This window comes from Lithobates pipiens, unplaced genomic scaffold (genome assembly GCF_037356315.1).
Source record: "Lithobates pipiens isolate NorthernLeopardFrog02 unplaced genomic scaffold, aLitPip1_a1.2 Scaffold_27, whole genome shotgun sequence".
NCBI lineage: Eukaryota > Metazoa > Chordata > Amphibia > Anura > Ranidae > Lithobates > Lithobates pipiens.
The window spans coordinates 132872639-133449354 of NW_027507788.1; the positions used below are offsets into that span (position 1 = coordinate 132872639).

The following is a 576716-nucleotide window of genomic DNA, read 5'->3' on the forward strand; positions in this document are numbered from 1 at the left end:
ATGAGACCAATCAGCAAAACACTGCAACTTAGGGTTAGTTCACCTGTACAGAAAGTAAATGAAGGTGGACTAACACCGGATCCCTTTTGGCAGACAGAAATGTATTGCAATGTGCCCTTTGTATGGCTATATTGTTTCCTCCTGTGCTCATTATTTTTTTCTGAAAATTTATGCTATACCTTCTGTCTTTCACTGATTAAGTAATGCCCATATATCTAGTAATCAAGTGCAGAGCAGAGAGCTTTGTAAGCTAGATCTCAGCCAGTCCCAAGTGTATTTGCATTGGGTTAATAATATCTGCTAGGCGTGCCAACCACACCCTTCTCCATCTGTTCATACTGGCTGCTGGACAGTCCTTCAGCATTTCATATACATGCTGTGTGTCTTCATAAACATACTCAGTATATCATTCCAAATGACTGCATGTCAAGTGTTATTAAAATGCTGTAATGATTTAACCATTTCCTGCAGTGCAAAATGGACCTCTGCAAAACATCAATAAGGAGTTCTAAGTATACAATATGTGCCTGTATTTGAGTGAAGTCTAAATATGTAAGAGAACTTCAGACCGAAAAAAAGTAGAGGTACTGAAAGCACTAAAAGCTGAATTCTAGTTGGTTACCGAAAACACAATTTAATTGCAGCTGTGGGCAGCCTCTCGTCATGCCTTGCACAGCAGCAGCACTGTTAGGCACATGTGCTCACAGGAGGAGAGAACAGAGTGAGCAGAGTTAATGGCTTATCAATGGTTTGCTGATCCTTCATTGGCCAGTCTGCAGGAGAAGTATGAACTCTAACAAAGAACATGGTAGAACTGCCCTAGAATTGCTGCCTGCCAGAGGTGTATGTATCATAAAAGTGGCTCGACAGAATTATAAAGCCTCTAGCAGTCAAGACAGTTCATATATATTTATATGTGTATTAATCTCTTTTTCTTAAAACTGGCTTTATTAGAACCATTTAACACTTTTGCTTCTTGCAAGGGGAGTACAGCACCGGCCCTAACACCTATGCCAGCCCCCTATTTAGCCCAAAACACGGAACACTCCTACTGTATCATGGAAGCGGGGCTTTTTGTTCGTCTTTCCCACTTCTGCTCAGCTATGACATAAAACAAATCATACAGAATAAGTCCCATTTTCAAAAACAGTGTGAGAAACAAAGAGCAGTATTCTACTGCAACCAATCAGAATTATTTGATGAAAGTCATGGCAGAGGAGATCTAATTGGTTGCAATGGGCACTGCGTTTGCATTTCATTCTTGCTTCCTGCACTGTTTCACAAACATGTTTATTATCATTTTACAGTATATGGCCATTTTAAATGTGAACATGGCTTAGCAGAGTTTTTCTTTCAATGCTGAATATAATAAAATTGTGTCCAAACAAGGCTCGATCATGTTTGAGTATTTGTCATATTGTCATGAAATGAGATGGTATTTACCTCCTTGGAAGCAAAATAATGACAATCGACCATTAACTACCTCTTCATCAATTCTACTGGATATAATAGAAATATACATAAATATTTTATAAATATATATATATTTATCAATGGTGCAAAATGAATGACGTTTACACGAAACAAATGTCACATACTGAATAATTGAGATGGCATTACAGCAGACTTGTTGCAGTGACACTGTAAAGTTATGGCACAATAGGATTTTTAGAATTCCTATGTTGGAGGTGCCTTATTGCCATAATAATAATGTTGTAGCAGCTGATTGGAGAAATAGCCAACAAGAGGGCTCAGTAACAGAGGCCTGGCATTTCTGACATTGTTGTTACAACTGAAGCTTTAAGAGGGTTGTTAATAGTTTTGTTGAGTTTGGGGAATTGTTTGTACTCCAAAATGTACTGTACTACAAGCTATGCAAATATAATAGATGGAAAGGGATGGTGTTTACCAAATTAAATTGGATCTGCACTTAACTTAAAGCTAACCATCTTGCTGGGATGGATAAACTATAGAAGGGCTGAAATAATTATCTTCCCTTAGGAAAATGCTGTTCTAGGCTTCCTTCAGTACTGGACACATCAAAAGCGTAGATCTACGCTAAAGGAGTGGATCAGATAATCTTAACTCTGATCCTTACCTTTAACAGAAATCACATGACCAATAGTTCAGGCTTTGGTAAACTGACTAGCACTGCAAGGAGCATGCGTCAGCATTTTCACCATAAAATGTATTCATGTCCGCCTTTCTATTTATTCTTATCCACAAAACTGCTAATAACTAAATAAAATATAAGTAAAGGTCCTCTTTAGAATAAAATGTTGGAGGGGGGGGGGGTTATTTTGTTAATACAAAGCCAGAGTTTTCATAATTACAGATAGCTACAGACCAACGAAGATGTTTGGATGTGTAGGGACAATCCAATGAGATCTTTCCCTAACCTTGGCAATAAACATGTATGTTTCAAGATGCCTGAACATTTGTGTTTATATATATGGAACAGGGAGAAGGGAGAGCAGCCAGACACCTCTGAGTCTGATTGTTGCTGTAAGAAAGATCAGAAGACGTTGTGTATTGGCCCTACAGCTTGTCTGTTAAGACCGTTAAGCACCAGCAATGAATTCCCTTTAACTTTTATTATTTCAGCCACATGTCATCTACAAAAACAATATCTGTCAAACCATTTTTTGATTTATGCAACAGGCTTCAAAAGGTGTTATAGATTTGCGCTTGTTATTTCATGGTGCGCAAATTAACAAGGTTTCAATGTCTTACCTGTGATATGAGTGTAAGAATACCTCACTGCCACTAAAGCTGGGTACACACTGGTCGAAAATTGTCCAGTACAGCAGAAACTGGCCGACTTCCAGTCAGTGTGTACAGCAGTGTACAGCAGTCTGTCCAACAGAAGGTGGTCTAATGACCCACCTTCGCCGAAGGGGCATGCTGGAAAACCATAACGCCAATGGTTACAAGTGCTGATCAGTGTATCTTGTTGTTGTTGTTGGGGGTGATGGTGGTGGTGGGGGGGATGGGTTGTAATTTACCCTGTCAGCATTAGGGTTGCCACCTCATCCCTTTAAAACACATATTAATTACGGATTAGGGTGGTAATTAAACTTACTTAGTGCCTTAACTGCATTAAAGTAGCCCCAGAACCTGTGTAATTAATATGTGTTCGGTTTTAAAAGGGATGAGGTGGCAACCCTAATCAGAATACAGTAGCACAGCAGGGGAGATTGGCACACCAACATTGCTTATGCTGGTACAGCGATCTCTCAGCTTTTTCTTGCTCAGCTCATTGGGTTCAACGAAAAACACTTGCAGTGTGTACCGGGCTTAATACAGCTTGCTTCCCACCATTAGCAGCATAGGATTGCTCTCCATGGGAGCAGCATCAGCAGGAATCCATCACACTCTTTGCTGAAACAAGCTAATCGATCTGCATGTTAACCTCTGCAGCAATATTGCTTCTCTACCAGAGAGAGCTGTAGCTCTTAGCTGGTGATGTGGCACAGGCTGTATTAGTTGAACAATGAGTGACGCTTTGTAAAAGACCTTAATTGGGCTTCAAGTGCTTTCTGCCTCTACACAGTGGTGCTGCATATTGGACTGCCAACAATATTATTGGATTTGACAAAAATTGACCCATCAATGGACAATGCTAGAAGATAACCAGAAGCCAGTTCTGTATTGCAATATATCTTTAAGCTTCTTTTCATTGTCCTAAATAAGTACTATGTTGCCCAATATAGCAACAAATATGATTTTTTTAAATTCATTTGTCTCTTCTTTTACAGGGCAGAATATCCCTACTTCAGAAAAATTAGGCCCTTTTGTGTTTACCATGGACTGCTGGTGTGAAATTGGAGTCAAACTCATGGACTGCTTTCTACTGTTACACATGCAGCTTGCACATATAGTGTGATTTACACTAGGAGCCCTTTGATATGAATATTCAAGGAGCTTGAATGTGATAGAAAAAGACTCTCCTAACACACATTTCATATATATATATATATATATATATATATATATATATATATATATATATATATATATATATATATATATATGTATATGCGCATTAGCTACAAATCACTTTGTTGTCGACTTGATCTAAAAACCTGAATGTGAAATATTGCCATTGCATACATGTTGCAAGTCTATGTTGCAGCCTCACAAAAGGATAGAACTATCTGAGCCAAGAGATGTGAGCACACTATGCTCAAACATATGCAGTGTGAGCATGTTCAAATCAGTCAGATCTTTCGTCTTCAGCTGCCCAAGAAAAAAAGAAAAAATAAAAACATGAAAAAAAAGACTAATTGTGAAATTAAATAGCCCCACTCCCAAATGGTTTCCAAATAAATAAATAAATATATTTAAAAAAAAAATAAACATATTAATGAAGAATTTCAGTTTCTTCATAGATTTTGTATCCTTCTGTTTTATTTTCTTGATTTCCATTTGCTGTTTCCCGATTTTTTTTTTCTTATTTTCGATTTTTTGGAAATATTTACATCTTCACAGTAATGCCAACAAGTAGCTCCTGTGTCTTGCTCTCTTGCTCTTTTGCGGTGTATGTGCTCATTGCTCTGTATGTTCGTGCAATTGTACATGTTTGTGTATCAATGACCAATTTGTCGAAACTTGGGTATGCGTAACAGTCTATATTCTGGCACACGTGAAAGTGTGTGTGTATGTGTGTACACCTGGGATAAGATATATGTCTGTGTACCTATATGTAAGCATATCCATAGAAGTTTTCTCTCAGACATCAGGGCGCTGCCTTCTCTTGCATCATTTTGTTCATATTTGTAGTGTTTGATCAAATCTGTGCCAGTATGTCCTGACACCAAGTGTTCCCCAAAGGTCATGGCTGTGTTTGCGTTCCGTTGGAAGCCAAAAGTTTCTTGTCTTTGGAGGATCCCCGCCGATGGTGCTCTGCCATGTCAGGCTCAGAGCGCCGTGAGTTCTGGCAGCTTCTGGTTGGAGTGCCTGGCGGTCGGCTTTGATGTCCATTCTTCTCATCTGGTGGCGAGAAGAGAAGGTGATCCAGGGAACACTCCATCTGGGTTCTTGCTGTTATATTTGCTCCTAAATGAAATCATTAGTTGCACTTATCGCTTGTAGAAGGAACTTACAGCCTAACAGTCATACAGAGAGCCGAATGCAGGTTAACAACAAAAATAATGGCAAATGATTAGTATAGTCTAAACTCATGTCTAACTTACTGTGCCCTCAACAGATAGTAACTGAAGTTATGAAATACAGTTTGTGAAGGACACTATGCTTCAGCATTGGCAAGTTGGCCTCCGCTAAAAGGGCATTGTGGATGGATGTACAGAACTAACCATTTAACAACTAGCATTGGCCTCCCTTTCGCAAGATCATGTGACTAATGCTGCTGCACTGGTCAAGCAACTCTTATTGAAGAAAGCCTATAAAATAATTTCCTTCAGTAATATTAAGTAGTTCCAAATTGAGTTTACTGTTTTGTTATAATACTGCAAGAGTACAGTAGTACCATTGGCCAGCATTATGAGTCTGTCCACAAAAATTAGTATTTCAGATTTGGTCGGATGTCAGAAAGCTGAACTGTCCTGATCAGCTTCTCCTGACTTTGGGGAGATTTCAGCAACTGTATTTTCAGATCCTCCCACCTACAGTGGACATGAGAGGGTCTCACTATTTTGCATATTTATTTATTTATTTTGCACAGAAAAAAAAAGTCCCTATAGCAACCCAAATGAGTTCTTCTGAAATAGATGTAAGCACCAACTACAGAAGAATATTTTTTGCTATGAAAAGGATTCAGTCATTTACTGCTATCACAACCTTTACTGTGTTCAGATATCTTCTGTATTGTTAAATATTACAGATCACCAATGCTGCAACAATGCAGCCTTATCTGTGATGGAAGTCACTGCACAGTCTTGAACAGGAACTTACCATCAAGCTCATACTCATTCCCGAAGATCCTACATGTCTATCCTTTTTATCACCTGTACAGAACTCTGCTCTTGGAGAATCTGTCCAATAAGTATTAAAAGGAAAGGTATAGCCAAAGCTATTTTGACTATATTTCCCTTATGCATCACAGAAATGCAGTTCTTTCTGCACTTCTGTGACCCGTTTTCTGAAGACAGCAGGCTAAAGCCAGCTGTCAGCTGACATCACTCAGCCGGTTGAGGCTCAGGAAAGAGCTCAGAATCCACCCAGATGCCTGGATAAGCAGCTAGCTCAGCCTCTCTCCGAGCAGCTGGGAGGCGGAGCCAGCGCTCCCATCCCCTGCACAGCCCAGCGAAGCACTCCAGTGAGCACTGGAGGGGCAGAGCAGAGAGCTGGCAACTGACAGTCATCACTCTCTGCTTATAGCGGAGGGGAGAACTGAGAGATCATAAGTAGAGTCAGTAGGGGACAGATGCAGCTGGGATAGGCGCTGCAGCCATCCAGATGAGTATGACTTTTTTGTTTTGCTCTTCCTGAACTTCTCTTTTAACCCACCTTAAAGAGATGCTTAATGTGGTATTAAACCCCAAACCAAAAATGAAATATTTCACAGCTTACCAATCCTTAAGTATGGTAGCTGCATTTGTTTTCTTTTTTGTAGGCTTTTTACCTTTATTTTTACCAGGTGATCTGGCCAGTAACACACTTCCTGTCTTGAGATGTCTGCACTCCACTGGAGGAGCAACAGATCAACAGGTGATAATAAAGGTGAAAAAAGTCTAAAAAAGGCAACTAATGCACTCACCACAACTAAGAATTTGTAAACTGCAATATATAAAATTTTATTTTTTTCGGTTTATTACTGCTTTAAAGCAGAATTCAACTCGCTTAATCAACATTAATTATTTTTAATCCTTATGCTGCTAGCATTAGTAAATAAATATGCAGACCAAAATGATGTCATACATCTCAGGAGTCTTCTTGGGCATTTTTTTTCCTTTCATCTGGAGGAGGGAAGGAGGGGTTTTCTCAGCTAAGCACACCCCCCTGTCGGCATGCCTGAGCTAAGGGCAGATGGTGTTTTTCAAAATGATTTCCTAACAAAATAAAGCATGGATACATGGATGGGCAAGTTTGCTTTTAGTTTTGAAAATTAATTAAATAGTGCTTTCATTTTGTGGTGCGCAGATACAGTTAAAGTGTAAGTAAACCCCCCTATCATTTTCAGCTAAGGGAGCTGCCATCTTTGCCTCTGTTTAATCTACAACTGCCATGATGCTGCACATGAGATCAGTTATGACACCAGCCATCGGATGGTTTGACAGTTTGATTGAGAGCACAACCAATAGGAGTGTTACATTTCCGACACGTGCTGGAAATGAAACTGTTTTAAGGATGGGTTTACTTTCGCTTTAAGTTCAGCTTTAAGTCAAAGCAGGCACGTGTAGACTGCTGAAGAAATCACCCTGCTCCCTCTAGTGTCTGCTATTGGTAACTAATTCTGGGATAAACTTATTTTCCCAAAAGGCTGTCCTGAACATAAATCTTGAGCTGTATACTACCTGCATTGAGGATGTGTCATAGTGGTACTTTAATGAAACATTGTAATACATGGAAGTCATTAAAGGACATTGTTTCCTTGCTTTCTTGGTTTAGAATATAATGATAATCATGTACACACCTGCTAGGGCCTGAACTGAAGGCTGGTCATGTGTGCTCAGCAGCTGTGCCTGAATAGTTTCTACAACTCTCTTAAATCTGCGACTGGGACCTGGAGAGACATGAAAAGAACAGATAAACAGGCAGTGAAAGCACATAGATGTAGGTACAATAATATACAAATACTCTAAATGCATTGTTATAAAAGAAGTTACATTGCCATGCCTTTTATTTCATGATTCTAGATATTCGGAGGCATACAAATGCCTAAAACTGAAGGCAGCAATAAAGAGAACATTTAAACATGAAGGTGTCCTTCATAATTTAAATCCAGTCATCTGACCATTACATTTGGCAATAACTTTCAATATTTCCATGAAACTTAAGAAAAATTGCAATATCTGATACAAATCGAAAATGTGACCTGGTCGTTTGGAATATCTCCAATAATTTTTTAGGTGTGGAACATTTAAAAAAATTATATTTTTCTATCACTCCCCTTTCACTCCAGTGTGAAAGCCGGAGGGCTTGCACACTGGAGCGGTGCGCTAGCAGGACGGTGAAAAAAGTCCTGCTAGCCGCATCTTTGGAGTGGTGAAGGAGTGGTGTATTCACTGCTCCTAAACCGCTCCTACCCATTGAAATCAATGGGGCAGCGCGGCTATACCGCTGGCAAAGCTTTCGGGTGGTTTTAACCCCTTTTCGGCTACTAGCGGGGATTAAAACTGCCCCGCTAGCAGCTGCATACCACCGCTAAAACGACAGTAAAGTGGCGCTAAAAATATTGCCGCTTTACCGCCGGCACCGCTCTCGCCCCAGTGTGAAAGGGGCCTAACTGTAACTGAGCTCAAGAAATAGCTTATTACATGCATTGCTTAACAACAGTTATTTCAAATTCCAAGTTTCCTCATATGTTCTACAAACATAAGAATAAACTAACATAATTTCCATATCCATCTTTGCTGCAAGGTAAGAACTGGCCATACCCCAAAGTTAAACATAACAGCCTGTCAATTAATGAATTGCCGGTTGAGATTAATTTTTGCGATCAGGGCAGATTGTCCTTGGTGGGAACAAAGCAACTCAGCCCTAGGCTTGTGACAGTCTAATGAATTGTGCCTTAATGGGAGGATGTTTGTCCATCACAGGAGATGCTGTCAAGCTCAGCTGTCAATCACAGTTTTGCTTTTTGTAACTGTGTAACAGAGTGCTTGACAAATTTACAGAATAAAAGAATGATTGACAATTTGGCCTCTTAGAATCCTCTGCAGCAGCTGAGGCATGTCATCCCCACAGAGGAATCTTACACTTGCTCCCAGTTTTTCTGAATACTGTGTATGTGTTAAACTGTCTAACAGCCTGTTATCCATTCGATTAATTCATCCTAACATAAAAAAAATACTGTCCTACCTATTTGTTCTTGCCATTAGCATGCACGGTAAGTTTACCTGATATTAGAGTGAAGGTCACAGAATAGATGCCATTCTCTTTTTGTGCTTCAGCTCCCTCGGAGTAACTGATGTCCACCTGAAATTTGACAGGTTTTTGGAACACAGATGGACCCCCTGATGACTTGTACTCCGCTCTGAAGCTGGTCTGAGAGATCACGCTGTGACTTAAGCTTGGGATCTAAAGTAAGATAAAAAGAAGGAATTAAGCAAAACGTTTAACAAGTTATGTTGTGTTTAACAGTGAATTTGTGCTGTACAGTATACTCTGCTTTAAAGGGACTATGTGAAATGTTTGCAGTATATAAAAGATAATAAACAGCAAAAACATTCAACGTGTTGCTGCACTAAATCTCCCAGGGTGCTCAACTAGCAAGAAACAAGTGGTCACATAAGGGTATCATTCATTTTCACATTATAATAGAAGTACAAGTTGTCTTTCCAATTGTAGGCATATTAGTCCTAGGACTGGGCAATATAAAAACAACAATTCAATGTAGGGAAGTGCAAAAAAAAGCATCTTTCTTTATTGTATATCACAGGACATAGAGGAGTTCATAATCATTACTACATTGGTTATACTATCACCTTCAGGTGAATGGACACTGACCAACAAAAAAGGCAAGATTTCCCACCCCCTCCCAGCTCAGCTAAGCCTCGGTTTTGTGCTAATGTCTGACGGTGATGGATGCTTTCCTGAGTCTCTCTGAAGATCACTTTTTCAGGGATAGAAAATTAACCAATAGGAAGTAATATCATACTTGGACACCTTTTTTTACTTTTTCTGAAATTCATAAGTTCTATTGTACACTGTATGGCATGGGGAAGATTCTAGCTTTTTTCCAATCTGGTCTTGGGATGTCCTTGGCTTTGAGTATCATCAAGAACAAATCCTGGCCTTGGCTGTGCTTTTTACAAGACCTGTTGTGTCTCATTCTTTGGTCAAAAGCTTTTGTTTAGGTAGTCACTCAAATTGTTCCTCCTGTGTCCCCCTCTATCTCCATGGAATCTTAACTTGTTGGCTTTGCCCTCTTCCATCCTTGAACCTCACTAAGAGAGATTCCCTTGCCGATTTTTATGCACAAGGTTGTCTTTTTGGTGTCCATTATCTTGGCTCACAGGGTCTTGGATTTAGCCACACTTTCCTGCAAGTAACCTTTCCTGTTTTTTCACCAGGATACAGTGGTGTTGAGGTCTCAGTCCTCTTTCTTGCCTAAGGTGGTTTCTTCATTTTACTTGAATCAGGACAATGCGTTGCCATTCTTTTGTCCTACTCCTAAAGAGAAGGTGCTTCACACTTTGGTTGTTGTTTGGACTGTTTGCATTTTCTCTCATGTCTACAGATTTTTTTTTTACAGTCTGATTCCATTTGTTCTACCTAAAGGACTTTGTAAGGGTCAGACAGCTTCTAAATCCATTATTTCCAGGTGGATTTGTCAGCTCATTTCTCGAGCCTATGAGATCAAGGGAGAGGATAGTACTTTCCTGGTAAAGACCCATTTCTCTAGAAATGTTTTAGAAATTGGACAGACTGAGCAGCCTTTACCGATACCAGTGAAGGATGATCAAGACATAATAATATTAAATATCTCTTTACTTCATCAGTAAACAAAGTACGCTCCCACCACCCCAGGTACAGGTTGGTATACGATGGGGTACAACATGTCCCCATCGCAACCCCCTGCAGCTGGAGGTAATGAAAAAAATGTAATATGTTCTTAGTCAAAATGTGGTGCAGCAACTGCGCCACAAAGGCATTATATGGTTTTGTCGCCACATCCATCTCATTTAGGAACATTTCCACCACTGAAATCCCACATTGATGAGGGATACTGTATAGCACCTCCACATCAATAGAGACTAGTATACTGTCTGGTGGTATATTGATATTACATAGTGTCCTGAATATATGATGAACGTTCTAAGGCATCCACCAATCGACTTCCCTTCTCCGTTTTAGCCCCAATTCCTGGAATAATTGGGCATCCAGGAGGTTTAATTATGTTCTTATGGGTTTATGGCAGGGAGTAGAAAGATGGAACTCTTGGATAGGGTACCTTCAAAGCCTCAAAGATTTCCTTATCGATAATTCTATTTGTATAGGCATTATTTACAATCCTATCATATTCATTGTAAAATTCATGGATGCTCTCTTCTGTAATGTGGGCATACCACTCTCCATTAGAAAGTATATCAAGACACATTTGCTGATAGCCGTTCGTATCCATCACCTCTACATTCCCACCTTTGTCAACCATTTTTATGGTTAAGTCTCTGTTTTTTTGTAATTGGTTAGTTACCTGCTTTTGCTCAAAAGTTATGTTATTTGTATCATGAAGAGCTCTAAAGTTAAATTTTTTAATGTCAGATGTAACCTGAGACAGAAACGTCCAAATATTGAGATTAGTCTTCAAAGGGGAAAATTGCATGGATTCTATGGATTTCTATAGGGGACTGTGCCTGAGGGGAGACATCCGGTTTGATCCTGAGATTGAGGCCTAGGCCCAGGACTTTGATTTCAGACTGGATGAGTACTCTAGAGGATAGATTTATGACCTATAACTGATGTTTATCTATTTGCTCTTGTATGCATATCGATCTAGGTTGTGAAGAGCAGTCTGCTTGTTGGGCTGATCCTGGACCAGAGGAAATAATTGAAAATCCTTTTCTTTTATGCTTTTTGGAATAGTTCCCACATTTCAGGGGGTATTCATATGTGTCTGTATAGATATTTGGGGGGACATGGGTATCCGATTAGAACCCACCAGTACATCGGACCATGTAGCACCCCTCGCTTTAGTCTTTCTCTAGAAATGTCAGTACCTCCTGGGTCATTCAGAATCAGACTTCTGTTATATAAGTTTGTAAGGCTGCTTCCTGGTCTTCTCTTAACATGTTTATGAAGTTCAACCAGGTTGATGGTTTTGCCTCTGTGGACATCAATTTCAGGTCTTGCAGCCAGCTTTGTTCCCCTTTGCTGTTTGGGGATTTGGGCTTGTTAGCCTTGTTGCTGTGTTACCCACCCCTCATATTCATTGCTTTGATACATCTCATGTAGTAATGACTATTAACAACTCTGTGTCCTGTGATATACAATAAATAAATTAGGACTATTTTTATACATTATGCCTCACCACATATATCTTCCGTAAATACTAATTTGCAACAGTCGGCATTTATTTTGTCAAAAATCATGGCCTGCATTTGTTTTATTATTACACAAATAAATACAGACACAGTAAATTAAGATCATACTCACTGAGAGGAAAGCATGGACGATATCAGCCTTTATAGAGCTGAGAGGTTTGTCTTTGATTACTACAAATATCTGTTCTTCTTTATCTAAATTAATGAAATTACCAAACCAGGACTTCTTTGCAAGCCTAAAATGAGACAAAGTAAATGGTTAGATGGAATTCTAAATGTTATGGTTACAAAGATAGTTTAAATTAATTTATTTAACATGAAGATCTAAGTGAGCTTACAAAGAGAAAAGCCTGTGCCAGTGGCAAGTGCATTTGCTGTCACAGCCCTGATCAAAATAGCTTAGAAGAGGAGAAAAAGATATAATATATATATATATATATATATATATATATATATATATATTTATTTATTTATAAATATATATATATATATAACATTTTGTGGAGTCGCTTGATGTGTAATGCTTTAAAAAACCTGTTTCCATGTATAGGTTTCTCTTATGTACGATCATGAGGGTAGCCATAGTTTATCATTACAATTACAAGCCCTTTTTCCTGTTTGTAGTGCTGGTTAATAACACAATAGTTATTCTTTACTGCCCCTTCAATGAACATCAGTCAGCTCATTAAAATCAATGCAATCCTTGTGTGGCTTTATGTCAGTATGGATGAGTTTAAAGTTTGGTCTGAACACAAGTTATGGGAGGTCAACGTCATGTCTAATAGATTACTACAGCTATTATACATGACAGCTTCCTGCTGCCAATGATTTTTAAGGATGCCAGTGGGTATAGGCACCACCGAGTCCTTAGGCTACTCTCACTGAGTCATTTTTCAGGTGTTTTAGCACTAAAAATACAGCCTGTAAAGCGCCTGAAAAGCACCTCTCAAGCCTCCACAGTGCAAAAGCCTGAGTGCTTTCACACTGGGGCAGTGCGCTTACGGGACGTGAAAAAAGTCCTGCAAAGTCCTGCAAGCAGCATCTTTGGGGCGGTGCAAGAGCATTCCTAAACGGCCCCTGCCATTGAAATCAATGGGCAGTGCTCCCAAAGCGCCTGCAAAGGGCTTCGGCAGCTGCACTTTTGGGGTGTTTCTAACCCCTTGTTAATCCCTTCTTTGGGGTTAAAAGTGCCCCGCTCCCACCAGCACAGCACCACTAAAACGAGCGGTGCTTTACCACTACCACGGGGTGAGTTTCAATGTGAAAGGGGTCTTAACAACTAGAGATGTAACCAGCCCCATTCACTTACATGACCGGGAATCCCTAGCCATGTAAGTAATTAGTGGGGGTAGTTTGGAAAAGACAGCGTGTGTTCCACTCTTGAGGTCTAGTGTGAATTTTAAGAAGGACCCAGCACAAGACAAAAAAAAAGTGTAAGCCCTCCTTTCTTTTTTACCAGCCTTTTTTTTTATTAAGAAAAAATGTCAAAAACCATGTCTGTCTTTTTTTACAGTTTACTTTTTTTTGTGAATAGAAATACTATGCCCCCTAATTGTTAAAGTGGGTTTGTAGAGTTTAATAAGCTCCAACACCCGCAAGCTCCCACACCCAACGGGTCAGGGTTATGGGGAAGAGGCGCTTGTCCTCATCAACACGGGGACAAAAGTGCCAAGGGGTTCTGCCTTCCCCATGTTAAGGGCTTGTGGCCTGGTATGGTTCAGGCGTGTAGAGGGTATACTCACCCCCACCCTTTCCTGACCTACCAGGCTGCATGCTCAAATAAGGGTCTGGTATGGATTTTTTGGGGGGACCTTTTGCTTTTTTTTTTAATTTTTGGTTGTGATTTTTCCTTAAAATGCATATCAGACCAGATGAGCCTGCTATAAATTATTGGAGGGAACTCCATGCCCTTTTTTTTCCTATCATGATCTCTTTTTAACTTCTATATCACATCCTTATCTAGGCTAAGGGTCTGGTACAGTATAGATAAATGGAATCTCTGGCTGCTTTGTTTACAAACAGAATGAAGAGGCCATGAGCTCTCATTTTGCTGTCAATTTAAGCATGCTTTTTTTGTTAGTGCCAGTTTTGCTGTAGTAGGTTGTATACATATTATACAGGGATGTCACAGGCAGGTTCAAGGAATCCCTCAGGCTTTTTTTTTTAATGAATTTCACTTTTTTAATGTTTCACATTAAGCATTGCAAAAATCACTGCTCTTCGCCTTAATTTTAGGTGTATAAAGGTGGCCATACACTATACAATCTGATTGTACAATCTCCTTTAGATCTGCCATCAATTGTGTAGTGCAAGGGCCTGCCTGATTGGATATAGAGTGATTGGCTAGATAGGTGTTTCCTCCTATTATATCAATTTGGTAAATCTAAAGGAGATTGTACAATCAGATTGTAAAGTGTATGGCCATCTTTATACACCTAAAATTACTAGTTGCCCTTTAAGTTCCATTATTTGTTAACGGCGCACCAAATACAGAAACAAATACACATTTTGCCATGTGAAAAAACAAGTGGCAAATGCTGCAAAACGCACAGTAAAAAACACGCTACCCACAAAACGCCCCATAAGCCACATATAACACAGGCCATTTAAATCAACGGGCTGCCCTATGTGTGTCACAGAAAAAATGAGCCACAAAATGTTCGCTCCCACTATGCTAGATGTGAATGGGGCCTGAAAGTGAAATTGGTGCGGTAACACAAGAACAATGAGGCTCCATTCACATCTGTGGGTTTCCTTGCATTTCAGAAATGCACCAAAAATCACAGTAAAAAACGCACCAAGCTCCACTCGGAAAAAAGTTCTGAAGCTTCTTTGGGGTGATTGCTGTGTGTAGGGTGAATGTGTGATGAGTGAAAATGCTCCAAAACGACTCCTCCCTGCTAAAAAAAAAAAAAAAAAGATGCATGTGGGAATGCGAGTTCCCACTATGCAGAGATGTGAATGGGGCTTGACAGCTGAGTGTTTCTCAAAAGAATGTGTGCTCTGACCTTACAGATCCCAGGCCGCGCTACGGAGGCTCAAATGAGATGTAGGCGTAAATAGAAGGACTCACAACCAATGTCACCAACCCTAAAAGTTACTACCCCCTAAAGGGATGCAACCAGAATCAGAGGAAGTTATTTATAAAAGGGGTTCGGCGCCACTGTAAATTTGCTCAAATGGGGTGTGTACATAAAATAGAGGTACGCCTCCACCATTAGCCTATCACAGAGCCACAAGAGGTGTCATATAGATATCAGATCCTATCCAGAGGAGTGTATATATGAATTACACAGGAGGAGAGAGGGAAGGGAAGTACATATATAACCCCCCTAAAGCTAACTACTACTAATATACAGAATATAGAAAATAGAGACACACTGCCAACAATATTATACAACAATTATATATAATCTCTCATCAGCGCATCTACGTCAGCAGTGTGATATCTACGGGCCTGACTGCCCTGTGTGGGCTCATAGTTTCGGTGAGTGGGGAGCTAAAGGGGGCGAGCACGAAAGTCACCTGAAAATCTGTTCCTGGGCACCAGTCACTTTTCCACCTACTGCACTCTTTTTGCTGTGAAGATTTTGTGGACTTATTAATTACTAATTTTTTAATTTTTTCTAGTAATATATTTGTTCACTTTTTGGACTGCATTTATAGCTCTTAATAGATTATCTGGGGCTAACTTTGAGATTTATATGCATTTTCTTGGGTAATAATTATCACATTGATTTATTTAATATTTATTTATGTAATATCTCCTATTTTATGGATTTACATTCCTGGTATTATCACATATTTATTTGAGGGTATATTACACTGTATGGTCACCATATTTTCACTTTATTTATTTTTATTCATGCAATTAACTTCACTGTGTTAATTTTTCAACACACTTATCAATTTAGTGGCATATTAATATCTTATTATTTACCACGTATTTATCACTGCTGCACGCTATGCATATGTTATTTACCATATTACTAATTCCCGCTGCTTACGTAGTTGTCTAGTTTTGTGTCTACGTAGTCAAGCTTGGTCTAATTTATAGCCATCTTTTGTGGTACCTGATTGGCTGTGTTCAGGAATTGTTGTATAATATTGTTGGCAGTGTGTCTCTATTTTCTATATTCTGCATATTAGTAGTAGTTAGCTTTAGGGGGGTTATATATGTACTTCCCTTCCCTCTCTCCTCCTGTGTAATTCATATATACACTCCTCTGGATAGGATCTGATATCTATATGACACCTCTTGTGGCTCTGTGATAGGCTAATGGTGGAGGCGTACCTCTATTTTATGTACACACCCCATTTGAGAAAATTTACAGTGGCGCCGAACCCCTTTTATAAATAACTTCAGCTGAGTGTTTCTTTCCACTCCCTCCTATGTACTTGTATAAAGATGGCCATACACTATGCAATCTGATATGTGTCAGATGTGTATTTAGTGAGAAGGATGCTCACTGATTGATTGCATTTCATTTAAAAAACATGCAGCTGTGAGTGGGAGGGTGGATGATGCAGGGTGTGTGCTAATGAGGTCAGCTGGTCAACTCCTTCCTGTGTCATGACCTAAAGTCTGTAAGGAAAACAGACAGAAGCAATAGATACATCTGGAAACATGGATTAAGGACAGTAAGGTACATGTCTGTAGGTTTTATGGAAAGCTTTGATATTTTTGCAAAAAAAAGTACAAAATGCTATATTGGTTAGGGATGAGCTTCGTGTTCGAGTCGAACATACGTTCGGCTCGAACATCGGCTGTTCACCCGTTCGGCGAATTCCGAACGTTATGGGCCGTTCGCACCAAATTCGTGTGGCGCTCACGGCCCACAATGCACTGCGATGGCGCAGTGCATTGCTGGCTCATGATCGGCCAAGCATGCACTGTGACCCCACATGCTTGGCCAATCACAGCGCCGGCAGCGAGGAGAGCCATGATTGGCCACAGGCAGGATGCCTGTGGCCAATCATAGCTCAGGCTGTGTAGTACATGCCCCACACTATATAAGGCCGCCAGTGCGGCGGCCTTGTGTAGTGTGTTGGCATCTGTAGCAGTTAGTGGGTGTTCTGTGTACCTTCAACACAGTATACACCGATCGTTATCGGACGATTTTTCGTTCTTGCTCTTCTGTAGTGGTTGTTGTCTGCGTGCCCTGACCGCAGTATACACCGCTATATTCACCTATATATCTAGCGATATATCTATCTTTTATAATAGAGCTGTGAGTCAGTGTTAGGAGATTGTGCGTGCTATCTGCGTGCTCTGAACGCAGTATACACCGCTATATCCACCTATATAGCTAAATATCTTGCTCGTTTTAAATAGAGCTTTCATTCAGTGTTAGGAGATTGTGCGTGCTGTCTGCGTGCTCTGAACGCAGTATACACCGCTATATCCACCTATATAGCTAAATATCTTGCTCGTTTTAAATAAAGCTTTCAGTCAGTGTTAGGAGATTGTGCATGCTGTCTGCGTGCTCTGAACGCAGTATACACCGCTATATCCACCTATATAGCTAAATATCTTGCTCGTTTTAAATAGAGCTTTCATTCAGTGTTAGGAGATTGTGCGTGCTGCCTGCGTGCTCTGAACGCAGTATACACCGCTATATCCACCTATATAGCTAACTATCTTGCTCGTTTTAAATAGAGCTTTCAGTCAGTGTTAGGAGATTGTGCGTGCTGCACTGTACAGGACGCCGTGGCTGGGTCCTGGAAGGACGCTATATTTCCCCTCTGTTTGGGTTGTGGTCTCTTTAAGGGAATAAAACATAAAAAATAAAACAGGTGGGTTAAAGGAAGTGTCTTTAAAAAACAAGACAGGAAGTGGTAGATGGGTGTGGAGGAGTGGAGAAGACATGGTGGATGGTGGATGGTGGATGGTGGATGGTGTTTATTTTGGGCTGCAGCAACTGAAGTGGACAGCAGTGTCCTGTTTGGAAGGCTCCTGGCAGGGGAAGCTACCTGCCATCAAGATCAAGCTCTGTTTTGATAAAGACAGCTATTCTGGACTTTGCAAGTCGTGAGACTACAAACCTTTTTCCTTTTGTTTTTGGCTGCTGTAAAGCTATTTAAGTTTAATAAACCCTTTGTTGTGTGAAAAGCCTGTGTCCTGCGATCTACCTGGTCCCCCGAACATTATACCACCTATATAGCTAAATATCTTGCTCGTTTTAAATAGAGCTTTCATTCAGTGTTAGGAGATTGTGCGTGCTCTGAACGCAGTATACACCGCTATATCCACCTATATAGCTAACTATCTTGCTCGTTTTAAATAGAGCTTTCAGTCAGTGTTAGGAGATTGTGCGTGCTGTCTGCGTGCTCTGAACGCAGTACACACCGCTATATCCACCTATATAGCTAACTATCTTGCTCGTTTTAAATAGAGCTTTCAGTCAGTGTTAGGAGATTGTGCGTGCTGTCTGCGTGCTCTGAACGCAGTATAAACCGCTATATCCACCTATATAGCTAACTATCTTGCTCGTTTTAAATAGAGCTTTCAGTCAGTGTTAGGAGATTGTGCGTGCTGTCTGCGTGCTCTGAACGCAGTATACACCGCTATATCCACCTATATAGCTAACTATCTTGCTCGTTTTAAATAGAGCTTTCAGTCAGTGTTAGGAGATTGTGCGTGCTGTCTGCGTGCTCTGAACGCAGTATACACCGCTATATCCACCTATATAGCTAACTATCTTGCTCGTTTTAAATAGAGCTTTCAGTCAGTGTTAGGAGATTGTGCGTGCTGTCTGCGTGCTCTGAACGCAGTATACACCGCTATATCCACCTATATAGCTAAATATCTTGCTCGTTTTAAATAGAGCTTTCAGTCAGTGTTAGGAGATTGTGCGTGCTGTCTGCGTGCTCTGAACGTAGTATACACCGCTATATCCACCTATATAGCTAACTATCTTGCTCGTTTTAAATAGAGCTTGCAGTCAGCGGTAGGAGATTGTGCGTGCTGTCTGCATGCTCTGAAAAAGACGGACGGCAAAACAAATTATACAGGGGTAATAACCCTTCCCTATGTTTTCCAAAAAGCTTAAAAATAGTTTTTTTGACTGGAGCTACACTTTAAAAATGTACCAGTTGAAAATTACAAACAGATTCAACTTAACACAACAAACCTACACAGTCCCTGTCTTGTTTGCACCGCCTGTATACTGCTGTTCTGAGTATATAGGGCCTGGGGGCCACACGTATTTCCTTTTTTTAATATGGTACGGGGTTCCCCTTAATATGCGTACAAGACCCAAAGGGGCTGGTAATGGGCAGGGAGGGCTACCCATGCCATTTTTCTCAATGATTTTCAACCATATTGCAGGAACCAGATATAACATTAAAACCGCAAGCAGCTTTAAATGACGTTATTTCTGTTAAATGTCATTTTATGCAGGGACTGTTCTAAACACGGGAAACACGTGGCACTTCACAGGCATACTATAGACACCCCCCAGGCACGATATTTAAAGGAATATTTCACTTTTTTTTTCACTTTAATCGTCAATAAAATCAGTGCTCCTGCCAAAACGGCCGTTTTTAAAAGTTTTTTTTGCATTGACCCATGTCCCCTGGGGCAGGAGCCAAGTCCCCAAACCCTTTTTAGGACAGTATCTTGCATATTAGCCGTTAAAATTAACACTTTTGATTTAGAACGTTCGAGTCCCATAGACTTCAATGGGGTTCTAACGTTCGTACGAATTTGGGGTCCGTTCGAAAGTTCTGGTGCGAACCGAACCGGGGGGGTGTTCGGCTCATCCCTAATATTGGTACATAGTGGAGCTGGAATTTAGAAAAAAAAGGTGAACAAAGGTGAACTTAGACTTTAACCACTTGCCGACCGCCTCACGCCGATATACGTCGGCAGAAGGGCTCGTACAGGCAGAATCACGTATCTGTATGTTGCCCTTTGAGAGGCGGCCAGCGGGTGCGTGCCTGTGGCAAGCTCTGTGAGTCGGGTCGCGGGTGCCGTGGATCGCCCGCTATCACCTCACGGGGAGGAAGAATGGGGAGATGCTAATGTAAACAATCATCTCCCCGTTCTGCCTAGTGACACTGATCTCTGCTCCCTGTGATCGGAGCAGAGATCAGTGAGGTGTCAAACACAGCCATGCCCCCCCCCCACAGTTAGAAGCATGCCCCTTGGACACACTTAACCCCCACACTGCCACCTAGTGGTTAACCCCTTCACTGCCAGTGTCATTTACACAGGAATCAGTGCATTTGTATATATATTGATTGCTGTATAAATGACAGTGGTCCCAAAAATGTGTCAAAAATGTCCGATGTGTCCGCCATAATGTCGCAGTCGCGATAAAAATCGCTGATCGCTGCTATTTAAAAAAAATATATATATAAAAATGCCATAAAACTATCCCCTATTTTGTAAACGCTATAACTTTTGCACAAACCAAACAATACTCGCTTATTGTGTTTTTTTTACCAAAAATATGTAGAAGAATAGCCTCACCCTAAACTGAGGAAAACATTTTTTTAAATATATTTTTGGGGGATATTTATTATAACAAAAAGTAAAAATGAATGTGTTTTTTTCAAAATTGTCACTCTTTTTTTGTTTATAGCGCAAAAAATAAAAAACGCAGGGGTGATCAAATACCACTAAAAGAAAGCTCTATTTGTGGGAAAAAAAGGATGTCAATTTTGTTTGGGAGCCACGTCGTACAACCGCGCAATTGTCAGTTGAAGCGACGCAGTGCCGAATCGCAAAAAGTGCTCTGGTCAGGAAGGGGATAAATCTTTCTGGGGCTGAAGTGGTTAAGCTGAACTCTGTTCACTACAGATGGAAAATAAGTCAGCTGGCAAAGGGTGAGGACCTTATATTGAGTGCTAGAGTTCTAAGAACTCGTGTATTCAGGGATAATTGTAGACAAAGTGAAAAACAGAGCCACCCTCCAATTTCCTTATTTATTAATTTAAAAGGTCTAGGACAGTGATGGCGAACCTTGGCACCCCAGATGTTTTGGAACTACATTTCCAATGATTATCTACTACACTGCAGAGTGCCAGAGCATCATGGGAAATGTAGTTCCAAAACATCTGGGGTGCCAAGGTTCGCCATCACTGGTCTAGGAAATACTTTCTTACAGAAGGAAGAGCATTTGGGGTGAGCAAATCTATCATGGTGATGTTCTCTAGTAGTCCACCAATATGCAGGTTGAATGGAACTGATGTGGAGTTTTTAAAGTTACAGCTTAACCTCAGAATAGTGTGGTAACCCTTCTTTTATAATACAAAACAGCAAAGATATGTGGTTCATTAGGGTATATATACAACTTTACAAATATTTGCAATGTAAAATTGTTGAGCTAGAGATCCACTTTAATATCTCTCTGATGTGATAATTGTTCATCTGTATCCAAATTTTTGAAAACCCAACAGGCCTCTGGAAGATCAAAATTGAACACAACATGAAATGGTCTTTGGGGGAAAAATCTCTAGTGGAACACTCACAGCTTCTACCTTTTTTCAGAGTGAAAGAAAACTTTTATTAGCTGCTGTGACTATATAAACCATCCTTCAGACACTCTGATATATGAGGTTCATTATGTTCTGTCCTCATCTATTACAGTTAATGAAGTGTACTCACTCTGGTGAGGATTCTGGAGTAAGACTTGACATTTCTTCGGGAGTCGGCACTATGTAAAATACAAGCATAATTAAAAAGAGCAGATAAAACACATTACCAATAAAACTGCATAGAAATATACTGTAATGGAAATCAGGGTATTGTTTTAAAATGAGCTGCCCAATGCTTATACATCATAAGTATCATTTGCATCTACTTTCCTTCTTATATTTATCACAGTAATAAATTATGGCATGCGTAAGGAACGTAAGAAACAAGATGTAAAAATCAGATGTAAAAATGATTTAAGGTAAACTATGCAGATAACTTAATGCTTGCTTTTTTGCTTTGTCAGATGCGGTAATATGCAGTATTGGACCCAATAACCTAACATACAAAGGGGCGGTAGGTATAAATGTTTTCAAACAAGATTCACACAACTCTCATTTAGGAATCAATCACATTTCCAGTAGGATTTGGTTGGAAAAATTTGTGAAACCTGGGTGAAAGTTTTACAAACCTTGCATGAAAACATACGTGGACCTTTTAGTGTTTATGCTTACTCTCTCCATCTTATTATATTAACTGATTGTAAAGATTAGAATAACCCTGTCAGGGGTTAACAAAATAAAAATTGCAACACTTACATTTGGTGGTATATTCACAGGAACTTTGCTTTGTAGCAGAGCTACTAGTGGCAATCCTATTCTACATTTCCAGGTATGTGGAATAGTGTGTCTCCTGCTGGTAGCTGTATTTCCTCCCATCAGACCCCTCCATCGCTACTGTGTTCTGCAGTGACTAAGTGTCTAAAAGAGGAAACAACAGTAGCCGGCAGGGAAGACACTCTTCTACCAGCCCAGGGGAGTGGAATATAATCAGTGGTAGCTGCTCTCTCCTATAGAGCAAGGGTTTCGTCAAATGGGCAGGTACTGTAAGTAAAATGCTGCTTTCTTCACAGGGTACTGTTATTTTAATTTTGGTAACCCCTGGACAGGGTCATTTTAAAGAACATAGTATAGCAGGCAAAGAACTTCTTGTCCTGGTTTAGAGCTGCTCTGTTATCACATCTGGCCACACGCCAGCCATACTTTAGTTTTCAATCCTTATTGTATGTTCCCGATTATTAAGGTGTATGTCTAGCTAAAATGTGGCTGTAAGACCACTCACAATCACACCTACTGGAACTAATCAGTTGGAAAGATCAGAATTCCTTCCCTGATTGACATTGTCCTGTCCTGTGATGAGCAGCATCTGCCAGTGCTGTTCTCCCATTCTACCTACCCTCTTCATTGACATAAACATGAACATGAAAGTTGCACCAAAGTAACACAATTGTGCCTGCACTACCATGTCTGGGGGTAACTTCACAGTCAGGGTGACACTAACTTGCTGATTCCCTTCTAAAATCAATAGGCAAAAAGAAATGACCAAGGAGGTATATGATCTTTAAAGTGTGCCAGTCAGTCATTTGTAATAGTCCTCCCTATTAGCAGACGCTACACAAAGCCTTCTACAACTTTTGCCTGCCTGAAAAACCTACTCTGTGTAACTCTACTCAATTAGTATTACTGTGTTATTACAGACCTGACTTCAAGGCTATTTACCATCAACTGCCTTCCCTTTGGCCAGTGAGTGCCACTTAGTGCCCAGTAAGGGAACTCTCCCAAGAAATTGAAGGGCTATTGGCAGTGTGCTAACACAACAGCCTGTTTATAATTGTGTCCTTGGTATGTTTCTCTGCTTCTCCCTCCTGCTTTGTCTCCAATTAGTGCAGTCCCTAGCTTAGGGGTGCTCAAACTGTGGCCCTGCAGGTGTTGCAGAACTACAAGTCCCATGAGGCATTGAAAGGCTGATAATTACAAGCATGACTTCCAAAGGCAGAGGCATAAATAGCTGGACACTCCCTGGCCCACCCTACTGTGCAATTCAATATTGCTTTCCACCACAAAGGCTTAGGGAAGTTATTATGTTCTTATCCTTCAACGAACACTACGTTAGATTCAACCTTTGTGTCTTATTGAAGAGTATGTCACCTGCGGATTTTTCAAGTCAGCAAGTGGTCATACTGTCTCTACAGATTGGGTCTCTACAGATTGGGTCTTTACATACTGTTCCTAGGGAAGTATGTCATTAGCTATATCTTCATTTGAAACAAAACAAGCAAAGCTTAGTCCTGAAGACATTCCCCCAATAAAAAATGAAACGTGTATAAGAGAGGCACCCAGGGAAAGTTTCACAAGCAATAAAGGTAATAGGAGCATCCAGCTTTGCATACTGTGTTCATCGGCATTACCTTTCCATGGTTAAACACCTGTTTGTAGAACAGAAGGTTCAAAACAACATGAAGCTGTACAAAGGAACATGTTAAAGTCTAACTAAAGGCAAAAACTTTTTTTTTCGTTTTAGATGGAGTGAGAGGGATTAGAACATATGTCAGTTTTTATTGCTGTCTGTGCCCCCTCTCTATTTCTCCTGTTTACCATTATCATTACAAATGAAAGTAAAAGAAAATCTAAAAATACAACAGGGGTTATAACCCTTCCTTACTTTATCCAAAATGAAAAAAAAAAATTTTAGCCTATATTACTTCTTTAAATCTAATTTACAAGCTAATATACAGCTTACTATTAGCTATACCCTGACTGGTAGCACTCCTACTTACCTAACTATTACTAACTATTAATTATGTATTTAACCTAGTTTACAGTTTACAAAAAAGGACTAATGCTGAAGGGACTGACCACATTACAAAATGCACAATTCCACAGTAAATTAACGCTTCAAAATATTTAATGAATTTTGAATCTGAAACTCTTACTTGAGGGTCTTCTACTGTATTAATCATGTATCTGCTCTTAGAACATTTACTTTTCAACTTTTACCTTTCAACATATAGAAAGGCTGATGGGTTTGCTTTAAAATACAGAGAAACTATTTGGTTTTAAAACTGATTAACTCCAGAGGTGTTGTAGAATATGGTAAAATCATTTAAATGTTATCTTTAAATTTTAACATCTCAATTTCAGTTACTAATATTCTTTTTTTATTTTTTATTTTTTTTCAATCCTGATCTGTTTGAACCTTTTTGTTAGTTGGCATAAGGCAACAACCATTTTATTTAATCAGTAATACTACAGCTCATTCAACAATGCGCCACTAGATGGCAAGCTGATGCAGAACAATTTAACCTACCTTGCAATTTCCGACGATGGAAGCGTGGGGATCCCAGAAAACTATTCTTGATAGAGTTGAGCCGTGTCTTCCAAGCCACTCCACCAACACCAGGACTGGAGGGAGGGGTGCCACTAGGTGTCCCAGTCGGACTGTCCTTGGGCGTATGTACTGGGGTGCCCAGCGGGGTAGGGAGGGGGCTACCTCGGGGAGAAGGGTGAGGGGTCACCTGCGGCAAAGGGATAGATTTGGTGGTGGATTTAGTACCAGGGAAAAAACGAGCAGGCAATGAGGAAGGAAAGAAAGGTGGGGATAAAGGGGAGCGATGAGGTGAAGTTGAGGAGTCATGCGGTGGGGAGGAGGCAGTCATGGTAATAGGTAAGGGATTGGATTTAATGGTGTGGAGGGGCTTCTCTCCCAGGCTGGTCTTAGCAGGCAGTGTCTGGGTCTTCGGGTCAGGCTGACGGTGAGCAGCTTTGGATTGCCAGATGGCACGGGGATCCTCCCCATCAACGGCTTCCAGCGGTGTGGGGGAGAAAGTGAAAACGGGACTCTGGCAAGGGGGGACAGAAAAGTGCCCAATGGGCATTGATGTTTGACAATGAGATGGAGCAATGTGGTAGGACATGGTGTTCTATTGCTGTGTGCTCAAAATATATAACAGATATGAACCTTTGTCAATGCCATGATTAAAAAGGGCCAGTAAACAGCAAAGAATTCAAGGTTATGTTTCCATTTTGTACATTATTACACAGGTGGAATGGCTAGCACAGTAAATGTAGTCTTGCATTGAACACATGCTATAGTATGTGCCCATTGTATGCCACATATGTGTGTGTGTGTGTATATATGTATATATATATATATATATATTTATATTTACATATATACACACATTTTTTTTCAGGGTTACTGAATCCGGGAAGGTATGAAGATCTGTGCCAGCTTCCCAATAATATTTGACCTAAGACCAATTATATGCTACACTGAATGATATAAAAAGTGGATAATTAAGTCTTTTCAATTATATAGAGTAAGTCCCTAAGAATTAGGTACAACAACTGTTAACTGTAGTGTAGTGTATGACAGTGGTAACTATGGTAAGTCATAGACATCAGGTTGTAAGCTTTAATTTCCAGCTAGGTAAGACTCTACCAAATATTATATGCTCAGTGTTACTAACTGGGTTACACAGAAGAGTTCTGTTGCTGAATGATGACTTATGGGTAGTGTGTGTACACAAGTGCTGTGATCACTAATCTTGCTTAATTAATAATGTTGGTTTAGGGTTCTGAGGATGCAGGATTTGAATTTATTTATTTTTGTCTTTTGGTTGAATTCAGAGATTGCAGAATTTAATGTATTTAGTTTTGTCTTTTGGTCGGATTCAATGGACATAGACATATGTCTTTTTTTTCAGATTAACTTCTAACTATAGTAATAAAGGGTTTGGAACTCATTATGATACATCATCGATATAATGGTTGCTATTTATAGTAATGTGATATATTAATGTATAATTTGTACATCTTGTTGCCACATGATGTGACCTAAGAGCCGGTTCACACTGGGACGACTTTTCAGGCGACTTAGCCGCCTGACAAGTCGCATCCAGTTCTGTACTATGGAACCATTTTAATAGGGGCAACTCAAGTCGCTCTGACCTAGAAAAAGGTTCCTGTACTACTTTTGGGACGACTTGAAGTGACTTGTATTGACTTCTATATAGAAGTCGTTTTGCAAGTCGCCGCTGCTGTCGTGTGCAGGTCGCCTTAGGCAGTCGCACTGCAAGTCGTGCTGCTTCAGTGTGAACCGCCACTTAAAAGTTGGTTTATAAAGTATCAAAAGATAGATTAACCCAAGTTTCAAAATACATCCCCACATTAATATTTGGATGCCAAATAGATTCTTCCTATTATTTATTACATATTTTCATAGTTGGTAAGGTTGAATAAAGACAATAGTCCATCCAGTTCAACCTGTGAAATTATTTATTGTGTTCAACCTGTGAATTTAATTATGCATCCAATGTGGCCATCAAAAAAGATGTGTCAGCATCCTGGGTGTTTTCATGTTTTCGGGTAAATGCTGGTTCTTAGATGTGACTAATATGTGATCCATTTTAATTTTTGTATGGGGAGCAGATTAGTGCCCAGACCAGGTTTGTAGCTCTCTTTCTATTATAAATGTTGTCCCCTGCCATAGTCCATTAAAAATTTGATATTCTGTGTGTATTTAAAAGTAAGATTTTGTAGCTACTATAGGTCAGAGAGAGAAAATTATTTTGATGCATTTGGTTAGCTGAAACATACTGCAATAGATTCACCTCTATATCCCTATCCTCCTATTGATATCACTCACATTGCGAAAACGGTGGCCTGCTGCACATTTCCCTTCTACAATGACTTTGCTGGGAAAACCCCAACACCCAGGATTGTGTGTGTGAGATGGGCAGAGGTGCAAGTCACAAATTGCATGAGGTTCATAGACCCCAGACTCACCACCCCCCCAGGACAGTCAATTACTACAGATCAGTTTGGCAGAGTTGCCATTTCAAAAGTAAATTGATCAAAGTTTTTGAAGGAAGCCTGCAGGTAAATTTCTATATTATGATATTCATGTATTGTGATACATGCTCTTATAATTTTCTTTATACTTCATGAGTCTCTGGCCTGGCACATATCAGTTGTCCGGTCAGTGACTAATCAATGGTGAAGCAAGGATAGCAATAACTGCCCTGAAACATAACAACTCCCATCTGGTTGCTTCTAGCTTAAAAGTCTTGCCTTCTTGCTGAAAAGTATGTTATATGTGCTTAGCGAGGGGCTATGAGGGCACCTGATGTAAACAAATTTACATAAAAACTTCATGATATATTTCTTTTTATATCAAACGTGCAAATAAAGGTTTCTTTTAACATACCAGTACTCCACATCCACAAAATTTGAAGGGTGTCTATGTCAATAGCCTAGAGTTTTGTTTCTTTGGTATCTTTATTCGCTTAAAACTTAAATTCAAGAATCTTATAAATGTATTTTAAACTGTTTGCTGTAGACACTTGGAACCATATCTACAGTAACAATGATAAGCCATGCAAAATTTGTATTACAACATAAAGGCAAAAAAAGAGAGAACCTATCTGTTAAAATTGTAAGAGAACTGCTGATGATGTTTGCAATGTAGGGTGTCATGGTGTGATAATGCGGGTTGTTGTAGTGATGGCATGATATGCCACAAACAGGATGTGATAAAGTGCAGTCTGGACACTGTTGCTGTCATATTATCTGTAATATTAAGAATTTCCTTTATAATACTTACCCTTGGACTGCTGAGAGGGCTAGATGACAGGCCAGTTGATGCACCACTGACAGACCTGGACCTGCAAAAGAAAGATCTATCACTCATTACTCATAGAACAAAGAAACAGACACCTTGCTGCCATATTTTATACTGTGTGCTTTAAAGGATTAGATTTGAGAGGGATAGATATATAGGTCAAGTATTGTGATTTGGAGCAGCTCATTCCTGCTCCATCCAGCTGTTTCAAGTGATTTCTCTTCTTATAAAACAATACACTGTCTTTATCTATATATTGTCTTTTACTTATGCGGTAATAATACAAGAACATACTTTTTCATCATATTACAGTAGTTGACATTGGGGTCACTCATTTGTCATTGGTATTGGTAAATTTCAAATCAAATAACAATTTTTCTATTACTCTGTGAACCAGCCTCTGTACTAAAAATAACATCTTTTGAACAGTTATAGAAACACATTGCATAAATCAATATATTTTTCCTTTCATTCTTTGTAATGTTTCTTTTTTTGAAAAACAATATTTACTTGATAACTGTTGTCTTTGCAAACTTATTGGTCTAAATGCAATATGCCAATACCCTATGAGTCAGGGGCTATCACATTAAGCCCCCGATTCACACATATGGGGTGAGGGAAGTGCAGGGAATTCTGAGTGTTTTCTGCACCGCATTGAAATCATACTCTATCATGAGATCTGCCAGCAGTGTCAATGTTAAATTCATTACACCCCAAAGCAAGTTGAAAAAACGTAGTGCAAATGCAAAAATCATATCACATGGGTGTGAACACCTATACAATCTGTGGTGCGGCAAAAAAAAAGACGCCTGCACCTTTTTCATGCAGTGTAGTGTGAATTGAGTCCATATAAAATGAAGCATAGTCTAATCCAAAAGTTGTACAAGCTAGGACTTAACCCTTGGGGGGTTTAGTGGATAAGAAGTTGGCTAAAGGATAGATACCAGAGTGTGGTTGTAAATGGGGTTCACTCAGAATAGAGACCAGTCACAAGGCTCTTTACTGGGTCTTGTTCTATTTAACCTATATGTAAGTGATATAACTAAAGTTTTGTTGGGCAAGGTATGTCTTTTTGCTGATGACACAAATGTGTGTAATAGGGTTGATATCCTTGGAGGTGTTTGTAACATGGAACGTGATTTGGCATTGCTTGAAGATTGGTCAAAGCAGTGGAGACTGCAGTTCAATATTCCTAAATGAAAAATAATGCACCTAGGCAAAAAGAATCCCCTCAGAGAGTATAAAATTGGGGGTACAGTGTTAGCCAGTCTGGAGGAAAGAAGGGAAAGGGGAGACATGATTGGAATCATGTATTTAAATACATTGAAGGGGTAAATAAGGTTCAGGAAGGCAGTCTTTTCAATGAAACCAAAATCAAGAACAAGGGGACATGACCTCAAACTAATTGGAAGAAAGTTTAAAAACGAATCTTAGAAAGTATTATTTTACTGAAAGGGTATTTGATGCTTGTAATATACAACCAACAGAGGTAGTGAGACAGTCAACAGTAAATGGCTTCAAACATGCTTGGGATAAACATATATCTATAGTCAGACAACAAGGTTATTGGAAATAAATAAATAAATACATAAAATGGGCAGACTCGATGGACTTCAGTCTTTTTCTGCCATCACTTTTCTATGTTTTTTTGAATTTGGATTCCTATCTGAATCACATGCAGTGACCCACACCGCACACGTGTGAACCCAGTCTAAAAGATTTCCTCCTGTTGGTGGTCAGAAGACCACACTGCATATCCTATGTGTCAAGTAAGGAAATAACCGGTGGGCACCACTGGTGTCTGCTTTGTCAACAAACTTGAAAAGCCCCTTTAAACCATATATTTACTTCCAATTATTCTTTACATGTGCATCACTTCTCCCGATCAGTCAAACTTAAAGTGAATGTAAAGGTAAAGAAATATTACTGCCAGCCCCTCTGTTCTATCAATCTATCCTACACTGTGTAAATGATAATTATAAAATGATGCCTGTAAATACCTTATCTCATATCTTTTATGGCCGGTCAATGACCTCCGGCCACTCTCCTCCGATCTAAGGGCTACAGCATGAGGGGCATAGACCCCCCTCTGATGCCACTCAACCCTTCCCGCCAGAGCCCTTAGATAGAGGAGGAGAGTGGCTGGAGTTCATGTGACCGGCCATAAAAGATATGAGATAAGGTATTAACAGGCATTATTTTATAATAACATTTACATAGTGTAGGATAGATTGATAGAACAGAGGGGTTGGCAATAATATTTCTTTACCCTTAGACCCCTTTCCCACGAGGTGTTTTTCAGGTGCTAAAATGCTAAAAATAGCGCCTGTAAAGTGCCTGAAAAATGCCTCTCCTGCCACCCCAATGTGAGCGGGAGTGTTCTTTTACACTGACGCACTGTGCTGGCAGGACGTTAAAAAAATCCTGCAAGCAGCATCTTTGGGTCGGTGAAGGAGTGGTGTATACACTGCTCCTCCACCACCCCTGCCTATTGAAATGAATGGGCACTCCTGCCGAAGCACCTGAAAAAATACCTGCGGCCATACACGGGCACATTTAAGCCTTTCTTCGGCCATTAGCAGGGGTTAGAATTGCCCCGCTAGCGGGTAAATAGCGCCGCCAGTTTTAGCTCTAATGCTGTTCGCGGCTCAGTGTGAAAGGGGTCTTATTTCCCGCTACTAATAGCAGCAGGGGAGGGGCAGAGACGGCTCAAACACACTGGAGCTGACAGGGAGGGGGAGAGAGGAGAGCAGCAGGATGATGGAGTCATGTAACCTGACCAAAGTAATCATAGATCAGCAGCCATGATTACCGTGGTCAGCACACCGGAAGGATCAACCAGTTTTTTTTACAGCTTAGAGACAAACAGATTGGACAGCACAAGCACTGTGCTGTTTAATCTGCTATAAGGGAACAGGAGCTGCCTTTTTTTTTTTTTTTTTTTTAGGGTTACAACTACTTTAAGGACAACTAGTCAGAAATAGTAATTTTAACCATATGTACTGTATATTCACTCTTTTTAACATCGGAGCATTACTGGTCAGGGTCTGCTTAATTGCTACATCAGTTATCTGTACTCTCTCCACTTGAGGGGGACACTTTTGTTCACAGAAAACCTCTGAGCCCCCACTATCTTACCTCCTGCCACAGCTTAGTGCAGATACCAGAGGGATTTCTCATACACCTGTCAGATTACAAAGCCTTTCATTTTCAGGAATGATCCATCTGCTTCAACATCAGTCATCAGCAGTTAACTGCTGTAGCAGGAGATATTCTAAGTTGAAAATTCTGTGTGTGCGGAACATATACTTCCAACTCATATGCCGCGTACACACGATCGGAAATTCGGCCAGAAAAAGACCGATGAGAGCTTTTTGTCGGAAAATGCGACTGTGTGTATGCTCCATCGGAATTTTGCTGGCCGAATTTCCACCAGCAAAAGATTGAGAGCATGTTCTCAATTTTTCCGACGGAAAAAGTTTCGATCGCAAATCCCAATCGTCTGTAGCAATTTCGACACGCAAAATTCCTATGCATGCTCGGAAACAATTCGACGCATGCTTGGAAGCATTGAACTTCATTTTCTTGGCTCGTTGTATTGTTGTGCATCACCACGTTCTTGACAGTCGAAAGTTCAGTGAACATTTGTGTGACCGTGTGTATGCAAGTCAAGTTTGAGCGGAATTCCGTCGGAAAAACCATCATAGCTTTTTCCGACGAGAATTCCGATCGCGTGTACGTGATTAGAAGTGCTGGCTGTCCTCCAGGGCTTCCCCGAATGGCACAGTCCTCTAAGGCTGTGTTCACACTTTTTAGATGCAATTAGATGCAGCTTACACCACATCCAAGTCTCAGAACATTTGCAAACATATAATTTTAAATGGTTCTGGTTCACATATGTGGGTTGCAGCCGCACTCCGCATTGCACAAAGATCGTGCGTGTTTTCTAGGCAGTGCAGTGTGAATTGCAGGCACATAATCTTCAGTGGGAACGCATCTGATTCGCAGATGTGTTACCACTTCACCTCTCCCCTCTCCCAGATCAGCTGATCCACAGCTACAATGGAGAGGAACCGCTGAATGAATAATTTTTTTCTTTGCATACAAAACAAAGCTATAATTCGCAACCAGACTAGTGTGAACCCAGCTTTAATGTTGCATCAGGGGCAGAGAGTGATTATGGCCACATTACTGCTGAGTTACTATAGCAAATTAAAGCAAAACCTCATTCTATCAACCAACATTGACTATTTATAATCCTTATCCTATGAGCATTAGTAACTAGATAAGAATCTATATCATATTCACTTATTTAAAACTTTTTTTTTACATTTCTTTAGTTGCTTCCTGGTTACCAGGCCTAGGCAAATGATGTTATAAACCACAGGAGTCTTCAGGAGTGGGGTAAGAAGGGCTTTCTCAGCCAAATACACGCTCCTGTCGGCATACCTGAGCCAAGTGCAGATGGATTTCAGGAAGTGAATGCTACATGAATAATTTGCCCTTACTCAAGATGGCCATGGGCAGAAAGTTTTTTTTTTCTCCATAATAAAACATGTAGACATGCATTGATGGAGGAGTTTGCTCTGAATGTTAAAAATAAATTAAATAGTGTTTTTTTGTTTGGGATGCTCAGATGCAGTGTAGTTCCCCTTTAACCACTAAAGGACAGGACGATTTGACCCCTAATGACCAGGCCATTTTTTTGGTAATATGGCACTGTGTTGCTTTAACTGACAATTGCGCGGTCATGCGACACTGCACCCAGACAAAATTGATATCCTTTTTTTCCCCACAAATAGAGCTTTGTTTTGGTGGTAACTGTATACCTCTGCGGTTTTTATCTTTTGCGCTATAAAAAAAAAGTTTGACAATTAAAAAAAAAACTATCTTTTTTTCTTTTTGCTATAATATGTTTGTTTACATTGACAGATGCCCATTCTGACTCTCTGTCAGCCGGCGGCCGGACATCGCGGCCGTCGGCCACGCACATTGACTCCCCCGCCGCGCGTGCCCACTGTAGCTATTAAAGGGACCACCGTACAGCTGCGGCAATTTGCAGAAATGAGCAGCTGGTCGGTAAGTGGTTAAAGTGGTATTAAAGGTTTGGCATAAAAATAAAAAAATAATAATAACATAACAAGCGTGTTATACTAACCTGCTCTGTGCAGTGGTTTTGGACAGAGCAGCCCCCTGATCCTCCACTTCTCAGGTCCCTCGCCGTCACTCCTGGCTCCTCCCCCTTGACCAGTGCCCTCAATAGCAAGCCACTGGCTATGGGGGCACTGGTGTGTGCTCGTTCTCGAACACTTCTGCCTTTACAACTACTTTTAAGGCTTGCAATAACAGGTACATGCAACAAGCATTTATCCTCCATTTGAGATAAGGTTAAGAAACTTTTGAGATCATTGTATGTTCTTTCACAGCTGCTTATGGCCTGCTTCTGAGCTGTTTTTCCATTCTCATTGACTTGTATCCAGAGAAACCTAGTTCTGATGTGAGCGAGTGCCCATGTTAACAGGCATCAAGAGCGAAGATTCAGATTATTACAAATGACCATTCCTAAATAATTTGCTATGAGCTCTGGACTCTTCCACCCACTCAATCTGTTGTGTCCCCCCATATCTCACTGTGTAGGTTATAGCTCTCTGAAAACTGCCTGAATACTCACTGGCAACCTAATCCAGGGCTCTGTCTATAAAGACCAATGCAAACCTGTGCACGTGGTGAAGGCTGTTCAGCTATAACTGGTATCCTTAAGTTCAGAGTCTGCGCAGCATTCATTTCATTAGATATCTCAAAAAATAACCTTTAGGACAAACCACCCAAGTTCAGTTCAGCAGAGTCCTACCTTTGACTGTGCTGTGCCATCTCAATAGCTCGCCGTGCAGGAACAGGAGAACCCCCATCTGTCACACTTAAAACTTCCATTGACTTTCTTTCTGGACGACGCTTTCCATGGCGATTTAGCATTGGAGAATCAACTCTTTTACGTGGAGGGTCTGTTGTAAGCCAGAAAAATAGCTGTGTTATAGATTGTAATGATAATAGGACATGCAGGGCACAAACTGACATCAAATCCGCTCTCTTTTTTAAATGATATAACCATAAAACATTGGAAAGCTAAATAAAATGTATCTAAACACCAGAAGAAACATTTCAACATTGTAGCATACCAATCCATAGATATGGTGTCCGCAATATGAAAAGCATTAAACAAGAGACCACACATGCATAATCAATTTAAAACAAACAAAAACTACCAACACAGTGCAATTGAAGGATGTGCCCACTAAGTCTTCATATTTTTTCACTGTTCTCATGCATTCTTGCTGCCTTAACCTGAAGATGAGACCACATCTCCCTATATCATCACTGTGCTGAAGAATGAGATCAAAATTCCAAGCATTCCCAACTGCCTAAAACATGAGACTTTTGTGGCTTTGTTTTGAGAACTTTTATCAACCAAAGTAGAAGATATGCAAATCTAAAGAAAGCAGGCACTCAGCACCTTCTCTAATTTTAGCATCCAGTGTGGGCACTCAAACTTCAGCCCTGCCCGGACATTTTAGTTGTTATGCAGAAGATGCAGTGAATTGACAGTTTCAGGCCCTTGTGCCCAACCTGTGGCACTTTGGCACTTTTTATGTGGCTCTTGGGGACCCTGTATACACTCATATATATCCCTGTTAACCTGTTGTTATTGTAATGATTTGTAGCAGTCTTGTGTAATATGTCTCCCGTCTATAACTGTTCCCTGAAGTCTCCTGCAATATGTTTGCAGCCTCTGACCATCTCCTGTACCATGTCTGCAGTCATACACCATCTCCTGTACCAAGTCCGCAGTCTCTTACCATCTCCTGTACCATGTCCACAGTCTCTGACCCTCTCCTCTACCCTGTCCACAGTCTCTGACCATCTCCTCTATTATGTCCCCAGTCTCTGACCATTTCTTTTATAATGCCCACAGTCTCCGACAATATTTTGTATTATGCCCATAGCCTTTGACTATATCCTGTTGTGTCTCTGCTGTATCCAACATTGAATATTCACTGAATTTTTTTGTGCAGCCCTTTGGTTATGTTGGGGGCCATGCTTGAGGCCCCCGTATCAAGAATGTTGACCACTGTTGGTTTGGGGGGTGATTGTACTACAGACAGGGGAGTTTAAACAATACACACTCCTGGGCCAGTGATGCCAACTGTCAGAGCATGGAGTAAGATGATAATTTCAAAGCTTATTGGTGTCTTCAGATACAGTATATTAAAGCAGCTAATGCTTCAACAAAGTTTATGAGAAAAGGGAGAAGCATCCCTTTAAAAATTGTGTACTTTAGTTGAAAGCCTAAGATATAGAGAAAATAACAATCTGTGTCTATAAATGTTTTGAGGCTGATCATCAGCAGATGAAAAACCTTGATAGAATAGAAATAACCTTAATCATTTGCAATCTCTTCAGGGTCTGGGTGCCGTCTGTTGGCAGGTTTTGTATTGCATACTTTAGGTGAATATTATCTGACAAAATGACTCATTGTACTGCAATGTGATAGCTCAATCTTACAGGCAATAAATGAAGCATCACCCTTGGTTGGCCCTGGAGCAAAGTAGTTGGCCCTGTATCACCGATAAGGAAAAATGGCATTGATAGAATTGATTTAGTTCACTATTACTTTATATTAACTTAACCACTTCAGGATCATGCTCAGTGTGACAAATGCAGATAAGTGGTCTTTCAGCCTGAAATCATATCTTGAAATTCACTGACTGTCTGTTAATGCTGGCAGGCAAATTCACTTATAGCCTGCAATCTCCTGTAGTGGGCTGGTCTGTATATATACGTAGATTACACAGTCTGACAATGCACTAGGAATTGGCGCATATCTCTAAAACTTTCTCCATTATAAAAAGACCAACTAAAACCACTTTAAAACAGCCACACACCTTTTCAATTCATCTTTGTTATTTAACTTACATTACCTTCTGCTGCTTAGAGACCATTTCTTAAATCTGTATTCAAATGTAAGGTAAACATTACAATAATAATAGAATATGTATACCCATTGAAAATATGGTATACTAAATTAAAGACAATTACTGGTGGATTTTTTATAGGCCTCTATAATATATCATCTATTTTTTAAATTTTGTATATTTACAATGACAAAAGTAATTCCCCAGTAGTTAGGTAATTTGCAGCTACAACATACAGCAAATATAAAGCAGCACCCTTTTTTGATAGCAACCTTCTTCCAGCTGCATCACTAATGTAGCACTGATGCAGTATTTGCATCCTACTGCTACAGTGACTTGGGCTGGGCATCATACTTTTGGTAGGATGGTGTTGGGGGGGGGGGGGGGGGGCAGGGGCAGGGCCTGTGGAAGACTATCTTGTAGGGAATAATGGCCAGCCTGAGCCAGACCCAATATCCTGCTTTCAGAGTACATGCCTATCCCTTGTGAGTGTAACTGGGGGGTGGGTTGCGCTATGGATCCTTAAAGGTAAATGTAGAAAAGAAAAATTAAAAGGTAAGAGCAGCCTCTATTAATTTCCACCCGCGGGTGGAACGATGTAAAGACAAAGGGGGGGTAATAGATATGGCGCTTATACCTATATGTGGGGACTAGTAGTGTGTTGGTGTATAAAAAAGAGTTGTATTGTATAGGTCAATATTTACATGTGTAGAAGTATATAATTCTTGAAGTGCTATCTGATTTTGGGCCTGAGTGTGTGTAGTATATATTTTCCAGCGTGCTGGTTCAAAACCCAAAATTTTAAAAAATTACACGAAAATTAAATAAAAGTACAATAAACTCAAAGTGCACGCCAATAGCAACAGATTGCAATATAGCAAAACATATAACTTAAAAAAGCAATATGCAGTTATTAAAATATTAATCTAAATGGCAATATGCAATTATTAAAGTGCGCGTGCAAAATAAATTCCTACTGGCCTATAGGTGAAGACTAATTGTGATGGTTGGTGGATTAGCCGTGGGAATATTAAAGTATAATACATATACTGTGGTGTCAGACTATAATCAATAAACATATATAAAATAACACGGTGATAGCATAAACTGGTCTGATAGTGTTGCTTTACATAAATTAGTATAAAATTAATATAGAAATTATAAAAATAAAAATAAAAATGCCATCTACATGAAGCAAAAATGTGCTAAAATGATAAAACACAGGGCAAATTAAATAAAAGATAAAATATAAAAATATATCCAAACAGCGTGCAAAATTAGTGCAAGAGAATGTGCAAGCAATGCAAGCAAATTATAAACATTGGACGTGATGGAGCAAGTCTCTATTAGGTGGCGGAAAAAACCGCAGGTGCAGAAAAGGAGGGGGGTGATGTTTTCAACTGTGTTCTTCACATTCGGTGGCTTAAAAGGGTATTAAAATTATTATGCTCTCACCAGAAGGGGGACCCCATCCGGGGTGGATCAACATTCACAATATTAGCTATTGTGCGGCTCTCTGGCTTCCTTCCACTTTAAAGATTAGGGATCCCTCGTTCCTCCGTGAGTAGCAATAAGCCCCGTTTATATGAAGTAGAGAAGAGGCACAACCATAGTGTGATACCGTTTATAAACAATTTTATTGCAGAAAATAGTTAAAAAGTTACTCACAAACGAATGTTTTAAAAGTGCGGTGTGTACAGCTTTTAAAATTCCCGCTATTGTAATCTCCATCAGAGCTCGAGGTGTACGCTGCCTGGCCACGCCCTACGCGTTTCGTCACACGGACGTCATCTACGCGTTTCGTCACACGGATGACGTCCGTGTGACGAAACGCGTAGGGCGTGGCCAGGCAGCGTACACCTCGAGCTCTGACGGAGATTACAATAGCGGGAATTTTAAAAGCTGTACACACCGCACTTTTAAAACATTCGTTTGTGAGTAACTTTTTAACTATTTTCTGCAATAAAATTGTTTATAAACGGTATCACACTATGGTTGTGCCTCTTCTCTACTTCATATAAACGGGGCTTATTGCTACTCACGGAGGAACGAGGGATCCCTAATCTTTAAAGTGGAAGGAAGCCAGAGAGCCGCACAATAGCTAATATTGTGAATGTTGATCCACCCCGGATGGGGTCCCCCTTCTGGTGAGAGCATAATAATTTTAATACCCTTTTAAGCCACCGAATGTGAAGAACACAGTTGAAAACATCACCCCCCTCCTTTTCTGCACCTGCGGTTTTTTCCGCCACCTAATAGAGACTTGCTCCATCACGTCCAATGTTTATAATTTGCCTGCATTGCTTGCACATTCTCTTGCACTAATTTTGCACGCTGTTTGGATATATTTTTATATTTTATCTTTTATTTAATTTGCCCTGTGTTTTATCATTTTAGCACATTTTTGCTTCATGTAGATGGCATTTTTATTTTTATTTTTATAATTTCTATATAAATTTTATACTAATTTATGTAAAGCAACACTATCAGACCAGTTTATGCTATCACCGTGTTATTTTATATATGTTTATTGATTATAGTCTGACACCACAGTATATGTATTATACTTTAATATTCCCACGGCTAATCCACCAACCATCACAATTAGTCTTCACCTATAGGCCAGTAGGAATTTATTTTGCACGCGCACTTTAATAATTGCATATTGCCATTTAGATTAATATTTTAATAACTGCATATTGCTTTTTTAAGTTATATGTTTTGCTATATTGCAATCTGTTGCTATTGGCGTGCACTTTGAGTTTATTGTACTTTTATTTAATTTTCGTGTAATTTTTTAAAATTTTGGGTTTTGAACCAGCACGCTGGAAAATATATACTACACACACTCAGGCCCAAAATCAGATAGCACTTCAAGAATTATATACTTCTACACATGTAAATATTGACCTATACAATACAACTCTTTTTTATACACCAACACACTACTAGTCCCCACATATAGGTATAAGCGCCATATCTATTACCCCCCCTTTGTCTATCCCTTGTGAGTATGAAGTGAGCACTGGAGGGTGTGTCTTGCTTGGTTTCATAGAGCCTCGGCAGTTTGAAAAACGGACACAGCTTCTAAAAAGGCGCTCGGTTATGTTTGCAATTTGGCGGCATGCTGTCTGTCTGTTGGGAAGGTGCTTTTTTCATTGTAAGTACAGCTATTGTTTGTAAAAAAAACTATAATGATGTTGGGTCAGTTTTCTTTTACATTTTTAAGATTATAAATTTCTAAATGGATGTTTTACTTTATATATTTTATATTCTTACTAATAAATCTTTATTACATGGTGCACCCATGACACTATGAGATGTCATGGTTTCTTAAAGTGTATGGAGCATCTGTCAAATATTTTTTAGTTTTACAGGGTTAAACCCCTATCAGGTTATTTGTTGCCTGTGTCCCATTGGAAAGATTTCTTTTTTTTTCCTTTTCTGGATACACAACAGGAAGTAAGAGGAAATCAATCCAAAGTGAAAGGAATTCCCGTCTTAGCTGTCGGCCAAGAAGGTATCCCTATTGGAGAATTCCCCCTCACGTTTTGATCCCCCTTAAAATCTTTGGATTTGCCCTGACATTCTTCCTTAGTGACCACGGTTACCAGGACAAGTAAAAGGGTGAATCTCCCAAGTTGGGACACAGACAGCAATAAAAAACTTCACATATATTCTAACCTCTTGCGTATACTTTAAAAGCTTTCTAAAGAGAGAACATAGCAGAAGCTGTTTGCTTTCCGACTCCCACTCTTTAACAAAAATTTATAAACCCCATATGAGCAGACTCATATGATTCTTAGTTTTTCAGCTGTATGTGTTAATTTGAACTTCAATTACTGAACTCTATAAACAACAAGCAGCTATGTAAAGTCAAGTAGACATGTATGAAGGACCTAGAAATTTACCTGCTGCCTGCAAATAGGTAAACATAAAACAATTGTATACAAAATGGCATATATATCTGTAAAAAGGGAAATTATTTTTTAAACATGTAGTTTTTAATCCTAAACATAATAAACAAAGAAAAAAAAATACAAAAACACTATACTGTCCCTTTAAAGAAAATATACTTGGTATTTTTCCAAAAAATGCAAAAAAATAATTTTCAAACACTTTTTCTAGTGTGTCAAAACAACTATCAGGAAGATTGTGGTAAATTGCCTTTTTATATACAGTATCTCTGCTACATTTCTGCTAGCATAATACATACATTATATGCATATATTAAGCATCTAAAGTAGTTTCTATATATCCAGAAAAGAAAACATCAAATTCAGTTATAATTATATCACATTCGGTAAGTATTAAATGTACATGCAGCAGATATGTAAAATATTCAATGGCCTTATAGTGGAACTTGACTCAAAAGGAACATCTATACCGTAAGTATTATTTTCACCTAAAACAGTATCCTAAAAAAAATTACATTTTGTCTATAATTCCTCCAGAAAAATAGCAGTGCACTTTCTGATATGTGAGGGTACCTAGACACTCCTGTATCTACAACCACATAACTGTATATATGCAGTGTAAAATCTAAGACACTCTTAACTTGCAGTTTTAGCAGATTTAAAATGGGAATTGGTGATGTCACTACCATGCTGCGCACTGTTCTCCGTGCTAGTGTCACAATGAAGCAAAATGTTTATTTTTGCAAGAAGGCCACCTTTGCACAGAGACACAGTCCACAGGCAATATTGGTGACTAAATAGAAAAAAATGCAGCGCTTAAATATAGTAGGTAGGAAAATGTGATATTGTATATCAACAATACTGAAAAATAAATTAATAATTTAAAATGAAAAAAAAAAATGAAAATCACCCTATAAAAATGAACAACAAATCTCAATAAAGTAACAAAATAAAGTCCACCGCGTGAATAATTGATTGGCATCCATTAACGATGAAGCAGCAATTGAAAATTCCTCAAATATGTATTTTCTGAAGACACTCTAGAAATGCTGTTTCATCGTTAATTAATGGCAATCAATTATTCATGTGGTGGACTTTATTTGGTCACTTTATTGACATTTGTTTTCCACTTTTTATATGGTGATTACATTTTTTTTTTCATTTTAAATCATTAATTTTTTTTTCAGTATTGTTGATATACAATATCACATTTTTCTACCTACTATATTTAAGCACTGCATTTTTTTTCTATTTCGTTACTTGTGCTGTTTGTCTTCGGCTGTGCTGGCTGCTTTTATTATATAACACAGAGCGGTATATGATCTGATTAATATTGGTGACCAATCCTTTGCTTTCTGCCTGCTATTTTTAGCACAGTTTCCAGAATCCAGTTTCTCTTAAAGTGGTTGAAAACCCTTAAAAAAAAAAAAATCTGCAAAACAAATGCATAATGAGCTAGTATGCATAGCTAAATTTGATTAAAAAGTGGGCAGTGTATGATCTGCATTTATTATACAAGGTTCACTCTTGTAAGTCCATACCTATGTCATTTCGAGGAGGGAGGTCTTCATCCTCACAGCTTGGATATCTTTCTTTGCGGTCAAGTAGAAGATAATAAATCATCTTCTCCTGGTTTTCCCTGCAAAAATATGTTTCAAATAAGTAAAAAGAAAAAAAAAAAACATTTTAATGTACAAATCACAACATGGCTTGAATTGATGTGGAAAGCATACAGAACGAACACTAATGGATATTTTCTTGTCTTTCTTTTAATGCAATGTTAGGCTCACCCTTTTCATGGGCATTAGCCATAGTCCATGAGTTTCTTGTACAGCTCCCCACCTATGTCATTATAGAGTATGCATTCCTCTCTATATGGATACGAGGGGCCTTCAAAAAGTTTCAGACTTTTATATTTTCGCTTGAAAGGGTGAGGGCGGGAGGAATAGTAATTGGTCATATCTGAGAGTGCCATGTGACTAGTCTGTCTGGCAAGCTGGTTGACCTTGCAGCTTAGTATAAGAGTTGTCACTCTGTTGTGAAGATGCCTGCAAAATCTGTGCTCATCCAAAAACATTTTTTGCTGATGGCATTAAAAAGTTGGTACAACACCTAGAAAAATACATCGCAAAGGAAGGTGACTATGTAGGAAAGTGATGTAATTTGTTTTTGAAATTCTTAATAAATAGAGCTAACAAAAAGCGAGAAAACATTTGAAGAACTTTTTGAAGACCCCTCGTATTATTTTAGACTGTTATAATGGCAGGTAAGACAAGGACCTGGTCAGTATCCTTGGGCCAAAGCAGATACATTTGAATATATGCAAGCTTTGGAGTTTTGTTCATCAAATAGAACCAACAAGAACTGGATATTTTTTTTTAACCCAGTGGGAAAATATCAAAATATATCAAGTATAGTATCAAAGTATAAGTAATTGCTGCAAATGCTAAGTGGACTATTGATGTAAGGCAGTAAGATGTGTCTTACTGTCCTACAATCGATATAGTGTTTATGTAGACTGCAAGATTTTCTTTCAAGATCCATTAAGATACAGCTAAACTATGTTCTACAAGAAGTGAACCGCCAATTAAACACAGGTACAGACAGTACAAACATTTATAAAAATTTTAGCCATGGGGCATTATATTGAGACTCTTCAGTTACAGAAACATGTTCAGTGAGGCAGTACAAAGAACCTGTAGAATCTATTCATTTTATTGTTCAAGTCCATGTCCTATTGGGCAGATACACTTTATGATCTTTTAGAGACAACAAGGAATGAGAGCAAATCTCTCCAAAGTTGGGGAAATACCCCCTTACACAGCTGTCACTACATCATGTATCCTTGTTTGAAGATTACCTCTTTATTCCTCTTTTAGTGAAAGTGTTTTTCCTTACTTTCATTAATAATGACAACTGTCAATGGCATACAAAGAGAGGAAGAATCTCCCTAGTGGGAATGTAGACTACAATAAAAACCTGACAGGCATAAAAACCCTTCCCTACTCTATCCAAAGCTAAAAAGAATGTTTTGTCTTTAAATACACTTTAACTGTTTGATAGTTCAACCTAAAGCCAGACAAGTCCTTATCCACCCAGTTATTAAAAAAGAAGTGTAGAAGAGCAATCAATTTAGTTCTAATTGGCTCTTAAATCTATTACAGCCTGTAAGATTAATTGGCGTAAAATGCAATCATATCTCAGAAATCACCAGGTTTGCTATTCTATTGTATGAAATAATTGAACTGCTTCGTCCTTGCCCAGTAAACATTAACTTCATTGACATTGTCTACTCTGCTAGCAGCAAACTGAAGCTGCTGTCCCAATACAATCACCTCTACTTAGAGTTCTGCATATTTAAATTTAATGGGCCTTGTGTTTAATGTACTTTTCAAGGAGAACTACACTCAGATGAATAAAGGGGGCAAGATGAGGCTGGTATGTTATTATCAACTAGCTCTATACCTCTTCTTCTGCGATTTGAAGTCTAAGTATCATACTGTGGTCCTTTAGTTCTGGTCCTTGGATATACCTAGGAGAGATTTAGATATTCTTGTGCTGATAAAAGTCATCAGACTTGGTATGTCTGTTTCTTTGTTTTGTTTAGCAGCTGTGGGCTTCCATTCCATACTGTATAAAATCAAACAGTTCTGACCTTGCATTCATATCCATTATCCTCCTTTATGTGCTGTATGAGTCTCCATGGGGTTTATTTTAGATTACATAAAGGTATTAATATCTTCCGTCATTCCTGATTTTTTAAAATGGTATGAATATACATTTATATTATCTTTTGACTTTTTATTCTTTAAGGCAAACTAGTGATAGCATCAATAATGCTAAACGATTAACTCTAAAAAATGATTAACTCTTAAAAAAGATTAGCTACAGAGAGATAAGACCCAATATAAAGGGACTCTGAGAACATACTTGTATTTTTCTTTGCATATACCAATTAGGTGATAATTCATTTTTTGCTATGCAACTTTTCATGGTTCAAATATAAGTCATACACATATTCCTCCTATTGCTTATAATAAATAAAACTTTTATAGTTTAAACTGTACTTCTCATATTCCATCTACTCCAACATAGAACACCACTAATAAGCCTTAGTTGTGCAATTCATTGGTTAATGTATTTTTTGGTTATTCAGAGATGAGGATGTATCCAAATCTCCAAATGAAATAGTAACGAATTTTGTTTAAAATCATTAAGTTTCGTTTTGTATTTTCCTTTTCTAAGAAATCCCAAATTTTTGGAAAGATTTGAATTTGGTTCGAATGAAAATGATCAATTCAAATTCTGTGTGAAGAATACCTGGTTGTTAATGAGAAGCACTACATCCTTAACAACCAATCACTCATCAGCTCAGCTGTCAGCAGGTTTTCCCACTGACAGATAAATGTAAACAAAAGAATGCCAGCAATAAAAAATACAGAAAGAAAAACAAATCCATATCAGGCCCTTCAGCACCTTTTTACCTATGAAAATGCAGCCTATCATTTTTAATGGTATGGTAATGGTTTAATAATCGATACATATAGGCCCATAAACTTGTGCTATGTATTGATCAATAAAAAACACAAAAATCTGTATTGCTGGCAGTATTTTTACATATGTACATCACGCTAGCTTGATTAAAAAAAGCTAGAATAATTTTTATACATGTGTACGTACGCAAATACGTGCATATGCTATACAGCCACCATGTGCAAGTGTCATTCTTTCAGAGGTGACTACCATAATCCAGTAAAATAGGTGCATGTGTTTAACATAAGGGATGTTGTTTATTTATTTATTTGTTCAGTATTTTAGTTTTTTCTATTCTATAGATAATATTCCTTAAAACATGTAGGTGTTTTCTTTTTTTTTTTGTGCCTGTGGTGGTTTCTTTGGCTATAACTGTATATGTACAGTATCTCACAGAAATGATTACACCCCTCACTGTTAGTCACTAGCTCTCTGCTCTGTCCCTCCAGCACTCACTGGAGTGCCGGGCTGTGGAGGGGACAGGAGCAGCTGGGTCAGGTTCTCAGCGGTTGCCTGAGAGGCTGAGTCAGCTGCCGGTCAGGCACTTGTGTGAATGCTGCCACTATTGTCAGGATACCTTCAGAGAATGGACAGCGTGTGTGATATCAGCCAGCAGCAGACTTTAGCCCGCTGTTGGCTGCATCTGGGTCACAGAAGTACAGAAATAAATGCACTCCTGTGACCCAGAAGAAATGTATGGACAAAAAAATGTGGCCATACTTCTCTTTTAAATGCACAGTTACAGCTTTCACTTATTCAGTAAGGCACTGATTTGTAACAGCAGTTTATACAGCAATGGCACAGAAATACAGCAACTTCTCACACAATATCAGAAACAATGCACTTTTCCCTGGCAAGGCCCATTTTTTTCAAGGTTGGACTACAGTTAATAACTGAATGTATGTGGTGTAACATGTTGCAAATGCACTGGCCCCCGCCTTCCCGCAAGGCCCTTCTTCCCCTGTTAGCTGTCATAAACAAAAAAAAAAAAATGTATTCTGTGAATAGAAAAAATACAAGTCCAGACAGCCTTTGTGGCTGTTGGCTTGTAGTTCTCAATGAACTACCAGAGCGCTGTTGTTCACTCTTGGTAGTTCACCGGGATTCCTGTCAGAGTGTAACTGCCTATTGGAGGTATGGGCAGACATATACACAGACAGTCTGCAGGACCGTGCCATTACACCCTTGATCTGCTGATCGTGGGTGCAATGCTTTACAGGTCCCCAACAAAAAAAATAATAAATGCATATTTTTTTACCTGCAAAAACTTTGCATTTATTATTTTTTTCTAAATGTGAATTTAACATTAAGTCCCCATTATTAGAACCTAAATATCAGTTTAACTCATGTCTCGTTTCTTTTATACTGCATAACAAAAACTTTTAAAATAAATTATTTGCGTCTTTACAACTTGACTGTAAGGCATTCTGTTTTTTACTAAGCCCTTCCCACTGGCACAAAGCTCTGCCCAAATATGATGACAAATGCTTTTAACAACAGTGTCTGTAGTAGGAGGGAGCTAGTAGACCATAAAGCAAGATGCATATGCCTGGTCACCATGACTGCCTGGGACAAGATACAAATACTGGCTCATGTCAAGAATGCCATACACAATGCATAGTTTGTCCAAATTAAACTGACTACTTACAGTAGATGTGGATACATTCTAGAAGATTCAATGCTAGTTAAAAGTAATGAGAATTCCTGAGGAGTGATTCCCCATACCCCTGAGATCCTTGTCTGTCCCCTATACATGATATTCCTTCCTGGAGCTAAGTAGTTTTTGGTGGAATATAAATTATGGACATAAATATCTGCTATTTTCACACTTGGTAATTTACTTTCAAGATTTAGCTCATCATTCCTGTCTATAACATTATGCTCTCCCCCAGGAATACTTACTCTTCATTCTGTAGTTCCTGTTTGAGTTTGGTTTTATCTCTGAAGCAGCCCAGGGAATGCATGCTGTCTAGGACGTCTGGGTCAAACTCACTTACTGAGTGAATCCTTCTGATGGACACTTTTCGGGGAGTGGGTTGTTCAGGCTCGGGTTCATTTTTGCCCCCTCTGTGAACAAAATAATAGTTAGTCATAAGGTTCACGGCAAGTGACAACCAATTTAAGGTGCATTACACAAAATGTCTGCCCAATAAGATTTTAAATATATTAACAATGAAAAACTTTAAAGAAAACCTGTACTAAAATAAATATGAAAGCTGTCGTTGCTAAAAATGCTAATTTTTGGTCGTACTTTGGTTTTAGTACTTTTCAGTCCTGATCTGGAACAAGCAAGTAGCTAGTAAAGTAAAAAAATAATTCCAAAAAACTGATGTGTATACTAGTTCTGAGATAGGAAAGTATGAAGGCTATTAGATTAACAGACAGAGCAGGCAATCAGCATTTCCAGCAGGTACAATCAGCAATGGTATCCTACGTAATTTCCAAAGTATAGATTTCTTTCAATGAGTAGGCTGCCATTGATGACCTTTCCTTCTAGTTGATTGACTACCTCTAGTTTTTATACTTTCAGTCACTGTTTTGACTTTACTTTGCCTTCAGTGACCATGCATGTTGTGGCTCAGTGACTCAAGAGTATTGAGACCACACACGATTAGGCAACCATAACTTTTTTGAAGGAGGTCAGCAATGGTAGCCCCTCTATGTCTTACTGTATGTAATGGGCTTTCGTGATGGCTTACACAATCTCATACATATGTAACAGACTAAAAATTAAACAAATTTAGAAATCAAAGAGGACATATTATTAATGCAGATATTTTGGCTGAAGTCCCAGTCTATCAACCATCCCAATGTCTAAGAAAATATGTGACAAACTCAAAAATGGGCAGGTTCACCAAACACTTTTGGGTTTGTATGGGCATGTGGAAAGCTCCATTATAGCGAAAACTTAAAAAAAGTAAAATAGATCTTGTTATCCCTGTCAATGACTCTGTTGGCCTAAAATGTACCTATCTCCCTTTCTCTTTGACAGTAAGTCCAGAAATGAGACAAGTATATGCCACTAGAACAGAAAGACACACTACAGTAATAATAATCTTACAGATGTTTCTTTTCACCTGGCCACAGACCACAGTAAGCCCTTGTACACACGATCAGAGATTCCGACGGAATGTGTCCGATCGGAGCATTGTGTGTGGTCTGCATCGGACTGTTTCCATCGGAATATCCGTCAGACCAAATTTTCCAACTTGCCGGAAATATTTTCTGACAAAATGCTCCGATCGGACATACTCCGATCATGTGTAGAGAATTCCGATCGGACAAAGTGCCACGCATGCTCAGATCAAATTCCTACATCAAAGCTATTGGCTACTAGCCTGAACGTAGTCCCATCGTAACGAAATTACGTTATTGCGTTCCGACAACCGTGTGTATGCAACAGTTTCGGACAAGATCTGTCGGACAAAATCCGACAGATTTGGTTGTCGGAATCTCTGACCGTGTGTACAAGGGCTAAGAGTCTCATATGGGTTTTATAAGATCTATGAGATCCGTGACCTTGATTTAGGCAGATTTCATTGCATCTACACACTGTTCATCATAAATTACTTTGAGCCTTGCACATACAGGTGTCAAAAAAGAGCCTTTGACATGTTTCTGATTACTGCCCAGTGCTCATCAACACTTCTTTATATTGCTCATATGGATGCCTTTGAGTTATTTCTGACCTTATCTGGACCTTTGATCTGCATTGACTTGTGTAAGGAGAAAAGCAGGTCTGACACAAATAAATGTCTGTATACAGTAAGTCCTCAGTATGACCTTAATGCTCAATCAACTAATGAAGAGCAGATCAAAACATATATAAAACTAAGACCGTACACCAAAGCAGAAAGTCACATGTTATGTGAACTGCATCATGATAGACACAGGAAATTTGAATTTGTGCATGAAATCAGGAACACAGCAATATGTCACACAGGGATATGGTAAAAACTCCTGCCTTATAGATTGTATATTTGAATTTTTTTCTGCCAAAAGCAAAGCAAAAAAAGCTAACTTCCCCAATGGCATACAGTGCTGATGCAGGAATCTAACAACACATTGCAGCCTCAGACTCAAGAGTGTAATAATAATCAGACCCAACTCTGATGGATATGTAAATTCTCATTTGCATTCTGCATGCAAATTTTGTTCTTTCATCAAGTCCATATGTACAGTACTTGATTATTACTGTGTGCAGTTATTAAATCAGTTCTCTAATAGCTCCACAAACCTAAAAAAGCAACATAAAATAACGAAACCTTTTTCTACGCAATTATTTGAGATTTACTTAACAATCTGAATAGAGCAGGGATACGTCTTGCAGGACTGCGTACCTGACTTTTCTCTACAGATGGAGGCTCTAAAAAAATAGAGAAAGAAAGGGCAGCCCTAAATGTTGGGGCGAGGTGATATTTTTCTGAATTATTTGTGACATTTTTGCAGACTGTTCATTTGTTTTTCCTCCCACACCCATCAAACTACCTTTTCTTTATGATGTGCATGGATATCCATGACATGAAATGTCTTGAAGCTGAGGAAGTCCACAGTGCAAAGTAACAACGTGTGCTGTAATGCTTTATTCACAGTGCACTGGATGCAGAAATGCATCCAATAGTGGGATTGATTTACTAAAACTGGAGAGTGCAAAATTTGGCGTGGCTCTGCACAGAAACCAATCAGCTTCCAGGTTTTTTTGTCAAAACCTAATTGGACAAGCTGAAGTCAGAAGATTATTGGCTAGAATGTACAGATGCACCAATTTTGCACTGTACAGTTTTAGTAAATCAACCCCATTGTTTTTTGTGTTCATTGTTCTACCCTTGGCTGAAATGCCCCTCTGCCAATAACAATAACAATAGGTAACAACAGTCCTTTCCATGTGGTAGTGTGCGAGTCACTGCACCTTAAAATGTTACTAAACCCAGGACCCTGCATTCAGTATATCTGGTCCCCCACAGTACACAGAACATGGAAATGCAATTATTTTAGCAAATATAAACTGCTAAATACCTTTCCTTATCAGCACTATATGGCAGTCTTATGACTTCTATCAGTGTCTGGTTAAAGCTTTTAGGAGGAGTTTTCATTCTATGCTGACTGTCCTATGAGGCTGCATTACCTTTTACCCTGTCTGGATGGTGCTGATTGGCCTTGTGCCAATCTCCCGTACCCTTCTAAAGTAAAAAAAAAAAAAAAACTCTTAAGCAATACAAACCAAACTGAGCATGTGCAGAGAGTCACCAAGACTCTGCACATGGTATCAGCAAATGGATTGGGCACAGTGGAAGAGATCAGTGGAAGGATCAGAGAAGACAGGATCAAACAACCTTTTTACACAATGCGAAGCATTAACACACAGTGAGTATAACAAGCATGCTTTACTGCATATACAGACTGATTTTACTGTTGTGGGATTAGTGACACTTTAATATCCTCTCTTAAGAACCACTTGTACAGTATGTTTACTGAGTCATTTGGCTTGGTGCACCTATTTAAACTTATTGCTGCAGGGTAAGTGAGCCTTAAAGGCCCAACATTGGAAAGACAGCATATTTTCACCTGCCAGTGTCTCCTGTCCTTGCACGGACTACAGAGTGATTTTGAGAGTGACAGCATAGAATGCCATTTCTCCCCACCATAACTCTTTACTGTCTTCAGACCATGGGCTAGGAAGGATTTTACTGTAAACATCAAGAGGCCTTGCATACCATAGTTGCAGGCCGGGTCCTTAAGACTGGTTCTGTCTACAGTAGGGCCCAACCGCTTGGAAGGGCAAATCATACCTAGCAGTCCATCCCTCCTATGGAGCTCCGTCTCCTGGCCACCACCGCTTCCACTTCCAAGCTGGCTGCTTTTCTTTTCCACAATTCCACTCCTTTGTTACCCAAAAGGTTAACCCAAGTACACACTCTTTATTACCTGAAGAGTTAACTTGTAGAACTCACACTGTTCCCTGAAACATGTTCACAATAACCTCACTCTCCTGTTCACAATGTCTAAGCTAGTTTAATCATTAAATACTTTACTAAAGGTGATAACCCCTGATCCGGCACAATATCTAAAATTGAATCTGGCCCCTCTGCTTGATAAGCAATGTGTGAATTGTTGCAGTTGGTATAAACTGCCTTTGTCTGTAGTTGGCAGAATCAATTTCATTAAAATGATTTAGGCACCCCAGCTCCTCTATATTTTTCATAATTCCCTCATCTGGATCCCCCAAAAGTGGTTCTCATGTATTGATTCTCAGTTAAGAGACCTCATCTGGAAAAAGCAACAGCCCAGAATTAAACTTATCACACTGCAGTATGCTAAAGATAAAGTGGGCTTGGCTTTAAAATGTATTTCCTGGCCACTCAGTTTCAGCAGCTGGCTGGTTGGGGATACGTGGACTATGGGGATCCCATAGCTTGTCTAATTGCTTGCCCTGACCCCACTCTGCCTGCACCTGCAATCTCTCACTTCACACTAAGAAATGGTCTTACCTGCTCTCCCACTCTCAGCCCTTACCTCGGTTCTCCTGCATAGGGTCTGGAGTGCCCTAAAAATTTCACAAAAAATTATTGGCTTTCTCTTGACCCCTGGGATGCATAACCGTAATTTTGGATACCCAGAAGTAGCTAAGCCACAGGGATTTTTTTTACTGGAACAGCAAAGGCATATTTTATGTAGATTGGGTATTCTTGGATAACGTACTTAAGTCCTACGATCAGCTGCGATCTGAGTTTGCCAATATCTACAGTTACACCACGCAATTCAGACAGCACAGCTGAGAAATGCTTAAATCAGACTCAACCCTAGTTACAGAAGTGGTGTCTGAAGTGGAGAAAAGAGGATTGATTTCCCATATAAATCAGTGGCTGCTTTCCTCTATACAGGACTCTGCTACACTTAGATGCAGGGCTGCGTGGTCAGAAGACATTGGAGAAATAACACTGTCGAACAGTGGGATATGGCCCTGGAACCAATCCCCTCTCTATCCATATCTGCTTCCCACAAACTTTCACAATTGTTTATTTTATTTCTTAGGGTCCATAGATTGCCAGCCAAGCTTCATGCCTGGGGTATGAGGGACATATCTCTATGTCCTAAATGTCACCCTTATAGGTGTGATTTTATGCATCTGCTCTGGAGATGTCTGAAACTCAAGCGTTACTGAACCCAGGTGATAAACACTATTTCATTAGTCGTCCAAGTTACTATACTTACTAATCCCCTAGTATGCCTACTGGGCGCTAGACCCTGAATTGTTTCAACCAGGTACAGTATCTCACAAAAGTGCATACACCGCTCACATTTGTTTAAATATCGTATTATATCTTTTCATGAGACAACACTGAAGAAGTGACACTTTGTTACAATGTAAAGTAGTGAGTGTACAGCATATATATATGACGGTGTAAATTAGCTGTACACCCCTAAGTGAAAGTCCAAATTAGGCCCAATTAGCCATTTTCCCTCTTCAGTGTCATGTGACTCGTTAGTGTTACAAGGTCTCAGGTGTGAATGGGGAGCAGGTTTGTTAAATTTGGTGTTATCGCTCTCACTCTCTCATACTGGTCACTGGAAGTTCAACATGGCATCTCATGGCAAAGAACTCTCTGAGGATCTGAAAAAAAGAATGGTTGCTCTACATAAAGATGGCCTAGGCTATAAGAAGATTTCTAAAACTCTGAAACTGAGCTGCAGCACAGTGGCTAAAACCATACAGTGGTTTAACAGGAAGGGTTCCACTTAGAATAGGCCTCGCCACGGTCCACCAAAGAAGTTGAGTGCACATGCTCAGCATCATATCCAGGGGGTGTCTTTGGGAAATAGACGTATGAGTGTTGCCAGCATTGCTGCAGAGGTTGAAGGGGTGGGGAGTCAGCCTGTCAGTGCTCAGACCATACGCTGCACACTGCATCAAATTGGTCTGCATGGCTGTTGTTCCAGAAGGAAACCTCTTCTAAAAATGATGCACAAGAAAGCCTGTGAACAGTTTGTTGAAAACAAGCAGACTAAGGACATGGATTACTGGAACCATGTCCTGTGGTCTGATGAGACCAAGATAAACGTATTCAGTTCAGATGGTGTCAACCGTGTGTGGCGGCAACCAGGTGAGGAGTACAAAGACAAGTGTGTCTTTCCTACAGTCAAGCATAGTGGTGGGAATGTCATGGTCTGGGTCTGCATGAGTGCTGATGGCACTGGGAAGCTACAGTTCATTGAGGGAATCATGAATGCCAACATGTAATGTGACATACTGAAGCAGAGCATGATCACCCCCTTTAAGAGACTGGGCTGCAGGGCAGTATTCCAGCATGATAACGACCCCAAACACACCTCTAAAGTGACCACTGCCTTGCTAAAGAAGCTGAGGGTAAAGGTGGTGGACTGGCCAAACATGTCTCCAGACCTAAACCCTATTGAGCATCTGTGGGGTATCCTCAAATGGAAGGTGGAGGAGCGCAAGGTATCTAACATTTGTTAGTGTAAGTTCTTCAGTGTTGTCACATGAAAAGAATAAAATATTTACAAAAATGTGAAGGGTGTACTCACTTTTATGAGATACTGTACATATATCATGGCATCTCGTCTTTTGTATCTTGCTTGTAAACTGATTGCTAGATTCTGCATGGCTCCCAATATATATTATCAATAAAAGAGTTTGGATTAAAAAAAAAATACTTTACTAATAATTCCGACATCATTACAAGCAGTTCTCAATATCTTCCGACAAAGTCGTTTCCAGAGTGGTATAAACAGTTCCAAATCCAGGCACATATAACAGTTCAACAGAACATAGTTTACTCCCAGGCTGTTATAGTTTGCTTTCCAGATTAAAAAAGAGGAGGTGCTGTGGTGCTCACATGTGCAGTAGTTAATGGTGCTACACTAGTTCTTCCATGCTGTATAAGCCTGTGGCCGAACAGTGGCTTCATAAGGGGCCCATACTCCAGAGAATTCTCCTTTCATATGCTTGCTTTGATAGGGAACCTCAACCTCAGTTCTTTCCACTAAAAGTCCTCAGCATGCCTACTAATGGTATACCGCAGCCACCCAGGGCCTACCTACAACTGCTGGCTGAACATGATGTTGCCCCTTCTCTCTCCCATACAGGACTCTGTACTCTTTACAAGGCATGGCACATGATATACATGTATATCATGGCTATGTCAAAATGGCTGCCCAAATCTGTTGGCATTTCAATGTCAATAGCAGGCACTATTCCCCAAGATGGCCACTGGAGCTCAGAACAAAGGACAAATCAGTGCTCTGCTGTGCTTCCCTAATGCACAGAGTACAGCAGGAATAATGTGACTGCTCTGTGCTCCATACAATACACCCTGTTCTAAATGGGAAAGCAAGACCCCCAGTGACCAAATGCTGAACTGCATCTCACCCATGATAATGAAGAGAAATAATAAAAGAAAACCCTTGTATTCTACCTAACACGTCCTTAAACATTGATTCCTTTATGGATGCAATGTCTGCGTGCCTTGCTATCCTCCCAGACACAGCAATAAACACCATCATTATCAACATAATTTTTATCCACTTTTAGGCGATCCCTGAAAACTTTCCTCTTCATAAAAGCCTATCCTGCCTCCATCTAACAACTGTACTATTTTCTCCATGAGCTCATCCCCTATAGCTATTACCCGTTTGTATAACTTGACCCTCCCTCCTAGATTGTAAGCTCTAATGAGCAGGGCTCTCTGATTCCCCGTCTTGAATTGAATTGTATTGTAATGTCTGTCCTAATGTTGTAAAGCGCAGCGTAAACTGTCGGCGCTATATAAATCCTGTATAATAATAATAATAACATCTAAACATTTGCCTGTTATTCAGGAGAAACGCAAGGTGCTTGAAGCATTACAGGCTTAAGGTGTCCAGAACTCTGAAGCTTGAGCCACATGTTAGCATTTAAAGGTATGTCAAAATAAGTTGCAGTGTGTAAAAATTAAAGCACATTAAAATGATACTAAAATGCAGCAAAATACATTCATACAGTATAATGCACCAGTGCGTAACATGTATTTATGTACAGTATGTCACATACTGTATAAGAGTCTGTGCAGCCTACAACAACAAAATTGTGTAAAAAGATGGTAGTTGGTTGTAAGAGTCTCCTGACATTTCGAGGAAACCTGTTGGTTAGCTTTATGGAAATTGCCATTACTGCTGCATTTGTAAAAGTTGCAGGCTACATGGCTATTCTGCTCCTATGTTCCATATCTGGTGATTTCCTAACCTAGAGCAAGCACACAGCGTTTTACTTTGTACATTTTAGGCTTCATGGATTGCATGGATCCTTTATCACAATTCACCACTGACAGCTCTCTTATCTCTACTCCTACAGGTTCTCTTTTATTTGTGCTGGTTTGTATAACATCTTTCTCAATGGCCAAAGGTGTTTATTAATAAGACTGTACCAGGTTTGTGTCCTAATTAAATTATCTAGTGTTTGCAGCCACAAGGTCATCAGTTCAAATCCCAACCTTGACATGCATGATGTTTGCATGTTCTCCCAGTGCTTGCGTGGGCTTCTGCCAGATACACCAGTTTCCTCCCACATGCTGGTAGGTTAATTGTTTCCTCTTCAAGTTGGCTCTAGTATGTGTATGTAGGAATGTGCAGTAGGGACCTTAGATTGTAAGTCCCTTGAAGGCAGGGACTGATGAGAAAGTACAATAAATGTAAAGCGCTGCGTAAATTGTCGTAATAACTGGAATAAAAAAAATAAAAATAAATTGACACTCTGATGGGTGGAAACAGGGATGCTTGGTCTGAAGAATCATAGGCTCAGGATTAGGTGTTCTCAGAATACCGTGGTGGAGGAAACCAGAGGGATCTACAAAACAGCAGAGCCTTGGTGATGTCAAACACTGTCAAGGTGAAAACCAATCCCCAAGCATAGGTAGCATATGTCCCCTTTATGTACTTTCATGCTAAATTTAGCTTGATTGAACTATACAGAGTTTAACAGTAGAATGCAAAATATAGAATATTGTACAATTTTTGCTCAGCATCAATGAATTTGCTTCTTTGTTTAGTGAAAGGTTTGCACACATAAAGGACGGTTATATGTGACTCACGGCAATGCTCTCCGGCCTTTCCGCATCACAAAATAGAACATTATTAACATCTACCGACAACAGAAACATTGTGACTAATCTTTAGTAACTCTTTCATAGACAATATTTGCCTGGGAAAGCTGACCAATAAGAACAGCATATCAGCCTTAACCTCTAAGGTCAGTGATTATTGACCAATAATCACACAGCTTGATTGCACTGCAAGTCATAACACTCAGTGCTGCAAAGTGCTCTAGTCCTTAATAATTACTCACCTCAACTTGTGTTATTGTAGCAATAACTTGCTGAGAAACAAATGAGATGGTTATTGGAAAATGATAAAACAAGGTGGCACGAACGAGCCATTTATTCCAGCTGTATGAGTCAGTCCTTAAATCAGAAGGCAAACCCAGAGCTCAATATGGTCACTTAATGTTCTCAGACTGGGAAAGCGCCCGAGCCGATTTCACACAGAGCTCTATTGTTCCTATAAATATTCTTGTGCTGTTATACATACATAAATTAGGTCAGCATTATTTGTTTGTTTTTTTCAACCTAAAAGGTATTTTGAAGTATTCCAGACGCAGCACAAATCTAATTATACCCCAAATATTCACCTATGCGTACAAGCATCAAAGAAACATTAAAATCAAAGATCTGATAAAAAAAAAAAAATCAAAGATCTGATTTTTTTATTTAAAAAAGGGGTTTCCAACCATGAACTTAAAAGAAACCTATGCTAAAAAGAATATGGAGACTACTATTGATGACCTCATTATAAAAATAGTCTCCAGATTCATTCCCTTGAGCCACTGACCTGGAACAAGCATTCAATACAAGGAAGTCAGAGTGAATCTGCACACTTGTTCCAGGTTGGTGAGCTAAAAAAATTATTTATGCCAATCGATTATTATTTCTCACACTAGGAGGTCAGCAATAGGTGCTTTTCATACTTCCTCAGTACAAGTTTCCTTTAAACTCAACTAGAAAGTCTACCTACAGGCTGTATTGTCAAATCATTTGTATGAGAATTATGTGACAAATGTTTAAATTAAATACAGACATTTGCAGATTAGTTGCCAGAAAGTGATCTCTATGGCTCATCTCTGCTTCTGCTTAATACATCTGATAATTAAACAGTCAAATACATTGCTAAAATACATATTTGGGTCATTTTTTGCCTGCCATAGGACCATATTTGCATTCTTTCAGTCCTGAAAAGATTTACATATAACCTCCATACTTTACAGAAAGGTAGATGACCTGACTTTTCTCTGCTGCAGTTAAGCAACACAGCTTGGTCAACTCTCGGCCCCCAGCCTGTGATTGGACAGCGAGGGAGCAACAGTAGACAGCTGAGCTTAGCCCTTTGCTCTTTCCTCCTCCCAGTAGGTTTCTTATCAGCACATGTGAATACAGGACATCTGATTGGCCTTTAGTGTTCGCCCTTTAATGAACACTTTGAGCTCTATGGTTATAGCTGAGCATTGCATTTTTGAGCATTTTTTGGGCATTTGTATGGGTGATTTTGAGTGTTTTTGTACAGCGTTTTTAAAGCATTTTTGAGCTTTGGCGTTTTTTTTTTAATTAGCCAATAGAGACAAATAGCATCTGTTTCATCATTTGTTGCTATGTTTTTCAGCTTTTTCATCCACTTTTATTTATTTATTTATTTTACTTTCTTTTTTTAAGGGTTAGGGTTGGCATTCATGCTTTATTTTATTTATTGTTTATTTATTTACCTAATATTATGTATTTATTTTGATAGGTTAGGTTTAGGGTTAGGAGTCAATATTAGGGTTAGGAGCTAGGTTTATGGGTTAACCACTTGCCGACCAGCTCACGTACATATACTGCGGCAGGTCGACAGTGCTCCGCGAATCACCATACCTGTACGGAGGCTCACGCAGGCACAGTTGCCGTGGGCGAGAGCGCAGCCAACGGCGCACTCACGTTCCCGCTGCACGCTGCGGGATTGTGACCGGGGGTCAAGCGGACTCAATGTACAGAGGCTTAGTACAGAGGCAGAACGGGGATCTGCCAGTGTAAACAAGTGGATCCCTGTCCTGACAGGGGACATGTTAGAGATCGACTGTTCCCAGTGATCAGGAACAGTGATCTCTGTCATGTCCCAGTGAGTCCATTCCCCCTACAGTTAGAACACACCTAGGGAACACACTTAACCCCTAGATTTCCCCCTGCTAGTGTAATTTTTGTTACATTGATCAATGCATTTTTATAGCACCGATCAATGTAATAATGTCACTGGTCCCCAAAAAGTGTAATTTGGGATCATATTTGTCCGCTGCAATGTCACAAAAAAATCACAGATCGCCACCATTAAAACAATAACAATAAATAAAAGTCCCTAAATTTATCCCATAGTTTGTAGATGTAATAACTTTTGTGCAAACCAATCAATATACTGTCTACTGTGATTTTTGTTTTACCAAAAATATGTAGAAGAATATATATCAGTCTAAACTGATAAATACATGTGTTTTTATGTTTTTTTTTAATATGTATTATAGCAAAAAGTAAACATTTTTTTTTCCTAAATTGTCGTTCTTTGTTTATAGCACAAAAAATAAAAACCACAGCTGTGATAAAATACCCCCAAAAGAAATCTCTATTTCTGGGGAAAAAAAGGATGTCAATTTTGTTTGGGTACAGCGTTGCTCGACCGCGCAATTGTCAGGTAAAACAATGCAGTGCCGTATCGCCAAAAAATGGCCTGGTCATTAAGGGGGGCAAATCCTTGTGGGGCTGAAGTGGTTAATAGCATGGTTAGGGGTTAGGATTAGGGATCAATTTAGGGGTTAGTGGTTAGGATTAGGGTTTTGGTTTTATATTTAGGGTTATCGGTTAATATTTGGGTTATCTGTTGAGGTTCATTTTTTATTTTATTTATTTATTATTCATTTATTTTTTTACTTAATATTATGTATTTATTGTTGACAGGTTGGGTTTAGGGTTAGGATTCAATATTATGGTTAGGAGTTACGTTTAGGGGCTAATGTTATGATTAGGGGTTAGGATTAGGGATCAGTATTGGGGTTAGTGGTTAAGATTAGGCTTAGGGGTTAATATTAGGGTTAAGGGTTAATATTTGGATTATCTGATAAGGGTGTGAAGTTGGTATTAGGTTGAGATTATTTATTTATTTGTTTATTTTGTATTTATTTCATTTATTATTGATGTATGTAATTTTTTTTATTATTTATTTATTTTTAATAATTATTTATTGTTATTGAATTATTGTGTTTAAGCAGCAAAAAGCTCAAAATTTTCAACAAAACTTGCTAAAACACGCAAAAACTTCCAAATCATTTCATGCATTTCTATGGAACAAAAAAACACTTCAAAAATACACCAATCTGCCCAATTCAAGCTACAAAAAAAATGTGAACCATCTCCATGAAGAATAATTGATTTTTTTCTCCTGCAGAGTTTTGGAGCTTTGAGCTTCAAGCTACAAAATGCTGAAGTGTGAATCGTGTCTACAAGTTAAATTATAGTACTTACACTAGCTGTATTTAAAATACATTTTAATGTCTTCTAATAAATACGCTACTGCATTAATTGATGCATTCTTAATATCTGCTGGAAATTCAGCTTTAACAAATGCCACACAGGGAGTACGTTGTTTTCATTCTGGTTGTTTTGCTTGAAGTTGAACAGCTCATAGACTTGCATTGTTAGCATAGTTATAAAGCAAAATCATTGGGTAGCAAATACAAAGTCTGAAGCAGAACATTTGTATAGAAAGTCTACTACACATGGATGCCACATGGAAATACAGGATTACAAACTGTATATAGAAGCTAGATTTTTAAAACATTAACATACACTGATTTACATCAAGACATATATGCATATCTATACATTGGAAAGACTATACATTCCTTTTAAAGGGTGCCTATGCAGATAAGGAGCGTCTGTAGAAAAAAACACGCTGTGCAGCTTTGACCAAGGTTGAATAATGCCTTGGCTATAGGTGTAGTACATTTACATACACAATGAAGCCAAACTGAAAAACTCCTAGGATGTTGCTATGAGATGCCTAGCTGTTATCATTCACCAACAGGAGTGAGCTCTGAAAGGCTGAGCTTTAGAACTACTGCACCAGGGAAGAGAAAGCTCGTGTGGGGGGTATGAATCAGAAAAAGAGCTCACTCCTGTGATGGTGAAGGTGAACCGTAACAGCTAGGCGTCCCTTAACAATGTCCATGGCAACATCCTAGTAGTTTTCCAGTCAGGCTTCATAAGGTACATAAATGGCCTACACCTATAGCAAGAGCATTATTCAGCTTTGTTCAAAGCTGCACAGCTTGTTTATATCTACAGACATCCCTTATCTGTATAGGTAGTTTTTTGGTAAAGCTGAACTATGCCTTTAACCACCTGCCAACCGTACTATAGCCAAATGATGGCTACATCGCGGCCGGTTAGTCCCTAGAGGCCATCATATGATGGCCTTCCGTGATCGTGCCTGCCGTGTGCCTGCTGCGGGATGTGGACGGCACACTCTGGACACTGTGATCACAGACTGAGGCAAAGAGCCAATCAGCGGCTCTTTACCACATGATCAGTTGTGTCCAATCACAGCTGATCACGGATGTAAACAGAAGCCGGTTATGGGCATTCCTTTCCTTATGCTAACGGCATGAGGAGAGAAGAAGAGAGCCGATAACCCTAACTCTTCTTTAAAAGGGATATGTCCACTGATAATCAGGGCACTGATTATCAGTGTCCTGATTATCAGGGCAGTCCCAACAGCACCCACAAGTGCAGCCAATTTGTGCCCATCAGTGCTGCCAATCAGTGTCCAACAGTGCGGCTAATAAGTGCCCCCCAGTGCTGCCAATAAGTGGCCATCAGTTCTGACAATCTGTGCCCACCAGTGCTGCCAATAAGTGCCCACCAGTGCTGCCAATAAGTGCCCATCAGTGCTGCCAATCAGTGCCCATCAGTGCCTCCTCATCAGTGTCACCTATCAGTGCCACCTATTGGTGCCCATCAGTACCACCTATCAGTGCAGCCTCATCAGTGGCTCCTTATCAGTGTCCACCAGTTGTCCCTCATCAGTACCGCCTATCAGTGCAGCCTCATCAGTGGCTCCTTATCAGTGCCCACCAGTTGCGCCTCATCAGTGCAGTCTATCAGTGCCACCCCATCAGTGCTCATTAATGCAGCCTCATCAGTGCATATCAGTGAAGGAGAAAAATTACCTGTTTGCAAAGTTTTATAACAAACTATGAAAAAGTTGGTTTTTTTTTTCAAAAATTTCAATCTTTATTTGTATATTTAGCAAACAATAAAAAAAGATTGATGATTAAATACCACCAAAAGAAAGTTTTATTTGTGTAAAAAATTTTTGTTTGGGTATAGTGCTACGTGAGCTGAAGCTGAAAATTGGTGGTAGGGGGTAAAAGTGCCCTGTAGGCAGGTGGTTAAAGTCATGACAGAGTTTATGGAGCAATTTTAGCATTCACTGGCAGACCCTAAGTGCCCGTTCACACAGGGGCGACACGACTTGCAGCGCGACTCACAGACGCGACCTGCACACGACTTCAGCAGCAGACTACTGTATAGAAGTCAATGCAAGTCGCCTGAAGTCGCTCCAAAATTGGTACAGGAACCTTTTTCTAAGTCGGAGCAACTTGAGTTGCTCCTATTAGAACAGTTCCATAGTACAGAACGGAGCACGACTTGTCAGGCGGCTAAGTCGTCTGACAAGTCGCGGTAGTGTGAACGGGCACTAAAAACACCAATGTTATTTATTTACTAAAGAAAACATAAAATAACTGTAAAAAATGTGTTATTTCCGGAGTAGACTGTGACCTTTGTGGTGCTGAAAGAGGTTTACTTTATTCCCTGCTCTGGAATAATGCATTCTGAGGTTTATGGAAATGCTTTGATTATAATTACTTCTAAAATCTTAAACACTGCATGTAATACAAAGTAAAAAGTAATATGGACATAAGATAATGATTATAGAAAACATAAAGAAGATGGAAATCCTCTTACTGGCTTTCTCCGGGGATGCTGCATTAATTAAATTAAAACATATTTACACATTCTGTGTTAAATCCCATTTCATTAACTTGGTTAATGATCTATTATATTCCAAAACATGTTTTAACAATAAAAGATAACATTTAAATTACATTATATATGTGCACAGTCAAAATGGATATTATTGAAGTATAACTTTTTGCTGAACTGTGTATGACCTCAGGATCTTTCATATAACACTTTAGCAATGGCTCTAAATATTAAGACCCCTTTCACACTGGGGCATTTTTCAGGCGTTTTTCAAGCGCTTTAGCGTAAAAAAAGCGCCTGTAAAGCGCTTGAAAGAAGCCTCATCTGCAGTCCCAATGTGAAATGTCAGCGCCCAAAAAACGCTCGTAAAGCGCCGCCTAAACTAGCAGCGCTTTACCAGCATTTTTCCAGCATTAATGGGGCGCTTTTAACCCCTGCTAGTGGCCAAATAAAGGGTTAAAAGCGCCGACAAAACGCTGCTGCCAATAGCGTTTTTCAGGCGTTTTTCGGGCGTTTTACAAGTGCTTCCCATTGATTTCAATGGGAAGGGGTGTTTTAGGAGCGTTGTATTCACCGCTCCAAAAGCGCTGCAAATAAGCTGCTTGCGGGACTTTTTTTGACGCTCTTCCAGCGCAGCGCCTCAGTGTGAAAGCACTCGGGCTTTTACATTGGGATTGCAGTTGCAGCTTCTTTCAGGCGCTTTTTTTAACGCTAAAACACCTGAAAAACGCCCCAGTGTGAAAGGGATCTTGGTGTGAAAGCACTCAGGCTTTTACATTGGGATTGCAGTTGCAGCTTCTTTCAGGCGCTTTTTTTAACGCTAAAGCGCATGAAAAACGCCTGAAAAACGCCCCAGTGTGAAAGGGGTCTAATAGGTGACTTTGTGTGACAGGTCAATATCACACTGCAGGGAGGCATCACACCATGACATCAAGAGAGCACCAACTGTTTGGTAAGCTTCCACCAAATATATTTTTCATTTTTTCATTATTTTTAAGCATATGACTGATACACAAATATCGTGAATGGGTGGTTGGCAGCCCTGGTTTCTTCATTTTTATGTCACAAGCCATGTTATGTCACGGTTTTATGTCACAAACCATGTTAAGCATTTATTTGTGCAAATATATAAAATCAGAATGTATTACTGGCTTAATGTTCAGGTCTGCATCTAAACACCACACATTTAGCCTGTGTGAAGGGAGTCGAACTTCATATATAGTAACATTATTTCTATTTATTTCTATTGCTACTATGCTGTATATGACAGCTTCCTATCTGTCAACGGTTGGTAAGGAAGCAGCAGGTGTTGACTCCTGCCATGTCCTGTAGCAACCAGTGACCTCACCCAGCTCTATTTATTTACTGACCGGGAATATCCATCCACTATAAAAAGGACAGGATTGTATGACATCATTGACCAAATATGGACACATGGGCATATCCATTCAATGACATCACCAGGGAGCCCCCGATGCTTTGTTAACTTTTTGCTGCAGGGCCTTGGGAGAGGTCATGAGTCAGCAGCGAGATTGGACATGACCGTCAGTCTGTACGTTTTTTTCAGCGGTTGTCGCGCAAGTGTATTTGTTTACTGTTTACTTATATTTTGTATGAACAAGTAGAGGACTAGGGTTGTGGAATAAGGCCCTTGCCCTCATCAACATGAGGGCAAGATGCTTTGCCATGGGGCTTTCCCTGGCGAGTACACCTCCCATGTTGAGGGCATGTGGCCAGGTACAGTTCAGAAGGAGGATGCACGCTGCCCCCCCCTCCCTTTTCTGGTCTGCCAGGCTGCATGCTTGAGTAAGGATGTGGTATACATTTTTGGGGACCTGGGCCCCACTCTGTTTTTTTTTTAGCATGGGGTCCCCCTTGCCATCCATACCAGGCTTTAACAAGGATCAAGGTCTGTTACACATTTTTTTTCTAATTTTGACAACAGTGGGCCATACCTAAGTAATGTGTTTTGAAAACAGCTGCAATGTAAAACTACTATTTTCACGTACAGCACTGAAAAGGTTAACATGACTGAAGTTAGGCAGCTGTGTGCTTGGCCACAATTTATCATGGTCTCCTGAGAATCCATAGTGCCAAACCCCTAAAATTGCCAGTGTCAGGGTGCCAAGGGGAAGTATGGACCTAATTAAGCATTTACTTTCTAAATGACTATTATCTAATGCATTTTGTAATTAGTTTAATACTGTTTAACCACCATGTCAATACTGTAATGAAAGGCTGCTTTAGGAAACAGCTTTTAATATTTTTTAGTATTTGCATTTTTGATTAGATGTAACCATGTTAATGATAAGACCCATTCATGGCACTCAGTGGTCCCTATATTCCTCCATATAAGCTCCAAGATGGAATTGGGGAAATTATTTAATCTATGAAAATGACTTCATTTATAACAAATGATGTTCCCTCCCATAGTCTTTGTAGGATTTAGTGGATGATTGACAGCAATAATGTTTTTGGCAAAACAAAATTAGCCTTAACCACACCATACATATTGTAATCACTTTTGAATTTACAAAAACTATGTTATATGATGATCTATCTAATACCTTCATTTGCACCCAGTCAGGCAAACCCTTGTGCTATATACTTGTTGGTGGATCTAAAGGAAATAGTTCAGTCAAACTGTAACATGTGGTAAACTGGTGAATTGGGTGGATTCTGAGGAAAGATGGTTTGACAAAGGGCCTTCTTTAAGGCAGGGCAAAAGGGTCAGCTGCCCTGGGCCCTGTCATTATTGAGGGGCCCAAAGCAGCTGCCTCATACTTGCCAACTATCCCAGTTTAAATTCCCTCGTTCCTTGAGGTTTTAGTCCCATGCTGTGTCCTGATATCTCAGTGTGAAGTTCTGTAACTAACGCTGCTCAGCTTTGCCCTATTGTGTACAGATGACTCACCTGCAGACCCTGTGTTTACCTATAAATAACCTGCATTGATATGTAAATAGCAGTGACATTCATATGTAAATAGCGGCGGGCCATCAGCATTCATATGTAAATATAGTCGGTATTCATAAGTATATCATGCCCCCCTGAGGTCATACCCACCATGACCTATACTGAATGCTGCCCACTGGGGAAATAAAGGGGCATGCTTGAAAGTCCTGCCTGAAACTGTGGTTATTAAGCCTAACATCAGCCAGTAAGCAAATTAGTGGGGGGGGGGGGGGGGGGGGGTTAGTGTGGGGTGTGCAGAGGTAGGCTGAGAAGGAATTACAGTTTGTGTTGCATAGGTGAGCAAGGAGGGATGTATGGAGGTAAGGAATGTGGGTGCAAAGATGAGCAGAGGAGGCAGGCAGAGTTAAAATGGAGGGGTATTGGAGTGGAGAGGGTGGGGAGATTTTGGGTGCAGAGGTTAGCATGGGTTTAGGATGCACAGGTGTACTGACGGGGTTGATAAAGATGTAGGTCATGTGAAGGGCAGCCCATTTATTTAAATGGGCTGCTCTATGCGCTACAAATACGGAAGAAAGTCCCAAACCCTTTCTCAAAATCACACGGTGCCAAGACACATATCTGCTAAAGGGCAGCACGTTTCTGTGGTGTCAGGAAAGTGATATTGCATGCGTTCCAGACACACTCAAATGTGAACTCAGACTAAATGTCTCAGTTACATTGGTGGTCAGTGTAAATCTTCTCATTACATTGGTTCTTGGTGTAGAATCCTTTCATTCACACTAGTGGCCACTGGCCAGTGTGAATGTCCCCCTTACCTTGGTGGTCAGTATAAATCCCTATTGCATTAGTGGTCAGTGTAAACCCCTATTACACTGGTGGCCAGTGTTGAAACTCCTCTTTATATTGGTAGTTGGTAAAAAAAAATCAGCATTGCCATTGATTACACCCTCCCCTCCCTCCAGCACTGCCACTGATCCCAAGAGTCCTAGGATCTCTAAGCCCTTGTACACATGGTCGGAGATTCCGACAACCAAATCCGTCTGATTTTGTCCGAAACTGTTGTATACACACGGTCGGACAAAGTTGTCAGAAAATCCGTCGTGATGACGTTATTTCGTTACAACAGGACTATGTTCACGCTAGTAGCCAATAGCTTTGGTGTAGGAATTTGATCTGAGCATGCGTGGCACTTTGTCCGATCGGAATTCTCTACACATGATCAGAGTATGTCCGATCGGAGCATTTTGTCGGAAAATATTTCCGGCAAGTTGGAAAAGTTGGTCCGACGGATATTCTGACGGAAACAGTCCGATGCAGACCACACACAGTCGGAATATCCGACAAAACTCTCCGAACGGACACATTCCGATGGAATCTCCGACCGTGTGTACAAGGGCTAACAGTTTTCTATCTATTAATGGGTCCCCTCACCTTCCCAGTCCATGGTGTGCAGGCAGTGAGGAGATGATGTGCTTTAATCTCTAGCAACCAATCAGTAAGCAGTAATGATGTGCAGTAACCTCTAGCAAGCAATCAATGAGCAGTATTGATGTACAATAATCTCTAGCAATCAATTAACAAGCAGAAATCATGTGTTGTATCCTCGAGCAACTAATCAGTGAGCCTTAATGTGTGCTATAATCTCTAGCAACCAGTCAGTGAGCAGTAATGATGCACTGTAACCTCTGGCAACCAATCAAAATTGCTGCCTGATCTGATTCAGTAAACTGATTTTGAGTCTAGCTGCTATTTATTGTATCTCTCAGAGCAGGTGGAGAGCTAAACCGCATGGAGGAGGGGGGGCGGGGCCCAAGAATTTTTTTGCTCAGTGTCCAATCAATCTTAAAGATGGCCCTGACCAGGATACATGTTTTTACAATTTCGCCAAATGTGAGCACCACCTTTTATTTATCTCTGGCTTCAATTGTTTTTAGACTAATTGCACTTAGAGGTTGGCGCTTCCCACTCCTCCTTATATACACAGTGTCTGAGGAAAGGCCTGTCTCTGCAAGTCTCCATAATTTCACAAGACCCAAAAAGATTTAAACTTTAACAGTTATTTTTCCACTGCAGGGTTAAATATGATTGGTTGTTACAAGAATCCAAACATTTTAAACATTATGCACTCACAGCTGCCCAGCCTGTGCAAGGCAATGACTGACATTGGCTGCGCTGTCCACGGGTGTTCGCATGTAATTGCACATGGTGCAATCACCTGTTAGAGATGGACCCCGGTTCTGCACAGATGTCATCTTGCTACCCCAGCTTAGCATCCTCCCTTACTCGTGCCTATGGATGGATCAATTTTTTGGGGAAAGTATCATTTAATTTCAAGCCTTTCCTCCGTATATATTTGACTATTTACAGTAAATGAATACACCTGCAAATGAAGTTTGTGAACGTGTAAAATGAAGACCAAATTAAACATAACAGTTCTTCCAGCACAATGGCCAATTTTCTAATACTTTACATGAATATTAGAGGCCAGTGAAAGCAATGACTCTCAATAAGATGCTCTGTGCTCATGTGCAGACTACTGAATATCAGGACTGTTGGTCATACTATAGATCTGTCTATAGAAAGTATATAACACAATTGGCTTTAAAAATGATATTTTTGCTACTTACAAATACCACGAATGCTTCTGGATCTGATCTAGCTGCAAGACAAAAAGTGTAGCTTGTTAGGATTTTATTGTTATAATACAAGGGAAAAGAACAAGATTTAAAGGATATTTTTGGATATATTTTGTCTGACAACTCATCCCATCCTGATCTTACCACGTTGGTATACATGTGATTGGCAATAGGCCAGGTTGAACGATCCTCCTGTTCTGAAGATGCTGCTACTCTGGAGTCCCTCTGTCACAGAGCTTGTGATCCCAGCTGCACAGTGTTGTAGGACTGAATCTGCTGCCACTGCTCTTGGAGGGAATAACTACTCAATAGCAATGCTGGGACATTATTTTGCCACCAAAACCAAAGGCATAATATTCCCACAGACTGCCCACCCCCAACTGTCCGCATTAAGCTAACATGGCAGCTAGAGGGGGTGGTACACATGCTGCATCCATGATGCTTTGTTTCACAGCTCTTGCAAAAATTATACCACATATTGCATTTGAAGGCCAGTACTGCCCCCGAACGAAGTGAATAAAGTGTAATGCACACATTATCCCTTTGACCTTCTGCTCCACCCTTTGGTAGAGCACATTTTGAGTCACGCTAACTCATTGAAAAATGTGGACTTTAAAGGGTTAAGGCATAATGCTGCAGGCTTTCAAGAGACACATATCACCTCCCAGCCCAGTCCTTTGCTCCCTGAAAAAGCAAACCACCATGGAATGCTTTTAAGAGGGCAATGCGAATGTAAGCAGGCCCTAGTAACATGCCCCTTAATTTGGTGTCAGTGGGAGCAATTTATGTTGGAATTAGTAGGAATAGTGTACGCTACATTTACATTGTTTTCAGTGGCACTCACCAACACCAGGTACATGTCACTGTAAGGGGCATTATATTCTCATTGACACCAATATGAGGGGCATTATTTTCCTCCTGAAGCCAATGTGAGTCCCATATTCTATATGTTCTGCAGCACTCACTACATTGTAGTATTTTTATCCCTTGAATGTAGAGGCAAAAGTATTTTTTGGCGCTGAATACGCGTTCAATATTGTACAGCAAAAATGAAGCACTGGTTTCAAATTAGAAAGTTAATGTTTAATATTTATTCCCTTAAAACTCTATGATCACATTAATATACCGAGAGCTGTAGAACTGAAAACTATTATAGGGGTTCCCTGAGACCTGAAATATTAGGTTTCTTCCAGAGTAAAAAAGTTGAGAAACGCTAGTCTAAACATATCTAAATCGGACCCTAAACATTTGAGGTTGGGGATGAAATGCACCGAACACTAGATTATAGAGCAATATCTCTGAAAATAGCATTTTTGTCAAATGAAGTTAAAACATCTTATAAACTACCAACAAAAGTTGGAATTTTAAGGAATGTCAGGTCTTCTTTAAAAGACCATGCCTCCAGCTCCTACAGTGGTGTCACCTGTATCAACCCTACCATTTAAATTTTCTTGTAAATGGAAAAAATATATATCGCAAAAATGTTGTTGCATTTATTTTAGGAATGTTGCTTTTATCATACTCACGCATGTAGCAACAATGGCACTAGTAGCATTCTGCATCACTGAGGTAAGTCTGAGATTTTAGAGATTAGGGTTAGTGCATATGTTAGGATCAATGGTTAAAGTTAGGATAACAAGTTGTAAGGGTTAAGCATTTGGTTAAGTGTTAGATTTTTTTTTGTGATAGATTAATAATAAGGCGAGGATAAGGATCAAGTCAGTAATAGGGTTAAGTGATAAGGCTAAATTTCAGGGTTTGGGTAAGGAGTATTATAGAGTTATAGGTAAACTATGTTGATTAGGGGTCAATTTCACGTTAAATTTAGACATTTAGGTTTTTAAACTCATACTTTATATATGGCAGTACAATTTCTGTTTTTCCAAAAAAACATTTAATACAGAGAGATAGCAGAAGTGGTCTGCTTTAGTCAAGCTAGGTAGGGGGACAAGTCACTGCTTTGTGTGCAATTTTCAGCTTGAGCTACTACATCCATAATTGACAATTTTTTTTAGACGGTAGGGGGGAACTTAAAATCATGTCAAAATAAGGTACAATTTACATGTGTTGGCTGGATTTGAAAATATATAATTTTGCATATAATTTTCAAATTTACCTGACTAAAATAAAACAAGTGCTACTTTTTTGGAACTGAAAACTCTACAATACCAGTTCTGGGTTGTCAGCTTTGAATCTCATTGCATTATATATATTTATATTACTGCTGCTTTAGATCCTGGCACCCTGTGGCAGGAATTTGCGTAATCTTAGACACCCAAAATGGGCAACGTATACAGAAGGAAGAAAAATGAACATGGAGGAGCATTAATTTATCAGCTTGTACAGTGCTGTTCAAAAGTAGAACTGCTTTTAAAATAATTGGATGGTTGGAAATAATAAGTTACTAACACTAAGCCTTTTCTCTGGTTCCACTTCGATCATGCCTCGCAGCAGGTTCTGACAGTCCGGTGGGATAAAATGCGGCATGTGAAATACACCTCGCTTCACTTTTTCTAAAAGCTGGCGTAAGTTATCATCGTCAAATGGCAACGCTCCCTGTAAGACAAGAAATGTTATAAACATGCAAAAAAAAAAAGAACAAATTATTTATAAATATAAATCATGATTTCAAGTTTCACACTGTACATATAAGTTTAGATAGACTGGACCCTTTTTTAATATAAACAGACATTTTGTAAAGTCGTTCATTCTGGGGCTTGTAATTAAAGTTTCACAAATATATGTGAATGTTAGCTTAGTGATGCTCAATATAACTTTGCAGCACCATAGCCCTTCATGGTTCACCTTCTAGCAGGGTTCTTTTGCAAGGGGTACATATGTTAGTAAGGCTTTCCTTCAACATTCCAATGAATGAATGAATATTATGCCATAGTTCAATATTTTTATGCCATGATTCAGACACTGAAGGTTTGTTTAACATACTATGGGGTCAGGGGTGAACCTGGGTGCAAGGGACTCACTGCCTGTGTATTGCTGGGTGAAAGCGCATTAACAGTGATGACAGGCTGAATTTGTGCTCTACAGGCCGCTAAACAGTATTGCATCTCAGACTGACCTTTGATTTTGTCACACTCATGGGACTGTAGACCGCAAATCCCCCCCCCACATACAACACCAACCTTACTAATAATAAAGGAAAAGACTTCACACAGGAAATTGGCATGAAAAGGCTGTGGTATATTTATTGGTTTACCAAAATAACACAAATTTATTTCAAGCAGATTTAAATTTAAATCAAATAATACAATACAGATTCGACTTCATTGCCCAGTTATCAGAACTCGAGCATGAATATATATAGATATATATAGATATATCTATATATAGCGATATCTATATATATAGCGATATCTATATCTATCTATCTATATATATATATCTATCTATATATAAACAAGCCCCCCCCCTGGATCCGTGGTGGCAGAAACCGCATAAAGTACTGTGATGGGTTGGCGGGAGGGACCTCCTTTTGCTTGAAGGTCCAAAGAGGACCAGAACCGGATCCAGCTGCCTTAAATACCTTTGGCCAGTATCCCATAATAATCATAGGTGTTCCCCTTGGCTTTTATAGTCCACCTGGGATACCACTGAAATTCTTAAAGGACCATGCACTGCAAATTAATCGAGGGAGATAGCAGCTACATTCCCATGGAAGTGTGTTCAAAGATTTGTGCCTCCTCAACATTCACATTAACAGTAGCATGATTATTATATTGTTCTATGTTTAAAATTATATTACTATTGTAGCTTCCCAGGAATATGTATTAATATATGAATGCATGAATACAAAATTAAATTTATTCCTGCAACTAATTTCTCATAAAGCTATTGAGGAGGTATTGAGGATGTATGATATCTCAACTGAGCAGCTGAATGGGAGTCTAACACCAATAATGAATGAACTGCCGGTAAAAACACTTAAATTTTACAGTCCATTTTTATTTCCAACATCAGCCCCGTTGCAATAGTTTAGAGCCAAATGTGAACTGATAAGGCCACAGTGAATGACAAATTTTTTTTTTTTTCAATTTTATATGAAAATAAGATTATTTCTTTTTTTAGTCATCATTTTATATCATCTCAAATGCATCAAGAAATGTCTAATGTTCAACAAGCTATACCTTAAAGTGACACTAAACTCACATTTAATATAAAATAACATAAAATAAAAGCAATATGTTTAATTTTAAGTAGAATGAACATTCTATCTCTCTCTGTCTTTGTCTTATCTATCAAATACAAGTATTTTTCTGGTATTCTCAGGCATCCTGTTCAAGGGTGGCTATGTTCATTCTTTATGTACTTGAATGTAGCCACCTTATCCTGTTTGCCCAAGAGACTGACCACACATCCACCTGAAGATGCATTCAGAACTATGGAAATTGTAGTACAGAGTGGAGCATGTGACCAGAAATAATGGTGCTGCTCGCTCTACTCATGTGTGCATCAGTAGAGGATTGGAAGAGTGCAAAGGAAAATACAGAGGCCTGAATACAAAGGTAAGAGTCTCTAAAAAAACGGAGTCCTGGTATACTTGATATTTTGTAATGTAAAAAAAAAACAGACATTATTGTGGGAAAGAGACTGATTGTATTTCTGTACTCTATAAACTGTTACATAATATGTCAGCTCTATGTAAATCAGTAAGAGCCAGTTAACACTCAAAACGTGTGTGTTCGAAAATGCACATTTAATGTGGTCCCTCAATTTGCCAGCCCATCTGCAAAATGTACAGGAATGTGCAAAAAGTAGTGCAAGCACTACTTTTGCAAATCGCATTGCAACAAACTGCATGGTTCTGCAGTACTATGCGGTTTGGTGGCACCATTAACAATCAGTTGGCATCTGCAGATGTCTTGCAAGATCAGCAGTGCGCAAGCCCTAAGATTGATCAGTGTGATGTACAGTAACCCTTACTAACCAATTAGATTTCACCTTATTAGTTCAAAGCATTTGGAAATTTAAATTAGAATAGGCTTGCTAGTATTACCGTATATACTTGAGTATAGGCTGACACAAATTTTTACCATAAAAAACTGGGAAAACGTATTGACTTGAGTATAAGCCTAGGGTGGCTCATAATATAGATTCTACCAGTGCCCATGACATGCAGCCTGACAGTGCCCATCATGTACAGCCTACCAGTGCCCATTATATACAGCCTACCAGTGCCCATTATATACAGCCTACCAGTGCCCAGCAGGTACACTGTACAAGTTCCCATCATGTACAGCCTTCCAGTGCCCATCTGGTACAGCCTACCAGGTCCCATGAGGTACAGCCTGTCAGTGCCTGGTAATGCGCTGGCACGCTGTGTGTCAGAGCTGGATGTGAATTGCTGTGCAGCCGCTGTAACGATGTCCTGCCTCCTATGACACACGGCACAGTGATTAGCATTGGATCAATGTGCCGTCTATTACAAGAGGTGGTCTAGGAGGCAGGGACGATGTCCTGCCTCCTATGACACACGGCACAGTGATTAGCATTGGATCAATGTGCCGTCTATTACAAGAGGTGGTACATCGTTACAGTGGCTGCATGGCGATTCAGATCTCTGACACACAGCATGAGATCACGCTACCAGGCACTAGGGAGGCTGCACATGACACTTGTGAGAAGAGCAGGAGGGAAGGGAAACTGACAGGGGCGGTCCGGGACGATACATGTACGACACCCAGCGGAATGGCCCCGCCCTTTTTCAGCTCCATTTACGGGACTTTTTTCCTTAAGTGGGAACCTCACTCAAGTATAAGCCGAGGGGGGGGGGGGTTCAGCATAAAAAAATGTGCTGAAAAACTTGGCTTATACTCAAGTATATACAGTACTTCTTGCTATAGATTACTGCCGTGCACACCTTTTGTTTGCCTTATTGCACAAAGCAAGAAAATACATTCTCTGCATGCGTTTAACACAGTTTGGTACAGTATATGTTTTCTGTTTTTTATATATTTATTGAAAAATTTTCAAGAATAGGGTCCACACCGCAGGTGGAGCATATCAAAACATTAGGAATAGGTATAAAAGAGGAATCAAATATTATACCACCAGTTATTTCCGACACAAAGGGATGCCATATAAATTAGAGATTAAAAATAACGAATAAAGGTTCTCATAGAGCAAACAGCAATCCCACTCAGAAAACACCCCCCATTTAGGGGGAGCATTAGAACCCATACTTCTCCACCACCCACAGGCTCGCTGGCATGGGCCGTGCGTATATATAATGTACAACCAAAAGTGGAAGCAACACAACTAAATGAAAAGGGAAGTGCGAATCCAAGAAGGAAAGGGGGAGGGGGAATTAGAAGGAATAAAAGACAAAGAAATAAAATGAACAAATGAAGGGAAGAAGAAAGAGAACAGTATATGTCTTCTAAAGACTTACCACAAGGAGAGCAAATAGGATAACTCCACAGCTCCACACATCAGCCCTACGCCCATCATACTTTTCACCCTGCAAAAATAAAAATAAAAATTTATTTTTTTATACAGTATGTTCCAACTATGATTTGTGACTCTCTCAGAACAGTAAATGCTATCTTGATTAGTGATAAGCTGATAAGCCAAAATATCATTTGATTCTACTTCTTCAAATTTAAATGACAAATCCCATTCAGGTAAATTTTTGATTTTGATTCTTTGGGGGGTTGCTAGACAAGCTATAGTGATGTGTATGGAATGGGAAACCCCCACTCAGCAGAAATCTTTCTGGATAGCGGACAGTTAAATACAAGACTGGCAAGAAGCTGGAACAGGGACAGGGACACTTATGCCATGTACACACGACTGGACTTTCCGGCAGACTAGGTCCGACGCTCTTCCCGACTGACTTTTGGCGGAGTTCCGACGGACTTTCCGAACGAACGGACTTGGCCACACACGAACGGACTAAGTCCATTCACAAATCCGTTCATTTTGAACGTGATGATGTAAGATTGGACTAAAAAAGGAAGTTCAATAGCCTGTAGCCAATAGCTTCCCTTGCGTCTTATTTGGTCCATCAGACCAGCATACAGACAAACGGTTTTCCCTATAGGAATTGTGTCCATCGGATAGATTTGAAACATGTTCTGTTTCTAGGCTTGTCTGATTTTTTTTACCGAAAAAAGATTGGATTAGCCCACACTCGATCGGATTGTCCGACGGACTGATTCTAGTCACAGAAATCACATAGGAACGTGTACCATTTTTCTGTGTGATTCCGATGTGAACCAGCATTTAGGGCAGCAAAGATACATAACAGCCCAGTGCCTGAAGGGGATCCCACTACTAGTTATTAATTGCTTATTTAGCTATATATACATTAGATGGCGGTAAGAAGATCCAACAACCGATGTTAACAAGAACAATAGCAGTTAGTAAGGAGAAGCCATACCTTACAAGAGATATCTGGCAGGATCGGCCGGTTTAATAGAAACCGCCCAATATTCAGCCCATGTATGTGCCATCAGGTCCAACAGAAGAGGCATGACTGAAAATGGTCTGCCGATTGGCCCCCGATCAGCGCTCTCAGTCAATGATCAGTGAATATGTGGTATCTATAAACTAGATAGAAGTTGGCTAGGGCACTGTAGAACAAGTTTTCCATAGAAAGCCTATTTTCTAATAGCCTTGTAAAAAATACAACTAGATTTCCAAAGCTAATGCTAATAGTAATAGGTAATTTGGATGGAAAAAAATACTCCAACAACAACATTATTTTCAAATGCCCAATTTCACATTACTCAATTGCCCAAATATTTTAAGGATATTCACATACTCAAAGTATATGCTGCCTACCTTGATCTTGTATGCATATACAGTGCCTTTAAAAAAGTATTCACACCCCTTGAAATGTTCCAAATTTTTTCATGTTACAACCAAAAATTATGAACCATCAACTGCTCAACATGGGGGGGACAGTTTTTGACAATTAATTTATAAAAAAAAAAAAATGTACACCAATGTGCCGATCCAAAAAAACGAAAAACAGGTGCACACCCATTGCTGGCTCCTACCGTCTGACAGCTCCACTGTCTGACAATAGCCCAATAGCCACAGTAAGCTATTTATTTATTTTTTAACGACTGCTCTTTACTGATCTGCAGCTAATGTTGTTTTCTAAAACTGACAAAAAGGGGCGTTATATTTAATCTAAAAGCAATTCTTTACTTAAAGTGTCATTGTTCTGAAAAAGCATTGGGGTCGTACTACATAAGCCAATTCGGGTGCTGAAGGTTCTTAGCAGGTTTCTACATGAATGATGACATGTAAATCCACTATGTAAAGTCTTTGCCTAGGTTGGCATTAGTGCAAAAGTAGAGGGTCTATAATGCTAAAGGTCTGTAATGCTGAATGAATTCGTAATTACAATGTTTTGGTGCATTCAGGTCAGCATTGCAGACACAGTGCCTTCAGAAGGACTAGTGCTGTATACATGTTGATTACCTGCACAGCTACACCACATGCCTTCAGCAGTTTGCTATCCCAGTATGCCACCACATGTCATATCAGTGTTACTCTACTACCATATGGTGTCTCATTGCATGACACATAAAATACACAGTGCCTCCTATTCCTGATCCTTGCTGGAAACTGAACTAATTATAGGCAAGATGGGAAAATCATTCATCCTTACAAATAACATATTGGTCAGTTAAATAAACACCTTTATGTAATGCTTACATTTTAAAAATATAGAACTCCAAAGCTATTGTTGAGTGTACCAAATTATAGGTTTTCTGTATGGAATTCTGATCTAATTAAGCCAGCTATAAAAAAACGAGGAGCTGCTGAAATATGGACAAAATACAGCATAGTAACAGGTTTTTAATTTAGCTTTTCATTGCAAGAGCAGACGATGCACAATGCAGCATCTGACACCCTTACATGCTTTCTGTCTGTGTCAGTCCAGTCCATAACGTGCTAATTGATAGCATGGCGTAAATATAGCAGCGGTTCTGATTGTAGATAAACTTTTTTCCTGATTCTAAGGCCCCTTTCACACTGCTTTGTAGCAAAATCCTAGTAAAAACCCATATGCATTTTTACTGTGAATTTGCTGCGTTTCAGATGTGTTCCCACTGCGTTTCTGGTGCATTTTTAGGCTACCTGCACCTGTGAAAAATGGACATGTGACGCAAAAACCTGCCAAATATTGCGGATTCTTTTTTTACGAATATCCATTCATTTCAATAGGAAGCTGCATTTTTGGTATGGTTTTTAAAACCTCACCAAAGCTGCAGCATGCAGGGCTTTTGTAAAACGCAATGCACCCACAACGCAGTGGTGTGAAAAGTCTCATAGGATTTAAAGGGAAACATTTTTCCTGCATTTTCCTTGCAAGATAAAAATGCAGGAAAAACTTATCAGTGTGAAAGAGCCCTTATGCAACCAACTCCTTATGAAAGGAAGAGGGGCCACATACAGGCTAAACTTTAAAGGAGAGCTCCAAGTAGAGTGCCTGGATCAGATATATTTTTTACTATTATATTTAGAGTACATTATTCTATTAATTAATTAAAACAATCAGTTAAACATAGCAGGTAAATAGGAAAACAATTTAAAAAAATTGAGTTTTTGTCCCAGGAAGGGTGGAGTTTTGTTTTCTAATGGTAGGAGGGTCTTGATCATTTAGTAAAATACTCAGAACCAAAAGAAAAATGTAATCTTTCAGACCTCAATCAGCTAAAAACAAAATGCTATGTGTAGCCAGATGCTGGGATACAGCAAAATGGAGAAGGAGACATTGCTTCTTTTTATTTTTCTCTCCCTCTACTGATACACTGGAGTTATGCTCCATCATTCTCCTCTCCTGCCAGCTTAGGGAGAGCTAAAGCCAAGCAAGCCTATAGACTTCTATGCAGAGTGCTGAGACTTCTGAGAGTTATAGATTGAGATGGCAGCCATATAAAAGGATGAATAGACTCTCTTACACTATACAGTAGATCTCAATAGACACTGTACAGTAAGGAGTGGAAAGATGATTTTTATTAAACTGCCCAGGAAAGTTCTTCCTCTTGGCACCGAGGGAGTTAGAGAGAGAGCACCACTGTCTGGATATTCGCCTGCCAGTGGGAGAACATAGCAGTGGAGATCTGAGCCTGAGACTGGGAGTGAGGACACCCGGGGGCAGCATAGCATTGCAGCACCTGCACTGCTGACACAGGGAGACTGGAGCATCCATTCACCTTCTGTTGCCCATCACTGATAACTTGGGGCTTCTAGGGAGAGACCGAGGGTGGCCCCCCTTCTACAGCAGGAGGTCACCACATCATCCCAGGGACTGGTGAGAGGGCTATTCACCCGTTTCTGATACTGCTACCTCAGACTGATCCACTGAGAGCAGTACCAAGTGTACCCAATCCATGCCACACCAATACTACACTCCAAATCTAGACTGCACCCCTATACCAAACCTATACAACATTATAGCAAAACTTTACCACATCTGAACCACATCTACCTTGCACCAGTAGACGGATGGACACTGCTCCAGGTTGGTCTGATGTATAATCCCCTGCTATCTTCAGTCAATCAAGTGCAGTGCCCAGAAGAAACATTGGACGGCTGCACTCCGTAAGACTACTACTTTAATAATATCTGTATAAAAACTCATATACAGGCATAGAAGAGCACAGGGGCTGCATATAAAAGTCTACATGTTTTGTGCTAGTTTAGCGCTTACTCGTGACATTTCACAAGTAAGCCCTAAACTAGTGTGAAATGCTTTGAGTTTTCAATTTACCCACTGTGCTCTTCTTTGCGTGTATAAGTATTTTAATATGGCTATTAATAAAGTAGTACTCCTGAAGTTTCTTCATGTATCCTACATTGAACTAGTGCTGAGACTATGCCATACCTAAACTGTACTTCTACTGCATGCAGGTTAACTAGGACTGTCAATGCTCTTAAAGGACTACAACAATAGCCAGCAGAAGAACATCTCAAAGGACTGCCCTCCATTAATATTCTGCAAGCCCCCTCCCCCCGCCTCCTCTGCTACCATCTTCCTTTTCTTTTGAACAGTGCATACCCAATAGGTCTAGGACTAGTATCACCCCCATAAATGCGGTAGTATAGTTCCAACACAGTAGATTAAACTTTACGACTGCTCACTGCTGCACTTGAGGCAGCCTTGCTACTGTTTATGCTGATCAGGACTCCAACTGCCATCTTTAGCCTCGTCCTGTTAATCACTTTGTATGGTATATTGTGTTATTACCATTGTTAATCCATTTTATGCTTGCCTAGTTACCAACCATATCGGGTGACAATATATTAAGTTTCCCTTTACTACCTGGTCTGGTGCCTCTTTTCTTTGATACAGCACAACTATTGGGTACCGGGTATTACTTTCAGTGATTTCCTGTGATATTGTATGTATGTACAGTCAACACAATGTGTCTGGAGAGGTTTGAGGCAAAGAACAGAAGACCCATCCTATCCCCCATTGGGGTAGGGCTACATATGCATTACTCTTTCTTTCCTTTTTCTCTGCTTTATTGAATAAGTCTGATAGTGTTTCTTGTTATAGTTGGCTATTCATGGCAAAAGGTAATCATGCAGTCAAACCCTCTAATTTAGGTGCTGGACTGAATGACTGAATTACATTGTTAGCTTGGCTGGCCAACTTTGTTACACATATGTTGACTGAGTTTACTGGCTGACCCAATTTATAATGGCCCAGTTTCAATGTGACTTAATCATGTCTGCCAAAATGGGCACATGTGTAATTCAATGTTCAGCTATATTTGGTCAACTACACTGTGAAAATAATGAAGTAAACACCAAATGTTTTTGGCCATCTGTTTATCTTTTGTGGCCCACTGACTAGTGATGACCTATAACTGTAACTGAAAAAAAAAATCTTGTTACTTGTTCCAGAAATATTTAAAATTGAATTCTACTTTGTACAATGAAGGTTAAATTACCAACTGCAGATTCAGCTGCTACCTGTGATGATGTCATCAAACAGCATATAGTGATGTCATTAGACTTATGGGGAGTAATTTTAGAGGGCAACTATCATCTTTTTCTTTTTTGTTTAAATATATAATAAATGGTAGAAGGAATTGGCCTAAAGTGTATTTCTGGGCAAAATAATAATAATAATAAAAAAAAGTGAGCAGTACATCTCTGCTATACATGTATAGCAGATGTATAGCAGAAAAATACTTGTTGATCTGGACCAAAATCCAGTAAGCTCATAAAGGAAAAGCTCATAAACTGGGGACCTGATAATTGCCTAAGCATGAGGGCACCTCCATGTATAATGGTAGGGTGTGTTCTCAAGCAGCAAAGTAACACAAAAATAAAAATAAAGAAATGTGCACATCCAGGGGTTATCTCCTCAATCCAATTTATTATAGAAAAGGTAAAAAAGCATCACAGAATTCTCCATGTGGTATCTGCCCCCCCCCCATGGGACCCCACCACCCCCCAACATATGATAAACCACACCCCTCCCTCTCAAGCAACGGGGACCTGCTGCCTCTCACCCAACCTCCACCTCCCCCCCAAAATTAAATAAGTGAGACCACTGAACGTCCCCCAAGCAAAGCTGGAACCAAAAACCCTATATACCTCCCCTGAAACAAGATGTTACCCTGAGACACCAATATACAATACCCATCAAACGTATCCACTGTGCCCATCAAACGCAGCCAATGTGCCATCAAACAAAGCCACTGTGCCATCAAACAAAGCCACTGTGCCATCAAACACAGCTACTGTACCCATAAATTGCCACCACTGTGCCCATTAAAGGCTGCCACTGTGCCATCAAGCGTAGCCACTGTGCCCATCAAACACAGCCACTGTGCCCATCAAACGCAGCAACTGTGCCCATCAAACGCAGCCACTCTGCCATCAAACAAAGCCACTGTGCCATCAAACGAAGCCACTGTACCCATAAATTGCCACCACTGTGCCCATTAAACGTTTCCACTGTGCCATCAAGCATAGCCACTGTGTCCATCAAACGCAGCCACTGTAACCCTAAATTGCCGCCACTGTGCCATCAAACACAGCTACTGTAACCATCAATTGCTGCCAGTGTGCCCCATCAATTGCTGCCAGTTTGCCCTATCAATTACCACCAGTGTGCCCCATCAATTGCCGCCAGTTTGCCCCATCAATTGTCACCAGTTTGCCCCATCAATTGTCACCAGTTTGCCCCATCAATTGTCACCAGTTTGCTCCATCAATTGCCGCCAGTTTGCCCCATAAATTGCCACCAGTTTGCCCCATAAATTGCCACCAGTTTGCCTCATAATAGCTGCCAATGTGCCCCCGCCGCCCACCCAGCAATTACCTGTCTCGGGTCAGCGCTGTCCTCCATGCTCCCTCCAAGTCCCTGATGTCTTCTCCCGTTCTCTTCTGCAATGATTGGATGCCTAATAGCTTCAGCCAATCAGGTGACAGGTAACCAGACCCAGTGCACCTGAGTGTCTGAGAGGCAGGTCAGGGTTAGGGGAGCGATTTATTTGATTCCCTAACACAATACTGTGTAAACATCGAACGCACAGCAGTGCACCTGCTGTTTAACAATTTGGAAGCCTATTAGAGCCCATGGCTCTAATCAGGACACCTATTATAGACGACGGCTCTAATCAGGCACTTCCAAAAACACCCTCACCACTGTAATTCAGATGCCCAGCACCCGACAAGGGGCCAGACAACTGAATAGGGGACAGTAACGGCGACAATAGATAGATTCATGCAATGCATGAATCTATCTATTGGAGATTGACGGGTGCAGGAGAGAGGGGCGGTGCTCCTGCGCCCTCTATGGACACACGGTCACTGCATCCTGGTCATCCAATCTAGAAAAAATATTACCAACAAGTGGACTGACTCCATCTCCTAAATTCATGGCCTTCGCCTACTGACAGAAACCATGAATCAGACCAAGACAGAAGTACAGTTAAATCACACTTATTTAATAATAAAAGTAAATAGAACAAACATAGTTAAAACATAGCCAGCGTTCGGTAACCGAAATGGATAGTCAGACAAGCCATAAAGTCAGGATATCATGAACAGGTGAGTCACTGTGGAGAGATAGGGCCTGGCAATTAGCCGACAGCTGAGCACCCAGTTCAGAGAAGGAAGGGCTGAGCCTGGCCCTGAAATAGGATTTCCCTCAGATGTGGTAATTACTAAAACAGTGAACCTGATCAACTCTGTGCAAAATAATGGATAGCCTGAAAACACGATCTGTTGGGGCACCTTGAGGACTGGAGTTGAGAAACACTGGTTTACAACCTACCGCTGCATTGTTTAAAAAAAAAAAAACAACTAAACTATATACAAGAATATTTACAAAACTATCTGAATTGAAAAATATCACAATTAAAGGTTAAGCACTAAAGACTGGCGAGGCCTATTCTCTGTGATTAAAACTCACCCAGTTGCTGGCCAATTTTACTCACAAATGTGGCATCCTAATTATTGTGCTAAAACACCTGCTTGTGCCATGTGTCACTAATACATAATAACCTAACCTTGTGGTTGGCAAATTTTACACTGCTTTATCATCTGTGGTCTCTTCAATCTGGAATGCAAAAGAAAGCCTTCCTGTGCACTGTGTCTATGTATAATTTTGGCCCCGTTTTTTTTTTTAAAAGGACTGTCCTGTCACTGCCAATTTTAAAATGCTGTATTAACTGCAGTCTCTTATTTCTTCATGAGAGTTTCATCGGCAAAAAGCATGACAGTTTTGCATCAGCAAAGAGGAACAGTCAGCAAACCACTGGCCACTTCCTTTCTCAAAGTCCCTTGAGACCGTCTTAAAATTACCCTTTTTTAACCAAAATGAACTAGATTGGAGTGCTGCTGTTGCATGTAAGCCAAACTAATTGTAAAAGAAAACAATAACTCCACAGTCAAATATGAACAACCAGAGAACAGTCTGTGTCCACTTCCAGCTATAAAGCATCTCCAAATCTTTAAAAGAGAAGTAAGGTTCCGATGCTGCATCTGTCTCCTGGTGCCTCTACACTGAAAACCAATAGATCGAATATCGCAGATCGCTCAGTTCTGACTGTTCTCAGAGAGCTGCAGACTGTCAATCAGCAGCTCTCCGCTCTGCTTCATCCTCGCTCATTGGAGTGCGGAGCTGTGGAGGGGGCAGGGAGCGGCCGGCTCAGACTCTCAGCGGCCTGCGGAGAGGCTGAGCGGGGTATCAGTCCAGGCACCTGGCGGATCCCGACTTCCATTGTCACGATGCGTGGACTGACTTCTGTGACATCTGCAGAGAGGGGAAATCAGCCTGCTCTCTGCTGAAAATGGGAGAAGACCAGCCAAATGAGCTCTGCCCATACTTCTCCTTTAGGCTGGGTTCACACTGTTGCGAATTGGATACGGGTTTCCCCGCAGCCAATTCGCATAGCAGAAGATTGCAGATTGTGTACTATGGAGCCGATTCACACATTTCCACAGCTGCTCTGGTACAAATTGCACAGGAGTCCTGTGCGTCTTTTGGTCCATCTCAGGTCCGAATTCAGCCAAAAATTCGGGCTGAAATCGGACCTGAAACGGTGAATGGGGACGCACTGGACTCCTGCTGTGAGCCACAGTGTGCTGCAGTGTGAACCCAGCCTCAAAGAGTTTTTTTTTTTCCATGCCACCTTCGACGTCATGTGAAAAGAAGTCTCTCCCAGCTGTAAGATTTTAGGATTTACCCCTATAGACTTCAGTGGAATTTATCGCTAAGTTTGGGTCCAGCAAATTATAAACAGGATTCAGCAAAAGGAATGGAGCTCATCTCTAACATGATGCTGGCATGCTGCTTAACTGTCCTCATTCTTACTGATTATGTTTACCATAAGCCTTGTATGCAAGGAACCTCTACTAGCAGTAGGATGTAGCCTGCCATTGCTGACCTTTCCTTCTAAAAATGAACATTTTTGCAATGTAGTAGCTTTAGGAGTTTTTAAGTTACTGACCTGGAAATAATATGCAGGTCAGGTGTTTTCACTTCACTTGCTGCATGTTCTGAAAAAGGTTACCATTGGTAGCCCCATATTACACTCAGTTTCCTTTTAGGTATAATGATTTGAACTAGAAAGCATAACTCTACTTGTTTGCAAATTTATTTGATGCTTATTTTGTTCCCTTAGCGCCATAAAGGTTTTTTAATGTATGTTTATTCTGTTCTGGGAAGTGGTAGCCACCATCTCTATTTCTGTACTTGAAATGGGAAAAAGACCTTCTTATGGGATTTTGAAGGCAGTCAAAAAGAAAAATCCATAACCATTTATATATAAAACCACATTTTATTAGAAAACTCTAAAAAGCCTTGTTAAAAACACATGTGCACCATATTTAGGCCAAGATCCATTGTGCACATCAATATGCAGTTGATACATGGCTGTATGATGCCCAAGCAAACTATCTGCTGAACATCAAATCCTCCAAATAGATATGTAACATTGCCAAAGTATCAACTGCATATTTATGTGTACAATGGATCTTGGCCTAAATATGGCCACGTGTGTTTTTAACAAGGCTATGTCTTTTTAGAGTTTTGTAATAAAAATTGTGTTTATATATAAATGGTTATGCATTTTTCTTTTTTGGTCGCCTTCAAAATCCCATAAGAGGGTATTTTTCCTATTTCAAGGAAAGGACACTGCAAAATCAAGTCCAGCTAACTGTGCACATACACACATTACAACAAATATGTCAACTTTTCTCTGTTCTGGATGCAATTGTGTAGGACTGTATAGGCAGGAGGAAGCAAAATGGGTAATAGAAATTATTTAGAAAATTGATTTTTTACCTTTTAACAGGGTTGTAGCTTTACTGTTTTGGATCCCCAAAACAAGCTCAATTCAATTAGCTGTAATGGTTTCTATTTGCCTTAATGACAGTTACAGTATGTCCAGTAGTGACAGCTAATGAGAGCTACAGATAACACCCCACGTCACGTGGCTAAAAATAAGGATCACTACAGTGAAAACTGTGTTATAGCTTTGTAAATTGAGCATCATCTGACTTGGGACCCCCTGAGAACTTTTTATTGTGAACAACACTCATTTAGAGCTGTATGTATTGTAAGGTAAGGTGATACTTTTTTTCAGGTGGCATGGAGTGGTAGCAGGTCAGGTTCAGGAAATTAATAAGCAAATACAGAACCTACTTTCTCCAATATGCATAATATGAAAAAAAGTAATGGCTGATATAGGGTAGGTGTATTGGGGAACAAGCAGTACTCATCATAAAAATGTCTAATTTAAAGTGGTTGTAAACCTCCATATACCCAGTGAAGTGAACAGCCTCAGATGATACACAGAGATTAAACAAATCATCCTACATAAGTTTTCCATGTATATCTGCTGTCTTCCCCTCTCTACACCCTTTGAAAAGTGCAGATCATGTTAAAACTCTTTCTTCATCTGTCTTAGCACAGTGAGGAGGGCGGGGAGACTGCACTTACACTGTGTGAGAGCTGATTGGAGGAAAGGGACACACTCCCCTCTACATAGGCAGAGGAACAAAGGAACATGCAGAGCTTTATTATGAATAGCCAAGCTCAGTGCTAATCTCCCTCTAAGTTCCTTCCCCAACACTCATTTTAAGCTCATGTTATCTCATTTGTAAGAGAGCTTGTCAAAAATCACTCATGCTGATAACAGAGGGAGGAAGCACCAGGGAGAAACGACACTTAGAGCTTTGGCGAGAGATACGTAAACACTACAGATATATGTGCTTAGTTAAAATTTAATGAATTGGGTTTACAACCACTTTAACCTACACATAAATGCCTAATGCTATATAACTAATTTGTGAACACTAAACCTTCTTCTAGCCGGTAAGTACACCATGGAAATGCTTCCAGTGGGGCGACAAGTGAGACAATTATTCTTGGATCAGCATCAGAGCTGGTCATCTCAGGGACATGGGCCCAGCAGTGGTGCTTCCTGGGCCATTGCTACCTTTACTCCACTGCCTTTAACAAAGAAATGAGAGGAAATTGGAATATTGCAGGATAGCCAGAAGTCAGTTACACTTACCTTGATCACCTCAGGGCATGCATAGTGAGGAGACCTGGTCACAGGGGAGTAAGGCATGAAAAAAACAACAGGAAAGGGAAAGACAGAGAAAGAAGAGGGGTGTTAACAGCAGGATAAAGTGAAGAACTTGTTTAGTAACTCTGTTATCCCCAATGTATGTTAGGATATTCCAATCATGTAGACATGCATGGCTTGTAACATCAGTGAGCATGTAAGTTCTGATGCAACAAATTCATGGCGGTGACATGTATGACATTTGCCTCTGACAATTTTGAAGCATATACAGTATTGGAAGTCTGAGGTAAATGGCATGAAGACATAAAACAAAACACAGGGTACTCACACATTACACTGCATGCTTAAATTCAGGGTGAGGTGTTGCCTCTAGCAACCAATCAGAATTTTCTGTGATTTTTTTTTTGTGTTGCTAAAGCCAACACCATTCTTTATACCTCATATTGAGTAGTTAAGCTGTGGAAATGGTATACCACCCAAGACACTAATTGAAAAATCAATAATCATGTTTGAAAAATAGACTGGAATATACAAATACTGGTTTTCACAGCTTGAATTTTGAAAGATGACACGGTAGTGTTTTGACCCAGTAAATTAAAGTGGAAATCCGGCACAGATTTTGGGGAGGGGGGGGGGGGGTTGAGTAAACTGGGAAGGGGTTTAGAACCAATGAAAGGTTTTCATTGTTGCCTGCTTCTCCAGTGTTGAGTTTTGCTCAATGACTACTGATACTGGCACAGGGAATCTATGGAATTTTTCTAGTGGAGACCCAGACAGCAATAAAACCCAACTAATCCTTCCCTGCTGTACCCAAAACACCCTTAATTTCAGTTCAATTATCCTGTTATACTATTCGCTATAAATAACATATAAGTACATAAAGTAATCTTTCATGTGCATGTATAGTCAAAATCCTTTTTCATTCGTTTTGGCTATAGAGAATGGTTAGAACCCCTGTTAATTTGTTTTTTGCTGTATGTGGTGTACCTTTGGGGAAATTCCCCTTCAATTCCTGGCCTAGGGATATAACTAGAAGGAAATCTCTACATTCACCAACCACTTCATTATGTACACTCATTCAATTGCTTGGTAAAACAAATTGCTAATCAGCCGATCACATGGCAATGCAATGCATTTAGGCATCTAGACATGGTAAAGACGACTTGTTGAAATTCAAACCAAGCATCAGAATGGGGAAGAAAGGGCATTTAAGTTATTTTGAACGTGGCATGGTTGTCTGCGCCAGGGGGACTGGTCTGAATATTTCAAAAACTTCTGACCTACTGAGATTTTCACGCAGAACCATCTCTAGGGTTCACAGATAATGGTCAGAAAAAGACAGAATATCCAGTGAGTGACAGTTGTGTGGACAAAAATACCTTGTTGATGTCAGAGGAGAATGGGCAGACTGGTCTGAGAAGGTATGCAGAATACCATCTCTGAATGTCCATCCCTTTATGACTACAGTGTACCCATCTTCTGATGGCTACTTCCAGCAGGATAATGCACCGTGTCACAAAGCTTAAATCATCTCACCATTGGTTTCCTGAACATGACAATGAGTTTACCGTACTCCAATGGCCTCCACAGTCACCAGATCTCAATCCAATTGAGCACCTTTGAGATGTGGTGGAACAAGAGATTTGCATCATGGATAAATCTGCAGCAACTGCATGATGCTATCATGTCAATATGGACCAAAGTCTCTAAGGAATGTTTCCAACACCTTTTTGAATCTATGCCATGAAGAATTAAGGCAGTTCTAAAAGCAAAAGTACTATCAAGGAGTACCTAATAAAGTGGCCGGTGAGTGTACAAAATAAGGGGGTTCTCCAATTTGACTGGTATCCTAGAGCAGGTGTCTCTGTAGCTTGAAGCATTGAAAATGCACAGTTACTGCACAATGTATGCACACTCCTTCTCCCAATCCACATTGTTCAGTACATTGCAGTGTCTTATTTTGCTCATTAATCAGACCATACATTTTAAATAGGCAGCCAATGCACAAATAAACTTAAAGTAAACAAACCACAATGCACAGATAGTTCCCATCTTTACATTTTGGTATGCTGGCAAGGTTTTTTTGGGGCGTCATTTAAAATAGAAAGCGCCTTGATGCAAATGTGTATTGCAGTATCGCATTTTATTGGATTTTTCCAGCCTAAAATAACATCTTGCAGAGTTTATTGACTGAGCTAGAAAAGAAAAAGCATAATTTGTTCAGGGGTACCCCAACTTTGACTACAGTAGGACATATTTAGGAACTAACAGACCTACTGGTATAAGTTAGGGGCATATTTCACGTATATGTGCCCCTTTGTACTTGTAATAACTATGTTCTTTGTTATATTACTGGAAAATAAACTTTTTGCCATAAAACTATCATATAATAGAAAATGCTATTTTTTCTTGTTAACCTGCTTCCTCGCCTAATGCCTTCCTACAGCCTTCCAAAAGATTAGTCCTGGATTCACCTCTTATCTCCCTGCAGTATATATCCTACACGTTGTCCTTTCCATGGAGGGCTCTCTTCCAACATTTTAGACCTTTCCTGTGTTAGGTCATTAAATTATAACTCTTAGGAATCAAAGAGATTTTCTTGAAGATATAACAGGCTAAAGGCTCAAGTAAAGCACCTGTGTATTCTGTATACCCGTTTATATAGAGTTTAAGAGGCTTTTTCAGTCAAAATAAAACAAAAACCTTTATTTTTAAGTAAAGCCTCGTACATACGGTACGATTGTTGGCAGGGGATTGTCTGTTGACAGACTGTTGTCCTAAAATCTTACTGTTACAATGCTCATTTTGACTATTCTTGTTTAACTTTCGTCCAACAAATGTTGGATGGCAGGCTAGTAAATTTTCGACGGACAACGGTTTGTTTTTCGTATGGTCAGTACGCAAATTTGTCAGACAAAAGTCGAGAGTACCAACACACATGCTCGGAATCAATGCTCACCAAACACGAAATTAGCAGAAGGGGCCCAAAGGGTGGAGCTCAAGAGCTGAAATTCTTCGTAGTACGTCACTACGTGCGTGTTTGTTGCGTGTTTGTTGCACAACAATTGTGCAACATTTAGTATGCAAGACAAGATCCCAGCACACACCCTTAAGACAAAAATCAGATGCTCGGTTGACCAACAATCGTACCGTGTGTATGAGGCTTTACTGTTATTTGCCATCTGCAGAATTACTGCATATTTATCTGCTTACTGCCCTGACTGTTGTGAGACAGATAGCAATGGGAAATCTAACATTTTACAGTTATTACTGGAAAAATTATTATTGATAAGGCTACATTCACAAGAGCACATGGGTGCAGCTACTGGTGGCCACTGGTGAGACTCAGAATCTTACCAGTGGTACTATATGCTGCCTGCCTAGGCTGTGTGAGACCAGCAGCAGCTGTCAGATTGTTACTCAATGAAAATCAATGGCCAGTGCCACTGCTGTTTGAATGTAACCACTCATCTTAAAGGTTACATGCGAATAGAGCCTCCGACCAACCGTGGACCCTGATATTTCTGAAGAGTTGTGGCCATACACAAATTGGCTGCAGTTTAGAGTTCTGGCTTGCAAAGTATACTTGTCATAGCTTAGAGTGTTGCTGAATCCAGAGGTGGCGTTTAGCACCTTCTGAACGCATCAAACTATCTTCACCCATGCTTCTGTGTAGCCTAAGAGTCCTTTACCATGGGCTGTCTGATTAGGGTCACCTGTCAGTTTTTCAGTGCATTGTCCTCTATGGAGCAACGGATGTCAGCGGACACATGTCTGCTGACACCTGGTGCCATCCGATCCAATCCTGTCCGCCAAAAACAGATGGATGGTGGTCCTATTTTATTTCTAGCGGATCAGATTGGATGGAAACAGACAGTCGGTCCATTTCCATCCAATTTCCCCACAGAGGAGAGCAGGACTGTGTCTGCTCTGCACAGTGGAGCAGACACGGACCTGTCATCCGCCTGCTCAGCTGGGATCAGCGGAACGATGCCCTGCTCAGCAAGCAGATTCTGTTAAGTGGAGGTGCCAAGGTTAAAGGGGCCTTAATCTTTGAGTGGAGACTTCTGTTTTAGTAACAAACCTTGCACACGCAAAGTTTTTAAGTAAAGCCTCGTACATACGGTACGATTGTTGGCAGGGGATTGTCTGTTGACAGACTGTTGTCCTAAAATCTTACTGTTACAATGCTCATTTTGACTATTCTTGTTTAACTTTCGTCCAACAAATGTTGGATGGCAGGCTAGTAAATTTTCGACGGACAACGGTTTGTTTTTCGTATGGTCAGTACGCAAATTTGTCAGACAAAAGTCGAGAGTACCAACACACATGCTCGGAATCAATGCTCACCAAACACGAAATTAGCAGAAGGGGCCCAAAGGGTGGAGCTCAAGAGCTGAAATTCTTCGTAGTACGTCACTACGTGCGTGTTTGTTGCGTGTTTGTTGCACAACAATTGTGCAACATTTAGTATGCAAGACAAGATCCCAGCACACACCCTTAAGACAAAAATCAGACGCTCGGTTGACCAACAATCGTACCGTGTGTATGAGGCTTTACTGTTATTTGCCATCTGCAGAATTACTGCATATTTATCTGCTTACTGCCCTGACTGTTGTGAGACAGATAGCAATGGAAAATCTAACATTTTACAGTTATTACTGGAAAAATTATTATTGATAAGGCTACATTCACAAGAGCACATGGGTGCAGCTACTGGTGGCCACTGGTGAGACTCAGAATCTTACCAGTGGTACTATATGCTGCCTGCCTAGGCTGTGTGAGACCAGCAGCAGCTGTCAGATTTTTACTCAATGAAAATCAATGGCCAGTGCCACTGCTGTTTGAATGTAACCACTCATCTTAAAGGTTACATGCGAATAGAGCCTCCGACCAACCGTGGACCCTGATATTTCTGAAGAGTTGTGGCCATACACAAATTGGCTGCAGTTTAGAGTTCTGGCTTGCAAAGTATACTTGTCATAGCTTAGAGTGTCGCTGAATCCAGAGGTGGCGTTTAGCACCTTCTGAACGCATCAAACTATCTTCACCCATGCTTCTGTGTAGCCTAAGAGTCCTTTACCATGGGCTGTCTGATTAGGGTCACCTGTCAGTTTTTCAGTGCATTGTCCTCTATGGAGCAACGGATGTCAGCGGACACATGTCTGCTGACACCTGGTGCCATCCGATCCAATCCTGTCCGCCAAAAACAGATGGATGGTGGTCCTATTTTATTTCTAGCGGATCAGATTGGATGGAAACAGACAGTCGGTCCATTTCCATCCAATTTCCCCACAGAGGAGAGCAGGACTGTGTCTGCTCTGCACAGTGGAGCAGACACGGACCTGTCATCCGCCTGCTCAGCTGGGATCAGCGGAACGATGCCCTGCTCAGCAAGCAGATTCTGTTAAGTGGAGGTGCCAAGGTTAAAGGGGCCTTAATCTTTGAGTGGAGACTTCTGTTTTAGTAACAAACCTTGCACACGCAAAGTTTTGTTCTTTCGTTCAACCCAGCGGGCTGAACGGAAAAAAATGGACAGATTCCCATACTAACACACGTTATGTTAGTGAGGTGATCCCCCTGCTGTGCCTTTGTGTTCTGGGAGGGAGACTGCCCCCCCCCCCCAGGACAAAAATAGAAAAAAATAAACTGACAGAAGTTTTAATTTATAACCGAAATCTATAAAAAAAAGTTTTGCCGACAATGCACATTAATAAATAAACAATATCTGTACATTAAAAACACAATTACTACATTATGTAAAATGTGTACTCACCCACAGCTGGTCTCTAGTAAACTGTCGCCGACCTGCAGTGACGCCATTCCAAAATCTGCTATTCTTATGTTGTTTTTCTCATCTAACAATAAGTTTTCAGGCTTCAAGTCTCTGTGGCTGATCAGGTACACAACAATGAAAAAGTATTAAACAATGACATTTCCGACAAGTGGTGTTTCAGCTACATTTGTAACAGTGGTACAACCAATAGCAGCCCTGGTAGCCGCTGTGGCAGCCAGTGCCATGTCTCTTCCCCAATACAATATCTACCACAAACCTACAATTATTATACATGAATGTGGCTGACAGATTGGAATAGGCAACATAGGACGGTAACGCATGGTATTTAAAAATTAGTAGGACAATACATCTTTTTTCAGGGAAGGACCAACCTGTGAGCTTTCACAAATTACCTTTCGTAATCAAAATGGAACAAGATTCCTTTTCACTCTGTTGACATCTAGATGGCGATAGTGTTATGAAACCCAATCCTAGGACATCTCCTAATTACCCTGATAGAGACTTGAACTAGTAGCCAGACTATATTCACATTTTGCATATTGTTAGCACATAGTAACTAAACTTAATGTTAAAGTGTTACTAAACCCAGCCAGGACCCTGAATTCACGATATCTGGTCTCCCACAGTACACAGAACATGAAAATGCAATAATTTTAGTAAATATAAATTTCTAAATACCTTCTCATCAGCAGTATATAGCAGTCTTGTGTCTGGTTAAATGCTTCCAAACCTCCTCACTTACATTTACTGCAGAAGGGCGGGCCTTCAGTGCGAAATCACATACCTGTACCTGATTTCCATTTCCGGTTCTGGGGCTGCCAGTGACCCGTTTCCACTGTGATTGGGCACAGCAGGAGCCAATCAGCAGGTCTGATGGACCCGATGTTCACCGGCACCCGGCGATTGTTACCAAGAGAGGCAGAACGGCGATCTGCCTATGTAAACAGGACAGATCTCCATCTTCCCCTCTGACAAAATGGCGATCTTCTTCTTCTGCTAAGCAGGAACACTGATCTCTGTCTTCCCCCAGTCAAAGCACCTACCCCGCAGTGAGCAAGTACTCCCAGGGAACGCATTTAACCCCTTTGATTGTCCCTAATGTTAACCCCTTCCCTGCCAGTGTCATTAGTACAGTAGTAGTGCATACTTTTTAGCACTGATTACTGTATTGGTGTCACTGGTCCCCAGAAAGTGTCAAAAGTGGCAGTTAGGTGTCCGATTTGTCCGCTGAAGTGTCGTAGTCGAGCTAAAAATTGCTGATCGCCTGCATTACTAATAAAAAAAAGAAAAAGTCCATAAATCTATGCCAAATTTGTAGACGCTATAAATTTTGCGCAAACCCATCAATATACGCTTATTGGGATTTTTTACCAAAAATATGTAGCAGAATACATATTGACCTAAATTGATGAAGAAATTAGATTTCACAAAGGCTGCTATGTGATCGCTCAGCACCTGCACACAATGCCAAATGAACAGTCTATGCAAGAAGAAAAGGCACAAAATGATCAATCAGCAGAGAAAGACACTGGCTATGTATTCAGTGAGAATGGTTCTCACTGACAATAAGTGCAACATGTAACTAGACAGGAGGTTGAGAGCTATCTCCTGGAAGGGGGCGGCAGGAGCAGGGTTAACGAGGTCAGCTGCTGAATGAAGTAATTTCTTAGTACACCAACAATTTTCCCATCCCAAACAATGTATACCAGGAAGTCATGGAGGAGTTTTCTATAGGAGAAACTAAAGGCTACAACAATACCTGCCCTATAATATAGGGACAGCTTTTTTCTGTTCATCAGAAGAGGTATGTTAATCGTATATTGGTACATAGGGAAGCCGCAATTCATAAAATAATTGGATTCTAGCTTCTGGCTTTAGGGGAGAGGAGGGACAGCCGACAACAATGTCCTATAGTAAGCCTATGGGTGACGTCACCACTCAAGCATTCCAGCTGTTGTCGGTGCTCTCTCCCCTCCCCTGAAGCTGGCCGCTGGGGGGATCAGGTGCCCCAAGAATAGCATCTTCCTTCTGCAGGGTAGTTAGAATAGAAGTTAGAAGGTAATGGTGGCAGTTTTAAGATAACTTTAATGCCTCTTATCTTTGTAGATAAATTGCCACATGCTCACTATACACTTATTTTGTAGTCCTCCACCCTACCCTCATCCTGCTTACAGTCATATATTCATCTGTTGCTGATTCAGTGAGATATGGGCTTTGAGCCTCTTCAGTGCTGCAATGTTGTTTGATAAAATAAGATAACACAGCTGCTTGTCAAAATCTTAGAAAAGTATGAAGTATGGCCTTGTACCTTGAATTAACTCTCCAAAGAATTGAGCACACCAGTGCTGCACAGCCAAGATCTTGCAGGATCAGCGACAGGGGAGTATAAAACCGGCCATACATGGATCAAAATTGGGCTGGTTCTACAGATTGACCTCTGTACAACCACCCTGTCTAACTTTCCCCGTTTGATCATTTCTGCAGGCTATATCCTGAAATGCTGATCATTGTATTCTAATAGCAAGTAAGTCTCCCTGCTGTCAGAATACAATAGTTTAGCGGGGTGGATGCTCCCATCAACCTTGAATGGGGGACTGTAGACAGTTTTTCTGTTCAACTCGCTGGTTGAACAAAAGAAAAATGGGCATATCTATGGGCTGCCCAAGCCTTGGGGGACCACACATTAAGTTTAACTGCATTTAGTACAGGTAAACTGTAATATCCTACACAGAATTTATATCAGTCCATCCTAATAGTGTAGGCGGCCATTGAGATCCTTCCAGAAAATAGTTGGCTCTCATGCTGGTTCATTAACTTTAATGCTGGAATCCATATATAGATTATCAATGAATTATTTAGGATGTACTAGTATATTTATTCTGGGTATTTTTCTATATAGATGTATTTTACCTATTTATCATGTTCATTTCCTATGCCACATAAGACTTTCAATTGGCATTCACGAGGACATTTAATTTAAAATATTTGGAAGGTACATATAGGGAATGTAAACAGAACAGTCTTTACAGGATACTGTATATAGCCATCAAGATGGTGATAATACTTCATTGGTAGGTTTGAAAAATTTCAGAAACTGGCCCATTTGGCTTAAAGACAGGAAAGAACTAGAATTGTTTCTGCGATAGAAATGATTTATTAACTATGTGGATTTATCAATTTGGGCTATGCCATACATTTGATATGAATTGAGTCCAAGACCATTTTTAAATATAAATTCTTAATAAAATTTGTATGCATTTAATTTTCTATAATTCAAAATGTAATTTAAAAAATGTCATTTAAATTTGAGAACATACCTATAAGACAAATGTATATTGCAAATTCTAAGTGGTACTAGGCTGTTCAGTATCTATAAGTAAGTGGTTCAAGCAAATAAAATGTAAATAAGCATCTGCTGGATTTATTGGGCTCCGAATGCCCTAAGAAAACATGCGTGTTATGGGTGAAACAGCACTTGGCAGGATGTTTTGAGTCTTGAATTTGTATCTGCAAAATAGATGTGTCTTTTTCAATCTCAGTGGGCAACTAATATCATTAGAAGTCCGTGGTGGCAGACTCTATGTTTTTCTCTTGACAAAATATGGGCCTTTGGTCAGCTTGTGATTGTATTTTAAAGATGGCAATGGCATCACTAAAACCCCGTCTGAGCCTTTTATGGTGGTAATAATAAGGGTTCAAACACAGGTCATTGTACGGGCATATGTGCCTTGTTCACACCAAAGCACACATTAACACATAGAAATGTAAGGCAATGCACATGAAAATACATGGAAATTCACAGTACTGCACATGCATTTTAGTGCATTTTTATGTCCATTATGTGGTTAAGGGACCCTTAGGCCCTATCTCTGTACCTAACACATTTACCTTCCCCTAGGAGATGTAATCCCAGAATTCATCTGCACTATCAAATGCTGTATAAGTGTAACATTAGTTGTTGCTCCTACTCTTTAAAATCATGGCATTATAAAACGGTTATTTTCAATTAAATAGGCATTCAATCAGGTAAAGATATATGGAAAGCACACACAGGCCCAGGTACAAATTGATAGGTGGTGTCATCCTTTGTTCAATGTAAAAAAAAAAATTTAGTATGCTTGAACTTTAGCCGAGGAGGCCAGATGTCTGAAAATGAGTCATGCCTTCAAACTGAAAATTAATGTTCCCTAATGAAAAAAAAATAGCACTCTGTCATATAGGGTTTGCTACATTAAAGCTGAAGTTTAAGTATGGCAACCGTTACATAGTTACATTGGTGCAGCTTGCACCATTGTAAGCATGTACAGTATTTCACAAAAAATGAGTACACCCCTCACATTTTTGTAAATATTTTATTATATCTTTTTATGTGACAACACTGAAGAAATTACACTTTGCTACAATGTAAAGTAGTGAGTGTACAGCTTGTATAACAGTGTACATTTGCTGTCCTCTCAAAATAACTCAACACACAGCCATTAATGTCTAAACCGATGGTGAGTACACCCCTAAGTGAAAATGTCCAAATTGGGCCCAATTAGCCATTTTCCCTCCCCTGTGTCATGTGACATATTAGTGTTACAAGGTCTCAGGTGTGAATGGGGAGCAGATGTGTTAACGGGTTCCCGACCGGCGCACACCGATGTACGTCGGAAGAATGTCACGGACAGGCAAATGCGCATACAGGTACGTCCCTTTAAATTTGCCGATGTGCCGCCACGTGCACCGCCAGTGGTGCACGCTCATGCCGGCCGGAAGCTCTGTGATTTGGGTCGCGGGTCCCGTAGACTCGATCACAGCGGGGATACCCGCGATTGTCTCAAGGGGAGGAAGAATGGGGAGATGCTAATGCAAACAAGCATCTCCCCATTCTACCTAGTGACAGTGTTACTGATCTCTGCTCCCTGTGATCAGGAGCAGAGATCAGTGATGTGTCACATGTAGCCACGCCCTCCACAGTTAGAAACGTGCCCCAGGACACACTTAACCCCTACACAGCCCCCTAGTGGTTAACCCCATTCACTGCCAGTGTCATTTACACAGGAACCAGTGCATTTGTATAGCACTGATTATTGTATAAATGACAATGGTCCAAAAATGTGTCAAAAATGTCTGACATGTATGCCATAATGTCGCAGTCATGATAAAAATCGCCGCCATTACTAGTAAAAAAAAAATTATTAATAAAAATCCCATTAAACTATCCCCTATTTTGTAAACGCTATAACTTTTGCGCAAACCAATCAAACGCTTATTGCTATTTTTTTTAACAAAAATATGTAGAAGAATACGCATCGGCCTACACTGAGGAAAAAAAGGTTTTTTTTATATATATTTTTGGGGGATATTTATTATAGCAAAATGTAAAAGATAATGCATTTTTTTTTTCAAAATTATCGCTCTTTTTTTTTGTTTATAGCGCAAAAAATAAAAAACACAGGGGTAAATAAATACCTCCAATAGAAAGCTCTATTTGTGGGGAAAAAAAAGGACGTCAATTTTTTTGGGGAGCCATGTAGAAAGACTGCGCAGTGCCAGATCGCAAAAAGTGCTCTGGTCAGGAAGAGGGTAAAATCTGAAGCGGTTAAAATTGGTGTTATCACTCTCATTCTCTCATACTGGTCACGGAAAGCCCAACATAGCAATGAACTCTCTGAGGATCTGAAAAAAGATTTTTTTTCTTTAGATAAAGATGGTCTAGGCTATAAGAAGATTTCCAAGATCCTGTAGCTGAGCTGCAGCACGGTGGCCAAGACCATACAGCAGTTTAACAGGACAGGTTCCACTCAGAACAGGCCTTGCCATGGTCGACCAAAGATGTTGAGTGCACGTGCTCAGCGTCATATCCATAGGTTGTCTTTGGGAAATAGACGTATGAGGCCGCGTACACACGCGGGGACTGTTCGCCCAACTTTGTCCGTCAAACAGTTTCGGCAAACAGTCCGCTCAAAATTAGCATGGACGGACATGCCCACACACGACGAACGAACAGTTTGCTGAAACCGTGCGCGATGACGTGAACGGCACGTACGACGGGACGAAAAATACGACGTCCTATACACTGCATTATAACTTTCGGCGTGTAAATCCTTTCTGAGCATGCGCGGAACTTAGTTTGACGAACAAGCCTACACACGGGCGGACTGTTCGCTCAAACAAGGTTTCAGCGGACAGTTTTACGGAATTTCCGAAAAACCTTGTTCGTCAAACTGTCCGCTGAAACTGTCCGCTGAAAGCCCACACACGAGCGGACTGTCCGCCCAAACACTGTTCAGCGGACAAAGTTGGGCGAACAGTCCGCGCGTGTGTACGCGGCCTGAGTGCTGCCAGCATTGCTGCAGAGGTTGAAGGGGTGGGGGGTCAGCCTGTCAGTGCTCAGACCATACGCTGCACACTGCATCAAATTAGTGTGCATGGCTGTCATCCCAGAAGGAAGCCTCTTCTAAAGATGATGCACAAGGAAGCCAGCAAATAGTTTGCTGAAGACAAGCAGACTAAGGACATGGATTACTGGAACCATGTCCTGTGGTCTGGTGAGACCAAGATAAACCTATTTGGTTCAGATGGTGTCAAGCGTGTGTGGTGGCAACCAGGTGAAGAGTACAAAGACAAGTGTGTCTTGCCTACAGTTAAGCATGGTGGTGGGAGTGTCATGGTCTGGGGCTGCATGAGTGCTGCCAGCACTGGGGAGCTACAGTTCATTGAGGGAACCATGAATTTCAACATGTACTGTGACAATCTGAAGCAGAGCATGATCCCCTCCCCTCAGAGACTGAACTTCAGGGCAGTATTCCAACATGATAATGACCCCAAACACACCTCTAAGACGACCGCTGCCTTGCTAAAGAAGCTGAGAGTAAAGGTGATGGACTAGCCAAGCATATCTCCAGACCAGGGCCAGATTAAGAACATCATGGGCCTGGTGCTGAGGATTTTGGTGGGGCCTTTTATAAACAATAAATAAATCAAAATGCTAACTATTTTTTGTTATAACAAATTAAATTAAAGAGAGAGAGGGAAGATGAGAGAGAGAGCGAAAGAGAGAGAGAGAGAGAGAAAGGGGATGAAGGAGGTGTGAGGGGTAAGGGAGGGAGGATGAGAGAGAAAGGAGGGATGAGAGAAAGAGGATGCACATGAGCATGTATGGGAATGACATCAACGCAGCCTGGCAAAGGCAAGTGACCGAAGGCACAGAACCCAGAAGGAAGACCGGGTGAAGATGGAAGTGCCCGGGCCCCGCCGGATTGATCACAGCACAGCACTGGAGGGCTCAGTCTGACAATTTAAGTGTACCCTAATGTGCTAATATGCTGGGCATACTTGTACATTATGGCATAACCTACCTCAGGGCCTCTAAAAAGTAGTAATGTTAGAAAAGTTTACTACCGCTTTAATATCACAGGAGCCTCTCATGGGGCCCCCTACTGACCCTGTGGCCCTTGGGCAGGGCCTAGGTGCATAGGTGTTAACATTTCAAAAATATTTTCAGGGACGCTTTTTTTACAAGTGCTATATTTAGAGTAGCTGACATCCCCTATGTTCCTCTATACATCACAATAGTAATTACAAAATTAAATAAGTACTAATAATGGGGCAGAACAAATATGAGGACTGTGAGATTTCCTTTAGTTTAACTGACAAAAGTGTGCCCATTCTAGAGCTGGTAACATTGAGGATATTCAGTATAATTTTAAAGAACAGTTTTTTGTGGGTAAGAGGCATAGGGGAGGAGTATGGATGGTATAAAAGTGGGAAGTATGTGCAGGTGAGGGAGAGGAATGTGGAGGGTCTAACAGTGGGCATTATGTACATGAGATGAGTGCAGAGGGTATGGCAGAAGGCACTATGTACAGGAGAGGAGTGTGAAGGGTATGACAGTGGGCAGTATGCACAGCAGAGGAGTGTAGAGGGTATGATATTGGGCACTATGTATGAGAGAAGAGTGTGGAGGGTATGACAGTGAGCAATATGTACAAGAGTGTGAAGGGTATGACAGTGAGCACTATGTACAGGAGAGAAGTGTGGAGAGTAGGACAGTAAGCAGTAATTACAGGAGAGGAGTGTGGAGGGAGGGTATGACTGTGGGCACTATGTATAGGAGAAGAGTATGGAGGTTATCACAGTGGGCACTATGTATAGGAGAAGAGTATGGAGGGTATGACAGTGAGTAGTATGTATAGGAGAGGAGTGTGGAGGGTGTGACAGTGGGCACTATGTATAGGAGAGAAGTGTTGGAGGTATGACAGTGGGCACTATGTATAGGAGAGGAGTATGGAGGGTATGACAGTGTGTAGTATGTACAGGAGAGGAATGTGGAGGGTATGATGGTGGGCACTATGTATAGGAGAGGAGTGTGGAGAGTACAACAGTGGGCACTATGTACAGGAGAGAAGTGTATGACAGCGGGCACTATGTACAGGAGAGGAGTGTGTAGGATATGACAGCGGGCGTTATGTATAGGAGAGAAGTGTGGAGGGAATGACAGTGAGCAGTATGTACTGGAGAGAAGTGTGGAGAGTATGACAGTGGACACTATGTATAGGAGAGGAGTGTGGAGGGTATGACAGTGGGCACTATATATAGGAGAGGAGTGTGGAGGTTATGACAGTGAGTAGTATGTACAGGAGAGGAGTATGGAGGGTATGACGGTGGGCACTATGTATAGGAGAGGAGTGTGGAGGGTACGACAGTGGGCACTATGTACAGAGAGAAGTGTATGGCAGAGGGCACTATGTACAGGAGAGGAGTGTGTAGGATATGACAGCAGGCATTATGTACAGGAGAGAAGTGTGGAGAGTATGACAGTGGGCACTATGTTTAGGAGAGGATGATGAAGTAATCTGGGAAGGAAAAATGTAAAGGTTTGTGGAAGGATGTTTAGGGACTGTATAGTGGTTAAGTGGGCCATACATGGGTTGAAATTACACCAATTATTCAGAGACCAGCCATAGTCGATCTATGTATGGGCTAGCTGGTTTTACACAAGTCAACCTATTAACTGACTTGAGTACAACTAGCCTGTCAGGTTTTCCCCAAAACAATCAGTGCTGCCAGCTATAGATAGCAACACTAATCATTGTATTCACTGGCAAAACATCATAACACTGCGGGAGTGATTGCCCCATTCACATGTCAGCAGGTGAGAGGGTGTGTGGGGACAGGCTGGGGAGAGATACTAGTCAGTCCCTTGGTAGGCACTGGTTATTATCAGAGCCAGATACACACAGGTTACATACGCCACGATCATTAGAGCGAGAGCAATAATTCTAGCACTAGACCTCCTCTGTAACTCTAAACATGTAATCTGTAAAAAAAAATGTTAAGCATCATTTAGTACACAACAAGAAATTGTGCTAACTTTAGTGTTTTTTTCCAAAAAAAAGTTTGAAAAATTGCTGTGCAAATATCGTGTAACATAAAAAATTGCAAAGACCACCATTTTATTCCATAGGGTGTCTGCTAAAACAATATATAATGCTTGGGGGTTCTGAGTAATTTTCTAGCATAAAAAAATTATGATTTTTACATGTAGGAGAGAAGTCTCAGAATGGGCCTGGGTGGCAAGGGGTTAATTATCATAAGTAATATACAAATTATTATTATAAGCCCTGTGAGTTCATCCTCTCAGTCTGCTGTAGAGTGTTCCAGCTTGTATTTAAACTGGCCGCTCTGTATGTAGCTTCTGACAGGCTGCACAAGCAGCCCTGTATCTCCGGAACCATAGATAAGAGCAGCCCCATATTTTAACCAGTGCTGGAGTGGGTCTTTAGCTACCTAGCCCCCCCCCCCCCCAAATGTGGGGTCTCTGTGACTCCTGATCGCCGAGCTACAATCCTCAAAGTCAATCTTTTTTTTTTTATATATATATATATTTTTTTTTTTGGGCAAACTGGCCTATCTTGAGAAAGGGGCCTGGAGCTGCAGCTCCAATAGCCCCTATGTTAATCCGGCCCTGCTCCAGACCTAAACCCAATTGAGCATCTTTGGGACATCCTCAAATGGAAGATAGAGGAGCACAAGATCTCTAACATCCACCAGCTCTGTGATGTTGTCATGGAGGAGTGGAAGAGGACTCCAGTGGCAACCTGTGAAGCTCTGGTAATCTCTATGCCCCAGAGGCTTGAGGCAGTGCTGGAAAATAAATGGTGGCCACACAAAATATTGACACTTTGGGCCCAATTTGGATATTTTCACCTAGGGGTGTACTCACTTTTGTTGCCGGCGGTTTAAACATTAATTGCTGTGTGTTGAGTTATTTTGCATTAGAAAAGTGTAATTTCTTCAGTGTTGGCACATGAAAAGATATAATAAAATATTTACAAAAATGTGAGGAGTGTACTCACGTTTGTGAGATACTGTATGGCCAGTAGGTGTGTTACTGGTCTGATCACCAGGTGGCAACAGAGGCAAAATGACTAAGAAAATAAATGGATTGGTGATCTGTAATATATTACATTTCTGGTTTTGAGTTTAAAGCGGTTGTATACTCGTAAAAAAAAACAAAAAACAGTTCTTTATGAAATACCTTAGAACAGAGTGTCAGCATCACATCCCAGTCACCAACGAGGGAGCTGACGTCACTCACATGCATGTGCATGGGAGTCCACCTTTCCGGCAAGGTCCGGCAGTATCTACCAGACCTTCAGAATGCATGTGCCGCTGACGTCCGCGGCTGCATGCAAGGTAAATATCTCCTAAACCATACAGGCTTAGGAGATATTAATTTTATCTTCAGGTAAGCCTTATTATATGCTTATCCGTAGGTAAAGATGTGCTAAAGGGGTATACTACCACCCTATACTAAATAAAAGTACTTTAAGTGGAACTCCGCTCGTATTTGCACATCAAACATACTATAAGGCAGAGGTCTACCCAGACACTGGAAGCACTGTGATCATATGGGTGCTCATAGCCATGTATATTGTTCCTGTCTGCTGTCTTAGAACATTTGTGAAAAGATTCTGCAACTGGCTATTGAACTTAAAGGTCCTGCAATCAGGTTGGATCCCTTAACGGTTTAACCCATGTACTTTTTAAACTAATTTATAAAAAGCTCAGATTTTCTGTACATTTGATAAATCACTTCCTGACAGAAGCAAGATGTGTAATTTCGAGGAATGGGGAAAAATCTGATTCTTACAGATGAAGCAATAGTCAAGCAGAACAAACAATATGTTTTCATCAGGCAGGGGTCAACCAGTCTACTAAAAACCTTATCCCTACTTACTCTTTCAAAAAACCTTGATATCAGAATCTGTTCTGGAACTAGATGTAGATGCAGAGTGCAATACTTTGTACACCACTGTAGTATTGTGAATTTTGCCTAGTCCTTAAGCTGGCCATACACTGATGGAAACTCTGCCGGTTCAGCAGAAACGCTGTCCCTGATTAATTGAAGTTGATCGATTGATCACCTTCAGTCAAAGGGACGTGCTGGTAAACTTTTCTCAATCCATGGCTACAGCTGCTGATCAGTGTATTCTGATAGTGGAGGGTCCCGCTTACAGAATACATTTGCACTAAGGGGCATATTTACAAAGCATTGAACTTGAATTTGACTAAACATTCGCTGGTGGTGAATAAATCATTATCATTTAAAACACATGGATCAAAATAATCATCTGTATTGAAAGTATGGTGAATGTCTGATTGACTGATTTATAGAGCATATATGCCCCTAAGCCAGTGCTTCTCAAATAGTGGGGTGCGCCCCCCAGGGGGGGCGCAAGGCTCCGTAAAAGGGGGCTCGTTTGACCTCGGCAAATACTGTCATATTGGATGTCTAGATCGGATCATCCGACTCACTCACAAGTGGCGTCACACACGGCGTTGGTTGCCTAGCAACTCTACGGCTGGAGAGAGGGGCCAGCGTGGCGCGGACACTGGAGATTGTCCCAGCGCAGCCCCAGTAGCAGCCCGACGCGGAGGACCACGTGACCGTCAATGCACGTGACACATGCAGAGGACCCGATTGGATAGACATGATGCTCTATCCTGATTGGCCAAACCCGCCCGTGTGACTTTTAGACCCGGAAATCGGTCCTCTGTACAGAAAAACGCCTAAAAGAAAGGAGTTGAAGACACATAAAAGCGGACACCGCCGATTCAGCCAAAAAAGGTCAGTGTTCTGATGAAAAGGCTTTTATTATGCTTTGAAACACGTCAACACGACCTGTAGGTCAGCTCAAATTATTTTATATATTTTTGTTTTGCAGGTTTAAGTTTTTTTTTATATTGTGCTCCGGTAAATCCTGTGCTCCTTTAAATCTTTTCTGCTACAGTTAATAAAGCAATTTTTTCTTGTAAATTGATCCACATTTCTTTCTTTTTTTATTCTCATATACGTTAATAATAAGAATACAGTGTTATGTAGAGGTGTACTTATAACAATTTTATAGACAAATTATATTTACAGTCGCGCGGGGGGCGCAAAATGTTTTCTTCTTCCTAGGGGGTGGGCATGACAGAAAATAATTGAGAAACACTGCCCTAAGCATAGAGCAATAGCACTAAAAAAGCAATGGCTACCAAAATTACTAATATTAAAATGTTTAAACTATGTAAACCCTGACAATAAACTTCTGTTATTAGCTCCCTTATGGTCTCTTAAATATACCATCGGAAGCATTCTGTTATATCTGTTTGACACAAATAAGTGTGCCAAAAATGTGTTGATCTGGTCAGAAATTCAGAGCCCTTCTGTGTCCTCTGCACACTGCCTGTGTTATCTCATGGGCTAGCCCTCCTAGTTCTTATCATGGACTGCATAATGATTAGCCTCTATATTGTAGAGATCTGTAAGTGGGAGTGGTGGGAGTAGCACTGTGCTGTTTCTTCGGGCTGGCAGGAGCCTATTGAGGACTGATTGACTCCTGCTATGGGCTCAGGCAGCTGTCTTTGGGAGGACGGCATATCTTTATTGATACTGAAATCCCACAAGGCTTGAGCCCCCATCTTGACATAGAATTATAAAAATAATGTGTGTGCCTGCAGGGTGGGAGTAAGATAGGGACAGAGTCCCCACTGGTTAGGAAGAAAGTAGTAGTAGCATTAGCGAGAGGTACCTGTTGAGAAGGGGAAAGAGTAGGTTTCCCCTTACAGAGTGTCTACTCTATCAGCTGCCTGAAACTGTTTCCCACTGGCAGCCAGATATCTACAACGTACAGCAGCAATTCTCAACTAGGGTTCCTTCAAAGGTTGCTAAGGGTTCCTTCAGCATTGGACAATTATGACAATTTATGCCTCTCAGATCCCACTGACACCATTGATCTTTTTAACTATCTGTAAAGGGGTAATTCTTCCCAATGACAACAAGTGTAAGGACCATTCTTCCCACTGACCATCACACTGATGTATCATGAGATGTAGATTTATAATTTTTAGCAGGGGTTCCCCGAGACCGGAGAACTATTTCAAGGGTTCCTCTGTGTTGAAAAGGTTGAGAAAGGCTGACATACAAGGACATCTGGGGAAGTCCTCTGGCATTAAGTGGAATTTAGCTGTATAATATATTACTATTGAAAAGGACCTTGTGAATAAAATGTGGCCTCTTCTGCCTGAAGTACATGACCTGCAACATATGTGGTGCCTTTAATGCAAATTGTCTTCATTCTGTAAGCAGTCAATTTCCACAATATAAAAATAAATTAAATATCCATGTGTGTTTGCTCTATTTTCTGGTACACTGGTTAGGCCCCGTCTACATATGTATTGCAGCCATATCTTGCATTTTTTCCCCCCTGAGAAATATATTAAATAGAAACTCTTCTTACTACCTATTTCCTTATTTTTAATGAAGCGGAGAAGAGTTCAATATCCCTTTGAATGTTCTCTGGTGTCTGAACCAAAGCAAGATTTTTCTGTGCCTTGACATCTTAAATGTGGATTTTCATCCAAGCTACTAGTGGCACCAGCATCTGAGCCTTCATTTATTCTAAGTATTCACCTAGAGAATGTATGATGCAGTATCTGATTAACTTTGCACACTAGTGGATTCTCCTGAAGACTTTTTAAATAGGGCCGGTAATAGATAACAGTAGCCAGACTTAAAATCCACGCTTGAGCCATCACATTTATTAAAGGAGTGGGAGAAGATCTTTACACTAGGGTGAATGCCCAATAGGGGACTGATCCCAGTCCCGCTTTATAGAATGCAGAGAGCAAATGTTTAGATTTTGCTGATAAATCATCTATACCATGATAACTATAGTGGTAGCTGACCTCATTCACTCACGCAAAACAGCCACTTATGCAGAACAAGTATGCGCTAAAGTGTACGCATGGCCTAATTTTTTTTTACATTTTGGATAGAGTGTGAAATGGTTAGGATCTGGTTTTATTGTGGTCTCTGTCCCTGATGGTAAGATTCAGGCTCACAATATGTCCCAGTAGCATACAATATAGGTATACAGGCATACCCCACTTTTAAGTACATGTAAGCCGTCTCCTGAAGAGCACGTGCTATATGTTTTGAAATGTAAGTTGCAGCTAAACTGCAGTTTGGTTTTGGTATAATTATTCAAAATTTTGACCTAAGCATCAGTCTGACTGGACTATAGGGTGTTCATCCTGGCCACCGGGGGCACTGTCTCTTCTGGCAGGCATGGAGTCTGGTTGGGTGCTTTAAGGTTACTTTCTCTCAGAGCCCACCTAGTGGGATTGTCACTCTTGCTGTGCTTTCTGGGAGAGGGTACTTAAGATGCGGATGTCATGTGGTTCGGGGTTCCGGTCCAGAAGTATGTTCTGACTCAATGGTCCTGGTCCCCCTGACCAGCCACCAGGAAGGCTATGGCCTGGGGTGCGGATCCACCTGACTTTATGTCTCGGGGCTGGCTATCCCGAGGCAAGGAAACTAAAGAAAGGATTCCGAGGTGGTCCGGTGCCGTCTCCGGTCGTGGAGAGGCCCAGCAACTTCATAGCTATCCAGGGGAGGACTCTTCAGAAGAAGGCCACGTACGTGTTGGCTTCTTAGCAAGAGCCTGGTGAGGCTGAGGGACCTAAGTGAATCCAATCTTGTGGGTATCGCCAAACCATCTGAAAGATCCAGGTATTACACAAGTGTTCTACAAGTTCTAGTTTCCTACATGTTCTACATGTTCTACAACAACGTCTGTGGCAGAGATTTATTTCTACATGTTCTACAACAACATCCGTGGCAGAGACTTGTTCCTGATTTAAGCACCTTGTTGGTTGCTAGGCCTTGTGAGAGAGGGACTATCCAACTTGAGTGAGCATCCAGTTGTGAATGGCTAGTCTCTGGATTTAGTCAAAGTAAGCAAGTCCTTTATTATTGACTTTGACACTAAGAGTACCTGAACTTTTCCTCCTAACCCTCTGATCCTATTTTAAGAGACTGCTCGTTAACTACGTTTTTGCAAACAAAAATCCCTTTATGCGGATCTGTCGTCAGTCTCTAAAGTTTCTGGGCCATCTACCACAGGAAACCCCTAGATGCAAATCAAGGTGAAGAAGGTAACGGTAAGCCCAATCAAACCAGCAGCTCCTTCGGGAATTAGTGCTACACACACAATGGGGTTTATTTACTAAAGCTGGAAAGTGCAAAATCAGGCTCACTTCTCCATATAAATCAGCTTCCATGTTTTATTACCAAAGCTTAATTGAACAAGCTGGGGTTAGAAGTTGATTGGTTTCTATGTAGATGTGAGCATTATTTTTAACTTTCCAGCTTTAGTAAATAAACCCTATTGTGTACTTAAATTGAAGTACAGGCATACCCCACTTTTAAGTGAAGTCTGAGCAAAATTTGAATTCCTGATTCCAGGTCAGTAACTCAGGAAATATTGAAACAATTAGATGAAAGCCAGGCAACTAGCATTTTTGAAGGCGAAATAAGCAATGGCAACCTCCTTCTTTTGCTCGACACAGGTTTTCTTTAAGAGCCTGTTAACACCACTGTTCTGCGGTAACTGCAGTGCCATTCATTTGTATTACCAACCCAAAGCACCTTCACAGTGCATCTGAATTGCAGAAAACTATGACACTGTAACACACTACTGTGCATTCCAGTGTGGTGCTATACAAAGAAATGCAGCGAGTGCCATTTTAGGTCTATTGTCGTACACTACATTAGGCTGCTGATTTAAATTAATGGGCTGCCTTAACGTAGTGCAGATTAATGCATGTTAACATGTATGCCTTAAATGAACCCCCAAAAGACTTTTTCCCTTGTGTGCATTGACTCTATAATAATATAATTAGAATAATTAATCATAATTCAAAAAACAAGACCAGTTCCTATATCCTCTGGCCCATTTTTTGCAATATATTGTTCATACAGCATCACAAGTCTACTTTCATTCTGTCATTGTCTTTTTTACGCCTCAGCTTGACTTGATGTTGACTATTTGTTTCAGATGCTTGTTTCCTTATAACTCTGACAAAACTCTTTTCCTTCCTCCTTTTATCCCTCAGCTTATATTCCTGGGCTATGAAAGTGAATGCCAGTAACCTTTGGCAAGCGTTGTGCACGTCAATTCGCATAGTAAAGCAAAAATTCTGACTTACCATATGGAGTAGCTGTGACAGAAATCTAAAGCAGATATGATTTGTCTAAAGAATTTTCGAGCCTCCTTTGGAGTTAGTCGCCCCTTTTTAACCAGGTAGTCAAAAAGCTCTCCACCGGATACATGTTCAAGCACCAAGTATCTGAAAGAACAATGGGGGGAAAAAAATTGAATTTATAGGGCTGAAATGAGAACTCTTTATTTTGTATTTTTCATTCATAAACTTCATTTTTTCAAACAAATTCGAAAATGTACAGTACATTATTTAATTCATGAAAGGCCCCTAAAATGATTTAACTGCTTAAGGCAAAGGGCCCATTGAATACAAGATGGAAGTATCAGGATTGCCGGATATATGATGAACTCTAAAATTTCAGTGAAAATAAATTACTTTTTAGTGGATACAAATACAATATAGCCTTCAAATTTTCCAGGAAATAGAAAAGATTAAAAAGATACCAAATAGATTTAGCAAAATATTGTGGGCTTGTGAAACAGTAAAAAAAAAAGTTATGATACCCGAAACTGTAAATAGGGAACACATTGAAAACCTATATAGCTCATCATTTTAAAGTTAAACCTAATATTATCATTATATCTCTGGTATGCATGGGGATGCCTAATATGTATCACACAATATGAATTTAAATATATAAGCATATGCAAGCATGTGCTTGTATGTACACTGGGAATAGGAGGTTTCATTTTTTAATATTTAAAAAAAATCATAATATATTCTAAATTAAATGTATATTTTTTTGCCCAAATGTATTGCTGAGGGATGTGCAATTCTGCCTGGGTTCAGTTTGCAAACAGTTTTACCCAGCTTGCTCAAAGTTTGAGGTGTACAAACTTTGCGGTGAACTCAGTTGAAGTCTATGGGAGCTGAATTTTGTTATTCAGCTCTGAGCATTTGTAGAACTAGCTATTGTCAAACCAAAAGCTATGTGAAGACAGACGCTGCCATGGGGGACATGTACCAATAGTATAAAATATTGAAAACAGAATAAACAGTATCTCTACCTATACAGAATTTTCAGCCCTCCCCTGAGAGTTCCAACACTGACAATATGACTGCTGTGAACCCATCCTTTTATACAAAGGGACTGGGTTATCTATCCCTTTAAATTATTGGCTCTTCTAACTCAGCTAACTGGAAGCAAAGGCTATACACTGCATTATGGATTGTTCATTATTTCTGGTGCCAAACCTGCAAACTTTACAAATCCAGGGTAGCAGGTAACCCAAACTCAAAATCCTCCCCTGCTTCCAGGAAATGCTGATCAGGGAGACAATGAACACTATGCTGGACCTACCTAGAACAGTCTGGGCCTATGCAGGAGTCCTGGAACAATTGGGATGGAAGGTTGGGAAAGATCACACTACATGTCAACATGTACAAGTTTCCAGCCTTTTACTGCTGCACAATAGTTAGTAATGGCAGTATAAGAGTTAAAGTTTAACGCTAGTCAAACAGCTGAGATATAGGTTTTGCAATTCACACCACTACACATTGAATAGCCAGGAGAGCACCATCAATTTGTCAATTAATGTTAAAGACCAACTCTAACCAACTCGAAACAAAAGCGTCATCACTCCTCCTGTAAGCAATGTTGGACTATGCGGAGGAATGCAACCTTAATGGTTCACACAGTGTGCTGCTATGCAGAGGTTTACAAGAGGCAGATATCAAGTGTAGCTGGTATTTGGCAGGAAAAGGAGAAACATGTGACTTTTGTGTGTTTCCTTGCCAGCTCTTTTTTCTCCCCGTGGCTGGCTGTGCAGGGTGGCTGCATGTGCACTCCTGTGCCCATTCTTCCCTTTCCTTCTGGTTCTGCAGATCGAGAGCCTGTGAGGGTTAAGGAGGCTTGCTAATGCAGTTGCTCCTCCTCTCCTTCCTGGAAGTTGCAACTGCAAAGGACACTGGGAAATTTAGTCCAGAAGGAGAGCTGCACTGTGAATGGGAATAGGGCAGTGAATTACAACAGTCAAGGACACTTTGTAATAGGAGGCGAGTTGAGCAAGTTTTTTCCTGGGCTTTTGAGAACTTCCTCTTGCTGCTGGGGACTGGAGCTGCACACATCAGGGTGCTGCATGACTCTAAAACAGACGGTAATAAGTGCACCACCACACAGTTTGGACCCCACCGTTAACCGGCCTAAGTAGCAAGTCAGGTGCCATATACAGAAGTTACCTAACAGGGGTACCCCTTTTCAGAAAAACATACATATATATCCCTACGTACTCTTAAGGGGATATAATAAAACTGTTAGTGATTTATTTCAGAGGAGATACTGTGAGACTGCTCCTTGCTGTTTATGCTGTTCATTCATTTATACAGTTCAATGTTTACACTGCCCTTTACTAGTGCTGCTGATAATAGATTGTGCTAAGTACCACTGTGCTCTGGATTAACTGCGCTATTATAGCCTGCTGTTCATGTCAGTTAGTTCATTGCATTCAAGAGAATTTATTTGCTTGTTTATCACTTTTAACATTCCATTTATTTTGCCTTGCAGTAGTATACGTACTTTACTCACAATAAGGTAGTCTGGTGTCTATTTGCATATGCTAATACATTGGTGATAGTATACTAAGTCTGGTCATAAATTATACAATTTTTTTTTAGATTTACCAAAACCATATAATATTAGGTCAAACCTAAACACTTTCAATTTGTATGCAATCAGGCAAGCATTTGCACTACATGGTTGAAGGTAAATCTAAGTGAAATTGAATAAGAAAATTGTATAATGTATGGCCAGCTTAAACACATAAACTCATACAGGTGTCTTGCCCAGGGTCAAGGAAGATTTCCATATGACATCCGCAGTGGCCCACCAGTAGTTACAGATTAGGCCTTGGGTTCATGGTGTGAGCAGAATTCCATACAGTTGTGTATCGCCTGTTACAGGCAGACATCATTGTGATTCCCCGCCTATATCTCTTTACCTGACCTCTTGATATCCAACCATTGTGAGTGGAGCCCAAGAGGAACAGATTCTTTCCCATTATCTTTTTAAAAGGAACTGTGAGCCAACACTGCATTGTGACTTGGTTTATAGGGGTTCCATACCTTCTTCCCCCCTGCCATCCCCACCTTGAGGGGATCTTGTGACATTCAGTGCCCATCCTGATATTTGGCAAACTTTCTGTACCCTTTCCCCTTGGCTGCAAGCTTGACCAGGGGTAGGGAAGACTGTCACATCGTAAAGCTTCAGTAACAGTTACAGACTAGGTCCAAGGCCCATGGTGTGAGCAGAAGTCCACACTGTTTGTGTACAGCCTGGTCCAGGCTGACACCATCGTGGTTCCCTGCAACTCCACCTAGTCTGGCCTCTTACTGTATAACTGCATGTCTACTTGCCTTATGATATATCTACAGACCATGTGAGTGTATCTGAGGAATGTGTGCTTTTAAGTGACAACGTTGTCTCTTTTATTTCCGTGTAGTCTGTGTTTTTGATATAATTTATGTTACTATTTCATACATTAAAGTTATTTACAGAGGGTGAGGCTGCGGCTGATTTATTCCCTTCCTCCCAATAGAACTCCTTTGGGGTCCTCCCCAACCTTTTGTGCCTACCAGTATCGTCAGTGTTTTAGGAGTTGAATGGAATAGCACCACTAATCATATCGGTGGGACAGAACCCCCGATTTGTGGATTCAGTATTGTATCACATCTCAGGATTTTTTCATGTGCTTTTTATGACTGTTTTACGTCTCACTATCTAACCGGGTGTGTTAGAGAGGACAGAGCAGATCATAGATTTGTGGTAGAACAGGAAGCCCATCACAGCAAACAGCTCCTCTGAGGGTAAATGCGAAACAAGTCAACAATTAAGTACTTATACTAGCTATGTTTTAAAAAAAATATCCTGAATGGCAATTGCACACTACCCTAGCCTGGAAATGTCTCTGCAAGCAGTGTATGGTTCACAATATAAGAGAAGGTTATCGCTGCATACGAATTACCTTTATTAAAGTGATTTGGTTAATGAGTGGGGTAGCTTTAAGATCAGGTGTTAAAGGAAACCTGTGCAGAGAAATATAGACACTACCACCATGCACCTATCCTGCTGAAAAATCATATTATTTGTCTGTTTTGCCAATCTAAAGCAATTCAGTCTCTCTCTTAAAGAAGTTGTAAACTCTCACAGTTTTTTTTACCTTAATGCATTCTATGCATTATGGTGAAAAGCCTTTTGTGCTGCAGCAGCCCCCCAGAGCCCCCGTTTTACTTTCCTGATACCGATCGATCCAGCGACGGGGACAAGCACTTCAGCTCCAGCCCCTGTCTCAGGTCCTTATTGGTTAAATTGATAGCAGCAGGAGCAGGTGGGTTCCACTGCTGTTAATCAAATCCAGTGACACAAGACCCAAGGGTGTGGGCCGAGTCCTGCTGTCTGTGTCAATGTACGCAGCAGCAGGACACTGAGCACACCGGCACGAGTGCCCCCATGGAAAACATCTCTCCTTTGGAACACTTGAGAAGAGGAGGAGCCAGGAGCACCATCAGGGGACCCCAGAAAAGGAGAATTGGGGACACTCGGTGCAAAAACCTTGCATAGAGCAGGTAAGTATAACATGTTTGTTATTTAAAAAAACAAAGCTTTACAATCACTTTAAGTCAGTGCTCCTGCTATCAGTGTGGAAATAGATAATTTTCTCTGACTCCACAGGCTTCATACATGTTCTAGGTTATTGGCTTAAAAAGTACTGTCAGTACTATGTGCTAAGTCGGAATGATCAAGTCAGTAAGTGGTAACCTCAATACTTCTCTTGGTACAGGTTCCCTTTACGTGAATCAATGCTTTGCTCAGGGCTGGTAGTGATCTGTCATCGCCTGTGTCCGGTGGACACAGCGGGTGACAGATCGCGCCAGACTGCCACCCGGGAGGTGCATGTGAGGAACATTCTAGGAAGGAAGTCCTGTGATGTCCTCCCAGAACAATAGGGCTTAAATATGGTTAAATTACAGTATTTGGTGTTATTGAACAGTATGATTTTCACAGGCAGCATTAGCAACACCATATTTTGTAATTGATTTTTTTACTTTCAATTGTCTTAAACACAACAGCAGCACCCTAATCTGATCGTTTCTCAACTTGAAAAGAAAACAAACTTTTTAATGTGTTTTGGCTGCAATCATTTTGTATCCAAGTTGAACAGTAGACGTGGCAGCCTCAACCAGTCTAAAAGCTAAGGAAAAGTTTAGACAGAGTGCACAAAAACACCTCAATACCACAACCCAACCTTCCCCAAACCTCCATATTCCCAATTAATCCCAAGACATAGACTGTGTTTGGTAGAAATTGGCTAGCATCAGGACAGTACATGAACGGTTGAATAGGCAGCAAATGGAAAGGATAGCCCTTTTTAATCGCCTTTTTACATTTGTTGCCAATAGCACTGTTGTGCTCTGCAGCTTCTGCTTGCAGCATATAAGTCACGGTAAAAGTATTATTTGGTACCAAATGCACGAGGAAACACATGATTCTGTACCACAGAGCAGCACCTCCATAAGACAAGTTGGCAGTAAAAGGTCCGCATTCCTCCTCCTCATTCCCCTTTTCCCCATACCCACTCCCCTCCACAAAATTCTCCTGATGCATCTGCCAGAACATCCAATGCAAGAAGGGAAGTCTCACAAGGCGTTTCAAAAATATAGAATATGCCATGTCAAGCAGGAAAGAGGGTCATGAGGGCCACACTGAGACGGGCCAAACTAAATCTTGAATCTCTGCAGAATTACCTGACGCTGACAACAAAGTCACCCTATATCCCCTCCTCCTCACTGTCATCATCCTTTGACACTTCTGAATCAGAAGACCCCCCTCTTGCACCCCAGAACATAAACAATATCCCAGGTTGCCATGCTGCTACTATTACTAGCATGTGCAACCTCTCCTGACCTATTCGGGATCTCCAGCACTGTAAAGGTACCACACAATATTGCAGGGGGAAAAGCTTTGCCCATAGACTGCACAATGCATACGGTAGTAGCAAACAGAGGGCACACATCAATAGTCGCCTATTAAGAGATTGCAGCAGTGAAAAACTTTAGGTACCAAGGTTTGGCGCAATTTATTAGTGACCAAGAGCACAGGCTGGGACTTTACTGCAAAAACTAACATAACACAGAGGATACAGAAGCTTAAAATTGTTCTGAAGCAGGTAATTTTTAAATCAGGGAGAATTGTCCAAAATGTACTAGAAACAAAGCGTATAGGTGTTTTAAATGTACCATTGCACTTCATTTGAAAGAACTGAATCATTGTTTGTTAAAGTAGATGTAAACCCAAGCACTAAAATCTCATTTATGCATTAGCAGCTGGTGATATTGGTAAAAAGGTCCTTTCCTGGGTACTTTGTGTTATGGAATGTCAACATTCTCTCAATCTCTTGCCTGTAAATCACCCTGTCTCCCAAAGTAAAAATAAGCTTCTGAGCTAATGCACATTGCACAGACATATTACACTGTTTTTAAGGAGCTTTCAAATAAAGTTGCAGCCAACAAAAAGTAGGAATAATGCCGTGGGGAAAACGCACACAGTTTGCTATGCCTGTAGTGCATGTGACCAGGAACAGACTGAAAAAAATGAAATCGTAACCAACTAAAATTAGGAAATATGCCCTGTGAAATACACATGCAAACTGCGGTAGTTGTAGTTCATGATGTTCCGCTTCTGTAAATTTGCGGAACATCAGCTGCATTAAGATGTAAAAACACTCCCCCCCCTCCACCCTCAAATTCCTCAAGTTATACAGCAGTTTGCTGCCTAAAATATGTTCAGTAAGGGTTTATGTCCCTAAGAACCTTATCCAGAGCACTTTCTGTGCTTTCCCTATCACAGCTAATTACATCTCAGTATTGTTGCTGGGATCCCAAGCTTCGATAATGAGGAGGCTGGCTCACCAAAACACCCCCTTATTGGCCCTTCTAAACCATCTCCCCAAACTTCAAAGGCCAGGAATTGCAATATTGCTAGCTGGTTTCTATTAATGGCAAAATTGTGCAAGAACTGTGAATGGGTGGTTATAACCGCATGATCAGCCTAATTCTCATTCATAATATGGAGGATGAAGATCTGATCTAACTGGTGAACAAGCATTTATAAATAAGTACTCAGCTGATAAAAGATACCTGGTGATCCAACTGTCAATAACTCACTCTACTGTAGGCACACTTCTATTGCCCATATCCTGCACTTTTTGACAATGACAGAATTTCATACGTTGTCACTGAATAGACCCGAAGGTACAATCTTCATCTAGGACAAATATATTATGGCTGTAAATAAGTGACAATTGTTAGCTGTGCTGGCTGGATCTTTTAAAAGTGAACTTATTATTCTGTCTAGGCCTTAGTGTTTTGTAGTGTGAAATCAGCTTAGTTTTTTCAATATTTTAATAACCTTATGCCTTAATAAGATAAAACATATTTATGAGCATTAGTGACCTCAAATGATTAAGATGCTTTAAGGGCTTAACATTAGACTTCTTCAGTATATGGAAGAAAATGGTAATCTATTAAACAGAAGAGGGGGCATGTATCATTTATAATCCACATATTACTCAATGTGAAAGCATGCCCAAACAATTAGATTGACCTCATTAGACAGAGGAACCCTTTTGACCTGACACCTTTTCATAGATTCTACACTGAGGATGGTGGTGCTAATGGATTGTTCCTCTAATATGTGAAAAAAGAATGAATCATGCCAACTTGCCTTCATCAAAAAGACATTTTAATTAAAGAAAAAAATATGGGTGGTGAGAGGGACAGATTAATGCATCTTAAATTACCCATTCTGGACTATGAATAAAGGAGAACAATGAACCGTTTGTTTTTTTATAATGTTTAGGAAAAGTCAAATGTTTCAGGGTTTACCAGGGCCATTAGTAGTGTATATCTAAACACTATATTACCAAAAGTATTGGGATGCCTGAATTTACATGTACATGAAATTTAATGGCATCCCCGTCTTCTGTAGGGTTCAATATTGAGTTGGCCCACCCTTTGCAGCTATAACAGTTTCAACTCTCCTGAGAAGGTTGTCAACAAGGTATAGGAGTGTGTCTATCGGAATGTTTGACCATTCTTCCAGAGGTCAGGCACTGATCTTGGACAAGAAGGCCTGCCTCGCAGTCTCCGCTCTGATTCATCCCAAAGGTGTTATATAAGGTTGAGGTCACGACTCTGTGCAGGCCAGTCAAGTTCCTCCACCCCAAACTTGCTCATCCATGTCTTTATGAATCTTGCAGAAATTTCAGTGCTTGGAAGTATTGTGGAAAAGGGTGAAGCATCAATCCATTGCAACCTATCAGTCTCTAGTAACCCTTAAAAAAAGTAGCCTATAGAAAATGTGTACTGCCAATCCATGATGCCCTAGTAGAAACAGTACAGAACCTTTATGGTGGTGGCCCAGATATATTACCCATCCATGATGTCAAAAGTATACCAACAATTCATGATAATCTAACATACAAAGTATATTACTAATTCATGACAGCCAAGCAAAAACAAAATGACCATTTCATGACAACCTATCAAATAACAATATGCTACCCAACTATAATCACCTAGCGGAAAGAGTATACCATATATAGTGTAGATGTAAGACTAGCAGAAATTATATTACCAATATATAATATCCATGCAGAAAATATTTACTACCAATCTATGAAAGCCCGGTAGAAAAAGTATACTATCAATCCATGATAGCCTGGCAGAAAAAGTATACTGCCAGTCCAGTAGCCGTAAGGGTAAAAGTATAATCCTCAATCCTCATAATCCTAGTAGAAAAGGAAGTGCCTCTGCGGCAGCCCAACAAAAACGATTTTGTTTCTAAATTAGCCACAGTATCTAATCATAGCATAATTTAGTAAACTCATAAAAAGGTTGTGTACGATGAACCCTCTCCCTCAGTATGTCAGTGCTATGTTGGTTCCAACCAGGAAAATAAACATAGGTCCCACCACATTGATTATTGTTGCTTTGCATTATTTACTCCCTTTCACGATAGAGCCAAGTGCTCATCGTTATTTATGGTGTCAGGTGCTGGACTGATAAGCAAGTAAAATAAGTAAAAAGGATGATAACGATGACAGTGACGATAAGCACCACTATAATAATCAATGTCTATTTATAAATCATTGTGAATAACACCCCAATGAACCTGTTTTTGAACACTTATTGTGTATCCAACACTTGCACTCGAATTTCATTATTAATTCATTAATAATATCTTTCTGCTATCTAGTGGCAATTAAGAGTAACTACAATGTGTTATTTTCATGTCTTTAAATGGTATAATCCATTTTACCTGTATGTTGGGACTAGTAGGTTTAGACCTTAAATAGACCCTCCCTTCTTCATGTTGCCATACTAAGCAAGTCAGCCTTCATAGTGGGCAGTATAAGGCTTAGTAGATTATGGTCTCTTTACACTTCAAAAGACTGGTGAGCATGCAATTTACTGCATTTTAACAAAGTAACAAAATGTCTAAAGCAGGTATGTCAATGCATAGAGTGGTGCTTGAAACAAAAAAGCACCTTAAAAATGCACCCTCTACATTTTGGGCTTTAGATACACTTTATTTTCTATGTTTTCTATCATGTTAAATAAAAAATTGACCCAAATTTCACAGCTTCATAGCACGGGAAACCTACGGGAAGACACATAAAATCTGCCTGCGGATTCACCTTTTTATTATAAACAGTTCTCGCTGCGTTGCACACCATCATGTTATATTTAAATCCTTAATTTATTTAAAAGACACTAAACTCAGATCACGAACACTGTGAACCAACATGTAGCAAAAACACATTTGACAGGTAGAGTTACCTGCGATATGGATTAGCCCCAGTGAATCAAGCAATCGCTGCAACATGTTAAGACGTTCTCACACTAGTGATTCAGTATAGCCCGTTCTCATTATAGATGTATCACTCGTACAGGGATACATCAGATTGTCATTATACCGCTCTCTTTAGACCTCTCAGTATAGAGAATACTCATTATAAAGCTTTCATGCCAGCCCTTCACTCAATAACACTCTTGTTACCCATCTCTGGAAAACCCTCTGACTTTCAATGTGCTTGTTAGTCTTCCGTCTTCAATGATCTCACAATCTTCGGTATATTTCAAAGTTCTCCTAAAGCTGTTGACTTGTGTGTGAGGTTTATTATCAGAGTTCAATGCACCCTTAATAACAGGCGCAGAGTGCCTCAGGACAACATTTTAATGCATTATAAACTCATTTAGTGAAATTCAGTATGTCAGTAATCAGTACTTTATTCCTTTCCCTTCTCTCCTAGAACGCAGGCCCTTATTAAGTCAGTAGCATAAATAATCTTGTTCTACAGCCAACATATCTATTATGGGAATTTGCTCCTGTGCAGTGCAAAATGGAGATGATACGAGAATCCTGGGGTTTGAATCTACAGAGAGTGCTAGCTTTTGTGGTGCAGAAGTAGAGTTTGCAAAGGTTGCAGTTTCAGTTGGGCTTTAGCTCAATTGGGTCTCCCTTTGGCATCCAACAGTTATTGGTAGTGCAATGCTTTAAGATAACAAATAGGAACTAATTGTGCAGTGGTCTAAATTCTATACATTCCCTCTTATCAATCTATAATATTAAAGTGATTGTAAAGGATTGTTTTTTTATTTAAAAAAAATAACAAACATATCATATTCGTTTTGCACAGTGGCCCCGAACATCCTCTTCTGGGGTCCCCTGGCAGCTCTCGCGGCTACCGAAGTTACATTTCGGGCACACTCCCAAGCCCAGCATTTGCGTCCACAGACAGGAACGCCTCACTTGGCCCCGGAGCCTGCGTCACTGGATTTGATTGCCAGCAGCGGGTGCCAATGGCTGCATTGCTATCAATCTATCCAATCAAGAGCAAGGACCCCGTGGAGAGAGGGAGAGCACCTGAGGAGATGAAGGGGCTCAGGTAAGTAAAAAGGGGGTCTGGGGGGCTGGTGACTTCCAGGGATGCATTACGGTGAAAAAACACAAGGGTTTACAACCGCTTTAAACAATCAAATTAATCACATACACAACACATGTGTGTTACAGTACGCGTTTTCAATATCAGTGCTCTTGTGTCCAAATTATAATATGCATAATAAGAACTTGCATATATGTGACAGTCCAAAACCAGCAACTTCAGTGCATTAGTAATCCACAGTGCCTTTTAACTGTATATTCCCACTGTGCAAGCTTCAGCACATATCTCCTTGTGAATACCTTTGTGTCACTCCACGACTTTTCTTTGTGTCTCTTCATACCACCAGGGCCCTATGGATGTGCGCTCACCTATAGTGTTGGACCTCTTAAAGTGGTTGTCAACTCCATTCATGAAATTTGACCAAGGTACATATATCTGTAGTGCTTACTTATCCCTCTCCAAAGCTCTAAATTATGTTGCTTTCTGCTGCTCCGTTCTTCTGTTATCAGCAGAGTAACTTCTGACAAGTTCTCCGACACAGAAGATAAGAGTAGCTAGAAATCTGTGTTGGCGAGGGAACTTAGAGATAGATAAGCAGAGAGCTTGTCTATTCACAGTACAGTTCTGCAAGTTTCCTCTTTCCTATGTGGGGGGGGGGGGGGGGGTTGCCTTTGGCGGCAATCAGTGAGACAGTGATATTGGGGTGGACAATTGAACACTAACTGACACTTTGTGGGAATCAGTGACACTAATACAGGGATCAGTGCTAAAAATATGCACTGTCACTGTACTAATGACTCTGGATGGGAAGGGGTTAAACATCTACAGCAATCAAAGGGTAAACTGTATGCCTAGGCAGTGTTTTTGTGTACTGTATGTGCTGCTTTTACTAGGGGAAGAGATGGATTTTATTCCCTGTTTTGTAGGAACACAAACTCAATCCCTCCCCACATGTCAGAACAGAGATCTGCCTTGTTTACAGGCAGAGCTCCATTCTATGTGTTTTACACACAATTAGTGGGTGCCAGTGGACATCCAGTGATCAGCTTCTGCCATGATCAATCACAGCAGAAGCAGGCCAGTGGTGGCACACACATCCCCTAGGCAGAAGTGCAGAATCATGTATGTATATGTAATTCTACACAGGAGAGCCGCCCTGTAGCAGTAAATATGCTATGGGGTGGACAGCAAATGGTTAATCCACTTGCAAATTATAGCATAACCATGACATAATAGAATAACCATGGCATAATCCAAGGAGAAACAAAGGAATCATAGTGCTTCCCATAAAAGCTTTTGTTTCACAGATTAAACAGATTAAAAACACTTAGGCTAAATTCACACTGGCATTAAAAGCAGGAGTTTGAGAGGCATTAAAAACGCCCCTCAAATGCCTATGCACACGATACAATAGACAGCACACAGTGCTGTTCACACTATCAAAACATGAAGTGTTAGAGTCAAGTTGCTTCAAAATTGAGAAGATACATGGTGAACAATTGCAACTACAGGGCGCATCTGAGCATACGCCTCTGGCATCTCATAACAGATTGGCTTATCCGGCATGGCAACCAGCAATGCCAACATTACTCTCCTGATCAGGCACATTTGCCGATCTGGTAGATGCTCCTGATCAATATGAAAGGTATACGAGTACCAGTACTGCCAGACTGCCATGATCCCTGGCTGACAATACCCAGCAGATATATGACATTTATATAATGGTTTTGGTGGGACTGATGACGTCATATGCTGCTATGGGGTGGGAGGGGCCATTCTGGTTCTGATTGGTGGATGTTCACTTAAATTCTCTTGCACAACAGTATGCACTTATCACATGCCTAATGAAGGGGTCCTGCCTGGCTCCAAAATGTTGCACTATACCATTTTGTGATGTGATCTTTCTTGAATAAAAACGTTGATGATCCTCGGTATGCTGGAGAATATCTACTTATCACACAGGTTTCAGTTTCCAGCTGGTGGTCGCTACAGCACTCGTTACCTTAAAGAGCTCACTCCAGGAACGTGTGTGATGGGAATGTGGACCGTGGCTTCAAAATTGAAGCCTCATGTTGAGTCAGGAAGCGTTTGAAGCCTTTCAAGGGCTCCCATTCAAGTCTAAGGTAACACCTCACAATTTCTCTGGCAGGCAGTTGTGGTGCGGTTGCAGGGCGTTAAGAATAGTTAATTTACTGTAATGGAATAGGCATTTGTGGAAGGGTTTTAATGCGCCTTAACCTACCTGGCCGTAATCCCGAGTCCAGCTCTGGGGTTAATTTTCAGCACCAAGAGCGGTAACCCCAAGCCACACTCGGGATTACAGCGCAGTATCCATGTACAGGTATTTATCTTGTCCTTAGGATCCCGCAATGTACTCCGGCTGTGTCCTCCGGCCGTATCCTCCGCCCAATGCATCAGTGTTCCGAGTTCCGTTCCCTGAGAGCGTTGCAACGCATGGGGTTAGAACCAGCGGCAAATTCAAAAAAGTACAAAAAATTACACACACAATACATTGTAATCTGTTTGAATTACATTACTGTATCAGATTATTTGACCTCAGATTTGTCCCTAGTGCTTTGTCCAGTGCCCTGTCTGCACTTTTACCATTCTTTCTGCCCTTCTTTCTGCCTGGAAACTTGAGAACGTCTATGGCATCCAAAAAGTGTCCCTATACGTCAAAAGCGGTATTAGACCAGCTTGAAAACAGCGATAGTGAATTAGAATCACTTGCATAAATTAGCAAAAGTGATGTGTGGGGAAATTCGTCATCAGACACTGAAAGTGATGACAGCGATGATTCTGCGACTGAACTCAGTAATGTGTGAACTTGGTGCTTTATTGACTGTGGTACGGATCATGCAGCACCCCCAAGATTCCCATTTACTGGAGCATCTGGTATGAAAGTAGACATTGAAGTTGACAACCCCTTGGCATACTTACAACTATTTCTGACCAATAAGGTTATTGAAAAAATAGTTACTGAGACAAACTGGTACCAAGAGCAACAAGAAGCAGAAAGTGGGAACCAGTGACCAAAGCTGACATTTGGAAATTTAGACCTAATAATACTTCAGGGAGTGGTGGGGAAACCCCTGCAGAAGTGGTATTGGGCAACTAATAAATTACTTGCAACTCCATTCTTTGGCAGGGTCATGTCAGAGTTTCCTGATCATGAAATATTTACACTTTGAAAACAACAAAGAATTTGATGAAACTACTCATCCAGCACCAAAACTAAAGAAAATTTGGGAAGTATCTCAAATGATTCTAAAGAATTTCCAACAGAGCTATGTGCCAGAAAGAGATATCAGCATAGATGAAAGTCTAATGGCCTACAAGAGAAGGCTCAGCTGGGTACAATACATTGCATCAAAGAGATCACGATTTGGCATAAAATCCTACATGCTATGCAAATTGTTAACTGGCTACATTTGGAATTCGGTCCTATACACTGGAAAAGGAACAAAATTAATCCAAAATACAGCAACTACGGAATGGCAACATCTTCCGTTCATTCACTCACTGAGCCATTGGTAAATAAGGGCTATTGCATAACAACCGAAAACTTTTATACATCTCCTGAACATTATGGTCGGATTTTCTGATGGAAAATGTTCGATGGGAGCATTTTGTCAGAAATTCCGACTGTGTGTAGGCTCCATTGGACATTTTCCATCTGAATTTCTGTTACAAAAAATTTGAGATCTGGATCTCAAATTTTCTGACAACAAAATCCATCGGAAATTCCGATATTGTGTACACAATTCTGACGCACAAAGTTCTACGCATGCTTGGAATCAAGCAGAAGAGCCACACTGGCTCTTCTTGGCACATTATACGTGTTGTACGTCACGTCACGTTCTTTGCAATTTCTGACCAACTTTGTGGGACCGTGTGTATGCAATACAAGTTTGAGCCAACATTCGTCTGAAAAAATCCATAGATTTTGTTGTCGGAATGTCCGATCAATGCCTAATCGTGTGTACAGGGCATATGGGTTTCTTCTGCAAAACAGATGCCTATGGAACCGTTAGGGCTAACCGGCATGACATGCCGCCAATGTTTGGCAATAAGAAGCTGAAGACTGGAGAAATGGCTGCCTGGCAGAAAGGCAAAATGACACTGTGATGGCGTGACAAGAAAGATGTGTGCCTAATGAGTACAGCAAAAAAAGTACTACAGGAAGATCTTCAGGCAACTTCTTGAGCGATGCTTGTGGAATGCCTACATTCTGCTAAAAAAAAAGCGACAAGCCTGTGATTCATTCTGACTTAATTTGGAAAGTTGCTGAATGGATCTTTGTAAACCACCAAACACCATCAATGGCTGTAAATAGAGCTGGACATTAAAAAATCTTACAAAATCAGATCGCCAGGGAGGTTAATTATCATCAAAAGCTTCAAAACTGCCCATAGGGCATTTGAGGAGCATTTTTACCTCGTCATTACCGCTTGTAAAATGCCAGTCTAACCTCCCTACTAAAGCTCATTAGCGTGAGTCTAATGCCCATACTAACGCTATAGAACCATTTGTTAAGCGTTAGAAATTTAGTCAAATGTGAACAAGCCCTTACATTGTAGATGGCATAAACATGCTCAACAGTCGAATATCTAACACCATTAGTTAGATCAGCCATGGAATAAATCATAAGCTTGTACCTCCCCCATCAGCAGAACACCCACCCAGTGTGATGATGTCACAGCAATAAACTCAGGCTTATGCCTTATGTCAAAGGCTAGCCAGAGTCCTATGCAACGCATAAGTTGGAGTTTCTTGCTGTGATGCCATCACGCTTGGTCCAGTGGTATCTTTTCACTTTCATAATGTGACCCTTCAGTGACCACATATAGCAATTCATATAAATAGGGATACCTCCTCAACTTAGACTACTTGTCAGCATAGTACCCACTGCTTACGCTGAGTAAATTGTTACTAGCTTCCATTTAGCTTTGCATTATATAATGTGTGTTTTCAACTAGGGTTTGATAATAATAATGCAAAAACGTGGCTTAAAAGCTTATTGCAACATAAGCACACACATAGACAGCACAGAGCATACATACGAAACAAACATGGTTACTTAGTCAGGTTGAAATAAGACAGACATGCATTTAGTTTTACCAAGAGAGAAAATAAACAAATATATAGATGAAATAGAAAAAATAGGAATTCTCCATATAACCGATCCTTTACCCACAGTTGATGCAGAGGAAGCTTTAGGGACTGAAGCTTGGCATTACATGCTATTACTAAGTCTATGAACTGATCTACCAGAACACCTTCTCAACTATTGACTCTTCAGTTAATCTTCATCTAGAAGGTATAATGTATGCATGTTTTAGTGCATAACTTTACATCAACAATGAATTTAATTTATATAGTTACATAGTTGCATAGCAGGTGAGGTTGAAAAAAGACACAAGTCCATCACATAGTTGCCAAACTAAATAGTAGTGCATTAAGGCTGAAGACATTCTGTAAGGGCATTATTACACTTCATGACAGCCTGCTTAGTTTGGAAAGGAACCAGCCCAGCAGAAGGCCTAACAGCAGTTCTGTCCCTACTGTAGCTGCAGGACAAGGACAGTGTGAGCATCTCTACACCTCCAGGGCCTATAAGGGAGAAGTCTGCTAGATGCAAGTTCTTGGCAAGTCTTCGGGGACAGTTTATTGCTTATCCAATCCCTCGTCCTGGGATCAGATACTGTAGCCAGATGGACTGGTATTTTGTTGACTAAGGGGACCAAGAGCTCCTACACATTGTCACTTGAAAAAAATCCACTCAGGGGACACCAAATTCCCAGGAGAGGATTACTTTGCTAAAGGCTGTTGCTGTTTTAATTGCTGGAACACAGTCAAGTATCTGTTGTTGCAGTGTGCCAGAAAAGGGAATTTTCCTAATTTTATTGTTCTTCAAGTCAAGTTGGGCATCCCATAACCCAAGTTGAAATCCCTAATAAAACCTAAAAAAACCAAGCCCATGGACTGTTTTCTTGTGTCTGGATTAAAGTGGGAAATGCGTGTTACCTGGCTGTGCAGACTATAAGGGGACCAAACACTCAGCGGCTCCTACTACTACTACTACTTAAGACTTATTGTTAGCTGGTTGCTGTCCACAAAATGGGTACTCCCTCCTGTTGAGACATAGGACATTGTATAAACCCTGTGGGTCAGTGTCCAGGCCTGGGAAAAGAAATGCAGTGTTGCAGATTAAAGGGGAGTTCCACCCAAAAATGGAACTTCTGCTTTAAGTGCTGGTGACCCCCTGACATGATACTTTTGGCATGTAATTTTTTTTGGGAGGGGGGGAGCGGGCAGCCTATTTTTACAGACACCCAGCTCCCACTTCCTCCCCTGGCGCTGCGGCACCGGAAGGAAGATCACCTCTCCCCCTCCCTCCCTGCAATCTTCTGGGACACGTCACAGGTCCCAGAAGATTGCCAGGCCATTCAAAGCGCAAAGCGGGGCTTGCGCATGTGCAGTGCGTGCCCAGCTGTGAAGCCACAGCCGGGTGCCCACAGTTAGAATGCCGGCGCCGCGGAAAAAGAGAGGGAGAGGAGCAGGGCTTCATACGCCCACATCATTGGACCATGGTGAGTGTCTGATTATTAAAAGTCAGCAGCTACACTATTTGTAGCTGCTGACTTTTAAATGGGTGGAACTCCGCTTTAACATACTGAGGACACAAGTCAGGAGTACATGTGGTGGCCTATCAGTGCTGGTACCAAGGCCCAAAACCAAAGGGCTTAGTTGCCAGAACAATACGGAAAATCCATAGGCTAAATGCTTGTTTAGTACATGACAATGATACCGATCTCTGTGATGCGGTAGGTTTGAAACAGCAATGCCTAGTAAACATGGGCAAGAAGCCCTCAAACAGTTTCTTGGGTGTTGAACTTCCCTCTGTGGACTTCCTGCTTGAAGCAAAATCTCACATTACCTATAAGTCATTTTTTTGCTAATTGATAATTTTTTATACTCTTGCGCTTTCATATTTTGGCATTTGTATGTACCCTATTGAGAGCAGAAATATATCCACAAGTATATCATCAGAATTATTCTTCTACTGATGTTACTAAAATAAAGTGAAATCTGCTTACACTTATTGCATTTTGTACATCTTCATTGTTCATTGCTTGCTTTACAAGCCAACAATGTTAGTAGCAGGTCTGAGAGAACATCCCTCGTAGCAATATAATTCATGTGGCGGCAGCGTGACAGCTCTGTGAATAAAGAGGTTTTATATCATGTGCACATTTTACCACATTTACCGCAGGGAAAGATTCATCAGAGTGTTTTCATGGTGGCCCAGATCATTAAGCTTTACCAGCTAAGTTTACTCCTGCCAGCAATGACACCCAAGACTTGCAATTTATGCATAAATAATGAAGTTAATGTAACGCTGGCCTTCACACAGTGACAGGTGAGAATGAATGTGTGGCTTAGAGTGACATTCTGTGCAGTGATTTTCTGGTGAACAATAATGGCAGAAAATAGCTCAAAATGTTTTGAACATAACTGGGCCTCCTGGGTCAAGGGGCCCTGATTGTTAACTAGGCTGTATTATTAATAGCAATAGCCAGTTAAATAGTTGTTTGCCTAAAATAAAGCTGTCATAAGAGAAATGTGAAGGCCGTTGCTGGGCTTTCCTTGTAAAAATGCTAGTTACCTGGCTTTTAAGCTGACCCACTTGCTGCGATACTGTGGGAGAATTAACAAAGCGGTAGGCAGGCAGAAACTGTTTTATGCATATTCCTAATTAAAGTGGTTGTAAAGGCTGAAGGTTTTTTACCTTCTCTCTGGGACTGAAAAGTTTCATAAATACGCTGGGATCAACTTTGAGATATTTGTATATTGCTATCATATCTCCTCTCAAGCATCTTTTCTCCAGTGAGAATAAATTTAGCGCTTGTAGTCATTCCTCATAATTAAGGTCCTCTAGTCCCCATATTAATTTTGTTGCCCTTCTCCAGGCTCTCTCCAGTTCCAGCATATGCTTTCCAGAACTGGACGGAATACTCCAGATGTGGTCGAACCAGTGTTTTATAAAGTTATCATTTTGTCTCTTGAGTAAATTCCCTTTTTAATACATGCTAATATTCTGCCGGCTTTGGTAGCTGCAGCTTGACACTGGATGCTAGTGCTCAGTCTGTCTTGTACTAAGACCCTAGATCCTTCTCAATCTTGGAATCCCCTAGAGCAGTGATGGTGAACCTTGGAACCCCAGATCTTTTGGAACTACATTTCCCATGATGCTCATGCACTCAGCAGTGTATTGAGCATCATGGGAAATGTAGTTCCAAAACATCTGGGGTGCCAAGGTTCGCTATCAGTGCCCTAGAGGTTCTCCCCCAATGAATAACTTGCATTTATGCTTTTACCCCCCCCCCCCCAAGTGCATTACCCTACATTTACCAATGTTAAATTTCATTTTCCATCTAGCAGCCCACTCCATTAATTTATTCAGGTCCTCTTGCAAAGTTTCTATATCCTTCTGTGATATTATTGCCTTATATATTTTTGTGTTGTCAGCAAACACTGACATTGAGCTATTTATCCCAGCCTCTATACCATTGATAAATAAGTTAAACAGAATTTGTCCCAGGACAGAGCCCTGGGGTACCCCACTAAGCACTCTACACCATTCAGGTACATGTACAGTACCTGTTATTTATCACTACCCTTTGCATTCACCCCCCACAGCCAGTTTTCTATCCAAGCACAAACCTTATGGTCTAAACCCACTGACCTCAGTTTGTAGATTAAGTGTTTGTGGGGCACTGTATCAAATGCTTTTACAAAATACAGATACACCACATCTGTCAGTATGCTGTCCATAAAGATTAGGACTAGCGGTCTGGCTATAACCTGACTGATTTCCTTAAGGACTCTTGGGTGTAAGCCATCTTGTCCTGGTAATTTATTTATGTTACGCTTCTCTAATCCTTTCTGGACTCTGGCCTTTGTTAGCCACAAGGGTAGATCCTGTGATGTGTTATTAACCATACAGTCGTGGTTGTTATACCCTTCCTTTTTTTGTGTAAAGACCGAGGAGAAGAAAGCATTTAGTACAGCTGCCTTCTCCTTGTCATCTGTAACCATTTTCCCTTCCTTGTCCTTTATGGGGCCTATGTGTTCAGACCTCACCTTTTTCTGTTAATATATTTAAGATATTTCTTGGGATTTTTTTTACTCTCCTCCTCTATCTGTCTCTAATAAGCTTTTTTATCTGCCCTGATTGTGTTCTTACACTTCTTTTTGCATTCCTTGTAGTGTTGGAATGCTGATAATGACCTCTCCACTTTGTACTTTTTAAAGGACATTTTTGTGTCCTTAATATGACATTTTATATTTTGGTTCAGCCACCCAGCTTTGTTCTTCTATATTTATTACCCATTGGAATGCACTCAGTAATACTTTTATTTAATATGTTCATAAAGCAACCCCATTTTTCCTCTGTGTTCAATGATTCAAGGATTTAGTCAAATTTAATAACCTGCAGCATGGAGTGCAGTTTAGAAAAGGTGGCTCTTTTGAAATGTAGTGTTCTTGTACTCACCTCGTGCCTCCCTTTCCCAGTATCTATGCTTAATATTGTAATGAGTGAGCCTTCTCAGGTGCCATCATAGCAAACTGCTTGCTATAGGGCACTTTGCAGGAGGGAGGAGCCAGGACTCGAAAGAGGAGGGTTGGGGCAGATTAATGACATGTTTATTATTTATAAAAAAAATCTTCCTTTAATATTACTTTAGGAAGGGGGCACATACCCATTTGTTAATTAGGCGTGATCTGCTGCATTTTCTATACTGTATGCACCAGAAAGTAGGAGAGCTGCGTACTTTAAATCCTCTGCTCATCCCCTCTACTGCTCAGCTCAAAATGAATGGGAGAAGAAAGGCATAGTCTGTATGTGAAGAAAGAGGCATCTGAGCTGTCTGCCGAGTTATTAGCAGATAGTGATGAGCTTGAGCATGTTTGGATGCTCTTCCAAATTTACATGGTCGAGCTTGCCAGGAAGCTGTCACTTATATGGGCCAATCATCTGTGACGGGTGCAATCCCAGCCCTGCAGCCATAAGTATACATGTCCCTTGTATATGCTTGGGAATGCCCCCACTGCAGATGATTGGCTGATTACATGTTACAGCTTCCTGGCGTGTAGCCATGATTTCAGAAGAACAACCAAACACGCTTAAGCTCAAAGCACATAGTTCAAAACCTGCAGGACAGGTCTTACCTGGCCCTGTACTCTGCCATGGATGTTGCATTGGGCATAGCAGCTGTGTATGTGCAGCCACATGTCTCAATACACATCTATAAGAATGCGAACACGGGGATGCATATAACACCTGTACATCCCAGTTTCAGTAACACACAGCCATGCATTGGGTGCACAACTAATCACCTGTGTGAATGTGGCCTGAAAAAAACAGACCTAAACAGAAACTGATGTAAACAGATAGTCATCATTTAAACCCATAGAGATGCATTGCTGTCCATTTTTTTTTCCTTAAAGCGGGAGTCCACCGGGACTCCACGTTTTTTTTTTTTTTTTAAAAGCCAGCAGCTACAAATACTGCAGCTGCTGACTTTTAAAATAGTGACACTTACCTGTCCAGCGCGCCCGCGATGTCGGCACCCAAAGCCGATCTCTAGGTCGCCTGTCGGGTCCTGCCGCCGCCATCTTGGGTATGGAAATCAGGAAATGGAGCCTTTCGGCTTCATTTCCCGGTTCCCTACTGTGCATGCGCAAATCGCGCTGCGCAATAAGGACGCTCCCCGCTGCCTCTGGGATCTGTGTGTTTCCCAGCAGGCAGCGGGGCACTTGCGGGAAGGAGCGGGCACTTGCGGAAAGGGGCGTAAGTTACGCCCCTTTCCGCAGAGAGCTATCCCGGAAGTGGGTGCAGTTACCTGGATTATCCAGGTAACTGCACCCCCCTCCCCCCTGAAAGGTGCCGATTGTGGCACCGGAGGGGGGGAGGGTTCCGATGAGCGGAAGGTCCACTTTAGGGTGGACCTCCGCTTTAATGGATGAAAAAACTGACAAATGGAATGTACATGTGAAAGGGCGCTTACACTGTTTAAAATTACTAACAGCTATGCAGCTTACATTAAATGTAAATCTAAAGAAGATTGTACAATCAGATTGCAACCTTTCTGACCATCTTAAGAAAAATACAAGTCCTACTCTTCTTCTTTTACATTGTGCTATGGCAGTGCACACAGTCTCTATCGCGTTAGTTATTGATCCATCTGCAGGTATTTTCAGCAAGACAACGATATACAATGAACCGTGTTCGAATAAAGATTGATTACTTGTAAAAATATAGCACTCTCTGGCTATAACATCTACAATATCTACAAGAGCTACCATCTCTGTGAATTTATTAATTTTCCCATTATATAGGCATGAACTGAGCTGATAAAGTTAGTGGATTGTGATACCTTCCTGGATCTGTGTCTGAAATTCTTAGCTAGAGTGATTGAAGCCAAATCATCCCTATTAAAATGCTTTCAATAGTGTCTATGATTGCCACATGAGTACCTGGTAAAAAGTGACCCTACCAGTATGTAGTGGTACCCCTGTAGGGGATGCTAAGAATAGTAGTATGTCTGTCACCCTGCCCAGCCCTGCATTCACTCTCAGGCACTCCAAGATATGAAGCAGTCAGTGAACTTTGTTTTTTGTTTTTTTATTGAGGGCTATAACTTGGATGGGGATGGGAGCTATGGGGTGCTTAGCATAGATCAATATAACAGAAATTGGTTTTGGAACAACTATGTACACTCCCTGTATATACTACTTCAGCTTCCTCCTGCACAAACTTGCTTGAAGCTCATTACTCCTAACTCCACCAGCACATCACTTGCTGCAGACTGTTACTCCTAGTCACCTCCAGCACTTCACTTGATTCCCCAGAAACAGCTAGCACTAACTGTTGGTTAGGCCTGACACTGACTCGCAGGCTGGGACCGCAGGCCCCAATGGTGTAGCAGAAAAGTCCTTGTGCTAGCTGCCCTGCTATGGCTACTGATCCCAGTTAACCCTCTTCAGACCCTGCCAGCCCTCCTGTTTGCAGCTGCCTCTCTCCCCTGCCCCTTCCACCACAGTCCAAACTTATGACTCAGACTGCAAGCTCCCCGTCCTCCTGACTGTGCCTCACTCACCAGCCCTCCTGGCTGTGACCAGTTGTCCTTCCTGAAGTCTCTTAGCAGTGCTCTCTCTCGCTGTCCTCTCCTTGCTCTCCTTTGTGTCTCTGGTCCAGGACCTTTTCATGTGTTCCTGAAAGTGCCCCCGACTGCACCCGAGGCCAGGTCCAAGCTGTCGGGGCCTTTGAGCTCCCAGCCCTGACAGCCTACACACCCTCTCACTCCAGCTCTTCCACCAAACAACTCCTCCCCAGCTGGGCTGACCCTGGGTAGTTAGGGAGGCTTGCCCCCTGTCAATCCAGATTGGGGATTGGTCAGGGCTCCTCAAACACCCCAGGTGGCTCCACCTTCCCTCCCACCCTTTTTTACAGAAAGCACTAGAAGCCTCTGGAAAGAAATGGGAGGTCCTGATGACACCACCTGTGAGGCACCCAACCCTACCCTGAGCCACTCCCAGTCCAGAATGAAAACAAACAGGCCTAGCAAGCAGCCAAACCTTCTTAAATTTACCTAACCTCTCTAGCACACTACTAGAGGTTGCTTCAAGTATTTATGTGTGGACTACATGCAGCATAGTAATAAAAGTGGTTCTAAAGTCAGAAGTGTTTTTTTTTTAACCTTAATGCATTGTATGCATTAAGGTAAAAAACCTTTTGGGTGCAGCTCCCCCCTCACTCCCCCCTCCATACTTATCTGAACCCCATCTTAATCCAGCGATGTGCATGAGACTAACGGCTCTCCCGAATCTCTATCATTGCTCGCACAGCAGTGGGAGTCATTGGCTCCTGCTGTTGTCCATCACAGCCAGTGTGCCAATGAGGAGACAATGCTCAGTGTGTGAATGGACAATGTCTATTCACAGGAGCGTGCCTTGGGAGTGAGCCTGCTCGAGTGCCCCCATAGCAGGAGGCTTGTGGGCACTCGGCAGGGGGGAGGAGCCAGGACCGCTGGCAGGGGACCCAAAAAGAGGAGGTAAGTATAACATGTTTGTTATTAAAGGAAAAAAAACAATCTTTAGAACCACCTTAAGGTGGAAGGGGGTAACCTCTATGAGGCACAACATAGGCCCAAAGCCAGGAGAGTTGAACACTTCATATAAAATGTAAACCAGGATCAGAGGGTAGCACAGAAAAGGCTTCCCTGGCTAACAAAGGAAATGGCAAACCTGGTCTTATGAGGAAAACACAGGTATTGATAAAATAATTCAATCATATGTAGGGACTATTCTGATTGTACTGAATTGCAAACCAGAGACCTTGGGTTTCACTGATGCGTTAACTGAATTTTGTTCATTAGAGAAAAACTTCTTCAATTTTTTTTGTCACATGTGACAAAAAAATTTAATCAAAGAGGGCAAGGAAAAGTTTTTCTTTAATGAACAAAATTCAGTTAATGCGTTTTTTGTCGAGGAAATTACATTTATTCCAAAATCGAATGTTAGAATCAAACAACATTCTTGAAGTTCTTTGAATAAAATGTTGTTGAGTCTCTGATGGCTGAGAGCTCTTGATTGTGATTCTGCCACATTGATCAGTCATAGCTGAATTTTGTCAGTTTTCTTTGATCTCTTAAACATATATTTGCATGTGTGCTGGAGAAATTAATATAATACAGATCGATTAAACAATTGCTTTTAATTGGTCATTTACATGCATTACTGATCGATCATATTTTCAGTCAGTCGCAAAGTGGGTGTGTGTTGCATTCTACAATATTTTAATAAATGATTAATTGCTTGTTTGCAATTGCTCCTATCTTGACCAATCATAAATCACCAGGTGCACAGACGCCTTTAGGATGCACTTAAAAAGTATACAATTGCTGTTCACTTTAGCCTGCCCTGCCCTTTCTGCACTCTGTCATGTTTCCTTGCCTACTATTCAGAAGCCACTAGCTACAAGTACTTCTGTATGAACACTATGCTAAGTGTATCTACTGTTCCATATCCAGTGATTGCTAATCAAGCAATCTTTTACAATAGTTTCTACAATTGATTAGGATTCTCAGTAAATTGGATCCATATTTAAACTGTAGTTGGGGTCTTTTGCTTGCTGGACGTGCCATTTGGGGGAATGGTGTGAAGAAAACCCATGAAGGTGAAGAGGACAGTCAATTAGGACTTGCAGGATAGATGCCTCCAATTATTAAATGTATATTAGTTAAATACATACAGTTCTTTGTTTAAAGTGTAACTCTACCAATTCTTTACTTATGATAGAGTTGGAAGAGTTTGAGGCCTCATCACATCTTTACTGTTGTAATCGGTAATGCTGTCTCATGTTCTATTAAAAGCCGTATGCTGTACCAGGGTAAATACATAATGGTATATTATATCAGAGGCCTAATGCACATTGAGTGTTTAGCTCTGGTGCATGAGATGCTGGCAGTTTGGTGTGGGTGGAACGCACAGGCACATTGTCCAGCCCCGCTGCTGCCAGCCTGTAAGACTTTATTAGCTGCTGAAAGCGGCAAACATCTCCAAATACAATGCAAACATGATCTAAAGACCAGTATATACATAGAGTTAAAGTAGAACTAAGGGCAAAACTTTTTTTTTTTCATTTTGTATAGTGTAAGGGAGGATTATAACAGTTTTTTTTTGGTTTTTCTGTTTCTCATTGAGGAGATTTCCCTTCACTTCCTGACTTATAACAATAGGAAGTGAGAGGAAATCCTTCCAAAGTCAAGGAATCCATGGCTGTTATCCGGGTCATCAGAACTAATGTCCCCATTGGAATATTTCCCTTTTATTACTGTTCTGGGGACAACCAAAAATGTATATTTCACTTTCAGAGATAAAGGGCAAACATTAGTGGTGCACCGAAATGAAAATTCCAATGTCGAAACTGAAATAGAAAATTCAGGATGCACTTGGCTTAAAAACTAAACTGAAACAGACAGTTTAAAAAAAATAAATAAAGTTGTCATTTTCATTTATGTGGCTGGCATTTTTGCATTGAAGTCAATAGTATGCAATTTTGCACTGAAATCAATGGGGGTGGTTTCTGCTTTGACGTCAATGGGACGCGATTTTGCATTATGTCACTAGGGGGCGGTTTTACATTGAAGTCACTAGGAGGCATTTTTGCATTGAAGTCAATGGGGTGCGATTTTGCATTGAAGTCAATGGGATGCGATTTTACATCTAAGTCAATGGGACACGATTTTACATTGAAGCCAATGGGACACATCCTCAGTACCGTTTTTTTTTTCTATCGGCAAAGCACTGATAACCGTATTTTTGGTGGCTGATATATTTGTGCATCCCTAGTAAACATAAAACATTTTCTAATCCCTCTCCACTCTATCCACAACGTAAAAAAAAATGTTTGCCTTTAGTTATACTTTATTGATCTAGAGTCTCCAGAGTGATCTTATTAGTATTGGGGAAACATATTGAGGAAACATCTGCCCAATTACCCCCCCCCCCCCTCACTCCCATCTTCCCCCTTCCTTCATAACATATTGGAGTTATCGGGGCCTGTGCTTTTTTATTGCCATAAGTCTGCCTACAGCGTGACTCCTATTTTGCTCCTTTTGTCAGCAATTAATTGATAAGTGTATTGCAGAACATGCTACTGTATGTCACTGTGTCACCAACAAATCCATGACATAGGCAACATTATATAAACTGATTCTTACATAGAGTTAAAGTAAACCTCAAAAGAGTTTCATAACATAAGCTACACCTGTCAGTGATTTATTTATGGACGCTAGTTGGTTTTCAATACCCCTGGGAAATTAAAAGCAAAATTGCAAAATAGGTAGAAGAAAGAAATCTACAAGACCAAAAATATTTGCGAGAAATATAGATTCATATTACCGTACATTTATTTATCTATATATCTATCTATCTATATATATATATATATATATATATATATATATATATATATATATATATATATATACATATACATATACATATACATATACATACACACACACATATATATATATATATATATATATATATATATATACATACATATATATATATACATATATATATATATATATATATATATATATATATATACATATACATATACATATACATATATATATATATATATATATATATATATATATATACATGCTATTAAAATGTGTTTATGCTTATGTGATTATGATAGGGACATGAGACTGTACACTTCCCTGGGTTAGGGACTAAATAAATCATAAATTAAAGAACTAAACATTTAAAATTTTCCCTCACTTTCTGTAATAAATAGGGAGGAGCTTAACGTTAAGACCAAACTTTGGGTGTTCGGGCATTCATCCAAAATGACTTTTTCTCATTCAATGGGCACCAAACGTCCTGTATGGTAGCGCTGGGGATATCGCTATTATACATGACAGATGACAGCTTCCTTTCTGTCAATGGCTGCTAGAGAAGTGATAGGTTCTGACACCTGCCCCAACCTTAGCAACCAGTGATGCCACCTTGTCTTAATCATTTACTGGCTGGGAATCACTGGCCATGTCCATGGCATAAAATCATAACCACATTTGGCAACAAGACTATATTTGGGTAATAACATTGAATAAATATGGTTCTGCAGAGGCTGGTGCTATAGTAAAGAAAGGTATGGAGGGGAAGAAAAGAATGCCCTTTTTTTCTTGTTTTTTTTTTAACCTGTGGCTCCCACTTAAAATTAATACCAGGCTATGTGGTTTTTTTAGGGACACCATGGCATTTTTTCACCTATAATCTGGTATAGATGAAGGGAATCCTCGCCCATTTGTTTACAAACAGAAGTAAAATGTCAGTTGCCTGTGGTTTAAACAGATTTTTTTTTGAAAATGGCAGTTTTGCTATAGTAGGTTTTATACGTCATACAGATACACCACTTCATAGGCAGATAATGCTTTTTTTTTTTTCATTCAGTTCCCATAGATTTCTGTAGGATTTGAACTTAATTAATGTTCTGTGAACCTGACTTGAACAGAGCCCAGGTATATTTGATTCACCCCTAGTCCCAGTGCCCGTAGTCAACAGGAAAAATAGAGAGAGCTAATCTCCTTAGTGGGGATAATGGCAGCAATAAACACTTGACAGGGGTTCTAATTTTTCCTCACTATTTAAAACAAAAAAGAAAAAACTTTTGGTGTACGATAACCTATAAGAGTACATTTGCTTCTTGGCACCCTTGTGCATTGGGTTAACACATTATTGTGCACTGCATTAAGGTAGATCATTAAACTTAATAGGCTGGCAATGCACCAAAATGTGCAATCAAACAGACCTGTACCTTTTTTTGCAGTGCAGCACACCACAATGCAAGGTAGTGTGTTATATGTGTTTTGCATACACAGCCATATAGGCTTTGCCTATATTAGACTGTGCTTCATATAGTTTCTCATTGCATGATGAAAAATGCAGCAATCCAGTGCTGACCACAGGCATGATGTTGTAAAAGACTGGTTTACCAGACCAAAGTTTCTCCATATCATTACATTTCCTCTACCATGTATTACAGAAGGCATCCTCAAGTATAACTCCAGCATCCTTTAAAATTGCTCTACATCTTTGCCACCTCAAACTTACACCCATTATCCATCCCTCCATCCATGGGCATGGCATAAGGGGTTGCAGGGTCACAATCGCAACCCCGCCCCTAGCTCCAGGGGGCCCCTGCAGCCTCCCTGTCATATTATCATATCCTCCATGAAATCCAGCTTTAATCTGCCCTAGGGCCCCGCAGCCACGCTGCAGTATTGGGCTTCTACTATGCCTTTCTATAGTCCACACCCTTCTGTTCCCATTGGCTGGGGAGAAGCTGTGAGCCATTTCCTGAATGGAGAGGGGCATGAGGTGAGAACAGCCCAGGATGGGCAAGTGTCTGTGCTGTGTGCTGGCAACATGGAATGGTAACTGAGTTCAGTAAGACAAGAGGAGGAGAGTGCCATCCTGTAGCCACGGTGGGACCTATGTCACTGGTGACGTATGACGCTGCTCAGTGTCTCCTAGTCACCAGCTGGGACTCTCTGTACCTTCCCATTCCAGGATGTCTACTTTCCCTGACAACTGGGGAAAAGACACACCTTTGGGAGGTGACCTTCCCCAACACCGACAGAGAAACCTTCAGAAATTGCTAAAACAAATCCCTTAACACCTTCTCGGGGGGCTCCTGAAGAACTGCAGATTTTGTGTCACATGGCTTTGCCCTCCCAGATCTAAGGTGCCCCCCCCCAAAGCCCCCTGACCACCCCCTCCACCCTGCATGCTATTCCTGGCTGCTGAGCTCCTTTCGCATTACAGCACTCTATACTATTCCTCCTTCGCAGGTCTGAAATCACATTCCTTTACAACACAGCCAGCATGATCTGCACAGGGTGTATCTGCCTACTGCAACTACACTGCCGTTCTGACCAAAGAATTTCACAGGTCAGAAGGGCAATATAAAAGCCAGATACACCCTGTGATGATTGACAGACTGTGTGTAAAGGAATGTGATTTCAGCCCTTTGTAGTGTGGGGGGAAGGATCTGTATACAGTGCTGGGATGGGAAAGGAGCTCTGCCAAGTGACCTCCAGTGGTGATCCCTGTACTCTGATGTAAAGAGGAACTCTGGGAACTCAAAACCCTTAAGCCACTTTGAGTATCTTGGCGTGCGGGGCATGTATCTGCACGCACGTTGAAAGTAGTGGGGGGGGGGCCAGGTCAGCATTTGCATTGGGGCCCACAAGCTTCAAGCTACGCCTCGGCGCACCATCCATCCATCATCTGTGTTCTTTTGCCCATCAAATCTTTTATTTTTAGTTGCAAGTTTCATATATCTCTTTTTCACTTACTGACTCTGACTCCAAGTCCCCCAATTTAAAATCATCTTTTTACTGTTGTAGACAACACTGGTATTTGGTGTGTACTATCTCAGGACACCTATCTAAGGATTCTGCCCTTAAACTGACTGCCTGTACATTGTCTGTTTCATAAACGGCAAATACCAATGTACATTATTGCACATCTGGAAAATTATCTTTTTCTATTCTGGTTAGATCTTGTTTGAAGTCAAGACAGTAGTGGACAACTTTTTATTATAACTTCAGTTTCTTGGCATTTTAACACATGAAATAAAATTCATCAGCACAATAGCATGACATATTTTTAAGGAAGCTTTTTCTTTCAACCATTTTTGGGATGATAATACATTTTTTGGATAACAGTAACTTTTAATATAAGGAAATACACATTTTTTGAACAGAATACGGGGTTTCACCAATTTATTTCTTCTGTCAGAAGCAGCACAACTATTGTGTGGTCAGTAATGTAATAATTATCAGTTATATGTGTGAAAATAATAAAAACAAAGAAAACCTAAGGCAATGTGCAAAACAGCTGTTTTTCTACCTGTCTTTTCACTGTTTCGGTTTTTGCCAGTTGAACAAAGGCGAGACAGATGCCCGCACTCAGATCACAGAGAGATGGATTTTTTGAGATTTAAAAAATAGATAACACAAAAGGACTGGCAGTGAAATATTAAATGCATTATGTCTGTTATAACGTTATTGTATTAAATTAGTCTTAAAGCAAATCTAAACCCTAGATGCAAATCTAAACCCTAGATGTAACTTTTATTTTATTCATTGTCTTTTTTTTTTTGCACATAAATGGGGCTTTGTTTTCAACAGTTACAGATAGGTGGGATTGACTTCTTCCCAGTTCAGTACTGTAAACTCGTGACCAACTTATTGATATGTGCAAGACCTAACTATTACTCCTAACTGGAAAAAAGATCTTGCCCCCAACCCTTCAGAAGCTCTGCGTACTACTCACCATCATTACTCCTATAAATGAGCCTTAGCCATGTACTCTGGTACATTATTGACCTTTGATAAAACCTGGAAACCGTGGATAGACTGGTTTAAACATTGAGAATTACGACTTTCTGTCTTTCCTTTACGTAAGTGTACAAGTATACTTTTGCATGTTTACCATGTTCATTACTCCCCTTCTTGTACCACAGTTGTAAATAATGGTCTTGTTTTTTACTAAAAACTATAACTATACTGCATCAAGGCTTTGTCTAGCCTGTATATTTTGCTACACTAGCGGCTGCGTCCGCATATGTTTTTGTTATTTTCCTTTATTATAAAAATCTAATAAAGAAAAAAAAAAAAGAAAACAGTTACAGATAGAAGCAAATCTACTGGGTTACAAGGTTTAGGCTAGGTTCACATTCGTGCGAGCTGAAAATACTTGCAAAATCACAGGTGCTCCAAACCCTCAGGTGAAACACATTGCTCTTTAGCAGACTCATGGGGGTATCATTGATTCGTATTGGCACCCCATCAGCAAACATGGTGCATTTTCACATTCACAAAATCACCCGGTGCTTCCGCACCTTGCAACTCAGTACCCGCAATATGTGCACGCAAATGCACTGCACCTATGTGAATGGAATCTTACACCTTTCTGTAATGGCCTGCATGAAAGTACCTTGGTCATATTTCAGAGAGTATTCCATGGGCACATGACCCTGCTCCCAAAGGTACCTGCATAATGGACCGTACACACAAAACGAAAATCGGAAGTAAAATTTTGTACGACGAACGATCTGCTGATTTTCGGATCGTTAGTACGGTGCTTTTGACAGCTGATTTTTCATCAGACAAAAGCTGGATATGCAGATTATAAAATTTTTGTTGGATGTGAACTCAATGTCCAATTTTCGTTAAATTAGTATGGTTTTCATATGAAAAAAATTGTAAGAGCAAGACTACGCATGCTCAGTAACAAAAGAATACATACAAAACTATTCAACACATTACATCACTTCTGAAGTTGTATTCTGTCGTATGAGAATTTTCGCATTGTGAGTAACCTCTCCACTTTCGACATGAGACTAGCATGCAACAAAAAACGGATGAACGGTCGTCCGAAAAATCGAATCGTGTATATAATTCTGGTGGTATCATTAGTTGACGGTAGCATCACCTTGTGCTCTTTGACACCAATATAAAGTAACTATTCTTCCAATTGCCACCAATATAAAGGAGTATTTATATTGAGCCCCAATGGAAAGAGTGCTTCTACATGGACTGTCAATTTAATAGGGTTGTGATGCTCCGGCATCCTAAGCCAGCACCTCATGAGTTAAATATTTAATCATCACAAGGGCTAAAGCCACATTATGCAAATAGTATTTAACATCACATGTTAAATACAGGGAATATGCTTAATTAGGATGTACGCACAGCAGGAGATGTTTAGCTGAAGTCTTTTCCCAGAAGCACTGTATGCAGGGAAGCGGTCTCATTCAGTCACCCCCAGAGAAGTCTTTGTAAATTGTCTATTGATATGAATTTTCTTGGTACAGTTTAAAATCATGGTTCTAAAAAGTTTAATACCTCATACCTACCATATTTAGCGTTTCACAGTTATAATAACTGATGCAAACCATTGGAAGCACAAAGAGTGTGTAAATATTAGACATGTGCAGAGTAAAATATTTCGTTTCGGAATTTCGTTTTCGTCTGCAAACTTAATTTATTTAGTTACTCCCGAAATTCGTTTTTATTTATTTCGTTTTTCGTTCAAAAATTGCATTCGTCCGAAAATCCACATGAATCACGGTCAAATCTGTCTTTGAAGGCTTATGGTGTCTGTCGAATGTATAAAGAAGATTCGACGGAGCTAGTATATAGCATACTTTAGAACCCTATTAAAGTCTATGGGACTCCAACGTTCAAAATCTAAAGTGCTCATTTTAAAGGCTAATTTGCAAGTTACTGTCCTAAAAAGTGTTTGGGGACCTGGGTCCTGCCCCAGGGGACATGGATCAATGCAAAAAAAAGTTTTAAAAACGGCCGTTTTTTCGGGAGCAGTGATTTTAATAATGATTAAAGTGAAACAATAAAAGTGTAATATTCCTTTAAATTTCGTAGGGGGGGGTTGTCTATAGTATGCCTGTGAAGGGGCGCATGTTTCCCGTGCTTAGAATTGTCCCTGCACAAAGTGTCATTTATGCAGGAAAAAAAGTCCTTTAAAATCACTCGCAGCTATTATGAATTGTCGGCTCCGTAATACAGAGAACACTCATTGAAAGTCATTGATAAAAAAAAAAATAAATAAATAAAAAAAAAAAGCGTGGGGGTCCCCCAAATTCAATTACCAGGCCCTTCAGGTCTGGTATGGATATTAAGGGGAACCCTGCCTCAAATTTAAGAAAAAATTTGACATGGGGTTCCCCCTAAATATCCATAACCAGACCCTTCAGGTCTGGTATGGATATTAACCACTTTCAGACCGGACCATTTTGCTGGTAAATGACCAGAGGTCTTTTTACAATTTGGCACTGCGCTGCTTTAACTGGTAATTGCGCGGTCATGCAATGTTGTACCCAAACAAAATTTGCATCCTTTTCTTCCCACAAATAAAGCTTTCTTTTGATGGTATTTGATTGCCTCTGCGATTTTTATTTTTTGCGATATAAATGGAAAAAGACCGCAAATTTTGAAAAAAAATGATATTTTCTACTTTTTGTTATTAGAAAAATCCAATAAATTCAATTTTAGTCATACATTTAGGCCAAAATGTATTCAGCCACATGTCTTTGGTAAAAAAAAAGTCAATAACTGTATATTTATTGGTTTGCGCAAAAGTTGTCACATCTACAAACTAAGGTACGTTTTCTGGAATTTACGCAGCTTTTAGTTTACGACTGCCTATCTCAGTTCTTGAGGTGCTAAAATGGCAGGGCAGTACAAAACCCCCCCAAATGACCCCATTTTGGAAAGTAGACCCCCTAAGGAAATTGATAAGTGGCATGTTGAGCCATCGAATATTTTATTTTTTTGCCTCAAGCGATTGAATAATGACAAAAAAATATTTTTTTTTTTTTTTTTACACAAAGTTGTCACTAAATGATATATTGCTCACACATGCTATGGGCATATGTGAAATGACACCCCAAAATAAATTCTGCTGCTTCTCCTGAGTACGGGGATACCACACGTGTGGGATTTTTTGGGAGCCTAGCCGCGTACGGGGCCCCGAAAGCCAAGAACCGCCTTCAAGTTTTCTAAGGGCGTAAATATTTGACTTCACTCCTCACTACCTATTACAGTTTTGAAGGCCATAAAATGCCAAGATGGCACAAAACCCCCACAAATGACCCCATTTTAGAAAGTAGACACCCCAAGCTATTTGCTGAGAGGCATTTTGAGTCCATGGAATATTTTATATTTTGCCACAAGTTGCGGGAAAATTACAAACTTTAATTTTTTTTTATTTTTTTTTCACAAAGTTGTCACAAAATGATATATTGCTCACACATGCTATGGGCATATGTGAAATGACACCCCAAAATAAATTCTGCTGCTTCTCCTGAGTACGGGGATACCACATATGTGGGAATTTTTGGGAGCCTAGCCACGTACGGGGCCCCGAAAACCAAGAACCGCCTTCAGGTTTTCTAAGGGCGTAAATATTTGACTTCACTCCTCACTACCTATTACAGTTTTGAAGGCCATAAAATGCCAAGATGGCACAAAACCCCCACAAATGACCCCATTTTAGAAAGTAGACACCCCAAGCTATTTGTTGAGAGGCATGTTGAGTCCATGGAATATTTTATATTTTGCCACAAGTTGCGGGAAAATTACAAACTTTTTTTTTTTTTTCACAAAGTTGTCACTAAATGATATATTGCTCACGCATGCCATGGGCATATGTGAAATGACACCCCAAAATAAATTCTGCTGCTTCTCCTGAGTACGGGGATACCACATATGTGGGACTTTTTGGGAGCCTAACCGCGTACGGGGCCCCGAAAACCAAGCACCGCCTTCAGGCTTTCTAAGGGCGTTACAGTTTTGAAGGCCATAAAATGCCAAGATGGCACAAACCCCCCCCCAAATGACCCCATTTTGGAAAGTAGACACCCCTAAATTTAGGGGTACACTAGTGAGACTAGGTAATAAATGGCGGGTGCCCTGAAACTATAAAAAAATAACTAACCAACCAGCGTCACCTGTAACAGTTATATGGTGATCACTGGTGAAAGGGTTAACTAGGGGGCAATCAGGGGGCTTTATGCGGTAGTATATGGGGGTCCCTGGCGCTATAAAAAGTTGCGGCGAACCTAAATACCTACCTGCCTAACTAGCGTCACCTGTGACACTAATACAGCGATCAGAAAAATGATCGCTTATTAGGCTGGGTTCACACTGGAGCGATGCGGGAACGCCATGAATCCGCGGCGGGTTCCCGCATCGCATGCCTCCCGGCGGCAGTTCACACTGCCCTATGCGAACTGCTGGGAGTGTCAGTGAAATGTTAATGACACCCCCAGATCAGTTCGCATATCGCAGTGCGATCTGCAAACTCGGATCGCATGGTGTGAACACCCATGCGATCCGATTCTGCTGCGGACCAAAAAAAGGGTCCCGTGCGAGTTTGCGGCGGGTGCGGCGGGTGCGGCGGGTGCGACACGAATTCAGCCATACTATCTGTATCGAATCCCACAGAGATCGGATGTGATTTGCACTGCAGTGCGGTGCGAATCACATCCGTTCTCAAACCGCTGCAATGTGAACCCAGCCTTAGTGACACTGGCGACGGGGGGTGATCACGGGGTTAAACCTTTATTGGGGGGGTTAGGGGGGTACCTTAGAACTAAAGGGGGCTAACCCTAACTGCCCTAACAGTTATTACAGTCACAAATGACACCAATGCAAAAAAAAAAAAAAAAGCAATTGGTGTCACTGTGACTGGGGGGGCAGGGGTAATTGGGGGGGTGATCGGGGGGTAAAGGGGGGGTGTGAGTGTGCCTGGCATGTTCTACTGTATGTGTGGTGTGTTGGTGCAACTCACCGAACCTCTCTCCTCGGTGCCGGAACGAAAAATACCGACACGGAGGAGAGAATACATCACTTCCTCTCCTGTGTTTACATTACAGGAGAGGAAGTGATGTCACGGAGGATTTCCATTAGTCGAGAGCGATCGCGAGGGGGTGGCCATGAATGAATGGCCGTCCCCTCAACCCGGATCGCTCTCGAAGGAATGCCGACCGCCGCAGGCACCGGGGGGGGCCCGATCGGGCCCCCCACCCGCGGGCAGGCAGGGACTTATATATACGCCCATATGCCTGCCCGTGCCATTCTGGCGACGTATATCGTCGTGCGGCGGTCGGCAAGTGGTTAAGGGGAACCCCGCGTCAAATTTAAAAAAAAATTGACGTGGGGTTCCCCCTAAAAATCCATACCAGACCCTTTATCCGAGCACGCAACCTGGCAGGCCGCAGGAAAAGAGGGGGGGACGAGAGAGCGGCCCCCCCTCCCTCCTGAACCGTACCAGGCCACATGCCCTCAACATTGGGAGGATGCTTTGGGGGTCTGTGACCCCTCAAAGCACCTTGTCCCCATGTTGATGAAGACAAGGGCCTCATCCCCACAACCCTGGCCGGTGGTTGTGGAGGTCTGCGGGCGGGGGGCTTATCAGAATCTGGAAGCCCCCTTTAACAAGGGGACCCCCAGATCCCGGCCCCCCCCCTGTTTGAAATGGTAAGGGGGTACAAAAGTACCCCTACCATTTCACAAAGAAAGTGTAAAAAATGGTTAAATAAAACAAACACACTTTTGAAAAATTCCTTTATTAAAAATAAAAAAATAAAAAAAAGATTCCAGCGGCGGTAATCCACTCTTGCTATCCAGCGATGGACGGTCATCTCTCCAGCGATGTCTCATCTCATCCAGCGCAGCGATCCATCCTTCTGTCTCCGTGGAGGAGACACTGCAAGGATTCCGGCGGATGACGTTTCTTATATACGGAGGGCGGGGCCACCCGTCACCTGACCCCGCCCCCCTCTGACGCAAGGGGAAACCCGGGGTTCCCCGTGACGTATGGGTGACCCCACCCCCCTCTGATGTAACGGAAACCTGCCTGTGTTACATCAGAGGGGTGCGGGTCACCCCTACGTCACAGGGAACCCCGGGTTTCCCCTTGCGTCAGAGGGGGGCGGGGTCAGGTGACGGGTGGCCCCGCCCTCCGTATATTAGAAACGTCAGCCGCCGGAATCCTTGCAGTGTCTCCTCCACGGAGACAGAAGAAGGACGGAGGATTCGCTGCGCTGGATGAGATGAGACATCGCTGGAGAGATGACCGTCCGTCGCTGGATAGCAAGAGTGGATTACCGCCGCTGGAATCTTTTTTTTATTTTTTTATTTTTAATAAAGGAATTTTTCAAAAGTGTGTTTGTTTTATTTAACCATTTTTTACACTTTCTTTGTGAAATGGTAGGGGTACTTTTGTACCCCCTTACCATTTCAAACAGGGGGGGGGCCGGGATCTGGGGGTCCCCTTGTTAAAGGGGGCTTCCAGATTCTGATAAGCCCCCCGCCCGCAGACCTCCACAACCACCGGCCAGGGTTGTGGGGATGAGGCCCTTGTCTTCATCAACATGGGGACAAGGTGCTTTGAGGGGTCACAGACCCCCAAAGCATCCTCCCAATGTTGAGGGCATGTGGCCTGGTACGGTTCAGGAGGGAGGGGGTGCCGCTCTCTCGTCCCCCACTCTTTTCCTGCGGCCTGCCAGGTTGCGTGCTCGGATAAAGGGTCTGGTATGGATTTTTAGGGGGAACCCCACGTCAATTTTTTTTTAAATTTGACGCGGGGTTCCCCTTAATATCCATACCAGACCTGAAGGGTCTGGTTATGGATATTTAGGGGGAACCCCACGTCAAATTTTTTCTTAAATTTGAGGCAGGGTTCCCCTTAATATCCATACCAGACCTGAAGGGCCTGGTAATTGAATTTGGGGGACCCCCACGCTTTTTTTTTATTTATTTATTTATTTTTTTATCAATGACTTTCAATGAGTGTTCTCTGTATTACGGGAGCCGACAATTCATTATAGCTGCGAGTGATTTTAAAGGACTTTTTTTCCTGCATAAATGACACTTTGTGCAGGGACAATTCTAAGCACGGGAAACATGCGCCCCTTCACAGGCATACTATAGACAACCCCCCCCTACGAAATTTAAAGGAATATTACACTTTTATTGTTTCACTTTAATCATTATTAAAATCACTGCTCCCGAAAAAACGGCCGTTTTTAAAACTTTTTTTTGCATTGATCCATGTCCCCTGGGGCAGGACCCGGGTCCCCAAACACTTTTTTAGGACAGTATCTTGCAGAATCTTTTCTCTCTGTCAAATCTTTTTTCTCTGTCGAATATTTTCTCTATATAATCTTGGACTAATAGAGGTAAGGTTAGGCACATTCGAACACAGGTTCTATAGACACAGATTGTTGTCAGAGTCATGTCGAATCTCCTATTCTATATCGAACTGTTGTAACAATGAAAACGAAAATAAAGCATTTATTTATGTCGGATCTTTCGTTTTTCGGATTTTGTGCTTTCGTTATCGTTTGTCAAAACGAAAACGAAAATAGCTGAAATTCGGACGAAAATGCATTCGGACGAAAACGAATGCACATGTCTAGTAAATATGGCAAAAAACCTTGGAATAAGGGAGCTTCATTAATAATTTGGGTTATTCTAAGACCATAATGGGTATCCATGCATGATCTCTAAATCTAAATACATGAGTGCCACAATTGAGAAGCACAAGCACAATTACAGTACATTGTACATAACTGCCCAAATATGTTGTAAAGTTTTAACCTACAGTATGTCTAAACATGTCAATCAGGATAGAACCACCAACAGTAACAATAACAGAAGCAGTACTTTTATCCAATAGTGTAAAATTTGATGCCAAAAATGTAATGTCTATATATTCTTGGAGTCCAGTTGCTGAATAGGCACCTTTTGTAAAAAAAAAAAAAAAAAATAGCTTTTCTTTATACTTTGGGGTTTAAATGTAATACGATTATTAAATTAATTTTGTATATGTGAATAGTAATATGAACTACTTCCATTAGATGGCGCATGTATTTTAAAAATATGAACTAAGATTTATATGGGTGTATTTTTTTATTTGTAATGACTGGTTCATAAATGAATATTTGATGGTTTTAGGTTGTTTTGTTAGTGATCTTTCCTGGTGTTTCCTATGTACACAGCCGATTTCCATTATGAAAATTCAATAACAAATCAGAGGGTTTTGGGATATATAAATTCCTCTGAGAAAATGGCACCTCTGTGCTTCCTGAAGATGCAGTTGGTGAAACTAGTTGAGGCTCCACGTATGCCTTCACTTCTGTTTCCAGTTCTGACGTCGTGTCCGGCCTGAACTTCTGGTGTTTGGAAAGCACACCAGCTCCCAGTCAGAGACATGGTGGTGCTAGCTTCTTTTAAGGTTGTTTATATTTGTGACAAGGTTGGGCACTTTTAAAAGAGAGTGGAATATCATTTTTATGCTTTTATTTGTTTAATAAAATACTAAGCGTAGTTTATATTTCTCTGGTGGTCTGATGTTGTGGTATGGAGAGGATCTTGGAGGATAGGATGATGTCTCAGAAGATCTACTAAGGAAGGGTGTGATCGAATTGGAGGTGTATTGGCAAATCCCACAGCGCTTATTGATCTTTATTAAGTTAGAGGTCACTGGATTGGCAGTAGAGTACAATCTTGGTGGTGGTGTGAATTAATGCACTATTGGAAGAACATCGGTCAAATATAGGTTATCTCAATTGGTGTGGGGATTATTATGTATAATTTATTGACATTTGGTTGTGTTAGCACTTTTTTCTTTTTCTTTGTATACATGTGTGTGTCTTCTGTGTGTTCTCATGCCCTGGTCAGAAGCATACTGTTCTGGACTGAGTTTTGTGCTGATATTTTTTTAAGTAACCTTTCCTGTTTTCCTAATTTTTTCATCTTTTCCAATATACAGGACAGGAGGTTACATTGACCTGCATAGTAATTAGACATTTACACTAACCATCAATTTTTCAAGAGCTTTTAGGATTATCATCAATATAACAAATGTGATTACAGTTGAAATGTTTTTGGTATTAGTTTAAATTTGATGGTTGAATGTGATAGGAGCTGGTGGTGATGAACTATGAATTATGAAGGGGGTAGGTGAGTCTATTGAGATAGTTCAGCTTGCATCATCAGCCCCTTTGATTAGGAGGTTTGTAGGGACTAAATATAAGATTGGCATAGTCTGAATATTAAAAGATGCAGATTTTGGATAATTGTGAGTAGATCTTCCCATGAGGAGGCTGGGAATGAGTCGGATATATATTATGCTTGTCGCATATTATAATTTAAAGTTGCTTATTGCATTTGCAGCATAGTACTCTTTTGTTGGGTGATATAATGTGTTTTTGCAGTCTGATATGTAATATAATATAAAATGCTATGTATAGAAAGGGAGGTTTGGGACTTTATATGAAGCACTTGGATAGTGGAGGAGAGTTTTAACCATAATTGGATGTTTATTGATTGTTCAATGAAAAACCATAAATTATAATAGTAGAACAAATTCATAATATATATATAGGCATCAGTACATTAATACATTAAAACACAGTATATAGTATCCACATAACAATACTTGACAATGGTAATTACAATAAATAAATGAAGTGGCATAGTAATGCCTCTGACGGCATGCCCGGCATTGATAGGTATACCCACATGGTAAATAAGCATCCACTAACAGTAGTTGATATATAGTTAAGTTCATCAATTCATAACTCAATAAGTATAATCTCATATAAAATATATCTGGAACATCTAGTCAATAAAGCTCGACGCGTTTCGTGGGTGTCTCCCCACTCATCAGGAGCTGATGTTATTACGAAAAATACCTGTGAAGCAAGATAAAAAGTATAAAAATAAAGTACCATCCATAATGTTGAGGATTTGATGCACATAGATAGTTTGGCCAAAGCAAACTCACCAAATCAGACGGTGAGCGCTGCATGTGCCGGTGGATGCTGGGCAGGCGAGGCATATATTCCCTCCCTGGGAACTGAGGCGGCTAAAAGATGGAAGCGACTTCGGGCAAAGCAAAGAAAGCGCCAACATAAAAGTGTGTGTCTAAAAATTAAAAAATATGATAATAGTTGGACCCAGTAAATCTAGGGACAGGGTGTGGGATGTACGTATTTACACTAAAATAATGTAATAATGAGAAATTATTTTAAAATAAATGGTGAACCCCAAAAACCCAGAGAAGGGATGAGCAAATAAAACAAATGGTGCATGGTTGGACTTGTGTGGATAAGAGTGTCAGTTTGTATGATGTACTAATTAGAGGGAATGGCATGCGTGTATGCAAAGAAGTGTAAGGCCGCGTACACACGCGGGGACTGTTCGCTCAACTTTGTCCGTCAAACAGTTTCAGCAAACAGTCCGCTCAAAATTAGCATGGACGGACTTGCCCACACACGACGAACGAACAGTTTGCTGAAACCGTGCGCGATGACGTGAACGGCACGTACGACGGGACGGAAAATACAACGTCCTATACACTGCATTACAACTTTCGGCGTGTAAATCCTTTCTGAGCATGCACGGAACGTAGTTTGACGAACAAGCCTACACACGAGGGGACTGTTCGCTGAAACCAAGTTTCAGCGGACAGTTTTTCGGAAATTCCGAAAAACCTTGTTCAGCAAACTGTTCGCTGAAACTGTCCGCTGAAAGCCCACACACGGGCGGACTGTCCGCCGAAACACTGTTCAGCGGACAAAGTTGGGCAAACAGTCCCCGCGTGTGTACGCGGCCTTAGTGCATAGATTAAGGTGAAAAAAAGTTAAGTGAGAATGTGAAGTGTGTGTGACAAAATAGACAAAGGGAGATGGAGAAATTACCCAAGAATAGAAATGTGATGGTTAAATATGAAAGGGGACAGAGTTCTTACCCGAATGTCGCTCCAATGGAAACACCAGCCAACCGAGGGGTTGGTGTGTTCAGACCCCATGCAGAGAACAGCGGCAACAGACCGCTGACCTCGAGTGGGGTTTAAATGAGCCGCCAACGCCATGCACGTGAGAGCGCACAGGGAGGGGCCACGCCTGGCCTGGATTGACAGCCAGCGACAGGCGTGCCGTGCCCTCCCACTGGCCACACGGAGAAGAAAAGGCCAAGCGTCGGCGCAAGGACGTCAGATACTGACGTCATACGCACAGCGTAGGCAGCGTGACGCCGATGCGCAGAGCGGAATCCACCAAGACATCCCGATCAAAGAGTGATAGGGGAGGAAGGGAGGATACTCTGGCGCATCGCAGTTCCCACAAGGAGGAAAAAAAAGCCCAGCAACGCCCAAACACCCAACAGCCCCACACAGGACAACACCAGTTGACCAGTGAGCATGCAAAGAAAGGGCCCTAATAATTAAACGTCCATGTGGGATACCCATACAGTGTCGATGAATGCTGACAGTTTACAAAGTAAAATAGAGATTGTAGGTATACAGAGCCATAGATCTGAAAGTATCAACAACATTTAAGTACACCTCACACCGGGAGGGTAGGGGAACACTACCTGTCCCATATATCCAAATGCTTCCATCCCGATTTATATGCAGGGAGGGAATATATGCCTCGCCCGCCCAGCATCCACCGGCACATGCAGCGCTCACCGTCTGATTTGGTGAGTTTGCTTTGGCCAAACTATCTATGTGCATCAAATCCTCAACATTATGGATGGTACTTTATTTTTATACTTTTTATCTTGCTTCACAGGTATTTTTCGTAATAACATCAGCTCCTGATGAGTGGGGAGACACCCACGAAACGCGTCGAGCTTTATTGACTAGATGTTCCAGATATATTTTATATGAGATTATACTTATTGAGTTATGAATTGATGAACTTAACTATATATCAACTACTGTTAGTGGATGCTTATTTACCATGTGGGTATACCTATCAATGCCGGGCATGCCGTCAGAGGCATTACTATGCCACTTAATTTATTTATTGTAATTACCATTGTCAAGTATTGTTATGTGGATACTATATACTGTGTTTTAATGTATTAATGTACTGATGCCTATATATATATTATGAATTTGTTCTACTATTATAATTTATGGTTTTTCATTGAACAATCAATAAACATCCAATTATGGTTAAAACTCTCCTCCACTATCCAAGTGCTTCATATAAAGTCCCAAACCTCCCTTTCTATACATATCAAATTACCGGGATGGAGGCGTTATCCAGGCCTCATCTAAAGTCCCAAAAAACTCCCCCCCTTACTTGAATATAAAATGCTGTTGTGGTGTGGTATATTGTGTTATGTTACTGTATATTGGCATAATTTACTGTAATGGCATGATATGCCAAAATGTGTTGTTGCTGGGTTGTATTATTTGCAGTATGATGTGAAATGCTTACCTGGAAAGGCACATTACCTTCAATTCACTAAAATAGATTATTTTATAACTATTTTGTAACTTTTTATTTTTCATCATTGACATTTTTCCTAAAATGCTCAATCCAAAAATGTCATTTGAAGTGGATCTTTTTTTTACAGTATCTGAGGTGGTCATTTAGCTGATGAAAGCTTTATTTTACAATCAATCTTTATTTTATCTGACCTAATACAGTAATAAACCCCAAAACATTTTGCAGCAGCAAAAGCCTTAGGCCGCGTACACACGGGCGGACTGTCTGGCCAACTAAGTCCGTCAGACAATCCGACAGACAGTCCGTCATACTTTCGAAAGAACGGACTTGCCCACACACGGCACTTTTTTGAGCGAACTAAGTCCGCCATACTATCCGCCCTACTTTTGAAATGAACGGACTCGCCCACACACGCGGAGGAAAGTCCGCTCATTTCGAGCGCGTCTCCAGGTAGGCGGGGCCCGCGAAGGAGACGTCGCTGACCCCGCCGCCTGGAATGCACTTAAAGGGGAACCCCAACGCCGAAAAAAATCGGCGTGGGGGTCCCCCCAAGTCCACAACAGACCCTTGTCCGAGCACACTACCCGGCCGGCAAGGAAAGGGGGGCGAGCGAGCGCCCCCCCTCCTGAGCCGTACCAGGCCGCGTGCCCTCAACATGGGGGGTGCCTTGGGGAAGGGGGGGCCGCGCGGCCCCCCCCACCCCAAAGCACCTTGTCCCCATGTTGATGAGGACAAGGGCCTCTTCCCGACAACCCTGGCCGTTGGTTGTCGGGGGTCTGCGGGCGGGGGGCTTATAGGAATCCGGGAGCCCCCTTTAATAAGGGGGCCCCCGGATACCGGCCCCCCATCCTATGTGAATGAGTATGGGGTACAATGTACCCCTACCCATTCACCTGTGGAAAAAAAGTACCAAAAAAAACACAACACAGGGTTAAAATATTTTATTGCACAGCTCCGGGGGTCTTCCGTCTTCGGGGGTCTTCTCGCCACCGCGCCTTCTTATAGCTCTTTTACAGGCGGTGGTCTGTCGCCGCCGGTCTTCTGTCGCCGCCGCCTTCCGTTCTTCTTCTTCTTCTTCTTCTCCAGGAGATGTTGCGGCCATTTATATAGGGACAATGGGGCGGTGTCACATGGCTTTATGTCACATGGGTTGGTCACATGGTGACCCCGCCCCCTTATGATGTCATAGTCCCCATGTGACATCAACCCATGTGACCAACCCATGTGACATAAAGCCATGTGACACCGCCCCATTGTCCCTATATAAATGGCCGCGCAGCGCGGCCCTGGCATTCCGGCCGGAGAGATCGTCGAGGCAACATCTCCTGGAGAAGAAGAACGGAAGGCGGCGGCGACGGCGGCGACAGAAGACCGGGCCACCGCCTGTAAAAGAGCTATAAGAAGGCGCGGTGGCCCGGCAGAAGAACCGAAGAGGAGGACAAGACCCCCGAAGTCGGGAGAAGAGGCCGGCGGCGAGGAAGAAAGCCGGACTTCTCCGCTAGTAAAAGAGCTACAAGAAGATAGCGGAGGAGTCCGGCGAGAAGACCCCCGAAGACGGAAGACCCCCGGAGCTGTGCAATAAAATGTTTTATCTCGTGTGTTGTGTTTTTTTTGATACTTTTTTTCCACAGGTGAATGGGTAGGGGTACATTGTATCCCATACTCATTCACATAGGGTGGGGGGCCGGTATCCGGGGGCCCCCTTATTAAAGGGGGCTCCCGGATTCCGATAAGCCCCACGCCCGCAGACCCCGACAACCAACGGCCAGGGTTGTCGGGAAGAGGCCCTTGTCCTCATCAACATGGGGACAAGGTGCTTTGGGGTGGGGGGGGCGCTCACTCGCCCCCCTTTCCTGGCCGGCCGGGTAGCGTGCTCGGACAAGGGTCTGTTGTGGACTTGGGGGGGACCCCCACGCCGATTTTTTTCGGCGTTGGGGTTCCCCTTTAAGTCCATACCAGGCGGCGGGGTCAGCGACGTCTCCGTCGCGGGCCCCGCCTACCTGGATACCAGCTCGAAATGAGCGGACTTTTCTCCGGGCGGGAAAAGTCCGCTCATTTTAAAAGTACGGCGGACTGGCACACACACGGGCGGACTGTCCGCTGAAATGCGAGTCCGACGGACAGTATTTCCAAACATTACGAAATACTTAGTCCGCCAGACTGTCCGCTGAAAAAGTCCGCTGAAGCCCACACACGAGCGGACTGTCCGCTGAAATGTGTTTTTTTTTTTTTGTCTTTTTTTTTTTACCTGGTGATCTGGTTCATTAAAGGACACAGCGGAATTTTGTCACAGATGGGTTTGAGGCCACCACCTTCAGGAACAAGACACTGTAAGTTACAACCCCCAATCTGCAAGACAGGATTCAGTTAGTAGCCAACAGTAACATGACACTAACTCCATGATAGCCAAAAAGCAGGTCCTGTGTCCTTCAATGAACACAGAGAAAAAGATTTTGCGGTGAGTACAAGAATCCAATTTTCTTCTTCATTGCAGGACAAAAGGTGGGCCCAAAAAAAAACTGTGGAATAGAGAACCAACACCAGACAGAACTCAAACTACTGTCTGCAATTTGGCATTGTCTCACTGCACTCTGATCAGACAGCCCTGGTGAAGCCAGGGAAAGGTGGATCGCCCAATGTTTCTGGATGTTGATTGAAAAACTGTACTCGGGAACTCTGGTCCACTTGGTCAGGATCTTCCACTGAAGCAGTCTGGTGTGGTGTTGTGCATAAGGACCAGCTTAGAAAGCAGCCACCATGAAGCCCAGAACCATCCGCAGGGAAAGGAAGCAAAAAATGTGAAGACACAACTTCTGAAGTTTCTTCTGAGGGAGAAATACCTTGGCTATGGACATGTCCAATAGGAATCCCAAGTACTCCAGATGCAGAGAGGGAGCCAAGACCGAATTGCACAGATTGAGAACCCAGCCAAGGTTCTCAAAGGTCTGGATCGTGATGCGCAGGTTGCACTTCAGGTCCGAAGCTGGGTACCCCACAATCGTTATCCCCTGTAAGCATAAAAGGGCCAAGACAGGGGCCAGGACCCTGGTGAAGTGGCACAAAACTGAAGTTAAACTGAAAGGAAGAGCTACAATTTGAAAGTATACACTTAGTCCCCCACAGTGAACAGAAGGAATCTCTGATGAAAACAACAAATGGGGACGTAGAGTTAGGCATGTTTGATGCCTATCAAAGCCAGAAGGTTCTCTGATGTAAAGAAAGACTGGCTCTATATGAAACTTACCCACCTTTGAGGCCTTCGGGTCCAGAATTGGATGAACCCTCTCCTTCTTTGGAACATTAATAACAAAAACAATAACATTGGAATAGAAGCTACCACTTGGAGAATGGAACCTGATCCAGGAGTCCCTGAACCACATAGTGTAAGTTGGCCACACACTGTGGGGAAAGACAAAGGTTGGAGGGAAAAAAGCAATCCATTGGCAGGGACTGGAATTCTGTCTTTGGACCTGAATAAACAACCTCCAAAACCCATCTGTAGGAAGTGTGAGCAAGCCAGTGATCCGTGAACAACAGAAGGCTTTCCCACAAACCTTGAGGTGTTGTGGTGGAGGTGCACATTCATTCCGAAGTTTTTTCAGCAGGCTTTGAGGCCTTGGGCTGCCAATGAATTATTGTGGTGGAGGAGATAGAAGGCTTGGTGGACTTTGGTAGTCTTTAGAGGAAGAACCTTGGCCAAAAAAAAAAAATTGTAAGCAGAGAAGGAAGGTCCTCCCTTGCAACAGGAATCCTTAGGCTCCTGGGTCTGGGGAAGAAAGGTTCACTTGCTCCGGTGACATTCTTAACAAAGTCATTCAGGGACACGCTGAATAGACATTTGCCCACATTTCTGCAAGGATCTTCTTGGAGGGGGTGTTTTATAGCAGGGGAGATTAAAACCCTCCATTGCATTGGAAAAAATGTCAAAAGTCAAAGGGGTTCCAGAGGACTTTGATACAGCCAGACTGGTGCCTGCAGGAGTAGCAGAAGCCACCAGGATTGGTGGAGTCTGACAGGCGAGACAAAATGGGTTAGCAGGGGAAAAGGTTCCCTTAGCGTCACAAGAGGTACATGCAGTAGTGGGTTTCTTATATTTGGGGGTCCCTGATGCTTTTTTGTTACTCGCCTGCTATTTGGACATGCTAGCAACTGGGATACACTCACCACACCTCTGGACCAGCACCTGCAGCTGAAGGAGAATACGCAGAGACAAACCAGAGGAAGACAGATCAAGTACAGCAAAGAGGAGAAAAGAAATCTGTAAGATCACAGCTCCTCTGAAGACTGTCATTGATCAGTGGTGTGAGGCAAGGCTGTGTTCCTTTCCTGTGACTGTGCCACAGAGAGCGCTCAGAAGCAGTGAGTGGGGAAAAGGACTGCCCACTGCTTTCCCCAGAGCCCATGATAGCAGAAGAACAGTGTAGGAGAGCACAGAAAATGACGCCTGTGCCCTCCCTGTGCCCCCTCGCCCTATTCAGCTCTTAGTAATGTGGAGAGGAGCTGGTTGCAGTCAGTTCATGAACTTGAACAGTGAAGGCCTTGCTGGTTAGTTGATTCATACAAACAGCTATCCAGCTGAAGAAAGTTATGCATTTAATGCCAGCATCAAAGCAACACACACACTTGTCCTACTGAAAAAGCCCAAAAGGAGGAGGAAATGTGGGACAGGAGGAGGGTGAGCCCACAAGTACAACGTAATGTACTTGTGGATAGAATCCAGGGGCCAGGGAATACCTATAAAGTAAACCCACATGGCTCCATTCCCACACAGAGGTCATACTAACGGTCCTGAGGGAAAACCTGGGCTGTATAGTTCTCCAAATGAAGAAATCTACAAGTCAGGGGGATGACAAAGCACATCTGATTGAATATTGATCTGGTTGTCAGCTAAAGAACCCAGTCTGACCATCGTATGCCTCCATAAAAGGATTGAGTCCCTGCTGGCTGCTCTGCAGAGCAGAGTTGTCACAGCTAATCCCTATATAGTGAGGATGGCATGCACTTGGTGATGCTGAAGGGACTATCCAGATCTATGATACCCGACTGGTCACCCAGCACCACAGTTGATGAAGACAAAACCATCTTCATGAACTAAAAAATCCATCAACGGGAAAAAAAGGAAAACAAAATAAAAGGGATTAGAAAAATTCTTTGCATCCTATCTTTGCATCCTATCATGTCTTGCAGATTGGAGTGGGTGGGATGGGGTGAGGTTGTCCACCATCAGAGGGCCACCCCTTAGGCGGTTTTTAGTTTTAAGTCGCACCTAGTGTCCTGCTCCTGAAGGTGGTGACATCAAACCCATTAGTGACGAAGTTCAGCTGTGTCCTTCAATAAACGATAGAGAAAAATCATTGATGTAGCTAATAAAAAAAAAGTGTTAGCTGGAGTTTGATTTGTTAGTCAAGGCCATCTTAATCTGCATCTTACACTACCCTCTCCCTAGATTAACAATGCTGCTGTCCAAAGGTGTCTCTGTTGCTTCTCCAGTGAAGTGTAACCTAATAGGGCAGCTATTGGCTACTGGCTACTGGCTATTTAACTTCCTTTTTCTAGTCCCGTCGTACGTGTTGTACGTCACCGCGTTCTAAACTATAGGACTTTGGTGTGATCGTGTGTACGCAAGTCCGTTTCAGTGGAACTCCGTCGGAACGCCGTCAGAAAAACTGTCAGAGTTTATTCTGATGGAAAAAACGGTCGTGTGTATGCGGGCATAAGAAGTGCGTGACCAGAAACATTTCCACTCAGGAGCCCTGTGTTATTTGTCTGTGACTGGTAACAGGACAAAGGTGGACAGTGATTTATTGATATGATTATGTGACTTAATTTCAAGGGTAATATTGCAAAAATCACACTTAAAATTCTAAAATGGGTCCCACAAATCAATGCATACCTCTAATCCTTTCATCATGCCCAATTCAAAACAATATATTATCATTGAACCAGGGCTTTTTCAATGTAACAATGATGTACATAACATAATTTAAAAAAAAAAATCAAAATTTTTATAAAAAAATATATATTAAACTGATTCAAAACAATTAAAATGTTGGATCCACTTAAAGGTTTGTAAAGGCAGAAAGTTTTTTTATCTTAACCGCTTCCCATCTGCACTATAGCTGAATGACTTCTACAGCGCGGACCTACTTTGCCGAGACGCCGTCATATGACGTCCTCCTGTGCTCAACCAGCCTGCCCGCCCCTTGCAGGGCGCACGCGGCATGCTCTGTGATCAGCGACCCTGACTCCTTACCATGTGATCAGCTGTCAGCCAATGACAGCTGATCATGTGATGTAAACAGAGCTGGTAATCGGCTATTTTTTCTCCTCACACTGATAGCGGGAGAAAAAGAAAAGTCTATCACCGGTGGCTATCAGAACGACATCAGCCCCGAATGCGGGATCATCTGTGCCATCTACCAGTGCACAACAGGGCTGTCTACCAGTGCCCACCAGCGCCACCTACCAGTGCCCGCAGCGCCACCTACCAGTGCCCACAGTGACACCTATCAGTGCCCACAGTGACACCTATCAGTGCCCGCAGTATCACCTAACAATGCCACCAATCAGTGCCTCATCACATGTGCTGCCTATCAGTGTTACCTACCAGTGCCCAGCAGTGCCACCTATTAGTAACCATCAGTGCCGCCTTATCAGTGCCACTTTATCTATGTCTATCAGTGCAGCCCATCAGTGCCCATCAGTGCAGCCCATCATTTCCCATCAGTGCAGCCTATCAGTGCCCATCAGTGCAGCCTCATCCGCGCGTTAAATTTGCAAAACAAACTATGAAAAAAAATATTTTTTTTCAAAATGTTCCGTCTTTTTTTGTTTGTTTAGCAAAAAATAAAAACCCCAGTAGTGATTAAATACCACCAAAAGAAAGCTCTATTTGTGTTAGAAAAAAATGATAAAAATTTAATTTGGGTACAGTGTTGTATGACTGCGCAATTGTCATTCAAATTACAACAGAGCTGAAAGCTAAAAATTGGTCTGGGCAGGAGGGGGGTTATAAGTGCCCGGTTAATGCATTTTATGCATTAAGATAAAAAGCCTTCTGTGTGCAGCAGCCCCCTCAGCCCCCCTAATACTTACCTGATCCCCATCTCGATCCAGCGATGTCCACGAGTCCCTCAGCCGTCTGGGACTCTCCCTCCTGATTGGCTGAGACACAGCAGCGGCGCCATTGGCTCCTGCTGCTGCTAATCAAAGTCGGTTAGCCAATCAGGAGAGAGAGGGGTGGGGCCGAACTACAGCTCCGTGTCTGAATGGACACACAGAGCTGCAGCTCACTCGGGTGACCTCCATAGCAAACTACTTGCTGTGGAGCCACTCGACAGGAGAGAGGGGCCAGGAGCAGCAGAAATGGACCAGAGAAAAGGAGGATCTGGGCTGCCCTGTGTAAATCCACTGCACAGGCAGCATACATTTTCTTATATAACATGTTTGTTATATCAGAAAAAAAAACGAGACTTTACAATCACTTTAAGTAATAGTTATATAGAGCTAATCCACCATGTAGCCACTCATATCCCCACCACTACTTGCATAGTTAAAATAATGGCAATTGCTTGCATTTGTGTATGTCTGCAGGTCTTAAATACAAAGGGGGCATATTTATACTCTTAATGAATCAGATAAATATGGCCTGGGAAACACGTAGAGACTTCCCTGCCCTTATTTATGCATGAGTTAAATAAATTGGCATTATCATACCTATGCACAATAGTGGTGGGTGTATGAGTGGCTACATGCTGGATTAGCTCTATATGATTAAAGAGTAGGGATGAGCCGAACACCCCCCGGTTCGGTTCGCACCAGAACTTGCGAACGACCCCCGCGTTCGGTACGAACGTTAGAACCCCATTGAAGTCTATGGGACTCGAACGTTTGAATTGGAAAGTGCTAATTTTAACGGCTAATATGCAAGATAGTGTCCTAAAAAGGGTTTGGGGACCTGCCTCCTGCCTCAGGGGACATGGGTCACTGCAAAAAAAAGTTTTAAAAACTGCCGTTTTGGCGGGAACACTGATTTTAATGACGATTAAAGTGAAAAAAAAAAAGTGAAATATTCCTTTAAATATGGTGCCTGGGGGGTGTCTGTAGTATGCCTGTGAAGTGCCGCATGTTTCCCATGTTTAGAACAGTCCCTGCACAAAATGACATTAAACGGAAATAACACCATTTAAAACTGCTTGCGGTTTTAATGTTATATCTGGTTCCTGCAATATGGTTGAAAATCATTGAGAAACATGGCATGGGTAGCCCTCCCTGCCCATTACCAGCCTATTTGGGTCTTGTACGCATATTAAGGGGAACCCCGTACCCATATCAAAAAAAGGAAATGCGTGTGGCCCCCAGGCCCTATATACTCAGAACAGCAGTATACAGGCGGTGCAAACAAGACAGGGACTGTGTAGGTTTGTTGTGTTAAGTTGAATCTGTTTGTCATTTTCAACCAGTACATTTTTAAAGTGTAGCTCCAGTCAAAAAAACTATCTTTAAGCTTTTTGGAAAACATAGGGAAGGGTTATCAGCCCTGTATAATTTGTTTTGTCGTCCATCTTTTTTCATCTCACTTGCTGCTGTCTCCTTGCGTTTGCAAGTAGGAGATGTTTGTAAGTTGGATGTTTGAAAGTAGGGGCCTGCCCTATATTATAGCGGTATGTACTGAGTACAGAGCACGCAGACAGCACGCACTATCTCCTAACACTACTGACTGCAAGCTCTATTATTAACCACTTGTTAGCCCAATGTTTGCATAAAGTGAAAGATGAAGTTATGCTGAGTAAATAGATATCAAACATGTCACTCTTCAAAATTGCACATGCCCGTGGAATGGCGCCAAACGTCGCTACTTAAAAAATCCCCATAGGCTACGCTTTAATTTTTTTTTTACTGGTTACATGTTTTGAGTTGCAGAGGAGGTCTAGGACTAGAATTATTGCTCTCGCTCTAACATTCTCGGCGATACCTCACATGTGTGGCACATGCGAGCACATGGGGACATGGGCGCTTTAATTTTTATTTTATTTTTTTATTGTTCATTTTACTTTATTTATTTTAGTTTGACATTTTTTTCCCCAAAAATATATTTTTGATCACTTTTATTCCTATTACAAGAAATGTAAACATCCCTTGTAATAGGAATATGGGGTGACAGGTCCTCTTTACAGTGAAATCTGGGGGGTCAATATGACCCCACATCTCACCTCTAGGCTGGGAAGCCTGAAATAAAAAATAAAAAAAAGATTCTGGCTTTGATCGTACTGGCGAGTTGGTAGAAGCACCGGAGGGCGGTGAGGGGTGGGGGGCGTCTATGGCTGGGTATTTCAGGGTATCACCGAGTATGGCTGGGTATCTCTGAGTATGGCTGGGTATGGCAATTTATGGCAGGGTATTACAGAGTATTGGCGGGGTATTGGCGGGGTACTACAGAGTAATAGCAGGGTACTGCAGAGTATTGGGGGGTACTACAGAGTAATGGCAGGGTACTGCAGAGTATTGGGGGTACTGCAGAGTATTGGGGGGTACTGCAGAGTAATGGGGGTTACTGCAGAGTAATGGGGGTTACTGCAGAGTAATGGGGGGTACTGCAGAGTAATGGCAGGGTACTGCACTGCAGAGTAATGGCGGGGTACTGCAGAGTAATGGCGGGGTACTGCAGAGTAATGGCAGGGTACTGCAGAGTATGCACTGGTATTGCAGAGTATTGGCAGGGAATTGAGGGGTTAAATTCGGTGAGCAGCGATGTGGGCACTGCAGATGCAGCCCACATCGCTGCTGACACCGATCTCTTTCCCCTCCGCTGTACCGATCGGTACAGAGAGGGGAGGGAGGAACCGGCGTCATAACATGTTTGTTTCCAAGTGATCACTCCGTCATTTGACAGAGCAATCACGTGGTAAACGGCCGCTATGAGCGGCCGTTTACCGTGATCCGTGATGCGCCGGGTCCTGTGGACCCGGCGGTCACGGATGCTCTCGAGTGCGCACACCTCGGGGCACGCGAGAGCAGAATTCTGGGAGGCCGTTAATTAACGGCCTCTCAGAGTTAAACAACCGCCCTGAAGCCGTTAATCGGCAATGGGCAGTTGTTAAGTGGTTAAAGCTAGATCACTAGCTATATAGGTGAGGTGAATATAGTGGTGTATACTGCAGTCAGGGCACAGACAACAACCACTACACAGCAGCAAGATAGGAAATCAGCCAAAAACGATTGGTGTGTACTGTGTTGAAGGTACACAGAACACCCACTGCTTCAGATGCTAAGTAACACACTACACGAAGCCGCCTCAAAGGCGGCCTTATATAGTATGGGGCGTGCACTACACAGCCTGAGCTATGATTGGCCACAGGCAGGATGCCTGTGGCCAATCATGGCTCTCCTCGCTGCCGTCGCTGCGATTGGCCAAGCATGCGGGGTCACAGTGCATGCTTGGCCAATCATCGGGCAGCAATGCACTGCGCCAACGCAGTGCATTATGGTCCGCGCGCGCGTCACTCGAATTTTGACGCGAGCGGCCAAAACGTTCGGAATTCGCCGAACGCACGAACAGCCAATGTTCGAGTCGAACGTACGTTGGACTCGAACACGAAGCTCATCCCTATTAAAGAGTAACTCAACTTTTGTTAAGAAAAAAAAAGAATTCCCTCTGAATGATCAATGCATATTGTGAAGATTTTAACAAACTTTGTTGCAGATTCCTACCTGTTTCTGCTCAAAAGAAAAGGTTGTTTGTTTGTCTATGTCAATATACAGATCTGAATCTGAATAAAAGTGACTTTTTCATTAGCAATCAGCTGGTGCACTTACAGTCTTCTATTGAGGAAAATGGGATGGTCTGCATCTCTTTAGAAGATTAACCCTTAGAGATTATCTCACAAAAAATTTAATTTTTGTTGTAGAGGATGCTTAAAATCTAACTTGTATTTCTGGGTAAATCAGTGAGCCAATCACACAAGCAGGAAATTTAATTTTTGGAGGCATTCCTTACACCAGCTGTTTACAGAACGCCTCCAGGCTGCCATAACGCATTGCATTTTACAGAAAATTACAGTGCTGCAGATGAAAAAGAAAAGCTACTTTTTAAAAACATTCAGTTACAATATGGGTTGTGTAGCAATAGTATATAAACAATAAAAAGTCAAATTAAAAAAATCTGTTTTGATTTTGATCAAATTTGGGAATGCATTTCAAAAACACATGTGGTCTTTGCAGTATGTCATTAATCCTCTTTATAAATGATGGTGTGTTTTGGTGATGTTGGTGGCAGTGAGGAAAAACTTATATTTTTCAAGACAACAGAGGAGCAAAATGAAAGCTAAACTAAGTTGGAACAGGAAAAAATACCCCCGCAATGGGGTCCCCCCACACTACGAGAGTTAAATGCTTGATTTGTCTAGGGGTGTTGGTGTGCAGTAGCCCTATTGCAAATGATAGGGTTCCCCACTACTGCACAGCCAGGCACACAACAGCTTCAGCTTTTATCTGAACACAGTAAACAGTATGTGCACTTTGCTTTTTGTTTTTATAAGGGGGGTAATAACTTGTATGGGGATGGGAATTATGGGATGCCCAACTTAGCAAAACCAGGGACGTTCTCCTTATTTACAGCCCCAGTTGATTCCTCTTCCTTGGTCTGTACAACTTTGATTGATTCCTCCTTTGGTAAACAGCCCCTTACAGGCTAGGAACTCTCAGTCCCTTTAAAAAGTAGTACATTGTGTTGTGAACTGCATCCTGGAGTACCTCTGACTCCCTTGTAGATACTAGTCCCAGCTTTACCACTGCAGGAAATGCTGGCCCACCTTGGCTGCCTCTTCACCAGTCTTCCAGACTCTGGAGATCCCACAGGGCAAGGTAGGAAAGATTTAAGCACACCGCTATCTTCCAGAGAGACCCGCTATATGTGGCGGTCTCTCCCCCTATAGGTCCCTGCACTGTGCTGTAGTACTCGCACTGTCCTCCTTGCTGCGGCTGCCTCTCAAGGAAGACCCCTTCCAAACTTCTTGTCATGGATCTGCCACCTAGGGGTTAAAATAGTGCAGACTAATTTCAGTGATTGGCAACAGGGTGCCTTTTTTAAACACCTCAGCAGCACTGTGTCTTTGCTGTCTGGTCTGCAGCTCATACCTGTCCCCGTGATCTGATCTGTTTCCTGTGTTTGACCCGGCTTGTTTGACTATGATTGATCTCTGTTATCCTGACCCTGGCCTGTCTTGTAACCACGCACAGCTCTACACTGCTTGATATCCTGTTGGCAAACTTTGCCTGTATCCTGTCCATTCTCTGCCTGTCGTCTATATCTACATCTGATCATCTGTTACCAAACCCGGCCTGTCTGACTATGTATTCAGTGTCTCCCCAGCTCTGCACCTACCAGCCTGCTTCCTGTTTCCTGCTGCACTAGCTGAAGTGACAAGACCAAAGACGAACCAGGTATCCATACACCGCCAGGCTCTTGCGGCCACTGTTGCAACACCGGTGGCCCTTGAGCTGGGGTTGTACGAGAAAGCTTTCCCACTGCACGTCAGGTAGGTAGATAACACTTCTCCTGTTGTCAGGATCCTCCCAGGCCACCACCTGAGCCCCAGCCTGAGGTAAAGGCCCTCCCCGGCAGCAGTCCCTTGAGGGCCACCAACAGTCTCCTCAGCACTGCATCTCCATCTTCCACCCGACTCCTCTTTTAGCATGACTCATTCATATTTAGGGGTTAATTAGTTCCCTGCCAGGCCCACCGCCTGTCCCAATTTATAAAGTCACAGATTCAAAGTGATACTAAAGCTTCTTTTTTTTGTATTTTTTTAAATAACAAACATGTCATACTTGCCTCCACTGTGCAGCTTGTTTTGCACAGCGCGGCCTCAAACATCCTCTTCTGGGGTCTCTCTGTGGCTCTCGCGGCTCCTCCCCGCATCAGATAACCCCCTAGGAGAAGCGCTCTCCCGAGGGTGTTACCTTGCGGGCGTGCTCCCGAGTCATTCATTCGGCGTCCATAGAAGCCGAATGTATGACTCGGCCCCTGCCTCCCGAGTCATTGAATTCGATTGACAGCAGCGGGAGCCAATGGCTGCACTGCTATCAATCTATCCAATCAAAGCCGGGACTCCGTGGAGAGAAGGATGGCGCGCCCCTGCCGAAGAAGATGAAGGGGCTCAGGTAAGTAAAATGGGGGGGGGGGCTGGGGGGCCGGTGACTGGCAGGTGTTTTTTTACCTTAATACATGAGATGCATTAAGGTGAAAAAACACGTACCTTTAAAACCCCTTTAACTTTCCTGGCGGTATGATTATTTCATATTTTAGGTGCTTAAAGCGGTACCATTATTTTGCATGGAAATTTGGCATTTTATATTGTAGGCCTGTAATTCTTAGAAATAATTCACTTAAATCTGTCCAAACAAGAGTCTAATAGACATCCCGGGTATGATAAAATTTGAAATATGAAATCATAAATTATAATATATATGTAATCAAATCAAAAACACTGAAATATGCTGAGTTGCAGAATTGTCACTGTCATTACTTTTAGTGATTGATGACGAATTTCTCCACAAATTACTATCGCTTAATTCTGCGAGTGATTCTAATTTATTATTGCTGTTTTCTAGCAGGTCTATAACCACTTTTGATGGAAATGGAAATTTTTTCGTTGCTATGGACAATCTCCAGTTTCCTGCCATAAAGAACAGTATTTATAATATAAAACTGCATGCAGGACACTGGAGAAATCACTAGGGACAAAGGGGATGTGTAATTATTTGATACAGTACTGTAAAGTTTACTCTATCTCTACTGTGTTTTTAACTTTTTGAATTTGGCGCCGAACTCCGTCCCCGTGTGCGTTGCAACGCTGGCAGGGAACGGAGCTCGGCACTGTCACAGATCGAGCGAGACACGGCGGCTTGCTGATCACAGCGGGGAGACATCGCTGGATCCAGGGGACAAGGTAAGTAACCCTTATATGGATCCAGCGATGCGATCCCGAATCTGGCTCGGGAATACCGCTTATGGTAATTAAATCTCACCCCGAGCCAGAGTCGGAAATACCACCAGGGGGATGAAGCACGGGTCAGGCACAAATGTCCCTGCACTCACACTAGTAGCATTCTAGAGGGTGCTACACTGGAATAAAAAAGAAAAACTTCCCTTTTTCAGAATTAATAACTCTTCATTGTATGTGATTATATCGAGAGACTCCCCACAGGCCTGATCTTCAGGGAGAAGAGGATAGTACTAGAGCCTGCTGGAATGGGGTAAAGTCTAGATCATAAAGCCTCTACCTATACCCTCCTTATCCTTGTAGTGGGTGGAGGCCACACTGCAAGCACATTTTTGTGTTCCAGTCCAGAGTTCAGCTTTAATAAAGACACACATATTGACTTACATAGAACATCATTAATGTATTACCTGATTCAAATGCACTACCAATGACCGAATCTAGTTTTATATAGTACAAAAACAATGTAAACACATATTTATTGCAATATCTCATCTGGACAGAATCATCTGAGTTCCAGGGCATTACGCATTAGTCATTAATCTCTTCCCTCCTTTCCTACATTTGCAAACATCAATCAAACCAGTATTTATTTTTTTGCCTGACAGTTTCACGATTATATGCAGAATAGGTTCCAGTTACTTCACGGCCAACAAGCCTAGACAATATTTTACATATTACACGTCTGCCCTTTGGGTTCCTACTAGTTATTGGTATTTATAGGAACAGTCGGGTCATAAATGTGTCCTTTATTTTTCCCCTTTGTTGAAATCTATCATTAAGCAAATGTGTCAGCCTGAACAGACCCTATACATGGATATGGAGGGCTAGTAGTATCCCTTGGGCCCTTTTTGTTTTGAAAAATGAAGGCCACTGCTACGACAGATAAAGGTATAACACAAACATCTTACAGTAAATAGGCCTTTTACATCTGTTTAAAGCAGTGGTCTCCAAAATGCAGCCCTTTGCCTGTCCTTAACTGGTCCTTAGTATTTCTCCCACAGATACAAAGCTCTATTCCTCCCACTGATATACATGTTGAATATTTCTTTCACTGACACCAATGATGGGGCACTACTTCTTCCACTGACACCAACAATGTGCCACTATTTCTTCCACTGATACTGACAATGGGGCACTATTCATTGCACTGATACTGACAATGGAGCACTATTAATTCCACTGTTACTGACAATGGGGTACTATTCATTCCACAGAAACCGACAATGGGGCAGTATTTCTCACACTGACACCAATGATGGTGCACTTCCACTGACACCGACAATGAAGCACTATTCCTCACACTGACACCAGTGATGGGGCACTATTCCTTCTACTGACACCAATGATGGAGCACTATTCCTCCCACTGATACCAACCATGGGGCACTATTCCTCCCACTAACACCAACCACGGGGCACTATTCCTCCCACTGACACCATCCATGGGTCACTATTCCTTCCACTGACACAAACTATGGGGCACTGTTCCTCCCAGTGACACCAACAATGGATGGGGCACTATTCCTCCCACTGACACCAACGATGGGGCACTATTCCTCCCACTGACACCAACGATGGGGCACTAGTCCTTCTACTGATACCAAAGACTGGGTGCTTTTCCTTCCACTGACACCAACTATGGGGCACTATTCCTCCCACTGACACCAACAATGGGGTACTATTTCTGCTACTGTCACTAACGATGGGGCACTATTCCTCCCTTTGACAACAATGATGGGGCACTATTCCTCCCACTGACACCAATGATGTGTTGCTATTCCTTCTCTGGGGACCCTGATGTAAGCGAGGGCAGCTCTCTGGGGACTCTGATGTAAGGGGGGGCTCTCTGGAGACCCTAATGTAAGGTGGGCTCTCTGAGGATTCTGATGTAAGGGGGGGGGCTTTATGGGGACCCTGATGTAAGGGAGAGGCTCTCTGGGGACCCTGATGTAAGGGGGGCTCTCTAGGGACTCTGATGTAAGGGGGAGGCTCTCTTGAGACCCTGATGTAAGGGGGGCTTTATGGGGACTCTGATGTAAGGGGGGCTCTCTAGGGACTATACTGTTTTTGTGCGTGTTTGGAAAATTAAAGTAGGCCGTCTGGATAAAGTCTAGGGACAAATTTTTGTCCCAGTCCGGCCCTGCCTGAGACCAGTCACTTCACTGATTATATGTAAGGGTTTACAGCCACTTTAAGTAAGCAGAAATGCTAAAAATCACCAGTGACCTTATAAGGCTCCATGCACACTATCTTAAAAAAAACAGTAGCAACAGGTTTTGAATTTTTGTTTTTTTGTTTTTCTGCTTCTAGAAGTGAATAGTGATATTCTATGTGTCCATGCACACTATTTTAGTCTAGAAGCAATTTTGAAACTTTAGCTTCTAGGAGCAGAAAAAAACTCTTTGTTTCTTTTTTTTGTTTTTTTGTTTTTTGGGAGTGAGTTGAAGATAGAAAAAAAAATGCTGACAGCTCCTACAAGCTCCGAACCCCTGCTAAGCAGCATTTTTCAGCATTTGTTATTTCTGTAGTGGCAGCTATCAGTGTCCTTAAAAAACGGTAAATAGCATAATTTCATGAAGACAACCTCATTTACACCATGGATAGAGAAGGGAATTAAATATCTATCTGATCTACTTGATAATGGGGTGATCAAACCATTTCCTACACTTGAAAAGAAATTTAAATTGCCAAATTCAGATATATTCCTCTACATCCGAACTAAGAATTGCATTTCCAACCTCCCATCATGGACCTATAATGTTCCCCAATTGGCTTGGTCCTTCCTTAAGATTCCCATACATCAACAAAAAGGGATCTCTCTTTTCTATAATCTTCTTCAACAAAAAAGTGTGTTTACAAAGACTATGCCTTTAATTAGATGGGAAGAAGACTTAGGATACACCTATACAGTTGACCAATGGGAAAAAGCTTGTAACACCACATATAAAGCCACATGCTGCTCTACATTATGGGAAGTATCCATTAAATTGACTCAACGCTGGTATCTTACTCCTGAGAAAATTTTTAAATTCAACGGCACATTTGACGACAAATGTTGGAGATTGCAAAAAAGGTGATATGTTACATACATTTTGGACATGCCCTAAATTTGGGAAGTATTGGGAACAAATCTTTCAAGTTATGTCTGAAATGACCAAAACAGTCATTCCTCCAAATCCCTCACTGGCTCTATTATCCATTGATCTTGATCGATATCCTATCCAGTTTAGAAATGTGTTTACACATATTTTGCTGTCAGCCAGGATCAGTATAATGAGGAACTGGAAAAATCCTGATCCTCCTTCCATAAAAGAAGTGATAGAATCGACTCAAACTCATTACATTTATGAATCAATTCTAGCTCTTCGGCCTCACAAAAAAGAACATACTCATAAAATATGGCAGCCATGGTTAAAATGGGCTAGTCCCCAAAACATTGCACGAGTTCTTTGTTCCTAGATAACTTGAATTAAAAAATTCTAATATTTTAATCTTTGTTTTGTATCTATTAAATGACAGGTTACTATTACTGTCCCGAACACAGTTTAGCACCCATAGGGGTGTTTGGAAATATAGTTTATCATCTTTGAATTACTTGAATTGTCAGTATATAAATATATGATGATAATATTTATATTACTTTTGTGTATTGTCTCCACAATGGATGTATTAATAACCTCCCGATCGTTATCTTTATTATCCCTATTGTAATTGAGATAATTAATATGGTTTTCTTTATATTATATTTTTTATTATTTTTGGATACTATTATCTATGTATCTAAATACTGTAACTGATCTGTTATTTAGTCATAATTTCTGTCATTTGTCTTGATAAAAATGTAAACTTTAATAAAAACTATTGATTAAAAAAAACAGTAAATAGCTGTTTTTTAAAGAGTGGGCCAGCAAGCCAGCCACCGCATCCTTTACAACAAATGACTCAACAGCTGTCAGCGGGGATCCACGCTTAACCACTTGGGATCCGCGCTATTGCAAAATGACGGCAATAGCGCGGACCCACATTTTCGGGACTACGTCTATTGACGTAGTCCCGGTTACGAGCGGCCTGCGCGCCCCCTGAGGGGCGCGCGCGGCGCGCTCTGTGATCGGCGAGTCCGTGAGACTCGCCTGATCACCGATCCGTGTAAGGGGTCGATCCCGACCCCTTATCACGTGATCAGCTGTCAGCCAATGACAGCTGATCATGTGATAAAACGGAGCCGGTAATCGGCTAGTATTCCTCCTCGCGCTGACAGCGCGAGGAGAAAAAAAAAAAGCCGATCGCCGGCGGCCGTGTTCGGGACATCAGTCCCGATCACGGCCAGCAATTTAAAAGGACACCTGCCCCCTGCCAGTGCCCACCTGCCACCCGCAGTGCCATCCTGAAATAAAGTAAGTGCCCCCCTGTCAGTGCCACCCAGCAGTGCCCATAGTGCCCACAGTGCCACCCAGCAGTGCCCACAGTGCCACCCAGCAGTGCCCACAGTGCCACCCAGCAGTGCCACCCAAAATCTGCCTCAGGTGCTGCACCCCAGTGCCGCCCATCAGTGCCCAGCAGTGCCGCCCATCAGTGCCCAGCAGTGCCGCCCATCAGTGCCCAGCAGTGCCACCTATCAGAGCCACCTATCAGTGCCACCTATCAGTGCCCATCAGTCCCATCTATCTGTGGTACCTATCAGTGCCCATCCGTGCCACCCATCCGTGCCACTTATCCGTGCCACCCATCCGTGCCATCTTATCTGTGCCCATCTTTGCCCATCAGTGCCGCCTTATCTGTGCCCATCGGTGCCGCCTTATCTGTGCCTATTAGTGCCGCCTTAACTATGCCTATCAGTGCCCACCAGTGCAGCCTATCAGTGCCCACCAATGCAGCCCATCAGTGCCCACCAATGCAGCCCATCAGTGCCCACCAATGCAGCCTATCAGTGCCGCCTAATCAGCGCACTTCAATGAAGGAGAAAAATGACCCGTTTGCAAAATTTTATAACAAACTATTAAAACATGATTTTTTTTTTTTTTTTTTTTGCATCTTTTTTTGTTTGTTTAGCAAAAAATAAAACTCCGAGCTGTAACTAAATACCACCAAAAGAAAGCTCTATTTGTGGGAAAAAAATGATAAAAATTTCATTTGGGTACAGTGTTGTATGCCCGCGCAATTGTCACTCAAAGTGCATCAGCGCTGAAAGCTGAAAATTGGTCTGGGACTGAGGGGGGTTTAAGTGCCCAGTAAGCAAGTGGTTAATGTAGACAAAAGGAATTGCTAGGAAATAAAGCTAGAGAAAAAAACAGAATGAGGGTCCCCACCCAGTCTATACCAGGCCATTGGTTTATTTAGCAGCAGGAGGCAGTGGAGCTGTCATTTGTCAGGAGCTAGCGTTGGGGGGCTGACCTTTTTTTTGGGTTGGCAACTGGCGTTAATCATGGTTTACATTGGCTCTACACCAGGGGACATACTAATTCAGATGGGGGGGGGATCTGGGTGCCACCACAACCGCCAGCCAGGGTTGTGGGAAAGAGGCCCTTTTCCCCATCAACATGGGAACAAGGTACTTTGGAAGGGGGAGCCCCCCTGCCCCAATGCACCCACCCCATGTTGAGTGCATGCAGCCTGGTATAGTTCCGAAGGTGGGGGGCACTCGCTCCCCCTTTCCTGGTCTGCCGGGTTGCATGCTGGGATAACAAAATTTAACAAAATTGGCATGAGGTTGCTCTTAAACTGAAGGGCTTGTTATGGATTAGGGGGAGCAATTTCTTTTTTTTTTAAATGATAATGACGACATTTTTGTTTACGATTAGCCATCAGTGGGGAGTCCCGCTGGCAGCTGATGAATCATTGGTTGTTAACATTCCATAACAACCTGCTAGTCACTGCTAAACACCAGCACAAGAAAGTGCTTGTTCCAGCGTTTTTCTGGCATTTTTTACAGCTGCTAGTGTGCATGGAGTCTAAAAGTATACTTTAGATATACCAGGCCTGTAGAGGAATAGAGTTGCTGAATCATCTTGGCTGCTGTTCCTGCATTTTGTTCCATAATCCTGTTACAGTATCTTTAAATGTAGATCAGGCACTCTACTTATACAGGTCTCTGAGGTTTAACTACCATCCAGACCTCAAAGCTGAACTCCAGGCTATCAACTAAACATATAGTTAAAATAAACAGGCTAATATCCAAGTAGCCTGCACATAAAGGAGAAACCTTCACATGTAAAACGGTGCCAAGAGATGATCCTGTGTAGGAGAACAATCAGATCTTGAGAAAGTCATTGGCTGGGATAAAGCCACAAGTTCAAACAATCTCTTGCAATGAGGGGCTGGCAGGAGCTGGTAAGCGTGTTTTTCAGCTGTTGGTGGCGGCATGGCTGTCTAAGATCACTACAAGGTGGTGGATGATGAAGACTAACACTAAGGCAAGCCATACACTGGTTGAATTTCGAAATAATTTTCTTTCAAAAATCTTATCTAAGAATTTTTGTTCATATTTCGCACCATTAGTGGGCTGTAGCAAGAGACGATTTTTGTGCGGCAATCAAATTTGAGTAATCGGACATGTTGGAATTTTTTTAAAAACAAACGATTTTCTAATTAATGATGGGAGAATCATGCTAGAAATGTAATCGAAAAAGAAATGCGCATGTGCAAGATAAGAAAATTCCCAGAAAATTCTCAGAAAGAAAAGAAGATTCCCAGCCACGAAAATTCTTTTCTGTAGCAACACGAGGTGAAATTGAAGGCTTGGTTGGCTGAATTTCGAAATCAATGGTGGCACCATCGGATCACAAAACGTATACATTTTCTGATTTTCAAAAGAAAATTATTTTGGAATTCGACCATGTATGGCCAGCCTAATGCCTTGTACACACGGTCGGAAATTCCGACGGAAAAGGTCCGATCGAATTATATTGACGGAAAATCCGATCGTGTGTGGGCTCTATCTGACTTTTTCCATCGGAAATTTCCGACAGAAAAAATGTGTGAGCAGGATCTCAAATTTTCCGACAAAAAACTACGATCTGATTTTTTCCGATCGTTTGTAGAGAATTCTGATGGGACAAAAATGCCACGCATGCTCAGATCAAATTACGAGACCAAAGCTATTGGCTACTAGCCTTAACGTAGTCCCGTCGTAACAAACTAACGTCATCACGTTCCAAACGAAAAAATCTGACGGATTTTGTTGTTGGAATGTCCGACCGTGTGTACAAGGCATAAGAGTCTCCATAATTAATAATATATATTTTGATAAACACGATCCTATATATATTTTATGTTTGTATACTGTGTATATGTCTCACAGGAGGTTTTGCTGCTTACACTTTGTATTTAGAAAATATTTATTAGCACAATTTTATTTTTTATATAGTTAAAATATATACATTTATGTCATCCTTGTCTAGAAATGTGTAACTCTGTTCAGCAACACTTGTGACCCAGGCACTCCTGCTGCAAAGCACAGTCAGATCCTGGACCACTGGAACTTTTTTGCCGAAACAGGACTGTAAAGCACAGTATTGTTTAGGAACACGCCCCAGCCTGCTGATTAGCAGAAATGGGCTTGGGCATGTTTTTCCGAACCCAAGTCACCAAGTCCACCAGGAAGATGTCACCTGTAATGAGCACCAGGGGCATTCCCAATCCCTGCCCTGCAGCCACACTTATATAAGGGGTGAGTATATGTGCGATTGTAGGACGGTGAATGCTTCTTCCCAAATGATTGGCCCATGACAGGAAGAGCACACAAACACGCCCAAGCGCATGGCTACTGATTAGACAATAAAGTGGCAGTGTCCACATTGCACTCTATCAGCACAACGTAAAAGTTATAAACAGACTTAGAATATCAAGCATGCCATTACAAAAATTAGGTGACACCAGGAATCATCACACTTTCATTTAAAAGTGCCAATCAGTGAACATCATGCAAAAAGAAAAGGAGGAGGGGTGTGTTTATTAATAACAGCAGTACCTTATGCTTACAGAATTAACATTCCAGCTATAGAAAGAATATATCTAAACCAAGGCCTCTCCTCAGTATGAAGAAATCTGTCCTTGTATCAAAAGAAATCAATATGCCATTCAAGACAGTTCATTTACAACTGAAAATCTGCAATGTTCTGTTCACTCAATGAATAACATTTCCATGTCCTTAGATGACCATGCCCAGAGCCTTCTCCATGCAGCAGCATGCCATCTGAAAAATAATCCAGCCAAAACAGACTAGGCAAAATGCGAGGAGACACTATAAAATGCCTTTGACAGAAAGTGTTTGTTACAGAGAACCTGAATACAGAAGAGATCTGATTTGATACAATTTATGATGATTGCCATTTTGAATCTGACATCTTAGGTATCAGTAAAGGCCCATTCCCAACAGTTCTTTGCAGTAGCATGCATTAAATACACACATTTACCGTGCACAATTCATTGTATATGATATCTCAATGTGCCTAGACAGATCACTGAAACCCACTTGCTTCACCGCGTACCGCAAGTGCTCTGCAATAAAAAAAAGTGGTGCAGCATCCACAGGAACTGGAGCACAACTCTGTAACATTAAAGTGGTTGTAAAGCCCCAAAACCCAAATTCTGGAAGCCCCTCTGTTACAAAAAGGTATACTGTGCAGTAGCTGTTTTCTTTTTCTTTTTTTACAGTGAAATATCTTCTTTCATAGCACCGTTTTGTACTCAAGTGACCTCCCAGCGCTCAGCTTTCCCGATCTGAGAACTACAGTGGGAGGAGCTGAGATTCCCCATTGATGTCGGCTGGGAGGAGAGAAGGAGCGCACAGCACCGCTCTGAAATAAGGTATTTCACTGCATGATTTTTAAAACACAGATACTGCACAGTATATCCTTTTGTAACAGAGGGGCTTCCAGGATAAGTGATTCTTGATTTTAAAGCCATGGCGGTGGGAGAGGAAAGGCGGGGAGATGGCTGACATACAGACTCCTGAGCTGACAGGCAGGGAGGGAGGAGGAGAGAGAAACTGACTACAGCATCATGGATCAGCAGCCATGATTACCGTGGTCAGCACACTAAGGGGGACACAGGAAATGGCAAGATCAACCAGATATTTTACAGCATAGAGAGGGGTAAATCACACCACACAAGCACTATGCTGTACAGTGCCTTGAAAAAGTATTCACACCCCTTGAAATTTTCCACATTTTGTCATGTTACAGCCGAAAACTTAAATGTATTTTATTGTGACTGTATGTGATAGACCAACACAAAGTGGCACATAATTGTAAAGTGGAAGGAAAATAATGAATAGTTTTTAATTTTTTTACAAATAAATATGTGAAAAGTGTGGCATGCATTTGTATTCCGCCCCAAATGTGAGTTGGTTGTATGTGGAGTTTTCTTTGCAAATAAATCTTTTTTAAATGGTATCACGCTATTGCATGCGTCTGTCGTTTTCTGCATGTGATATACATGAGAAGGATCTCTGAGCATACCAGGAGATAATAGTGGCTTTAGAGCCGGGCTATTACCAGGAGGAGGAAGTGATCTGTGTACCACAATCATAAAGGAAACAAAGAAGGATCTCTGCAGGCTATTGCCATTAATTACAGGCTTATTTATTAACTAGTTGCTGACCGCCGGCCGTCAAATGACGGCCAGGCGGCGCAGCTATTGTGGCGGGAGGCCGTCATATGACGGCCTCCCGTTTAAACAGGGATGCGTGCGATCGTGCGCGCATCCCTGTTTCTTCGGTGGCGGCGTGTCACGGAGACACCGCTCGCCACCGAAGGGGGTGAACAGCCATTCGTTATGGCTGTTTACCACGTGATCGGCCGTGATGAAGTCACGGCCGATCACAGATGGTCACACCCCCTACGTGCACGGCGCATGCGCGCGATCGCGAGCGCGCTGCGCGTGCACGTCGGTGGCGGCGTGTTCCCCGGGAACACTGCTCGTCACCGACACTGGTAAACAGCCATTGGCTGGCTGTTTACCCATGTGATCGGCTGTGATCCTTTCACAGCCGATCACTAAAATGTAAACAAACCGCGGTAACGGGATGTTACCGGGTTCTCCTCCTCACACACCGATCGTGTGTGAGGAGGAGATTGCGGTAACATCTCGTTACCGCATACAGTGTACACCAAACATACTGATTGCCCCCCCCCCCCCCAATAAAGAGGACCTGTCACCACCCCTCATAGTACCTGTCAATCACAGTCCATCAGAGTACCTGTCACAGTCCATCAGAGTATTTGAGTACCTGTCCCAGCCCATCAGAGTACCCGAGTACCTGTCCCAGCCCATCAGAGTACCCGAGTACCTGTCCCAGCCCATCAGAGTACCCGAGTACCTGTCCCAGCCCATCAGAGTACCCGAGTACCTGTCCCAGCCCATCTGAGTACCCGAGTACCTCTCCCAGCCCATCTGAGTACCCGAGTACCTGTCCCAGCCCATCTGAGTACCCGAGTACCTGTCACAGTTCATCTGAGTACCCGAGTACCTGTCCCGGCCCATCAGAGTACCCGAGTACCTGTCACGGCACATCAGAGTACCCGAGTACCTGTCACGGCACATCAGAGTACCCGAGTACCTGTCACGGCACATCAGAGTACCCGAGTACTTGTCACGGCACATCAGAGTACCCGAGTACCTGTCACGGCCCATCAGGGTACCCGAGTACCTGTCACGGCCCATCAGGATACCCGAGTACCTGTCACGGCCCATCAGGGTACCCGAGTACCTGTCACAGTCCATTAGAGTACCGAGTACCTGTCACAGTCCATTAGAGTACTGAGTACCTGTCACAGTCCATTAGAGTACCGAGTACCTGTCACAGCCCATCTGAGTACCCGAGTACCTCTCCCAGCCCATCTGAGTACCCGAGTACCTGTCCCAGCCCATCTGAGTACCCGAGTACCTGTCACAGTTCATCTGAGTACCCGAGTACCTGTCCCGGCCCATCAGAGTACCCGAGTACCTGTCACGGCACATCAGAGTACCCGAGTACCTGTCACGGCACATCAGAGTACCCGAGTACCTGTCACGGCACATCAGAGTACCCGAGTACTTGTCACGGCACATCAGAGTACCCGAGTACCTGTCACGGCCCATCAGGGTACCCGAGTACCTGTCACGGCCCATCAGGATACCCGAGTACCTGTCACGGCCCATCAGGGTACCCGAGTACCTGTCACAGTCCATTAGAGTACCGAGTACCTGTCACAGTCCATTAGAGTACTGAGTACCTGTCACAGTCCATTAGAGTACCGAGTACCTGTCACAGCCCATCTGAGTACCCGAGTACCTGTCACAGTTCATCTGAGTACCTGTCACCGCCCTTCAGAGTACCCAAATACCAGTCACCAAACCATCAGAGTACCTGTCACCAGGCCATCAGAGTACCTGAGTACTTGTCACCAGGCCATCAGAGTACCAGAGTACCTGTCACCAGGCCATCAGAGTACCCGAGTACCTGTCACCAGGCCATCAGAGTACCCGAGTACCTGTCACCAGGCCATCAGAGTACCCGAGTACCTGTCACCAGGCCATCAGAGTACCCGAGTACCTGTCACCAGGCCATCAGAGTACCCGAGTACCTGTCACCAGGCCATCAGAGTACCCGAGTACCTGTCACCAGGCCATCAGAGTACCCGAGTACCTGTCACCAGGCCATCAGAGTACTCGAGTACCTGTCACCAGGCCATCAGAGTACTCGAGTACCTGTCACCAGGCCATCAGAGTACCCGAGTACCTGTCACCAGGCAATCAGAGTACCCGAGTACCTGTTCCAGTCCATCTGAGTACCCGAGTACCTGTCACAGTCCACCTGAGTACCCGAGTACCTATCTCCAGCCCATCAGAGTACCCGAGTACCTATTTGCAGCCCATGTCTCATAGAATATACGTTGGGGTGTTTACTTTCCAAAATGGGGTCATTTTGTGGGTAATTTCACTGTCCTGGTGGTCCAGGACCTTCAAAAGTGTGATGGGTAGGAATGAAATAAGATGTGTCATTTATGCTCCTAGAACGCCTGAACGTACTACTTCAATGTTTGGCCCATCTATGTGGCCAGGCTGTGTAAAAGTCCTACACATGTGGTATCGCCATACTCGGGAGGAGTAGCAGAATGTATTTTGGGGTGTAATTTTTGCTATATACATGTTATGTGTTAGAAATATCTTATAAATTGACAATTTTGTGTAAAAAAAAAATGCGTTTTAATTTTTTTCCACATATTCCAAAAACTTCTGGAAAAAAATGAACCGTTCAAAAGACTCATTATGCCTCACAGATTATACGTTGGGGTGTTTGCTTTCCAAAATGGGGTAATTTTATGGGAAATTCCATTGTCCTGGTACTCCAGGGCCTTCAAAAGTGTAATAGGTGGTTGAGAAATGAGATGCGTAATTTTTGCTCATAGAACGTCTGAAGGTACTACATCAATGTTAGTGCTCTGTATGTGGCCAGGCTGTGTAAAAGTCTCACACACGTGGTATCGCCGTACTCGGGAAGAGTAGCAGAATGTATTTTGGGGTGTAATTTTTGCTATATACATGCTATGTGTTAGAAATATCTTATAAATTGACAATTTTGTGTAAAAAAAAATGCGTTTTAATTTTTTTCCACATATTCCAAAAACTTCTGGAAAAAAATTAACCATTCAAAAGACTCATTATGCCTCACAGATTATACGTTGGGGTGTTAGCTTTCCAAAATGGGATGATTTTATGGGAAATTCCATTGTCCTGGTACTCCAGGGCCTTCAAAAGTGTAATAGGTGGTTGAGAAATGAGATGCGTCATTTTTGCTCGTAGAACGTCTGAAGGTACTACATCGATGTTGGTGCTCTGTATGTGGCCAGGCTGTGTAAAAGTCTCACACATGTGGTATCGCCGTACTCGGGAAGAGTAGCGGAATGTATTTTGGGGGGTAATTTGTTGTATACATATGCTGTGTGTGAGAAATAACCTGATAATATGACAATTTAGTAAAAAAAAATAAAAAAAAATAAAAAATCTTCATTTTGCAAAGAATTGTGGGAAAAAATGACAACTTAAAAAAACTCACCATGCTACTTACTTAATACCTTGGGATGTCTACTTTGTAAAAAGGGGTCATTTGGGGGGTATTTGTACTTTCCTGACTAGTTAGAGTCTCAAGAAATGAGATACACCTGATGTACTGAAGGCCTCATCAGAAGTGATCAATTTTCAGTGATTGGCACCATAGTTTGTAGACTCTATAACTTTCACAAAGACCAAATAATATATACTAATGTGGGTTATTTTTACTAAAGATATGTAGCAGTATAAATTTTGGCCAAAATTTATGAAGAAAAATTACTAATTAGCAAAAATTTATGACAGAAACGAAGAAAAAGGCATTTTTTTCACAAAATTTACGTTTTATTTTATTCATAGCACAAAAAATAAAAAACCCACTAGTGATTAAATACCACTAAAAGAAAGCTCTATTTGTGTGGAAAAAAGGACGCAAGTTTCATATGGATACTGTGTTGGATGACTGAGTAATTGTCATTCAAAGTGTGAGAGCGTTGAAAGCTGAAAATTGGTCTGGTCAGGAAGGGGGTGTAACTGCACTGTACTGAGGTGGTTAAGGGTACACCTGGTGGGGGAAGTGTGCATACTGCATAAAGACACTATTATCACATGGTTGATGCTGTCATTATGGACTATTGTTGTTCAGTTTAACACATTAATATGGACTGTGTGTCATTCTGACTGTGTCAGCACTTTATTTATTGGATGTCACGTTTTAATTGTTGCACATTATATAAGTTTACTGGTTACATTCGTTATAACACTTGGTTTTATTGTCAAGTATTAGCACTGCATAGTGTGTTATATATATTATATTGTCACATTTTTGGGGAAGTGTGGGCAGCTGTTTTTAGTTTCATTTATGATATTTAGGTTATTTTAGGCTTAGTGTGGCAGCTCACAAGGTTTTATCTATAAGTCTCAGGACTGGATGGACAGAAATACAAATCCTTTGTTAGGTCATACAACTCCCTTAATGTATATGTATTTTATCTGTGTATTAAAGTGGTACTAAACCGCAAAAAATAAAACAAAATAATTGGGGGAGGTTGAACCATTAACTTAAAAATTTTATGTGAAAAGCAAACTCAATATTGAAGTATTTTTAAACAACATTTTACGAAAGCAGTACAAATAATATAGTATAGAATATAGTATACTGTATAAAATAGTATAACAATACAATAGTATAATATAGTAAAGTATAGAAAATTGTTTGTTTAACCACTTTAAAACTGCTCTATAGCAGTTTTACTGCTACAGTGCGTCTCTTCTGCGTAGAATCCCGTATATATACATGAGCTAGTGTCCTTAGTACAGTGACAGGACAGTGCATATTTTAAGCGCTGATCACTATATTAGTGTCACTAGATCCCACAAGGTGTCAGTTAGTATCCGATTGGCCGCCTCAATATCATAGTCCCGCTATAAGTAGCTGACCACCACCATTACTGGTATAAAAAAAAATCTGTATACATTTTCCATAGTTTGTAGATTCTATAATGCTATAATGTTTGCGTAAACCAATTAAGATATGCTTGTTGACATTTCTTTTACCAAAAACATAGCAGAATACATATTTGCCTAAATTTATGAAGAAATTTGATTTTTAAATTTTTTTTATTGGATATGTTTCAGAGTAAAAAGTAAAAAAATATATATACACTGAGCAAAATTATAAACACAACACTTTTGTGTTTGCCCCTATTTATCATGAGCTGAACTTAACCACTTAAGGACCGCCTCCTGCACATATACGTCAGCAGAATGGCACGGCTGGGCACAAGCACGTACCAGTACGTTGCTCTTTAAGTGCCCAGCCGTGGGTCGGCCAGCGGCGCGCTCCCGACCCGGTCCTGCGTTCCGTGACCGTGGCCACGGGACCAGCGGACCTGATCGCCGCTGGTGTCCTGCGATCGGGTCACAGAGCTGAAGAACGAGGAGAGGTCTGTGTAAACAATCCTCTCCCCATGCTTCCTACTGTGGCTGTTACCGATCGTCTGTTCCCTGTTATAGGGAAAGACGATCAGTGATGTCACATGCCAAGCCACTCCCCCCTACAATAAAAAAAAACTCATAACGTCATACATAACCCCTCCTCGCCCCCTAGTGGTTAACTCCTTCACTGCCAGTGTTATTTATTTTTGGGGATATTTATTATAGCAAAAAGTAAAAAATATTGATTTTTTTTTTCAAAATTGTCGCTCTATTTTTGTTTAAAGTGCAAAAAATAAAAATCGCAGAGGTGATCAAATACCACCAAAAGAAAGCTCTATTTGTGGGAAAAAAAGACGCCAATTTTGTTTGGGAGCCACATTGCGCGACTGTGCAATTGTCAGTTAAAGCGACGCAGTGCTGAATCGCAAAAAGGGGCTTGGTCCTTTGGCTGCAAATTGGTCCGGGGCTTAAGTGGTTAAAGATCTATGTCTTTTTCCATGTACACAAAAGGCCTAATCAAATATTATTCACAAATCTGTCTAAGTGCCGGTTCACACTAGCGAGATGCGAGAACCCTGCGAATCATGTGCGGGTTCCCGCATCGCTCCCGACACGCACGGCAGTTCACACTGCCATATGCGAACTGCTGGGGAGTGTCATTATATGTTAACGACACCCCCATTTTAGCTTGCGTATCGCACTGCGAACTGACAGTTCGGACATGAATCGGATCGCATATGTGTGAACACACATGCGATCTGATTCTGGTCCGAACAGAAAAAAGGGTCCTGTGCGTGTTTGGACCGAATGCGGTGCGATATCAGCCATGCTATCTGTATGGCTGACATCGCACCCGCACAGACATTGCATGTAATGTGAACAGCAGTGCGTTGCGAATTACATGCAATGTCTGGCATCACACTAGTGTGAACCGGCACTAAATCTGTGTTAGCGAGTACTTCTCCTTTGCTGAGATAATCCATCCACCTCACAGGTGTGGCATATCAAGATGCTGATTAGACAGCAGGATTATTGCATAGGTGTGCCTTAGGTTGGCCACAATGAAAAGCCACTCTAAAATGTGCAGTTTTACTGTATTGGGCTGGTTGGGGGGTCCGAAAACCAGTCAGTATCTGATGTGACCACATTTGCCTCATGCAGTGCATCATATATCCTTTCGCATAGAGTTAATCAGATTGTTGATTGTGACCTGTGGAATGTTGGTCCATTCCTCTTCAATGTCTGTGCGAAGTTGCTGGATATTGGTAGGAACTGGAACAGGCTGTTGTATACGCCGATCCAGAGCATCCCAAACATGCTCAAAGGGTGACATGTCCGGTGAATAGGCTGGCCATGAAAGAACTGGGATGTTTTCAGCTTCCAGGAATTGTGTACAGGTCCTTGCAATATGAGGCTGTGCATTATCATGCTGCAACATGAGGTGATGGTCGTGAATGAATGGCACAACAATGGGCCACAGGATCTCGTCGCGGTATCTCTGTGCATTCAAAATGGCATCAATAAAATGCACCTGTGTTCATTGTCGTTAGCATACGCCTGCCCATACCATAACCCCACCGCTACCATGGGCCACTCAATCCACAACATTGACATCAGCAAACCACTCATCCACACAACGCCATACATGCTGTCTGCCATCTGCCCTGTACAGTGAAAACCAGGGTTCATCTGTGAAGAGAACTACTCTTCAAAGTCCCGGACGCCATTGAAAATGAGCATTTGCTCACTCAAGTCCACTACAAATTCAAACCGGAGTCAGGTCGAGACCCCAATGAGGGCATCAAGTATGCAAATGAGCTTCCCTGAGACCCTTTCTAAAAGTTTGGGCAGAAATTCTTTGGTTATGCAAATCGATTGTTGCAGCAGCTGTCCTGGTGGCTGGTCTCAGACGATCTTGGAGGTGAAGTTGCTGGATGTGGAGGTCCTGAGCTGGTTTGATTACACGTGGTCTGCAGTTGTGAGGCCAATTGGATGTACTACCAAATTCTCTGAAACGCCTTTGGAGATGGCTTATGGTAGAGAAATGAACATTCAATTCAAGGGCAACTGCTGTGGTGGACATTCCAACATGCCAATTGCATGCTCCCTCAAAACTTGCGACATCTGTGGCATTGTACTGTGTGATAACACTGCATATTTTAGAGTGGCCTTTTTTTGTGGCCAGCCTAAGGTACACCTGTGCAATAATCATGCTGTCTAATCAGCATCTTGATATGCCAAACCTGTGAGATGGAGGGATTAGCTTGGCAAAGGAGAAGTGCTCACTAACATACATTTAGACAGATTTGTTAACAATATTTGGGAGAAATAGGCCTTATTGTACATGGAAAAGGTCTTAGATCTTTAAGATCAGCTCATGATAAATAGGCTCAAACACAAAAGTGTTGCGTTTATAATTTTGCTCAGTGCATTTTTTAATTTGTCGGTCTTTTTTTGTTTATAATGCAAAATAATAAAAACTGCAGAGGTAATCAAATACCATCAAAAGAAAGCTCTATATGTGGGGAAAGAAATTACATAAATTTTATTTGGGTACAGAAATGCATGACCGCACAGTTGTCAGTTAAATTAACACAGTGCCGTTTTGCAAAATATGGCTTGGTCATGAATCTTCCGGAGGTCAATGGATAATATGTATGAATGTTTGCTTGAAAGTCTGCTAGTGTATGGGCAATTTAAGGAAAACTTAGAGCTTCTGACATTGCCTTTATTTTACATAAATTAAAACGTGACATAAATGTAACTATTTCCTACTCTATCCAAGGCTATTAGAAAACCCGGTTGGTGTTAGGTTTTAAGTCACCTGCAAACTGGTCCCTTAGGGCTGCTACAGACAAAAGCACAAATGATTGAAGTAGGGTCACAAGGGAGGCAGCATAACTGTCTTTTTTTTAACTGAAATCAAGCCCATTTTAATGGTATTATAATATTAACTGAAAATATGATTTCCAACCTGCTGTTATACCGTGTACACACGACCGTACTTTTTGACAGCAAAGGTCTGACAAATCCGAATCCGTCGAACAATTTGAATGTGTGTGGGCTCCATTGGACCTTTGCTGTCCAAAAATCTGACGGACTTTAGAAATAGAACATGTTTCAAATTATTCTGCCGGAACCCACGCCGAAACCCAGTTCTTATAGAGGAATCTTTTCGTGTGTATGCTGGTCCGATGGACAAAAACCGACGCTAGGGCAGCTATTGGCTACTGGCTATGAACTTCCTTATTCCGAATCCGTCGGAACTTTGGTGTGAGTATGTATGGTCAAGTCTGTTCATTCGGAAAGTCCGTCGGAACTCTGCTGAAAGTCCATCGGGAAGACCGTCCGACCTAGTCCGTCGAACAGTCCGGTTGTGTGTACACGGCATAACACAGACAACATACCCAAAAATGTCTCCTCTGTTGCATCCGCGGCAAACAACTAACTCAATAGTATGAGAGGGCTAGAATGATGATGCTGTGTAATTTTAAAATGACACAGCTATCTTGTTGAGATCCACACATCCTTATATGATACATGACCACACTTATAAAGATGCAAGCTAGCTACTGTATATCAGTCATTGGTCTGGGATGTAAATAAACTGTTATTAAAGCGTAGTTCCACCCAAAAGAGGAAGCTTCGCTTAGCTGCCTCCTCACCCCCTTCGGTGCCACATTTTGCACCTTTTGAAAAGAGGTATTCATCCCCACTTCTGAGATCTTGACACGGTGGGATCACTCAGAAGTTCACCCCCCCTTCCTTCCCCAGTGACCGGGCCATTCAGAAAGCTCAGCGCGCTTTGGGAATGTGCAGTAGGGAACCGGCTGTGAACCTGCAAGGCTTCAGTGCCAGTTTATCCTGCAGGCAATAGTGGCAGCAGCATCAGAGAGCCGATGGAACCATCCGCTAGGGTGCTGACGTCACCGAATTCCAGGACAGGTGTCCCAATATTAAAAGTCAGCAGCTTTTTTGCTGGGGGGGAACTCCATTTTAAGTGACTAAGGAATGCAGCTCTATCCAGACTTAGAATGTGCAGTTCTCCGACCAGTCTTGTTGTCATTACAGAGGGGAAATGGAGGACCAGTCTGTAGATTACCCATTTAAAGTGTTACTAAACCCAGGACCCTGAATTCAGTATATCTGGTCTCCCACAGTACACATAACATGGAACCCTTTCTCATCAGCAGTATATAGCAGTCTTGTGACTTCTATCAATGTCCAGCCGAGCACTGGTTAAAGCTTGTAGGGGGGATTTTTCATTCACCTCTAACTGTCCTATGAAGCTGCAGGACCCCTGACCCTCTGTCTGGACAATGTTGATTGGCCCATGTGCTGATCATATGCACCCCCCCCCCCAAAAAAAAATCTCTACAATACACACCAAACTGAGGTTGCAGGGTGATCCAAGGCTCTGTACTATCAGCAGATGGATTGTGGTCAGTAAAAGGGGAGGATCAGAGAAGACAGGATCAAAGGTGGAGGGATAAGATTAATTAACCCCTTAGGTTCCACAGTAAGTATAACAAGCATGCTTTACTGCATAAACAGACTGATTTTACTGTTGTGGGTTTAGTAAAACTTTAAATTGGGGCTTATGCTGCAGAATCATAATATTATTATTAATAAGCCCAATAGTTTAGTTGCTTTCTGGGGGTGGGGGGTATTTAATAACAATGCAGTGAACCTTTAAAATCATATGCTCTCTCTATTTATGTATATTATTATACATATATGTTGTTTTGTTAATACAGCCATACAAATAAAATACGTATTTACCCGTAGCCACAAGTCATATATATATATATATAATAGAATACATTGAGAAAGCACCAGTTTTGGCAGGCCAGTTTCCTCTGAAATACTTTTGAATATTTTATGTAAGCCTCACAAAAGAAGAACAAATGGTTATGATATGTTTCTGTAACCTAGCAAAGCATTAAAAGCAAGAGGCTTGTGATTTACATAACATCCATATTACTAAGCAAAGCTTAGAAGTAGCGGCTGCCTAAAGCAGTGACAATGCATGCACTTCTCTCATGCCAAGGAATACAGATGCCCAAAGCTCCGCAAGCTGGTGGAAGCAAGGGAATGTCTGTAAATACCTACAAATATTTCTTATTTTCATAGACATCATGCAGCTTGAGAACGTGGGGATGCTCAATCAGCTTCAGGATAGCAATCTCTCTTTCCACCTGCCGGAGAAAAATTGAAGAACAGAGGTCAATGAAATAGAACTTGTAAGATGAAATAAAAAAAAAAAAGCAATTCACTAATGTTTCCTGCATGTTGCAAAATGTGTTCCTTTTTAACTATAGAGTAGAGAAGAAATCCTATACACACTTATGTATGCATGTAAAAAAAGTAATAAACATAATCATAATAAAATGTGATCTGATGTTAAAAATTATAAAACACACAAACAAAATACATACATAAATAGGTAAAAGTCATTTAAAAAGTTTCACTGTGCAGATAAAATGATCACAGCTAAATCTATTCTGTGGGCTTGGTTACTGAACTTATATTATGATGAAATGATATAGGTGAATATGTAATAAGCAAGGATTCTGCACTTAGGAGTGATGCGAACTGCTGCCTCCCTAAAACAAACTTCACAATCTGAAATCTACAGTAATATATTCAAAGAAAGGGAAATGGCGCTGTTCTATGCCACCAAACTATAATGAATGTAAAACTCATCATGAGTGATAAATATGGGGTGATAAAAGTTTAAAACAGGGGAAAAGCTTACCAAACACAGCTAAAATGCTGTGTAGACCAAATTTAAAAAGCCGTGTGGAGGCTACTGTAGTGAGTCCAGCAAAAAACAGTAAAGAAATGATCTAATATGATATAAAAAAAATATATATATATATATATATATATATATATATATATATATATATATATATATATATATATATATATATATATATATATGAGATAATGAAATATGAGACGACATGTTATGACGAAATGCATGAGGCGGAACTTGGTACGCACTACGTCAGTTCCACCACTTCTGGCTTCTCATGTCGTGGTCTGTGGAACGCATGCCTTCCAGACCCCCAGGGTGTCTTGTTTATTCCTTGCATGGCATTTGGCGCAATGGAGCTCCTCACCTTTTTTTAACTAGGCTATTGCCTCTATATTTTTACAAATAAAATACTCCTTTTTATGGTGGTACGCTATGAGGGTCCGTCTTTTCTGCTAAATTACATGTGGATACCCCGAACACGTCCAGCTCACAGTGGAGAGAAGGGGATACTATTAGTGGTACACTAATAGCCTGCCCATACCCCATGATACGTCACTCACCCCAGGAGGGACCAGGATTTCAGGTGGAGACCCGATCGGTTGCATCAGGTAGTGGAGGAGGATACATCCCGGGATTGAGATACCCAGGGATAGGAGTATATCCCACATATATGCCTTTCACCCCTGCAGGGGTAAGCCGCTCCAGTGAGTGCAAATACGAGAGGGGAGCACAGAAAGTCAACCTATATATTTCTGGCACTGGAATTCTAAACAGACGGTCACCATTAATATATTATTTATCCTTTTTGAATTTGCTCCAGTCACTTGGGGGAGTTTTTATTAGTTTTTATTTTTTATCTCTTTCATTTTTCTTTTTTGATACATGGGCATTAATTTATGCTATTGCACATTTATTGGACTTTTTGAATATATCAATATGCTTTTTGAATTTTAATATGTCTTTTGCACATTAATTGGGTTTCATATATATATTGTTATTATATTTATTTTATATCATATTAGATCATTTCTTTACTGTTTTTTGCTGGACTTACCACAGTACCCTCAACACGGCTTTTGGTCTACGCAGCATTTTACCTGTGTTTGTGAAACTTTTCCCCTGTATCACATTTAAACTTTTATCACTCATGTGAGTTTTACATTCATTATAGTTTGGTTGCAGAAAAAAGCTCATCAAACTCAGTTTCTCTTAGATCAATTCCCTGAAATAAAATGTTACCATATTTTTAGTACGGTAGTTATAACTTTAGATATGACTATTGTGAAAAAAACAAATTTCTCTATTATATTATTATTTCTGCAATTGCTCCTCTGCCGGAATTGACCTCGCTTGCTGAGCGGGGGACCATTCCGCTGGTTCCCGCTGAGCAGGTGAATGACAGATCTATCTCCGCTCACTGTGCAGTGTAGAGACAGACCCAGTCCCGCTCTCCTCTATGGGAAAATCGGGTGAAAACGAACCGCCTGTCTGTTTTTATCCAATCATATTGTATCTGATCCAATCCGCCAGACAGATGGAAAATAGGACCACCACCCATCTGGATTTTACAGGATTGGATAGCGGCAGATGTCACAACATGTCAGACATTTCACCACTAAGGTTCAATCAGGTCCAGGCAGACCTGATCGGACAGCCCATGTGAAAGGGGCCTTAAAGTGTAACTTCCCTCTCCCAGATCTGGTACTCACCCGTCCCTGATCCAGTGACTAGGTCACACAAGCACCAAAACCTTCCTGGCAAGGACTACTCATGCACTACACACTCTCCATTCATTAATTCTAGCTTTTACTTGGACACTCCATAGGAATGAATGGAGAGTGCAGATTGCAAGGGTCCTGAAAGTGAAATTGGTGCATTAACACAAGAACAATGAGGCTCCAATGAGGCTCCATTCACATCTGTGCATTTCCTTGTATTTCAGAAATGCACTGCATCAATAATCACATTTAAAAATGCACCAAGCTCCGCTCTAAATTCCTGATGATTCTTTGGGGCAATTATTGCGTGTAGGGTAGCCCATTCAGGTGGAAGGTGGATGGGCTGCCCTATGTATGATGAGTAAAAATGCTCCAAAACGCCTCCCCCCTTCGCTAAAAAAAATTTTTTTAAATGCATGGGGGAATGTGAGTTCCCGCTATGCAGAGATGTGAAGAGGGCTTGACAGTTGAGTGTTTCTGTCTACTTCCTCCTATGTACTTGTATAAAGATGGACATACACTATGCAATCTGATTTTATATTGTGTTTTAATGAGAAGGGTGATGATTGATTGCACTTCATTTAAAAAATGTGCAGCTGTGAATGGGTGGATAGGTAAGAGGGTGGATGATGCAGGGTGTGGGCTAATGAGGTCAGCTGGTCAACTCCTTCCTGTGTCATGACCTAAAGTCTGACCAGGAAGTAAGGCAAAACTAATGGATATGTTTGGAAACATGGATGAGGACAAGTGAAGTACCGTATATACTCGAGTATAAGCCGAGATTTTCAGCCTCTTTTTTGAGGCTGAAAGTGCCCCCCTCGGCTTTTACTCGAGTCATCGCTGTCTGCCCGCTCGATCAGCGTGTCGAGCAGACAGACAGCGGCCATTCTATAATTCAAAAGCCGCGCCTCCGGCTCCGCCTTCGCCTGTGATAGGCGGAACACTGAATTTCCCAGCAGCCTGTGTTCCGCCTATCACGGACATCGTATCATCCTCGTACTACGGACGAGGATGATACGATGTCCGTGATAGGCGGAACACAGGCTGCTGGGAAATTGAGTGTTCCGCCTATCACAGGCGAAGGCGGAGGCGCGGCTTTTGAATTTTACAATGGCCGCCGAAGGCGCCGACGAAGAGGGCACGGGACGGAGGCAAGGCAAGGCACGGCACGGGACGGGACGGGACGGAGGCAAGGCAAGGCACGACACGGGACGGAGGCAAGGCACGGCACGGGACGGAGGCAAGGAGGCAAGGCACGGGACGGAGGCTCGGGACAAAGGCTCGGGACACAGGTAGGCTGGACACACACACACACACACACACACACACACACACACACACACACACACACACACACACACACGGATGGATGGAGACACACACAGGGATGGATGGATACACACACACACAGGGATGGATGGATGGATGGAGACACACACACACAGGGATGGATGGATGGAGACACACACACACAGGGATGGATGGATGGATGGATGGATGGAGACACACACACACAGGGATGGATGGATGGATGGACACACACACACACAGGGATGGATGGACGGACACACAGGGATGGACGGACACACAGGGATGGACGGACACACACACAGGGATGGACAGGCATGTCTCACCCTCGGCTTATACACGAGTCAATAAGTTTGCCAGTTTTTTTGGGGGTAAATTGGGGGCCTCGGCTTATATTCGGGTCGGCCTATACTCGAGTATATACGGTAAGTGTCTGTAGAATTAATGAAAAGCGCTGATATTTTTGCAAAAAAAAAAAAAGAGCTGGAATTTAGTAAGAAAAAAAAAAGAAAAAAGGGGAACTTATTCTTTAAGCATTAACAAAAATCCTGGAAGCTTATTAGTTTCTATGCTGAGCTATACCAGATTTTGCACTCTCCAGTTTTAGTAGATTAACCCCAATGTGTATATTAGCATAACATGTGTTTATAATAACCCTTCTTGAAGCATTTTTCTGTGCAGATCTCTGGTGGCATGAAAGCAGCAATTTAAAGCATAATCTCCTGCGCTCTGGGGTGGTGCTTAGGGGTAAGATGGACTCTCCTCTTGACAGAGCACACTTGTCTTGCTGCCCTCAAGGACTGTTGGTATCCTTGTACAAACTACAAAACAACTAGAGAGAGGGCTCAATGATCTAGTGCATTCCCATAACTCAATTTTTATTAAAAAAAGTAAAAAAACAAGTGGGTACTCACAAACACATGTTTTACACAAGCATGTCTAAAAATACAGATGAGACCAACTGGGAATGGCATGGGATGGTATGGGAAGACCTCTAAACGTTCATAAATGGCAAACATGTTTCGAGGGTCACGCCCTCTTCTTCAGAGTCCCAGGAGTTATGATAATGCACCAGGTCAGTCGATGCGCCCTCTCTGTTGTACTTTTGTGGCATGAACTCAGCACTCTAGTGCTGTCAGTCAAATGGTACAGAGATTACTGGACAAATAAAATGTGAACGTGCACTGCTCATTGTTACCCCACTGTCCAGCAACTTTGACATGATGACTTCATATGCTGTAGATCAAGGAGCTCATGAGTGTGTTCTTGGCAGCTTAGGCACTATTGTGCAGGTGAGGAAATGCTGGGTGTCGAGGACATCAAAAGAGGACAAGCAACCAATGTGTCCATGCAAATAGTGCAATGTTATTATTCTGAGAGGAGGAACAAGGGACATTTTAAATAAGATGGCTACATCTTAAAGGATAAGTTTAACTTTATAAAAAATAAAATAAATGTACATCTTTTATCAAATAAAAAATTAGCATTTTTTTTTTTTTTACTAGGAGCCTACACAATAGATCACGTGTGCAATGCAGGGCTCTTGCAGACTGTCTGTATAAGCTTCCTGCTTGTACCTGCTATGAGCAGGCAGTTACACACACCGATAGAAGTAAAAATGATCTACCTAGAGTGCTCAACAGTGCCCTGGTAGTTCATAGAGCCAACTACTGCAAACACTGTTGGTACTTGTAGTTCTCCTATTCACAGAACTCTGTGAATGATGCGGGCCAGGTAGGCAGAGCCCCATACGGCTGCATTGTCACAAAAAATTGTGACATTGAGTGTGAGGAGAAGATCCCTGCTCGCTGTCACAATAGTTGATCGGGGGTGGGGTGGGATGGCAGTGGTGTGGGGGTGCGGGTTTGCTGCTGCATCTGTAACATATACATATAAATGATATTTTGCGCTAAATAAAGGATACTTGATTTTTATTGATTTTGTATTGATTTTTCTGATGTTTTTTATGTGTTGAAATAACTTTGTGTTGGGTCACAGTATATTTTTTGCAATTTTTGTAATAGACAATAATTTTTTATATTTTTGTCATGATTTGCATCTGTAGCATGTTACATATTACACCCTGAATATGGGTGTAACATGGAACATGTTACTAAAAATGAACTGATTCTTTAACTATTATAACAGGTAAATTGTATCTACAACTAAAACCTTTTTCTTCTTTTTGGATAGAGCAGAGAAGGGATAAAAGCACTGTTAGGAGTTACTTCTATTCGGGGTGGGCACATATTTATATTATATTATATTATATTGTCAAAAGTATAAAAGTATTGGGACGCTTGCCTTTAGACACACATGAACTTTAATGGCATCTCAGTCTTAGTTCGTAGGGTCCAATATTGAGTTGGCTATAACAGCTTCAACTCTTCTGGGAAGGTTGTTTACAAGGTTTAGGAGTGTTGGGAATGTTTGACCATTCTTTCAGAAGCGCATTTGTGAGGTCAGGGACTGATGTGGACTAGAAGGCTTGGCTCTAAGGTCTCTGCTCTAATTAATCCCAGAGGTGTTTTATGGGGGGTTGAGGTCAGGACTCTGTGCAGGCCAGTCAAGTTCCTCCACCCCAAACTCACTCATCCATGTCTTTATAAACCTTGCTTTTTGCACTGGTGAGCAGTCATGTTGAATCAGGAAGGCTCCATCCCAAAACTGTTCCCACAAGTTTGGGAGCATGACATTTGTTCAAAATGTCTTGGTATGCCTTAAGAGTTCCCTTCACTGGAACTAAGGGGCCAAGCCCAACCCATGAAAAATATCCCCACACCATAATCCCCCTCCACCATATGATTTGGTGGAAAAGACATGGATGAGTGAGTTTGGGGTGGAGGAACTTGACTGGCCTCCACATCCCTGACCTCAACTCGATAGAACTCCTTTGTGATGAATTAGAGAGAAGACTGCGAGCCAGACCTTCTCGTCCAACATCAGTGCCTGACCTCACAAATGCGCTTCTTGAAGAATGGGCAAACATTCCCATAGACAAACTCCTAAACCTTGTCGACAGTCTCCCAAAAAGAGTTGATGCTGTTATAGCTGCAAAGGGTGGGCCAACTCAATATTGAACCGTACGGAATAAGACTGGGATGTCATTAAAGCTAGTTAAAGCTAGATATAGTTATATATATAGATATAAAGAGGAAGTAAACCCTGATGAGTTTACTTCCTCTTTCATTCCCTGCAAAGGCAAAGCATAATGGACTACTATGCATCGCATATTAGCCCATTATGTGTCACTTACCTGACACAGGAGCCAGCGAAGTCGCCGCTGTCCCCTGTAGTCCGCCACATCCATCTTGTTGGTGGGGTCTCGCAGCTCCGCCGCTGTCATTCGGCGAATCTGCGATGACGTCACTCCCGCGCATGCGCACGGGAGCCGACACGCGCGGCAGCTCCGTCGCTGAGAATGCCGCGCTCAGTGCGCCTGCGGTGCCTGTCTTCGGGCAAATATCTCCTAAACCGTATAGGTTTAGGAGATATTTCTTGGACCTACAGGTAAGCCTTAATCTAGGCTTACCTGTAGGTCAAAGTGTGTTGTAAGGGTTTACAACCACTTTAAGTGCTGTCCAGATGTTAATTCCCCCAGTGATAGTCCTTTTTAGGCAGCATTGAGGCAGGGCTGATGGGGTGGAGGGGAAATGCACCCTCTGGCACATGATCCCATTAGGGGTGCCAAGGGCAGGGAGGACCCCTTTCCTGTGCCGAAGCCATACCCCTCAGGGCTTTATCCCATGACTAACCTATCTGGGGGACCACATTTAGTGATGGCCGAACGGTTCGCCCGGCGGTCGTTTCGCGGCGAATTTCCGACATTCGCGGTCCGCACGTTCGAACGCCTTTTTCCGTCGTTCGCCGCGGCGGACTTACGTGTTTAATGTATACAAGAACTTTAACCTTTGGTGACACGTTTATCATGTGATACAGGACAGCCAATTGAGACATGACAGCACATGGACACTTGTACATTCCCCCTAACCTATAAATACACCCGATCCGGTGGCCATTTTACATTCTTTCTTCTGTTAAGATAGGGACAGGTTCCTGTGTGGAGTAGGGAGAGATAAACCACTAGCTATTTGGTACACAAAAGTTCTTTTCAGGACTGGTATAGGTGTTAGGTGTTGATAGGTTTGCTGTGCTGCTGATTCTTGCAGCAGCCTGAGTGTCTTTTGTTAGTTTAGAGAAAGGGAAAGGACGGTGTATGCTACAGGGACAGCCAGATTAGTCTTTCATCATCATCATCATCATCATCATCATTAGCTGTTACTATCAAGGTCCACAAAAGAGCTGTTCCAGTAACCACTAATCGTTCTCTTTTTTTGCCAATTTGTATAGGGACAGGAAGGAAGCAGTGTTGTCAGGCAGTGAGGGTAATTTTAAAGACTTGCTGTTATTATTAGTTCCACAAAGGTTCTTTTCAGGACTGGTATCAGTGGTACAGTAATAGGCTTGTACATGTATAATATTCTTTCTTCCAAATATAGAAAGGATATTATACTTGACTGCTGCCCTTCTGCTGCAGTCTGCTAAACATTCACAACTCACTTGTTCCACAAAAGTTCTTATAAGGACTGGTAACTTGGTATAGGGTGCTACGGTACATAGGCTTGAGTGCGGTACAGTCTGCTGTTCTGTAAGGACCGCTATCGGTCCACAATAGATAGGGTTGACGTGCACCACTGCTGACCGCTGCCCTATACTGCAGCAGTCCTTCAGCGGTATAGGGACTGACGTACAGTCTGCTAATCACTAACACACAACCTGCTTGTTCCACAAAAGTTCTTATAAGGACTGGTAACTTGGTATAGGGTGCTACGGTACATAGGCTTGAGTGCGGTACAGTCTGCTGTTCTGTAAGGACCGCTATCGGTCCACAATAGATAGGGTTGACGTGCACCACTGCTGACCGCTGCCCTATACTGCAGCAGTCCTTCAGCGGTATAGGGACTGACGTACAGTCTGCTAAACACTAATACACAACCTGCTTGGTCCACAAAAGTTCTTATAAGGACTGGTAACTTGGTATAGGGTGCTACGGTACATAGGCTTGAGTGCGGTACAGTCTGCTGTTCTGTAAGGACCGCTATCGGTCCACAATAGATAGGGTTGACGTGCACCACTGCTGACCGCTGCCCTATACTGCAGCAGTCCTTCAGCGGTATAGGGACTGACGTACAGTCTGCTAAACACTAATACACAACCTGCTTGGTCCACAAAAGTTCTTATAAGGACTGGTAACTTGGTATAGGGTGCTACGGTACATAGGCTTGAGTGCGGTACAGTCTGCTGTTCTGTAAGGACCGCTATCGGTCCACAATAGATAGGGTTGACGTGCACCACTGCTGACCGCTCACCTATACTGCAGCAGTCCTTCAGCGGTATAGGGACTGACGTACAGTCTGCTAATCACTAACACACAACCTGCTTGTTCCACAAAAGTTCTTATAAGGACTGGTAACTTGGTATAGGGTGCTACGGTACATAGGCTTGAGTGCGGTACAGTCTGCTGTTCTGTAAGGACCGCTATCGGTCCACAATAGATAGGGTTGACGTGCACCACTGCTGACCGCTGCCCTATACTGCAGCAGTCCTTCAGCGGTATAGGGACTGACGTACAGTCTGCTAAACACTAACACACAACCTGCTTGGTCCACAAAAGTTCTTATAAGGACTGGTAACTTGGTATAGGGTGCTACGGTACATAGGCTTGAGTGCGGTACAGTCTGCTGTTCTGTAAGGACCGCTATCGGTCCACAATAGATAGGGTTGACGTGCACCACTGCTGACCGCTGCCCTATACTGCAGCAGTCCTTCAGCGGTATAGGGACTGACGTACAGTCTGCTAAACACTAATACACAACCTGCTTGGTCCACAAAAGTTCTTATAAGGACTGGTAACTTGGTATAGGGTGCTACGGTACATAGGCTTGAGTGCGGTACAGTCTGCTGTTCTGTAAGGACCGCTATCGGTCCACAATAGATAGGGTTGACGTGCACCACTGCTGACCGCTCACCTATACTGCAGCAGTCCTTCAGCGGTATAGGGACTGACGTACAGTCTGCTAATCACTAACACACAACCTGCTTGTTCCACAAAAGTTCTTATAAGGACTGGTAACTTGGTATAGGGTGCTACGGTACATAGGCTTGAGTGCGGTACAGTCTGCTGTTCTGTAAGGACCGCTATCGGTCCACAATAGATAGGGTTGACGTGCACCACTGCTGACCGCTGCCCTATACTGCAGCAGTCCTTCAGCGGTATAGGGACTGACGTACAGTCTGCTAAACACTAATACACAACCTGCTTGGTCCACAAAAGTTCTTATAAGGACTGGTAACTTGGTATAGGGTGCTACGGTACATAGGCTTGAGTGCGGTACAGTCTGCTGTTCTGTAAGGACCGCTATCGGTCCACAATAGATAGGGTTGACGTGCACCACTGCTGACCGCTGCCCTATACTGCAGCAGTCCTTCAGCGGTATAGGGACTGACGTACAGTCTGCTAAACACTAATACACAACCTGCTTGGTCCACAAAAGTTCTTATAAGGACTGGTAACTTGGTATAGGGTGCTACGGTACATAGGCTTGAGTGCGGTACAGTCTGCTGTTCTGTAAGGACCGCTATCGGTCCACAATAGATAGGGTTGACGTGCACCACTGCTGACCGCTGCCCTATACTGCAGCAGTCCTTCAGCGGTATAGGGACTGACGTACAGTCTGCTAAACACTAATACACAACCTGCTTGGTCCACAAAAGTTCTTATAAGGACTGGTAACTTGGTATAGGGTGCTACGGTACATAGGCTTGAGTGCGGTACAGTCTGCTGTTCTGTAAGGACCGCTATCGGTCCACAATAGATAGGGTTGACGTGCACCACTGCTGACCGCTCACCTATACTGCAGCAGTCCTTCAGCGGTATAGGGACTGACGTACAGTCTGCTAATCACTAACACACAACCTGCTTGTTCCACAAAAGTTCTTATAAGGACTGGTAACTTGGTATAGGGTGCTACGGTACATAGGCTTGAGTGCGGTACAGTCTGCTGTTCTGTAAGGACCGCTATCGGTCCACAATAGATAGGGTTGACGTGCACCACTGCTGACCGCTGCCCTATACTGCAGCAGTCCTTCAGCGGTATAGGGACTGACGTACAGTCTGCTAATCACTAACACACAACCTGCTTGTTCCACAAAAGTTCTTATAAGGACTGGTAACTTGGTATAGGGTGCTACGGTACATAGGCTTGAGTGCGGTACAGTCTGCTGTTCTGTAAGGACCGCTATCGGTCCACAATAGATAGGGTTGACGTGCACCACTGCTGACCGCTGCCCTATACTGCAGCAGTCCTTCAGCGGTATAGGGACTGACGTACAGTCTGCTAAACACTAATACACAACCTGCTTGGTCCACAAAAGTTCTTATAAGGACTGGTAACTTGGTATAGGGTGCTACGGTACATAGGCTTGAGTGCGGTACAGTCTGCTGTTCTGTAAGGACCGCTATCGGTCCACAATAGATAGGGTTGACGTGCACCACTGCTGACCGCTCACCTATACTGCAGCAGTCCTTCAGCGGTATAGGGACTGACGTACAGTCTGCTAATCACTAACACACAACCTGCTTGTTCCACAAAAGTTCTTATAAGGACTGGTAACTTGGTATAGGGTGCTACGGTACATAGGCTTGAGTGCGGTACAGTCTGCTGTTCTGTAAGGACCGCTATCGGTCCACAATAGATAGGGTTGACGTGCACCACTGCTGACCGCTCACCTATACTGCAGCAGTCCTTCAGCGGTATAGGGACTGACGTACAGTCTGCTAATCACTAACACACAACCTGCTTGTTCCACAAAAGTTCTTATAAGGACTGGTAACTTGGTATAGGGTGCTACGGTACATAGGCTTGAGTGCGGTACAGTCTGCTGTTCTGTAAGGACCGCTATCGGTCCACAATAGATAGGGTTGACGTGCACCACTGCTGACCGCTGCCCTATACTGCAGCAGTCCTTCAGCGGTATAGGGACTGACGTACAGTCTGCTAAACACTAATACACAACCTGCTTGGTCCACAAAAGTTCTTATAAGGACTGGTAACTTGGTATAGGGTGCTACGGTACATAGGCTTGAGTGCGGTACAGTCTGCTGTTCTGTAAGGACCGCTATCGGTCCACAATAGATAGGGTTGACGTGCACCACTGCTGACCGCTGCCCTATACTGCAGCAGTCCTTCAGCGGTATAGGGACTGACGTACAGTCTGCTAAACACTAATACACAACCTGCTTGGTCCACAAAAGTTCTTATAAGGACTGGTAACTTGGTATAGGGTGCTACGGTACATAGGCTTGAGTGCGGTACAGTCTGCTGTTCTGTAAGGACCGCTATCGGTCCACAATAGATAGGGTTGACGTGCACCACTGCTGACCGCTCACCTATACTGCAGCAGTCCTTCAGCGGTATAGGGACTGACGTACAGTCTGCTAATCACTAACACACAACCTGCTTGTTCCACAAAAGTTCTTATAAGGACTGGTAACTTGGTATAGGGTGCTACGGTACATAGGCTTGAGTGCGGTACAGTCTGCTGTTCTGTAAGGACCGCTATCGGTCCACAATAGATAGGGTTGACGTGCACCACTGCTGACCGCTGCCCTATACTGCAGCAGTCCTTCAGCGGTATAGGGACTGACGTACAGTCTGCTAAACACTAATACACAACCTGCTTGGTCCACAAAAGTTCTTATAAGGACTGGTAACTTGGTATAGGGTGCTACGGTACATAGGCTTGAGTGCGGTACAGTCTGCTGTTCTGTAAGGACCGCTATCGGTCCACAATAGATAGGGTTGACGTGCACCACTGCTGACCGCTGCCCTATACTGCAGCAGTCCTTCAGCGGTATAGGGACTGACGTACAGTCTGCTAAACACTAATACACAACCTGCTTGGTCCACAAAAGTTCTTATAAGGACTGGTAACTTGGTATAGGGTGCTACGGTACATAGGCTTGAGTGCGGTACAGTCTGCTGTTCTGTAAGGACCGCTATCGGTCCACAATAGATAGGGTTGACGTGCACCACTGCTGACCGCTGCCCTATACTGCAGCAGTCCTTCAGCGGTATAGGGACTGACGTACAGTCTGCTAAACACTAATACACAACCTGCTTGGTCCACAAAAGTTCTTATAAGGACTGGTAACTTGGTATAGGGTGCTACGGTACATAGGCTTGAGTGCGGTACAGTCTGCTGTTCTGTAAGGACCGCTATCGGTCCACAATAGATAGGGTTGACGTGCACCACTGCTGACCGCTCACCTATACTGCAGCAGTCCTTCAGCGGTATAGGGACTGACGTACAGTCTGCTAATCACTAACACACAACCTGCTTGTTCCACAAAAGTTCTTATAAGGACTGGTAACTTGGTATAGGGTGCTACGGTACATAGGCTTGAGTGCGGTACAGTCTGCTGTTCTGTAAGGACCGCTATCGGTCCACAATAGATAGGGTTGACGTGCACCACTGCTGACCGCTGCCCTATACTGCAGCAGTCCTTCAGCGGTATAGGGACTGACGTACAGTCTGCTAAACACTAATACACAACCTGCTTGGTCCACAAAAGTTCTTATAAGGACTGGTAACTTGGTATAGGGTGCTACGGTACATAGGCTTGAGTGCGGTACAGTCTGCTGTTCTGTAAGGACCGCTATCGGTCCACAATAGATAGGGTTGACGTGCACCACTGCTGACCGCTGCCCTATACTGCAGCAGTCCTTCAGCGGTATAGGGACTGACGTACAGTCTGCTAAACACTAATACACAACCTGCTTGGTCCACAAAAGTTCTTATAAGGACTGGTAACTTGGTATAGGGTGCTACGGTACATAGGCTTGAGTGCGGTACAGTCTGCTGTTCTGTAAGGACCGCTATAGGTCCACAATAGATAGGGTTGACGTGCACCACTGCTGACCGCTCACCTATACTGCAGCAGTCCTTCAGCGGTATAGGGACTAAGAGTTTTGTCACAGGGTCATTTAAAAAATGACATGCAGAGGAAGAGGCAGGCCCTTCCGCAGGGGTGGTAGGGGTAGGGCAGGAGCAACAGGCTTGAGCCAAAGTGGGAAGTTGCAGAAGGTGCGTTCAATTACTTTAAAGGATGCACCAGACTTGGTTGAGTGGCTCGCTCAGCCTTACTCTTCTGCACCCTCCTCATCCTCTCGATCTGCACCCTCTTCTTCACTCTCTGCTATGTGCACCCCCAAAGACACTACCACCAACAACACGACCACCACCACCACCACCACATACCTTCCGCTTGAGTCACTGGAATTATTTTCCGATCCATATCAAGAGGACATTTCTGATGCGCAGCCACTCTTGGTATTGGATCAGGAAGAGGAGGTAGCAACAAGCGCTACTCAGCAGTCTGACGCCAGTACCCAGATCAGCCCAAGGAGGAGGTTGGTCCCCGGTGTTGCTGCCTACTCTACTTATAGCGGTGGGGAAGGTGACGTTGATGATGACGTGTCTAGTGATGTCACGTGGGTGCCCACAAGAGAGGAAGAGGAGGGGAGTTCAGAGGGAGATATGGACCAGCAGATAGGGAGGAGAAGCAGCAATGACTTACATTGCACAGCAGGGACAAAGCAGACTGCAAATGTATCAGGAGCGAGTCATCGACCATGTACGGTCACATCTGGCGCTCCCAGGACACCGGCACATGGCTCCGCAGTGTGGGCTTTTTTTAACGTGTCCGCTGCTGACAATAGCGTTGCCATCTGCAATCTTTGCAGTCAACGCGTTAGTCGCGGTAAGCCCAATACTCACCTAGGGACGACCGCCTTAAGAAGGCACATGAGCAGCCATCACCGAGCCCAGTGGGAGCAACGGAACACACAAAGCCACACTGCAGGCTCTCACCGTCCAGCCTCGTCTTCTACTTCTCCTTCTCCTCTCTCCTCACAATTGTCCTCCACTCCACCTTCCATCACGCCAAGCTCACATTTTTCTGCAAAAAGGCAGGCTTCCGTGGGCCTAATGTTTGAGCGTAAAAAAATGATGACGCCGGATAACCCTCTTGCCCAACGGTTGGCGGCTGGCTTGTCAGAACTCATAGCCCGCCAACTACTGCCATATAAACTGGTGGACTCGGAGGCCTTTCGCAAATTTGTGGCCATTGGAACACCACAATGGAAGGTCCCAGGAAGGAAGTATTTCTCAGAGAAGGGCATCCCAGAGCTATATGGCCATGTTCAGCGGCAAGTGAATGTATCTCTGGCACACAGTGTCGGTGCCAAGATACATCTGACCACAGACACGTGGTCTAGCAAACACGGGCAGGGAAGGTATATCAGTTTTACTGCCCACTGGGTGAACCTTCTGACGGCCGTCAAGCATGTAACCCGTGGCACCCGTGTAGATTTGGTTTTACCGCCACGGATTGCATGCAGGCCTGACTCTTCTTCTCCTCCTCCTACTCCATCCTCCTCCCTCTCCTCCTCAGCTGCCTCCTCCTTTTCCGCTGCTAGCGTCTCTTCCACTGCACCGCCCAAGCTCCCCAGAACCTATTCCACATGCCAGGTGAGACGTTGCCATGCCGTGCTGCGTCTGTTGTGCCTGGAAGCAAAGAGCCACACTGGCCCGGCACTCCTTTCAGCTTTGCGTTCACAGGCAGATGAGTGGCTAACACCGCTCAATTTGACAGTTGGTAAAGTGGTGTGTGACAACGGTGCCAATCTGCTTAGCGCATTGAAACAGGGCAAAATCACGCACGTGCCGTGCATGGCACACGTCTTAAACTTGGTCGTGCAGCGATTCCTTGTCAAATACCCTGGGGTCCAGGACATCTTGCGGCAGGCAAGGAAAATCTCGGCCCATTTCAGAAGATCTTACACGGCCATGGCTCGCCTTGCTGACATTCAGCGGCGACACCATCTGCCGGTCAGACGTCTTATTTGCGATTGCCCGACGCGATGGAACTCAACCTTCTATATGCTTGATAGGCTGCTCCAGCAGAAACGTGCAGTTAACGTCTACCTGTATGAACTCTGCGAAAGAAACGGTTCTGGGGAGCTGGGTTTTTTTTCACCGCGCCAGTGGCTGCTCATGCGCGACACATGCAGACTTCTGCGGCCATTTGAGGAGATCACCAAACTGGTCAGTCGCAGCCATGGCGCCATCAGTGACATGGTACCTTATGCCTTCTTTCTGGAGCGTGCATTGCGTCGTGTCATTGATCAGGCTGTGGAGGAGCAGGAGCGGGAAGATGAGGAAGTCGCAATGCTGGATGAATTCCCAGGGGGGGCTACTCTATCTGAGACAAGTCAACAACAGGAGTCTGATGAGGAGTCAGAGGAGGATGGTGCCGGGGCGGATGAGCAGGAGCAAGAAGAGCATGCTTTAAACCTTTCTGGGATCCCTGTTGTGCGAGGATGGGGAGAGGAGAATGAAGAGGACGACATTATCCTGGATGATGAGCAGGAGCCAGGCCACCACACCGCTTCCACTTTAGTGCAAATGGGGGCCTTCATGCTCCAGTGTTTTAATAGGGACCCCCGTATAAAAAGCATGAGGGTCAAGGACCAGTACTGGGTGGCAACGTACTTAGACCCCCGGTACAAACACAAAATGGCGGAAATGTTACCGCCGTCGCAGAGGGCTGTCAGAATGCAGCACTTCCAGGCCTTGCTTCGAGAAATGCTGCATTCTGCTTTTGCGTGCGCTGGCAGAGGAGCAATTCCCACTCCCAGAGAAGGATTTGCGGGTACCAATCCAACAGCGCCTGCAAGAAGAGGCCGGTTTGAAGATGTGTTGGTGACTTCGGATATGAGGTCATTCTTTCAGCCGACCCATCGACAGGTGTCATCCGGATCCAGCATCAGGGAACGCCTAGACCGTCAGGTGTCCGACTACATTGGGTTAACGGCCGATGTGGACGCTCTGAGGAGTGATGAACCCCTAGACTACTGGGTGGGCAGGCTTGACCTCTGGCCAGAGCTTGCCCAATTTGCAATCGAACTGTTGGCTTGCCCCTCATCCAGTGTCCTGTCCGAAAGGACGTTCAGCGCAGCAGGGGGGATTGTGACCGATAAGCGTACTCGCCTAGCTCACCACAGTGTTAACTACCTCACATTTCTAAAAATGAATGAGGCATGGATCTCGGAGGAATTCAACACATGTGATCAGTAGACCATGTATATGTCTATAAACAATTTTTGGAATCAAGCACACAGACCTTCTTAATTCATTTGGCTCACTTCCCTGACCCAAAAAAGCACACCGTACTATATGCCCCTACCCTCCTCTTTGAAGAGGTTGAGCGGTGTCATATTTCTACTGGGGCTGCTTATTATGAGGGGTTCCCACCATCCCTGTGCTGTGCTGACTTCCTCCTGGGTGTTCTTATTATGAGGGGCTCCCACCATCCCTGTGCTGTGCTGACTTCCTCCTGGGGGTTCTTATTATGAGGGGATCACACCATCCCTGTGCTGTGCTGACTTCCTCCTGGGGCTGCTTACGGTGCTGCTGTCAGCGCTGTATGTCACGGAGCTGCTGTCAGCGCTGTATGTCACGGAGCTGCTGTCAGCGCTGTATGTCACGGAGCTGCTGTCAGCGCTGTATGTCACGGAGCTGCTGTCAGCGCTGTATGTCACGGAGCTGCTGTCAGCGCTGTATGTCACGGAGCTGCTGTCAGCGCTGTATGTCACGGAGCTGCTGTCAGCGCTGTATGTCACGGAGCTGCTGTCAGCGCTGTATGTCACGGAGCTGCTGTCAGCGCTGTATGTCACGGAGCTGCTGTCAGCGCTGTATGTCACGGAGCTGCTGTCAGCGCTGTATGTCACGGTGCTGCTGTCAGCGCTGTATGTCACGGAGCTGCTGTCAGCGCTGTATGTCACGGAGCTGCTGTCAGTGCTGTATGTCACGGAGCTGCTGTCAGCGCTGTATGTCACGGAGCTGCTGTCAGCGCTGTATGTCACGGAGCTGCTGTCAGCGCTGTATGTCACGGTGCTGCTGTCAGCGCTGTATGTCACGGAGCTGCTGTCAGCGCTGTATGTCACGGAGCTGCTGTCAGCGCTGTATGTCACGGAGCTGCTGTCAGCGCTGTATGTCACGGAGCTGCTGTCAGCGCTGTATGTCACGGAGCTGCTGTCAGCGCTGTATGTCACGGTGCTGATGTCAGTGCTCTGTATTACGGTGCTGCTGTCAGTGCTCTGTATCTCCTGCACCCTCTTGTTTGCCTACCCTGGTCCCTGACCTTCCCTCTCCTCCATTGCCTTCATTAGCTCCATAGTCCTGAATTGTCAGAACAATTTCCCAAATAAAAAAAAAATGCTTGTAGTTATCGATCCCAAATTCACCTCATACATGTATTATGCTATTGTCCAGGTGGTGGGACTACGTGCTACCCCCTAATAATTACCCCGTGGCCGCAAATTCGACCTAAAGGTTTGCGAAATTCGCCTCCCATTGAAGTCAATGGAGCCCGCGGCGAACGGTCGTTTTCGCGAACGTTTGTGTCCGTTCGCGTTTCGCGTTCGCGAAACGTCCCGTCGGAAGTTCGTCCATCACTAACCACATTAGCTCCCTTGCCTGCAAATGTATTTAACAGACCCGTTATTGTAATTTTTCTATTTGTATGACCTTTCACATTTCCAGTGCAGTCATTTTCTACATTATGTTCTATGTCATTGTACTAAGCTATTTTTCTTTCTTATTGAAAAATAAAATCGTTTGAAAGTAAAAATGAGGACAAACAAGGGGTTAAATGTGTGCCTAACTTTGGGGATGTGTAAAGTGTGCTGCTTTTAGTTATAGATCGCTGATTTGCAGGGATGAAAAACAGAGATTTTTATATCTGTACAGAGCTCTTCGTTGATTGTCACAGGGCTATGGGCTGTGATTGTACACAGCGGATCAGCAGGTACCAGCCATGAATCATTGGCCAAGACATGTTGACGGGTTACCGCTGTGTACAATCACAGCGGGTGCTGGCTGGGAGGGGGGGCCCATGCGTGCCCCCTAAATCTGGAATTAGGCAGTGACATACGGGTACATCGATTTGACTACAGCAGCCACTTGTCTGCAGAGTACATTGGCGAGTGGGAAGTGGTTAACCAGAGAGGAAGTGAAAACAGACAACAATAAAGAGCTAACAGAGGTTCTAGCCTTTCCCTATTTACCTTAAAAAAAATGTTTTTTTACTTCTGTCTGTGATACTGTTGGAGAGTTTCCCTCTCTTCCTGTCTAATGGAACGGTTATTCCCAGGGCAGAAAATGAGAGGAAATCATTCTGGGCCCTGGAGACCAGTAAAGCAATGACAGGAGTTCTAATCCTTTCCATGTTATCCAAAACTAAAAAAAATAAAAAAATCATTGCAGATATACTTTAAGCCCTATATGATTTACTGTAGGCTTTTCTGGTGTTCTTGCCAAAGTGCAGGTATAAAGGGAATGTGTAATCGTTTCAATTATTTTTTTTTATAAATATGTAAAGCAGATCAACTTGATGTAAATTATCTGATAATATGTTCTAACATTGTAAAAAAGGTTGTTTCTTGGTATAATTTGTAATCATGTCTGCACACAGGGGCAGCCATATTTACTGGGAACGGTTAGCAATGAGGATGTGAAAATAAGAACCAAGCAGGCAAATGTCCAATTTAGTGACCCAGCAAAAGAAATGGGGCTTGTTCATCATTTTAGAAGAACACGTGACACAATTACGAAAGCAGATTTTGACTGCAAACCCCAAAGCAGTTGATGCAGTGGTAGGGTGAAGCTGACATGGAAGAGTACGGTGTTAACAGAAGCAAACAGCATGGGCCAAACCTAGAAAGAAATAAAGCTTCAGGCTAAGAAAAGGAACAGATGGCCAAAATCTGCAGAGGCCCTATGAGTCTCAATGGAATTAAAGGGAACCATGTATTTTCAACTACAATCCAATATGATTTAAAACATGGAAACGATAACTGCACTACAATGTACATGCCAATACTTTTTATGTAGTATAAACCATCCTTCTTGTAAGTTAGCTGTTGAAAGACATAAGAAGCTTCCCTGTGGCTCATATAACCTGTAGCCATTTTATTTTAAAGGGTGACAAGTGTGCACTGAACCGGCAGTTACTTTTACTTATAATAAATTTGAAAACATAACTACTATTTTAACCACTTTCAGACCGGACCATTTTGCTGGTAAATGACCAGAGGTCTTTTTACAATTTGGCACTGCGCTGCTTTAACTGGTAATTGCGCGGTCATGCAATGTTGTACCCAAACAAAATTTGCGTCCTTTTCTTCCCACAAATAGAGCTTTCTTTTGATGGTATTTGATTGCCTCTGCGATTTTTATTTTTTGCGATATAAATGGAAAAAAATGATATTTTCTACTTTTTGTTATTAGAAAAATCCAATAAACTCAATTTTAGTCATACATTTAGGCCAAAATGTATTCAGCCACATGTCTAAAAAAAAAGTCAATAACTGTATATTTATTGGTTTGCGCAAAAGTTGTCACATCTACAAACTAAGGTACGTTTTCTGGAATTTACGCAGCTTTTAGTTTACGACTGCCTATCTCATTTCTTGAGGTGCTAAAATGGCAGGGCAGTACAAAACCCCCCAAAATGACCCCATTTTGGAAAGTAGACACCCTAAGGAAATTGATAAGTGGCATGTTGAGCCCATTGAATATTTTATTTTTTTGCCTCAAGCGATTGAATGACAAAAAAAAAATTTTTTTTTTTTTTTTACACAAAGTTGTCACTAAATGATATATTGCTCACACATGCTATGGGCATATGTGAAATGACACCCCAAAATAAATTCTGCTGCTTCTCCTGAGTACGGGGATACCACATGTGTGGGATTTTTTGGGAGCCTAGCCGCGTACGGGGCCCCGAAAGCCAAGAACCGCCTTCAGATTTTCTAAGGGCGTAAATATTTGACTTCACTCCTCACTACCTATTACAGTTTTGAAGGCCATAAAATGCCAAGATGGCACAAAACCCCCACAAATGACCCCATTTTAGAAAGTAGACACCCCAAGCTATTTTCTGAGAGGCATGTTGAGTCCATGGAATATTTTATATTTTGCCACAAGTTGCGGGAAAATTACAAACTTTAATTTTTTTTATTTTTTTTTCACAAAGTTGTCACTAAATGATATATTGCTCACACATGCCATGGGCATATGTGAAATGACACCCCAAAATAAATTCTGCTGCTTCTCCTGAGTACGGGGATACCACATATGTGGGATTTTTTGGGAGCCTAGCCGCGTACGGGGCCCCGAAACCCAAGAACCGCCTTCAGGTTTTCTAAGGGCGTAAATATTTGACTTCACTCCTCACTACCTATTACAATTTTGAAGGCCATAAAATGCCAAGATGGCACAAAACCCCCACAAATGACCCCATTTTAGAAAGTAGACACCCCAAGCTATTTTCTGAGAGGCATGTTGAGTCCATGGAATATTTTATATTTTGCCACAAGTTGCGGGAAAATTACAAACTTTAATTTTTTTTATTTTTTTTTCACAAAGTTGTCACTAAATGATATATTGCTCACACATGCCATGGGCATATGTGAAATGACACCCCAAAATAAATTCTGCTGCTTCTCCTGAGTACGGGGATACCACATATGTGGGATTTTTTGGGAGCCTAGCCGCGTACGGGGCCCCGAAACCCAAGAACCGCCTTCAGGTTTTCTAAGGGCGTAAATATTTGACTTCACTCCTCACTACCTATTACAATTTTGAAGGCCATAAAATGCCAAGATGGCACAAAACCCCCACAAATGACCCCATTTTAGAAAGTAGACACCCCAAGCTATTTGCTGAGAGGCATGTTGAGTCCATGGAATATTTTATATTTTGCCACAAGTTGCGGGAAAATTACAAACTTTTTTTTTTTTTTTCACAAAGTTGTCACTAAATGATATATTGCTCACGCATGCCATGGGCATATGTGAAATGACACCCCAAAATACATTCTGCTGCTTCTCCTGAGTACGGGGATACCACATATGTGGGACTTTTTGGGAGCCTAGCCACGTACGGGGCCCCGAAAACCAAGCACCGCCTTCAGGCTTTCTAAGGGTGTTACAGTTTTGAAGGCCATAAAATGCCAAGATGGCACAAACCCCCCCCCCAAATGACCCCATTTTGGAAAATAGACACCCCTAAATTTAGGGGTACACTAGTGAGACTAGGTAATAAATGGTGGGTGCCCTGAAACTATAAAAAAATAACTAACCAACCAGCGTCATCTGTAACAGTTATATGGTGATCACTGGTGAAAGGGTTAACTAGGGGGCAATCAGGGGGCTTTATGCGGTAGTATATGGGGGTCCCTGGCGCTATAAAAAGCTGCGGCGAACCTAAATACCTACCTGCCTAACTAGCGTCACCTGTGACACTAATACAGCGATCAGAAAAACGATCGTTTATTAGGCTGGGTTCACACTGGAGCGATGCAGGAACGCCACAAATCCGCGGCGGGTTCCCGCATCGCATGCCTCCCGGCGGCAGTTCACACTGCCCTATGCGAACTGCTGGGAGTGTCAGTGAAATGTTAATGACACCCCCAGATCAGTTCGCATATCGCAGTGCGATCTGCAAACTCGGATCGCATGGTGTGAACACCCATGCGATCCGATTCTGCTGCGGACCAAAAAAAGGGTCCCGTGCGAGTTTGCGGCGGGTGTGACGCAAATTCAGCCATATTATCTGTATGGCTGAACTCGAATCGCACAGAGATCGGATGTGATTTGCACTGCAGTGCGGTGCGAATCACATCCGTTCTCAAACCGCTGCAATGTGAACCCAGCCTTAGTGACACTGGCGACGGGGGGTGATCACGGGGTTAAACCTTTATTGGGGGGGTTAGGGGGGTAACTTAGAACTAAAGGGGGCTAAACCTAACTGCCCTAACAGTTATTACAGTCACAAATGACACCCGCCGGGTGATCAGGGGGTTAAACCTTTATTAGGTAATAAATGGCGGGTGCCCTGAAACTATAAAAAAATAACTAACCAACCAGCGTCACCTGTAACAGTTATATGGTGATCACTGGTGAAAGGGTTAACTAGGGGCAATCAGGGGGCTTTATGCGGTAGTATATGGGGGTCCCTGGCGCTATAAAAAGTTGCGGCGAACCTAAATACCTACCTGCCTAACTAGCGTCACCTGTGACACTAATACAGCGATCAGAAAAACGATCGCTTATTAGGCTGGGTTCACACTGGAGCGATGCGGGAACGCCACGAATCCTCGGCGGGTTCCCGCATCGCATGCCTCCCGGCGGCAGTTCACACTGCCCTATGCGAACTGCTGGGAGTGTCAGTGAAATGTTAATGACACCCCCAGATCAGTTCGCATATCGCAGTGCGATCTGCAAACTCGGATCGCATGGTGTGAACACCCATGCGATCCGATTCTGCTGCGGACCAAAAAAAGGGTCCCGTGTGAATTTGCGGCGGGTGCGGCGGGTGCGGCGCGAATTCAGCCATACTATCTGTATGGCTGAACTCGAATCGCACAGAGATCGGATGTGATTTGCACTGCAGTGCGGTGCGAGTCACATTCGTTCTCATAAACCGCTGCAATGTGAACCCAGCCTTAGTGACACTGGCGACGGGGGGTGATCACGGGGTTAAACCTTTATTGGGGGGGTTAGGGGGGCACATTAGAACTAAAGGGGGCTAACCCTAACTGCCCTAACAGTTATTACAGTCACAAATGACACCAATGCAAAAAAAAAATGCAATTGGTGTCACTGTGACTGGGGGGGGGGCAGGGGTAATTGGGGGGGGGTGATCGGGGGGTAAAGGGGGGTGTGAGTGTGCCTGGCATGTTCTACTGTACGTGTGGTGTGTTGGTGCAACTCACCGATCCTCTCTCCTCGGTGCCGGAACGAAAAATACCGACACGGAGGAGAGATTACATCACTTCCTCTCCTGTGAGGAGAGGAAGTGATGTCACAGAGCATTTCTATTCGTCGGGAGCGATCGCGAGGGGGTGGCCATGAATGAATGGCCGCCCCCTCATCCCGGATCGCTCCCGAACGAATGCCGACCGCCGCAGGCACCGGGGGGGGCCCGATCGGGCCCCCCACCCGCGGGAAGGCAGGGACTTATATATACGCCCATATGCCTGCCCGTGCCATTCTGCCGACGTATATCGTCGTGCGGCGGTCGGCAAGTGGTTAAAGTATAACTAAAGGCAAAACTTTTTCTTTAGTTTTGAACATAGTTTTAAATGGAGCTGTATTAAAACACTCAGTTTTTATTGCTGTCTGTGCCCATGCTAAAGGGGTTGTAAACAATCATAGTTTTTCCCCTTAATGCATTCTATGCATTAAAGTGAAAACCTTCTGCGGTGCTGCAGCCCCCCCCCGAACCCCCCGTTTTACTTACCTGACCCTGCTCTTTCTCTGGCCGCGAACGAGCACACCTGCTCTACCTGGTGTCTCATGTCCTGATTGGATAGATTGGCCATTGGCTCCCGCTGCTGTCAATCAAATCCAATGACGTGGCGCAAGGGGCAGGGCCGAGTCCTTCGTTCTGTGTGAATGGACACGGGAGTGTGCCCGCATGGGTGTCCACCAAGGAGAGTGCTTCTCCAACGTGAACACTCGATGCAGGGAGGATCCACCAGTGCCACTGAGGGACCCCAGAAGAAGAGGACCGGGGCCACTCTGTGCAAAACTAACTGCACAGTGACGATAGGTATGACATGTTTGGGTTTTTTTTGTTTGTTTTTTAAATGAGGGTTTACAACCCCTTTAAGGAGATTTACCCTCTCTATTTCTCCTGTTTACCATTATCATTGAAAGTGAAAGTAAAAAATAAAATAAAAAATTGAGTTGTCCCCAGAAAAGTAATAGAGGGAAAATATTCCAAGGGAGGCACCAGTTCTGGTGACCTGCTGGTGCCCAATGAATTCCCTTAATTTGCATGGATTTCCTTTTTTCCTCCCGGCTATGGGACAGGAAGTTAAGTTAGATCTTTGAAATAGGACACAGATGGTGAAAAAAAACCTTGTTCTATCCAAAATGAAAAAAATATTTTTGCCTAGAGTTTAAGGGTTTAAAGAAAATCTATCATTAGAATTTTTACAGTTCTGACCCCTATAGAACAAAGTACATGTAGTCATTTTTCCCATGTTTCTAAGCTCTTTCTAACCCTAGATCTGACCTTCTCCCTTCCTGCTGCAGCCAATCCAACAACAGCTATAAAGGAGATTTTTGATTCAAAGCTGTAGCTTGTCTCAGCTGTGAGCCCTTTCCCAAGACACCTGGCAGGTTTTTCTTGCTGTCTGTGCCCCCACTGGGTAGATTCACCCCCTTTGTTTGTCCTAGTATCCACTGTCCCCAGAACAGAAGTTGTAGCAAATTCAACACTGTACAGTTATAGCTAGAAGAGAAGAGGGGAAATCTTCCAGTGGGGACACTGGTTACAACTGTCAAATTTTTTCACACTTTAACAATATCTCCAAATGACACATACAGCAAAAATAAAACCAGATAAAGATTTTAACCATTCCCCACTCTATCTCAAAAAAAGCTATGGCTTTGGATATACTTTAACGCCTTATGATTTTATACTTTAATGACTGCCTACAGTTATCTTTTTCATGCCAGCACTGTGTAGCTTTTTAAACATTACGCAGTGACTATGTACATCTTGTATAGATGAAAGAAGGTTTGGCATACATAAACTGACTTGCCCTTAAGAAAATATATTGATAGTGATGTGTCAGATGTGATATATGACCTTATATATGAAAATTTCCGTCAGCTAATACTCTCAACTCGTGTTTTAGCTCCATTCTGTAGCTATTGGTATGAACCAGTCATTGTAACATTTTATGTTATATCCTAAACACTTATACTGGGCTGTTAGGCTCGATTCACATCTATGCATGTTGCTTTTTAGCATTTCTTCATGCCTTTTACAGTGCTTGCCGTGTTTTTGGACAAGCGTTTTTACCACGATTTTACTGCTATTTTGCTGCAATTTGCGTTTTTTTTTTTACTCTGCATATAGCTGGTTGCTAAGGAGAGGGCCGGGAAGCTGGCTGCCACATCCTTAACAACCGATGAGCCATCAGTTGTCAGCGGGCTTCCCGCTGAATGTAAAAGAGCAAATTGCTGCAAAAAAAATTGTCAAAAAAAACAGCGTGGAGGCCACCCCCGGGTCCATACTAGGCCCTTATCTGAGCATACATCCCTGCAGGTTAGGAAAGGGACAGGACGAGTGAGCGACCCCTCCCCCCCTGAACCATACCAGGCCGCATGTCCTCAACATGGTGGGGGTGGGTGCTTTGGGGCAGGGGGGGCTCTGCGTCCTACACTCCAAAGCACCTTGACCTCATGTTTATGGGGACAAGGGCCTTTTCCCGACAACCCTTGCCCGTTGGGGTCTGTGGGTAGGGGTCTTATCGGAATCTGGAAGCCCCCTTAAACAAGGTGCCCCCAGATCCCGGCTCCCCCCCATGTGAATGAGTATGGGGAGTATTTTTGGGGGGGGGGGGTTTTGGGTTAACAAACGCGTTAAGACAATGCATAAGATACAGAAATGTAAAACTGGACAGCAGCAGAACAGTTTTAATCAGAGATGTGGCAATAGACCAAATTGTACTAGAGACAAAGGGTATAAGAAGGTGTTTTACTAGGAACATTCAAATACTTTCAGCAGCAGGACAGTTTTATTAACCCCCCTGACGGTATTCCCGAGTCTGACTCGGGGTGGATTTTTCATACCAAAAGCGGTATCCCCGAGTCAGACTCGGGACTGCCTCGCTGGATCCAGGAGGAGGTTTACTCACCTTCTCCCTCGGATCCAGCGTTGTCTCCCCGCTGTACGAGCGAGCCGTGTCTCGCTCGATGCATTACATCACCGATCTCCGTGCCCTGCGAGCGTTGCGACGCATGGGCACGGAGATCGGCGCCAAATTCAAAAAGTGAAACAAACAGTATACATACAGTATAATGTAATCTTACAGATTACATTGCTGTATGTAAATATTTCACATCCCCTTTGTCCCTAGTGGTCTGCCCAGTGCCCTGCATGCAGTTTTATATAATAAAAACTGTTCTTTATGCCTGGAAACTGGAGATTGCCCATAGCAACCAAAACTGTCCCTTTACATCAAAAATGATTTTAGACCAGCTAGAAAACAGCGATAATAAATTGGAATCACTCGCAGAATTGAGCGATAGCGATTTGTGGGGACATCCGTCATCAAATATTGAAAAGTAATGACAGTGACAATTCTGCAACTGAGCAAATTTCAGTGTTTTTGATTTGATTACATTATTGAATAATTTTTATTATTGTTATATTATTATTTGGTACAATTATTTATAATTATTTATTATATTATAATTTATGATTTAATTTTTCAAACTTTATCATACCCGGGATGTCTGCTAGACTCTGGTTTGGACAGATTTAAGAGAGTTATTCCTAAGAATTGCAGGACTACAATATAAAACGCCAAATTTTCATGCAAAATAATGGTACCGCTTTTAGCACCTAAAATCCGAAATAATCGTACCGCCAGGGAGGTTAAGGATAACAGGTCTAACTTGTGCTTGCCTAACTTTTATTTTATAAAGGTAAAAGGGCATGTAGTGAATGAAAGTTTAGGTGCACACCATTCTTGCACTTAGGTTTTTCATCTTTCAAATGATGTAGCGGCTTGCTGGGATATCATCAAGGACAGATGGTCAGTAAAAAGTGAATGCTCTGCTTTGAGCACCACAAACTTAAAAAAGGCTCGACCAACATAATTTAAAAGTAAAAAAAAAATGCAAAAGAAATGAAAAGACAACATAACACTCCACTACAACAGAAAACTCCAAAATACTAACCCTTTCTTAGGAAAACTTTACAGTAATAAAAAAAAAATACTATGGATAAGACAACAGCTAAAAGTGACTGCTGACAAAAAAGCCCATAATAATGGGAACAGACATAGCAGACAATGGGTTGATTGCACAAAGATCTAACATACAGGTTTTTATTTACTAAAGCTAGAGAGTGCAACATCCGTCTCACTTCTGCATAGAAACCAATCAGCTTCTAACCTCAGCTTGTTCAATTAAGCTTTAGTATTAAAACCTGGAAGCTGATTGGATTTTATGCAGAAGTGAGACTGATTTTGCACTCTCCAGCTTTAGTAAATAAACCTCACAGTCTTCTAACTGACCGTAATCACTTCCTATGCTGTTTGTCAGCTTTCCCTATGCTTTCATTACAACAGTTTCCAACTCACTTCAGCCACTTGAGCTTTGGAAGTTTTACCCCCTTCACGACCAGGGAATTTTTTACTTTTCAACACTGTGCTATTTTACCTGGCAATTGCTTGATCATGCAACACTGCACACCATTGAAATGTTTATTGCTATTTTTTTTCACACAAATAGAGCTTTCTTTTGGTAGTATTTGACAACCACCGGGTTTTTATATTTTTTTTATATTTTTTGTGATATAAACTAAAAAAAGACTGAACATTTTGAAAAAAAAACAACTAAATTTTCTACTTTCTGTTGTAAAACATATCCAATAAAAAAAATCATAAAATTCATAAATTCAGACCAAATTGAATTCTGCATGTCTTAGGTAAAAAAAAAATCCAATAAGTGTATGTTAATTGGTTTGTGTGAAAGTTAAAGCATCTACAAACTATGGTATATACTGTATACTGGAATATACACAGTTGTGACACTATACTGGAAATAGCAGTGATCATCAACATATATTGGAACTGTGTGGGGGACAATGTGACACTAGCTGACGTTGGCTGGGAGGTACACTTACTGACTAACTGACATTGATAGTGACACTAATACAGTGATTAGTGCTAATACTGTACACTGTCACTGTACTAATGACACTGACTGGGAAGGGATTAACATCTAGGGGCAATCAACAGTTAACTGTGTGACTAACAATGTGTAATGTGTGCTGCTTTTACTTAAGCAGTGTTCCAGCCGCAAACATTTCTTTTTAAGAGTCAGCAGCTACAAACTATGGGGGTTATTTACAAAAGGCAAATCCACTTTGCATTACAAGTGCACTTGGAAGTTCAGTCACTGTAGATCTGAGGGGGACATGCAAGGAAAATAAAAAACAGCATTTTAGCTTGCACATAACAGGATGATAAAATCAGCAGAGCTTCCCCTCATTTCAGATCTTCCCCTCAGATCTACAGTGACTGCACTTCCAAGTGCACTTTCAGTGCACTAACACTTTGTTTTGTAAACACAGAACTCTGTTTGTGATTAGTCCCAGCTGATCAGCTGACTTCAGCCAAAATCATTGGCTATAATCAGCTTCCAAACTTGCGCTGTGTCCAATCACAGCACGGGTCGGCAGAGGATGTGCGCACCAAACCCAGAGGAAAAGCTGCAATGTACAGGTACAAGACACACTAATGTGGGTGGGCAGCTAGTGGTTAGCTCTGTGCCCCACCCCTTTTTATAGGGAGGGGACTGGCTTAACCAGGTGGAGTTGGTTTGCTTCTATAAACACTGAGGACCTTTCAAGTCCTTCCTAGCCCTCCCCCTCTATCCTTCTCACTTGAGACACACTGGGGGTTATTTATGAAAGGCAAATCCACTTTGCACTACAAGTGCAGTCACTGTAAATCTAAGGGGTAGATCTGAAATGAGGGGAAACCTTGCTGATTTTATCATCCAATCATGTACAAGCAAAAATGCTGTTTTTTATTTTCCTTGCATGCCCCCCTTGGATCTACAGCGACTTGCAATGCAAGTGGATTTGCCTTTAGTAAATAACCCCCACTGTATTTGTCTGTTTTATCCCATTTCTCTAAGGATCGCAGTGATCTATCGGCCTCCTGGGTGGGTGTCATGTTTCCTTGATGACTTCTCTGACTGGTTACCCTACTTTCTCTCCTTTGAAATACCCGCTATCATTTTTGGTAATTTTAATATCCCCACTAATGTTAACAGTCCAGCTACATCCCAACTTTTTAACTTAACCCCTTCCTTTGACCTAACGCAATTGACACTGTCTTCCAATCACTCTGATGGCAATATCCTCAACATTATTTTCTCCCATCTTTGCACCCCCTACTATCTCGCCAACACCCCCTTTCCTCTCTGACCACAACCTCATCACTTACACAATGTCCTTTTCTCCAAACACCTGTCCCTCCAAGCAGAAGACAATTACCCACAGAAACTTTTGCCACATTAATGCTTCTCTTTTCTACTCTGCAACGGACCACCTCCATGACACAATCTCATCCCTGTCTTGCACTAACCTGACCATGTTTGTTTATAACAGTTCACTTTCATCCACACTGGATTCTCTTGCTCGTCTCAATAAACAAAGTATCAGGCCCCGACCTATACAACCTTGGCAGACTGACACCAGAAATCTTAAGAGACTTAGCACTGGAATTTTTGTGGTGTAAAACCAAATCCCGGCAAGCATTCACCCTATATAAATCTACCTTCCTAAAATACAATTTCTCCCTCCATGCTGCCAAACACCCTACTTTGTCACGCTCAATAATACTCTATCCTCTAGTCCTCGTCATCTCTACTCTATTTTGAACTCTCTTCTTTCTCCACCACCATCTCCACCCAGTAACTCGCTCGCTGCTCACAAGATTGCCAATTATTTCAAAAACAAGATCGATGCAATTCGTGGGGACATTTCCATTGCACAGACATCTATCTCTCTAACCCTGCACCAAACCACATCCAACACTTTCTTCTTTTTACCGAAGAGGTCTCTAAGGTTTTCTCAGAAGCCCACATTACTACCTGTCCCCTGGATCCTGTTCCCTCACAACTACAACAGTCACCCTCTTCTTCTATCCCATACTCCATCACTACTGGCATATTTCCCTCCCCTTTAAAATATGCACTGATCACCCCCATACTTAAAAAGCCCTCACTGGACCCACCAGCCTGAACAACTTAAGACCCATCTCCTTACTACTGTTGCATCAAAACTTTTAGAACACTAAAGCCGCATACACACAATCAGATTTTCTGATGGGAAATATGTGGTGACAGGCTGTTGGCGGAAAATCCGACCATTTGTATGCTCCATCGGACAATTGTTGTCAGATTTTCCACACACAAATGTTGGATGGCAGGTTTTAAAATTTTCCACGGACAAATGTCTGTTGTCGGATTTTCCGAGCGTGTGTACACAAGTCCATCGGACAAAAGTCCAAAGTACAAACATGCATGCTCGGAAGCAAGGATGAGCCTGAAGTGGTCGGTCTTGTAAACTAGCGTTTGTAATGGAGGATTAACATTCGTGACGTGGCAAATTATGAAATCTCGAAATACAGCACACATTCTCTTCTTCTTTAATGGGATAATGATAAAGCTGCTTTGCTGGTGATACTGATGGAGTTATTGCAAACTAATTTTCAAAGGCTTTTTTTTTCTAGTGATATCAAGAACAATATTATTATGCTTCTTTTTTTTGGGCAAGTTACCATAGCACCGTTATCCCATAGTTTGTTTTAAGATCAAAGATACAACTATATTGGTGTCCCTTGTCAATTGTACATTGTATTTTTTTAAATGTAACTGCCTACTCCCAAACTGTCATTTTAAGTAAACAACATAGCCAAGTATTTTTCTCCACAATTTTTTTAGTGTGCATTAAAAAAAGAACACAAATAAAATTAGACATGCTATCTGCCAATAGAACTTAACCAAAAAGTGCATTCTATGCATGCAAAAATATAGAAAATATAAAAAAATCTAATCTTTTTTTTCAACCAAAAAATAAAATAAAAGCCTCATGCATGTGCCCTGCTTCTTATTATAGGAGGTCAGCAATGCCAAGAGTTGGTGAAAGCAGGGGTCCGTCATCTGGAGATAATTCGGAAAATCATCTGGATTATTCTCCAGGAGCTCCTGCAGCAAAGGCATATGACCTAATTGTTCAAGATTAATAAAGCAATCAATTTTTGGTCCAAGAAATCCTTCTCCTCCTGTTCCTGGACTGGACTGCACTTGGGTCAAAGCAATAACTCCAAGGCCAATAATAAATAACACGTTATCTCCTCTGATTCCGCAACATGGCTGGTTGATGAACGGCGGTTCAGAAACTAACGGAAAAGCGCGAACTGAAAAGCTCTAAATGAAAAGCGCAAACTGAAAAGAGTGAATCAACACTTACCAAACTTCTACTAACACGAAATTAGCAGAAGGAGAACAAAGGGTGGCGCTAAAGATCTGAAAAAACACGTAGTACGTCACTATGTTCGTATTTGTTGGCCGACAATTCATTGCCTTTTGTATGCAAGACAAAATCCAGGCACACGCCTTAGACAAAAGTCTGAGGTTTTGTCTGTGTAAAATTTGATTGTGTGTACTATTCTTTAGTCCACAACCGTCTGAGCTTCTACCTCACTGACAACAACCTTGACCCCTTAAGGTCTGGCTTTTGCTTACTACACTCCACTGAAACTGCCCTACTGAAACTCACTAATGATCTACTAACTGCTAAAACCAATGGCTACTACTTCATACTCACACTACTAGACCTCTCTGCAGCCTCTGATACTGTTGACCATCCCCTCTTCCTCAAAAAACTCCACTCTCTTGGTCTTCAATACTCTGCTCTCTCCTGGTTTTCCTCCTACCTATAACAGCGCTCCTTCAGTGGTAACTATAACTCCTCTCCATTTCCTCTTTCTGTAGGGGTACCCCAAGGTTTTGTCCTCAAACCCTTCCTCTTCTACATATACATCTCCTCCCTTGGTCACTTGACAAACTCCCATGGCTTCCAGTACCACCTCTATGCTGACAACACACAGATCTATCTCTCTACTCCTCACATCAATCCTTCATTCTCCTCTCCCATTACTGACTTATTAGCTGACATATCAGCATGGATGTCACACCACTCCCTCAAACTCAATCGTTCTAAAACTGAATTCATAAATTTTTAACATTACATACAAGCCTGTACCTCCTCCCTTGACTTTTCAATAAAGATCAATAATACAACCATCATTCCCTCCCTTCATGCCAGGGTGCTTGGTGTAATCCTGGACTTTGACCCGTCCTTTAGTCCCTAATCCAATTGCTGTTCAAATCTTGCAGACTTCACCTCCATAACATCTCCAAAATGCGTCCTTTGTAAATGTTGAAACTGCTGAGTAACTCCCTCCTAATTGGCCTACCTCTCTACAAACTATCCCTTCTTCAGTCTATCATGAATGCTACGTGAACAGTGACATACAAAGCCATTTACAATTCTGCCCAGAGATACAGCATCAACCTTGTCTCCAGATATCACCAAAACCCTCCTCTCTGCTCCTCCCAAGACCTCCAGTGGCAGCCTGTCCATTAGGGGTGCTCGAGCGTTGCCCACTCTCTCCACGCCGACCCCTATATGCAATGGATAGATTCATGCATAGCATGAATACAAAGCCATTGTATGCCATGGGGCCATAATGCATAGCATGAATCTATCCAGGGCCACAGTGGTGACCCCCTATTCATTTCAGGACACTGGGAGCATGAATTACAGCGGTGTTTTTTTTAAGCACCTGATTAGAGCCGAGAGGCTCTAAGAGGCTTCAAAATAGGATGGGCTCGGGTCACAGAGAACGAGCTCCAATCCCACCCAGGTGTGTTACAACAGAGAATGAATATTCTCTAACCAAAAAAGAGGGGGGGGGGAAATAATTTACAAGGGAGATGGGACTTTAAATGCAGCACATGAAAGCAAAACGATAAAAGGGCGAATGTAAAGGAGTTTAGGAGTCCCTAGGGATGGAATTATTGGGCCTTACCAGGCCATGTTTTCCTCAAAGTCCCTATCTTTTATAAAACGTCTTCAATGAATATTCTCTGTTGAAACACTGATCCTCAATCCGGCCAATCAGCGGTTGTGAGATCCGTTTTCCAATTGGCCAAGAAGACTCCAGATTAGCCGTCAAGGAGGAGGGAGGAAACGGAAGGCACCGCCACTGTCACCGTGATGACCCATAGAGAGCAGAAGAATGGGAGGCCACTGCCACTGAGCAGTGGAAACTGCCAGTGATCTGGCAAGTGCTACCAATCAGGGGTTGGCATACTGTTTGCCACCCCCCATAAAAAAATTCTACCGGTTGTCACTGCCTCCTGCTCTCTAGCTCCCCTGTCTTCCCCACCCATGTTCATGACTCCAGGACTTCTTCAGAGCCACTCCCACCTTTTGGATTTCCCTACCCCAATCTGTCCATTTATCTCCTACTCTGTCCACTTTTCCCTGAAAACTCATCTCTTTACGGAGGCCTATCCTGCCTTCAGCTAACAACCGAATCTTCCACTTCCCTCATCCTCATCCCTCACAGTTACTACCATTTTTTTTCACCAGCCCCTCCATATTAGATTGTAAGCTCAAATGAGCAGGGCTCTCCTAACCCTTTTGTATTGTATTGTTACTGTATGTGTCTCCCTTTATATTGTAAAGTGCTGGAAAAACTGTTGGCGCTATATAATTCCTGTGTAATAATAATAACATGCCTGCTGGTCATAGTTCAAAGACCATGCAGTGCATTACGGCTTAAAAAAATTATTCTGGATGAATCTGAACAAACATTTGCAAGGTCTGTGAATCTTAAACATGCAGGATTTGCCTCAAATCCAAACCTTTTCCCTACACAGCCCTGGTTAAAATAAAATATGCTGCATTTTTTTAAATATTTTCCTTGTTTCTGGTGCTGTCCCCCACAGACTTACCTCTCCATGGTCCAACACCTGCCCACTTCTGGGTAGAATAATGCCCGGTATCATTCAACCTGCTTTGTTAGCTCAGGATGTCATGACATCTCTTTGGGGGAGGTAATCAAGGGAGAAAAATAAACTGTTAAAAATGGATTAGGTTCTAAATTTAGGGGGTTAACATAAAATTAGTGTTTTAGATGGTTAAATGTTACATTAAGTATTAAGGGTAAGGTTGTGAGTTCATTTTTCATTTTTTGTGAAAAAGGGGTTAAATTATAGGGTCTGGGTAAATATTGACTGTTTGAGTTTCAGGGTAAGACCCTATCAACAATGTTGTTGATGCTTTTGAATGCATGTTTTAGGGTTTGAATAAAATAAGGGGTTAACTGTAAGAGTCACTGTAATGGCCCATACACATGATCTGAAAATCAGACGACAGATCGTCTGTTTCTTTTTTGCATCCTAGTCGCATATAGAAAATGGAAAGGTTACTAAAGTGACGAAAATTCTCGTACAACAGAATAAAAAATCAGAAGTGATGTCATGTGTTGTAGTGTATTACTATTGCATTTTCAGGCGGCAACTGTACTGATTAAACAAAAATTGTACGATCTGGTATCCTACAAGAAAATTTTTTGTGTTTGTTTAATTGGATAATATCGGATGAACTGTCCTGATCGGCTCTTGAAAGCTCTGTACCAATGATTCGATAATCATATGATTGATTCGAAGCGGTATTTTTCATCCGGGTTAGATTGATAACATGTACAGAACTGTGTATTTTCCCCAAATTTTGGTGTCAAAACAAATTTTCAGTATCAGGCAACCATCTGGAATAATAAGATCACTTATCAAATAAAACTGCCCATACACATATCAGTCAGTCCAACCAGGGAAACCATGTTAAGTAACAACAATGCAAAGATAAAAGAATTTTTGGATCACTATTGCTGAATGTGGATTATTCACAAACATGTTCAAATAACCTCTAAACTGTGATTAAATGAAAACTGACAATCGGAGGGAGTTTTGCTAAATGTGGTGCAGCTCTGCATAGTAACCAATCAGCTTCTAGGTTTTAGCCGCCGTTCACATTGGGCCAATTTGTCAAAGAGCGGCCTAGTGCCAGCAACAGCACTGTCTAAATTGGTGCGATGCAGACTTTCCCATGACCCCGCCCCTTATGACGTCACCGCCCAGGGCATGATGGGGAAGTGACGTCATACGGGGCGGGGTCCCGGAAGACATCACCCTGTGACCACGCCCCATGCCTATGTAAGTCTCTTTGCGCACCACGCACATGGCATTACAACTGTAGAGAGCGTCGTGTCAACATCGGAAGTGGACCAGAGGGAAGAAGACGACAGAGAAGACCAAGCCAATGCTAGCAAAAGAGCGGGAAAAAGAGCATAAGATAGCGGAGGAGCCCGGCAGAAGACACCGGAGAGCGGGAGAAGAACCGGAGACCGGGAGAAGAGGCCGGAGAGTGGGAGAAAAGGCCGGAGAGAGTGGAGAAGTCGGAAGAGACCCCCGGAGCTGCCTAATAAATTACTTTAAAAACCCATCTAGTGTGTTTTTTTTATTGACACTTTTTTCCCCCAGGTGAATGGGTAGGGGTACGATGTACCCCATACTCATCCACATAGGGTGGGGGACTGGAATCTGGGGGCCTCCTTATTAAAGGGGGCTCCTGGATTCCGATAAGCCCCCCGCCCGCAGACCCCGAGAAACCAACAGCCCAGGTTGTCAGGAAGAGGCCCTTGTCCTCATCAACATGGGGACAAGGTGCTTTAGGGTGGGGGCCGCAGGGCCCCCCCTGCCCAAAAGCACTCATCCCCCATGTTGAGGGTATGCGGCCTGGTATGGTTCGGGAGGGGGGCTCACTCGCCCCACCCCCTTCCTGACCGGCCGGGCTGCATGATCGGATAAGGGTCTGGTATGGATTTTGGGGGGATCCCCATGCCTTTTTTTGGCGTAGGTGGTTCCCCTTAAAATCCATATCAGACTGAAGGGCCTGGTATGCTCTTGGAGGGGGAACCCATGCCGTTTTTTTATTTAAAATTTGGTGTGGAGTTCCCCCTCTAGATCATCAGAGCACAAGTCGCATGCCAAAGTCGGATTAGGCAAGACAGTGATCCAACTTTGATCCGACTTCAATGATATTCAATGGGCTGAAGTAGGATCAAAGTAGTATAGGGAGCATTTTCAAAGTTGGACCGACTTGTGTCAGACCAGTTAAGACGGCTCCCATAGGGAAACATTGATTTTCACATGTCATGCGACATGAGCTCCCAATGTCGGAACGTTTGTCGCACCAGTGTAAACCCGGCCTAAGCTTAATTGAACAAGCTAAAGTTAGAAGCTGATTGTGACTATGCACAGCTGCACCAGATTCTGTGTGCACCAGTAAATAACCCCTATAGTGACTGCATACACAATAAGATGTGATCACTAAACAACTAGACTTCCCATCCTGTCCAACTGATATTCAAGCTAACATCCTACACATTGCTGACAGCAAAGTTGTTTGATCAGCAAATTATTTCTAAAATGGTGGACACCTGCTTTTTGATTAAATGCTATAGTACTATTTGATAATAAGTCTAATATAGAATGTTGAAAATGCAAACTCAGCAGTGACCTTAGACCTACCTTCATTAAGACAGACTCTGAAAGCTTTTCTCGGTTTACAATCTTTATTGCCACTTTCTGTCCCGTTATGCAGTGTACACCTAGTTTAACCAAACCTGTAAAGACAAAGGACATAGGCAATTTTAAAACAGAATGTCTGGAATCTAATTAAGAGTTATTTCATTATCCTTGTAGTTAGAGGGTATGTATGCAAAAAATTCAATATGAAAATCTCAATCAAGCTTTAACATGTACAATTTTAAAACAAATTTTAAACATTTTTAAAACTGGCACTTTGATTAAAATAATGATTAGTGAATAAAAATCCATGTTGCATAGAATTGGTAATCAGATTGAAAAGAAAGACACAAATTCATCCAGTTAATCTAATGTTCAGACACTCCCTGTTACATTGGGGGAGATTGGAAAGACCAAAACTGGGGAGTCCAAAATATGGTGCAGCTCTGTATAAAAACCAATCAGCTTAAATTTTTTTTTGTCAAAGCTTAAAGTGATACTAAATTCTATTTTTTTTATTTTAAAACAACAAACATGTTATACTTACCTGCTCTGTGCAATGGTTTTGATCCTGCTCTTCTCGGGTCCCCAGCCAGTGCTCCTGGCCCCTCTATCCTGGCGAGTGCCCCCACAGTAAGCAGCTTGCAATGGGGGCACCCAAGCTGAACCACGGCTCTGTGTGTCCATTCAGACATGCAGAGCTGTGGTTCGGCTCTGCCCCTCTCTCTCCTAATTGGCTCACTGACTTTGATTGACAGCAGAGGCTCAGGTAAGTATTAGGAGGGCTGAGGGGGGCTGCTGCACACTGAAGGTTTTTTTATCATAATGCAAAAAATGCAAAAAAAAGATAAAAAACCTTCTGACCTTGGAACCACTTTAATTGAACGAGCTGAAGTTAGAAGCTGATTGGCTACAATGCACAGTTGCACCAGATTCTAAGTGCTCCAGTTTTAGTAACTGTCCCCCAGTGTGGCAATATCCTATCCCTGTCTCCTAATTATGCTCCTGCATTGTCATCCTGTCACATGAGCTTCCAGTGGTGACTACAAGTGGACATTTTAATAAGCATTAAACAGGCATGGTCCACTGTTTTCATGATCAGAAAACCCACCCTGTGAAATACAGCCATTTTTAGAGTATGAGCATATAGACAAGAAGTGGCTGCAAATGGGCTGCAGGATAATAGCAGGACTGAAATGTTAAAGCTCATATCTGTGATGTGTTGCCACACATGCATTAATGTGTGTTATGTCACGTGTTATTGTACAATGCAGTAAGGCACACTACTCATTTTAATGTGAAATTGAAATTTAAAAAAATGCTGACAAGTAGAATTTTGTATTAAAAAAGAGACCCTATTGGTCTCTTCTGTCATAAACCCTCCCCCCTGCCTTTCAGCGTTGTGTACACTGAGCTTCCAAGGTACAGACATTTATGCCCTGCTCCATGCCGTGATGGATGTGACTCCCACGTGAATGTGTGACAGTGACGTCATCACAGCCTAGGGTTGCCACCTTTTCTTCAAGTCAAACCCGAACACTTTAGCGGCACACACCAATATTTTCATTTTTTTGTATAAATTATACATATATCTTGCTAATAAATAAAATTTCTAATCAGATGAAGTTAATAACAAGAGTCCCCCTTTACATCAGAGTCTGCAGAGTTCCCCTTTTACATCTGAACTCACAGAGTTCCCTTTCACTGTAAGGGGGGACTCTGCAGACTCTGATGTAAGGGGGAACACTGTGGTCTCTGGTGTAAAGAGGAACTCTGATGTAAGGGGTGCTCTGAGAACCCTGATTTACCTTAGAGTACTTACTCAGAGGCAGGAGAGAGAAGGGGGGAGACTTCAGTCACAGACAGGGATGGATGGTGAACTCACTAACCCCTTAGCAGTCAGCACCTCTCATCCAGATGTATCTGCAACTGCTGGACTTCAAATTTCCGGCCCCCACTTTTCTTTTCTGAGGCACAGCGCCCGGGATTGGAGTGTGGGCAGACACAGAGGGGTAGGGGCAGGAAGAAGAGGTGCAGATTGATCCCTCTCTCCTCTCCTGCCTGTGTGTGTGTGTTTGGGGGGGGGGGGGATTGTTAATGCTGCTGGGAAGCCTTAGTCCAATCTGATTTATGTGTCCAGGTTTCAGGCAGTCTGAAACCCGGACACATGATTCCAAACCCGAACTGTCCGGGTGGATCCTGGACAGGTGGCAACCCTATCACAGCCTGGTTGACCAAGCAACCGAAGAGCTGAAACCCAGAGAACTAGGAGAAGATGGCAGTGCCTATGACTGACAAGAGCACTAACAGTGCAGCGTTCGAGGGGCTTGTTTGCCTGCCCGGTAAGTTTGCTGTCCATACTAGTACATGACAACTAATAGCTCCTGGGGCCTATTTAAAAACTGGTGAAGGTTTAAATGAACTTTAAATTGGCTTTTAATGCATTACAATAATCCATTTGCACCTTTTCCTTTCCATCCTGGATTCACACTATAGCGAACACAGACTTTACATGTGATATGCATCCCCATTGCTGTGCCGATCACATGCGATGTATGTGCAATCAGGGGCGTAACTATGGGGGGTGCAGCAGTCGCGACCGCAACCGGGCCCTGTGATGCAGGGGGCCCATGCAGCCCCCTCTACATATGGCCGGCAGCAGCATAGGCAGCTAGGGGTACCAGTGCACCATGCACACGGGTGGCTGGAGGTGGAGGGTGACTAGCAGAGCTCCATGCTCGACTATCGCACTGGCTGCTCTTTAGTTGTGCATTCCCCGCATGACCTGTGTCCTCAGCCGGCTCCTCAGAGTACCCCTCTCCTGCTCCATGCATTGCCGCTCAGTCCGATGTCTGTTCTTCCCAGCCAGAGTCACCCCCCCCCCCCCCCGAGTCCGGACCACACTGCACTGCATACTTCTCCCGAGTAAACAAACTTTAAGCACACAGATGCAGTTCAGCCCTATGAGAGCTCCCCGGAGGACACTGCAGGCTTGTCTGCCAGCCCCCCTCCTCCCCCGTCATACACAGATGATGAAAGGTCTTTCTGGGAGATATGCTGATCACCCGTCCAGCACACTGGATGGAACCCAGGCCAACATGGATGAGTGTGCGGCCTACAGCTTGGTCATGGTGAGTGAGAGGACCCCATCCCCCACACACCATTACATACCCCCTCCATCTCCCCCTGGGGACAGGGACCCCTTGTCACATGGGGACAGGGACCCCTTCTCACATGGGGACAGGGACCCCCACCTGGGGACAAGGACACCTTCTCACCTGGGGGCAGTAACTTCATCTGCCCTGGAGAAAAGGACCTCATCTCTTCTAGGGACGGGGACCCCATCCTGCCTAGGGACAGTCCCCCAATGGGGCACCTAAAAATTAAAAAACAATTCTAAAAAAAAAAACGACTGATACCAGTGGTGGAACTACAGGGCTCACAAAGGTCATACCTGTGACCACGCCCTGGAGTTCCACCACCGGACTCGGAGGGAAGGGCCCAGGCTGGGGTTCAGGGGGGCCCTTCATGGTTTCTTGCATCGGGGCCCTGAAGGTTCTAGTTACGCCACTGTGTGCAATGCAAGTTCAGCCATACAGTTGTATGGGCCCCGCATCGCTACAGTGTGAACCCAGGCTAAATGTACCACAATGTAAAGATTTGCATACATTGTGGTGCACTAATCCAAAGGTCCACAGAGGTGCGTTGGGATGAACATTTGGGTGGCATTAAAACATTTAAATTGAATGGCATTGCGAAATAGTTTGCTTGTTTCCACAGTGTGAAAAACACTAGTCAGTTGTATATGATATACAGTGCTTTAGCTAACTGTCATTCACTTAGGCAGCTCATGAATGGATTTTCTTTTTTCAATCAACCAGCAGCGGGTTGAACGAAAAAAAAAAAGGACCCGATTCCCCACTCACACAGCTGATCTGGATGGGGGAATCCTCCTGGCTGAGCTATTGTATAGCCTGCAGCACTAATCTAGTGAGGAAAATTCGAGTAGTTGTACAGAAAATTGGTAGATCAACTTCTGTACAATCTCCCTGCCCATACATGGACCAAAATTTGGCTGGTCCCCGCTGAACTGGCAGAATTTCAATCCATGTATGGCCAGCTTTAGCGCTTCCATACACTTTATCAGGAATATATAGAAAATCTAGCTCAGGCCAAAAAAACAGCATTATAGCATATACCTCTTATGGTGGTCACCAGTGGCAGCTGGTGTTTTTTTTTGGGGGGGGAGGGGGTGCCGCTGGTGGTCAGAGAGGCACAAGGAAATCTCCCCTCAAAAAAAAAAGATAAAGTGATTTCAGCAGTCTAGCAAAAAAAAGGCTGCAGAAATCTGTGGTCCAGTGAGGCCCAGAGTGATAGAAATACAATGAAGGTAGTGGAGGGCCGGCATGACAGCATAACAGAGTGAGAAGGGGAGGCAAATGAAGATGTTAAGGAAGTTAAAGTTGTAGAAGAATGGAAGGAGAGGATTGGCTGGAAGAAGCAGGATAGGGAGGGGGTGTTGGTAGTTTATTTAAGGTGTAGGGGGCTCTCGGGCAGTATTGAAGGGTCAGCAAATGTGGAAGAAGCAGGCAGTTTCACACCCTCCCTCCTTATGTGTTTGTCTGTTTTCTTTCTTTGCAGGTGTGGTATGAGCAGGTGAAGTCATGGCAGCTGATCGGATGGCGGTAGTTTTGGTCTTTGACGGTGTTATGCCCCTCTGGTGAATTCCAGTTAACACAGTTTAGCTGGAATAGGGTGAGCCCTTGTACACACGGTCGGAGATTTCGACGGAATGTGTCCTATCGGACCGTTTTGTCGGATATTCCGACTGTGTGTGGTCTGCATCGGACTGTTTCCCTCAGAATATCCGACGGACCAAGTTTTCCAACTTGCCGATAAACTTTTCTGACAAAATGCTCCTATCGGACATACTCCGATCATGTGTAGCCTACCGAAACAAAATAACGTCATCACGTTATGTACAATCGGATTTTCTGACAACTTAGTCCGACTGTGTGTATGCAACATCACTTCTGGACCTCTTCCGGAATTAATCCGTCGGAATTACTCAGACGGATTTGGTTGTCAGAATCTCTGACCGTGTGTACAAGGGCTAATGGTTGCATTGCAGGTAGTTGGGTTGTCTCCGAGCTGGTGTTCACGGTTGGAGGCCTTATAATGGTGAAGGTCCCACAGTGTAGCAGTGGAACATGTTTTGGAATTTTGGGGTTGCCATCATAGACCAAAAAGACCTGAGGACTGTTTAGTTTGGTTACAGATGTTTATTAAAAAAAAGAATGTTATTTGAATAAGTTTTTGGTAATAAAAAGACTGCTATGGCCATTTGTACTCCAGTTCATGTCTGGTCTTGTTAAATTAGGTAATGAGAAGGGGTGGGGTGAGTACTTATGGTTGGGCAGTAAAAGAAGTTAGGGACATCTGATCTACACTTATCATGCCCCAGACAAATAAATAGGCACTTTTACTGCTTGGGTGACAGAGCCGTGTAGCTTACAATGGAAACATACGTCACAATTTTTGGATAAGAGAAAGAGGGACCCAGTACAAAATATGTAGGCAAAGGACATGCTGCCAGTTACGCCAGCTTTGAAAAATGAGTCAAAAAAAGAATGGTTAAACTGACATGAGCTTTATTTTCCCTTATACTGGGGTTATAAAATAATAAATGGTATTATTTAGAAGTTAAATAAAAGATTTAGTGTTGTAAAACACTTTTGACAGGTAAATAGTATAGCTAGTATACAGGTCTATATACCAGACCAAAACGAGGGACAACTTAAGAGAAAAAAAAGACAACGGGATTTAGGCTACGTTTAGACGTGCGGCTAACACTACGGCACCTCTGAAAGACAATCTATGGTATAGTGTAGATTAGAAAAAGGACAGCAATTAGAAACAATTTGTTTTTTACCATTGTAAAGATATTAGTCATTTCTGCTCTTTACCCTGGTCTTGGCAGGCACATAATGTACAGCACAGCAAATTCATCTTTATACCTCTGCTGGCAGCTACACAGTACAGTGTACAGAGTGCCTTGTGTAAGGCTAGATTATTTGATTTATGCTGACCGGCACAATTATAAAGTATGTATTAATGTAAGAAAAGTCAAGTGCACTTCAAAATTTTAGGAACATGCAGAGCGGTTTAAAAAAGCACATGATCGGAAGTTGTATTAGTGTAACATTTTTCACACTCTAGAAAATCAAGACCTATATGGGTATGTTTTTATTTCAATCTTTATTGATCAGAGAGTAATTGGTTACATATACCCATTATCAGGGCAGAACTTACAAATGGGCTTGACTGGGCTCAAGCCCATGGGCCCCGCCCAATAGGGGGCCCCGCGGGCCCCACCGAGATACATAGCCGAGTGTACTCAGTTCGGCTCCACTCACAGTCACGCCCAGTCACGCACTATGATGGACATAACACAGGAACTGGGTATGACTGTGAGCCGAGCCGAGTACGCTCGGCTACTCTCAGCTCCACTTGGGACTGCGAGAGGACCCGAGAGCCGCCGGGAGGACCCGAGAACCACCAAGAGCTGCCAAGAGCCGCCAAGAGGACTGAGAGCCGCCGAGAGGACCCGAGAGCCGCCAAGAGCTGCCAAGAGGACCCGAGAGCCGCCAAGATACACAGGACTGTGTATTTTTAAACTTCAAGACTGCACTGACAAAGCTGCAAATGACACAGGGGCAAGGCTGCAAATGACAAGGCTACACTGATAAGGCTGCAATGACACTGACAAGGCTGTAATGACACTGGACAAGACTGCAGATGGACACTGATAAGGCTGCAAAGATGGGCGTTTAAATGTAAGTTTTTTTCCGTTAAACTTCCTTCCTAAAAGTTTTGCTCCTTAAAATTCTCTCCTAAACTTGGGGTGTGTGTCATATGCCGATAAATACGGTAATGTATAGAAGGTAGGGCCCGAAAGTGACTCAAGCCCAGGGGCCCCCACCACCCTAAGTCCTGCCCTGCCCATTATACACATTGGGTACATATTGATATATATTAATCTCTACCCTATATATATATATATATATATATATATATATATATATACACACACACACACAGTACATAACACAGTACTGTAATAGAAACATGCTAAACGTGTAAAAATGCTAAAGTTATTAAAGCTGAATTTCAGGGAAATGAAAAATCCTCCCTTGCAGTTGGGCTCCATCTGCACTCGAAGGATTAAGGCCGGGTTCACACTACTGTGCGGAGCAGCTGCGTTCCTGTTCTCCATGTCAGGGATGAATCGGGCCTGAATTTTTGGCTGAATTCGGACCTGAAACAGACCAGAAGACGCACAGGACTCTTCTGCAAACAGTCCCGCAGCCGCCCCGGAGCTGTGTGAACTGGCTCAAATTGAGAGCTGGTCACAATCTCCTGAAAGGCAAATTGGATGTGGGGAAACCCGACCTAATTTGCACTAGTGTGAATCCAACCTCAGTGATCGTTTATGCCTGTAAGAGACCCGAATTGGACAGCAGTTTCCACCAAGGTGGCCCAGCCCCCCCCCCCCCCCCCATCATTTCTGTACAGCACATAACAGCGTAGTTCTATCAATCCTTACAGTGTATAGCACAAAAGTTGCAGAAGTAGACCTTACTGAACAGCAGCCACCTTCTCAGGAACTCCATTATACGTTCCTCAGTCGTGAGTCCTCCTTGGGATCTACTAGAGGACCCAGGCCCAGAAGGCATATGCACTCCACCATACAGATTTGCAAGACGTGGGTCAGGGTTAGCAGATTTCCTTCTGCCTCCTTTTTTGTGAGTCCCCCCTAACATTGTACATGAGGACACCAAGGGACTGCCCACAAGGAGCAGCATCAGGGAGAAGAGGAATGTGTCAGTTGCTGAGGAAGTGAGGTATGAGGTAAAAGTCCTTATTACTGGAATCCTAGGCGTATATGAGCATTTAAATCTTGAAATGCAGGGGGGCCCAATTGCAAGGGAGAATTTTTGTTTTTCCTGGTGTTCAGCCTAAAAAAAAAAGTGTACTTTTAAAACAGTTCCCACTAAAGGAAGGCCTGGCCAAAAGAACCAAAGCGCATCTTCAGCCACAATATTTTTATTGTTTAAAATTTAGTTGGGAATGGTTAGAACATCTGCCAGCTGTTTATTGCTTTCGATGATTGGGAAGATTTCCCACCACTATATGTCTGTGACACCGCTTTGGTGCCCACAAAAGTGTTGCAAGCCTCGTATCCAAAGCACATGGCTTGAGTCTTCTACTGAGTGCTCCATTTGTGCTTTGCAGTAATTGTTATCCTCTTATTCCAAGTATGAAAACATTATTTCGTTTTTGCTGTACTTTGGTCGTGAATTTTGTTTTTAATACCCAGTACATCCATTTTCACATCCCCACCGGTTCTTATGGCCTTAACAATTCAGATCTGTGCACAGCATATTCATTTGAATGGCTGCCAGCCAATATGGAGCAACAAGCAGACATGCAACATTTATTTTGATGCAGTGCACCCAAACATATGTTTGGAACTTACCATGCCTTGCAACGCAAGTGCCTCAGAGGTGCATTGCCTTGATGTATTAGGATGCCATTGAGCATTATTATCATTATAAAAACACAATGTACCACAATGGATCGGTTTGAATGGGGGTCTCGGTATTTACCTGTACTTTTACATACTTCTTAGTGTATCACCATGATTAATGACCGTTTTATATTGTAGGCCTGTAATAATTCACTTAAATCCGTCCAAACCAGAGTCTAATAGACATCCTGGGTATGATAAATTTGAAATACGAAATCATAAATTATTATATATATATATATATATATATATATATATATATATATATATTATAATAAATAACTATACATAATTATAACAAATAATAATATAGTAATAATAAAAATTATTCAATAATGTAATCAAATCAAAAACACTGAAATGTGCTGAGTGGCAGAATTGTCGCTGTAATTACTTTTAGTGTTTGATGACGAATTTCCCCACAAATTACTATCGCTCAATTCTGCAAGGGATTCTAAATTATTTTTGCTGTTTTCTAGCTGGTCTAAAAGCACTTTTGATGTAAACGGACATTTTTTGGTTGCTATGGACAATCTCCAGTTTCCTGGCATAAAGAATATTATTTATAATATAAAACTGCATGCAGGACACTGGACAAACCACTAGGGACAAAAGAGATGTGTAATTATTTGATACAGTACTGTAATCTGTAAGATTACAGTATACTGTATCTATACTGTGTTTTTTACTTTTTGAATTTGGCGTCGAACTCTGTACCCGTGCGTCGCAACGCTCGCAGGGAACGGAGCTCGGCACTGTGACAGATCGAGCGAGACACGGCAGATTGCTGATCACAGCGGGGAGACATTGCTGGATCCAGGGGACAAGGTAAGTAAACCCCTCCATGGATCCTGCGATGGGATCCAGAGTCTGGCTCGGGAATACCGCTTATGGTAATGAAATTTTACCCCGAGCCAGACTCAGGAATACCACCAGGGAGGTTAAAATATATATTTTTTAATATTTATTTTTTAAGCAATAATGATATACTGTATGTAATTTTTATTCTTAGTAATATCATTGAATTTATGAAACCTCAATTGTGACCCAGATCTGATTTTTTTGTGTGCATGTTCATTAATGAAATCATTTGAAGTGAATTCAAGTTTCTCAGTAACCTCAGTGACTATGAAGGACATTGTCAGTTCATGCTCTTCCTAAGAAAGATTACACAAGCTTGCCACACAAATCAGTTATCCATAATTTTTTTATTGATTTTTCTGTCAGTTGGGGGAAGTTTCTTTGACTTTTACTCTTTTCTTTCAATTTATTCAAGTTATATTTACTAATGTTTTGACATTGCAATATTCTTAGAGAGATCACAATAAATACTGTGGCATCATATTATCCATTTGAGGGCCGTCATATGACTGGACTTTCAGTTGAGATATCTGAATGATGCCTGGCCTGCAGCTGTAAATGTAAAAGCCATCATAGTATCTGTTTAGCCACCCTATGGTGCTTCTCTGGTCTCTCCCGTACGATCGGCGGGGGTTTTCCATAGAACTGGCCGGGGCCATTTCTATGACCCTCAGGGCCTGGCAGTGACATCAGAACATCCAGTGCCAGCAGATGTAAACACTGCCATTCTTTTTGCTGGAAAGCCTGAGTACTTTTTTTTTTTTTACCTCAGGCTCAAAATCGTGGCAAATTGGGAAACTTACAGGTCGCAATAGTGGAAACATAGGCTTACTCTGATGGATGATATCAGAGACATTGTTGAAAAGGAAAATAAAAAATTAAAAAATATGTTTTTTCCTCTCAATTGCCTAGGAAAACTTTATCCATGGTTGGAACAAGATTCTGCAATGCCAGGCAGTCTGCCTGAGGTAGACTCAGCAGTTGTTCGTATAACAAAGAATTTCATCTCACCATTAGATAATTCATCCTCAATTGAGGATCCTTTAGACCAGGGATATCCAAACTACGGCCCTCCAGCTATTGTGGAACTGCACATCCCATGAGGCATTGTAAAACTCTGCCATTCACAGATATGACCAGGCATGATGGAGAATTGTAGTTCCTGAACAACTGCAGGGCCATAGTTTATAGACCCCTGCTTTAAACAGGTGAATAGACCCCAACTTAAAGGAGCTTCCCAAATGGCGACTAAATGCTTGGAAGTCACCAATTGCCTTATCTGTATCCAAAGCCCTGTGGGCATGGACCAAAAACATGGAAACAGTGATTCATTAAAATGTTCCAAAGGGAAAATATAGTCAAGCTTTTAGACGAATTATGGCTCTCATCAGACTTCACTGGTGAGACGGCGATGCATACAATTCATTACTTTGCAAGATCAATGTCACTACTTGTGATAGCCATATGGGTATTGTGGTCAGAACTACGGGCAGCTGACACTGTGTCAAAACAAAATTATTATAGATACCCTTTTTTATGGTGAATCACTCTTTGCAGAAAGGTTACAGAAAGCCATTTCCCACGTCACGGAAGGAAAGTCAGACTTGATTCCCCATAACTGCAGAATTGCATGCACCCATACTACAACTGTTACAAAAGTATCTGAGATTCTCAGTCGACCAGGCCCATCTACAATTCCAGAGTCTCCCTTTCGGGCCCTGTACTTGCCTCCGAGCGCTCATGAGGGTTCGGATCACTATCCAAACTTCTTTATGAAAGCTGGGTCTCTGTTCTTATCACTAACCAGACAATATCCTCCTTTTATCAAAATATCCAACCCAGCTAGTGGAACACAGGTGGATGCTGTGGCCTACACTATCAAGATATTGCTGGATGATAAATCATCCCAGTCCATATATCAAACAAGTTTGATGCACAGGGGTCTACACTAGTGAACAAAGAGGGAGATGACTGTAAAGCCACGTCCATTAAGGCATGTCTTCTGGACTACAGTTACCACAGACGCCAATGCAATATGCTAGGAGGCACATTGCAACCAGATGTTGGTTCAAGAGAGATGGGCGTTCAATGCGGCAGACATATCACAATTATCCTGGAAATCCAGGTGGGTTATATCGCATCGACAGCATTTGCTCTCTCAGATCAAGGACAAATCAGTTCTGATTCAGATAGACAATAGATCTGCAATATCATACATACATCACCAAGGTGGAACCAACAACAGTTCCTTACTAAGGGAAGTGGAACCCATCTTCATTTGGGCAGAGGGGAATCTGGAGGACCTAAGAGTAGTCCATCTTTCAGCCCACTTAAACACAGACACTGATCACCTATCCCAAGAATTCCTGGATTCCAACAAATAGCCCCTACAACCAAAGTTATTCAGTTGGATTGTGGGCCAGTGGACCTTTTCTGAACTGCATCCTTTTGCTACAGCAAGCAATACCAAGCTGCAGAGGTTTATTTCGCATCTACCTCATCCTTGGGCAGAAGCAATAGATGCCCTGTCAAGTTACTGGCCATGCAATCTAATTTAGGCCTCCTCTGGCCTCCTACCTTGAAAATTCTCTCGAGACTTGCAATATCAACAATAAATGGTGATAACAGTCCTGCCATATTTGCAGGGAGACCCATGATTCCCTTGGGCAATATTTTTTAGTTTCCAGCCTCCGGTAAATATTCCTTTGATACCCTTTCTTCTGGCCCAAGGAATCACACCCACCAGAATCCTCACAGATTGAACCTTCACATTAGAATGTTAAAATAGAGGCTTTAATCATTAGTATGTTCCACCAGAGTTGTTTGAACTCTGCTCAAAGCACAGGAGCCTTCAAAGAACAATAGGCGTGACAAGGTTTGGAATAAGTTTAGATCTTTCACGAATGGAAAAACTTCAATCCTGATGTACCCTCTTCCTCCCAACTCCTTGACTTCCTTCAAGCAGACTTTGATTGGGGAGTATCAGAACTTCAGGCTTTGGGAACAGAAGACAATGATATTATTTTTTGTACTCGGATAGAGTGGAACTTAGAACGGTACATGGATTCATCCCTAAGTCCTCCTCTTCCTCTACTATCTTCCGAGCCTTGGGCCCTGCCAATCTTTTCAGATCCAATTTTGACCTTCTTCACAAAGATGATATTACTTTGGTACTAAGACACTCTCTTCAAGCCACAACTCAGACTTTTATATAACCTATTTGTAATACACCAAAAAAAAAAAAAAAGAGACAGGGCAAAGAAGCATCATCTGGAGCCCTCTAGCTATTCCGGAACTGCAGTATCCATCATGTCTAGTCATGTCTGTGAATATCAGAGCTTTACAATACCTCATGGGACATGAGGTTCTGCGGCAGCTGGGAAGCATAGTTTGCAGATCCCTGCTCTAGTACAAATAGTTTCATGGATAATCAAGTTGGTTAAGAAGGTGTACAGGGATAGGTGACTGGAACCCCGTCTTGAGTTGGGCTGTATGCCACCCAGTTGTTTTCTGCTTCTTGGATGGCCAGAGCAGACTTATCCATCAAAACGATCTAAAGGGGAGCATCATGGTCATCCCAACATGCGTTTACGAGACGTTACAGAGTAGACCCGGCAGCTTTTTCATCTGTAGAAACTGGTAGACAGGCTTTCAGGCCGGCATTTGCCTATTTTAAATTACTTTTCAAATAAATCTTTTACTATGCATCACCCCACCTATTCAGCTAGTTATTTGTCACAGGTATGCTGCCATGGAGGCACCAGGAAAACAGAAAATTGTTTCATACTTAATGTAATTTTCTTTTCCTGGTGCCTATCCATGGCAGCATACAATCCCACCCTCGGTATGCTATATTACGTATTACTAATCATTTGCTTTTATAATATTCACTGGTCCTGAGGGAGGAGCCAAGGCGGAGCTTGTCACAGGTATGCTGCCATGGATAGGCACCAGGAAAAGAAGATTACGGTAAGTATGAAAAAAAATTCAGTTTTTTGTTGTTTGTGTCCCTGTTGGGAAGGAAGAATTTCCCCTTACTTCCTGTTTTGCTTTACATCTGTCAAATAGGCAGGTGGCAAGATTTTCCCTCATTTCCTGTTCTGTCCAGTAGAAAGGTAGTAAGAAGGAATGTCTCAAATGGTATCAATACATAATCTATATTAAACATTAAAATACAGAGAGGGCTTTAACCTTTTAACACTGTATACAGACTAAAAAAATACATTTGACAGAATCTATGCTTTATCTTTAAAAAAAAACCTTCATTTTTAGGGGGCGTGACCGGAAGCCGAGCTGGAAGGACGCTGCGAGTGAGAGTTCTCCTCCAGCCCAGCGCTACATCGGCCTTCATCGGGGATATTTAACCCGCACTGATGGGGAGATCACGGGCTACCAGGTCCTCATCCACCCGGGGGTCGTATCAACCGCCCCCGGGCTCCTCGGCCTCCCTAAAATCCTTCTTCCAGCCGCCGGAGGATCGCAAGTTGGTGCTGGACGACCCGGCCACGCTGCGGCGGGACCTAGCCTTGCCACCGCTGCAGCGGCGGCGCGACTCCCACCCGGAGCTGTTGCCTCTGCACCCCGCGGCCTCCCCCCGGGACACAGATGGCTCACACCCCTCCACATACTCCCCCCGCGATTCCCGGTGCGACCGGGCCGGGATGGAGAATAGGCCGCGGCAAGATGGCGCCACCCGTGCAAAGCTGGGAGGAACCCCGGGACGGTCGCTGGTCCCCGCATGAGCCACCATACACCGGAGCAACGCCAGGGGTGAGTGACAGCTCTTCCTCCTCCACTACACCCTCCTCCCCGCAGGGGCCACAGAACGCCGTCCAGCAGCTCCCCCCGTCCCTCACTCAATGTTCTGAGGCCTTCCCCTGCCTACTGCGGACGGCCTCATTCCCGGCCATGGCAGGGTCTCTCTCCCCCTTTACACCGGGAACCGTGGAGGACCCCCTTGTTGTGCAGAAGACGGAGCGCCCCCCCCCCCCCCCCGACTGAGGGTGGGGACCTACACACATGGCAGCCACCTGCTTCACCCAAGGCCCAGAGGAGGCCCCGATCCAGGGACGCTAGCTCACCCAGAGCCCAAGCGGCCAGCCATCCCACCTATGCCCAGGTGGTCCGTCCCCACTCCCCGCACCCACTGGATGCCCATCCAGACCCCTCCCTCCCCCCATGCCACCTCGTGGTCAGACCACCTGAACCCCCCACCGCCCTGGTCCCCCTCTCTTGTAGCGAGGTCACAGCAGGGAGGCTCCCCCCCACACTCACTGCCGCCCCATTTCCCCGGGGGGCATCACGAGGGTGGATATCCTCCCTGGCACTCCTATCTGACAGCCATTCCCACCAAGGATGACTTCAAACAACTCGTAGCGGACGTAAAAGCCACCTGCCGCGCCAAAATCCAGTCCCTGCACGCCGGCCTTAAACACCTAGCTGAACGAGTCGAGATGGCGGAGGAGGAGATCCAGGAGAGTAAGCTGGCTGTACACCGCACTCAGGTAGAGAACTCGAACCACCGACTCCTCCTACGAGACATGCAGCGCCATGTGGAAGATCTCGACAACAGAGGCCAGAGGAACAACATCCGCGTTCGCGGCCTCCCTGAGATCGAGGGACCCGAGGACCTGCAGACCTCTTTGCAAGCACTGTTCAACTAAATGCTGGGAGAAGACCCAGACAAGCCCATTGAGATGGACAGAGCCCACCGAGCCCTCCGACCCAAAGGTCCTGCCTCCAAACCGAGAGATGTTATCTGTAGGATCCATTCTTTCCCTCTCAAGGAAGACATCATGTGCAAGTCCCGCTCTATTCGCAATCTCATGTTTGACAACGCCCCGATCCAGGTCTATCCGGATGTTTCCTGGATAACCCTTCAAAAATGAAGGCTACTGCTGCCCCTTCTTCGAGCCTTGCAGGACAAGAACATACTCTATCGATGGGGATTCCCCTTTTGCCTTACGGCCAGACACCAGGGGAAGTCGGCATCCCTTCAATACCCAGAGGACCTGGCCTCCTTCTGCGACACTCTGGGCCTATCTGTCCCCAAACTCCCTGAATGGGATCTGATTGCTTCTCCACCACCCCCGCCGGTGATCTGGCAGAAAGTTCCCTCAGCCAAACGGCACAGAGGACCGGAGCCGGACCGTAGATCACCTAAACACAAATTACATGGATTCCCCCATCAGCGGACCTTCCTGCCATTTATTTGAGTTCTCACTCATTTTGTTTCGCTTGGGGTTTGTTTCCCCCCCCCCCGATGGCCTGAACACCACAAGATTTCCTTCTCTTTTTTTGTTTTTTTTGTTTTCCTGGAATAGTTTTTTCACCCAGGGCTGGTTTAGGTAGAGTCCAAGGACAGATCGACTCCCGAGTTACAGACCCCCCCCCCCCCGTGGTTTTCCACCTATTGGTTCCTTCGAACTTTACAAACTATTGGTGTCTACCTGGCCTGGCTTTCTCCCCCCTACCTGTTCCTTTTTTTTTTGGTTGAGGGTTTGGAGACGCCTGGATCGGGAGACCTACAGGAACCGCTCAGGCTCAGTGTCCCTATAGGACACCTGGACCTGACACATGTTGCAGCTAATATTGGTTTTGTACCTTGTTTATGTTTCTACTCTCTTTTTCTTTTCTAGATGCTTCTCTAACCCGCCCTCTGTGTGGGCCTCTGCCAGTGGTCCAGTCGATTGCCAGCCCGTTCCCAGAGGTCGCCTCTCCCCCAGGGCACGCATCCCTCCAACGACTGAAGCTAAGTATGACTAGCCCCGACCACCCCCTTGATTAAGGCTAAGATATTATCACTGAATGTACATGGCCTAAACTCCAACAAAAAACGTAATCTTGTGCTCCAAGAATTTAGGCGATCCAGGGCAGATATAGTGATGGTCCAAGAAACACATTTTAACCGAGGGGACTCCTTTAAATTTGCCTCAAGACATTTCCCCCTAGCGTACCAAGCCTTTAGCCCGCGCAAAAGTGCGGGGTTGGCCATACTCATTAGGAAGGGCTCCCCCTTTACGTGCACATCGACGTACCTAGATCCAAAGGGCCATTATGTCATCCTCTGCGGTATCTGGCAGACGCAGGCTGTGACCTTATGCGCCCTCTATGCCCCAAATGTCCATCAGCACCGATTTTTGTCTGGCGTGCTCTCTCGCCTCTTTAGGTTGCCATCCGAGCTTCTGGTGATAGGGGGGACTTCCATCTCATCCCATCTGTTACAAATGATCGCCTGGTGGTGAACCCACAGGCGTCTTAAACCAAGGTCCTGAGGGACTCTAAGCTGTTCTGCCAGCTCACCAGAAGACGGGCTCTCTTTGATGCATGGCGCACTTTACACCCACGGGACCGCCAATACACCTTTTACTCGGCCCCACACCGCACACACTCAAGTATCGATCACTTTTTTGTGAACAACCACACACTGAGGGCAGTCCGAACAGCACACATACTACCCATCTCATGGTCTGACCATGCCCCGATAATGCTAGACATTGGAACCCCCCTTCGCAAGCCATGTAACTGGCGATTGAACAATTATCTCCTGCAGCACCTCCCAGCCAAAACGGAGCTGGAATCCTCGCTCCAACTGTACTTTGCTGAAAACGACACCCCAGACGTTACCCGTCCCACCCTCTGGGCTGCCCATAAGGTGGTCATCCGGGGTCACTGCCTTGCTCTCTCCTCGGCTCTGAAGAGAGATACACAGGCTGCCAGGCGGATGGCTGAGGGGCGGCTGAAGACCCTTGAGGCTAAGCTTCAGGGGTCTCCCTCTCTGTCACTGGTTAAGCAAATTGTGCAGGCGAGATTAACTTTATGCGATCTCGTGCTCGGTTTGGTTGAAAAATCGCTCATCCGCCTACGACAGCTCTACTATGATAAGGGCAACAAAGCGCAGACCCTACTGGCCAGGAAGCTGGCCGATCGCACACAAGCCTCCCCGCCCTCCCAAATTAAAAACGGTAGGGGAGACCTTCTGTCTCACCCGCAGGATATCGCGGATACATTTGCAGACTTCTATACTGACCTGTATAACAAGCGGGACATACCCCATAATCCACCAACCCCTAACCTGGCTGACCGCATCACCACATACTTAGATAACATGACACTGCCCCGAGTGAGGGACACGGACCTCCAGGACCTGAACGCCCTTATCACCGATGAAGAACTTGTAGCAACTGTAAAGGCGCTCCCGGCCCACAAATCTCCGGGTCCAGATGGCCTCCCGTACGAGTACTATAATACATTCCTACCCATTTTGAGCCCATACATGACCAAATTGTTCAACTCCTTCCTCGCACAGACCCCTGTCCCAACTGAGATGCTGGCTTCCTTTATATCCCTCATCCCAAAACCAGATAAAGACCCGACCTCCTGCGCCAGTTATAGGCCTATCGCCCTATTGAATTCAGACCTAAAGATTTTTACAAAAATCCTGGCAAACCGCCTCAACGCGATCCTTCCCGCCCTGGTCCATAAGGACCAGGTAGGCTTTGTACCTCTTAGACACGAGGGTGACAGCACCAGGAAAATTATTGACCTCATTGACGTAGCGAACAAGACTGGTCGCCCCTCCCTGGTCCTGAGTCTGGACGCGGAAAAGGCGTTTGATCGCCTGAGTTGGCCCTTTATGAGGGCAACTCTACGCCACATGGGCTTTCGGGGTCCCTTCCTACATGCCATACAACACCTTTACACCACCCCCACCTCTCAAGTTAAAACCACGTATGCAACATCCCCGACTTTCTCTATCACTAATGGCACCCGCCAGGGCTGTCCGCTTTCTCCTCTGCTGTTTGCACTCTGTGTCGAGCCCCTGGCGGAGGCCATTAGAAGCAATTCAGATATTAGGGGTACTCCGGTTCGGGGCAGGGAATTTAAAATATCACTTTTCGCAGACGACGTCATCCTCACCCTGACCCAGCCTAGGACCTCACTGCCCAATTTACACGCAGAACTTAGCCGATACGGGGCGATCTCGGGTTACAAAATCAATGCATCCAAGTCAGTAGCCCTCCCACTTAATATACCGCCAGCTGAAGGGGCCCATCTGCGTTCGGCGTTCCCCTACCGTTGGGAGAATTCTTCTCTTAAATACTTAGGGGTTCAACTTACCCCCTCCTTCCACACCCTATACCAGGCCAACTTCCCCCCCCCCCCTTTATAGGGAGATCAGGGGACTTATCCATAAATGGAAGGCATACCATATATCTCTCAGGGGACGAATCACATCTATTAAAATGGTAATTCTCCCCAAACTCCTCTATCTATTTCAGACACTGCCTGTCCTGATCCCCTACGCGTACCTTCGTATGCTCCAGAAAGACTTGCTAAAATTTGTGTGGAACTTCAAAAAACATCGGGTCCCTGGCTCGGTCCTAACTGCCTTGCGGTCGGACGGCGGTTTGGCATTCCCTGACTTGGTTAGGTACTATCAGGCGGCATAGCTTCGGGCTATAGTCTCGTGGTTCCCACAACGATCATATAACAAGTGGTCGGAGATAGAAAAATGATGGCTAGCTCCGGTACACCCGAACAGTCTGCTCTGGGGGGCGAATGTAGCGATTGAAACTAATCGGTTGTTGGGCCCGATGGCCCAACTCCGTCAGCTCTGGCAGAAGCTGTCCCGTCAATGCAAGCTACACTCGGAGTCATCCTTGATAACCTCGTTCCTTTGTAACCCCATGCTCCCGGACAGCCTGACTCACCAGATGTCATGGCCCTGGGCATCCCGAGGTCTATTTCACCTGGGACACCTGGTGGACCCCAGATCGAGAAGAATGCTTTCTTTCTCAGAGCTCCAGGCCAAACATGACCTCCCCCGACAGACGTTCTACAGTTACCTCCAAATCAGACACTTTGCGCAATCCATAGCCCCGAGACTCCAATTCTCCCCGCCTTCCCCATTTGAACTGATTATATTGGATGGACGGAATCGCAGGGGGTTAATTTCGGACCTCTACCGCATTCTCAGCTCACACCACTCCCAGATGAGGGGCAAGCACAAGTACATGTTGAGATGGGAGAGGGAACTAGTCGAGGTACTCTCACCTGAGGATTGGCAGGGGGTGTGGCGACAGGCAGCTAAATCTTCTCTATGCACCCTTTATAAGGAAAATGCCTATAAAATACTCTTCCATTGGTACCGGACCCCAGAGGTACTCCACAAAATATATCCTTCCACCTCTAATCGTTGCTGGCGCTGCCTGAAAGCCAGGGGTACCCTGTTCCATATATACTGGACTTGCCCCTTGATATCCCCATTCTGGATATTGACCCAACAGCTCCTTGTCCGTTTGCTGGAGGTGCCTGTCCCGCACCGTCTTCCTATTCGGCCTGTCCAGACTTAAAATAGCTAAACCGTCCCGGAAGTTTTTAAGACACATTCTTACGGCAGCCCGTTGCCTGATAGCCCTTAATTGGAAAAGCTTAACGGCCCCAACTATGGAAGCCCTTTACTCTAGGATAAAGGACATAGAACTCATGGAAAGAATGACTTCCAGAATACGGGACAGGCTGGAGGAATTTGATTTGGTTTGGGGGAGATGGCGGCTGCTGGAGGACTAAGGGCGCACCCAGGGAGGTATGACGATGTGGATCTCTGGCTTTCTTTTTCCTATCTCTTTTCTGTCTTTCTTCTACTAACTGTGTTTATTTGCGCAGCGGACTCTTGCTGCTATGTTTTAAGTGTGTTGCATAGGCCTCATAGCGGAACTTACCGGGCCTCTCGGGTTTGGGAGCGGGCAGTTGACTTTCTGTGTCTCCTGACCCCCCACACTTGGCCGACCAAACTATTGAAATCTGCTGTACGTGCCCGAGACCCGTTTCCACATATAGCGTGTTTATCCCTGACCCTGCAATGTTTTGTAATTACACTGCTGTTACTGTGGTTCTGTAATGCTTATTTCCCTATGCAACTACCGAAAAATAAAGAAAACGTTATTTGAAAAAAACAAAAAAACCTTCATTTTAAAGTGGTTATAAACCCATACATATACCCAAAGAAGTGACTGGCCTTGGGTGATACACAAAGATGAAACACATCCACCTACATAAGTTTGTACCTGTCTATCTGCAGTCTACTCTTCTCTACGGCTGTTTAAGATACCAAATTTATAAAGCTTGTCTGAGAGCTCATAAAAAAGGGGGCGGAAAGCTGAAGTTACACTCTGCAGAGCTCAGTGAGGAGAGCTCTAAGGACTGGATGGAGGGAAGAGACACACCCCCTCCACACAGCACACAGGAACCTAGCTGAGGCTGTCAATCAGCTGGAGATCCCTCCCACTTATAGTCACCATTTTTCTCTTGGTGTCAGGAAAACTGGTCAGAAGTGACTCATGCTGAATTTATAGCAGAGGAACAAAGCAGCAGACAGAAATGACACTTAACGCTCTTAATTGAGACACGTACGCACTACTGAGGGATATGCTTTCTTCATATTTAATTTTAAAAGTCGCTGCAAAATTGCATGACTTTCAGGTTGCAAAAGTGTGAAAGGGGCCTTAAGTAAAACAGTTCTCATAGACGTTGTACATCTTTGCATTTAGCTGCTCGCCTGGAGTTCAGCTTTAAATAGAATTGAAGATAATTTTAGTAGAGATTTCCAATCGGATTTTAAAGCTTTTATGACTCCTATTTACTCACAGCAAAAGTGGATTTGATTATTGTGCCTGTTTTAATGACTGTTACATGAAAGTACCTGCAAGTTTTATTGATATGAAAGAAGACATTCTTCATTCAAAAGGCAAATTAGGAGACCTATAATTGCATCATTTGCAGCATGCAAAGCTTCAAAATACTAAAGGATGCTATTACATTTAAACACATCTTGTTTACTGCAGATTAACAATCTGGTTATCTTGGATTATTATAAATTATTGATAGTGTTAAAATGTGCTGCAAGAACAAAAAGACCCAAAAGTGGAACTTCCGCTCATTTGTCCCCCCCTTTTGCGCATGCGCAGTAGGGTTCCCGGTGTGAAGCCGTAAGGCTACAGTGCCGGGCTCCCTAACCCGCAATGACAGCGGCAGCACCTGACAGCTGATGGAAACATCAGCTGCGGTGCCGACATTGCTTTTTCATGTTCAATTTCCTTTAGATTTACCATTTACTGTTTGGAAGTAGTCCTGTATAGCAACAGTTTGAAGTTTTACCTGGTGATCCAGACAGTAGGTATGCTACTTTTTCAACTTCCTTTACAGACCTAGCTGCCCAGACAAAGTAGCAGTTAGAGTGTTGAGACAAACCATTTACCACTGATAGGGGTAGTTACAATGGTCAGCTTTTAATCATTTATGTAAAACCTATATCCCAAAAGATGAAAAAAAAACGACTCTGCGTTCTTAGCTGTACATCCCCGTCCTGCTCACACGTCAGACTTTGACTTGGGATTGTATCCATGCCAGCCAGCACAGCATGTGCATCCACTTCTATAGGCTGCCTGCCCACAGATCCAACATGGATGTGCATACATCTGCTGACAGCTCTGCATGGAGGACAGCACTAATCTGCCATCTGAGAGAGCCCTACGACTGTATGCCTGTTGTGTATTGTTGGTGTTGTCTTATTCAAGACCTTAGTGTAAAAAGCAGTGAGGCTATGGTACTGTGCAGCATATCCAAATGCACTCTTCCGCCTCCCCACCGCTAACAAAAACCTAAAATATTATATGATTTCATTTATAATACAACTAAAATATAATTAAAATAAAGCCCACTATTCTATTGTGCTATTGCTAGTGAATTCCCCATATTCTTTTTTATCTGTACATTAACTTTCAGTGTGACCTTTACAGCGGAACATCAGCTGGATACATGAATATAGCTAAGCACTCTGATCTCCAGCTACATTGTGTAGGTGAGCATTCCATGAGGTTTAACATGTTTTTAGTAAATTGGAACAGGATTCACAGGATGAACCCTTAGGTATTAAAACAAAAACCCTTTGAAGCTGTAGAATAGAGATTGTTACTGTAGCTGCAACTCTGAGGTCAGAAATGAAAGCCGAAGTTAATTTTCTTTGGGGGATTTACCCCGGAAAATTAACATTTTACAAAGTATGTGAATATTAAATCTTCTGTCTCTACACAATCCTCTCAAATACAAAAGTATTTTCTTGTACGGGTCTTCTCCCAGACTCCTCTCTGCCATCTGTCGCAGTTTTTGATTCTTAGAATTTTTTTGCCTTTACGGTAAAGAGCCAGGTTTGCCTAAATTACACTCACACAGCGGTGCAAATAACTATCTCATGATGTTATTTAAAGTGGAAGTGTACCTAGTTTTGGTAGGTACCCACTCCCATTTCCAGTCAAAATGCCTTGGCTATTCCACAGTAAGTTCGCCCCCTTATGGGATTTGCGGGCTCTCCACAGTGGGACTCTTAGGGAAGTGATTGCTTGGACACCTATATACAACCTTGTATATGAATAAATGTTTTCTCTAAAGTGAAATGCTAGCTCTAAGTTATATTATGTATAGAGTTTTTGAAAAAACATCTTTGATTATTTTTGCATATTTAGGCACTATCACCTTTCACATCTCCCGAGGAAGGTCATTTATGACTGCAACGCATTGGGAATTGGTGACATAGCTTTATGTGTGTAGAAACGATGCAGTTATAGGTCCTCACTCCCCCTCTCTTTGGAAGATAGGATTTTGATGATCCTATTGCTACACTCAAGCCGCCAGCAGGGGGGTACAGCCAATACAACTGTAAGGGGCCCCAGTGCCCAAGGGGCCCGCCTGGGCCAGAAGAAGGCAGGACGGGTGAAGGGGAGCCGTGTTGTGCTCTATAGAAACAATATCGCAGCTTCTGCTGTTCTCCATGTCATTGAGCTCAGACATCAAGCTCTTTACTGCCACCTCTGGCTCCTATGTGTATGTGCACCCATCGTGTGAGCTGCCTGTACTGTGCTCCTCTGTTTCAGTAACATGTCAGCTTTGTGAAAAGGAGCTGAGACTATGCAGGACGGTTTCCTTTACAAGTAGGGTCTGTGAAGGAAAGGGAGGGGGGCTGTTTGTATACAGGGAGGGGCCAGAGGCTTGTGTATTTACAGATTTGTGTATGTGTGGGGCTGACATATATTTATATATATATATATATATATATATATATATATATATATATATATATATACAGATATATATACAGTGCCTTGCGAAAGTATTCGGCCCCCTTGAACTTTTCAACCTTTTGCCACATTTCAGGCTTCAAACATAAAGATATAACATTTTTATTTTTTGTGAAGAATCACCAACAAGTGGGACACAATTGTGAAGTGAAACGAAATCTATTGGATTTTTGAAACTTTTTTAACTAATAAAAAAATGAAAAGTGGGGCGTGCAAAATTATTCGGCCCCCTTGCGTTAATACTTTGTAGAGCCACCTTTTGCTCCGATTACAGCTGCAAGTCGCTTGGGGTATGTCTCTATCAGTTTTGCGCATCGAGAGACTGAAATTCTTGCCCATTCTTCCTTGCAAAACAGCTCGAGCTCAGTGAGGTTGGATGGAGAGCGTTTGTGAACAGCAGTTTTCAGCTCTTTCCACAGATTCTCGATTAGATTCAGGTCTGGACTTTGACTTGGCCATTCTAACACCTGGATACGTTTATTTGTGAACCATTCCTTTGTAGATTTTGCTGTATGTTTGGGATCATTGTCTTGTTGGAAGATAAATCTCCATCCCAGTTTCAGGTCTTTTGCAGACTCCAACAGGTTTTCATCCAGAATGGTCCTGTATTTGGCTGCATCCATCTTCCCCTCAATTTTAACCATCTTCCCTGTCCCTGCTGAAGAAAAGCAGGTCCAAACCATGATGCTGCCACCACCATGTTTGACAGTGGGGATGGTGTGTTGAGGGTGATGAGCTGTGTTGCTTTTACGCCAAACATATCGTTTTGCATTGTGGGCAAAAAGTTGGATTTTGGTTTCATCTCACCAGAGCACCTTCTTCCACATGTTTGGTGTGTCTCCCAGGTGGCTTGTGGCAAACTTTAGACAAGACTTTTTATGGATATCTTTGAGAAATGGCTTTCTTCTTGCCACTCTTCCATAAAGGCCAGATTTGTGCAGTGTACGACTGATTGTTGTCCTAAGGACAGACTCTCCCACCTCAGCTGTAGTTCTCTGCAGTTCATCCAGAGTGATCATGGGCCTCTTGGCTGCATCTCTGATCAGTCTTCTCCTTGTCTGAGCTGAAAGTTTAGAGGGACGGCCAGGTCTTGGTAGATTTGCAGTGGTCTGATACTCCTTCCATTTCAAAATGATCGCTTGCACAGTCCTCCTTGGGATGTTTAAAGCTTGGGAAATCTTTTTGTATCCAAATCCGGCTTTAAACTTCTCCACAACAGTATTACGGACCTGCCTGGTGTGTTCCTTGGTCTTCATGATGCTCTCTGCGCTTTCAACAGAACCCTGAGACTATCACAAAGCAGGTGCATTTATACAGAGACTTGATTACACACAGGTGGATTCTATTTATCACCATCAGTCATTTAGGACAGCATTGGATCATTCAGAGATCCTCGCTGAACTTCTGGAGTGAGTTTGCTGCACTAAAAGTAAAGGGGCCGAATAATTTTGCACGCACCACTTTTCAGTTTTTTTATTTGCTAAAAAGTTTAAAATATCCAATAGATTTCCTTCCACTTCACAATTGTGTCCCACTTGTTGGTGATTCTTCACAAAAAATTAAAATTTTATATCTTTATGTTTGAAGCCTGAAATGTGGCAAAAGGTTGAAAAGTTCAAGGGGGCCGAATACTTTCGCAAGGCACTGTATATATATATATATATATATATATATATATATATATATAGATATATATATATATATATATATATATATATACAGGTGGAGGCTGACATATATATATAGCTATATATATATATATATATATATATATATATATATATATATATATATATATACATACAGGTGTGTGGGGAGAGCTGACATATTTATAGGAGTGTGTGTGTGGGGGGGGCTAACATATATACAGGTGTTGGGGGGGCTGACATACATATAGATGTGTGTGTGTGTGTGTGTGGGAGGGGGGCTGACATATATACAGGTAGTGGGGGAGGCTGACATACATACAGGTGTGTGTGTGGGGGGGGGGGCGGACATATATACAGGTGGTGGGGAGCTGACATATAAACAGGATTGGGGGGGCTGAGTGTGTACAGGTGGGGTTACCGGTGTGTGGATTCGGTGGGATGGCCCGTAGGCAAGCCCTGGGGAATATTGGTGGTCAAGCTCAGGGGGCCCAGGCCTAAAGCTGTGTAAGGAGCTCAAAATTTTCTAATGGCTGCCCTACCTCCCATGTATATTTGAAGGCTATGTATGGTGCATCTTTATTGATGCAAAACCCCCTTTTTATCTGCACGTTTTTATCAATTTGTATAAGAAAATGTATAGCTTCTATGAATTTCGTGTGTACAATATTGTAATTAGTCCCATGGGAGATACATTCGCACCTTTTATTAAAAGTTAGCATCTTCAGTATTTGCAGCTGCTGGTCTTTAATGTTTTGCAAACAGGCTAACGATCTTCTTTCAATTAAGTTTGTGTGTTAGAAAAGGGTTTATTGTCAATGAGGTCACCCAGCACTAGGCCAACAGCAAGACACGGCGGGTGGGGGCATATAGCCACTACAGGAGCATATTAAAAGCCTCCTTAATTTTCATGGGTTATACAACACCCAACAGGATCTGACATGTACGTACTTGGAGGTACATTACCTTTCAATGCCAAAAGATCAGTGTCTCATCTATCCATCTATCTATCTATCTATCTATCTATCTATCTATCTATCTATCTATCTATCTATCTATCTATCTATCTATCTCTCTATCTCTCTATCTATCTCTCTATCCAGCCCTCCAATTTTCCACTCGCCTACAATAGTGGAAAATTGTTTCTGGTGAGGAGCTGGGCTGCCTGGGACCACCGGCATGAGGGGTTGATCAGGAGCCATTCTCTCATCGATCACCACCGGAGGAAGAAAGCATGATGGAAGAGGAAAGTCGTCGGATCACAGAGCGGGAAAGCCCACTGTTACAGCTTACATTATAACTGCCATTTGCTTGTGGTGACACACAACCCCTCCTCCTGACCTTCACCTGTGATAGACAGAACGGCGGTCCAATGCTGGGATGTGTTCTGTCTATCACAGGCGTAGGGTCAGGGAGGCTGTGTGTAATCACGAGCAGAGGCAATTCTAATGTAAACTGTACTCTGGCGGTTCTCCTCTTCCTTCAGTCTCTCTCTCCCCCATGATGATCCTCTGCACAGGTGAACTTAGGCTGCAATGGTGTGCACAGGTGAGCTGAGACTGCAATGGTGTGCACAGGTGAGCGGAGGCTGCAATGGTGGGCACAGGTGAGCTAAGGCTGCAATTTGTATAAAGTTGCAGAAAAATCAATTTTCCCCAGTAAGTTGTGCCACAAAGGAAAAACTGCAGGTCCTAGTCCCCATAAAACCTGGGATCTGCCAGTGGAACCATCAGAAAGCACAGGTGAGGCTGCAATGGTGGGCACAGATGAGCTGATGCTGCAATGGTGGGCACAGGTAAGCTGAGGCTGCAATGGTGGGCACAGGTGAGATGAGGCTGCAATGGTGGGCACAGGTGAGCTGAGGCTGCAATGCTGGGCACAGGTGAGCCGAAACTACAATGGTGGGCACAGGTGAGGCTGCAATGGTGGGTACAGGTGAGCTAAGGCTGCAATTCTTATAAAGTTGCATAAAAAAAAAAAGAATTAACCAGTAGGTTGTGCTATAGATAAAATGAAAAACTGCAGGTCCTAGTTCCCATACAACCTGGGATCTGCTGGGGGAACCAACAGATGGTATCATGCAGAGCAAATCATAAAGAAAGAGCAACAACTAAAGAGCCAACAGATGGTATCATGCAGAGCAAATCATAAAGAAAGAGCAACAACTAAAGAGCCTTGCTGAAAAACCTGACTAAGTTCCATGTGCATGCCGCACATATTGTAACGTACCAATGGTGTAGGCCACAGTGGGACCACAGAGTTTTGTTTGCATTTCACACTATACTGGAATAAACAGATGTGAACCAGCTACATTGTAAAGAATGGGATTTTTTACTTGCCCTTTATGGTCATGCAGCAAAATGAAAGAGCAAGTGTGACGAGCGTGAATAGGCCCTAAGGCCTGGTTTACACTAGTGCAATTTGTGATGCAGTTTGAGTAACAAAGAATCAATAACAATCAAAATAGCTTGCTTTAAGTTGTGTCCGTCCACATCAATGCAGCGCGACTGCGATGCAAGTTTGGGGAAAGGTCCTTTGCTACTTTGGTGCGATGCAGTGGGCCATAGACTTGAATGGAAACATATAAAAAAATTATTTGCATGCGTTTTTAATGTAGTAGTAGTAGTTGTAGTAGTCCCCCAACTAATAAAATCATCCAGAAATGCACTGCAGTGAAATTGCATGAAAAGTGCAGGACATTTCCACTGACATCTGCAAACACTCACACTGCATAATAATAAATCACATTCAGTATCGCAACAGTAGGAACTAGGCTTAAGGGTCCTTTTTAAAATATATGCTATTTAAAAAAAAATAGGCAGCCTTTCTTTAGGAAATTTTGATATGAATACTAAAAAAATACGAGCACAAGGGAAAAAAGGATGAAGGAACATGTAACTTGTGGGCAGTGCCACTGAGACATGGAGGTCACCTCTAGGGAACAGGTTAGAAATCACAAGCCATTCATGTATTTCTTCACATTTTTGTTTCAAAACCTTTGAAGTGGAACTTCATACAGTTGAAAAATACATACCGTAAATAAATAAAAGTCAGCAGCTACAAATACTGTGGTAACTGACTTTTAATAAAAAGACACTTACTAGCCCAGGGATCCAGTGCTGTCCTCACCCCGGCCAGTTCATCACTGGTATTCGGGTCCGTGACACCACCATGTTGATTGTGGTAAGCTGGCTTTGACTTTACAGCCGGATTCCCATTGCACATACGTTAGTTGCACTGCACTCTGTGATTGGTCCCGTGGCCTCCTGGGACCTGTCATGCGTCCCAGGATGTTGCGGGCGGTGAGTTAGGGTCCGATTTTCAACCCAGATCCCCCAAGAGACTAGTAGGAGCGGGTGCCTGTCAAAACTAGGTACCCGCTCCCGAAAAAAAAGTTACTATTAATGGTATGGGGGGGGGGGGAGCACAGCTTCTTGTAGCAAGTAAAGTTCGACTTTAACCTTCTGATGCCTAGAATGACAATACAAAATAGATACTCTGACACTATAATTTGGCTCTTCAGGATTCAGATGCATACAAACAAAATATGTTTTATGAGGGCCAGAACTTTCTCTGTACCCCCTTAAAGACTTCATGACAAAACAACTTTTTTTTTTAAGTTTATCATAAGAGGTTTTTATTGCAAAATGTTTGCTAAAAACAACAAGTGGTCAACATGCCTTATAAAAGTTCCCATGCAACTGCAATACTGTACCCATATGTAGGGTAAATACTTATACAAGATATCTGATAAACCAATAATGCTCAATGGACATTTATAAATGTATTAACATTGTTGGACACATGGGAAACAGTTCCACAGTTGATATATCTGTAGCGGATGACATTTGGGATCAAATGTCACACACATTGTAAATTTAGTTTTTGGTCTCAGGACAATAAAGGTTCTGAGGGTTAATTATTGTAGGTAGGCCTAACACCAGTCTGGCCAGGCTATGTTTAAAAGTTCTGCCTGGTCATGTGAACGGTGAGGTGCGCATGACAGGCCAGAACCAAGTCTGGTTGGATGTTTGGGTATCGGCCCTCTCGGAGCCAATCAGCGGGAGTGCCGGGGCCCGCTGAGGAGTCTGGGAGGGGGTACTTAAACAGGTGTGGGTCACGTGTTGGGGGTTCCGGAGTTGTTCGTGAGACCCGTGTGGTCTGTTCTGGTTTCAGGACCGGGGTAGCCCCGTGAGGGGTCCAGGTCACGGGGTGTTCGACATCCCGCAACATGTTCCTGTTAGTGGTCCCTGATAGACCTGTCTGGTCTGGGGTAGGGATCCGTCTGTTCTCGAGTCTCGGAACCTGCTGGTCCGAGGTGTAGTAACTGAGGGAGGATTCAAAGTGTCCGGGTGTGCTCTCGGATTGGAGGGAAACCACAGCTCGTGGAAGTGACAAGGGGGGTCTGGGGGGAGGACTCTTTGGAGGAGGGTCGGCAAGTGGCATCCTGAGAATTGCCTGGTTACTGAGTTGGGAAGGACACTGACGAATTCATATTTTTTCAGTACCATAAAGGAAGCGGGAAACGTTCCAGGTACGGTTGGAAAAAGGTTCCTGTATGCCCTCAGTTGATTGTTCAAGTTTTGAGTCAACGTGCTGACTGCCATGATCTCTGGCTAGAGATCTGTTCAGCCTTGAAGTACACAGCTGTGAGTGGCTACTCTCTGGGTGGAAATAGAGACTTTGCTAAACCTGCAGTTTAAGGTGCCTGAGTTCTTCACCTGTGCCCTCTGTTCCCTAAGAGACTATGTTTGTGAAAGTTCTACTGCAAAATAAACCTTTTTGAAAGGACTTCATCTGTTTTCATGTACAAGTGGTTGGGTATCAACCCTGGGAACCCCTAGACGCGGAGGAGCAGGCCAATAGAAGTTAACTGGTAAGCCCATTAGGTCAAGGCCGCCCTGCAATGGGTTATGACCGCTACATATCAATACATGTTTTGCAACAATAAGTGCTTCTTCAGGAAAGATGGGAATCACAGCATCCAGAGCTGAGAGATGGATCATCCAATCCAACAGCTCAGAAAGCCACATCCCCCCGCTCCCCCGGGGGACATGGGAGACACAGGCAGATCACAAACTTCTAAAAACCGAGGAATCTAACTCCATCATTTAAAGGCGGACCATATTTGTCAGGAACAATGTATAACTGGCTAAAATCCCAACTTCACTTCGTTAACAAGAGGTAATAATCCAAACATATGATGGTTATATAAGTGCCTAGAAAAGCCACAGTACTATAATCAAACGATCAGCAAAGGTTGTTCCACCAAGTGTAGGTCTGCCCAACCACACCAAACTAATTGCGCCATGTGTTTGCTCTTTCATCTTTTTTATTTTGGAAATAAAAGGGAAGACACCTAGGGTAATAAAACCCTAATCTACAATTTTTAGAACGGAGGGGTCATCAATGACTGTCTTCATAACTCTGTGGCTTGTTACCCCTGAATTAAAAAGAAAAAAAACAAGGTCAACATGAAAAATGGCACAAGCAATAACGACCAGATCAGATTTCACCAATTTAACCAGCAGTTTATTTTATTCATTGCCTTGTTGTAAACCGAAATCGTAGTCTGTTATATTAATTTGCATGCATCAGCTGTATCTAACCATATCTTCCACAAACTCCTTTAATACCTAAGGAGAACAATGTCTTTTTCCCTGGTTTATCGCATGGAAATGGAATCTCATTATAAATCGTACAGTGTTCTATTTATATGGCAGCCCCCACCTATCAGAGACAGACAAGAAATTCTCAGTGATGAGTCAGTGAACTCCGCAGGCTTGTAGCACTTTCCCATGATACATACTCACACACAGGCAGCTTATTCACTGAGATAGTGCAAACAACAGTGATTATCAATAAAGTAACATAATCCACAGCAACCAAGATTCCAGTTTACTGAAGACTGCTCACTGAAATATGAATTCTCATTGGTTGATACAAGATATTGCACTTCAAACTAAAAATAACCTTACCAACAGTCCCGGACAATTGCACAGGCTCCTCTCCTGCACTGAGAGTGCTTACGATACACCAAAATCATTTGATGGAGGGGGGATTATGGCGTGGGGTTGTTTTTCAGAGGTTGAGCTTTCAGTGAAGAGAACTCTTAAGGCATCAGCAAACCAAGACATTTTGGACAATTTCATGCTCCCAACTTTGTGGGAACAGTTTGGGGATGGCCCTTTCCTGTTCCAACATTAATGCGCACCACTGCACAATCATGGTCCATAAAGACATGGTTGAGCGAGTTTCGGATGGAGGAACTTGACTGGTCTGCACAAAGTCCTGGCCTCAACCCGATAAAACACCTTTGGTATGAATTACAGTGGAGACTGTGAGCCAGGCCTTGTCCAACATCAGTGCCTGACCTCACAAATGTGTGTCTGGAAGAATGGTCAAACATTCCCATAGACACACTCCAAAACCTTGTCGACAGCCTTTCCAGAAAAGTTTAAGCTTTTATAGCTGCAAAGGGTGGGCCAACTCAATATGGAACCCTACGGACTAAGACTGGGATGCCATAAAAGTTCATGTGCATGTAAAGGCATGCGTCACAATACTTTTGACAATATAGTATATTTCACTGCACTTTGTGAGCTTTTCACAGTGCGCACTAGAAGCCACAGCAAATCAAAAAGAAAATGTCTCATTTCCTGGCTGAAGGACATTAAGCATCAACTAGCTCTCGCTTACCAGGCCTTACTGTCCCTGGCCCACCCCTTTCCTTGCTGGATTTCAGATCTTTAACTCGTGGATTCTCAACATTACATGGGGGTTCTTACCTACTACACTCTGCACCCAAATGAAGCCTGCCTAGGAATTCCCACTCCTCCAGATATATTTGCATAACTCCTCACATAAAACAGCCTACTACTCACATAAGGGATGAGGGATCTTAAGAAGACTACTAATTTAGGGTGTTATAATATCTTCAGGAACATTACAGCACCCTGTCAGCCTCTCCCACAAGCCAATCTGCCTGGATTACATAAAGAAGCACTGAGAACCAGTTATGAAATGATGGGGTCCAAATTAAGGTGTTTGACCACTTCAGCCCCGGACCATTTGGCTGGCCAAAAACCAGAGCACTTTTTGCGATTTGGCACTGCATTGACTAACAATTGCGCGGTCGTGCAATGTAGCTCCCAAACAAAACTGACATCCTTTTTTTCCCACAAATAGAGGTTTCTTTTGGTGGTATTTGATCACCTGTGCGGTTTTTATTTTTTGCGCTATAAACCAAAAAAATAGCGTAAATTTTGAAAAAAAAAACTCATTCTTTTTTACTTTTTGCTATCATAAATATCCCCCAAAAATATATAAAAAAGCACATTTTTTTCCTCAGTTTAGGGCAATAAAGTGGGTATAGCCTCAGATAAAATTGAATCACACGATAGATAAAAGTACCATCATCCAGATTAATCGTTTTTAGAGACATGAGGTTATAGGAATACTGAAACAGTTGCTAATGCTGTACCCCATATATACAAACCTACAAGGTTTGTTTGGAATATATGGACTATCTCGTAGTAGTAGGTACTAGGTACTAGGTAGTAGATATCAATCAAACCTAGTAAAGAAAAATATACAAAAGTTTAATAACAACCAATTAAACCAATTTTCTTTACGGGGTACAGCATTCCCAGCTGCCCCAGTATTCCTATAACCTCTTGTCTCTAAAAACCTCAGTTTAGGATGATACGTATTCTGCTACATAATTTTAGTTAAAGAAAATGTAATAAGCGTTTATTGATTATTTTGTGTAAAAGTTACAGCGTCTACAAAATAGGGCATAGTTTTATGGCATTTTTATACATTTTTTGGGACCATTCACATTTATACAGCGATCCGCGCATTGATTACTGTGTAAATGTGACTGGCAGTGAATGGGTTAACACTAGGTGGTGCTGCATGGGTTAAGTGTGTCCTAGGGAGTGATTCTAACTGTGGGGGGAGGGGCTACATGTTACACATCACTGATCACTGCTCCCAATTACAGGGAGCTGTGATCAGTGACAGTGTCACTAGGCAAAATGGGGAGATGCTTGTTTATATTAGCATCTCCTCGTTCTTCCTCTCTGTGAGGCGATTGCGGGTATCCCCACGGACATCAAGTCCTCTGGACCCCGGATCCTACTCACGGAGCTCACAGCGGGTGCGTGCGTGCGCCGCTGGCGGCGCGCAAGCGATGGCACAGTGGCAAATTCAAAGGAACGTACAGGTGCCATTCTGTTGACGTACATATATACAGGCGGCGGTCGGGAACCGGTTAGTGAAAACAAGTTTTATTTAAATAATTCAATGTTATGCATGGTTACATGGTTTTGGAGTTTGCATGTTCTCCCTGTGCCTGCGTGGGTTTCCTCCGGGTACTCCGGTTTCCTCCCACAATCCAAAGACATGCAGGTAGGTTAATTGGCTTCTGTCAAAAATTGGCCCTAGTATATGAATGGGGACCTAGGATTGTGGGCTCCCTGAGGGTAGGGACAGAAATGAGTGTGTACAGGGATAGGGACAATTGTAGACACTCAGGTTGAACTGGATGGACTGGTGTCTTTATTCAACCTAACTAACTATGAAACTATGAAACATGGTCTAACTTGCAGTAATGTATGTATAGCTGCTCTGTTGCATGAATGTTCTGTTCTGAATGAATACAAAACATTCTCTGATTGGATTATGTGGCAAGGAAGGGCAGTGATGTCATGCTATCTATCTCATCTAATCAAAGAATGCTTCGCATTTTCTGAATGGCGCTCATGCTCACAATGCAGCAGGGCAGCTGCATGGCTCAGGACCTGAAAGCAAGTGGAGATCATTGGAGTAGCAGTGTCTGCTTCAGTGATTTCCATCTTCCAGGAGCATCAGCCAGGTATGTTATATACAGTTACATTGGTCCAAGCTAGAACATTGAAACTATGTATAAAATATCTTTGCCTGGAATTTGTCTTTAACATGTTGATGAGTGAGGGGGGAGGAACCTACCCAAACCTTTATAGCCACTCTATTTTAAAGAGGAGTGTCTCATCAAATGTAGTGCTGCCTGGCGACATTCAGCTAGTACTTAAATTGTCATTAAAACCATATCATTAAAAACCGTCAGTACATGCTGTTCTGCAAAAAGCCTGGTTGATCCTGCTGTTCACTGTCCCTCCCTTCCTGTCTGTGTCCTCTCTGCAGCCTGAGATTGTGTAGACCAGCCGTTGCCACATCCACTGAGCATTCTGAGTGTTCTATTTGACACAGCAGGGAGCAATGATGAAAATTCAGCCATTGTGACCCCTGTGATGGGATGACTATTGCACAACATAACTGAACCAGAACGTGCAGCAGACTTGCAGACTGTTTGCAAAGAAAGTTGTTCTAGAGTGATGAAATGCGGACTTGCTGCAATTGTGCAACAAACTTGTGAAGCCTGGCAAGTCTAGCAATAGCTTAGCAAGTCATTTTCAAACTTGCAGCTCAACTGCTTGCTATCTGGGTTAAAGGAACCCATTTTGTAAATAGGAAGCAGAGATTGGTGTCTGTGTGCAGAACTGTGATTTGGGTATCTGATGCCCTTAAAACTCTCTCGCTTTGAGTGATGCCACCAATTAAATACAATTTATTTATCAAAGTGACTGGTGCTTAATGTTTTTTCATCCCCAATCACTCACCTGGACCCTCGGGTCCAATACTAGCCCAGACCTGCCTCTGGGGTTCAGGGGGGTGCTACATCTGGCCTTATACACTGGATGAAATTAATGAATTAATTTGTCTGTATGTCCTTAAATATATTGGTTCTTTATAACAAGATTCTACATCTTGATTAGTGCAGGGGAAAATATATAAGGAAAGAGAGCGGATGCAAAGCTTCTTATCTCCACACTTGTTCTAGGTTAAAGATTCAAAGTATTGAAGCCAGAGGGTCAGTGTGATGGCCAAGCAATTAGCCATTGCGAAAAAAAAAAAAAAAGTCAGCATTGCCAACCTCCAAAATAGCAAAATAATTAGGAATCTAACAGTGTTTGTATGTGTATTTGTTAGGAATTCATTCTCATTTAAAATTGTAATTTCTGTTTATCATTTGTGCTTATTAAAAACGTACATAGGACAGAAAGTGATGGCAAATCCAGAATATCACAGAAAATTTTCCAATGGGGGCATGGACAGCACTTGGATGCCATAGCTGCTGCCATGCAGTGGTGCTATTTTTTTAATCCAGCTGTTTTCTTTTGGCCGGCATCAATCCTTAATTTCTATTACTGAAGAGCTGTGCATGTGCAATTATGGCTCCAACCCTGTGCCATATTTTACCCAGAAATTCTGTACAGGGGCCACATTTGCTAAAAAAAAAAAAAAAATGCCATTACATATGCCCAGCATCAATGCTATGCTGAAGTCCAATTTTATCAGTCAACAATAATTTACTTTAAGTGAGAATATGACCCCCATTCTACACCCTAGATAAAAAATACAAATACTAATTAGTATATGATCAAGAGCTGCTACCACCGATATGTGCTATCACTACCCAACAATATAATCAAAATAGAATATAGAATAGAATATAAATCAAAATAGAATATAGTGAATAAAAATAGTACCAAAACAACAGCTATACTCATAACATGCATTACCATTTGTGCCATATGTTGACATAGATAACATAAATAAATTAAACCAAATAAATATGTAGTGAATATCAAATATATCTCTTTAATATAGCTTAGTGTCCTTCAAACAATTTTAAATAATTATTCCGAAAATGTCCATGAATTTATATCTTACACCAGCTGAAGATCCTTAATTTGACTTGACCCAAATTCTGCACACCACACCACCATCGTGCCATTCAGGATGTGCTTTCACCTTAAACGATGGACTATTTTTATAAATAAGAGGTCAATAGCAATTTAGAAATAATAAAGCTGCTCCTTGGATCACTCCTCCTGGGGAAATAGTTATCAACATGTACATGCCAATTTGTTTATCATTAAGTGGTTTTCTGTTAGGCTGTTATAGTATATAGCATTTGTGCCTTAGCAGACACAGTTGCATTGTTTCACCTTTGAGAAAGTCCGGGTGGAAGCAACGCATCAGAGGGGCATGTTATGCCTTTTTTTTGGTGTGTACATGTGAATAAACATTTGCCCAGAAAGAGCGATCCAGGGAACAGCTTTATTATTTCTAAAGCACAGTTTACCACTTATTTTTGAAAATAAGGTCCATCATTTAAGGTGAAAGCACATCCAGAGTGGCGTGGCGGTGGTGTGCTGAATTCGGGTCATCACTTAAAATCACATTAAGGATTTTCAGTTGGCACAAGATATAAATTCATGAGCATTTTTGGAATAATTATTTAAAATTATTTAAAATTGTTTGAAGGACATTAAAGTGGTTGTAAACCCTTACAAACCACTTTGACCTACAGGTAAGCCTAGATTAAGGCTTACCTGTAGGTCCAAGAAATATCTCCTAAACCTATACTTCCTCACTTCCTCTTTAAGCTATATTAGAGAGTATCCCACAAAAGTGAGTACACCCCTCACATTTTTGTAAATATTTTATTCTATCTTTTCATGTGACAACACTGAAGAAAAGACACTTTGCTACAATATAAAGTAGTGAGTGTACAGCTTATATAACAGTGTAAATTTGATGTCCCCTCAAAATAACTCAACACACAGCCATTAATGTCTGAACTGCTGGCGACAAAATTGAGTACACCCCTAACTTACGAAAGGACTTCAATCCTGGCCGCTTGTGCTCCCCGCTGGTCCTGCATACCTCTGAGCAGCTATCATGCAGCGCCGGACACATCCCACACTGCAGTACTACATGTACTGCATGGCCAGAAGAGACCCAGATAACATAACTGCATGCCCAGAAGCGCCCGGAACATCCCACATTTATGCACAGGCTGAAGTTACACTTACAAATGCACTGTTCTGACTTACAAATTCAACTTAGAAACAAACCTACAGTCCTTATTGTGTTTGTAACTCAGGGACTGCCTGTAATTGTGACTAGACTTCTTTGATGGGTATCACTGGAAGCTAAATATTTTTTATATTTTAAGATCAGTAAATATAAATGACATAATAAATTACATAAGTAATATGTAGTTTTCTATCTAGTTAGGAGCGATTCAGGAGCATTTTTAAAGCTCTTCTGGTGCTCACTGCTGCATCTCTCACATGGTTTAATAGGTACCAGACAGCCCCCTATGCACAGATGATTGCATGGCTTTGTAGGGTGTTGCAGCAAAAATGATAAACCCTCTGGTGTTTGGCAAGCAGTACCCCTGCCAAACTTGACCAATTTTAAAGGGGTTGTAAAGGCAGAAGGTTTGTTACCTTAATGCATTCTATGCATTAAGATAACAAACCTTCTGTGTGCAGCAGCCCCCCCCTCAGCCCCCCTAATACTTACCTGAGGTTCATTTCTGTCCAGCGATGTCCACGAGTCCCTCAGCTGTCTGGGACTCTCCATCCTGATTGGCTGAGGGCTGAGACACAGCAGCAGCGCCATTGGCTCTCGCTACTGTCAATCAAAGTCAGTTAGCCAATCAAGAGGGAAATGGGCGGGGCTGAGCCACAGCTCCGTGTCTGAATGTACACAGGGAGCTGCTTGCTGTGGGGGCACTCAACAGGAGGGAGGGGCGATGAAGAGGGACCTGAGAAGAGGAGGATCTAGGCTGTCCTGTGTAAATCCACTACACAGAGCTGGTAAGTTTACCATGTTTTTTTATTTAAAAGAAAAAAAAGAGATTTTAGAATCACTTTAAGTGAATGGGGCCTCTGGGCACCCTCAAATCAAATATTAGGCCAGTGGTTGCGGCACAGTATTCCCATTCAACTGTCAAAAAAAGAGGCGTTCAGGAAGCAGCAATCACCTCCTGAATGTCCTGGTTACAGTGGTTTTAGCAGACAGGAAAAATCTGCAACAGGGACACAAACAGAAATAAAAAGCTGACTAAGATTCTTGTCTTCTCTTACTTAAAGTGGTTCTAAAGGCAAAAGTTTTTTTTTTTTTCATTTGTGCATTCTTTGCATGAAGCTAAAAAGCCTTTTGCGTGCAACTTTCTGGCAGACCTCCTCCAATACTTACCTAAGGCTGATTGCAATCCAGTGATGTGCATGAGAGCTGCTGCTCCCCAGGGTCTCTGCCTCCTCATTGGCTGAGACACATAAGCCATTAACTCCCTCTGCTCTCAATCACAGCCAGATAGGAGGGACTGGCGAGAAAGCAGGACTGAGCCCCACTCTGTGTTGTCCATGGACACACTGAGGTGGCTCAGGAGTGAGCACACCCGAGTGCCCACATACCGTACATAGCTCCCAACTGTCCCTGATTTTGAGGGACTGTCCCTGATTTGGAGCAAAGTCCCTCTTTCTTCCTCATTTGTCCCTCATTTTGGTCTGTTCTATATAGTTGCATATTAAATTCACTATTTATCTTTCAAAAAGTGTTTCCCAGTGCTAAACCTTTCATCCAAATTCTAAATTGCTGCATTTGTAGATTTTAAAAGCCAATATAAAGGCATGGTAGTGGTAAATAAAAATCCCTTGTGGATGTAACTAATCTTTTTTTGGCAATTCTCTTTTAAGAGAGGCATGGCATGGTCGTGTCCTATGTCTACATACTTTTGCTAGTAGGTGTCCCTCATTCCCATCTCAAAGTGTTGGGAGGTATGCACATAGCAAGCAGCTTGCTATGGAGCACTCAGCAGAGTGGGGGTGGAGCCTGGAGCACGGGTGGGGGGCTTGAAAAGAGGAGGATTGGGGCTGTTCTGTGCAAAACCACTGCACAGAGCTGGTTAGTAAAACATGCTTGTTATTTAACTACTACAATACAGGGCACTTTCGCCCCCTTCCTTCCCAGCCCAATTTTCAGCTTTCATCGCTCTAGCGCTTTCAGTGCCAATTGCGCGGTCATGCTACACTGTACCCAAATGAAATTTTTATCATTTTGTTCGCACAAATAGAGCTTTATTTTGGTGGTATTTATTCACGACTCCGTTTTTTATTTTTTGCGATATAAGCGCAAAAAAGCGGAAATTTGGAAAAAAAAACAATATTTTCTTTTTTCTATTTTAAAAGAAATCCAATAAAATCTAATTTTGTCATAAATTTAAGCCAAAATGTATTCTGCTACATGTTTTTGGTAAAAAAAATTCTGTTAAGTGTATAATAATTGGTTTGTGTGATCACGGACATATGTACGCAAATGATCATGTACATATGTGTGCAGGTGATCACGTACATATGTGTGCACATAATCATTGGGACAAGTGATTTTAGTGGGACATATGTGGGGGACATGTTTTTATTATTGTGTTTTTATTTTTTGGGGACATGTATGTTTTGGGGACATGTGTGTTATGGGGACATATGTGGGGACTGTGTTTACACTGTGTGGTGTGTTGTGTGTTTACACTAGACTGATGATCAGTGAGTAAAAAGCTGTAAAAAACAGCTCATACTCACTGATCATCAGCCGGCTGCAGCAATCTGCTCTCCTCTCCTCAGCGATGACTTCTGTGTGAGGAGAGGAGGAGCCGATTGCCTAGCAACCGGCTGTTTGTTTACATCACATGACGGCCGTGATTGGACACGGCCGTCATGTGATCAGGAGGGCCAATCACAGAGCCCTCCTGCCGATCTGAGATGCGCCGTGTCCCGGTGACACGGCCGCTCCTCCTGATGGACGTTCCTGAACGTCCTATCAGGAGTAGACGGCTCCCACCCGGCCGTATATGTGCATTGGCCGGGTGGGAAGTGGTTAAAAAAAAAATACAAATTGTAGGTTTAATATCATTTTACAAATTACACTTGCAGCAGTTTCTGAAAAGCAATAATTTTCATAGGGAGACAGAGAACTGTAAATACCTGGTAAGTTCTGGTTTCGCTTGTTACTGCAACATAATGCTGTGAATACAGCCTAAGACTCCTTTCACACTGGAGCGTTTTGCAGGCGCTATAGGTTTAAAAATAGCGCCTGCAAATCGCCGCAAAACAGCTGCTCCATGCATTCGTGTGAAAGCCCGAGAGCTCTCACACTGGAGCGTTGCGCTGGCAGGGCGTCAGAAAAAGTCCTGCCAGCAGCTTCTTTGGAGCAGTGAAGGAGTGGTGAACTCACCGCTCCTCCACCGCTGCTCCCCATTGAAATCAAGCACTCAAGCACTCCGGCGGCATTTAAAGCCTTTTCGGCCGCTAGTGGAGGGGTTAAAACCCGCCCTGCTACCGGCCGAATAGTGCCACTAAAACTAGTGTCACTTTACCGTTGACGCCCGGGGTGGCTCGGTGTAAAAGGGGTCTTAAGATGAAAAAAAAGACAACATTTACACCCTTTACTGTTAAGGATTTCCATATGACGTAGTCACCCAGGATATGTATCTATCTCTAAAATGTTAGGTTTGGCTGGAGTCACCTTGTAAATGCAATTTAAAAATGTTCAGCAAATGATCACAGGTAGAAAATATAAAAAGTATGAACTTGAGCTTTCAAGTTGCTAATCTGTATAAAACCCTACAGGGAGATGTCCTATGGTTACCTTGAGAAGGACATTCCTGAAAGAACAAAAAATGGGAGATGAAGGAACAAAAACAACAGAGAGAGAGAGAGAGAGAGAGAGAGAGAGAGAGAGAGAGAGAAAGAGAGAGAGAGAATAGCCTGGATCCTGGCACCAAGCAAAACAATCCCTTCCCCACCGGGGTCATCATTCACAAGCAGAAAGGATGCATGAGTCTGCGCACAGGCAACCAGCCATGATGACCTTGAGGATTCCAGTTTCTTACGCCTGCATTTGGCTGTGGGATAGCTGCAGTGTGATACCAGATCTACAGCCCCCTTGAGAGAGATGCAGGCTGTAGAACTGCAGAAGAGATACCTGGACAAGGAACGCGCTGCCATAACTCTCAGCCAGTCATGCTTTTATGTATTGTCAGACGCAGAAGGGCGAAGATAATTCCTGTACCACAAATGGAAGTGGCTTCATTTATATGGGGCTTTTCAGGAATCCTTTGTCAAATAGTAGTTATGAATAGCCAAGCAGTCCTCTGTGCTGGATCTTTTTATAATGCACACGACTGTACTGGTTCCATAGAAACAACAGCAGAATAATGGTATAATCATGATATTTCTAAGGAAGAACATCATTTTTATAACATGCGTGGCAGCTTAGGAGCAGGTGGGGGCTTGAAAAAAAACCATGATTCCTTCACTAATAAGTGTCAGCAGCAGAGGGAATCCCAATCATTACACTGCAGCATCAAAAGAATTTCAAAGATCTGTTAAAAAATAAAAAAATATGTCTCTGCATGCCTTTAGTCCAGGGTTAGGGAAGGGACCACCCTTAATATAATCATAGATATAAGTGAAAGATCAGAAATACAAGCCTGATCCTGCAGTCTCACAATGGGCCTCATGTTATGGGCCTGATTGGAGAATAGTCTAATGCTAGGCACATACATATAATGGTGTTAGCCATATACCACCCAGAGGTTATAAGAGGTGGCCATGCAGCAGGAAGAAAGCCTTCTCTAGGTATCAATCATACTACAACAGGGCAGATCAGGAATAATTCTACGGAAAATTCACGTCAAGTACCCCACACCACAGCCCTCCAGATGCGTCTCACAAACACATGGGCCCGGAACTACATGCTCTCCATAGCAATAAACAAAACGTCAATAGGCCTAAATCTTAATGAACTTCTACTGGAGTTTCCTCAGCTTGTCATCGGCAGGATATTACCATAGGCTTAATAGGGGCCCACTAGTGCTTCTCCCATGTGAACAGCAGATAACCCATCTCTCTCTCTCTGGAAAACATCCAATTCTTAACACAACAGCCTCAAAGCTGGCCTTCTACACAAAAATCTGGTCCTTACTGCTCTATTGATTTCAATCCTCTTTCCGCAATCAGGATCTCTCTATTGATTTTGTCATCTAACCTTCCCCAACTGAAGTATTTACATTTTCTTCAGACAGGTGCTTTCTTAAGGTGTGTTAGGAGTGGATAGAGGCCACTCAAATATGCATTAACCACTTAAAGCGGGGTTCCACCCTAAAGTGGAACTTCCGCTGATCGGAACCCTCCCCCCCTCCGGTGTCACAATTGGCACCTTTCAGGGGGGAGGGGGTGGAGATACCTGTCAAAGACAGGTATTTACACCCACTTCCGGGCATAGACTCCCATGGGAGCCATTTCCTGTCCTGCCGCGCTGTCTGCTGGGACACACACGGGTCTCAGAGACAGCGCGGACAATTCCTATTGCACTGCACGACTCGCGCATGTGCAGTAGGGAACCGGGAAGTGAAGCCGATTTGCTTCACTTCCTGATTTCCTCACCTAGAATGGTGGCGGCAGCAGCCGAGAGCCGAGCGATCGATCGGCCTCGACTGCCGGCATCGCTGGAACCTGGGACAGGTGAGTGTCCATTTATTAAAAGTCAGCAGCTGTAGTATTTATAGCTGCTGGCTTTTAATATTTTTTTTGTAGGTGGAATCCCTCTTTAAGGACCGGAAGAATTTTCCCCTTAATGACCAGGCCATTTTTTGCACTATGGCACTGCGTCACTTTAACTGACAAGTGTGCGGACATGCGACGTTGTACCCAAACAAAATTGACATCCTGTTTTCTCCACAGAGATTTCTTTTGGTGGTATTTGATCAAATCTGCGGTTTTTATTTTGTGCGCTATAAACAAAAAAGTGCGTACATTTTGGAAAAAAAAGCAATATTTTTTACATTTTGCTATAATAAATATCCCCCCCCCCCCCCCCCAAAATATATATAAAAAAATAATCCTTCCTCCATTTAGGCTGATATAATATTCTTATACATATTTTTGGTCAAAAAAAATGCAATAAGCGTATATTGATTGGTTTAAGAAAAGTTATAGCATCTATAAAATAGGTAATAGATTTATGGCATTTATTTTTTATTTTTTACTAGTAATGGCAGCAAGCTGCGATTTTTAGCGGGACTGTGACATTGCGGCAGACAGATCAGACATTTTTGACACATTTTTGGGACCATTGACACTTATACAGCAATCAATTCTATAAAAATGCACTGATTACTGATTAACACTAGGGGTGATCAAGGGGTTAACTGTGTTCCCTGCTAAGTGTTTCTAACTGTGGGGGATGTGACTAGAGGAGGAGCCAGATCGCTGTTCCTACTTAGTAGGAACACACGATCTGTCTCTCCTTGCCTAACAGAATGGGGATGTGTGTGTTTACACACACACATCTCCACTCTGTCTCCCGTGACCTCGATCGCACACGGCTGGCGGACATCATGGTCCCCAGCCACGTGCATCGTGTTCCCCACCGAGCAGCGGGCGCACAGGTGCCTGCTATGGCTCTTAGAGGAGCCGACATACAGCTACTGATTCGTGGGAACTTGCCGACCTGCCACAGTATAATGAGGACAGCTGGTCGGCAAGTGGTTAAACAATATTGATTTGTTCATAAACATTGCTTTTCTGTGGCACAGATCTCAGGTACAACCTTTCCCTTTTTTCCTTATAACATCCTCTTGTCATCAATCGTGCCCTCCCACAGAAGGGGGCTCACATGTACATGGAGAGGCCTAGTTGTATTACAGCTACAGAGAATAAGCCTTCTCCTTCTGACTTTTTCAGGAGAATTTGCCTTCCACCCAGCAACTCTTTTTTTTAAATTGCAGGAAGATTCCCTCAAATTACAGAACAATACCTCAATTGCACAATAAATGGGAGGAAAGAGGCCAAAATGCTAAAAGCATCACACTTATATACATACCAATGCAAATCATTTCACCACAGGTTTACAATTACAAAAATAACCTGATAGATAAGGGCAACCTACCACCATTAGTTTTTATCTAAATCATAAAACAAACATTTTGGTGGTAGATTGACTTAATCCATTCAAGCTGGTTGAAAATAGACATGGATGAAATGAACTGAAAATAGTTTTGTGTATGGATGGTCTGATTTCTTCATACCAGCATCTTTTTTTCTTGTGCAACGAAAAAAATTGTGCTGTGTCCTAACCCCCAAATACAGCTGCAGCCCGAAGTGGAATACACACAAGCATAAATATGTATATTGGGAGCTGCTCTCTAAATATTGACATGCAACCCAAAGAATGAGATACAAACAAACTTAAAAATAAAAATCAGCCCCATTAGTGAATCATGTGACAAAAAACAAAAAAATCCTACAATATGGATGAGGGACCTTGAATATCCTCCAATGGAAGAAAGATGAGTGAACCAAACCACAATGTGTTGTGATTTTCTCCTGTGACTATGGACATAGTGAATCCACCACCACAAAGGGTGCACGCTTTAAAGCTTGTGGCTAACACCCAGCCAGGGCCTTTTCCTCAAAGAACCTCAGATGGCTGATCAAACCACAAGCAGCCTCCATACACCACTATAGACTGTTGATCGTGAGGGTGGTCAGAGAACCCAGCATTGAAATCCATACTCGATAATGACGGTCATGCCTTTTGTAAATCACTTCCTCATACTTTGGGTGATGAGGTGACTCAGGGCGATGAGGTGACTCAGGGGGCAAGGTTGGACCCAGAATAGACTGACCGCAATGCCCGGCTCTGACCTTTCTGGGTGTTGTGCTCCCAATAAAAAATCAGAACGTGGATGCTCCTAGTGGTCGGGGGGGTGTCTGAGTGGAAGGGAGGGGGTGCACAGTGTGGGATCAGAGAGCGTGTTCCAGGTGCTTTATTGATCTTTATTTTGTCTATATGTTTCTGGATTATTGTAGACCATTTGGGGCAATGTCAATACAATCCCCATTATATATTTGAGCTTTCCTATTTCCATTTGTATACACAGAGCTGAAGAAGTTATATATTACATTTTATTACTCTATGTCTCCAATAACAAACTAAAAATGATCTAGTAAAGGGCCTACATGCTCAGACCTGACCTTTTTTATGTTAATATATTTTAAGAATTTTTGGGGGTATTTTTGTCCTACTCTCCTTTTCAACCTGTCATTAATTTTAAATTTTTGATTACCTCTCCACATAATGTGCTATATTCTTTGTAACTTTTAAATGATGATAGTGTTCCTTAATTTCTATATATTCTATATTTAACTGCTATTTTCTTATTATTTATAGCTCTTTTAACTTTGAACATGGGACACATAGGCTTTTTTTAAGCCTTTTAAATGTGTTGTCCATGAGAATACTATTTGCAGTGTGTTTGCATACAGTCAAATTGAAGAGTTCCCATATTTTTTCTGTGTTCTTTAATGACAATGTTCCTTCCTAATCTAAATCTTGGAGAGCAGCCTTCAACCTTGGAAAATGTATTCTCTTAAAATGAAGTGTTTTTATCTTACCAGTATGTGTTTATTGCTTACAGTTTACCTTAAATTGAATCATGTTATGGTTACTGCTACCCAGATGTTCCTTTATATGAACATTATGGGTTTAAGTCCAGCAGAGCATCATTTCTAGTTGAGCCTCTGTGAACTGTAACATAAAATTATCTTATAATAGGTTTATTACTTTTATCCTTTTACTGTTCCAGCAGTGCCATTACTCCAGTCAATTCCAGGGTAAAACTCCACCTCCACATTAACATTGGGTGGGGTGGCAGTAACAAACTCCAATAATTAACTTCAATTCAAACCTCTTATCAAAACCTTGTCAACTCTTTTCTACCCTTAATTCCTTACTTCACCCCCACTGCCCCCACCCACCAACTTGCTTACCACTCAACAGATTGCCAACCATTTCAAAAGCAAAATCGACACCATTCCCAATAAGATATCCAGCATTCAACTTCCTCCCCTACCCAACACATCATGTCCAACACTCTCCTCCTTCTTCCCAGTTACCACCAATGAAGTGGATAAACTGCTCTCCATGGCCCACCTCACCACCTGTTTTCTGGATCTGGTCCCCTCACAATTACTGCGACCACCTTCCCACTCTATCCTAAACTCCCTAACCCACATCTTCAACCTCTCCCTCTCCTCCGGCACCTTTCCTTCCCTGCTCAAACATGCACTGGTTACCCCATACTTAAAAAACCCCTCACTAGACCCCACCTGTTTGAATTACTTAAGACCCATCTCCCTGCCTATTTGCCTCCAAGCTCATCGAACACCTTGTCCATGACCGAATGAGTCGCTACCTCATAGACAACAACCTTCTCGACCCCCTACAGTCCGGCATCCATCCACAACATTCTACTGAAACTGCCCTACTAAAACTCACAAATTACCTTCTAACTGCTAAAACCAATGGCCATTATTCCATACTCATACTCTTAGACCTCTCTGCTACCTTTGACTCAGCTGACCACCTGCTCCTCCTCAGCAAATTACACTCCCTTGGCCTCTGTAATTCTACTTTATCCTGGTTATCTCAGAGCGCTTCCAGTGTCACTTACAACTCCATCTCCTCTACTCCTCTTCCTCTGTCTGTTGGGGTACCCCAAAGCTCTGTCCTTGGGCCCCTCCTATTCTCGCTCTATACCTCTTCCCTGGGCCAGTTGATAAGTTCCCATGGCTTCCAATACCACCTCTACACCGATGACACCCAGATCTATCTCTCCACTCCTAAACTCACCCCCTCAATCTCCACACGGATCTCAAACGTATTGAATGGCATTTTGGTATGCATGTCACACCACTTTCTCAAACTCAATCTGTCTAAAACTGAGCTTGTAATATTTCCTCCTCCCATGACTTTACCATTAAGATCAACAGCACAACCATTGGTCCCTCCACACATGCCAGGGTGCTGGGTGTAATCCTTGACTCTGACCTCTCCTTCAGCCCCCACATCCAATCACTGGCTAAATCCTGCCGCCTTAACCTCCGCAACATCTCCAGAATTCGATCCTTTCTTACTAAGGACACCACAAAGCAACTTATTCACTCCTTTATTATTTCCCGCCTTGACTACTGCAACTCTCTCCTTACACAAGCTATCCCCCCTTCAGTCTATTATGAATGCTGCTGCTAGACTGATACATCTCACTAACCAATGCATGACTGCGGCTCTTCTCTGCCAATCCCTTCACTGTTTTCCCCTACCCCACCGTATAAAATTAAAAATCCTAACCACAACATACAAGGCCATCTACAACATCACCCCCAGCTACATCACCAACCTCAGATATCACTCGAATCGTCCCCTCCGCTCCTCCCAGGACCTCCTGCCCTCTAGCTCCCTTGTTGCCTCCTCTCATACTCACCTTCAGGACTTCTCCAGAGCCTCTCTCATCCTCTGGAATTCCCTGCCCTGTTATATCCGATCAGCCTCTAACCTGTCCACATTTAGGAGATCCCTGAAAACTCACTAATTCAGGGAAGCCTATTCCACACCCACCTAACAACCCCATCAAATCATTCTGCACCTATTACCTTTTGTACCCCCACCCTCTCCCTTTCAATTATAAGCTCTACGAGCAGGGCCCTCCTGTCCCTTCTGTATTGTACTGTAATTGTGCTGTCCCCCTCTACATTGTAAAGTGCTGCATAAACTGTTTGCACTATATCAATTGTGAATAATGCCAATACATGGATAGGCGTAGACACATTGATTTACCCAATGGACATAATTTCCACCCCAAACATTATGTAAATTGTAGGACTCCCGGCATAGTGTACCTACTCACCTGTGAATGTGGGTCCTACTATGTCGGGAAGACTATAAATTAATTTGGAAATTAATATACCAACATTTATCCACTAAATGCAAATGAGACCCTGATGTACCTATTGGTAGCCATATGGCATCGGTTCACCCAGAATCTATCCATAAGGTATACTTTTTGGCACTTGATCGTATACATTTCAACTCCAGAGGTGGCAATTTCAATAAAGGTCTCCTCCAATGTGGGTTGAGATGGATATTTAATTTACAGGCCACTTCACCACCTGGCCTCAATGAGGCATTCAATTTTAAATCTTTTCTTCCAGGTTTTGTCTTAGTGAATTAAATTTATAACTCCCTTTTCAGAGTCTTTGATATATTATGTTCAGTGACATCATAACTTATCTGCTTTGTGCTATATTCTCTATACTATGGTTCCATAGATCTATTAGTTATGTGAGTGCCTTTCTGATATTGTGGAGATACTTTAATCAGTTACACCATAATTCATGCATATTGTGACATATCTCTCATAGCACAGCTGTTTGACTGCATGATTATCTTTATAACTACATGTATGTAATATGGATTGTTTATCCTATTGTAAATTATGTCTATATGATATTCACTTGTTATTCCCTTGCTGGACACCAAGCACCATCCCCTGCAAGAATTGGCTTCCTCAATGGGCTATTCCCTACTTATAGTGCTCATACACAGCTGGCATGTCTTGAGCTGAGCACGGCCACTGTGATGTCTTCACTCTCACCAGCATAGTGAAAGGTAAATGTACTCTTGATCACAGGCAACTCTGGGCAGTATATGCCCTTGTTTTGCTGTCACAGCACACTGGTTGTTTCTGTGTACTAATCTCAATACACTTTTTAATCTCCTTTCATTTTTTTATGGCCTTTTAGACATAATTACTCTTTTGCTGGTGCAGCCATCAGGGTGTTAGTTGTGGATGTGAATCAGTGGGTAGTCCGGGGGTTGCATGCTTGTTCACCTATGCTGACCATGCAGACTCTCTCAGCCAACATGGTTCCCCTGTAGTTGTTTTTATCATCTCCTCATGTTCTCTCAGTGAACCTTTTATGTAAGTACTTATAAGTCTAATACTATATAGTTTATTTTGTAAAACTACTTGCTCTTATGTACTATAGTGCAAACACTATGTAACTATATCTATGTTTCAGATAAAGACAAAGTCACCCAAATGTAAACCTCCCCTGATGAAGGAAAATGCATATCAATACATTTCTGAAACATGTTGGTTACATACTATAAATCGTCATGGACTGACCTCAGCTTGACTTTGGCAGTACCTGGATTATTCGCTTGGGTTTGATATATACATGCATATTAATTGGTTCATTGGTATACTTTGTATATTTTAATGTTATTGTTTATGTTCACAAATTTTATTATATTGTGTACTCAGTAAAAGTGGCACTTTGTTACCTTTTACTTACTCTGTTGCTCCCCTGATTTCTGCCTTAAGAGCTCTTGCTGCACTTGTTGTTCAATAATTTACTTGAAGTGCACGCTCCCATATGAAGTTCTACCCATAATGTTTCAGCACCATCACATTCTCCATCAAAAAGGTCCGCTTTCACACTCGCTTTGAGATCACATCTCACATAGAGACAGTTACCACCACCTTTATCCAAAAGAGGACATAGCCAGGAATATTAATAGCTCAACTGCGTGAAGAATGAAGCCAAGATTCAGCAATACCATTAAATCATAGTTCTCTTTATGCACCAAAGCTTCCAACTCACCTATTTTGCTTGGCAGATTCTGGCATTAGTGAACAAACACTTCATTGTTACATTTTTCACTTGTGTTTTGCATAATTTATTGTGTAATACAAATAGGTCTATTATTTCCAATGGTTGTTTGTAATATGGGGACCTTCATATCACCTGCCATAGCCCTTCCCCATGTTTCCCCATTTCATCCACCATTTGGGTCTGACCCCTGTCTGACCTGTCTTCCCCATTATATTCTAATTCACTTATCCCCCTTAGTCCTAGTTTAAATACTCTTCCAGCCTTCCCTTCAACCTCCTCCAGCACAGTAGACCCTATTCAATTTAGATGCAGGCCATCTTTAGCATATAGGTTGTAACCCAATGAAATTTCAGCCCAATGAAATGTTTTTAAAATCTGTTGACACACAAGGAGGTGCAAGGAAGTGCATCAGGATCTATGCTACCTCCTATAACTCTTTATTTATTTATTATTTATTTTTTCAATTTACTTTTTCATTGAGTGCCCATTGCATAACCATTACTATACTTCAGCACTCCAACAGCCCCGCTATGAGTGTCCTACATAAATCCTACAGATTTTGCATTCTGTAAACCCATTTATAAAATCTGAAGCAGGACAGAGAATGTGCAGGCAGAGTGTCTGCTGTGTTGGAGAACTGTATCAAATGCTGTACTATCTGTGCTCATTGAACCAGTAAATTGTAAAAACAAAAGAGGTGTCCAGTAGGTGGCATATACCTTCTTGCACTTAACTTCTTGTTATCAAATTTTAAAGGCTTATTTTTTCTTGAAGTTCTTTAATATCAGGTTAAATTCTGTAGGAGTTCAAGTGCATTGATTTGCTACTGAGCTACTTTGATTTCCCTTTGAGTTGTTTGATCTGGGTCTGAGTTGATTTTGTATTCATATTGAGTTGTATGGCCAAGGAAAGCAAATCAGATGCAAACAAAAGCCTGTGCAAATGACTAACACTACAGTATCCTAACCAAAAGCCTAAACTAAACAAATCCTTAAATCAACCCCCCTGTGCCGTATACTTATCTTATTCTGTATTTGAAGCAGCAGCCCCAAAAGATAATGGTTTCAAGCAGAAATACAAAAGAGTTGATCTGACTATGCTAAAATGAATGATGAATGAATAGAAGTTGTAATTTTTTGTCACTTGTCAATTATTTTTTACATACTGTCACTAGTGCAGTACAGCGTTATCATATGACCGGTGTGGCGGTGATCAGGGATACTGACTGGTGACAGTGATGGTTACTGTTATAAGCGATAAGAAACTATCATTAATTGTTGACATGCTGTGACTGGCTACAGCTAATCACATGGTGCAGGGTGCTGTGATTGGCCCAGGTACCATGGAAGCCATTCATGACTGTTTTGTTGACATTGTTATCCTGTGATTGCTATGACCATGCTACGTCGCCTAGCCTGGCTGTAACGTTCATCTAAAGTAATTGTACTGTGGGTGGTCGGCAAGCAGGTAAAGAACTGGAATGTTTTTTTATAAATGCCAGTTCATTCTTCTTTGCATCTGCAGTCCCTGACTCTCCCTCCTGATTGACTGAGACACAGCAGTGGCATCATTGGCTCCCACTGCTGCCAAGCAAAATCAGTTAACCAATGAGGACAGAGAGGGGTCTGAATGGACACATAGAGCTACAGCTTGGCTCCAGTGCCCCCATAGCAAGCTGCTTGCTATAGGGGCACCTGACAGGAGGGAGGGGCCAGGAGCACCGAAGAGGAACCAGAGAAGATGAGGATCTGGGCTCATGTTTGTTATTTTTAAAGAAAAAAAAAGAGACTTTAGTATTACTTTAAGGTTAATGTCATGTTAATCTTAATTAAGGTGACTTTAATTAATAGGTTAATTATACCTATATGATAATATAGGTTAATGTCATATTAAATTGTTCAACAGTGCTACACCAGGATAAAACCCAGTTCTTACTCCTTGTTATACAAAGGTAAGGTGAAGGTATGTGGATAGGACTCACTTGTAGAACTTGTTAATGCCTGTATTCACAGGCAGAGATGGCTGTCATGTCAAATTATTGTTAAGTTGGTACTCGGATATATAAGCAAGCTTAGTTTACTTGTACAGTTAACCTTTTGTGTATGTGTCACTACTTTATTGCGCACACCTCACCTTTGTATGCTCTGTAACATCTCCCAGTGGAGGCAGCACTTTCGGGGTGGATACTGCAGGGCCTGTACCCACTTCAACAGCACACCCTGACATTTTACTTCACCCAGTGACATTATGGAGTTGATTTGCTAAAACTGGAGAGTACAAAATCTTCTCCAGGTCCTTAGTAAAGTGTCTGCACTGACGTTTCTTCTTCACATTTTTAAGCCCTGTTCTTTGATACTCCATGCATGCACCACTTTAGTAACTTCAGACTAGGCAGATTGACTTAACAACCAAGTTATTTAACTGGCGTAGTTAAATGTAACAGCTAAACAGTTCCCAGAAACATCTTTCCTATATATTTCTGTACAAAGTCCTTTTAAGTGTCCTTTTAGTGTGTCCCTGGTGCGCTCTTATGCCCCATGAGTTAGGCATACCTAAATTTGGTGAGAGTCCATATCCCTTGGAACCCCAACTGGGTTCCCACAAGGGGTGGTAAAGTGACAAAGTGGCCTATTACATCCTAAGCAGCACTCTCCTTCTTTTCCCACGCAGAGAACATAGATATTTTACCTACATAAAGTTTCCCTTTTTATATGCTGAACAAAGCTGTGTTCTTCAGAAAAGCCCGGGAAAACCTTGCTAGCAGTGTTAAAGTTTATTAAAAGTCAGCAGCTACAAAAAGTGACACTCACCTGTCCCATGGTCTAGCGATGCGGCTGCCTGAAGCCTCGCTCCTTGCCCCCTCTTCTCCGAGGCACCATCATTGCAACTGTGGGCACCTGTTTGTGACAGTTCGTGACTTCACAGCCGGGCGCACACTGCGCATGCGCGAGTTATGCTGTGCTCTCCTAGTGGACAGGCAATCTTCTGGGACCTGTGACATGTCCCAGAAGATTGCAGAGAGGGTGAGGCCATCCAGGGGGAGAGGAGGAGTCGCCCAGGTGGTGAGAAGATGGAAGGAGGCAGTGGGACAAGAAGTACTTGTCAAAACCAGGTACCCACTCCCCCACCCCAAAAAAATACATGCCAAATGTGGCATGTAAGGGGGCAAGGAGTTCTTAAAGCAGAAGTTCCCCTTTTGGGTGGAACTCCGCTTTAACCTATACCTACCAAACAGCACCATCTCTGCTGGGCAATATTACATATGCAGTGCAGTTCACACAGTAGAAAACAAACTTACCCAAAGAAATAAAAGACGCAAGCAACACAGTAATACCTCATTATGCATCTGCTTACAGGAACACTGTGAATTCTGTCTGCTTCTAGCTTATCTAATATAATATTTACCTTCTATCTTTTCACTTTTTAATTTAGCACAATTATTGAAATGTAATTGCTTTATGAAAGTGACTAAAATTCCTGACTATGGTAAACAAACTGAAATTTATATTTAATATTAAAGAACAACATTTTTCCTATGTTTAGCCTAAATGGACCTTTTATGTTTCTATTTATTAATTATTGCAAATTGCATCTATAAAACCACATGAATATGTGCTTAATTAAGAGAAGAATATTTTATATTAAAATACTCCCTGCCTACAAATTCACCTAGTCCATCTCCTTGATCCATTTTAATGACAAAACTCCCTATGAATCAAAAATATTCTTTGAGTGGCCTTTGCGTCCTTCATTTTTTCCAAGAGCAGAAATCTGAAAAATATCTCACCCTTTTTGAACAAAACACTCATTAGAAAGGTTTCCAGTAGAAAACATTATAGAGGAAATTGTAGCTTTGTTAACAGCATTGCATAAGCAGCACTGTCAGGACCTTGAATCAGATAAGGAGACTGATGAAAATGAAAAAGAGAAATAAAAAGTAAAAAATGCATTAATTATAGGTATAACAGTTACCCAGGAATTTATTATTTTATAAATCAAGGGTCTCCAAACTTTCTAAGCAAAGGGTCAATTTATTTTCTTTCAGGCTTTAGGGGCCAGACTGTGGCCAGTGGGAGTAGAAAATGCCCCAACATCAGTGCCCCATTATTGGCTTTAATAGGAGGAATAGTGGCCCATTACTGATATCAGTGAGACGAATTGTGCCCCAGTAATGCTGTCAGTAGGGGAAATTGTGCTCCATCATTGGTGTCAGTTGGTGGAATATTGCCCAAAGGGCCAGATAAAGGAAAGCAAAGGGCCACATCCGGCTCCTGGGCTGCAGTTTGGGGACCACTGTTTTAAATCACAAGAGCATGAACCCTAGGCAGAACCAAGTGACAATCTGGGAGAACAGCCAGATAAGCTCACTCATTTTTAGAAAATCAGTTTTTTAACAAAATACATTTTCTGATAGGTTGCAAAAATACAACAGCTGCTATCAATGCTGTAGTATTTCAAAGAGTATAACCACTTCCCGACTACAGACATCAATCTCACTCATAACAGCTGGGTTTCTTATACTATGATTGGCCCACAGCTATCACATAGTACCTGCGCCAATCACAGCACCCTGTACCATGTGATTAGCTGTAGCCAATCACAGATCATTCATAATCAGAGTTGTTATGAACAAAATCCATTTATGACAGTACAAAACATTGTTGTTATAATGATCATCATTGTAACAACATTCAAAATGTAAAAAAAAAAAAATCCCTATTACTATAGTGACACTGAACTACTCTGATAAAAGTATGTAAAAAAGTTGGGAAAAAAAAATATTATATATTTTTTTTAAAGTAACATTAAATCTTTGTATAACGCACTGCATTAGATTCTTTCCTGGCCTTAATGGCTGGGAAAACTGTCAACGGGGACCTGGAAGTGACATCATATACATCACTTCCGGATCAGCAACAAGAATGGGAGGCCTCTCTCTTCCCTCCCCTCTACCCAATGATACCCACAAGCAGAGCCCAGTATACATAGCGGGACTGAGCACATGGGTTGTGGAAGCATTTGTGTGACAGCCCAGGTGCCAGGATGCAATTTCTTGTCCCCACAGCAACCTGGCACCTGGGATTTCTCGAGCCCTTAATTAAGGTAAAAAACCTTGAGACTTAACATACTGTCATAAGTCAGTATCCCTGATCCCTGCCACACCAATCATATAATGTCATTGTACTGTATTGGTGACAGTATGTAAATAGAAAATGGTGGGAAAAGTTTTTTTATTCAGGTTCATCATTTGCAAAAAAATTGTGGCAAAAAAATTATAACTTCAAAAAACGTGCCATGCCTCTTACTAAATGCCTCAGACTGACTACTTCCCAAAAAGGGGTCATTTGGGGGAAATGTGTACTGTCCAGGCATTTTAAGGGCCTCAAAAAATGAGATAGGTCATCAGGACATCAGAATTAATCAATTTTCAAATACATATACCATAATCTGTAGTTGCTATAAACCAATTAATAACCACTTATTGGGATTTTTTTTCTCACCAAAGACATGAAGCAGATTACATTTTGGCCTAATTTTATAAAGAAATATGATTTTATTGGATATAATTTATGACAGAAAGTAGAAAATATCTTTTGTTTTCACATTTTCATTCTTTTTTAATTTATATAGCAAAAATGAAAAAAAAAAAAACAGCAGTGATGAAATCTCACCAAAAGAAAGCTCTATTTGTATGAAAATAGAAAAAATTAATTTGCATAAAGTGTAGCATGACCGCGTAACTGTCAGTTAAAGCTGCGCAGTACTGTATAGAAAAAAATGTGCTGGACATGAAGGGGGCAAAACCTTCTGGAGCTGAGGTGGTTAAATTAAATATAAACCAGTGGCGGCCATAATGCGCCCTGGCCCCTACTCTACATGCAGGGCACCGGATGCATGGATTTCAATGGGGGTTTTTTTTTTAAGCACAAGATTAGAGCCTGAGGCTCTAATTGGCTTCAAAAAAGGGTGGGCTCAGGGTGCAGAGCACTGCACCTCAAGCCTACCCAGTTGTGTGACAATAGCAAAATAATATTCGCTATCGTCTTCCTGTTTCTCCTCCTGACCAATCTGGAAGCGGGTAGTGAGACCCGATTGGCCAGGGAGTCTTAGAACTCCTGGCCAATCGTGTCTCAGGAACCCACTTCCTGTTTGGCCAAGAGGAGAAGCAACGGCCCCAGAGCGAGGAGTAGCTGGAGCGAGGAGCAGCAGCCCTGCCCCGGATCCTTGTCATGTGCCTCTTAAGGTGAGGAGGCCTCTGATCGCTGCCTTCCCATCCGTCTCTGGCAGGGGTGGGCTGATCACTGCCTTTCCATCTGTTTCCCATAGGGGGGATGCTGCCCCCCCCCCAAATCTTGAGTACTGATAGCCGCCACTGATATAAACCCACACTAAATAATATTTAACTTACTAAGGCACTGTGGGGTTGATTTACTAAATGCGGAGAGTGCAAAATCTAGTGAAGCTGTGCGTGGTAGCCAATCAGCTAACTGCAGCTTGTTCAATTAAGCTTTGACAAAAAAAAAACTGAATGCTGATCGTTTTTTCTGCAGAGCTGCACCCGATTTTGCACCCTCCAGTTTTAGTAGACCCTGAAGTTTTCTTTGACATTGCTTAAGAGGTTACAATGCAGACAGAACCACCCATTCATAATTCAGTTAACAACAATGGTAAAATAAACAGCAATTTCTTCAGAACAGTGAAGAATTTGAATCTGCTAAAACGTCTGTTATAATCCTTGTAGTTTATACAGCTCACTTAGAGGGGATTTGATTTTCCTCCACAAAGTGGAGGCAAAAGATTTTAAGAGCCATTAACTTACAGTTCTACTGTTCATTTTATCTTTAATGTAATTACTCTGCATTAATTCATCACCCAGGCTGTATTGAACCATATAGCTGCCAGAAAACAAGTTACAAATGACTTTGAGATGTGATATGTTATTTTGCCAGTTTTAGCAGGACAAACTAATTAAACTCTTCAGAATGCAAAAATACAGACAAAATAATTAAATTAAATTACAGTGTTTATTCCACCATAGCATCTATTACTTGAAACACCAGAAAAGGGATTACTCGAAAACTTCTACTAGCACACTGTACCTACATGGCCAGTGATATGAACATTCAGCTAAACGTTCAGCCTTGTGAGCTTAGGTTCCAACTATATACGCTGAGGTTTTGTAATGGATGTAAGGTTTTTCCTTTACATTTGGGTATTGCATAGTCAAGAGGGATAAGGACTTGCACTGGGAGATGTCATACAGTTAGTGTGTCAAGAAGGTGACCTAAAAGGTCCATCTGGACATTGGAAAGTGGGAGTGTGCACAAGCAGAATACTGCAGGAGCTTGGTGGCAGCATGTAAGTGGGCATCTGAAGATCCAGCATACAACAGGTTATGGAAGCATCAAGACTGAGTTGTCTTTCTTCAGTGTTATAGATTGACGAAGCTGCGGATTCCAAATGATGGGCAGACCTACCTCTTCTAATCACTAAGGATGGGACTGTCACAGATAAATGGCATCACGGTACTACAATTTTTTTTTTAAGTAGTGAGTTTCCTGTTATGCACCTGATTTTGCTTGCAGATGTTGTATAAATGACACCAACGAGGTGAGGTTTTAATGATTCAGCCCAATGTGTGTGAACACAACCTGTAAATTACTATGACCAGGATAGATCAGATGTCACCCACATACCAACTCCTATCTGACTATACTTTGCAACTCCCCTTTTCTATTGGATCTAATAATAATAATAATATATATATATATATATATATATATATATATATATATATATATATATATATATATATATATATATATATATATATATGCCACTACTCCCTTGGAAATATTGTATTCTGATAATGGTATGTGGTAAATACATGTGACAATAGTATTTAACATAGTTTTCAAAAATTTATGTTTAAGAAGTTATATTTTTTCCACATTACATTTACACCAGGCTGCCTAGAAAGAGTAACAGTAATTGGGGCACGTTGTACTTTATAACACTGCTGGGATGTTTCCTCACAAAGCCTTATATTCACCTGCAGCGTAATGCTACGTACACATGACTGGATTTTCCATCGGAATGAACTCTGGCTGACTTTTTGACGGACTTTTCAACAGAGTTCCGCTGAAACGGACTTGCCTACACACGATCACACCAAAGTCCGATCGTTTAATGCGATGACGTACGATGGGACTAGAAAAAGGAAGTTCAGTAGTCAGTAGTCAATAACTGCCTTTACGTCGTTGTTGGTCCGTCGGACCTACATATAGACGAGCGGTTTTCTCGATAGGAACTGGTTCTGGCGGAAAGATTAGAAACATGTTCTATTTCTAAAGTCCGTCAGATTTGTCAACAGAAAAGGTCCGATGAAGCCCACACAAGATCGAATTTGCTGTTGAAAAGTCCAGTTGTGTGTACACGGCATTAGATTTCCTAATGCAGCGCTCCTTGATTATATAAATGTATTGGGATGTTATAGGGTAAATGGGCCCTAAATGTGTTTTTAAATAATGCTAGTATCTGAAGTATCTAAAAAATGTGTTTATAAGAATTTCCCATATTCCCCTACACGCAGCCTTGCATAGAGATGGTGGTCTAATACTGTATTTTACTTAGTGAAGTGGAGCACAACGATTGACCAATCAGAATCCTGTGGACAGATACTGTAGGTGACAACATGTAGAGTGTCCAAAATGTGTGAATCGCAAGAGTGTCAGAACAAAACCGCAATTCTTTTCACATATTGGCCCTTGTATTTTATTTCGCTGTTTGGCCTAATCTTTACCATTAATGATCTTAATCCTTTAACATGTGTTCTCGTTTATGTGTCCTTATGGTTCTCCTACTTTTTAAATGTTACAGGGTGCGATGAATTATCTTCATGTACAAAGCCACAGCTTGTACAAATAGCAATTGGAACCATCCTAGCTGAATTCTGAATGTCCATTGTTCGCAGTACAACTCACAGCAACCTCAAGAGAGAGAAAGAAAGCATGCAGGAACATCTAAAGTCTGCTTTTTGTTAGCCTGTACATTTCCAGCTCTGGTAGAAAGATATGCTTAGAACAGAATCCCTGCATTCCGTATTGACTTATTGGCCTGCAGGCTTATAACCACAAATTACTAGTAGAGTAGAATGGAACTTATTGGATTAGAAGACATCTTGCCTGACAATAGACTTCCATTCAGAGTCTAGCTGACAGATAAGTATGATTCTTTATTTCCTCTGGTTATCAGGCAGTATGTTACTAAAATTGGAATTGGATTTCTTTATAATGGAAAAGGTAACTGTCAAGTTGTGCCAATAATAGAAAAAAATTGGTTTAGAGGTCAAGGAGAATCTGATATGAGGCTAAGCGCCTGTCTCAGAAGGTTCTGCTAGAGGCTGCATGTCAGCTCTGGGACAGTGATATCACATGTAGTGCAGATAAATGGGAACCACTTCATAGCCATAGTGGGAGGCCTGAGAGTCAAAAAATTGCAGTTTCTTTTAGGGTCTTCTAAAACAGATGTGATAGGTTCTCTTCAATCTTTTTAAGTGTATGTATATGCCAACTTTCTTTTTAGAATTGTAGGTGAAAACCCCCTGTCAGTTTAGTTTTTGTTTGTAAAAATTAGGAGAAATCTCCCTAGGGCAACTGTCACTGAAGTATTATTTACCCTCAGCTTCCCGTTCTTATCTTTAACATTGTGACTTTCCCATATCTTTCTGTCAAAAGGAGAATGGTCACCAGGAGAAACAAGGAGGGCTAAGCTAGTCATAAACCTTTAGATTTCTCTCATTTAGCCTTATGAAATCAATTGATTCCCCATCAATGCTAAACATTGGGGATGACGAAATCTCCCCTCTCAGTTGTTGCATTCGGCAGCTGTGGGTCCAACTGTCACTGTTCAACTGACAGTATTCCAGCAAGCCCCCCCCCCCCCCCCGCTCAATATTCAATCAAACTTTAGCAGAAATTGACCAAAATTTGAGCAGTGTATGACCAATTTGAATTTACCCATTGGGTACACGTGCATCAATAAAATAATAAAGATTCTAGATCTTTCCAACTCTATCCAAAACAAAACAAAAGTGTCTTGGCTGTATTCAACCACTTACTGACTGCCCCATACCAGTTTTACTGCTACAGGGTGGCCGCTGTGCACTGGAGCATATATATATATATATATATATATATATATATATATATATATATATATATATATATATATATATATATATATATACAGTGCCTTGCGAAAGTATTCGGCCCCCTTGAACTTTTCAACCTTTTGCCACATTTCAGGATTCAAACATAAAGATATAAAATTTAAATTTTTTGTGAAGAATCACCAACAAGTGGGACACAATTGTGAAGTGGAACGAAATCTATTGGATATTTTAAACTTTTTTAGCAAATAAAAAACTGAAAATTGGTGCGTGCAAAATTATTTGGCCCCTTTACTTTCAGTGCAGCAAACTCACTCCAGAAGTTCAGCGAGGATCTCTGAATGATCCAATGTTGTCCTAAATGACTGACGGTGATAAATAGAATCCACCTGTGTGTAATCAAGTCTCTGTATAAATGCACCTGCTCTGTGATAGTCTCAGGGTTCTGTTGAAAGGCGCAGAGAGCATCATGAATACCAAGGAACACACCAGGCAGGTCCGTAATACTGTTGTGGAGAAGTTTAAAGCCGGATTTGGATACAAAAAGATTTCCCAAGCTTTAAACATCCCAAGGAGCACTGTGCAAGCGATCATTTTGAAATGGAAGGAGTATCAGACCACTGAAAATCTACCAAGACCTGGCCGTCCCTCTAAACTTTCAGCTCACGAACGAAATCTATTGGATTTTTGAAACTTTTTTAACTAATAAAAAAATGAAAAGTGGGGCATGCAAAATTATTCGGCCCCCTTGCGTTAATACTTTGTAGAGCCACCTTTTGCTGCGATTACAGCTGCAAGTTGCTTGGGGTATGTCTCTATCAGTTTTGCATATCGAGAGACTGAAATTCTTGCCCATTCTTCCTTGCAAAACAGCTCGAGCTCAGTGAGGTTGGATGGAGAGCGTTTGTGAACAGCAGTTTTCAGCTCTTTCCACAGATTCTCAATTGGATTCAGGTCTGGACTTTGACTTGGCCATTCTAACATACAGCAAAAGCTTGGGAAATCTTTTTGTATCCAAATCCGACTTTAAACTTCTCCACAACAGTATTACGGACCTGCCTGGTGTGTTCCTTGGTATTCATGATGCTCTCTGCACTTTCAACAGAACCCTGAGACTATCACAGAGCAGGTGCATTTATACAGAGACTTGATTACACACAGGTGGATTCTATTTATCACCATCAGTCATTTAGGACAACATTGGATCATTCAGAGATCCTCGCTGAACTTCTGGAGTGAGTTTGCTGCACTGAAAGTAAAGGGGCCGAATAATTTTGCACGCACCAATTTTCAGTTTTTTATTTGCTAAAAAAGTTTAAAATATCCAATAGATTTTGTTCCACTTCACAATTGTGTCCCACTTGTTGGTGATTCTTCACAAAAAATTAAAATGTTATATCTTTATGTTTGAAGCCTGAAATGTGGCAAAAGGTTGAAAAGTTCAAGGGGGCCGAATACTTTCGCAAGGCACTGTATATATATATATACAGTGGTGTGAAAAAGTGTTTGCCCCCTTCCTCATTTCCTGTTCCTTTGCATGTTTGTCACACTTAAGTGTTTCGGAACATCAAACCAATTTAAACAATAGTCAAGGACAACACAAGTAAACACAAAATGCAATTTGAAAATGAAGGTGTTTATTATTAAAGGTGAAAAAAAATCCAAACCATCATGGCCCTGTGTGAAAAAGTGATTGCCCCCCTTGTTAAAACATACTATAACTGTGGTTGTCCACACCTGAGTTCAATTTCTCTAGCCACACCCAGGCCTGATTATTGCCACACCTGTTCACAATCAAGGCATCACTTAAATAGGAGCTGCTTGACACAGTAAGGTCCACCAGAAGATCCTTAAAATCTACACATCATGCCGAGACCCAAAGAAATTCAGGAACAATTGAGAAAGAAAGTAATTGAGATCTATCAGTCTGGAAAGGGTTATAAAGCCATTTCCAAAGCTTTGGGAATCCAGCGAACCACAGTGAGAGCCATTATCCACAAATGGCGAAGACATGGAACAGTGGTGAACCTTCCCAGGAGTGGCCGGCCACCCAAAATTACCCCAAGAGCGCAGCGACGACTCATCCAAGAGGTCACAAAAGACCCCACAACAACGTCCAAGGAACTGCAGGCCTCACTTGCCTCAGTTAAGGTCAGCGTTCATGCCTCCACCATCAGGAAAAGACTGGGCAAAAATGGCCTGCATGGCAGAGTTCCAAGGAGAAAACCACTGCTGAGCAAAAAGAACATCAAAGCTCGTCTCAATTTCTCCACAACACATCTTGATGATCCCCAAGACTTTTGGGACAACATTCTGTGGACCGATGAGACAAAAGTGGAACTCTTTGAAAGGTGTGTGTCCAAGTATATCTGGCGTAGAAGGAACACTGCATTTCATAAAAAGAACATTATACCAACAGTAAAATATGGTGGTGGTAGTGTGATGGTCTGGGGCTGTTTTGCTGCTTCAGGACCTGGAAGACTTGCCGTAATAAAAGGAACTATGAATTCTGCTGTCTACCAAGAGATCCTGAAGGAGAATGTCCGACCATCTGTTCGTGTACTCAAGCTGAAACGAACTTGGGTTCTGCAGCAGGACAATGATCCTAAACACACCAGCAAGTCCACCACCGAATGGCTGAAGAAAAACAAAATGAAGACTTTGGAGTGGCCTAGCCAAAGTCCTGACCTGAATCCTATTGAGATGTTGTGGTATGACCTTAAAAAGGCCGTTCATGCTCGAAAACCCTCTAATGTAACTGAATTAGGACAATTCTGCAAAGATGAGTGGGCCAAAATTCCTCCAGGACGCTGTAAAAGCCTCATTGCGCGTTATCGCAAACGCTTGGTTGCAGTTGTTGCTGCTAAGGGTGGCCCAACCAGTTATTAGGTTTAGGGGGCAATCACTTTTTCACACAGGGCCATGATGGTTTGGATTTTTTTTCACCTTTAATAATAAACATCTTCATTTACAAATTGCATTTTGTGTTTACTTGTGTTGTCCTTGACTATTGTTTAAATTGGTTTGATGTTCCGAAACACTTAAGTGTGACAAACATGCAAAGGAACAGGAAATGAGGAAGGGGGCAAACACTTTTTCACACCACTGTATATACATCATCCTGCACTTAGTAGGTAGGGGGGCTCGAATGCACGTTGCCGCCAGCTCCTGCTGATGTTAGCCCCTTCCCGGCTAGTGTCATTACGGACAGTGCATATTTTTAGCACTGATCACTGTATTAGTGTCATCAAAATATGTAGCAGAATACATATTAGCCTAAACTGATGAAGAAATTAGGTTTTTAAAAAATTTTATTGGATGTATTTTATAGCAGAAAGTAGAATTTTTTTTTTTCTCAAAATTGTCGGTCTTTTTTTGTGTATAGTGGAAAAAATAAAAAACACAGGGGTGATCAAATACCACCAAATGAAAGCTCTATTTGTGGGAACAAGGGACATAAATGTTATCTGGGTACAGTGTCGCACGTCAGTTAAAGTAACGCAGTGCCGTATCGCAAAAAATGGCCTGGTCATGAAGGGGGCTGGTCATCCTCCAGAGCTGAAGGACAAGTGACAAGTGTTTATATATATATATATATATGTATATATATATATATATATACAGATTATCTCACAAGAGTGAGTACACCCATCACATTTTGTAAATATTTAATTATATCTTTTCATGTGACAACACTGAAGAAATTACACTTTGCTACAATGTAAATTAGTGAGTGTACAGCTTGTATAACAGTGTAAATTTTCTGTCCCCTCAAAATAACTCAACACACAGTCATTAATGTCTAAACCGCTGGCAACAAAAGTGAGTACACTCCTAAGTGAAAATGTCCAAATTGGGCCCAATTAGCCATTTTCCTTCCCCAATGTCAAGTGACTCGTTAGTGTTACAAGATCTCAGGTGTGAATAGGGGGGGGGGGGGGGCAGGTGTGTTAAATTTGGTGTTATCGCTCTCACTCTCTCATACTGGTCACTGGAAGTTCAACATAGCACCTCATGGCAAATAACTCTGTGAGGATCTGAAAAAATCAATTGTTGCTCTACATAAAGATGGCCTAGGCTTTTCTAAATTCTGAACTCCAGCTTTATCTGGTGTCACTTAGGGTTAGATGCCACAATGTTGCAGTCCCGCTAAAAATTGCTGCGCACCACCATTACTAGTAAAAAAAAAAAAAAAAAAAAAAAACCATAGTTTGTAGACACAATAACTTTTAGGCAAACCAATCAATAAATGCTCATTGGGATTTTTTTTACCAACAATATGTAGCAAAATACATATTGGCCTAAACTGATGAAGAAACTAGATTTTTATTTTTATTTTTTATTGGGAATGTTTTATAGCAGAAAGTAAAGAATATTGTTTTTTACTTAAAATTGCTCTTGTTTTTTTTGTTTATAGAGTAAAAAAAAACTGCAGAGGTGATAAAATACCACCAAAAGAAAGCTTTATCTGTGGGGAAAAAAAGGACATCAATTTTATTTTGGTACAGCGTCGCGTGACCACGCAATTGTCAGTTAAAGCAACACAGCGCCGTATCGCAAAAAGGGGCCTGGTCAGGAAGTGTGTAAAACCTTCCAGGGCTGAAGTGGTTAATCATCAATCCCTGCTCCTCCTGATTTGTACTAATATTGTTGTCTATAACCACTATTACCTTTTTTTTTGCCATTAACCATTTTGTTTTAGAGCACTGTGAAATGAAAGAACACATCCTCAGCTTCCCCATGATCTGCAAGCTCAAGCAAATGATCAACAAATTGTATAGCTTAAAGCGGAACTTCACCCAAAATTTGGATTTTAGTTTTTTGAATTGAGGGGGGTTGCGGGTACCTAGTTTTGACAGGTACTTGCTCCCACCTCAGCTCAGATTGCCCAGCTGTAAATTTCTCCTACAAAGTTGTTCATGTGACATGGCCCTTAGGACTTGCTCACATGGGCAGCCAGGCAGCCTGTCAAACACCCTCTGAAAAGCGTTCACCGTGGAGCATTTTTTAGAGGGATGACAAGGGCTGCCGTGAGTCAGAATGAACCCTGACAGTGATTGGGCTTGTCTCTTCCTTCAAAGGGATACAGCCAAGAAGCCCTGGGACTTTAATGCTTATTTAAAGGGGTTGTAAATGTAAAAAATGTTTCACCTTAATACATTCTAAAACAATCCTGCCCCCCAGCCCCCCCGTTTTACTTACTTGACCCCTCGAAAGTCCCGCGCTCGCCCCCAACATCCTCTTCACCACTTTTCTGGCCGTTGATTGGTTACAGTGGATGGATTGAAAGAAGCGCAGCCATTGGCTCGCACTGCTGTCAATCACATCCAATGACGCAGCGCGGGGGGCGAGGCCCGAGTGATACAGTGAGCGGCCCTGGCCGCCGGCTGTATCACGGGAGAGCGCCCGTAAGCATTCCTTACCATGCGAGGGAACTCGCATGAATGTGAGAAGTCCTTGCGGGGGAGAGCCGAGACAGCCACTGAGGGACCCCAGAAGACCAGGTTGGGGACCACTCTGTGCAAAACGAGCTGCACTGTGTAAGTATAATATGTTTGTTATTTAAAAAAAAAAAGAAAAAAAGAAAATGACCTTTACAACCACTTTAAGTGTTGCTAAACCCATGACCCTGCATTCAATATATCTGGTCTCCCACAGTACACAGAACATGTACATGCAATTATTTTAGTAACTATAAACTGCTAAATACTTTTTTCTTATCAGCAGTATATAGCAGTCTTGTGACTTCTATTTGTGTCTGGTTAAAGTTTTTACGAGGAGTTTTCATTCTACTACTTTACCCTCTGTCTGGACCGTGCTGATTGGCTCTGTGCGGATCACATGCACCCTTCCAAGAAAAAACAGCTCTCTAGCAATAAACACTAAACTGAGCATGTGCAGAGTGCTCTGTATTATCAGGAGATAGACTGGGGACGGTGGAAGAGAAGACAGGATAAAACAGCATTTTTACACAATCCAGATTAACCCCTTAGGTTCCACAGTGAGTATAACAAGCGTGCTTTACTGCATATGCACACTGATTTTACTGTTGTGGGCTTAGTAACACTTTAATACATTGTAATACAGAGAAAAAAAAAAGCCATTCGAAGAGTTTAACCACTTAAGGACTGCCGTATTGCCAATGTACGTCATTGCAATGGCACGTACAGGCACAAGCACGTACATGTACGTGCTTGCCTTCCAGCAGGTGGGGGGTCCGATCGGACCCCCTCCTGCTGGATACGGCGGTCCGTTTCGCTTCAGGAGCGATTCGGGATGAGGGGGATGGTCGTTGGTTTCTGGCCATCCACTCTCGATCGCTCCTGGCGAATGAGAAGCTTCCTCCCACTGTGTATTGTATACACAGGCAGGGAGGAAGTGATGTCATTCTCCTCGGGGCGGTCTTTTTGACCGGACTACGAGGAGAAGACAGAAAGTAAGTGTGCACCAACACTACACTGACATGTAGGCACATACAGGCACACAAACAATTTTCTGATCGCTGCATTAGTGTCACTGGTGTCGCTAGGTAGCTAGTTATTTTTTTAGGTTCACCGCCAGGTTTTTATAGCGCTAGGTAACCCCATATACTACCCAATAATGGTTTTAACCCCCTGATTGCCCCTAGTTAACCCTTTCACCAGCGATCACAGTATAAGTGTCACTGGTGACGCTGGTTAGCCAGTTAGTTATTTAGGTTCCCCGTCAGGTTTTTATATAGCGCCAGGGACCCCCATATACTACCTAATAAAAATTTGAACCCCCTGATTGCCCCTAGTTAACCCTTTCACCAGTGATCACCGTATAAGTGTTACGGGTGACTCTGGTTAGTTTGCTTTTTATAGCATCAGGGCACCCACCATTTATTACCCAATAAAGGTTTAACCCCCTGATCACCCGGCGGGTGATATCAATTAGGTTTTAGGGTCAGGGTCTGCGTCGCCCCAGGCAGCGCTAGGTTAGTGCCAGTACCGCTAACAACCACACGCAAAGCATAAACCTCCTGTAGTGGTATAGAATCTGAACAGATCAATATCTGATCTGATCAGATCTATACTAGCGTCCCCAGCAGTTTAGGGTTCCAAAAAAACGCATTGTTAGCGGGATCAGCCCAGATATCTGCTGGCACCTGCGTTTTTCCCCTCTGCCCAGGCATCCCAAGTGCAGTATCGATCCATCACTGTCACTTACAAAACACTAAACACATAACTGCAGCGATCGCAAAGTCAGGCCTGATCCCTGCGATCGCTAACATTTTTTTTTGGTAGCATTTTATATTTAAATCCGGAAGGCAGTGCCTGGCTTTCGGGGTCCCGTACGTGGCTAGGCTTCCAAAAAGTCCCCCACATGTGGTATCCCCGTACTCGGGAGAAGCAGCAGAATTTATTTTGGGGTGTAATTTGACTTATGCCCATAGCATGTGTGAGCAATATATCATTTAGTGACAACTTTGTGCAAAAAAAAAAATTGTAAAATTCCTGCAACTTGTGGCAAAATATAAAATATTTCATGGACTCAACATGCCTCTCAGTAAATAGCTTGGGGTGTCTACTTTCCAAAATGGGGTCATTTGGGGGGGTTTTGTGCTATTTTGGCATTTTATGGCCTTCGGAACTGTGATAGGTAGTGAGGAGTGAAATCAAAAATTTGCACCCTTAGAAACCCTGAAGGCAGTGATTGGTTTTCGGGGTGCCGTACCCAGCTAGACTCCCAAAAAGTCCCACATATGTGGTATCCTCGTACTTAGGAGAAGCAGCAGAATATATTTTGGGGTGCAATTCCACATATAACTATGGCATGTGTGAGCAATATATCATTTAGTGACAACTTTTTGTAAACTTTTTTTTTTTTTTGTGTCATTATTCAATCACTTGGGACAAAAAAAAAAATATTCAATGGGCTCAACATGCCTTCCACAACTTCCTTGGGGTGTCTACTTTCCAAAAGGGGGTAATTTGGGGGGGTTTTGTGTTATTTTGGCATTTTATGGCCTTCGAAACTGTGATAGGTAGTGAGGAGTGAAATCAAAAATTTGCACCCTTAGAAATCCTGAAGGCAGTGATTGGTTTTCGGGGTGCCGTACGTGGGTAGACTCCCAAAAAGTCCCACATATGTGGTATCCCCGTACTCAGGGCAAGCAGCAGAATATATTTTGGGGTGCAATTCCACATATAACTATGGCATGTGTGAGAAATATATCATTTAGTGACAACTTTTTGTAAACTTTTTTTTTTTTTTGTGTCATTATTCAATCACTTGGGACAAAAAAAAATATTCAATGGGCTCAACATGCCTCTCCACAACTTCCTTGGGGTGTCTACTTTCCAAAATGGGGTAATTTGGGGGGGGGGGGTTTGTACTGCCCTGCCATTTTAGCACCTCAAGAAATGAGATAGGCAGTCGTAAATTAAAAGCTGTGTAAATTCCAGAAAATGTACTCTAGTTTGTAGATGCTATAACTTTTGCGCAAACCAATAAATATACGCTTATTGACATTTTTTTTACTAAAGACATGTGGCTGAATAAATTTTGCCCTAAATGTATGACTAAAATTGAGTTTATTCGATTTTTCTTATAACAAAAAGTAGAAAATATAATTTTTTCTCAAAATTTTCGGTCTTTTTCCCTTTATATCGCAAAAAATAAAAATTGCAGAGGCAATCAAATACCATCAAAAGAAAGCTCTATTTGTGGGAAGAAAAGGACGCAAATTTAGTTTGGGTACAACATTGCTTGACCGCGCAATTACCAGTTAAAGCAGTGCAGTGCAAAATTGTAAAAAGACCTCTGGTCCTTAGGCTGTTAATTGGTCCGGGGCTGAAGTGGTTAAACTCAGTTCAAACCCTTCAATGGGCACCAAGCAATGACACTCAGAGCTTAAACCAACAGAAGAAACACCAGATAAAAATCATAAAGGAATCTAAAACAGCTTAAGCCCAGATTCACACTGTTGTGGTGCAGGACACCGCATGCAACTTGCACAGGAATCGCAGCACATTCTTGTGCGAATTACATGCGATGTCCCTGGGGTGCATTTCCAGCCATGGATTTGTATGGTTCAAAATGCAGCGCATTTGCGCCAGACTGGTACAGGACACTTTTTTTCCTTCACCAGAATTGCATTGCATAGCTGTTCACACCCATGCGATCTGATACTGCAAATCACGCAGTGTTTTGAAACCGATTGTGGGGTGTCGTTAATGTAACATACACTCCACAATCCATTCACATGGACGGATTGCGATTTAGGCGCGGTGCCAAATCCACAGCAAATTCCCTGTGAATTCACACCACATCTAGTGTGAACCCAGGCTTAATGACACACAAAACTGCAAAAATTTTTTTTAGGGAAAACAAAAACCACATTCCCCATTTATCAGGACCCAGTAAAGTCCACAAGTGCTCCCAATGACTCATGGTAGCAGATTCCAGAGAAATTCTAGACCTACTGCTTACAAAGGAATCAGATGGTGCAGAATTATGCAAGTAAAACAGCTGCAACAAAACCCATCATTACCTGTATGTAGTCAATGGTAAATGCAATGATAGCAGGGCCGTAGTGAGAGAAGATGCTACCTAAAGTGGCTATTTTTGCCACCCCAAGGATGGGGGAATCAGTTGATTTTCTCTTGTTCAGCTGGCAGGCTGAATGAGACCAAGTCGGGCCATGTGTGGCAACCTATTTCTCTTTTAAAAATAAAGGAAAAAGACATCTGCTGCTGTAACTTCTTAGCCCTTGTACACACGGTCGGAAATTCCGACCACAAAATCCGTCAGATTTTTTCCGACGGATTTTGTCTGAAACTGGTGTTGCATACAGACGGTCGGACAAAGTTGTCGGAAAATCTGATCGTTCGGAACGTGATGACGTTCATTCGTTACGACGGGACTACGTTCAGGCTAGTAGCCAATAGCTTTGGTCTCGTAATTTGATCTGAACATGCGTGGCACTTTGTCCGATCGGAATTCTCTACAAACGATTGGACCAAGTCCGATCAGATCATGTTGTCGGAAAATTTTATATCCAGCTCTCAAACTTTGTTGGTTGGACATTCCGACGGAAAAAGTCCGATGGAGCCCACACACTGTCAGATTATCTGACAACACGGTCCGATCGGACATTTTCCGTCGGAATTTCCGACCGTGTGTACAAGAGCTTAGGGGATAACTTTCCTACAGATATGATTTCTTATGACTTCACAAATGGATTACTCAGCAGATTGTTCATAACTGCTCTAAGTTTATCTTGAAATCCAAAAACAATATACGGGAAATATGTTGCATCTAAAGATTTAAAAAAGTGATCTCAGCTTTTAGAAAACACACTCATTCTTTATTATTGCCGCCATCCTAAAACACAGGTAGAACCGAGACAAGCTGGAAATCATGTTCTGCCCCAATAGATTATAACTAGATTACAGTAAATGATAAAATGCCAGCCCAGAAGGTGCTCGTTGTCTTCCCCATCCCTCCGTGTGTCACCGCTAATAGAAATAAATTCTGCCTGCCAGCAATTGTCTGCAGACTACACCTCCACTTGATTGACAGTTACTGCATGAAATCACACTTTCTACTGTAGGGTGAAAGACAGCAGCTGCACCGTGTAATTCACACAGGAGAATCCTAAATGATAACTGTATTCTCTACAACAACTATCAGGCCCTGACACATAAGCATGATATCAACCATAGGGAAGGACACATCATTTTGGGTATAATGGAAAATCTCGGTGACCAATTACATTCAGTGTATTCATTTATACACATTTAATTGTTTGTCCACATTGGTTCTTGCCCTCAGTGATGTTTGCAGTCTAATGCCGCGTACACACGAGCGGAATGTCCGACAGAAAAAGTCAGATGGGAGCTTTTCATCGTATATTCTGATCGTGTGTATGCCCCATCTGACTTTTTACGTCAAAAATTTTGACAGACCTAGAAATAGAACATGTTCTAAATATTTCCGATGGAACTGATTCCTACCGGAAAACCACTCGTCTGTATGCTGTTCCGATGGACCAAAAATGATGCATGCGCTGAAGCAAATACAAGACAGAAGCTATTGGCTGCTGGCTTTTGAACTTCCTTTTTCTAGTCCCACTGAACGTGTTGTACGTCACTGCGTTCCTGGCGGTTGGACTTTGGTGTGATCATGTGTACGCAAGACAGTTTCAACGAAATTCCGTCTGAACTCTGTTGGAAAAATCTTCAGAGTTTTTTTTCCGATGGGAAAACTGGTTGTGTGTACAGGGAATTACATACCAGGGCCAATGTGTTTCAATGAAAACCTACTGGTATGTTTCTGGATTGTGGAAAGAAACAACAGTCCCAGGTAGAAACTCAAACACACAGAACATATAAGCTCTGGGAGGTAAGTGACCCTATTGAGAACTGTATCCAGGGTCCCTACATTAAAAAGCCACTCCACCTTGGTCATATAATGAATGCTTCAAATTTGAAGGATAAATTATAGCAGTACCCAGGACACAGTGACCATTATGAGGATGGAAAGATCTTTTAATCAGCTGTATAGCCATAGGTGTGTGCAGTCTATAGCATTAGGGTGTGCATCCCAAAGCTCAAACACACAGAATATATAAGCTCCAGGAGGTGAGTGATCCTATTGAGAACTGTATCCAGGGCCCCTACATTGAAAAGCCACTCTGCATTGGTTAAATAATGAGCGGCTCAAATTTGGAGGATAAATTATGGCAGTGTCCAGGAAACAGTTACCATTATGCGGATGGGCAGATCTTTAGATCACCTGTACAGCCATGCCAAGGGACCATCTTCCCCCTCATGGGAAAACAGGTGTTCAGTGAAGACCTGTTCAAAATAAATGACAGGCCAGAGGCATCCACCAGCATCCCAGAGTATACATCCCTGCAGGTCTAATGCATAGACTGCAAGGCAGACAGACTGCACCCTCATCTATGCATTGAACCTGCACAGATGCCCATCACAGGATAAACATAGAGGTTCATGCTAACCACCAGTCATTGATTTAACAGGCTGCTTGTGCGCATCTGCATAGAAAACCCATGCATCCTGCACAGGTGAAGACAGCCCGTTTGCACAGGTGCACAGATCAGTACACCTGGGTGAATGAGCGTTACAATATGCATGTTCACACCAAGCACACAGACCTGCATTTTTCTGCACATGATTGTTTTCTACCTGCCCTGTACACAACACAACACTGGTGGGCTGTGTGTGTCCATACACACACAGTGCAGCTTAGCCAGCCTTAACTTCCCTGTGTCCTCCTCACAGGCTTTGACTGACAGCAGCAGGAGCCCATGGTTTCCACTGCTCTCAGAGTTTCCTGTGAGACCAGAAACAGAGAGCAGAGCTGTTGCAGCTGGGAAGAGTGCTGGAGCATAAGAGGACTCAAGAAAGTGCTTAGGGATGAGGGGGGACAGTTAGTGGGGTCTTTAGAACCACTTTAAAAGGGATCTTCACTCTCTCCCCCTATTTTTTTTAAACCCCTGCTTACCAGGTTGCAGGTTATTTAGAATTAAGATAGTCACCCACTCAGCAGATCCAGCGTTGTCCTACTGAGATCCTCTTCTCTTTCCACCACTCAGGTCCTGCTCTGCCATCTTCTTGTGTGAAGTCACAGGGATGGTGCCCTCCTCTTTGAATGAAGGACTATGTCACCTGGGATATATGGTGTGTATATCCCTTAAATGCACCTTGAATATTCTGAGACTACATGGAAAAAGGTGTTATGGTCATATGAGACTAAAATCAAATTATTTGGCTTCAAAACCAAAGGATCTGTCTGGCAGAAATCCAATACAGCTCACCATCCAAATAACACCATTCCTACAGTAAAGCATAGAGGTGGTAATATCCTGTTATGATGGAGTATCTCTGCAGCAGGGACTGGAGCACTTGTCAGAATAGAAGGAAAAATGGATGGGGCAAAATACCATCAAGTTCTTGATGAAAATCTGATGCCTTGTGTCAGAAAGTTGTCAATGGGAAGAAGGTTTACCTTCCAATATGACAATGACCCAAAGCACACAGCAAAAATGATCACGGAGTGGTTGAAGGAGAGAAAGGTGAATGTCCTTGCATGGCCCAGTCAGAGCCCAGGCTTAAAGAGGTTGTAAAGTCAGGAGTTTTTTTTATCTTAAAGTATAGAATGCATAAAAAGACATCTGTGTGCAGCAGCCTCCCTAACACTCACCTGAGCCCCATCTCTGTCCAGCGATGTCCACAAGTGTCTTGGCCCTCCGAGACTCTGCCTCCTGATTGGCTGAGACATAGCAGTGGCTCCCGCTCCTGGAGAGAGACGGGACAGGCCAGGCTGGGGCTCCATGTCTGAATGGACACAGGGAGCGGTGACTTGGCTCGTGTGCCCCCATAGCAAGCTGCTTGCTGTGGTGGCACTCAACAGGAAGGAGGAGCCAAGAGCACAGAAGAGGCACCCAAGAAGAGGAGGATCTGGGCTGCTCTGTGCAAATCCACTGCATAGAGCAGGTGAGTATGACATGTTTGTTATTTTTTATAGAAAAAAAACCCAGGGACCTTACAATCACTTTAAACCCCCTTTGAAAATCTGTGAAATGTCTTGAAGACTACAGTCCAAAAATGGTCACTATCAAATTTAACTGAACTTCAGTAGTTATGCAAAGAATTGCAAATATAGCAAGGTCTAGGTGTGAAAAGTTAGTAGAGACATATCCCAACAGACTAAAGGCTGTAATTAATGAAAAAGGGGTATAAAAAAAAAAAATACTGGCACAAGGAGGGTGATCCTTTTTTCTAATTCAGTGATTCTGTTTTTTATTTTTATTTTTTCTGACATGTTGGTGTTATATCGTTCACTTGGATGTTATAAGTTGCACTAGTAAATACAGCTGGATAAAACAAAAACTGTTTCTGTCTATTTCAGGCTGCAAGGCAACAAAATGTGATTATTTTAAAGGGGGTGATTCACTGTACGTACCTGAGTTGAAGAGGGTTGGAGAGGAGCAGTTTTGTGATACCAGGGTAACACCTTTGGAAACACACATGTGTCATTTCAGCCTGGTACAATAAATGTGTATAACAAATGTGACACATAGGGCAGATATTACTGTAAGCGTAATTTCAAAGTGAAAGAAATGTTACATAGGTTGAAAAAGGAAACAAGTCTATCTAGTTCAATCAATAGAAATAAGAGAATTAATAAAAAAGAATAAATAAAAAACCTTCACATACAGTATCATATACCCAGTTACCCACAGCTGATTCAGTGGAAGGCAACAAAAAAGCCCTTTAGGACCCATTCACACCAGAAGGCAGAGCAGGAAACCCACTTTCCAGCACCATGTTCAAAATGCACTGGCTGACAATCTTCTACAAGTGTCAATATATACCCAACGACACCCCCAAACGCAGATCACAACCGCAGTGCACTTGCTTGCACCAGATCAAATGGTACCGCAGTAGCAAGGTAGGGGTTGGGTGGGGCAACTGGTGGTGAGTAACCCTTAAGGCCTGGCTAGTAGCTCAGGACTTGAAATGTTGGGCCCTGCTATAGATCACAGCAGTGCACTTAGTTGCACCCCTCTGCTAAAGCCCGCTGTCAGCTGACATCATGGACCCGGTGCAGTCTCTGAAAAGATCCAAACATATGGTCAGAATACACCCAGATACCTGAACCAGCAGCTAGCTCAGCCTCTCACTGAACCGCTGAGAGCCTAAGCCAGCTGCACCTGTCCCCTGCACAGCCTCCATTGCTCCAGTGAGCGTTGAAGGAGCAGATTGGAGAGTTGGTAATTGGCATTCACTGGCTCGCTGTAGGCTTAAGGCCCCTTTCACACTACCGTTCCGTTCAGGCCCACCTGTCAGTTTTTCAGGCGGACCTGAACGGATGCTCCATAGAGCTCTATGGATCGTCGGATGTCAGCGGTGACATGTCCGCTGACATCCGACCCGCTCCGATCCGAAAAAGTGTGACGGAGGAAAAAGCTATTTTTCCATCCGTCATCAGATCGGATCGGGTGACGGCGGACACTGCTGTCCGTCGTCACCCGATCTCCCATAGGGGAGAGCGGTGCTGTGAGAGGTCCGTCCCTGCGCAGTGTGCAGAGACGGACCTGTCATCTTCCTGCTCAGCGGAGATCGCTCTGGCGATCCCCACTGAGCAAGCGGGTATACACGGGGCGGATCACTGATCCCCGTGTGAAAGGACCCTAAGTCCGAGAGTTTAGTGATCAGCAGTGTTTGATCACTCAGTTCTTGGTCTTAGATGCGGCAGGGGACAGCTGAAGTTGGGATCAGTGTTGCAGCCATATAAGCAAGTATGGATAATTGATCATGCTAGATGCTGTCACCACAGAGTGTCACTGTGGACAACACACTAAGTGATATACTATGCTGCGTCCTAAATTGGTTATAGAAATTTGGAGTTTAGGAAGAATGGACTTTTTAGGCATACCATTAAAAGGAAAATTTTATTTTACAAATGCCATAACAAAATTCCAAGACTCAACACAAGAATAAAAAACATTTACATCAGTGAATGTGGTTTAAAACATATGTCACTGATCAATCAATCAGTCCAAAGTTCAAAAAAACTCAAAGGGCTGAACTGGTGAGCCAAGAGATTTCAAGGCTCGGCAATAACCAGTATAGTAGAATATACATAAACTGATATATAGATATATGTATAATGCAAAACATTTATGTCACTGGGGTGATGCAATTAGGAAAGCAGAGACACTCTGGGAGACCACCAGGTCATACAAGCCAGCTATGGGTGTGTGGCACGTAAGGAACACATGAGAGTCTAAATATACAAAGATTATTTTGTGGGATCAGTAATCCCCCTTGTAGTAATAGATTCAGTTGGTGTTCACTTTCAAAAAATCTTCTGATATGTTTCTTTCTGGGACTATTGAGGTACTTTGGGACAGTCAACAACTGGTAAGTAACTGGGTAAGTATGAAATATAGATGTACATTGGCATCAAACATAGCTGGGCATTAAACCCATGGTCCGTGGCTCAGTGCCCCTGACCCATTATGTGTATCCTTGTCCCTGGAGGACCAAGGAGGCAGGATGCATTCACTCTTTGGTACTCCACGGACAAGGATACACTTGCAATGGGAAACATGCTACAGCAACATAGACAAGCTTTTAGGCTCTTCCTAGTTCCCAGTTACAATTACTACAAAAAATAAAGAAAAAATAAAATACCTCCTAAATATTAATGATGCCAGCAGTTATACAAAAGAAAATAGGTAAATTGCAAAAAGAGTGTACAATGCACATTAATGGGCAGATGTTAGCCTTGTACTTGTTTCTTAAATGCTTCCCAGAGTTCACACTTTGTCAGTTTGTCTTAATACATTTCTGTTTTACTTAATATGCCCCTTATAGCATGCATAAAATGTGTTGGTATTAGAATTCATATTCCCAAGGACAAATGTTCATAACCAGATCCCATGGGCAGCAGGGTCCATCCCCTGAAGCACTTAATAATTAGCTTTGATTTCCATTCCTGCTAACCTCCGGGTGTAACATACTCAAAGGGAAAAAAAGATACAATATGGCAGGCACACCAGATTGTGCAAAAAACACTTCCTTTATTATGTCTTGGAGCATTATGCTATGTTTCTGCATTTTCTCATGCAGCGCTTGTGCTGCTTAGTGATAGATTAGAGCATAGTTCCATGGACCAGTAAACCTAGTACTGAACTATGAATATCTATTATACAACTGGAAATGTTCTTCCCAATTATGATTGTTGAAATTAGTCTATCAGCAAGCCATGGCAAACAGTGACCTACTTGCTCTGTTTCTTTATCTGCTTTGCTTAAATGGTGCTGGCAAAATCCAAAGTGCTTCACAAAATACAAAGAACCAGTTATGTACGTTATTGTTGAAAAGGAGCACATACTTTAACCCAAGTCTTAAGTGCTGTAAGGTCACCATGATGTTTAGAGATTAAGTGATGGGATACATTGTTCATTTCCTTCTGTGGTCACTTTCTGCATCGCCTTTGAAAATTCCCGGCAGGAAGGCTCTTTCAGAAGACAGAATAATAGCTGCAGAAGAATCCCTGTTCCCGAATGCCTGGAAGAAGAGGAGCGTTAGCGCGTGCTAACATGCGTGAATATATGCGGCGCATTCTGTGACAGATAAGGGCTGTCTTGTCTACAGCGTTCTGTGAGTATCCTGTTTCCTGTTACCTGTATCTGCTCTTGAAGTATTGACCCGGCTTGTTTCTGACTATTCCTGTTTTCCACCTGAATCAACCCAGCTTGTCCTTTGACCATTCTCCTGCGTCCGCATCTGTACTTGATCTGATCGTTTTGTGTATGACCTGGCTTGTCTGACTCTGCTTAAGTTCCAGCCCCTCCAGAGCTACCAAGTTGCTAGCACCTGTCCAGCTATCTTTGGACCTGCTCTTCCACTAAGTACCAGCCTTTTCCTGCCCACGGAGACCCGCTGCCATCTGGCAAACTACTGGATCAGCAGCCCAACAGCAAGCACATGTAACCGGCACCCATGTGGCTCTGCAATCCTGCACTATCTGTATACACTACCAGGGGCCCCGAGTCAGAGGTGTAAGAGAGGCCTTCCTCTGCATAACCAGGCTCTACCCACCAAGTACATGACAGTTCCACTATGTTTGGTTGGCATTGCTTTTTGGTTTACTCCCACAGCTTCCAGAACAAGCCATAAATGGTTTAATTTCACCCCCCAATCCAATGATCACATGTGACTCTCTGGCTTTTTAGGTGCATCCCTAGGAAGTGAAAGTATATGTTAACAAAGTTGGATGTGCTCATTGTCACAAATACAGTAGAAACTTTCCATTTACATTTCCAAATGCTACAGATGATGGAAAGATGTCATCACACCTGCAGATCTACAGAAGCTATGTTTATCTATAGCTAGCCTAACAGAAGCAGTGGTATGTTAAAGCAGAGTTCCACCCAAAAGTGGAACCTCTGCTCATTTGTCTCCTCTCCCTCTCCAGTGCCATGATTGGCACCTTTCGGCGCGCGGGGGGGGGGGGGGGCAGATGACAGGATATCTGTCTTTGATAGGTATCCTGTTCCCATTTCCGGGAGTCTGGGCCATTGCCCGTGCCATCACCGTGGGGCTCCCTGCTCCTCCCTCCTCCACTCCCTGTCACCAGGCCAGTAGGAGAGAGGAGCAGTGCCTCGCACATTCTCAGTAGGGTTCCCGGCGTGAAGCCATAAGGCTACACTGCTGGGTACCCTTACCCACAATGGCAGCGGCAGCACCCGACAGCTGATGGAAACATCAGCTGCAGTGCCGACATCACTGGACTCCAGGACAGGTAAATGTCCTATTGGTAAAAGCCAGCAGCTGCAGTATGTGTAGCTGCTGGCTTTTAATTTTTCTTTTTGGGCGGAACACCGCTTTAATCACATAAAGAATATTCAGTCATCATTGCTGTTTGGATACAAATAAGGCCTGGGCTTTGGTGTTACAAACTAATAAAATATAGCATGTGTGTTATTTCTATAACAGCAGGCATCTCAAGGTGCCAACACATACCTGTGTTTCTTTAAAAGAGCAGAACCATTTACTAATCTCAGCTGAGGAGCAGTTTTGTGATGTGTTCCTCGTGTCCAGCATCTACAGAGAAGCAAGCACTTTGAAATGTTAGGTGTGATTTCTCCAGTTATTAACGTCAGCTGAAAGTCAAGGATTGTATAAAACATACCATAGTTTACAGGCACTTGGGATATGGAAAAGTGCTTTCATATGGTTTGTTTGGGGAAAGGTTCACTATAATCACACATTTAAAGTGCAACATTTTAGAGTGGGAGAAGTTTAAAAACTCTGGCAGATGTTTACTGTAATCTGGGTCCCACTTTAAAATTGGCCAAACACCAGTAGCATTTTGTTCGAAATTTTAACTTTTTATGAATGTTCGTTTTATTTTCTAATCATCAGTGGGGTCAAATTGAAATTTGTTTTCAGCAACAAGAACGTTTCAAGGAGCAGAATGGAAAATTTTTGTTAAACAAACAAAATTCTAACAGTAAATATGGAGTTCATTCAGAAAAGTCAATTTATTCCAAAATTGAATGATAAAAGTAAATTAAATGTTAAAGTACTATTGAACAACATTAATCATGTCATCAATTTTATTGCAAATTTTCGTATAATATTCATATCAGTAAACTCTTCTAGCTCTAATGTCACATACACACGACCGGACTTTCCGGCAGACTAGGTCCGACGGTATTCCCGACGGACTTTCGGCAGAATTCCGATGGACTTTCCAAAGGAACGGACTTGGCCACACACAATCACACCAAAGTCAGATGGATTCGAACGTGATGGTATATGACCGGACTGGAATAAAGAAGTTCATAGCCAGTAGCCAATAGCTGCCCTAGCGTCGGTTTTCGTCCATGGGACTAGCATACAGACGAGCAGATCTCTCCATAGGAACTGGGTCCGGCGAAGTTCAAGTGGAAAAATGTGAAACATGTTCTATTTCTGAAGTCCGGCAGATTTTTGGACAGTAAAGGTCCGATGGAGCCCACATGATCGAATTGTCAGACAGATTCGTTCTATCGGACCTTTGCTGTTGAAATGTCCGGTCATGTGAACATGGCACTAGGCAATCTCTGCAACAGTGACAAGAACAACAATCAGAGCTTGGCAACGGTTTTACCATTTCACCATTTGGAAAGGTTTAAGACCTCTGTCAGGTTTTAATGGCTGTTTGACTCCTCCTCTCTGTTTATCCTGGTGACCACTGTTACCAGGACTGAAAGGGGGAATCCACAACTCTAAAGCCTTGTACACATGATCAGATTGTTGTCCAACAAAACCGTGGACTTTTGTCCGAAGAGCGTTAGCCCAAACATGTCTTGCATACACATGGACACACAATTGTTGGCCAACAAATACGAACGTAGTGATGTATAACATTGTTTTTCAGCTCTTTAAGAATAAGAATTGACATTATCACAATTGTTTTTTGTATATGATTATTTGCTATTTACGTTTATAAATTTTGTGTTTTTGTAATGTAAAGTTGCGCTGCACTTTTGTATGTGATAATCTTCAAATGGGGACACACATTCTGGTGACAACAGTGTAAGATTGGATTTCTCCAACCTTGGAAATATTTCTCATTCTTTAGCTTAATTTATTTTTTCTTGAGCGTGACTCGAAACCTGGGAATTAGAGGTCAGAAGTGCCCTAAGGTCCATCAGTTGCTGCTTTGCCAACTGCCTGATATTAGCTGTTAACACACACTGTCAAAACCAAGTCTTTTAATTAGGAATGTAATAATCTATGGGACACTTATGTTGTTGTGCACATTTAGGAGGTGAATGACAGCATGCATTGCTTGTATGAGGCCATACACCAATAAAATGCCCAAAAATGATTTCTGCCAACAATTTGTTAGTTTAAGGCTGGGTTCACATGTAAGCTGCGGCTCACAGCAGGGTTCCTGCTTTCCATTTGAGGGACGAATCAGGGCCAATTTTTTTTCTAAATTCGGCCCTGATCTAAAGATACACAGGACTCCTGTGCAAGCAGCTCAGCAGTCACCCCGGAGATATATGAATCCAGTCATGCGAATTGGATGCGGGGAAAGCTGCATCCAATTCGCACTAGTGTGAACCCAGCCTAAAGGATAAATTCAGTTTTTTTGCAAAAAAACTCACAGCCTTTCTCCCTGTATATTCACAACTGAGCCATCCTCCACAAGGGTTTCCATGCCTACTCCGTTCCTTGCACAATAATGTCCTTGAATAATGATTTGATTGGGAGGTTGCTCCTGTAGTATAGGTATGCCCGATTCAAGTCTACCAGCAGGTGGAAAAAAATGTGGGAGGCTGCCAAGCTTTTGCCAGGGGAAAGGTTTAGCTGTGAATGTTTAGGAAATCAGGGAAGGAGGCTGGAAGGTGTTGTATTTTGTCCTTTAAGATAGCTCATGCATTTAGAAGCATAATAAAAGTCCCAGGCCAAAGTCATTTAATTTATCCTTCAGGACAAACACTGAAATAACTAGGATTATTTACTATAAGAATATCTTGTCCTAAAACAGCAACAAATGGCACATTTACAACACTTCATAAGTTGTCATCTCAGGCCTAACATTTATGGGAAACAGTAAAGTGACACTATGCTTTGATGTATAATGTCAGAAAAAGAGAAGCAATTCCATACAACAACTGTAATGACCCATACACATGGTCAGAAATTCCCACGGAAAAAGTCTGATCGGATTATGTTATCTGAAAATCCGATCATGTGTGAGCTCTATCTGACTTTTTCTGTCCGAATTTCCGACGTAAAAAGTTTGAGAGCAGGATCTAACATTTTCTGACAACAAAATCCGATCTGACTTTTTCCGATCGTGTGTAGAGAATTCCGACGCACAAAGTGCCACACACGCTCAGAAAAAATTTGGAGATGAAAGCTATTGGCTACTGGCCTCTACGTAGTTCCGTCGTACGTTACAAATGTCACCTCGTTCCGAACGATCTGATTTTCGGACAACTTTGTGTGACCGTAAGTATGCAAGACTAGTTTCAACCAAAATCCATCGGAAAAAATCTGAGGGATTTTGTTGTTGGAATTTTCAACCGTGTGTACAAGGCATAACATTTATGATCAATTCTCAATTTACACTTTATTGACATACGCATGCAGATATTTGCAGAAGCGAGAATTACCGCATGCTAATTCTGTATTCATCTGAAGTAGATACGTGGTAAAGGAGAAATGTAATAAGTGGCATGTCCTGTGCTGTCCATGGTGCTGAAAGCATCAGGCGCTTAGCAGGGTGTAATGATGAAGGGAACAATAAAAATGTGATCTGATTAACATTTTTGTGACATTAAATACAAAACAAAAATATATAAATAATTTTAAACATTATTTTAACCAATTCCTGCTGCGATATATAGTCCTGCAGTGTCCATCTAATGAAGAATTAAAGGATCATATAATAGTTTGTTTTCAAATGCAAAAGGTGTTACAGATAAACCCCAGGTAGGAAAAAACATCAATTTGGGCAGGTATGTGTTCACTAAAAAATCACTAAAGTGGAAATAAACCTACATTTAAAGTGTTACTAAACCCAGAACCCAGAATTCACTATATCTGGTCTTCCCCAGTATACAGAAATGCAATGATTTTAGTAAATATAAACTGCTAAATACCTTTTCTCATCAGCAGTATAAAGCAGTAATGTGACGTCTATGGGTGACTGGTTAAAGCTTGTAGGAGGAGCTTTCATTCTCCTCTGACTGCCCTATGAGGCTGCAGGACCCCTGACCTTCTGTCTGGACACTGCCAATTGGCCCTGTGCCAGTTACATGCACCCTCCTAAGAAAAAAACTCTCTAGCAATACACACCAAACTGAGCATGTGCAGAGTGACTCCAAAGGCTCTGTCTTATCAGGAGATGGATTATGGACAGTGGTAGAAGGGGAAGATGACAGGATCAAACAGCCTTTTTACACAATGCAGAGGACTAACCCTTTAGGTTACACAGTGAGAATAACAAGCATACTTTATTGTATATACAGATTCATTTTACTGTTGTGGGTTTAGTAACGCTTGAAAAAAATGCAAGCAGGCAGCTCATTACTGCAGAAGAGACATGCTATGTTTCTCTTGCAATAAGACACATTTGCCTGCCTGTTCCCAGTCTTTTAATGTATGCATACTGCTATGAACATGCGCAGCTCAGCGTTCATTCCAGGCACACTGCCAGAATGACTGACTCATGTGTGCATGTGCGGAGATGATGTAATCTCTCACTAAGGCCCCTTTCACACGGGGTTGATCAGTAATGATCCGCCCACGTGATGATCTGCTTGCTCAGCGGGGATCGCTCCGTTGTCCCCGCTGAGCCGGCTGCGGACAGGGCGGTCTCCGCACACTGTGCAGGGACCGCCCTGTCAGCTCTCCGCTCTCCTCTATGGGGATCGGACGAACACGGACCGTCTGTCCGTGTTCATCTGATCCGCTCTGCAGACGGATAGAAAAATAGGATTTTCCTCCGTCTGCAGAATCGGACAGTAGCGGAGGCGGACGATATCGGGTGTCTGCGGATGTTCATCCGCAGACACCCGCTATCCCATAGGGATGAATGTATGTCCGTATTTCATCCGCAAACGGATGGATGAAATACGGACATATCGTCCGCATGTGTGAAAGGGGCCTTAAGAGACTGAAGACCCATCAATCAAGAGTAGCCTCGGGAGCAGATGAGAGTGGTTGGCGAAGAATGGCAGGAAGGGGGAGGTAGGTGAGTATTTTATGGTGTTTAGTTCCGTTTTTAGGGTACTTGCACACAGTGGTATATTTAGGTTTTGCGCTGCCCTAGGCCTGACTAAACTTGTGCACCCCCTAATTTAAATATGACCTACCCTTTCCTGTCAATGTCACACCCCTTCCTGTTTAAGACCCGCCCTATCATCTGTAAACCACATCCCTTCCTATTTAGGCCCCACCCTTTCCTCTTAGCGCCCCACCACTTCCTCTCTGTACATTAAAAGTGGGTACCAAGTGCAGCCTCATCAGGGGCCATCAAGGCAGCCTCATCAGTGCCCATCAAAGCAGCCTCATTAGTGCCCATCAGTGCAGCCTCATCAGTTCCCATGAATGCAGCATCACCAGTGCTCATCAGCACAGCCTCATCAGTGCCCATCAATGCAGTCTGATCAGTGCCCATTCATGCATCCTCACCAGTGCCCATCTATGCAGCCTCATCAGTGCCCATCTATGCAGCCTTATCAGTGCAGCCTCATTAGTGCCCATCAATGTAGCCTCATTAGTGCCCATCAATGCAGCCTCATCAGTGCCCATCAATACAGCCTCATCAGTGCCCATCAGTGCAGCCTTACCAGTGCTCATCAATGCAGTCTCACCAGTGCCCATCAGCGCAGCCTCATCATTACCCAATAAGGGTCTCCGATTGCATTCTAATAATACCAAATTATGTGAGCAGACCGCAGTTCCTCTTTAAGGACTTGTTCACATCGGGCCGATTTGGCAGCAATGGCATAGTCCGAATTGGTGCAACGCTGACTTTTCGGTGCTGCAATGATTCCCAAATGTACATCCTGTACTACTTTTAGTGACTTTGTATAGACATCTGTGCATGAACCCGCACAGATGTCTGTCAAATTGCCCCCGACGTCGGACTGCATTGCCAGTTTCAAATCATGCAAGTTCAGGTGAATCCACACGATTTCTAACCCGCATCAGTGTGAACCTGGGCTTAATGTAGACAGCAGGATAAGCAATAAAATCCAGACTGATCTATGATCAGAAATTTCACTTTTCTTTATATGTCCGAAGGCAACATTAGCCATACAGGTATCTATGAAAGGTTACCACATCTATACAAGCAAACACTAAGGGCACTTTCACACTGAGGCGTAGGGGGCGTCAGTGGTAAAGCTCCGCTATTTTTAGAGGAGCTTCACCGTCATTTTTTGTGTCGCTTTTTGGCCACTAGCGGGACACTTTTAATCCCTGCTAGAGGCCGAAAAAGTGCTTTGCTAGCACTGCCCAATGAGTTCAATGGGCAGGGGCGCTTTAGCAGCGGTGTATACACATGTACATGTGTCAATTGATGCAGAGAAGAGCTCTATGTGAGAGACGTTGCAGCCAGCAACCCCTGACAGTGAATGGACTGACTCCGGAGGAGGGGGGGGGGCATTTTTCATGTGGGGGTCCGCCCCTCGCAAAATGCCACCCTAGGCCTAGGCCTTGTCGGCCTAGGCCAGGATACAGCACTGCTTACACATGGTACCGATGTACGAACATCAGATAATCCTTGCAGAATAAATGAGAGAATGGGCTGTATGGTACTTGCCTGTATTTGTGTGAATTCACGTGTATGTGCATAAACACATAAAAAACTTTTTTTTTAAACTTTTTTTTAAATCAAGGGAAGGTGGCATATGCACATATTTGCGTCGGTACAACTATAAAAATACTGACCGGAAACACAGATTTTTTTTTCCACTGATTTCACAGTTTCTGTGCCTCTGTGTAAGGTCTATTAAAAATAATGGACTGCGTTTAGATGAGTAAAGAAAAATGTCTGCATGTCCTGTGTGCAGAAGGCCTACGGTGGGCATAGAAAAGAATCACCCCCTTTAAAAGAATCAAATTTTTTTGCTCTGTAGCCTGACATTTATCTGAACTTGAGCAATTCTGCAAAGAAGCATTGCCAAATATTGCAAAGTCTGGATGTGCAAAGTTAATAGAAACATATCCCAACCGACTAAAGTCTGTGATTAAAGCAAAGCCAAATGCTGACATAAGGGGGGTGATCAGGGCCAGATTAAGAACATCGTGGGCCTGGTGCTGAGGATTTTGGTGGGGCCTTTTATAAACAATAAATAAATAAAAATGCTAACTATTTTTTGTTATAACAAATTAAACTAAAGAGAGAGAAGGAGGATGAGAGAGAGAGAGAAAGGGGATGAAGGAGGTGTGAGGGGTAAGTGAGGGAGGATGAGAGAGATAGGGGGGGATGAGAGAGAGAGGACGCACAGGGGCATGTGTGGGAATGACATCAACGCAGCCTGGCCAAGGCAAATGACAGAAGGCACAGAACCCAGAAGGAAGACCGGGTGAAGGTGGAAGTGCCCGGGCCCCGCCGGATTGATCACAGCACAGCACTGGAGGGCTCAGTCTGACAATTTAAGTGTGCCCTAATGTGCTAATATGCTGGGAATACTTGTACATTATGGCATAACCTACCACAGGGCCTCTAAAAAGTAGTACTGTTAGAAAAGTTTACTACCGCTTTACTATCACCGGAGCCTCTCATGGGGCCCCTTACTGACCCTGTGGCCCTTGGGCAGTGCCTAAGTACATGGTTGTCAACATTTCAAAAATATTTTCAGGGACGCTTTTTTTACAAGTGCTATATTTAGAGTAGCTGACATTCCCCTATGTTCCTCTATACATCACAATAGTAATTACAAAATAAAATAAGTACTAATAATGGGGCATAACAAATATGAGGACTGTGAGATTTCCTTTAGTTGAACTGACAAAAGTGCCCATTCTAGAGCTGGTAACATTGAGGAACATATAATTTTAACATATAATTTTAAAGAACAATTTTTGTAGGCATAGGGGAGGAGTATGGATGGTATGAAAGTGGGAAGTATGTGCAGGTGAGGGAGAGGAATGTGGAGGGTCTAACAGTGAGCCCTATGTACATGAGAGGAGTGCAGAGGGTATGGCAGAAGGCACTATCTACAGGAGAGGAGTGTGAAGGGTAAGACAGTGGGCAGTATGCACAACAGAGGAGTGTAGAGGGTATGACATTGGGCACTATGTACAGGAGAGTAGGACAGTAAGCAGTAATTACAGGAGAGGAGTGTGCAGGGAGGGTATGATGGTGGGCACTATGTATAGGAGAGGAGTATGGAGGGTATGACAGTTAGTAGTATGTACAGGAGTGGAGGGTATGACAGTGGGCGCTATGTATAGGAGAGAAGTGTTGGAGGTATGACAGTGGGCACTATGTATATGAGAGGAGTATGGAGGGTATGATAGTGAGTAGTATGTACAGGAGAGGAGTGTGGAGGGTATGACAGTGGGCACTATGTATAGGAGAGAAGTGTTGGAGGTATGGCAGTGGGCACTATGTATAGGAGAGGAGTGTGGAGGGTATGACAGTGAGTAGTATGTACAGGAGAGGAGTATGGAGGGTATAGCGGTGGGCACTATGTATAGGAGAGGAGTATGGAGGGTATGGAGGTGGGCTCTATGTATAGGAGAGGAGTATGGAGGGTATGGTGGTGGGCACTGTATAGGTGAGGAGTGTGAAGGGTACGACAGTGGACACTATGTACAGGAGAGAAGTGTATGACAGCGGGCACTATGTACAGGTAAGGAGTGTGTAGGATATGACAGCGGGTGTTATGTAGAGGAGAGAAGTGTGGAGGGTATGACAGTAAACAGTATGTGCAGGAGAGAAGTGTGGAGAGTATGACAGTGGGCACTATGTATAGGAGAGAAGTGTGGAGAGTATGACAGTGGGCACTATGTATAGGAGAGAAGTGTGGAGAGTATGACAGTGGGCACTATGTATAGGAGAGGAGGATGAAGTAATCTGGGAAGGAAAAATGTAAAGGTTTGTGGAAGGATGTTTAGGGACTGCGTAGTGGTTAAGCGGGCCAGACATGGATTGAAATTACACCAATTAAGCAGAGACCAGCCATAGTCGATCTATGTATGGGCTAGCTGGTTTTACTCAAGTCAACCTATTAACCGACTTGAGTACAACCAGCCTGTCAGGTTTTCCTCAAAACAATCAGTGCTGCCAGCTATAGTTAGCAACACTAATCACTGTATTCACTGGCAGAACACAATAACACTGCGGGAGTGATTGCCCCATTCACAGGTCAGCAGGTGAGGGTGTGTGGGGACAGGCTGGGGAGAGATACTAGTCAGTCTCTGGGTAGGCGCTGGTTAGTATCAGAGCCAGATACACACAGGTTACATACGCCAAGATCATTAGAGCGAGAGCAATAATTCTAGCACTAGACCTCTGTAACTCTAAACATGTAACCTGTAAAAAAAAAAATGGAAAGCATCGCTTAGTACACAACAAAAAATCGTGATAACTTTAGTGTTTTTTTTTTATGAATGAAACTGTTTCTTTCCAACATAAAAAGTTGCAAATACCACCATTTTATTCCTTAGGGTGTCGGCTAAAACAATATATAATGCTTGAGGGTTCTGAGTAATTTTCTAGCATAAAAAAAATGATGATTTTTACATGTAGGAGAGAAGTCTCAGAATGGGCCTGGTTGCCAAGGGGTTAATTATCATAAGTAATATACAAATAATTATTATAAGCACTGTGAGTTCATCCTCTCCGTCTGCTGCAGAGTGTTCCAGCTTTGTATTTAAACTGGCCGCTCTGTATGTAGCTTCTGACAGGCTGCGCAAGGAGCCCCGTATCTCCGGAACCAAAGATGATAGCAGCCCCATATTTTAACCAGTGCTGGAGTGGGTCTTTAGCTACCTACCCCCCAAATATGGGGTCTCTGTGACTCCTGATTGCCGAGCTACAATCCTTGAAGTCGATCTTTTTTTTTTTTTTTTTGATTTTTTTTTTTTTGGACAAATGGGCCTATCTTGAGAAAGGGGCCTGGAGCTGCAGCTCCAATAGCCCCTATGTTAATCCGGCCCTGGGGGTGATCCTTTCTTTCTGATATGTTTGTGTTATATCCTTCACTTGGATGTTAAAAGTTACACTAGTAACTATAGCTGGATAAAACAAAAATGGTTTCTGTCTGCATTTCGACAAAATCTGATTATTTTAAAGAGAGGCAATTCTTTTCTTTACGCACTGTAAGAGTATTTTTTTAAAGCAACTATAGAAATAACATAATCCAACCTGCTATCAGCCTTTTGCAATCCCTGTACAGCACTGTAATGCCGCATACACACGATCGGAATTTACAACAAATCCAAGGATTTTTTTCCGAAGGATGTTGGCTCAAACTTGTCTTGCATACACACGGTCACACAAATGTTGTTGGAAATTTCTGAACACAAGAACGCGGTGACGTACAAGACGCACGACGAGCCAAGAAAAAGGACATTCAATAGCCAGCGCAGCTCCTTCTGCTTGACTTTTGACTTTTGTGCGACGGACTTGTGTACACACAATCTGACTTTCCAAGTGAAGTTGTCGGAAAATTTGAGAATTTGCTCTCAAACATTTGTGTTTCCAACAATTCCGACAGCAAATGTTCGATGGAGCATACACATGGTCGGACTTTCCAACAACAAGCTCACATCCAACATTTTCCGTCGGAAATTTCCGTCGGAAATTCCGATCGTGTGTACGTGGCATTATGCTTCATGTACACTTGACCTAAATTTACTGCGGCCATGGGAAAACGCAAAACGTGGCATGTTTTTTGGTGCAGGTTTTGGTGCGTTTTTGCCGCCTTTTGCAATTTCCCCTCGCCGGAGGTCAAAACGTTCCTTTCCTGATCGTGATTCTTTCACGTTCAGAAGAAGGAGGTTGAAGCTCACCTAAACGTGGCAGCTTCTAAAACAGTGCCCCAAGGGCTGAATAAAAGCAAGCAAAGGGTCACAGTTTGGAGATCACTGCTTCAAAAACGTAGCTCCATGCAATACCGATCTTCTCATCTAACTCTACAATATATGTAAACTGTACCATTAATTGGTAGCAAGTCAAGAGGAAGGTGGATTCAGACATAACATTTTGAAGGTGTCAATTTATAACTGCTTATTACTTTATCTGCCCCTTAATAAAGACCTTGTCAGGGAAATGGGCAAAGAACTGGCAATCTTACCAACACTCATCATGGCCGCATCAGGCACGATCCTGTGCAGATTGGCAAATGCAGATGCACGGCTGCACGAACAGGCACACGCAGATGAGCAATAAAGCTAAGGGGCGTACGCAGATGCGTGACTGTGCTAACATGCTTACGCAGATACGTAATGGTGCCTCCTGGCCTATTTTAACCTGCTGCTGAGACCTGTGCATTGCTGGATTATCGTCAGCTCCCCTGTGTTCCTGTGCTCCCATGTTTCCTGATCTTTGACCTCCCGTGACCGACCTGGCTTGCTTAACCTGTTATCCTGATCTCCTGGTTTGACCTCTGGCTTATACTACTGACCCTGCTCTTGTCTGCTCTACTATGTTTGATCTCGGCTTGGCTCATCGACTCTGCTGCAACATGTTCTCACCATGTATGACCCCGGCTTGTTCCAGTTCTGCTACCTGATTCTCACATTGACTGATTTACTGTGCATGACCCCCAGCCTGGCTCTTGGTTCTGTTTCCAGATTGTCCATCTGCCAAGTTCACCTGGTACTCCGCAAGTACACCTGCCCTACAGTGCATCCTGCTTGGTACAGCAACCTTCCGGTGACCAACACATCAAACCACAGCAACTGGCAAACCGTGCTTCTTTGGGCACTGCACTCCCTGTACCACTTCCAGGGGTGCACTGCACTTAGCCGCAAGGGGAGCCCTCTCAGCACCTCAGCCTCGCACCTGATACATGACAGACCTGTATTTTGCTTCACCTTTCAAAAAGGACCAGGGAAGAGAATCTAAAACACAGCCAGATCCTCCAAGCAAATCATTTTCCTTAGCGGACCATATTTCATAATGGAAATGTCTGAGCTTTTTTTCTGGTATATAATAACCTACTCTGAGAAATGTGTTTTACTAAGCATATTGGCAAACGGTATAGAGTGTCTTGATGAGTCAGCCGCTGTTAACCGCTTCTTTGGCTGCAGACAACTGATGGATGGAGCGCCAATAGCTGCCCAGAGGCTGCTTCAATGCTGAAGGAGTTAAAGCTAGAACTTTGTTGTAGCTGCAGGGAAGGCTCAGCTCTCCAGCAGGTCTTATGAGCGTGGAGAGTCTAGGAATGTAGAATTTCTGTAGGTTTCATTATGGTCAATGGGGAAATACAAATAACTGTGTTAGGTGCTGCAGCGGTCGAAGGTTGAAAGGCTGTAGGGATCTCACTGAAAACAATTCAACCCGTTAACTAGCACACACGTTACCTCCTGCCACCCATTTCAATGGCCCCCACTGGACGGTATCCATGCAGCTGCTTAATAAAAAGCTCCCAAAACTGCCTGTTCCGCCCACTCTTATCAGGGTTTCCATGGAAACTGCTAAGGAAAAAATAGCTTTTCTTACGCCTGATACTCTCTACGTATACATGATAATCCTGCAGCCTTTCCTTGGAAAGCGGAGAAAAAAAAGGGGAATCTAGGGTGGGGGGTGTACAGCGGAGCAAGGAGTGAAAATAGAGGACTCAGCACCATCCAGAACAGCAAGGGGAGACTGTATGAGGGGTGTGAGGGGCAGGAATGTATGAGGGGCATGAGGGGCAGGGCTGTATGAGGGGCAGGAATGTATGAGGGGCATGAGGGGCAGAATTGTATTAGGGGCAGGAATGTATGAGGGGCAGAACTGTATGAGGGGCAGGAATGTATGAGGAGCAGGGTGTTTATACTAGTAACAAGGACTGAGGAGGATCTGAGGGATTCAGTTCTAATTACTTCTGTTTGGCATTTTTAATTAATCCAGATGACTTATAACTTTATTTTTTTTCTACCAAATACACAATTACACGTCTATGGTAGTAGTGTGGGTTGTGTGTTCTTTTAAGTCAGTGTAGCACTTTACTTTTTCATTAAAAAATAATATATATTAGCTGTGTAATAGACAGATTCACTAACTGGTTGTATAAGTTAATTGGGAATCTCAGTCATTAGAGCTGACATGTTAAAGCTCCTAGCACAGCCCCCTCTTGTAGTAACTGGCACAGACCTGTGAAAAAAAGAGGGACACACACATTTGGCCCAATAAAAAGCATCTCTAACACCTAATATTGAGTATACAGTTCAGTTTGGGGCACATGTTCAGAAAAGGAATGTTCCGGAACAGTGAAGGGCAACCAAGCTAATAAAGGACATGAGGGATTTCAGCTATGACTAAAGATTGTGGGAAAAAACGGGGAATGCCTGTTTTAAGGCTCCCCTTCCCTATTTGACTGTGGCAGTTAGAGAGTTTCAAGGCTGCCTGAGGGGAGTGAGGGGGTTACAGGGTTTTAAGGCTCCCCCCCCTTTCTCTCTTCATGGGACCTCCTGGAAAATTCTAGAATGTATTGGGGGGGCTATTTAAAGGTGGTCCGAACCCCAGGAGCTCACTCTCCTGAGAAGGAATCTCCCTCCTGCCCCTATTTATGTCATGGTCTATTATTATGTGGTTGGGTCACCTTTTGTTAAAAGGGGAACTTATGTTATCTAAGTTTCCAGCTTGAGTTTTTAGAACTAAGCTGATAGTGGCTTTTAAAGCCTATGTAATATATATATATATACATATATAAATATAAATATATATATATATATATATATATATATATATATATACATATACACCTTGGTTGTAATGAGTGCTTATTTGAGTTACTGTTGCCTTTCTATCATCTTGAACCAGTTTGCCCATTCTCCTCTGACATATGGCATCAACAAGGCATTTTTCGTCCACACAACTGCTGCTCACTGGATATTTTCTCTTTTTCAGACCAGTCTCTGTAAGAGGGTTGGGAGTGAAAATCCCAGTAGATCGGCAGTTTTTTAAATACTTAGACCAGCCTGTCTGGTACCAACAACCATGCTACGTTCAAAGTCACTTAAATTCCCTTTCTTCCACATTCGGATGCCCAGTTTAAACTTCAACAAGTCATCTTCACCACATCTAGATGCTAAATGCTGACCTATGAGTAACAGGAGGGTAGGTCCTTAATCTTCAAAAAGGGACCAGTGGCACACTATGCACTTTTTTGTTCAAAAGAAAAAAAAGGGTAACACCGCTGCTGCTGCAAAAAAAAAAAGAACCACAGCTTCTACTTTTCTGTTCTCTTATTCTTCTCTATGGACATGCTTTGAAGCAGCCTTGGGGACTCAAATTTTTAAAATTAAAAGACCAGTGTCAGAAAAGCCTAAAAATAAGGGCAAACAGGTATAAAGTATATACTGTTATGTCCTTTAGAGATATAAGATCTGAAAATTGCGTTCAGTCCATGCTTACATTACATGTTAGTATTGTCATAACTCAACAGCAACTCGTGCAAAAGTGAAAATGTAAGTCACAGAGTTTGTTCAGCATGGCGGGGCTTATAACAGCAAGCGAGGCACCTCCAGCTGGTCATGTCAAAACTATAACAATATACTTATTTCAAGGTAACAAAAGCTGTGTTCAGAGAGATACCAACTATAGCCTGCACATCACTGGTGGAGGAGGAAGGGGAAAGTGGAGAATGTAAATTCCCAGAGTCAGCAAGTTAAAGGACTCTTTCTGTTAATGGACTGTAAGCATCCCCATATGTGCTGTATAATTATCTCATGGTATTTTGCTTTATGTTCTCATATAATGTACAGTAAATAGTTAACCATTAAGGGGGAACTTGTCACCAAGAATTATTACACTAAATTACATTAGTCTTAAAAGAATAAATAATAAAAATATTATTAAAGCAGATCTTCACCCACATTTTGCTACAGTGCCTTGAAATAGTATTCATACCCATTGAAATTTTCCACATTTTGTCATATTACAATCAAAAACGTAAACGTATTTCATTGGGATTTTATGAGATAGACCAAAAAGTGCACATACTGTAATTATGTAGTAGAAGGAAAATGATAAATGGTTTTCAATTTTTTTTTTTACAAATAAATATCTGAAAGGTCAATACTTTGTAGAACCATCTTTTGCTGTAATTAAAGCTGCAAGTCTTATTGGGGATGTCTCTACCAGCTTTGCACAACTAGAGAATGACATCTTTGCCCTTTCTTCTTTGCAAAATAACTCAAGCTCCATCAGATTGGATGGAGAGTGTCTGTGAACATCAATTTCCAAAACTTGCCACAGATTCTCATTTGGATTTAGGTCTGGACTTTGAGTGTGCCATTCTAACACATGAAAATGCTTTGATGTAAACCATTCGATTGTAGCTCTGGCTGTATGTTTAGGGTCGTTGTCCTGCTGGAAGGTGAACCTCCGCCCCAGTCTCAAGTCTTTTGCAGACTCTAACAGGTTTTCTTCCAAGATTGCCTTTTTTTGGTTCCATCCATCTTCCCATCAACTCTGACCAGCTTCCCTGTCCCTGCTTTCAGAAAAGCATCCCCACAACATGATGCTGCCACCACCATGTTTCACGGTGGGGGTGGTATGTTCAGGGTGATGTGCAGTGTTAGTTTTCCGCCACACATAGCGTTTTGCTTTTAGGCTAAAAAGTAAAATTTTGGTTTCATCTGACCAGAGCACCTTCTTCCACATGCTTGCTGTGTTCCCCCACATGGCTTCTCGCAAGCTCCAAATGGGACTTCTTATTCTTACCTTCTGGAGCCTGAAATGCCTATGATGGACGTCCCACTGGTCCAATGCTGGGACCACGGGCGCTGCAGGCTCCAGAAGGCGGGAATTACAAAGCGGTCGCCACTCCACATCCCCACTCAGCACTCAGGCGGGCCACTCTCCTCTCTACTCCTCCTCCTCTGAGGATTGACTGACTGCCTGGCTGCTGTGACACCGCACACCACGGCTGAGCTGAGGTAGGTCAGACAGTGTATGTAAATGTCAGTGTATGTGGGTCAGTGTATGTAGGTCAGGCAGGTCAGTGTAGGTAGGTCACTGTATGTAGGTCAGTATAGGTAGGTCAGTGTAGGTAGGTCAGTGTATGTAGGTCACTACTATCAGTGTATGTAGGTCAGGTAGGTCCCGGCCTAGCCAAAAAAAAAAGCCTGCGTCACGTATAGCATTTAACATTTTACTTCCACTTCACAATTATGTGTCACTTTGTGTTGGTCTATCACATAAAACCCCAATAAAATACATTTACGTTTTTGGCTGTAACATGACAAAATGTAGAAAATGTCAAGGGGTATGAATACATTTTCAGGGCACTGTATATCCCTAATTTTATTTTACAAACTTTCCTACATACACTATATTGTTGTCAGAAGTATTGGGACACCTGCCTTTACATGCACATGAACTTTAAAGGCATTCCAGCCTTAATCCGTAGGGTTCAGTATTGAGTTGGCCCACTCTTTGCAGCTATAACAGCTTCAACTCTTCTGATAAGGCTGTTCACAAGGTTTAGGAGTGTGTCTATGGGAATGTTTGACCATTCTTCACGAAGCGCATTTGTGAGGTCGGGGACTGATGTGGACAAGAAAGCCTGGCTTGCAGACTCTACTCTAATTCATCCCAAAGGTCTTTTATCGGGTTGAGGTCAGGACTCTGTGCAGACCAGTGAAGTTCCTTCACCCCAAACGCGCTCATTTTGCCACAGCCAAATAGTTCAAATTTTGACGGTCAAGAGAACCACATGCCATTTTTCTGCACTCCACTTCCTATGTTTTTGTGCAGAGTCAAGGAAGCCTTGTTTCCATGTCGGAAGTATGGCTTTTTGGCTGCAATTCTTCCATGAAGACCACTTCTGGCCAGACTTCTGCAGACAGTAGATGGGGGTACCTGGGTCCCACGGGTTTCTGGCAGTTCTGTACTGATAGCACTGCTGGACATCTTCCCATGTTGAAGGGAAGTAAGCACGATCTGTCTATCATCTGCTGCATCTAGTTTCCCTGGCCATCTACTGCATCCACAGTCATTAAGAACTGTCTAGAGCATAAAGAAGAACAAGGAGCCCTGGAAGTGATGTTTTGGCCTCCGCAGAGTCCTGATCTCAACATCATGGAGTCTGTCTGGGACTACATGTAGAGACAGAAGGACATGAGGCGGCCTAAAGATCTGTGGTTAGTTCTCCAAGATGTTTGGAACAACCTACCTACCGAGTTCCTTCAAAAACTGTGTGCAAGTATACCTAGAAGAATCGATGCAAGTTTGAAGACAACGGGTGGTCACACCAAATAATGATTTGACCTAGATTTTCTTCTCTTCAATCACTTTGCATTTTGTAAATTGATAAAAATAAACAATTAAAATATATATATTTTTAAATCATTGTCACTTTGCAGCATTTCTTCACACATGCCTGAAACTTTTGCACAGTACTGTATATTTATATATATTATTAAATACCGTTGTACAGCTTCGCTCCCTCTACTTTTGTATTTCTCACATAGACTAGAATTAAGATGCTGGCAGACTTCCGGAACGTGAACATCATATATCACAGAAGTTTTCAGACATCTCCAAGAGCGCTGGGTGCCGGTGTCTGAGATCACCAGCACTGCACAATCTATGCTCTATCTGGGGAATCCTATTGTGTACACACTGCCATGGGAAATAATATGATTCTGTGGGTAGAGCACTGAGTGTGCAGGTGCCACCAGTCCTGCACATGCACACTTTGCATACGAAATTGTATGTTAATACCATGGCAATGTGTAAACAATATGATTTCCAGGCAAGTCATCATGCGGGTCAGCAAAGAATACTGGCAAGTAAAGGGCAGATAATCATTGGCCCTTACTGCAAATGATTACCAGGATATGACCAAAAAATCCTGCATTTAACAGTAAATATCTATTTTTACATACAGCATTTTACATATGTAACATTGATTTTATTTTAATTTTTATAATTCAGGTCAAGGTAATTTTTAAATTTAAAATAATATTTAAAAATATTATTCTGAAATAAGGAAATCTGAAAACACTGAACTTAACTACAATTTACTACTTTCCTTATGGCGGAAGAGCGGGTGGAATACTGGTCAGTACCATACACCCACAAAAACCTTGTGCCTGTACCCACCTCCTCTACTATAGTAACATACTTATTGACAGCAGATATCATGAAGGATGAAAGCAGAAAATGCTTATTGCATCCAGGGCCGTCTTTAGTGCATGGCAAATAGGGCACCTAACCCTGCATTCCATATGTAGCGCACACATTAACCCTGCATTCCATACACAGTGCACCCCTCAACCCTGCACTCTATATAAAGTTTACCCCTCAACCATACACTCTGTACATACCTAAACCCGGCACTCTGTATGTAGCTCACTCCTCAACCATGCACTCTGTACATAGCGCACTCTTCAACCCTGTACTCTATGTAGTGCACTCCAGAACCCTGCGTCTGTATATGGTGCACTCCTGAAATACTGGTTTATAACAATGCCTCACTGTTAGTGCAGTTTTGCCACAATCACAATTTGATGCGGAGGTAATGATGCACAGTAACCTCTAGCAACCAATCAGTGAACAGTAATAATCTGCTATAATCTCTGACAACCAGTCAGTGAGCAATAATGATGTGCAGTAACCTCTAGTAACCAATCGGTTAGCAGTAATGATGTGCAGTAACCTATAGCAGTCAATCATGTGCGGTAATGATGCGCAGTAACCTCTAGCAACCAATCAATGAGCGGTAAGGATTTCCAGTAACCTCTAGCAACCAATCAGCAAGCAGAAATAATGTGTAATTGTAAGTGAATGCATACGCAAGTCACGCCCACATATGTAAACGGTGTTCAAACCACACATGTGAGGTATTGCAGCAATCGTTAGAGTGAGTGCAATAACTCTAGCCTAAGGTCTCCTGTGTGCGCAATTTTGAAGCATGACACGTTAGGTATCAATTTACTCGGTGTAACATTATCTTTCACATTATAGAAAAAAAATGGGCTAACTTTACTGGTTTCTTTTTTATTAACCAGTTGCCGACCGCCGCACGCCGATGTACGTCGGTACAATGGCACGGGCAGGCATAAGGACATACATGTACGTCCCTTGCCTCCCGCGGGTCGGGGGCCCGATCGGGCCCCCGCCCGGTGCCTGCGGCGGTCGGTATTCGTTCGGGAGCGATCCCGGACGAGGGGACGGCCATTCATTCATGGCCACCCCCTCGCGATCGCTCCCGACGAATAGAAATCCCCGGTGACATCACTTCCTCTCCTGTAATGTAAACACAGGAGAGGAAGTGATGTATTCTCTCCTCCGTGTCGGTATTTTTCGTTCCGACACGGAGGAGAGCGGATCAGTAAGTTGCACCAACACTCTACACACACAGTAGAACATGCCAGGCACACTCACACCCCCCCTTTACCCCCCGATCACCCCCCCAATTACCCCTGCCCCCCAGTCACAGTGACACCAATGTCATTTTTTTTTTTTTTTTTTTTTTTTTTTTGCATTGGTGTCATTTGTGACTGTAATAACTGTTAGGGCAGTTAGAGTTAGCCCCCTTTAGTTCTAATGTACCCCCCTAACCCCCCCAATAAAGGTTTAACCCCGTGATCACCCCCCGTCGCCAGTGTCACTAAGGCTGGGTTCACATTGCAGCGGTTTATGAGAACGAATGTGATTCGCACCGCACTGCAGTGCAAATCACATCCGATCTCTGTGCGATTCGAGTTCAGCCATTCGCCGCACCCGCCGCACCCGCCACACCCGCCGCACCCGCCGCAAATTCGCACGGGACCCTTTTTTTGGCCCGCAGCAGAATCGGATCGCATGGGTGTTCACACCATGCGATCCGAGTTTGCAGATCGCACTGCGATATGCGAACTGATCTGGGGGTGTCAGTAACATTTCACTGACACTCCCAGCAGTTCGCATAGGGCAGTGTGAACTGCCGCCGGGAGGCATGCGATGCGGGAACCCGCCGCGGATTCGCGGCGTTTCCGCATCGCTCCAGTGTGAACCCAGCCTAATAAGCGATCATTTTTCTGATCGCCGTATTAGTGTCACAGGTGACGCTAGTTAGGCAGGTAGGTATTTAGGTTCGCCGCAGCTTTTTATAGCGCCAGGGACCCCCATATACTACCGCATAAAGCCCCCTGATTGCCCCCTAGTTAACCCTTTCACCAGTGATCACCATATAACTGTTACAGGTGACGCTGGTTGGTTAGTTATTTTTTTATAGTTTCAGGGCACCCGCCATTTATTACCTAATAAAGGTTTAACCCCCTGATCACCCGGCGGGTGTCATTTGTGACTAATAACTGTTAGGGCAGTTAGGGTTAGCCCCCTTTAGTTCTAAGGTACCCCCCTAACCCCTCCAATAAAGGTTTAACCCCGTGATCACCCCCCGTCGCCAGTGTCACTAAGGCTGGGTTCACATTGCAGCGGTTTATGAGAACGGATGTGATTCGCACCGCACTGCAGTGCAAATCACATCCGATCTCTGTGCGATTCGAGTTCAGCCATTCGCCGCACCCGCCGCAAATTCGCACGGGACCCTTTTTTTGGCCCGCAGCAGAATCGGATCGCATGGGTGTTCACACCATGCGATCCGAGTTTGCAGATCGCACTGCGATATGCGAACTGATCTGGGGGTGTCAGTAACATTTCACTGACACTCCCAGCAGTTCGCATAGGGCAGTGTGAACTGCCGCCGGGAGGCATGCGATGCGGGAACCCGCCGCGCATTCGTGGCGTTCCCGCATCGCTCCAGTGTGAACCCAGCCTAATAAGCGATCGTTTTTCTGATCGCTGTATTAGTGTCACAGGTGACGCTAGTTAGGCAGGTAGGTATTTAGGTTCGCTGCAGCTTTTTATAGCGCCAGGGACCCCCATATACTACCGCATAAAGCCCCCTAATTGCCCCCTAGTTAACCCTTTCACCAGTGATCACCATATAACTGTTACAGGTGACGCTGGTTGGTTAGTTATTTTTTTATAGTTTCAGGGCACCCGCCATTTATTACCTAGTCTCACTAGTGTACCCCTAAATTTAGGGGTGTCTACTTTCCAAAATGGGGTCATTTGGGGGGGGTTTGTGCCATCTTGGCATTTTATGGCCTTCAAAACTGTAACGCCCTTAGAAAGCCTGAAGGCGGTGCTTGGTTTTCGGGGCCCCGTACGCGGCTAGGCTCCCAAAAAGTCCCACATATGTGGTATCCCCATACTCAGGAGAAGCAGCAGAATTTATTTTGGGGTGTCATTTCACATATGCCCATGGCATGCGTGAGCAATATATCATTTAGTGACAACTTTGTGAAAAAAAAAACAAAAAAAAAAAAAGTTTGTAATTTTCCCGCAACTTGTGGCAAAATATAAAATATTCCATGGACTCAACATGCCTCTCAGCAAATAGCTTGGGGTGTCTACTTTCTAAAATGGGGTCATTTGTGGGGGTTTTGTGCCATCTTGGCATTTTATGGCCTTCAAAACTGTAATAGGTAGTGAGAAGTGAACTCAAAAATTTACGCCCTTAGAAAGCCTGAAGGCGGTGCTTGGTTTTCGGGGCCCCGTACGCGGCTAGGCTCCCAAAAAGTCCCACATATGTGGTATCCCCGTACTCAGGAGAAGCAGCAGAATTTATTTTGGGGTGTCATTTCACATATGCCCATGGCATGCATGAGCAATATATCATTTAGTGACAACTTTGTTAAAAAAAAAAAAAAAAAAAAAAAGTTTGTAATTTTCCCGCAACTTGTGGCAAAATATAAAATATTCCATGAACTCAACATGCCTCTCAGCAAATAGCTTGGGGTGTCTACTTTCTAAAATGGGGTCATTTGTGGGGGTTTTGTGCCATCTTGGCATTTTATGGCCTTCAAAACTGTAATAGGTAGTGAGAAGTGAACTCAAAAATTTACGCCCTTAGAAAGCCTGAAGGCGGTGCTTGGTTTTCGGGGCCCCGTACGCGGCTAGGCTCCCAAAAAGTCCCACATATGTGGTATCCCCATACTCAGGAGAAGCAGCAGAATTTATTTTGGGGTGTCATTTCACATACGCCCATAGCATGTGTGAGCAATATATCATTTAGTGACAACTTTGTGTAAAAAAAAAAAAAAATTTTTTTTTTTTGTCATTATTCAATCGCTTGAGGCAAAAAAATAAAATATTCAATGGGCTCAACATGCCTCTTATCAATTTCCTTAGGGGGTCTACTTTCCAAAATGGGGTCATTTGGGGGGGTTTTGTACTGCCCTGCCATTTTAGCACCTCAAGAAATGAGATAGGCAGTCGTAAACTAAAAGCTGCGTAAATTCCAGAAAACGTACCTTAGTTTGTAGATGTGACAACTTTTGCGCAAACCAATAAATATACAATTATTGACTTTTTTTTTACCAAAGACATGTGGCTGAATACATTTTGGCCTAAATGTATGACTAAAATTGAGTTTATTGGATTTTTCTAATAACAAAAAGTAGAAAATATCATTTTTTTTCAAAATTTGCGGTCTTTTTACGTTTATATCGCAAAAAATAAAAATCGCAGAGGCAATCAAATACCATCAAAAGAAAGCTCTATTTGTGGGAAGAAAAGGACGCAAATTTTGTTTGGGTACAACATTGCATGACCGCGCAATTACCAGTTAAAGCAGCGCAGTGCCAAAGTGTAAAAAGACCTCTGGTCATTTACCAGCAAAATGGTCCGGTCTGAAAGTGGTTAATTTAAAAAAGTGTATTGTTTTCCAAAAAAAAAAAAAAAAAAAGGCTCAGTCCAGAAGTGGTTTACGGATGTTCTTATTTAGTGATTAGTAATTCCAGGAAAGTGTTAACCAGACAAAGCTGTAACCTGCTGCTCTGGAGATTTAGGGAAAAACCTTTGGACTTGTTTCTGGTATCTAGCTATCAAATTCCGACACTGCAACCAAAATCCCCCAGTTCAAAATGCAAGCTACGTTGCTCTGGGACAAAGAAAGGTTATGAACCCAATTTTATTTCCTGTACACCTGAATGGCCAGACATCTCATGTAGGCCCCCCAGGGGATCTCTGGTCGTTGTAACCACAAATCTTAATCTATGCGCTTCTGCTATAAGCAATGTACTTTTTACCAGTGTTACTTATTCATGCAAAAATTATGTTTTTTTTTTCTACATGGCCCTGAAAATCCTTCATAGGTACTGTATATCTTTCTTAATTATATAGTAATGTAATTTAAAATTAGCTATTTGCTTTAAAGAAGTACTGAAAAGGAGACAGAAGAAAATTGGTTTCTCATGCTAGCAATAAATGTAATTAATTATCTGCTTCTTAGCTACTTGCTCATTCATGCACATTATCAATCCTGGTTTCACTGGAGCACTGCTCATTAATGGCCTCCTGGAACTAGGAGCAGGAACACACGGAAACCAGAAACATACAACAGATTCACAGTAGTGTGAACGATCTTTCAGTCAATAGCAGGCGGGTGATGTTTAATCGGCATGTCTTCATTAGAAAGAGGCATATCCCTTGTTTTAACACATTCTTCTAGTTTAACACTGATGTGTAATGCAGATGTTTAGCAAAATATGGCAATCAGATTTAAATTTGTTAGGTCAGATTGCTAAATAATTGAATTCTGATTGGTAGAAGCATACAAGCCATCCAGAGCGCAGCTCAAGCAAGTAAATGGTTACATTTACTGTCCTTATAATACAATAGAGCCTCCTTAAAACAAGTCTCCTGTCTCACTTTCATCACAATTCTAAACAGTAAGGCTGGGTTCACATATATGCAGCTGCGGTTTGCAGTCCGGTGTCCTGTGCGTTTCTGTTCACTGGTTCAGGTGTGAATTTTTCCTTAAATTTTCACTTGAACTGGACCCAAAAACACACAGGACCCTTTTCAAAACTGCACTGCAGTCGTCTCAGACATGTGTAAACTGGCTTCATTGAAAGCCGGTAACACTCACATGTTATGCCAGTTTGTGTGCAGTAAAAAAACACATCCAATTCGCATATGTGAACCCAGCCTTAGTGTTTTATTCCTTATTTTAGGATTCAAGCCACAAACAGCTGCAAATTGAATGCAGTTTGAAACAAATGGCCCTAAGGCTATCTGTAAGATCAGATCTGTAAACCAGAAGTTTTGAATGCACAACTGGTCTAGAAGGAGAATGATTTGCCCACTGTGCCACCTGTTCTAAAATTAAGAATAACTCCCTTATCTTTCGGACTTGTGATGAAAGGGAGATATGCAAATGGCTTCTGTTTCCAAAGAACTTAAACTGCTTCAAGTCCCTGAAGCATTTGCCTTATTATGCAGGTATATACATTACGCCACCTCTCTGGACTGCTTTATCATTAACAAGGAAGCTGTTGGAGCCGTCCAGGGGAAATATAATGCAAAGAGCCACTGCAGCCCTTCCCTCCTTTATTACATTAACACAGCTGTTGTAAACCATGGTTTTGTGTAACCCTAGGGTTTCTCCAGAGGTTGATAGTAGTTCCTTGAGCTGGGGCTGATGGTCTATCATTTATGGTGTATGGCAAGTACGGCCATACCTGTACACTATGCAAGCACTTGCACCTGCCTCCCTCCCCATCCATGATCAGTTCTGCTTTAAAAATTAACATATTCCATAGCCCTTACCTTCAAACCAAACATCTAATACGTCTTTAACACTTCAGTGGCAAGGTCCATCTATTCAAAGTACCCTTTCTAAAACACTACATAAAAGTACCCATCCAGAGAAAAATAGATAATATATTCACTTTTCCTTGACTTCCTTAGTGCAAGAGTTGATGTCAGCCTTCTACAAACAAGATCCCTGGGAATTCTAAGTAGTCAAAATCTCACTAGAAGACACTACAGTACAGTGCAGGATCACCTTCTTGAGAGATCTGGGCTACTTAACGTTCTCTGAAAGCAGGGCAGAAGCAGATTGACCTCACCCTTGCCTAGACATTGCAGAACGGTTGGGGAAGGTAAGTACTGTATATCATCTAACTATTTTCCCTCCTTGTCACTGAGGTGGAAGGTCCACTTTAACCTATTAGCCTGAAAACCTAAATTGAACCTCCTAAAAGCTTGATATCTTAAGAATAAGCTAACCAAACCCATAAAGTAATCCCTAATTATAAATATTGCAGAACACATACATTATCCTGATCTGGCAGCAGATGCATCTAATGCCCTTATATCAGCTTCAAAAAGTAATAGTGGCCAGTGACAAAAACTAATGGCAGAAGAGAGGGGAAATTAGAAGAGAAAGGAGGTGATATAGTGAAGAGGAAAAGAAGGCACTGGAGATACAGAGTAGCTTTACTGACATTAAGGGGACAAATCCCATTCTTTGACAAATCGCATCCCGTTTCTTACACCATTAGCCATGTTTTGACTTGAAAGGAAACATTTAAATTGGTTTAATTTCATTTTAATTCTTCCTCTATGGCTCTTTGTGACACTCCTTGCAGAAATACAGAGAGTGCTGGCAGCTATCCAGCATCCTCTGACATGACGTTTAGTCACAGATGTAATTACAGCAATGCCAACACTCAAGGGTTACCAAGTCATGTGACTTTATAGTATTTGTAAAGCAATGAGTGTGGCTCAGGAATATAAGGACAGAGTCTCTGTGTTACAGATACAATAGATGTACCCTGATGAACACAAACTGTATAACAGTGTTTGTAAATCGTAGAATAGTTGGTTGTTATTACCCAGCAGTAATGGAGCAATTTACAGACATTTGCTCAGGTAAGAGTTATAAGCGACACTTTCCAGGTCCTAAGAGACTGATCATTTTCCCAGCAGCTGGAGAGGAGAAATATCAGAGAGCAGGTACATTAGTCAGGGAAGCTAGAAGTCATTGGATCTGGCCATATTTCTTTGGAGCTACAAGGCATATTTCCAGCCCTAGAGGGTCACAGTTTGAAACAATATCTAGATTGATTGAATTAAATGTTATGGCCAAGCAGTACACCGTATATTACCAGTATAGGGGGTATGAAATTCATTGTGTTTTTTTTTTTTACTATGTTAATTGCAGTTTTCATACGAGCACATGACCATACAATTTAACAATATGTTTTCTACCTCTGGCAGGAAACCCTACTGAAACTTAAAGATAAAGAAGGGGTAGTGTTAAAGAAACAGTTACTTAATACTATGTATTTCAATTTTTCTGATAGTTGATGGTAGCCTGAGTTTCCCAGTGCCTGCTAATAACATTTGGAGAATCTAGTGGGAGATTTTTGCACCCTTTCTTTAAAAAAAAAAATAGAATAAAAATCCCCAAAATCCCAATTCTTTTGATTAAGGGTAACGTAGATTGCTAAAGACAACTAGCTAGCCCTTAGGCACAATTCATTTTGGTCCAACACTGAATTCTTTCATAAATTTGTGAGCCAGCCACATCGACTTCCTACCCTGAATATGCAGCTAAGCTAAGAGTTCAAAAAGAAAACTCAAAAAGCCTTCCCCTTAAACCCTATACATTTAATATCCTAATTTATGACCACAGTCTAAATTAGATATGAGTTTGTGTTTGCTGAAGTCTTGGTGTGTTTATATGTAAAGTGCATTTGCCCTTTTATAGGTGCACAAATAAGCTAGCCAAAGTCGCTGAAAAGAAGTGGCGTATTCAGGTGTAACTCGTCGTCAAGCAACTTTTCTTCTTGTCAGGGCTTCTCTAAATGGAAACATTTACATCAAGCAACTGTAAATGTTTAGGCACATAGAGAGAACTCCATTGATTTGTAGTAGACACCTCCAATACCAGCTTAGCAAGAAAACAATAATCATCAGTCAAGGTTTTCTTAACACTCTTTGCATAGAAAAGTCATGGCATCTGCAGTGAAGCATCACAAATCTTGTTAGTATTCCATTCCCTACTTTTTCTCTGACCACAGACCCCTTATACTACTGCTCCATGCTTTCAGTTTGACACCAGAGTATTCATTTAATGATTTACATTGAGATGTTTTATACCCTTCCATACAGAGTTTTGAAGAATTTCTTATATTGTCTCAGGATGTAGTCAGTGCTGAATCTCCCAGGGAACAATGGAAGCTTTTTTTGGTCAACTTTACTCCTAGTTTATTTCAATTGGATCTATTCCCACTGCATCCCAGTAAGAAAATACAACACTGCGTCAGTGACACCACTGCTTTTGGATTATTATATTTCTGTAAAAACAGCTGAACCTATTCTATCCTTTAAATAACATATATAAAGTGAATTAAGGAGAGGAGAAAGCAGCACCCGCCCCCCCCCCCCCCCCCAACGCAAATCAACCATAGTCATTTGAATTCCTCTTGGAAATGTAAAAAAAAACAATAAAAACAATGCACAGAACCCAAGCTTATGGAAGTATAAAATTTGTTTTATCCTAAATGTGCTTCTCTCTTAAATTGATCTAGATTTAATTTCCACCCAGCATTGAATGCTACATAATTAGATTATGTGCATACAATACATTTTTTTATTTCTAGAATTTTTTTCTTGCAACAACAGCATAGCGAAATCACTCCAGTAGAAAAATGGGTCTCATGTGTGCACAAACACAGAGAGAAGGGGAATCTCTCATTAGCCAGAAATAAGAGGTTCCAGTTGCCCAATTCCTGGAAAAATGATTTAGATAATTTGGCAGAGTTGTTCAGAATTATCCAATTAGCTCATTATATTCAGCATTTCCAGCCTTTTCAACTGACCGAGAAAATCTGTACAAGTAAACCAGAATTAACTCAAATAATGTAAATAAATGTAAATATATACTGGTGAAAATATAATCTGATTAAGGAAATATGTCAGAAATGCAAGAAATATTGGTCTTTTTTTGCAAAAAGACTCCTCTGCAAAACTTATCATGTAAAACATAAATAGGGAACAGAGTGTTAAGTGGGGAACATGTATAGTGATTAAATATGTCAAAATTTACTTATAATCTGGTTTCCTGCGGTTTCTATGTGTTAATTAAAATAAAATGCAGCTGGAAAGTGTTTAAGGGTCAACTTTATACATGACAAAGGGCAAAAAGCTCATTCATTTTCCATTAATGTAGCCCATGCATTAGCACAATACATCTGGAATTAGGCATTTATCATATGAGGATAGAATTAATCTTGGAGATGGTTGTGCATGAGGAACACAGCAATCTATGTTTATGCTAAACTGTTCAATCATGCAATTATTAGCCAATGGATATTACATACAGTAGGTATTAGGAAAATACACACAGCAAAGATGAACACTTTTATAAATGTATACAAAAGGGTTTCTATCTATACAGAGGTAAAGAAGACATAAAAGTGTTGTTCTAGTGAAACCTTCTAGTGCAGTGGTCTTCAAACTGCAGCTCGGGGGTCAGATGCTTCCATTAACTTGCCTTTATTCAGCCCTTAAAGTATTATTTCTACCACAGACACCTACAGTAGGGGGAAAATTCCTGTCACTGACACCAACAATAGGGCATGATTCCTCCCACTGACACAAACAATGGGACATAATTCCTTCCACTGGCACCAACAATCAGGCACTATTTATTCCCTAATACCAAAGATCTGCATTGTTTACTCTCACTGGGCACAGTGTGGCCCCCTTAAAGTCTGAACAACAGTAAATGGGCCATTTGTTTAGAAAGTTTGGGGGCCCCTGTAAAATACAAGAAACACAAGCTCTTGGAGTGCTAAGTCTTCTTATTCATGTACTATGACAAACAATACATTTATTGGACAACTGAAAATACTGTAATGCCTCTATAATACAAAGGGATACCATTTGGCTACAATGGTTTGCCCACAGGAGCCAACCTGCTGCAGTATAACTGCGGTGGCTGGCAAGGAGGGGTTAAAGACCTTGTCCTGACACCGATGATGAGGCACATTGTGTCAGACATGGTCCACCCTGTTGTCTAGCCAACAAATGAGGGAGTGCATGTAGAAAGAAAATAGCTAAAACAGCTGGAAAAAAATTAACAGCCCTAAGATGCAAAATCAGCTGGTAAAAAAAGGTGAAAGTGGAATTTAACATAAAAAACAAAACATGGCAATTATTTAGAGTACACAGCGCTTTAGCCAACCTTATATCTAATAATCTTATCTCAGAGGCCCACCTAACCAATTGTCACCTGAATCCTGTTCCCTCACAACTACTACGGTCATCCTCTTAATCTATCCTATGTTCCCTCACTCAGATCTTCAATCTTTCCCTCTCTAGTGGCATCTTACCCTCCCCTCTAAAAACATGCACAGATCACTCCCATACTTAAAAAGCCCTCACTGGACTCCACCAAATTAAGGCCCATCTCATTGCTCCCATTCACCACTAAACTTCTAGAACGCTTAGTCTACAAACCAGCTTAACTCCTACCTCAGTGAAAAAAACCTTCTTGACTCCTTACAGTCTGGCTTTCGCTTGCCGCACTCCACGGGATCTGCCTTACTAAAACTCACTAATGATTTACTAACTGCTAAAACCAATGGCCACTACTCCATACTCCTACTACTTGACCTCTCTGCAGCCTTTGATACTGTTGCCCACCCGCTCCTTCTCAATAAACTCTGTTCCTTGGCCTCCAAGACTCTTCTCTATCCTGGTTCTTCTCCTACCTATCACAGTGCTCATTCAGTGTTACCTACAACTCTGTCTCCTCCTCTCCATTGCCCCTTTCTGTGGGGGTCCCTCAAGGCTCTGTTCTTGGACCCCTCTATCTACCCCTCCTCCCTTTGTCACTTGATAACCGACCACGGAATCCAATACCATCTATACGCTGAAGACACCCAAATCTACTCCTCACCTCACTCCTTCAGTCTCCTCTTGCATTACTAACTTACTAACTGACATATCAGTTTTTATGTTGCATTGCTTCTTTAACCACTTCAGCCTTGGAAGGATTTACCCCCCTTAATGACCAGGCCATTTTTGCGATATGGCACTGTGTTATTTTAACTGACAACTGTGTGGGCGTGCGACCCTGTACCCAAGTCAAATTGATGTCCTTTTTTGACCAGTGACACCAATAAAGTGATCAGTGCTTAAAAAAAAGCACTGATTACTGTATAAATTACACTGGTAGGGAAGGGCTTAACATCAGGGCGATCAAAGGGTTAATTGTGTTCCCTGTCTGTGCTGTCTTACTGTGAGGGGGAATTGCTGACAGGAACAACACAGAGATCACTGTTACTAATCACTAGGAACAGCAGATCTCCACGTTGTCTCCTTTCACAACGGGGATCTGCCTTGTTTACATAGGCATCCCCGTTCTGCCTCTCTGTGAAGCAATTGCAGGTGACCTATTTATTGTGCATCTATTGCATTGAAATGAAGTACAGGTATGTTGTTTTGTGCAATAGAGCTGCCCTGCTGCATTATATATGTGGTGGCCTGTCTTTAAGTGCTTAAACTGTCCCTTTAAAGCATCTTATACAGCACAGTGCTTGTGCTGTGTAATTTGGCCCCCTGTATTACCGAAAACACCTGGCTGGTCCTGCCAGTTTCTACCCCCCCCCCCCCCTGTAAACTGACCACAGCTCATCATGGCTGCTGAGCCCTGACACTGTGGTGAGTTTACGTGCCTCCGTCATTCGCTGTCTCCTGTCTGCTCTTCCCTCTGCTCTCCCACCTTCCCTCCCTACCTGTCAGATTGTGACAGTGCCTGCCCCCGCCCCTCCAGCTGCCGAATAACATGTACATTTTCATACTATCCACTCTGTCTTCTAATGCTGTGTCCCCCTATGTGTGTGATTTGTAAAAAAAATGCTGATTATATCTAATTGCAGAGTGCCGGTCGGCGCTCACCTGACCAACCGGCTCTCTCCTCCTCTCCTCTTCCTGACTGACGTCAGTGGGGGAATCTCGGCACTGCCCACTCTAGCTGTCAGACGGGGAGAGGAGACAGTCAGCTGGTCACGTGAGTGCTGATCGGTACTCTGAAATTTGGTATAATCAGCATTTTTTTAATAAATCGCACTCACAGGGGGACACAGTATTAGGACACAGAGTGGATACTATGAAGTAGTGAGAGTGGCTTAACAACCACTTTAAACTAAAGCTCTCTAAAACCAAGCTGGTAATATTTCCCCCTGCCCATGCCTCCCCACATGCCAAGGTACAGGGTGTAATCCTAGTCTCTGACCTGTCCTTTCAGCCCCAAATCTAATTATTGTCAAAAGCTTGTAGACTTCACCTCCGTAACATCTCTAAAATACACCCCTTTTTAACGAATGAAACCACCAAGCTACTCATTCATTCCCTTGTTATCTCTCGCCTTGACTATTGCAATTCCCTTCTCATTGGCCTACCTTTCCATAGACTATGCCCTCTTCAGTCTATCATGAATGCTGCCACCAGACTTATCCACCTTACCAACCACTCAGTGTCAGCCAACCCTCTCCTTTCTCGTTCAATCCCTACACTGGCTACCAATCACCCAGCAAATGAAATTCAAAATACTAACCACAACATACAAAGTCATTTCCCCGAACTACATCACAAATCTTGTTTCCAAATATTACCCAAACCCTTGAGTGGGTAAATGGATTTATTTATCAAACATTTAGTTATGATTATAAAAACATGTATTCTGATTAAGCAGAGATACTGTTTTTACAAATGTTTAGTTACAGGATGTATGGAAAAACTGTTCTTGTGTTTGTGGTCAAATGCCATTCACACCTCCAGCTGTGAAAAGGCATTTTCCCATAAAACTGTGGGAAGTGATGTATAGGTGCTAAATGACCATCTGTTTATCAATGTAAATAGCCTCCAAATTGATTAGGCCTACAAAGAGGCTCACAAGGTAACTCCACCCCCTTCAAAATGTATGAATTGTATCACAGGGTTCTCTGTCTTTTCAGAGCAATTACTTCACCATGTACTGCATACGTTTTCTCCCCTGCCTATGGCTAAAACTATAGGCTTTAATATTAAATACATCTTTTTGAATGTGGTTCAGCAGTCAAAATGTTATTGGAAACCCCTAAGTTCTGGGGTTTCCCTATCGCCCTCCTCTCCTCTCAAGACCTCTTTCAAGCTCCCTTGCCTCTTCCTCCCATGCTTGTCTCCAGGACTTCTCCAGAGCCATTCCCATTCTCTGAAACTCTCTACCTCAACCTGTCTAGCTATCTCCTACTCTAGCTGTCTTTAGGCAATCCCTGAAAACTCATCTCTTCAGAAAAGCCTATCACACCTCCAACTAATCTTTTACCACTTCTATCAGCTCATTCCCCACAGTTACAACCTTTTGTACCACCTGCCCCACTCTATTAGATTGTATGTAAGCTCTTCTGAGTAGGGCCTTTTACTGTATTGTCTCCCTTTTATATTTTAAAGTGCTGCATAAACTGTGCTGTATAATAATAATAATAATAATAATAATATCATACACTTACAGCTTACATCTACTTCAAGTATTAGAATGCAGGTCAGTGTAAATATTTTTTTTGTGAAAATTTCATTTTATTGTATTTTAAGGATGTGGCTACACACATTTTATTGACATATTTTCTGTACCAAAAACAACACTGAAGTTAGACGGAAATGTGCTACAAACGAGTATACTAATAGGAAGCATCTTTTAAGTATTTTAAGGGACTCTTCACAAGTGTTATATCGCCCTGGAATGCAGTTCGGGCAAAATAAGCATTGTTTTTAATGGTGCCTATTCAGACACTTGTGCTGCATCATTGATATGCATTGATGCATGACAACTCTAGATAAAAAATTCATTGCTATGAATGGTGCTTCACCGGCAGGAGGGGTACTGCTTTTGTTTACAATGTGATTTTTAAAGATGTGAATTCTTACATGTTACGACAGCGAGGAATGCTAGTATAATAGTAATTTGTGTTTTTCTTTGAAATTCCCTTTTAAATTACATTTTGTATCCAGCATCAACACAATGGTTGTCATACACATTCTGCAGAACCAGCTTTTGTGGGGATCCTCACTTACAATATACAACACCGAATCTGAGCCAAGAAAATATGGAGATTCGTATTCCTGACTTCTTCATCTGAAAATGCTATTTTCCAGTCAAGCATTTACAATTATATTGCAATTTGAAGGTGAAATTTCTAGAAAATTGGAAATCTTCTATGTGTTTTGGGCCCATTTGTGCAATATACTTATATTCAGCAGATTATCAGCAGAGAATTGATCAAAATTATTTTTAAAATCAATCATTATTCATGGCAACGATACTTAACCACTTAACAACCGCCCATAGCCGATTAACGGCTTCAGGGCGGTTGTTTAACTCTGAGAGGCCGTTAATTAACGGCCTCCTAGAATTCTGCTCTCGCGCGCCCCCTGGGGCGCGCACACGAGATCATCTGTGACCACCGGGTCCAGTGGACCCGGCGCATCACGGATCACGGTAAACAGCCGCTCGTAAACAGCCATGTGATCGCTCCGTCAAATGACGGAGTGATCACTTCTAAACAAACCGGCGTCATGTTATGACGCCGGTTCCTCCCTCCCCCTCTCTGTACCGATCGGTACAGCGGAGGGGGAAGAGATCGGTGTCAGCAGCGATGTGGGCTGCATCTGCAGTGCCCACATCGCTGCTCGCCGAATTTAACCCCTCAATTCCCTGCCAATACTCTGCAGTACCCTGCCATTACTCTGCAGTACCCCCCATTACTTTGCAATACCCTGCCATTACTCTGCAGTACCCCCCAATACTCTGCAGTACCCCCAATACTCTGCAATACCCTGCCATTACTCTGCAGTACCCCGCCATTACTCTGCAGTACCCCCCAATACTTGGCAATACCCCCCAATACTCTGCAATACCCCCCAATACTCTGCAATACCCCCAAATACCCGCCAATACTCTGCAATACTCCCCAATACTCTGCAATACCCCCCAATACTCTGCAATACCCACCAATACTCTGCAATACCCTGCCAATACCCGCCAATACCTGCCAATACCCCGCCAATACTCTGCAATACCCTGCCATAAATTGCCATACCCAGCCATACTTGGAGATACCCTGCAATACCCAGCCATACTCGGAGATACCCTGCAATACCCAGCCATACTCGGAGATACCCAGCCATACTCGGTGATACCCTGCAATACCCAGCCATAGACACCCCCCCCCACCCCTCACCGCCTTCCGGTGCTTCTACCAAATCGCCAATACAATCAAAGCCAGAATCTTTTTTTATTTTTTTTATTTCAGGCTTCCCAGCCTAGAGGTGAGATGTGGGGTCCCCCAGATTTCACTGTAAAGAGGACCTGTCATCCCATATTCCTATTACAAGGGATGTTTACATTCCTTGTAATAGGAATAAAAGTGATCAAAAATTTATTTTTGGGGAAAAAATTGTCAAACTAAAATAAATAAAGTAAAATGAACAATAAAATATATATTTTTTTAAAGTGCCCCTGTCCCCATGTGCTAGCATGCAGAAGCGAATGCATACGTAAGCCCCGCCCACATATGAAAACGGTGTTCAAACCACACATGTGAGGTATCGCCGTGAACGTTAGAGCGAGAGCAATAATTCTAGCCCTAGACCTCCTCTGTAACTCAAAACATGTAACCAGTAAAAAAAAATTAAAGCGTCGCCTATGGGGATTTTTAAGTAGCGACGTTTGGCGCCATTCCACGAGCATGTGCAATTTTGAAGAGTGACATGTTAGGTATCTATTTACTCAGCATAACTTCATCTTTCACTTTATGCAAAAATTGGGCTAACTTTACTGGGTTTTTTTTTTAAGCACAAAACTGTTTTTTCCCCCAAAAAAACGCGTTCGAACAATTGCTGCGCAAATACCATGTGAGATAAAAATTTGCAACGACCACCATTGTATTCTCCAGGGTCTTTGCTAAAAAAAAATATAGAATGTTTTGGGGTTCTGTGTAATTTTCTAGCAAATACATGATGATTTTTACATGTAGGAGAGAAATGTTAGAATTGTCCTGGGTGCTCCAGAACGCCTGATGGCGCTCCCTGCATGTTGGGCCTCTGTATGTGGCCACGCTGTGTAAAAATCTCACACATGTGGTATCGCCATACTCGGGAGTAATAGCAGAATGTGTTTTGGGGTGTAATTTGTGGTATGCTTATGCTGTGTGTGAGAAATAACCTGATAATATGACAATTTTGTGGAAAAAAAAAAAGAAAAAAAATCTTTTCTGCCATGTTAGGGTCTCAAGAATTCAAATAGGCCATCAGTACTTCAAGTGTGATCAATTTTCAGATATTGGCACCACAGCTTGTGGACTCTCTAACTTTCACAAAGACCAAATAATATCCACCAATTTGTACTTATTTTTACCAAAGATATGTAGTGGTATAAATTTTGTCCAAAATTTATGAAGAAAAAATTACTAATCTGCTAAATTTTATAACAGAAACGAAGAAAAATTCATTTTTTCACAGAATTTTCGGTCTTTTTTCTTTTATACCACAAAAAAATAAAAAACTTAGAGGTGATTAAATACCACCAAAAGAAAGCTCTATTTGTGTGAAAAAAAGGACAAAAATTTCATATGGGTACAGTGTTGCATGACTGAGTAATTGCTGAGTACTGAGTAATTGGCATTCAAAATGTGAGAGCACCCAAAGCTGAAAATTGGTCTGGTTATTAAGGGTGTTTAAGTGCCCAGTGGTTAAGTGGTTAAAGTGGTTGTAGAGGTAGAAGATTTTTTACCTGTAGCACTAACCCCTGAAGGAGCTGCTGGTTATTTTTTTGGGCTTACCGTTACCTTCTGTTCTCCTTATGGCACGTAATAGATCCACTCGAAGGGATTTTATTTGCAAAACTCAAACCATTGAACAGTCTTTCAACTTGGGATCAAAGAGTTCAGGTACTCTCAATGTCAAAGTCCAAAAAAACATTAAAGAACTTGCTTACTTTGACCGCACCCAGAGAATAGCCATTTGCAGCGGGATGAGCACTCAGGTTGGACAGTCCCTCTCTCACAAGGCCTAGCAGCCAACAAGGTGCTTACTCAGGAACAAAGTTTTTTTCACAGACGTTGTTGCAGAACATGTAGGGAAACTAAGCTTTAGAACACTTGTAGGATACCTGGATCTTTCAGCCTGCTTGGCGATATCCACAAGATCAGATTCTCTCTGTAATTTCAGCCCTTCCGGGCTCTTATTAAGAAAACCAACCCGTACGTGGTGTTCTTCTAAAGAGTCCTCCCCTGGAATGCTTGAAGTACAATGGGTCTCTCCCGAACCGGAGACGGCACCCAACCACCTCAGAATCCTCCTTTAGTTTCCTTGCCTTGGGCTAGCCAGCCCCGAGGCATTAAAGTCGGGGCCATAGCCTTCCTGGGGGGTAATTCAGGAGGACCAGGACCATGTAATCAGCACATCATACTGGACCGGAACCCCGAAACAAGTGACGTCCACATCTTAAATACCCTCTCCCAGAGGGCACAGCGAGAGGGCCACTCCCACTGACCTGGCTCAGACAGAGAGAGTAATTTAAGCACCTGACCAGACCATAGTTCCACACCTGCCAGAAGAGACAGTGCCCCCTGTGGCCAGGCTGAACATTTCACAGTCTAGTCAGACTGATACAGAAGTCAAATTTAGACAAATAATACTCAAACCAAACTGCAGTTTAGGTAGAGTTTAACTTTGAAAAACGTATAGGGCGTGCTCTTCAGGAGCCCGTCGCTACATACCTTAATGAAGAACTATAGGCAAAACTTTTTTTCAATTTTGGATAAAGCAAGGGAGGGTTAAAACCCCTCTCAGATTTTCAGGAGTGTCCCATTGCTGAGATTTCCCTTCACTTCCTGTCCCATTGTCAAACAGGAAGTGAGAGGAAATCCCTGCAAACTGAAGGAATTCCGTAGGGACCCCCAGGTCACCAGAACTAGAATCCCCATTGGAAGATTTCCCCTTTATTACTTTTCTGGGGACAACTGATTTTTTTTTTACTTTTACTTTCAATGATAATGGTAAACAGGAGAAATAGAGAGGATGAATCTCTTTAACAAGGGCGCAGACAGCAATAAAAACTGCCAAGCATTCTAATCCCTCTGCACTCTATCCAAAACTAAAAAAAGTGTTGCCTTTAGTTATACTTTAATGCATTCTCTGTGTTAAGGTAAAAAGTTGTCTCTGGAGCCTAGCATGACTGCTGACGGTGCCATGACTTGGGTTCCATACAGTCTACTGGCCTAAAAGTTGTTTATACCACATTACTTGCATTTGTGCATGTATTGAGAACAAAGACTGGTAATGACCTCTAATTGATTGCCAATATGCAATGTGATAAACATCAACAGTAGACCACAAAGTTCACCTAAAGCCTCGAACACACGATGAGAATATGGGACGAATGATCATCCGTTATTTTTACATGCTCGCAGGGCTGGACTGGGACAAAAATGTGGCCCTGGACTTTATCCAGACTGGCCCAGGGCACAGCACATCAGGGTACGGAGCCCAGCACATCAGGGCACAGCACATCACGGTACAGAGCCCAGCACATCAGGGTAGAGAGCCCAGCACATCAGGGTATAGCACATCAGGGCACAGCGCACATCAGGGTACAGAGCCCAGTGCATCAGGGCACATCAGGGTAATGGGCACAGCACATTAGGCCACATCAGGGTACAGAGCCCAGCACATCAGGGTACATGGCACATCAGAGCACAGCACATCAGGGTACAGCACAACAGGCCACATCAGGGTACGGGGCACGGCACATCAGGACAGGGCACATGTCACATCAAGGTACAGGACATGGTACAAAAGGACTTAGCACATCAGGGAACAGCACCTCAGGGCACAGGGCACAGCATATCAGGGTACAGGGCACAGCACATCAGGGTACAGCACATCAGGGTACATGGGGCCCATCAGGGTACATGGGGCACATCAGAGTCCATGGGGCACATCAGGGTACATGGGGCACATCAAAGCACATGGGGCACATCAGGGCACATAGGGCACATCAGGGTACATGGGACACATTCAGGGCACATCAGAGTACATTCAGGGCACATAGGGCACATCAGGGCACATTCAGGGCACATGGGGTACATCAGGGCACATGGGGCAAATCAGGGTACATTCAGGGCACATTCAGGGCAAACAAGGCACATTTGGGCATATGGGTCACATCAGAGCACATGGGGCACATCAGAGCACATGGGCCACAATCAGGGCACATTCAGGGTACATGGGACACAGTGTTTACCTGTTGTTTTCTTCATGTTTTGTTTCTCTCTCATGTCACGCAGCCCCTCCTCTCTTCTCGTCCATCCCAGATGATGTCACAAGCAAATGGGGATGGATGAGAAGAGAGCAGGGGCCGCCGGGGAGCAGCGCTGCGTGATATGAGAGAGAAACTACCACAGACGCTTCCTGCGCTACTCTGCATCTCGATCTACCCATCAGGCGCCAGCTGTCGTGATTGATGGGTAAATCGCTGTGGACCTCCGGAGGGAATCCACTGCACTGCAGATGCAATAGACGGCCGCTGAAATCGGCCCACTGAGCCATCGGCCCACCGGGAAAGACACGGTAGTCCCGATGGCCAGTACATGCCTGCATGCTCATCTCATATTGAAGAGTTTATCAAATTTACGAAAAATTCTCATATAACAGAATACAACTTCCAAAGTGATATAATGTGTTGTATTGTATTGTAATGTATTCTTTAGTTTTTGAGCATGCGTGGTCTTTTTTCCAGACAAATACTGCACTGAAAGGAAACCATACAATCTCGTATCAGAAAATTTCAGATGTACTATTGTGATTGGCTCTCGAAAGCTGTGCACAATTGATCAGATTATCGTACGATCGCTGCGAAATGCATTATTTTTCATCTAATTTTCTGATCCTGTGTACAAGGCTTAAGTCTATATTTTTAAAAGGAGCCTGAAAAAAATCACTGATTTAAATACAGAGCACAGAAAATGAAAAATAAGATAAGGCTATTTGTTATTGAAACAATACAGAACACCCCTGATGTTAATTCTATTCTATACAAAAGGAAACACAGCGTTTTTTCTGGACTGTGTTTGTATTGAGGGCCCATAAATCTCATTTTAATCTTTCAACAGATGATGAATTCTTGACACACAGAGACTGACGGCCAATCCACAAACGACAGCCTTCCAACTTTAATCAAACTGCAACAGTCAGCTATGACGTGACCTCTCTGTTCTGTCATTAGCTGATCACCAGTCCATCTGGTGTCTCATCCCTGGATGAAGGTTTTTTTTCTGTCCCAAGACCTTTTCATATCCTCTCACCAGTCCACATACACACAGCTGCTGTCCCACTTTGTGTAGCTTGTCCGGCTTACAGCTGCTGCAATGCATATCTGTGCTGCATCATCGCCAATTATGAAAAATACAAAGTGAATGAAGATGAGTGTATCTTTCTCCTCTGTTCCCTCAGCTTACTATTATAATTTTTAAAGTGTTCATTTGAATTGTTATATTATAATAAGCAGGCTGATCTTTTAAAAATTTAGATCTGACCTAGATTTGGAACAGGTTTTTTCTTATTCTTTCTTCTTATTTTTATTATTGGATACAAATGAAAAATAACGGTGAAAAAAATCAAAAATAAATAAATATATATATATATATATATATATATATATATATATATATATATATATATAAAAAATATATAAAAAAATATATATATCAGTCCCAACTGTGTCCCAAAATCCACCACTGTGCTGATAAAAATCTTGTGTGATCCAATGCTTGCAACACCCAGATGCACCATCACCTCAAATTAATAGGACTCTTACCAGAACCTTTGGACCATATTATAGAGTCAAACAGGCATGTGGATAATTATTTAATCAATGGGGGATCTGTATAGAAACCATCTTGAGAGGATCTGATGATATCTCCCAATCTCCAGTGTAAATCGGCTTATAATGTCATCCAATGGTCTCCAAATGGTTCACTGTATCATAAAAGCAAAGCAGGAAACTCACCTATAAACCATTAATAGGAGTCAAAGATAAATATACTACTCACAAGATAAATATTGGTAAGCGCTTAGTTCAAAATGCCATTCCCGGGAATCGATCCAAACACTTCCTGGTACAGACGAGCATAATGACGTTATGTGCATAAGCTCCTCCGTGCGCGTTTCGTTAAATCCGACATCATTGGGGGCAGGAACACCACGCCAGCCACGATGCCTATATATATCCTATTTAAGAGGGGAAGTCCTTGATAAGAATATATACAGGCATGGTGGCTGGCATGTCATTCGTTTAAGTGGTTCTATCAGACACAGGATGCAATTGTCTCGAAACAAAAGATATCAGAAATAGAAGACTGGTGCTGGTCGTTTTTGGTACAGACTGCTCTCAGTAAAGAGAACAATACCTAAGCCCCCTCATGCTAAATCTTCATTTAACCCTAAAGCTGGCCATACATGGATCGAAATTCAGCAGGTTTAGCCGGGAACAGCTGAATTTCGATCCGTGTATGGGCGCTGTGGTTAGACAGAAGTCGATCTACCGATCAACTTCTGTTTAACCTCCCAGTTGGGCTTCCCCACTTGATCAGCACCGAAGGCTATAGCCTACAACACTAATCAGTGTATTCTGATGTCAGGGATGCGTCCCCACTGTCAGCATACATTAGCTCAGAAGGAGGATTCCCCATCTCACTCAAAAGTGTGAATGGGGGCATTGTCATTGTTTTTGTTCAAATGTGGGCTGCATAACTTTCCCTGTAATCCCACCACTAAAGGTGACCATACACAATACAATTTGATAGCACAATCTTCTTTAGATCTACCACCAACAATGAAGTGCAGGAGCCTCCCTTAATGGATACAGGTTTATTGGGTAGTTCTTAATTTTACATAATTTTGGTAAATTTAAAGGAGATTGTACAAAGACGGTGTAATCACCTTGTATAGTGTATGGCCAGCTTACCTTTCACACTAAACTTCTCTTATTCATAATGCTAACCCTACCTGTAACCTACAAAACTAATGCAAGTAATAACCTCCCCACTAATGCTGTGTACACGTGACTGGACTTTCCGGCAGACTAGGTCCGATGGTCTTCCCGACTGACTTTTGGTGGAGTTCCGACTGACTTTCCGAACGAACAGACTTGGCCACACACGAACGAACTAAGCCCTTGTACACACGATCGGAGATTCCGGTGGAATGTGTCCGATCGGAGCGTTTTGTTGGATATTCCGATTGTGTGTTGTCTGCATCGGACTGTTTCCATCGGAATATCCATCGGACCAAATTTTCCAACTTGCCGGAAATATTTTCCGACAAAATGCTCTGATCGGACATACTCCGATCATGTGTAGAGAATTCCGATCGGACAAAGTGCCACACATGCTCAGATCAAATTCCTACATCAAAGCTATTGGCTACTAGCCTGAACATAGTCCCGTCGTAACAAAATAATGTCATCACGTTCTGAAGGATCGGATTTTCCGACAACTTTGTCCGACCGTGTGTATGCAACAGTTTCGGACAAAATCCGGCGGACAAAATCCGGCGGATTTGGTTGTCGGAATCTCCGATCGTGTGTACAAGGGCTAAGTCTATTCGAAAGTCCGTTAGTTTTGAATGTGATGACGTAAGACGGGACTAAAAAAGGAAGTTCAATAGCCAGTAGCCAATAGCTTTCCTTGGGTCGTATTTGGTCCGTCAGACCAGCATACAAACAGTTTTCCCGATAGGAATTGAGTCCGTTGGACAGATTTGAAACATGTTCTATTTCGAGGTCCATCTGATTTTTTAAACTAAAAACGATCGGATTAGCCCACACACAATCGGATTGTTCGACGGACTGATTCCTTCAGACCTAGTCTGTCGGTAAGTCCGATTGTGTGTACGCGGCATAACTCTTCCTGTAAGACTAACGTTGGCCATACACTGTTAGAATTCTTTCAATCAGCAGTTTACGGAAACAAAATAAAAATATTCCTCCATCCATGCTATACAGTGTGGATTCATGAATCCCCTTGTTGGGCTCCTGTGTTAACAATGAATGGTCTGTATCACAGTGAGGTTACAAATAAAGCTATGACTAAGGCCACCATCAGCATGAGTCACTTCCGACAAGTCTTCCTGACACCAAGAGAGAATTGGTGACAAGGGAGGAAATTCCAGCAAATTGACAGCCTCAGCTCTGTCCCTATGTTCTGTGCGAAGGGGGTATGTCCTTCCCTCCAATCAGCTCTCAGACCTCTCCTCGCTAAGCTCTGCAGATTGTAACTTCAGGGCATCATCCCCGTTTTTTTGAACTCTTGAAAATGTAGAGTAGAGAAGACTGCAGATAAATGGGTACAACTTATGTAGGCTGATTTGTCTCATCTCTGTTTATCACCTGAGGCCAGTCACTTCATACGTCGGCACTTTGAAGATGGTTATCTCGGTAACGGCAGCAACTGCTGTCACAACCGAGGTATCCATCTCTTCAGGAGCAGGTCGGGTTTACGATAACGGTGGTCTCTGCGGCGGATTCGCCATAATGTTTATATTCCTTGTAATAGGAATAAAAATGACCCAAAAAAACAGTGAAAAAATAAATAAAATCAAGTAAAATAAATAAGATTTTTTTTTTAAAGCGCCCCGTCCCGACAAGCTCGCACGCAGAAGCGAACGCATACATGAGTAGCGCTCGCATATATAAACGGTAGTTAAACTGCACAAGTGAGGTATTGCTGCAATCGTTAGAGCGAGAGCAATAATTCTAGCCCTAGACCTCTTCTGTAACTCAAACCATGCAACCTCCTATGCCGCCTATGGAGATTTTTAAGGGTAAAAGTTTGACGCCATTCCCACGAGCAGGTGCAATTTTTGAAGCGCGACATGTTGGGTATCAATTTACATGCTGTAACATTATCTTTCACAATATATAAAAAAATTGGGCTAACTTTACTGTTGTATTATTTTTTTATTAAAAAAGTGAATTGTTTCCAAAAAAAAGTGTGCTTGTAAGACCGCTGTGCAAATACCATGGGAAAAAAAGTATTGCAATGACTGCCATTTTATTCTCTATGGTGTTAGAAAAAAAAAATATATAATGTTTGGGGGTTATAAGTAATTTTCTAGCAAAAAAAAACTGTTTTAAACTTGTAAACACCAAAATCTCAAAAGGAGGCTAGTCCTTAAATAGTTAAAGCGGAGTTCCACCCAAAAGTGGAACTCTCACTTATATGCTTCCTCTCCCCTCCAATGCCACATCTGCCACCTCTCAAGGGGGGAGGGGGGAACAGAAGACCTGTTTTTGACAGGTCCCCTTCCCCACTTCTGGAGACGGCCCAATCTTCTGGAAGTTAGGCCCCCCTCCTCAAATTACGGGAACCAGGAGTGTAGCTGAAAGTCTTTATTGCCTGGTTTCCTTACTAGGAATAGTGGCGGCAGCACCTGGGAGTTGATCTGGGTTGCTGATATGGTAGGCTCCCTGGACAGGTAAGTGTCCATATATTAAAAGTCAGCAGCTACAGTATTTGTAGCTGCTAACGTTTAATTTTTTTCACCCAGGCTGAACCTCCTCTTTAAGTGGTTAAAAAAAAAAAAATTCTTCAAATAGTCAAAAATGTATCTCCATTAAAAACGCCTGTAAACAAAATGCAGCTAAACATGAGTTACTGCGTTTACACGCATGTAGTGCTAGTTTATACCAGATGCGGTTCTGTGGGCTTTTTTCTGCACTAAAAATGCATGCAAAGTGTTTTCCATGTATTCCAAGGGCTCTAGTTCACACCAGTGCAGTCAGTTCCAATCAGTTTTTGGTCAGTTTCCAGTGCAGAAAAAAAAAGATAGAGCGTGCTGCATTTTTTTCTGCACAGAACTGTACTGGAACACAGTAAATTGTATGAAAAACGCACAGGAACTGCGTGTGGTGTGAACTGTAAGCAAAAACTGATCCGGAACCCGAGTGCATTTTTGTGGCGTGAACTGGCCCTTACAAGCTGTTACAGGCATTTGGCATTTCAAATACCTCTGAACATCCATCCTGAATGCAGTTTTTTGCTTTCCAAAAAATGCTTCTAAACTCCACTGCCTAGAAACAACTGTAAATGACCCTGTGTACATGTACTGATAAGATAACATGGAGGACAGTTCAGGGGCAGCTAAAAAAAAACACCCAACTGCTCCTAAACGTCCATTTACCAGCAGCAGTGTACATGAAGCCCGACTGTGTGTAGGCTCCATTGGACATTTTCCAACGAAATTTCCGTCACACAAAATTTGAGATCTGGATCTCAAATTTTCCGACAACAAAATCTGTTGTCAGAAATTCCGATCGTGTGTACACAATTCTGACGCACAAAGTTCTACACATGCTCAGAATCAAGCCACACTGGCTGTTGAACTTAATTTTTCTCGGCTCGTCGTACGTGTTGTACATCACCACGTTCTTGGCGTTCTCAGTTTCCGACCAACTTTGTGTGACCGTGTGTATGCAAGACAAGTTTGAGCCAACACCTGTCTAAAAAAATCCATGGATTTTGTTGTTGAAATGTCTGATCAATGTCCAAGCTTAATGCCCCGTAAACACGGAACGATTGTTGGCGACCGAGCCTCTGATTTTTATCAAAAGGGCGCATGCCAGGATCTTGTCTTGCATACTAACAGTACACAATTGTCGTGCAACAAACACAAACATAGTGACGTACTACGGGGAATTTCAGATCTTGAGTGCCACCCTTTGGGCCCCTTCTGCTAATTTCGTGTTTCGTGAGCACTGATTCCGAGCATGCGTGTTTGTACTTATGACTTTTGTGTGATGGATTTGTGTACTGACCATATGAAAATCTGACAACAGACCATTGTCTGCCGAAAATTTACTAGCCTGCCATCCAACATTTGTTGGCCGAAAGTTGGACAACAATTGTCAGAAGGAGCGTACTAGCGGTCAGATTTTAGGACAACAGTCTGTTAACAGGCAATACCCTGCCAACAATCACACGAGGATTTAGTGTAGACTTCTGGGAAAATCAATAAGCCAATCACACAAGCAGGAAATGATAGTTCTGGGGGGCGTTCTGTACATATTCCATGTACAGAATACCTCCAGGTAGCCATATTGCATTTTACAGAAAATTACAGAGCTGCAGATTGAAAAGGAAAGGTAATTTTAATAATACTCAATTACAATATGATTTGAGTATCAATTGTATATGCTAGATTTTGTTTTCCCCACTAAAGTGGAGTTACGTTTTAAATGAATTTACTGTATGTGAACAAATGGAAGTATTATTGCTGGAAATTCTTTTAATGGCAGATCTGAAATAAGATATTTAGAATTTGGGAAGTAAATCAAACAGGCACGATATTGTAATAAAAATTACATGGGCTGTAAATATATTCTAAGCGATCGTCACAGGTTTATAAAGTTATAAAACATTTCATGGGGCCAGAATATTGAATAAGTGCTCTAGTCATGAAATGTGTTACAATGGTTTTAATTGCTCAGCATAGTAAATACTTTCCACACGGCTTTTAAATTTACAAGCTCACTATATCGAGACATAAATATATCTTGTATAACATAAACCTGCCAGTGGGATTGGAATAATAAACTTTCATCTTGTTTGAACATTGACTCATTTCTTAAAAGAGGTAAACATGGAAAATGATCTCATACTTTTTGATAAGTAAAAAACATTAAAAATTACTTATATCAGCTAATTATTATACATTTTAAAAAAGTTATTTGAAATAGGAGCTGAATCAAACAGAACCTGTGGCCATTATAAAGTATAACAATCAGCAGCAATCACTAATGCCGCGTACACACGAGCGGACTGTATGGCGTACTTAGTTCGTCATACAATCCGACGGACAGCCCGTCATACTTTCGACTGAACGGACTTGACCACACACGGATGCACAAACAGTCCGTCGAAGGCTTGCGCGATGACGTGTACAGCACGTACGACGGGACTAGAAATAGGAAGTCCAATACACAGCAAAGCACCCTTCCGCCGTGTAAATCCTTTCTGGGCATGCGCCATTCTTAGTCCGTCGAACTAGCATACTGACGAGCGGATTTTCCGCTGAAACCAAAGTATGACGGACAGAATTTTGAAAAATCCGAAATACTTAGTACGCCAGACTGCACGCTGAAAAAGTCCGCTGAAGCCCACACACGAGCGGACTGTCCGCTGAAATGTGTTTCGACGGACTAAGTACACCATACAGTCCGCCCGTGTGTACGCGGCATAAGACCTCATGCACACTTAGCATTAAATACCCTGCTCTTAGGGGCGTCTGACATATATTTCTTTGGCTCTAAACACCCCTTCATGTTAGCCAATGTGTCCATGCACACATTGCCATTAAGAGGCAAGAGCGTTTAGTGGCAGAGAAAAAAAAAACATTGCCAGTGTATCCAGAAGCAGAAAAAAGATGGCGTTTTGGACGAAAATATATGGTGGTCAAGCGCTTGAGCATTAATTTATTTTAATGGTCAGAATAAATTATAATTCTAGCTAATGTAATCAATTAATGTCCAAGCGCTTGGTGCACCTAAATGATTCCAAACGTCTTCACATGCATTACACGCTTTTTCTGCCAAAACGCTCAGGAATAAAGATGTTTAGGAGAGTTGGGCATATGTCCTACATGGGTGAGGCCTGCAAGTGCCTGCATGCACCTTGTAGTGTTCCCCAGGAGCCACAAAACCCAGGGAACGATATTCTACAAATCTCAACCAAATCCTTTCCTTTAAAGTGGTTGTAAACCCTTACAACACACTTTGACCTACAGGTAAAGCCTAGATTAAGGCTTACCTGCAGGTCCAAGAAATATCTCCTAAACCTACACGGTTTAGGAGATATTTACCGAAAGACAGGCACCACTGTCAACGGTGATATGCCGCGCGTGGCGGCTCCCGTGCGCATGCGCGGGAGTGACGTAATCGCGACTTCGCCGAATGACAGCGGCGGAGCGGCGAGACCCACCGAGAAGATGGATGCGCCGGACTACAGGGGACAGCGGTGACTTTGCTGGCTCCTGTGTCAGGTAAATGACACATAATGGACTACTATGCGATGCATAGTAGTCCATTATGCTTTACCTTTGCAGGGAATGAAAGAGGAAGTAAACTCATCAGGGTTTACTTCCTCTTTAAGTATATCTAAAGCCAAATGTTTTCTTTAGTTATGGATACAGTTGGAAAGGGTTAAAGCCTGTCTCAGTGGAAAGGAAAAATCCTTCCTTGCAGTGAAGCTATCCTTGCACTGCAAGGGTTAAATGGTCAATTACGTCTAGGGAACTGGAAAAAGCACTTTCTCCTGCTCCCCCAGTAGCCAGCCCAGCACTCTTCTGTATACACCTGCACACCAATGGTGAACTGTCCCTCAGCATCCTCATGTCCAACTTAGGGCTATTGGCACTGCTTTTTACTTGATGATATCAAAGGACCAGCAACAGCTGGATTGGGAGAAGAGGCAGCAGGGACCAGTTTAGCAGTGCAGAGAGAGCCTGCAGGAGTGGAGGCAAATGCTGGTACTTTAGACCTAAACTAGCATTTAAGCTTTGCAGAGCGGGGGTTTGTTTTCTTGGAATTCAGCTTTAAGGCCTCATTTATCTCTGTGTTTGGGGGGGGGGGGTTTAAAAACATGTTGTTGAGCCTCGTTTTTACAATCCTCCAACTGTTCGCCCTTGAGCTGCAAAGGCAGCGGACGGGGGGTGTAAATAATTTTTTTTTTTTTTTTTTTTTAGCATTACCTTTGACATGCATAATAAGAAATGCAGCTCTTCTGTAAACAACAACCTGAATACATAAGCCATAGAATTCCTCTCTAAAACAGTCTTTACAGGGTATAGAGTGACTAGGTGTCCGTGGGAACCATGATAAGGATCCCCATGAGTAAGCTCCGGTGGGTGAAGTGAAACATGCTGGTGGGATGGCCTGGTGAGGGTCCAGGCTAAAACAGCCAGTCACTATCATGCAGGTTTTGCCTTGATGTGTGGCTCCCAGGACACCTAGTCACACTGTACCATTGCCTGGAGCATAGATGAACTCCCTTTCTGGACAGCACTCACAGCGGTGGGCACAGGACTTCATTCCCATACAGCCTGAGTGGCTCACACACATAGCCTTACACAGGGTGTCTGACTTTCATGACCACTCGTCTAAACCCCATCCATGTCTGTGTCCTGTCTTATCCAATAATAGTGCCCTAATGTCCATTTACTGTAAATTCTCGCATTGGGCAGTAGGATGGCACTCAAAGGTGGAAGCTTAGTTGACCTGCTCCCCCGCCCTCCGATGCCACATTTAGCACCTTTTAGGGGGGAGGGGAGAAAGGGTATCTGTTTTTGACAGGTATCCATCCCTACTTCTGGGAGACCACACAGCGGGGGCGCCTCTTGGAAGTTTGGCCCCCTTCCTCGCCACCGAGCTAGTCAGAAAGCACAACGCACTTCATGAATGTGCAGTAGGGATCCGGCTGTGAAGCTGAAGTCTCCACTGCCGGTTTTCCTTACCGCGAATGGTGGCGCAACACCCAAGAGCCGATCCGAAAATCGCCTGGGGTGCTGACATCATGGGCTCCCTGGACAGGTAAGTGTCCTTATATTAAAAATCAGTAGCTACAGTATCCCCAGACAAAACACAGCTTTAAGCAGGGCTTAGCTCTTGAATTCAAACCTGAACTCTCTGCACTGCAAATACAAGCCAGAATTTCTGTTATGATATCCACATTATAATAGGAATAGTACTGCTCAAATGCTCTTCAAACCTGTATCAGTTTGATCAGAATGTGAATAAACTGGTGCAGGACAGACAAAATCAGCTTGTCAGACTTTAGTGGGCCTCAATAAAATGGCATCCATTCACACACAGAGAACATAAATATAGATGAAAAATAGGCTTCAGCTCAAGAGTTCCACCTGTTACAGACTCCTTGGGCATGTTTCTCCCTTTCCAGGGCTTAATCATAGAGGCCTAAAACTAGCTACAAGGGAAAATTCAAATAGATACATTTTTTTCCTGTGTTGCAACCTGGCACCTCTTCAATTCAATCATATCCTATGTATAAAAGCACTGGGTGGTTGAACTGCATGGACTTGCGTATTCTTTTGGACTTGAGTAACTATGTGTAGCGTTACACCCGTAACGTCAGACACCAAAAAAGGTAGTAAAGGCAAACCTAATAAATTGTCACCCAATATTTTTGGCAGCTAGGCAAGCACAAAATGGATTAACAATGGTAATAACACAATTTAGCATACAAAGTGATATAGGCCCCTTTCACACTCAATTATAAATAGCCCCCCCCCCCCCCCCCCAGCTTTGCTATAGCTGGGACCTCCATGAACACCAGCAGACTCCAACAGGACTACCTCAAAGGGCAGTAGTCCCTGATGCTGGGAACCTCTCTAGCAGGACAGAAGCAGGGCTGCTCCAGGCTTCAGACTATTTATGTTCCTCTAGAGCTACCTACTGAGCACCTCTCCCCAGGGATTGGCTGAAGTACAATAAATATTCAGGCTGCCCATTTGACTTTACCAGTCTTCTACATTCTAACAGGCTCCAGAATGCAGGGGAAAGCAATCAAATCTGTAGCCTATAAAATCAGAACAGCCCAAAAAAATTAAAAGCTGCTCCAATGATTGCAAAGGAGCCAAAAAAAAGCCTAGCAACCTACCTACAGAAACATGATAGGTTGCTTGAGAATTATTTAAACAAGCGCATTTATATGCTACTGGGTAACAAGCGAGTAATCACTTTTGGACGGTTATGGCTTTACCGCATACCTCCCAACAGTCCCTGATTATGCAGGATTGCCCAGGATATTAACAACATACTAGGATATATGTGGCCAGTATAGAATCCAGATACAGCTATGTTGAAGGGTGAGGGTTCAGGAATAGCGATGTGGAGCTCTCACATCTGGAGTAGCACGCCAATGTACTGATGTGTAGGTATGGGGGTACAGGAAAGCACAAGTGTCCCACTGCCTTCCCACTCACCCAGGACTGCTCACACTGACATTAATTCCCCCTTTTCCTTTTTACCCTTACCCTGCTAGGGCATTTCTTTCACTTGTTGACCAGTAATGCTGTGAATTTTCTTTCTCCCACTGACTCCTAACTCCAGTTAACCATCAACTATTGGTATTTTTTCCATCCCAATGACCACAATTTTTTTAGGCTCCTGCTACTGTCAATCAAATCCTGTGAGGAGGAAGCGGTGACGTGGCTGAGCTATACTGTGTGTGTGTATAGACGCACACAGCTGCGCTCAGGAATGCACCCACTCAGGTGCCCCCCATAACACACAGCTTCTTATTAGGGATGAGGCCGCAGTTCGAGTCGAACATCACCCTTTTGCCCGTTTACTGAATACTGAACATTATGGGGTGCCCGCGGAACATGCCATGATGAATGGCGAGACCGTCAATGAACTGCGAGATCGCAGTGCATTGACGGCTGCTGATTGGCCACAGTGCGCTTTGCTGTGAGAGAGGGTGCCTCTGGCCAATCACGCCCCACACTATGTAAGGCTGCTTACACGGCATAGTTATGTATGAGAGAAGCAAAATTAAAGGAAAAAATGTCATTTAAAACTGTTCGTGGCTGTAATGTATTGATGGATCCTGGCAATATAGAGAAAAAAAAAAAAGGCATTGGTTCTCCCCCCCGTAGTCCATTACCAGGTCTCTTGGGTCTGGTATGGATATTAAGGGGAGCCCTGAGCCAGCATTTAAAAAAAATGGGGTAGGGGTCCCCCCAAAATCCATACCAGGCCCTTCAGGTCTGGTATGGATTTTAAGGGGAACCCCCGAACCAATTTTTTTTTTAAAAAGGCGTAGGGGGTCACCCCCAGAATCCATACAAGACCCTTATCCGAGCACGCAACTGAGTACAGGAAAAGGAGGGGGGCGAGAGAGCATCCCCCATTCTTGAATCATACCAGGCCACATGCCCTCAACATGGAGAGGATGCTTTGGGATCCCCCCCAAAACACCCTGTCCCCATGTTGATGGGGACAAGGGCCTCATCCCCACAACCCTTGCACGGTGGTTGTGGGGGTCTGCGGGTGGGGGACTTATCGGAATCTGGAAGCCCCCTTTAACAAGGAGACCCCCAGACCTTCCCACCCATGTGAATGGGTATCAGGTACATTGTACCCCTACACATTCACCAAATAAAGTGTCAAAATGGTAAAAATTACAGTAGACAATTTGGGACAAGTCCTTTATTAGAAAATAAAAATAAAAAAGTGCCCTGTGATGTCCATTCATCTTTGATCACAGCGTCTGGTGGACCGAGAAACCCCCCCCCCCCCAGAAAAAACCCCCCTGACTGCAGTCTTTCTGCATTGACAGCTGTTATATAGCTGAGGGTTGGGCCACCCGATGATGTACACGGGCGACCCCGCCCCTTCTGACATCATGTGATGTCACATACCGTCAGAGGGGCGGGGTCACCCGTTTATGTCACTAGGTGGCCCCGCCATCAGCTATGTAACAACTGTCATCACAAAAAGCCTGCAGTCAGCTGGAGCCTCCCATAGAGGCAGTTTTTTCCAGGTTTTTTTCTTGGTCCGTCGGATGCTGTGATCGAAGATGAATGGACATTGCAGGTTTTTTTAAATATTGGACTTGTCCCAAATTGTCTACAGACATTTTTACCATTTGGACACTTTTTTGGTGAATGTGTAGGGCTACAATGTAGCCGATACCCATTCACATGGGAGAGAGGGTTCTGGGGGTCCCCTTGTTAAAAGGGGCTTCCAGATTCCGATAAGTCCCCCATCCGCAGACCCCCACAACCACTGAGCAAGGGTTGTGGGGATGAGGCCCTTTTCCCCATCAACGTGGGGACAAGGTGTTGTGAGGGGACCCCAAAGCATCCTCCCCATGTTGATGGCATGTGGCCTGGTATGATTCAGGAGGGGGGCACTCTCTCACCCCCCTTTACCTGCAGACTGCCAGGTTGCATGCTAGATTAAGGGCCTGATATAATATGGATTTTGGGGGGGACCCCTACGCCATTTTTTTTTATTCTGGCTCGGGGTTCCCTTTAAAAGCCATAATAGACCTGAAGGGCCTGGTATGAATTTTGCAATTTTATTTTTACATTTTGGTGCAGGGTTTTTCAATGATTTTTATCTATATTGCCAGGACCCGACAATACATTACAACCAGAAGCAGTTTTGAATAAAAAAATTTCCTTTAGAAATTTAATTTAGCTGTGGTACTGTTCTAAACATGGGAAAGATGCGCTACTTTATAGGCATACCAAGGACACCCCCAGGCATGATATTTAAAGGAATGTATCATTTTTATTGTTTCACTTTAAGCATTATTAAACTCATTGCTCCTGAAAAAACAGCAATTTTTAAAACTTTTTTTTTGCATTGATACATGTCCCCTGGGGCAGGACCCAGGTCCCCAAACACTTTTTATCGCAATAACTTGCATATAAGCCTTTAAAATTAGCACTTTTAATTTTTCGTGTTCGTGCCCCATAGACTTTAACGGTGTTTGCGTGCTCGTAGAAATTTTTTGCCTGTTCGGAGGTTCTGGTGAAAACCAAAGTGGAGCAGGATTCTGTTTTCTGATTTCCAGGATGTCCCTCTTTCTCAACTTGTTGGAAGGTTTATTAAAGAGCACCCAGTTTTGAGAAAGTGCCCATGTCTTTCTGCTGCCTTAAACTCATATACTCATAGGGACCTTGCACTAAGCAGCAGAGGCTATATCTAAAATGTAGGGTTGCAGCTAGATCAGTGATGGCAAACCTTGGCACACCAGATGTTTTGGAACTACATTTCCCATGATGCTCATCTACACTGCAGAGTGGGCAGGACCCAGGTCCCCAAACACTTTTTATCGCAATAACTTGCATATAAGCCTTTAAAATTAGCACTTTTAATTTTTCGTGTTCGTGCCCCATAGACTTTAACGGTGTTTGCGTGCTCGTAGAAATTTTTTGCCTGTTCGGAGGTTCTGGTGAAAACCAAAGTGGAGCAGGATTCTGTTTTCTGATTTCCAGGATGTCCCTCTTTCTCAACTTGTTGGAAGGTTTATTAAAGAGCACCCAGTTTTGAGAAAGTGCCCATGTCTTTCTGCTGCCTTAAACTCATATACTCATAGGGACCTTGCACTAAGCAGCAGAGGCTATATCTAAAATGTAGGGTTGCAGCTAGATCAGTGATGGCAAACCTTGGCACACCAGATGTTTTGGAACTACATTTTCCATGATGCTCATCTACACTGCAGAGTGCATGAGCATCATGGGAAATGTAGTTCCAAAACATCTGAGGTGCCGCGGTTCGCCATCACTGAGGTGGATTGTAGTAAAACTGATAGTTTTGCTTTTCCCTAACCACAGATTTATGATTTCTTCTGCCTGCTGTTAAGGGTATCCCTGGCAATAATATGAGAAGTAACAATACAATATTTATGTCTTTCTGGCCAATGATTAGGAGGTTTATTGCCACTGGTGCATGTTGATGGGATATAAATATTTATGGTAACCTTTTGGGAGTTCGCTTACCTCCTGGCTTTGAAAAGGAGAAGAGATTGTGTGTTTGAGGCCAGTGCCTCCCAGACTTTGCTGCCTGAGGAGGGCCTTTGCCAGAAGATACACCTAGGTCTGAGGTTTAAGAAGTCTGAACTACCTGGACTGGAGTGCGAGGGTAAAAATTTGTTGCTGAAGAGTGCCCTAGAGAGCTGGGTAGAAGCTAATGCTAGTGTACATTGTAGAAGCTTCTGGTGGCTCATCCTAAGGGTATTCATGCCTAATTGAAGCTGCTATGCAGTAAAAAGGGTATAGAGTGTTGATTCTAGCTCAAAATCTCTTTTTCTGTATTGACTGGGAGTCCACATTTTGTTTCACCATTTTGGGTATCCTGTGCCCTAACTCATCTCCCCTGAATGGGCTATAAGAACTCTTTTCAACCTTCTAAAAGTTGCTGCTGCCCAACCACAAGGAGTCAATTTCCACCCTGAGGTCAGTTGCTAGCCCACCGAGCTACCTGGGGGTCCTCCGCCACATCCTGGGGGTAAGGGGGTGCTACAAACAATGAAATACCAACCTTAACAGTAGAAACTTCTCCTCTTGAATCTCACGATAGACAGTCACATTGCAAAATTGTCAAAAGAGTCCATCAAAATTCAGACTTGCTGATCCTCTCTGTCAAAAGAAATTGTGTGACCAAAATATTATCTTAGCCACCCATTGTAGTATCTTGGCACAGCAGTCCCTTTAGCTAAGAATTTTTTTTTTTTTACGGTTTACGAGTCCAAGGGTCCAGGAAGTAAGGGAGACAGGTGAGCAGGGATTTTTATCTTCACAGCAGGTCTACTTTAACCAGGGCAAGCCAGCGGTTATTTGAAAATATCGACTATATCGAATATCGATATAAGTACATGTAAAAATAATTCAGAGAAATAATGCTATATGTACTGCAGATTGTATTACTGGAGATATTGCTAACAATCTGCAGGAATATTACAACTGCTGCACAAAGCCTTTTTTACAGATGGAATATGTGCAACTAAGCCTCTAAACATTTTTCACCCAACAACTGAGTACAGCAATATAGCACAAGGGCTATAAATTTGTTAAAGTGCTGCAATCTAAATAGATTTTTCCTCTCTAAGATGGGTACTAGATTTCTAGTCCAGTACTATAAATTACATGGTTCTATATATTGATTTAAAAGGCAATTGCCCCTATAGACCCTTTTAAATTATTTTTATAATGAGTGAGGGAAAATTCAATATACATTGCACCAGTCTGCATTCTGTTATTACAGTATATTTGCCAAATGTGGCTAAAATCCCAGTAAGGATATGCTTTATTTCTTGCTTATTTCAAGCAGAATACTGTATGTTGAGCAAAAATGTACAGTCCATATACATTTGCAGGAAATTCATATTTTCAGGGGTGATATTTATAAGTGATATTGTAAACCTTTCAAAAAAGAAAGTACTTCCAGTCGAAATAACACGATAAAAAGAATAATATTAATAATAAAAGGTAAAATAACACAACCATCTTTTTCTGCAATATTTACCTACGATCCTGAGATTTCCCCCGCCACATTGTTTTCTGACAATAATGCCTGGTACACACGATGAGATTATCGCACATATGATCTTTTGTATGCTAGTCTCATATTGAAAATGAAAAGTTTACTAAAGCTACGAAAATTGTCATACGACAGAATAAAAATTTGATGAATGTGTTGTAGTCTATTCGTATTGTATTTTTGAAGGACAACTGTACTGATTAAATAAAAATCGTACAATATGGTATCACATGAGAAAAATGTGTGTGCTTGTCCATCAGATAATTCCGCATGAATTGTCATGATCGGCTCTCGAAAGCTGTATACTGACAATCAGATTATCATAAGATCGACTCGAAAGCGGTATTTTTTGTAGGATTTTCTGATTGTGTGTACAGGCCATTAGATGTCCTCAATTTGATGGCCAGTATTTTGTCCTGGAAGAACCTGTAACTGGATGTGGTTAGGAACACCTAGTGAAAACAAGTAATCTCCCTTGGAGGTAAGTTTGAACAGATATGTCAGATACAGCCAACACGTTTTTGGGGAACTGGACTCCGCCTTCCTCAAGGCTTAAGTAAAAATGTTTAATGGTTTCAGGAGGAAAAAATCTTTGTGGTCTTGGTTAGGGCTGAATGTCAGCTTAACTTGACTGCGGTGACAGCTGCTGAATTGTCTTGGACAAGACTATTACATACTATTGTTCAAGCTCTGAGGAAGGGGGAGTTTCCTCTGAAACGTATTTGCTATTTCTGATGTTTAAACTCAAATATGATGTTTCTGTTCAAATATAAAATTCAAATCTCCAAGCGAGATTTCTGTTTTTCATTAAGTGCCGCTAACTGCATATCCAAGATTTTGCTTTCTGATGAGCAGTCTTCAGCACCAGAGGGAGTCAGCAGTCAAGGACCCTAATCGGGTCCACCAACATTACTATTATCATGGATTTACTTCCTTCAAGGACAAAAAATGATTCCCTTTCTTACTGGTCCAGAGCTACTGCACATTTAGCAGTGTTCCAGCCCATAAATGGACAATGAAAAGAGAAGCAGCGTAGTGATGAGCTCATCTTTCTGTCACTCTGCCTTCCCTTCCTACCAGCAAGCTTCCTGTCAGTAAATGAACTGATCGGCTCTTTGTGCTGCTGCTTCTTCCTCCCACACTCAATAACTGCTGTAGAGAGGCTGATACCATCTCAAATGTTATAATTGCTGAGAGTTCACTTCTAAACTAATACCTGTCAGCTGATCAGCTAATAACAGTGTGTGGTGGCTGCAAAAATGTTTTTCAATCATTTTCTCTACGCATTGATGAAAACCAGACCTTTCTATTTCCTTTTTTGAACATAATACAATAATACAATAATATTTTTTTTTCATGAAAAAACTCTGTCAAAATGTTTGGTGAAATGCTCAAAAAGTGCAGGAAAATCCATTATTAGCAAAACCTCTCAAATTTTTGAGATGATTCATAGGAGAACCTTTTATCACAAGGTATGTATGAAAAGGACATAGCCCTGCCATGTTGTTGGGTACATGGATCATTAAAAATGAATTTACATACATTATTGGTTAAATCCACAAGAACTTTTGCACCACACTGCCAAATGCAATAATTTCAAGATTAAATTTATTGAAGTTTAGAGCTTTTGTTTTTTTATAGTGGTGAATACATCACACCAGAAGAGAAAAGAGGGACAGATGGATTTAGTTCTTAACCACTTGCAGACTGTATAACTTCTATCGTGGCAAGGTGACTTTGCTCCGCAGAATCACGTACCTAGTACGCAATCCTGTACTTCCAGGTTTGGAGCATGCGCGCGCGCCACTGGCTAGCCACTCCCGCTGTGATTATACACAGCAGGAGCTGACAGTGGACTTGATGTCTGCCAGCACCCACTGATGCTTCGGTACAGAGGCAGAACGTCTACCTGCCTATGTAAACAAGGCAGATTTCCGTTCTGTCAGTACAGAAGGCATAAATCCTGTGTTTCTGTAAAGCAGGAACACAGGATCCATGCCTTCCACTAGTCAAAGCATCTCCCACAGTACACTGAGACACCAGCTAGGCACACATTTAACCCTTTGATGGCCCTTGATGTTAACCCCTACCCTCCCAGTGTCATTAGTACAGTGACAGTGAATATTTTTTAGCACTGATCACTGTATTAGTGTCACTGGTCCCCAAAAAGTGTCAGTTAGTGTTCGATTTGTTCCCTGCAATATTGCAGTCCCGCTAAAAGTCACTGATCGCTGTCATTACTAGTAAAAAAATAAAAATATCCCATAGTTTGTAGATGTTATAACTTTTGCGCAAACCAATCAATATACGCTTGTTGGGATTTTTTTTACCAACCATATGTAGCAGAATACATATTGGCCTAAAATAATGAAGACATCAGATTTATTTTTACATTTTTATTGGATGTGTTTTACAGCAGAAAGCAAAAAATATTATTTAATTTTTTCAAAATTGTTGGTCTTTTTTTTGTTCATAGCACAAAAAATAAAAAACGCAGAGGTAATCAAATACCACCACAAGAAAGCTCTGCTTGTGGAAAAAAGGGACACACATTTTTATTGTTTACAGTGCCACACAACTGCGCAATTGTCAGTTAAAGTGGATATAAACCTACTCTCATGCTTTCTAAACTACTGTAATATTGGATATCTAGAAGGATATACATGCCTCCTGCATGTATACTTATCTGTCAAATGTCTCCCCTCTGTCTGCTATGAGACCCGAAAAACTGCAGATTCTGTGGGTGGGTCTGTTTTCCAGGGCTCAGTGGGTGGAGTCGTGATGTCAGTAGACTCCCTGCCCCCCTGTACACTCCCCTTATCAACATGCATTTTCTCCTGTGTATTTCTTACACTGAACTTCTGCTATGATCACTAACATCCAGTCAAAACGCAGAAAAGTCCCCACATGACTTCAGCATGCCAAATCATGCTGAGGTGTGGAACAGCCAATCCTTGCAGAGCAGCAGAAGAAAGAAGTGGGAGGGAATTAAAAAATAATGCCTGTCTCTTAGGCAAGTGCACGAGATATGTAAATCACCTGTCAATCACAGCAAATGGGAGTATTTGACAAAGTTTTTCTCTGTTTGTCAAGAATTATCTGACTGAACAATAAAAGAGGATTGCTCAGAGCTGGATTAACTCTTTGTGACAAGACTGGGCTCAAATGATAGGAAACCTTATACTCTATATTATGACATCAAAAAAAAAAAAAAAAATTGGGGTTTACATCCACTTTAACGACTTAAGCCCTGGACCATTTTGCAGCTAAAGGACCAAGCCCCTTTTTGCAATTCGGCACTACGTTGCTTTAACTGACAATTGCACGGTCACGCGACGTGGCTCCCAAACAAAATTGACGTCCTTTTTTTCCCACAAATAGAGCTTTCTTTTGGTGGTATTTGATCACCTCTGTGGTTTTTATTTTTTGCGCTATAAACAAAAATAGAGGGACAATTTTGAAAAAAATGCAATATTTTTAACTTTTTGCTATAATAAATATCCCCCAAAAATATATAAAAAAACATTTTTTTTCCCTCAGTTTAGGCCAATATGTATTCTTCTACATATTTTTGGTACTGGCGGCGATCAGCGATTTTTATTGTGACTGCGACATTATGGCAGACACGTCGGACAATTTTGACACATTTTTGGGACCATTGGCATTAATACAGCAATCAGTGCGATTAAAAATGCACTGATTACTGTAAAAATGTCACTGACAGTGAAGGGGTTAACCACTAGGGGGCAGTGAAGGGGTTACGTCTGTGTGTTTTTTTAAATGTAGGGGGCGTGGCTTGGCGTCTGACATCACTGATCGTCTTTCTCTATAACAGGGAACAGACGATCAGTGACAGCCTCACTAGGAAGCACGAGGAGAGGTTTGTTTACACTTACCTCTCCCCGTTCTTCAGCTCTGTGACCCGATCACGGGACACCAGCGGCGTTCGGGTCCGCGGGTCCCGCGGCCACGGTCACAGAGCTCAGGACCGGGTTGCAAGTGCACCGCTGGCCCATGGCTGGGCACTTAAAGGCAACGTACAAGTATGTGATTGTGCCCAGCCGTGCCATTCGGTATATATCGGCGTGAGGTGGTCCTTAAGCGGTTAAAGTAACGCAGTGCCATATTGCAAAAAATGGCCTGGTCGTGAAGGGGGGTAGAACCTTCCAGAAGTCAAGTGATTAAAGAGGGACAGTTGTTTTTATATGAAGGGCATTTGGGAGCAATTTTTTAACATATGTCATTGGACCATGTGTCCTCATTGGAAGATTTCACCTCTATTTCGGCTCTGGTGACAATTTTGAATTTCCCCACAGTCAGTGCTGGTTACAGTGGATACCAGGGCAAATAGAAAGGGTTAATCTCTCGAATGCGATACCTGACAAGGGTTTAACCCGCACTACTCTGTTTAAACCTAAAGAATTGTTATGCCTTTAGATACACTTTAACTTTTTTAAGGAATAGTTATGCTCTATCTGTAACATATGGGTAAATGCCTAAAACTGGCAGGATTCTGTCTGAATCTAAATATTAAACTAGTCTAATTACAGTAGCACTGTAGCTACAATTATTTTCTCTTTAACTAAACACACCTTCCCTTGATACGCTCCGCCAGTACAGCATATGACTATTTCAGTTTTAAAACCAGTGGGGAGTTGAATGTAAACTAATATACAATCCAGGAAAATGGAAAGGCACATAAATCTAATTATAACACTACTATATATAGATGTAGGCCATAACCTGTCAATCAGAAGAAAAACTTAGTGGAATGCACATAACATAAAAAGAAAATCTTGCATGGACTGCAATGTTTACTTTTCGCGGCAGTGAGACATAATGAGGACGCTGTTAAATTTAATAGTATAAGAAAAACTTGAGAAATATCAGAACGTTAGGCAGAACGTTCTATTAAAAATGTCTACAGATGGTTGTTGACAATTTTTTCATTCAGATTTTGGTCTGATATCATTTTAGTCGGGTCAACATGTATGATATAAATTGGATATAAATGAATGATATTATAAATTTTTACTTAAAGTGGCACTTCAGGCGCAAAATTGTTCAATTAATATACACTATATTATCAAAAGTATTGGGCCGCTTGTCCTTACACGCCCAGGTTCAATATTGAGTTGGCCCACCCTTTTCAGCTATAACAGCTTCAACTCTTCTGGGAAGTCTGTCCACAAGATTTAGGAGTGTGTCTATGGGAATGTTTGACCATTCTTACAGAGGTCAGGCACTGATGTGGACGAGAAGACCTGGCTCAAAGTCTCCTCTCTAATTCATCCTAAAGATGTTCTGCTGGGTTGAGGTCGAGACTCTGTGCAGGCCAGTCGAGTTTCTCCACCTCAAACTCGCTCATCTATATCTTTATGCACTTGTGTGCAGTCATGTTGGAACAGGAAGGGGCCATCCCCAAACTGTTCTCACAAAGTTGGGAGCATGAAATTGTCCAAAATGTCTTGGTATGCTGATGCCTTAAGAGTTCCCTTCACTGGAACTAAGTGGGCAAGCCCAACCACTGAAAAACAACCCCACATCATAATCCCTCCTCCTCCAAATGATTTGGACCAGTGCACAAAGCAAGCTCCATAAAGACACGGATGAGCGAGTTTGAGGTGGAGGAACTTGACTGGCCTGCACAGAGACCTGACCTCAACCCGATAGAATTCCTTTGGGATGAATTAGAGTGGAGACTGCAAGCAAAGCCTTCTAATCCAACATCAGTGTCTGGCCTCACTAATGCGCTTCTGGAAGGATGGTCAAACATTCCCATAGACACACTCCTAAACCTTGTGGACAGCCTTCCCAGAAGAGTTGAAGCTGTTAAAGGTGCAAAGGGTGGGCCAACACAATATTGAACCCTACGGACTAAGACTAGGATGCCATTAAAGTTCATGTCCCAATACTTTTGGTAATATAGTGTATATCTTGATAGCCAAAAAGAATGTGATTCCACTTTGTGTGCATCAAATGCCTTTGCAAACCTAGGTATTATCTTGTAAAAGTAGCAGTGACATTATCATTCGGCTGCACGTGGCTTGCAAAGAGAGCAGAGCTGTGGGAGGGGCCCAAGAGGGGGCGGATACATGACCAGTCACCAGGTTTGTAACCGTCAGTAAATTTGCTGACAGTTTGTAAAAAGCAGTCCTTTTTACAGCTGTCCGCTAGAGAAATGTTATGTCAGTAAAAATCAGTTCCTTTTTTCAGGCAGGTTACTCTTGCCTCAGCAAGTGTCAGAAAGAACACCTTGACAGCTTGATGTAGCACCAACAGCCACTTATCCAGGCAGATTTTGGAGCCAGTTGGGATTATTTTTAAAAAGAAGCAGGCTGGAGCCAGTGGCAGAAGGAGCAGGAGGCCACATTTGCCGATCCATGCGCAGTGAGCAGCCAGCTTTGGAGCCACAAGCAGTCACACCTGGCTGCCCACAGTTCATATGCCAGGCCGGCACAAGGGACAGAAGCCTGCTGAAGAAACCGGCCATCTGAGGACATTTCTGGATCCAGGGGTAGGTGGGTGTCCTGTTATTAAAAGTCAACAGCTACAGTTTTTTGTAGCTGCTGACTCTCCATTTTTGAACAGATGACCGGACAACCGCTTTAATAATCAAAATTGGCCTGCCTAGGAATTACATTTATAGCTCTGGATTTTCCAGCAGCGTTGTGGGTGAAGCAGATAATTAAACACAACAGGGGGGTTTACTAAAGACAAATGGACTGTGCACTTTGTAAGTGTAGTTGCACTCTGCAAGAGCAGTTGCTCCGGAGCTTAGTAAATGAGGGGAAGATCTGCTGACTTCCATCATCCAAGTATATACAAGTAAAAATGCTGTTTATAGTGTAATTTATTAGTGTATTGTATATATATTTTAGGCAAACCCTGAAACTCTGTCTTAGTATTCAAATGCCAGTCAAACTTGCTCTGCAAAAGGTATCCATTTAAATTGTTGTTCTGTTGTAAATGCCAGTTCCAGCATACAACTTTATGTGAGAACTCCTAGGGGATCCAGAAATCACTTGAAAAGGCTCATCTGTTATACAGGAAAAGCACGAGACCATCTCTGTGAAAACACTCCATGTGATCCGGATTAGTGAGAAAACTTACTACAATTGTATAGAGGATTTCTTTTTACTCTAAGAAACCTGGCTGCAAAGAGAAACAGCACGCAACGTTAATATGAAGTGCCCACTGTCCCTCACTGTCACACCTTAATCATGCTAACTATTAAGATGATTTTTTTTTTCATTAAACAAGAGCGAAACACTTTCTGGGAGAGTGTAGATAGAGTTTATATAGTCACAAAAGAATAGTGTCTAAAGCTGGCCATACACTGTCGAGTTTTGGCCAGTTCATAATGAGCAGGCCAAAACTTGCTTAGTGGGTGGCCCTGTCGACCCCTTCCAGCCTGACATCATTCACATGAAAAATCAGAGGAGCCAGGTGGAAAATTTTTAGTCCAAATCCTTGGAAAAAGGAGATAGGATGAACATCTATACTGATTCAGCACCACAGACGAGCAAGCCAAGACTGCCACTAAGAATCCCAACAATAAATGCACTCACCTATGGCACTGATGATTGGGGCACTAAAACCCAGAAGCCAAAGAGGAAATTATAAACAGAGATTTATCAGAATACTGCCTTGCAAAATGCTCATGAAATGGAAGTGTTGTATGGAAGCAAAAGCCACAGGTACTCCACTTCAACAGACCACTCAAAGAAAAAACGCCCACGCCATGGAGCTCATACACAGTGACATGTGCAGACCAAAGAAAATTCCCACATCAAGCAGGAACAGATATCTAGGGACTTTCATTGACGGTTTTTCTAGGTACACAACTTATCTGATGAAGCATAAGAATCAAACATCAGAAAACGTAATTAATTTTTAGCCATGTCACACACAACAGAGGGAAAAACATGAGTAAAGAAATGAAATTGTACCTACAGAATCAAGTTATAACGCACCAGACGTCCACACCATACACTCTTGAACAAAACGGTGCAGCTGAAAGGAAAAATCACACTCTTGTAGAAATGGCCAGGTTCATGTTGTCAGATGCCAACCTATCTAACAAGTACTGGAGAGATGGAGTCATGACTGAAACATACCATCAGAACAGGCAACCATCAAAAGCCGTTGAAAGCACCCCATTCGAAATGTGGCATGAATCAAATCCTATCATAAAGCACATCAGAGTGTTTGGATGTAAAGCATATGCTTATATCTAAAGAGAGAAACGATCCAAGTTGGAGAACATAAAAGGCATTCTATTGGGCTACAGAGAACAAAGGGGTATAGAATCCTCCACCCAAAAACTGACAAAGTGACAATAGGCTGCAGCGATGGTTTCAATGAGAGCTCATCATCAGAAACAGTGATCCCTAAAAGTTGTGAATTGAATCTGCCCAGTAAACCAGTAAGAAAATCTGACCAAAATGAGGCCTCACAGTAGTCAGATCTAAAGAAGAGGTGGAACTCTCAGTAGATAAGTTCTCCATTAGATTCTGCTGAACTGCCTGAAAATAAAAGAAGACCCATTTGAGCGATATAGGGGATGCCACCCAGCAAGCTGCCATGTGCGGCTAAAGACACATAATATATTTGAACCATCGTGCTAGGAAGACATAGAAAAATTACCAAAAGCAAAGCCAATAGATGGAGAAAGGAAGTGGAAGAAGAAATAAAATCACTTCAAGAAAATAAAACTTGGACACAGAACTCCTTCATAACTGCAAAATTAAAGGAAGCAAGCGGATTTTTAAAATGAAGTTCGATGCTGAAGAAAATATCTACAAATATAAGGGCAGATTAGATTACAATCAAACGTTTGCTCACGTCATAAAGCACTCCACCATCAGAAAGCTTCTTAGCAGTCCAGATGGTAAGTGCATGCATGTGCCCACTTCACTTGCAAGGGCATGCAAGTGAAGTCCCTATCCCTACACTTTAAAAAACACTTTCCTATATGGTGACATTAAGGAACCAGCATGGTTTGAGTGAGGACACGATCTATGGCCTTAAGTAATACTACAAGGATGTGGAATGTATGTAAATGAAGTACTCACGAGGGAGGGATCCTCAAGCAGCAAAGCAGATCCCTGTCTCTATTCCAGAAATGAAGAAGACAGGTGGGTATACATCCTAATTTATGTTGATGACATTATACCTTGTGTTGAACAAGGAGGCAATTACAAACAGATAGTTTGCAAGCTGAAACAGAACTTTGGAAATAAAGAGCTAGGGAACATCAGCCACTATCTTGGGATCCAAATAGAGAGGGAAAAAGATGGAAGTTATCTTCCCGGGCCAAAGTCATAAAATTGCCAATATTTTTTTAACAATTCCACATGCAAAAGTAGTAAAAAAAACTATTTAACTAGGTTACCAAAAAGAGCAAAAAAGCAGAAAACAGGCTACCTAACAATGACATGTACTGCAGAACTATCAGAAAGCTGTTGTACATTGTCACTGTGACAAGACCCAATATAGCTGCAGCAGGGGGCATACTCTCTTGAAAACTTTCAGCACACTGTCAGTGCGACTGGAATTCAATAAAAAGGGTGATATAGAACCTAAAGGGAACAATTTGGATGAAGCTATGGCTACAAACAGCGTTCTAAAACTCATTGGGTATGTAAATGCTGATTAGGCCGGAGACTACACAGACCACAAATCTACAAGTGGTTACATCTACCAAAATGGGAATGGAGCCATAAGTTGGTATGGTCAAAAGAAATGCATGTCAAGAAGCAATAAGAATTTGACAACTTTTATTGGACATGGGCATAGACATGTCAAAACCCATGCCCATTTTTGAAGACAACTAGGGATGTATAAAGTGGACACAATCAGAAAGGGTCAATCCCAAAACCAAGCACATTGAGATGAAGTATCACCTGCTTAGGGACACTCAAGAGCAAGGTGTTCTCAACATTCAATATTGATCATTGGAAGAGATGACTGTGGATGCACTCAGCAAGCCATTGTTAAAAGAACATCATAGCCTTCTTCAGAAGAACCTCAATGTCATATAGAAAATCACACGCTGTTAAGAAGGGTTGTTGAAAGTGCAACAGCATGTAATATGCATTTCGAACTATAGATGGCGTTGCAGTGATATACTACTATACTACTATGCGTTTATATACGGGTGTGTATTCTGCATAGGAGTAAAGTTGTTTTTTTCTTCTGCTCTCTACTGTAATGCTGTTCTCATACATGTATGCTGTTCTTCTATGCAAGTAAAGCTGAATTATATATTCCTCAAGATCTCAGTGCCTCATCTTATCATATGTTCTTGAAGGTTACAATTTAAAAGGAAGGAACAAGTGGTGTAAATGGTAATAGTTGTGGTCGATGAACTAATGGAAAAGGCTGATACTATATAAATACAGGAAATAAATGGCTGTTTCCAAATATAGCATTGGCTGGGGGATTTCAGTTTGCTAGTTGTGTGATATTTCACAGTGTTTAGATCCCTGGCGCTCCTCATCAGTCATTTGCTGCTTCTGTTGGTGTCATATGCACTGCAATCCTTCTAATTGCCTATTGTTAATTCTTGATGTAAACAAAAGGAGTTGGAGGTTAGTTGGCTTTTCCTGTTATCTTGGTAGGATATAAATAGCCACAATTAAGTTTGACAGCAGTAGGCCACTCCAGGTGATCTCACACTTTTTATCACAGCAGCCTGATAGATTAACAAACTCTTGCTAATCCTGCAGATATTAAAAGGACTAAAACTAAATTTCACTGCATGCTTTTTTTTAATGAGTGCTTACTAGTCTTTGGAGATGAGAAAAAAGCCATGGCAGATATCCAAAAGAGTGTTACTACTGGCGCATCTTCCAACCTGCTGCTAACTGTGGCAAATACTGAACACAAGCTGTAATGCACACAGAGTCCACAAAGCAAGTCTTGTGTTTACCTTGTACAAGTGGCCTAAGGCAGTGTACATAAAATATACATAACTGACTGGACCTTTCAAGCATAATTCCATCTTATTGACAAATTGGATAATGCAAAGCTGTCCACTGATTTAGAAGAGTGGTGGGATGAGCAGGCATTGTTTGATTGTCCTCAGGCAAAACTGTCAGACAGTTCCATAAAACATTTACACTTGGCTTAGCTAACTCTACACATTTAAACCTATGAAGTGAGGAGGGAGCCAAGGACAAACTATTCCTGCAAGGGATCATCTACAAGGAATATTGCTAACAGACCAGCTTTTCAATTCTGTCCAGTTGATGCCTCCAGCCTAGACCAGAAGTGACCAGGAGTGTCTTCTGGTATCATGGACAATATAAAATAACTTGATCTAATGGCAATGGACCTTTAGCAGGTAAAGCAGAAGAATATCTACTTCACTTGTGTTTCTAGTTGTTTGACTGGATTTCTACTTTGTAAAGACCTATTATCTATTTTATATACTATATATGAAACTAAAAGTGCTCCTTATTAGCAGAAACCACAAGTTTGCTTTCAAATTACTTGCAAAGACTTTCCACTAAGTTACCCTCACAGGATATCTGGTGGGCAGGACAAGGATTAGTACCAACACGTGAGACATAGGTCCAAAGCAGATGTCTCAATAAACTGACTAAAAACAATCTGAGTCTTGAATTTCTCAATTCATACTCATCTTCTTTCCCCTGAATCTACTAAATAGTCTTTACAAAGAAACTAGCGTTATCTATAGATGTAGTACTGCTGGATGATGATGGTTTGTTGGATGCCTTAAAAAGTATGTCATGGCATTTTCTTTTAGTTTTTCATAGAGTAATGAAGAGTTAAGACCCCTGTTATTTTTTGTTTTGTGGTCTGAGTACCATCTGGGAGATGTCTCAAAGTAAAGGGATATTCACTGTTAGGTTTACCCACTGGATGATTTCCCTCTTCTCCTGTTCCAGTGACTAATTTTAAATGTCATATCAACTTTTATGTAACTTACATTTTCTGAGACATTTGGTCACTAGAGCCAATAGAGAACCCAACCCCCTTTGAATATGCTTAAAACCTTACACGGGTCCTTCCACAATTATCCATTATGAAAAAATTGGCTTTACATGCACTTTATAGGCATAAAGATATGCAGGCTATTACTCTGGTAAAGGTACACATTTTAAGTAATCAAAGATCATACCTTATACCAGTATTTCTTGTCAACTATGACCCAAAGAAACCACATTTATGGCTGAAGTGTTTTACTGTTTAAGGAACCTTTTAATTTAACTTAGCCATTCTGATTATTCATGGGTATTGAGAACAGATTATCCAATTTCTTGTTGACAAGATGGATATCCCATCCCAACTGAATCAATCTTTGTCTACTAAAACCATTCATTAAGAGATTAAAACACATCTTTATTCTTATCTTTATTATTCGGTTAAGGCCTGTTCACATCATATAGATTGTGTTGCATTGGTAAAGACTCAGGCACTAGGTTCAACGTATCAATGGATGGGGGGGGGGGGCTCTGGTGAGGCTTCTCTCAAACACTAACAGGACACCCCTTAACTTGAGGATCCAAGGTTTGGAATCTATGTATACAAAGTCCAATGAGAGTGCATATACTTTATATTGGTGTTTGTTCAGCAAGAGAATCTAACACAACAAATGCGTTTTGGTAGTTCAAAGGTTTTCTTTAGGCTAGCCCAGTGTACATCATAAGCACATGTTAAATTCATATCCTTATCATTTACGGTTCTCCTTGCATAATCTATTTCCACCTAGAACCTTAAACCAGAAATACAAGTGGTTACACTGAGTTGGCATTCATTTAAACCAAAACACAGAATTACGCACATGCACTATGTACACTATTATTTTCCTGATGTTATGCCAGCTTCCTTTGCTTTTTCTTTATTATAATATATATGTAGTTTGACTGATTTATATGCCTATTCTCACTTTTTTCTAATTGGTCAACAAAATCCACAAAAACGTAGCTGGGCATTGAATAAACTTTTTTGTGAAATTACGGTATTGCCTCTTGGGCAGCACTTTTCATTTCAGATGTTCTGAATTTATGGTGGGTGGTTTCGTTTCAAGCAGCAAATCTGTATGTTTTGCCACTGGTATTAGCTGCCTATCTTGTTCCCATATGTCTGTAAAGAATCTTGAAGCATTCCAGTCATTACATTTTAGGGCTTGTTCACACCATGTGTGGTGATGAGCGTTTTTCCACTGGATCAACAACGGTCACTGCAAGGGCTTATAGGAAGCAATTGTTTACACCAGAATGCTAATAGGATGCGTGGTACAGTAAAATACAAACATGCTGCAATTTTTTATAGCACACTGGATGGCACCACAAGTCACCACATCACAGTGCAGTGCAGAGCTAATAAATATACACAGTGTGCTGCACTGTTGCTCAGCAAAGTGTACAGCATACTGACAGCAACCCGCACTTCACATTCTAAAACAGAGCAGTTTAGCGTGTGTGCAGTATGAAGAAGTCTTGACTAATTGTCTGTGAAATCTGAAAAAAACATGCTTTACTATTTGTGTTGCTCCTTATGTCAACTCACTACATTAGTGTTGTCACTGTAACCCAAATAAGTATAATGCCAAAAAAGCTTCAGCAAGAGTGCCGGAGTTAGAGAGAGCGGGTTACTGCAGGTGACACATGTGGCTAATAATGTGAGGTAAGTATGATTTTGAAAAAAGTAATTTTTTTAAGTATCAAAATTATCCCAAAATATTAAATAAAAAAATGTATTAAATAACACACAGTGCCTTAAAAATAACTGTACATAAGAACAACAACAACCATGTCAAAGCTATTAGAGACATCCATATTTAATACACCGTCAGATGTTACCATTATGACTCCACTAATTGGGATTGTGCATATGTTGTATACAGCATTCAGTGATAGGGGAATACCCGCTAGGACTGTACCAGCATCACATGTAATAATGGAATAACAGAAGAGGCTCCTTTAAATATGGACTAAAAGCATCAACCGTCCAAAGTGCATTACAACCTATGTGGTTCAGAGTGTTCTAAGTCCACCTGACTATAACAGTCATCAAATGGGCTTTAGGTCATCAAGTGCTCCTCTTCCTAGTCTGGGTGTCTCCTGTAGCTGGATTGGTGCTATGGTCCTAGCAAAGGGTGATGGGTATCTGCAGAGAGACCACCACATGATTATGTCAGTTTTACCCTCCAACAAGCCCTTATAACCTACCAACTTGGGCATTGCACTGTATGGGTATTTATAAATATCTAGGGCGGGGATTATGGGGGATTATTACAACTGGTGGCTCCTTAGGCAGAACATAACCTGCCACTGTGCCTTTTAAATACCTCACAAATGTGAGTACACACCCTCGCATTTTTGTAAATATTTTATTTATATCTTTTCATGTGACAACACTGAAGAAATTACACTTTGGCTTCCCCCTCCTTCCCTTGCAGCCTTCTGGAACACATCACAGGTCCCAGAAGACTGCGGGACCCTTAACAAAGTGCAGTGTGGTTCTCGCATGCACAGTGGGAAGCCAGCTGTAAAACTGCAAGGCTGCTGGTTTAGGGTGGCGGCACCTTGACCCAAAGCCGTCTTGGGTAAGGACAGCATGGATCCCTGGACAGGTAAGTGTCCTATTATTTAAAGTCAGCAGCTAGAGTACTTTAATTTTTTGGGGTGAAACTGGAGCTCCTCTTCAAGCTAGCCATACATGGATAGAAAATTGGCCCTGTTCAACAGGGATTTTGATTCATGTGTGGCCACTGTGGTTGAACAGATGTTGATCTACCAATCGACTTCTGTTTAACCACTCTGTAGGTACAGTATCTCACAGAAGTGAATCTTTTATGCGACAACACTGAAGAAATTGCACTTTGCTACAATGTAAAGTAGTGAGTGTACAGCTTGTATAACGGTGTAAATTTGCTGTCACCTCAAAATAACTCAACACACAGTCATTAATGTCTAAACCGTCTGGCAACAAAAGTGAGTAGACCCCTAAATGAAAATGTCCAAATTGGGCCCAATTAGCCATTTTCCCTTCCTGGTGTCATGTGACTTCTTAGTGTTACAAGGTCTCAGGTATGAATGAGGAACAGGTGTGTTAAATTTGGTGTTATCACTCTCACTCTCTCATACTGGTCACTGGAAGTTCAACATGGCACCTCATGGCAAAGAACTCTGAAAAAAAGAATTGTTGCTCTACATAAAGATGGCCTAGGCTATAAGAAGATTGCCAAGACCCTGAAATTGAGCTGCAGCATGGTAACCAAGACCATACAGTGGTTTAACAGGACAGGTTCCACTTAGAACAGGCCTCGCCATGGTCGACCAAAGAAGTTGAGTGCACGTGCTCAGCGTCCTATCCAGAGGCTATCTTTGGGAAATAGACGTATGAGTGCTGCCAGCATTGCTGCAGAGGTTGAAGGGGTGGGTGGTCAGCCTGTCAGTGCTCAGACCATACACCACACACTGACAGTCTGCAAGGCTGTCATCCCAGAAGGAAACCTCTTCTAAAGATGACGCACAAGAAAGCTCGTAAACAGTTTGCTGAAGACAAGCAGACTAAGGACATGGATTTCTGTAACAATGTCCTGTGGTCTGATGAGGCAGAGAAAAACTTCAGGTGGTTTCAAACATGTGTGGCGGCAACCAGGTGAGGAGTATGAGGACAAGTGTGTCTTGCCTACAGGCAAGCATGGTGGTGGGAGTGTAATGGTCTGGGGCTGCATGAGTGCTGCCAGCACTGGGGAGCTACATTTCATTGAGGGAACCATGAATGCCAACATCTACTGTGACATATTGAAGCAGAGCATGATCCCCTCACTTCGGAGACCAGGCCGCAGGGCAGTATTCCAAGATGATAACGACCCCAAACACACCTCCAAGAGGACCACTGCCTTGCTAAAGAAGCTGAGGGTAAAGGTGATGGACTGGCCAAGCATGTCTCCAGACCTAAACCCTATTGAGCATCTGTGGTGCATCCTCAAACGGAAGGTGGAGGAGCGCAAGGTTTCTAACATCCACCAGCTCTGTGATGTCGTCATGGAAGAGTGGAAGGGGACTCCAGTGGCAACCTGTAAAGCTCTGGTGAACTCCATGCCCAAGAGGGTTAAGGCAGTGCTGGAAAATAATGGTGGCCACACAAAATATTGACACTTTGGGTTCAATTTGGACATTTTCACTTAGGGGTGTACTCACTTTTGTTGCCAGCAGTTTGGACATTAATGGCTGTGTGTTGAGTTATTTTGGGGGGGCAGCAAATTTACACTGTTATACAAGCAGTACACCTACTACTTTACATTCTAGCAAAGTGTAATTTCTTCAGTGTTGTCACATGAAAAGATATAATAAAATATTTACAGAATGGATATGGAAATTCAGTGTGCTAGGCAGTCATACATAGTCTTAATAGTTGACACATATGCTGTGTGATTGCTCTAAGCCCTGAAGGTAACTATGCTGTATATCAGATCCTTGCAACCTTAGAAGGCTATCAACAAAAGTGAATTATGGCATGACATGAGACTTCCACACGAATACTGTAATATTCTCTCTCGATATGCTTTGTTTGCGCCTTTTGTCCTATTATGGATGCAACAATGTTTTGCTATGGATTATTCGTTTTAGGACCCAGTGCTACTGATCTTCACCTCTTTCTCCTCCTGGATTTTATTATATATTTTGTTAATTGGGCCATTACAATATGTTAATTCACTTTTGGGTGGAGTTTGTACATGTATAAATGTTTTACCATTCCAGTTTATAATATGCTATTACTAAGGCTCTCGCTGAAACGGGTTAGCTTCTCTTTTTTAATGCCACTCTTACGTAGCTAATAAACTTGCAACATGGATTACAGAGTTGCCAGCTCCCTTTCTTCGTTTACCAGAAATTAGCTTCCCTATATAGCCCTGATTAAGAAGGAGTTTCTTCTGGTCCTCGAAATGTGTTGAATGTTTTTTAGTGTAAACCAATAAATGATTTAGCCTGTGGCACTGTATGTCTATCAGTGGCTGCTTCTACACATACACAGCCCGGGTGATGGATCACCCAGTTCTGGGTGGTATTTCAGTTTAATGAATGTGTGTTCAGTGCTGTGCTGTGTCTTGACAGTGCTGATTGCTCATGTGTAAGTGAAAGCACTGCATTGGCGAGGTGAGTATGTGTAAGAACAACCACTTGTAGAAACACAGTACCACAGTACTGAGCGATCTGTCACTATTATGGATGAATGATCTGTGCTCCTCATTCATTTAAAATAGTAAAAGATCAGTGTAAATTATCTGTATCTGCTTGGGCATCGAAAAATTCTTTACACAGAGCCAAAGCCCTGACTGATCTTTTACTATTATGAATGAACACTCAGCATGGATGACAGATCACTCGGTTTAGAGAAGGGGTGGGGCTATGTGCTGGTTGTACCTCCCCCACAGGAATGCCCATAATTTGGACTTCAAAAGGGGATGGAACTATAGCCAGCCTTAAGAAGTGTGTTGAGGAGACAACAGGGCCACCAATGAGAACAGGACCAAGTACTATATGCACTTGGTCCCCTGGGGAATTAAATCTTTTTTTCACCTTTAAACTGATGCTTTATATTTTCCAATTATTGATGTGATAGCCTTATTTGACAAATTAACATTTTAAGTCACTACTCCCAGCAGCAAAATATTCTATCCTCCGAACCTAATAATGCAGCCCTTACTTTTGCTGCCTTCCTCACACCCAGGCACGTAGGAGGCTCCTGCACTACCCTGCATTACCCCCCTATACACACCCTCCCTTCCTTTACATTAGTACAGCTCACTGCTGTTGCAAGGGGAACCTCACACAATCTCAAATGAGCTCAGACCCTGTCTTCCAAACACACTTGAGCTCTGCCTGCAGAAGTAGTGAATAATCCTAGCACTTGGCATGGAAATGGTTTGCAAAGCCATATTGATTTTAGAAAGAGCTTATTGATTAAAGAAAAGCCGCAAAAGTAAGAGTTCCATTATTATTTTTACAATATGGAATGTGCCTGGATTGACCATGTCTCCTACATACAGGGTGCACCCACAACACTGATGTCACAGTGCAATATGGGTTGTCTAAACTCTCTGATTGAAACTTCAGATGAAGCCATTTGAACAGCAAAGGTGGGGGTGGTGGAGGTTGGTTTTTAGGTCAACCCTTAAAGTGGTTAAAAAGGTAAAAGGTATTTTACCTACTTACATTCTCTGCATTAAGGTAAAAAAACTCTTTAAAAGTGCCCCTCCTAAATACTCACCTGAGCCCAATCTCGCAGCCCCTCTTAAATACCCACCTGAGCCCAATCTCGCAGCCCCTCTTAAATACCCATCTAAGCCCTTGTACACACGGTCGGAGAATCCGTCGGAATGTGTCCTATCGGACCGTGGCGTCGGATAATCCGACTGTGTGTGGTATGCATCGGACTGATTCAGTCGGAATATCCGTCGGACCCAATTTTCCAACATGTTGGAAATATTTCCCGACCAACTGGGACATACTGCGATCATGTGTAGAGAATTTTGATCGGACCAAGTGCCACGCATGCTCAGATCAAATTCCTACATCAAAGCTATTGGCTACTAGCCTGAATGTAGTCCCATCGTAACGAAATTACTTCATCACGTTCTGAAAGATCGGATTTTTCGCCAACTTTGTCCAACCGTGTGTATGCAACAGTTTCGGACAAGATCCGACGGACAAAATCCGACGGGCAAAATCCCACGGATTTGGTTGTGGAAATCTCCGACCGTGTGTACAGGGGCTTAGACCAATCTCTCCACCCCTTCTAAATACCCACCTGAACCCAATCTCACAGCCCCTCCTAAATACTCACCTGAGCCCAATCTTGCAGCCCTCCCAAATACCCACCTGGACCTAATCTCGCAGCCCCTCCTAAATATTCACCTGAGCCCAATCTCGCAGCATCTCCTAACTACTCACCCAAGCCCAATCTCACAACTCCTCCTAAATACTCACCTGAGCCCAATCTCGCAACCCCTCATATATATGTATGCACAAAAGTGAGTACACCCCTCACATTTTTGTAAATATTTTATTATATCTTTCCGTGTGACAATACTGAAGAAATTACATTTTGCTACAATGTAAAGTAGTATGTATACAGCTTGTATAACAGTGTAAATGTGCTGTCCCCTCAAAATAACTCAACACACAGCCATTAATGTCTACACCGCTGGCAACAAAAGTGAGTACACCCCTAAGTGAAAATGTCCAAATTGGGTCCAAAGTGTAAATATTTTGTGTGGCCACCATTATTTTCCAGCACTGCCTTAACCCTTTTGGGCATGGAGTTCACCAGAGCTTCACAGGTTGCCACTTGTACTCTTTTGCTCCAGAGCTTCACAGGTTGTAGGTTGTACTCTTTTGCTCCTCCATGACAACATCACGGAGCTGGTGGATGTTAGAGACCTTGCGCTTCTCCATCTTCCATTTGAGGATGCCCCACAGATGCTCAATAGGATTTAGGTCTGGAGACATGCTTGGCCAGTCCATCACCTTTACCCTCAGCTTCTTTAGCAAGGCAGTGGTAGTCTTGGAGGTGTGTTTGGGGTCCTTATCATGTTGGAAAACTGTCCGAAGAGAAGGATCATGCTCTGCTTCAGTATGTCACAGTACATGTTGCATTCATGGTTTCCTCAATGAACTGTAGCTCCCCAGTGCTGGCAGCACTCGTGCAGCCCCAGACCATGACACTCCCACCATCATGCTTGACTGTAGGCAAGACACACTTGTCTTTGTACTCCTCACCTGGTTGCCGCCCCACACATTTGACACCATCTGAACCAAATAAGTTTATCTCGGTCTCATCAGACCACAGGACATGGTTCCAGAAATCCATGTCCTTAGTCTGCTTGTCTTCAGCAAACTGTTTGCAAGCTTTATTGTGCATCATCTTTAGAAGAGGCTTCCTTCTGGGATGACAGCCATGAAGACCAATTTGATGTAGTGTGTGGTCTATGGTCTGAGCACTGACAGGCTGACTCCCTACCCCTTTAACCTCAGCAATGCTGGCAGCACTCATAAATCTATTTCCCAAAGATAACCTCTGGATATGACGCAGAGCACCTGCACTCAACTTCTTTGGTCGACCATGTCCTGAATGGAACCTGCCCTGTTAAACCGCTGTATGGTCTTGGCTACCGTGCTGCAGCTCAGTTTCAAGGTCTCGGCAATCTTCTTATAGCCTAGGCCATCTTTATGTAGAGCAACAATTCTTTTTTCAGATCTTGAGAGAGTTCTTTGCCATGAGGTGCCATGTTGAACTTCCACTGACCAGTATGAGTGAGTGAGAGCGATAATACCAAATTTAACACACTTGCTCCTCATTCACACCTGAGACCTTGTAACACTAACGAGTCACATGACACCAGGAAGGGAAAATGGCTAATTTGTCCCAATTTGGACATTTTCACTTAGGGGTGTATTCACTTTTGTTGCCAGCAGTTTAGACATTAATGGCTGTGTGTTGAATTATTTTGAGGGGACAGCAAATTACACTGTTATACAAGCTGTACACTCACTACTTTACATTACAGTGTTGTTACATGAAAAGCTATAATAAAATATTTACAAAAATGTGAGGGGTGTACTCACTTTTGTAAGATACTGTATATACCTATATATATATATATATATATATATATATATATAGATAGATAGATAGATAGATAGATAGATAGATACACTATATCTATAGATATATATAAATACATACATAAATATACATATATATATATATATATATATATATATATATATATATATATATATATATATAAATACACACACATACCGTATATACTCGAGTATAGGCCGACCCGAGTATAAGCCGAGGCCCCCAATTTACCCCCAAAAAACTGGAAAACTTATTGACTCGTGTATAAGCCGAGGGTGAGACATGGCTGTCCATCCCTGTGTGTCCGTCCATCCCTGTGTGTGTGTCCGTCCATCCATCCCTGTGTGTGTGTCCATCCATCCATCCATCCCTGTGTGTGTATCCATCCATCCATCCATCCCTGTGTGTGTGTGTGTGTGTGTGTGTGTGTGTATCCATCCATCCATCCATCCATCCATCCCTGTGTGTGTGTGTGTGTGTGTGTATCCATCCATCCATCCATCCATCCCTGTGTGTGTGTGTGTGTGTGTGTGTGTGTGTGTGTGTGTGTGTGTGTGTGTGTGTGTGTCCGTGCAGCCTTGTGTGTGTGTCCAGCCTACCTGTGTCCCAAGCCTCCGTCCCGAGCCGCCGTCGTCCCGAGCCTCCTCCGTCCCGTGCCGTGCCTCCTCCGTCCCGTGCCATGCCTCCCCCGTGCCGTGCCTCCTCCGTCCCGTGTCTCCTCCGTCCCGTGCCGTGCCGTGCCTCCTCCGTCCCGTGCCGATGGATCGCCGCTCTTCTCGGCGGCCATTCTACAATTCAAAATTCCGCCTCCGCCTGTGATAGGCGGAACACTCAATTTCCCAGCAGCCTGTGTTCCGCCTATCACAGACATCCTCTCATACTCGTCCGTAGTATGAGAATGAGCGGATGTCCGTGATAGGCGGAACACTGACTGCTGGGAAATTCAGTGTTCCGCCTATCACAGGCGGAGGCGGAGAAGGAGGCGCGGCTTTTGAAAATTAATGTCCGCCGTCTGTCTGCTCGATACGCTGATCGAGCAGTCAGACAGCGGCGACTCGAGTATAAGCCGAGGGGGCACTTTCAGCCTCAAAAAAGAGGCTGAAAATCTCGGCTTATACTCGAGTATATACGGTATATAAAGATTCAGCAGACTTTAGACCTTTAGGCCCAGGGGTTGTGCTGGAATGTCAGCCAAGCAAGTCTTTAACAGGAACACAAGAGATAGTCACTGTGATGTTGACCAAGATGAAGGCAGAGCTCATCTGGGCTAGACGGCTTAAGTAGGCAGGACTGACGAGCAGGATATCATCAACAGGTGAGTCACTGTGGAGAGATAGGAGCTGGCAATTAGCCGACAGCTGAGCGACCAGCTCAGAGGAAGGAAGGGCTGAGCCCAGCCCTGACACTGTGCCACCACAATCCTCCTGACTGGCTCTGCACCCATCCCAGACTGCTCCATCCCAACCCTTTTGGCTGCCTTTGTGAAATTCCTTGAGACATGCCCGGCAGAGTTCTCCTGCTGTCCTCCTTTGCCCCTCCTGTGCCTCCTGGTCAGGACACCTCTGTGGGTTGTAAGAGGGTCCCATCCATACCCGAGCTCAGGCCCAAGATCACCCCCCCCCCCAGACTGAGGAGCTCCCTCCAAGGCCCTGACAGCCTTACATTCCATCTCCATCTTCCACCCGATCACCAACTCCTCCCCAGCTGGGCTGACCCTGGGTATTTAAGGAGGCCTGCCCCCTGCCAATCAAAGTTGGGGATTGGTCAGGGCTCCTCAGAACACCCCAGGCAGCTCCACCTCTTCTTTCCTCCTTTCTTTCCAGAAGACACCAGAACATCCTGGAAGGATGTGGGAGGTCTTGGTAATGGTGCCTGTGAGTCACCCAGCTCTACACTGAGTCACTCCCCAACTCAGATCAAAACAACAGCAGCCAAGCCTGGAAATTTACCTACTCTACCAAAAAACAACACTATCACCTCTAGCACACTAGTGGTTGCTACATTTATTTTTGTCAGAACTAAACAGTACATATTTTTAAATATTTTCCTTTTAGCCAGGCAAATATAGCACGTAATTTTAATTCTCATATCCAGCCAGGAGGTGGAGCTATTACAAATAACTATTGTTTTCTGTATTTTCTGCATACTTCCTTTGTTCAAATAAGTCTGTTTTATTTAAAGATCAAGGTAAAACTTATACATGCACATGAATGAGTCAGAAATGTGGCCTATCCCACTCCTAAAGGATGGCACCATACAAGGTTTCAACCAGAGACAGAGTGTTCAGAAGGAGATAACTACTGCTGTGCTTTCTCTTTAGAGAACCAACAGTGCTCTGGGAATCTTTTGCCATGGATGGACTCTATATAACAATTTTATATGTAAAACAAAGGTTTTAAACATATATAAGTATAGTTAAAAAAACAGTACGGTATATAAAACATCAATGTAAAAGCTTTAAAGCTTAAAAAATAAATGCAATTGCCTCCAAACCACAGTATAGTTTCCCTTTAACCACTTCAGCTTTGGAATATGTACCCCTCTTAATTTTTTGTGATACGGCACTGCGTTACTTTAACTGACAATTGCGCGGTCGTGTAACACTGCAGCCAAATTTTTTCCCACAAATATAGCTTTCTTTTGGTGGTATTTGATCACCTCTGCGTTTTTTATTTTTTGCCAAATTTAAAAAAAAAACTATATTTTTTACTTTCTGAACATATCCAATAAAAAAATGTAAAAAAATCGAATTTCTTCAGCAATGTAGGTCAATATGTATTCTACTACATATTTTTGGTAAAAAAAAATTCAATAAGTGTATATTGATTGGTTTGCGCAAAAGTTATTGCGTCTACATCTATTTTGGGATGTATTTATTGAATTTTTATTTATTTATTTTTTACTAGTAATGTCTCCGATCAGCGACTTATTGCAGGACTGCTATATTGTGCGGGCAAATCCAACACTAACTGACACTTCTGACTATCGATGGATTTCATTGTGGAGTTACCCAACTCCCAGGGCAACACAGTTATCCTTAGGCGGCGTACACACGGGCGGACTGTTCGCCCAACTTAGTCCGCTGAACAGTGTTTCAGCGGACAGTCCGCTCGGGCTTCAGCGGACTGTTTCAGCGGACAGTCTGACGAACAAAGTCTTACGGAATTTCCGTAAGACAGTCCGTTCAAACTTGGTTTTGTCCGTCCAAACTTGGTTTCAGCGGACAGTCCGCTCGTGTGTAGGCAAGTTGGACGGACTAAGTATCGTGCATGCTCAGAAAGGGTTTACACGGCCGAAGGTTGCATTGCAGTGTATAGGACGTCGTTTTTCTAGTCCCGTCGTACGTACTGTACACGTCATCACGCACGTTTTCAGCGGACTGTTCGTTCATCGTGTGTGGTCAAGTCCGTTCATGCTAATTTTGAACGGACTGTTTGTCGGATTGTTTGACGAACTTAGTTGGACGAACAGTCCGCCCGTGTGTACGCGGCCTTATGGTGGCTGACCAGTTCTCAAAAATGTCTCATTGTATTCCACTTAAGAAGTTGCCCACTTCTAAGGAACTGGCTTCCATTTTTGCTCGGGAGATCTTTCGCTTACATGGGCTACCCAAGGTGATTGTCTGGGACAGGGGTAGTCAGTTTGTGCCCCGGTTCTGGCGAGCCTTTTGTGAACAGTTGGGAATTCAGCTTGCTTTCTCCTCTGCGTATCACCCGCAGTCTAATGGGGCCACAGAACAAGCCAGTCAGTCCTTGGAGTAATTCCTACGTTGCTATATTTCTGATCATCATAACAACTGGTCAGACCTCTCACCGTGGGTGGAGTTTGCTCACAATAGCGTCTTGAATTCTGCTTCCCGATTGTCCCCGTTTATGGCGAACTGTGGTTTCCAACCTTTCACGTTGCCTGACTCATTTGCTACGCAGAGTATTCCTGCATTAGAGGAGCATTTCCGTGGTCTTCATTCCACTTGGGTATAAGTCCAGGAGGCTTTGCGACATGCTAATGATAGGTACAGACTCCATGCTGACTGCATACGCCTACCTGCGCCTTCCAAGTTCCTACCAGGTTGGGGACAGGGTTTGGCTGTCTTCTCGCAACCTCCGTGTTCCCTCTCTGAAGTTCGCATCTTGGTTTTTTGGGCCTTTCCATATTCTTCGCAGGATTAACCCAGTAGCTTACATATTTGACCTTGCTTCTAATATGGGTATCTCAAATGTACTTCATGTCTCCTAATCAAAACCTTTGGTCTGCAACTGATTTACCACCTTGTGCCATGTTCTCCCCTTGTACAGGTTGAGAACCATGAGGAGTATGACTATGAAGTACAGTCCATTGTTGACTCACATAGGTTCCGTGGGGGCATACAGTACCTGGTGCATTGAAAATGTTTTGGACTGGAGGAACGCTCTTGGGATTAATCCTCAGAAGTACATGCCCCTGTCCTCCTCCGTGATTTCCATAGATGTTTTCCCCTCAAGCCCGGTGGTTTCCCAGAGGAGGAAGGGTCATTGAGGAGGGGGTACTGTCAGGGCTGGGCACAGCCCTTCCATCCTCTGAGCTGGCCACTCGGCTGTCGGCAAATTGCCAGCTCCTATCTCTCCACAGTTGCTTACCTGTTGATGATATCCTGCTTGTCAGTCCTGCCTACTTAAGCTGTCTAGCCCAGATGATCTCTGCCTTTGCCTTGGTCAACACCACAGAGATCTCCTGCATTCCTGTTAAAGACTTGCTTGGCTGACATTCCTTCTGGCTCCAGATCCTGCTTGCTGTTCCACTACGCTGATCTCTGGCTTCCTGACTTCCTGGCTTGTCTGACTATCCATTTCAGTTACTGAACTTTGGCTATGTATTGACTATGTTTGTTCTATTTACTTTTAGTATTAAACAAGTGTGATTTAACTGAACTTCTGTCTCTGTCTGGTTCACAGTTTCCGACACACGGGTAGTGGAGAGAGGCAGTTGCAGCCAGAAGGGCTGAAGAGGTGGTGTTGGGGGCGGTAACCACATGTAGGTCAGCTAACACCAAGGACTACCCTATTTATGCTACACCATAGGGGCCCACGGTCCCTGCCTGCACAGGGCATTTGCTAAGACCTGGCTGAGCCAGTGTCAAGCCTGTCTGTCAGTGATAGCTGGTCCCAAGAGTGCAAGCATGTGATGTGCTAGAGGTGTCAAGGAGAGATAGTCTGCAAACAAGTGTTGTGCTGGAGGAAGAGAGGATATTGTATATACCAGGAGTGTATATAGTTCAATCCCAACATTGGCTTTTAATCGTCAGGGAATCTCATGATTTCCCTATCCCCATATGAGTTTAGTTCCCTCAATAAAAACATAAAAAACAAGTGCAAGGACTGCTTTCTATCTAAGGAGTAGCTGAAAAATGAGTGCCTGGCTGGACAGGGTGACAGACGGACTACAACATTCAGCAGCTCTTACAAGGGTATTGCTACATAAATGAACTATATGTAAAACACCACCAATACACATTCCCTTTAAAAATGAAAAAATACCCTGTTGACATTGGATGTCAGCTTGGTTCAAACCATATGTACAATTTCCATGTCAAATGAGATGATTCCCAAAAAAAACAAAAATTCACAGCTTCTTCAATAAATGTGAAATTTAAGGTTACATAGTTACTAGAAGCATTGAATAAGGACTGTAATGTTACTTTTCCAGGTCTGCCCTAGTTTCGAATGACAGAAATGTCTGAAATATAAACACAGGCAGTTATTTGGTATTATGGAAAATGTATAGCACACCAGGTGCATGCACAATGAAAATGCAATGGGTAGTCAGCATTCAGCACTGTGTACTCCAAGGCAGGATGCATGACGAGAGAGAAGGGAAGTTCATTTCTCAGTGTGCATTTCCCTACTGATAACATACGTAAGCACGCTGTGCCAGGTGCACAGTCCTCAGAGAATGGGAGGAGGTAGAGGAGGCAGAGGATATGGTAACACAATGACTCTCACTACTGTATCAAGGTCATTTCACTTTCACATTGTGAATCGAGGGGGTAGGACTTATTTAGTATGTAATAGTCACCCAGGCACCCTTGCAGCACTGTACTGTGTAGAATCTCAGGGTTCTAAAGGCAGATAAAGACATCATGCAGAAGTCTGTACTAAGAGAAAAATGTCCTCTTGCCAATGGCAACCTATCACCTTCCAACTTTGTTTCTTACAGTCTATGCTTAAAAATCAAGGAGACTAATGGGTTATATTAGACAAAAAGAGTTGTTGTTTTTTGCACACAAATCATATTGTATATTAAAATGGAGTTCCACCCACATTTTTATCTATACACCATCAGCTTCATACATGCCTAAAAAAACAGCTTTGGGCGTTTCTAAATCTTTCTTTTCATTTTGTTTACCTTGCTTTCTTGGCTTTTAATTTTTCTTCCTGGTTCCTCCTCCACTGCAATTTACTTCACCTCCTGAGGTGCACTGGCTTCTGAGAGATATGTGTCATGATTCCCAGGAGTCAGTAGAGATTGATAGATTAGGTTTGTTGGCATAACAATGGGTGGACACTTTCCTCCTGACGCCGCCGTTGTGGTGGCAGCCTGAGACAATCTCTGTGCTGCGCCCATGTGTAATGTGCATGCGCAAGATCGAGAGGTGCATGCTGGGTATCCAACAGCATCATATACTGGAAAAGAGCACTAGTGGGCTTCACATGCCCACAATCAAGATGGAAGCACATCTCAGCACAGAGAAGACAAGGGTTGTTTAAAAAAAAGAATATGTAATACAATGTCGGATTTAGTAACAACATTTATTAACGAATTTGAATAATACCATCAGAATGGGTGCCTTTAAAAAAAAAATGTGGGTGGAACTCCACTTTAACCATAAAATAGTCTATCTAGTCAGATTCAATACTATCTGGTGCAAAAAATTCTGCAAAGTTTTTGATGCGATAATGACTCCATAATCATTTCTGCCGTGGATTATTTGTATTGTGATAATGGTTTAACTTGGGATTAAAGCGAAGTTCTGCTGGAAAAAAAAAATGAAAAGCCAGCAGCTACAAATACTACAGCTGCTAACTTTAAAAAAAAGGGCACTCACCTGTCCAAAGCACCCGCTACGTCCTCACTCGAAGCCGACCCATCCCTCAGCTCTGGGTGAGGACAGGTGCCAGAATCTTCAGTAAGGGAATCAGGAAGTGAAGCCTTGCGCTTCACAGCCTGGTTCCCTACTGCGCATGTGCGAGTCGTGCTGCACGTTCTGACTGGTCCCTGCTGTCTTCTGGGACCTGTGTGTCTCCCAGAAGACAGTGGGGAGGACGGAGGAGGGACCAGACATGGTGTAGATTGCTGCTGATTCTGCAGCGATCTTTCGTAGAAGTGGGAGCAAATAGCTGTATTAGACAGGTATCTGCTCCCCCCTGAAAGGTGCCAAATGTGACACCGAAGGGGGGAGGGACCAGGTAAGTGGAAGTTCCATTTTTGGGTGGAACTCCACTTTAACACAGGTTGAGTTTAAAGTGAACCTGACCTGACTTAAAAGATTTCCAAGACAGAAAGAGTGCTCACGTGCAAGTAAAATTTAGATTGGGCTCAAGTGCCTATGTTAACCTTAAAACTGATGCATGTGCCCTGTGGACATCCTAGGCCCAGCCTTCAAACTGATCCATGTGTCCAGCAGACATTCAAGGCCCAACCTTCAAATTGATCCCTGTGCCCTGTAGACATCCTACGCCCAGCCTTCAAACACCATGATCCCTGTGTTCTGTAGTCATCCTAGGCCCATTCTTCAAACTGATACCCTGTGCCCTGTAGACACCCTAGGTCCAGACTTCAAACTGATCCCTGTGCCCTGAAGATATCCTTGGCCCAGCCTTCAAACTGATCCCTGTGCCATGTAGACATCCTAGGCTCAGCCTTTAAACTGATCCCTGTGTTCTGTAGACATCCTAGGACCTCCCTGTAAACTGACCCCTGTGCCCTTTAGACATCCAAGGCCCAGCATTCAACCTGATACCTGTGTTCTCTAGACATACTAGGCCCAGCATTCAAACTGATCCTTGTGTTCTGTAGACTGTAGGCCCTATCTATCTATCTATCTATCTATCTATCTATCTATCTATCTATCTATCTATCTATCTATCTATCTATCCATCTATCTATTTACTATTAGAAGTTGAATTTGGTACATATCATCAGACTTGGAGGTCAACATTTTTATTCCAAGAAAAAAGAATTAAAAAAGACCTAAAACACAGGATTGTAATATAATATAATGCATGACAGACTCCCTTGTCACAGGCAGGTAGCTTGCTACAGGCGAAGACATTTAGTAGCATGCATTTTGTATCACCTGCCAAGATGGGGATTAAAAACAGTAGATAATCACCACTATAAGAGGTTAATTTAAATTTATACTGTGAAACAATGAAAGTAAAAAAAAATAATATATATATATACCGTATATACTCGAGTATAGGCCGACCCGAGTATAAGCCGAGGCCCCCAATTTACCCCCAAAAAACTGGAAAACTTATTGACTCGTGTATAAGCCGAGGGTGAGACATGGCTGTCCATCCCTGTGTGTCCGTCCATCCCTGTGTGTGTGTCCGTCCATCCATCCCTGTGTGTGTGTCCATCCATCCATCCATCCCTGTGTGTGTATCCATCCATCCATCCATCCCTGTGTGTGTGTGTGTGTGTGTGTGTGTGTATCCATCCATCCATCCATCCATCCATCCCTGTGTGTGTGTGTGTGTGTGTGTGTATCCATCCATCCATCCATCCATCCCTGTGTGTGTGTGTGTGTGTGTGTGTGTGTGTGTGTGTGTGTGTCCGTGCAGCCTTGTGTGTGTGTCCAGCCTACCTGTGTCCCAAGCCTCCGTCCCGAGCCGCCGTCGTCCCGAGCCTCCTCCGTCCCGTGCCGTGCCTCCTCCGTCCCGTGCCGTGCCTCCCCCGTGCCGTGCCTCCTCCGTCCCGTGTCTCCTCCGTCCCGTGCCGTGCCGTGCCTCCTCCGTCCCGTGCCGATGGATCGCCGCTCTTCTCGGCGGCCATTCTACAATTCAAAATTCCGCCTCCGCCTGTGATAGGCGGAACACTCAATTTCCCAGCAGCCTGTGTTCCGCCTATCACAGACATCCTCTCATACTCGTCCGTAGTATGAGAATGAGCGGATGTCCGTGATAGGCGGAACACTGACTGCTGGGAAATTCAGTGTTCCGCCTATCACAGGCGGAGGCGGAGAAGGAGGCGCGGCTTTTGAAAATTAATGTCCGCCGTCTGTCTGCTCGATACGCTGATCGAGCAGTCAGACAGCGGCGACTCGAGTATAAGCCGAGGGGGCACTTTCAGCCTCAAAAAAGAGGCTGAAAATCTCGGCTTATACTCGAGTATATACGGTATATATATATATATATATATATATATATATATATATATATGTGTACATATATATCTTCTGTCTATTATTCTCAGAGTGAATTAGTATATATAATAAATTCTGTTCCCTAAACATAGAGCTAATTATTTAGAGTATGTATGTGCCTCTGCATACAGACATTCAAGAATAAATTGTCTTTTTTTTTTAACTCTACATAGTAACTGAATTATACACCACATTTTTTAAGTTTTTTTTATCTGATTAATCGATTACAGGCATACCCCAATGTACACAATGTACACAATGTGGTTTATTCTATGCAGAAGGAAGCCTGATTTTGCACTTTCCAGCTTTAGTAAATAAACCCTATTGTGTACTTAAAAGTGGGGTATTCCTATAATCAAAACAATAATTGTCCAACTAATTGACTATGAAAATAATCGTTTGTTGCAGCCCTAGCAACAGTGGAAAACCAACTGATTTACTGGCACGATCAAAAAGTAATAAAACTATGTTACAGGGGTTACTCAGAAAAACAAAACCTGCCTTACAGAGTGCATCATATATGCAATTGTTGCTTTTGCCCACAATTCCACTTCAAGTTGTAGATTCAAAGTCCGGCATAAAGCAGAATTAAACCCTTATATCCTTTACAGCCAAGGAAGTTGCTATGTTAGCTCTGCTTGAATTGCAGTTGCTATGGTGCTGCACATCAGTTATGCCACCAGCCATTTGATGGGTTGACAGTCTGGTTGAAAGCACAAGCGACTGTGACAATTATCATTTACAGCATTCCTTGAATGTAACTGATTTGGGAAGCAGTTAAAAAAATATGTTAACTCAACATTTTATATTCCTGATATGTGCTTGCTATAACATGTATTTGTATGAAAAAGTACCATGTTCTCTACCTGGTATTCCTGCCAGTCCCTTTCCTATTAAAAACTGACCACGCTAGTCATCAGAGCACAGCCCAGTTTTCCGGCTGTGGTGGAAACTCAACCTGCTGTCCTCCAATGATCTGATTTGTGATGAAAGCAGCCCCCCCCCCCTTCACTGGGTAGTTCCGTGTGTTGCTGTTTCTCCTCCCCTAACTTTCTGAGTTCCTTATGCAGCTTAGAACAGAGGGTATGTGATCACTTATAAAACAAGAAAAAGGGTATTTATAATGTTTTTTTATATGTATACACAAATGTTTTGCCTTTCATTTCTATTTTAAACTAAATGGATTAGGCTGAAGGTTCACACATAATTTAAATTGATGGACTGGCAGGCTATACATTATGCCAATTTATTTTATTCAACCACAGGTTAAAGGAAAGAAAATTACTGGATTCCCCCATCAATACTGATCCCCTCATCAACACTGGAATCCCTCCCACAGCACTATTGTGTTCTGCTAGATGGGGGCACGGGGAGCCTTTCCCACTCGTGGAATACAATGATTAGTGCTGTAGCTGCCGGCAGTAATCAAGTGGAAAAAAATGCAACAGGCTGGTTGTACTAAAGTCGATCCATCAATTGACTTCAGTACAACCAGCCTACCCATAGACCTATCGAAATTCGGGCAGTTCCTACTGAACTGGCTGACTTTCGATCCATTTATGGCTGGATTTAGTTCTGCTTTATCATAGACTTCATGCACCCTGCTGCTCCTATACTTACATTTAGGAGCTTTTGGATTATTTGTTGCCATGACCCCTGAACTTAACTCAACAAAAGCCTATAGGTTTGATTTACTAAAGGCAAAAAGACTGTGCACTTTGCAAAGTGCAGTTGCTCCAGAGCTTAGTAAATGAGCAAAAGCGCTGATGACTTCCATTATCCAATCATGTTCAAGCAAAAATTATGTTTTTTTTTATCTTTCTTGCACATGTTTTTTAAGTATTCTTTGCAAAGTTAGGCTTTACCTGAATTACTAAGCTCTGCAGCAACTGCACTTTTTGCCTTTAGTAAATCAACCCAAGAAACAATTTGGCAGAAAATCGAAGGCAACTGTGGACTTCCATGGTACAGTAAGGACTCGCATAAACTTGAATATAAAAAATATATAAATGTATTTAGAATCAACAAACACAATTTCTATTTTAAAAAAATCCTTAAAGAAGAATGTACATAATACATACAAATATATCTCTAAATGGAAACTGAACAGAGAAAAACATACATTCAATCCTCTACACCAAGGAAAAGAGAATGACGATCAAGCTGATTCATACTTGACATGTTTCGGTGACCGCTTCTTCAGGAGTGTATGTCGAGTATGAATCAGCTTGATCGTTGTTCTCTTTTCCTTGGTGTGGAGGATTGAATGCATGTTTTTCACTGTTCAGTTTCCATTTAGATATTTGTATGTCTTATGTACATTCCTCTTTAAGAATTTTTTTTTAAATAGAAATTGTGTTTGTTGATTCTAAATAAATTTATATTTTTTTTATATTCAAGTTTATGTGAGTCCTTACCGTACCATGAAAGTCCACAGTTGCCTTAGATTTTCTGACAAATTGTTTTTGTAAATTTATATGACGACGGTACTCTGATGCATTTTCTAATATATAGTAGCTTATTTCTAAATCAACCCCAGAGTTTAGGAGCAGCAGAGTATAGAGGCAGTCAAAGTTCCTCTTGTGCAGAAAAATCATGTTCAGGATAGGAGCTTTTGGCTACAAAAATCGCTAATTGCGCATTAAATGCTCCTAAACTTTAGGCGTGTTCAGCACTTCAGCATTTATTCATTTCAATGGTCAGAATAAATTAAAATTCTGGCCAATGAAATAAACAAAACTCCCAAACACTGCTAAACTCTGCTAAATACACTTAAACTGGTTTGAAAAAAATGCAGCTTTTTAATGCTATTTCCTCCTTGCATTTACAATAGACCATTGTGCATAAAGCCTAAGGATAAGAATTTGGTAATCTAGTGACAGTTGCAGCAAACCATTTTTTTAAATTATTATTTCAATAAGAAGTGACAGTTGTAAGCATCTAGATATTTTACAAAAACAAAGAATATAAAACTAAATATTTTATGGTTACAAGAATTTATATACTGTAGTTATAGTGATCTAAAAACTCCTAAAACAGGTTCTCTATTTCTCGCAGCATGGCAAATAAACCCATCATACTATACTTTGAATAATACTATATCAGAATCTGTAAAGTCAGCAGCAGATAAGTGATCCGACAGTGCTCAATTACCCATGGTATGCTGCAGAATGACAACCACTAACGCTGATCTGAAAGGGTTTCATATGATGTCATTGAGCCCACGTGGCTCTAACCACAACTATCTTCACTAGACAGTTTTCTTCTAGGCTTTCTGCCACCAAAGCAATGCACAATGTTATCACCAAACGACAACCACTTAGTTCATTCATTCTGGGGTCAATAAGACAAGGAGAACACAAGATGCTCCACAAAGAGAAGCAATTAATAACCTCAATAATATGTATCTGAGTCCTTATACACTAGCAGAATTTCATACATTTCACATTATATGAACAGATGCCGTCCATCAGAGTGTAGCCTATTGTTTTGTATTGTCAGCCATTGCAGGCTTGGAAGAAGGGGATTACATAGTCACTGCAATGTCCTTCAGTGTGATTACTAGACAGGATGTCAGCTATGTGTCACACCTTGTTCTCGGAGGCAAGAAACCCAATCCTTTCCTACAAAAGTTACTAATAATTAATCGCTTTGGAGAAGCAGTGCACATCACTCGCATGCACATTTTTTTTTTTTTTCTGTAAATAGCTTTTTTTAAATTGAACCAGCTAAAAATTGTCATGTAATTCAGATAGACTAGCATGAAAATGTCATTCCTATTCTGAACCTTTTACTGGCTTCAGTTTAGTTTAGGAATTGGCACTGTACCATCGTGCTGCAGGCAGATAGCTTGGCACTGCTGTGGGGGAGGGATTTAGGAAAACATGCCTCACCCAAGCAGTAATACCCTATACAGGGGCTGTAAAGCTTAGTTCACACTGGCTTAAGAACAGGTGTTTGAGAGATGTTTCACAGACATTAAAAATGCCCCTTAAAACGCCTATGCACAAGATTCAATAGAAAGCACATTGAGCTGTTCACAAAAAAAAACATAACAAAATTGAAGCTTTTCAACGCCTTCCATTCATTTTGCAACACACCTATGTACCATCTGTGCATTGTAGGGCACAGGGTTGAAAGTATTCTGCGGTGCCTCAGTAGCCAATTCAAAATAGGAATGCTTGCTACCATGCCACAGTGTGCTCTACATTTTAGTAATGTAGACTCTATTAGTTCTGATGAAAATCACATATGCACATACACACATTTACAGTATATATTGTGGAGGCATTCATAAAAAAAAAAAACTGTAGCGCACAAAAGACACGTGTAAACAAATTATTTAGACAATATTCAAATAAGATCAAAAGTAAGGTAAAGTATGCCCATCCGAAGACAAAATGGAAAAAACAGACAAACGTAAAAAAAACTGCGTGAAAATGTATATATAGTACAAATATGTGATGAATCCACGCAAAAAGAAAGTCCTTTTAGGAAATTCCCAGCAGATTAATAGTGAATTTTCCAAAATAAATGTATTTCAAATGAAAGGAGGGAAAATGAGATACCTCCACCGCAAACACATGCTCTAGTGAATAGATGCACCTTACCAGAACATTTGACCACGTAAAACGGGTGACCAAAGAAGCTTTGTGTATATTCCATGTGACAAGACAAGGGGCTCATCAGACCTCTGAGAAGAAGCTCACTAAGGCTAAGCTAACTCACAAGGAATCCATCCAGATCAAAAGGAAATATAAAGGACTCTCGGTGTAGTATTTAGTAAAAGATCACTCTGCTGGCCATCTTTTCCCAGTGACCCCACTCTCCTCCACCAGGACACTTTTCCACCACTCTCTTCCCCCCCGAAAATTAAACATATATTTTGGAGACTCCGCTCAAGTGTAGCCCCTTTCATGAACTTCAGTCCAGCCAGCTTTCTGTCCACTTTTATTTAAAAGTAACATTCAAAAATCACACAAAAGTATACCCTTGCATAGAGGTTTCAACATTCCACGGCACACAGGATTTTCCACCCTCCTGACTTACTGGACTGCTTAGGCCCTGAGCCTATCTATGCACAGACCCATCATGTTATCTCATGCAGCTTTGTGACAAACTACCGAACTTGGGGTTGCACATGCTCCTGCCTAATGATACACTGTCTTTTAATACCTCACTCGGGCAATGGCCTAGTCAGATCATCTCGGCTTGAGATCAGAACAGACACATTCCCAGTGTTTGTTCACACACTCTTGTCCAGCAGCTTGTCTCCAGGGGAAGGATCTTTGAACCATAGAAGTCATACTTATAGGATCAAGGTGCTGTTTTTTAGTAAAATGGGGACCCAGAGTCAGAGGCTTCATCCCTCCCAGGTATCTACAAGGGCTCTGGACTCCAAAACCCAATCTGGGAGTTACCATCCTTGGAGAAAACCTGCATAAGTGAGAACCATGGGAAACATCTACCCTTCTGACATCATTAGAAGAAGCAGCACTATCTCTCTATACAGTATATACAATTAAAGGTTCAACATGGTTCATACTTGGACAATCCACTGAGGTTTACCTACTGTATATATCCATATGGCCCACATGCCAGAGATCTCCCTGTGGTCAACTCAGGTTGATGCTAGCCAAATATCATTTGGGATTTGACAGTTTCCCTATTCAGAAAGAGTTAGGGTGCTGTCTACTTAGGGGTAGGTAAGTGTGCTATTAACATTAGCTGCTAACATGTACTGCACAGGTAAATCTACACATGATCAACAGCTACAAGTATGAATAAATGATGAAAAAAAGGAAAAAGTTGTCATTGTTTTCTTTTGTAAGACTTGTATTTTGCTGCTAATCCACTGTAAGGCTCGAAACATACACATTAAAATCACAAGCGTATCCAGCACATGCGGTTTTTTGGGCTGTGACCAGTGAGGTTGTCAAAAGCTCTCCCTACATGAGCCTGTTGGGAACATCAATAAGAAAGAATAGGATTACTGCATTAAAGGCACCCAAAGGCTGTAAGCTGCATTCATGTTAAGCACCACACAATGAAACACAGAATCACAAAACTGAACGACTCAATACACTATTCCTGGCATGGCATCTAGAGGACACTCTGTGGGTATCAGATATGTGTACCCAGTACTCCCTTTTGACACTGTGCGCATGAAATCATATTTTACTGCAAAAGAATATATAGTTAGCATATAATCATTTATAACTGTTTTTGCATATGTGCCTTTCTGTCCTTATATACCTGTGTACTGCAACCAATCACATTATCTCTCTTATATTTCTAGAGCAGGAAAGGGAGGATCTGACTGTTTGCTATGGGCAAGCGAAGCCTGTTCTTCCAAACACGTCTACTTAACGGGTCAGTTTTACATATTACAATATTGATATTCCACAGTCTGCTAGCTGATACAAATAGTGGAATACAAACACAATGACACAAGACTTTTTTGGAGCGAACCTTAAACATAACATCATTTACTGAATGTAGACAAGACAAACATTCAAGGGAGACTTTTTAAGCATTTTTGCCATTCATGAAATATTTGAATACAGAGCTGATTCTTCTGATGTCTGTAGGGTTAAGTCTTTCTAAAAGAGCTATGTTTAATTTATGACTGCAACTTGCTACATCCAACCAGCCAACAGCTTCAGATAAATGCTGCTGCATTCAATTAGTTAACTGAATGCAGCAATATTTTTAGAAGCCAGCAGCTATCTGAATGCAGACGCAGAAGAATTTTAAGGACTTGTAGTTTAGAAGTTCCTAAAACCTGCCAGTACATTTTCTTGCTATCAGTTGTTGTAAACCTATTTAAAATATTTTCAACACTGTTTTCTCTTTCTTTTTCAGCCTGCTTGGAAAAAGCTGTTAGCAGAATTCTGGTGCATATGTCGTTCAGATTTACAGAGAAAATGCCATAGCTGGGTAAATTCACCATGGGAAACTCTCTATTGTTGATTGTTAGTAACATGATTTGGTGAAAAAACATTGACTATTAGTTAAAATGTTTCTAGTTGTACTAACCCAGCGTGGGTGAAAAGAGCTCATACTGTATACTACGTCATCAGTGGAACCATTATACGTGAGAATGTGATGCTGGAAATAAGCAACATGATGTGTGTGTATGTGGGTGGGGGGGTTAGTGTGCCAACCCTGGCAGCCCTGCCATCTTAACTTTAAGCAGAGAAAGCGGTGTCATCCTCCTGGCTGTGTTGCCTAGCAGAGATGTATGATTCATAAACATGGCTGTACAGAATAGCGAATCCCTGGGAAGATGGATCAAATATATCTATTGGAACTGTGTATTTACCACCTAAACCGCTCCTGAAATTTCTCTCCATTTAATTCACGTTTATTTTACTAAGGCAAATTATATCAGTAACCTGTCAGGAATGTCCCAGCAAAATAAAGGCAGCTGGGAGGTAAGCAAACACTTGGTGCATTGATACAATAGCCATGGCACCAATTCATGAAGCTGTTGGTTGTTGCTACCCTGAGCCATGCTTCACTGTTCAAGCCCTAGTATTGTGCATCTCTGGCTGATACATCCATTTCCTGTATCAGAACAAGCCATTTAGTCAATAAATAGTTAATGTGATAGCTTCCATGTCTGCCATTACTCAGCGCAGGGTTGTAGCAGAAACAAACAGCTCTAATGCCTTTCACTCTTCCACAATAAAGAAGTTCTGGCCTCCCTGGTCCTCGGTGCACCCTTTATTAAGACCTAGACCCGTTAGAAGAAAATAACAATGTGGCACTGAGGCTGCTAGTGCCCAAGTGACCAGGACATGACCCTCCCATTGCAAATATATTCCAAAAACCATAATATGATTTACATAAATAACATTCTATGTAACATGAGAAATATTTTAAAAGCCTCTGAAAATAAAATAAATAAAATATGAAATGAAACAAATACAGTACATAAGACTGTATTTTTTTTAAGTTGCACATAGAGTAATGGATAAATATGGCTAAGTCCCCTCTCAGATTTGTTTTTTGTGTTTTTTTTTTTTTGCTGTGTCCCATTGGGGAAATTTCCCTTCACTTCCTGTCCTTTAGACAGGACGCGAGGGGAACCTTTTAAAGAGAAGGTAAATCCTCTTTTAGATGGCTGTCATTGAAACAAGAATATTCATTGTAAGATTTCCCATCTATTTCTGTCTGGTGGGAAGTCACCTTTTTAGATTTTAATTTTTTTTCATCACTTTCAGCCCTGGTGACAGTGGCCACTAGAACAGACAGAGAGAGTGAACCTCCCCAGCAGGAATAAATCACTACAGTACAGTTGCATCTTAGATTTACAAGTTCCAGGATGCATGTGTGTACATTAAATGCAATTCTTGAGCCTATCCAGCTGGCTTTACACTGTAAATAGTAAATATACGTGCCAGTAAATTAATGAAAACCATTACATAGTTATATAGTAGGTGAGGTTGAAAAAAGACAAAGGTCCATCAAGTCCAACCTATGTGTGTGATTATATGTCAGTATTACATTGTATATCCCTGTATGTTGTGGTCGTTCAGGTGCTTATCTAATAGTTTCTTGAAACTATCAATGGCCCCTGCTGAGACTACCTCCTGTGGAAGGGAATTCCACATCCTTGCCGCTCTTACAGTAAAGAACACCCTAAGTAGTTTAAGGTTAATCCTCTCTTCTTCTAATTTTAATGAGTGGCCACGAGTCTTGTTAAACTCCGTTCTGCGAAAAAGTTTTATCCCTAGGATTGGGGTCACCAGTATGGTATGTGTATATTGAAATCATATCCCCTCTCAAGCATCTCTTCTCCAAAGAGAATAAGTTCAGTGCTTGTAACCTTTCCTCATAACTAATATCCTCCAGACCCTTTATTAGCTTTGTTGCCCTTCTTTGTACTCATTCCATTCCCAGTACATCCTCCTGAGGACTGGTGCCCTGAACTGGACAGCATACTCCAGGTGCGGCCGGACCAGAGTCTTGTAGAGCAGGAGAATTATCGTTTTATCTCTGGAGTTGATCCCCTTTTTAATGCATGCCAATATTCTGTTTGCTTTGTTAGCAGCAGCTTGGCATTGCATGCCACTGCTGAGCCTATCATCTACTAGAACCCCCAGGTCATTTTCCATCCTAGATTCCCCCAGAGGTTCTCCCCCCAGTGTATAGATTGCATTCATATTTTTGCCACCCAAATGCATTAATTTACATTTTTCTACATCTCATTTGTCATGTAGTTGCCCACCCCATTAATTTGTTCAGATCTTTTTTCAAGGTTTCTACATCCTGCCGACAAGTTATTGCCCTGCTTGGCTTAGTATTGTCCACAAATACAGAGATTGAACTGTTTAGCCCATCCTCCAGGTTGTTTATGAACAAATTAAATAGGATTGGTCCCGGCACAGAACCCCGGGGGGACCCCAGTACCCACCCCTGACCATTCCAAGGTGAAAGGCAGGAATATGTATCTTGAAAGCCCATTGAACATTGGCTACACTGATTTTCATTACATACAGTCCGGTCCTAGTTTGCTGTGTTGGTTGAATATGGATAAGCAAGTCTGGCTAGGTGCAGTTCATGAAGAGTTTCACAAATTTTGCCCGAATTCCAAAGTTTGCAAACTTTGCAAAGAAGCCCACTGAAGCCTAAGGGAGGGTTTAATCTTGTTCAATTCAAATTTGACCATTTATAGGGCTAATAAGCAGACTATTGTAAAACAAAAAGCATGGGAATCCAGACACTGCCATAGTGGACATGTCCAATAGCCAAAAGAATAATAAAAATAATTTTAAAAAATCAGCATTCCCCCTACATTCAACACTCTCAACATAGTGGTTTTAAGGGTGGGCCTTTAGGGGTGGGCTGGATTATCCGGTCCTTCAAATGATTGGCCCTTGTGACTCAGCTGACCTAGAACAAACACAATGGCAGAATTAATACCCTTCAGTAAATTGGGCCCTCTGGTTTATTAAGTTAACAGAACTTTAAGCAAACAGCAAAAAAATGCAGTTAAATTCATACAGTATGTGTAAAATATTTTACCTATCAAATAATTTGAATTTCTGTTGATGGAATCTTGTAATATACAAACTTTTGCATACAGCCAGACAGGGGACACTTTTCTTCTGGTTCAACCATAAAGCTGCAAGTGTAACCTCTCAGCCTCTAGCCTACTCGGTGGACATGGAATTAGCCTCACTACCTCCATCCTATCAGCAGAAAGATGATCCAGGATCCAATTAAGCTAAAACAGGAAAGAACAGACTGCACTTTCTAGCAAAGTATTGTGCCAGAGGAGTGTAAACTTTAATAGTGGCTGAACATAATTACAAATCATTTGGCATGTAAAATATTAAATATACAGTATGTATTTCAGGATGTATCTGTTTGCCTGGATTTTCACTTGAAGGTCCAGTCATACTGTTCTATCTATTTCATTTTTTGGAGCAACAACGTGTTTTGTGTTGTGTAGGCCCATACATTTACCTGTCATCCATTAACACCTGTCCATTGTTCAAAAAATTAACCTGACTTATTTTTTTACAACACCGCACACCACAATGCATGTGTATTCCCATCTATGTGCTGTTATAGTTTGAAGGGTATGTTATTTATTGAGTTGACAGGTGTCGGTGTAATGTTGGAAATTAGAATATCTGCAAAATGTACATACATCATGTGTACAAACACGTAAGTACTTAATGTACAGAGTAATGTGCAAGGAACAGTGTGAATAGAAAATTAAAGTGTATGTAAACCCTTACTTTCTCTAAATATGCGAAAATATGAATGGCTTTAAACCTGATGGCTTTTAACATTTCCCTACTCAATCAAATCAAAAGCAACAGTTATGCATATACTTTAACAAACAATAATAATATTTCCCCTGTTCTGTTCCCCATGGGACAAAGTACATGTAGCACTTTGTTCCATGTTGCTAGGTGCTCCCTAACCCTTGCTATGAGTTCAGACTAGGCAACCCCCCCCCCCCCTCCTGTGGACGTTCGACAAGATAGTTAGGAAGGAGGCAGCCAATTCATAACCACAGCTTGCCGTGGCACTGAGCACTTTCCTGAGACCAGCAGTGGCAAGAGGAATGCAAAAGAGGGGCAGGTGTGTCAGCCTTCCATCCCTTTGCACTTTGCTTACCACTGCTTGTCTTGGGAGAGTGCTTGAAGCTGAGACAATCGGGCGATGTGAAGCAGCCATCTCCTGCCTAGATATGTTTTTGAATGGGCGGGGGGGGGGGGGGGGGCTTACCTAGTCCAACCTCATAGCTAGAATAAGAAAGGACTAAAGCTGGCCATACACCAGTAGAATTGTATTCAAAAATCTTTATTTTAAAAACATTCGTTCCACTTTGTAACTGTTAGCACTTGTACACACGGTCGGACATTCCGACGGAAAATGTCCGATCGGACCGTGTTGTCGGATAATCCGACTGTGTGTAGGCTCCATCGGACTGTTTCCATCGGAATATCCGACTGACAAAGTTTTAGAGCTGGGCTATAAAACTTTCCGACAACATGATCCGATCGGACTTTGTCCGATTGTGTGTAGAGAATTCCGATCGGACAAAGTGCCACGCATGTTCAGATCAAATTCCTAGACCAAAGCTATTGGCTACTAGCCTGAACGTAGTCCTGTCGTAACGAAATAACGTCATCACATTCCGAACGATCGGATTTTCCGACAACTTTCTCAGACCATGTGTATGCAACACCAGTTTCGGACAAAATCCATCAGCCAAAATCCGCCGGATTTTGTGTACAAGGGCTTAGTGAGGCTAAATCGACATTAATTTTTACTGCAGTGACAAGAAAATAAGAAGCAGAATGGGAAAGTCCATTCACTCCAAAATCAATTGTTGTGGGCAAACTTATTTTGAAGTACGTTCAAACGGCATTCGTCATTGAGTTTACTGATGAAAATTTTCGAATAAATGCTTATAAGATAATTTTTTCGAAAATGTACTAGTATTTGAGCTGCTTTAGCAACATGGGACAAAGCACTACAAGTAGTTTGTCAGCATAAATTTCAACATGATTTAAAAAGTTTAACAATATACTTTATTTTATAAGACATGAAATACAAAAGCGGCTTAAAAAAAATGTTGGTTGTGAAAGTAGAGGAATAGCCACATTCAAACTGTCAGAGGACTCATATGACAGAAAGAAACCCACCGTGTTTAGAAAACTTTTATTTTATTTGGATCATTTGCTTTATAGATACTCCACCAGAATCACTTACTCTTAGGACATCCATCTGGTGTTATCTCCTCCCTCTATACCTCTGTCTTCTCTTTGCACCTGGTTTTATGTGTGTGAAGCTCAGGTAGGAACTAGAACTGTTGGGGTTAACATTTCTCTGTTGGGCATTAATTCATTCATTTTGTTGTACCCTATTTCTGACCATGATGCTTATCACTGGCAGATTGGTCTCATGGAAGCCAGTTGTGATCACATGGGCTTCTCTCCAATCCCTTGTGGATGGAGCAACGCGGGTCTCAGTGTTACCGATAGCTGGACCTCTGGTAGCATGCAGCGGCAAACAAACCTTTGTGCAGTTTGATTCAGTTTCCTATATGTTATGTTTGTGTCTACAGGGTTAATACACTAATACCTACATAATGTCTCCATTTTGTATAAATTAACCTATATGATGTCTAACTGTACTCTCTCTCCATCTGTAGACAACTCTACTGTAACCACCCACTCCTGAAGAAGAAACTTTACGTTTTCTAAATGCGTTGGGTTTCTTTCTGTCATGTGGGTCCTCTAACAGTTTGAATGTGGTTATTGCTGTACATTCAGAACCAACATCTTTTTGAAACCGCTTTTGTATTTTATTTCTTATAAACGTCTTCATGTCTTTAAGCTTACATGTCAATAAAGTATTTTGTTAAACTTTTTAAATTGTGTTGAAATTTATGCCCTAAAAAATCCCATTAGAGGGTCTTATGTCAATACTACTTAGTTGCCAGGGTTGTGGTCATTGCTTTATATCCCCACACAACAGCAAATTAATCTATTATATATACAAGTAGTTTGTCCAACAAAGAACAGAGCAGGGGAAAAAAACATTGAGGGCCAGTTCACACTAGAATGCTTTCTGTGAGCATTTCCTGTACCACGTTCAAAACGTACTGCACTTGCAATCTGCAGTAGGTGTTAATGTTAACTTAATGACACCAAAAATGCAGTTTGTAAATGCAGTGGGTTTGCCTGCACTGGATCGCATGGTACAGTAATAGTGCCATACGATACAGTGGCTGTGCACTACATTTGGTGCAGTCTGGTGCATTTTCAGCCTTTTCAAATGAATGGGCCGGTATCACATCGCACTCGGATTACATCTGAATCTCGCATGTGAACCAACCCTGAAATATTTTTTTTTCTGTATGTATATTAGTAAAAGGTTTTTTGATTACCATTTTAAAGGATAAGTTCACCTTTGGGAACATATTACATAGGTTTAGGGTGGAACATGTAACACGTTCCCACGCCTGTAGCAGCTCTGCCCATATGAGGTACCAGTCGACAGCTTACACTGACAGGAATCCTGCATGGCACTTGCACTCAGCACACCACAAGTGCGAGACAGGATGACACATCCTGAGACAGGATGACAACATGAGAATAGATACATACACTGCAGTCTGAATGCTGGGACACTTCTGGGTTCGTATACCCTTTGCGAATAATGTGAATAGTGTAGTAACTCACAGCAACTACTCAGAGGTTGTATTTAACTACTCTGGCTGTGGTAGACTGAATGTTGCTTGTTTACTATGGATCATATTGTTTGTCATGATTATTGCTCTTTGCAGTGCTTTATTTAATAAGCCCAGTCATGTTTCTGCACTGTTACGTGCAGCAGCACAGTGGTGGGTTTTGCAGTTATTATGCCACCTGAAAAGTGTCAGACGTCTGTGTCATAGGGCAAAGCAACAAAGCTTTTATTTTTCTCAAGATGGCACCCTGTGACTGCAACACACATGGCACTGTTGTTGCTTCATGCTGTGAAATGAGGATAATCACTGAAAAAGGCAGACAACATTGTGATGACATAGGAACCTTGCATTTTTTCCACAGTAATTTTTGTATATTATTTTACCACCGAATTTTAATATTTTTCTGTCAAAGTTAAATATTTTCTCTGCAGCTCACAACGCAGATCTGTGTCCTTCCTCCTTTGTGTAAAATGCTAATGAGACAGCAGTAATGGTTTCTGCTGCCAGAATTCCACCCAAAGCAGAAGACTGGAATTTCCCTAGTGTATAGGCCGCAATGAATGAAGTGGCAGTCTAAATATTAACAAATTAATGGAGTATTAAAACAGCGAGATACAATATTATGACTAAGTGGTACGTGTGTTTTTCAGTCACATTGAAGTCACATCAGGTACTGCACAAATTACTTTAATTAATAGCCATAATTAAACCTACAAAGAGCATCTTCCATGGCAAAATGAGAAATATAGATTCTTCTCAGGATTTGTTGACATTTTGCAATGATCTGACTTTTAAAAAAATTACACTTCCAATAAATATTTTCCTGAGTAAATTAAAAAGGAGAGGTTTGGATTTACTAAATATGATGGACATGATGTTTAAAGTAGTACTCAACGCCTCCCATGATGTTTTTTTTTTTATGTCCCCTCTTACCCCGTAGTGCTGCAGTCTCTTGAAAACACATATTTACCCAGACAGCAAATCCAGCATTGTCCTGCTGTCCACCACCATCTTGGTTCTCTTCAGCTGGCTGCTACTTCCTAGTGCAGGCAGCAAGCTACTGATGATGTGCCAGGCCCACCCTCCAACCTGCTCCCTGGCAACCCTGTGTGCCCGATCCTGCAGCCTCCTGGGAGATGTGATGGGAGTTTTCCAGGAGGCTGCAGGCACACATCATAATGGGGGGGTTGGACCGAAGATAAGTAACAAAAGAAATTAAAAATAAACACAAAATTATTGTTCCTTGTGCTGATTTTGCAGCTTTTATTTTGGCTGCACTTAGGCTTTAATAACTCAGGTTAGCCAATAAAAGGGTTGATTTACTAAAACTGAAGAGTGAAAAACCTGGTGCTGCTCTAGACATAAACCAATCAGCTTCCATGTTTTTCGTCAAAGCTTAATTGAACAAGCTGAAGCTAGAAGCTGATAGGCTACCATGCGCAGCTGCACCAGATTGTGCACTCTCCAGTTATAGTAAATCAATTCTAAAGAGTATTACTTAAGAGACAAACTTTCCAAACTAACACAGTACAACACTCTACTGCTAATAAGAAAAAATTATATATATATATATATATATATATATATATATATATATATATACTGACAATGTTCTAGCTATGTGTGCATGAGACGACCCCCAGATGGGTCCCTATGTATCTGGCTATTGTGTTAAATGCCAAGTCTCTGTCATAATTTTTTTGGACATTGTGGATTTTGTTGCAGAAACATTTTGTTGATACACTGGCAGTATTAGTATCAAGCTATTATTAGGTTCAAAGGTGAAAGGTTATCCCAGGTAAAGCTGATACTTCTGGTTTTGGTATATGCTGGAGAGTGTAAAGCTGAACTCTGGCCCCAAAAACATTTATTTAACTATATTCCACAATAATCACAAAGTATATACATTCACTTTGTGTTTATCACCTTGTTGTGACATCATTACTGTGCTGTACATAGCCTGTGCAGAGAGCAGTGCTAAGGGAGGGACCCAATATGACCACCCACAACAGCCTGCCTGCAGGAAGCTGCAGGACGAGGCGGATACAAGCCCAGTTACCCTGCACAGGAAGAGAGAACAGCAGCAACTGTTTCTTATTACGGGAAGTACCTGCACAGAGGCAACGTTTCAGTCACTTTTATCTCTCAGGGATCCTATTAGTTCCCATGTCTGCCTGCCTGTTGTGGCCATTATGATGACTTTCCAGGCTCCCTGCTTTTTCTTCTTTTCTACTTTATATCTTAGAGCAGTGGTCTGCAAACTGCAGCCCGGGGGTTGGATGCAGCCCTTTGCTTGACTTTATCCAGCCCTTGAGGCACTATTTATTCTACTGACACCAAAAATGGGGGGCGTAATTCATGCCAATGACACCAACAATGGAGGACTATTCCTCCCACTGATACCAAAGATGGAAACCCTTCCACTCACAGACATCAATGATGGGGTACTATTCTTTCCACTGACACCAATGATGGGGCACTATTCCTCCCACTGACACCACAATGGGGCATTATTTCTCCCACTAAACATGTGGCATTGTTTACCCCCACCAGGGCATTTTTGACTCCCACTGGTCACAGTTCGGCCCCCCTAAAGTCTGAGGGACAGTAAACTGGCCCCTTGTTTAGAAAGTCTGGAGACCTCGGTCTTAGAGAATGTAACAGAAGGTACTAGAAAATGCAGCAGTGGGTGAGAACATCAAAAACTCCTTACAGACGGGAACAGGGTCAGACAAAATAACAGGGACATTGCTCTATTGGAGCATCCAAGACATAAAACAAGCTAGGGACTAGAGATGACTTTGGGGACTTTGGGTGTCTTCCAAAGTCATCTCTATCCAAGCTTCAAAGATGCCCTCTTTTTTAATCCAATCAGCTGAGGGCTGGGTCATTCATTGCCTCTGAAGTACACATAAACAAAGGTGTGGAATGCTGGTGATGTCAATTCCCTTATATGGACACCTATTCATGTTTAGTCAAAGCCCATGAACTAAAAAAAGAGCTGACATTTGAAGATCAGATAGAGCTGAGCTCAGAGGATGCCAAGCTCATCTGTATTAGGGACTGATTTGGCCTCTATAACTAAAATTTCACTTTTTAGTGAACTCAACCTTTAAGGCTTAGATGTATGGGTAAGGTCAGGACGAAAAATAGGTAAAAGGGATGTTTAGGTCAAACTGTAATACAGGTAAGGGTTTAAAAATTCTAACCTGTAGGCACCTTGTAAACGGCCTAAACTTGCACTGTTTAGTAGTTATGAACATCAGCTCCAGTCCATGACATATCTAGCACAAGCACAGTGCACTCTGCATTTAGGGAACACTTACCCCTTGTACATACTGTCGGAGAATCCGTCGGAATGTGTCCTATCGGACTGTGTCGTCGGATAATTGGACTGTGTGTGGTCTGCATCGGACTGATTCCGTCTGAATATCCGTCGGACCCAATTTTCCAACATGTTGGAAATATTTCCCGACCAGCTGGGCCGATCGGACATACTCCGATCATGTGTAGAGAATTTTGATCGGACCAAGTGCCACGCATGCTCACATCAAATTCCTACATCAAAGCTATTGGCTACTAGCCTGACTGCAGTCCCATCAAAACTAAATTACGTCATCACGTTCTGAAAGATCGGATTTTTCGCCAACTTTGTCCGACCGTGTGTATGCAACAGTTTCGGACAAGATCCGACGGACAAAATCCGACGGGCAAAATCCGACGGATTTGGTTGTGGAAATCTCCGACCGTGTGTACAGGGGCTTAGTGTGCTTTGAATGTAGAGAGCCCCATTCCACAGTGATTGGAGTGATGTCATTCATGGCCCAGCCATTCAAAAGGCCAGAGCACAAACCTGGGAGGAAGACCGGGCGAACATGGAAGCACCACGAGCAATGACAGCATACGGCTGGAGGGCTCCATTTTTAAGGTATGTCTGTCATAATGTGCTAGTAGATGGTGCATACTAACACATTATGGCATTAACCTGGAGGGGGCCCAGCTAAAAAAATGTCCAGAGTTTACTACTGTACACATACAAAAAATAATAATAATAATAATAAACATGTTATCCTGATTAAAATATGAATCCTACAATTATATTTTTTTAATTAGAGCTTGTGTGAACTCGCATGCACCCAAAAGTACTCCACTAATCATTTCAGAACTAAACACTGTACTGTGCGTGGCCAACCTGATCTCTCCATTTAATCTAGTGCTGAGTTCAGCCAAGAAACACTCTTCACCGCATTATTGGCAGCTGTAACCTGATTGCTCCTACTGAGTATCTGCACTAAAACTTCTGCTCTCATTTGTAAGAGAACATAAAGCAATATGCATCCAGACAGAAGTTAGAATATTCATTGGATTGGTAGATGGTTTATGAAATTAGCCACAGATAGTGGACCTGCTCTTCTTTTTTCCTCCACATTGGCTAATGGCATTTTGCAAAACATAGCACATAGTCAGTAGTCAGCGCTATCACCTGGACCAGGTCTGACAGCAGCACTGCTCCATTTTAATTAAACACCTTTCTAACATGAGGCTTGAGCAAAACTTAAATGCACCCAACAAAATGCACATAACAGACTTAGCTTGATTTTAAACAAGCTCGGATCCATTAGGTATTTATGCTTTAATATTAAACTGTGACAAGGAAATGCATTCGGTAAAGCGGAACTAAACCCTCCTATCTTTTATAGGTGAGGAAAGAGCCATCTTAGCCTATGTTTAGATCTGCAGTTGTAATAGTGCTACACATTTATTCAGCTATCACACCACTCATTTGAGTGCTTCAAATTGTGGTTATGTTATCACACTAGTAACTGACAATTATCACCAAAGGAATACTTTGATTTCAACTGTTTTAAAATTAGTGGGTTTAGCTCAGCTTTACTGATTTGTTGTTTATCACTTTTCATTTTTAGTGCACTACAGAGCCAAAATGAACTTGTCAAGAAGATCACAAATGTCTGATTTCTGGATGTAGGAAAGGTAAGTAACACTTCACTTTAACACACGGTATGAAATAATGATTGTATAGTCAAGACATTTTCAGATAAATCAGGAGACCTTTTCATGAATGTGATAGCCCCTGTGTTTTCTGGCTAGCACTGTTAGCCTACCCTGATTGTGGCCATGGGAAAATGTAAAACGCGGGGGGAAAAAACACAAACCGCATTTTACCACAATTTTGCCACAATTTGCACTTTCTCGCAACCGGCGGTCAAAACGTTCCTATCCTGAACGCAATTCTTTCATGTTCAGAAGAGGGAGGTTTAACTTCGCCTAAATGCGGAAGCTCCTAAACTCTGCTAAAAGCCTATGTGTAGGCTTTTATGAAGTTAAGGAGTTTTGGCAAAAAAAAAAAAAAAAAAAAAGCTCCTAAACTCAAGTTTAGGAACTGCCTATACAAGAAGCTTTAAACTGACCATACGCACTTCATCAAATGAATGCTAAATTGCCTGAAATTTGCTCTGTGGGTGGTCTTGTCAGCAAAACCCAGATACTAAACACCACACCAACATCATTTTGTCCAGAACTCACAAGCCAATAACAAAAATGATCATATTAAAATCTCATGTATATGCTAGGCATTGATGACAAAAGAAGAGGTGTTATAAAGCCACACTAGCTGGGATCTGTAAATTACTTCTAATTAGGCCTTATCCTAAATGCTCTAGTCATAAGTCTGTAGAACAGCTCAGGAATACACATCCATGTTACTAAGTTTTTTTCCCTCTGTACTGACCTACAGCTGAACTGCCCAAAGTTAAGTTTCATCTCCATTCATTTTACTGTAATGAAGTTACCTTCCAAATAAGTGATTACAGTAATTTAGAACACACAAGTTAGACACCAACCACAACTATGTTACAAGATCCAGAAGGCTAATAAGACACATCAGACTTTTTGGAGAAAGATGCATCTAATATATATCATGTGAACCAAACTCTGCATTGAAACAAAGGCCAAGCTAACTTCTCTTCAGTATTTTTCACTTTTAAACCCTTTTTATTTTCCAGTGTCTGTTTTGTAACACATTTTCTGTAAATATATCTTTTATTATTTTTTTACTTTTCTTTTCATTAAAACAATATTTAAAAATCATTTGGCTGATTATTTGAATGCTCTAACTAGAAATTAAAGTGGTTGTAAACCCTTACAACCAACTTTGACCTACAGGTAAGCCTAGATTAAGGCCTCTTTCACACCGACGTGCCGTTCAGGCCCGCCTGTCAGTTTTTCAGGCGGACCTGAACGGGTGCTCCATAGAGCTCTATGGAGCGTCGGATGTCAGCGGTGACTGCGGTCCGTCGTCATCCGATCTCCCATAGGGGAGAGCGGCGCTGTGACAGGTCCGTCCCTGCGCAGTGTGCAGAGACAGACCTGTCATCTCCCTGCTCAGCGGGGATCGGCGGAGTGATCCCCGCTGAGCAAACGGACATCCACGGGGCGGATCAGAACTGATCCGCCCCGTGTGAAAGGACCCTAAGGCTTACCTGTAGGTCCAAGAAATATACGGTTTAGGAGATATTTACCTGAAGACAGCCACCGCTGTCTACGGCGCATGCGCCGTAGACAGCGGCGCGCAGGCACACTGGGGCAGGCCGCAGATCGCAGCGATATGCTGCGAGTGTCGACTCCCGTGCGCATGCGCGGGAGTGACGTCATCGCGGCTCCGGCGAATCACAGCGCCGAAGCAGCGAGACCCGGAAGTCGCTCTGGGATACATGGCAGCGGTGAAGAGGAAGACAGAGGACCACTTCGGGGGCTTCGTTCTCAGGTAAGTTATTCATAATGAGCTAGTATGCTATGCATACTTGCTCATTATGCCTTTGCCTTACAAGGTGTGCTTTTTAAAAAAAAAAAATGTTTGCCTTTACTTCCTCTTTAAAGAACTTTGCCTCTGTGAAAGAGCTTACCGTATATACTCGAGTATAAGCCGAGATTTTTAGCCTCTTTTTTGAGGCTGAAAGTGCCCCCCCTCGGCTTATACTCGAGTCATCGCCGTCTGCCTGCCCGATCAGCGTGTCGAGCAGACGGCGGCCATTCTACTATTCAAAAGCCGCGCCTCCCTGTCTGTGATAGGCGGAACACTCAATTTCCCAGCAGTCAGTGGTCCGCCTATCACGGACATCCGCTCATCCTCATACTACGGACGAGGATGAGAGGATGTCCGTGATAGGCGGAACACAGACTGCTGGGAAATTGAGTGTTCCGCCTATCACAGACGGAGGCGCGGCTTTTGAACAGTGGAATGGCCGCCGAGGCGCCGACGCCGTCTGTCAGATGAGAAGAGCGGCGATCCTGGCATGGCAGAAGCACACAGGCTCGGGACGCAGGCGGGACGCAGGCTCAGGACGCAGGCTCGGGACGCAGGCTCGGGACACAGGTAGGCTGGACACACAAGGCTGCACACACAGGGATGGACGGACACACAGGGATGGATGGACACACAGGGATGGACGGACACACAGGGATGGACAGGCATGTCTCACCCTTGGCTTATACACGAGTCAATAAGTTTCCCAGTTTTTTTGTGGTAAATTGGGGGCCTCGGCTTATATTCGGGTCGGCCTATACTCGAGTATATATGGTACGTAGTGTAAACTCTGCTACATTCCTGTGTGGATGTGCAGCGAGTGACAGAATTGCAACAGTAGATGCTGTGAACCATGTGTGTTTCTATTAAAACACATGATGGTTGCTACCATGTAGTATGCGTAAAGTTTTATTTGTAAAGGATTAACTGCTCAGTTAACCTGCCCAAATGAGAATACCTCTCAGTTTGTGCTCATACTAAAAACTGGAAAATCTATGGTAGGGTGAGATTAATTGTGTAATGTCCAGGGGGAGCAAGTGTGTAGGCAGGGCTATCTAGGGGGGTACCTTTTGTACACTGTTTATGCTCCATAGCCTATGTAGGCCTCCATGCCTGCATGCACACAAATGACGGGTTAGAGGCCTTTCCTGCTCCATCACCCTGATCCATAGACATAGTAACCTTTTTTAATGCCTGGGTCAACTCTCACCTAGGGCCCTGTATTATACTTGTGATTCCAAGTTAGGACTCCATTGGCCTAGCTGAACACCTGAGGCCCATGGCATGCGGGGGCTCAGGTCACCTGCTGCATATTCCATTGACAGGAGGTTCTGCTCTCATGGCCAGGAGGGCAAACCCTTCCCCTAACATCCACTAGATTCTAGCTCTAATCAGGTTAGCACTCATCACACGTTTCCCCAGGTATTGGCTTTAACGCTTCAAACTACACCTTTTATCTCACATGTCTTAACATCACACAGAGACTAAATATTGTAAATCATTTATTTTCTTTAAAAGTTAATAGACAGTCCATATTATTTTAATAATTGCAAAGCTATAAGCATAGTACATAGTAACATAACAGTCCACGAAGATGGTAAGACAGTTCCATAATAAGTTAGTTCTTTAATACTGTCAAGCAAGGTGGAAGTAGGAGGCATTACATTACTCATGATTACTGTGCCATTTTCTTTTCTTGCCTTATAATTCTCATTCCAAAGTTACAATTGTCAGCACCTGATTAGGCCTTTCTCCCAAAGAGGAGAATCCATATACAGTTTATCTGCTACATTCTGAGTCCTCTACTAAGTTCTGCTAAGATCTTAAGTAAATTAAAATCCTCACTTCGCCTACAGGGTCCTTTGTACAGTGAAGGGGAAAGTAACCCCTTTCTACATGTTCCCCCGAGTACTTCACATGCACAGTGCATTAGGGACTGCACAGGTTCTAGGTTGCAGGGAAGTAGGGACAAAGGAGTATGGATTTTAGCTTGTGGTTGTTTTTTGGGTGGTTTTACACTATGTATATTGTCTCTTTTTATCATACTGTATGTGCATCAGTCCTGCTCCTGGTGCCTTTTGCCTGTGGAAATTTTACTATGCACATGTGACCACTCTTATATGGAGGGTCACATTATTTGGTAAGCCGTGTGTGTGACCATTGACACCTGGGAGACCTTACAAGTGTTTTATACTGACAGCATGAGGAGCTCATCCTATTTTGCTTGCAGGACTCTTTTTATTCTATCCTAGTGTATTTTCCAGTGTATATGTCTCTATAAATTCCTGGATTTAAGAACATTGTTGATCTATGTTTCTGTATATTATCACAATATCACGGTTTATGCAACACATTTTAATTACACATATTGCTGTTAACAATAGACATTGGGGGTATCTATCTGAATGCACCTGATCTTGAAAGCTCAGGGGGGTTGGGCCTGGTTAGGACTTGGATGGGAGACATTGGGGGTAACATGTTGGTGATTTATAGGATAATTTTTAGATACTATTTATTTTTATCATTTTAGTTTTGGGTTTGTGAGCGCTGCAATTGTTACAGTATATACTATAAATATTCATAACTTAAAATGAATGTGGTGACTTGAAGTAAATCATGCAATCTAACTTTTAACAAATCAGAGGATAAAGTTTGATATTACTAATCCACATTTACTGTTTAATGTCCACACCATTGTGTTGTGATCTTCTGCTATCTTCTTTAGTCCTTCTGTGATATGTCTGCATTTGCTTAGTAAAGAAATCATATACAGTATACAAAACAGCAGGATTCCCACATCTGCTGGCAAGTCTACTAATACCTGTCATTGGATCACTTCCATATCTAGCTATTCCTCTGCTGTACACAGCTGCAGGCTACAGCAGCCCTTTCTAAATAAAGTCTAAATATAACATGAATGACTGCAGGCAAATGGAGGTACGTACAACCAAAACACATTACAGCCAGCTTTAATGCAGAGATTGATAATGGAGTCTTCAAAAGGAAGCCCTATAGCATAAAAGAGTGGTGATTCATCACTAGCAGATATAGAAAATGGTGGAGCAAAGAATAGTGATCCAGGCTAGCCAATCAGATTCCAGTTTACTGAGCTCAGCATTTAATTGCCAGCAGACATCAGATATAGTCAATCAGCATGGCACACAATCTGTGGCATGCCTGGATTTCACAATTGCTCCATTGAGCAATAGCTCCCAGGTTGCATGTCTTTGGATTTCTCCATTGGTGACACTTCTCAATTAGGAAATAAGAAAGCAAAATAAATTCCAGTGTGGAAGAAAAAGATATAGTCTTGAACAGGCAGAAGGTCAGGACACGTTACAGGCAGGAGTACTCAGGAATCATACAAGACCTAATAATGTGAACAAAGAATTCCAGGCATATATATTTTATACATAGTTACATTGGTCCAGCTTGGAAGAAAACCTGTTAGAGTCTGCAAAAGACTTGAGACTGGAGTGGAGGTTCACCTTTGAGAAGGGCAACAACCCTAAGCATATAGCCAGAGCTACAATGGAATGGTTTAGATCAAAGGATATTAATGTGTAAGAATGCCCCAGTCAAAGGTCAGACCTAAATCCAATTGAGAGTCTGTGGCAAGACTTAAAAATTGCTGTTCACGGGCACTCTCCATCGAATCCGATAGAGACTGAGCTATTTTGCAAAGAATGGGCAAAAATGTTACTCTCAAAGCTGATAGAGACATACCCAAAAAGACGTTCAGCTGTAATTGCAGCGAAAGGTGATTCTACAAATTATTGACTCAGGAGGGCCGAATACAAATGCACAACACACTTTTCAGATATTTATTTGTAAAAAAAAATTAAAACACATTTATCATTTTCCTTCCACTTTACAATGATGTGCCACTTTGTGTTGGTCTATCACATAAGATGCCAATAAAATACATTTACGTTTTTGGTTGTAACATGACAAAATGTGGAAAATTTCAAGGGGTATGAAAACTTTTTCAAGGCACTGTAGGTGGGAGCCTATAGGATGTTACATATGACAAGAATTTACCACAATTGTGGATGATTCCTAGAATCAACGGTCTTCATACATTGAAAATACACAAACTAGACCAGAGTGTCTCAATCAAGGTTCCATGGAACCCTCAGCAAGGAGCAATTTTTGCCTCAGATAAGTTACCACTGACACCATTGATCTTTTTTAGCTATCTGTAAGGAGTAAATTCTTTCCAATGACCACAAGTGTAAGGAGCATTCTTCCAACTGACCATCACACTAATGTATCATGAGTTGTAGATATAGCAATTTGTAGCAGGGGTTCCCTGAGACCAGAAAGTTATTTCAAGGGTTCCTCTGCATTGAAAAAGTTTGAAAAGACAGCACTAGAGACTAGCATCTTTCTCTGGAAAAACTGTATATATAAAAATTATACATGCAGTCGTTCCAGTTAACACTAAAATGATGCTTTCCGCGTTTTTTGGGTACAATTATTCAAGATTTGAAAACTGACAATATCAGAAAACTCCAGCTCTACGGAATTGTTTTTTCTGGTAATGGTCATTTGGAAATTATCTTCTAATGAACACTATTTCTTACATGACAAAACACTAGAATTGTCTCTTCTGGCCACTATCTTATGAATATACAAATAATACTCTTACTATACTTACTATACAATACTCTTTAGTATTTTAGCATACATATAAGCATATAGCATATAAGGGCCTTATTTCCACAGGCTAGAGAGCATGGAGTCTATGTATCCCATAGCAATCAGTCACATGCCATAGCTAATATTAGCAGTATAATATTTGTGTACACAACACCTCCAAAAATGTAATTTCAAGCTTGCCATTTCCACTGACATGCTTATAAGGCAGTAACATTTGGATTTACAGTATTTGCAGGCTTTGAAAAATGAGATGGCTGCAGACTGAAACAAAAACACCATTCTGAATAATATTAAATTGTATGAATAGCCAAAACGTTTTCTTTCATTTTCTACAGTTAGGCACCATTCACACAGGTGTATTACTATATTGCAAATACCAGCGGCAGGAATCTACTGATTCTTGCTGCTGGGAATAACAGTTGCATGTGGATAGCAGCGGGCTGCCAAGCCTGTACACTGCAATGCCAGGCTGTCAGCGGCCGCTGCTATCTGCATGCAGCTGTCAATCCCAGCAGCAGGAATCAGTTGGTTCCTGCTGCTGGGATTTGCAGCGTGGCAAAACACCTGTGCAAATGATGCCTAATGCCACGTACACATGACCGGACTTTTTGACAGCAATCTTGTGTGGGCTCCATCGGACCTTTGCTTGCCAAAAATCCGGCGGACTTTAGAAATAGAACATGTTTTACATTTTTCCAACTCCGCCGGACCGAGAAATCCGTTCGTGTGTATGCTAGTCCGATGGACAAAAACCGACACTAGAGCAGCTATTGGCTACTGGCTATGAACTTCCTTATTCTAGTCCAGTCGTACGTCATCATGTTCGAATCCGTTGGACTTTGGTGTTATTGTGTGTGGCCAAGACTGTTCATTCAGAAACTCCGTTGGAACTCCGTTGAAAGACCGTCGGACCTAGTCCCTCGAAAAGTCTGGTCGTGTGCATTAGGAAAGTTTAAACCCCAGGCAGCTTTCTCTTTATTTTCTGTCCTCCAGACACAAGAGGAAGCAAAAGAAAATCCCTACAAAATTAGAGGAATTCCCCTGTTAGATGGTTTTCTTCATTAAAAAAATATCTTTTCACCACTTGTTCTGGTAGTAACTCTAAAGCCCCGTACACACGAGCGGACTTTTCAACATCCAAAGTCCGTCAGACCGAGTCCGTCAGACTATCCGATCGTGTGTGGGCTGCAACGGACTTTAGCTTCACAAAAGTCTGACGGACTTTAGAAATGAAGCATGCTTCAAATTTTCCCGACGGAACTCCGCCGGACCCGGTCCCCTTCGAAAAATTCGCTCGTGTGTGTGCTACTCCGACGGACTAAAACCGACGCTAGGGCAGCTATTGGCTACTGTCTATGAACTTCCTACGTCGAATCCAGTCGTACGTCATCACGTTCGACTCCGTCGGAATTTGGTGTGATGGTGTGTGGTCAAGTCCGTTCGGTCGAAAAGTCCGCCAGAACTCCGTCGGAACTCCGTCGGAACTCCTTTGGAGGTCTGTCAGACTTAATCCCTCTCGTGTGTACGGGGCATAACATTTTGGAATACTCCTTTACTTTCTGTCTTGGATATAATGGCCACCTCCTCCACTGGTACTCAGACAATAGTAGAAAAGTCCTACCCTATTCCCTATCTAAAACATAGTTTTGACTATACATATATGTTTATTACAAATAATAAAAAAGCATTTATTATGATTTGTAGTGAGACTGCCTGCTCCAAAAGCTGATAGATGAGATAGAAGTGCAACTGAGTGGTCGTAAAGGGAGAGAGCTCCAGGGTGACATTATTTTACAGATCTTTTCATGTGTAAAACAGTTTCCACTGCACATTCTTTAAAGTATATATTTAACTGATTGGCCAGAGCTGTCCTTTAAATTTCCCTGGAAATTTGTCAGTTAGTATGATTATCAAAACTGCTGGAAATCACAAGGCAAAAGCAATTATAGAGAGATATGGGTCACCCCACTCTATGTAGTATGTTAGGAAAGGGTATGATTTTAACCATTAGCATTAAATCTGTCTCAGTGACCACTAATTATTGTAACATTTAAAAACAATCTACACCTACCTATATTATCCAGTGAAAAATTTGCAAATTCATATTGATAATGGAGTCCAACAGTATAACAGACTGAGCTCTCCTCCATACTTTTTTCCAGAATATCTAACATAAAGAAGAATTCCAGGTATGGTATTTTTTACATAGTTACCGGGAGCAACCCATCTAGGGAGGAGCCAAGTCTGTGATGTCAACCTGGGATCACGCTGCACTTGGTGGTGAGCCAGCTGACACTATTGTTTTTATGATCTTGCAAGTGTATTTTATATCGGGGTATTTTAATAAGGTTTTCTAATAGAGTACGCTATGTCTATGCCCCTTTTGCCTTATATATGAGCTTAATGGGAGAAGTCATTCGGGCAGTGGACTGGTTCATTGAGAAGCAAGGAGGATTTATCTGATTGGGAGTGCAATAAGTGAGTTGTTTAATGCATTGCAGTGAGCAGGCACTTTGTCTGGTGGAGGAGTTGCACCTGTGCATGAAGAGTGAAGACACTGTTGGAAGAACAACAGCAATCTGATTACATACTGTGACTGTGTATATGCATTATACCTATTTATCCAGCAGGTGGCGCTGCAGTATTATAGTGTGTTATCTATGGTAAGGTAATCAGAGGAAGTACCATCCTTATTGTGTTATATGCACTTGGGCCCAGTGCACCCAACATACCCAGCAGGCACCCAGCAGCAACCAGAAGCACTGCAAAGAATTCTGCAATACTGTGAATACTGTGTACAGGCTGCTGAAAGATGGTAAGCATTTCAGATGTGAAGTCTGCAATTGCAAAACTGAATAGTGCCAATTACCAGCTATGGACGTTTAAACTAGAAATGCTTTTTTACCAAGGATGACTTGTGGCAAGTGCTGTACACAGACAGACCAACAAACAGAGGACTGGGACAGGAAGGATATACAGGCAAAAGCAACTTTAAGCTCACTAGTGGAAGATGACCAGCTTATCCACATAAGAACAGAGAAACGGCCAAAGGTATGAGGTCTTCAGTCCAAAAACTGCATGAGCGTTCAAGTCTAAACAGCAAGTTATTTCTACTAAGAAAGCTATATAAGATTAGACTAGAAGAAGGTCAGCATATGTGTGACCATGGGAAAGCTATGCTAGAAATAATAGGTCACGCTAAGCACTATCTGAGAGGACATCAAAGATAACCATATTGTTGCCCTGCTCCTCTGCAGCCTTTCAGAGACCTATACTGCTGTTATTAACACTTTAGAAACCAGACGCAAACAGGAGCTGACACTGGAATATGTCAAAGGGAAATTAATCGATGAATAAAGCCCAATACACAATATCAGATTATCTGCTGAGTTTTTCCTTCAGATTTACCAAAACCATATAATATGAGGACAAACCTTAGGAGTTTCAATGTGTATGCAATCAGGCAGGCCCTTCTACTACATGGTTTTGGTAAATCTGAAGGAAAAACTCAGCAGATAATCTGATAGTGTGTATGGGGCTTAAGACAGAAGGAAAGAAAATGCGCACAGTGATGACAAAGCTCTTAAAATGTACAAAGGCACAAATCACAACAAAGAAAGCAGAGCCTGTTTTCGCTGTAAAAGGTCAATTAAAAAGGACTATCTGGAAAGACGAGTAGCGAAAGTTAGACCTATCCACAAAAGAAAGAGTCAAAGCAATCACAAAGGAAACTGCAGACACATCATGGAGTGGCTCCTTTAAAGTGACACAGAGCGGCAAGCCACGCAGCTGGTGCATAGACTCAGGAGCGACAATAGCGATGAGACCTTCTTTACAAACATTGATTACACTGCAAAAGACAAAGTTTTCCTAGCAAACGAGAAAAGCATTACTTCAGAAGGTAGAGGCCAGGGCTTCCTGAACTGCATTGCACCATAAGGCAAGCAGAGTATCCTTGTAAAGAAAGTGCTGTATGTTCCAAACTAGAAGGCAGACGGCGAACTAGAAGGCAGCCTTGCAAACAATGGTCTCACAGTTATGTTCCAAGGTGATGAATGCACAATTCACAATAATAAGCAATGCCTTGCAAAAGGAAAACTGGATTACCACCTATACAGGCTCATCACTACAGACCAGCAAGCCAATATAGTCTTTAACCACTTCCCAACCAGCCACCGCAGTTATACGGTGGCAGGTTGGCTCCCCTGGGCAAGCCGTCATAGCTGTATGTCGGCTCTTTAGGACGCTGTAGTAGGCACGCGTGCAGTGTCTCTCCGAAGCCAATGTGTGTGACAGAGCGAGAACCAGGATCTGTGTGTGTAAACACACAAATCCAGGTTCCGTCGGGGAAGAGGAGACAGATCGTGTGTTCCTACTAAGTAAGAACAAAGATCTCTCTCCTCCTCTAGTCAGCCATCTTCCCCCCACAGTTAGAAACATACATAGAGAACAAGGTTAACCCCTCGATCGCCCCCTAGTGTTAACCCCTTCCCTGCCAGGGACATTTATACATAATCAGTGGCTATTTTTAGCTCTGATTGCTGTATAAATGTCATTGGTCCCAAACAAGTGTCAAAAGTGTCCGATGTGTTCGTTGCAATGTTGCAGTCCTGATAACCGCCATTACTAGTAAAAAAATAATAATAACACTAAAAATGACATAAATCTATCCACTATTTTGTAGATGCTATAACTTTTGCGCAAGCCAATCAATATACACATATTGAGAAGAATGTGTAGAAAAATACATATTGGCCTAAACTGATGAAGAAATTATTATTTTTTTTCCTGGGGCATATTTATTATAGCAAAAAGTAAAAAATATTGTGCTTTTTTCAAAACTGTCACTCTTTTTTTGTTTATAGAGCAAAAAATAAAAACCGCAGAGGTGATCAAATACCAAAAAAAGGAAGCTCTATTTGTGGGCAAAAAACGACATAAATTTTGTTTGTATACATGATCGCATGACTGCGCAATTGTCAGTTAAACGACGCAGTGCCGTATCGCAAAAAATGGCCTGGTCAGGAAGGGGGCAAATCCTTCCGGAGTTGAAGTGGTTAATGACCTACCCAGCAAATGTATTCACTTATGGCACAGGTGGTTGGGGAACAGACGTCCACAAGCTATACAGGATATTAGAAAGAGAGGCTTTTGACAATAGCGCCTTGCAAAGTGCTAATGAAATGCACGTGCTGTATTGAAGCAAATGCCACACATGCTCCCCTTCCACAGGCATCTCAAAGAAAGAACACCCACCCCCTGCAGCCGATACACAGTGACGTATGCGGTCCAATGAAAACTCTCACATCAGGTGGGAACAGGTATCTTCTGACTTTCATTGATGATTATTCCAGGTACACAACTGCTTATCTGATGAAACACAAGAATAAAACGTCTGAGAAACTTCAAGAGTTTGTTGCCATGTCTAGCAACAAATTCCAACAGAAACCAGCAATAATACGCACAGACAATGGAGGAGAATACATAAGCAAAGAAGTGGTCTCATATATGAAGAGACAAGGAATAGTACACAAAACAACCAAATTGTGAAAAAACAATCAGCGCCAAAATAAATGACTTCCTCCTATAACAGGGTAAATGTGTGAAATCACCAATAAATATATGTGACTGAACATTTATATATTTATATATAAATATATGCTTCTGAACATTTACAGTGATGCACCACACCAAATTCAATATTGTTTTCTAAATAGTGCAGCGCTGTGTCTCATTAAATAATTTGCTTACAAAATTTATATTAAACATTTCATGATCAAAAAAATGAAAATGTGAAAAAATTTTGAAAAAAAACTGTTCATCTGTGTCAATGCTTCCAAAACAATCACTGCTGTGTGTTCATCCTCAAAAGGACCAATATCCAGTGCACACCTTTACCAGCTAAAGTGCCTGCTCACCTCAAAAGATGAATGTAAAAGCATAGACAAATCACTCCCCGTGTCCACCACAATGGATCAACTTTCACTCTCCATTGTCTCCAATGGTAATCCTACAGTCTCCAGACTGCTACTCTGTGTGGGTAATCAGCGCTTGTATAGCCGTCAGACAAATCTTCCTTCACTTTCTCATAAGTGCTCAATCACGCTATTACTTCCGTAGGTTATAGACATGAAACAACAAACACAAGTACCATAGTGTACTCTATTTGCATGTTTATTAAAAGCCCCCAAAACAAATCCACTTACAAGATAAAAACTTAAAAACAGCATGTCTCAAATCATCACTTCCTTCACGCAAATCTACACTCACGAAGCTTCACAGAATCAGCTACTCCCCTCTAAACATGTGTCGGCATCTCATTGGCCTTCATCAGTAGAACCACACCATACACTCCTGAACAAAACGGTGTAGCAGAAAAGTAAAAATCACACTTTCATAGAAACGGCCAGATGCATGATGTCGGATGCCAACCTACCTCGCAAGTACTGGGGAGAAGCCGTCATGACTACAACCTACCTACAGAACAGACTACCCTTAAGAGACATTAAAAGTACTCCTTTAGAAAATGTGACATGCATCAAAGCCTAGCATAAGGCGCATCAGAGTGTTTGGATGTAAAGAATATGTCTATATTCCAAGTGAAAAGTGATCCAAGCTGGAGAACAGAGCGAAAGAGGGCATTCTAGTAGACTACAGTGAACAAACAAAGGGTTACAGAATTCTCCACCCAAAGACTAACAAAGTGATAATAAGCGGTAGTGTTTATTTTGATGAGAGCCCATCATCAGAAACACCAATCCCTAAAAGCTGTGAAGTGAATATACCCAAAAAAGCAGAAGAAAAGGTAAATCAAAGCAAACCTTTGCAGGAGTCAGAACAAGAGGTGGAACTCACCAAGTTCCCCACCAGAACCTGCTGAACTGCCTGAAATCAGAAGATCTACTTGGACTACAAAGGGGATACCACCCAGCAAGCTGCCATACACTGTCAAAACACACAGCATACTTGAACCACCATCTTGGGAAGACATAGAAAAACTGCCAAAACATGAAGCCAATAAATAGAGAAAGGCAGCAAGAAAATAAAACCTGGACACTCACAGAGCTCCCTCCTAACTGCAAAACTATAGGAAGTAAGTGGACTTTCAAAGTAAAGTCAGATGCAGAAGGCAATATCCACAAATACAAAGGCAGACTAGTTGTCAAGCGTTACTCCCAAAAATTCAAGGAAGATTACGATGAAACATTCGCTCCAATCGTAAAACACTCCACCATCAATGTGCTTCTATTGCCCCGTACACACGAGAGGACTTATGTCCGACAGACTTCCAAAGGAGTTCCGCCGGAGTTCCGACGGAGTTCTGACAGACTTTTCGGCCGAACGGACTTGGCCACACACGATCACACTAAACTCAGACGGATTCGAACGTGATGACGTACGACCCGACTCGAATAAGGAAGTTCATAGCCAGTAGCCAATAGCTGCCCTAGCGTCGGTTTTAGTCCGTCGGAGTAGCATACACACGAGCGGATTTTTCGAAGGGGACCGGGTCCGGCGGAGTTCCGTCGGGAAAATTTGAAGCATGCTTCATTTCTAAAGTCCGTCAGACTTTTGCGAAGCTGAAGTCCGTTGCAGCCCACACATGATCGGATAGTCTGACGGACTCGGTCTGACGGACTTTGGATGTTGAAAAGTCCGCTCGTGTGTACGGGGCATTAGAGTTGCAGCCGGGAAGGGCATGCAAGTAAAACCCCTAGATGTTAAAGCTGCTTTCCTATACAGAAACATTAAGGAATATCTCTACATGAAGCAACCACCAGGGTTTGAGCAAGGAGATAACCTTGTGTGTAAACTTCAAAATAGCATCTACGGTCTTAAGAAATCTGCAAGGTTTTGGAATGAGAAAGTGAACAAAGTACTTACCAGAGAGGGATTCTCAAGAAGTAAAGCAGACCCCTGTCTCTACCCCAGAAATCAAGAAGACAGATGAATATACATCCTTATGTATGTTGATGACATTATAACTTGTTTTGATCAAGAAGGAGATTATAATCAGATAGTTCACAAGCTGAAAGAACATTTTGAAATCAAAGAGCTAGGGAACATTAGCTACTATCTGGGAATCCTAATAGAGAGAGAAGAAGATGGAAGTTATCTTATCAACCAATCTCATAAAATCTCGGAAATCTTGGAAGAAGATATGCAAGATACAAAGGAAATTAAAACTCCTATGGAACCAGGCTATCAGAGCAATGAAGCAGAAAACCTGCTACCCAACAAAAACACGTATCGCAGAGCAATCGGCAAGCTGCTATATGTTGCCACTATGACAAGACCAGACTGAAGCAGAGTACATTGCAGCAGCACACGCATGTCAAAAAGCGATATGGATTCGTCAACTTTTCATGGACATTGGGATAGACATGTCAAAACCAATTCCCATTTTTGAAGACAACCAGAGATGTACAAAGCTTATGCAATCAGAAAGGGTCAATCCTTTCAAGTATCACTTACTCAGGGACAATCAAGAGCAAGGTGTTATTGACATTCAATACTGCCTGTTAGAGGAGATGACTACAGATGCACTCACCAAGCCTTTGTTAAAGGAACGTTATTTCCAGAACAAGCTGAATATAATTGACAAAGCACATGCTGTTAAGAAGGGTGTTGGAAAAACAACAGCAATCTGCTTACATACTTTGACTGTGTATATGCATTATACTTATCTATCCAGCAGGTGATGCTGCAATATTATAGTGTGTTATCTAAAGTAATCAGAGGAAGTACCATCCTTATTGTGTTATGCACTTGTTTGTTTTCTCTTCCGGTCCTATGATAAAAGGCATGTAAAGATATCCTCCATGAAAGTAAAAGTATACTCTGCATACAACAAGCTTCCAGCACATAATTCAATGACCTGCTAATAGACACAGGGTGCATTATATGTTTTTTATGTTAATTTATCAGGTTATCATTTTCACTGAACGTTCTCATTTTTTGGAAACAAGTGGACACATTTATATTGTTGGAATACTTTCAACAACTTTTTTGGGATTTACTGTATATTGCTTATGTGTTGATATTACGTTGCACTACATTGTATTTACTTTAGATTAACATTTTTATGGTGTGAAAACACGAAACAATGTTTGGCTGTGCAACACACAATTGGTTTATATTGATCACTTACTGTAATTGTTTGTACTGATTGTATTTATCCTTATTATGCATATACCATACCTGGCTGGTGCCGCTGGAAGCTTGAAATCACTGAAGATGACACTCCAGTGATCTCCACTTGCATCCAAGATAAACCAATATAACTATGTAACAATATACCAAGCCTGGAATTCATCCTTTATGTACTATAAGGTGTATCTCAACACAAGAACAAAAATAAATTACAGTACATTGCATCTTACCATTCCTTAGATTTGGTGGCTGCGTTGGCTATCTTTTTTCAAATATATTTTCTGCAAGTACAGAAAAATGCCTATCCATCCTGCCAGAAATCAAATATTCTTGTAACAACATGTGTACTGAACTGAAATTTCAAACAATATTATGAGCTTTCCCACCTAACTTCCATGGGCTACAGCTTTCTGTAGTTGGCCTAGGACAGGGAGTATGGTACTAGCAGCAACACTTAAAAGAATGCCTGAAAAGAAACTAGGCTAAGGAGGAGTGGCAAGCTGCAATATACAGTACTACATCTTTGTTTTGGTGTTTAGAACTACTGCTGGCAAGAATTACATTTTGTATTATAATTATTCATGTAGATTCATGGATTTTTACAGCATATGCTTTGAGCACTAACAAATGATTTTTGTTGCATGTCCTAGCATAAAAAGAGAAAAAATAATCTATGTTTGCTGCTCATATGGTATTCAGCATAATAATAATGAAAATGTGGTAAATGCACTTTAATGTGGTAAAATTAAGGTAGGCTATGTTTTTCATAACACACCTTCCTGCAGCACAAGAACCAAATATACTTCTATGACAATTGTACGCTTCCTGCAGCCTCCCTGCGGTAACTGACTGCATTATACAGCTGGGAATTGCTTAGATATGCCTATCAGCTCTCTCGACTGTTCATCAGCAGAAACAGCCAATCACAAACCCTTTAAATATCTCATTTTTTCTTCCACCAGTGTGAAGGCTGCGGGCTTCTATTAATATAAAGAACTTTCACATGGCAGCTAATAACCCTATGGAGAATGGGCTGAATTTGAATTCTGGTATTTTAAAAGTAGACCTTAACTTCTGTTTTAAAGCTGCTAACACTATTTAAAAGTATATGGGTAAGCAAGTACACTGATATATGTGAAGGGGCCTTTTTTTTCTATCTTGCCACATTAGAAATTAATATATTTTGCCACTGCCCCCCTCCTGTGCTGCCATTTTGAAAAATAACATTGTCAATGGGTGGCTTCTTCTTCATTCTTCTCTGCTAGTCCACCAAGGACCTTTGTGCCTCATATCAAATGTAATGGCACATATGTGAGATGAGGCACATGATGTTATGCACCCCATCTCACACATGCACAACAAAACTAACCCCCCTTCCCCCTTGTTCCCTCTCTTTGAATACACAATCTTTGTATAATCAATGTGTTATTTGGAAATTCATCTCAGTGGTAGAAGCATTTGTAATGAGACCACAACAGCCCAAACTGTGGTTTTAAGGTTGACCAGCCCACTTTTATTATGGTGATTGACTGTAAACCTCTTCTTTTTCTCTTCTCTGCTTTATTTCTCTAATCTTTTTTTTTCCATTCTCTTTTACAATTTCTAACTTTGCTCTTATTTGGTTTCTACATGCTTGATAGTGTGTTTTAAGGTTACCCTAAGCCTAGTTTATGTTTGGAAATGTGTTTTTATATGGGTTAGTGTTTGGTTCCATTGCACAAAAGTCCCTTCACCGGAGTCTTCCTCCCTCTCTCCTTTTCTCCCATTTTTTTGTAATCATGTAATTATAATAGTTTGCTATATATATATATATATATATATATATATATATATATATATATATTTTGCTATAAGTGTTAATACCAACATTGTTATGTCCACTGTAATGGGCTACCCTGATCAGTGTGTTCTAGGCATCTCATCCCAGGCTCTTTCACTCCTCTGAGACCTCCAGATTCTCTCAATCCCCTGAACTCCCCTAGTCATCCCAGTTCTCCCAGTCTCCCACACTCATTTACCCCCCTCAACCCTGTAAGCCCTATGGACATGGAATCTTTCATGCAGTATGGAGTGATGTCGTTTGAGTAGATTACCTCTGTCTTCTAACAGGTCCACACACCTGTCTCCACACAAGAGCTCTGAGCTATGACGCATACCTCCGATAGGTGTTACAGCCTGGCTGACCCCCTGGACTCACTTTGCTCCCTAGTCAGGAGGACGCTACCTTTCTTCTCCCTTTCTCTCTTTCATTGATTTCTTCTTATCTCGCACTAAGAGATACCTGACCCCCTACCCTTTCCCCTCCGGACAGCCTTCCTCTCCATATCCTTTACTCAGTTATGGGCTGTATTTTTCAGATACTGTGAATATCCTAGCTTGCATTATCCCTACCAAAGTGTCCTATCTCTGGCCATCGGAAGCTTTGCCTCCTGATAAACTGTAAGAGTTTATTTAGTTTCATAGTTTTGCATATATGATTATATGTTTTGGGTCTCTCAGACAGTTGTTTAGATGCCTCCATGGCTCTGCGCACTGACAATATTTTCTATACCGTGCTGTTCCCTCGTGCCATCCATACTGTGTATTACCGGGGTATTTGATATGTTGATCGCATTATGTGACCCTTTCTGTTATCCGAATTTTAGTGTATATCTCTGCTGTCTATTTTGACTGTAAACCACTTTCTTTGGAAAATAAAGGAATTACAAAAAGTAATAAGCCCTTCCTAGACAAGAGAACAAATATAAAGAGAGAGTGGTGCATGAGGTCATAAGCCTAGGCTTTTTACCAGACAAAAAACATGAAGTGGGCTGTATAAGGATTAGCATTAAAAAAATGTTTTGCTATCCAAAGTTAAAACAACAAGGCAGAAGATTTAATAGATGCTGAAAAAATGACTGAAGTTGCGCTTTAAGGAGTAAGGATAGAACGATAGAATAGGTCTACTTTAATATGGTTACTTTTAAATGAATTTCCTGTTATGCAAAATAGGAATCATACGTAATCAATGTTGAATATTTTAATTTACACAGATGAAGAACAAATGAAGTTGAGAAATCATGCCACATTAAAAGGGAAAATAAAGTATTAACAACAAATTAGAATGAATAATGTAATATGTTTCCTGCTTAATAAAACAGAACAACTAATAAAGCGAATCCATTTGTACCATGGTGTCCCCTGACTTATACAAACATTAAAGGAATACTCTAGTCAAAATAGAAATCATCAGGTCAGTCTCCCTAAAATTAATATTTCAGTGATCCATTGAGAAAGTTAAACTGGAGTGTTAAACCATTAAGCAATGGAGTTGATTTACTAAAGGCAAATAGACTGTGCACTTTGCTCCAGGGCTTTGAAAATGAGGCGAAGCTTCACTTTGCAATAAGTACCCAATCACATGCAAGGAAAAATAAAACATTTTTGCTTATATATGATTGGATGATGGAAATAAGCAGAGCTTACTCTAATTATCTAAACTGTGGAGCAACTGCACTCGCAAAGTCTATTTGCCTTTAGTAAGTTAACCCCAAAGTGTGCATCGGGTTAAGGCAGCTTAATTTTGATATGGCTGCCAACGTACTCCAGCACACACAAAAAAGCACCCTACTCTTCTTTGGAAGGGTACTGTATGGCAACACATTGTGAGTTGGGGTACCATTCAAAACAGAAACTTAATTTGCTAAATTAAATTTAAAATTGTTACGTTAATCCGGTGTGTAAGTGTTAGTGTGCCATATATTAGTGTTGGGATAAAGTATAAAATGTAAACTGTAGGTGGGAAGTAAAAACTCAAAAATATATGTGTATAAATTGTTAAAAATTTACCAGCATGCTGGCTGGAAAAGTAAAATATTGTCTCAGGTGCGATAAACCTAAATAGGTGATTACCTTATACACTCTTAATCACATGAATACCTTAAACATGTGGACTACTTAATAAATCAGGTAAAAATTATACATGTAAATATGAACCATAAACATAATACAATTGTGCACAAATGTGACAAATAAAATCTATGCGTGCAATACTAAAATGTACAATAAATCTGTGATAAATATCAAATAAAATCTTTGCGTGCAATACTAAAATGTACAATAAGTCTGTGATGAATATCAATACCCCACGTGAAACATGCCAAATATTGGGAGTGAAAAAAGAAAAAATGAAAATGGAAATAAATTTAAAGGAAGTGAATTCAAAATTCCAAAAATAAAATAAAATAAAATGGAAAATAAAATTTTTTTATAGATATTTGTCCCAAGAAATAAAAATATAAAACTGTATGCAAAGAGAAGAAAAAAGGAAAAAAAAAAGAGAAGCAAAAAAGCAGTCTCTGATGCAGTGCAATTAATAGGGGATTTCCCGTAGATGCAGGAGGGGATGTGATGGATCCAAAACAACTAATCTTCATGCATTGTGGGCACTTATAGGATGTACTCTCACCAGAAAAATAACCCCATCCGGGGTGGATGAGCCTTCACAGTATAAGCTACCGTGTCGCTCTCTGGCTTGCTTCAAATAGGCTGTTGAGGATCCCTCGTTATTTCCAGGTGGAGTGTGCCTCAGTATATGTATTGAAAGAGAGGACCATACATAGTGTGATACTGTATAAATCACTTTATTAAGAAAATACTAAAAATTACTCACACTTTTGAAAGAAGAAAATGGCTTGAATAAATGCAATATAAAGGTGCAGTATGAAAGGTATGGAAGCTGCTGAGAGCGTTACGTTCGTCTTCCACGCCGTAGTGTAAAGGTGCAGTGTGAAAGGTATGGAAGCTGCTGAGAGCGTTCCGTACGTCTTCCGCGCCGACTGTATTGGAAGTGTGTATTCGATAGGCCACGCCCTACGCGTTTCGTCACTGGGACGTCATCCGGAGCGGCCATCTTTACACACCTCACGCTCTTTATAGGACACAATACACCTATCGCGCATGCGCGGACAACCGCCGCCATTTTTGCTGTGGGAATGCCCATATGTCAAATAGAGCGCGGTGGTGATTGTGTTTCTATGACTATCCTACATAAAGTTCTGCCGTTTTTAGCCCATGATAAAAAATACAAATAGGTGACATTAATTGCAATTGAAAACCAATGATAAAAGCAATGGTAAAAGATAATGGTAAAAACATACAAATAGGCGACATTGATAATAGCGTACTATAAAAATGGACTATAAGATGTTATTCTAAATGATCAGTGGTGGCAATAAGCGGATAAGATTTGGATTTTTGTTATGTAATGCGGAGGGAAAGAAAGATATATGATAAAAACCTATGTAAAAATAACTGGGAAAAAATTAGGATAAAATTAAAATAAAATTAACATAAAATAAAAATAAAAATAAAAATCAGAATGAGCTATGTAAATTGGTAATAAAATTAAAAAATCCAAATCTTATCCGCTTATTGCCACCACTGATCATTTAGAATAACATCTTATAGTATGGTCCATTTTTATAGTACGCTATTATCAATGTCGCCTATTTGTATGTTTTTACCATTATCTTTTACCATTGCTTTTATCATTGGTTTTCAATTGCAATTAATGTCACCTATTTGTATTTTTTATCATGGATTTTTTATCATGGATTTTTAACATGGGTTTTTAATTGCAATCTGTATTTACCATATTTATGTGTAATCTATATTTTAAATAAGCAGAGTAACTGTTTATTAACAAATACATACACATATAAGCTCTGTATATATAAAATCCAACAGCGGGCTAAAAACGGCAGAACATTATGTAGGATAGTCATAGAAACACAATCACCACCGCGCTCTATTTGACATATGGGCATTCCCACAGCAAAAATGGCGGCGGTTGTCCGCGCATGCGCGATAGGTGTATTGTGTCCTATAAAGAGCGTGAGGTGTGTAAAGATGGCCGCTCCGGATGACGTCCCAGTGACGAAACGCGTAGGGCGTGGCCTATCGAATACACACTTCCAATACAGTCGGCGCGGAAGACGTACGGAACGCTCTCAGCAGCTTCCATACCTTTCACACTGCACCTTTACACTACGGCGTGGAAGACGAACGGAACGCTCTCAGCAGCTTCCATACCTTTCATACTGCACCTTTATATTGCATTTATTCAAGCCATTTTCTTCTTTCAAAAGTGTGAGTAATTTTTAGTATTTTCTTAATAAAGTGATTTATACAGTATCACACTATGTATGGTCCTCTCTTTCAATACATATACTGAGGCACACTCCACCTGGAAATAACGAGGGATCCTCAACAGCCTATTTGAAGCAAGCCAGAGAGCGACACGGTAGCTTATACTGTGAAGGCTGATCCACCCCGGATGGGGTTATTTTTCTGGTGAGAGTACATCCTATAAGTGCCCACAATGCATGAAGATTAGTTGTTTTGGATCCATCACATCCCCTCCTGCATCTACGGGAAATCCCCTATTAATTGCACTGCATCAGAGACTGCTTTTTTGCTTCTCTTTTTTTTTCCTTTTTTCTTCTCTTTGCATACATTTTTATATTTTTATTTCTTGGGACAAATATCTATAAAAAAAATTTATTTTCCATTTTATTTTATTTTATTTTTGGAATTTTGAATTCACTTCCTTTAAATTTATTTCCATTTTCATTTTTTCTTTTTTCACTCCCAATATTTGGCATGTTTCACGTGGGGTATTGATATTCATCACAGACTTATTGTACATTTTAGTATTGCACGCAAAGATTTTATTTGATATTTATCACAGATTTATTGTACATTTTAGTATTGCACGCATAGATTTTATTTGTCACATTTGTGCACAATTGTATTATGTTTATGGTTCATATTTACATGTATAATTTTTACCTGATTTATTAAGTAGTCCACATGTTTAAGGTATTCATGTGATTAAGAGTGTATAAGGTAATCACCTATTTAGGTTTATCGCACCTGAGACAATATTTTACTTTTCCAGCCAGCATGCTGGTAAATTTTTAACAATTTATACACATATATTTTTGAGTTTTTACTTCCCACCTACAGTTTACATTTTATACTTTATCCCAACACTAATATATGGCACACTAACACTTACACACCGGATTAACGTAACAATTTTAAATTTAATTTAGCAAATTAAGTTTCTGACACACAGGTATAGCGCCAGATCTATTCATAGCACTCCTTTATCTAACATTTTCCACCCCACCAGGTGGATAGTAATAGAGGCAGCTCTTACCTATTTTCCTTTTTCTTTTATTTTCTTTTATATTCTATATGTTTTTATCATTTGGATTCGCTCATAAGTTCCTTAGCGCAACCTACCCCTTTTATTTTACCATTCAAAACAAATGGTACTGCAATGCACTAATTCCAATCGTGTGTAGACAATTCCGACAGACAAAGTGCCACGCATGTTCAGAATAATTTACGAGACAAAAGCTATTGGCTACTGGCCCGTTTATAGTCCTGTCGTACTTGTTCTACATCACCGCGTTCTGAACAATTGGATTTTCCGACAACTTTGTGTGACCGTGTGTATGCAAGACAAGTTTGGGCAAAAATCCGTCGGAAAAAATCGGAGGGATTTTTTGTCGGAATGTCCGACCGTGTGTAAAAAGCATTAGACTACATCAGACTGACTGCCAAAGTAAACCAGGTAGACCTTCTAGATTTGAAGCAGCGGTAATAATTCCGTGGCTGAATTAGCATTAGGCTACATGATTTTACTTGAAACCTAAATGTGCTTATAAACACAGTATAGAAGACTGTATTAACATACTGTTCAATAGAAGATGACTTTAATCTCATATTAGTTTTTCATGCTGAACTGCCATAGCTTTGACTTAATAAGAGGGATTCAATACCAAAAATGAGGTAATTGTCAGTAATGCACTAATACAGTTCAAAGCTGCAGTGGCAAATGACAGTTAAAGAATGAAATGATGAATCGCATTATGACCAGGCCACATTGTAATACTGAGAAATGAGGTTTTGAAAGTTGTTGGCTCCAAATCTACTCCTCTGTGACTGGCTGTCAATAAGTTGCCAATTTATTGATTTATCAAAAATTGACTTTTGGGTACCAAATATAAGCATTTTTTTCTTAGGGATTCACATAAACATCTGCAAATGTGGATTGTCTGTTATTTATGAATTCCAGAGTAACTGAGCAAATCTGTCATATATACGAACAGGCCTATTTACTAAATGCTACTCAATAAATTATTCTGGTGTTGGACACATTGTTAATGTTAGCATTATCTGCTATAATCTACTTAGACTCCCTAACTGCACTAAAGGCAGATGGAGGGAACATGTTGATGAGATTGAGATGATGTCATCAGTCTTCTACATGCAGGAGGACACATTTCCTCTGCCTCTCCTGTTCAATTGATAATAGTCAGTGCAGGCAGGGGAGGGCTGGCAGCCTTAGGCCTGGGGGGCAAGTCCAGTCAAGTGGCCCATTGAACCACTGAATCAGCTCACCACCCATCTACACCACATTCCCTGTACAGAGAGAGAGGGAGACTGCTCCACATTGCCCCGAAGAGAGAGACTGCTTCACACTGCCTCCACAGAGAGAGACCCCGCTTCACACTGCCTCTACAGAGAGAGACCCCGCTTCACACTGCCTCCACAGAGAGAGACCCCGCTTCACACTGCCTGCACAGACCTCGCTTCACACTGCCTGCACAGAGAGAGCAGTCACTTTCTGTGCAGGCACTGTGAAGCAGTCAGTCTCTGTACAGGCAGTGTGAAGTGGAGCAGTCTCTCAGAGAATGGAGCAGTCTCTCAGAAAGAGACTGCATGATTGCCCCCAGAGAGACTGAGAAAAAGAGCTTGCCCCTTCCCCACACCCAGTACACAGACCAATGAGACTGCAGGAAGATGAAGACTAAAGACTGTGCTGTCACTGCCACCACACTAAGCACTACCTGTGGAGTCCGGAGCTTCTCTGGTGAGTGAGCACCACACCACTGGGCAAGCCAAGCAAGCAGAGTAGCTGAGAGTCACAGTGAGCGCAGCAGGCTAAACATGCAAGTCCTGCTTTCTCCCCGGCATGAACACCAGATTCACCAGGGTGCAGGTTCCTCCTGTCTCAATTGCGGATAGTAAGAAATGCACATGCAGGTGCATTCCAGGGCACAGGCCAGATTAAGGGCATTGTGGGCCTGGTGCTGCAGTGGAGCAGGTTTAGGAGTGGCAGGAATATGAGGTAAGTAATGTCATATCCCAGCTCTTGCCCAGACTTGGTCACAGCCCCACAGGGCTGTAATGTTAGGGAAGCCCAGAACTTGAATTACCAAGCTTCCGTAAGAGCCGTGTGTCGGTGTGTGCTCTGAGGTGAAAGTTTCCAAGCCATCAGAATACAGTGATCAGATACAGCTATAGCAGCCAGCACTGATAGCTAAAAAACATAAAGACACGCTGGTTGTACTGTCAGTTGATGGAGTCAAATTCTGTACAACCAGTCTGCACAGAGATAGATTGAAATATCTGCTGAACCGGCATAATTTCAATCTGTCTATTGTGGCCTAAGTCCACCAGTCTCTGGGTTTAATAATATCCTCAAATCTTCTGAAAGTGGGGCTCCACTTAGGTGTAGAAATTCACTTTGAACTCCACCTTATTTCCAGAACTCTCTTTAGGGTCCTTTAACACTGAAGGCACTGTACAGGCGTTTTAGTGCTAAAAAATAGCACCTGTAAAGCGCTTCTTATGCCACCCCAGGTTTCCCACTGGGGCGGTGTGCTTGAAGGACATTCTGAAAAGTCCAGCAAGCAGCATTATTGGGGCGGTTTGGGAGAGGTGTCCAGCCCATTGAAATGAATGCAACACGCCCGTTTTTAACACTTTCTTTGGCCACTAGTGGGGGTTAAAAGTGCCCCGCTAGCGCCACTAAAACGAGCAGCGCTGTACCACTACCGCCCACATAGCCCCAGTGTGAAAGAACCCTTTGGTATTAGATGTGCAAACAAAAAGGTGAGACCACATCTAATACCTACAGAGAGTAATGGAAATAAGGTGGAGTTCAAAGTGAACTGTGTCATTACCTGCAGGGATTGGCATTTAGGGGGGTTAAAGCAGGCAGGGATGAAATGTGATATCAACTATTCTCTGCCTGTCAAATGCCTCTGAAAAGTGACCTGAGCATGGATGACTTTTCAGAGGAGTGGCAGTGGCTGCTGCAAGTGAATACAAGCATTTAGGCTCACACTGGTGTGCTGCGGTTTGGCTGCAGTGCGGGTGTACTGGCGGGTGTCACACCCCCTCAGACTTCTTTTAGGTTACTCATTGTTGCTGCATGTTCTGAAAGTGCACCAAACATGCAGCATGCAGGAGGTTTTGTGCACTTTCAGAACATGCAGTAAAAATGTGCATCCTCTATGTCCCAGGGGCAACATGCAGGATGACTGCCAGTACACCAGCACTGCAGCCAAACTGTAGCATGTCAGTGAGAGCCCACGTCATTCCACCTAGCCCTAGGAGGGCCAGGTACTGGCACAGGCTGCTAGAAAAAAACTCTTTGGCTGCAGAGAGGAGCAGAGAGGAGGAGCTCACTTACTTGGATGGTCCCAGCCTCCCAGGAGCCTCACTGGATTCCAGCCAACTGCTCAGATTGAGCAGAGAGCAGGTCCAGCCTCTGCCAGCCAATGGTGTGGAGTAGGGAGGGGCTGGGCGGGGCTGTGCTGTCAGCCCTGACATGAAGACATTGCTGGCTCACAGTACTGGACTCGGCCAGCTCAAGAACTGTGCATGTTGCGGTTTTGAGCTGACGACACAGCAGCCTTTTCCACCACATATCAGAGCAGCCCAGGGGGCAATTGCATCCCTGCCCCCTGGCCCAGCCCTCCCCTGAGTGCAGGGTAACTTTCTATCCGGTCACAAGGTAAAAGGGAATTGAGCTGTATGAGACTGTGCCCTCTAGAGAGAAGTGGGAGCGGTATATTGGGCCTATCTCTGATGATGTCTGGGAAAAGATACTTCTGGGTCTTCCCCTTGTGTCTCTTTCACCTTCGTATAGGTTAACCCAGTTTTTCATATTGCATAGGGCGTAAAGGACTCTGGAATTTCTATTTAACCACTTACTTACTAGGCACTTACACTTCCTACTGCTAAGACCAATTTTCAGCTTTCAGCGCTTCTCACACCTTGAATGACAATTGCGCGCTCATGCTACACTGTACCCAAATTACAATTATATATTTTTTTCCCCACAAATAGAGCTTTCTATTTGATCACCTCTGGGTTTTCTTTTATTTTATTTTATTTCTTTAAATCAAAAAAGAATTTTGAAAAAAAAAAATACAATACAGTTTTATATTTTGTTATAAAATTTTGCAAACAGGTAATTTTTCTCCTTCATTTATGTACTGGTGGTGATGATAAAAGAGCTGTATGAGACATGTATATACAGCAAGGAGTATACAAACTACTGCCTAGGCTTCCGTATTTACCACGTATATAACTGAATCATCCAGCATAATAATATATCCAGAAACAATGATAGCCCTGGCCATCTGGGGAGAAAGGTGAAAGACAATACCAGACACTTTCACCCTCTTCCTGCTTGGGTCAATTTACAGATTTCAGAGTTGTTACAGTTTAAATGATAATTACTCAGTCATGCAGCACTGTACACAGATTCAATTTTTATAATTTTTTTGAGACAGATAGAGCTTTTTATTTGGTGGTATTTAATTACCACTTGCTATATACATGAAAAAATACAGATTTTTTTTAAAACACGATTTCCTTAGTTTCTATAAAAAAATGTTGCACATACATAATCTTTGTTTATAAATGTAAGCCAAAATGTATTCTGACACATTTCTTTGTCAAAAATAACCCAAATTAGTGTATATTATTTAGTCTGTTTGACAGTTATATATTCTACAAACTATGATATATATATATATATATATATATATATATATATATATATATATATATATATATATATTTGAAAACTGATCAGTCCTGATGTGCTGATGGCCTATTTCATTTATTGAGGCCCTAAATAACCAGGACAGTACAAATATCCCCCAAATGACCCATTTTTGGATTGTAGACAGTCCAAGGTTTTGGTAAAAGGAACGGTGAGTTTTTTGGAGCTGCAATGTTTGTCCAGATTTTTGGGGAATTTAAAAAATAATGTTTTTTTTTCACAAAGTTGCTATTTTAAGTTATTTCTCACACAGCATAAGAATTACCCATTAGCATTACACCACAAAACACATTCTGCTATACCTCCCTAGTATGGGGATACCACATGTGTGAGACTTTTTCACAGCCTAGATACATAGAGGGCCCAAAATCCAAGGAGCACCTTTGGGCTTTCAAGGAGCATAACTTTTAAATGACACATCTAATTTCCTGACTACCTATCACATTTGTGGAGGGCCTGGAGCACCAGGACAGTAGCAACACCTACAAAGTAATCCAATTTTTCAGAGTAATCACCCCAAGGTGTTTTATTAAGAGGCATGGTGAGTTTTTTGAAGACTTTATTTTATTGACACAAGTTTTTGGAAAAAAAATTAAAAATTACTTTTTTTACACAAAGTTGTTAAATTAATAAGTTATTTCTCACACACACATAAGTGTGACAAGCAGCTTATACATACACCTTTTTTTACAAAATAAATGTTCATTATTGATTTAACTTGTAATATGCACTCTGAGGCACCATTAAATACTACACTAGAAGTCATTTTCTTACTGGTGATTCCTTTGTGATGTGAGTGTGGAGATGAGACATACATGTTGGAGAGAGCCAGGACTGGCAGTGTACTTTCTTGATTGGTCGGAACTGAGGGACAGATGCTTGGAGAGATATTGTGGTGGTGATAAAGTCCTGTTTTCTGTTCTATTCCATAGACAGCAACACCCTCTGGTGAGTGTGCAATCTTCTTAGAAGATGGAGGCACATCACAGTGGTGGTTTATCACACAGTGAAAGTTTCATCATTGAGCCGAGGTTCACACTGACAGCGGGAATGGAATTGCACAATTTCATTCCCGCAATTCAGTCCTGACTTCGGGGGCAATTTCAGAGACATCTGTGCGGGTTTCTGCACAGATGTCCATGGAAATTGCACCCGGAAGTCGCCAAAAGTAGTATGGAAACTACTTTTGGGAATCAGTGCAGCGTCACTTTGTCCGCGTCGCACCGATTCAGAAGGCGCCATTGCCGGCAATCGCCAAATCTCTGCAACGTGAACCAGGGCTTAAGGCTGGGTAAGTAAATTCACTGGATTCTTCACATTTGATGCAATCAATTTTAGATATAATGCTTTTTAATATATGGACATTTTATTATATTTATTTGTGTAAATAACACTTTCAACCTATTATTTTTATATAACTTTGTATTATTGAAGTTATGGACACTATGAGACACATTGTGGTGATCATACGATTTATATCATTTATATGTTTTAACTTTAGTGGATATAATTCATTTGAGTACTGCAATTATTATTATTGACAACATGGGCATACTTAAAATTACACCCCCGGCTACTCCTTACGAGTATTTCTATACCATATGTGTAAGACCTTTTTACTTATAGGTATGTCCTCCCAAAACTAGAGCGAATTTTCCCAGCCTTTTATATACATTAGCAGGGCAGGAAGTGGTTAAAATAATGGTAGTAGGAGAACTATGATCCCTTTGGAATGAAATTGAGACATGTAAAATGTACAGACACATATTGTTCATGTTGTAAAGCAATATGGAAGCTGTTGGCGCTATATAAAACCTGTATAATATTAATATTATTAATTAGGCCTTAGTTACACGGGTGGAGGGGGGAGAGTCAAAAGGGGGAGTTGAGATGTGATTTTATATCTAGCTGCAAGTTAACATGACCACCAGCGTGGCAAAAAACATACCACGGGTCGCATTTAGCAGGCAGTAGCGGCACCAAATGTGACCTATTCAAGCGAATAAGGCTGTGCCACAAGCTGCAAGCTTTGCAGGGTTAAAACAGGAATCCAGAAGGAGCAATCACGACTGCAAGTGTAAACCAGTCCTGCGACGAGCCAAGAAAAAGGAAGTTCAATAGCCAGTGCCACTCCTTCTGCTTGATTCCAAGCATATGTGAGCTTTTATGTGGCGGACTTGTGTACACACGATCAGACTTTCTGACAACAAGTGAAGTTGTCAGAAAATTTGAGAGCCTGCTCTCAAACATTTGTGGCTGGAAATTCCAACAGCAAATATTCGATGTGTCATACACACGGTCGGATTTTTCAACAACAAGCTCACACCGAACATTTACCGTCGGAAAGTCCGACCGTGTGTGTGCGACATAAGGATTCGTTCTACACTTGACATTGTGTTAAGGTTTCCATGCCTACAGTCCTTTTCTCTCAAAATGTATATTCATTTTGTTTCTCTTGCCTGTGTCAACCTTCTGGCGAGAAACACACCTCCTGGAACCATCTTCCCCAAACCCTAGGATTGGATTTATTGGCAGTGTTGGGTCAAGTGAGAATAGAGCTCACTTGGTAGCACAGTTGCTTTTTTTTTTTTGAAGCTGCAGAAAGTTGACCATCTGCTGACCTGTAGCTTGTTTTTACTGTCGCCACAGTTCATAAAAAACCCGATTAATTGGAACAGCTAACAGCTGAGCTCTCTGTAGTGCTGCTGTCTTAATTCTCCATCTGGAGATCAAAATACAACCTTCACATCCCTTCCAGATAACTTTATTTTTCATACAGAGAACAAGTTTATTTTGTGTAAACTGAAATCTTGCTGCTACTGCTGCTCTATATATTGACTTTATCCTTGATATTACATTCTGACTACATGACCTATATAAAAACACATTATACTTAACATTTGTATTCCCACATCAAATGCTATTAACCTCCCTGGCGGTATGATTATTTCGGATTTTAGGTGCTAAAAGCGGTACCATTATTTTGCATGAAAATCTGTCCAAACCAGAGTCTAGCAGACATCCCGGGTATGATAAAGTTTGAAAAATTAAATCATAAATTATAATATAATAAATAATTATAAATAATTGTACCAAATAATAATATAACAATAATAAAAATTATTCAATAATGTAATCAAATCAAAAACACTGAAATTTGCTCAGTTGCAGAATTGTCACTGTCATTACTTTTCAGTATTTGATGACGGATCTCCCCACAAATCGCTATCGCTCAATTCTGCGAGTGATTCTAATTTATTATCGCTGTTTTCTAGCTGGTCTAAAATCATTTTTGATGTACAGTGACAGTTTTGGTTGGTATGGGCAATCTCCAGTTTCCAGGCATAAAGAACAGTTTTTATTATATAAAACTGCATGCAGGACACTGGGCACACCACTAGGGACAACGGGGATGTGAAATATTTACATACAGCAATGTAATCTGTAAGATTACATTATACTGTATGTTTACTGTTTGTTTCACTTTTTGAATTTGGCGCCGATCTCCGTGCCCGTGCGTCGCAACGCTCGCAGGGCACGGAGATCGGCGATGTAATGCATCGAGCGAGACACGGCTCGCTCGTACAGCGGGGAGACAACGCTGGATCCGAAGGAGAAGGTAAGTAAACCTCCTCCTGGATCCAGCGACGCAGTCCCGAGTCTGACTCGGGGATACCGCTCTTGGTATAAAAAATCCACCCCGAGTCAGACTCGGGAATACCGTCAGGGGGGTTAAATCAATGAGAGGTGAAGGTATTAGATATGTTTTTGTTGAGCACTATTTTTTTTTTTTTTACTTTATATTGCATTTTTAAAACACAATGCATTGCTAGGAAAGAAAGGGAAATCGAAAACAGCGCAAATAATCTGTGGGGCCTCTGAGAAATACTTGAGGGCTGTAGCTCCAATTTTTGTGGGTCATGCACTTCAGACACGCCAGAAGGTGACACCACTTTCTCGGTTAAGCTGGGTACACATGTGCTGAAAATGGACAGTTCAACCAGATTCTGATGAACGGCCATGCTGACAACCAGCAGCTGAACAGCGATTTTTTTTTTTGTGCATTTTTTTAAAGGCCTATTTCTTTTACAATGATTTTTATTGAAAAGAGTTTTAAGAAAACAATGGGGTACAAAATAGTGTAAATATATGTTAGAGCTGGACAATGAATCGTTAAAGAATCGAGATTGTGATTCTACCCCCTCCCGATCTGAAAAAAGCATTTCCTGGATTCAGTGCAGAGATTTCTCTGCTCAAGCCAACAGCTGTAAAAAAAAATTTAAACAGGCAGCCTGCCAAGTTTCTCACAACATTGCTTAGGCAGAGATAAAGAGAAACATTGTAACATATAGTTCTTTTCGATCAAAGGGGTGAACTTCAGTCTGTAAATGAGGTCAGTTTAGCCACTTAAAGACTAAACTTTTTTCTGACACTTGTTGCTTACAAGCTAAAATCAGTATTTTCTGCTAGAAAATTACTTAGAACCTCCAAACATTATATATATATATTTTTTTTAGCAGAAACCCTACAAAATAAAATGGTGGCTTTTGCGATATTTTATGTCACACTGTATTTGTGCAGCAGTCTTTCAAACACATTTTTTTTAGGAAAAAATACACTTTGATGAAATTTAAAAAATGAAACAGTAAAGTTAGCCTAATTTTTTGTATAATTTGAAAGATGATGTTACGCTGCGAGAACCGTGAGAGAATCATGATCTTTACTCTAATCAAAAAAATAGTTATTCTCATTTTAGCCAGAATCGTGCAGCTCTAGTGTATATTAATCAATGGTGTTACAGTGGAAATGATCAAAAGCAACATATTCTAGTTGGAATATAACTATACTGTTCACCCCAGGGGGCTCAGTGAAGACATATAAAATGCAACGGTCAAGATGATCTGTACACTATAGGCACTATGATTGTTGGTGATGGCTGCAATATAAGCCCTACCTCCCCAAATAAGCCCTACCCTGTTTCCCCGAAAATAAGCCATACCCTGAAAATAAGATCTACAAGGACTTTAACTAGGGCTTATTTGGGGGGTAGGGCTTATATTGTAGCCATCACCGACAATCACGCTAGGTCTTATTTTTGGGGAAACAAGGTAGTAACGTAAGTATCAGCATATATGGTAATTCAAAAACAGTATTCATAATTGGTTCCAAAGCAGGAGGAAAATAAAATTACTAAGGGGGGTCGGGGAGAGGGATGGTTGGGCCAAATTTACCTATGCCAATCCAAAGAACATCACCTTTCCAGGTGCGGAATCTGGTTAAATGCAACCTTGAAAACCACTCTTAAAAATACATTAAAAAAAAAGTCCAGGTCAAAATTGGAAATGATAGAAGAGGTTAAAAGAAAGAAAAGGATAAGAAAGAGAAGAAGAAAGAAGATTTACCACTGATCCACGCGCTCCAGACCACACTTTTCAAAGCGATGTTGTTGGTTTTCCATGCTCTCGCTATGGTGATCTTAGCCGGAAAGATAAAGGTGAGAGTCCTAAGATTTTTAGGTAACTCACACGATAGATCAGAAAATAGTGGCGTCTTAAAATTTTAGGAATATTCAATCTAGTCACTGAATATACCAAGTTCAATGGTACCAAAGTACCATTTTACTTTTGGGCATGTCCACCAAACGTAAATCATGCTTCCTTCCTGACCACAGCCCTTGAGAGGCGATGCAGCCGGGTAGATTTTTGCTAACCGTGTATGTACGAGGTACCATTGTGACAATCCCTTGTAATTCGCCTCCACCAGGGAAGTGTTTAATTAAATTCCCTTTTCCTCATTTATTTATGCAAAGTGACAGAGAGTTATTCGGAATCAGAAATTTTCATATACATCAAAGTTTATGTAAAGCCAAAACCTGGCTTTTGTTTTAGACTGAGTTTAGGCAATGGTTAAGAGCCTTGTCAGTATTTTGTTTTGTTTGACATTTTTGATTTTCAGTTAATTTCATTACCTGAGACAAAGGTCATTAGGACCAATAGGTGGATTTTCCCCAGCAAAAAAATAAATAAAATAAATAAAAATAAACAGTTCAAACCCTTTCAAATTCCATCCAAAACCAAAGCAAAACTATGTAATTGCATACCCATGCAGTATGTGCTATAAAAAAAATGAGGCTGCATTCACACCTGAGCAGGCGTTTTCAGGTGTATTTTTTGCATGAATATATAAGCATTTTAGAACCCTATTTCAAGCATTTTACATGTGTATTCAAGCTTCCAATGGAAAGCACTGGGGGGGGGGGGGGAGATAGGGTTGCCACCTGTCTGGGATTTACCTGGACAGTCCAAGTTTTGAATCATTTGTCTGGGTTTCAGTCCACCTGAAACCTGCACACATTATTCAGAACAGTCAGCGACTTGCTATGCTCCAGGGGGCGATGAAGATAGCATTTCTTAGAACATTTAGGCTCTTTTTTCCTCCTGCAGCCACTAAATGCCAGCTTCTCCTCCCCACCTTCCCATCAGCATTCAGTGGCTGCAGGAGCAAAATACAGCCAATTGCTTCCAGTAAATGCTGTCCGGCTGCCCCTCCTGCTCAGGTTCTTCTTTCTGCTACCCAAACTCCCCTCCCCCCCGATGGAGAACGAGGAAGGGGCCGGTAAATATGTAATTTACCAGCCCCTTCATTTTGTGAATGAACACAGCATAGTAAACTGTATCCCTGCTTCAAAAAACTGGTACTTTCATCACTGTGTCTCTCCTGTCACCATGTCCCCTCACATGTAAGGTTTGGTTAGCTCCTGCTCCTCCCAGTCTGCTATCGGTTTGAACAAATAATAAAAATATATAAAACTGTACTCAATTGTGTTCTTTGCCTGAGAGTCTTCTTTGCCTTAGAGTAAAAACTAGGGAATAAGTATATGAGAAAAAATTGCAATCCCTCAAGAGAAACACATTGTATTCAGCCTGCAATGAAGGAAGGATACCAAGAATGCATCCTATTCTTTCAAGCCTCTCTGCATTAATTTCATGCCATATTGTTGTGATTAATGCTACATTACTCCATTATTTACCCATTACTTACCAAATCTTTGCTTAGATCACTTAGCCTGAGGCTCTAGGCTTGTTCGTTTTAGTATGTCCAGGTATATCAGTAAATATGGCAATTACATTGATAGGTATGCCACCATATATTACATTTTTATAAAAAATATATATATATATTAATATATTCAACAGTTTTACCATTCTATAGAAGCATTGAACACATGAGCTTAAGTGATCAACCAACAGGAAGAATAAAGTATTCTGCAGAGGAGAAGGAGCATGTGCTTATACAATGGAGATCTTTATCTTTAGATATAATTTCATGGCACATTATTCAAATATAACATTTCCTGAAGAGCTACCATGGAATAGCTGCATAATGTGATATGTATCTTATGTAGAATAAATGTCATTTTATGATCAAGATACCCCTAAGTATGAAAGACAAAGAGAAGGATAAACTTCACTGCTTTGATTTTTGTCCCTACATAAAAGAAAAAGTTTGTTAAAAAATGTCCCTGCTGTTTAAAGGGAAAATGTCATGTATTTTCAGTTAGCACATATTTAGTGAGCATGTTCACCTTTCGTAACAAGTTATATTCAGGGTGTAACATGTAACATGTTATAGATGTGCCGGACCCCTCACCCCCATTGTGAGAGTTAGTGGGGGATCGTCTACCTCCGCTCACTGTTACAATCTAAAGAAAACGCGGCTGTGAATGGATGAAATGCCGCCTGGCCACGTCATCCATTCACAATCATCCATTTACAGTGTTCACAGCCTTTATGGCTGTCGGGTTTTAGTTCTCAATGAACTACCAGGGTGCTGATGAATGCTTCAGTAGTTCATTGAGCCTTCCTGTCACAGTTTAACTGCCTGCAATCAGAGGTTACGAGCAGACAGCTACACAGACGGTGTGCAGCACCATGGCATTACACCCATGATCTGCTGATCATGGGTACAAAGTTTTAAAGGGTCCTAACAAACAAAATAAATAAATGCATACCTGCAAATAAATGTGCATTTATTTATTTATTTTTAAAAAGTGAACTTATCTTTTAATCACTTCATCCCTGGAAGGATTTGCCCCCTTCCTGCCTGGGCCATTTTCTGCGATTCGGCAGTACGTCAGTTTAACTGACAATTGCACGGCCATGTGACGCTGTACCCAAACAAAATTTGTATCTTTTTTTCCCACAAATAGAGCTTTCTTTTGGTGGCATTTGATCACCTCTGCGGTTTTTATTTTTTTGCACTATAAACAAAGAAAGAGCAACAATTTTGAAAAAAACACAATATTTTGTAGTTTTTGCTATAATAAATATCCCAAATTAAAAAAAAAATGTTTTCCTCAGTTTAGGCCGATATGTATTCTTCTACATATTGTTGGTAAAAAAAATCGCAATAACCCTATATTGAATGGTTAATGGCAGTGATCTGCGATTTTTATCGGGACTGCAAAATAGCAGCAGTCAGATAGGACACTTTTGACATTATCTTGGGACCATTGACATTTATACAGCGATCAGAGTAAAAAAAAGCCATTGATTACTGTATAAATGTGATTGGCAGGGAAGGGGTTAACACTAGGAGGTGATCAAGGGGTTAACTGTGTTCCCTAGGTGTGTTCTAACTGTAGGGGGGATGGGACTGACTAGGGGAGGAGAGAGATCGGTGTTCATACTTAGTAAGAACACACAATCTCTCTCCTCTCCCCTGAGAGAACCAGGATTTGTGTGTTTACACACGCAGATCCCATCCTCGCTCTGTCACGAGTGATCGTGGGTGACTGATGGTCATCGCGCTAGTCGGGCATGCACAATGGTGCAATCGCATGCCTGGTGTCGTGTCTTAAAGGAGTGACATACAGCTATGGCGATTTGCCCAGCCGAGCCAACCTGCAGCAGTAAAACTGCAGCAGCTGGTCGGCTAGTGGTTAAAGTTATTATCGCAGAAGTTACATTAAGGGCTAGTTTACACCTAAATAGCACAGGAACGCAGTTTGCATTCCTATTCGATTCAGCGGGGTGCTATTTTCAGCTCATTCATTTGAATGGGCCTAAATCACATTGGATCACACCAAAAGTATAGCATGCACTACGTCCTGTGGTGCCATGCAATCTGGTGCATGCAAACGCACTTCCTTTTGCGTTCTGCATTATATATACATTGACACCCACAGCAGATCGCACACCCAGTGCATTTTGAACGCAGTGCGAGAAACATACAAGGAACCTGGGTTTCTCACACACCATTCTGGTGTGAACAGGTCCTACAGTAATTTTGTATGTCTGGTTTTCATTTTTACGAGTTTGCTTGTTTATTGTTTCATTGCATTATATATTGAGATTAGCCATTAGAGGGAGTTCTCAGTTGTCTCCATCATAAAGGCGACCTTTACTAAAACAAGGGGGCGTAGTGTCATATTTTGCTCCCCATCATAGAATGCTCCGGAAGTGACGTTGCGGACAGAAATTTAGCACTGCGCGTGCGCGATGCGTTCCAAACACTTGCGCCATGCATTCCAAATGATTTGCGACAATGCAGACCAGTGAAACCGTCAGATAATGTCAGAGAAGTGAGGGGAGGTAATCCCCTCCCTGAGCCACAGTTACCTCTCTCCGCCGCTCTCTGCTCTGTCTAAAGTTAATATCACGATTACCTCCCTTCACTCCCGTGACATTATCTGACGGTTTCACTGAACTACATTGTCGGAAATCCTCTGGAACGCACGGTGCAAGCGTTTGAAATGCATTGCGCATGTGCAGTGCTACATTTCTGGCCGCAGCGTCACTTCCGGAGCATTCTATGATGGGGAGCAAAATATGACACTACAGGGGCATGGTCTAGCGGTATCCCAGGCTGAGGTTGTCTCTCTCATACCACCATAGGACTCTGTGGATGTGCGGCCCCAGAGATCTTTCATCTCTTCCTTCCAGTGACTAAAAAAAAAAAATATGTCTGCTGCCATTACTGAGCTTCTATTTTAATAGGCTAGTTGTCTGGCAGTTAAGCTCAATAAAAACTTCCTTTAAAGTGTTACTAACACAGCAGTAAAATCAGTCTGTGTATGCAGTAAAGCTTGCTTGTTATACTCCACTACCTAAGGGGTTAATGCTCTGTGTTGTGTAAAAAAGCTGTTTGATCCTGTCTTCTCTGATCCTTCTCTTCTTCCACTGACTCAACTTTATTTCCTGATATTTACAGAGCCAGGGGACAGGCTGCACATGCTCAGTTTTTTGTGCATTGCTAGAGAGTTTTTTTTCTTTTCTTGGGAGAGTGCATGTGATCAGCACAGGGCCAATCAGCACTATCCAGACAGAGGCTCAGGGGTCCTGCAATCTCATAGGATAATCGTAGGAGAATGAAAACTCCTCCTACAAGCTTTAAACACTGATATAAGTTACAAGATTGTGCTAACTGCTGATGAGAAAAGGTATTTAGCAGTTTTTATTTACTAAAATAAATGCATTTCAATGTTCCATGTACTGTGGGGGACCAGATATACTGAATTCAGGGTCCTGGGTTTTGAGAAACACTCTAAGAATTTGTGACATGTTAGCATTTTTTGGATGAGTTGGCCCTATCCAGAAGATGTGTAGTGTGAGAAGTAACATTAAAGCAAAGCCATTATACAGGACATGTTCAGCATTATGTACATCAAGTTGATTTCTTTTTTATGTTTATTTAATAAAAATGAAAAGATTATATATTTACTTTGATGGGAGTTGCAGATATATGGAATGTCAAGGGGTTGCTCCTTTACCACGACACGCTAGTTTTTTCAATAATAAAGTCAGGAACATCCCAAAACTCTGTTTCCCAATCCAACTGTCCTATATGATGCTCTGGCAGGGATCAGCTATTTACTGCAATGCATCTCATTGTGGGGATGGCCTCATCTTTGAGTGTTGCTGTCCAAGGTACTGAAACCTTGACTTTTTCATTTTAAAAGTTTTTTTTTTTTTTACTTCTTACATTTTAAACTAGTCTTTTTTTTCTATTTTACTACTTATGTTTGCTAAAAAAAAAATATATATATATATTAAATGTATGTATAATATTTAGATTGAACATTGCGTCTTCTATCAGATTTAACTGATGCCAAATGAGAACCATGGGACCTGTGTGTCATCTGTGATGTACGTCAGGCATCGGTGAAAAACGTTTAAGTTTCTGATTTAGCAGTAGCCCCACATAGTAAAAATAAGTTCTTCCAATGTCAGAAAATCTCATTGACACTCACAGGGATTATCCAAGTTGTGGGAAAATCTCCATGCAGCCTGGCTGAACCGTACCATTAACAGCGCCATGGAGCAGTGCTACGGATGATGGGATTACTTGTCTGTCTTGGGGAGACATCTGCCTATCTATGATTAGCCACATCGCTAAGGACATAGTAAGGTAAATGGGATGTATTTATTAAATCCTGTGTATATAGAAGATAATTCATGGAGTTAGATAATAATGTTCCAAATAGAACAGGTTGAGGTCAGTTACTTTGTTGTCTATTGGTTGATCATAGCAGAGTCGGGACAAGGTTACTTAAAGTCCAGGGCAAACATATCAAACTGCGCCCCCCCCCAAAAAATGTATGAGCATTATGTGTCAGCAAAAATCCCCCCCCCCCCCAAAAAATAAATTGTGCACTAATCTGCATACTTACTCCCTAAGCAAAAATTCCTCCTCTTCTCATTATAAAGCTGCCCCCCTTGCCAACGGGTTTGGGTTGCACTGTTAAATACACATTTTGGATTTTCTTCAGTCTGTTTCTATTTCATTACTTGGCTGGTGAAATCATTTTATGTTCTAACCTGTCTGCATCCTATATAATTTTTCCCTCCTTTTCACATTATTAAAAATGCAAAAACGTTTCCAAGATCATCTGCAGACAAAAAACACTGATTGGGATGGGGAAAAACTTATAGAAGGAAACAAATCATTTAAAATGCATTCAGAAACGCGTGATTGGTAAATGTTCCCAAATCACATCTATTCATCAGCAAAGACAGTGTGTCACAATTAGAACTGTTGTAAGATCCAGCAGTCTGACTAGGGTCCAGGCACAGAACTATTTTGGGGTACCTGAACTTTTTACATTTATAAAGAAGCACATGATAAATGGAACTCTCAGCTGCTTTTGCAGTTGGTACTTGTACAATCTGGAAATCTGTTGTAAAAATTAGAAATGGTATATCAGCATTGAATGGTGCTGCATTTTTGAAGAGGGGTCTTTATTTTTATATACTTCTAGTCATGCCTCTTTTTCTCAAAGAATAGGTGTAGGAACTTCCCCCTTTGGAGTCAACCTTCGATTCTGCTTGCTACCCACCTCTGAGCACCATCCCTTGGTTCCACTTCCTGTCCACCTTCCAGTACAACCCTTTTTACAGAATACAGAACCAAGTATCATTTTGTACTACTTATGCCCTGTACACACGGTCAGACTTTCCAACGGAAAAGGTCCAATCGGATTATGTTGTCGGAAAATCTGATCGTGTGTGGGCTCTATCGCACTTTTTCCGCCAGAAATCCAGACGGAAAAAGTTTGAAAGCAGTATCTAAAATTTTCCGACAACAAAATCCGATTTGACTTTTTCCGATCGTTTGTAGAGAATTCCAATGGACAAAGTGCCACGTATGCTCAGATTAAATTACGAGACCAAAGCTATTGGCTACTAGCCCCATCGTCCCATCGTACGTAACGAACGTCACCTCGCTCCGAACGATCGGATTTTCTGACAACTTTATCCGACCGTGTGTATGCAACACAAGTTTCGGACAAAATCCATCGGAATGTCCGACCGTGTGTACAGGGCATAAGTGATTTGCACCAAATTTGTTAATGATAATAAGAAAGACAGTAAAATAGATCCCCAGCAGTGAGCAACAATAGACCCCACCCCAGCAACAGTAGACTCCCTCGTGAACGAAAGACCCCACCCCAGCAACAGCATATCCCCACACAAAAACAGACCCCCCCAGCAACAATTGACCCCCCGCAACAAATACCACCCCAGCAACAATAGTCCCCTAGCAGCAGCAACAGATCTCCCAGCAGCCAGCATCAAAAGATTCCAGGAGCCAACAACAATAGACCTCTCCCTAAACAGTGGATCCCTCCCAGCAGCAAATGCCCCCCCCCCCCCCCCCACCCACCCAGCAACATAAGACCCCCACCAGCAACAATAGACCCCCCCAGACACAATAGACCACCACACAATAGACCCCCACCAGCAACTATATATCCTCCAGCAGCCAGCATTAATAAACCCTCCAGCACACCACAGCACTCCTTGCCATTACATACATTCATTGCAGGATGTGCGAGAACTGCATCCCCCACCTTCCCGCTGAAAAAAAGCCCTGCTTCTAGGGGATTGCAGTCAGTTAAGGGAAATCCCCCCTGGTATGTTAGTCATGGAATTGAATCTGCATGGTCTTATCAATATTCCTATCGCACACCTTCCTGGAAACAAGGCTCATCAGTAATGAGTGCTGCAGTGATTACCAGCTGGATACCAGAAACACAAAGTCAAAGTACATATTTGCCAGCACACCAGGAATCTTCAGTTACCATCCAAAGGTGTTTATTGCAGATAGACCACATCACAAAGACAAGTGCAATGTTTCGGAACCAGGCAGGACCCATTCGTCAGGCATCTGTTTTCAGATGTATTTGTGAAAGAGAAATTTTTTTTTCTTTAATTTTCTGTCCTTAACCTCAAAAAATAAAAAAACTGCCTTTTCTGCAGTACACACTTTCAATCTGAAGTACGGCCAACATTATTCCATCCATTTCTGTCATAGACTGATGTCTAAAGTACGGCCAACATTATTCAACCCATTTCTTTCATGGACTGATGTCTAAAGTACGGGCAACATTATTCAACCCAGACTGTCATGGACCTCCCCCCATAACAAAAAAGTTAGTTTTAAAGGAGGATGGGTGTAGATTCTGAAGCTGGAGGTCCACTTAATGGAAATGGTCTCATTAATGTGTTCACAAACTGAAACCCATTAATTCTAAAGTAAAGTTTATAGCTATCAATGTACATGAGATGAGGCCAGGTTTTCTAAATGTGTCTTATCTCACTTCTGATTCAAAACAAGACTCTTACTAGAAATAGTTACATAGTCGTTGAGTTTGAAAAAAGACACAAGTCCATCAAGTCTAACCTATGTTGGACTTGATGGTAGGACTTTATTATTTAGTCAATGGTCATGCTAAGCTTCAAGTTCATAATCCAGTGTGTAGTACACTTTTCCTTTCTGAGAGATTCATAGTGACTGTGCAAACAATAGTCCAACTGTTGGATGGCTACTATTCTTTTCAATAAGTTTGTATAGGGGGTTAATAGTGTCATCACAATATAAGAGTTTGTAACACTTATAATGAGTTGAATGGTATGAGGCCAGGCAATGAAAAAATTACAATCCTGTATTTCTTTACAATTAGTATAACTTAATAACTTCAGCCCCGGAAGAATTACACACACAAATCCCAGCTCTGGCTCTATCAGGAGCAGGTGCTCGGCAGGTGACGTGCCCCTATATCCCTTAAAGCGCCTGCCGTACAGCTATGGCGATTCGCGCAGGGGAGTCATTCTGCCAAACGATGGCGGATGGTCGGCAAGCGGTTACTCCAATTTTGTGAGGGAAATAAAATATTAAATAAAGAAAAAAATAATAGTGCGTATACAACTGCAACACAAGTCATACTGTTATTGAATGTTATTAAACATTACCTTTACTTTTCAATCTGCAGCTCTATAATTTTCTGAAAATGAATTTGAATATGGCTACCTGGAGGTGTTCTGTACACAGAATGTTTACAGAACCCCCTAACCCCCCCCCCCCCCCCCCCCACCCAGGTATGTAATTTCCTGCTTGTGTAATTGGCTCACCAATTTTCCCAGAAGTCTGCCGTAAGATACAAGTCAGATTTCAGGCCTCCCCTGCAACAAAAATGGCAGTTTTGGTGGGATACTTCCAATAGGAACACATCTAAAGGGATGCAGGCTCAGCAGCTTTCCTAATTAGTGCCCTGCAGCTGCTGCAACTGGTTTATAATTATGAAGCCACACCCAATAGACTCACTCATGGACACAGAGGAACAAACGGCTATTTCTTCAGAATAACAAAACATAAGAATCTGCAACAAAGTTTGTTAAAATTCTTGTAATGTACATAGATCACCCAGGGGGGCATGTTTTTTTCTCATCAAAAGTGGAATTACTCTTTAAAGGGATTGTAAAGCCTGAATTAAAAAAATATAACAAGCATGTTATATTTTCTTGCTCTGTGCAATGGCTTTTCACAGAACAGCCTGGATCCTCTTCTTCAAATGTCCTCCCGCCGGGGCTTTCCATGGGGACACTCGATCCCAAGCTGGGGTGTGTACGTCTATTCATGTTTTGAATTGACAGCAGCAGGATCCAATGGCTTGTGAGAGTCTGGAAAGAGCTGCTGAAGATGAGCACAATGCTGGACTGAGATCTGGTTAGTATTTAGGGGGGCTGGGGGGGAAGTTACTATTAAAATGTTTTTTAACTTTAAATTTTCAGTGCCAAAAGCGGTAACCCCGAGCCACACTCTGGATTCGACGCAGTATCCAGGTACAGGTACTTACCTTATCCCTGGGATCCTGCGATGTCCTCCTGCTGTATCATCCGGCCGGATCCTCCGCCCGATGTATCACTGTTCCGGGCTTTGTTCCCTGCGAGCGTTGCAACACATAGGGGTGGAGCCGGCAAAAAATTCAAAAAAGTAAAAAAAAATAACACACGCAATACATTGTAATCTGTAGATTACATTACTGTATCAAATCATTTCCTCTAAGTTTTGTCCCTAGTGCTTTGTCCAGTGCCCCGCCTGCACTTATATATTATATATACCGTTCTTTCTGCCTGGAAACTTGTGAACGTCCATGGCCTCCAAAGAGCATCTCTCTACGCCAAAAGCAGTTTTAGACCAGCTAGAAAATAGCAATAGTGAATTAGAATTACTATCGCTCAATTCTGCAAATGATTCTAATTCACTATCGCTGTTTTTTAGCTGGTCTAAAACCGCTTTTGACGTAGAGGAATGCTTTCCATTGTCCTGATTGTGACGTCTGACTTTTTGCAGTCCCATTTTTAGAAAATTTTCATACCTGAATGTTTACTAAACCAATATGCATTGTCTAATATTACCGTGACTAGTAACATTGCACCCTTGTTTGAACAAATTTCAGTGTTTTTGGTTTGATTACATTATTGAATAAAATGTATTATTATTATATTTTTATTTTTTATAATTATTTATAGTTATTTATTATAATATAATTAATAATTTCAAACTTTATCATACTCAGGTTGTCTACTAGACTCTTGTTTGGACAGATTTAAAGTGGAGTTCCGCCGAAAAAAAACTCATTTAAGTCAGCAGCTACAAAAAGTGTAGCTGCTGACTTTTAATAATATAACATTCACCTGTCCCACGGTGCAACGATGGGGCACAGGAAGCCCCGCTCCTCTCCCCCTCCTTTCCACGGTGCCGCCGTTGTTACTGTGGGCACCCAGCTGTGGCTTCACAGCCAGGCACACACTGCGCATGCGCAAGCCGCGCTGTGAATGGCCGGGCAATCTTCTGGGACCTGTGACAGGTCCCAGAAGATTACAGGGAGGGAGCGGGGAGAAGTGAACTTCTGGTGCCACAGAGATCCAGGAGGAAGTGGGAGCTGGATGCCTCTAAAAAGATGGTATCCGCTCCCCCCCCAAAAAAAAATGACATGCCAAATATGGCATGTCAGGGGGTCACTGTCATTTAAAGCGGAAGTTCCATTTTTGGGTCAAACTCAGCTTTAAGTGAGTTATTCCAAAGAATTACAGGCCTAAAATATAAAACAACAAATTTCCATGCAAAACAACCGCTTTGACATTCAAAAATCAGACATAATCATACCGTCAGGGAGGTTAATGCTGAGAATGCATTCAAGTAAAAAACCCTTTACCTTTAGAACTAGAAAGCCGGGTTCACACTAGCGCGATCTCAGAGATCACATTTGATTCGCACCGCAACTGCAGGTGCCAATCACATGCAATCTCTAAGAAATGCGAGTTCAACCATACATTTGTGCGTCACAAATAGTTGTCTATAACGCATGAATACATGGGACTCCTGTGTGAGCTAGCCCTTAGCTTGGCCTTCCACTACATTTTGTATTTACACAAATCTTGAACCTGACTAAACCTAGAGTCCTTGGATCTACAACATAATGTACAGTAGTGGTGTTTTTCCCATAATGTTATTGGTCATGGTCACATGTAGCTGGTTATTTTGATTTTAATGGTTTTATATGCTACATTTTACAAGTTGCGAAGATCATGTAGGCAATAAAGGTCTATTCATAAAACTGTCAGCACAATAGTTTCCTAGCAGTTTGCAGAATGCACTTAATATAACATGAGAATGGTTGTATTATTACTGTAAAGAGCTGGTATACACAAATGTAGAATTACTGCTTTTATGGCACAATCTTCTGTATCAATTACCGTATATACTCGAGTATAGGCCGACCCGAATATAAGCCGAGGCCCCCAATTTACCCCCAAAAAAACTGGCAAACTTATTGACTCGTGTATAAGCCGAGGGTGAGACATGCCTGTCCATCCCTGTGTGTGTGTCCGTCCCTGTGTGTCCGTCCATCCCTGTGTGTCCGTCCATCCCTGTGTGTGTGTGTGTCCATCCATCCCTGTGTGTGTGTGTGTCCATCCATCCATCCATCCCTGTGTGTGTGTGTGTCCATCCATCCATCCATCCCTGTGTGTGTGTGTCTCCATCCATCCATCCATCCCTGTGTGTGTGTGTCTCCATCCATCCATCCATCCCTGTGTGTGTGTGTCTCCATCCATCCATCCATCCCTGTGTGTGTGTGTCTCCATCCATCCATCCATCCCTGTGTGTGTGTGTCTCCATCCATCCATCCCTGTGTGTGTGTGTCCGTGTGTGTGTGTGTGTGTGTGTGTGTGTGTGTGTGTGTGTGTGTGTGTGTGTGTGTGTCCAGCCTACCTGTGTCCCGAGCCTGTGTCCCGAGCCTCCGTCCCGTGCCTTGCCTCCTTGCCTCCGTCCCGTGCCGTGCCTTGCCTCCTTGCCTCCGTCCCGTGCCGTGCCTTGCCTCCTTGCCTCCGTCCCGTGTCGTGCCTTGCCTCCGTCCCGTGCCGTGCCTTGCCTTGCCTCCGTCCCGTGCCTTGCCAGGATCGCCGCTCTTCGTCGGCGCCTCGGCGGCCATTCTAAAATTCAAAAGCCGCGCCTCCGCCTTCGCCTGTGATAGGCGGAACACTGAATTTCCCAGCAGCCTGTGTTCCGCCTATCACGGACATCGTCTCATCCTCGTACTACGGACGAGGATGAGACGATGTCCGTGATAGGCGGAACACAGGCTGCTGGGAAATTCAGTGTTCCGCCTATCACAGGCGGAGGCGGAGGCGGAGGCGGAGGCGCGGCTTTCGAATTGTAGTATGTCCGCCGTCTGTCTGATCGATACGCTGATCGAGCAGTCAGACGGCGATGACTCGAGTATAAGCCGAGGGGGGCACTTTCAGCCTCAAAAAAGAGGCTGAAAATCTCGGCTTATACTCGAGTATATACGGTACTTGCACAGAAATCAAAATCACATCCGGGTCTGGGATCTCCAGATTTGAGACGCAGGCTTTTAAAGGATAACCCCCAGGCACAGGCTTTCATGCAGTAGATGTGTGGGTGGGCCACCAACCTTTAATACTGCTAATACTGTATGTAGGTAAGATCTACTCAAAGATGGCTGCACCCTGATGGGCTCAATCAGCTTGGGATTTCTGGTATTACATTCTTCCTAAAGGAATCTTCTAGCTCAGCTCCTATTTGCTGCCTTTACTACCCTGTTTCCCCCAAAATAAGACCTAGCGTGATTGTTGGTAATAGCTTCAATATAAGCCCTACCCCCAAATAAGCCCTACCCTGAAAATAAGACCTACAAGGACTTTAACTAGGGCCTATTTGGGGGTAGGGCTTATATTGCAGCCATTACCGACAATCACGCTAGGTCTTATTTTCGGGGAAACAGGGTATACATTTACCAGTCACTTTATTAGGTACACCTGTTAAATTGCTTGGTAACACAAACTGCTAATCAGCCAATCACATGGCAGCAACTCAATGCATTTAGACATCTAGATGTGGTGAAGACGACATGTTGAAGTTCAAACCGAGCATCAGAATGGGGAAGAAAGGATATTTAAGTGACTTTGAACGTGGCATGGTTGTTGGTGCCAGACGGCTGGTCTGAGTATTTCAAAAACTGCTGATCTACTGGGATTTTCCAACATAACCATCTGTAGGGTTTATAGCGAATGGTCCAAAAAAGAGAAAATATCCTGTGGGCGGCAGTTGTGTAGAGAAAAACTCCTTGTTGATGTCAGAGGAGAATGGGTAGACTGGTTCAAGATGATAGAAAGGCAACAGTAACTCAAATAACCACTCCTTACAACCAAGGTATGTAGAATACCATCTCTGAACTCACAACACATCGAACCTTGAAGTAGATGGGCTACAACAGCAGAAGACCACACCGGGTGCCACTCCTGTCAGCTAAGAACAGGAAACTGAGGCTACAATTCAAACAGACTCACCAAAATTGGACAATAGAAGACTGGAAAAACGTTGCCTGGTCTGATGAGTTTCAATTTCAGCTGCAACATTCACACGGTAGGGTCAGAATTTGATGTAAACAACATAAAAGCATGGACCCATCCTGTCTTATATCAATGGTTCAGGCTGGTGGTGTAGTAATTGATGTGCAGCCAACAAATCTGCAGGAACTGCATGATGCTATCATGTCAATATGGACTAAAATCTCTGTTTCCAACCCCTTGTTGAATCTATGCCAGAATGAATTAAGGCAGTTCTGAAGGCAAAAGTGGGCAGCAAGGTGCACCTAATAAAGTGGCCGGTGAGTGTAGATGGGCAGGAAGTCCCATTGGAGTCCTGAATGCACTTGTCAGTGAGTGGATGAAATGATGAAATGATCAGCAACTGATAGTTTCAATTATGGTGTGGAGTTGTTTTTCAGGGGCTGGGCTTGACCCCTTAGTTCCAGTGAAGGGAACTCTTAAGGCGTCAGCATATCAAGACATTATAAACAATTTCATGCTTCCAACTTTGTGGAAATATTTTGGGGGTGGCCCTTTCCTGTTCCAACATAACTGTGCACCAGTGCACAAAGCAACGCCCATAAAGACATGGATGAGCGAGTTTTGGAGTGGAGGAACATGACTGGTCTGCACAGAGTCCTGACCTCAACACAACAGAACACCTTTGGGGTGAGTTTGAGTGGAGACTGTGAGCCAGGCCTTCTCAACCACATCAGTGCCTGACCTCACAAATGCGTCACTGGAAGAAAGCTCAACCATTCCCATAGACACACTCCTAAACCTTGTGGTCAGCCTTCCCAGAAGAGTTGAAGCTGCTATAGCTGCAAAGGGTGGGCCAACTCAATATTGAACCCTACGGACTAAGACTAGGATGCCATTAAAGTTCATGAGCGTGTAAAGGCAGGCGGCCCAATACTTTTGACTATATAGTGTAGGTTGATATCTATTGGCAACAGTAAAATAAGTAAAAAAAAATAAAAATCCACTTCCCATCCTTTACACACACTGGGAATTATGAGGAAATCTCTCCAAACAAGTGAAAGATTTGCTCTATTTCTGTTCCGGTGACAACTCAAATTTTGGATTTTCCCACCCAGTGGTCACTAGGACAAAAACTAGTGTGAACATAAACAGAAATAAAAAGCTGACTGATATTCCGGCCTTTTTCCACTCCATGGAAATGTAAAAAAAAAAAAAAGATTGAACTTTGGATACATTACACCTTTCACCGCCTGCTGGAACAGCCTATGACAGTGATGGTGAACCTTGGCCCCCCAGATGTTCTGGAACTACCTTTCCCATGATGCACAACCACACAGCAGAGTGCAAAAGCATCATGGGAAATGTAGTTCCAAAACATCTGGAGTGCCAGGGTTCACCATCACTGGCCTATGATATGGTCTATAAATATAGTTAAAAAATGCCACTTCTCTCCTGTACTGAAATCGCTTACTCCGATATCAATGCACACTGTCAGCTTCTCACATTGAGCATAATGCCCTGTACACACTGTCGGATTTTCCAATGGAAAAGGTCCGATCGAATTATGTTGTCGGAAAATCTGATCGTTTGTGGGCTCTATCTGACTTTTTCTGTCAGAAATTCTGACTGAAAAAGTTTGAGAGCAGGATCTAAAATTTTCCGACAACAAAATCCGATTGGACTTTTTCCGATCGTTTGTAGAGAATTCCGACGGACAAAGTGCCACGCATGCTCAGATTAAATTACAAGACCCAAGCTATTGGCTACTGGTCTCTACGTAGTCCCATCGTATGCAACAAACGTCACCTCCTTCCAAACGATCTGTTTTTCCAACAACTTTGCCCGACCGTGTGTCTGCAAGACAAATTCAGCACAAAATCCGTCGGAAAAAATCCGATGGATTTTGTTGTTGGAATGTCCGACGTGTGTACAGGGCATTAGAAGCTACAGCAAGACAGAAATGAGCAATCTTATTCCTGACTGGAGGACATCCAGCATCATAAATCTTCCTTCCTCGCCCTAATTTCAATCATGGAGGCTCAGCATCACCCATGGGAAGTACCTAGGGCCATTTGCATGCAAATGCAATTTTCTGGGACAAGCCCACTCCTCCAGACAGATACCTACCCATCAAATATTTTCATAATTGTATAATTCATCCCAAGATCCTGCTGTATGCTTAAGGCTGGGTTCACACTTGTGCGATCACAGACATCGCAATTGATTTGCACCGCATTGCTGTATGCAATGAAACCGCATTGCTGTATGTCTGAAATCGCATCATCGCATTCGTACCAAAATGGTGCAGGACCCTTTTTTTTTGGTCCGCACTGGAAGCGGATCGCATGGGTGCACTGCCATCTACAAACCAATCTGGGGTTGTCATTAACTGACACCCGCAGTGGTTCGCAGATGTCAGTGTGAACCACGGGCGATTCAGGTGCGATGTGGGAACTCGCACAGGTTCCTGCATCGCACAAGTATGAACCAAGGCTCAATGCTGATGGCACTTGTGTGGAGTGCTGGGGCAGGGTGCTGTGATGTTTTCAGGAAGTTATGTACACCACCGGGGTTGACCCTTCCATCGGCCACGATCTGTCTGCATTGCAGAGACCCAATAATTGGTAAAAAATAAGGAATGTACTAAAAATGGAAGGGTTTCAATTAAAATTGTAATAGCCTGGTAATGATGGGGAGTGTACACTTAAGTGTGCATGTGTGAACAAGGCCTTAATGTGGCTGATTTACTAAAGGAGTACAGTCTGCTTACTATGGAAAGTTCATTTATACTTTGCAAGGGACTTGTCACTTACCTTAGTAAATAGGGAGAAACTGTTCTGAGTTCAATCATCCATACAAAGATAAATTTTTTTGTTTTTCCCGTGCACGTGATTGATTGGGAATAGCAGATACGTTGGCCACTTTGCGAAGAGAATGTTTACCACATTCACTAAGGTAAGTGAAAATGTTCTTGCAAAGTGAACAGGTTTTAGTCCTTTTGTAATGCAGCCGTTTAGAAACGATGGGGTTGATTTGCTAAATGCAAATATGCTGTTGACTTTGATTTAGGGAATGTTCCCTTATCTTAATGAATGGAAAAAGAATAGCCAATCATGTATAAGGGAAAAAAAAGGGTAAAAATAAACTGTATTTTGCTTTTGCACGAGTTCAGAGCTTCACCTCTTTCACTAAATTAAGGGAAATTCCCTTCAAGTGTTACTAAACCCAGGACCCTGCATTCACTATATCTGGTCTCTCACAGTGCACAGCAACACGGAAATGCAATTATGTTTGTAAATATAAATTGCTAAATACCCTTTCTCATCAGCAGTATATAGCAGTCTTGTGACTTCTATGAGTGTCTGGTTAAAGCTTGTAGGAGGAGTTTTCATTCTCCCTGGATTGTTTTATGAGGCTGCAGGACCCCTGACCCTCTGTCTGGACAGTGCTGATTGGCCCTGTAATGATCACATGCACTCTCTCAAGAAAAAAAAAACCTCTAGCAATATACACCAAACTGAGCAGGTGCAGCTTGCCCCCAAGGCTCTGTTCTATCAGCAGATAGATTGAGGACTGTGGAAGGATCAGAGAAGATAGGATCAAACAGCCTTTTTACACAATGCAGAGGATTAACCCCTTAGGTTCCACAGTCAGTAAAACAAGCATGCTTTACTGCATATACAGACTGATTTTACCGTTGTGGGTTTAGTAACACTTTAAAGTGGTTGTAAACCCTTTACAACCACTTTATACTACAGGCAAGCCTATAATTAGGCTTACCTGTAGCTACACTGGATATCTCCTAAACCTGCATGGTTTAGGAGATATCCCTGTATCTGCATGTGCCGATGTCGTCGGCACATGCGCACTTAAGCAAACTGAAGCAATGGCACGTAAGTGTTGTTGCTTCAGTTGTACTGTGCCGTTACAGGCAGCTCCCGCACGCATGCCTTTTCCCCTATTTTAATTTTTTCAACTTTTTATTTGTTAAATGTGCTTATTTTTGTTAAAGATGAATTCAAGGTATGGTATATTTTTGCATACTAGCTCGTTATGCCTTTGTTTTGCAGCTTTTTTTTTTTTTTGACATTTTTTAAAGGGTTTACAACCAATTTAACAACCAATTTGCTATCAGTAAATCAACGTCCATAAGTCACATTTTTTTTTCATTCACAAATTCCATTTTTTTAATTCACAAATTCAAGGCACTGCATGAAAATATTGCCTAGAATCTCTAGCATCAGTGCAATCCCAAAAGGTTATGACACACGGTGTGAAAGTGCTTGTCAATGAACTGGCCTGTCACTTGTTGGTATCATTCCTGACGTCTTATATTTATAGGAGGAGGTGAGACTGAGAGGAACACAATCAAACAAGGTGGAAAACAATGCTTTCTGCATCAATTTTCCTCCAAATTACCGGAATATTGCACCCTGCGGTTCAATCAGGTTTAGCACATTATTTGCACACTGAGGGTGGCCAGGATTGTCAGGCATATCATTTAAGCTATTGTAGTTACACAGTTTCCCTTATTCTTAAAAGTGCTCTGTGCTGCAATTTAGAAAATTGCCAAAGTGCGGCTTTAGACACTTTCATGACATTTTGGAACATACACTTTATCTGAGTTTAAGAATTTTAATAATCCTGTAAAGCAAATTATAACAATCAGAGTAGGCAAATCACTGTGCTATTACCATGTACTTGTATAGGATCAGGTACAGTGACCCTGATCATGCACAAAGCATAGATAAAAACGTTCAATTCCCTGCTGATGCTGGCCCTTGTACCTGTGAAGACTGCTGGATTCAATAAAATTCTTAATTCTAAACTGTTCATTCTTACATGGAGGACCAGTTAGAATTAAATTGGCTGAGGCAAACAGAACAAGATGAATTCTGATTGGATGGTTAAGGTTATCACAATAAGAAATGAGCATTTAAGAATTAGATATATATGTGCTGCTTGTATGAGTCTGGACCTTAGGGCGCTGGTTATCGCTCACATTTTCCTATGATTAAAACATCATAATCCTCATTAATCATATTTTAGGTTTGTGAAAAAAATGGAGGATGTTATTTGTTGTAAGGCCTCTAAGAACCTGATTTATTCTTTAACTGAATTATGTGTCCTTCAAGAGCCCTTAGATCAAGATTTGGTCAATAAATGATAAATAAATGTTCATATTTAAAGTATAACTAAAGGAAACTTTTTTTTATATTTTGGATAGAGTGGAGAAGGATTAGAACACCTCTCAGTTTTTTTATTGCTGTCTATGCCCCCCATTAAGGAGATGTACCCTCTCTATTTGTCTTGTTTACTGTTATTATCGAAGGTGAAAGTAAAAGAAAATCCCAAAGTTCGGGTTGTCCCCCAGTAAAGTAATAGAGGGGAAATCTTATAATGGAGACACAAGCTCTGGTGACAACTAGGGATACTCTCACATTGGAGGGATTTCCTCTCACTTCCTTTTTTGCCTGTTGAGATAGGAAGTGAAGTGAAATCTCTCCATGGAACACAGATGGCAAAAAATCCTGACATGGTTATACCCTTCCCTTACTCTATCCAAAATTAAAATAAAATAAAAAGCGTATTTAACTTTTTATGAACCCCTAATTAAATAATTGATTTGTTCTAATTTTTTCTTTCCTTGACTTTTCCCCTTTTTTAATTTTTTTAACTTTTTATTTGTTAACGATGAATTCAAGGTAAGGTATATATTTACATAGTTCCATCAGTCTAATAAGTACTGGTATGTAAAAATATACCATAACTGTAATTCATTGTTAAATTTTCTTATGCAAAATTAAACAAAATAACATCACTGTGTACTGATATTAAAAAAATAACCTAACGCCTTTATAAATGTAAAAAAAAAAATACAGAATAAAATTTGGATTTTTGTAAGAGGGGTGACAGAGATAACTTACAACATTCCATAGTTAACAAGTGGAAGAAAAATACATTGTTAATGAACACCTGGCTCTGTTATTTCATGTTCATTTTGACCTTAAAGCGGAGGTCCACCCTAAAGTGGACCTTCCGCTCATTGGATTCCTCCCCCCCTCCGGCGCCACAATTGGCACCTTTCAGGGGGGAGGGGGGTGCAGGTACCTGTACAGTACAGGTATCTGCACCCACTTCCAGGATAGCTCTCTGCGGAAAGGGGCGTAGATTACGCCCCTTTCCGAAAGTCTCCCGCTGCCTGCTGGGAAACACACAGATCCCAGAGGCAACGGGTCCATCCTTATTGCGCAGCGCGACTCGCGCATTGCGCAGTAGGGAACTGGGAAATGAAGCCGAAAGGCTCCACTTCCTGATTCCCATACCCAAGATGGCGGCGGCAGCACCCGAGAGACGATCGAGAGATCGGCTTCGGGTGCCGACATCGCGGGCGCGCTGGACAGGTAAGTGGCACTATTTTAAAAGTCAGCAGCTGCAGTATTTGTAGCTGCTGTCTTTTAAAAAAAATAAAAAACCGGACTCCCGGCGGACTCCCACTTTAACATTGTGCCATGTCCATGTTAAATTAGCCATATCCATTTTTCCCCATGGTGAAATACACACACAGCCTCCCCCATTCTGCTTTCCATCGACCAAAATATGGCAATTCTATGCTAGACATTGGGGTTCATTTACTAAACCTGGAGAGTGCAACATCTGGTGCAGCTCTGAAGAGAAGCCAATCAGCTTCCAGGTTTAATTGAACAAGCTGAACGTAGATCCTGATTGGTTACCATGCAAATCTGCGCCAGATTTTGTACTCTCAAGTTTTAGTAAATCAACCCCATAGGCTATACAATTGTGACCAAGTCGATATTAACCCCCCTGACGGTCTTCCCGAGCCTGGCTCGGGGTGGAATTTTTATACCAAGAGCGGTAACCCCGAGCCAGACTCGGGACTGCATCGCAGGATCCAGGAGGAGGTTTATTTACCTTCTCCCTCGGATCCAGCGCTGTCTCCCCGCTGTACGAGCGAGCCATGTCTCGCTCAATCTATCACTGAGCCGATCTCCGTGCCCTGCGAGCGTTGCGACGCACGGGGACGGAGATCGGCGCCAAATTCAAAAAGTGAAACACACAGTATACATACAGTATAATGTAATCTTACAGATTACATTGCTGTATGTAAATATTTCACATCCCCTTTGTCCCTAGTGGTCTGTCCAGTGCTCTGCATGCAGTTTTATATAATAAAAACTGTTCTTTATGCCTGGAAACTGGAGATTGTCCATAGCAACTAAACTGTCATTTTACATCAAAAATGGTTTTAGACCAGCTAGAAAACAGCGATAATAAATTGTAATCACTCGCAGAATTGAGCGATAGTAAATTGTGGGGAGATCCGTCATCAAATACTGAAAAGTAATGACAGTGACAATTCTGCAACTGAGCAAATTTCAGTGTTTTTGATTTGATTACATTATTGAATAATTTTTATTTTTGTTATATTATTATTTGGTACAATTTCATTTTTCAAACTTTATCATACCCGGGATGTCTGCTAGACTCTGGTTTGGACAGATTTAAGAGAGTTATTCCTAAGAATTACAGGACTACAATATAAAACGCCAAATTTTCATGCAAAATAATGGTACCGCTTTTAGCACCTAAAATCCGAAATAATCATACCGCCAGGGAGGTTAAACCCTTACCTACTTTTGGAGTTACATCCCAGACTCAGTGGGGGAGATTTACAAAAACTGATGCACACAGAATGTGGTGCAGCTGTGCATAGAAACCAACCATCTTTCAAGTTTTATTGCCAAAGCTTAAAGTGGTTGTAAATGTAAATCTTAGCCCCTGTACACACGGTCGGAGATTTCGACAACCGAATCCGTCAGATTTTGTCCGTCGGATTTTGTCCATCGGATCTTGTCCGAAACTGTTGCATACACACGGTCGGACTAGGTTGTCGAAAAATCCGATCATTCAGAACGTGATGACGTAATTTCGTTACGATGGGACTACGTTCAGGCTAGTAGCCAATAGCTTTGATGTAGGAATTTGATCTGAGCATGCGTGGCACTTGGTCCGATCAAAATTCTCTACACATGACCAGTTGGTCAGGAAATATTTCCAACATGTTGGAAAATTGGGTCCGACGGATATTCCGACGGAATCAGTCCGATGCATACCACACACAGTCGGATTATCCGACGACACGGTCCGATAGGACACACTCCGACGGATTCTCCGACCGTGTGTACAAGGGATAAGACTTGTACCTATAGATAAGCCAATATTAAAGTGGTTGTAAAGGTAAATTTAAAAAAAAATATAAAAAAAATAAAAAAATTCATACTTACCTCCACTGTGCAGTTCGTTTTGCACAGAGTGTCCCTGAACCTCATCTTCTGGGGTTCCCCGGTGGCTCTCGCGGCTCCTCCCCACATCTGATAACCCCCTCGGAGAAGTGCTTCCCCCGAGGGGGTTACCTTGCGGGCTCGCTCCCGAGTCCAGCATTCGGCGTCCATAGACCCAGCGATTTACAACCACTTTAACTGAACAAGCAGAAGTTAGAAGCTGGTGGGTTACTACGTACAGCTGCACCGGATTCTAAATGCTCCAGTTTTAGTAAATATCCTCCTGTAATTCAACAATCAATTGGTGATCACAGTGATCAGGAAAGGCTTTGGAATTTGACACTTGAATAACATATGTTTGGATTCAGTATCAGCGTACCCCAAAGTCAAAGTGCTATGTGTAATTCAAGTCTAGAATTCAGGGGGAAATTGATTTGAAGACTAAATAAGGTGTCTTTAGTCACCACAATTGGCTTCACTTCAGTATTGTTATCTTGGGTACTGTTTAGGCCATGCTAGATTAATTTATGCATGCCTGTGGGTGAATTACGATGTCTCCAACTGTTTTTTACGTTTCGTCACGGTAGAACATTTGATGACCATATCTGGTGGCACAAAACTGTATGGCATTGGCAAGTGGTGGAAAAGATTGGAAAACACAGAAGTCACCGCTACATCACATATCCCTATCCATTTTTGTCTCCTTAATATAATATGAATAATATGATTACAAAAATAGTTCAGATAGATGTAATAAACATGAAATACAAACACATTCAAAAATATTCATTTTATATTTTATTACTACATTATGCACAGGAACATCAATCAACACAATGAAAAATAACAGCACAGCAGACAAGCAGTACTCATGCAGATAAAATATTTTTATTTTTTCACTGTTTGAAAATTTTGATGTGCTTGCAAAATTAAACATTATACAGCTACAATATACATAGATTTGTTTCATTATTGTAAGAAGTGAGACTATTTCAGACTAACAAATGCTCATGAAAACTGAACTTCTACTGCTGAATATGGCTCTGTTGACCCTGAAAGTAGGGATCAAAAAATCACTGTACTGTATATATACAAGGGGGTTGATTTTCCCAAGGCCTGGTTCATACCTATGCATTTTTAGTGCATTTTCAGTTTTGCAGAAACGTACAACAGTCCATTTAACATGGTTTCCTATAGGTCACATTCACATCTGTGCATTTTATGGAAAGGGCCAGGGACCAGAAGGTTGTGTTTTTTTGGTTCCATAGACTTCAATGGATCAAAATCGTGTATTGAAAAATGCAAAATGCACCTGGAATAAGCATCAACTGCAACCTGCATAGGTGTGAACCAGGTCTAAAACTGGAGAATGCAAAATCTGGTGCAGCTCTGCATAGAAACCAATCATCTTCCATTTTTTTTTTTCAAAGCCTTAGGCTGGATACACACCTATGCATTTTTAGTGCTTTTTGCATTTTGCAGATTTGCACTACAGAATGTGTTCCATAGGAAACCATGGTTGATGGACTGTAGTGCAAATCTGCAAAATGCAAAAAGCAATAAAAATGATGCATAGGTGTGAATCAGGGCTTCGGGCTGATTCACACCTATGCATTTTTAGTGCTTTTTGCAGTTTGCAGATTTGCACTACAGCCCATTTAACATGGTTTCCTATGGAACACGTTCTGTATTGCAAATCTGAAAAATGCAAAAAGCATTAAAAATGCATAGGTGTGAATGCCTTACAGAGCCTCTGGGCAATCCTCGACTCAAGGTGTATAAAACATAGGCAAGGCTTACTATACCTTACTACAAACCTAAACAATTTAATCAGATATATAGACATATGCCATGCAACAGGTATCATTTACTAAAAATCGACGCCCAACAGGTGGCTACAAGTGTGTGGTTGATCAGGATATACCCCTGGAGGAACAGTCATAGGGACCATCATTTCACATGTAAATCAAATCAGACCGAGTGACCCACAGGGTCTTCTTGTTCTACTGTTGTCGTTTCCGACTCCAGTCATATGTCCCAGACCTTCTGAAATTTAAGGGGACATCCCCTTCTATAGTATGTTTCCTTGTATAAGGGCACTGCAAGATTGACTAATGATTTCCATGCATTCAGAGTGAGGGCAGACGTAGGGCCCTCCACTTGAGTATAATGAGTTTCCTAGCATAGAAGAGAAGCAATCCCAGTAATGTACGGACTGCCCTCGAAGGAGCAAGTGCATGCACCAGGCCAAGCAGACAGATCTCTATCTTGTAGGGTATAGGAATTGTAGTCAGTTCAGTGATGAAGGTTGTAATTAAGGACCAGTAATTCTGTACATCAGGGCATGACCAGATCATGTGTATGACACCCGCAGAGTCAGCTTGACAGCGCCAGCACCACAGCGTGCAATCTGGGTATATTTTATGAAGCCTATATGGAGTGTAATAAAACTTGTGCAATATTTTAAACTGGATCAAACGGTCTCTAGACGAGACCAAGTGTGCAAAGGGGGAGTCCCAGAGATCCTCCCAGTCCTCCTCATCCAACTCCGGTAGCTCCGACACACCCAGAAGTCACAAAGTCTCTCCAGACCATGATGTACGGTAGGCTGCAGAGCCTTATAGATTGTGGATAACGGTTTAGGTAGTGCCTCTTGATGTAGAAGCGACTCCATGTTTGACTGGTAGAGGGTTGGGGAAAACCCCCCGAACTGTGCCCTATAGGCCTGGTGGAGCTGCATGAATTGGAAAGAAATACGCATTAGGCAAGTCAAATCTAGTTTTAAGTTGGTCAAATGTCAGTAGTGCGCCATTCTTACTAATATGGTGTAGATATTGAATACCCCACGACACCCATATGACGGGTCCGGTATGGAATAAAATTCAGGTAAAGAAGGGTTAATCCATAGCTGGTATTTGGGGAACACACCTGGGGATCAGCCACCCAGGGGCCGGTCGACCCGGACCATGCTCTAAGCACCGTTTTCATTGAGGTAGTTAGAGGATGTGGAGCCCTAGCATCCCAAAATATAATATTCCGCAGAACCTCGAACGACCCCACAACAGCAGCCTCCAAGGCAACTGCTGCATTGGTGGCATCCAACATGAGCCAATTGTGAGCATGGGTAAGCATCGCCGCAATAAAATAAAGAAAGAAACACCTATGCATTTTTAGTGCTTTTTGCATTTTGCAGTTTTGCACTACAGAACGTGTTCTATAGGAAACCATGTTAAATGGACTGTAGGGCAAATCTGCAAAATGCAAAAAGCAAAAAAAATGCATAAGTGGGCCTAATTGAACAAGGTGAAGTTAGAAGCTGATTGGTTACCATGCACACTTGCACCAAATTGTGCCTTTTCTTGTTTGAGTAAACCAATCCCATAATATGTTTTCTGATAATGCCGTGTGTGGGCTCTATCGGACTTTTTCTGTTGGAAATCCAGATGGAAAAAGTTTGAGAGCTGGAGCTAAAATTTTCTGACAACAAAATCCGATCTGACTTTTTCTGATCGTTGGTAAAGAATTCCAATGGACAAAGTGCCACGCATGCTCAGATTAAATTACGAGACCAAAGCTATTGGCTACTAGCCTCTACGTAGTCCTGTCATACGTAACGAACGTCACCTCGTCCCGAACGATTGGATTTTCCGACAACTTTGTCCGACCGTGTATATGCAACACAAGTTTCGGATAAAATCCGTCGGACAAAATCCGTCTGAAAAAATCAGATGGATTTTGTGGTCAGAATGTCCGACCGTGTGTACAATGCATAAGATTAATTGATATATTGTTATACATTTTTCCTGATTATATACAGGCAGTCCCCGAGTTACGAACACCTGAGTTACGAGGAACTCCTACTTACGAACGGACCTCAAAGCCGGCCGCTTGTCCGGCCGGCCGGCCGCTTCTTCATGCTGGTCCTGGATACCTCTGAGCAGCTATCATGCAGCGCCGGACACATCCCACACTGCAGTACTACATATACTGCATGGCCAAAAGAGCCCCAGATAACATAGCTGCATGCCCAGAAGCGCCCAGAACATCCCACATCTATGCACAGGCTGAAGTTACACTTACAAATGCAGTGTTCTGACTTAGACCCCTTTCACACCAGGGCGTTTTGCAGGCGATATAGCGTTAGAAATAGCGCCTGCAAAACGCCCTAAAGAAGCTGCAGCATTGTGTGTAGTGTGAAAGCCCCGAGGGCTTCCACACTACATCGGTGCACTGACAGGACGTCAGGAAAAAGTCCTGCCAGCAGCTTCTTTGGAGCGGTGAACGAGCGGTGTGTTTACCGCTCCTCCACCGCTGCTCCCCATTGCAATCAATGGGGCAGCGCTGTAATACTGTCGGCAAAACGCCACTATTGCGGCATATTGCCGGCAGTTTTAACCCTTTCGCGGCCGCTAGCGGGGGGTAAAAGCGCCCCGCTAGCGGCCGAAATGCGCCGCAAATCCAGCCGTAAAACGCCGCTAAAAAAGCGGCGTTTTACCGCCCACGCTATCGGCGGTGTGGTGTGAAAGGGGTCTTATACACAAGTTCCACTTAAGGACAAACCTACAGTCCCTATTTTGTTCATATCCCGGGGTATATTGTCCTATGTTATTGTTTCTATGATTGTCATACATTTTTGAGGCGCTTTTGCTGCTCTTTTCAATCGCTTTTGTGGTGTTAGTGGTGCGCTTTTTTGAAGGTCACGTTACTCAAAAGAACCATTTTGAGGAGCTTCTGAAACCCTTTTGTGCGCTTTTGAGGCGCTTCTCATTCATTTCAATGGAGAGGGATGCTTTTGAGGTACTTTTTTTTAGCACTCCAAACATGCTCCAAAGATGCTGCTTGCATGAATTTTTTCACCACTTCGCCAGCACACCGCCCCAGTGTGAAAGCCTTTATTAATTTTAATGGAAATAAGTTTTCGTGAGCTTTTCAGGTGCTTGTTTAAGCGTGAAAGCACCTGAAAAGCACCTCATTGTGAAAGGGGTCTAACAGGCACTAGGATATGGAAGTAACTTCAATGTAACACATTTTGTGTAACACAATAAATTCAATTGTTTTACATAGATGTAGCTAGTCATCGGTTGGACTTGGTGGACTTGTGTCTTTTTTCAACCTCACCTACTATGTAACTATGTAACTATGTATTGGGGTGCTGTATTTGGAGGAGTATCAAGAATACAATAATTCATTTGTGATAAATAAAAATTAGTTTTTAGGCATTCCATTGTGGTTTGGTACCTCAAAAGTCTTAGTAGCATCTTTAGGTTATTTGTGACGGTTGTTCAAACACTACTGCATAGACAGTAGTCTAGTAATTATTAAAACCATTTTTGCATGTACATTATGCAAACTGCATGCACAAGGCAACAGCAATTAAAGGAGCACTACTGTAGTATTAAATACATTTTCTTCATGAGTAAGCATAACATGTACGAGTTTTTAATACTTCCCAAAAATGATTCCTCCTTACAATACCTTCATCTGTTTTCTCTCCAGAAGGAAAATGCAATCTTTGTTTAGCTATCATCCAAGGTCACTTCTATTTCTTGGACTAGCATACTGGCTCAGAGAGAAAACCATCATGTATATCCTGTGCAGTCCTTGGCTGTACTCACAAGTGTTTGATATGGAATAGCCTCCTACTGCAGACTCTTACTTTGGGAAATTGCTATAAAGTTTCAGTATTCCAGTCTGATCAAGAGGACCAGAAAACGAATGGCACCATCCCAGGCTAGGTAAAGTCACTAGACTGGAGCTTGAAGTCAACTTTCAGGCTGTCTCTCAGATGACTCTGCCTTTCTTCATTGCCACCATTAAGGGCAATGGGCAGATGTGCCGAAAGGCTCTGCCTAGCCTTTGGATCTTGCCAGAGCTCTTTAGCACATCTGTGGCCATGCAGGTGATTTTCTCTTCATGGCCGAAGACCGTGAATATTTGGGGCTTCCCTAACAGTAGTTTTTGGGAAGTTGATGGTCACGGAAACCTGTGCATGCACAGCTGTGCCGCAGAGCTTACTTGGGACCCGAAGTCCCATGGCATTTCTGTGCACATGCAGGGAGCAGGAGGAAATAATTTATTTCTTACCAAGGCAAGAAATGCAGCACAAAAAATTACAATAAAAGGAAAAAAAGTGATGTCCAATTCTAAGAGAGGGAGTTGGCAGGGAAACATGATATGACCTTTAGGTGGGCTATACATGGTGCAAAATGGAGAAATTCCCATGATTCCCCATCAACACAGACAGTGCTGCCAGGAGAATCCCTCCTGCCGAAAAATTGTCTGCTCCTGGGGGGGGGAGCCGTCCCCGTCGGGTGGAGACAGTGATTATAGCTAGTGGCTAACAATAATCATAAGAGAATCCGGAAGGCTGGTTGTACCCAAGTAGATCGATCCACTTGGTACATTCAGCCTGCCCATTAACGATCCAAATAGCAGATTTGAACCATGTATGGCCATCTTTAAAGTGATGGTCCTCTCGAGAACTGCTTTTTTAGTGACAAAAGGTATTTTTGAAAAATAATAACTCAGCTGTTTATTGTGACGTCATGTGACAAAAAATTACTGAACGTTCCACTTTCATTATTACCATGTAGCAAGAGTTGTGGTAGGCAATAAATAAACAGAAGTTTACCCCAAAAAAACAATCTTTTGGCAGTTATCTTCATTATATTTGGAGTGCTGGGAATAGCTGCATTTCCCAACTCATCCAATGGTATGAAACACCACAAGCACTGTTTTGTAGTAGAAGAGGGAAGGTTCAGCCAGATCACATAGATAAATGCAGACAATCTAGAACCAATTGTGCTTGCTAAGTATCTATAGAAGCTCAGTTGTTAACTAAAACAATATGGATAATTACTGTAGTTGAAAAAAAAAATAAAGAAATGTAACAACTGCAAAATTAGAATGTAGAATTATAAGTAAAATCAATCAAACTAAATAGTTCTGCTAGCAGTTTTTTAATAAGGAAATGCTAAAATATTATTAGTATACTTTATTCTTGTGCTAAAAAGGACCCTTTTTAGGTTCCTATGTATTACATTATATATGCAGTATATTATGTGATTCATTTATCCACCCAATGTGGTATACAGGCCATTATTTTCCATGCCATGGAGATTTCCATCAGATTCCCACCCGAGATTTCATTTGTTTACTAGTTTTAAGTGACCAAAACATCAAAAGCAATAGTGAACATTCTTGGACTTCACTGCATTGTGCATTTTCAAACAGTTTCCATGTCAGTTTTAGTCACTGGTTCACTTTACCGAGTGGTAAATTATTGATGCTGTGGGCATCAGATTGTTTGTGGTTAAAGCGGAATTTCAGTAATTTTTTTAACTTTCCATCTATTAAATCTTCTGCACTTGTTGTTTTAATATCGGATAGTAAAACATTTTTTTTTCTGCCAGTAAATACCTTATACAGCCCACGTCCTTTTCCTTGTCTGGTAAGAAGCCCGGGCTTATGAGATCATGCACAGCTCTCTCTCTCTCTCTCTCTCTCTCTCATTCTCTTTAGAGTTTGCCAGGAAGGGAAGGGGGTTGAGTCATAAGAGGGCCAATGAGAGCTGCAGGGCTGCAGAGCTGGAGGTGTGCCTCTGTGTGTGTCTGTGTAGATCCAGGAAGTGAACAGGCAGCAGCTTCAGATGCCCACAGCTAAAATGGCTGCAGCCAGACTCAGTGGAAGGAGATTTCTGCAGCATATTTGGCAAGTACAGAATCACAGTGTATATATAAAATAATATGCAGTGTTTGGAGGGAAGCTTTAGAATGGCAAAGATGTTTTTATTACAGATTATGTGAGCAGACTGCAGTTCCTCTTTAAAAACTGGAGTTGATTTACTAAAGGCAAATAGACTGTGCACTTTGCTAAGTTCAGTTGCTCCAGAGCTTAGTATTTGAGCAGAAGCTCTACGGATTTCCATAATCCAACCATGTGCAAGCAAATATGTTTTTTTTTTTTTTTTTTTTAGTTCCTTGCATGTGATTGGGTAGATTTACCACATTTACTAAGCTCTGGAGCAACTGTACCTGCAGAGGGCAAATGCACTTTGCAAAGTGCATAGTCTTTGCATTTAGTAAATCAACCCCAAAGTGTACTTATTGCTTTCAATAGGCAATATACCTAAACTTTTTGCTGGTTTTTCACCAAGCTTCTAGGTAGGACATCTGTGACGGGACATGTTTTTCCACATTCTGAATGATGGAAATTGAGTGCGGGTGCAGGTTGACAAGCAGGGAATTCCAGGCGGTGCATAGGAAGCATTGGGCAGTTTTAGAGAAGTATGATAGATATAGAGAGGAAGGCCAAGATGTCTGTAAGGGTGTAGAGCGCTGTGATGGTGGGGAGGGTCTGTTAATTGGAGATAGACCTGAGAGGTGACATTTTCTGATCTTCAGGACAAAAAGCAGTGAGTGGCAGGATTTGGGGGATGTGTTCATGCAGCACTATACCCTCTGCTGGGTCAAAACAGACAGGCTATGTTTCCTTCACACATCTCAGGTCTTTATTACTACTTTGACCGAAGGGTAGCTATAGCTCCATAAGCTTCCATGCACACTAGCTTAAAAAAATGCCAGTGTTCTTGGCAGAAAAAAGGAACATTTTGAGCATTTTATGTACTAGCTTTTAGGCGCATTTAGCATTTTTTTTTGCCAGAAAAAACGCACTAAAAAATGCAAAACAGAACATTTAAACTGCTTAAAGAGGAGGGCCGGTTTTGAAAAAAAAAAATTAAAAGTCAGCAGCTGCAAACACTGTAGCTGCAGACTTTTAAAAAGTAGTCTTACCTGTCCAGGGCGAGGCTGACCTGTCCCTCGGTCTCGGGTTCCCCCCGGCGCTGCCATTTTGGGTAAGGGAAACAGGCAGTGGAGCCTTGCGGCTTCACTGCCCGTTTCCTACTGCGCATGCGCAAGTCGCTCAGCGCTTTGTGAATGGGACGCGCTGTGCACACACACAACGCCCCATTACCCAGAAGACGCCGCATGGAGGAGAGAAGAAAGAAGATCTCTGCGGCGGAGGAAGAGGCAGATTAGGATGATGTGCCTAGCAACAGGCATTTCTGGTAAGTAAAAAAAAAATGTTTTTTTTCATTTTTTTTTCAATGATTTTTTTCTAATTTTTAATGTATTTTCTTTTTTCAGGGTGGCTCTCCACTTTAATGTGCATGGACACATGAGATAACATTTGTTGCTTCTACAGGTAAAATGCTAAACTCCTCCAGGAGCAGCATTTGTTTATAAAAGGTGCTCCAACCAAAAGGGGACACCCTGCTTGTATGCACCCTTCACTACCCTATTTGGCACTTTTTGGGGGGGAGTGGGTACCTGGTTTGACAGATACCAACTCCCACTTCCGGCTCAGATCACCGCAGCAAACTTAGCTGAATGTTCAGCCCTCTCCTTCCTCCTGTCTTCTGGGACACATCACAGGTCACAGATCACAGGCTGGTTGAAGAAGGACATCGCTGGATCCAGGGACAGGTAAGTGTCCTCATACTAAAAGTCAGCGGCTACAGTATTTGTAGCTGCTGACGCTTATTTTTTCGGGGGGAGCCTGGATCTCTGCTTTAAGGTAGTGTGCATGGAGCCTTAGTATGGTCTAGAGCAGGGGTCTCCAAACATCCTAAACAAAGGGCCAGTATACTGCCCTTCAGACTTTAGGTGGGGCCAAACTGTGGTAATCAGGAGTAGAAAATGTCCCAGCATCAGTGGGAGTAAAAAATGCCTCATCTTTGGTGTCAGCGAGAGGAATTTTGTCCCACCATTTGTCACTGAAGAATTGGGCCTCATTTTTGGTGTCACTGGGAGGAATTGTACCCTATTGTTGGGTGTCATCGGAAGGAACTGTGCACCATCTTTGGTGTCATTGGAAGGAATTGTGCCCCATTGTTGTTGTCTTTGGAAGGAATTGTGCCTCATTGTTGGTGTCTTTGGGAGGAATTGTGCCCCATTTTTGGTGTCATTGGGAGCAATTGTGCCCAATCATTGGCATCACTGGGCCCCATCGTTGGTATCATTGGGTGGAATTTTGCCCCATTGTTGGTGTCATTGAAGGGAATTGTACACAATTGCTTGTGTCTTTGAAGGGAATTGTGCACCATCACTGGTGTCATTGAGGGGAATTGTGCACCATCGCTGGTGTCATTGAGGGGAATTGTGCACCATCGCTGGTGTCATTAGGAAGAATTTTGTCCCTTTGTTGACGTCAGTAAATGAAATAGTGCCCCAAGGGCCATATAAAAGCAAGCAGAGGGCCGCATCCAGCCCCCAGGCCACAGTTTGGAAACCACTGGTCCAGAAATTTGTGTACACCTCTCTGCAGCAAAATGCACAGCAAGACCTAAATCTTTAAAGTAGTTCCTAATTATAATGGTCACACAAGACCTTATCTGCCTATTCATGGTAACACTAATTTGGCATGATTAGCCAGACTAGCAGATTGTAGAGTGCCTTTAAGAGGTCTTTCCTCTGGGGTTTGAGGAGATTTGTTAGTATGTATTCATAGTATTGATACAGATATGTAGGTCTTCTGCTAGAGCATATGGTGTTAAGAAAAATCAATACAGTCCACTCTTAGACTATGCGCTTTGCAAATTGTAGTTTCCCTCTGCAACTGCAGTTGCTCCAGAGCACAGTAAATGAGGTAAGTCTTCACTTTGCAGAGCACCCACTCACATGCAAGGAAAATAAAAAAACAGCATTTTTTCTTGCACATAATTGGATGATGAAAGTCAGCAAAGCTCTCGCTCATTTACTAAGCTCTGGAGAAACTGCACTTGCAGAGTGCAACTGGACTTTGTAAAGTGCATCCTCGTTTTGCCTTTAGTAAATCAACCCCTAGACTATTAAAAGAGACTAGTAAATATTTTCAGCATGTGCTCACCTTCAGCTTATTTCTGAAGCTAACAGAAAACATTTGTGGATGTCATTTTCCAGGGTTTGCATCTCCTGTTTAGGTTTTATATTGGAGAGCCTATTTAGTACCTAGATTTAGTTGACTATCTGTATATAAAACATTGCAGTTAGCATTCTTGCTTAAGTACTTCCCACTCAGCCACTGTATATAAACGGCTAAGTGGGCACTCTCTCCTTCTGAGAGGACATTCAGGAACATCCTTCAGAAGGAGGGGGTCGCGCGCGTGCGGGCCCGCTCAGCGGCGCAATCGCGATGCGCTTGTGTCACCCGGACACGACACATCTCCAAACGGCAGGAGGACTCTGTGATTGGCCCTTCTGATCACATGATGGCCATGTCCAATCACAGCCGTCATGTGATGTAAAAACAGAGCTGGTTGCTAGGCAATTGACTCTCCTCTCCTCACACAGAAGTTGTCGGTGAGGAGAGGAGAGTGGGTCGCTGTAGCCGGCTGGTGATCAGTGAGTATGAGCTGTTTTTTACAGCTTTTTACTCACTGATCACCAGTCTAGTGTCCCCACAATGTAAAAAACACAAAGTAAACACACATGTCCCCAAAACACATGTCCCCACATAGTAAAAACACCTGTACCCCACATATGTAGCAATAAAATCACATGTCCCAATGATTATCTGCACACATATGTCCGTAATCACCTGTGCACATATGTACATGATTATTTGCGTACATATGTCCATGCTCACACAAACCAATTATTATACACTTAATGGATTTTTTTTTTTACCAAAAAACATGTAGCATAATACATTTGGCTTATGGCTTAATTTTATGACAAAATTAGATTTTATTGGATTTCTTTTAAAATAGAAAGAAAATATTGTTTTTTTTCAAAATTTCCGCTCTTATATCGCAAAAAATAAAAAAACTGAATCATGAAAAAAATCACCAAAAGAAAGCTCTATTTGTGTGAACAAAATAAAAAAAAACTAATTTGGGTACAGCGTTGCATGACCGCGCAATTGTCATTGAAAGAGTGCTGAAAATGGAGTGCTGAAAATTGGTCTGGGAAGGAGGGGGGCCAAAGTGCCCAGTATTGATGTGGCTAAAGACAAAGGTGAAAAAAACTATTACAGGACGTGCCACCCAAAGAGCATAAATTTTGTTAATGACTGCCTATTAAAAAGGGCTTTGTTCATATACTTACACTGAGAGCATGAACATACAATTACTATATAGCACTAGGAAGCAAAAAGCAAAACAAAAAAATGTGTAATGAGCGTGTGTGTACATACACATATAGAACGCAATTACACATGGGAATGCGCTGCCCCCATTAGACGTGTACAGGTGCCATTAATTATTAATTGCACCCCATACACATCTAACAAGCACACATGTGCGTTGCAGCCAACAAAATGCATAGCACCGCAGAGAAATGCAGTTTGATGCAGCACCGTTTAATTAGTCGCACCCAACATACTTTTTACACACGTTGTGGTGTGTACTGGCCCGAAAAAGGATCAATGTAAAAAAACTTTTCAAACAATAACTCAAATTGATAACAATAACATTATTTACATTTGGATGATCACTTATACATACAAATAAAAATAACAAAAAAAATTGGTTCAGTTTATGTACGCTGTCTCACTAAAGATTAATTTGAATAATCCAATTTTAAATTGGATTTGAATTAAATCCAAATACAGGTGACAAGGAGCAATCAGGATCTGCATGTAACTTCAGCTGCCTTTACTTATGGATCTTTTGACATGCGGTTTTCACTAAACTCTGCTTATGCGTTTTATTACCCCATGATCTGTTTGATTTCCCAAGTTTACTGACAGAAATACTTTAAAGTGGACCTTTCCCTCCTTTCACAAAAAATCAGCATGTTGATCATCTTACATTCATTTGTTAAACAAATCTTTTTTGCTTTTACTTACAGTTACTGTTTTACCACTTCCTGGTCTCTTTAAGGCACTGGTGATGTCACACTGGCCTTACAGCTGCATCCTGGGAAGTTCCTGTCACATATTCCAGGAGGCGGACCCAGAATTCTAGGCAGAGTTCCAGGAAGTTAAGGGAGATGGATTCATCTGCCCTTAGTAAAAATGGTCAATGTGAAAATAATGTGAAGGAAAGGAAAAAAAAAAAGGTGTGCAAAGAAAAAAAAATCCTGCAATTATTTAAAGGTATCTGTAGATTGAAATTACTAAACATTTCTAAAGGTGTCTTTGTTGTCATTTTTCTGATAAGGGTGAAGTTCAAAGGAAGTATAAATGTAAACTCCACTCCAGTTGATAACATACCGTACTTAACTGCTACAGAATTATGTAATTTAATATTAATAAAACTAACATTTCTATTTCAGTCTGCAGCCAGCTGTCATTTTCTATAACTGCCAAAAGATTAAACCATCTAGATACTACCTTGCAGCTATGGCAACCATGACAATAAAAGGGGCATTTTCTATAGTGTGTGCATACTGCACACCCACAGACATCTACTTCCTGCTCATGTAACTGGATCACTGCTTTTTACAGCTCTTGTTCCCTTATGACTAATCATGTGATTAGAGAAGGCAGAACATCCAACTCAGCATTCCCACTTCCTTTAGTTTAAGAAGTCAGTAGAGTGATTTGTCACAGCATGGAAGCAAGTACAAATATGCAATGACATTTACTGAAATCCTTGATTTGTAAATCAGTGATCACCAACCGTTTGTAACTCACGGACCACTAAACTCACAATTTCAAATCCCGTGGACCATGAACATGATTTTAACATACTACTGCCTTATACACACGATGTTCCAGCTCTCGGCCCCCCTCCCCCTGGATTACACTGCTGCCTTATACACACAATGCTCCAGCTCACTGCCCCCTCCCCCTGGATTACACTTCTGCTTTATACACGCAATGCTCCGGCTCTCTGTCTCTTTCCCCCTGGATTACACTGCTGCCTTATACACACAATGCTCCAGCACTCTGTCCCCCTTCCCCTGGATCACACTGCTGCCTTATACACACAATGCTCCGGCTCTCTGTCTCTCTCCCCTGGATTACACTGCTGCCTTATACACACAATGCTCCAGCACTCTGCCCCCCTCCACCTGGATTACACTGCTGCCTTATACACACAATACTCCACCTCTCTGCCCCCTCCCCCTGGATCACACTGCTGCCTTATATACACAATGCTCCGGCTCTCTGTCTTCTTCCCCCTGGATTACATTGCTGCCATATACACACAATGCTCCGGCTCTCTGTCTCCCTCCCCCTGGATTACACTGCTGCCTTATACACACAATGCTCCAGCACTCTGCCCCCCTCCCCCTGGATCACACTGCTGCCTTATACACACAATGTTTCATGTCTCTGCCCCCCCCCCCGTCACACTGTTACTTTACACCGACTTATCTATGGATCTCACCTTTTTATCCAGCCATGTGCTTGAGGTTCATGCACCCTCCCACAGTGCTGCCATTGGAAGTCCCCTCCTTCTTCACCTCCCATTCTATGCACTGCGTGCATTGAAAACAACACTGGAAACAACATTGGGTGGTGTACATCCACCACAATGTTGATTTGTGGCATAATCCCTGGGAACAACCAAAATGATCTCATTGACCATCAGATGTAATCAGACCACTGGTTGGAGACTGCTGATGCAAATAACTGACGTAGAGAACATTGGGTTTTTTTTTCTCAACATTTTCCACAATCATTTAGCACCAAGATGTTACTCAGTGTTTTAAAGAACACATGGAACTTTGCACATCAGTCTCTTTTCGCAAGATTCGCAATCTTACGTCCGTATCCCATACAAAGACACATGCCGATTTGGAAGGAAGCTTTAAAGCGGTTGTATACCCGCTAAATTTTTAATTTTTTTTGCTCACCTGCAAAGGAAAAGGCATAATGAGCTAGTATGCACCACATCTGCCCCCATCCACGCCGAGGGAGCTGACATGTTCCCTCTGCGTTTCTTCCGGGTATCGTGGCTCCGGCGCTGTGAGTGGCTGGAACCGCGATTCCAGCCGAGAATCCCCTGTACGCATGCGCCGCTGTAGTCAGCGGCGCATTGCGAGGGGAATATCTCCTAAACCGTACAGGTTTAGGAGATTTTTTTTTACCTACAGGTAAGCCTTATTATAGGCTTTCCTGTAGGTAAAAGTCCCAAATTTGACTATACAACCGCTTTAACCTCTCAGTTGCTTTGGATTTCATGGGAAACTTAGAAACACATGGGGAGAACAAATAAACTCCATGAATAGCCTGCCTATTAGGTACCAAATATCCAAAGCATCAAGGCAAGCTCACTATTCACTAAACCACAGGGCTAGACCACTGTACCTTTATTTGTATTTTAAGTGCTACAAAACTACTGTAAAGTCAACCAAGTAGAGAAACGAAATGAAACATACACTATGTTGTCAAAAGTATTGGGATGCCTGCCTTTACACGCACATGAACTTTAACCACTTCAGCCACGGAGGATTTGGCTGGCCAAAGACCAGAGCACTTTTTGCGATTCGGCACTGCGTCACTTTAACTGACAATTACGTGGTTGTGCTACGTGGCTCCCAAACAAAATTGACGTCCTTTTTTTTCCACAAATAGAGCTTTCTTTTGGTGGCATTTGATCACCTCTGCGTTTTTTATTTTTTGCGCTATAAACAAAAAAAGAGTGACCATTTTGGAAAAAAAACATTATTATTTAGTTTTTGCTATAATAACTATCCCCCAAAAATATATAAAAAACATTTTTTTTCCTCAGTTTAGGCTGATACGTATTCTTCTACATATTTTTGGTTAAAAAAAATTGCAATAAGCGTTTATTCATTGGTTTGTGCAAATGTTATCGCGTCTACAAAATAGGGTATAGTTTTATGGCATTTTTATAAAAAAAAATGTATTTACTAGTAATGGCGGTGATATGCAATTTTTATCATGACTGCGACATTATGGCGGAAAGATCGGACAATTTTGACACATTTTTGGGACCATTCACATTTATACAGCGATCAGTGTGATTACTGTGCAAATTTGACTGGCAGTGAAGGGGTTAACACTAGGTGGCGCTGTAGGGGTTAAGTGTGTCCTAGGGAGTGATTCTAACTGTGGGGGGGGGATGTGTGTAACACATCACTGATCACCGCTCCCGATCACAGGGAGCTATGATCACTGACAGTGTCACTAGGCAGAACGGGGAGATGCTTGTTTACATTACATGTTCTTCTTCTCCGTGAGACGATCACAGGTATCCCTGCGGACATCGAGTCCGCAGGACCCGCGATCCGATTCACGGAGCTCGCGGCGGGCATGCACGCATTTTGCCGGTGGCGGGCACGCTCCTACTATGCAAGCCCTGTGAGAGCATGTAGTATAATGTGATTTCGCGCAGCAGAGCCAACCTGCCACAGTAAAACTGCGGAGGCTGGTCAGCAAGCGGTTAATGGCATCCCAGTCTTAGTCCGTAAAGTTCAATATTGATTTGGCCCACCCTTTGCACCTATAACAGCTTCAACTCTTCTGGGACAGCTGTCCACAAGGTTTAGGAGTGTGTCTAGGGGAATGTTTGAGCATTCGTCCAAAAGCACCTTTGTAATGTCAGGCACTGATGATGGACGAGAAGGCCTGGCTTGCAGTCAAATTCATTCCAAAGGTTTTCTATCCAGTTGAGGTCAGGCCAGTCAAGGTCATCCACCCCAAACTCGCTCATCCACACAAAATAACTTTGTGAGAACAGTTTGGGGATGGCCCTTTGCTGTCCCAACATGACTGCACACCAGTGCACAAAGCAAGGTCCATAAAGACATGGATGAGCAGGTTTGGAGTAGAGAAACCTGACTGGCCTGCACAGAATCATGACCTCAACCCGACAGAACACCTTTGGGATGAATTAGAGCCGTGACTGCGAGACAGGCCTTCTTGCCCAACATCAGTGCCTGACCTCACAAATGCACTTCTGGAAGAATGGTCAAGTATTCCCATAGGCACGCTCCTAAACCTTGTGGACAGCCTTGCCAGAAGAGTTGAAGCTGTTATAGGTTGGGCCAACTCAATATTAAACCCTACGGACCAAGACTGGGATGCCATTAGAGTTCATGTGCATGTAAAGGCAGGCGTCCCAATAATTTTGACAATATAGTGTATATCCATCAAACCATGTATGTAAAAAGTAGCAACTAAATCTAATAATAAAAGTTATCATAATCATGGCTGTCAAACCACTTTGACCTACAGGTAAGCCTAGATTAAGGCTTACCTGTAGGTCCAAGAAATATCTCCTAAACCTACACGGTTTAGGAGATATTTACAAAAAGACAGGCACCGCTGTCTACGGCGCATGTGCCATAGACAGCAGCACACAGGCGCACTGGGCATGCCGCTGCTAACGGCGATATGCCATTAGTGGTGGCTCCCGTACGCATGCGCGGGAGTGACTTCATCGCTGCTCCGGCCACTCACAGTGCCGGAGCAGCGATACCCGGAAGAAGATAGGCGCTCCGTGCTACAGGGGACAGCAGTGACTTCACTGGCTCCTGTGTCAGGTAAGTGACACATAATGGACTACTATGCGATGCATAGTAGCCCATTATGCTTTACCTTTGCAGGGAGACAAAGAGGAAGTAAACTCATCAGGGTTTATTTCCTCTTTTAGCCCTTGTACACACGGTCGGACATTCTGACAACAAAATCCATCAGATTTTGTCCGACGGATTTTGTCCGAAACTGGTGTTGCATACACACGGTCGGACAAAGTTTTCGGAAAATCCGATCGTACGTAACGTGATGACGTTTTTTCGTTACGACGGGACTACGTTCAGGCTAGTAGCCAATAGCTTTGGTCTAGGAATTTGACCTGAGCATGCGTGGCACTTTGTCCGATCGGAATTCTCTACAAATGATCGGACAAAGTCCGATCGGATCATATTGTCGGAAAATTTTATAGCCCAGCTCTAAAACTTTGTCGGTTGGATATTTCGACGGAAACAGTCCGATGTAGCCCACACACGGTCGGATTATCCGACAACACGATCTGATCGGACATTTTCCGTCGGAATGCCCGACTATGTGTACAAGGGCTAAGAGTTTGTTGGTTGTTTGATCTGCAGAAAACAGTTCGAACTTAGAGTGGTATGCATCTGTTAAAATCCTTTTCACATCTAAACTTATACTCAGAAGTTCTGGGACAGAAATGTACTTTGGCGTATTGGTAGGCTCTGCTCTGCTTGGTGCCATCATGCTATGGATGTTTACTAGTTTACAGCATATTCCTAGATTGAGTACATGTAATGACCTTGATTTTACCCTCATATGTTGAATGTTGTTCATGTGGAAATTTGTGCACATACCATGCATGTATCCTTACCTTACCCTCACATTTCTAAACTGAGATATATGGTTATTTGTTTCATTGCTCTTTTCACAAAGTTCTAAAGAAATCCTTGCCTACCTCCAGCGAAATCATTAGGCTAGGTAGGAGGAGGTCATGTAGTAGGGATCTTGGAAAGGCAGACGTAACCATATATACAATCCCTGAAATAGTGGCAGGCATGGCAAAGCCCAGATTGCAGCAACTGCAAATGTTTTTGCTTCCCGTCTTTGGCATAATAGGATTTATTTTATTTTATTTTTTCATTTGTTTGTTTGCATTGATCTTGCAGATAGTACAGTTATGTGTGATTATCTCAATCTTGAGGCTGGCTCTTATCAAAGCAATCATTTTTCTGAGGCCTATGTATAACTTGACCTTTGCTTAGTCAATAATCTCTCATGCGTTTTTTTGGAAATCTATACTCAAGCATCTCAATGTCTTTTAAGAATCTACTTAAACATAAACATGCGAATAGTATTCTTTTGTCTATTGGAGTAATTATGCAATTTGCTATCAACTATCCTCTTAGGAAGCTTGTCCCGTACAGTGAATGCTTTGCCCTGCATGTGAATGCTGCATTGAAGCAGAAAGTCATTCAACTCTAGAAGCATCCCAAGTGGGCCGCAAGCCATTCGGTGCATTCAATCCACACTCCCTCCTTCAGATACATTATACAAATGTAATGTACACTCTCTACAGTAAACATGCAAATGCTTTATTAAAGGGTCTCGTTTTCAGGGGGATGAAGGTGGTTTGGTTATTAGGACATTACACGCCATGTATGAAAACAGGCAGCAATCTGGTTTGGCCACTAAATAAAAGTGCCATTCCATTTTCTGTCAGCCCCAAGAGAATTAAAGACCCTTTCGGTGTGGAGAAACCCTGTCATGGGCTAAAAGAGGGTGTGCTAGTGAGGTGCTGATGTGTTGATGATTAGAAATTATTCGAGATGTCAGCACAGCTGGAGGCTGAAGCACTATATATGTCAGTGATAGCCCTTTATCATATTTGATTATTACATCAGAGACTAAAATGATGAGATGTGTACTGCAGAGGAACTGCTATATATATGTATATATATATATATATATATATATATATATATATATATATATATATATATACTGCAGGTCCCTGGAGCAAGACACTGATGTACAGTATAATGCAGTTCCTTAGAGCAGGATCCCATATATAATGCAGGTCTATACAGCAGAGCAACTAATAAATTATTTACACCAATGAAAGACATAACCCTATATAATCCTAGAAGGCAGAACCAAGGCTGCCATAAAACAGCCTTAACTCATTAGGAAATTTTAAAAAAAGAGGCGCAAGTGACATTAAATATTATTTGTACATTGCAAAAAAAGAAAAGTTAATCTGAGATTTTTAGAAGGAAAGACATTTATAAACCTTTAATTTGCAGCAAGGGAAAGTCATTTAAACAGCAGTGACAGAAGCTGTAAACTACACATATGGCGAGAACGTCAAAACTAATTATACAGTAAGCATATAATAGGGGACATCCCTGTGAAAGGTCCCTAGAAACGTAACAAGACACAACAGTCTTATTATAGTCATCAGAGAATAGAACCTTCATTAAAAACAAAAATAAAGCCCTCCTATGACTGGAAGGAGCCTGCAAGTCACAGAATGGATCCTTCACATGATCACATCACTGAGCAGGACCATCACATCCTAACCAGCAACCTTCACATGATCACATCAACAAACAGGACCATCACATTCCAACCAGCAACCTTCACATGATCACATCAACAAACAGGACCATCGCATTCCAACCAGCAACCTTCACAAGATCACTTCACCAAACAGGACCATCACATCCCAACCAGCAACCTTCACATGATCACATCAACAAACAGGACCATCACATCCCAACCAGCAACCTTCACAAGATCACTTCACCAAACAGGACCATCATATCCCAACTAGCAACCTTCACAAGATTACATCACCAACCAGGACCATCACATCCCAACCAGCAACCATCACGTCACCAAACAGGACCATTATATCCCAACCAGCAACCTTCACATGATCACATCACCAAACAGGACCATCACATCCCAACCAGCAACCTTCTCATGATCACATCAACAAACAGGACCATCACATCCCAACCAGCAACCTTCTCATGATCACATCACCAAACAGGACCATCACATCCCAACCAGCAACCTTCTCATGATCACATCAACAAACAGGACCATCACATCCCAACCAGCAACCTTCTCATGATCACATCAACAAACAGGACCATCACATCCCAACCAGCAACCTTCTCATGATCACATCAACAAACAGGACCATCACATCCCAACCAGCAACCTTCACATGATCACATCACCAAACAGGACCATTACATTCCAACCAGCAACCTTTACATGATCACATCAACAAACAGGACCATCAGATGCCAACCAGCAACCTTCTCATGACAGAAGGCAGAACCGAGCACTTGTATGACATTATGAGCTATCCCATCACAGATCAACAGTGATCTATCCCATCACAGATAAGCAGCATTACATCACTGGGTAGACCATTTCCAGCACATCTTATAAACATAGCATCCCAGGCAGGAATTGTGCTGTAGATACAAGCAGAATACACCAGCAAGTGTCATATTTAATTTAGAAGAAGAACAATGTAGGAGTCTAGCAAGATTAGAGATTATATAGCATTATGCACTGTCATGTTATAATCCATGCATACTAAGCAGACAGATCCTGCAGCTTTGGGTAGGCTGAGGGATTTAGTCATGTTCCCTTATTCCTAACCAGGACCAGGTTAGGTAAATCACATACATAGGATGCTCTGCATAGATGGAGGTTTAACTCCATTAGTTCATCCACCAGCCACACAAGGTTCATAACTCTACCTGGTCATCTCAACCCACCCATGTAAATACCTACTACTGGCTCAATGTATCCAGCTAGTACTCTGCGTTACACATTTGACATCGCCAAGGGCAGCAATACCATGCAAATACACCATCATCACTATTAAAGCAAATTATCCTTAAGTAGTAAGAATGAAGGCCCACCTGTCTGTCCTTTGCCAAGTGTCTTTTCCAGTCTGTAGGGTCCAACATATTGGGCATGTTGCTGTTGCTGGTAAGGATGAATTCCACCTGCCTCCTTTCCACTGGACATGGTTCCTGAATAAGGTCCCCCTTCTTAAAAAAAAAAAAATATAATACAGGCCTGTCCTTTTCTCCCAGGCTAGAACAAAAGAGCAGGGGGAGATAGACAGTGCAGAGGGTGGACTGTCCTCTTCCCTGCCACTCTTCTTCAAGGATCCCCTTCTATTTATTTTTCTTGTAATTTTTTTACTACGAGTTCTCTTCTTCTTTTTTTTTTTTTTTTTTTTTTTTAATGGGGGGGTAGAAGGGGGAAATTGATCTGTGCTCCTCTTTGCTGATGCATCCAAGGGGGAGGGGGGGAGTGGGGAGAGAGAGGAAGGGGGAGGGTGGAGGGGAAGCTACACTCCTGGTACCAGCATCATCAGGAGGAAGGCAGCCCTGGATACTGCTGGATGCAGATCGGATCTTCAGGCTGCTGCTGCTGTTTTTGATGATGTATTCCAGCCCCCTCCTTACAGGCTTTTCTTCTGTAATCTCTTTTTCTCTCTCTCTTTCTCTCTCTCTCTTCCTCCTCTGTAATGTGCAGATTGCTCTCTCTTTCTCTCTCTCTCTCTCTCCTTACATCAGCATCCGGGGATTCAGTGACAGCTACAATTAGTTTAACCCTTCCCTTGACTGGCTCTCCTGTGCTCCACTCCCCACCTCCACCCACATGCACACTCAGTCCCTGCAGCCTGCTGGGGAGGCACCAGCTGTAGTCAGATAGTCACACAGCAGACAGTACAGTGAAAGCGAATGGCGTTTGGGGGAGGGGTGAAGACCTCAGAAATTAGTTTAGGTTATTAGCCATTCACAATCTGAAACCAGCTGGGAGATCTGAACCACTAAGCACATGGAAAAAGATGGGGATGGCGAGCAAGCGTTCAGAAATAAAACCCATCTCCGGGAGGGTAGGCTCCGCATTTAATTATTCAGCAAAGACCTTTAAATGTATGGCTTGGGCCATTTCGTCATCCGCTACCAGCTCACATACACCAACTATGATTTATTTGGGAGGGTGACTGATGACATCAATTACCCAGTTAAGCCCCAGGTAACAAACCACGCATACTGTTTCTTGATAAAGAAGTAATCTAATAATGAAACATTGTATCACAGGCCTCTGATTATAAGCTTTACCAATAATCTGTTTAAATGTCCATATAATAGGCGCGAAGGTCTTTGCTGAACAGCGGTTATAGTACGGGATTCATTTACTAAAATCGGAGAGTGCAAAATCTGGTGCAGCTGTGCATGGTAGACAATCAGCTTCCAACTTCAGCTTGTTCAATTAAGCTTTGACAAAAATAAAACTGGAAGCTGATCAGTTTCTATGCAGAGCTGCACCAGATTTTGCATTCTATAATTCATATAATTCAATTTGATGGGCCATATTTTGGACAATTTTCTATAAATTTGGATAACATTCAAAGCAAGTTTACAATTCTTTTATCAACATAATCTGAAGCCAATGAGCAATATTTGTAAAATTGGTTTACAGGCATACCCCACTTTTAAGTACACAATGGGGTTTATTTACTAAAGCTGGAAAGTACAAAATCAGTCTCACTTCTGCATAGAAATCAATCAGCTTCCAGGTTTTATTATCAAAGCTTAATTGAACAAGCTGGGGTTAGAAGCTCATTGGTTTCTATGCAGAAGTGAGTCTGATTTAGCATTTTCCAGCTTTAGTAAATAAACCCCATTGTGTACTTAATCTCCCTGGCGGTATGATTAGTTCTGATTTTAGGTGATGAAAGCGGTACAATTATTTTGCATGGAAATTTGGCGTCTAGTAGACATCCCAGGTTTGATAATGTTTATAATATAATAAATAACTATAAATAATTATAACAAATAATAATAAAAATGATTCAATAATGTAATCAAATCCAAAAACACAAAAATTTGCTTATTTGCAGAATTGTCGCTGTCATTAGATTTAGTGTTTGATGATGGATCTCCCCAGAAATCGCTATCGCTCAATTGTGCAAGTGATTCTAATTTATTATCGCTGTTTTCTAGCTTGTCTAAAATCACTTTTGACATAAAGGGACACTTTTTGGTTGCTATGGACAATCTCCAAATTCCAGGCAGAAAAAAACAGTATTTATAATATAAAAGTGCATGCAGGGCACTGGACAGACCACTAGGGACAAAGGGGATGTGTATTTTTTGTATACAGTTCTGTAATCTATACTGTAAGATTACAGTATACTGTATGTGTTTTGTGTTTTTACTTTTTTGAATTTGGCGCCATTGTAACGTCGCAGGGAATGGAGCTCAGCGGCACTCGGGCACTGTGTGAATCGAGCGGAGGACGGCTCACACACACAGTAGGGGGACATCGCAGGATCCAGGGAACAAGGTAAGTAAGTTTATCCTGCAATGCGATCCCGAGTCTGGCTCGGGGTTACCGCTCGTGGTAATGAAATTCCACCCCGAGCCAAACTCGGGAATACCTCAAGGCAGGTTAAAAGCGGGGTATGCCTGTATACTTTTTTGCCTTGATTGGTGCTCTCATTACCCTTGACTCTAAAAGGTGACTGTATTGATAACACTAAACACTAAACACAAAAATAAATGTCTGCCCAATAAATGTCTGCCCAAAAGTGGAACTTCACTCTCCCAATCAACATGAAATATTTGTAATTCTCATGCTGCCTTCATTAGTAAATAAAATATACAAAAGTGTAGAGCTAATAAAGACACCGTGTAGGTGTGTGAAAAAAAGTAGTGATAAGAAGTGCTATGAACATGAATCAATTAACAAAACAATCATGTAAAATAACTATGACATAAAAGAGTCCAGTTACTGAGTGAAGAAGTGTGAGAAAACTTCATAGGGCAGTGATGGCGAACCTTGGCACACCAGATGTTTTGGAACTACATTTCCCACGATGCTCATGCACTCTGCAGTCAGTGTTGCCAACCTACCAGATTGAAATCTACTGACACGACACCCAAAATTTACTGGCAGTTCCAAAAGTTACAAAATTACAGTTTTAAGTGCAAATTCCAGTATTTATGCTACAAATAAGCAAAATTTGCAGTTAGCAATGTGCTTTAGGGTAGATATTAACCCCCCTAGCGGTAATCCCGAGTCTGGCTCGGGTTAGGATTTTACTGATAGGAGCGGTAACCCCCAGCCAGACTTGGGATCGCTTCGCTGAATGCAGGGGAGGACACAGTGAGACTTACCTTGTCCCCTGGATCCAGCGATGTCCTCCGCGCTGTGTGATCGAGCTGTCCTCCGCTCGATTCACAGTGCCAAATGCCGCCGAGCTCCATTCCCTGCGACATTACGGCGCGCGGGAGCGGAGAACGGCGGCAAATTCAAAAAAGTAAAAGTATATAAAACACACACAGCACTGTAATCTTACAGATTACAGTACTGTATTACAAAATTACACACCCCCTTTGTCCCTAGTGGTCTGTGCAGTGCCCTGCATGCACTTTTATATTATAAATACTGTTTTTTCTGCCTGGAATTTGGAGATTGTCCATAGCAACCAAAAAGTGTCCCTTTTTCAGTGTTTTAGGATTTGATTACATTATTGAATAATTTTTATTATTCTTTATTATATTATAAACTTTATCATACCCGGGATGTCTGCTAGACTCTGGTTTGAACATATTTAAGAGAGTTATTCCTAAGAATTACAGGACTACAATATAAGACACCAAATTTCCATGCAAAATAATTATACCGCTTTCAGCACCTAAATCCAGACTGAATCATACCGCCAGGTAGGTTAAGGTAAAAAGCATATTTCTTATTTTATTTTTAATATAGTAAGTAGCTCAGGGACAGGACTCAGGAGGTCAATACATTAGAATGGGTGATGCACACATGAAATTGACTTTGATGCGAATACTGCAGCAGCACAGATCACCGACATGACATGCCACCTGATGAGTCACAGTGACATTCTCTCTCCATGCTGGTGGTCCCTTCAGTTCAAACAGCACTGACAGTCCCGCTTCTGGCTTGCCTTAATTCCATCCTGCAGACCCGCACACGGGGCTCTGGCCTCTCCGCTCGGCTCCCTTGTACCACAAAATCACATGACATGCCCAGACGCTGCCTCCACCTGACCCGCCGCCACCGCCTGAACATACTGTAGCAGGCACTTGGATAGTCTCGGTCGGCTCCAGGCCCAAGCTGCGCATACGCAGTTCTGAGCCAAGCCTTACAGACATATTTTTTACTGGCAACCTCTTCCTCTTACTGGCATTTACTGGCAGGAGAAAAGTGCCCATTTTTTACTGGTTGCCATTCAAAATACTGACGGTTGGCAACACTGTCTGCAGTGTAGTTGAGCATCATGGGATGTCATGGGTAGTTCCAAAACATCTGGGGTGCCAAGGTTCACCATCACTGCCATAGGGCATATGTCTGATGTGAAGACTTTTGTTAGTTCCTAAATGGCAATAATAGAATAGTGCAAACAAAGAAGTAACTGTAAAGCACATTCAAAAAGGGATAAGCATTCGCCTGATGAATAATTGTATATAAATACTTCTTACCAGACAAAGTGGACCCACCTGTTGTACGACAGTGTGTCAATCAGGCTTGGATTGGCCGAGGGTCAGATGGTCACCAGAGGAACCAACTCTGATGTTGATAGAACCTGTAAAGGAATCGCTCTGATTGCAGAAGTTCGATCAATCAACAGGAGTGAATCCCGGTGTGACACAATCAGATATCCGGAGCTCGAAGGGATCCTCAAAGTAGAAGTTCATTTGATCTCAAATAAATGTACCAGAAACCAATGACAAAATGGTACATTATCGGATTGGAACCATGATGTAAAAGAAGAACAAAGGCCCCATATGGTGCAGGTCATAAAATTAAAGATGTTTAATCTTGATAAAAATATACAAACATCTATTACAGATGGCTGCATAAAATGTGATCACAGGCAGAATATAAAAAGTCAAAGCAATGTAGGGAACGGGCCCTATCTTTGTAAATGAGTAAATAGAAAGGAAAGTATATCATATTTACTTGTTTTAAACTTTTTTTTTAACATTTCTTTTAACATTTCTTCAGTTACGATCTGGTTTCTTGACTAGGAAAAAGATGTCATACATCCTAGGTGTCTACAGGGGGGGGAGGAGGGGTTTTCTTAGTTAAGAAAACTCTCCTGCATGCATGCTTGGGCTAAGGACAGATGGATCCCAGGAAGTAGATCCTACATGATTTATTTATTTATTTTTTATATCAGATTTTATTTTAAATTTTTCTTATTATAAACACATACACATATACAAAAAAGACAGGAAAAGGCTATATGAATCATTTGCCCTTACAAAAGATGGCAATGGACAGAAATGCTAGGGGGTTGTTTTTCAAAGTGATTTGTTAACAAAATAAAGCATGGAGACATGGATGTTTGCTTTGAATATTAAAAATGAATGAAGTCATTTTTTTGGTTTGTGGTGCTCAGCTGCAGTGAAGATCCACTTTAAGCCAACTAGTTACTAAAACATTTCAACCACTATGTCTCATCTCTGTAGTCAGCAGACATTTTTGTAATTGCATGCTTTTACATGAATTCCAATTAAGCATTCTGGAACATGGGTCCAGTGTGTCCAGGCGTCCTCTGGTTTCTTTGGTAATTTTCCTCTAAAGCCTGCTTTACAAGTAGGAGGAATGAAGTAATTGATTGTATAATAAATGGGAGAACCAGTGTAAAGGTGGCCACGTGAATTTCAGAGCTGCCACACGATCAGCATGTTTTGGTGCAGTTGTGAGACAGTCAGCATGTATAGAGAATAAAGTCACTTCTCACAATCTTGGCATAATGGAGATCTGTCAGGTTGCACAGTTTTAGTTTAGTTCAATTTATTTATATCTAATATTGCAATGGTTCACTGCACCACTGGACCATTAGCAGTAGGAAGATCATCCAGCAAGCACTAAATAGTTTATATAAAAAATGAGTGAGAAGGCCTCACAAGGCATGTCCACTTTACCGAATCCAGAAGAGGATGGTCAGATGAAAATGTCCAAATTGGGCCCAATTAGCCATTTTCCCTCCCCGGTGTCATGTGACTCATTCGTTTTACAAGATTTCAGGTGTGAATGGGGAGCAGGTGTGTTAAATTTGGTGTTATTTCTCTCATACTGGTCAATGGAAGTTCAACATGGCACCTCATGGCAAAGAACTCTCTGAAGATCTGATGAGATGATGAGACCAAGAAAAACTTACTTGGTTCAGAAGGTGTCAAGCGTGTGTGGCGGCAACCAGATGAGGAGTACAAAGACAAGTGTGTCTTTCCTACTGTCAAGCACGGTGGTGGGAATGTCATGGTCTGGGGCTGCATGAGTGCTGCCGGAACTGGGGAGCTACAGTTCATTGAGGGAACCATGAATGCCAACATGTACTGTGATATACTGAAGCAGAGCATGATACCCTCCCTTCGGGAGACTGGGCTGCAGGGCAGTATTCCAACATGATAATGACCCCAAAAACACCTCCAAGGTGACCACTGCCTTGCTAAAGAAGCTGAGGGTAAAGGTGATGGACTGGCCAAGCATGTCTCCAGACCTAAACACTATTGAGCATCTGTGAGGCATCCTCAAACGGAAGGTGGAGGAGCGCAAGGTCTATAACATACACCAGCTCCGTGATGTTGTCATGGAGGAGCAAAAGAGTACTTCAGTGGCAACCTGTGAAGCTCTGGTGAACTCCATACCCAAGAGGGTTAAGACAGTGCTGGAAAATAATGATGGCCACACAAAATATTGACACTTTTAGACCAATTTGGACATTTTTACCTGGGGTTTACTCACTTTTGTTGCCAGCGGTTTAGTCATGAATGGCTGTGTATTGAGTTATTTTGAGGGGACAGCAAATTTACACTGTTATACAAGCTGTACATTCCCTACTTTACATTGTATCAAAGTGTAATTTCTTCAGTGTTGTCACATGAAAGGATATAATAAAATATTTGCAAAAATGTGAGGGGTGTACTCACTTTTGTGAGATACTGTAGAGCGTCCGCAGCTGTATTCTGTATATCAATTAATGAACCTATAGTGCAACTGGAATTTGAACTGGAGAGACTGCCAAATGAGCCTGCGTACGAAAGTCATGATGAGTAATGAACTGGACCTACCTCGTTGAAGATCTCAGTGTAATCTCAACCAAAGCAAACCTGGGAATAGCCAGACAATTGTCCGGCCATGTTTGCAAACCTGGGAATAGCCAGACAATTGTCCGGCCATGTTTGCAAACCTGGGAATAGCCAGACAATTGTCCGGCCATGGTCCTGCTAACCAGTGAGTGCCAAAAATTGCTGCATAGCCTTTGGTGGCTGTAGCATCAGTAATGACCCGAGGAGACAAAACTGCAACTGCAGGGATGAACATGGTGATGCCGTTCCAGGGAAGGCAGAACCTGTCCTAAAAATGTAAATTGGAAAAAAAGCCACGGAATCTAGTTTGACCCGAGAATCGGAGTCGGGGGCTAAAGGTAACAGAACCAACACCCGAGAAATAAAAAGCCTGCCTTGGGAAATTATTCTCATGGCAAAGTTTGCATGCCTAGCATTGATTGCAAATCCTTCCTGGAACAGACTCAAGAGATCATAACCCCTGGATATGTTCTTATTCTTGCAACATTAATCGCAGGCAGACTAGCCTCCATAGACCGGGTGTTTAACATGATCTCCAGGAAAGTGAGTGTAGTAGCCAAGCCTTAAATTTACTTATTTTCCAGTGGGATCTTAAGTGCAGAAAAACTGCCATAATTGGCTAAATCTGGAAAGGAGAGCTTACGGTTAAGCCTGTGGTCCCTGGTCTTGCCACTATGGAGACCTCCCCCCCCCAACCTGATTGTTGTCAGCTATATCGTGGGCTGCTAACAAAAGGGAAGCTAAATTCACGGCTTTACCATCTAGAACAGTGATGGTGAACCTTGGCACCCCAGCTGTTTTGGAACTACATTTCCCATGATGCTCATGCACTCTGCAGTGTAGTGGGGCATCATGGGAAATGTAGTTCCAAAACATCTGGGGTGCCAAGGTTCGCCATCACTGATCTAGAATATCTTCTTGATATTACTGGAATGAAATGAGCTGGAGTAACAGAAAGAGAACTGGCGTCATTACCTGAGGCTAAAAGTCTAACCAAGGGGGACCCCAGGAATGGTGAATGCCTCCGGGGCCGGGCATGGATTGCTTTCCAACACCTCGCCCCTTAGTACCAATTGAGCATTGTTTAAATGCCACAGCCTACCTGAGTATTGTTGCTGACAATGTCCACCCCTTTATGACTAGTGATGGACGAACTTCCGACGGGACGTTTCGCGAACGCGAAACGCGAACGGACACAAACGTTCGCGAAAACGACCGTTCGCCGCGGGCTCCATTGACTTCAATGGGAGGCGAATTTCGCAAACCTTTAGGTCGAATTTGCGGCCACGGGGTAATTATTAGGGGGTAGCACGTAGTCCCACCACCTGGACAATAGCATAATACATGTATGAGGTGAATTTGGGATCGATAACTACAAGCATTTTTTTTTTATTTGGGAAATTGTTCTGACAATTCAGGACTATGGAGCTAATGAAGGCAATGGAGGAGAGGGAAGGTCAGGGACCAGGGTAGGCAAACAAGAGGGTGCAGGAGATACAGAGCACTGACAGCAGCACCGTAATACAGAGCACTGACATCAGCACCGTGACATACAGCGCTGACAGCAGCTCCGTGACATACAGCGCTGACAGCAGCTCCGTGACATACAGCGCTGACAGCAGCTCCGTGACATACAGCGCTGACAGCAGCTCCGTGACATACAGCGCTGACAGCAGCTCCGTGACATACAGCGCTGACAGCAGCACCGTGACATACAGCGCTGACAGCAGCTCCGTGACATACAGCGCTGACAGCAGCTCCGTGACATACAGCGCTGACAGCAGCTCCGTGACATACAGCACTGACAGCAGCTCCGTGACATACAGCGCTGACAGCAGCTCCGTGACATACAGCGCTGACAGCAGCACCGTGACATACAGCGCTGACAGCAGCTCCGTGACATACAGCGCTGACAGCAGCTCCGTGACATACAGCGCTGACAGCAGCTCCGTGACATACAGCGCTGACAGCAGCTCCGTGACATACAGCGCTGACAGCAGCTCCGTGACATACAGCGCTGACAGCAGCTCCGTGACATACAGCGCTGACAGCAGCTCCGTGACATACAGCGCTGACAGCAGCTCCGTGACATACAGCGCTGACAGCAGCTCCGTGACATACAGCGCTGACAGCAGCTCCGTGACATACAGCGCTGACAGCAGCTCCGTGACATACAGCGCTGACAGCAGCTCCGTGACATACAGCGCTGACAGCAGCTCCGTGACATACAGCGCTGACAGCAGCTCCGTGACATACAGCGCTGACAGCAGCACCGTAAGCAGCCCCAGGAGGAAGTCAGCACAGCACAGGGATGGTGTGATCCCCTCATAATAAGAACCCCCAGGAGGAAGTCAGCACAGCACAGGGATGGTGGGAGCCCCTCATAATAAGAACCCCCAGGAGGAAGTCAGCACAGCACAGGGATGGTGGGAACCCCTCATAATAAGCAGCCCCAGTAGAAATATGACACCGCTCAACCTCTTCAAAGAGGAGGGTAGGGGCATATAGTACGGTGTGCTTTTTTGGGTCAGGGAAGTGAGCCAAATGAATTAAGAAGGTCTGTGTGCTTGATTCCAAAAATTGTTTATAGACATATACATGGTCTACTGATCACATGTGTTGAATTCCTCCGAGATCCATGCCTCATTCATTTTTAGAAATGTGAGGTAGTTAACACTGTGGTGAGCTAGGCGAGTACGCTTATCGGTCACAATCCCCCCTGCTGCGCTGAACGTCCTTTCGGACAGGACACTGGATGAGGGGCAAGCCAACAGTTCGATTGCAAATTGGGCAAGCTCTGGCCAGAGGTCAAGCCTGCCCACCCAGTAGTCTAGGGGTTCATCACTCCTCAGAGCGTCCACATCGGCCGTTAACCCAATGTAGTCGGACACCTGACGGTCTAGGCGTTCCCTGATGCTGGATCCGGATGACACCTGTCGATGGGTCGGCTGAAAGAATGACCTCATATCCGAAGTCACCAACACATCTTCAAACCGGCCTCTTCTTGCAGGCGCTGTTGGATTGGTACCCGCAAATCCTTCTCTGGGAGTGGGAATTGCTCCTCTGCCAGCGCACGCAAAAGCAGAATGCAGCATTTCTCGAAGCAAGGCCTGGAAGTGCTGCATTCTGACAGCCCTCTGCGACGGCGGTAACATTTCCGCCATTTTGTGTTTGTACCGGGGGTCTAAGTACGTTGCCACCCAGTACTGGTCCTTGACCCTCATGCTTTTTATACGGGGGTCCCTATTAAAACACTGGAGCATGAAGGCCCCCATTTGCACTAAAGTGGAAGCGGTGTGGTGGCCTGGCTCCTGCTCATCATCCAGGATAATGTCGTCCTCTTCATTCTCCTCTCCCCATCCTCGCACAACAGGGATCCCAGAAAGGTTTAAAGCATGCTCTTCTTGCTCCTGCTCATCCGCCCCGGCACCATCCTCCTCTGACTCCTCATCAGACTCCTGTTGTTGACTTGTCTCAGATAGAGTAGCCCCCCCTGGGAATTCATCCAGCATTGCGACTTCCTCATCTTCCCGCTCCTGCTCCTCCACAGCCTGATCAATGACACGACGCAATGCACGCTCCAGAAAGAAGGCATAAGGTACCATGTCACTGATGGCGCCATGGCTGCGACTGACCAGTTTGGTGATCTCCTCAAATGGCCGCAGAAGTCTGCATGTGTCGCGCATGAGCAGCCACTGGCGCGGTGAAAAAAAACCCAGCTCCCCAGAACCGTTTCTTTCGCAGAGTTCATACAGGTAGACGTTAACTGCACGTTTCTGCTGGAGCAGCCTATCAAGCATATAGAAGGTTGAGTTCCATCGCGTCGGGCAATCGCAAATAAGACGTCTGACCGGCAGATGGTGTCGCCGCTGAATGTCAGCAAGGCGAGCCATGGCCGTGTAAGATCTTCTGAAATGGGCCGAGATTTTCCTTGCCTGCCGCAAGATGTCCTGGACCCCAGGGTATTTGACAAGGAATCGCTGCACGACCAAGTTTAAGACGTGTGCCATGCACGGCACGTGCGTGATTTTGCCCTGTTTCAATGCGCTAAGCAGATTGGCACCGTTGTCACACACCACTTTACCAACTGTCAAATTGAGCGGTGTTAGCCACTCATCTGCCTGTGAACGCAAAGCTGAAAGGAGTGCCGGGCCAGTGTGGCTCTTTGCTTCCAGGCACAACAGACGCAGCACGGCATGGCAACGTCTCACCTGGCATGTGGAATAGGTTCTGGGGAGCTTGGGCGGTGCAGTGGAAGAGACGCTAGCAGCGGAAAAGGAGGAGGCAGCTGAGGAGGAGAGGGAGGAGGATGGAGTAGGAGGAGGAGAAGAAGAGTCAGGCCTGCATGCAATCCGTGGCGGTAAAACCAAATCTACACGGGTGCCACGGGTTACATGCTTGACGGCCGTCAGAAGGTTCACCCAGTGGGCAGTAAAACTGATATACCTTCCCTGCCCGTGTTTGCTAGACCACGTGTCTGTGGTCAGATGTATCTTGGCACCGACACTGTGTGCCAGAGATACATTCACTTGCCGCTGAACATGGCCATATAGCTCTGGGATGCCCTTCTCTGAGAAATTCTTCCTTCCTGGGACCTTCCATTGTGGTGTTCCAATGGCCACAAATTTGCGAAAGGCCTCCGAGTCCACCAGTTTATATGGCAGTAGTTGGCGGGCTATGAGTTCTGACAAGCCAGCCGCCAACCGTTGGGCAAGAGGGTTATCCGGCGTCATCATTTTTTTACGCTCAAACATTAGGCCCACGGAAGCCTGCCTTTTTGCAGAAAAATGTGAGCTTGGCGTGATGGAAGGTGGAGTGGAGGACAATTGTGAGGAGAGAGGAGAAGGAGAAGTAGAAGACGAGGCTGGACGGTGAGAGCCTGCAGTGTGGCTTTGTGTGTTCCGTTGCTCCCACTGGGCTCGGTGATGGCTGCTCATGTGCCTTCTTAAGGCGGTCGTCCCTAGGTGAGTATTGGGCTTACCGCGACTAACGCGTTGACTGCAAAGATTGCAGATGGCAACGCTATTGTCAGCAGCGGACACGTTAAAAAAAGCCCACACTGCGGAGCCATGTGCAGGTGTCCTGGGAGCGCCAGATGTGACCGTACATGGTCGATGACTCGCTCCTGATACATTTGCAGTCTGCTTTGTCCCTGCTGTGCAATGTAAGTCATTGCTGCTTCTCCTCCCTATCTGCTGGTCCATATCTCCCTCTGAACTCCCCTCCTCTTCCTCTCTTGTGGGCACCCACGTGACATCACTAGACACGTCATCATCAACGTCACCTTCCCCACCGCTATAAGTAGAGTAGGCAGCAACACCGGGGACCAACCTCCTCCTTGGGCTGATCTGGGTACTGGCGTCAGACTGCTGAGTAGCGCTTGTTGCTACCTCCTCTTCCTGATCCAATACCAAGAGTGGCTGCGCATCAGAAATGTCCTCTTGATATGGATCGGAAAATAATTCCAGTGACTCAAGCGGAAGGTATGTGGTGGTGGTGGTGGTGGTCGTGTTGTTGGTGGTAGTGTCTTTGGGGGTGCACATAGCAGAGAGTGAAGAAGAGGGTGCAGATCGAGAGGATGAGGAGGGTGCAGAAGAGTAAGGCTGAGCGAGCCACTCAACCAAGTCTGGTGCATCCTTTAAAGTAATTGAACGCACCTTCTGCAACTTCCCACTTTGGCTCAAGCCTGTTGCTCCTGCCCTACCCCTACCACCCCTGCGGAAGGGCCTGCCTCTTCCTCTGCATGTCATTTTTTAAATGACCCTGTGACAAAACTCTTAGTCCCTATACCGCTGAAGGACTGCTGCAGTATAGGTGAGCGGTCAGCAGTGGTGCACGTCAACCCTATCTATTGTGGACCTATAGCGGTCCTTACAGAACAGCAGACTGTACCGCACTCAAGCCTATGTACCGTAGCACCCTATACCAAGTTACCAGTCCTTATAAGAACTTTTGTGGACCAAGCAGGTTGTGTATTAGTGTTTAGCAGACTGTACGTCAGTCCCTATACCGCTGAAGGACTGCTGCAGTATAGGGCAGCGGTCAGCAGTGGTGCACGTCAACCCTATCTATTGTGGACCGATAGCGGTCCTTACAGAACAGCAGACTGTACCGCACTCAAGCCTATGTACCGTAGCACCCTATACCAAGTTACCAGTCCTTATAAGAACTTTTGTGGACCAAGCAGGTTGTGTATTAGTGTTTAGCAGACTGTACGTCAGTCCCTATACCGCTGAAGGACTGCTGCAGTATAGGGCAGCGGTCAGCAGTGGTGCACGTCAACCCTATCTATTGTGGACCGATAGCGGTCCTTACAGAACAGCAGACTGTATCGCACTCAAGCCTATGTACCGTAGCACCCTATACCAAGTTACCAGTCCTTATAAGAACTTTTGTGGACCAAGCAGGTTGTGTATTAGTGTTTAGCAGACTGTACGTCAGTCCCTATACCGCTGAAGGACTGCTGCAGTATAGGGCAGCGGTCAGCAGTGGTGCACGTCAACCCTATCTATTGTGGACCGATAGCGGTCCTTACAGAACAGCAGACTGTACCGCACTCAAGCCTATGTACCGTAGCACCCTATACCAAGTTACCAGTCCTTATAAGAACTTTTGTGGACCAAGCAGGTTGTGTATTAGTGTTTAGCAGACTGTACGTCAGTCCCTATACCGCTGAAGGACTGCTGCAGTATAGGGCAGCGGTCAGCAGTGGTGCACGTCAACCCTATCTATTGTGGACCGATAGCGGTCCTTACAGAACAGCAGACTGTACCGCACTCAAGCCTATGTACCGTAGCACCCTATACCAAGTTACCAGTCCTTATAAGAACTTTTGTGGAACAAGCAGGTTGTGTGTTAGTGATTAGCAGACTGTACGTCAGTCCCTATACCGCTGAAGGACTGCTGCAGTATAGGGCAGCGGTCAGCAGTAGTGCACGTCAACCCTATGTATTGTGGACCGATAGCGGTCCTTACAGAACAGCAGACTGTAACGCACTCAGGCCTATGTACCGTAGCACCCTATACCAAGTTACCAGTCCTTATAAGAACTTTTGTGGACCAAGCAGGTTGTGTATTAGTGTTTAGCAGACTGTGCGTCAGTCCCTATACCGCTGAAGGACTGCTGCAGTATAGGGCAGCGGTCAGCAGTAGTGCACGTCAACCCTATGTATTGTGGACCGATAGCGGTCCTTACAGAACAGCAGACTGTACCGCACTCAAGCCTATGTACCGTAGCACCCTATACCAAGTTACCAGTCCTTATAAGAACTTTTGTGGAACAAGCAGGTTGTGTGTTAGTGATTAGCAGACTGTACGTCAGTCCCTATACCGCTGAAGGACTGCTGCAGTATAGGGCAGCGGTCAGCAGTAGTGCACGTCAACCCTATGTATTGTGGACCGATAGCGGTCCTTACAGAACAGCAGACTGTAACGCACTCAGGCCTATGTACCGTAGCACCCTATACCAAGTTACCAGTCCTTATAAGAACTTTTGTGGACCAAGCAGGTTGTGTATTAGTGTTTAGCAGACTGTGCGTCAGTCCCTATACCGCTGAAGGACTGCTGCAGTATAGGGCAGCAGTCAGCAGTAGTGCACGTCAACCCTATGTATTGTGGACCGATAGCGGTCCTTACAGAACAGCAGACTGTAACGCACTCAGGCCTATGTACCGTAGCACCCTATACCAAGTTACCAGTCCTTATAAGAACTTTTGTGGACCAAGCAGGTTGTGTATTAGTGTTTAGCAGACTGTGCGTCAGTCCCTATACCGCTGAAGGACTGCTGCAGTATAGGGCAGCGGTCAGCAGTAGTGCACGTCAACCCTATGTATTGTGGACCGATAGCGGTCCTTACAGAACAGCAGACTGTAACGCACTCAGGCCTATGTACCGTAGCACCCTATACCAAGTTACCAGTCCTTATAAAAACTTTTGTGGACCAAGCAGGTTGTGTGTTAGTGTTTAGCAGACTGTGCGTCAGTCCCTATACCGCTGAAGGACTGCTGCAGTATAGGGCAGCGGTCAGCAGTAGTGCACGTCAACCCTATGTATTGTGGACCGATAGCGGTCCTTACAGAACAGCAGACTGTAACGCACTCAGGCCTATGTACCGTAGCACCCTATACCAAGTTACCAGTCCTTATAAGAACTTTTGTGGACCAAGCAGGTTGTGTATTAGTGTTTAGCAGACTGTGCGTCAGTCCCTATACCGCTGAAGGACTGCTGCAGTATAGGGCAGCGGTCAGCAGTAGTGCACGTCAACCCTATGTATTGTGGACCGATAGCGGTCCTTACAGAACAGCAGACTGTAACGCACTCAGGCCTATGTACCGTAGCACCCTATACCAAGTTACCAGTCCTTATAAGAACTTTTGTGGACCAAGCAGGTTGTGTATTAGTGTTTAGCAGACTGTGCGTCAGTCCCTATACCGCTGAAGGACTGCTGCAGTATAGGGCAGCGGTCAGCAGTAGTGCACGTCAACCCTATGTATTGTGGACCGATAGCGGTCCTTACAGAACAGCAGACTGTAACGCACTCAGGCCTATGTACCGTAGCACCCTATACCAAGTTACCAGTCCTTATAAGAACTTTTGTGGACCAAGCAGGTTGTGTATTAGTGTTTAGCAGACTGTGCGTCAGTCCCTATACCGCTGAAGGACTGCTGCAGTATAGGGCAGCGGTCAGCAGTAGTGCACGTCAACCCTATGTATTGTGGACCGATAGCGGTCCTTACAGAACAGCAGACTGTAACGCACTCAGGCCTATGTACCGTAGCACCCTATACCAAGTTACCAGTCCTTATAAGAACTTTTGTGGACCAAGCAGGTTGTGTATTAGTGTTTAGCAGACTGTGCGTCAGTCCCTATACCGCTGAAGGACTGCTGCAGTATAGGGCAGCGGTCAGCAGTAGTGCACGTCAACCCTATGTATTGTGGACCGATAGCGGTCCTTACAGAACAGCAGACTGTAACGCACTCAGGCCTATGTACCGTAGCACCCTATACCAAGTTACCAGTCCTTATAAAAACTTTTGTGGACCAAGCAGGTTGTGTGTTAGTGTTTAGCAGACTGTGCGTCAGTCCCTATACCGCTGAAGGACTGCTGCAGTATAGGGCAGCGGTCAGCAGTAGTGCACGTCAACCCTATGTATTGTGGACCGATAGCGGTCCTTACAGAACAGCAGACTGTAACGCACTCAGGCCTATGTACCGTAGCACCCTATACCAAGTTACCAGTCCTTATAAGAACTTTTGTGGACCAAGCAGGTTGTGTATTAGTGTTTAGCAGACTGTGCGTCAGTCCCTATACCGCTGAAGGACTGCTGCAGTATAGGGCAGCGGTCAGCAGTAGTGCACGTCAACCCTATGTATTGTGGACCGATAGCGGTCCTTACAGAACAGCAGACTGTAACGCACTCAGGCCTATGTACCGTAGCACCCTATACCAAGTTACCAGTCCTTATAAGAACTTTTGTGGACCAAGCAGGTTGTGTATTAGTGTTTAGCAGACTGTGCGTCAGTCCCTATACCGCTGAAGGACTGCTGCAGTATAGGGCAGCGGTCAGCAGTAGTGCACGTCAACCCTATGTATTGTGGACCGATAGCGGTCCTTACAGAACAGCAGACTGTAACGCACTCAGGCCTATGTACCGTAGCACCCTATACCAAGTTACCAGTCCTTATAAGAACTTTTGTGGACCAAGCAGGTTGTGTATTAGTGTTTAGCAGACTGTGCGTCAGTCCCTATACCGCTGAAGGACTGCTGCAGTATAGGGCAGCGGTCAGCAGTAGTGCACGTCAACCCTATGTATTGTGGACCGATAGCGGTCCTTACAGAACAGCAGACTGTAACGCACTCAGGCCTATGTACCGTAGCACCCTATACCAAGTTACCAGTCCTTATAAGAACTTTTGTGGACCAAGCAGGTTGTGTATTAGTGTTTAGCAGACTGTGCGTCAGTCCCTATACCGCTGAAGGACTGCTGCAGTATAGGGCAGCGGTCAGCAGTAGTGCACGTCAACCCTATGTATTGTGGACCGATAGCGGTCCTTACAGAACAGCAGACTGTAACGCACTCAGGCCTATGTACCGTAGCACCCTATACCAAGTTACCAGTCCTTATAAGAACTTTTGTGGACCAAGCAGGTTGTGTATTAGTGTTTAGCAGACTGTGCGTCAGTCCCTATACCGCTGAAGGACTGCTGCAGTATAGGGCAGCGGTCAGCAGTAGTGCACGTCAACCCTATGTATTGTGGACCGATAGCGGTCCTTACAGAACAGCAGACTGTAACGCACTCAGGCCTATGTACCGTAGCACCCTATACCAAGTTACCAGTCCTTATAAGAACTTTTGTGGACCAAGCAGGTTGTGTATTAGTGTTTAGCAGACTGTGCGTCAGTCCCTATACCGCTGAAGGACTGCTGCAGTATAGGGCAGCGGTCAGCAGTAGTGCACGGCAACCCTATGTATTGTGGACCGATAGCGGTCCTTACAGAACAGCAGACTGTACCGCACCCAAGCCTATGTACCGTAGCACCCTAGACAGACCAAGTTACCAGTCCTGATAAAGAGCTTTGTGGAACAAGTGAGTTGTGAATGATTAGCAGACTGCAGCAGAAGGGCAGCAGTCAAGTATAATATTCTTTCTATATTTGGAAGAAAGAATATTATACGTGTACAAGCCTATTACCGTACCACTGATACCAGTCCTGAAAAGAACCTTTGTGGAACTAATAGTAACAGCAAGTCTTTAAAATTATCCTCACTGCCTGACACACTGCTTCCTGCCTGTCCCTATACAAATTGGCAAAAAAGAGTAGGCTGGAACGATTAGCTGGAATAGCTCTTTTGTGGACCTGATAGTAACAGCTAATGATGATGATGATGATGATGATGAAGAAAGACTAATCTGGCTGAGCTGTCCCTAAAATAGCAGCATACAGCGCTCTGTCCCTTTATCTAAACTGACAAAAGAAACTCAGGCTGCTGACCTAACACCTATACCAGTCCTGAAAAGAACTTTTGTGTACCAAATAGCTAGCGTTTTCTCTGTCCCTACTCCACACAGGATCCTTTCCCTACAGTGACAGAAGAAAGAATGTAAAATGGCCACCGGATCGGGTGTATTTATAGGTTAGGGGGAATGTCCAAGTGTCCATGAGCTGTCATGTCTCAATTGGTTGTCCTGTAACACATGATAAACGTGTCACGAAAGGTTAAAGTTCTTGTATACATTAAACACGTAAGTCCGCCGGGGCGAACGACGGAAAAAGGCGTTCGAACCCGCGGACGGCGAAAGTCGGAAATTCGCCGCGAAACGACCGCCGGGCGAACCGTTCGGCCATCACTATTTATGACTAGTTACTAGTGATTTAAATAATGATTTAAATCACTAGTAAACAGGCTTGATTTAAATCGACTGTCATCTCTGTCCCGCAGTGGCTCTTCCTCTGACCCGCTGTTGACTCGCCGAGAGTCTCATTCACTTTAATGGAACGGCTCCTGATGTGGTAGTGACACAACAAGGTGAGGGATGTGGCGGCAGCAGGTGAGTGGATGCCCGCTAACAGGCGCTGCCATGATGGATCTGAAATGACAGGTGCTCTTTATATGTAAGAACTTATTGCTGCTTGTGGTTATAATCTTTAATATTTGCAAACAAAATTAAGGTTTCCTATTTAGAATAATAAGCTGTCAGGTTAGTAAAACAGTGATATCAGAACAAATTCAATCATACAGTTTGAAGTGTACATAGATTTTCAAAATAATGGGATAAAGGAATATTCCTGAACTTTATTTTATCTCATGGTTACTGTGAAATTGTGTGAATGTATCAATGCAGTACATGTTATCTCAGCTTGCAGAGCTTGGATTCGTTGAATAAGTTTACCAAAAATCTAAAATATCTAAAAATCTAAATATTGCAGAACATACAGCCTCATGCTACAAAACTAAGATCTATTTCATGCTGAATTAACTAAATTATGAATGTATCTTAAATAGAAAACTATCTTTTACTCCAAAAGCATTTCATTAAAATAAAAAATTAAAGTAATTAATTAAAGTTAGAAAAAAATCTGATTTAAATTAAAAAAATCTGAGTTTATTTTTATTTTATTTTTTTTAATCATCAGAGTCCCCTTTACATCAGGCATCCCCATCAGAGTCCCCCTTTACATCAGGCATCCCCATCAGAAACCCCTTTACATCAGGTGCCCCCATCAGAGTCCCCCTTTACATCAGGGGCCCTCATCAGAGTCCCCCTTTACATAAAGCACCCCCATCAGAGTCCCCTTTACATCAGGCACCCCCATCAGAGTCCTCTTTACATCAGGCGTCCCCATCAGAGTCCCCCTTTACACCAGGCATTCCCATCAGAGTCCCCTTTTCATCAGGCATCTCCATCAGAGTTCCCCTTTACATCAGGAATCCCTATTAGAGTCCCCCTTTAAATCAGGCATCTCCATCAGAGTCCCCTTTTACATCAGGCATCTCTATCAGAGTCCCCCTTTACATCAGGCATCCCCATCAGAGTCCTCCTTTACATCAGGCATCCCCATCAGAGTCCCCCTTTACATCAGGTGCCCCATCAGAGTCCCCCTTTCCATCAGGTGCCCCATCAGAGACCCCATCAGAGTCCCCCTTTACATTAGGTACCCCCATTAGCGTCCCCCTTTACATCAGGTGCTCCAATTAGATTGCCCCTTTACATCAGGCATCCTCATCAGAGTTTCCCTTCACATCAGCTGTCACCCCTCATACTCACAGCTCTCATCCCTCTTTGGACCAGCCAGAAACCAGAAGTGATGGCACGGGACCCACCAATCACTAACCACAGCAAGGAACAACGCTATAGTGGGTGTGTTCAGGGCGCAGAGCTCCGTGCCCCGAGGACATTCTAAAGGAAGCCAATAGAGCTTCTTGTTTGCAATCACATGATTGCAAACACGTCATACTTCCCATAGCACCTGTGTGTCTGGCGCCCCACACACTCTTAAAGGGCCATTTGTTTTGTTTTTTTCAGTAATTGCAGCAAGTCATGCTTCCCATAAACCTGTGTGTCCGGTAGGGGTGTTGAAATTAATCGTAGCATCAATGCATCGTGATTCGACCACCCACGATGCAGCATTGATGCTACGACTTGCATAATCGATTTTCTGATGATGTCACCTGTGCACCGCTATAAGCCTTGCCTCTGAGTCTGAACTGAAGCGACAGTAACCAAAAGAGCCGTGGGCCTTAGCCATGCCTCTTTTCCCACCCCCACACTGACGTCACCCCCAGCTGCCCGGAGTCACGGTGTTGAGCTGGCTGCTGCGAGACACGTGAAACGAGTGTCCCCCAACTCCCGTCGAGTCATGACCCGGTCCCCAGAGCCTTCCTCCTTGGCTCAACGCACATTGTGCACATGCTGTTGTGGGAGACCCAAGATGCCAGATGGCCGCGGTTGTCTTTCCTCCTCCAGTCCTCATCACAGACTGCTGCTGTAGGCAGTAGGACACTGACAGGAGTCAGAGACCAGCAGTGAGTGCACTCGAGATTTGTCATCATCATCATCAGGTACTTACTTTGGGAACCAACCAACCATCGTAATGTAGTATAAAGAATGGGCTGTCCCCTGTGGACAGCACAGCACCATCTTATCTGTTGTGACTTAAAGAGTGGATTGGGCACCTAAAGGAAAGCACCAAAATCTTATCATTTGTGATCATGAAAAGTGGAATCATCATAGTGGTGAATCCAATCCTGTCCTTCTTTTTGTGGGATAAAGGGTTGGCTGTGTGATGCTGGGAACCTACCTTTCCCTGTATAGTATACTACATACATAGTCAAATGAACAGTAGTCTTTGTTCAAGGATCCAAATATAGTGAGCTGTTATTGATCTCCTACACCACTTTAGGTAAACAGCTGCCAGCAGTGGTAGTCTTTGTGGAAGGATTTGTGCGAAGAACCCATAGGAGGATAGGTGCAATGCCTTGTGTAGCTACAAAAGTTTCATACACCTAAGCCTTCCTATATAGATGTGTACTACTTAGACAGTGACCCTGACAATATTACTACTAGTAATAATATAACATATTATATATAATATATTTGATGCACCATTATGTGGATTACAAATTTGCCAAATTATGAAAACATTAAAGTGAGCAATGAGCATGATGCATGACCATGCCATTTCAACATTAATTATGGTTTATGTATGTCATTGTCTATTGTCTTATTGTCTTAGTGATTGATTCACATCACAACTTCATTGATTTGAGATTGATACCCTTTTTTTGTATGATTTATGGTTTTGCTCATCACTGCCTGACACATGCAGTCATGCATTGCATGTGTGGGGCAGTAATGAGCAAAACCATAAATCATAAAAAAAAAAAAAGAAAGGTATCAATGAAGTTGTGATGTGAATCAATCACTAAGACAATAAGACATACATAAATCACAATTAACGTTATGGTGACATTGTCAGCAGTCTCTGCCCATCTCTTGTATCATGTCTGCAGTCTCTGAGCCTCTCTTGTATCATGTCCACAGTCTCTGACCCTCTCTTGTATCATGTCTGCAGTCTCTGAGCCTCTCTTGTATCATGCCCACAGTCTCTGACCCTCTCTTGTATCATGTCTGCAGTCTCTGACCCTCTCTTGTATCATGTCCACAGTCTCTGATCCTCTCTTGTATCATGTCTGCAGTCTCTGACCCTCTCTTGTATTTATGTCTGGAGTCTCTGACCCTCTATTGTATCATGTCGGCAGTCTCTGACCCTCTCTTGTATCATGTCCACAGCCTCTGACCCTCTCTAGTATCATGTCTGCAGTCTCTGACCCTCTCTTGTATCATGTGCGCAGTCTGTGACCCTCTCTTGTATCCTGTCCGCAGTCTCTGATCCTCTCTTGTATCATGTCTGCAGTCTCTGACCCTCTCTAGTATCATGTCTGCAATCTTTGACCCTCTCTTGTATCATGTCTGCAGTATCTGACCCTCTCTTGTATCATGTCTGCAGTCTCTGACCCTCTCTTGTAATATGTCTGCAGTCTCTGACCCTCTCTTGTATCATGTACGCAGTCTCTAACCCTCTCTAGTATCATGTCTGCAGTCTCTGACCCTCTCTTGTATCATGTCCGCAGTCTCTGACCCTCTCTTGCATCATGTCCACAGTCTCTGACCCTTTCTAGTATCATGTCTGCAGTCTTTGATCCTCTCTAGTGTCATATATGCAATCTCTGACCCTCTCTTGTATCATGTCTGCAGTCTCTGACCCTCTTGGGGCAGCACAGTGGTGTAGTGGTTAACACTTCCACCTAGCAGCAATAGAGTTGCTGGTTCAAATTCCCACCACGACACTATCCGTCTGGAGTTTGCATGTTCTCCCTGTGCCCGCATGGGCCTCCTCCAGGCACCCTGGCTTCCCCCCACACTCCAAAGACATGCTAGTAGGTTAATTAGACCCTGTCCAAAAAAATTGGCCATAATATGTGTATGTGTATGTCAATGTTGTAAGTGTGTCAGGGCCCTACAGGCTAAAGGACCACATAAAAAAAAGCTGCAGATGGACTGGTGGCAAGAAAGCACCCTGAGGCAATTCAGTTTGCATAGGTAGCGCTATACAAGTCACTCATTCATTCATTCTTGTATCATGTCTGCAGTCTCTAACAATCTCCTGTAGTAGGTCTGCTGCCTTTGACCATCTCTTATATCATGTTTGCAGCCTCTGACCCTCTCTTGTAGTATTTTGGGGTCAGTCTGAAGCTCCTCTTTAAGTGTCTGCTGTATTTACACTTTGCTACATGCAGAAAGTGTAGTCTTTTTTTTTTTGTTTTAAGAACAGATAACATAAAAAAATGAGTTCTTCTGACTTCTTGAATTTTTTGGATGAAAACCATGCACAGTAATTGTAATGCACCGCAGAATCAAATCAAATCAAAACGTGGACAGGATAATCGTAGTCAAATCGAATAGTGAGGCCAGTGAAGATGCGCACTAGTGCGCCTAGTTTCCTGCGCCCCACACACTCTTAACCACTTTCAGACCGGACCATTTTGCTGGTAAATGACCAGAGGTCTTTTTACAATTTGGCACTGCGCTGCTTTAACTGGTAATTGCGCGGTCATGCAATGTTGTACCCAAACAAAATTTGCGTCCTTTTCTTCCCACAAATAGAGCTTTCTTTTGATGGTATTTGATTGCCTCTGCGATTTTTATTTTTTGCGATATAAACGTAAAAAGACCGCAAATTTTGAAAAAAAATGATATTTTCTACTTTTTGTTATTAGAAAAATCCAATAAACTCAATTTTAGTCATACATTTAGGCCAAAATGTATTCAGCCACATGTCTTTGGTAAAAAAAAAAGTAAATAATTGTATATTTATTGGTTTGCGCAAAAGTTGTCACATCTACAAACTAAGGTACGTTTTCTGGAATTTACGCAGCTTTTAGTTTACGACTGCCTATCTCATTTCTTGAGGTGCTAAAATGGCAGGACAGTACAAAACCCCCCCAAATGACCCCATTTTGGAAAGTAGACCCCCTAAGGAAATTGATAAGTGGCATGTTGAGCCCATTGAATATTTTATTTTTTTGCCTCAAGCGATTGAATAATGGCAAAAAAAAAATTTTTTTTTTTTTTTACACAAAGTTGTCACTAAATGATATATTGCTCACACATGCTATGGGCATATGTGAAATGACACCCCAAAATAAATTCTGCTGCTTCTCCTGAGTACGGGGATACCACATATGTGGGACTTTTTGGGAGCCTAGCCGCGTACGGGGCCCCGAAAACCAAGCACCGCCTTCAGGCTTTCTAAGGGCGTAAATTTTTGATTTCACTTCTCACTACCTATTACAGTTTTGAAGGCCATAAAATGCCAAGATGGCACAAAACCCCCACAAATGACCCCATTTTAGAAAGTAGATACCCCAAGCTATTTGCTGAGAGGCATTTTGAGTCCATGGAATATTTTATATTTTGCCACAAGTTGCGGGAAAATTACAAACTTTTTTTTTTTTTTTTTTTTTCACAAAGTTGTCACTAAATGATATATTGCTCACACATGCTATGGGCATATGTGAAATGACACCCCAAAATAAATTCTGCTGCTTCTCCTGAGTACGGGGATACCACATATGTGGGACTTTTTGGGAGCCTAGCCGCGTACGGGGCCCCGAAAACCAAGAACCGCCTTCAGGTTTTCTAAGGCCTTTTGGAAAGTAGACACCGCTAAATTTAGGGGTACACTAGTGAGACTAGGTAATAAATGGCGGGTGCCCTGAAACTATAAAAAAATAACTAACCAACCAGCGTCACCTGTAACAGTTATATGGTGATCACTGGTGAAAGGGTTAACTAGGGGGCAATCAGGGGGCTTTATGCGGTAGTATATGGGGGTCCCTGGCGCTATAAAAAGCTGCGGCGAACCTAAATACCTACCTGCCTAACTAACGTCACCTGTGACACTAATACAGCGATCAGAAAAACGATCGCTTATTAGGCTGGGTTCACACTGGAGCGATGCGGGAACGCCACGAATCCGCGGCGGGTTCCCGCATCACATGCCTCCCGGCGGCAGTTCACACTGCCCTATGCGAACTGCTGGGAGTGTCAGTGAAATGTTAATGACACCCCCAGATCAGTTCGCATATCGCAGTGCGATCTGCAAACTCGGATCGCATGGTGTGAACACCCATGCGATCCGATTCTGCTGCGGACCAAAAAAAGGGTCCCGTGCGAGTTTGCGGCGGGTGCGACACGAATTCAGCCATACTATCTGTATGGCTGAACTCGAATCGCACAGAGATCGGATGTGATTTGCACTGCAGTGCGGTGCGAATCACATCCGTTCTCATAAACCGCTGCAATGTGAACCCAGCCTTAGTGACACTGGCGACGGGGGGTGATCACGGGGTTAAACCTTTATTGGGGGGGTTAGGGGGGTACCTTAGAACTAAAGGGGGCTAACCCTAACTGCCCTAACAGTTATTACAGTCACAAATGACACCCGCCGGGTGATCAGGGGGTTAAACCTTTATTAGGTAATAAATGGCGGGTGCCCTGAAACTATAAAAAAATAACTAACCAACCAGCGTCACCTGTAACAGTTATATGGTGATCACTGGTGAAAGGGTTAACTAGGGGGCAATCAGGGGGCTTTATGCGGTAGTATATGGGGGTCCCTGGCGCTATAAAAAGCTGTGGCGAACCTAAATACCTACCTGCCTAACTAGCGTCACCTGTGACACTAATACAGCGATCAGAAAAACGATCGCTTATTAGGCTGGGTTCACACTGGAGCGATGCGGGAACGCCACAAATCCGCGGCGGGTTCCCGCATCGCATGCCTCCCGGCGGCAGTTCACACTGCCCTATGCGAACTGCTGGGAGTGTCAGTGAAATGTTAATGACACCCCCAGATCAGTTCGCATATCGCAGTGCGATCTGCAAACTCGGATCACATGGTGTGAACACCCATGCGATCCGATTCTGCTGCGGGCCAAAAAAAGGGTCCCGTGCGAATTTGCGGCGGGTGCGATGCGAATTCAGCCATACTATCTGTATGGCTGAACTCGAATCGCACAGAGATCGGATGCGATTTGCACTGCAGTGCGGTGCGAATCACATTCGTTCTCATAAACCGCTGCAATGTGAACCCAGCCTTAGTGACACTGGCGACGGGGGGTGATCACGGGGTTAAACCTTTATTGGGGGGGTTAGGGGGGTACATTAGAACTAAAGGGGGCTAACCCTAACTGCCCTAACAGTTATTACAGTCACAAATGACACCAATGCAAAAAAAAAAAAAAATGACATTGGTGTCACTGTGACTGGGGGGCAGGGGTAATTGGGGGGGTGATCGGGGGTGTGTGAGTGTGCCTGGCATGTTCTACTGTGTAGTGTCGTGTTGGTGCAACTCACCGATCCTCTCTCCTCGGTGTCGGAACGAAAAATACCGACACGGAGGAGAGATTACATCACTTCCTCTCCTGTGTTTACATTACAGGAGAGGAAGTGATGTGACGAAGGATTTCTATTCGTCGGGAGCGATCGCGAGGGGGTGGCCATGAATGAATGGCCGTCCCCTCATCCGGGATCGCTCCCGAACGAATACCGACCGCCGCAGGCACCGGGCGGGGGCCCGATCGGGCCCCCGGCCGGCGGGAAGGCAAGGACGTACATGTAAGCCCTTATGCCTGCCCGTGCCATTCTGTCGACGTACATCGTCGTGCGGCGGTCGGGAAGTGGTTAAAGGGCCATTTTGTTTTGTTTTTTTTAGTGATTGCAGCACGTCATGCTTCCCATAAACCTGTTTTTCTGGCATGCCGCACACACTTAACCACTTCAGCCCCGGAAGAATTTACCCCCTTCCTGACCAGGCCATTTTTTGTGAACAAAATATATGTCCTTTTTTTCCCACATATAGAGCTTTCTTTTGGTGGTATTTGATCACCTCTGTGGTTTTTATTTTTTGCGCTATAAACAAAAGAAGAGTGGCAATTTTGAAAACAAAACACAATATTTTTTACTTTTATCTATAAAAATTATCCCAAAATAAAATGTCTTCATCAGTTTAGACCAATATGTATTCTTCTACATATTTTTGGTAAAAAAAAAAACACAATAAGTATATATTCACTGGTTTGTGCAAAAGTTATAGATTTATGGCATTGTTATTATTTTTTTTACTAGTAATGGCAGTGATTAGTGATTTTTATCAGAACTGCGACATTGCAGCGGACAGATCGGACATGTATGGCACTTTTTTGGGACCATTAACATTTATACAGCGATCAGAGCTAAAAATAGCCACTGATTACTCTATTAATGTCACTGGCAGGGAAGGGGTTAACACCGGACAGACATTATGGCTGCTAGGCATGAGCATCGGCTTGTAAGGGACGTGGCCCCTTAAAGTGCCCGTCATACAGCTACGGCGATTCGCACAGAGGAGCCATTCTGCTGCCGTCAATGGGCGGTCGGCAAGCGGTTAAAGGACCATTTTATTTATTATTTTACTTTTTAATTTTTTTTAATGATGAGTAGCTTGGGGGGGGGGGGGGGGGGTGTGGCACCACTGAAATTTGTTTACTGTACTTCAATGGTCTCTATAGACACCAGATCTCAATCAAATAGAGCACCTTTGGGATGTGGTGGAACGAGAGATTTTCATCATGGATTGGAATCATGGAAATTCTCTGAGGAATGTTTCCAACACCTTGTTGAATCTATACCATGAAGAATGAAGACAGTTCTACAGTTCTAAAGGCAAAAGGGGGTCCAACCTGGTACTAGCAAGGTGTACCTAATAAAGTGGCCAGTGAGTGTAAGTATTGAACAAATCACAATTTTTCTAGATAAATATATTTCTAAAGGTGCTATGGACATTAAATTTTCACCACATGTCGCTAACAACACATGAAATCCATACATAAAAAGAAACCAAAACAAATAAGTTCAGAAATTAAGTTGTGTTCAATACTTATTTTACCCGTTGTATACCATAGTTTGTATACGCTATATTTCACACAAACCAGTCAATATACACTTATTGGGATTTTTTTTTTACCAAAGACATGTAGCAGAATACATTTTGGCTTAAATTTATGAGGACTTTTATTTTATTTTTTTTTGGAAATGTTTTATAGCAGAAAGTGAAAAATATATATTTTTTTCAAATAGTCTTTTGTCATTTATATAATAAAATAAAATAAAAACCCAGTGGTGATCAAATGTCACCAAAAGAAAGCTCTGGTCATGAAGGGGGTAAAACTTTCTCGTGGTCAAGTGGTTAAAAACATTTAAGTAACCATATGAATAAAGAACAAGTTTTGTGAAGGTGTTGTTAAAGCAGAATTCCAGGCAAACAGCTAAACACACTAACAGCTAAACACCAGGAATTCAGTCAATTTCTAAGATTTTAATAATTAGTACTGGTTAAGTTCAACGAGGTGCGTGCCCCCCCCCCCCCCCCCCCATGGACTTACCAGAAGTACAGCTATTGCTATGCTTCTTGTACTTCAAAGCTAAACCTTCTGGTCTCAGCTACAGGAGTTGCAGAGTCGCATGTAGGATGCTCTGCCCACACCTCCCCTTCTCCTGCCAAACCACTTTATATTGCTTTTGATAAAAAGGCAGATGTTTTCCTAAAAGAAATAAGAGGCTGCAGCAGTGCCGGAAATACTTGTTGCAAAGGTCGCACTTGCAACCGGGCCTTGGTGTTCAGCCACTGTTAGGAGGCCCCAGTGGGGTTGCTAGCAGAGAGCCCAGAGCCTGCACTGACAGTTCCCCCTCCCTCCCTCCTCCCTCGTACGGATGGGAGAGAAGAGAGCTGATCTGCTCCTTCTTCTCCAGCCCCCCTCCTCCTGTGTGCACAGTGAAAACTGTGAAGCTAAGCAACTGAATTTGATCATTCAGCTGCTGGGCTTCACCCTTCCAGGGATGCACACACACACAAAGAAAGGGGTGGGAGAAGATGGAGGGGGAACTGTCAGTGCAGGCTCTGGGCTGTTTGAGAGAGACGCTCTCAGCTCAGAGTCCTGCTGAGGAGGCACTGATGGGCTGCACTGATGAGCACTGAGAAGTGGCACTGATAGGCAGCACCGATGGGCACTGATAGACGTCCTTGATGGGCACTGATAGGCAGCACTGATAAGTGGCACTAATAGGTGGCATTGATGAACACTGATAGGCAGCACTGATAGGTGGCACTGATGAGCAGTGACAGGCAGCACTGAGCGTCAGCACTGGTAAGCTGCACTGATGGGCACTGATGGGGCTGCACTGATCAGTGCCACGATTATCAGTGTAAACAAGGCAATGACTTGCTGGTTAATGGCACTCCATTCATCACACAGACACAGCGTGGGAGGAAAAGATTGCCGACAACCCAGCAAGTCTGTTTACATATGTTCAACTGATCACATGGTAAAAGGCTGCTGTGATTGGCTCATTAATGTGATCTGTGTTCAGCTGTGTTTGAAGGACACAGCAGTCAAAGAGCATGCTGGATGCACGCCCCAAGGGGCATGCGGTAGGCAGGGTTCTGGACACAGGGGCGAATCCAGAGTCTAATCTCGAGAGGGGCACTGCCAAAATTTTTGTGGGAAATTTGTCGGGGTAATGGCTGGTGTTGGCACTTCAATCATCACGGTACCATGGTTAATAGGGTGTCAGGATGATTGAAGCGCATTATTTCTATTACTACATTGTAATATTAAAAAAATAGTTCAACTCAACATAAAGCAGAATCAGTGGGAACCCTGAGTGTGTTACTTGCCACCGTCACCTGCCACCAGATGGGGATTGTCACTTGCTATGTTGCCTGTTATCAGATGCAGTTTGTCACTTGCCACAGTTGCCTGTCACCATATGCAGATTGTCACTTTCCAGTGGCCAGTGACAGTATCCCTGTTCCAGAGTGAGGGTGGGCAGTGAGAGATGATGTTATCTCTCTGCTGCCCGCACCTGCACAGTAATGGCAGTCTTATTTAGATGCAGAAATGCAGTGAAGCAGGGGGGACGTGAGAGACAGTGGCATCTGCAGCTTTCATATTTAGGGGGGCACATGGGGGGACAGGGACAAATGTAGGGGGGGGGGCAACTATAAAGTGCAATTATATATACACACACACAAACACACACACAGTGTCTTGGAGCCAGGTGGATGGGAGGACAGGATGGATGCAGCCAGGTAGAGGGGAGGACAGAGTGGGAACAGCCAGGTGGAAGGGAGGACAGAGTGGGAGCAGCCAGGTGGAAGGGAGGACAGAGTGGGAGCAGCCTTGTGGAGGGGAGGACAGGGTGGGTGCAGCCAGGTGGAGGGGAGGACAGAGTTGGAACAGCCAGGTGGAAGGGAGGATAGGGTGAGAGCAGCCAGGTAGAAGGGAGGACAGCGTGGGAGCAGCCAGGTGGAAGAGAGGACAGGTTGGGAGCAGCCAGGTGGAGGGGAGGACAGGGTGGCAGCAGCCAGGTGGAGGGGAGGACAGAGTAGGAGCAGCCAGTGATAAGGTACCTATACCTCTATGGAAGCCTGCATCCTCGCCCTCCCCCTCATCCTCCTACCTGGAGGTAAGTTTCAGCGCCGCTGCCCTGTGTCCTAATGGTGGGTCGGCATCAGCACAGCCTGCTCACTATTTTCTCGGAGGGGGGGGTTGGGGGCAATGGACCCATTGCACCCCCTGGATCCACCCTGTCTGGACATCCCCCCGGAATTGGAATTCCGGGGCTTGGTTGGAAGGGGGTGTTAGGGGGGCCCTTCATGGTTTCTTGAACCAGGGCCCTGAAGGATCTAGTTATGCCTCTGGGCTGCAGATAACATAGCAGTCTAAAACTGATGAGCAGCCAAGCAATTTGAAGTAGCAAGGCTAAGCGCAAATTTACTAGAGATGAAGACCACATGCCAGGGCTCTACTATGAGAAATAACCACTTGCCTTGAGGAGCAATTTCTTAATTTTTCACATGCATGATCAACTCTTCACTTTTTTCCTAGAAAATTTGCTAGAAAACCCCCAAACATTATAGATTTTCTGAAAGCAGAAGCCCTGGAGAATAAAATGGGGGCAATTTTTTTATGTTACATATTTGTACAGCCATTTATCAAATGTAAAATTTCAGGAAGAAACACACTTTTAGCTCATACAAATACAGAATAAAAAACATTATGTTGTGTCAAGAAAATAGATACCAAACATACACGGTCACACCAAATTCTGACCATCAAGAACGCCGTGGCGTACAACATGTATGACGGGACTAGAAAAAGGAAGTTCAATAGCCAGTAGCAATAGGTTCCTTCTCGTAGTTGAATTTGAGCATGCGTTAGTTTTTGCGCGTCGGCATAGCATACACACGAACGGATTTTCGGATAGGAACTTTCTCCGACTGAAAAATTGAGAACATGCTCTCCATCTGTTTCTGGCTGAAATTCGGCCATCAAAAGTCCGATGGAGCATACACACGATCGCATTTTCCAACCAAAAGCTCTCATTGGTCTTTTGCTGGCTGAATTTCCGTGTGTACGTGGCATTAGAGGTACTAGCAGATTTACTGTAGATACACAAATAAAATGAAGCCAAACTACATCTAACACTGCAGCTACACAAACAGTTATAGTGTAGCACTGCCCCCTCGGGGGTAGCTTGGTAATGCATGTTCTCCTGTGCAGCCATGACCCTGTGAACTCTCCAGCCCCTCTGACACTCTAGGTTCAGACATGTTGTGTATACCTTTAAATGGCACACGGACACAAAGCAAGTAGTTTCAACTCTCTCTGATTTTTACTTACTCGAGAAGAGAGATTTAAATGAAGGACTAGTCAGCCAAGTCCTGGTTACAGCCAAGACTGGGTTGAAATATTGACAATGAGTTAGTGGGTATATAGATGTGTGTAGCACTGACTCCCGAAGGAGCGGCTGATTAGAGTTGGACCTGCACTCTGGTAACAACACCCCACTAACTTGGCTCTCTATTCCCTTGACACAGCTGTGGTGCAATACAATACAGTACAATATAATACAATGCAAGGTACCTGTATTGTAACCTCAGGATCCACTGGCTCCACCTGCTGGAGGAACAGTACGCCACACAACTGGATGCTTAAACAACAGTGTATTTTACTACGAAAATATTCAAAGAGGTAATTACAGTAATTGCGCTGTCATCCCAACATAGGACGACGGTACAATGGAATTGAATATAAACAATTTCAAACAATATATATATAGATAAGTACCCGGGAGCTCCCCTTACTTTTTAAGCTATGTGTGAGATCTCACTTGACCTTTGGTCTTCTTGTCTTCGCTAGCTAAAGTAATTCCTTGTGATTTGTAATCCACAGGTTAAAGTAAGTTAAGTTGAGGTAAAGGTGCTCCTGATATAACTTTAGTACTTATATTACAAGGCTTGGGATATCAGAGTAGGTAGGCCTCATGCCTGCTCAGTGTCATTTGCTCTGCTCCTCCTCCGTAGAACTATAAATGCCAGTGAGGTCTGTATATGAGTCTAAAAGCGTGTGAAAGTTAATAAACTGTGGGCCGTGACCCGCTTACCAACTGGATCGGAGCTCCGTGTGGTAGCTTTGGTCCGGTGACTGTAGCTTGCTTCTCCGTCAGCTGGGCCCGTCACTCCGTTCCGCTCTGCTGGGTGAGCCGGTCCTCCGATGCTCAAATGAGTGTCTCTGGATCTCTCCAATCCGGTCATCTGGCACCGTCAGATCACTCGTACAAATAAGTGAGATTTGCGTTCCGCAAAGGCTGTGGGTCCTGTCTCCAGGAATACCTTCACACAGATCCTCACAGGCTGGCCGTGCGATCCCAAGAGAGCTAAAATGGCCGCTCTGGTTCCTTTTATGTCCTACCCAGCATGCGCTGCTGTGGAAAGTGTTCATGGGTAGGTCATCAAGCCTCCAGGGTAAAAGGGTTAATCTTCTGATCAAAACAACAGTCACTTCCTGTATAAGTCTTTTAAGCTGTCTTCAAAATAATAAACATCCAAGTTCAGTACCAGTATTTGGCCGCTAGATAGCGCCAAATATTAAACCAAATAAATATCCATAGGCTTATGTTTATAGCCTGCAAACACACATTAATAAAGCAAGGATGTCAGCGCTACATGTGTATGACACTAGAGTATATACTCCTGGGCTAATGAATAGGTGAAATATGTAAACAAATATTATTACAATAAATAATAAATGGGTTGCTGCTCTCAAAAGAATGGAAACACCCAGAGACTTGCTCTCTACTATTTACAAACTACAACACTCTACAACACTGCATGATCAACCCCCCTATTACACCAGGAGGTGATTATGGACTTGGGAAAGGAACTCTCTATAGTCGACTTGCAAAAGTGATTCCACTTCATGCATAAATCCTCTATTTTCTGCTATACCCAGGAAAAAACTTTAAACTCCTCTCTAGATGGTACAGGGACCCTCAATCTCTACACAAAGTTTTTTTCCATCCGTACCTCCCTCATATTGGAGATTCGGCCCGGCGGAAGGAAACTATCTCCACATGTGGTGGAACAGTAAGGCCATATAGCCCCTCTGGTCGCAGGTTTTGCCATAGCAGTCTATACGATTGGCCACTGACTATGATCCCTGGCTCCATAGCCTTCCCAAAAGCACCTTGCTAAGCTTTTTACTGTCAGCTGCCAGACAACTTACCCCCCTATTCTGGAAAACCACTACCAACCCCTTTGTCCTTATGGGTCTCAATGGTCAAGGACATTATGCGCATGGAAGAGATGATAGCCCTAGACAATGACACCTTTGACAAATTTAAAATCCTATGGCTCGTCTGGATCAATCACTCTCCATCGGATTCCCTGAAAGCAATGTTGTCAACCCGGACACACCCCCTGACCCCACCATACAGGTTTGTTGCGCCAAGGTCTGCTCAATCCTCCTCTAACCTTTCCCTCTCCCTCACTATGTCTACACTTTCCCCCCTTCCCAACCTCTCTCTTCCTCCCCTCTCTTCCCTCTTCCTTCTTTCACCCCTCTATGTCTCGTTACCCTATACCCAGATGTTTTACTCCCCAGCTCTAATATTCTAAAATAGTTCACTCTGCAATACGCAACGGTCTTAACTGCCTGATCCTGAGAGACGGCTTTGATTGTACTCCCCACTGGATTGTATCCTAAAGCATACTAGATACGAGACCTACATTGTATTGCCTTCTGTATTGAACATCTGGTCATTACCTATGTTATGTTGTTTTATCCTGTTAAACACAGTAAAAACATATTTGACTCTAAATGTTAACACATCATTACCACAGTGCAATAAATTGATGTAAATAGCAATAATCCATAACCATAACTAACGTCCAAAAAATTTCATAAATCGTTATAAAGTTCATACATTTCATAATCTTCCAGTGCAGCTTCAAATTTTCAGTTGTGCAATATAAAGTGGCAAGTACTGATAAAAACAATCTGTGCGATCCATGCTCCCCTCTGTGTGCCCTCTCTCTCACCAGATATCTATCACTCCCATGACAGAAGTCACAAGCACTTGTATGGATGGCTGGGCTCTGTTGTCCAGTGGGCTGTGTCTCAAACTGTTGCATAGGTTGTTCTCAGTATACCGTCATGTGATGTAAATGAATTCTGTTTAATAGTCGTAAAAACAAACAATATCCAATGCTGTATCCAGTGTTAACAAACCCGTAAGTAACCAAAGACTTGCGACTCACCAGCCAGAAATTGCGTCACCACCTGCGGTCATCTGATGTGTTTCGTCATTCCCACAAGACATTATCCATGGCTCGTAAGGAGGGACGAAATGTGTCAGTTGACCGCGTGGTAGGCCGCGATCTCCTCACACAATGGCAAGATAGTGCTCAGACGATGGGATCCAGGAAGCAAGAGAGCATGGGCCTGGTCAGCAGATCCCTTTATAGTCTCTCCCACAATTCTCTGTGGAGCAGATGGCTTGCTGGGAAATGTAGTCCATAGTCAGTTCTGCAGTTCAGCAATGGGCAGCACAGTGATGTAGTGGGTAGCACTCTTGCCTAGCAGTAAAAAGGGTCACTGGTTCAAATCCCAACCACGACACTATCTGCCTGGAGTTTGCATGTTCTTCCTGTGCCTGCGTGAGTTTCCCCTGGATTCTCCGGTTTCCTCCCACACTCCAAAGACATGCAGGTAGGTTAATTGGCTTCTGTCCAAAATTGACCCTAGTATATGAATGGGGACCTTGGATTGTGAGCTCCTTGAGGGTAGGGACCAATGTGAGTGTACAATGTACAGGGATAGGGACAATTGTAGACACTCACTCAGGTTGAACTGGATGGACTGGTGTCTTTATTCAACCTTACTAACTATGTAAATTTGGTTTCCTCCCACACTCCAAAGATCTGCTGGTAGGTTAATTGGCTTCTGTCCAAAACTGGCCCTGGTATATGGGTGTGAGTTGGGGACCTTGAATTGTGGGCTCCTTGAGGGTAGAGACTGATGTGAGTGTGCGATGTATGTGTGGAGCGCTGCGTAAATTGACAGCCTAATAATATAATAGATGAGCATCTTAATGAGACACAATGTACAGGGATAGAGACAATTTTAGACACACACCCACGCTCACTAAGGTTAAACTGGATGGACTGGTGTCTTTATTCAACCTTACCAACTATGTAATGCCTATTTAGAAGACTACAGCTCCCACAATGCTTTTCTATGTGCTCAGAAATGTGATGTCAGTAATCTGAGCCCAGCACTAAGGGGACACAGGACAAACTGGAAGAATAGGAGGCAAGTCTGCAAAGTTGAATAACTGTAGTCCGCCCCCAGCTACAATAGCAACGTTTTTTTTTCTTTTGGGATAAGGATTTTTACATGAATAAATAAAAGCTGCCCATTGTAAGCACCCCTGTCTGTGGTGAATAGTTTGTTTCAACACTCTTAACTGACACACTTGTAGGACAGCTTGTTCTGTTACCTTACTCTAATCATCCAGGTATTAACAGATGAAATAAAGAAACAGGGATTTTCTTTTCACATGATTGGGTAATTGAAGTAAATTGTTACCCATTTTGTGTGAAGAGTCTCATATCCTTTTGTAAATCAACGAAAAGGTGTTCAAATCTTAAAGGATAGATTCACCTCAAGGAGGAACATGTTACGTGTTACTCCCATATTTAGAGTGTAACATAAACATGGTGCTATTCACCCATCTATTGCAGTCACAGTCCCCTCCCTGTAACAGCAGGTAGGGTTCCTCATCCTGCAACTGCTGTCAAAAAAGGGCACAGCTTTGGTGGGATCCGCACACAGCAGCTACGTCATTCATTTCAAGGAATCTGTAAATTAATAAACTAGTCCCATCTTCCGCCGTGGCAGACAAACTTGTAGTTTCAATGGACCGCGTGTGAACTGATGAGCAGGCTTATCAGAAAACTCAAAGCCCGTATAGAGGTACGGGCAACAGAGCTGTAGTCAGTGTGTCCATTGAATGCTGATCCTGCAGTGCTCTGCAGGCTCTTGTGAAAAAAAAATCTTTCTGCAAAAATGTGTGTGTAGCAAGGTCCCAGGCCTCCTTTGGTCTAATGAGAACCTCCAGGGCCAGAGATAGCTGACATCCTTCTGTATATGGTGGGTTGTGATGCATGGTGGGTGCAAAGCAGTTAAATTCATTGGGCGCCAGACACTTCTTGAATGCAAAAGAGATTTTAATTCTCTTAACAGAACTTTGGGAGAGAGGGTATGGGCCAGGACACCCTTTGGTAGTTGCAAGATTAATTGGCAGACTCTGAGACTTCAACAGGGGCACAGCCATGCAAGGAAAGGCATCCAGCAAGACGCCACATCTGCATGTGTAGGAATGCTGTCTCCTATGGCAACAGTCTTTAACAGTTCCTAACACAAAGTGTAACAGTTCCTTTGCTTCCACTACAATCACTTCAGTAAGTTCTTCAGCCCTCTGAGCTCTCTGTCCCTCACTAGACTAGATGATTCACTGCCACGGAATCCCTTGAGCTCCTCCAATCTTCACGGTAGCATCTTCCTCAAGCATTACCCCCACCTCTCTGCTGGGCCCCTAGCTTGGCACTCAAGATGCTTCTCAAGCTTCACCTCACTGGCCTGCTCAGTCCCTGGCTTGACACACAACGCTGCTCTGCAAGTGTCACCTCCGCTGGCTGGGTCCCTGGCTATATAGGTTCTCTCAGACAGGCCAAGGGATCCAAGAAAGTCCATTGGCTAAGATGCCCCATATACCCATAATCTGACCTTGCTGAGCCCTTCTTAAATCTAATGCCTCCAGGTACCCATCCACCTAGCAGCAAAAGAGAGAAGGGCAGCAATTACAGACTTATGCCCTGTACACACGGTCAGACATTCCAATGACAAAATCCGTCTGATTTTTTCCAACGGATTTTGGCCCAAACTTGTCTTGCATACACACGGTCGCACAAAGTTGTCGGAAAATGTTCAGAACGAGGTGATGTACAACACGTACAACGGGACTATAAAGAGGGCAGTAGCCAATAGCTTTCGTCTCGTAATTTATTCTGACCATGCGTCGGAATTTAAATGATCGGATTTTGTTGTCGGAAAATTTTAGATCCAGATCTCAAACTTTGTGTGTTGTAAATTCCGACGGAAAAAGTCAGATGGAGCCCACAGACAATCGGAATTTCCGACAACACAGTCCGATCGCACATTTTTTCCGTCGGAAAGTCTGACCGTGTGTACAGGGCATTAGAGTGAAATAAATCGATCCTCAACAATTAGCCAAGGCTAATTTAGGAGCAACCCTGCATAAACACCAGGGTGCTACGTGTGCGATTATTATTTTTCACGTGAATTTAGTCTTTAAACCATTGTCACCAGAACAGACATCCCAATGGGAAGATTTACCTTTGCCTTATTGTTCTGGCGACAGCTCCCAGCACTTGCTGTCTTGATTACAATGGTAACCAGGACTAATAAAAGGCAAATCTACCTTGCAAGCACAAAGACAATTAAAACTTTAAAGTGGCTGTAATCCTTTCACACTCCAGTCAAACAAATGTTGGCTATACATTCACTTTAAGTAATTAAAAGAATTGGGAACAAGAAATGATAATAAGGCTACTAGGCCAGATATTTATACATTTACAGAATAAACTATACCCAGGCTGCATTTATGTCAATTATTTGCTTAAAATGTTGATTAAAAATTAAACCTTGAGTTGTATAAAACAAGTACAACCAACTTCTTCATCTGATCCAACCCACCTCCTATTGATAGTAATCTGGTACTCTGGGAACCCTGCTGCATGTGATCTGGAATTGAAATTAATCTCACAACCACAAATCAAGTTTAAACCTGGACTGGAAATGTGAATGTAATTTAAAAATGTACATACAAAAAGAAGACAGAGAGGTTACACAGCACAGGCATCAAGGTCACTATACTAAGGCTATACACACCCAGTGAGCTTGTGAGGTTCTGTGCAAATTCAGCTTCAGTGAATTACAAAGATATCAACATTTCCTGGAAGACAGAACTCCACTGTAGAAAGAACTCACCTGGAGCCTACCTCCAGACTGGTTCCACCTCCTAGACTCCTAGTGTCTGCCATGCTGCAGCGCTGTAATGTATGTAAATGGGGGATACTATTGTACATGGTATTCTAATGTGAGCAGGGGAATGCAATTTTTAGGGGACTCTGATGGGGACTGGGGAACTCTGATGTGAAGATTGATTCTCTGATGTAAACTGAGGAACTCTGATTTGAATGCAGGGACTCCTGATGTGAGTGGATTCTTTCACTTTCAATTAAAATGGTAAACAGGATAAATAAAGAAGGTAAATCTCCCTAATGGCAGCACAGACAATAATAAAATCTGACAGGGGTTTTAATCCCTCTCCAACTTTAGTTATACTTTAACCTCTTCACACCATAGCCGAATGATGGCTACAGCACAGTTGCACATATCCAGGAGGGCTTCTATTGACGTCCTACCATGATCAGGCTTCATGCACACCCCCTGCACGAGAAATTTCACTTGGGTACAGTGTTGCATAACTGCGAATAGATATTTAAAGTGCAACAGCACAGAAAGCTGAAAATTGGCCTGTGCAGGAAGGGGGTGAAGGTGCCCAGTAGACAAGTGGTTAAAGGTCCACAACTAGCCTGCAAGAGGCCCTGAAGATACTAAAATGTAGCTGCCCATTTAGCCTATGTATTCTACAGTAGCCTATGGAAGAGATGAAAAAGTTCAACTTTGGCTTGTAGCAGAGGTCGAAACATACCAAAGAGTAGAAGGAATTTTTTTCTGTTGTTTTTGGATATCCTATACCCAAAATCTCTATCCCTCAGTTGCTTCTGGAGGGACCTAAAAATGAACAACTCCACCAGGAGTTAGTGCTACGTACATATACAATTACAAATTATAACTTGGAAGCGTGTTTTTAATATATTATTACACTGATAAAAAATACAACTGTAGCAAGGTCCCCGGGCCTCCTTTGGTCTGATGAGAACCTTCAGGGCCAGATATAGCTGACATCCTTCTGTGTATAGTGGGGTGTGAGGCATGGTGGGTACAGGATGATTAAAGTCATTGGGTGCCAGTCACTTCTTGGATGCAAAAAAAGTTTATTTCTCTTAACAAACCTTTTTTTTGGGGGGGGGGGGGGGGGGGTTAGGGCCAGGACACCCTTAGGTAGTTGCAAGTTCAATTGGCAGACCCCGAGACTTCAATAGGAGGACAGCCATTCAGGTAAAGGCATCCAGCAAGATGCCACATCTGCATGTGCAGGAATGCTGTCTCCTATGGCAACAGTCTTTAAAAGCTCCTAACACAAAGCTGAACAGTTCCTTTCTATTCCACTGCAATCACTCCTTGTAGTCCTTCAGCCCACTGAGCTCCCAATCTCTCACTAGACCCACTGATTCACTGTCACTGAATCCTTTGAGCTACTCCAGTCTTTACGGTAGTATCTTCCTCAAGCTTCACCCCCGCTTCTCTGCTGGGACCTTAGCTTGGCACTCAAGATACCTCTCAAGCTTCACCCACGGTGGCTTGCTCGGTCCCTGGCTTGACACACAAGGCTGCTCTGCAAGCATCACCTCCGCTGGCTGGGTCCCTGGCTTGACACACTGAAGTTTCCCAATTCTTCACCGTCCCCCATTGATGAGAATGTTGCTTCGGTACTTGCTTCAGTTACTCACTGTGGTCCCTGGTAACTAGGCAGATAGTCCTTTACTGGCGACAGCTTACCCTCTACCTCTGACCATGACAGGTTCTCCGGCCAGCAGAACCGTCACTTTTGGTTGGACTGCAAGCCACAGTCCCAACCTTGCACTCCTCTCTTGCTTCTGGATAGGCCCTCCGACAGCCCAATTTTTGGCCTAGCAGCCACCCAGACAGCCATCCAAGTGGCACAGAACACAGATCACCTGACTCCACCCGAATATATAGGCTCTGCCAGCAGGCCAAGGGATTAAAAAAAAAACCCTGTCCATTGGTGAGATACCCCATCTACCCATAATCTGACCTTGCATTGCCCTTCTCATATCTGGTACCACCAAGTACCTGGCCACCTAGTGGTAGAAGAGAAAAGTGCAACAAGGCCAAACTTAGGGAGAAATCAATAGATCTCTAACAATCAACCAGGATAACTACTCCTAGCAAGTAAATGTGTGAGGAGCAACCCTGCCTAAACTCCAGGGTGGTACACAACTGTATACATTTACTGTAAGAAAAAAAAGCTCTCTCCCTCTCTGAACAAACTGCAAGCATGCCAACCCGCAACGGAATGTGAGAATTCTATGATAGGAGGCAGTCGGAAGTACTCTGTAAAATTTGCTTTATCTGCTTTCAGGATGAAGGTGAGCAACATTTCCTGGATTCTTTGTCAGTTAACCTGCCTACAGAGAATCCTCATGTTCTCAAATATTCATCTCTTGTCCTAACTTGTCTATCTTCTTTGGAGCCGTCTTTCTTTTCTCCACTTTTGCCTCAAAGCATCATCCATTTATCACATTCTCCCAAGTTTCACAGAACCCTCTCCAGCCTCTTGCCCTGGGCATTCCAATGACATTCAGCCATAATCATCAGTCACCAGGCATCCGATATAAAAATTTAATGTTGCAGAAACATATTTAGAGTGAAAAATGGAATGCTGTCCATTAAAATAATACATCAGTGTTCTGGCATCATGCTCTACGAATGTAAGTGCAGCAAACATATTATTTATCCCCAAACATTTTCTACTCGTTGCTGCATAGCACACAGCAGGGTATTGCAATAATACCAAGCTAAGACACTGGAACTTTGGAAATAGGCCCAGTAATTTTCCCCTAATCTGTGATTATCTGAATTTCACTCTCACTTTGTGCAATTCTGCAGAACTGGGTTAATGATGAAACTTTATTTTTTTTTATAGAAACTTGTTGAATGAAGTTTGTGCTTTCACATTACACAAAAGCAAAATGAACAGAAAGGGAAAGGGTAGGTGGAGGGTAGACAAAAAGGTCTATCACACAGTAACATGGCGATACAGCATGAAATTGAGATTAGCATCAGAGCAGTACAATAATAGTATGACATCCAGAACAAGAGTTGTACTAAAGTAAAAAGCACATTAAGCCTACTTTTTATGTAAAAAAAATAGGAACCTGAGACGATTACCAAAGGGTGAAGAATAAATGGAGAATAATATTTATGCAATCAATTATCTCAAATAGAATAGAACTTAAAGGCTAAGTTCACCATATAGGAAAAAATAATGAATGCACATATTTTTACTGAAAAAATGTGCATTCAATATTTTTCCTACAGCAGCCTGCAAAGCAATGTCAGGAACTTACTCCAGTTTTCTGCCCATAACTCGTTACAGACTGTCACAATCAGGGGTCAGGTTCAAAGACCAGTTGCTATAGCAGTACGAAGCTTACACAGAAACCAGCAGGATAGGTACAAAGGCAGGTCAACCTGGCGGATGAGGTGGGCTCATCTGAGGTGCAGAGACTAAGTACTACCAGGTATTCACCAGAGCTCCTGATGGTGTAACTGGATTTTGCTGTGTGTTAGCACCAGGATATCAAGATCGCCCCACTAGGAGATGAGCAAGCAGGGGTCCCATAGTGGATTAAGCAGGTAAGGATCAAACAAAAGCATAGTCAGTAAAGAATCCAAAAGGCCAGTAACGAGTATTTGCAAATTGGAGTCAGAAGCATAGTCAAGGAACAAGCCAAGGGTTGATAATGAGTGATAGCAAAATATGGATGGCAGCAGGGAAGACAAGACCGAGATACTGGTTGAGAGAGCACAATAATCTGGCAAACGTGAAGTGCAGAGACATGGCTTAAAGTGGATGTAAACCCTCACATATACCCAGTGAAGTGAACAGCCTCGGATGATGCACAGATGAAAAAAATCTCCCTACATAAGTTTTCCATGCATATCTGCTGTCTTCAGCTTTATATATTCTTTAGAAAGAGACCATTGTGTTAGAATTTTTACTTCCTCTTTCAGCAGTGGGAGGGGAGTCTTGCCATACACTGTGTGACAGCTGATTGGAAGAAAAGAACACCCCCCCCCCCCCCTCCACATAGGCAGAGGAAGAAAGAAACACGCAAAGCTGTACTGTGAATAGACAAGCTCTCTACTAATCTATTTATAGCAACCTCCCTGACACAAATTTCCAGCTGCTTTTATTTTGTGTGTCAGAGAACTTGTCAGATGTGAGTATACTGATAACAGAGGAACATAGCAGCAGAAAGACACAGGACTTAGTGATTTGGAGAAATATGAAACCACTACAGATATATGTGCCCAGGTCAAATCTCATGAATTTGGAACATGTTAAACCCTAAATACAGGTGTAACATGTTCCAAAGGTTCCAAAGGTGAACTTCGCCTTTAAACTTACAGGTGACAACAAGATGAATGGTAATGTGATCGACTCCAGTTTGAAACTGAGGTCTGGTACTTTCTTCTGCACAACTCTAAACTTAGTATGGGTTATTAATGTTGTATTTAAATATGTCATCATGACATATGACTCATTAGTTACCATATTTCCAAATAGCAAGGATAATTTGCCACACATTTGTGACAGTATTGAATTGTAAGTCTTGTGAACTTGCTGCACATCTTCCCTGCCAAGTTGTACACTTGCAGAACACCTGAAGCACAAGTTCTAGTTAACACTTTTTCAATTTGTAGCAAATTTGCAAGAGAAAAGTTGCAGTGGTAAGTCTACAGCAAGAGCCCTGAAAGTCTCCAATTTTGCCAAGAAAAAACGAAACAAGCAGCGCTAATCTATAATCTCACAATCTGGTGATAGTGAACACACTGCTGTTAACCTAATCCCTGACTGTATGCATGTGAAAAAATGTGTTTCTATGAAACAAACAATTAAAGTGCAAATGCTGTTAAAAAAAAGTGCAAAAGAAAAAACAGTGTGCTGGACACAGTGAACAAAAAGTGCTTAGTGCAAGAAAATATTATTCATGGGCTATCACAAAGGGACATTAGAAAAGGAAGACACCAACAACAGATAATTTCAAACAAATAATATATTTATTTTGGCAATTTAATGGCCACTGTGTTATCCAAGGGGTAACCTGACAATAATTCAAAATGAAAATAAAATGACAATGCTGGACGATCAACTCCCCCACTGAACAACACCATGACTTCTCAGGAAGTTAGGGAGGGTGGGTGGGAGTCGCGGTCCAGTCCAAACGGTCGGTGAGTGACAGTCCTCAGCTCCTTCCACGTGGGCTTTGCGCCCGCCAATTTAGACCAATCGACTGCTCGATAACTCCGACCAATCCCAGGGATTGCTACCCAGGGATACCGCTGCAACCGATGGCAACCTGCAAATAAATAACAGGCAGAAGAGAACTGCAGACTCCCTTTGTGCTATCCCATAAGGGCCTAGCATATAGCTATGACCTTTCATTAGTAAAGTGCATGCATCAAAAATTAATATGTGTTCAAATATGTGCAGTCCATTTTGCAATCCCAGGAAAAATCCAAGATTATTATTTTCACTTGGATTTTTACTGGGATTGCAAAATGGACTTTAAGTATTTTTAACACATATGGATTGTTGATGCATGCACTTTACTAATTAATAATATTTTTTTGCACTAAGTACTTTTACATCACTGTGTCAGCACACGGTATTTTTCTTTTGCACTTTTTTTAACAGCATTTGCACTTGATTTGCTTCATAGAAACAAATATTTTTTGTATGATAGATTAATTATTTTATGCAATGACACAGAGTTTATCATTATACATGATTGTTGGATTGAATGCATTTCACATGAGTACAGTAAGGGATTAGATTAACCACTTGCTTATTGGGCACTTAAACCCCACTCCTATTCAGACCAATTTTCAGCACTGTCGCACTTTGAATGACAATTGCGCGGTCATGCATACACTGTACCCAAATGAAATTTTTATCATTTTTTTCCCCCAAATAGAGCTTTCTTTTTGTGGTATTTGATCACCTGTGTGATTTTTATTTTTTGTTAAAAAAATGTAAAAAGACAGAATAAAAAAAAACAATAGTTTTTTAAATTTTTATTTTGTTATACAATTTTAAAACGGGTAATTTTTGTCCGTCATTGATGTACGCTGATGAGGCAGCAGTGATGGGCACCGATAGATGGCAGTGATGGGCACTGATGGGTGGCAGTGATGGGCACTGATGGGTTTCACTGATAGGCAGCACTTCTAGGTGGCACTGATTGGCACCACTGGTAGGCATTGATAGATGGCACTTGTGGGCATTGATAGGTGGCACTTGCGGGCATTAGTAGGTGGCACTTATGAGGCATAAGTGCCTCTTGTGTTTCGGGACCGATGTCCCTTTAAGGTGAGCCGGTAATCGGCTTTCTTTTTCTCTTCCGCTTAGGCAAGGGCCCTCATTTTCCGTTCACAATCGGCTTTTTCGTCCACCCAGAGCAAACGTCCCCAGCCCGACAGGATGACCACGGAAGGACTAAAGCGTCCCTGGAACCACAAGCCTAACAAGCCTGCGAGCAAAAGTGCTACTGCATGAAGGTTTGCCCCCACCCAGAACTCGGGTGGGGGGTTCACCTTCGGGAGTTTGCAGCCCGGGGGATCTCCTGCTGTCCGACCAATGGGTCTGCCATGTGATTTCCTCTGGCTACAAGATAGAGTTCCTCTCTTGGCCGCAAAACGTATTCTTCCCCTCCAGCATACCCGTACTCCCAGCCCAACAGCTGTCCAGGTGGCACAGAACCACAATCACCTGACTCCATCCAAATAAGTAAGCTCTCCCAGCAGATACCTAATAAAATCCCTGCCCATTGGCTGAGACACCCCATCCATTCATGTCTGAGCTTGCAAGGCCCCTGTCTTATCTAATGTCCTTATCATAGTGCCACCTAGTGACAGAAGAGAAAGGGTGCATCAAGTCCAGATTTAGAAAGGCCCACATCATGTGTTCCTGGGCAGATTGTAATGTGTGCAGAGTGACAGATCTTCCCCATCATCAAACTCACCAGATTCCCGGGCTCCTCCTGCAGACAGATCCTCCCCCATCCCTGAACTCCTCCTACAGATATTGTCAATTGCAATCTGAGCAGCCTCTGCACGGCAGGGGTGAAAACACAAGCCAAGTGGGGGGGGGGGCTGTGTCACATGAGGTGGGCAGAGGGACAGGGGACAGCATCACAGGAGGGGGCAGTTGAACAGGTGGGGGGGCAGCATCATAGGAGGTGGGCAGAGGGACTGGTGGGGGCAGCTTCACAGGAGGCGGCAGATGAACAGGTGGGGATAGTGTCACAGGAAGGGGCAGAGGGACAGGGAGGGCAGCATCACAGGAAGGGGGCAGAGGGACAGATGGGGGCAGTGTCATAGGAGGTGGGCAGAGAGACAGGAGGGTAGCAACGTCACTGGAGGTTGGCAGGGGGACAGGAGGGGGGCTGAGGGCAGCATCACAGGAAGAGGGCAGAGGGACAGGTGGAGAGCAGCATAACAGGAGGTGGGCAGGGGGACAGGAGGAAGGCATGTGTAATAGGAGGGGGCAGAGGGACAGGAGGGGGGCATGCATCACAGGATATGGCAGAGAGACAGGTGGGGGACAGCATCACAGGAGGTGGGCAGAGGGAAAGGAGGGGGACAGAGGGACAGGTGGGGAGCACAGCGACAGTTGGTGGGCAGAGGGACAGGAGGGGGCATGTGTCAAAGGAGGTGAGCAGAGGTACAGGAAGGGTTCATGCATCACAGGAGGGGGGGCAGAGGGACAGGTGGAGAGAAGCACTACAAGAGAGGGGCAGAGGGACAGGAAGGGGCATGCATCACAGGAGGGGGGCATGCACCACAGGAGGGGGGCAGAGGGACAGGTGGGGAGAAGCGCCACAGGAGGGGGCAGAGGGACAGGTGGGAAGCAGCACCGCAGGGGGGCAGAGGGACAGGAGGGGGCATGTGTCACAGGTGCGGGTCAGAGGAGAACCTCTTCAGCATCAGGTCATCGGGTGGTGGGGCCTGTGCAGTCCCAGTTAGGGAGGTGAGCATGGGGGGTGAAGAGGGGCTCATAAGCCAGAGGTACGGTGGTCAGGAGGTGGAGGATTTCAGGCAGGTGTCTTATCTCTGACAGCTGCTGAGCTCCTCCTGTCTATCTTGTCAGCGAGAAAGCTGAGCCACATCAGGCTGCATGAAAGGATGAGCCCTGTGTTCTTTGCTCACCTCCTGATGCCGCCTCCCCCATCCTCCCCTGTGACTCCTGACTGACTCTCACTAGGTGGCTCCATCCAGGCAGCAGGACAAGCAGGGCTGCTGTTAGAAATCATGGGGCGCAATACAACCTACCTGACAAGGCCCCCAACCCCGTCCTTGTCCTGAGGCCACCCTCGAGACCACCCACCACCCACCTATCTAAAAAAAAAAAACGCAGCTCACTGAAGAGCGGTCTAAACATGGATCACTCTTCAGAGATCAAAGCACATTTGAAATAGCCCTTACACTAATGGTTGGGGGGTAGTAAAACTCAACGGTTTAGCCACATTTCTACCACCCCTGTGATGAGGGTGTACACATGTTGCATTGACTTGCTGCCGCTGCAAAATTTTTACCACCTGTCATGTTTGGCGGGCACTACCACCTGCCAAATGTGACCCATTCAAGTAAATGGGGCCACACTGCAACCACACACAATCCATGCAGTTGTGGCATGGCAGTCTAACATTTATGTGGTTAAAACAGGCAGAGAAAGGGCAATACAATGCCTCCTCACCACCTGCCAAATGCTCTCTGATGCTAGGTTCACACCTAGTGTGTGTGCTGCCTTTGCGTGGGCATGGCAGCCCATTCAAATTAATTATCTGCCATGCCTGCATTTCCAGGGAAAAAAAGGTACATGCACCTTTTCAAAAACTCAGCCCGCAGGGAAATCACATGGTCTTTTTGACTATGCGATTTCCCTGTGGTTCAAGCACCTGCACTGCACTACATTGTTGAGGTGCCATTCAGAATCCCCAGTGCAGTGCTTTTCACTCAGAGATGTGAACCAGGGTAAGTGCCTGGTCGCACTTGCTTGCATACTAAACCAACGCTGTTTAATGTGTATGAAGCAATTTCAGCTGCAGTGAGCCAGCAGTAGGGGTGGTGTGCTGCATGGTTTCTTACGTCACACTTTTACTTGTTAAGTTTATTTGAAGCTCACCAAACCGGAGCTCAGTGCGAGAGTCAGACCAGAGTCAGACCAGAGTCAGAGAGTAGTGACATGCGGTTCCTTCCTGTGAGCTGCAATAAAATGCAGCATGTCGGCATTTTATTGCAGCTCACTGCTAGTGATGGCCGAACGGTTCGCCCGGCGGTCGTTTCGCGGCGAATTTCCGACTTTCGCCGTCCGCGGGTTCGAACGCCTTTTTCCGTCGTTCGCCCCGGCGGACTTACGTGTTTAATGTATACAAGAACTTTAACCTTTCGTGACACGTTTATCATGTGTTACAGGACAACCAATTGAGACATGACAGCTCATGGACACTTGGACATTCCCCCTAACCTATAAATACACCCGATCCGGTGGCCATTTTACATTCTTTCTTCTGTCACTGTAGGGAAAGGATCCTGTGTGGAGTAGGGACAGAGAAAACGCTAGCTATTTGGTACACAAAAGTTCTTTTCAGGACTGGTATAGGTGTTAGGTCAGCAGCCTGAGTTTCTTTTGTCAGTTTAGATAAAGGGACAGAGCGCTGTATGCTGCTATTTTAGGGACAGCTCAGCCAGATTAGTCTTTCTTCATCATCATCATCATCATCATCATTAGCTGTTACTATCAGGTCCACAAAAGAGCTGTTCCAGCTAATCGTTCCAGCCTACTCTTTTTTGCCAATTTGTATAGGGACAGGCAGGAAGCAGTGTGTCAGGCAGTGAGGATAATTTTAAAGACTTGCTGTTACTATTAGTTCCACAAAGGTTCTTTTCAGGACTGGTATCAGTGGTACGGTAATAGGCTTGTACACGTATAATATTCTTTCTTCCAAATATAGAAAGAATATTATACTTGACTGCTGCCCTTCTGCTGCAGTCTGCTAATCATTCACAACTCACTTGTTCCACAAAGCTCTTTATCAGGACTGGTAACTTGGTCTGTCTAGGGTGCTACGGTACATAGGCTTGGGTGCGGTACAGTCTGCTGTTCTGTAAGGACCGCTATCGGTCCACAATACATAGGGTTGCCGTGCACTACTGCTGACCGCTGCCCTATACTGCAGCAGTCCTTCATTGGTATAGGGACTGACGTACAGTCTGCTAATCACTAACACACAACCTGCTTGGTCCACAAAAGTTCTTATAAGGACTGGTAACTTGGTATAGGGTGCTACGGTACATAGGCCTGAGTGCGTTACAGTCTGCTGTTCTGTAAGGACCGCTATCGGTCCACAATACATAGGGTTGCCGTGCACTACTGCTGACCGCTGCCCTATACTGCAGCAGTCCTTCAGCGGTATAGGGACTGACGCACAGTCTGCTAAACACTAACACACAACCTGCTTGGTCCACAAAAGTTTTTATAAGGACTGGTAACTTGGTATAGGGTGCTACGGTACATAGGCCTGAGTGCAGTACAGTCTGCTGTTCTGTAAGGACCGCTATCGGTCCACAATACATAGGGTTGCCGTGCACTACTGCTGACCGCTGCCCTATACTGCAGCAGTCCTTCATTGGTATAGGGACTGACGTACAGTCTGCTAATCACTAACACACAACCTGCTTGGTCCACAAAAGTTCTTATAAGGACTGGTAACTTGGTATAGGGTGCTACGGTACATAGGCCTGAGTGCGTTACAGTCTGCTGTTCTGTAAGGACCGCTATCGGTCCACAATACATAGGGTTGCCGTGCACTACTGCTGACCGCTGCCCTATACTGCAGCAGTCCTTCATTGGTATAGGGACTGACGTACAGTCTGCTAATCACTAACACACAACCTGCTTGTTCCACAAAAGTTCTTATAAGGACTGGTAACTTGGTATAGGGTGCTACGGTACATAGGCCTGAGTGCGTTACAGTCTGCTGTTCTGTAAGGACCGCTATCGGTCCACAATACATAGGGTTGCCGTGCACTACTGCTGACCGCTGCCCTATACTGCAGCAGTCCTTCATTGGTATAGGGACTGACGTACAGTCTGCTAATCACTAACACACAACCTGCTTGGTCCACAAAAGTTCTTATAAGGACTGGTAACTTGGTATAGGGTGCTACGGTACATAGGCCTGAGTGCGTTACAGTCTGCTGTTCTGTAAGGACCGCTATCGGTCCACAATACATAGGGTTGCCGTGCACTACTGCTGACCGCTGCCCTATACTGCAGCAGTCCTTCATTGGTATAGGGACTGACGTACAGTCTGCTAATCACTAACACACAACCTGCTTGTTCCACAAAAGTTCTTATAAGGACTGGTAACTTGGTATAGGGTGCTACGGTACATAGGCCTGAGTGCGTTACAGTCTGCTGTTCTGTAAGGACCGCTATCGGTCCACAATACATAGGGTTGCCGTGCACTACTGCTGACCGCTGCCCTATACTGCAGCAGTCCTTCATTGGTATAGGGACTGACGTACAGTCTGCTAATCACTAACACACAACCTGCTTGGTCCACAAAAGTTCTTATAAGGACTGGTAACTTGGTATAGGGTGCTACGGTACATAGGCCTGAGTGCGTTACAGTCTGCTGTTCTGTAAGGACCGCTATCGGTCCACAATACATAGGGTTGCCGTGCACTACTGCTGACCGCTGCCCTATACTGCAGCAGTCCTTCAGCGGTATAGGGACTGACGCACAGTCTGCTAAACACTAACACACAACCTGCTTGGTCCACAAAAGTTTTTATAAGGACTGGTAACTTGGTATAGGGTGCTACGGTACATAGGCCTGAGTGCGTTACAGTCTGCTGTTCTGTAAGGACCGCTATCGGTCCACAATACATAGGGTTGCCGTGCACTACTGCTGACCGCTGCCCTATACTGCAGCAGTCCTTCATTGGTATAGGGACTGACGTACAGTCTGCTAATCACTAACACACAACCTGCTTGGTCCACAAAAGTTCTTATAAGGACTGGTAACTTGGTATAGGGTGCTACGGTACATAGGCCTGAGTGCGTTACAGTCTGCTGTTCTGTAAGGACCGCTATCGGTCCACAATACATAGGGTTGCCGTGCACTACTGCTGACCGCTGCCCTATACTGCAGCAGTCCTTCAGCGGTATAGGGACTGACGCACAGTCTGCTAAACACTAACACACAACCTGCTTGGTCCACAAAAGTTTTTATAAGGACTGGTAACTTGGTATAGGGTGCTACGGTACATAGGCCTGAGTGCAGTACAGTCTGCTGTTCTGTAAGGACCGCTATCGGTCCACAATACATAGGGTTGCCGTGCACTACTGCTGACCGCTGCCCTATACTGCAGCAGTCCTTCATTGGTATAGGGACTGACGTACAGTCTGCTAATCACTAACACACAACCTGCTTGTTCCACAAAAGTTCTTATAAGGACTGGTAACTTGGTATAGGGTGCTACGGTACATAGGCTTGAGTGCGGTACAGTCTGCTGTTCTGTAAGGACCGCTATCGGTCCACAATAGATAGGGTTGACGTGCACCACTGCTGACCGCTGCCCTATACTGCAGCAGTCCTTCAGCGGTATAGGGACTGACGTACAGTCTGCTAAACACTAATACACAACCTGCTTGGTCCACAAAAGTTCTTATAAGGACTGGTAACTTGGTATAGGGTGCTACGGTACATAGGCTTGAGTGCGGTACAGTCTGCTGTTCTGTAAGGACCGCTATCGGTCCACAATAGATAGGGTTGACGTGCACCACTGCTGACCGCTGCCCTATACTGCAGCAGTCCTTCAGCGGTATAGGGACTGACGTACAGTCTGCTAAACACTAATACACAACCTGCTTGGTCCACAAAAGTTCTTATAAGGACTGGTAACTTGGTATAGGGTGCTACGGTACATAGGCTTGAGTGCGGTACAGTCTGCTGTTCTGTAAGGACCGCTATCGGTCCACAATAGATAGGGTTGACGTGCACCACTGCTGACCGCTGCCCTATACTGCAGCAGTCCTTCAGCGGTATAGGGACTGACGTACAGTCTGCTAAACACTAATACACAACCTGCTTGGTCCACAAAAGTTCTTATAAGGACTGGTAACTTGGTATAGGGTGCTACGGTACATAGGCTTGAGTGCGGTACAGTCTGCTGTTCTGTAAGGACCGCTATCGGTCCACAATAGATAGGGTTGACGTGCACCACTGCTGACCGCTCACCTATACTGCAGCAGTCCTTCAGCGGTATAGGGACTGACGTACAGTCTGCTAATCACTAACACACAACCTGCTTGTTCCACAAAAGTTCTTATAAGGACTGGTAACTTGGTATAGGGTGCTACGGTACATAGGCTTGAGTGCGGTACAGTCTGCTGTTCTGTAAGGACCGCTATCGGTCCACAATAGATAGGGTTGACGTGCACCACTGCTGACCGCTGCCCTATACTGCAGCAGTCCTTCAGCGGTATAGGGACTGACGTACAGTCTGCTAAACACTAATACACAACCTGCTTGGTCCACAAAAGTTCTTATAAGGACTGGTAACTTGGTATAGGGTGCTACGGTACATAGGCTTGAGTGCGGTACAGTCTGCTGTTCTGTAAGGACCGCTATCGGTCCACAATAGATAGGGTTGACGTGCACCACTGCTGACCGCTGCCCTATACTGCAGCAGTCCTTCAGCGGTATAGGGACTGACGTACAGTCTGCTAAACACTAATACACAACCTGCTTGGTCCACAAAAGTTCTTATAAGGACTGGTAACTTGGTATAGGGTGCTACGGTACATAGGCTTGAGTGCGGTACAGTCTGCTGTTCTGTAAGGACCGCTATAGGTCCACAATAGATAGGGTTGACGTGCACCACTGCTGACCGCTCACCTATACTGCAGCAGTCCTTCAGCGGTATAGGGACTAAGAGTTTTGTCACAGGGTCATTTAAAAAATGACATGCAGAGGAAGAGGCAGGCCCTTCCGCAGGGGTGGTAGGGGTAGGGCAGGAGCAACAGGCTTGAGCCAAAGTGGGAAGTTGCAGAAGGTGCGTTCAATTACTTTAAAGGATGCACCAGACTTGGTTGAGTGGCTCGCTCAGCCTTACTCTTCTGCACCCTCCTCATCCTCTCGATCTGCACCCTCTTCTTCACTCTCTGCTATGTGCACCCCCAAAGACACTACCACCAACAACACGACCACCACCACCACCACCACATACCTTCCGCTTGAGTCACTGGAATTATTTTCCGATCCATATCAAGAGGACATTTCTGATGCGCAGCCACTCTTGGTATTGGATCAGGAAGAGGAGGTAGCAACAAGCGCTACTCAGCAGTCTGACGCCAGTACCCAGATCAGCCCAAGGAGGAGGTTGGTCCCCGGTGTTGCTGCCTACTCTACTTATAGCGGTGGGGAAGGTGACGTTGATGATGACGTGTCTAGTGATGTCACGTGGGTGCCCACAAGAGAGGAAGAGGAGGGGAGTTCAGAGGGAGATATGGACCAGCAGATAGGGAGGAGAAGCAGCAATGACTTACATTGCACAGCAGGGACAAAGCAGACTGCAAATGTATCAGGAGCGAGTCATCGACCATGTACGGTCACATCTGGCGCTCCCAGGACACCGGCACATGGCTCCGCAGTGTGGGCTTTTTTTAACGTGTCCGCTGCTGACAATAGCGTTGCCATCTGCAATCTTTGCAGTCAACGCGTTAGTCGCGGTAAGCCCAATACTCACCTAGGGACGACCGCCTTAAGAAGGCACATGAGCAGCCATCACCGAGCCCAGTGGGAGCAACGGAACACACAAAGCCACACTGCAGGCTCTCACCGTCCAGCCTCGTCTTCTACTTCTCCTTCTCCTCTCTCCTCACAATTGTCCTCCACTCCACCTTCCATCACGCCAAGCTCACATTTTTCTGCAAAAAGGCAGGCTTCCGTGGGCCTAATGTTTGAGCGTAAAAAAATGATGACGCCGGATAACCCTCTTGCCCAACGGTTGGCGGCTGGCTTGTCAGAACTCATAGCCCGCCAACTACTGCCATATAAACTGGTGGACTCGGAGGCCTTTCGCAAATTTGTGGCCATTGGAACACCACAATGGAAGGTCCCAGGAAGGAAGTATTTCTCAGAGAAGGGCATCCCAGAGCTATATGGCCATGTTCAGCGGCAAGTGAATGTATCTCTGGCACACAGTGTCGGTGCCAAGATACATCTGACCACAGACACGTGGTCTAGCAAACACGGGCAGGGAAGGTATATCAGTTTTACTGCCCACTGGGTGAACCTTCTGACGGCCGTCAAGCATGTAACCCGTGGCACCCGTGTAGATTTGGTTTTACCGCCACGGATTGCATGCAGGCCTGACTCTTCTTCTCCTCCTCCTACTCCATCCTCCTCCCTCTCCTCCTCAGCTGCCTCCTCCTTTTCCGCTGCTAGCGTCTCTTCCACTGCACCGCCCAAGCTCCCCAGAACCTATTCCACATGCCAGGTGAGACGTTGCCATGCCGTGCTGCGTCTGTTGTGCCTGGAAGCAAAGAGCCACACTGGCCCGGCACTCCTTTCAGCTTTGCGTTCACAGGCAGATGAGTGGCTAACACCGCTCAATTTGACAGTTGGTAAAGTGGTGTGTGACAACGGTGCCAATCTGCTTAGCGCATTGAAACAGGGCAAAATCACGCACGTGCCGTGCATGGCACACGTCTTAAACTTGGTCGTGCAGCGATTCCTTGTCAAATACCCTGGGGTCCAGGACATCTTGCGGCAGGCAAGGAAAATCTCGGCCCATTTCAGAAGATCTTACACGGCCATGGCTCGCCTTGCTGACATTCAGCGGCGACACCATCTGCCGGTCAGACGTCTTATTTGCGATTGCCCGACGCGATGGAACTCAACCTTCTATATGCTTGATAGGCTGCTCCAGCAGAAACGTGCAGTTAACGTCTACCTGTATGAACTCTGCGAAAGAAACGGTTCTGGGGAGCTGGGTTTTTTTTCACCGCGCCAGTGGCTGCTCATGCGCGACACATGCAGACTTCTGCGGCCATTTGAGGAGATCACCAAACTGGTCAGTCGCAGCCATGGCGCCATCAGTGACATGGTACCTTATGCCTTCTTTCTGGAGCGTGCATTGCGTCGTGTCATTGATCAGGCTGTGGAGGAGCAGGAGCGGGAAGATGAGGAAGTCGCAATGCTGGATGAATTCCCAGGGGGGGCTACTCTATCTGAGACAAGTCAACAACAGGAGTCTGATGAGGAGTCAGAGGAGGATGGTGCCGGGGCGGATGAGCAGGAGCAAGAAGAGCATGCTTTAAACCTTTCTGGGATCCCTGTTGTGCGAGGATGGGGAGAGGAGAATGAAGAGGACGACATTATCCTGGATGATGAGCAGGAGCCAGGCCACCACACCGCTTCCACTTTAGTGCAAATGGGGGCCTTCATGCTCCAGTGTTTTAATAGGGACCCCCGTATAAAAAGCATGAGGGTCAAGGACCAGTACTGGGTGGCAACGTACTTAGACCCCCGGTACAAACACAAAATGGCGGAAATGTTACCGCCGTCGCAGAGGGCTGTCAGAATGCAGCACTTCCAGGCCTTGCTTCGAGAAATGCTGCATTCTGCTTTTGCGTGCGCTGGCAGAGGAGCAATTCCCACTCCCAGAGAAGGATTTGCGGGTACCAATCCAACAGCGCCTGCAAGAAGAGGCCGGTTTGAAGATGTGTTGGTGACTTCGGATATGAGGTCATTCTTTCAGCCGACCCATCGACAGGTGTCATCCGGATCCAGCATCAGGGAACGCCTAGACCGTCAGGTGTCCGACTACATTGGGTTAACGGCCGATGTGGACGCTCTGAGGAGTGATGAACCCCTAGACTACTGGGTGGGCAGGCTTGACCTCTGGCCAGAGCTTGCCCAATTTGCAATCGAACTGTTGGCTTGCCCCTCATCCAGTGTCCTGTCCGAAAGGACGTTCAGCGCAGCAGGGGGGATTGTGACCGATAAGCGTACTCGCCTAGCTCACCACAGTGTTAACTACCTCACATTTCTAAAAATGAATGAGGCATGGATCTCGGAGGAATTCAACACATGTGATCAGTAGACCATGTATATGTCTATAAACAATTTTTGGAATCAAGCACACAGACCTTCTTAATTCATTTGGCTCACTTCCCTGACCCAAAAAAGCACACCGTACTATATGCCCCTACCCTCCTCTTTGAAGAGGTTGAGCGGTGTCATATTTCTACTGGGGCTGCTTATTATGAGGGGTTCCCACCATCCCTGTGCTGTGCTGACTTCCTCCTGGGTGTTCTTATTATGAGGGGCTCCCACCATCCCTGTGCTGTGCTGACTTCCTCCTGGGGGTTCTTATTATGAGGGGATCACACCATCCCTGTGCTGTGCTGACTTCCTCCTGGGGCTGCTTACGGTGCTGCTGTCAGCGCTGTATGTCACGGAGCTGCTGTCAGCGCTGTATGTCACGGAGCTGCTGTCAGCGCTGTATGTCACGGAGCTGCTGTCAGCGCTGTATGTCACGGAGCTGCTGTCAGCGCTGTATGTCACGGAGCTGCTGTCAGCGCTGTATGTCACGGAGCTGCTGTCAGCGCTGTATGTCACGGAGCTGCTGTCAGCGCTGTATGTCACGGAGCTGCTGTCAGCGCTGTATGTCACGGAGCTGCTGTCAGCGCTGTATGTCACGGAGCTGCTGTCAGCGCTGTATGTCACGGTGCTGCTGTCAGCGCTGTATGTCACGGAGCTGCTGTCAGCGCTGTATGTCACGGAGCTGCTGTCAGTGCTGTATGTCACGGAGCTGCTGTCAGCGCTGTATGTCACGGAGCTGCTGTCAGCGCTGTATGTCACGGAGCTGCTGTCAGCGCTGTATGTCACGGTGCTGCTGTCAGCGCTGTATGTCACGGAGCTGCTGTCAGCGCTGTATGTCACGGAGCTGCTGTCAGCGCTGTATGTCACGGAGCTGCTGTCAGCGCTGTATGTCACGGAGCTGCTGTCAGCGCTGTATGTCACGGAGCTGCTGTCAGCGCTGTATGTCACGGTGCTGATGTCAGTGCTCTGTATTACGGTGCTGCTGTCAGTGCTCTGTATCTCCTGCACCCTCTTGTTTGCCTACCCTGGTCCCTGACCTTCCCTCTCCTCCATTGCCTTCATTAGCTCCATAGTCCTGAATTGTCAGAACAATTTCCCAAATAAAAAAAAAATGCTTGTAGTTATCGATCCCAAATTCACCTCATACATGTATTATGCTATTGTCCAGGTGGTGGGACTACGTGCTACCCCCTAATAATTACCCCGTGGCCGCAAATTCGACCTAAAGGTTTGCGAAATTCGCCTCCCATTGAAGTCAATGGAGCCCGCGGCGAACGGTCGTTTTCGCGAACGTTTGTGTCCGTTCGCGTTTCGCGTTCGCGAAACGTCCCGTCGGAAGTTCGTCCATCACTACTCACTGCACTACACCTCCAGGCTGTATTTCAGTGAGAACAAGGCACATAGAAATTAATTGTTTTCTATGTGCCTAGCGATGACTGGCATTCTTCCAGTGCAGAAAAACACAAGTCACTGCTAAGTGCGAATGGGCCCAGAACCACCAGCACCACCAGTAAAAGAGGGTCCCTAAATTAAAAACTCAGCCAGAGAAAGTCAGATGTGTGTAGTATGATGCTAGTAATCTCATTTCTTGCCAGGCACTGCAATGCACAGCTCTCCCTCTCCTTGCAACCAGCTCCCAGTGCGAACAGCAGAAATACATCAAGTGTGGCATTGACCGGCTGGAACTAACTTTGTCTTCACATGCTGCTCCAAGAAACATCGCAATTTGAAAATAGTTCCATCGGCAGAAGTGCAGAAACCTGCACCAGAAAAAAGCCCTGAGGGAAAGCATGAAAAAGTGCCTACAGCTGCATCAAGAGGATTGGTGTCAGACAGTATAGCCTGAGAAGGTGCCCGGGCCCTCCTTTTGAACTGATGGGACCAAGGCTTTGTATAGGAGAGACAGCTGTGCTGCCCTATCAGCGGCTCTGAGGATGGGCCCTCTGAATGCATTATCCAGCCATCCACCTGGGGGCTGGGCTCCCCGCTTCCTCCAGTCTGGTCTGACTCTCGCTCCGTCTAGGGCGGCCATGTATCATCCATCCACCTGGGGGATGGGCTCCCCATTGCACAAACTAGGAGAGCTTCACTCCTGTCTGGGACTGGCCTCCCCCTGTTCGCTGTGCCGTTGGTCAGGTGTGCGGGGGAATCCTGTACAAGTGATGGTGCAGGTTACCGATCTACTGGCCCATCTTGGTGCCCTAAAGCCACCTCTGCCACCCCTCTCAAGTACCGCCTGGGTCCCATGGTCCCACTGGGACCCATGGTAGGGCCGTCCCTGGGCACAAGTCAGGAGATGGATGCAAAAAAATGTCAAAGGCTTTATCAGTGCCTAGAAGCACAGTGAAATATATTATTAAGAATTGGAAGGTATTTGGTACAACACAGACCCTCCCTGGATCAGGCCGTCGCTCCAAACTGGATAAAAGAGTCAGGAGGAAAGTGGTTAGAGGGGCTACCAAGAGGCCCACAGTAACTTTGAAGCAGATGCAGGAATTTATAATAAAGAGTGGTCATTGTGTGCATGTGACAGCAATATCACACATTTTCCACAAATGTGGATTGTATGGGAGCGTTGCAATAAAAAAGCCACTCTTCAAGAAAGACCACATGCAGTCATGGCTGAACTTTGCCAAAACGCACCCTGAAGATTCTGAGGCCACAACGAAAAGGGTGTTATAGTCAGATGAGACTAAAATGTAACTATTTGGCCTCAACATCAAATGATATGTCTGGCAAAACCCCAATAGAGCTCACCATCCAAATAACACCATTCCTACATTAAAGCATGAAGGGGTAATATCCTGTAATGGGGGTGTTTCTCTGCAGCAGGCTCAGGTAAAATGGATGGGGGCAAAATACCATCAAATTCTTGAGGAAATTCTGCTGCCCTCTGCCAGAAAGTTGTCAATGGGAAGAAGGTTTACCTTCCAGCATGTCAATGACCACACAGTAATTGAAGGGAAAAAAAGTGAATGTCCTTGCAGGACCTTGTCAGAGCCCAGACTTAAACCCCATTGAAAGTCTGCTGAGGAATGACTTGAAGACTGCAGTACACAAATGGTCACCATCAAATTTAACTGAACTTGAGCAGTTCTGCAAAGAAGAGTGGGCAAATATTGCAAAGTCTAGATGTGCAATGTTAGTAGAGACATATCCCAACAGACTACAGGCTGTAATTAAAACAAAAGGTGGTTCAACAAAATACTGACACAAGGTAGGGATCATTTTTCAAACTCCAATCCAAGGGTTTCTGTTTTTTTTATCTATTTTTATATTTTTCTGACATGTTCATGTTATATCTTTCACTTAGATGTTCTAATGCCGCATACACACGACCGGACTTTCCGGCAGACTATGTCCGACGGGATCAGTCCGTCGGACAATCCAATTGTGTGTGGGCTAGTCGTTTTTCAAAAAAAAAAATCAGACGGACCTAGAAATAGAACATGTTTCAAATCTATCCGGCGGACTCAATTCCGACGGACTAAAAATCGGGAAAACTGTTCGTCTGTGTGCTAGTCCGACGGACCAACGGCAGCTATTGGCTACTGGCTATTGAACTTCCTTGTTTAGTCCCGTTTACATCATCACGTTCAAAACTAACAGACTTTCGAATGGACTTAGTCCATTCGTTTGTAGCCAAGTCCGTTTGTTTGGAAAGTCCATCAGAACTCCACCGAAATTCCTTCGGGACCTATTCTGCTGGAAAGTCCGGTCGTGTGTACGCGACATAAATTGTACTGAGTAAATTAATCTGGATAAAAACAAAAATTGTGTCTGTTTTCATTTTAGACTGCAAAGCAACAAAATGTGATTATTTTAAAAGGAGGGTGATTCTTTTCTATAACCATTGTATGTACCAGTACCAAAATTCCCCTATAAAATAACATGCGGCACATCTCTGAAGGCCAGGCGATGAAACATTTCAGGTGGTGCTTGAGGAGACATTGGTATAGGTTCGAAACTGACTGAAATACTGGAGACTGGGATCGTGACTATGACCTATTACTAGTTTACATGCTCTTTGGATGAACTTATTTCATGTGAGTATTCCCTGTTATTTTAACCTTATTTTTTCGTTCTTTTATAACTGACTTTTTTTATTGATTTATTATTTACAGGTGACTCAGCAATGTCAGCATGTTGCAAAAATTAAGGGGACAAAGTATTATTTTTACGAGATAACCTTGTTTTGTAGAATAAATCCATGACACTGTGAGAAGCCTCTTTTATATTTCCTGAGCATTGCACACCTACAAGAACATTCTGATTTGTTATTAGGATATTCATCTATATTGAGTTCAAGACACTGGGGTAGAGCAAGTTTGATTCCATTGAAAAAGTTGATTATGAAGTGGATTTTGACCTGCAATACAGGATGTTTAAAAAAGCCCCAGCTGTCAGAAAAAAGCAGTGTTTAAAACGCACTTTTAGCCACGTTTTTGAAAAGCGTTAATGAGCATTCATGCCTTTTTTTCTGCGTTTTTATGTGTTTTTACAGTAAAAAAAAATCCCTAAACTGTAAAAACGCCTTAAAATGCCAAACACAGCTAAAAGCTTGTTACAGTGTTTAGCAGCATTTAGCCACGTTTTCTGGCACTTTTACAGCCAAACAGCCTCTGCTCCTGGACACACTGGCAATCCATTTTTTTACTGCCCCTAAACGCTTATGCCTTCAAACTCCTCTGAAGGTTTATGTGTGCATGGACACATAGGCTAACATGAAGGAGAGTTCAGAGACAGTAAAAAAAACATCAGACACCCCTAAAAGCAGCTGCAAAAACCTCCTGTGTGCATGAGCCTTTAAACTGGTGGTCATTCTGATGAGATGAGTTCCCGTCCACTAAGTGATGAGTTTGCATTTGGAGTCCAAATTGACATATATTAGTGGATTCATTACGATTCAAGGCTGCACATACAGACAGTTGTGTTGTTATTTTTCCCTTGAGTTACACATTTATGTTGTTTTCTATACATTGTTATTACGTGTGCTGCCTATTGCTATTTGTTTTTATTTTAGGCTGTAGCTGTAAACAACAGTTGTGAAAAAAAAATATTTGTTTAGTTAGTCCTAGACATCTATTTATTCATGATTTCGCCCAAGATTCACACAACTTTAAAGCGGTAGTAAACCCGCACATTTTTATTTTTTTTTTTAAACCTGCAAAGCAAAAGGCATAATGAGCTAGTATGCACCGCATACTAGCTCATTATGAAATACTTACCTTAGAACGAGGCCCCGACATCTGGCCCGATCCACGCCGAGGAAGCTGACATGCTCCCTCGGCGTTTCTTCCGGGTATCGCGGCTCCGGCGCTGTGAGTGGCCGGAGCCGCGATATCGTCACTCCCGCGCATGCGCGCGGGAGATTTCAGTCCGGCCGCTCGGCTGCTGCCGGATTTTGACGGCGAGAAACCCCTTGTGCGCATGCGCCGCTGCAGTCAGCGGCACATACCGAGGGGAATATCTCCTAAACCGTACAGCCTTATTATAGGCTTTCCTGTAGGTAAAAGTTAAAAATGTGGGTATACAACCACTTTAACCTAAGATTCACACATTTTTCTAATTCAATCTTTTGTGAAATTTGGGGAAAAACATTGCTAAACAGTTCCTCTAATGAGAGAATGAAAAGTCAATCTCCAGCTTCCCTTTGAATCATCGGGATTTAAATACATTTACAGACAAAACTGTAAGATACATACAACAAATTGGACATCAGGGTTTAAGGCGATTCTAAAGGTTGTAATAAAAAAAAAAAAAAAAAAAAACTCTGGTTTTGCAATGGTTTTGCACAGAGCAGCCCCAAGCCTCTTCTTTTTGGGTGTCCCCAGGCTGCCCTGGCTCTTCCCCCCTGCAGAGTGCCCCCAATAGCAAGACTCTTGGTATTTGGCACTTGAGCAGGCTAGCTCTGGAGCCGCATTCTTATGAATGGACATTGGCCCATTCTTTCCTCATTGGCTCACTGGCTGTGATTGACAATGAGGAGAGCGAGAACTGGGAGAGCCACTGCTCTTATGCACGTCGCTGGATCAAGATGGGGCTCGGTTAAGTGTAAGGGGGGGGGGGGACTGCACCCATAAGGTTTTTTTTACCTTAATGCATTAAGGTAAAAACAAATTGGTAACAAAATATTTAAACTGCACTGTAGTGCACAAATTTGAAAATATTCAATGTGTAAAAAAGGAAAGCAGCAAACATGCTATGGGATTTAAACACAGTCCATTAAATATATAAAAAAAAAAGTGTGAACAGCAATCCAAAGGAAGATGGTAAAAAAGTATTGCAGTAAAGTCCCAATTGTGGCACATCGTCCCAGAACTAGAAAGCCGTACTGTAGTTGTCTTTTGACTATAGCGTGAGTGGGAAGGGGTTAAGCTCAACAGCCAGAAGTGTGTTTAAATATGCTCAGTTGGTGATGGGATTTCAGGTGTAAGTGATTTCGGCAGCTGTAACGCCGTCCGATCACACCCACAGCCTATCCTAGGTACCGCCCCCCCACCCCCACCCAACTGCCACATATCCTGAGCTCCGCTTCAGACCTGGGACCAGCATGGTGGATGTCGTTGGGTGGAATGAAGGGAGATCGGTGAACATCTGCTGATCTTCCAACAGATGAATGAACATGGAAGGAACATGTATTAAAACTCTTCTGGGTTAGCCTGTCACTTTCCCTGACTACTGTTGCCAAGGAAGAAGCAAACATAACATGTCTATAACAGTCATTGCTATTCCTTTCCAGAGTATCCTTAATGCTGTGAATGCATAATGTTCTGTTTCACCAAATTATCACAACAAATGTTTCATCTGTGTTAAAATAAACAAGTAGTTCAGGCCGCAGTACTCACCCCTGCTCTATCTCTGTCCCCCACAAATGCACTGCTATCCTGAGCCGCCCAGCCTCTGGACTAAAGACACCTAGAAAAATAGTTATTTTCATTCATTTTTTTTCTTTAGGGGTCCAAGGGGCTGGAGGGCAGAAAACAGGGAGGGAAAGAAGAGAGGATGTTGGGCAAACTAAGTGTCATGGACTGGTGCGACCAGAACAGTGTGGACTGCAACGGAGTAAACCAAACACGTGAAAAGTGAAAATAATCTAATTTAGTATAAGGAAAGTAAATTAACAGAATTAAATGCACCTCCAATATGACAAACAGTGATTAACCAGCAACCAACCCCAGTGACACACACCAAATAAATGTCTAAACCAAAAGTATATACAGGAGTAAGGGTAATCATAAACAAGCCAGGGTCATACACAGGAGATCAAGCAGATTGGGCTGGGAACAAGACAGGACAGGGAGAACAGGTGGAAGGGATCAGGCTGCAGGGCAGGGGTCAAGGAATGGATACAGGGTCACAGGATAACAGGATAGCAGGATACAGTGTCAGTCTCAGGATGCAGGATCACAGGCTAGCGAAAACAGGTTAGGGCTCAAGGAATAATACCAAGGTAAATGTGTGCAGGGTTCCTCCAGAGGTTGCTAGGGGTTCCTTCAGCATTTTCTGCCTCTCAGATAAGTTCCCACTGACACAGTTGATCTTTTTAACTATTTGTAAGGAGGTAATTCTTCCCAATGGCCACAAGTGTAAGGACCATTCTTCCCACTGACCCTCACACTAATGTATCATGTGTTGTAGATTTTTAATTTTTAGCAGGGGTTCCCTGAAACCCGGAGAACTATTTCAAAGGTTGAAAAAAAAAAGGTGTTGGAAAGGTTGAGAAAGGCTGGTCTATGGTTGAGGCCTGATTGCAGGAGATGATGTCGGCTCCAGACTTCTGGGAGACACCCGCTGGTGGACACCAGTACTGCGACCCATAGATCTGACAGTGCCACCAGCAGTTGAAACCTTTCCTGACACTAAGCCAACCATCAGCCTTCTCGTTTAGATCATATTGTACCTATTCAAATGATCCATCTGGGGCAAAACATACGTTTACCATTTGTTTTATTCAATTTTTTGACCAGTCAAGATTTGAGTACTTGCTGATCCTTAACTTTATTTCTTGAGTGATATTGTTCAGGACTGAAACCAGTCTGTGAATTTCTAAGAGGAGTTAAAAAGAATCTTACCACCCTCTACTAGTAAAATCCTATCCAGATATGCCAAAGGTCCCAAAATGTATTTTTAATCTTCTGCAAGGTAGGGCTTTGTTTCTGAAAATGCATCAAGAAGTCAGCAAATGCTGTGACATGTTTTTTGCCATGTTTTTTGCCATGGTGGGTCAAGTGTGGAACTTTATTCTGGTCTTTGCATTTGAGAACCTGTGCCATTAGAGACCTAATTATTGCACCTAGTGGTGAAGAAAGGCCTGACCAATGTTCAATGTGCTCATTCTACTGTGAATGCAGGACAAAGGGCATCTTTACTTTACTACTTGAACCATCATTACACAAAATATGCTTGCATCTGATCCTCAATCCTTTCCAGTAAGCCTATGATTTGTATATTATTGCATAACTGACTTTCTAGATCATCAGCCTTTTTGTTTCAGAGGTTCAATGTTTTTGTTTTGTCAATGAATGCAATGTCTAGGGGGAGTGGGGCTAGGGGTTTTATTTTATTTTCAGTACTCTATTTTCTGTTAATATTTTTTTCACACAGCAAATAAAAATTAGCAAACCTTTACATAAAGAATATATGGGTGTTATGAATCGTAACAGGTCTCAGACTTTAAAACCAGTATATATAATAGCCCAAATAAGCACACTAAACAAAAAAATATATATACTAGGAAATTACTTCATAAAAAAATAAATAAGCAACTATATCGACGCATAGGATATTGTGCAACATTAAATGTCACGACTAGGAATGAACTTTATGTTTGGGTCGAACATGAGTTTTACTCGAACATTGGCTGTTCACCCATTTGCCGAATATCAAACAATTTAGGGTGCTTGCAGGAAATTCGAAAGCCGCGGAACACCCTTTAAAAGTCTATGGGAGAAATCAATAGTGATCATTTTAAAGGCTTATATGCATGGTATTGTCATAAAAAAGTGTTTGGGGACCTGGGTCCTGCCCAGGGGACATGTATCAATGCAAAAAAAGTTTTAAAAATGGCAGTTTTTTCAGAAAAAAATGATTTTAATAATGCTTAAAGTGAAACAATAAAAGTGAAATATTCCTTTAAATTTTGTACCTGGGGGTGTCCATAGGATGCCTGTAAAGTGGCGCATATTTCCCGTGTTTAGAACAGTCCGAGAGCAAAGTTACATTTCTAAAGGAAAAAAGTCTTTTAAAAGTACTCGCGGCTATAAAGAATTGTTGGTCCCGGCAATACACATAAAAGTTAATTGATAGAAATGGCAGGCCCACTGAGGAACCCCGAACCAAAATGTAAAAAAAAAATGCGTGGGGTCCCCCTAAATTCCATACCAGGCCCTTCAGGTCTGGTATGGATATTAAGGGGAACCCTGCGCCAAAATAAAAAAAATGGCGTGGGCATCCCCCAAAAATACATACCAACCCCTTATCCCAGCATGCAACCTGGCAGGCCACATGAAAAGAGGGGGGGTGAGAGAGCGCCCCCCTCCTGAACCATACCAGGCCACATGCCCTCAACATGGGGAGGATCCCCACAATCCTTGCCCGGTGGTTGTGGGGGTCTGCGGGCGGGGGGCTTATCAGAATCTGGAAGCCCCCTTTAACAAGGGGACCCCCAGATCCCACCCCCCCTGTGTGAAATGGTAATGGGGTATAAGTATCCCTACCATTTCACAAAAAAGTGTCACAAATGTTAAAAAAGGCAATAGCCGGTTTTTGACAATTCCTTTATTAATGTCTTCTTCTTTCCCTGCTTCTTCTGGTCTTCCTTTGTTTCCTTCTTCTTCCTCCATCTTGTTCTTCCCCTGCTTCTTCATCTATCTTCCTCTGCTTCTTCCTTTGGCCTCTTTTCCTGTGCCCTGCCAGGTTGCGTGCTCGGATAAGGGTGTGGTATGGATTTTTTGGGGGACCCCCATGCCATTTTTTCTTAAATTTTGGCACGGGTTCCCCTTAAAATCCAAAGGGAGCACACACCCACCGCGGGAGCATGCCCGGGGCTCCCACGGACTCAATGTCTGCTAGTGGCCTGTGATCCTGGCATGGAGAGGCACAACGGGGAGGCATTTCCCTGTTCTGCCTAGCAACATGACAGGGATCTACTGCTCCCAGTGATCGGGAGCAGTGATCTCTATCATGTTCTAGTGAGCCCATCCCCCTACAGTTAGAACATGCTGAGGGAAAACAGTTAACCCCTTGATCACCCCCAGTGTTTGAAAATCACAGATTGCTGCCATTACTAATGAAAAAAAAAGATTAATCAAAATGCCATAAATCTTTCCATTATTTTGTAGACACGATAACTTTTGCGCAAACCAATCAATATACGCTTATTGTGATTTTTTAATCAAAAATATGTAGAAGAATACATATTGGCCTAAACTGTGGAAGAAATTTTTTTTTCATATATTTTTGGGGAATATTCACGGTAATCGCGGTAATCGCGGCGATCGTTGTTGCGGGGTGTCAGTCTGACACCCAGTCTGACACCCGGCAACTACGATCTCGGTCGACGGAGATTCTTTACCACGTGATCAGCCATGTCCAATTATGGCTGATCACAGTGTAAATAGGAAGAGCGTCTGTCAGACGCGAGTAGAGGAGAGCCGATCGGCTGCTCCTCTGACAGGGGGTCTGTGCTGATCGATTATCAGCACAGCCCCCCGAGGATGCCCCCACTGGACCACCAGGGACACCACCAGACCACCAGGGATGCCCAGCAAAAGGTAATCCTCCCTAGACCACCAGGGATGCCAGTCAGTGCCACAATGGATGCCAATCAGTGCCCATAATGGATGCCAATCAGTGCCCACAATGGGCATCACTGATTGGCATGCATTATTGTTTGGCACTGATTGGCATCTATTAGTACAGTATAACAATACAATGCCGCCTATCAGTGCCCACCTGTGCCGCCTATCAGTGCCCACCTGTGCCGCCTATCAGTGCCCATCCGTGCCACCTATCAGTGCCCACCCATGCCCATCTGTGCCGCCTATCCATGCCCATCTGTGCCGCCCATCCATGCCAATCCGTGCCAGCTATCAGTGCCAATTTGTGCCACCTATCAGTGCCCATCCGTGTCACCCATAAGTGCAGCCTATCAGTGCCCATCAGTGCCACCTATCAGTGCCACATATCTGTGTCCTTCAATGCCACCTCATCAGTGCCACTTCATTGGTGCCACATCATTGGTGCCCATCAATGCCACCTTATCAGTGCCCATCAGTGTAGCCCCATCAGTGCCCATCAGTGAAGGAGAAAACATACTTATTTACAAAGTTTTGAAACTGAAACCAAAAAAAACATATTTTTTTTCAAAATTTATCTTTATTTTTTTATTTGTAGCGCAAAAAATTAAAACCGTAGAGGTGATCAAATACCACCAAAAGAAAGCTCTATTTGTGGGGAAAAAATTATAAAAATTTCATTTGTAGCATGACCGCCCAATTGTCATTCAAAGTGTGACAGCGCTGAAAGCTCAAAATTGGTCTGGGCAGGAAGGTGTTTAAGTGCCCTGTATTGAAGTGGTTAAAAAGGACAAAAGAGTTGGGTTGAGAAGTGGGAGCAAAAGTGAGACCCTTACTCAAAAGGGATGTGTCATGGGTGAATAGTGCATAACTGGACAGATTATACACTTTTACAGTTTCCTGTAAATGCTAAATACATGAAGATGCTAAATACAACATCCTGGAAGAACTATATGCCTATTTTCCCACAGATTTCTTCACTCCTACGATTTAACATTGGTGTTAAACATAATAAACTATTCACTCAATTTAGAAAAATAGAATAGAGAATCTGATATCATTAGCTAACCAATGATGGTGGGGTAATTTTTTTCTTAAACAATACCTCCTACATCAGGTCTTAGAATTCTCGAAAAATGCACATTCTTAGAACCGGAACTCAGTAAAGAATGGTCCCACCTATCAGAATTGTGTATGGGAAAATGGATTAAGATCGGCTTAATGTACACTCCTGCTGATAAATGGTTGTTTATGGGCAGTTGGGTGTTTTTTTCAGCTGCCCCTGAATTCTCCTCAATGTTATCTTATCAGTACATGTACATGGGGTCATTTGTAAGCAGTTGAGTTTAGAAGTATTTTTGAAAAGCAAAAAAATGCATTCAGGTCGAATGTTCAGAGGCGTTTGAAATGCCAAATGCTTGTAACAGCTTGTAAATGCGTGTAAACGTGGTAACTCATGTTTATCTGTGTTTCGTTTACAGGCGTTTTTAATGGAGAAACATTTTTGACATTATTTTCAATGTATAAAATGCTTCTAAACGCAAACACCGCAAAACGAGGCTAACCGAGGCGTGTAAACGCGGCACAACTGACATTTTTAAATGTCGGTTACTATCTGTCAAGTTAAATTGTTCAGGAGAGCTTTCATGACGTCCCCTGTACATGAAGTCTAATACAACAAAGGGACTGAAAATACCAGAAACTCCTTAATAAAATCAAGAATTAATTGTTAATATCTGTACTTCCACACCAAAAATACCTCACACCTGGCTGTCCACTCTTAAAAAATACATCAAAAAGAATGAGGATGAGCTAATTAAATATAAACTAGAGAAATTTAGAAGAGATATAGATGATTGTAACAGTGACAGAGTTTTCAATTGGAGAAATCCCATACAACATAATAGCATAAAGTTTCGGGTAGTAATTCCAGATGTTGTGGGGCCTGAGTATTATTCTCTGCACACCAGATGGTGGTGTCAGGTGTATTTTTGGGTTTTCTCCTGAACCGCTTGGGTTTAGGAGTGGGAAGAGGAGTGAGGTGGGTCTGATGAGAGTATTGCTGGACAGGGGTATGTGGATGATGTGTGAAGGTGGGAATCTGTGGGTAGGGGAAGCATAGATCTAGCAAAAAACCTTACATGACATGAGGGGAACTGGGGTAGGGTGGAGATGATTATCATGTTGTATGGGGTGATCCAATTGAAAAAGCTGTCACTGTTATAATCGTGTATAGCTCTTCTAAATTTCCCTAGTTTATCCCTAATTAGGTTAGTCCTTGTCCCCTGAGGAAGTCACGTGACGTGACATAACGCGTAGGGTGTGGCTGGAGTGGACAGCGGACCGGAAGTGATGTGAGAGGGTAAAACAATGTTGTTTTTATGATTCCATGCACATTTTATTTTGCTTTGATGTAATCATTCAATTGTATTTAAAATAAATGGTTATATTTGAAATGTTTTACACTATGGGAGGCATATTTTCTATTCACCCCCACATATGGAACTGGAGCCCTAGGAGCTTGGATCCTTTATTCTATACAGAGGAGATAAAGAGGAGGATATTGGGAGAAAGGATCACCAGCCCCTTATTGGAACCCAATCATAAGGCTCTTTATGTGTGGCTATGAGGTGAGAGTTCTGTGAGCACTGAGGTGTTGGATTATTTTAAAGAAGAATTGAGCAACGTTTATAACTGAGCACTTGATACTTATCAGTGTATGGGACATTATATACTGTATGTTTGTGATCAGAATCACCCTTGCTTCTTGGATTGTTTGTATATTTGTATTACTCATTATTGAACACTTTCATATTGATTGTTCATTTTCACTGCATATTATTCACTGAGGAAAAGCGCAACACCACTTACATACAATCAGAGGCGGATCTCTAATTAGGCAAATTAGGTGGTCGCCTAGGGCCCCACGCTCACATTAGTAATTAAAGAGCTGTGTTGATGGCGGGTTGTGCCCTCCTCCCCCCTGTACTCTGCCCACTTACCCTCCCCCCGTGCTGTACCCCCCTGCCCCCCCCTGTACTGTACCCTCCTGCCCCAGTACTGTGCCCACTTACCCTCCCCCTCTGCTGTGCCCTCCTGCCCCCTGTACTGTACCCTCCTGCCCTGTACTGTGCCCACTTACCCTCTCCCTGTGCTGTGCCCTCCTGCTCCCCCTGTACTGTACTTAGGGCCAGACTTACAATTGGGCTTGACTTGGCACAAGCCCATGGGCCCCACCCAATAGGGGGCCCCGTGGGCCGCACCGAGATACATAGCCAAGTGTACTCGGCTTGGCTCTGCTCCCAGTCACGCCCAGTCCCGCCCTATGATGGGCATAACACAGGGACTGGGCATGACTGTGAGCTGAGCAGAGTACACTCGGCTACTCTCGGCTCCGCTTGGGACTGCGAGAGGATCCAAGAGCCGCAGAGAGGCCCCGAGAGCCGCCGAAAGGACCTGAGAGCCGCCGAGAGGACCCAAGAACTGCTGAGATACACAGGACTGCAATGACAAAGCTGCAAATGACACTGGGGCAAGGCTGCAAATGACAAGGCTACACTGACAAGGCTGCAATCACACTGGACAAGGCTGCAGATGAACACTGATAAGGCTGCATTGATGGGGGGTATTTAAATGTAAGTTTTTTCCTTAAACTTCCCTCCTAAAACTTTTTTTCCTTAAAATTCCCTCCTAAACTTGGGGTGCGTGTTATATGCCAGTGCATGTTATACACTGATAAATACGGTAATGTTTAGAAGGTAGGGCCCGAAAGTGACTCAAGCCCAGGGGCCCCCACCACCCTAAGTCCTGCCTGACTGTACCCTCCTTCCCCCTGTACTGTGCTCACTTACCCTCCCCCTTGTACTGTGCCTTCCTGCCCCCTGTACTGTGCCAGTTTACCCTCCCCCTGTGCTGTGCCCTCCTGCTCCCCTGTACTGTACCCTTCTGGCCCCTGTGCCGTGCCCACTTACCCTCCTCCCTGTGCTGTGCCCTCCTGCCCCCCCTGTACCGTACCATCCTGTCCCCTGTACTGTTCCCACTTAACCGCCTCCCTGTGATGTGCCTTCCTGCTCCCCCTGTACTGTAACCTCCTGCCCCCTGTACTGTGCCCACTTACCCTTCTACCTGTGCTGTGCCCTCCTGCTCCTTCTGTACTGTACCCTCCTGCCCCCTGTACTGTGCTCACTTACCATACCCCTGTGCTGTACCCTCCTGCCCCCTGTACTGTGCCCACTTACCCCCCTGTTCTGTGCCCTCCTGCTCCCTCTGTACTGTACCCTCCTGCTCCCTGTACTGTGCCCACTTACCATCCCCCCTGTGCTGTACCCTCCTGCCCCCTGTACTGTGCCCACTTACACTCTTCCCTGTGCTGTGGCCTCCTGCTCCCACTGTACTGTACCCACCTGCCCCCATACTGTACCCACTTATCCCCCCTGTTCTGTGCCCTCCTGCCCCCTGTACTGTGCCCACTTACCCTCCCCTGTGCTGTGCCCTCCTGCCCCTGTACTGTGCCCACTTACCCCCCCTGTGCTGTGCCTTCCTGCTCCCCCTGCACTGTACACTCCTGCCCCCTGTACTGTGCCCACTTACCCCCCCCCCCCCCCCTGTACTGTACCCTCCTGCCCCTATGCTGTGCCCACTTACCCCTGCCCTGTTCTGTGTCTTCCTGCTCCCCCTTGTACTATAGTCTCCTCCCCCCTGTATTTTGCCCACTTACCCTCCACCCTGTGCTGTGGCCTCCTATTCCCTGTACTTGCCCACTTACCCCCCCTGTGCTGTGCCCTCCTGCCTCCTGTACTGTGCCCACTTTCCTTCCTCCTTGTGCTATGCTCTCCTGCTCCCCCTGTACTGTATCCTCCTGCCCCCTGTACTGTGTTCACTTATCCCCCCATTCTGTGCCCTCCTGCCCCACCTGTGCTGTACCCTCCTGCCCCCCTGTACTGTGCCACTTACCATCCCCTCTGTGCTGTGCTCTACTGCCCCCTGTACTGTGTCCACTTACCCTCCCACTGTGCTGTGCTCTCCTGCCCCCTGTACTGTGCCCACTTACCGTCCTCCTATACTGTGCCCCCCTGCCCCCTGTACTGTGCCCACTTACACTCCTCCCTGTGCTGTGCCCTCCTGCTCCCCCTGTACTGTACTCTCCTGCCCCCATACTGTTCTCACTTACCCCCTGTTCTGTGCCCTCCTGCCCCCTGTACTGTGCCCACTTACCCTCCCCCCTGTGCTGTGCCTTCCTGCACCCCCTGTACTGTACCCTCCTGCCCCCTGTACTGTGTCCACTTACTGTCCCTCCTGTGCTGTACCCTCCTGCCCCCTGCACTGTGCCCACTTACCCTCCTCCCTGTGCTGTGCCCTTCTGCTCCCCCTGTACTATACCCTCCTGCCCCCTGTACTGTGCCCACTTATCCTTGCTCTGTTCTGTGCCCACTTACCTTCCACCCTGTGCTGTGCCCTCCTGCTCCCTCCTTTATTATACCCTCCTGCCCCCTGTACTGTTCCCACTTATCCTCCCTCACTGTTCTGTGCCCTCCTGCCCCCTGTACTGTGCCCACGTGCCCTTCCCCTGTGCTGTGTCCTCCTGCTCCCCCTGTACTGTGTCCAATTACCCTCCTTGTACAGTTAATTTTTAGCACTTGAATTATTTTTCCCATAATGGGTGTGAGTGGGTCCTCCTGCCTAAGTTTTGCCTCACAAAGCCTAGAGCTGCCTTATTACATGTGTATCTGTGAACACATTAGGTATTGCAGCAAACCCTTTGAGTCACAAACTTTTTTGCTTATTTATCATTATAGTTTTTTCAAATTTTTCATGTTTCACCTGTTTAGTACATAGTAGCGCAGGGAATCACATATATTTAACCCAATTACCGGGTCTAATGTCCCTTCTACCCCATTTGTATTATCCTGTAATCTACTAATTACACAAATTGTTACCCTGTTTATGCTATATATACAGTTTACGGTCATCGCAGTATTATTCACCATATTTTTATTTCCTCTCTTCCAGTGGACCCTTAAGGTCTTAAATTTTGGCATATATAGTCCCTTTCCTTTTGAGGGTGGTCATAGTAAGTATCATATTGTAAATAAGAGTGCTGTCATATTATAGTGTATACATGTCACAACCTAGGATTCCTAACGCATAACATATCTCTGCCGTTCACAACACTAGTCAAAGACATCTACCCTAGATTCTCAGAATCTCCAGATACTATCCCCCATCCTTGTCTTTAAGCTCCAAGATTGTTTAGTTATGTATAAGGAAATGTGATTATTCAGTTCATGTTCTACTGTGTTCAACCATGTGTTCATCCCAACCATGACACTACCTGCCTGGAGTTTGCATGTCCTCCCTGTGCCTGCGTGGGTTTCCTCCGGGTACTCCGGTTTCCTCCCACAATCCAAAGACATGCAGGTAGGTTAATTGGCTTCTGTCCAAAATTGGCCCTAGTATATGAATGGGGACCTTGGATTGTGGGATCCTTGAGGGTAGGGACCGATGAGAGTGTGATATATACAAGGATAGGGACAATTGTAGACACTCACTCAGGTTGAACTGGATGGACTGGTGTCTTTATTCAACCTTACTAACTATGAAACTATGAAACTATGAATTCTTGAGATAATTGAAATTCTAATAAAATGTTATAATTTTTTATTAATTTGTATTCAATTTTATACATCTTTAATATTCTTTTCAATAACATATTAATTGTCCATCTAAAGTATTTAACATGTTAATATATGTTTTTTTTAATACTTGCTTATCCAATACCTAGTACACATACTGTAGGTGGTATTACCATCTTGCCCACCTGCTACCTTGCATGCTATATATTTTATGTACAGTTGCGCTGGTCCATGTAGTCCCATGGCCACAGCTTTACACTTCTCCCCCTAAATAGAGTGGAAGGCTGTACTACCACCCCAGGCCTTCAGAAAGAGCAAAGAGCTCTGAGCGCGTAGCCTGCACAATCCAGCTTCTCCTATCCTCTCCTGGTGACGTCACATCCACCAGGATGTCTCCCACTGGTCTGCATGGATTCCCTGCCATCCACAGAGTATCCATTCACCTCTCATCCATCTTCAGTGGATCTGATTCCGGCGGAGCTTGCAGGATAGAGAACATTGGCAGACACCACACCAACACAATAAGCAATATAAGGTTTTTCACCTTGTAAGTGTCTTTAACCATTGGCATTAAACCTCTCATTGTGATAATGCACTTAGGTAACACTTCCCCTTCTCCTTCTTTTTAAGATATACATTTCAACAGAGAGGTTGATTTGCCTTTGCCCCCCCCCCCCCCCCCCCATCACAATCCAGCACAGGAGCAGTGGCTCTCCTGAGTCTCTCTCTCCTCATTGGCTGAGACCATTGCCTCCTGCTTCTGTCAATCACAGCCAGTGAGGAAGAAGCAGGGGCGGGGCAAGGAGGAGCCGTGCTCTGTATGTCTTATGGAGAAGAAGAGGGGCCAAGAGCGCTGGTGGAGGACCTGAGAAAAGGAGGATCGGGGCTGCTCTGTGCAAAATCATTGCAAAGGGCAGGTAAGTATAACAAGTTTTTTTTTTTTAGTTTATTTTACACAGCCTTTAGTGTTACTTTAAGTTTTTATTTTGCACTCCCTCCATATTACAGCATCATACTTGCAGTACCTGTTTTCGACACATAACTGTTCAAAATGGAACCTTCTGACCATGCCATAATAACTAGTTAACTGAACATGGGCAGAGTTAACTCAGCCTAAGATTTTTAAGGTTTTAAAGATTAATTCTAGTTTAAACAAGAAGCAAACTGTTTACAATAAAAATCATTTTTAACATTTTTCATTGCTATAGAAGAAAAACTACCATGCACCCTAATATGTGACATGCTGAAAACGTCTCTGTTTCCATCACCTCCAGTGTTAAGCCTCATACACACGATTGGATTTTCCGCAGACGAAACCACAGACTTTTGTCCGAAGGGAGTTGGCCAGGAACTTGTCTTGCATACATACGGCACACAATTGTCGGACAACTAACACAAACGTAGTGACGTACTATGTAGTTTTTCAGCTCTTTAGCGTTGCCCTTTGGGCTTCTTTTGCTAATTTAGTGTTAGTAGGGCCGAGGGCACGCTGTGACGTCACCACGTTGAACGAGAGGAGGGCGAGCTCCCGAGTTTGCAGGCCGGCTTGTATTTGAACATTTTTTCCTATGTAAGTGCATTTTTGTTTATAATTAAAGGATTACTAATGGTTTTACACTATGGGAAGCTTCTCTCTTTTTCAAACATACTGTACTATTGTGTGAGAATGGGAGTGTGGAACACCGTAATAGTCTTCAACATATGAAAGGTCGCCCCTGGGATAGCAAGACATCTGGTACTGGCGAGAGGTTGTGATTGGCTTATACCATAATGCTCCTTACGCTTTTACCATCTGGTAAGCGCATTTTTTTGTCGGTGGCTGGGCACATTATCGTTAAGTGTGTGGAATCACTGTGGTGTGTCCTTTTGAAGCTGAGAGATTTATTTCCAACTCAAAGAACTTTTTCTATGAACCTTTTCATTATGGACTTTTATTAATTTAATAAGTTTAATGGTGAATGTAGTGCTGTTTTTTTGATAAGTGTGACAGCTATTCTTATGTACTGGCGCAGCTTTCTCTTTTTTTGTTTTTACTGTTTATACCACAGTTGAGCAACAGCCTATGATTTCTATTTCTTTTTATAGTTTGGATTGTTTTTTTAGTTTTCAGTGTGGCTTTACCCTTTTTTGTTTAAATATATATATATATATAAATGTGTTTGGGGGTTCTAACAAATTTTCTAGCTCAAAATAAAGATTTTTAACTTGTAAGTAACAAATGTCAGAAATAGGCTTAGGAATGAAAGGGTTAAAATCACAGCTTGAAGCTATACTGAGAAGAAAGAGAGGTTATCTTTTCACTACATAAGACCCCTTTCACACTGGGGCGTTTTTCAGGCGCTTTAGCGTTAAAAAAAGCGCATGTAAAGCGCTTGAAAGAAGCCTCATCTGCAGTCCCAATGTGAAAGTCCAAGTGCTTTAAGAACCCTTTCACAATGTCAGCGCCCGAAAAACGCTCGTAAAGCGCCGCTTAAACTAGCAGCGCTTTACCAGCGTTTTTCGAGCGTTATTGGGGCGCTTTTAACCCCTGCTAGTGGCCAAATAAAGGGTTAAAAGCGCCCACAAAACGCTGCTGCCAATAGCGTTTTTCAGGCGTTTTTCTGGCGTTTTACAGGCGCTTCCCATTGATTTCAATGGGAAGGGGCGCTTTATTCACCGCTCCAAAAGCGCTGCAAAGAAGCTGCTTGCAGGACTTTTTTTGATGCCCTGCCAGCGCAGCGCCTTGGTGTGAAAGCACTCAGGCTTTTACATTAGGATTGCAGTTGCAGCTTCTTTCAGGCGTATTTTTTAACGCTGAAGTGCCTGAAAAACGCCCCAGTATGAAAGGGATCTCGGTGTGAAAGCACTCGGGCTTTTACATTGGGATTGCAGTTGCGGCTTCTTTCGGGCGTATTTTTTAACGCCAAACCGCATGAAAAACGCCTGAAAAACGCCCCAGTGTGAAAGGGGTCTTACAGTCAAATAATATACCACAAAGTAGAGGAAAAGATAAGAAATTGTAAACTTAATATGTGATTGTAAAAATGTAAATGGATATATATATATATATATATATATATATATATATATATATATGTATATATATATATATATATATATATATATATATATATCTATATACACACACAATGGTTTTGCATAAGTTTCATTTATTATGATCGGGAAAAAGAGATACATTAATCACTTTGCCCTGGAAGGATTTACCCCCTTCCTAACCAGAGTATTTTTTGTGATTCGGCCCTGCGTCCTTTTAGCTGACAATTGCGTAGTCGTGCAACGTTGTACCCAAACAAAATTTACTTCCTTTTTTTCCCACAAATAGAACTTTCTTTTGGTGGTATTTGATCACCTCTGCGGCTTTTATTTTTTTTGCGCTATGGACCAAAAAATTATTTTGAAAAAAAAACGATATTTTTTACTTTTTGCTATAATAAATATCCCCAAAAAAATATAAAAAAAAATTATTTCTTCCACAGTTTAGGCTGATATGTATTCTTCTACATATTTTTTGTAAAAAAAAAAAAAAAAAAACGCAATAAGTGTATATTGATTGGTTCATGGAAAAGTTATAACATTTACAAAATAGGGGATAGATTTATGGCATTGTTAATATTATTATTATTATTTTTTTTAATAGTAATGGCTCGATCTGCAATTTTTATCATGACTGCGACATTAGCAAAAAATTATCGTGCTGCGCTTCCAGAAAAATGGAACCTTACAAGAAAACGCTAGAGAGTTAATTATTAAGATGGAGATATATCAGATGGTATGTATTCAAACTAATATGGTAAAGGAGAACTCTTCTCCCGGTGTGAAAATTATTCTATCGAGAGTGCTTGCAGCAGTGTGTACACAATGATAACTGTCACAATACAAAGCGCAACTTATATCTCTACAGCATAATAATAGTGCTAAGTGCAATATTATATATAGAACCACATCCAGTGGTCTGACTATAAATCAGACTTATACGGCAGAAAGTGCTGAGTGCATCACAACAGAACCAAAGTGGCTAAAAATAACTAATTATTGACTATAAAATAAATAATTACTGACTAAATAGACGCGAACTAGTGGCAATGATAAAGTGCAAAAAAAGATTGCAAGCAAAGTTCTAAGTGTAACACAAACTATCAAAAAACACATACAATAATTAGACTATAGATCAAACCTCTATAAACAGAAAGTGCTGAGTGCAAAAAATAGCAAAAACAATTGGACTATATCCAGCTGTTAATGACGTGAACACAGTCCCGTGATGATGTCACATATAAAGTGATTCTGTGCTGAAAATTGCCTCAGAGGCTCTTCCTCCACATAGGTGATTCCACGCATAAGTGTGCACACTGGGTAATTACCTTCCCGCTATATAAATATAGCGTATATGCAGCCTCCTCATAGATAAACCAGGAGTCCCAGGGAAGGGGGTGGAAGGGGGGGCCTCAGGGGGTCACTCTCAGATCTCCGTCAAAATACAAAACGAAATGGGGTTAATAGGCAGTATTAGCAGCAAGACAATTCAAATCGACCGCTCTGGTGCAAGCGTCACTTCCGGTCTCCGTATCCTACGCGTTACGTCACTTCCGGTAACCTTAACTGCGACATTGCAGCGGACAGATCTGACACTTTTGACACTATTTTGGGACCATAGAGCTGGGGACACTTGGGAAAAGAGAAAAAAGTGCTACACACCCGGAATAATTGACAAAAAAAGGGAATTGTCCCCTCAAGGATGGGTTTTCTAGGCAACAACAAATTGTGAAAAGTGATGACAGTAATTAAAAATTTAATGAACTTTAATAGAACATATAATTTTCAAAGGTAACAATAACAGTAAAAATATGAGCTATGATCCAGGAGATACCGGCACAATAACACATATCAAGCTAAGCACATTATTATAGGCTGTTAAAGCACTGTGATTAAATGGTTTGAGTGAATTCTGACTTGCTTTGACCCCTATGGGTCATGTTCAGAGGATTGAGCGATATAGAAGAATTTACATTTATTAAAATATATCATTATCACTACTCAAAAACAAAAGTTGTACACAATCATTATAGTAGTGGTGTAACAATTCATTATTTTGAATATAGTTACCAATCACATTTTTTAAGCAGTTACTCCTGAGTTTAAAATCCACTCAAATTCTCCACCTTTACGGTTCCAGTATGGGTCCCCGATCGGCCAGCTGCCAAGGGAAAGAGCAAAAGCTTTTTCCCTTGTTATTGAGAAGCTTACAAGGAATTACATGTATGGAAAAGTCCCATAGGGCCAAGTGAGGGGCGTGAGGGCAGGCAGCGCAGTACCTGCAGTCTGGGCATCAAATAATAACATTGTCAGTGCATTATATAAGCACAGATAGAATTTTATACCTATTTATATTATAGAGTAAAAATTAAGAATGATAGATATATTTTTGTTCTTTCCTTGCTGGAAAAAAGTCTCCCGCACGCATGCTGATTTTTTTTTCTACACCTCTAAGGGAAAAGGCATAATGAGCTAGTATGCACAGCATGCTAGCTCATTATAAAAAAATACAGTACCTTAGAACGAGACGTCTGTATCTCACCCGGTCCACGCCGAGGGAGCTGATATTTTCCCTCTGCGTGTCTTCTGGGTATTGTAGCTCCGGCGCTGTGAGTGGCCGGAGCCGCAATACCCAGAAGACACGCCGAGGGAAAATGTCAGCTCCCTCGGCATGGACCAGGTGAGATGCCAAGTCTCATTCTAAGGTAAGTATTTCATAATGAGCTAGTATGCACAGTGCATACTAGCTCATTATGCCTTTTCCCTTACAGGTGTAAAAAAAACAAAAAAAAAGTAAGCGGGTTTATTACCACTTTAATAGTGGTCCAAGATTGCTTTGTCATCTATAAATGTTTATCTGTAAAACAAATTGTGAATATATTTTGACCGGATATGAGATATGTTAATGATAACATTTTACAATTCATATAGCCATAAAAAATCCTAGTTTCTAAACCCAAAAGCTTTTTTTCTTTTTAAACTGGATTTATGAAATGAAGCCACTTTAAAGTCAAATGGTATCTACTAGAGTTCTTATTTAAATGGCATTCTATAAAAACACACCAAACCCTAAAAACCCTGGTGATTAAAACTGTGTTTTATCCTCTCAACACTTCTTCTTAGCATCTTGTATTAACTAAAGTGACACCTTTGCCTTAGATTTGTAGTGTTGAATGACCAAATAGTTACCTTGACCATTATATAGTGGGAAGACTGGTACATTGCTAATGGGTTTCTTCTAATTAGTGTCAGCATGTGAGACACATTTTTATGGAAACTGTGAAACTGTTAATAATCTACTTCTTTGAAGTGCTTCTACTGTCATATAATAAAGGTCTCAACAGCAATTTAACTGGCATTTTTTAAATAAAATAGACATTATTAAAAAAATATATCGATACATGGGTAATAATGTCAGTGTTAATGCATCGGTGTCAAACAATGTGTAAAAGATTTGAGAAAAAGTAACTTACAAGTCTGTCATGGATTGGAAGGGGAGTGGTGAAGGGAAAAGGGATAGGTTAGGATTTATAAAAATTAATAAGCAAGAATGCCAGAACCAAAATACCACCATGCACAAATTATGGGTATGTAAGAGACCCACCTTCCTGACATATTTATTCAGCAATCTCTACTCTCTAGCATGTAACAGCCTAGTTCATTGGTCATTCTGTTTTTTCTAAATTCATGTGTACTTTGCAAGTGTCAAAAAAAAGTTTAATTTATTTTGTATATAATTCCCATAAATGTACTCAAAAATACATACACAGAAATAAGAGATGTTTAAAATAAAATGATTAACAAAAGAGAAAGATACTCCCAGTCTACAAATGGACCACAGCAATATGTACAGTATGAAAAAATTTAGAATTTTAGGCATCTGATTATACACTTGTAGGGATCTAATGCCCCCTACTGCCAGCTACTAGTATCACACTTTAATATAAAATTATGTATGTCACTTCCTGACTCAGGGGTTGTTGGGAACAGATCCTGGAATAAGGAAGTCACCAGAGAGAAGGTCTCAGTCCAGGGACAGGTCTGGGTTTCAGACCACCTGAAATCCGGATACATCATTCACACCAGACTGTGGCTCCCATAGGCGTGCACACAGGGTGTGCCTGTGGGCCTGGGCACAACCTAAGCCCCCCAACAGTGCAGTTCTCTCCTGCTGCTCAGGTCCTCCAATGTCACTCCCCCCGCAGCAGCCTCTCTCCTTTCCCACTGTTGTGGGAGATGTGTCAGGACCACCTGAAAACCTGGACACATATTTCAGACTGGACTGTGGCTCCCATAGGCATGCACACAGAGTGTGCTTGTGTGCCTGGGCACACCCTAAGCCGCAGATTCCACCTGCTGTCCAGGCCCCCCTATGTCCCTCCCCCTGTAGCCCTGCCGCCTTCCCTCCTCTACTTTCCAGTTGGCTGCTGTGGGAAAAGTTGTAGGACTACCTGAACCCCAGACACATTATTCAGACTAGACTGTTGGTCCCATAGGCGTGCGCACAGGGTGTGCCGTTTGTGCCTAAGCACACCTTAAGCCCCCCGTATGGCACAGATTTCTCCAGCTGCCCGGTGACCCCCTATGTCCCTCCCCCCTTCAGCGCTGCCAACTTCCCTCCTCTTCTTTCCCACTGGCTGCTGTGAGAGATGTTTCAGGATGGACAGCAGGGAAAGGGGCTGGTAAATAGGTAATTTACCAGCCCCTTCCCTTTACGAATTAACACTGGTACCAATTACTCACTGAGTTAATTCATAACTGAAGCATAGTAAACTGTGGTCCAAAAGACCACCTGTCCATCTCCTCATAGGTGTTTACTATGCTTCCATTTGTGAATGAATAGGAAGCTGCTGAGCACAAAGCACTTTCCATTCATTCATTGTCCAGTGTAGCTGAGGCTGCAGAGAAAAGGACGGAGAATTCTCTGTCCTCAATCCCTTTATCTGTCTGATATTTCACCAAAGTTCCCCCAACGGGAACCTAAAAACTGTAAGAGGAAAAAAGATTATTGTAGAAATTATAAAAACAAATACATTGTAAAAACGAATAAAAAAGCTTCTAAGCCCCCGTACATTCCAACAACAAAATCCGTCAGATTTTTTCTGACGGATTTTGTCTGAAATTGGTGTTGCATACACACGGTCGGACAAAGTTGTCGGAAAATCCAATCGTTCATAACGTGATGACGTTATTTAGTTAAGATGGGACTACGTTCAGGCTAGTAGCCAATAGCTTTGGTCTAGGAATTTGATCTGAGCATGCGTGGCACTTTGCCCGATCGAAATTCTCTACAAACAAGAGAAACAAAGTCCGATCGGATCATGTTGTCGGAAATTTTTTATATCCAGCTCTCAAACTTTGTTGGTCGGACATTTTTTTCCGATGGAAAAAGTCAGATGAAGCCCACACACGGTCGGATTATCTGACAACACGGTCCGATCGGACATTTTACGTCAGAAAGTCCAACCGTGTGTACAAGGGCTTAGCCTCCTTAGTAGCTAGGAACCTTTCTGTTTCCATATACAATTTAGAATTTTAGATTGGAACTTATGGAGTTTATGACTTGGCACTCTGATTTGAAGGTATTAAAAATAATAAGTTATTTTGAGAAGAAGGGTCATCTTTTTTGCATTGTTTTTGCCCATCCATGACAGAGGTCCAAAAGTCCATCTCCTCTTAGCCCTTGTACACATGGTCGGACATTCTGACGGAAAATGTCCGATCGGACCGTGTTGTCGGATAATCCGACCGTGTGTGGGCTTCATCTGACTTTTTTTTCCGTCAGAATGTCCGACCAACAAAGTTTGAGAGCTGGATCTAAAAATTTTCCGACAACATGATCCGATCGGACTTTGTCCGATCGTTTGTAGAGAATTCCGATCGGACAAAGTGCCACGCATGCTCAGATCAAATTCCTAGACCAAAGCTATTGGCTACAAGCCTGAACGAAGTCCCGTTGTAACTAAAAAACGTCATCACGTTACGAACGGTCGGATTTCCCGACAACTTTGTCCGACCGTGTGTATGCAACACCAATTTCGGACAAAATCCGTCAGACAAAATCCGACGGATTTTGTTGTCGGAATGTCTGACCGTGTGTACAAGGGCTTAAGGGCTTAGAGTGGTTTAAATAAGGCAACATAATTAACAGGAAAAAGTTGAGAAATAATAGGAGTGAGTTTTATTTATAAATATGGAAGGCAATAGCTTTTCTACTGAAATGGAAATGTTTTCTTTATTTTCATATATAAATAGTGAGGCATAGTAATGTTCATTGCTTCAGATTCAGGCAGGTAGATCTGAAGTCCTGAAATTTCATTGAAGGAATTAAGGGTATTGATAATGATATGAAAAGTGATGCGTGGGGAAGTAATGAGCATACAGTAGGTCATCCTCAAAGAGGTAATTTATGCTCACTGGCTCTACACTTTACTTGCCTCACATTTAGATTTTCACTTTTGGTGATCGCTGGTGGTTTAATCATAATGGCCAATAGAGCAGGAGAGATGAGATTCCCCTCTCTCGTTTGATGTCAGATGTGTATCCTGTGTCGGTCAAGAATTTGTAGTATTTTCAGGAAATTGAGATCTAAGGCCAATTTCTATGGACATAAAATATGTATTGTCATTTTTTTTATTGAAAAGCTTTTTTTGTGCATTAGTTTTAGTCTGGGGATGTGTTTAAGAAATCTTGTAGTTTAGTCAGTTTAGATTACACATGAACAGACTGATCTTTGTAATTCATGTGTTTGTTTGTGGCAAGAAGGTAATATTAGCAAACTGAATACCAGTGGGAATAAGGTTAAATGACAGATAAAATCTTTTAGTGCTCTCTGATCCCAGTACTTAGTAGTAGGAATGAGGTTCAGCACTGAAGTTTGAGTTTGAGGTAACTCCTTTATGTTTCAGGTTTGCGGTCCCAGTGAAATAATGTCAGAATTCGCCTTGCGGCTTTACAGCTGGCTTCCCACTTAGGGTTGCCACTTGTCTGGGATTCACCCAGACAGACCTGGTTTTGAATCATGTGTCTAGTTTTCAATCCATCTGAAACCCAGACACATTATTCAGACAGGAATGTGGCTCGGAACAGGGCTTGAGGGGGTGCCGCACTACTACATACCTCCCAACTGTCCCTGATTTTGAGGAGCTGTCCATGATTTGGAAGAAGGTGCCTCTGTCCCTCTTTCCTCTTCATTTGTGCACTTTTTATGTTTCACAAAGTATTTCCCATTCCTAAACCTTTCATCCAATTTCTAAATTGCTGCATTTGTAAACGTCAAAAGCCAATATAAAGGAAAAGTAGTGATAAAAAAAGCACTTGTGTGTTTACCTAATAATATTTTTGTATAATTCTTCTTTAAGGGGGCGTGGCAGGGGGTGTGTCCTATGCCTACATACGTTTGCTATAGGCGTCTCTCCTTCCCATCTGAAAAAGTTGGGAGGTATGTTACTATGTGCCCAAAGGTGTCCCAGGTCTATTACAATCCTATAGTTATACTAAATTAAAAAAATGTACTGTGTGCCGCTAAAGTGTTTGGGTTTGCCTTGAAGAAAAAGTGGTAACACTATTCCCACTGCGCACATACATGCATATGAATCGTCCCGCAGGTTCCTGGGCCCTGTAATGTGTCCCAGAAGATTGCAGAAGGGGAGGGAACTTCCTCTGCAATTGCCTAGGTGGCTGGAGCAGAAGTCGGAGCGGGTTACTTGCTAAAACTAGTGTAGCAGTACCCCCGAAATGGCTGCTGGCTGGTGATGATCAAAGGCCAGAGTTCTCCAAGACTAATGCAGAGACTGCCAGCATACACATTCCACAGTTCAGGCACACTGACACAGAGGGCAGTATAGGGGATTTATTTTTGTGGTTTTATTGTTAAATACAATGGATGGGGTGTTGGGTAGTATGAGATACTTCAGAAATGCTAACAGAAACAAGAGTTCACTCTTCTCTATGTTGTAAAATTTAGAAGTAGTTCTACTGCTCAACTCAGAACACAATCTACTAGTAGAGGCCAGAGGTACGTACTCCTCAGGAGAGGAACTACTTGACCCAGCTTCAAAGTACAGTCCTCCTTTGAGAAAATAGAGGAGACTAATACTGTATATGAACCTCTCAGGAGAGGAACGGCTTAGCCCAAACTTAGTATATGAATTCCAGAAGGTTGCAGGTGGTTACCACAAAACTAGAGGAGACTGGTCAGTTTACATCTCTCAGGAGAGGGATCCACTATGTGGCCCAGCAATTCCAATAATACACAGTCAACAGGATCTTGCAGTAAAGCAGTACTTATGAGGCTAGGGGAGCTGCTGTGCTCATTTAGCTTTCTTCAGGTGCCTTTCAGTGAAGCTATGCAGACAGGATCCTCAAATGAAATCTCGGAGTGTCAGAAAAACCTTCAGGTGTAGGCCTCCCCCCCCCATTCACAGCCAGGACCTTTGTGAATAGCAACTTTAAAATGCAGAACAGCTGGAGGCAGATGGTAGCATCCCCCCCCCCTTCCCTCACCTAACAGGGTGTAATCCCTTGAACAGGAAGACACTGCTGTTCCACAGCTCAGGCTATTTATGTGCTCCCTAGCCACTTTCTGGGCACACCTTCCCAGGGATTGCGTGCAGCACCATAACCATTCATGCTGCTCATTTGCCTTGATCCACTCCTATGTTCCAGAACCTTCTAGAAGGCAGGGGGGAGAAATCAAACTTGCAGCCTGTAAAAACCAGAGCAGCTAAAAGAAATCAACAAAAGTGTGAGAGGGAGAGTGAAGGAGGTGTTAAAGCAGGACATCCCTTTTAGTATTTTCAGCGCTTCCCCTAAAACAGTATGAAAAGACCCCTTTCCCTGCTGTATGTTTCTTTATTTAAATTTGTATTTTATATTGGTGTAGCACTAACCCCCAAAGGAGCTGCTGGTTTGATTGGGCTTACTGTTACCTTCTTCACCTCGATTTGCGTCTAGGGGTTTCCCGTGGTAGATGGCCCAGAAACTTTAGAGACTGACGACAGATCCGCTTAAAGGGATTTTTATTTGCAAAAAAACGTAGTTAATGAAGTCTCTTAGTATAGGATCAGAGGGTTAGGAGGAAAGTTCAGGTACTCTGATGGCGCGTACACACGATCGGACTATCCGGCGGACTTAAGCGGAGGTCCGCCGGACTTTCCGAATGAACGGACCTGCCCACACACGACCGAAATTCGAAATGAACGGACTTGCCCACACACGGAGGAAAGTCTGTTCATTTTGAACGCGGCTCCAGGTAGACGGGACTAGCAAAGGAAGTCAATTTCGCGTATGGACTTAAAGGGGAAGCCCTCTGCTATCTTCTGCTAGCTCTTTTACTAGCGGAGGAGCTCGGCTTTCTTCTTCGTCGCCGTCGCCGTCCGGGGGTCTTCTTCTGACTTCGGACTTGTCCCCCTCTTCGGGGGTCTTGTCTCCCTCTTCGGTTCTTCTTGCCGGGCCTCCGCTTTCTTCCTATAGCTCTTTTACTAGCGGTAGCCCGGTCTTCTGTCGCCGCCGCCTCTCCTTCCGACTTCGGGGGTCTTGTCCCCCTCTTCTGTTCTTCTTGCCGGGCCTCCGCTTCTTTCTTCCAGCTCTTTTACTAGCAGTGGCCCGGTCTTCTGTTGTTGCCACCGCCGCCGCCTTCTCTTCTTCTCCTCTTCTTCTTCCTTGAGATGTTGACTCAACGCTCTCTCTGGCCGCAATGACAGGGACGCGTTGTGCGGCGACTTATATAGGGACAATGGGCGGGGTCATTCACATAGTGTGGGGGGCCGGTATCTTATTAAAGGGGCTCCCAGATTCCAATAAACCACCCTGCCCGCATACCCCAACAACCAACGGCCAGGGTTGTCGGGAAGAGGCCCTTGTCCTCATCAACATGGGAACAAGGTGCTTTGGGGTGGGGGGGCCACACGGCCCCCCTTCCCCAAAGCACCCCCCATGTTGAGGGCATGCGGCCTGGTACGGCTCAGGAAGGGGGGGACACTCGCTCGTCCCCACCCCCTTTCCCGACTGGCTGGGCTGCGTGCTCAGATAAGGGTCTGATATGGACTTGGGGGGTGTAGGGCTTCCCCTTTAAGTCCATACCAGGTGACGGGGACAGTGACGTGTCAATCTCGGCGATGGAGGCAGTGACATTGACTTCCTTCGCTAGTCCCGTCTACCTGGAGCCACGTTTAAAATGAACGGACTTTCCTCTGTGTGTGGGCAAGTCCATTCATTTCAAAAGTCTGGAGGACTAGCACACAGACGGCCGTATTGTCCGCCGAACTTGCAGTCCGACAGACAATTTTTGAGTCAAAACTTCTTTCTAAGTCCGCTGGACTTTTGGGATAAAAAAGTCCGCCGGAGCCCACACACGGGCAGATTGTCCGGCGGACCAAGTCCGCCAGATAGTCCGATCGTGTGTACGGGGCATGAGTGTCAAAGTCAATGATAAAAGACTTGCTTACTTTGACTAAATCCAGAGGATAGCTATTCACAGCTGGATATTCACTCAAGTTGGATAGTCCCTCTATCACAAGGCCTAGCAGCCAACAAGGTGCTTAAATCAGGAACAAGTCTCTGCCACAAACGTTGTTGTAGAACATGTAGGAATAAGTCTCTACCACAGACGTTGTTGTAGAACATGTAGGAAACTAGAACTTGTAGAACATTCGTGTGGTACCAGTATCTTTCAGCCGATTCGGCGATACCCACGAGACTGGATTCACTTATGTCCCTCAGCCTCACCAGGCTCTTGCTAAGAAGCCAACCCATACGTGGCCTTCTTCTGAAGAGACCTCCCCTGGATACCTACGACCAGAGACAGCACCGGACCACCTCAGAATCCTTTCTTTAGTTTCCTTGCCTCGGGCTAGCCAGCCCCGAGAGATAAAGTTGGGTGGATCCACACCCCAGGCCATAGCCTTCCTGGGGGCTGGTCAGGAGGACCAGGCCCATGGAGTCAGAACATACTTTTGGACCGGAACCCCGAACCACGTGACATGCGCATCTTAAGTACCCTCTTTCAGAAAGCACAGCAAGAGTGACACTCCAACTGGGCTGGCTCCGAGAGAAAGTAACCTTAAAGCACCCAACCAGACTGTGGTGCCATGCCTGCCAGAAAAGGCAGTGCCCCCTATGGCCAGGCTGAACACCCAATAGTCCAGTCAGACTGATGCTGAGGCCCAAATTTGGAATAATTATACCCAAACCAAACTGCAATTCAGGTGTAACATTACATTTAAAAAAAAACATAGCGCGTGCTCTTCAGGAGCCGGCGCTACATTGGTATTTGTTCCCTATGGCAATGCCCAACTTCCCATCTCTTTTTTAAAGTAGTTTGTCTATTAGCCCTAAAAATGACCAGAACTTACTAATAAGATTTGTCTCCCATGAATTTCAGTAGGTTTTGATGCTAAGTTTGGGTTTTGCAAGCTTCAGTTAGAATTCGCTGAACCCCCACAAACCAAACCTTTATCCCTACTGAGTAATATTAATATTAGAAACTTCTTGACTCATTTCCTGCACTGTAAATCACTAGGTGATAAAAAAAAAAAGTGTAATATATACTGTATATCAGTCTTATCTCATTAGTATTTCTCTCTAACTAAATTTCCTAGTAGGTCCTTAATACTTCAAGGGTACTCCGTCTTTTGACCTGGTTAGTGATTTGCTGCCCAATTTGTTCAGTTATGCTGCAGCCATACAAAAACCCATTCTGGAGGATGATGAGAGACATAACAAAGGCCATAAAATGAAAGATTGTGAACAAGGAATACGTCTATCAGAAATAGTGTTTTAGAAGAAATGGGCAAAAATTACATAGATATAAGAAAAATTAATAAGGAAGCACAAATAAATCTTTATACTTTTCAAAGTTGTGAAATGTACCTCAATTCAATTTCAGCCTCAAACCCAAATCTAAAGGTTTTTCCTTTATTATTCCATAGGAAAGTTATTATGATTTATAAAAAAAAAAAAAAAGACAGCAGTACAACAAAAGGGATTACCGATCTGTAACCCAATTACATGGAGAACATAAGTCTATAACATTCAAACCGAACATGCAAAAATTATCACACTTCCAGTAGGATAGCACATCTTGAGCTACACTATAAGGCAGCCACAAAAGAAGAACAAAGAGATTAAAAAAAAGGAGACCCTCTTTCCTTTCCCAGAACCAGAGTCACCCATCAGTAGCCACCAGGCAGACTGGCTCTCATGTAAATAATAGCATATACTGTAATTCACACATGCTAGGTCAAGGTCTATCAAGCATAGACAAAAATAAATCCTATTTCTGACCAAGCTCAGCCAAACTCTAAAAGCCATTCTGTGGCCATCCACCTCCCCATTCCATGAATCTGGTCCTGGTGTTTCTCAGAAGGCGAAAGGGAGGGGAGAAGAGAAAAAGAACCCCCCCACACACACACAGTAGAGAGAGAAGCAGACTCGGTAGCATCAAAACGCAGGGCTCTCATCAGATAGAAAAACTCTGGATGGTTTAATAGCTCCCTCGCCGCACTAAAGCAAGAACGCAGAAGAGCGGAAAGAACATGGAGAAGAAATACCACCGAGGAAAACCACTTTAACTACAAAGGTCTCAGAGAGAATTATCGGAAAGCAATCTTCAAAGCCAAAAAGGACCACTTCTCATATACAATCTCAACAGCCGCAAACCAACCACAGGAACTGTTTAAACTGGTTAATCAATCAATGAATCCAGTGTGCCTAGAACCCCCAGAAAGTGAATCCTGCGTGACAGTACCTCACCTATTGACATCATCCCCACAAAACTACTGAAAGAATGCTCCGACATCGTGGCTCCAACCACAACCATAACCCACCTCATAAACAGATCATTCCACAAAGGGATTGTTCCCAGCATCCTCAAACAAGGCATCGTCAAACCTCTACTCAAGAAACCAAACCTGGACCATCAGGATCCAAACAACCGTAGGCCAATTACAAGTCTTAACACCATTTCTAAGATCATGGAGAAGTAGTAGTACATCAGCTACAACTTCACCTGGATACTCACAAACTCCTGGACCCGCTGCAATCAGGCTTCCGCCCGTGTCATGGAACAGAAACAGCTCTCCTCAAGATTTGGGATGACGCCCTCGAAGCAGCAGATGACGGAGAGCCGTGTCTCCTCGTACTGCTAGACCTAAGTGCAGCGTTTGATACAGTAGATCACAATACTCTACTCGTCCGCCTCACAGAAGTAGCCGGAGTCCAAGACATAGATCTCCAATGGTTCGCGTCCTTCCTAGGAAATCAGTCACAGACAGTGAAACTAGGAAAATTCCTCTCCGAAACTCGGGCAGTCACCTGCAGAGTCCCTCAAGGCTCTCCTTTGTCACCCGTTCTCTTCAAAATTTACATTCGCCCACTCCTTCAAATCATCAGATGCTCAGATCTCTGCTTCCAATCTTACACTGACGACATGCAACTTTATTTCCGGATCAATGGAAAAAAAGATCACCAACAACAACTAGAAAACTGCCTCAAATCAATAGAGGACTGGATGACCACTAACTCCCTCCAGCTGAACGAATCAAAGACAGAGCTTCTTATCTTACACCCAAATCATAAGCCCGCAACCAAAACCTCCTGGTCTCCACCAACCGTCTTTGGGCAGACTATCTCCCCAAAGACCAAAGCAAAGAGTCTCGGGGTTATTTTAGATGCACAAATGTCAATGGATGCACAAATAGGATCTGTAGTCAGTGGATCTCACCATCTGCTGCGCATGCTTCGCAGACTCATCCCTTTTATCCCAAAGAATGACAAAGCAGTGGTAGTTGGAACAATCATTAATTCACGACTGGACTACGCAAATTCGCTTTACATAGGATTACCACAATATCAACTTGCGCGATTACAACTGATCCAAAGCACAGCGGCAAGGCTGATAACAGGAAAAAAACCCTGGGAATCCATCTCTCCTTCGCTGAGGGGCTTACATTGGCTAACCGTAAAAAATCGGATCACGTTCAAGACCCTTTGCCTCACCCACAAATGCGTGCATAGAGAAGCTCCGCAATACCTAATGGAGAAAATAAATCATTACACACCAAACCGCAGTCTTCGATCAGCCAACAAAAACCTCCTCCTCGTGCCCAAAGCCGGTATAAATCCAAGGGGGATCAGAGATTCGCTGTCCAAGGGCATCGGCTATGGAATGCTCTACCAATCAACATCTGCCTGGAAGAAAATCACCTGGCCTTTAGGAAAAAACTCAAGACCTTCCTCTTTTAGCAGATGATCAAGCTCGCCACAGCGCCTAGAGGCGATTCAGTTCACATTGTGCGCTATACAAGTATTTCATTCATTCATTCATTCAGAAAAGGAGAAAAACATAAGGGTTGTGAAGGATAGCAGAAGGCCTCCGTCTACCCCACAGATATAGCTGTATAAAAAGGTCGACCAGGGGTTCCCCAGAAAGAGTTATATATGTTTATAAACCGGCACCAACCCCATTAGATGTTGCACACAGTAACTTTCAGAGAGATTGCGTTCTGGCCACCTGTGCCTCCCCTTCCCCTCCAACCCCCAGAGCCCCCCTCCAGTCAACAAGCAAGCAGCACAGCCTCCATGAAACTGTTTTTTTACACCAGACTGACCATTTGGACTTGCGGCCAAGCACCAGTAAACTGGAAACATGAACTGTTTATATGGGATAGGGAATCCAACAATCCCGTTTTTTTATGAATTGGTTTCTCCATTTCCTCCGTCTTATTTAGTCTCATAATTCACTCTCACACGGTCGGTGGATATGCATCACCAGTGGGCTGTATGCACATCCTGTCTGCGTTGATCATGTGAGCAGTCAAAGATTAGAGTAAGTCTGCAATGTTTGATAGTCAAGGTGTAAAGCCCCGTACACACGAGCGGACTTTTCAACATCCAAAGTCTGACGGAATGATTCCGGCAGACTATTCGATCGTGTGTGGGCTGCAACGGACTTTTGATTCGCAAAAGTCTGACAGACTTTAGAAATGGAACATGCTTAAAATTTTTCCGCCAGAACTCTGCCGGACCCAGTTCCTACCGAAAAATTCGCTCGTGTGTATGCTATTCCGACGGACTAAAACCGACGCTAGGGCAGCTATTGGCTACTGGCTATGAACTTCCTTATTCGAGTCCAGTCGTACGTCATCACGTTCGAATCCGTCGGAGTTTGGTGTGATTGTGTGTGGCCAAGTCCGCTCATTCAGAAAGTCCGTCAGAACTCTGTCAGAACTCCGGCAGAACTCCTTCGAAAATCTGTCGGACATAAGTCTGGTCGTGTGTACGCGGCATAAGAGGTATTGTTCCAGTGTGAAGTCAAGGGTATTGCCAGTCACCTAAGCTTCATTCAATAAGGGAGCCTACCGTGATCATGGTCTGAGGAGGTGCTATGGAGATTGACTATGGACATGAAATCGCTTGCCTTTTGGTAAGCGCATATTTTGTGTGGTGGTAGTGGTCACGATGTGTGTTTTGGTTGCACAAAAGATTGAACACTTTGTATTTTTTATTTTTACATTATTATTAAACTCATATTATCACCATTTTTTGATTATTATCACTAATATATATTTTTTACATTTCATTTTTATTGCTACTATTAATCTAATATTTATTAAGTTTTCACTGGACTATTTTTCATTTATTGGACTTTTTTATCACTTCACTGGGATTTTTCAAATTTGAATATTAACACTTGTTATTTATAATTCTTTTTATAAATTATGGTATGTTTGATTTATTAGAGGGGTAGTTCAACTTTTTTCACTACTATTGCAATCAATTAATCACTCATAGGTGTTTATATTTAATTTTATTTACAGTATTTATGTATGTCCACGGCTTTTTTCTTTTGTTATCTTATTGTGTTTACGTGTATCTTGTAAGCTGCAGCGATTTTTAGTTGTACTAGTGTAGATTTAGATTTAGCGCGGTATTTATTTTTCTTTTTGATCTATTTTCATTCAAAAAAGGGAGTATACTTACCTGCTCTGTGCAATCAGTCGGTTACCTCCTCTTCTGGGGTTCCCTGCCAGCCCTCCCTGCTCCTTTCCTGAATGTGCCCCATACCAAGACATGACTCAGGCTGTGTGCGTCCGTTGACACACACAGCGTGGCTCGGCCATGCCCTGCCCTTAAATTTTTTTTTTAAATTACAGATAGTATCCATACCTGAATCTGTCTTAACAGTAGCTTTTTGCAATCTCCTGTACAACAAAGCTCATAAATGGAGAGTCAGCAGTATGGCTGTGACTTTTGCCCTGGAATCTTGCCGACAGAAAAGTAAGAGGAGGGTGATACCTTAGTGCAGGGATGATGCTTTAGAGATCATGCACACAGGCACAAGCAAATTATACTTTCAGCTAAGAATTGTGGTTTTCATTTTAAGGATCTTAATGAATGCAGCTCTATTAAAGCTAATTGGAGAGATTTACTAAAACTGGTGCTCTCAGAATCTGGTGCCGCTGTACATAGTAACTAATCAGCTTCTAACTTCAACTTACTTTTTTGTGGATAGAGTGGACATGGATAGAGTGACCCCGCCCTAAGACCTAAGGGCCTGGTATGCCCCTGAAGGCATGCAGGTCTTATGTGACATTTTTCTATTGCAGCCAGCGTGAGAACCAGCGCGATGGGATCGCGCTGGAAACACTATATTGGCGGCACCTACTGTAAGTGTATTTTGATTGGTTTGCACAAAAGTTATCACGTCTACAAACTAGGGGAAAGATTTAGTCCATTTTTATTTATTTTTTTACTAGTAATGGTGGCGATCTGCGATTTTTTAGCAGGACTGCGACATTGCGGCAGACAGATCAGACACCTAACTAACATTTTTGACACTTTTGGGGGGACCAATGACATTACTACAGTAATCAGTGCTAAAAATATGCACTGTTACTGTAATACTGGCACTGGGAGGAAAGGGGTTAACACCAGGGGTGATCAAAGGGTTAAATGTGTGGGGGTGTCAATAAAAAGTTAACTATACCCCAGATCAGTTTGCATATCGCAGTGCGATCTGTCAGTTTGGACAGGAATCGGATTGCATAGGTGTTAACCCCCCTGCAATCCGATTCTGCTGCGGACGAAAACATGGGTCCTGTGTGACTTTGGTCCCAATGCAATGTGAATTCAGCCATACAATCTGTATGGCTGAATTTGCATCGCACAGACATTGCATGTGATTTGCACTGCAGTGTATATGTGAACTGGCCATAAATGTACATTAGTTTATTCATCATTACAAGTGTTTTTTTTTACATTTGATGTTTCTACCAGTGTCTCACTGTCACAAAGGTGTAAATTTAAATGCAATTGTCAGTTCAGGTGTGATATACCTACCTAACTTCACGGCAGTTGGCACTGACTCACTGGCACACCAAGACAAGTTCAACAACACTTGATTGTTTGTCTTCCCGGGCCTTCTCCACACTGCACTGCGTCCTGGAGAAGAAGATGAGATCAGAAGATGGAGGGACAGGAGGAGGTGGGTAGAGCCAGCCAGCCTAAATCCACTAGGCGCGGAGGAGGAAGAAGGAAAACCCTCCCTCCTCCGCTCTGATTGAATGCTGGAGGCTGGAGCCTCGGCCAGAAAGAAAGACCGAGGCTCCAGCATGCCATTCAGAATGGAGGAAGATGGTTATCTTGTTCCCCCTCACTGCGTCACAGTCTTAGACTTAGCCAGCACCACCACACCAGGCAGGCATACTCAGAATCAGGCAGCTGCAGCAGGCTCAGGCTCTCAGGCAGCACTGTGATCTGTCAATGCGGCTCCACGGCCGCAGGTACCCACCCCTCTCTGTAGAGGTCAGCCCACTAGCCCAGCAGTAAGCAGCAGTGGTCGGTGCCACCAGCCCCCCCCCCCGCTGCTGTGCCTGTGCTGAAGTGAAGAACGCTGCCAATTGGTGCCCCCTCCTCGGCCTGCTCCACTGGCAGGCCCGTTCTTGCCAACCGGTTGGTACGCACCTGGATGCCAGGTCACTTAGCAACAGAGAGAAGTGCAGCAATTCCAGAATTAGGGCGAAATCAATTGACCTCCTAACAATTGGTCAAGGCAACTATCACTTGGCAAATAAATTTAATAGCAACCCTGCCTAAACATCAGGGTGCTACACTACAAAAACTGATAGATACTTTTTATTGATTATCTGGTCTCAGTCCAGACCACACAAATGTAAATATTTAACCACTTGCTTACTGGGCACTTAAACCCCCCTCAGTCCCAGACCAATTTTCAGCTTTCAGCGCTGATGCACTTTGAATGACAATTGCGCGGTCATACAACACTGTACCCAAATTAAATTTTTATCATTTTTTCCCCACAAATAGAGCTTTCTTTTGGTGGTATTTAGTTACAGCTCGGAGTTTTATTTTTTGCTAAACAAACAAAAAAAGATGCAAAAAATAAAATAAAAAAAATCATGTTTTAATAGTTTGTTATAAAATTTTGCAAACGGGTCATTTTTCTCCTTCATTGAAGTGCGCTGATTAGGCGGCACTGATAGGCTGCATTGGTGGGCACTGATGGGCTGCATTGGTGGGCACTGATAGGCTGCATTGGTGGGCACTGATAGGCTGCACTGGTGGGCACTGATAGGCATAGTTAAGGCGGCACTAATAGGCACAGATAAGGCGGCACCGATGGGCACAGATAAGGCGGCACTGATGGGCAAAGATGGGCACAGATAAGATGGCACGGATGGGTGGCACGGATAAGTGGCACGGATGGGTGGCATGGATGGGCACTGATAGGTACCACTGATAGATGGGACTGATGGGCACTGATAGGTGGCACTGATAGGTGGCTCTGATAGGTGGCACTGCTGGGCACTGATGGGCGGCACTGCTGGGCACTGATGGGCGGCACTGCTGGGCACTGATGGGCGGCACTGCTGGGCACTGATGGGCGGCACTGGGGTGCAGCACCTTTGAGGCAGATTGTGGGCACTGTGGGTGGCACTGTGGGTGGCACTGCTGGGTGGCACTGTGGGTGGCACTGTGGGTGGCACTATGGGCACTGCTGGGTGGCACTGACGGGGGCACTTACTTTTATTCAGGATGGCACTGCAGGGGGCAGGTGGGCACTGGCAGGGGGCAGGTGGTCGCTTGTATTGCTGGCCGTGATCGGGACTGATGTCCCGATCACGGCCGCCGGTGATCGGCTTTTTTTTTTCTCCTCGCACTGTCAGCGCAAGGAGGAATAATAGCCGATTACCGGCTCCGTTCTATCACATGATCAGCTGTCATTGGCTGACAGCTGATCACGTGATAAGGGGTCGGGATCGACCCCTTGCACGGATCGGTGATCAGGCGAGTCTCATGGACTCGCCGATCACAGACGGGTCGACGTCAAGTCCCGGAAAAGTAGGTCCGCGCTAATGCCGTCATTTGGCAATAGCGCGGATCCCAAGTGGTTAAAGAATTTTACTGGCTGCACAAAACACTTTTGCAAACCCAGTTTCCATACAAAAGTAGCAGGGACATCATCACTGTGGTTGTGCATGGCCTGTGCAGACAGCAGAGCTGTGAAAGGGATCCAGCAGAACCACCTACCACAGACTGCCTGAATAAAACTATAGGAGGGACGAATACAAGAACCAGTCAAGGAGAGAGCAGTAGTGACTGGTCTTTCTTACATCAAAATTCTCCATAGAGGCAAAGCTTCATTCTAGGTTAATGAACAGATCTGAAAGGAAAACACAAAGTATACCAAGATTCAAGTAAGAACACACATGGCTCTTGTATTTAGACAATATTTGTTTATCCTGTTCAGCTTTAACCACTTCAGGACCGCCGTATTGCCAATGTACGTCAACACAATGGCACAGGCAGGCACAATCACGTAAATGTACGTGAATGCCTTCTAGCGGGTGGGGGGTCCGATCGGACCCCCTCCCGCTAGATACGGCGGTCCCTTTCGGTGCCGGAGCGATCGGCGATGAGGGGATGGCCGTTGGTTTCCGCCCATCCCCTCTCGATCGCTCCTGGCCAGTGACGAACTTCCTCCCCTGTGAAAATGTAAACACAGGAGGAGGAAGTGATGTCACACTCCTCGTGGCGGTCTT

At 42.7% G+C, this 576716-nt stretch overlaps 1 protein-coding gene across 7 annotated transcripts; it reads right to left on the minus strand.

Annotated features, from left to right (window-relative positions):
* Positions 1-1525: 1525 nt before the first annotated feature.
* On the minus strand, positions 1526-481601 carry LOC143934134 (serine/threonine-protein kinase BRSK2-like). 7 transcript variants are annotated; one of them, XM_077457486.1, is made up of 20 exons: positions 480818-481601; positions 222244-222338; positions 185174-185259; positions 107707-107847; positions 91162-91278; positions 85371-85404; positions 73757-73825; positions 69760-69906; positions 67342-67373; positions 61783-61800; positions 46592-46756; positions 41698-41795; positions 34121-34271; positions 28252-28312; positions 24955-25486; positions 21781-21829; positions 12280-12403; positions 9021-9201; positions 7595-7684; positions 1526-4992 (listed from the first exon to the last, which is right to left on the minus strand). In XM_077457486.1, the coding sequence occupies exons 1-20, from the start codon at positions 480924-480926 to the stop codon at positions 4835-4837; spliced, it is 2457 nt and encodes an 818-aa protein (XP_077313612.1). In that variant the 5' UTR covers positions 480927-481601; the 3' UTR covers positions 1526-4834. The 7 variants fall into 7 exon arrangements, with proteins under 7 accessions (XP_077313612.1, XP_077313610.1, XP_077313614.1 ...); XM_077457484.1 differs by having other exon boundaries at positions 1526-5058; XM_077457488.1 differs by having other exon boundaries at positions 1526-5058; positions 24955-25162; positions 480818-481599.
* Between the last annotated feature and the right edge of the window lie 95115 nt (positions 481602-576716).

What these genes read in the sequence shown, in the direction of transcription:
- LOC143934134 (XM_077457484.1), bottom strand. Translation starts at nt 480,926, where the DNA reads ATGTCCAGTGGAAAGGAGGCAGGTGGAATTCATCCTTACCAGCAACAG. An exon ending in ATGGCACAGCACAGTCAAAG is followed by an intron (nt 28,313 to 34,120) that starts GTAGGACTCTGC and finishes TTTCTTTTGCAG; the next exon opens with GTCCAGGTCTGTCAGTGGTG. An exon ending in GCCCTCTCAGCAGTCCAAGG is followed by an intron (nt 25,487 to 28,251) that starts GTAAGTATTATA and finishes CCCCCTTGCCAG; the next exon opens with AGTCCCGTTTTCACTTTCTC.